We start from the raw sequence: 576716 nt of genomic DNA, 5'->3' as shown, positions 1-576716 counted from the left end.
GGCACCACAGCTGCATGAAGGGGTGGAGCTGTCCTCCACATTCTGTGTGCGGTCCACATACTCCTCCATTTCATCAACATCCACCTGAATATTATTATCTGACCTGTTGAAAGTGAACTGTCTGAGACATGAAATTATTCTGTGCACCCTGCTCCTCTTTCTTGTCTCGGCTGTGTCCCGCCAACAGATTTTCTTCACTGAATCCTGGTCAAACGTCTCTAAAGGCTTCTGACGGATGCAAAAAACGCAGAAATCGAACCTGTCCCAAAGATTTTAGTGACGGACGAAAGTTTCGGACTCAGTGTGCAAAGGCCTTAACCCTCATGACATTATCAGAATGATTATTGTCAAATGTTGGAAAGCTTCCTTCCAGAGCTCCTGCAGCCATTATGCAACTGTTTTGAGCAAAAATCCCAGTGACAAGTTAACTTAACATTTTCTGTAAAACCGGTGGGGGTACCCCTTTAATTCAAGGGTCGTCTGTATCAGGTATTGTTACAAACTCAATGAGATGTTCTCTGACTAAGTATACTACGCATGAAAACTCGTGCAATTGTCTTCATGGAAGACACCTTAACTGACATTTGAAGTAATGAATCAGATCATATACAATTCAAGGTTTGGTTTCTAGCTATCTTTATCAGATTTGATCATAATCCAAGATTGTTAAACCTCTTCAACAAATCTAGCTAAAAGTGTGCCGTCAGAACAGATGTGTACACACATACACACAGGAGCACAAACACACTCTGTTTACTGTAACACCAAAGCTACAGCAATTATGGAGCATCTTCATACGCCTAATTAAAGCTCTTCAGCCGTTGTTATGGCTGTTGTTTTTGTTTTCATGTGTAACATGCAAATTATGCTAATTTGGCAAATTAAACACATTTTTAAACAAACCTGCGCAGATAAAAGACAATTACTTTAGATGACTATATGACTGACGAATGATGATGATGTAAAGAGACATTTTTAACTGTGTGGTTTGTGCTTTATCACCATCCATTAGTCATCTGTAAAGTGCTGATCAAAAGCGATATGATTATTGATTTAAGCACAGCTTGATAAATAAAATGAAAATGCTCTCTCACACATTGTTTCCAAACAAGTTCAACAGCCTGCTTTGTCATTCTGTGTGTCCACATAACACCGCAGACCCCCACGGGCCCTGTAACCTTTGACCTCTCTGCAAATGGTCCTTTGAGAAATCAGTTTGATCCCCTGCAGAACAGGTCAGAAAGCTACAGCTGCTGGGTTGATTAAACGAGTCACAGTGGTCAGCAGTGTCACAGCCGCCCAGATTATCGATCAGAGGGACATCGGTGAATTTGGTTTTCTAGGTGAGCCCTCCATGATAATGCTGAATTATATCAGCTCCTCCACGCCACCTGAGATGATTAATGGCAAGCTGTCAGCACAGTGTAATCACAGTGTGAAATCGATGCCTCGCACCTCGCCGTCTCTTCTCTTTGCCTGTCTGTCTTTACTTCAAACTTACATTGAACCCAAGCACATCTCATTAGATTACAGGAAGAGGCATCATAGCCTGAAGACAAAGATCAGGACAATAGGAGGAATCATGAGTAACTGTCTGCATGAGTAGGTTGCAGATTAAATTGTATTGTAAGTATTATGAGGCTAGTCTCTTGATTTTCATTCAGACAAATATAAGCTTTTCCACAGTGCATTGCTGGAAAGTCATGATCCCTGTCAACAGCTGTCCACCATGAGAGAAGGCTGAATATATAGTGACATTTATGAGTATCCCCTGTGCATTCAGTATGGCGTCCTTTATCATGCAGTCTCTGAACACAATCGCCAATGGTCTGAAGATGAAAAGACTTTGGGACCAGGGGCCAGTATTTTGGGAGATCTGGTGTAGCAAGTGGATATCTGGGAAAGACTTCCTGTTCCTTGTGCCAGTCATTTTGGTACATAGTTCAGCGCCATTACCAGAATTTTTTTTTGGCATTGTAGGTTTCTGCAAATCACAAATACATTACATCTGTACATTTCCTACGTATAATGTCAATGTTTTTAAAGTGACGTAGTATATGAGCTGAATATGCCACTGGGAGGTGGAGGGGGTGGTAGATGGTGTGTCCCCGACTTCAGGCCATTGTTCGAGACCAACAAAAACAAGACTGGTACATGAGGCACAAATATAACGTATCCATGGTTTGCAGAAATGAACAATGCCAACATGTTTTCTGCGGACTGGGTTGCATATCTACAAATGAATGCAGATACATTAAAAAAAGCTAACATAAAGGTAAATAGTTGTCAAATGATAGCCAATAGCTGTCCCATTTTGGACAGATTGTGCATACATGCAGATATCTGATTAAAGGGGTCAATCCTATGTTCCCAGGGTTCTTGGTTCCAGGGTCCTGTATTACATGGCACATGATGGGAGCATGACAAAGGGTCATAGGTTCTCCAGTTCTACACGTGCTCTCCAAGGGTCCTTTGTTTTCCAGCTCTATGTAGCACATATTGGGAACCTGAGAAGATGTTACTCTAGCTCTGTATTCATTTAATATGATATGGGTTAGGTTTGGGGACTAAAATCATGACTCTGAAAGTAATGAAATGGTATAGTCACTCTTTCAGTCAGGAAAACAGTTACAAAATTGATTACAGAATAAAGTTATTGAAAAGAGAACAACTAACCGGAACAAGAAAAAGGTATAGCGGAGGGTTAGAAAAGAGGTCTAGGGCCAGGTTTAATTCCCATTTAACAGGTTAAGTTTATGTAAGAGGTCAAAGGTCATGCTAAGGTAAACTATCCATAACTGACAATCCTTTTTCCAAACAGGTTATGGTGAGGAAAAAAAGACCTGGAAAGGAGTCTGAAACCTCCACTCACAATCTTACTTATCTCTTTGTCTGATATGTTTTATGTATTGATATATGTAGAGTAAACCAAAGCTATTTTATGGACAGAGAGTCACAAGAAAGTGGAATAAACACAATAGGTTGATGTGTTTTAATAGAATACTGAACTGGGAAACATTGGACCTTGGGAACATAGATACGCTCACGTTAAAAAGATTAGGTTTGAGTCCTCACAGCCACTACCTGACTACAGACAATATAGCTGTTTCATACTTTTAAATATACAATAGCTATCTGCACTTCTATAGCCTCCCCTACACTGCTGTGGTTCAGTGAAACAGGATTGTGACACCACTTCAGTTTTGTGTGAGTATTTAAGTGCTTACTTTAGGAAAACAAGCTGTGAGGGTAGAGCTGTAAAGCTCTCAGATAATCGGCTTTAGGTCACTCATGTCAAGCACCAACAATTTTTTTTTACATTACAATCTATATGCCAACTTGCCATCAAGCTTGCTTCACACTGCGTGCTATTATGTAGAAACTCAAAATATTGCATTAAAAATTCATGGTGTCCGTTTAACCCCTGCTGTGACAATAGTGCCTGGAGCGGAGCATGAAAAGCTCATTTCTAGTATGGACTGAGTGCTCAAGAAACAAAAAAAAATACAATTCCTTTCATAAAGGCTGAGCATATCAGTGCTTAAATGAATCTCATCATGCCAGCAGCTTTAGCCATCACTATTAATAATATCCACTTTTCATAAAGCTGCTGATTTCTTTTATTTACGCTCAGTCGTCTCTGCTGGCTGCCGGTGGAAAGCGCGCCTGCATAATCACTGCTAATAAATTAAGCCCAATAGAACTGTCACATCTCATTTGGACTCATTTGCACATGATTGTGTTTGTTTATGTTCGGTGTGGTTGAAAAAAAATGAAGCTTTGACTGGCAAATCGCTGGAATTAATGAATTTCACTGCTGTCCCTCTCCACCCACCCCTCCTCCCCACGCTGCTGAGAAATCAAATGCTTTCTCTCCGTTTCCTCTGGCAGAAACTCAACATGGTGGAGTGATCCTGAGTCGAGCACAGCTGTCAGACGTCAACAGACATCTTTCTTTGATACGTTTTGTGTGGTGTGGTGTGTGTATGCGTGCGTGGAGGCTCTCTCCTGGATTATTAGTGTGGTACATGTAATAAAAAGCAATCAGCTGCCAGGGGAAAATGATTAGGCTGAAGATGATGACAGGCACTGAGCTGAACAGTGAATGACAGTCTGATCGGCAGCTCCCAACCACTCTCCCTTCAATTTCACACCCGTCCCTATCACACACTGCTGTCCCCATGTAGAAAGGCAGTTCCAGGAATGTAATGTGTGAGTTAAGATATAGATAGGTTAGACTGCAGAAACCACAATCTGTGGATTACAAGATAATTTGTTTCAAAAATTAAATTGCAACTTGAATCAAGTGAATTATGTGTTTGAAAGCTACATTAAATGTGGCAGACTGGATTCATGATACGGTCGATGGAAACATGGACAGCACACAGACTGTAGAAATAATGGACGCAGCTACCATGACATCACCCATTGGTTTGTGGACTCCTGTTCTGAAGCCTTGAGTTCAGCACTTAGGCTGTCGCCATCTTGGTTACTTTGGAGCCAGAAGTGACCACATTTGGGGGAGAGGGTGGTGCTGTGATGGGCCAAGGGGTGGATCGGACTGAGAAGCCGAGGACACTATTCACAGACAGCATAAATTTAAGCCTACATAAAATGTAAATGGGTGAGTTACTAAAAAAAGTACAGTTGTCACAAGGGGGGAAATTAGCTACAGAGACCACAACAGTTTCTTCTACCAGATTGCAAACATGTCTGCTACAAAGCTGGACATTTTAACATGGGGGTCAGTGGGGATTGGTTCTGGAGCCAGCATCAATCAGCTGTTCAAAGAACAGTTTTTAGTACCTCCATGTTGGCTTCATTTTGTAACCCTGGAGGTTGCAGCTTGGTACAGCCAGGCTAGCAGCTGTGAGGCCCTGGAACTACCTAAAAACTTGGTATTTAGCCCAGAAGGGCGTGGCTTTGCAGGATGCAGCAGTGCATACTTGTGCAACCTCTGTGACCATCTCAGCCCGTGCTCTGAGTGCACATTCATATATTATTGATAACTTGTGTGCACCTTTGTGAGAATGTAGAACAATAATCCTGAATCATTCTGATTAAATAAAAATTAGAAGTTGGTCTAAATGACAGAATGTGGGCTAGTTTTATTTCTAAAGCTTGGAAATTACGCAAACTAGACACACTACAAGTATAAAGCCATACATAATATAAGATACTATCAATTAGGGCTGCATGATCATATCAGCACACCATCTCTATCAGCTAATATCGGCTATAAAATGAATTATCAGAACTGGCCAACATGCCTTTTCTTATTTTGCTCGATAAATGAATATTACAAAGATTGAAAAGCATTCTGTTTCATGGCTCCATCTGCTGGTGGGCCATCACGACAAGAGTATGCATGCATAATATGGTGTTAATTCCATTACAGAAGAGACTTGATCACTAAAATTAGGTGGGAGAAAAAAGTTTATATATATCGATATCGGTATTGGCTAAATAAGTTATTATATGTTGGCATATCAGATATCGGTAACAAATCCAATTTTGTGCATCCATACTATCCATGTTTTCCTGTAATTTGTATATATTGTCTCACACCTATGTACATGCAAATTGACAGCTGGCCTTATAAACCCGTTTGGGCTTGTTACCATTCTAACATTTGTTAATCAGCATTAACAAATGTCAGCAAGTCATTAGTTTTGCAGGTAATTGGTCGTAAACCAAAATGTTAAGCTCAGTAATGGTGCTAGATGAAAACTACGGGATCACCAAGGTTATAATACTTTATCCTGAGGGGCAGATGAAATACAGACCCTACAGGATGTTATGATGATGTTATAATTTAACACTGAATCATTTTATTTGTGTAACCACTAGTACAAAAGTAATAAGATACTGTAACTGTAAACCTAGAATTCTAAATGTATCCTGAGCTGATTCCGTTTATTTTAGATGCACATTATTGAAACTTTACACATATTTAACCTTGACTATATACTTAGGTTTGCAAAAAGGGACATTTAGTGTAAAGCATTCACACAGATGACATAGATTCATCCTCTGCATGGATCTGAAAGAAGTCTAGCAGCTGTTTATCCCATTTCCATTTATTTGGCATTAGAGGTAAATTCTGCTGAGGTTTTACATGTCTCGTAAATAAGCCACAGAATCAAGTTTCACTCTATTAAAAGACATTCCACCAAGAATCCAATATCACGCATATCATCTTGTAACTTCCTCCTAAATCAGAACAGTAAGTGGGACAGTTGCTTTTAGGAAACTCAGTGAAGTCTATCTGGCTTCAGTCAATCAGCCAGTCAGAAGCCCGACATCAATCACCTGTGTCTGCTGTCTGGTACTGACCTGAGCAGGAAACAGGCCGGCGGGAAGAACTCGCTGGTTGGAGTCCTCATCAATCAGTAGTGCACCATCATGATACCTGAGCACGTCAGCCCACGTCTCCACAAATCACTGCTCCAAAATCTGAGGAGAGAATATGAACACTGCCTGTAAGTCTGTGAGTTCATTTATCTGTCCACTGGTTCCGTCTGTCTGCTTGTTTGGCACTCTGTAGCTTGTACGTATCAATACACAAGCACACACATACTATATTTCAAGTTGATGTATCATCATTCATGACATGTTAAATTGCATTCTCATTGGCTCCTGATGTGGGCACAGCTAGACTGAACCTGTGTATCAAAAACTGTTAAGGAATGGCAGGATGGCATCAAATACTCTAGTCTTGCTAGTTATAGATATTGATAATGCCTTATTTCAATCATAATTTTGTTCATTTCATACTCCATACTGTACCATATTTTGGCAAGAATTGTTCAGTTGTGCAGTTCTTGGGCGGCAGTTAGTGTAAAGACAACATTTAAAGCTGTATTCAAGACTTAATTGCTCTTTACATATTGCTCAGTCAGAAATCCAGACATTGTTTCACTAATTACCCAGCTATTAAAGTAAACAATTGGTGCCACAATATGCAACCAAGTGCCAAAATGCTAACAAAATGCCTGTAGCTAACTAAAATCATTAGATTTCAGCATGTAAAAGGATTATTTTAGCAGCCTTTGTATACCAGAGAGAAAAAGGTATATTGACAAACTTCAAAATTGTCAGTGTATCTCTCTTCTCTTTGCTTATGTTGGAGAAATGATCCCACTGAATGGCCAGAAATGAAATACTTTGATTTTTTACAACTATTTGATTGAATCACCAAGTAAGATCATTATTTAACCTGACAAAGATCAAAACTAGGCCTTACATATTTAGTAAGCTTTGACCTCTACAGTTTGTCAAATGTCAAATTCACAACTGTAACTCATGAGTGTCAGGATCCCACATTTTCTCCATTCTTCCTGCTGATGCCATATATCTTATGTTTTTCAGTTCGGCAGCTTTTGAAAACTTAGTTCTGGGCTCTTCACCCTGTTGGCAGTGCATCCAACCGCAGAGCAGCTTTTAGTCATTTTTCTGTTTTTTGGTAGCAGACCGAAGTGACAAGGAGACACCTCCATGTAATACAAAGTCAATCCAGTGTGGGTGGGACTTATTGTGGTCTGACTGTATTGTTTTGTCTTTGTAATGCATGCATTTAGTTGACTTCTGTACAGTTACACCTTGGGCTGAGTGATATAACAATTATGTACAATACATCGATGTATTTTGAAGCAAATATTAACATCTTTTTCCAGTACTAGATTCAATTGAAAAGCCATACAAAATGGCTTTTTAATAACCTTTTAACTGTTTTTTAATTGTGTCAAACTACAATGGATTTAGGCCTGCTTAACACTTTTACAGTCATGTTATAGTTTGTGGCCTGTGCTGCAAACCTCTTTGCCTTGTATTTTGTTCACAGTCTGTTCTTATAAAAGTGCTCATGACATCTCAAATGTGGCTTTGATTTGCAACTGACCATGTAGCCTATTTCGTAGAAAATACAGAGATGTAGATCGTGTATCGACATTCAGCTGGAAAATACTGTGGCATGAATTTTTGTTCATATCGCCCAGCCCTAGACACACTTTATTATGTGGGTTTAATAGGTTTACCTTCAAAGTCACTCTAGTTTCCATTTCTTTGAGTTACCAGTGCTGAGGGTGCTGTTGCCATCTTGTCAGGCTGGAGCACATGATGTGACCCCTAAAGTAGAGCCTTTTAATACAGGAAGTGGCCAATCAGACTGTACCAAGTGCCTGTCACATCATGGGGGGGATTGGGATTTATAGTAAAGAGATTTTCTTTATTTCTTTTAAATGTACTAGTTTGTTGGTCCTGTTGTTTCAATTAATTGCTAGAATATTTATACTACAAGACTCAATGTCCTCTTTTGTTTTATTTTGATTTTAGGTGGTGGTGTTTGTTTTTATTGATATCCCCTTTTAGTTAAGAATGGTCTGATCAGCTGTTATATATGTTCCCATTTGGCTTCAGTTTGTCTGATTAGTTTCATTCATGGGCTGTCCACACCAACACGGGTATTTATAAAAACGTGACTCTTTGCTCACGGTTTGGCCCCTGTAACCGGAGTTATTTGTAACCGGAGTCCAGGGTGAACTTTTTGGAAAAGTCCGGTGTCAGCAGTCATGTGTGGACAGGATAACCGCAGTTATTTTGTCTCGTCTCCATTGTATGACGTCACAGTGTGCGACGTAAACAGAAAACAGCTGTATTATTATCCGATCCAGTGTGTGCCAGAGACGATTTGAGGATGGACCTAAACAAAATACTGCTGCTATTTAGCAGCAAATCAGCACTTTGTGGCTGTATCATACAACTAACGCTACTCAACCACATCCAGCAACAGAGGCGCAAGAGTGTGCTATTACAGAGATTGCTCCTGCTGCATAATAGTCGCTTGTTGTTGTTTTTCTGGTAATGAGGTTTTACTGCCTTCTGATCGGCTACAATGGCCTTACAGTTAAGAGGAGTTATATCGCCACCTACTGCTTTGGCATGTGTATTACATTGCTTGATAGTGGAATTTGCGGTGTCATGTGGACGGAGGTATTTTTATTACACCGCTCGTATGGACGCAGATTTTTTAAAAACTGGAGGCCAAAAAAGTTCGGTTTTAAAAATACCCGTGTTCATGTGGACTAGGCCTCAGTTTATAGTAAGTTAGCACAGCCTGAGTTGAGTTATGTTTAGGGACCTGTTTTATGGGCCCAGAACTTTGCTGCTTATTTTGTAAATTATTAGTTGCATTTTTGTACAAATAAAAACCTATTTTCTAAAAACTGTTGACTTGAACTGTAAAATATAATATAATGTAAGACCAAAATGAATCTTCTAATCATGTTGTCATGAAATCCACGACCCAACAGTTGCCTTTAAAATGTAAAGAAGGTAACTTCTGTTGAGTTTATTCAGCAAAAACATCTTCATTAAGAATTCCCATTCATACTTATCTCTTGTCTGAAATGATCATCATCTCTCCAAACCTCCAATTTCCAAAAGAGTGGAGCTTAAAAAATCCTTTTTGGAACAATGCTTGCAGCAACCTGCTTTTCTCTACTGCTTATCAACTATTCAGGTAAGACACAAACTGAAGTGATGTACTGTTGTGCTGCTTACTCTGAGAGAGAGGGAGGCTTCAGCTGTACAAATAAATAATGTAATGCCTCACAAGGTAAGACATGTTTCCTGCCTAATCAACATGACTTCCTTTGATAACTAACTGTGTCAACATCCTTGCCCTTCGCTATACATCTCACTCGGCTGCTACATCTTCCTACACAACACCTTCCTGATGCAGCATGGCAGAAACCGAGAGGATAAGAGATCAGGAGAGAAAGGAAGCACTGTTTTCCCTTTAAGGAAGGAAAGCTGCCTTAACGAGTACAGGCCCGACAGGAGACTCTAATTAGGATGTTGAAACCTCTGTAGCTTGTAAAGCCCTCTGTTCTTGCTTGCTTCTCCTCTGCCAGGCTGCCACGTTGTGTATAACATTTTAGAACGTCAATAAATCATTCATTACCCAATCATTTTGAGGCAACAGAGGAGTAACTGTAAATAAACAAAAGGATTGCCCTTAAGACTGGCAGCCTGGGGTCAGGTGATGCTTTCTAGCTGAGTAGACGTCTCTCGGTTGGCTTCTGCCCCATGAGGCATTGAGTTAAATGTTTACAGTTCCATTCGTGATTATCTACTCTTTTACTTATGCAATCAAGTGCTTAAATGCTCTCATGTACCTCAAGTTCCTCTCAATCATAGTTCATTAAGGACCACTTAAGTCAAAGAAAACTTAAATTACATTAGTAGGGTTATATTTGGTGGTATGGCTCTGTTCTGGTGAGCACACGTCCCTGCCCTTTCACATGCAAATGATGAAAACTTGAGGCAGAGAGGGCAAGCCTCCCTGCCCTTCCATGCGCCTACAAGGAAAGCCTAAGGCAGGGAGAGCAGCAGCAAAGACACCCCCCAAGCTAACTAACCTTGCTCAGATCGTAACCAATAAGATTAGGATATTGATAGGTGAAAAGTTCGTAGTATTTTTGACAGTCTCTCTGGCCATCTTCAGTACCACTCCGCTTGTGTTTGAAAAACCAAAAATATTATTTCAGCTGTGAAGCATGAGGTTAAAAACCTCTGTCTAAACCAAACATTTCTTTGTTTAAAAGCAATGTGGGTTCCCTACAACTTTGAAAGTAATGGATGAGTGTATTGATGACCTTGAAAACTGCAACAGGAAAGACCACATATGAACCATTGGACTGGAGTAAGAGCAGACAACTGACTCAGTTCAAATACTGATTGCCCAGGGTGCTGGGCCTCCAGATCAAAGACAGCAGGGTTAAAAACAACAGGACACAGTGGCACACCTACTGACAATATCTTCAGGCCGGTTGTGATAAAGCTTCACAACTTTAGCATTAAAATACTTTTTAAGTTACTTCAAGATTGGAGAATCTTTTGCCGAGCCTTATTAATTCTGATCAGACTGGATTTACTGTCAGAAGGCCTCTAAATGTGATTCAGTACAAGAACCAATATAGTGGTAAGATCCTTTCTGTGTCAGTGGGTATCAAGAAGGCTTTTGATAGGGTAGAATGATGTAATTTTTTTGATGTCTTAAGGAGATTCCGCCAAGGAGGTAACTTCCTAAGAAGGACAGAAATTATTTATCATTCATCAAATTATTTATGATGGCTAGTGCATTACAACAACCTGCGCTCTGAACCCTTCTTCACTGGCCAGAGGTTATATAAAAAGTTTTATTCGGTAAGGTGTGCTGAAACATTGATCCATAGAATTTAAAATAGAAAGACTACACCAGAATTATTACATTGTAGCTTTCCTCCTCCTTTAGTTACTTGTGAGCCAGCTCCTTACTAGAATACATATGCATACTCCATCCAAAACATGGCATTCACATTTTGCATTTGTCAGTGCATTTCCATAATTAACCGGGTTCCTTATCCACTGTGAGGGTCCAAGGACAGAGGGATGTTGTATGCAGTAAAGCCGTCGGAGGCAAACTGTGATTTTTGATATTGGGCTTTATAAATAAAATTGGATTGAATTAATCAGTTCATCATTCATTCAAGTTCAAGTGTATGTTTGTGCCAAACTTATAAAAATTCCCTCAAGGTGTTCTTGAGATACTGCATTCATGAGAATGGGATGGATAGACAGATAGACTTATGGATGGACATCCCCAAAACATATGCATCCAGCCATGGATGTCACCGGCACAACAGCATAAAAATTCTCAGTGTAGCACCTTCAAACAAACATGCCCTTCCCCAAATTTGGTTTGGCTTTTTGTGAGATAAATCAGAGATAGTGTCAAGGTGCATACTCTTGATACTGTATTGTGTATAGTGGATTAATGTAGAAGAAGGAGAAGGCCCATATAGGAAGATGTATCCCACTCCATCTGATTGATGATGCAGATGTAGTCAACCTGACATATTTGCTACCTAAGCATGTGTTGTTTCTTAACAACATGGACAACCACTTCCAGTAATAATGAAGCACTTGTTTCTGACTCTCTGCTTTATACCAAATCTCTTCTCATGTTCCAGCAAGTTGCCTTTATAGACTACAAGACTGTGAGAAAAAGAAATATACTGGAACACACTTGGCCAAAAGAAGAAAACAGGAAATATTGATCCAATTTAACGGTGGGTAACAGGATATTGTGTTTTGTTGAATTTGTGACTAGTGCCAAAAGCCCGGTAGCATTGTGTGTATTGATCTGTCTGGCTGTAAACGTACTTCAGAATCAGAACAGAGAGTTTGTGAGTACATGACCTGGCAGACAGATCCATCTCTTCTATCTTGAAATGAAGTCAGGTTGATTTAAGGGTCCTCCTCATCTGATTTCAATGGTTTTATAGACAGTCATAACTTTCTTTCTTTCTTTCCCTCTGCCTCATCCTGTCTTTTAGATCTGACACTGGAGGTTATGACAGTGGCACATCTGTATTACACAACTCTAATGGATCAGATAGTATCTTTGTATCACCACATATTTTTAAGCCCTTCCCTAGGTCATATATATTCTAATGAAGCCAGTACTTTAAAGAGTTGGCTTCCTATGGATAGGTCAGACCTTTTGAAGTGGGGTTGTATCACCTACAGTGGATGGCGGTTGGCACACACCATGTTTGAAGACTCGCTAGCAATGTTCTGCTATGGACAGTGGGCAGCAATAAAGCATGTTTTAGCCACCTGAAAAAAGTCCCACCTAAAACAATCAATGTCAGTTATGTGTTCGCTATACTGAGATCATTTTCACAGCAGCTATGGCTCAGAAGGTAGAGCGGATCGTCCACTAATTGGAAGATCAGCAGTTCAATACCCGGCTCCTCTACTATGCATGTCGAAGTATCCTTGAGCAAGATACTGAACCCCAAATTGCTCCCAATGGCTGTTCCATCGGTGTGTGAGTGTGTTAAAAACTGAGTAGCAGGTGGCACCTTGTATTGTAGCAAAAGCCACCAGTGTGTGAATGTGGCTTGTAGTGTAAAAAGAGATTTGAGCAGTCAGAAGATTACAAAGGAGCTATACGAGTGCAGCTCCATTTACTTTACCTTTCCACCAGACAGCGATTTCCGATGGGGATCTGGAGCCATTATATTACTTTCTTCAGAGCCAGACTTCATTGAAAAAAATAGTGATTTAACACAACTGAACACAGGAGCTGCTGACCTATCGCTGCCTTAATCATTTTTTTGCGTGTTATTGTGTGACTTTGGTAAATTCGAATCAGCCATTTTAAAGGAACACAATAACACAAACTAACTGACTGATCAAAGTAGCTGTAGACCAGCACCTCCTGTATTCAGTGAGACGAAATTATTGTTTTTGTCAATGGAGTCTAGTGGCTTTGTAGAGAGCATAGATGTGGAACTGCTGCAGTTAATGGCTATCTAAGGGAAAGATAAAGTAGTGAAAATACTCTCAGTTAATACACTTAATACACTCATACACTTAATCTGTTACAGATTTTTTTAGATGGGACTTTTTTCAGGTGGCTAAAATATGTTTTGCTACCACCCCCCATCCAGAGCATTGCATTGCATTGCTTTCATTTTTGCACTCCTGCCACTTCTCCAAACTGGGGGCGACAAACATCTACTGTAGGTAATACACAAACTGTGATCGAGTACCTCATACAACCCCACTCCAAGAAATCTGAACTTTTCCTTTACCTAGTGATCTGAGTTACAGTATAATGACTGGATCAGGTTAAGAGAAGTGTATATGCATGTGTGTTTGTGTGCAGATGATTGAGAGAGGGAGAGAACTCTTTTGGCAGGCATGATTTTCTCTTGCACCCATCTGGCCGGCACTGACATTTCCTTTGAACTGAACCCTGGGAAAGATCAGTGACACTTCTTTGGGAAAAGCTTTAGGAAACCCTCTTTGCATGAGCAAATGCTAATGCTTCACTGTACTTAAGACTTATGAGCACAGGGGGACCTATTGCCACACAAGAAAAGAGCCAATTAAGGCGTATCCCCGAGAGTGGTGGGGCTGGAGACTGCAGGGCATAGGGCTGTCATGCTCAGTTGAGGCTTTTAGAGCGTGGTTTGGCATGCAATGTGACGGCAATACTGGGAGAGTGGCTGAGCGATGAGAGAGGGGAGAGAAATGGGGAATACTTAGACACTGGCCACCGTCAGTGAATTATCATTGAACCAAGAAATTTTCTCACAATTTTCTCCTGTCCCCCAGTGTCTGGGTGGTAAAGCACCTTTGATTGATCCAGTATAATATAACTGTACAGTCACTAAATGACTGTTGCTTCAAATAGAGGAACAAATAAATGAGTCTGCTATTTTGAGAAAAAAACAATAAGGCCGAAAAGCACTACTTAAACTGAAAATCAAATGTAAGAAAGAAAACTTTACATGTTGACATCTTATGAAAGCCTTGGTTGAACTACCAACTGGGCAACTGCCCAAAGGCCCCAGAGCTGCCTCAGGCGGTAGTTTGTTTGTCTTATTTTGTGATTTTGCTGAATTTGAACTAACCTTTTAAAACACCAAATTTACACAATAACACAACCAAGCTACAGATTGAAGCAGTGGTAGACCAGCAGCTCCCGTGTTCAGGGAGGTAAAATTACCATTTTTGTCAATGGAGTCTGGCTTTGAAGAGAGCATAGATATGTTTCACCTCAAGTTGTGTGAGAGTTTGTAAATGGATGTTTTGATATCGTTTTGCTGTTTTTTAACATGGCCCCCTATGACTTTAATTCATTAAGAATTTTCTCCATTTTTTGATTCTTCTTTTACCGAAGGCATGCAAGAAAAACAAAGTTTTCTTCAGATATTCAATGTAACAGTGGGTGTGTAATAGATACACAAATGATGATGTATGGGATATTCCTTCAAACACATATAGGAAGACAGCAGTTCTTTACCAGTAATGATCATATTGTTTCTACTGTGTGCATAAAAATATTATGAATTCCAATATATATTTTTTCTTGAAAAAAAGGTTTCCCTAAGAATTGTGGCTGATAGACCTGATCCAAATTCTGAGTGGAAAAATAACTGTGATTCTCATTTTGACCAGAATCACACAGCCCTATGTGATTATTCCTAAATGGTGTGCTTTATCAAGTAAAGGTAGAGTAATGACAGTATCTGATTGGATTCTGGTTGTCTACTGAAATAATATTATTTAACAGGAATTATATACACAGAGTGCGGCAGGTGCAAAGTGTGTGTGGGGGTTACTGATGGCCCAACAACCTACATCCTGGGCCCCTTTAGCCATGATGAAAGCATCTTTGCTTGCTATAAAGGTAATGATGCACCTGAACAGACTGATCATGTGTAATCACAGATTATTCATAGGCAAACATCACCACCCTGTGGCCAAGGACAGGTTTCACTTAGCCAAAAAGAGGGTACATGATCCTGCAGAGAGTGGTTCCCTTACCCTGCATCCCTGTATAAACCACAAGAAACAATTTTACAGTTTAAGATCACATTAAGTAGAATATGAGATCAGCACTGAGTCTTGCTGTAGGACCTCAGTTAGAGAAAGCAGCTCCTGAAGCGTTCTCTGTACATAATGCAGATTCTAATGAGCTTTTATGGTTTTAGTGTGTGTGGGCGGTCGTCTGTGTGTGTGTGAGGGGGGGCAGAGGAAGTTAAGGTCAACGCAGACCTAACTTTAAATTGATGAGACCCTGTGGTGCTTTCCCATCAGATAAGAGCCTTTGAGATGTCTGCGGCGATGAATCAGTGCCATCGACACGACCATTTGACAAGAAATGAGACGTAGCTTAATGACGGTCTGGCAGCGTTTAATGGCTAGTGGAGACACACTACTAAAAGATGGTTTAAACGATGACTCATTTTATGTGTCTGAAAAGCGCTCATCTGCTGCCTTAAGTGGAATGTGTTTAACAACGCTAATACATTCCTGTGATCTGGGAGATGAATTCAACTATTGATTTTTTTTCCCCCTCGCCTCCCTCAGTTTAATCACAGGCTGGGCCACCAGAAAGCACCCAGACACTTTGAGCAGCGCTTCTCATTCATCCAGACACTGGTTTCTACATTGATTCACTGCATGTTTCGGATTAGCCAACTCATTAGTCAACAGAATTAGAGATTTTCAGCTATTTGGAATATTACATGCCTGAGTGGGGACTTAATGGAGAGTCTTTGAGGGAAGAGGAGAAATGGTTTGATAAGCCAGTTAAAAAAAAAAAAAAAAAAAAAAAAAAAATCGACTGCATCTCTTTTGTTTGATCAAACCTTATTTCTTCTCTAAGCACATCAGTATACTCATTTCATACCACTGGTGCAGTGCCTGTTCAAAGCAGGCCTGTTTGGAACAGACAGACTGCTTGGCCTGTGGTATTGCTGCTTCAGTTTCCTCAAGAACCGCTCAGACAAACAACTTCACACTCGACACTGCACTTCTTAGGACCTGAGCAAAACACCTGATCCCTATATCTATAGATTTGTTATGATGTTTAGATGTGAAAAATGTTGAATTATGTTGCTATTCTACCTCAGTGTACTCAGAAATAATGTACAACAGGCTTCCTACCATGTACTTCTTCTCCAGAGGAAAACATTGGACTACTACATTTACCTGACAGAAATATGTTACTGGTCACGCTGCAGTTTCAGATTGTACTCACAAAATATGACAATTAATATATGATGCATTATTATTCATTGAATTAAGTGTAAGTACATTGTGGGGCTGGGCGATTAATTGGATTTTAATTACAAGTTTGGCTTCCCTCAATTTTCAAACAAGATAATCGAAATAAAACGATTTTGTACCGCATGAGGAGTCTACCAATGTTACTCCCGTTTTGTCTTTTAATTTTTAAATCAAGTGCATCCCTTCCCAGCAGACGTGCTCGGCCCAAACAGAAGGTAAAACAAACTCTGTGGTGTGGAAACACTTTGGTTTCGCGGAATCAGACTTGGAACAAACTACAATAAAGTGCAAGATGTGTTAAATGGTCATTGCTGCACCACAAAGAAACACAAGCAATGTGTTCCAACAATTGAAGTCTACTCACGATGTGGTGTATGACCAAAAAGGACAAAAAGCACAAAAAGTTAAAGGCCCCGCTGGTCCTGCCACTGCATCACTGTCTTATGAGGTAGAATACTTTCGGGGAAAAAAGTACTTCTTCTACAACTACAAGTACCCTACCAATACTCCTAGTTAGAGAAAGAGTGCAAAAAAGCAAGACCCCTAAGATACATACCTGTTATGGCTACACATGGTCAGAAACAAAGGTGACACGTTTGGTGTTACTCCAGTGGACGTCCCCAACACCTCCTTGACACGCTCTATGGATAAGGCAAGTCTTAATTTTGTCAAACTGGAAACAATCAAGTGCATAATGAGGAAATCTGGCATGATGTGGAATCCTTTTTTCGAGTATGTACAAGAGCTGGACTTATATTATATTCCTGAATGAATGATCATCTATTTTACAGACATTAAATGGTGATGTGACAGGCAGTTGTCCGACCAACAACCATTATATTATTTTTATCATCATACACGTATTTCCACATATTTTTATATTTCAATTTTATTACTTTGTTGTATTGTTCTTTGTCTTGTTCAGGGTACTGATTTGGTTTGTAGTATTTGTCTTATCATAGTCTTGTCTTGGTTTTGTGTTGTTCTTATTTTACTTACTACTTACTTTTTTTATTGTGTCACTATTGGGTTGTCCAAATATTACTGTGCGTTCTCTCTGCTCAATTTGGAAAATCTGGGGGGGTAGAGCATAGATTTGATTAGCAGAGGTATTTTGGGAACATTATTAGTGTTATATGTTTGTAACTTAACTGCAGACTTACACAATGAACGCAGGTGATGTAGAGCTTAGATCGGGCCCAAAAAATCCAGCCTGGCCCGGCCTGTCCCTTTAACTGTAATAATGAGCTCAAGCCCAGTTTAAACCTGACATTTTTTTTAAGGATACGAACGTGGACATTGAAGGCTGACTCACATCTTTCTTTCCATGGCAAGCCTTCGTCATGTGCCTCTTAAGTGTCAAGGTCCCCATCTTTTTGCTCTCATATACCAGCATCGTGCTGCACTTGGTACACTCGACAAAGCCGACGCACGTTGTCACCGTCAACAACTCACCAACAACTCTCCATAGCCTCGGTCTATTATGAGGAGCCCGACCCGTCCGAGCCCAAGGATAGTGGCGGGAAATTACGGCCCGACCCGGCCCACAGGTTTTTTTGGTGTCTTTTGATGTCTGCTGTGTACACTCTGGCACCTAGTTTCTACCTTTTTATAAAAATCATGACCTCACCTTGTGCCTAGAAACACCTCCAACACAGCAAAATAAGACAAAAATAATTAAATACAGGCAGAGGACATAGTCTCCACCGATAAATACACCGCCACACACTAGTGGGTCATACGTGATGATTGAGAGAGATTACTTTTGTATAAATACACAGAATCTTTTTCAAGAAAATCCTGCACAATATACCTTTCAGAAAAAGAAGAGCACCTTCCTGAACACAAAATGTCTTGAGGATTCAAAGCATCTCCGTAATTTTCACTAAAATGACTTATAAACTCGTTGCCAGTTGAATAAGAGGTAATGAATTTTCCTATAAACGGCTACAGCCATCTTGGGATTGGTTTAATTATATCACATTCTCTTTGTGATCCATCAGGGGGGTGAACTAAATCTCTCTCATCTCATTAGAATTCCATGTGAAGCCTTTAAATGTACAAAAACAAAAAGCACTGATCTGCTGCAGTGATTCCTTTAGGAGAAGAGGAGATCTGAGGAGATATGGAGAGCAACTTCACTGTCAGGCTCAAAATACTAAAAAGACATATAGATGCCGCAGCTAAAAACTTCACTACAGCCGTGATGCTCGTGTATTTGCTTGAAATGAATACTTTAATGTGTTACTCTAGGATGGCACTAACATGTTTGATGACTGTGAACTTCTTCAAAATGTTCTCTGAACTTTAACTGGTCATATATTGAGTCTTAAAGGAGCTGTAGGTGACATCAGGAGCATATGTATGATTCAAAGTCTGAGGCAGGATTGTCTACACACGATTCTCAACGTGGAGGCGGCTGAGTCGGAGCCTGATCTTGAAGCTAATGGTGTTAACTGGAGGGCAGTAGCTTTTGCAACAACGCTGTCACCATTATCAGCAGTAGCCAGTAGTCGAATGTAACAACATATATACTAACTGTACTTAAATTCAGATTTGAGGTACTTTTATTTTGCTTGTGTATTCTAATTGTACGCCACTTTCTACTTCTACTCCACTACACTTTAGAGGTAAATATTGCACTTTTACTCCACTACAATTATTTGGAAACTTTAGTTACTCACTTTACAAATTAATGTTGTCACATGAAAACCATGTAGAAATATACAAGTGCAGCATAAATGATTAGCTGATTGATTCAAAAATGGATTGCAGACTATTTTGATAACCGCTTCAGTCATTTTTCATCCAAAAACATTTCATGGTTCTAGCTTCTTAAATTTGAGACTGCTGCTGCTATTTTAATACTGAAATACGTTTCCTAATTGTACTTACATACATTTAGCAAAGTAAGAGTTTTTTTTTTACAGTGTGGCGTTAGTGCTTTTAAAGATCTCAGATCAGTTGCACAAAACACCTTAAATTTTCTCCTGAAGTACGACACTTTCTCCTTAGTTAAGTGACTTACACAGTTGCACAGAATCCCTCAAAAGGTTTCCTTAGTTAAGGAAAAATCACTAATTTACTGCGTAGAAAGAGATTCTACAGTGGTAAAAGTTTCCATAGAGACTGTTTGTTTGCTTGGACTCACTCTTGTGATGCCTGTTATCATCTCACAAAGTTGGCTTAGAGTTAGATAGTGAAAAATTGACAGAAACATAGAAGACATAGACGCATATACTACAAAATAAATCTGATCCCGAAATACCAGGAAACAGAAAACAAATGTAGGAAGAAGCAACAAAAATTAATTTAGTCAAATCTATTGTGTAAAATCAAAAGAGTATCCATAAAGATCTGTTAAGATAGAGTCAGATGTACCTTAAGTTTTATTTTACCTTGCTTTGGTTGCTAAGGTCTTTTGTTAAACGGTCTAGGGATTCCTTAAGTATAAGACCAAAACAAGGAGAAAACCATAAATACTTGAGTGAACATTTTAAGGAAATGAGAAGAAGGAGAAGACTTAAGGGTGTTATGTGCAACCAATTCTATTTTGAGGAAACCTTAACTAAGACTTTAAGGAAAATCTTAACTTAAAGTATTTTGTGCAGCCAGCCCAGAATACTTCCTCTGCCTCTACCACTGCCATTAACTGCCATATGAGCACAGTGTGGAGCGGTGGCAATTAACTAGCGAGTGGATATACACACAGGGACTCGTGCATGCTCAGCGGGATGTCTACCATAACAACGAACAGGGAAGCTCAGATTACACACAGGTCTCACACACTGCTCAAAATGCCATTGTTCCACTGTATCTGTACATAGCAAATGTGATGTACTGCCATATTAAGGTTCTGAATGTCATTTGCAGAACCTTTAAATCCAAAAAAGTTTGCATTTTCTCATCCAACAGCATGACCTCTGATAACCTGCAGCATTTTCTTGTGCCCTGATAAAGTTAAGATCATTAAAAGCAACAGTCCTCACAGGCAGATATACTGTAGCCTAATTCCATACTGCCATCTAACACGACCACAAAGCATTTCAGTGCTGAACACCCCTCCACCAGACCATTCGTCAAAAGGACAAAGTGCTCTTTGATTACAACTGCTGTGAGCAATGCATTACAGCTGACAAATGGCCTCCCACTTATCCCTCTGCACCAGCACTATGATAAAGCTCCATCCTCACACCATGTCTAATAGGAGCCACTGTCACCTTATAGAGACCCAATTTAACACGTAACGTGTGGTGTAAATTGAATGATGATGGCTTTCTAATGGGTGCACAGTCACCCCGGCCTCTGTGGTGCTCACTGTGGCGTGATCTGTGTGCGTTTGCTGCTTTTGTGAAAGATTTGTTGCTTTTAGGAAATGGTTGGGTGCATCAAACTCTAACCTTTGGGCAGGTGTAGAGGAGAATGGATTTTTTTTCCCATGTGTGATACAAAAATACTAACAGAAAACCGCGCAGAGGATGTTTTTGTGTTTTCTGTGTATTGACCGAAGCGCTTGTCCTGATAGTTTGCAGATTTGCCAGCAAAAGTGGAAGAGGCTGGTGGAGAGCTGACAGCTGGAGGCTGATTGTTGATGAGTGGTTGATCACTACAACCCCTCCATCACCACAATCTCCAAATACACACACACACACACACACACACACACACTTTCAGCCACAGGATCTGCCCATCACTCTGTCATTGCTCCCCATGAAGCACTCTCAGAAACTGAATCAACACTTTAGCAATCACAACCCTTAAAAACAACAAAAGCTCCATTCTCTGTTGAAGGGCCCATCACACACAGCATGACCGACAAACACAATATCCTGGTTCAGTATTGCAACCTCTTTTGTATTTAAACTGAATAACTCAGTGAGAGGAGAAGTGAAAAGCAGCGCTGATGTAACACCTTTGGCTCTGCAACAATAACAAGTCAATTGCCAATCTGGGATCAATGTGTTTAAAACCCTGACTACACTTTAGATTATCTAATTCTGTGAAGTCCTAAAGAGGTGATGTGCTATTTTCCTGCCTGTGGAGGATGGATAGGGTTGAACAAGAAAGCAAATCAATACAACATAAGAACCTCTGCACTAAAACTTTTATCAAAAACCCAGGGGCCCACTGAAGCAAAGGTGAGTGAGCTAAGCTTTAGATAGAAGCTTACTGCAACGAGTGCAGGTGTAGTTAAAGTTCCAAACACACACACACAACCAGCTTTAAACCTCATGTAGCCAATTTGTAGGACAAACTCATTAGATGACCTGGTCTGTTCTAAAAAGGCAAAAGACCTGAGCTGAGAAAAATGGCTTTAATGTTGTTTTGGTGTCCAGCTACATGAATTGCAGGTTTAATACTGGAAATGTGTCATTTCTTTTTTTCAAATGATGTTATTTATCTGCAGAAACTTAACTATTGACCCTTAATCAGAAATTAAGGAACTCTGCCTTTGCACTGTCTGCAAAATAACGACATGTTATGCCAAGGCAAAAGGTATTAACTTCCATTTGATATCTCACTTTGTTTTTAATTACAGTGAACTATATGATAATTATGATCTAGTTATAATCTTGTGATATATCATTAAAGTATTCACTTAACATAATATGAAGAAGTATAAATCAATCAAATTGTAAGGTTTTTAAAACCACTTTACTTTGATTGTCATTGGGACCAAATTGGGTTTACTAATATATGTACTGAATTAGGGCTGCCCCCTTATAGTCGACCCATAGAGTAGTCAACAAGAAAGGTCATTAGTCCGCAAGATTTCATTGCTCTCTTAGTCACGAAAAAAACCCTGGCCAAACTCTATTAGGAGCTGCGCCTTGTCAAAATAAATCAAAACCTTTATGACTGGACCATGTGGGAATTTAATTTCAAATGACAGACACAGGAAGTGTCCACGCTCAGCAGTCAGACAGGACTCAGGTTAATTTCCAGGGCTGGTGCCTGTGGTTATTCCACAGGCTAGTTAATAACATGTTGGGCAGGAAATCCAAAGTGTGGGATCATTTTGAGAAGGTGAAGGACGAACCCAAGGTGATATGTAAACTCATCTTCATTGGTCGACTACAAACATGACGTATCATCTGAAACATGGAAGTAGCTACATGCCCATTAGCCCACAGCGTCATTAACAGGCGGCTCGCTCAGTGTGTGACGTGCACTTATAAAAAAGATTAAAATATAGGCCTATATTAATGAAGGTTCATTAGGACGGTTTTGTATTTCTCAGTGTTAACAATGTTATTGATACTACTCTTTCTCACACCTTCAACTCAAACCATCGTGCTGCCCTGCCCAAAATATATAATTTAATGATTAAATTAATATCGTAAACATGCGAGTGACTAGTCGACGAATGGCCCTAAATGACGACTATTGGTCAACTAGGAAAACGGAGTAGGTGATTGTTGGAACAATGAACTAACTAACCAGATGACAAGAGTCACCAAGATGGAACAAGTATTGACATGCAAACAAATGTTTAACAGTGTCTCTGCATGGGGCGTCGGTGGCTTAGTGGTAGAGCAGGTGCCCCATGTACAAGGCTGTTGCCGCAGTGGCCCAGGTTCGACTCCGGCCTGTGGCCCTTTGCTGCATGTCACTCCATCTCCCTCTCCCCCTTTCACGCTTGTCTGTACTATCAATTAAAGGCTAAAAAATGCCCCCAAAAATATCTTAAAAAAAAAAAAAACAGTGTCTCTGCATCCATTAATGGCTTGACTGTGGAAGTGGAATTGGGGTCCTACAGCAAGTGGAAATATGCAACCGCCTGAAGAAAATATTGGCACTGTACGTTTCTGCAAACCACAGGTACTTCACATTTGCATGTTTCAAACATGTCATATCAACATTTCTAAAGCGACATAGTATATGAGCTGACCTTGTTATCAGAAGGTGGAGGGAAAGGTAGATGGTGTGTCAACCACACCTGCCAAGCTGCAGACCACTGTTCGAAACCAGCAAACAACAAAACCAGTTGCTTTATAGCGAGTCATTGCCACAAAAAGGGTTGTTTTTTGCAGAGACATAAAACTGGGTATTTTAATCCAACATATGTTCTTCTTCTTACCATAACCAAGCTGTTATTGTGGCTAAACCTGACCACATGCTTACCACAGGGCTGTTGAAATTTAAAGTTGAACATATCTGCTAATAACACATCCGTGATTTGCAGAAACGTACAACATACTGACATACGTACTGACATTATTCCTGGCGATTGGGTTAGGAAATAAGGCTTGCGCATGTGTATAAAACACATTTGTGCAGTTTTAGAAATCTGATGAAAAGAATGTGTGTACATTTCTGTCTTTGTGCCCAGAGTTTAATGCATCCAGTTGAACTCATTTCTATTATTCTTAAACATCTTGGAGACATCTGCAGGATACCCACATGACGGTCCAACTATTTACACAGTATATTCTTTTATGCCGTGTAGGATGAGTTTGTATGGTCCATAAAAGTGACAAATTCTCCTCTCAGGAGTGGAGAACGAGGCCAATTCAAACATTACAAAAATCCGTACCGGATCATTTTTCCCAGTAAGATGTCCCCAAACAACATTTGCAGCTGTGTTGCACTGAATGATCTTACTTGTCTGGAGGTGTTTATTCCATCAGTAGACCCTGGCAGGCTAGTTTTCCAGCTCCTTTCCACTCAATAAGCCCTTTAAGTGACTACTGCTGCTGCTGGCAGGCATCGTCAGATATACATGTAAATGTCAAATGTAAAATGAAACCATCAGAATCTCAGCGAGGAATGTATTTAAAGAGGCCAAATGAAAACATCATATAAAAGCTTAAACAAAATATCATCACCCAGACACCTACAGACACAGATACAGTACATATATATATATACTGTAATACAAACACAAAAGCACATTTGTTTCTGTCCAGGAAAGGGTTCAACTCTTGAATTCTCTAAAGGACAGGACCAAATTCTGTTTGAGGCAGCATCGGTGAAAAGACGGAGTAAATTTCTCTCTCTCTCTCTCTCACTCTCTGATCTCAGTGAGCAGGGCCTCAGGTGAAGACAACTGTCACCCTGATCTACAGCCCCCGGCAGCCTCAGTAATGTAGGCCAAATTGCCTGAGTCGCTGGAAATGATGCAGTCATTGTGGAGGAAATTGGAAATCAATTCTTGTCATCACTGAACATAACTCCCTTTTTTAGGAGAGCCAGGGCTCAAACGTATTTGTGTAGGCCACGGCAGCTCTGACAAAGATACCACTGTGAGGGAAAATGGAAACGGATAGGAGCAAGTTAAAGAAATGAGGAAGGATACAGCTGGAGGGAGAGCAAAGTAACGCTGGTAATGTAAACCAAATTCTCATGTCAAACTTTACATGCATCCTGGGTTAATCTACACCTAAATCATTAGTTTAATAGAAAGAATAAAATGAATGTTGATGAGGTTTAAACACCCTGAACAACCTCTAATCAACATTTGACCTCTAGAATATTAATCTACAAATACAGACTCACTGAAACAGCACAGGTTCCTCTGTCGCTCTGCTAATCTGTCCTCAGGGTAGAGAGCGCTCATTACACAGATTTCTCACTAGTAATGCTCAGTAGTTCTCAGTAATGAGTTTTCTTAACACACTGTAAAATCTGACAAGTTGAGCTTACTTTAAAAAATCTAGAAAAACAAAGCCTTGAACAAGTTAAGTAAATGTTACTAATAGTTTTAAGTTACATTTACTTTATATCTAATTGTTGAGTTCACTAAAAAATTTAGTTATATTTACTTAGTTGTGTGAAGTTGTTGCAACTTAAAAGTGACAAGCGACTTTAACTTGTCCTTTGTAAGTGTTAGCAACTTATGTAAATCAAGTTAAGGCTAATTTATAATCCAATTTGTACTCCCATTGGTCAAATTTTTTTGGCAACAAATATGGCAACAGTGCAGGAGGCTGCAATAATGTACTTTTAAACAGAAGCAGCATTGTAGACGGCGGTGGTATGTAAGGCCACCATGACGTAGACGGAAAGTTTTTTTTCGCTTTATCACTGGTTTATTCTGTTCTGCCATTTTTTTAATGTCTTTGTCATGTCCTAAAGTTGTATCTTTCTTGAGCTATGCTACACTCCCCCCATGATCTCCTGTGGTACTGCTCCATTTTGTCTGTAACCAAAAGTGTTCAGAAAACCTTCACAAATATGGACAAAGTAAATGCAGAGTACGGACAGAAGGCTCCCTCTGCGTCCTTCATTCAGCTTATATAAGCCATTAGTCTGACTTATCTGGCAGTTGTGTTTACTCAGTAGAATTTAGGATACTGATTGCCTTACATAAAGTCCTGAAAAGAATGATGAGTTTGCAGGATTATTTTTTATCTTAACAAAATGCCATTCTGCGCATCTTAAGCCACCAAAATATGCATATCATGCATATGCTTTAAATTGTAACAAACAAAACAAAACACACTGTAGGTGTTAACATCATGTTATATCTGTGTTCTGCTGGTTGCAAACTCGTTAATCACATTTGTTTATTCTGAAACAAGATGAAAAGAACAGAACTTGCAGATATCCTTACTTCACCACATTCAAAATCCTCTTTGTCACGACACAAAATACATCTTTTAAAATATATTTCTATCGATAATATGATTTGAGCTTGTTTTTGTGTAATCCCAACTCCCACTGTAGGAGTAAATTGTCTGCCATGTAAAGCCAAAGCTCATAATTTATGTGCTGTCCAATCCTCAAGCCCCGACCTGAGTGCTCACACTATGCGTGTAAATTAGACAGTTCCATGGTCTGTCAGCCCCTGTGAACTGTTATGGCTATTGACAGTTGTCAGAAAGATTTGTTTAAAGCTTTGGGGCTGCGGGTAGGTAGAAGTTTGTTTGCTAACAGAGGTACAGTTCACAAGAATGTAGAGAAAGAGGTCAAAAGAAGAGGTTAAAAATGAACAAACTACTTGGGCGCCCAGTAGCTCAGTGGGTAGAGCAGGCAAACCATTAACAAACTAGCTGGGCATAGGCTACATTGTACAATTAATGAAGTAAAGAAAAGGGCACCGATCTTGAGAAATCAACTCATGGTTCTGCATCAACTGTTCGAGAGCCTGACAACGGCCAACCAAAATTTCTGACATGTCTGAGTGCCAGTCAGGAGCAGTTGATTGGGCTATGATGGGTCATCGCTACCCCCTTTACACTGCATGGCAATTGACGCCAGACAAAGCTAAAATTCGGATGACTCTAAAATCAGTCATGCAGCTCAAAAACTGGGTCAGAAACAGGCTCAAATTGTACAGTGTGTGCCCAGCTCAAGGCATTCATTTTCCTAAATTCTATTGAGTTACAATAACTGTTGAGTTAAGTCAAGCTAACTTGATTTAATTGACTTGCTAACACTTCATTTGTCATTTTTAAGTTGCAACAACTTCATAAAATTAAATTCTTATGACTACATTTGCTTAAATGACAAAGTTATATTTACTAACCTATTTTAAGGCAATCAGTTTCCTAGATTCATTTAAAGTAGGATCTTGCTTGTCAGATTTTACAGTGCAGATTCGCAGAACACTCTTAGCGAGACCAGGATTGGTTTCCTGAAGCTCATCTTGACATTGTTTACAGCTCAGTTTATTTCTTCAAGGAGACTTTCACTGTCCCAGGAAGATAGTGAAGTTAAGTGCATTAGTGAATAGTAAATCAGGGGAAGGAGCTCTTTTGTGGACACAGTAAGTGTTGATATACTGCATGTAACTCATGTAGGTCATAACATAAGGCACGACACAGTACAGTGCTTCTGGATGCTGAGCGCTTCATAAAGATGATCCCAAGGGCGCCTGGGCTCAATAAGAAGCAATCAGCAACAGCGGCACGCCCTCCCCAGCTCTCCTCCATCTTCCCACAAGGCACTGCTCCGAGCCAGCCCCCATCCATTATGCATCAAAACTCGAGCTACAAATCTCCTCAAATAGAACAGAGTGTCAGGCATGATAAAGAACAATCGACCAAGGGGAGGGAATCAAAGCACTGAAATTCCCAGGATGAAAAATATTCCACTTTGCTCTCTGATGTTGTTCTTTGTTTTTCTTTGTTTGTGTTGTTATTTGAGTTGTATGTTCATGTCTCTCATGGGATGCTTGCCGAGGCGCAAGTCATCCGTCATCCTAATTGGTTGTGTTTAGAGAGCAACTGTTGTGTTTGATAGAGAAGCTTTCCCACTCCTTCTGGTCAAAACAAAGCTGCGGTTCTGCTATCAAAGATGGATAGCTAAGTAAATAGAAGTAGCCACAGATGTGATTATCCCGGCCATGTCTGTTCGTCTGAAAGTTTTTTAGCCTCAGTGTGTTCAGCTGTTGTAATCTAGCATCCTTCATCTTTATACGCCTGGAGCACAGTCAGATGCAGCTGGGTGGAAGCCAGCAGCCGCTGCGTCTGGTTTTAATGAGATTACATTAGTTGAGATGTTAAGATACAAGGAAAACTCAAAGGGTGGCTGCCACTCTAAGACAAAACAGTTCCAGTCCCTTTTTTAACAAGATGTATTGGTAATAATGACCTTAAATGCCTTTTTGAAAGAAACTTATAAAGCATAATGCTTTGCAACAAAACCACAGATCTGAACACAAGGAGAAGAAAAAAACTAAACACAGGAAATGATGTTTATCTCTGCAAAAGTGGATTCCAAGAATTTGAGCCAACATGTAGGTAATAAACCTAACAAAAACATACTGTGGTTTCCACCACAAGAAACTTTAGATGCCACACAAATGTAATTCTTGTGCCAGATCAGTTCAGCCTGCAATGAAAAATACAATGTCTAATCAAAATATAATTTGTTCACAGAAAAAAAGCTTTTAGGGGAGAAAGTCTGGCTAAATATGAGGTTGGGAAACACATGGAAAACAGACCTCCCTTAAAAGAAGTGTAATGTTCAGCTGAAATTAGGGGCAATCAAAGAAAAGAGCTTTTCAAAGGTCAGAAACAGGACTTGCTCAGCATTGTAAAATATATAAAAATCATGAAAAATAGTTAAACTATTTGAATTTAACGTCCAGTGTGTAAGATTTAGGGGGATTTAGTGGCCATCTAGCTGTGAGGATTGCAGATTGGAACCAGCTGAAACTTCTCCAGGTTAGAATTTCTTCAGTGTTCATCATTCAGGAGGTTTTTACAGGGAGCTAAATTACCCGCAGAGGTCTCTTCCTCTCCAAAACAGACCAAGTGATTTAACCCCCCCAACACCCCCCCACCCCCACCCCCCCAAAAAAACATATAAAGCAGTTTCACATTAAAACTAGTATACTAGTATACCTCCTCAAACAAGTCAAGTTGCTGTTACAGTTTACATCCATGTCTGTTAAAAAATGGATGCTTCACACACATGCCCAGCCCCCCCCAGAAGATCAGTATCTGACCTAATGTCTCCCCTTCTGTTCTTGAGATGTGACCTTGAGTAACGGCGAGAAAAGTGTTTTATGCAGAACATTATGATGTCACAGTAAAGCTGACCTTTGGGTGATAAAATGTCATCATTTTATCCTATTAGACATTTGTGTAAATTTCTGTCCTAATTAGCATATGAATTCCTGAGTTATTGGCAAAAACATGTTTTGTGAGGTCACAGTGATATTAACCTTTGACCACCAAATTCTAATCAGGTCATTGCTGAGTCCAAGTGGACGTTTGTGCTGAATCTGAGGAAATTCCCTTAAGGCCTTCTTGAGATATCGTGTTCACAAAATGAGACGGATGCAAGGTCACAGTGAGAGCTGACCTATGACCACCAAATTGTTATCAGTTCATTGTTAAGTTCATGTCGATGTTTTGCCAAATTTGAAGAAATTCCCTAAAGGTGTTCTTGAGATACCTCATTCATGAGAATGCGACGGACAAGGTCACAGTGACATTTGACCTATGACCACCAAAATGTAATCAGTTTATCGTTGAGTCCAAGGGGACGTTTGTGCAAAATGTGAAGAAACATAACATAACAATTCTTAATTTCAGGTGAATATACACTAAAGAAAACACACTTATGATATCACAATCCATTTCTGCCAATATATCTCCCTAAATCCGATACACACTGAGCCTTGAACTGAATGGATAATTTTAATGGCACACAATGTGAGCTGAGTGACATTGCCGAACTGTTTTCGAGCAACTCTTTGAGGTAGACTTCACTCATGAGGGTTTACAGTGAAGGACAAAGCCAGCCCCTGGTGATATATTGGACAGCAGGGAACTATGGGAAATCCATCTTTGTCAATCCACTACTTTACATGGTAACTGAATTGCTCATAACGGCCCATTTTTCACTCCATCTAATCTCCCCACATCTTCCATTTCCTCCCACCCTCTCCTGTCAGATGGACATTTAATGGCACTGACCAACCATCATTCATATTAATGTGTATTATCCCAGAAATCACATCACTTTTTACAACCTGACTCTGACGCTCATTTGGTCATTAAAATTTTAGATTCATGCAGGTTTTGGAAATGTGTCATCAGAAGTTTGCCAACTTATTTTAACTTACAAAACAGTGACAGAGGACTAGGTGGAAGTCTGCACTTCACCGAGCTTTGCTGCAGTGAGGAACAACAGGTGAGGACAGTCACTGTGTGGACTTCTCCTTAACTTTTTGTGACTGCGTGAACAATGAGAGTTACAGAGAAAAATTCAAATTACCCTGAAGTGCTGTAAAACCTGAGACTGTGGTTTGCATTCTGTCTCCTACCAATAGTCAGTGTTGTTTTCTTTTAAGCATGACCACAGTCATTTGCTGACCATAACCAAGTCATTAACCAGGGGGTTATCTCTGAGTCTGAAACGTGAAGCCAGTCCAGAAGTGTCTTAAAACCTGTGTTCTTCCTAATGGTCAGCAGGGGACAACTCCACTGGTTGCAAAAAGAAATCCAATCGTATATACAGCTCAGTCGCCAGAAGAAAATGTTGGCATTGTATGTTTCTGCAAACCATGGATCCCTCACATTTGTTTGTTTCCTATACATCATATTGACTTTTGTAAAGTGGCTGGAATTGTGCCATGAATACCGGTCGTTTTTTACCAAGACATCGTTGAGTTTCCAGACAGGAGCACACCCCCTAAACCAGGCATTTTAAGCCAAATCATGATCTTTTCCTGACCATAAGGGAGTATTTTTGTGCCTAAACCTAACCACATTACATTTCAACAAATCTGCTACATCAGTGGTTCCCAACTGGTGGGTTGTGGGCCCATTCTGAATGCAGGGGCGCAGATGGGATTTTTGAACTGAGGGGGACCAAGCTGTCAGCAAATGATTCCAACTCAATTATTATTATATTATTATATATATATATATATATATATATATATATATATATACATACTGAAGCTGCAATAAACATTAGAATCGTGAGTTTTCAGACTGAATGAACATCGGTAAACAAAGGCCTACCTGATCAACACTAGCCATACATGATCAAACTGTTGCTGCTTACTAAAATAACTCGTACTCGTACTCGTCGTCCTCCGCTTATCCGGGTCTGGGTCGCGGGGGCAGCAGCCTCAGCAAAGAAGCCCAGACAGTCCTCTCCCCAGCCACTTCCGTCAGCTCTTCCGCGGGAACCCCGAGGTGTTCCCAGGCCAGCCGGGTGATGTAGTCCCTCCAGTGTGTTCTGGGGCGGCCCCAAGGTCTCCTCCCGGTTGGACATGCCCGAAACACCTCCCAAGGGAGGCGTCTGGAAGGCATCCTTACCAGATGCCCGAACCACCTCATATACATAAAAACAACAACATTAAAGATATTCACCTACAGCCTAGAATGCTGTTATTTTACATTTAGCCTACTTCAGGTAAGTCCAAATGCCTTCTTATTATTGTCAGACTAGCTACTCAACATTACAAAACAAATATTTGCCACATCTGGGAAAATCAACAGGCAACAGGCATAGGATAATTACATCTTTTGGTTCTTGAAAAAAAAACACCGTGATTTCTTTCTTCTCTGCCTTCATGTGGCAGAAAAATCACCAGCTCAGTCATTAGACAGTTGTATATGATCACTATGGTTACCGCTACAGGCACAGGCACAGCTACCAGCTCCTCTTAGGACCCCCGTGCCTTATGGTGCGTTACAATTTCATTGGAAGTCAGAACTCGGATCTCCAAACAACGTAACCTCCGAACTGAGCGCTTCCCAGTTTAAAAACTGGGACATGGAACATGGAATTCGAAAAAAAATGGACAGTTAATGAAATGAAACGAACGTTTATGTTTGTAGATGCTAGATTTCAATGCTTTTCCGACTTCAAAATTCCGACTTACAAGTACAACTTAATGCACCATTAGTCGTAACACAAACACCGGCTTATCAATGGATCAGCTGTGCAGTGTTATTAACCGAGAATTACGTGGAAAATTGAACACCTTGCTTTCCCAACTCAGCAAGGATCTGCTCCAGCCTTTCCCCTTCTTGAATCGGTGTAATGTGGATTGATCACTGACAAGGCTACTGCCACTGCCTGTGCTGCAATGTAAGTTAGCCTAACTAACGAACATTGATCCTCTTTTTTACCTATGTGTGGGGGGACAGTGGGGGGGACGGATCAGGGTCACTATAAATCTGGGGGGGGGGACATGCCCCCCCCCCCCCCCGTTCCCAGTGCTATCTGCGCGCATGTCTGAATGGACTGTAAGTGAAACGCAAACATGTCAAGTTTGTAAGCTTTTATTTTGAAGTGACGTCATAAGTATAAAACAGACAGTATTTAACATAGCCCTAGACCTAATGACTAAGGAGAAATCTGGACCCTGTGGCTGGACCAGTTGGGAACCACTACGTTACATAATTAACTTACTGACAAATGCTATGTATCATGGTTTGCATTTGCATTTTCCTAATAAATTTATAGTTTCAATCACTAGTTTCAAGTTCTCTTCAATGCAGCGTGATGTTTATTTTGTAAATTATAGTCGCATATAGAGTTAAATAGACCATAAAGCAGGGTATGCTTTATGGCGTAGCTACCTTACGATTGACAAGTTGCAACCACGGCAATGTCTTCTGGTTCTGGTCAGATCTACCCCTCGTTCTTCCAAAGCTGCACCCTCGCATCCAAATTTGGTATATTCTGGCTCCAAAAAACCAAGATGGTGACAGCCAAAATGCCAAACTCGAGGTTTCAAAATGGTAGTCTAAAAACCAATGTGTGACATCACAGTGGCTAATCCGCTTATTTTATAGTCTATGGTTTTGAGACATAATTAGGCCCCGCAGTATCATGAATAAAAGTCACGTAATTAAAACATCGGCCTGTCAGTTCTCTTTGGGCCGATGCTGATATTTCATTTTTAAGCCATGATACTAATGACAAGCCACAATTCTTATGCATCCCTACTTGCAACACTGACATATGTGGCCCCTTAATAGGGATGCTAGATAAGAAAATGCTTTTAAATGTTTTTATTTGTTGATTATATTGGATGAATTCACTGTGAGGGATTAACACCAACACATGACATTTAGCTAAAGGAAATCTGTCTAACTTCACTGACGGCCATTGAAATTCAGTTCAAACATACTTTTCTCACCGGTGATGTAGTAAATAAATTCCTGGTACCTAACCCTCTCATGTTGCTAATTTATTTACATATATATATATATGTTCTCTTTTTGGCCAGATATTTTAATTTATTTGTGACTGGCAGTGGGACACCGACCACTTCATTTCTTCACTGTGTCACTGATACGTGTAGGAAAACTGTAGCAGACCTCATTAGAGCGTTACACACATGCAAAGCAGAACATCTGGAAACCTGCAGCAGCTCGGTCGGCTCAGTGTGGCAGGTGTGTATGAAAATGCACATATAAAACACAGAGAGAGATTTAAGTCACACTGAAGTCCTCAGGATCAAGCCCTGACTGTGCCTCCCACCCACACAAACACACACTCACACACACATACACACAAATCGCTGTGGATGCTACCTTTCTCCATCTGCTTGGCCCTCACTGTGGCTGAAGCCAAGAGCTGCAGCAGCATATGTCAGTGTTTGGATTGGAGAGCTGAGCTGAGCTCTCTGGGTCAGCCTTTCATCTGGTCCTTTGATGGGTCTTGCTGGCTCTGCAGCTGTGGATAAGAAGGTGGATAGGACACACACTTCAGACGTACCTTTGAAACGTATCTTGAAAACTAATAGGCAGATTTTCATGAAATTTGCTGTGGATTTTCAAGGCGCCCAGAAGACAAATCCTATTGATGACAGTAAACCATTGCGTGTATTTATGCAGTGCATTTCTTTGAGCACCACTGTACCTACAAATTATGAATTGTATAGTTTAATAACACAACCTATTTTAACATGTAGCCTTCATATTATCACTCAAATATCAATCTAAGCAAACTGTATTTTGTTATATCCACCTACCTCAATGTATATAAAGAAACCCATTACAGTAATTATTTCCAACATGTTTTCACTTCCACCTTGTCAAATACTACAGCTTGGTCAATGGCTCTACACTTCAAACTACAACACTTAGGTACTCCTCTCACGTCACTTACTTTACTTATCTATGAGGACAAAGCACATTAATCGACATTTCTGTAAATGTGCCAGTGTTAACGAGTTCACTCCATGCTTAGTGTCTTTTCAAAATAACCTTCAATGTTCACAGGAAATGTAGGTTTCGTCACCAACACTACTTTAAGTTAAGGAAGCCACTTGGTTATGTTTAGAAAAATGATTATATTTGGGTTAAAATAAGTACGATTGTTACGTGACATAAGTAAGATGATGACTATGTCACATGGCATATGTTACGTATGTTATGTCACATTGATGATGCAATGTAGTTTTTTAAAAAAAGTCCAATGCCTCCATTTAAGTGAAGCCCCGTCCATTCCTATGAAAGCTGCTCAGTGCCAAAAAAGTTCAACTTCCCAGGTATGAACTGCCCGGATGTTCTGCATCTATGGGCCAACAGAGCACGCGCACTAGAGATTTCCACCAGCTGAGCTGCTAACTCAGTGGCTAACTTCTGGTTTAGCCCTCCATTAAACTGAATGAGGATGAAATAATTTAATGGTGTTGCTTTGATTTTTAAAATGATCCTAGAGCAGGTGTTCACCACTCTCTGAAGCTTTTTTCTTTCTCCTTCTCTTCAGATTCCCAAACCAGCAGATCAGAACAAACATTAAAAATGATTCAGTAAAAGATCAATAAAACAAAGTCTTAACCATTAAAAACAGGCTTTGTTGTATTCTGGGGTGGATGGTGTTTGTGTTATCCTGCTACTGCAGTTTATACAGATTTGTGATGCTCACATGTCTCTTTCACAATGTCTATGGGAAAAAGTATTTTTGGGCCCAGTGACCTCACGTGATAGAACTGGAAGTTGTAATTCCATGGTTTGGGCAGTATGTAAAACTGGTTTCAAAGCCCAGTGCTGTTCGTCAGAGCTTGTGTAGGATATGAACAGCAGCCTCCTGAGTCTGTGTTTGTTTGACCCATCTGCCACACCTCCCTCCCTCCCAACCTAGTCATACTTTTTGCTCTTTAAACTACATCATTGGCATGGATGGGTTTACACTGGGGTTAGTTAAAAGCCCAGTATGTCTCATACGGCTTGGAATCAAATGCTGACAGCCACTGAACAAGCTGCTGTATTTGACGCCCTGGGGAGGGAGCTCGGGGTAGATCCACTGCTTCTTTGCGTTGAAAGGGGTCAGTTGAAGCGGTTCGGGCATCTGATCAGGATCCTCCCGGGCGCCTCTTGTTAGAGGTGTTCCGGTAACGTCCAACTGGTGCGAGGCCCCGAGGTAGACCCAGAACACGCTGGAGGGATTATATAACTTGTCTGGCCTTGGAACGCCTCAGGATCCCCCAGGAGGAGCTGGGAAGCGTTGCTGGGAAGAGGGACGTCTTGCTCAGCCTGCTGCCCCCATGACCCCGCTTCTGATAAGCGGTTGGAAATGGATGGATGAATGGATGGATGTTTTTATCTGTGCAGTCGTAAAGGTTTATGTTATACCTTTGTTGTCCTTGTTTTTAGCTACATGTCTATTTCTATTTAAGTACATTGAGAGCAATGAAAAATTGGAGTTGAATTTCTTCTATGTATACTTGGCTAATAAGCTGATTCTGATATAAATGGACATGCAATTCTTTTCAAGCACAAGTTCCACGAGCCCATTTACATGTCACAGGAACCGTGCCTTGCCTGAGTATGACATTATTGCTACACAGCTCCATTATAATAAAATCTGTTCAAAGCTGTGCTGTCACAGCATTTCAAAGAGTACAAGTATGCAAATAGATGTTCGTTAAGGTCACATTTGTCACGTTACAGTGTGTTCCCCCACCCATAATGTTATTCCTCATCAGAACTGCAGGCCTTGAGGTGTGAAAATATGAACAAAATAAGTGTGGATGAAGGGAATCAGCGAAAGTCAATGCCATGACATCTGTGTCAAAATAGCAATTACACGCTGGCCTGATTCATAACGATAAACGCTGAGCAGGGTTACCGAGACAGTGAACACTGTCTGATTGTGCCAAGGTCCCTGAATTCAATTAGTCTCTCACACACACACACACACACACACACACACACATGCCTGTGTGTGTGTGTGTGTGTGAGAGAGAGAGAGAATCACACTGTCAGTACCTGACAACACACTGCGCTGTCTCTCAAACCTCATCTGGACTGACAGTCGAGTCTCATGGTGTGTGGACTCCAGCCTCAGATCTATCTCAGACTATCCTGTCTGTCCTACTGCATTTCAGTCAAGCAGGTTGTGGTTCAAATCCAGACAGACAAGACAAAAACTGCAACAAGCATCTTGCTCTTGAGCAAGGCACTTAGGTCTAGTCCCAGAGTCTTCCACTGTAGACAAACTTATTTCAGGTTTTCCCTGTGCACGAAAGCATTCATGGACATTCTGAGCCCTTTATAAATACTTTCCATGATCCTGCAGACCTTACTTGAGGGAATAATCTATGATTAATACGGTAATGTTAAAGATGGTAATAATATATGGAAAGCCTTGAAATGTCTTCTAGTGAACAACAACAGCATCTTAAAGGTACAGACAAGGAATGGACACAGGATTGTTTAATCTGCTGATGTATAAAGCTGCTGGCTTTGTCGCACACTAGGGAGGTTTGTAGCTGAGTGGGAAGTGGCTGAGATGAAGGTCAGAACCTGCAAGTCAGAGGTCATGGCACTCAGCAGAAAAAAAATGTCCGTAATTATCCATCAATCCGTCCATTTTCATCAGCTTATCCGGGGCTGGCTTGCAGCAGGCTGAGCAAGATATTCCAGACCTCCCTCTCCCCAGCAACGATTTCCAGCTCCTCCTGGTGAATCCTGAAGTGTTCCCAGGCCAAATGAGATATATAATCTCTCCAGGGTGTTCTGGGTCTACCCTAGGAACTCTTTCCAGTTGGACACACCCAGAAAATCTCTAATGGGAAGCATCAAACCACCTCAACTGGCCCCTTTTTGACGCGAAGGAGCAGCAGCTCTACTCCAACCTCCCTCCAGATGTGTGAGGTCCTCAACCTATCGCTAAAGTTGAGCCCAGCCACCCTACTGAGGAAATTCATTCTGGCCGCATGTAGCTGCAATACAATTTTTTCTGTCACTACCCAAAGCTCATAACTGTAGGGTTAGAACATACGAACGATTTTGAGTAACTGGGTCATGATTTCTGGAAAGAAACATTGCTGTTGAGGTTTTCAAATGTATTTTTTCTTTGGCGCTTTGAACACCACAAGCCAAGTGCCATCTTGTTCCATTATACTGAAGAGAAGGCAGACATCTCTACGGCTGATATCTCCAACATTCAGCAACTCACACCAAAACAATCTGGCTTGATAAATAGCACTACAGATGAGAGGAAAAAAAATGTACTTTTTATTTTCGGGTGAACTGTCCCTTTACGATAAGACAAGATAAGGGAAGAGATTTTATTTTAAGATTCGTCTGAGAATGCCAGATGAGGCAGTCACAGAGATAACACAGATTACAGATAAGAAGCATACACAGAAATAATACTAGGGGAAATGGAAGGCAGTGGGAGTACTCGGTGGCTGCAAAGTGTGAATGTGCTGTTCTGTAAATATGAAACGAGTAAGCACTGAACAAGAGCATGCATGTTCAAAAATTCTTTGTGCTTATTCTTCTTATCTCAACTATCATGGCAGAGAATATACATTATATAGTATCTACAGTAACAGCTGAAAACCTAACTTTGAGTAACCAACCAAGGGTGATTTAGTTTAAAGGAATACCTCACTTCAATCCAGATCAATAGATCGTTACGCCCCTATTATCTACGCTCTCCATCATCAAAGACAGTAACTCCCGTGTTCAGCAAGGTAAAAGTCCTGTTTTTGTCAATGGAGTCTGGCTTTGAAGAGAGCGGAGATAAGTTTCACTTCAAATTTGGTTATTTTGGGAATCAAGAATTTTCTCCATTTTCGGATTGTTTGTATACCGTGGAGGCATGTGAGAAAAACATAGATTTCTTCTCAAATTCAGCATACCACAGGGTGAGTAATTGATATACAATTGGTCATTTGGGGGGTGAAGTATTCCTTTAGCACTCCTATTTTCTGTGCATGACAGGGACTAAGTTTCTTCACTGCAGACCAAAGACCAAAACTCAGATACAGAAGAGGTTTAAAGTAGTAAAGTCTACTTATAATCCCTCTATAATCCTCCACTGAAGGCCAACTGTGATCCACTGTCTTCCCTGGAGGAGACAGAGAATACAGTCCTACTGGTGCCACGATAAAAAGCACTATCTGATTTACTGTTGCAGCTAATTGGAGCTCCACTGCGCTAATTAAATCAAGGAGCCACCTGGTGTGTGACGTACAGAGATGAAAACTTCCCACTCCTTTTTATGGAGACATTCCAGATGATATTCCAGTTGAATTTTTTTTTTTATTCTCTCCATATGCACAAGCAGGCCATCCCTTGTCTCATTTAAAAGCAACCGATAACATAAGAACCCTGGCTGCCTGGGTGTCCTGTGCTCTCTGCAATCAGGGCCATTTGAAAATGTCAGGCTCCCTTGTTAGCAATTCAAACAGCCAAAGAGGCAATTACGCCATTTTCATGTATCCACTGAGGCCCCGCTGCCTCCGACACAACTCTGACACCGTGCCCCCGTGTTTTAATACGGCCGACAGGAACATTACATTCCTCAGCTGCTATGAAAAACTAACCGAGCCATATTAATACCCCCCTCACCGACCTCCGTTCCCACCACCTCCCTCTACTATCTCTCTCAATCACTCTTATCTCTCTCTCTCTCCAGCCTTCACCTCCTCTTTCATTTCCGAGACAGTCTATCATTTGGGAAACACGGCGGCATGATTGTGGCTTCCGCTGGAGGGGGAGAGCCGAATGCTATCATCACTCCCAGGGCCATAATCAATAGTGTCAGTAATGGCGATGGCGGGAGGAGAACAGTGGATTGCTGCGGGGTCCTCAGAGATCATATTGGAGGGCTTTGTCTTTTCTCTGGCTCTCCCCACAGTCCTGTTAAATTATTCTGCAGGCATTCCCACTGTCAGCCTCACTCCACTCACCGAGGGCTGCAGGAGGGGAAACACTATTGGGTTATAAAGAGTCTGGAGATCATGTTGCCTGTTGAAAGGCTTCCAAAGATATAGTTATGGCAAAGGTGCGTTAGTATATCAAATGATGTGAATTTATACCATGCTACGTGTTTGGTCAGAGGTGCATTCCAGTATTTCCCAGTGAGGTCTTAATCCGCAACATTTTATCTTTCTATTAACATTCACTCATTCACTAATTGATGTAACCCTCTTATTTTTACTGGCATCATGGGTGTTCTGGCGCAGCCTGCAGTACTCAACCTGTACGCAATGAGTTACTGTTGCTCCTGTAATCACATAAAAATGCCCCCACTGCTGTTACTGCCACATTTTTTAAATGCTAGAATATTATGTTTCACTTGCAGGACAGATTCTTCAGAAACATTTTCATGGGGAAGGGATTTATTGCACGCAGTATGTCTCACCAACATTTTTTGCTGCAGAGGAAGTAAATCACACATGAGAAAGACGCACCAGTGGGATAAGCTCACACTTTGGAAATCATTCCAGGTGGTAAATCAGATGAGTGATGTTAATAATCCATGCTTGAGTTTCAACCTAAGTTTTAGTGCTGGTGAACCATCACCACAGAAAAGGCTGAAAATAATGTTTTTGCGGCACAATCCCAGCTGGAAACGCAACGATGCCTCTGCACATCAGTCAAGTTGCACTTATAGTTCACATACATGTCCGTTATAAACATGGTTGCTTCACAGACATTTTCCCCCCTGGCAGCACAGAGTCTATACCATCAGCACAGTTTCAAGATGGACACCAAAGGTTAGTCACAAATTCGATATCTGACCAAATGTCTCCCCTTCTGTTCCTGAGATATGATTCTGAGTAATGGCCAGAAAAGTGTTTTTGCAGAATATTATGATGTCACAGTGAAGTTGACCTTTGACTTTTGGGTTATATAATGTCATCATGTTATTATGCTATAATATTAAATATTTCTGTGGATTTTTGTCATAATTAGTGTATGAATTCTTGAGTTTTGGCCAGAAACATGTTTTGTGAGGTCACACTGATCTTGACCTTTGACCACCAAATTCTAATCAGTTCATCTTTGAGTCCAAGTGGACCTTTAGGCCAAATTTGAAGAAATTCCATCAAGGCGTTCTTGAGAGATCACTTTCACAAGAATGGGACTGATAGACGGATGGGCAACCCAAAAACATAACGCCTCTGGCCACAGCTATCGACGGCACAGAACCATTAGAAACACTTTTGTTGCACTATCCCCAGTGGATAGTGCAGTCGTTTGAAAACACACTGGTTTGGTGTCTAAAAAGCTACTGAAAATGTAGTGTTAAGATGTTTTTGGTGAGTCACTATAGTATATTCAGTGATGACTCACCAAAAACAGTTGTCTGCAATGTAGAGGATGTTTTGTCTTGGTGACATGTCAACCATAATCCACCTCCAGATGAAAAAGTCAGCTCATATACTACATCACTTCAGAAAAATTGATATGATACATATGAAATGTAAAAATGTAATATATCCGTGGCTTGCAGAAATGTACAATGACAACATTAACCTCTGACGAGTGGGCTGGTATTCAGGCACTATGACATGACATCGTTTATGCCAGCACTGTATGAGCCATCAAACCCCAGGCAAGGTGCTGCTCTCTTGGCCCCCTGGCAGTGTTGAGAGGTGTGGAAGTGCTATTTGTTCTCACAGGGGAAGTTACAGAGAAAATAGGGCATCGCTGTCAAGACATGGGAGAAGCCTCAGAGGACCTGTGTAGGATTAGGCAAGCAGGCCCCAAGCTGCCTGACTGCACCCGCTCGACATCTCAGAGTGCACTTAAAAATGTGCTCAAACTACCTTGTAATGTTAACAGATGGCACCTTTTTGCCGTGCTTTCATTACATCTCAATTCACATGTCCCCAGATGGAGCTTTTCAGCTGTGGGTGTGATTCATTTCCTCTGAGTGCTCTTACAAGACGACATTAGCAGAGTCGCCTGGTAATGTGAGAAGTCAGCCATCTCAACTTGCGACAGCAGTGTACAGCCTTCGTACTGCTGTGTCAAGGTGTTTCTGGGGATTCTAATCCCTTCATTATTAGCTGCAGAGCACAGAAGAAGACACATGATTATTCAGCTGCGGAGCAGAACGGCTTCACCTCACAACAGGAAGCGCCATTTTTTTTAACGCAAGGAAAAGAGCATTTTGCCATCCTGTCAGAGGACGGGGAAAGGAGCTGGTGGGACGGGGCGGAGGGAGCAGAAAAGATACAATTTCACAGCTGAGCACGCCCGCTTGGTTCTCCGGCGTGAGCGGGGAAGGATTTCACACCTGAGGTAATAACAGAGCGGAGGTAGAAGATGGGATCAAATTTTTACACTGCTACCCGTCTGTTTCTCTTCATCAGAGAGGACGGTGTTGCCCTTTACAAGGTCTTAAAATAGCAGATGCTTTAAAAGAGCAACTCAGTGTCTTGCATTCACTTAACTCCACTTGCGCTCATTTTTCTCCCTTTAGCTCTTTTTCATCTGCAGAGATTACTTGATGTAACTAAGTATGTTTGTATCACACTAATGACTGAATTAAATATTTGGATTTACATTTTTTTGCATTTAAAACTCTTCTACAAATTCTACAAAAGGTTGTGAAGTTTATATTAGACTTTCAACTGTCTACCTGGACTTAACTCAATGATTTTCTTCATTTTCCAGAACCTTAAATAACCAGTTAACAAGCCTGAACATTTTGGTTTCATCAGCATCGTCTCTTAGATGAACTGATCAAAATGACCACCAAGTGAGTTTTCCAGTCAAGAGCAAAGTGGGGGCACTATTAAAAACACATTTTTTGGTTTCATTGCATGGTCTTCTGAGGTTATTGCTTGTGGAGAAATTAATTTCTTACTGTGCAATCGCTGAAAGTCAAATAACCAGAATATACAGCCAAGTATAATGTTTACCATGTTTACCATCTAAATGTGTTTGCATACTGCACTTACTCAGCAATATTAAAGGTCCCTTATTATGTTCATTTTCAGGTTCATGCTTGTATTCTGGGCTTCTACTAGAACATGTTTACATGCTTTCCTGTTCAAAAAACACATAGGGCTCTAGTTTCCCGGCGCAGCACAGGTGGCGCAGGGTGGTGAACCCCGCGCAGAGCTAGTTTCGAGCAGCGCAACCCGAGGCGCGCTCAGTTTGGTAGTTTGGCAAACCGAGGTGCGCTGAGATGGGTGTGGCGGCACAGCAGGGGGAGGTGTCGACAGATCCAGCTTGGCGCAGTGACAGTTTCATGCCAAAAGGCTTCGCCGAAGGTGCGCTAAAAGCTCGCCAGCTGAAACCAGGTCTAATGTCAGCGCAGGGGGAGCGCAGCCGGTGTAAGCCGAAGTTTGTCTGACCAGCGGACAGTGCGCACACATCACCAAAACCTCACAGGCAGGTTTCCAGAATATCAGGCACATTAACGATGCAATAAATACCCACAAAACCACTATTCAATGCAACTACCTGCAATCAGCACATAAATGTATCTCTATATTGACTGTCCCGTCACATCTGATGTCAGATCAAAGGAGATTGGCACTGTTTGGCACCGTTTGGCACGCGTAATGGAAACCGAACCTGATTTGATTAACACAGTTGCAAACTAATGAGTTCACATCCCTCTCAGCCAACCACAAACAGCCACAGCATCAGATAGGGAGTATATATTCAGCATCTGTCATCTTAGAAAAGTCAAAAGAAAAGAAACAGAGTGAGACTGTGAGAGAGAAAGAGAGAGCGCGCGCACGAGAGAAACACAACATTGATTTACAATTGTGGTGACCTCCTCCCAGGCTACCTTTGCATCGTCAGCCCGTGGAGGTCTGCTCGCAGCTCCATATATTCGTACACTGTGAGCTTGGACCTCCCGAACCAAAACATAAGCTTCCTCCTGGGAGGAGTTTGGCCATCTGACGCTGCTGCTCACTTCTGCAATGGCGAATTGAGTTAACTCTCATTACACCTTCGCGCAGCGCATTTAAGGGCGAGAAGAGGGGCTCATTTGATTGGTGTGATGTGTGTAAAACTCACTCCACGCCTTCTCTCCTCCCTCTTTCCGACTTGCACCTGTAGGAGGGAGGGAGGTGGGATAGAGTAGCTGCGCCAGGTGCACGGTGTGCCAAACTTACAAAATCCGCCTGGCCACACCCAGTTGGCGAAGCGCAGGTGCGCTGCGCCCGGTCTGCGAAACTAGAGCCCTTAATCTTTCTCACAATGTCTACCTGAATATACCTGTATTCACTCTCTGTCTGAAACGCTCTGTTTTTAGCGCCTGTCTCTTTAAGCCCCCCTCCCGAAAACAGCCAGTATGTTCTGATTGGTCAATATATCCGGGTCTTCCACACTGTCTCTACACCGTCAGTGCAGCCAGGGGGACAACTGTAACGGCACAATAGTGGCACTATCGTATGCTGTAAAGCCCTGTGAGGCAAATTGTGTTTTTTTGTGATATTGGGCTTATAAATAAAATTGAAAATTGACTATCTTTACAGACCATTTCAGTGGAACTGTATTGCCAGGCAACAGCATGGGTCCATGTTTACTTCCTGTCAGTCATGTCCTGTCAGTCAATAGCCATGCTTAGGCAAGTGCTAATGGTGGATCCATAAAAAAAAAGAAAGAAAGTCAGTAAGTCATTCACATACACAGCAAAAGATTCCAGCAGGAAATACAATGGGACAGATTTAAAATGTAATAGGAATATCATTAGCTTTGCAGGTATCTGGAGGTAAATCAAAGCAATGGACAAATTAGAATTTTGACAAGATGATGATGCTAGATAAAACATTAAATAATTAAAGGCAAGTGATCACAATTTGTCCTGAGTACAACATGACTGTTTGACCAAAAAGTCAGTGAAGTAAATACTAGTCATGATACTGAACGAGGTTGACATCAGGTATTAAGCTATCAGACAACAAGAAGCTGCAAAATAAGGATCTAACATTACATTTAAACTGTGTCTGGTATTGTATTGTTTTGAATTTGCCTTCCCATTTCATATCATTAGCGCAGTTTGTAATGGGTTATCTTTGATTATGGAGAATTTTTGCCTAAACCTGAAGTAGTTTTAGTGATGAAACCTACCTTTCCTGTGAACACAGAAGTTTATTTTGAAAAGACACAATGCATCTAACAAGCGGAAACTGACACTGATTGTTCAAAACTGACGCCAAAGACGTACCTGTCCTAATTTCAAGTGTATGGCCACTGACCAAGTTGCCCTATTTGAGTGGGTAGTTAAAACAAGATGACATAACTCACAAAATGATGACTTCTGTGTCTTTCTGTGGCAACTTTATCTCTAGGAATACGAAAGCGAAGAACACAATCCACCCACTAATGCAAAGTACATCCCCATCAACCCACCAACAGGTGCAGCTGTGATTAAATTCCTTTGGTGTGAATTTTCCTTCAGGTTTACAAACTGTGATGCACAGTGAATAGATACCCTTTCCTTGGCTTAGTATTTCCACAACTAATGACCTTAAGTCAAGAAAATGACTCGATACACCTTCCAGACTGACACTTTCATCAGTCCAGCACATGCGCGCACACACGCACGCACGCACACACGCACACACACACACACACACACACACACATTCTCACCAACAATAATGCACTTATGACCATCTTCATTTTCTCCACTCTCATCCTTCAATGCTGCTCCCTTTCATGGTTATGCAGATACCATCTCAGCTCATTAGGTGTCAGTCAGTCAGGAGGCTAAACAGAGCCCTCAGCTGAGGAATCAATCTACCATCTCTACGGGCCTACAGGCAACGCAACACACACACACTTTATAGCAGCAGCGGAGGATAATCAAAACCCATAATTGCTTTTTAAATCACAACGTTAATGACAAGATCTCTCGATTGTAATGCATTGTAATCACGCCATTAATATGGATATGACTGCAGCATTGGGAGCCATCTGTTTGGCTGAGGCAGGGCTGGACATTTTCCAACAGACGTACTCATTTCAAGGACTGTATTTTGGCCAGCGATCACAGGCCACATAATCAATGTGAATGCCGCCACCAGCGCTAGGAAACGAGGGACCCAAATTGATCCATCAATCACCTATTCAGACAATGTTTATTCAGCTTTGCCTCAGTTCGCAGTTATTCAAACCCGTAGATGAAAGCTCCAATAAAAAAAGATGGCAGGGGCTGGAGAGCAATAGCATGGCACGAAAACAGGCGCTCTTTACACAGGCCTTTAGTGTTCGCTTTTGGTGGGGTAGGTGATTGCCTTGGGTTACCTCTGGGTGGAATCAATTATACAAGCTTTTTAAAAGGGCCCTCTTTGGTCTTCACAGGAATGCATGAAGCGAGCAAGCTCCCGAGGTATCTAGCATTATTCCTTTTTATGTTCTCACATCAAACTTTCTCTTTCTTCTCAAACTTTTCCTTACTTACTGCTCGGGTGGAAATGTGGGGCATTTGAGATGTTATTGCAAAACTTCAATTGCCCCCCCCCCCCCCCCCCCCCCCTTCCTCCCTTTCCTTCCCCTTATGACTAATGTATTTCCAGTACAAAAGCATATGTTACTTTTAAAGAAGCTCTGCAGCAACTCCTGGGTGCTGTCGCCGTGTTTGTGGTCGCTCGGGGGGGAGAGGGGGGCAGGAACAAAAATACTCCTTACTTTGCCACGGGGTGTTTCTGACAGCTTCACTTTGTGTTTTAGCATTAAAGGAATGGGAAACCCTTGCTTTGTTGTGACATGGGTCTCTGTGAAAGTCTGGGGAGGCCAGCGGCTGGAGGAACAGGCATATGGATTATTAGGGGCATCCCAAGGGGAAGAGAAAAAAGTGGAGCCACATTTCACAAGTGATCCTGGAGAAAAAAGTATTTGCAATTTAAATTCTCTGCAGTTTAATCAAAAATATGAAAAAAACATGCTCTCAAAGAAATCAACATATCAACAAGGAGATTTTGCCAGATGCTTCATTGCCTCATTTCTTTTACCGACTGCGTTTCATTAATTCCAGCGATATAAATAGTCCAAGAGTCTAGACAGGGAATACGGTGGGATGTCGATGTAACTGCTCCCTTGATGATGATGATGAATGCCAGACAGACTTTATGTGAGGGTGACTTCAAACACATTTTCCTGGTTCAGTCTTGTTAGTTATACATTGAAGAAAAGCTCATCTGACAATAAAAGCAGAAGCAATAGGGGCCCTTAACTTATTGCATACAGCACTTACAGTTTAAGCCTTCCCTGCACCCAATTTGCAATAGTTTCCTGGAGTTACAAAACTCTTGAAAGAGAACATTTTTGTTACATCTTCCTAGTGTAGCTTGAAGCACAAGAGTATGCAAACCACATGCTACTGTCTGTCTGTTAACATCTCCTGCCAGGCACTTTAAATTTGCGCCTTTTTTACCTGCTGAGACATGGGAGCTTTGGGTCTTTTTTTAGTCTGTGGTTAATTGGCAAGCCTGCCTACACTCCCTTAGAGCAGAAGACAGTCTGCAGGGAGGAGGGCAACCAACGCAACACATCTCATCTCTCTGCAGATTTCTTCATCTCTCGTAATTAATTGCATCTTTAAAAGAACAGAATGTAAATACGCCGCTGACACGCTGCCAATTAATTCTAAATCGCCGTCTTCCTGACGTTTTCTGCTCAACCGAGGGGGAAATCAAAAGTTTTAGAGGGTGTTACGAAAGCTTTAATAGTGTCCCTTTGTTCCTGGCAACACATTGTGAAAAATGCATTCAGACCTGACAAAGTGCTCCTGCTCCGTGTAATCAATTCTGTCAGCTTCTACCAGCCAAAGAAGACGGGGCGGAGGGAAGATCTGAGAGAAACCACCATCTCACTTGTCTCCCCTTGTTCTTTGATCGGGCAAAACAAGCTTCTTTTCACATCGAAGAAATGTAGATAAAGAGAAAACCACCTTATCTGCACAGGAATAATACTCATTCTCCTGTTTATGCAGGTGGTAATTAAAAGGTCAGTAAACCCTGACCTCCGGTCTGTGATTGCTGTGAGGTCATCAGCCATTCTAACCAAACCAACTACAATATGTAAATGTCTTTAATGCCGGAAAGCACTGATACACTGAAAATGGTGGTTTTACTTTTAACTAGAATTTTATAACGGACATACATCTTCCAGCTCAATCACCAGAATTAATGTGCCTTAGTAAAGCTCAGACATACTTTCCACATATAATGTCCGCACATAGGTCCATTTGTAGTACAATTGTGGGTGCACATCAGTGGCTGGCAGTAATCAGTAGGAATGGGAGGTGAGCTCACCATCCTCCTACTGCCAACATTTGGTAAAACTACATATGTGTTGAATATCCAACTTAAAACTAACTTCACCGCTGGACTGTACTGGATTGTGGAACAAGACATTGGAGAACGCGTAGTCGGCACACTTGTTATATGTACAGCCTGTGCAGTAAAACAAAATGGGGAATACACTAGGGATGGGGATCAATTTTCGATTATCGATGTTTGATTGTTAAGGCTTTTGATCGATCACAAATAATTTTGCTCGATAGTCGCAGTGTTTCCCCTACAAAGCCTGGCATATGTCCGGCGGAGCCACTGTGCCTACGAGACCCCCGTCCGGCGAGCACGGCAGCTATGCCAGGCAAAAAATCATAAACAGACGGAGGCTCTCATCACTCTCCAAAGCCTCGGCGGCTTCCCTTGAGGCCTCTGAAAACACTACGCCATTGAAAGACGGAGGTTTCGCTGAAAAGTGAAGTCTGTAATCCCTGGCTGGCAACGGTTGTAAACACCCTGGGGTGAACTGCGCATGCGCACCATTCTTCCTCTTTGGCCTGGGTAGCCTCGCGTCACCAGACTGTTTCCATTCACTCTGAATTTTGTCTGGATTCTGGTTCCGGTCTAGAGAACGGATCCGGAATTCACCAAATTCACCAAAGTAAAAGTGCTCACCAAAGTAAAACTTTAAATTCTGGCGCACCATCGATTTACAATAAAAGAAAAGGTTAACTTGATGGCTTGGGGCTTTTCTTGTAAATTATATTCTTTAAATTAAAAAGTTTCACCGCATTTTTATTAGCTTGGTGCTTTTATTTTGACGGAAAGGCGCATCCATCGAATTCTGGATCCTGTCTCTCTCGCCCTGGTTCCGGTTCCTTACCAAAACGGCCACTAAACGGCCCCAGACTAGGCCTGGGGGGTTGAAGCTCAAAACTGGGGCAGGTGCGCTCTCTTGCGGCGACAGTCTGCACTGCACTCTTTTGTTTTCTCTCTTTTGAAATACTCGCTTATCACTTAATTGATAATTAATCATTAATTTTTTTTGATGATCGAATAATGAATTTTGATCGTTTGCCATCCCTAGAACACACAAATGTCCACATATGGGTCCATGTGGACCCTTGCAGACATGGGTGGATGATGACATTTACCTCATGCATATCAATGCATCATAGTCAGGAAAAGATCATGTTTTGGCTATAACCAGTTATGGTGGCACTATTGTGGCAGGAAAAGCAGCAGCTGTGTGAAAAAAAATGGATGGCGAAGGCGTAACTTGCACTAAAGTGCCTTGCAATGAGTCTGATTGGCCTCCAAACCCTTTATTACCCCCTAACCCTAACCAATCTCACTTCTCTTGCCTAAACCTTACCAACCCAACCAACTGGGGCAACAAGTACTAGCCAATCAGAGGGAGAGTAGGGCGGGCCATGCCTTAGCCTTCCTAGGAAAAAAAAAAAAAACGGACAGTGTGTCTCAGTTTGTGTTTGAAATGATGTACAAACGTGCTGTGTACCATATACTCTATCAATATGTACTGCATAACGCTCACTGATTTAACATTTGAGTATGCCATTACTGGGCTAATAAAACAGGTGACTCTGACAGTATCTGTTATCCACTGCTTCTATATACTGTACAAAAAGCTTCTCTTTCAGTTCATTAAATTCCTGCAGCCATCTGAAGGCAGCACGACAGATAAGTTGACAGATCTGCAACCTCTGATTGAAGTTGTACCACACCAGAGTGCAGTGCCATTATGCGTGGCCTTCCACTGTGTTAACCTTCATTAAATCACATGCAAACGACACCAGGCTGCTACAAAGCAACCCCACTCACCTCTACACGCATCAGAGAGGGCTGCTATAACTCAGTATTCTTCCTGTTTATGTGGGAGAAGCTGGATACCACATTTCATGTTTTATTCTTCTAATGTATCACAAAGCAAACCCTGCTGTGCCACATTTTAGGATATGATGCATCCATTTGCAACTTGAAAGTACTAGAATGATCAAATTGATGTCATCATGTTTCACCAGTCTACTTTTATTTGTTTCTGTCATCATCACAGTACTAATTAACAACACCAAAAGAAACCACACCATCTGGCTCTGGCTGCAGATTTGTGTTGCTGTGTGTTGACATCATGCTGCTCCAATCATGACAACATGAATTCCTGGAGAGGCCAATTCTTCACTCGCTGAGCTCTTGTCGTCACGCATCACTGTGACTGGCTCAGCTGTCTCACGGCAATGAGACCAGTGGTGTGACTGGATAAGAACGTATTTCTCAATCACTACACCCTCTGATCTGTGATCACCTTCATGCAGCCCTTATGTGCAGAAGTGTGATGCATTCACTCATTTTGCTCAACTAAAGGGATAAAAATTTTGTTAATTAAAAAACAGGGCAATTTTTTTTTTCTAATCTCAAGCGAATGTGTTGCGCTTCCCTACTTCTGCCTTTTGCATTGTTGTACATACATGACTCAAAATAGCATCTGGAGATGCCTATTCAATCTGTGTGCCCTAGACCTACCATTTTGAATTGGTCGTTGCCTTTGCACAAACATAATAGTATAGTATAATGGTAATATATTTTAGTCCTTGTGAACTATTTTCCACAGGGAATGCACCTAATGAAAAATAAATAATGACGAGGCATTAAATTGAAAGGAAAAAAAAGAATATACTGTATATATATACTGAAAAGGTGTAGGCTGGATGTTAAGGTTATTATACCTACCCTTTTTACTTTGCATATTTCATAAGTAATTAATTTACAAATAGGTTTAAATTACACAGAAAATAATTCAAAACTAAAACAAAACTTAAAAAATTGAACCCAAAGAGTCAACAGACATGTTGGTAGCTCTGAAAGGCTGCGCTGTGTGTGCATGCTCACAATAATAAGGCTCACATGCAGATGTTAAGCAGGGATATATACTATGGTCACCCTCTTAGGTTAGCCTGTTTGCATGTTAACATTTTAAGGGCACTCGTAGAGCACAGACCTCCACTAAGGCCAAATGCTCTATTTTGTGTTTACGGAAGTTAAAAATTCATCTATCTGCAACCCTATCACCACAAAAAAATGTAAGGAGTGTACATCTCTGCTAACCCCAGATACATTACATTAGTACGTTATTATGTGGTGGAACACTATAACTTGACATTCCAACAATGCTGTGGTTAGCATGCGGTTAGGTGTAGGAACAAAAAACTATTGGGTGGAAAAAGATCATGCTTTGACTTAAATTACCTGGTTTGGGGGTGTGTGGTCCCAGTGGGAAACACAGCAATGACTCAGTTCATTGTTTGATGGCCTCAAACAGTGGGGTGGAGCTTTGCAGGCATCTCGCCTAGATTATAAACCATCCACTACCCTCTTCATCTCCCCATAACAAAGTCAGCTTCTATGTTACATAGGGCTGCCCCCCAGTCGTCGACCCAAGGTTAGCCAACCAGAAAGGTCATTAGTCGGAAAGATTTCATTGGTCGCTTCGTCACAGAAAAAAATTAGCATTAGCCATAGCCACTTAGCACAGTCATTCCTGCTTTGCCGACAGCGTCATTAACAGGCGGCTCGCTCAGTGTGTGACGTGCACTTGTAGATAAAATATAGGCCTATATTAATGAAGGTTCATAAGTACGGTTTTGTATTTCTCTGTAATGTAGCACAGTGTTAACAATGTTACTGATACTATTCTTTCTCACACCTTGAACTCAAATCATTGCGTTTCCTCGCCCAAAATATATCATTTAATAATTAAATTAATATTGTAACCATGCGGGCAACTAGTCGACTAATGGCCCTAAATGACGACTATTGGTCAACTAGGAAAATTCTTACTTGGGGGCAGCCCTAATATTATGTCACTTTAGAAACACAATGATACGTATCAAACGTGCAAAGGTAATGTATTTGTGGCTTGCAGAAATGTACAATGCTAACATTTTCCTCTGGTGACTGGGCTGGTATCCGCCACATGAATTTAAATGGGTTCTTCCTTGACCCATGCTACACTCTTACAGCAAGCTTCATGAAAATCAGACCAGTACTTTTTCCGTAATCCTGCTGACAAACAAACAAACTGAACCAAAAACAACTTCCTTGCTGGAGGTAACTAGAAACAAGGTACAGCACAATTTAAAATCTGACCTGATGATGACATTGATGAAAGGATCACTAAAAAGAGCAACAACGATAGAGTGGCTAAAGACATGAAAAGACAGAAGGCATTTATCTGTAATAAAAAACTGATCCCTACACCAACATGGGCACAGCAAGGCAGCAGAGGAATGTAAATTATATTATATGAAATAAAGTGAAAATGCTCTTTAAATATTCGGAATTCCAGTTTGAAAAAGACATGCAGTGCTTTTCTCTCAGCGGTTTAAAAATACTGCACTGTATGAGGGACCTTCTGTCCACATTCAAAGAGCAGGTTTGAAAAGTCAAACACGCAAAGAGCACTAGAGAAATAAACATTGTCCTTGTGGATGGCTTAGCAGTAGTCACAGCAGTATGTGGGTGTTTTACAGCATTATACCTGAAGTGCCTTTCTCTCAAAGAGCCACTGAGGCCAACAAGGAAAGAATGCTCTGCTAACCTCAATGACTCTTGTAACAAGCTGAAGTGGGATTTTCTGCTGCCTCTCAAGGGCCCGTCTTTTATTACTAGCAAGTAAACAGAAGCAAATAGACCTGTGATGTGAATTGAAAAGGCTGGAGGTGGTGTATACCTAGCCAAGTGCATTAACAACACCATTTAAGTGCTTCCCTCTGGTGTTCTTGGGGAGATTTCTAAAGAGGCAGAGGCATTGTTGTAAAGCTGGTTTCAGTAAGGCTGGTGTTAACACATGCTTGGCTACAGTGCAAGGCCTGGGAAAGAAAAGGCGACACTGCAAATAAGAGATTCAGCTCAAAGTCCACAGACTCTGTGCACCTCATCACACTGAATCCCACTTAACACGTGTCGAAACAGAATTCTCAACAAGAAATGACAGTCTGGTCAACCCTATGGCCATCAAATAACGCTGTTATTTATAACGAACAACAAATATGAAGTCACCTTTTGATCACAGTAGACATGCTTTATATCCCTGCAGAATATTATCAAATTATCACTACAATGTCTTTGTCTTTTATACTCCCTTAAAAGAGATATCAGCTGTAGAGATGTCTGCCTTCTCTCCAGTATAATGGAACTAGATGGCACTCAGCCTATGGTGCTCAAAGACCCCAAACAATACATCTGAAAAACTCAACAGCAACATATCTTTCCAGAAATCATGACCCAGTTACTCAAGATAATCCACAGACCTTGTTGTGAGCAGTTTCATGTAGGAACTATTTTCTTTCTGCCAAACTACACCCACCAACCTTGTCACCACACAGAAAGAAGCATGCTTTTACTGCAGTAACGCATTAATGAAATTCCACTGCTTTTGGTGGTAACCAGAAATGTAACTAATTACATTTTAAAATAAGAAAAAGCGGTGACAATTACTGAAATTTAAATGGGATTGTTACTAATTACTTTGTCATGATCATAGCAGACAAACGCAGCCTATTCCCCAGATTTTTCTCCAGTTATGATCAAATGTCACCCGTTGTGATGCGTGGATCAGCTGTGCAGCGCGCAATTCCTCCATCTTGAATATACTGTTCGTGCACACTGACAGGGAAAGAGAAGGTGGACTATTGCACACAATGTTTCTGTAAGTTATTAATAACTTAACATTACTGAGACTGCTGCGGGACCTGCCGGTAGATGGTAACACTGGCGAATCACTAGTCACTAAAATTAAGTATGTTTATAAACAAACTAGTGGAGCCACTAGTGTCTGACAGGCCTTGTGCAATTTACTGCCGAGCCAATCCGGCAACATAAAGGAGATCAAATTTCAAATGCACAGAGCACACATGGTCCGTGTACTTTGCGGCCATTCGTTATTCGTTTTGAAGTAGGTAAATTTACTTTACTTAAACTTGTTTTTCGTTTTTTCGATTTCCAATTTCCAAACGAGAAACGGGAGACGACTCGTTTCCCGTTTTTTTGTTTACCTACTTCAAAACGAAAAAGGAAAATAGGATTGTTTCCCATTTTCCTTTTTCGTTTTGAAGTAGGTAAACAAAAAAACGGGAAACGAGTCGTCTCCCGTTTCTCGTTTGGAAATTGGAAATCGAAAAAACGAAAAACAAGTTTATTAACCACAAGTCGGGAAATAAAATACGACCGTAATTCTTTTAATCAAACTTGCTTTGCCTTAACCCAGAAACCATTCTTATTCTTCTCCTGCTTTGTTTGCGATGGCAGACTAGACTACGGCGCATTGCTGCCCCCTGCTGATATTACTGGTTTGCTGCGCTTGTGCTGTGCCCCGTTACAGCAGCCTACAAGCATGCTGTGTCAATAAATCAGCTCAGACACTGTTAGAAATGTAGTATTTAGCCTAATAACATCATGCTACAGCAGCAGTAATGTCAGCTTTAGTCAAATGGCTCTAGCTCTCCCGGTAAATGTCATAAACTCTGGACACATTTTCCCTGTATGTTGACATGATAATGGCCGCGTTTCCCAGATCACTCTTAGCTAAAGATCTTTCACTAAGAAGGAGTTGTAAGATTGAGCTGACCCACTCTTAACAGTCTTCTTAGCAACCAAAGGCTCACAGATCCAGCCGCAGCAGGCACATTAATATTACACTAAGCAAGGAGATGTTAAAACAGTGCGCACCGTAGCCTATATATTTTGATCTGTTTCATACTTCAGATTTATATTGTTTGGCGTTAAGTGGTGACAGAAAAGAACGAATTTCATTCTGCAGGGAAACGTGTGTCCTTACTGTGCATATTGAATCTTGAATCTATATGTGTTATGAAGACCCTGTGTGCGCTCCAAGCTGTGGCACAAGTTACACACCGAAATCTGGCAGAAGAAAAATAGCCTAATAATAAGACGAAAATTAAGTAGGCTGTGTGGGCCACCCTGATGAGGTGGTGGGTGATCGATGTGCCTGACATCGATTGATTTAGTTTCAGCACCACAGTAGTGGCCAGCTCCTGTTAAGAGTTTCTTAAAGAGTGATCTCAAGTAAAATCTTAAATGGATGCAGAAAGTAAAAAGAAAGCAATAGCCTAATTTAAAAAGTTGCCTCTATTGAAAATGCATTTAATCTCTGATTCAATTTGAAAGCTATTTCTCAAGACAAGTTCTGTAATTACCTTGTCCGTTTTCATTCTGTTTATATCTTAACAGGAGCTGGCCACTACCGCGGTGCTGAAACTAAATCAATCGATGTCAGGCACACCGATCACCCACCACTTCATCAGCACACAAGTCACACACAGCCTACTTATTTTTCGTCTTATTATTATTATTATTGTTATCAATAAAAAAAAGTTTCCACTAATTATTTCGGTGTTTATTTCTTTTATTCTTAAGTTTTTTTATTAAAATGCGTAATATAGCCAACAATATTATAGACCAAAAGTTAATGTAATTTATTATTGTAGAATGTATTTAGCAAATCACCACTTTCAACTGGAGACACGGCGCAGCAGCACACCAGGAAAAAAAAAAAAAAAAAAAAAAAAAAAAAGCCATTATAAAAAGCCGACAAATAGTGTTAATTAATTGACATGAGACATTGGAGAGGTTGTCTGGGAAACGCGGTCAATATCATGTCAACATACAGGGAAAATGTGTCCAGAGTTTATGACATTTACCGGAAGACCTAGAGCCATTTCACTAAAGCTGACGTTATTACTGCTGTAGCATGATGTTATTAGGCTAAATACTACATTTCTAACAGTGTCTGAGCTGATTTATTGACACAGCATGCTTGTAGGCTGCTGTAACGGGGCACGGCACAAGCGTGGCAAACCCGTAATATCAGCAGGGGGCAGCAATGCGCCGTAGTCTAGTCTGCCATCGCAAACAAAGAAGGAGAAGAATAAGAATGGTTTCTGGGTTAAGGCAAAGTAAGCTTGATTAAAAGAATTAAGGTCATATTTTATTTCCTGACTTGTGGTTAATAAACGCATAATAGAAAATCAGATAAAGACTCGTTTTTTGATTTCCAATTTCCAAACGAGAAACAGGAGACGATTCGTTTCCCGTTTTTTTGTTTACCTACTTCAAAACGAAAAAGGAAAATAGGATCGTTTCCCGTTTTTTGTTTACCTACTTCAAAACGAATAACGAACGGCCGCAAAGTACACGGACCCACAAATTGATCATTAGAAGGTTTTTGTTTTTTGGGGTAACGAGATAAGAGGGCTCTTTCAAGCCCCTATTATGGAACTTGTTTCAGGGCGGGAATGTTGGGTAGTTATTCCGCCTCACCAATCTTAAAAAAATGTTCAAAAACGTTTCCGGCAGTGGAGACAGCAACAGAGCCGAGTCTCATTATGTTCCACTCAGTGGTGGCTGTTGAGTCAAGTGCAAAACCTAGCAGTAAAATTCGGCGTACCAGTCCGGTGTTTGGCTCAAAATCAAACCAGTTTGAACATTTTTACACCGCCTAAACCCTAAGTGAAACTGCTTACAACAAGATCTATGAATTATCTTGAGTAACCTGGTCAAAGATACGATACGATACAATATAATATACTTTATTGTCCCCATAGGGAAATTCGTCTTGGACTCAGAAGCTGCACAAGTACTGCTGCCTTCCAATAATAGTCCAGAAGAAATGAAGCATACACCATAACAACATAAAAACACACACTACACATAACAGTACTGCACATCTGCTATTCAAGTATTGCACATAACACCAGCACACAACAGAGCACCATAAGCAAAGCACAACAAAACCCCCAAAGCATCAAGCAACATTATTTAAAGGCGCTGTATTTAAGAATGTGGCCAAAACGGTTACTGCACTCAAATTCAAAATAGTGCCGCAAGTCGTGTCCGCCCCCCCTCCCCTACAGATTTGAGGTTGCTGGACAGCGGCGCGCTGGAGACTGATTTGTTTGCCTACGGGCGGCTGCCGTGGCAGGGCCGCGTCACCGCGTCCTTGATCTTCGGTTTTCCAGCGGACCGTTCGAGCAAGTCCGGCTTCTCTGCTGCTAACGCTGCTGCCGGGATACAGCTCATGAGGAGCCAGCTGCTAACGCTATGTACCGGGACACTGCTAATGCTGCTTGCCGTGCTGCTGTAGCTCAGTCGTAACTGTAACTGATGCTGAGACTCTACTGACTGTGTGACTGGTAGACGGCGGTGGGTGGCGCAACAGGCCAAAACACAAATTCAAAACATAAACATGATTTGCGGACCGTAAAATATTTTTTTTAATGCAAATATTCTGGCTGTACTATTGTTGTCGGTGAGATCAGTATGTTATATGAACATTATTCCTTAGTCTCTGTGACATATTAGGAGGATTTTATGACTATTTGCTTTATATTTCTTACATATAGCTCCTTTAAAATCTGTATTGAGGTTGGCACAAATGAATTTTTAAGACGATTCAGTTTAAATTTGGGCATCCTGTAGCATCCGCCTGACCTAACTTCTGGAAAGAGACATTGTTGTTTTGTGGTTTTTCATACATACTTCTTTGGCGCTTTGAGCACCACGAGCCAAGTCCCATCTAGTTCCATTATACTGGAGTGAAGACAGACATCTCTATGGCTGATATCTCCAACATTCGGCAACTCACACCAAAACAATCTAAATTATAAACAGCACTACAGCAAAATATGTATTTTTGATTCTGGGGTGATCTTTGCCTTTAACGTCTTGTTTAAAAAATATGTATAAAGTCCCTTGTCAACATGAACTCAGTTATTTCCTGTATGTCTGACTTGAGGTCATGACTCTGTGTTAAACTTGCAGGATCAACAGATCCATTTGATGATGAAGTGTCTCCAGATGGATCTGCTGCTTACATTGTTCTGTCTCACATTCACAACTTCATCAGCTCAGTCTGTTTGATATATTGGAAAAGCATCAACATGTTAATGAACTTTGCAGCATGAGAGCTTGTGTCTAATTACAAAATGAATCTCATCAGCAGGTCCTCTCCAAGGTGGAAAACGATTGCAGCGCACATATTACAACAAGCTCAGCATGTTTCGTTTAACTGAACAACCCTGGAGTTCTCCCCTGTCCTGTCTTCACACTGAGCAGAGAATAAATACATTTCTCTCAATTCCTTCTGTCTCCTCCTCAGCACCATTTTCCTGCAGTTTGCAAGGAGTCTTAGTTTGTGTGCTTGGAGATGGAAGCGCAGCGGCAATGCCAGTGAAAACAAAACTGCTCTGTGATTTCACCCTCACTTGCTTCAGGCATCTCTCACAGCATCGGGAAACTGCAGCAACACAACAAACTGCTGCAGAGTGCTTCATAAATGCCTCCACAACACCGACAAAGACTTGTGGATGCAAGTCAGTCAAACCTCTTCACATAAAAGATTAAACATTTACTAAACATTATCCAACACTTTGTGTTGTATATAATATTACCTATTTAGTACATCAATATTTAATTCCTTGGCAATTCTTTCATGTGTACATGCTCATTCTGGCTGTTTGCTCCATAGTGAAGCACTGTTTATAGAGGCAGGGAAGTACCTTAAAAGTGAATGTAAAAAATAATTTCCACTTGCAACATCTTATTGTTCATAAACACTGTAAATCACACTGTAACTTCTACAGCAGTGATATCTTTATATTTCAGTATAATGTGTGCAAACCTTGAAAACTATTGCTTGATAACCACTGCTGACTCCTAAAGGTTTATTATTTAATTAATAGGTTCAGTCTGACAGGATGGATCTGTTGTTTTTAGTGTGGCAAGACTGCCCTCTGGTGAATTACCAGGATATGTCTATCAGGATGTGATCACACAGCTGCGTTAATATAGACTCATGTGCAGGTATGAGTGAGTGGTTTAAAAGAAGGCAGTTGGCTCTGTAACTGTAACTTTATATTATTGACAGTGGGTATTGAATGATAAGCTCAATAATGCATGTTCATTTCAGTGCATGTCCTGCTGCAACAACAAAGTCTCTTCTGTGTGTTTTCGTGCATGAAATGTGTAGACGGCAAAAACAAATCTCCCTCCAGGAAAAAAAAAACACTATCTATCTTTAATATAAAAGGTATTTATAAGGGTAATGTAAATGGTGATATCTTACAACTACCTGGGTATTCACCTGAACAACAATCTGGACTGGACAGACAACACTAATGCACTATACATGAGAGGACGGAGCAGACTCTATTTGCTAAGGAGACTCCTGAGAACCATCTTTGACTCTGTGGTGGCATCATCCTTTATGGAGCAGCATCTTGACAGCTGACAGGAAGAGACTCAACATACTGATTAAGAAGGCCAGCTCCGTCCTGGGATGCTCCCTCGATAGCAAAGCTATCATCTCTTATGGACAGCTCGTCCCACCCCATGCAGGACACTGGGCAGCTCCTTCAGTGACAGGCACGTGTTTGAAGGAGACATGCCGCACGTCCTTCCTTCCTGCGGCTGTCAGAATATACAATCAACACTGCTCCCAATAGACCACACATACTAAAACTTCCCATCTTATCTTAACATGAGCCAAAGCAATGGATGCTTGTCACTAGCAGGGCTGTATGCAGCACAGGCTAAATCCAGTCCATGCCAACCAAGACGTCTCCCAAGACCAAGCCTGAACAAGGATTTTAACAGTGTCCATTAGCATTGTGTACTGGCAATAAACTGTCGATAAAATATCATGATACAAGAGTTAGGATTCAATATATTGCATTTTGTAAACAAAGCGATGCATTACTTTTTTTAAATTTAATTATTGGAAAACTGTCATAATATGAAGAACACACCACCACCATATGTATAAAATTAAGAAAATGCTTTTTTTTTTGGTAAAGACTTTCGACCACTTAAAGCACTTTTACACTACGTCACATTCACCCATTCACACACTGGTGGCTGAGACGACCCTACGTGATGCCACCTGCTACTCAGTAACCATTCACAAGCTCTCACACACTGCCTGAACAGCCATCAGGAGCAATTTGGGGTTCAGTATCCTGCTCAAGGATACTTCAACATGCGGACTGGAGGAGCTGGGGATTGAACCGCCGATCCTCTGATTTGTGGATGACCCGCTCTACCTTTGAGCCACAGAAGCAGGGGACAACTCTCCCTTAATATTTAGAACATGTGCATTTGCCCATGCCCCAAAAAACATGAAAGCAGCAGAACACTTTTGACAAAATTAAAGGCATTTCTACCATAGATTGATGCAGAAAAGGCAAAAATTGATCGTTGATCATTGCATCAGACTTAAGAATATCATAATAATATTAGTAAAAATAATACTGACATACCCTGCACATGCATGGACACACCTCAGTCAGGGACATAGCTGCCATTGAGGACACTTTTTTTTTTCTGGGAGTTTTTTTGCAACCCAGTGGGAGTTTTACATTCTACAATGAAAAACACACACATGGTGGGTCTTGAACTGCATCAGTCGAGCAGTTCTGGACTCAATGTATTACCAACTTTTACACCATAAATAAATACATAAATAATGCAGTATTTATCCACTGACACTTTATTCTTGCTTGAGGGGGAAAGTCTTTGAAACAGCATTTAGAACTACATGTTGGAAAAGTAACTGGGAAAATATACAGTTGACAACATGAGCAGTCCAAATTGTTGCGTGTGCTCAGAGCAGAAATGCAGGAATAGCCAGTCAGACACATTTAGCCGTCTTGAGAGTGATGTTTTCTCGGTGATTAACTGATACAACAGTTTTCTCTTAATCGCCCTGCACTGTGCTGCTCACTGTTTTCTTTATTTCATTTATTTCCTTACAACACAGGTGTGCTTTGGGATGATCACAATAAAAGTCCACTCTAAATTGTGCAGTTTGATTTCACAACACTGTGCCACAGATGTGGGGGGAGCGTGCTATTGGCATGCTGACTGCAGGAATGTCCACCACAGCTGTTGGCCGTGAACTGAATGTTCATTTCACTACCTCAGGACATCTCCAATGACGTTTCCTTTAATTTGGCAGTACATCCAACCGGCCTCAAAACGGCACAAGCCGGTTACAATGTCAGGTCAAGACGCTGCTGAGCATGCAGATAAGCTTCCCTGAGACAGTATCCGACTGGTCTCAGATGCTCTTGTTGGTGAAGATGCTGGATATGGAGGTCCTGAACTGGTGTGTCTCCATGTGGCCTGCAGTTGTGAGGTCGATTGGATGTACTGCCAAATTTACGGAAACAACACTGGACGACTGAAATGAACAATCAGTTCACAGGAAACAGCTCTGGTGGACATTCCTGCTGTCAGCATGCCATTGGCATGCTCCCTCAAAACTTGTGACACATGTGGCATTGTGTTGTGTGATCAAAGTGCATATTTGCATCCTTAATCTAAGCCTTACATTTCCAAAGCATCTTTAATGTCACCATTTTTTACAAATACCAAAATATTTCCCAAATATCAATAAGCTAAGAAGCTTTATCTCTCACTATATAGGTAAGTTTTTCAAGAGCCAAACTCGCTGTTCCATCTTTCAACCGACGGCCAAGAGAGGGGCAACACACATTCTTCCAGCAGAGCATAATTGAGCGCCTTGCCTGTAGGAAACATATTTCAACCATCATTTTCTCTTTCCCAGGCAGGATACAACTGTCTGGCAACATGCCTAACAAACAGAGCCTAGGACTTAAGGTACTGGGGATGCGGTCATCTGGGACACAAACTGCAGCCCCAACCACAAGGGAAATTTTTGATCTGAACACACTCCACACTTGGTCCTTTTCAGCCCTCTAAGCGGCCTCAGAGCGGTGACTCAGCATTTTTGGGCATATGTAAACACTCCGAGAGAACTCGGATCCCTCTGAAGCGAACCAAACTCATTCAGTTCGCTTCAAGTTCGCGGTGCGATTCGTTTAACCTGTGCATTGTGAACACAGAGCGTTCCAGGTTCCCTTTGCACATGCCATTGCACTGGGAAGCTTGAAAAAACAGACGAAACCACGTCAGCCTGTAACGCTTGCAAGGATGCAGGATGAGGAGTAGTTTGGTCCACAGAAGATACTGCACGTCTCCAGATGTGGAATGTCCAGTACAGCAAAGGGCAACAGTCTACAACACAGAAACACTCCGGTTTTACTCCAATTAAGTTTATCTGAAACCGAATGGCTTCACTACTACACTGCAGTGCCACATCAAAGTAAAAACAAAACTATGTCAATACATATTATACATATATAGGCTATAGTTTGAACAGAAAGAGGACTGAAGCCCCGTCAGAGCTGAAGTTGACCAGAAAGAGAACCGAGTCCTCTTTCAAATGAACTGACAATGTGAACACAAAAAGAACTGAGTCCCTTTTCTGTTGGTCCACATTTTCATCTGCTTTATGAGGACTGAGTTTGGTTTGTTTAAAAAGGACTACAGAGTACATGTTAAAACACCCTTAGTGCGACCATCCCAAAACACACCTGAGTAGTAATGATGCTTGGTAATCAACATCTTGATATGCCATACCTGTCAGGTAGGTGGATTATCTTGGAAAAGGAGAAGTGGGAGGACAGATTTGAACAAATTTAAGACCAAAATTTAACAAAAATATATCTACTGAGTGCATTAAAAGTCTCATATTTCTCTTTAACCTGTGAACAGTGGGAGCAAAAACAAAAGTGTTGCATTTAAATGTTTGTTCGGTATGGAAACATTAACTATGGCTCCCTTAGGCCTCGGCCAGCATGCACAATACCAGGACTTGTGCATTACTCTACATAGGTACTGCTTTAAATAGTGGAGATAATTTATTGTTTTTATCCTGGCTAATGATATGTCGTAGTTATTTCGCAGGTTAAGCTCTCCTGGGTCTTTTCTGACGCCATTTTGGATCCAAACAGGCTGTTCAGGGCATTTAAAAGACATCTGGAGCTCTCAAATGTTAAGTGTGTTAAGTCTAAAGAAAATTCATAAATAGCTTTCATTCTTATTTCGTTTTTAAGTGAGAAAAAGTGTAATATTTTTTACCTTTTAGTGCAAAATATAAGTTGTTCTCCTCTCACCTGACACTAGTAGACTCCCTGGAGTTCTGTCCTCCTCGTCTGAGCAGCAGGTATTTCTGTAGGTAAGACATTTTATCCTCGTCAGTTCTAGATATATCTTCACTGGGTTTTAATTCATGTCTACAGCCTCTTAGAGCTTTAAGCTTTACATGCTGGCGTCTGGCAGTTTAACATGTATGCTCATCCTCTCCAGGTTTACGTGTTAACTCAGATAACTGCAATAACAGCAGGCTAACGGTCGAAACGTCGACATTCTCTCAACTGTCACTAACTAGCAAACATCGCGAGAACAGGGGACGGGCGCGACAAGACCCTGTACGTAATTGAGTTAATTAAAGGAGAACTTCACCCCCCTAATAATCATTTATCAATCACTCACCCCATGTTAGGTTGAAGAATTCATTAAGGAAACTTTTTTCTCACGAACTTCCGGTGAATGAAGAATCCAAAAAAACCTGAGAAAATTCCTGATGAACTAAAGTGATTGGGGTCCAGGTTTAACAACAGCAAAACTAACCCAAAACATCCGTTTACAAGCTCTCACACAACTCAGTATAACTCAGAGGGGTGTAGGCCTACCATGAAGCCAGGTTAGGGTGTTTGTGAGGTATGTTGAATTTAAAACCAGGTTTTCCATCTTACGAAGATGGTTTTCGGTAACTTACACTGCACCAACACATTCTTCTTTCAAGATACACTTCCGAACGTTTGCATACTGTCTCTTTCAAAATACATGCATTCCATCAGTACAACAACGGGAATTGCTGTCCTTTTTCCTCCAACAACTAAGGCACATGGTGAGGTTTAGGCAACAAATACATGTGGTTGGGTTTAGGGAAAAAGAACAGGGTTTGGCTTTATAATCTTACGGGAAGCAAACACCACTCTCCCAGGTGAAAGTCTGTTTATTGGATGTCCGCCATCCTAACTTTGATTCTTGTCTTTCCACGTTTTTTCCCTGACACCGCCGAGCACCATTAATCTATAACAGTGACCAGCCACGTATCATGCCAAAGTTTAAGAATGGCATTTTTCGTCAGTGTCTAACGCTGCAAGTCACTGCCCAAGCGCCGGATTTCGACAACTTCAGGGTGAAGCCTTCTATAAAAATCTACAGCCTAGCATTATACATCGATATTTTACTATATGATTAATCAGTATGTTTACTTGAATATGAAATGAGGTATAATTCCTTCAATCTATACCATAACGTTAAGAATTACGTTTTAGTGCTTGGTCCCGTTTTACACTGCTGGTATATTACAGCTAATAGAACACAGATTAGAAAATTGATTAGTCTCTTGACATTTCCAACGGATAATATTCCATTATTACCATTCATTTGACTTTCACTTGGCCTAAAACTAAAGGGATTTCCACCTGTTGTTTATTGTGGAAAAGTGAGTGTGATTACATGGACATGTGTAACCTGTTTATGAGGATTATCACAGTTGTGTACATATTCAGGATATGGCGTTTACATGAGCACAGAGAAATCAGGTTAATTATATTCCCCGTATACATCCTGGTTTCTTTTAGAGTACTCCCAATCATACGGTGGGTTATTCATGTCCACGTAAATGCACTTTGTGTCAGTATATGTAAATGAAGAAGTAAGCCTACGTTAAATGAGCAAGCTGATAACCACCATTGTGAGACCCATTATCTCTGACTAGAGCTTTAGGGTTTGTCAAGCCAGCTCAGGCAAAGAAAGCCTGGCTCTGTCAAGCTTGCTCAGTGGTACGGCCCTTAAGTCTCATTTATCCAGTGCCCATTTATGCATTTTCACTAAAACCTTTGTTTTCAAAACTGAAGGTAAAGTGAAACTTATTTATACTCTCTTTGACAAAAACAGTGATTTTACCTGGCTGAATAAGGGGGTTACTGGTCTGCCACAACCTCAGTTAGTTAGCTTGTGAAATAGTGTGATTTTGGTACACTAAGGTTTTGATATATTTATACTGATGTTAAACGTGGATCCCTGACGTTTTTGGATTCTTGATTTGGATTTTGAGACCACACCGACCTCTCCTGTTTCAAATCACTCTTCAAAACTCATCTTTTCAGTACGGATTTTAATGTGTGAATGATGTCGTGTGTATTTCACTGTATTCTATTTTATCATTTTTAACTAATGCAAAGTGTCTTTGAGTGCCTCTCTGGAGGATGGACACCACACAAACTCGTAAATGACAAACATGTGAACCCAAATGTTTCCCCTTTGTCCCAAACACACCTCATCAATGAAAGGACTTCTTTGTTTTATTAAAAACACACACAGTACAAAAGCTCTACATATTATTTCAAGGCAACATTTTCGTTTTTCAGTTGCTGAGAAAAGGTCACTTACAGCTTAGAAAAATATGCCAATAGAGGTCAAGAAAATGGACCCATTTAACATTTTCAGTATTTTAATTTCCACAAACTCAGAGCACATACATATTCTAAATAACCTGCAAATAATGATTTATTTACAGGGTGCCAAATATTTGGGAATGGATTTTTCAGCATTCTGCTTTACTCTAGACCAAACAGACTAGAGAATGACTGTAACCCACAACCTCACAAAGTCTCAAAGCCCTTGACAAAAGGTGACATCAGTCGGAGTCTATTTGTTAAAGATGAATGGATGTGTGTTGACAGTGGCCCTCTCAGGAGTACCGAGGCAGTGTTTAGGGTTGTTGGTTTCAGTCCAGTCCCTCCTCTTCCTCTATGTGTATGTGTGTCTATAGTCCATGAAGGGTGGAGCTGATGATGTCCATGAAGGTGGCCTCCACACAGTAGCAGAGCTGGACATCAGAGTCAGATCCACCAATGTCCTCTGCTGTCCTCTGGGGAGATGTCAGCTTGGAGGAACCTCCTCCTGGAGCCACAGCCGCCTGAGGCCTCTCCTTCAGATTCTGCAGACCTGAGGCAGCAAAGTAACAAACTTCTCATTAATGTAATTACTTAAACCACTGGTGGAGCAGATGTTTACCTTAGGCTAGCTCAGGCCATGTCAACTTTAACAATATTTTAATAGAACAAGGCGAGCTAATTGCTAGCGTGCTCAGTTGAAAAGGGAAAAAAAACAATGCTTTGAGATGGCTGTCAGAGATGGCAGAGGTATGATCACATAATCCAGTTTGAGCTACAACAGGTGGTGTGTTCCACGTTTTATTTCCCCAACTGCTCTTGGAAAGAAGTAGGCGGATAAGGTGGATACCAAATTGTTACCTTTTAAAGTTTAGATTATTATTCAAGATAACCTCACAGGATAAGGGCACGGAAAAAACAAGAACACAAGCTATATTAACAGGGCCGTCACTCTCTTTTCTTTTCTTTTGTAAAATAAGAAACATGTCCAACGTTGCAGGGGCGAAGTTTAATCATTGCCCGTGGGAAACCACTCCCAGTATTGGCATTGTGTCCTTTTCCCTAACCATGGAAGCAGTTCTTTTTATTAAATTAGAAATGCATCGATCTTGGTTTGATTAGCTTCATCAGGTGTAATGCAGGCCTACTTTAGGTTCAGTTAAGTGTGCAGCTATATTATGCAGTAAAATTTAAATGTTGGCTCAAGAACAGGGTTTCTGTTATTTGGTAATAACCACTTACCGAGGAGGTGGTGAGTGGCGGGTAAATGTTTGTAGCAACTAAGTCATGTAATAAAAAAAACCCCAAACAATGGGAGTCTCTGCCTCGTTGTGATGTCTTTTACAGTCACACTGCTTCTGTCCTACTGTATGTCAGTGTCGGAGACAAGTGACAATCACAGGGACTTCACGGTGCATTCAGGTGCACCTCAAACTCTGAAATCTACTTAGCTTTGTAGGGCAAAGTGTGTGGGTGCCTACTGTGGTGCATTTCAGTGCACCTCGTAAACTCAGAAATGTAAACTCGAATGGCTGTGAACGTTATTTTCCTTTGTTGAAATACGTCTGTCATCACTTTCTTGTACTTTCACTACATCATTTTAATAAGTAGATGCTAAAATTATAAAAAATATCCCATTTATTTCACATGTAAAAATTCTATTTTAAGAATTAAACCAAGTTGTTACCAGCAAACTCCATAATATTCTTGTTTAACAGGTCTCTACTGCAGCATATTTAAATAATCAGATACTAAAGTCATAACTGATATGCAAACATTTCAGGCAGTAAAATATGCATGTTCGAGATAAATTAAACTCTCTCTACTCTCGTTATTTTGGCTGGTAGAAAATATGCCTGGCTGGTGGATTTTTTTTTTTTTTTTACCAGTCCCCTTGGCCGGTGAGTCAAAGCTAATTTTGCTCACTGTCCCCATGTGATGATGTCTATGATGTATACAACACACATACTAAGAGGAATTGTCACTAATGGTATTCTAATGAAAAGCCACCCAAGTGAACTATACTCACGGGCGATGAGAGGGTCGATGTCTCTGGCTTTGGTGGCCACATCGGAGGCACAGACCTGGCCCACTTGTACGAGCAGAGATGCGACATCATCATAGAGCGGAGGAAAGGCCTGGCAGAAGGACACCAGGCATGGCAGGATGGGCATGAAGAAGGAGAAGCGCTTGGGACGAGTCAGCACTACAACACAGAACACACACACTAAATACAGTGGCTAATAGGCTGGCACACACTGTGCGCTTACGTAATGGAGAATGCTGCACTGACAGCCAAAGGCCAGATGGTGGCAGCCAAATATAGGGATACAGACATCAAGACACGATGTGTGACAACAGCTGATATAATGTAATGCATTGTGAGTTACAGTAAACAGAGAGTCTGCCGGGAGAAAATCCAACAATGGAGACACAAAAGTAATTAAAAAGACGTAAAGTGAGTAAAGGAGGCTTCAGCTAAAGAAAGAAAACAGTTCACTGACCTGTGAGCAGGGTACCCATGACACTGATGGCCAACCTGGCTACACTGAGGGACTTGGGTAGTGCATACTGGGTACACAAGTACGAGAGCAACTGGATTGCAAAGATCTGTTTGGACACACACATTTTTCCCCACTTATTTATGTAGCAAATATGCAAACACTCGGCAGAGAGCACAGAGCGGAGCTGCTTTAAAAAAAAAAAAACATGACAGTGTAAGTGAGGCTTTGGCACAAGCCCAGGGCAAGTCTGGGATTTAAAGCCAGGAAAAAGCGGGGAGAGGAGAGGGAAAGGAAGGGGAGGGGAGGTTGGGAGGCCTCACCTGCTTTTCCAGCTGGGGCTGGGCCAGCAGCTCTGGGATGAAGTCCAGACAGATATGGATGGAGGGGATGCCTGCCACAGTTAGAGGCAGCAGAGCTTGAGGGTAACCCTGACAGAGAGAGAGGCAGAGAGAGCAGGAAATATAAATCTTAGTATATAAATGCTAGAATGATAAGGGAAGAATACACAGCTGATTCAATCAAGCAGTCATTAAAACGTGTGCGTGCATGTGTGTGTGTGTGTGTGTGTGTGTGTGTGTGTGTACACGAATGCACACAGCAGCTTCTGCTTGGCAGCGAGGACGAGGGTGGATTAGCGTGACAGAGGGAGGATTGGTTTGATGAAGTCCACCATATGGCCGTCTGCTACTCCTGGGAGTGCTGCAGTCACTTACCACTAATGCCACGGCAGAATGCAGTGACTCATGGGGTCAACATGACATGGCTCTTTTGAAAAACTGACTCAATGGTATTTTCAGTAATGTGGCACTGTCCAATCAGCTGCTCACACAAAGCATAATAACATTACTTTTTCTGATGAATGTATTGATTTATTCAACAGGTATAATGAAGGCATTACCATTAAGGACTAATCCCCCCCACAGTCCCATATAAAATATCTACAAATGCAATTAAAAATAAATAAATACATAAAAATTAATGTTTAAAAAAATAATTAAAAAAAATAATACTATAACTACAAATGTAAAAATATAACAATCATAATAACAATAATAATAATAACAATAGTCATCATCATCATCAACCCATCCTTTTGAATATAGTGGTTTAGACAATGATTAAACAAAAGAACATGCAAAACGACTGCACGATTGATTTTCATTTTTGGACCTGGACCTTTCATTAGGTGAATTGTTGGAATGTATACACTGTTTGGTTATTCATTGCACCACCTTCTCAGTGCAAAGCGCACTCTGGACACAGATGGGGCAGCAGAATGTCGGGGTGCAGTGAAAGTGAAACTTTTTTAAGTTTGCTTTCACTCACAAACAGCTGCTCCTCCCATCCATCGATCTGATCTGATCTGATCAGCTGACTGAATAATTCTCCACCCCGCGACTCAAAACTCCACAAACTGCTGACTGATAAAAAAACAAAAGAACTCTTGAAGACGACCACCTGAGCTGCATTCGCAGACCCGCATCTACCTCCGCATTTAGAGAGGGGACACAGACTGATACACAAGGTCACAAAGTCAACTGTGTAGTTTATCAAAGGGTCCCAAACAGACTCAAATATTTCAGATGACTCCCTCAAGTTGAACTTAATTTAAACATCAGGATGTCTTCGAGCTATCAGGATGCTCTGGGGGCAAATGGTGACCTAATTATGGTCTCATTATCTTGTATGTTACATTAAACACAGAATTTGAGCATTAAATGGTTCTTTTGTCTAATAGTGTAATTTTTAATAACGCTAAAAATCTTCGCTCCCTGGGTCGGACTGTTGGTCCTGTAGTTTGTCAGTTGATGGTTGTTGTGCATGGCTACAGAAATCATTCATAGTATTGCAAGTTTTTGATTATTACATTAGTTCAGTTTAGTTTTATGTTGTTCAGAATAGTTTTGCTGAGATCAGGTTTGTATCCTCCAGCTCCCAAAGTGTGTGTAAGCAATAAACAAATCAGCTTTGCATCAACATAGGAGCATCGGCTGTTTGTGTTTCTTCACTGGAGTCTGACTGTCATTCAGCCGTTAGTCTATCACTTTCATTTAAAGCAATGTAAAACAGTTGGCTGTCACTATCAGCTGTATAAAAGTGGTTTAACGGGGCCATTATAAACTGAGTAGAGTTGGATAAGACATCCCTTGTTATATCTGGTAATACACGTTGTCAACACCATTTTTAAAGCCTCAGCAAAGTGTTTTGAAGACAGCTGTACTTTGTAATGGCGAAATTTGGAGGGAAGCAAGAAAATCTAGTCGTGCACTAATTACATTGAGAAGCGGGAGTGTCACACAGAGCCTGAACAACACGTCCCTGTTGTCCTTTCATTCAGTCCTGTTATAACTCTCTTTTATGTCTGTGACTCTGTAAACCCGCCAGCCTTCCCACACTATCTCAGTAAAACAACAAATCAAATGTACAGCCCACTTCATCTTCTTCCCATTGTGTTACCTGAAAGTGGACCAATTTGGCAATGTTGGGGTCGGCGATGAACATCTGATGCAGCAGACAACAGATGAGACACTGCACCTCCCTCAAGTCACTGAGCAGGCCTCCCTTTGGCTCGGCGTCCTCCACGCCCACCCTGGCTCTCGGCCCCAGGCTTCCCTGTTTCGATTTCCCTGGCATGGGGCCCCTGATGCTACTCAGCAGGCTCTCTGTGTTGGCCCCCAGCTGCTGCTCTTCGGAGGTTGGCAGACACACTTCCAGGAGAATTTGGACTGCTGCGCTGTCCTGGGGTTAAACAGAAACAGGTGGTTGCCATGGCTCAGTGTGAAAGGTCAGCTCTTAGATATTTATGCAGATTATTTCTGCATTCCTGCTTTACCAAACCCCATGACATGAAAATAAAAATATGTCTTCTTTAAAAAACGTGAAATCTAAGTAGGTGAGTGAGACAAAATGTGTGGTTAAAATACCTGCGCCAACCACAATAATTTTTAGTTTGGAGTTAATGTACCTGATTAGAGTGGAGACAACTGGAGGAACAAGTAAAAATAAGAATACTATTGGTAGCCTGCAGGAAATCCTTAACCAAGAAATGGCACGAATTTTGGGTAGCTGTGCATCAAAAACTAATTCCAGTGTGGACTAATCCCACGTTGTCTATGTATGTACATATTGATCCAAGTTTCAATTTTACTTATTTTCTTTCATGCTCAAAAGATCTTTGTGTTTATGTGGTGTCTATTTTATTGATGTACTTTTGTTTATTCTGTTGTCAAAAATCAATAAAAAGAGAATTCAGAAGTTAATAAAGAAATACCTGCGCAGCTAGAAGGGCGTTTTTCAGCTCCTCCCTGGTGACCTCGGGTGTATCTGGCTGTCCGGGCACACCCAGGTTTGAGACCGTCTGGCTCTGCCGATCAAAGTCAGCCGTCTCCTTCAGGTGGCAGTGTAGGTAGGCTTTTGCGGCCAATAGGTAGCCATTCAGCATGTGGAGGACAATGTCCATCAAAGGAGGACACCTGGCAAAATAAAAAGAAAAAAAAAATGAACCTGTAATTCTGTTTTTTATTGAATATACATTTAAATTCAAAAACACCTCCGCTGTCCATTCCATTTTTCTGGGTAGATTACAAAATCTGAACATGTACGGACATACAGCTACAGTTATCTGGTGATTGCTAGAATAAAAACTGTTTTTTTCTTTCTTTCAACTATTCTTATGTATTAGGGAAACAATATGTTGTATCAGTAACCACTTAAACACAGCAGTTGTGTACATGTCATAGCTGTATTCTTAACAATTGTTACGCAGCCCTTTAGAGTACGCCCTGTAGTTACCTGTACACCCTCTGATCACAGCGCAGCACGATGAGAGGGTCCACCATCAGGTCGTTCTGAGTGTACCTCTGCTGTCTGAGCAGCTTAGCTGAAGGTTGGAGGGCGTTTACGGTCATCACCCACAACCTGGAACACAGATACCAGTTTTCACTTTCACTCAGATCATACTAAGTGTTACCAAGTGGAGGAAATACTCTACTTTCTCTCCCCAGCATTTTGAGCCTCTTAACTCAAACTGAATTTCAAATTGAGATGTCTAACATCATTTTAAAAGTAGTTGACACTGAATTTACGAGACTGAATAAGTAGCAGATGTAAAATAGAAGTAACCTCCGTACACTATCACTGGCCTCCATGCTGCTTTCTACTGTTTACTGACCCTGTTTTCCGGCGTCACAAAGGCATACTTGTCTCCTAGCAATGGAAAGTAATGGGGAGTCCATTGCCTATTTTATGTGGCTTTACTTGGGTTTGAGGAAAAACTTGTGCACTAATTTTGATGGAAAAATGTATGTGGCACTTTTAAAAAGATAATAGTAAAATTACCAGGTAACAAAAATATCATATTTATCCAGATCAACTACCAATGATGATCCGATCATGAATTGTCCACCCTTTTTACATAATGGATTTATTAAATTTTGGAGGAAAAATACTCAGATGCTATGAAAACATGATAAGAGACACACGTCATTCAGTAGGGGTTTAATTCAGTTTCTCACAAATTAGCCTGTGGCAGCATTTCACCCTCCATCTCTCTTATCAGACCGATGCTAAACTATACACAGCAGGTGTCTCTTAGAGCTCTGAGCCTTCTTGCAGCTCGCACACTGGCATCAATCAGTGGATCTGTGTGAAATTTGACACTGCTGCCCTCCTGCTGGCTTCACCAGAGCCCAGCCCTCTGCAACATTCAATACTATGAGAGGGAGTGAGGAAGAGCAGAGGGAGGGAGCAACAATCCTTACATTTCCCTCATGGAGAGTCTCCCTCAGTTTTCCTGCCCTGAGCTCTTCTTGTTACAGAACCCCTTCGGATCGATAGGATGTCTGCTCGGAGCTTTGGTAACTGTGCTCCTGTGAGCCCCGGGGCAGCGTGAGGGTCACCCTTTTCTGTCCAGAGGGTTCACGCAGGCTGACAGAGTTGTTTGGCTCAATACCTCTGATCTATTCACACAGTAATCATTGAACAAGCTGCCCGGGGTTAAGGGCAACAACTCTTGTTCCACAGGTCTCCCTTTAATCCATTTACCGAGTCTCACAGCAACTTTACACAGCCTTGAGAGAGACGACACTGAGTCAAGTACTACTGTTAACCTTTCACTGAAAATACATACCAATAAAATCTAAATCAATCTCACCAGTAGCGAACAACATCACTTAATCTGTGGATTCATATTTATATTTTCCATTTTTTCAATTTACTTTTTTCTCATTAAAGGGTAAGTCTGGTATTTTTCAACCTGTGCTCTAAGTGAATAGTGGGAAGAAAGATTTTTTTATTGTTTATTTTTTTTTAAAATTTGACTAGTATTGAGTGAGACTGCTGCAGCTGGCAGCTGCGAAACAGGTTGCAATGTAACCACTTGGGGCATCAATTTTCATTTGTCAACATTATGGAGAGGATACTTACAGAGACCGACCTTTTTGTTTAGCCAGAAACAGCCCCCAAATCACCACTGTCAAACCCACCAGAATCAAATAATCAGTAATTTTATCATCATAAAACATATTTCATTCAAAGTCAAAAGAAGCAAAATAAAACATTGTCTGCCCATTGTTTGGACAATCACCATAAACCCTCAATTCACCCAGGTAGATGTGAAAATATGATGGCCCTATACACGTTAAACTCACTCTGTCACTCTGTCTAAATGCCGTCTGGTAATAGCAATTTCAGGGCTGCTTCTAGTTTAAACAAAAAGGATCTTACTCTTTAACAAAAAGGTCAACCTCTATAGGGATCCTCTCCATAATATCAGACACTTAATAAGTAATAATCTGAGCCTGTCAGTGTCAAAAACCGACACTTATGAGCCCCATTTCCACCGAGCAATACGGTACAGTTCAGTTTAGTACACTTTTTTCAGTTTCCACTGTGAAAAGTTGTGGATGGTACCAATGGAACCGTTCTGTACCGTCCTGACATTTGGTCCCCCCTCTGTTGGGGTACCTAGCACACAGATCTGGTACTAAAAGGTGGAGCTGTGAACACTGCAGTCTGTTGATTGGTCAGTAGAGGACGGTCACTCTGCTCAGGGCTGAGTTGTGGCTGGTTTTGAGGCTCATGTAACCACTGTTCATACCGTGGAGAGTTTTTAGTGAACTGTAATTATAAAATGTAAGGATGTTTTGCTGCCTCTTGCAGCAGCTGTTGTCTGAGAAAGAAAAACTTTATTCACTGGGCCGACAGTCGGCAACTTTTAAGGTGGAATGTTAACTTGTAATGTTACTCAATGCATGAGTTGATGACAGGAATCCATCAACACACCTTAAATTTCACTGTGACAACTTTGACCATTACTTTAGTTTTTATTATCTCTTTTGGATGACATAACACTTCCAATAATGAGTGGATCTTAAAGCATTTAAAGGCTTTGTGGAGAATCGTGTGGGCTCCGGCAACACTAAACACCTGAGCTTACCTGAGAAGGACTAAATGCATAAACCTGCTATTTTTAAATATCCCGTGGAGAGACACTCTCACTGCAGCCTGTTCTGTTTTATTCTTAAAATGTTGGCGTACAGCCTCGTTCTGTGGACGATAAACGAGGTGCAAACTGATAAAGGAGGAAATAGAGTGAGTGCTGGGCGGAGCTGTGAGTGACAACAAACCCCACCCACATGAAAGAGTACTGTTTGGGGTGGGAACATTAAATGGACCTATGGTCTAGGTACCATGTCTGAAGGGTTTCTTTAGGTTTCAAAGGTACCATAGTGAAAGTGTTTGGAGTTTGGGGACGTAAATTGAGGGTGTAAATATGTCCCGAGTGGTTACACTGCACCCTGACTTGCTACTCCTGTCTGCAGTGCTCTCAATGAATACTGGACTTATTTCAAAACTTGTTGCTGCCATTAGTCACTTAAACACAAAATCACGGGGAAAAAAAATAGGGTCCAGGACTTCAAGTTAAGCAAAACATCCCAAATTCTAATTAGTGAAGACAAGATACTTATTTGAACTTCACTGATTTTGAGTCCCAATACTGAAGTGATGCCATTAACGTAAGGCATACCAATTAACGCCTTTAGGCAGAAGATACACCATATCCACCAGATAATTCAATTATGTGGATCTTATATGACATTTAAACATGCACAATGTAAACAAACTAATTATTCCAATTACCACAATGCATTATTCCCATGTGTCAGACAGTGGTATTCTCTACTGAGGCTGTCACAGTGGCATTTTTCATCCTTTGTCTCAACATTTCAGTTTTCAGCAGAGTGCGTACCTGCGAGGCATCACAGTGTTGAGGCCCATCCAGAGCTTGTTGAGGGTCTGCAGTATTCGGCGCGGCACAGAGGGCTCCAGCAGCAGAGCCATGCTGGCTGTGAGGGCCTCTGCATAAGGGATCAGGTCTCCGGGTGAGAGCAGCGTTAAATGCTCCAGGATACGCATCAGCCTGGGGCTGCTGGATGGTAACTTCTGGAAGGCTGTGACGATAAACAGCTGGGTTAATTTTCAAATCGGAACCAAACGTTCGCACTGAAATTAATAGAAAACAAAAACTCGTGGAGCATCAAATTAACAGTAGCAACATCTGGCAAACACATTTGTTTAGACTTATAGCCGTGGAAGGCAGAAATCTGGAATAGGAAAAAAAATAAAACAAAACAACAGAACATTTTGAAAATTCACTCCGCCTGCAGCTCTCCCTCCTCTGTCCAACGCCCCTCCCTCCAGACGACCACAAGCTCATGTACGTGCTTTATACAGTAACCCAGTGTTTTCCATACATAGATTTGTTTAATCTTATTTCATGTACAACTGCATCCTTGCCCCGCTCTCTCTTTCAGATGTGAGCCTTTTGCTCTGGTTAGCAGAAGGTTAAACTATTAGCAAAGTTTTATCTGCATCTTTGAAACGCATTGCCAGTGATGATGTATGTTTTTTTGTTTATTGTCAGATTCTCCCTCAGACTCCCTTTTTGATAAGTCCGTCTTCCTTATTTGGGGCTGCTCTGCAGAGTAGGCAGTTGACACCAATGCTGGAATGGCAACTGTCTTTGCAGGATTCTCCGCCATTGAATCAGGCTTTCACCAAAGGCATGTGCACGCGCATTTGCATTTGTAGAACAGCCAATACGAACAAGCTTTCTCTGAAATGACCTGTGACTGGCCAAAGTCTCCTCTCACTGGCTTGATTTTCTAAAGCCTGAAAACAGAGCTGAGAGGAGGTGCAGAAGTCTAGTTTTGCTCAAAGTTCCTTATGGGATTTTTGTCCATTTATGCCAAAACAAAACTACCTACCCCAGCTTTAGGTGCTAAAAAGAAGCAAAACAGTATTATCATCCTTTAAACTTAATCTACACAAAGTGTAAATCAAAGATGAGTGTCAAATCTACAGGATGAAAAAGATACTGAGTGGGTCATACACTTGAAAGGTCAAGTTCCACACTAATGCTGCAGTCTGTTGACTCTGTTCAAACTCAGATAAAAACCCCAGATAACCTCCTATCATAAAGCCCTGGGAGGCAGAGGAGCTATTTTCCTATTCTTACCATGCTTTCTATTCATATTCATTGTCTTTCTTGTCACCATTATCCTGCAGAGGGGTGCAAAGCAGAGGGAGCCTTAAACACAATTGTGCATAGCTGCATAAAAACATAGAATATCAATATGTAGAGGTGTATATACATTAACCTGCATAATGGTGTGTGAAACTGATTATCCGTTACGCTTTTGCATTTTGTCAAGGATCTCTATCAAAGAAAAGCCAATTACAGCATAATCCTCTAAACCTTGAAGGATTAACCATTGAGATAAGATTTCAGCTGGATAATGGCTTACACCTGTAAATGTATTAGATGATATTAGCGTCTCTCTTCCCTGTTCCATTCAAGACCGGTAACAATACGCTCTCACCTGCACAACCCCGGCTCCCAGGTTACTATCACTGCTGACGGTTTGTTTCCAACTGAGATATTTCCGGATTCACTTTGGCTGACTTTAATTATTTTACCACGCTCAATCCAAACAATGTCAGTTCACCCGTCCCTCGATGTTTTTCTTTAGTTTGTTTCTGTTTACCATATGCATATACGTGGCATTGATTGTTAATACTTCAATTATATTTCTCACATTTCTAAGAATCTGGCAATTTTAGCAGAAAGGCAGGAGCTGAGTCTTTAAGGAATATTTGCCTCCCCAAATGACTATTTGTACATCAATTACTCACCCTGTGTTACATTTATTTTTTCTCACATGCCTCCAGTAATTGAAGAATCCAAAAACAGGAAAATAAGCTGCTGAATTTAAGTCTGTGTCTAACAACAGCAAAACTACATCTCACACAACTTGTGCAGTATAATCCAAGTCTCATTTAACCAGTCATATCCTCAGTATGTCTCAAACACATGCATTATCACTAAAACCTTAGTATTTTACAGTGAACTTTAAGTGAAACTTATCTATGCCCATTTCAAAATAGACCCCATCCATAGAAGCAGTTCATTTACATTGCTTCAGGGGCCGTACACATGTCGCGTCTTCCTGGAAAACACAAGGTCGGGCACTGGGCGCTACTTTTGTGTCTTTTTTTGGGCCAGCTTTCAAGAGTGCAGCAGCGCGTTGCGTCTGAGGTTGCTAAGCAACCTTAAGAAGCACCGTATCAAAGCCTATATACCTGAAATCATGAGTGCAGAGCTGATCTTCTTCCAGGTGCTGTTTATATGTGTGTGGGCCTATCGCCCGTGGGACAGATATAAAGCTTTGGCAGCCCTGCGCTAACATGATCAACTTTTCTGTATATACCACAGACGGATATTTACAGAAGAAGGGAAAGATACTGGTCAGCTGTGATTGGTTGTTCCTCGTCACATGACATCTGCTGCATCCCAAAAGTTTAACTCAGTCTATCTCAGAGCACAGCCGTCGCGCCCCGGCCTTGCTCTGGCATCGCTCTGGCATTTGAGCGCTCCTGCCACACGTCTACATTGAAAACAAAGAATTTGAAGGTACAAAAATCATGCATGTGTACGGCCCCTTACACGTTAGCTAGTTACTGTGTGACTTTCATGTTTTAAAGGGTCAGTCTGGATTCACCAAAGTCACACAATAACACAGACAAACTAATCAAGACAGTGGTAGACCAGCAGCTCCCGTGTTCAGTGGGGTGAGTTACTGTTTTTGTCAATGGAGTCTGGCTTTAAAGAGAGCAGTTTAAAATAATAATGATGAGGTTGTCAACTGGATAAATAAGACTTGGATTATACAGCATGAGTTGTGTGAAAGTTTATAAACTGATTTTTAATATAGTTTTGCTGTTGTTAAACCCTAACCCCTATTACTTCAATTCATTGTTTTTTACATTTAGTTGCGCATGCACGCCACAAAAACAAAGTTTCCTCCACAAATTCGATGTTACATAGAGTGAGTAACTGATACACAATTGATCATATGGGGGTTGAAGTATTCCTTTTAACCATCTGCCCCAGCCTCATTTCTTTCAGGGGTTATTCCCACTGTCCTCACCCTGATGGAGCTGGCTCTGAGTGTATCTGCAGGTGTTGCTGGGGAGCATCATCCTCCTCAGCAGGGGCAGAGTACCAGTCACCTCCTCTTCACACACCCAGTCCTCCACTAGACAAAGGTGGGGGTAGTTGGTGGCCAGCAGCCTCAGCAGGGCAGAGTGCAGACCTGGGAGCAGGGGAAAAAGAAGGAAAGGTTACTTGTAAGTTTATTATCCACAAGAATTTTAATTTTCTTTGTGTGTGTATATGTAATTTAGGGTTAGAACAATCTTGGTATGTAACTTGTGTGCTATGTAAAATCATAATAGTAAAATAAAACATGGATGTCAAGGTGTAAATGTTAAGTCTCACCTCCTAGCTCCTGCTGCAGTCCCTGTGCCTGCGTAACCAAGTACTTAATGGGGATCTGGTCCATCAAGGCTGCTGAGTAGGACTTTGGCTTCCTCTGCATCAGGGCTTTAAAAAAGACAAAAAAGGTGAGTGAAGCACAGAAACTATAAGACAGTAAACACAGAGGGTGAGAACATGAAGCAAGAAAAGGACAAGACAGAGCATAAGTGTTTCATTTGGCAGTGTAAGGACGCCAGAGCCGCTGTGCTGATGCGTTAGAGGAGCGGAGGTGATTTTTCATTGACGTGGGTTCATTACCACTGCTGATGGGCTTCATTACTCCTTCCTTGAAGGCTGCGGGAGCACTTGGGTAAACACAGCAATTAAAGAGATGGGCATAAACTCTCACATAAATCTGGCCTAATGAAGGGCAAGAGGAGAGCTCGTCATGGGAGAGAATAAACACTGACTAGGCTAACTGCTAATGCTCAATCTAACCTACAGCTGTCCTAGTTAGCTCAGCTCCCGCAGCCATTGTACTTGGCTCTTTGTCAGCCCCTCCATTTATTCTCTACGAAGCGGCCAACATTCAGTGCCGAGAGAGAAAAGGATGAATGACTGCACATCCAGAGTGAGAGCATCTCCTACAACTTAACAGAGGACAAAAGCTGCCTTTCTCCTCTCACTGCCTGACAGATTTCCTCCATCTTACACACAATGCCTCCTTTAGCGGAGGAGATGACAACGGATGCACTTTAGACAGGCAGAAGAAGAGGAAATAAGAAATGGAAAGGAAGCGAGCCGACAGCACAGTGGGAAGCCAGGCACAGTGCGGTGTTATATGGGACACAGCTATTGTCTTGTACATACCCAGTTGTTTGGTGCTTGCCAACAGGTTCTCCTCATAAGACAGGATGTAGTAGAGAATAAGGAGCTGGGTGGTGATTGAGTAGCGCTGTCTTCCTCCTCGACTGCCCTCCCCTTGCTAACCAATGGCAAAGAAGAAGCAAAACAAGAGCTACAGGTCAGGGAAGGGCAGCAAAATATGGCTCTGCATTATCAGTAACTGTGGGGATGGATAGTTTTGAAAGATTTTCTGGCAATATAAAACCTTGCAGTTTCCATTTTAACAACCCAATTTGCTCAGTCATTATTAACAAAGTGATGTTATAAAATTTGCAACAAAGAAAGCTTGCTTTAAATATCAAAGAGTTTTAAGGACAAAAAAAAAAAGATCTTAAATTAAAGGTAACACTGAAGGGAGGTTCTGGTGACTCAAGAGAGAGCTAGGAGATACAGCTTATAAATAATGTCTCGATTTTTTTAGGCTATGCCGCAATTTACAATATACATCTCGATTTTTTATTTAACAACTATCTGATTTAACCCTTTGGTGCATATGATCATGCCACTGTGATCATTCTCGTAAACTCAGCTGAATTTAGAGGAAACACAGCTTGTATATGACATTTTGAAGGGCTTTAATTTTGAAATTCCACATCAGAATGTCCTGATACTGTCTGAGGGTCACTCTGAGGTGGTCTGAGGTCACACTGGTCTTTGGAAATGTAGACTTTATTATTAAATTTAACTAATTATCCGCACCACAAAAACAAACTTTCCTCTGAAATACAGTTTGCAGGTGGTAGTTACTTTTTTTAAAAAAACTGTCTTTACTTTTATTTATTATTTTATATTTACTCATATTATATTTACGGGGGTGGCTATGGGAGGTCGCTTGTATTGTGAAGTCAGTTCTTATGCGCTCTTACCGTAATACCTAGTATATACATGTACAGCAAAACAATGTGGTGGCTAGTCTGTCCGTCTTTTTCGAAGCGGAGGCTGCAGCCTAACTGCAGTGTGCTGATCTGGGTGGGGTTTTAAGTGATGCAGCAGATTCGTGGTACTGCTTCCTTTAGGAGCAATTGTTTAGTGGCATATTTTGCAGAGTCCTTTGTTCCACATCTGCCCTTCTCAAACTGAACTGCATTTGAAGTGAACTCAGGACAAGGATGGATGTTTTAACTGGTTGGTGTGGTTTATCAGTTTCCTTCTGTGTGTATGTGAGAGGGAGAGCTGCACATAAAAACAGACTACTTTTAGTGCATTAATAAAAATCTAAAATATGGGGTATGGTATAGTGGGGTAGGGTATGTTGGACATATTGGATACATCTCCTACCCCTACCTTCAAATATTCACACATACTGTGAGATTTCATCAAAATAAGATGTAATACAAAGAACAAAGTTTCTGTAAAGCCCTCAGGCTGACTCACCCCCGCAGAGCTCTGGAAGACACTGAGAATCTCCTGCTCTGTGATGGGCTGGTTGGTAGCCTCTGGGTTGGCCTTGGATGCCGGAGTGAGGATGGAGTTGATATAGGCGTCAATTAGGGGAATCAGTTGGGTGTGGATGGGGGTGGTTGTCTCGCAGAGCTGGCAATAGATCCAATCCTGAAAGATGCACACAAGGACAACACCGGAGGGCAAAATTAATTTTTTAAAACAGACTTTACATATAGCAGCTAGTTATGCAGTTGTCAGCGGGGCATTCAGTGCACATCTCCTACCTTGATGGACACTTTGTGCTTGGTGAAGGCTCGGCTTCGAAGCAGCTGGTAGATGCAGTGAATGGGGAGGAATCCTGTGATGTTGGCACTTAGGCTGTTGGTCACTGCAACCCTCACCGCATGGGCTGTGACCACCTGTCCATCAAAAATAAAAATAAAAAACAACAACCAAAACATCAAATCAAGCGCTTCCTGAACTAACAGCCAGCCTCTACTTTTAAAGTGCTGTCATGCTGTCATGTCGTGCACACTGCAAAATCTTTCCTGAATGTTGAACTGCAGACAAGCAACACAAAACAGTTGTTTGGAATTACTTGGGATTCAAAAGAGAACAAATCATATGCAAAGAGTGCATGAGACTTGACCTGTGTCGCAAAGCAACACAACTAACTTGCTGAACCATCTGAAAAAAACACCAAGGCCAAGAAGAATCGCTGCTAACATCACTCACTGAATTCCCCTCCTTGTCCAGAGTCAACTCAGACATCCATAAAAATAACAACATACAGCATGTCATCATATGTATCCAGCTCCCTCATGCAAATAAATAGTTTGTCTTTGGTTGCATTCTGTGGGAGCATTTTTAGTTTTATTTAGCCTACATATGGGGTTGACTTTATTCATATTTTGTTTCAGGGGGATGCACTAAATTCGGGTGAAGAAGAACAAATAAGAATTTTCTTTAATTAGCAGGAATGTAGCACAGCAGTAAAAGGCTATCAGCTGTGTCATATATCAAGTACATACACAGATGTAGGACTGGGCCAGATGATGATATATGCAGTGAGATGATAGGAATTTGTTATAGTGAGGTGTCTATACCTTTACCAAAAACTGCTGGGTGGCGTTACATTAAAAGTGATTTATGGCCACTTTAAGGGGGAACATTTTATTGCATTTTGACATGATGTTCAATTAAAAGCTTCCACAATCCTGCATTTACAGAAGTTCTCAATGGGGAGAATAAATGAGCGTTGATTAGGAAAAAAGTCTACATAAATACACCCTGGAATTAGCAGGGAAAAAATTGCATAAGGATTTAAGGATTACAAAGTAGGTACCTGTTCTGTGAAGATCTCCTGTGTGAAGATAGTCTTCATCTTGCTGAGAGAGCTGGGCTTGATGGCAATCTGTAAAAAGTTAAAAAAGCAACAATGGTAGGTTTACCATGAGTGAAAACAACCTGCAGGCAACAGTGCAAGTATTTTGTAATTCCCTCCTTTCATATTTCATAAGAAAAATTCTACATGGCAGGCGCAACACTGAATTGAGAGGATTGCCCTAGGGGTGGAAACAAACAGGCTCTAAATCCAATTACATTACACATCTTAGTGGAAAATACACTGAGACAGGAAAACTACTTAGCACACAGGCAGGAAACAATAGCGTACTTAATAAGTAATAAAACAGCAAATTGGCCACAGGGTATAGAGTGTCTTGGTAGATATGTGTATGCTGCAAGTGTTTCATCAGTGATATAGTCTTTATATGCGCCACTGCTGCAGTGGAGGAGAGGGGCTGGTGGCTGGTCAGCCAGACTGATGTATTGATCACTGCCTGCCTGCCTCCCTCCCTCCCACCTACCACCTTACCTTCATCCCCAAAGTGGAGCACACCAACTCAATAATGGAGCTGAGCTGGTTGCTATGGAAATACATGGCAACCAGTAATAGCATCTCTCCAAAAGAAGCAGATACGCCTGCAGCACTGTAAGGAGGAGGACACACATATGCACGAGAGGCAAGTGAGAAGAGACACTCAGACTTGTCGTTAATCCTGCATCTTACAGGACAGAATTTTAATAAACTGATTATGCTAGTTGCATCAACCCACACACACACACACGCACGCATGCACGCACGCACGCACACGCACGCACACACACACACCTTCTATCAGCCTGCATCCCTTTAGTAGCAACCTAAAGTCACTTAAGCCTGGTGATTTATGCTTTATGTACTATAGTCAAACAAACACATTCATATGCACTGCTGCAGTTACATTGATGTTGTTGTTGTTGATAAATCAGGCCATATTAACTTAATGTTAACATAAAAACAAAAGCTTTGCTGAGTTTATCACTGCCTGTTTCAGAAAAGTACAAGCAATTGCAGAGACATGAAAAGACATTTAGACACTTGGAAGTACCACATTAAACTTGTTTTTTTAAATTAAACAGCTCCTTGTTTATTCTGAGTATGACCGTTCTGTCTTTTTCCCTCATTTGTTTATTTGTTGTTGTTTTTTTTACGATTATTTTTGAGCAGGTTTTGGCCTTTATTGACAGTACAGCTGAGGATGAATAGGAGATGTGGGGGAGGAGAGAGGGGGGATGACATGCTGAAACACACCTTTTACTTCACCTTTTTGAGAAATGCAAATTCATTGTAACATGTGTGACCACTTCAGAATCTAAGTGTTTACAGATATGAGATACAAACAAAATGAATAATAATAAGTATTACTTAAATATATAGATATCATTTAAATGTTCATATTTTACAAGAGACATTTTTCTTACCTCTCAAAGTATTCCTCCTCTTTGATCATCCAGCTAAGCCACATGACCATCAGCTGTTCCTGCTCTGGAGTGCTGGACACACACACACACACACACACACAGATAAAAATGCTCACACTCGATATAACAAAGTGCCAATATCCAACTCCAAAACATTCAGAGAGGACTTCTGGCAGGCAGTGTGCGTTGTCAGAAAATCAAAACTCAAGACTACTGTTAGTTGAACAGGGCTTGTGATCCCGACCGACTGTGTTTGTGTTTGCTGAATAAAACAAGACTTCTGAAAGTAGGAGGCAATAAGACGAGTTTTATGTACCTGACCAGAGTAGGGAAGGCCAGCAGCTTGCAGAAGGACAGGGAGACAAAGCGAACGCCGGCAGGAGTGGCCGGTGGCCGGCTGGTCATCAGCTGCAAGAGCTGCTCCGCCTCTTCATCTGTGGGTCTGCAGAGGGATCACATTGAGTGTATTATCTCGAAGATATGACCTTTTTAGACTTAATCCAATACTTAAAATAAATTCACAAATATATGTGCTGCTAAGATAAAAATAAAGCATTCAGATTTAAAAACAACTTCACTTTCAAATCTCAAAATCATAATCAAATATCCTCTTTGACCTACCTGAGGCCGGCGATGCCCATGAGGGCACAGTACAGTCGGAGCAGGGCGCTGGCCTTCACCACATGCTCCTCTCTGAGGCCAGAGTACCCTGAGCCGGGCTCTTCTCCCACATCTCTGTCATTGGGTACGTGGGTGCTGCGTGAGCGTGGCAGGATGGCAACCAGCTCCAGCAGCAGCTGTCTGCGCATCTGCCACAGCACAGAGCTGCTTTCTCTCTTTCTCTGGCGGTACAAAGAGGAAGTGAGAGAAAGACACAAGTCAACTGCTGTGCTTCAATCTAAGTGTTCACATTAGGGCTCCAACAAGAGAATGTTTGCCATTTTTTACGATATATGACAAGCAATTAATAGATGAACAAAATTGTCAATAATTTTCTGTCTATCGTTTAATTGGCTAATTGTAATATTTGGTCTCTATAGCTAATTCCCCCATTGATGACAACTGTACGGGGGGTGAACTTTTATGTAACTCACCCATTTACATTTTATCAAGGCTTAAAATTTTGCATAACTGAAGGGTGGGGCTGCTTCAAGTGATAGGCTGTTTGCAAGGCGTCGCTACAATCTGTGAGTCAAATTCAACCCACGCTCTTTCACAGCTCCACCAATATGGTCATTGCTAGTCCAGATATCAAAGATGGAGATGTCCAAAACACCAAGCACGAGACTTAAATGTCCACAAACCGATGGGTAATGTCACTGTGGCTACGTCTGTGGCTACGTCTTTTCATATAGTCTATGAGCTACTGACATGAGCTGGCTAGCTAGCAAGTGCACCCCGCGGTTCCTTCGCCTCACTCCGCTGGTTAGAGACTCTGGGAAGAGAACAGACGGCATCTCTAGAGATGAAGTATTGGGGGTGCAGGGTTTAATAAGTTGATGCAAAATCTAGAGCCACGCTAAATTGTCCCTGAAGAGATACCATTATGCATATAGCACATGCAAAAAAATGAAACAAATACTCAAATTCAGTCATGACCAAACAAATCTGGTTTGAATTAAAAAAAAATCTGATTTGTTACTGGGATGAGGACAGTTGTCCAATTAAATGGCCTAGTCGAGCTATAACTGTAGCTCCACTTAACTGTGCATGTAAACGTAGTGAATGAGGACCCTTATAAGTATAGAAAAAAAAGTGTGCGTGCATGTTTGAGAGAGAGAAAGATTGTGTCCATAGTTTTTACCCTAACGGCCGGGCTCCACCGGCTGCAAACGTAAGCGTCACGTCAGCGTCACGTCAGCGTCACGTCAGCGTAGCGTCGCGGCGTATTCATTTGGGCTCCAGTGACTGCCGACAGAAGCGTCACGTAGAGAAGCCAGCGGGGTTGTTTACCGTTTGCCGAGCCAAGAGGCTGCATGTAGGGTGCATGAAATGTTAAAGCATTTTCCATTTAAGTTATATATTTGAGTTATCTACAAGTTTACTGTACTGTTTGCCATCTACTTGCTTTCAAATGTCCGCCACGGACATTTACACAATGTCACGGATAAACATGGGTAAATGCATGCAATCATCACATATCACCTCTGATAATGGTTTATTCATTTAAAAACACATTGTGCTCGTTTAGCGCACTATTTCATGTAGTTTTTATCTGCTGGAGGGTCGCGTAGGGGAGCGTAGCGTGACAAAAATAGAAGAGCCGCGTAAAATAGAGAGTTGTTGCACGACAGATGGGGGTTGTCGCATCGGACTCAAGCTGCAGACGTGTCGCGCCGCTGACGTGCCTGGTGGAGCCCAGCCGTAAGAATGATTAAACCCAGGCTTAATCCTGACTAAGGTGATTCTGCTCCTACTACAACATACACAGAACATGTAAACACAAACTACTTTAACTTGATCTCATTTCATCAGATGAGGTGTCCGCTCTTACATGGTGGCACTCTTGTAAAGTGCTCGATGAGTACACCACAACATCTTGTCTTATCAGCTCACACAGAGTACTTTTGCTCCAGTGTCCTCTGCTCAACATGATGAGACAAAATTATGGCACTTTTTCAAGACACCGAAGTAGATCTTACTGTGTCACAGTCTTCTCTTTCCAAACTACTACTGTGACCAGTTTAGTGTCTTCTTAAACAAATAAGAGTGTCTGTGTGCAGCAAATTAAACAACACTGAATGCAATACTGAATAAAGCCCCTCACCTGTTGTCCATTGCGAATGAACATGCTGAACCAGGTACGGACTTTGCTATTGGTACCGAGCAATAGACCGCTGACATAAGAGACAAGGGGACTGACGGCCTCATCTGCTGTGTCTGGTTTGTAGTCCAGAGTCAGAGCCACGCCCAGACCAGGCAGGTGACACTCCTCCACCTGGGAACACACAGGATAAACAAACACACTGTAAATAATTGTGCTGCTTTCTGTGATATTCCACAATCAAACATCATGTTTCGTTTTAGCCCTCGTGAACATCCTTCTTCAGCATCCTTTATCACTTGTCGCTGCGTGTTATCGGCTCTTTAAACAGTTCTCGGGACATTTTTTGGTCGAGTGTAAGTCCTGCTCACTCCTTCTTCAGGAAGGCAATGAATTGAATTTCTGCTGCCTCCTGGGGCCTCGTTCAATAACTGACCTTGTGCTGTAACCTTCTTGAGAGCGGGATGAGTAAGAAGACAAATTTCTCCCTTCAGGGATAGTATCATCATAACATAAATCAGTAAGGACAAAAATCTTTCTAATCTTGATGAAGCAAATGTTTGTGTGAATAACTAGAGAACAAAGTCTGTCACTAGTCGATTCAATTAATCTGCTTAATTATTTCTTGATCAATTGATTAGATTTTTGGTCTTTCAGATGTCAGAAAATTTTAACAAATGCCCCTCTTATTGTCCAAAAGTCCATTTTTTCTATCCGAAAAGACAAAGGAAAATAGCAATTATGATGCTGGACCCAGCGAATATTTGGCATTTTTAATGAAAAGAGGTTTAAGCGGTTAATTGATTATTAAAATTACTTTCCCCTGGATTGAAGCAGTTTCAGCTGTTTGAGTGTCATAGGCCTGTTGTTCAGTAATAACAGCTCAGAGTGTATTTGCTGGCAAATCATTCTTAACTTAAAAAGGCATACAAGGCGAACACATGGAACATTGTGCAACTGATTGTTTGCAAACAGTTGGTTAATCACACACCCAGCAGTTAAAGAGCAACATTATCATTCATTCAAGTCGTGTTAGTGTCCACCTACAGATAGTCCATTATCCATTTGTCCTTTTTGCTCTACTTCTGGTCTTTTTTTGAAGAAAGCTGCAGATTCAGGTAATAATTCTCTGTAGGGTCCTTATAATAAGTGACCCCTTTTACATTGTCAGTGTTTTCACATTGTTATCTTTAAAGCGATTACATTTCGCATTTGAAAATTCACAACCTTGGCACTTTTAAGGAGGCATGAATGGATAATGCATGGCTGTTTTGTTGCCTTAAATTTCTTAAGATGTTTAAAGAAACTACCAAATCGTAGAGGACATGTGGTTGAAGTAAATACTTATGTCGAGATCATATTTAATTTGTTGTGCAACCATGTTTCAGCAAATAATTGGCAAAATTCTACACAAACATCCTATAACACAAACACTTTGTCATAAAGGCAAACAAACTGATGAGATGCTACAAACTGTGCTAACAAGAATTACTTTTAGTTTACACACGTATAATTAATGTGAATAAAGCGAGGACTGCAGAATAAATACCGAACAAATAAAACTCCAGCAGAGTATAGCAGCTGTGGTGGATCCGTTCTCATTTGAAACAGATACATTTTTAAAGGTTATGGATTAAGTGGAATTCTGGCGTTAGTCTGGCGTCCTGTGATTATATTACTAGTGTGACTGACCACCATGGCTCTGATGTTGAGGGCCTGAGAGGGGTTCATCTGACAGAGCTGCCGGAGGGCTTCGGTCCTGCGTCGACCACCAATGCTCTCCTCATCTTGACGCTCTCCATTCTTGATCAAACCTCTGCAAACTGCAAAGACAGACATGCACATTTAAAAGGTAAGTTTGGTCATTTCCAACCTGGACCTGAGTTTGCAATGTTTTTGTGTCTAGTGACTAATAGAGACTGCAATATCTGGAATTGGATCAGCACTTAACGAGAATGCTGCAGCTGGCAACAGCGAAACAGGCGACGGTGTAAACACTCGGGGCATGTTGGCGTCCTCTATTTACGTCACTTACCCGCACAGATTGTAAACATAACTGTCTGACAACATTATAGGAAGGATACCCACAGAGACGGACCTTTTTGACCTTATGGTTTAACTAGAAACAGCCCCAGAACTGCTATCGACAAACTCACCAGACTCCATTTAAATTAACAGTACTTTTAGCATGTACAGAGCCAGCATATATTCACATCTTACTGATTTCGGGGCTGTTTCTGGTCAAACAAAAAAGATCTTAGTCTTTAAAATAAGGTCCATCTCAGTAGAGATCACTTCCATAATGTTCTCAGACACTTATATTAATAATCCTAACATGTAAGTGGCAAAAACATGCCCTTTTAGTGGACGTAAATTGACCATGCGAACATGCCCTGAGTGAGTACAGCCTCTGTTGCCCATCTCGCTCAAGACTGGACCAATTTCGGGGCGTTGGTGGCTTAGTGGTAGAGCAGGCGCCCCATGTACTGCCTCCTGCAGCGGCCCGGGTTCGAGTCCAGCCTGTGGCCCTTTGCTGCATGTCTCTCCCTCTCTCTCTCACCCCTTCACGCTTCACTGTCCTGTCAATTAAAGGCAAAAAATGCCCTAAAAATATCTTTAAAAACTGAGACACAAATGATGATTTGCTGCCAACTAGCAACATGCTCAGTCAATCTGATTTTTCCACAAAGTAAGGAAAATATTATACAATCAATATATTATGTCATGTCTGTTTAATAATATGATCCTTGCCTAAAGGTCACCCCTGTTATGTTCCCCTATAAAAACCCTAAACCATAGAATCATGACTCATTTATTTGCCTGTAAATAAAATTTAACAGCCACCACAAGACTGTGTTTCCACAGCCTTACCTAATTTTTCCCTGTACTTTTCCACAGCTGACAATTTAAACGGCAAACTGTGTATGATTGGCTGAGACTGTAGCATGCACTAAAATGATATTAGTTTCCATCTCTGCCACTTCTGGATTATTTAATTTGCCATAAAAGGAGCCGGTGGAGTTACGTCTGGTCACCAGCTCGTGTTCAAAATGACAGGTCTTGATGCTTCTAGACAGAGCCATTTCCCCACACTTCACCCTAAGATCAATTCATTTCACTTTCAATTCAATGAAACAAGGTCTTTGTCCTGTAACAAAGCCAAAAGAATTCCTTAATGTTGACTGCTGTGTAACACACACAAAAGCTATTGACTTAGACCTGACCCTCTGCGTGATAAGGAGGCACTGGAGACAGAGCGGGCATTTTCTTATAATGCGTCTCTCAAAGCACACACAGCACTCTGTGAGCCAGAGCAAGACAATAATGTTCATCATCAATCAAACACAAATACACAGACACCCTCGGGCCAGCAGCATGGCAAGAATTAGAAGGGGGACAAAGCCAAACTCAGGAAGAAAACACATGATGGCAACTCAATGGCAATCTGCCTATAATCTGAAGCCACTTTTACACAGAGATCCCACAACAATGCTGCAATGAAAACCCTTCATTACACCAGCTTTGTTTTTCATACAAAACCAAACAGCATTGGCATAATGCCGCCCCGGTGTGTGATTTTAAAGAGCATGCCAGCGTTCCAAAAGCAAAAGAGGTGGGTACATGTCCACAGGATCCGTCATTTCCATGCTTACCATTCATTGTCTACATAAGCAGCTGTGCAGTGCATTCTGGTAGCGCTGTGTTGTGTTTTGAGAGATGAGGCGTCCACTCCTCTTTTTCATGAAGTTTAGTCTAGGCTACTTTATGTGAACTGTTGTCTGTCTAAAATGTCTCAAATGTTTTCACAAACATATTTCAGTGAACTATTTCCTTAATATAAGACAAGGTTACCAAACAAGCTGCCATGTTGGTCCTATCTGAAATCTGGGAAAAGAAAGCCTGGGTATCTAGTGGCACGCCCATCAAGCATCCAATGCTGGGAACCGGCGCAACCCCTCATGTCCAAAAACACCCCTCTGGACATGTACCCTAACGCCACAGCATCCGTGTCAAGTGTGCACATGCATGGTGCAGTGCTTTCAAAACAATAACAATGGCATAACATGGCAAAAACTATCATTTACCGCCCCTGTTACATGGCAGTTGATCTCGTCCTCCACTCAGAGTAAGAAACTCCCGGACCTCACTGTCTCCCCAATTTGCAGACATTTTCAGTTGCTCTTGTTCTTCTTTGAGTTAGCTGCTAACTGCTTCTAGCTGCTTTTTAAATCTCCTGCTAGTGGGTCTCACATATAACACGTCATCAAAAGGTGACACCCATCCCATCAGCCAACACTTGTTACACAAGACATCAATTCACCTCTGTTACTATTGCTGCAATCCATTGTATTTTGAACTTGGAAAAAAACAACAAACTCCAACTCAGAAAAGTGCAAAAGAATTCAAAATCAGAAACTCAGAGAAGATGCATGGAGCCCCATTTCACCATAAACACATATGCCTCACAGCAACATGGCAGCAAACACAGTGAACCGAGCAGAATTTCCTTTTCATCTATTTTTACTTCATGTAGTGTTTGTGTTGTGAAACATGCCGTAACAGATTTTCACTTTATTGACTTCTGACTTGCGAAGGATTGCAGCATACCTCCAAAGCCAGCTTGAAGGAAGAACAACTTTGTCCCCCATTCCATGATCGTACTTTTTATAAAGAACAGCGATGTGGGAAAACAGTGCAACATTCCTGCTTTGAACAGGCTGTGTAAAAGGCGCTATACTGACGCTATCACAGAGAGCTTCTAAGACAACGTTAAGCAGAGCCGTACTTCTGCCGCAGCAGGTATTCGCACTAACCATATGAAGCTAGTGCTGGCAATTAAACAGCCACTCTATCTCACATTATCAGCTGACAGCATGTGCAGTGTCGTGAGACAGATGAATTACCTTCATTGAAGCTGTCGGGGACATTGGCAACCAACAGACACAGAAACCAGTCTCCATTGCGGACGTGAAGCAAAGCCTCTGCCACATCCACAATGGGGAGCAGGGAAGGCAGCTCTAAGAAAAAGACAAAATAAACACAAATTTCAGATGACAATCTGTCAACTGCAGAGGACAAAATCACTGAAGTGGATAATTTCCAGGCTGGTTTCATAGACATATGAGGTAGTTTTTCTTAAATATGCAGATAAACTTTGCTCAAATATATGAGTGTGTACAAAAGCCATTGTATTCAGCACCATTACACTTCCACAGCACCTTCAGGTAAAACTATTAAGAAGATGAAAGGCATTGGTACCTGCTTGTAAAATGCAGAGGACATCAGCGACCTCATCCAAGTAAACAGGACTTTCAAAGAGTTCAGAGGACTTTAAGAAAAACTCTCCGTTTGAGTCTACCACCTGAGAAACAACAAGGGAATGGGAAACAGACGGTGTGGATCAATCATCCTAGTCATCCTATTACGTGAAGATGCAAGTATTGAAGGGTAATAGTAGTACAAAGAAACATAATTTATCAGTCAATGCGAAAGCAGCTGCTTGAAATGCAGGAATTATTTCTGATGCCAACTTGAGCTTTGATGAAAAAGTAAAGGAAGCTGAGCAATCTTGTCTCTTTCATCTGTTTCCACAAGTAGCAAAATTTTAATCATTCAGTATTTTCTACTATGTCCTTCATGCTTTAATGTCTTTATATTTAGAAAACTCTGCCGCTCTATATTCAAGCATGAAGGATGTCTCTTCCAAATATGTTTTTAACAAAATTCTCCAACTCAGACTCAGGCAGCTAAAATTACCACAATTTCTGTCTTTGCAACCTATCAACAGTGCTCGTTATTGCAGTAGTTTAAGGTGGCATAATCTCTCAAGACAGAATCTGCAATTTACATTATAGAAGGAAGCAAAGGAAGAAAAAAAAGTTTTGTTTTGTTTTGGGTTTTTTTTTTTACCGATGGATTTCCAGATTGAGGGTGGCATAACCAGCACTATCTTTCACATCAACTGCTAAACATACAATATTTAATTCTGTGCTGTTAGGGGACTCTCAATCAAAACAAGAACAAAAAAACAGAGCAATGCCTTCACTGCAGTTAGTTTCTCAGGATAGGATTCCTTCAGTGTTCCTTTTTCAGAGGCCAAATTATCAGCAGGGGTCTCCTCCTCTCCAAAACAAACGGACCAGGTGATTTAAACCAGTAAAAACACTGAATAAAGCAGTTATTCTCCGATACTGTTCGGCTTGTCACAGAGGAGCTGCTTGCCCAGCACCTGCACGTGTGTGCTTACTTTTCTACTATGACAACATCAGACCCAGACATCTGGGAGGTTTTTATTGAGAGACAAATTATCCTCAGAGATCTCCTTCTCGTTTCACTTTAAAAATCAGTGGTTCTCTGATGCCATTTGGTGCAGCAGGGGCTGGAGCTAAGCTGCTGCTAATGTTTGCTCAGCCTATGTCTGTAGTAACTTCAGATCCAGATGTCCGATAACTAAAATCCTTCATCCGGTTAAAACATACAATTAAAAACGAATAAAACCTAAAAAGTGTACCATAAAAATTTGGCTTAAAAGTGGGCAAAAAAATCCATTTATATCAGCGTCTGCCAGATAACCACAACTCTGACACCGCACAAATGGAATATGATGCCACTGAGAGGCGACGGCGAACGAATGACATGGATTGTGTCTTTGTTAAAAAATAATAGATTTCTCTGGGTTTGAACAATGTTGGAAACGTTTAAGATAATGTAATTACACAACACACAAAATACATATCATTAATCAAGTAGTTTCTGTTATTCATTTCATAAGAACTGACATTTTGTACCATTTAATCATTTATGTTGTCACTGTTGTTACTGAATCATGCAGGGACGTCTGACTGTACCTTATTCATGATAGCCAACAGTTCACTGAGGGTCAGACGGAGTCTCCTGAGAGGATCACTGTGTTCAAACTCCAGGGTCAGGCCATGCTGCAGCTGTGACACCAGGATGCTTTCTCCGTTAGAGCCACCCACCTTGTGCCTGGTGGAAAAGACAGCACATTGTGTATAATGTATAAAGGCAATACAGTCTACTTATTGCCAGACTCTAGCAAAGATCATATTACCATGAGTAAGTGAGACATACCTAAGCTGCTGCTCCTTCCGTGCATCCTGCTCCAAGGCGTGAAAGTCAACAGACAACAGCGCTACGATGGAGTTCACAGCTTCCACTCCAGAGAGCAGACGGAGGATAAGTTTCTTGTCTTGTGCCCAGGACTGGCTCTGATCAGCTGGAGCACATAAAGCCATCCTCACCAGGCAGGGCAGCAGCAGCCTCAGCTCGGGGTCACTCAGGGCAGCCAGGCGTGCCACATCCACCTTCTGCATGGCTTCAAAAGCATAGGAGCTGACAAACTGCAGCCCTGCACTGTCTGCCATCTCTCTGCAGCTACACCTCGAAGAAACAAGACGAAATACCATTTACAGGGAAGACTCTTGTCTTGTATGTTATCTGAAACAAATAGTCTTTCAGGCAGGGTGTTTGAGCAGATGATATAAGGGTTAAGAAAGCACTACAGAAACTATACAAAACCACAGAAAGCCCAACAAGTAGAGTTCAGCTGACAGAAGATGCTGAGTAAACAGTACCTTTCTCACAAAGTACCAATATATAAAAGTAATTTTTATTTATCATTGGATTATAGATAATATGTGTATTTGTTGCTTAAGTTCCGGTTAGTAAGTTGCTTCAAACAATGCATCGCTAAAGGTTGCTAATGTCATTGTAACGTTGCTAACAAAACAAGCTAACACTGATAGCTTAAGCCAATGTTAACGGTGCTAATGCTAATTAGCTAACTCTACAAAGACTACATACTTTAACTGAGCTATCTGGCGTGGAATCTAATGATTCGGGGTCAACACATTATATTAATTCACGAGTCGCACTTAGAACTGTTAATATGATTTTTTAAAGCGCAAGCATGATTATACAATTGAGCCAACTTCAACTATTAACGTTAGCCAACAGCTAACCAACAGTAGCTAACACTCATTCACTATCCCATAGCGACTGTTAGCATGCTACTAGCCAGCTAAGCTAGGCTAACTTGTCAGACGATAATACTAGCATGCGCTGTCTGCCCCGTCTCTATTGTGTATGTAAAAACAATAACTCGACAAGAATTATCTTACCTCACTTATTATGATGGTTAGTCTCTTAAAAAAGAAATGTCACCATGGAGGCCTTCAGACCTCGGACTCTGTTGTGTACCGTCAGCCTCAGAGCCACTGTGACAGAGACAGAAGCTTGTCCAAGATGTTGCCGGTAGGTTTATGGAAATGTCTTTGGATATGTAACGCTCTGTCTGTTATGGTTTCCGCATATCCACGTGGATCTTGTCTTTATCTACAGTGGTTACGACGCCGGCATGTGACAGTGTGGGAGCCGGTGTAGTCAGCACCGTGCAGCAGCACTGACTGTGACTGAGGACAAGTACAGCACTCCAGTCCTGCCCCAACTGCAAGCAGAGGCAGGCAGTGGTGTGATGAGCATGGGCTGGGCAGTATTGACACATGTTACAAGTGTGATGGAAAATGTATTTAATTTGCACAGGAAAGCAGTGGCAAGTTTCAGGCTCCTTGGAATAAAAGCAACAGCTCTCCTAATAGTGACACCATGAGTATGTGTGGAGAAGTTTTCTGCACCATTAACAACAAATGGAAAAATACATAATGTAGATACAATGGATGGATGGATACACAGGCTCAGGGGTCCAAAGTGTCAAGGGGGGCTAGTGCTCACCTGCAAAATTTAAAATGTCAAATAACACATAGCAACTACGAAGAGACTCGAAGTGACCACAAAAGATCACAAACTACAAATATCCCTTTTCCACCAACATTTTTTTTTTATCATAGATAGATAGATAGAACTTTATTCATCCCTGAAGGGAAATTCAACTGTCCAGCAGCTCATAAAGAACAACAACCACACTTTCCCCCATCAACAATAACACAGTGGTATTAAAATAGACATAAAATACGCTAAAATAAGTGCACAAATAGAAATTAAATTAAAATAAAATAGCCCATTCCTCAGTCTAGTCCAGTTGTGGCTAATATTATGTGTGACTGGATTCAGGATATATTAAACAGTCTTATTGCCGTGGGGATGAAGGGTCTCATGAAACACTCCGTTCTGCGGTGCAGTGAGATGAGCCGACTGCAGCAGCTGCTCCTCTGTCGCTCCAGGAGGCTGTTGAGAGGGTGTCTGCTATTGTCCATTATAGCTTTCAGGTTGTTCAACGTGCCCCTCTCCACCACAGTTCTTAGTGGGTCCAGTCTCCTGCCAAGCACTAAGCCAGCTTTTTTAACCAGCTTATAAAAGTGCACCAGCCACCACTGTGCACTCTTCTACGCTGCAGTGTGCTGGGGAGGCAGATAACGGACAAATGATGCGGAACCCAAAAAGTTGGTTCTTTGCTGGAACCAGATTTTTCTTGATCTGAAGAGCAAACCATGACAACCTCACTGGACATGTCATATTCTAGGCTACAGGTTAGAAAGACTCATGGTCCATTGCTTCAGAGATGGATCGGCAGTTTGGTGCAACGATGCGGGCACTGCGCTGTACTGTCGTTGTGAAGAGGGAGCTGAGGCTTTTGATTTACTGGTCCATTTACGTCCCAACCCTCACCTATGGTCATGAGCTCTGGGTAGTGACCAAAAGAATGAGATCGCGGATATAAGCAGCCAGAATACATCTGCTCCTTGGGGTGGCTGGGGAGATAGGGTCAGGAGCTTGGACATCCAGAGGGAGCTCGGATGTCTAAGCTCCTATGCATCGAAAGGGGTCAGTTGAGGTAGTTCGGGCATCTGATCAGGATGCCTCATGGGCACCTCCCATTGGAGGTGTTCTGTGCACATCCCACTGTTAGGAGGCCCCGGGGCAGACCCAGAACACACTGGAGGGATTACATATCTCATCTGGTCTGGGAACACCTCGGGGTACCCCAGGGGGAGCTGGAAAGTGTTGCTGGGGAGAGGGGTGCTTTGCTTGGCCTGCTGCCCTTGCAACCCGGCCCACCATAAGCGTATGAAAATGGATGGATGGATGGAAGTTAGAAAGAGAGGATGGAGAAGGCAACTATAGAGAAGTGCGTAGTCATCTCATTAATAGTTGGTCCATGCTTGTTTTAGGATAAAAACAAATATCTGTAATAAAGGGGGACAGGGGAGTGCAAACAAAAGTCTGCTTATAATCAAAGTGGTCCGCCATCTTGCTACTATTGTTTACTTCCATTATGCAATGAGCAGTGCCTTCCTGCTGATGATGCATCCTTAATTACAATAGTTCTGATCAAAACTGGTGGAGACGCGGGCTGGTTCACTCGATAACACCAAGATTCTGAGTGTCCTGCACTCAGTCCTGTCCAGAGCTAATGTGATGGAGAAGGGGTAAAAGAGACACAACACGACTACAAAGACACAAAATAACCAAAAAAAAGACTGACACAAACTTACCTCAAAGACACCCAAAACAACCACATATAGATACAAAACAATCACTCAAATCATCCCCTCACAGTCGTGTGCCTCTGCAAACCAGTCAAGCTGCTGTTACAGTTTACATCTATGTCATATTTGTCTGTCCACAAACATATGTAGGCTAGATATTCTAAAACACGTAGGCTTCACACACATCTTCAACTGAACAGCACAGATCTATGTCACCAATTCAGTGTCTGACCAAATGCTTCCCCTTCTGCTCCTGAGATCTGATGTTCGGATATATCCAGTAAGTGTTTTTGCAGAACATTATGATGTCACAGTGAAGCTGACCTTTCATCTTTAGAACATAAAATGTCATCACTTTATTATTTTATTCTGTGAGACAATTGTTGTAATAATTACCGTATGAGTTCTTGAGTCTTGGCCAAAAGATTTTTGTGAGGAGACCATAACATTTTACCTTCTACCACCAAATTCTAATGAGTTCATTCTTGAATCTAAATGGATGTTCATGCCAAATTTGTAGAAATGTCCTTAAGTCCCTTTTGAGATATCTTATTCACAACAATGAGACAAATGTGAGGTGACAGTGACCTTGATCTTTGACCATCAAAATCCAATCAGTTCATTGTTAAGGCCAACCCTAACGTTTGAGCCAAATATGAAGAAATTCCCTTAAGGCCTTTTTGAGATGTCCTGTTCACAAGAATGAGACAAACGCAAAGCAACAGTGACCTTAACCTTTGATCTTTGACCACCAAATACTGATCAACTCATTGTGGAGTCTAGGTGGACGTTTGTGCCAAATTTGAAGATTTCCCCTCAAAGTGTTCTTGAGATATCATGTTGATGAGAATGAGACAGACAAGGTCACACTGACTTTAGCCTTTGACCACCAAAATCCAATCAGTTCATCCTTGATCCATCCATGTGGCAGAAAGGGCCTGATTTCTTCATCTGGTTAAGGTGCAGACATTATTAGAATATAAAAGACCCACAGGTCATTAAGAATGTGTTGCCATCTAAAAGTACCGTATCATAGATCATATTAAGATTTAATGTGGCTTGGCATACTTGGTTTTATGGTGATGAGAGGGCAAACAAAGATCCTGTCGATTTAGAGCTATTTAGATTTCTCTCACTCACTTGTGCCGACCCAGTCATTGACTTGTCAGTGTAAATTCCACTACATTTTCAAGGGCACACTGACAGCAGTTACTGAAGGAAAACAGAGCAGGACCTCTGTGTATTCAAAGGCTGCTGACAGCAAGGAAAAAAAAATGCAGCAAATTCTCAAAAGAACGAATTGCCAGCTGCTACTACACGACCTCGGGGCAATTCAGCAATTTACATGTAAGATATCTGACTCGATTATTATTTTATGCAGGGTTATTCCAATCCCTTGCCCTACTTGTGAATATAGTGAGTGTTGCAGACCTACTGTACAGTAGAAGCAGGTGCTTACTGCAAACAACCATGATTTCCCAAAAAGAAAACATGGCACTGGACTGAAAATAAATTTTCAGGGTTTTATTAAATATTGAATGTATTTTCTACACTCAAAAGAAAGACCACATACATTTTGCTGGTCAAATCTTTCAAGCCAACAAAAGCTGGCCAATATGCAAGGTTAAGAGCAACACCAGTGGATTTTCCAAGAGTCAAAGTACAATTTTTCCTCTGAACAGGAGAAATCCAGACAGTTAACACTGCATATCCAACGAGCAGCCATCCACAGCTGGTTATAGTTTATTTACACCACACATTTACTTTCACACTGAAGTAAAATGGGTCTAAATGTATCCATAACCAATCGGAAGTGGTGCCAAAAGAGACCTCAGCCAATCAGAGTAAAGGAGAGGTACAGTAAACTAAAGGGATGTGCTGAAAAGGACACAGCATGTCTGCCGTCACATTCTAGCTCTCGTTTTCTCTCGCTTTCGCCCTCCTAAAAAGAAAAGGTCAAACCTGAGGGTCAGCTACCTCCAAGAAATGCCAATAGTTCTCCTTCCGCTCCGCTATTGGTGTCCTTGTCCAATTGCACATCTCAGTCCCCCTCCCCAAAGCAACAATAAACACAAGCACAGGAAAATAAGTTGACGCACTTTATTCCTAAAACAGAAGCCACACCACCAACTGCTGGCATGGCCTTCATATATAATTATTTATATATATTGCCGTTTGGTTTTTGTGTCTAAATGTGTGGTATAAAATACTATATACAACAATGTACCTCTTTATTTGAACACAGTGAAGTTCATTGCTGTACAAGTCCTCTGTAGCTACAGCTTTGCTGTAAGTCCTTCATGCTCAAAGGCATGGAACATAATTCTCCACTCTAATTCTTCTGTACATTGTGACAATACAAATATTCTGTCTCCATTACAAAAAATAATACTCTAAAAGCAACCTACTGGGACTTTATTTAATTTTTATGGGATTTTTTTCCTGGTTGTTTTTTAATTAAGACGATTACATATATCTTAGACCAATTGCTTTAAAGCAGGAAGGTGATATAAACCTTCTCCATTTTTTATATATAAAAGAGGTTAAGAAATAAGACAAATTATACATTTAAAAACTTACAATAAATAAGATAGATGCAGGCATTTCATTTGGATACTATTTCATCCAAAGGAATAAAAAGGAATTTCAGGTCTTAAAACCGAAGATCCATTCTTGAGTTTTTATCCTTGATCAAATATGTCCCTTTTCTTCCGATAACTTTACAGATAGACTCGTCTCTCCGATACAGACTGGCCAGTGACTGTGCTGCCATGCTACATACCATGACAGCCAATCTGTCATTCTCTCACGTTCATTAATTGCGACTCATTTTCTGGTTCCCCCCTCATCTTTATTCCCTTGTCTCTATGTGCATGTCTTTGAATCACAGGGACAGCAGTTGTCTCATCCCGTCTCGGTGCAGGGTCCAGCTCCGTGCGCTGGTCTGGTTCTTGCAGTTTTCTTCAGTCTTGATGAAAGCCCCTTTGGAGTCGTCGCTTTCCTCTTCTTTGAAATGTTTCCCCCTATATTTAACCCACCCCCCCCCGTAACAGGCTGTTGGCTACAACATGTTCATGATGAAGTTGTACATCTGGTTGAGCACCACAAAGTGAATGGGTAGACATGATCGTCGGTCCTGTGTAGCTGGGTCACACGTCAGCCAGGAGAGGGCGTTGTACTGCTCCAGCACAAATCTGTTCAGGCATGCAACAAGAAATACATTTAGTCTTTAATGTGGAGTTAGTTATAGGTTATAGACTTTAAAAAATAATTAATAAAATAAGCCTTTTTTTCATGCATGAGAATCTCAGCACACATATAATGCATTTTAAGCTTAAAAACTATTCAAATATATGTTAAGGTCTTGTATATCAACATCATGAGCATCCAAAAAATAAATCTGCAATACAAAAATCCCCACAAACACACTCAGTGGGGTGGTAATAGTATTTTGTGCTCTAGTGTTGTTTACCTGAGTACATCTGAGGTCTGATTGGAGTCGAGGGGGTGGGAGTGTTTGCTGTGCAGTAGTTCATCTGATTGCACTGAAGACACATGGAGGTGCAAAGAGGCCTGAGAGAGAGAGAAAGAGGTGGTGTCACTGGCTTTGTAATGAAGTTATTAACCTTTTATTACATCTCATCTAAATAATTACAGCTCTTTTCAAAGAGCACTGAGAGCAGCAGTGAGGGTGTAGCTAATTCTAGATAGAAGGGATATCAGTGCAAATGGTGGCTTCTTGGGGTCTCGCTGTCACAGAGAGTCCAGGAAGTTGCTGCGCAGCGGCTAAGAAATATTTATTACAAATTAAACAAACAAGATGTAACATGTTAGTAAGTAAGTTTTAAGAGGTGCTACCAGGTGGATTTCTTTTTACTTTTAGAGAGAGCCAGGCTAGCTGTTTCCATAAGTCCAGTTCAGACCAAAGATTCACGATGAGACCAGTTGAAACATGCAACTTGTTGCAACGCCAGTTTGGATACATTCTAAAAACCTGCTGGTTCACACAAATTGCAGCTTTCAGTCTTATTTTGTGGCTGAATATAATTTGTAGCTTCTTCAAATATGAATAAGGATAGTTATAGTGAGATACTGGCTACAGCTGCATTTGTAATAGTAATAGTATAAACGGTGAACAGCTTGAGTCGATATCAGACGGCTCAAACTTTTCTCTGCAACGTTTTAAAATGGTTTCGTCTCGTTCTCTGATTAGGATTTTGGGGGATCTATCGATCTATACCAATAATCAGTCACCGATAACGGGGTCTATTTAAAACTCTCTATTTATTATGTAGCATTATTTCCTATTTTAACTATTCTTAACAACATTGTATATTAAGTATTAAAATTAAGAGATGACAGTGTATCGTGAATTGCCAACTGCTTATTTTTTGGCAGACAACATGTGCAACATATTCACCTCCCTTTTAGAGACATGACTTAAACCACAGCATCCTACACTTGTTCACTGGGAGCAGCTTGGAGTTTAACAGATGTAGCTCTCTTGTGGAATAAAATATAGAAATATTTATGAGATAAAAATGACAGTAGTTGTCTGAAGCCTTTGTCTTCCACAACAGACAGCGGCTGGCGATAAAGGCATTAGGGTTCGATTATTCTGGCTGGTGTTTCTTTTGGTTTCATGTTGTCCTTGCTGTAGGGTTGCTCTCGTTGCAATGTCTCTGTTATCGACAGCTGAGAGAGTGACGACTGAGTTGCCAAACAGTCCCGCTCTCTCTGTCTTAGTGCTAAATAGCTTTGAAAACTCCTTTACTGTTTGCCCCTGTTTATTGTCTTTATGCTGTGGTAAGCTTAACAGGTGCTGTAGCTTCATATTTAATGGACAGACAAGTGGTATCAATCGTATCATCTAACTCTTGACAAGAAAGCATTTCCAAAGATGTTGAACTATTTGATTAAAGGAATGTAATTACCAGTAATATCCCTTTAGTTTGTTTTATTATTGTATTATTTATTGTTCTCCTGATGCCCTGTGACTGACCATAATTGTTCCCAATAAAACAACATGCACTAAAAGATGCCTTTTATTATCAACACGAGAGAGCAGCAGAGCCTGGTACCTTGAGGAAGAGTGGACACTGGTTCTGAGCCTGCGGACAGGCTGACCAGAACCAGTCAGGTAGTGGGCCGGCTTTAGCCGTGGAGACAAAGTAGCCAAGTGCCAGGGGCTGCTGCAGGAGGTTAGGAACCTCTTCATGAGACTCCATACGGTCCGTACTCTGACCCTGCAAGGTAGAAACTCGAGGTTAGCTTTGTTTCCAAGTGACAGACTGCACAACACCATGACCTGTGTGCATGTACATGCTGACTTACCTTACTGCCGTCACCTCCGTGGTGGTAATGAGAGCCAGGGGAGTGAACTGGTGAAGTGGTGGGTGAGATGTTGATGATGTCTGGGTCCACCAATTCGTTCTCCTGGTCCAGCAGGTCAAAGATCCCGATAGCATCGGACCCATCTGAGGAGAACAGGAGAATAATTCAATTCAATTCATTCATTCATTTTTTTGCCACTCAGTGTGCAATGAGTGCGTTGCTGGGGATGTTTTGACAAATTTTGCAGCATAGTGACATTACAGCTCAAAGTAACTTAATACAATACAGTCTGTGGCTTTTGTTTGATATCTAGTATCGGCAAGAAATAATGAACGTCCCGCTGAACCCTGATCAAACTTTCACACTCTACACAGAAAAAAGGAACAAACAGTAGAGCTGATTTGTTGAGTAGTGTGGACGCAGAAATCAGATCTAGGCCACGTTCATATGCAGTCCTAAAACTGATACGTATACGATCCCGTGCGACCACTGTGTGAACGGTCATATTAGAGTTAATGTGTGTTTCATTATGCTTCAATGCACAGGCGCAGATCAGTCACCACACAGTGTCAGAGCAGTCCACTGAAACTAAAGGAGACTGCCGTAACCAAACCACTGCTGCGGTAGGCTGCCCCAGTCGCCAGCCAATAGAGCCTGACTCCTAGACTCTTTCTGACAGGAACAGCTTGACTAAATTTTGAGTGTCGCCTTGAAAGCTTCCTGAAGTGTCTTTGCCACCAGGCAACCACTTTAAACTTTTGTAGCAACGATAGAGGCTAAAAAATTGTAGTGAAACATGTTATACCTATCAGAATCAGAACTGAGCATTAAGTCCTGTAATGTGAATGTAGCCTAAAATGCTCCTCCTGATCTTTCTGTTATTAGCCAAAAATATGTATTTTGGGGGCAATAACTTGTACTGTAAATTTCAGAAAATATAACTTGGACATTGGCTTCAGCCTTTAATGCCATTATGTGGTTAATCTAGCTATTTACTGAGTATGGAATGTGAGTGACTGTACTTAAAATCTCTGCCAATAAACATATTTGCACAAAGGACGCTGGAGAGTGCTGCAGATGCACTAAGTACGTAAGCACACACTGCTACAAAACAGACTCTTAATAGACTGGGAAAGTAAACAGGAAGGATTTGGTAACAAACAGTGCAGATTAAAGGGGAAACTCAGTAATTGCTGCATTTCCCCTTTAACATCTGTGACTTCGTTTAGAGTCCAGCAAATAGGACGAGCCGCACTGAATTAAAAACACAAGAGAATCACAGGGAGTGACTGTAAGACAGATGAAGGAGCAATGCTGACCAGTGGTGGCGTTCAGGATGTCGATGTTGGGGTCGATGTTGGTGTAATTGGAGCTGGCCACTTGGACGAAGGCAGATGTGGGGAAGACCAAGATGTGGGTGCAGGAGGTGTCTTGTGGGGTGCTCAGCTGGGACGTCTGCATGTTCAAGGTGGTGCTGCGGCCAAACACTGAGCCTGTCGACACAGAGTCTGGAAGGAGAGGGCAACGGGTCAATAAACAGTGTGGCTAAGAATGAAAATGAAACAAAGTGGGAATCCTTGTCATAATCTTTGTTTCTAGTATGGGTGGAATCTTTTAACTGGTCTGGGCTGAGCTTATTCTTCATGTTTGATCCCAGGACGTCATAGAACTCACAAAGAAATATACTCAAACTCTCAACAACACTGACAACATTTTGGATCCCTACAGAGATAGCCCTTTTTATTAAAGGGTACGATGTATCCTTTCTGTTTAACCAGAAACAGCCCCAAAATCATCACTGCAATTTCCACCAGACTCCATTTACATAAACAGTAATTTTGTCACTGTAAAACACACTTCATTAAAAGTCGACAGACACAAAATAAAACACACAAAAGCTCTCTTACTTAATTTTTCCACTGTTCCAACAATCACCAACTCTGGTTTGGTTCAAATAAACCCTAAAATCACCCAGTTAGACGTGAAAACATGCTGCCACTATACACACTAAAATTACTGTTCATTTAAATGGAATCTGGTGGGTTTGGCAACAGCAATTTTAAGGCTGTTTCTAGTTAAACAAAAAGGATCTTACTCTTTAACAAAAAGGTCGACCTCTGTTGGGACCTTTCCAAATGTTGTCAGACACTTGTAATAATAATCTGAGCCTGTCAGTGGCAAAAACAAGGATATTTATAGGATGCAAGTTGAGGGTTCATTTGCCTTGAGCAGTTACATTGCAACATGTTTCGCTGCTGCAATCTGCAGCCCCCCCGCTTAATATCGCACCGGTTTCAGACATTGTTGTTCCCATTAATCGCTTACACAAAAACATGAGAAAATAGGATACAAGTAGTATCTTCAACTGAACACCAAGTAACAGCTTCACAATTGTGATTAAAATAGAGTCCTTTTCATCTGTGGGATTAAAATGAAATGAAATGACTGTTCAAGTATTAATATGTCTTAATTATACAGTATTGGCTGCATTAGCTTATTTCGCAGTTGTAGGCTGTCACATATATTGTTCATAATTGTGAAATAAACTAGATTTAAAATGTCAAAGTAGTCGTTACATTTAACACTAACAATTCTCTTAAGTTTAAGTTCTATGTTAAAGTGATGTAAACTCCCCCTAGTCATAGTCATATGAGGCCAACACATCCTTGCTAATCTCTCTCAGCTCAAAGAGCTTTTTATGAAGGAGATGTCCTCAGCCCAGCATCGCTCAACACAATCCTGGTATGATGCACTGACAATCCCCCACTCGTTTCCCAAAATAAACCCATTGATCTGGCTCTCCATCACACCGCATTGAGATCAATGGGCATCTGAGAGGTAGTGCTTTATGAGCGAAAGGTACATGATCTTCCCTGCCATCAATCTGCTCTGGACAAGGAGGGGACACGCATTGTGATATGCTGCTGCCATCCATCACGCCCCACACTCACACAGACATGAACACACCACAGCGCTGCCTTTCTCGTGGAGTGCTGCGACTCAGACTGGAAGTGTACGTTACAACATTTATAATATTTGTCATGTGCACACATTGTACCTGGCATGATGATAAAGGATCCCTGGGGCTCCATGGCAACCAAGCACACGCTGAGGATGCTGGGAGTATCGGAGGCGGAGATGCCACACATTCGACACATTTCCTTGAGACGGCGACTCAGTGACTGGAGGTTTCTCCTGCTCAGCAGAATACTCCAGTCTGGAACACCGAGAGAGGAGGGGACGAATGAACATGTGACACACTGGTATGAGAAACACATGAATGTCTTGAATGCTCTAGATTCTAGGTCTTACCTTTTAACTCTCCGTGTCCTATCCTGCCCAGTCGGCCAATCACCACCCTCCAGGGGACTGATGTCATCTGCACCAGTCCCAAGCACCAATCCCACAGCTTCTGCAGGCCGAGCCGTCGCACAGAGCCTTTTTTCCTCCGTGCCCTGCAGAACACGCATCAACTCACATGTCAAAACCACTTTTCAGAGTATTCAGAACAAACGTCAAATGAAGAGCAAGGCAGAAGTAAAGTGTGCACACGGTGTGCTTGGCTGTTAGTCAACAGAGCTGGCTTTAACATTTTGTGAGTAGGCAGGTGAAGGTGAACATCTGGAATGTGTGGGCCTGTGTAGACCGTCCTTGACTGACAGCTGTGTGCCTTCCCTCTCAAGCCTAATTTACACTTACACAAAAGAGTCATTTGACAGTGCGTGCGACCTGATTGATTAAAAAAATCACAGCTTTGATATCAAGCAGACACGATTTAAGCGTTGGTGACAGCTGCTGTGCACCTTTTGTAAGGTCGTGGGCATTTGTTGTGCAGCTGTGATTGAATGTGGGATATTTACAGAGAAAAATCAACCAGCTGAGAATATGGAGGATGATGACAAGTCGCTTTAAAACATGTGCAACACTGGTGTGGGTGCTGCAGTGTTCGGACAAATATGATGGACCAGATTGTTAGAATTACTTTAATAACTGCACTATAAATAAAAAACACTGCGTGACACTTTGTTCCATGCCAATTATAAATATTTTTTTCCCCAGTTGTGTCACACATGTTAGTGAAACAGTTCAAACATTTTTAAAGTGGGGTTGTATGCTGTACTTATTCATTGTAGGGCTGCACTGGTTACCTGTCACTCAGAGAATTGGTTTCAAAATCTTGCTGCTTGTGTATAAATCACGCTGTGGCTCCATGACCAAATATATAAAATATATATATTTCTGACATGCTTGTGACATATGAACCTTCTAGGACCCTGAGAACATCTGGGGCCGGCCTACTGACCATCCCAAGAGTCAGAGCAAAACATGGTGAAGCAGTGTTTTGTTATCATGCAGCACAAACCTTGATCAACACTGAGATCACGATTATTCATTGGATTTAGGGACAAATATTTTTTCGTGCTCTTTCACATCTAAATAGGTAGAGCACTGCTTTCACTATCATTCCTGATAATGTACAAATCTTTGTGTCAAAATAAGACTGGTCCATATTCACAGAGCATCTCCGAGAGACAAGTCTCAGAGAAGTCCGTCTTTGGGACTTGGATGGATACGGTAACACGCTGTACAGCTTCGCTAACGCTGGACAAGGACAGCAATTCAGTGAGGTAACGTTAGCAACATTATTCGTCTTGGCCTTCATTCAATCATTGTACTGCAGTTTGGTGACTCTGAGGTGGTGGAACAAGTTCTTTGTGTTGCTTGGCGACAAAGACACGATACTCATGCAGTCACTCAAATCCAGAATTCTTCCAAATGATGGATCAGTTAAAGTAGTGGCTGGCTGTTAGTTTAGTAAGCGCTTGAGAGTTTTCTATGAGCTATCTACTGAAAGTAACATACTGACTATGGGTCAGTACCTTGTACAACCCCACTTCAAAAAGTCTAAACTATTGCTTTAAGCAAAGACAGTTTAATAACCTCAGGACCAATGTGAGGGTCCTGTGGCGTTAAGTGATTCCTACTGAAGGTAATAAAAAGTGTGAAGCTCGTAGGTTTTAATGAAGCGCACACTGTGGTGGTCCTACCTGTTGGGCACATCAATGTTGATGATGCAGGTCTCTAGGAGTTCCCCATACAGGTCAGTGCATGTAGCCAGGAGCCAGCGCTGGTCGTGGGACAGACAGTACCCTACGAACAGCACGTTGTATTTCTGTGACGCCTCCCCAAATGTCTCCCCAAGCTCCGTCTGCTTGTCCTTCGTCGGTGCTAGGATGAATGGAGGCGTGTACAGACGTAGACACTCCGGCCTCTGCAGAATGGGAGGTGAAGATGTGAGGATAAGGGATTTAGGATAAATGTTCAGCCCTTCTACACACAAATGGATAAAAATTGGACATGCTGCAGATATGTATATTTTGTGCAAGCTTGATTGACAGGATATCCTCTCTTTCAATTCCAATTTCTGCTGAATTCATGTTCTGTACATCTTTATATACAAAATTCCCCTCGTGCCACTCCAATTGTCCCATCCATACCCCAGTTCTCCCAGCAAGGCAGCTCGAGGTTTGCCAGTGTGTTAGAGGAAAAGGTAGCACTGGCTCAAAGGAAGGAAGTCCACTGAATGAGGTCCTGAACTAAAGTGCCCCTTTGTCTAAACCTGGAGTCGAGATCCCATTATGGAGGTCTCAGGGAGCTAGCCAAGCAGATAATGGAAAGAAAACTCTGGAGGAGCAGAGGGTTACAAGTTCCCCTGGTCCCGTTCCAGAAGAAAAAACTACAAGGATGGTTAGCACTAAAAACTCTATATCTCACTGCCTTCCTTCGTTTCAGTGGCAGAGTGAACACAGCCGGGGCAAAAGGCTGGGTCACATCGGGTCAGGTTCATGTTTAGAGGGAGAGCTGAAAGCAACCCAAACGCTGCTGCTGGGGCTACAGTGTCAGCCTCTGTGTGCTTGCCAATCGATCAGCGGACAACGCTAACATGTTAACGCTAACACACGCAGCCGACAGGGTGCTGTTACTAATCACCTAGAGAGCTGAAATGCAACATTACGCTGGGGCGACACCTTTCTCAGCTTTACAGATGGATTATATCACAGCAATTAGAGCGCAGCTGATAAAACTTGGCGATGTGTTGCTTTTACCTCTGGGCTCTTCAGTGCGGTGTCAATAGCCAGACCCGGACCGAAGCCGGTCAGTGACTTGACGTTGGTTGAGGTGGGCAGTGGCCGTCTGCACTGAGCGAAGACGGAGAAGGCAAGAGACTTGAGGTGCTGGGCGTAGATATGACGGTCCTCGCCTCGTACTGGCTGAAGCAGGTACTGGCAGGGGACAATCTGAGGGACAAAGACAAGTTGTTGGACACAGACAACACACGTGTAACTCTTTCTGCACTCTCACCAACAATGTGAACAAAAGTCAGCATAAAAGAAACAGAAAAATGTTTTTTAAAAGCTATTTTTTTTGGCAAATTTTCACTTGTGTAACTAAAAATACATTAATAATTTGCATTAATGTACATTAAGTGACCAATATATAAAAACTCTGTACACTGCAGTGCAATCCAATGTGGAAATAAGGGCTGCTTCCTAATGATGATTTGAATAACGAGTTGAGAAGTTCAGTAAGTTCCATTTCACATCGTCATTGTTTTCAGCTGCGTCATCGTACATAGAGTGATGCAGATCATCAGCACAACAGGCTGTGAACTTTTACAAACTGACACCTGTCTTAGTATGACTCAAAACTACACAACTGTGACGGAAACAGAGAGGAGTGATGGAAACAGGGCGGAGAGTGACACAGAGCAGTGACTCTTCCTGTTCTGTGTGGAAACATGATGTTTTCACATCGCAGATGATGAACGAAGGCATCTGAGTCTTACAGATAAATGCCACTGATAGGAAAAAGCACACTGCAAAAGCACATGACACATGTGCTCCCCTCGAAAAGTGCAATACAAACAGGTGAGAAGATACAACCCTAATATAAATCTGAAATTTCTAATTGTTGTTGACACTTGGGAAAAAGAAGTGCTGATTCTCTTCATGGTAAATTTTAGGGATGCACCGATAAAACTCTGGAACAGAACCAATACCACTGTTTTGTTGTTGTTTATTTTGTTTTTCTTGTTATTTATTCCCCCTTCTGTGCCAGGAAACAAAGAAATCGTCATTCTTACTAAAGAACTAAGTGTTTTCAAGTTTTCAGGCCTTCAATACATTATCTCTGAATGAGCACAAATTCTATCATACAATTTGTTATTCGACAAGCTTCAATAAAACCTAATTTAACATGAAAAACATTTTTAAAAATGCTTCAAAAGCCTTTTCAATGTATATATTGTAATTTAATCTAAAATCTATTTCATATTGCTGTGAAAACATCAACAAGGTCCTCCCTCAAACAGCTGTATTTATTCAAGTTTCTTGCCAAAAACTAAATCTTACAGGATTAGATTTGAACACATTTTGATGTTTTAATTTACCTTTGGCCAATACTCATTTTTACTCATCATAACGTAACTAAATGCAGCCTGTGTGAGCTGTTGTGTTCCTGCTACTCGCTGCCATCAGCTTACATTAACCCTTTGAGAGCTGAGCAAATATGCTAGATTTCTTTTAAAAACCTGGGAAGAGGACAATGAGCAACGAAAGAAGATATGATATATGATATGAAGATATGAAAGAGTGCTAATAAATTATAATAATTCTGTAACATAATTTTAAAAATGATAATAATTAGAAAAAAAGTTTTCCCTAGCTGTTTTCTTTTTTTTTATTAGTGGAACTTTTCTTCCCAAGTTGCTCATTGCCTTTTTTCCCCATGTTTTTGTAAGAAATCACACCAATCTGCTCAGGGTTCACAGGTTTAAATACTTGCAAAAGGCATCTGAAAGCGGCACAAGAAAAGTGATGTCGCTCCAGGTTTCAAAGGGTTAACTTGCTCTCCTCGAGTTTTGTTGTTTCCAATGTAGGGTGCGTCCTCTGTACGTCAATAGTGAGTTTACTGCATCCTTTCCTCCCAGCAACCTCCCAGAGAAGATCCCTCTTCGTCCCAAACACATTTCCCCTTTTGTCTTGAGCCCTGCTTTTTAGCCTGCGCAAAACTGATGTGTCTCAACAGGAAAACATCCGCCACTGCCATCTGTGAGTGCCATCTTATTTGCTAAATAGTCGTGTTGCATTACACTGTCATGTCTGTGCCGCTTGGTACATATAAGGTGGCCAAAATATGAGAAACACCTTCCAATAAAATGTAGTCAAACACAACAGCCTTTAAAATGTACCATAGAACTCTGTATACAAACACGTAGAGCAGTTTAAGTGAGGTGGTATTTAATGCTTTTGTACCACATTGTATTGTTAAAACATTTTTATTTTCAGGTCACTCAGGAGATACTGTTTTATTATAATAAAGAACAATCTACTGCCTCTGATGATGATGGATATGTCAGCAATGATGCCATTGAGCATAATCTGTTAAACATTAAGGAGTAATTGACATGCTGACATTGAATACAAAATGAATGTATTTTCACTCACCCACTTACCTTCATCATAATGAAATACAATATGGTCAGCAATAAAAATGTGGCTCTCCTGGGGTACTTTACTTACCTGTACAGAAATAGAATTGCGGATATGCGGGGGCAGGAACTGAAGCATCTCGAGGTAGCAGCGTAGCAAACCCAGTGTCCACACACTGGAGTGGGCCGGCACTGGCCCAGGGCCACCGTCTGCCTCCTCATAGCTGAAGGGGTCCACAATGTAAACAACAATGGCAGGTGGATACGTGATGGCGTGGGACTCCCCATCTGTGGGCACACCTACCTTCTCTCGTTCCAAAGTGCTGTGGGAGACACAGGAAGATCACATAGTTCTCAGTTTTTTATCTCAGGTTCAGAATAGTCAAATCACACTGAAGACTACTGAAACATATCTTGGAACCCGAATGTATCACTACACAAAGATGGATTAAAATAGCAGTGATCAAAACTATGCCCTCATACTGGCACTGAAGTGTCCCTTAGCAACCTCTTTGCTTAAATTCAAGGACAAGGATACACATTTACTTTACTATGGAATTTTTAGACCGTTATTGTGTCTACTACAATTTCACAGAAGGAATGAATTATTCAGTTATGTGCTTTACAGTGTTGGGATAACGTTTTGCTGTAATTCCACTACTTTTGGCGGTTACGAGACAAGTGGCGAATTACTTTTCCATATAAATATTGCAATTACAGTTGCAATAATTTAAATTGGGCTCGTTATTCATTACTTTGTCTTGATCACAGCAGACAAATGCAGCCTATAAACCCTTTTACTCTGCCTCTTCACAGTGGGAATTTAACGCCTCACTGTCCTGAATGGAAGGTACAATCACAAACTGGGGGGACTTAGTTGTCTTGCCTCTGAGCTCGGGGCGGAGGTTGTGACAGCATCGAAATGACGTCTGTATAAATGGGTCAGCTGGCAGGATGGGATCACGAGCAGCATGGGTGTGATGTTTTATGCGTGTGATCCATCGCAGGAGATTTAAAAAGCAGCTGTTAGCAGTTAGCAGCTAACTCAGAGAAGAAGAGCAGCGCCTGAAAACAATGAGGTCAGGGAGCCCCTTACCCTCCAAGCAGAGGACGAGATCAGCCGCCTTATAACAGAGATGGTAAATGACTGTTATTGACATGTTATGCTATTGTTGTTGTTTAGAAAGCACTGCCAATGCCTATGTTATATGTTACACTAGAGACTGATGCTGTTGTGTTACATGTCACGCCCCTTAGGCCTCTTGATTCTGCGATGCCGGGATGCTATCTAAAATCCCAAACTGGAGCAGCTTGATGCCGTCATCCCTTGGTTCTGTGTAAAAATGCAAAGGGGGCATGAAGAGGGGACTTTTAAGCGGCCCTATAGCGCGATCTCTGTAAAAACGGCTTATTCCCCGGATTTTCTCCGCTGTTTATGATCTAACGTCACCATTAGTGATGCACGAATCAGGTGAGCGGTGTTCATTCCCTCTGTCTTGTGTGTGTGTGTGTGTTTGAGAGTGACAGAGAGGAGAAGAGAAGGTGGACGATGGCAAACAATGTTCTGTACATTATTATTAACTGTTGTTATTCAAAGGACTAGCACATCACTAGAGCCCAACTGTTTGGCAGCACAATAAATGACGTGAATCAATCAAGCATTTATTCAATCAATCAGCATCAGACTGTCACGACGCACAATGGCCAGCAGTTCAGACAATTTGAAGTTGCTTTCCTGGAAATATGGACATTATTTTCCCTCCTCGAGGGAGTAATCAAATTACTTTTGAGAGAAGTAACTAATCAACTAACTCATTTCTAATTTTCAGAAACTTGCATAATAGCACTTCACATTGATTTCAAATACTAGTAACAGTAAATCAACACTTGTTGTGATTTGCTGTCACTCGTGCAGAACGGAGCAAATATATTCTTTTCAGAGTTTATGGTGTTGAGTTGTTCGTGTGTGGGCTTGTGTGTCCTGCAGTACCTTTCAGGAGGCTCAGTGGACCCCTGGGCCTGGCTGCTGGAGTTGTCCCCTGAGGTGCCAGTATTCTGGGTACCAGCCTGCTGTCCCAGCTGTCCACTCTGGGGGCCACCTCCCTGGCCCTGAGCACCCATGCTCCCAAAGGGGGGGAAAGAGCTGGGCTTGGCAGACGGCATCCCGCTGCCAGGCTGGCCTGAGGATGTCACCAGACTGTTAGATGACGCAGAGCCATTCCCGGACCCACTGTTGTTGCTGCTGCTGTTGTTGTTGCTGCTGCTGCTGGGAACGGAAGAGCCTGCAGCGTTCGCTGAGCCCTGCTGGCCGACTGAGCTGGAGGTGGAGCTTGACAGTTGTGTAGATGATGTCTGGCTGGACGAGGGCAGGGGGCCGGGCTGTGTGAGGAGGGAGCTGTCGAATGGTTGTGATGCGAGGTATGGAGCTGAAGTGAGAAAGCACAGTGACTTCCGTTAATAACATCAATTACACTTTGAGAAAATGAGAAAAGATACTCAGCTTATTCCATTTCAACTTGACCTCCTCCTCCACTGATTTCAAGCTCTCTTTCAAACAGTCAAGGCTCTCTGGCTTGTCTTTTTATAACTACACCATGGTGGAAATTCAGCAACAAAAAACTGACTGAGCTGAGCACTGAGCAACAGAAAAATCTGTATAATCGAAAATACAGCTGTAAATGACTCATACCGAGGTTGTGGCGGCACACTTGTGCATAGAGTTTGAGCTTAGTGAAGGCGTCACTGTTGCTGCTGGCAGCCTTGAGGAACCAGTCGCTAACTGGCTGATCCACGAGGTTCTTGGCTCCATTGCCGCCGACAAGGACAATGCCATCGGGGTAGCCTTTGGAAATGGGCCGGTGCTGGCCGAGTCGACATGACTGTGAGAAAGACCATGAGTTTGTCAACTGGTACTTAAATATGATTGTAACAACAGTTAGTTGCAGTTGCATTTGCAGTGCTTTAAGTGATCACAAATTTGTCTCAGCACTGAAGTGTTTGCAGCCTTCTTCAGAGTCTCTACCTCGTAGACGGCAGTGAGGTCTCGGAAGAAGCTCTTGGCGCCGCTGAGCAAGGCCTCGTTGTCAGGGCAAACCACCAGGTACCCAATGTCCCGCTGGGAGCCGAAGGGATCCAGCAACAGTTTCTCCCAGTAGGGCAGACCAAACGGAGACAGCACCACAAAGTCATACTCATAACCCACCAGGAAGGTGGGGATGGGCAGGGGCTCTGGGGACTCGTCTGTGCCTGTGAGGGGGTGAGGTGGAAGGAGGGAGAGAAAAAGGGGGAAACAAAGTGTGGAAGTGACAGAAAGAAAGAACAGTGAGTGGTGTTTACAGGTAAAGTGTCAGGCCCCCCCACTCCTCTTTCTGCCCGAATGTGAGGTCGCCAAGCGATCTGACAGCTCCTCCCAACAGAGCTGACATCTGGACCACAGCAGAGGGACCACACTGCCTACTGACCTGACAACATTCAGTTTTTCTACCCCACAACACACACACTCAGAATGTCACACACACCAACACTGAATGTATTACCACCCTCAAAGTTTCTATAAGAATCTTGTTGTTGGCAGAACTGTCTGAGACCTTGTCTACGAGTTCACAGATGTTTTTGAAAATGGATATTTTCCTATACATTTTAGCCTCGCGTCCACATGCAAATAAAGTTTTAGCTCACTAAAACTGAGATTTTTGAAAATGCCTTCTAAGGTGCAGATTTTCAAAACTCCTGTACCTGTGAAGATTACAGAAGACAGCTAACACTGGCAAGCGTTTTGAGTCACTTTGCGTTCTAGTGTGAACAGATACATATTGTAAAACAAAGTGTGTAGATAGATTTGTTTTAAAACCTATAGGAAAATATCTGTTTTCAAAAATATCTGCATATGTGCATACAGGGCCTGAAACATCCACTGTTTATGTGGTGAAATACACTGATACGCTGATGTCTGATTGAACTGGATGGTAGCAAACCATCAGTCAGAGCTGTGTTTCGAGTAAATAAACTTCACAAGTTTGTCCCCAGCTTTACCGTAAGAGCCCCGTCCAGCCATCTTGTGGAACTGCTGCCAGGTGAGGGGACCCTGAACACCCCACGACCGTACCGTCCTCTTCTTCTGGATTGCGTCCTGGAGTACAGGCTGCAGGGACATCAGCACCCGCAGCACATCCTGAGAGCACAGCGCACTCACGTCCACTGCTAGAGAATGGACGAGAAAAGTGGACGATTTAAGATTAATCACAACATGAGAAACTCAAAAAAAAAAAAAAAAAAGTCAGCGTGCATCTCAACAAATCTTTTAGGCCAAAATTTAGTTATAGTCAACTGTCCTAATGTGTGGTGAATGATTTGGATTACTCATTCTTTGCAGAGAGCTGCTTTAAATGTATAAAAACAAGCTACACTGGCCTAAGAAAACATAGGAAGTGTCCAACTGAGCCAGTGTTGGCATGGATGAAAATGTAGCTGACATATTTCTCACCGTTTTGTTTGGCCCAGTGGTGCAGGCAGGTGCTTTTGACCAGCGCCTCGTCCACCTTGCCACCCGACATGTTGTCCATGAATTGCCTGCCGTGCTCCAGGGCCATGTAGCAGTCGCTGTGGTAGTCCCTCTCCTCCACCCTCACACAGGGCGGCACAGGGGCCCCACTTGGCCCCCGTGTCACTATGTCATGCTCGAGGATTGAAATGGGTGAAAAAGGGTTGGTACACTGGTCCTGTAGGAGGAGAATCAGCTCGTCTGGGACACGGTCGCCCCTCCCTACTCCAGTTCTTTCTAGCGAGGAGAGCCGTAGTTCCTCAAAGCGCTTTTCTGCCTCTCTGCTGATGTCGGATCCGCGGCCGATGATATCCAGCTCGTCCTCCAGGAAGAGGCCCGAGCCGTTGCCGTATCGCCGATTGACCACGGCGCTGAAGCCGCAGCTGCAGGGTTCCTGAGCCTCACCAATGGGGTCGCTCAGGTACACGCCCACATCGGCTCCTTTTATGTTCATGTTACATACGCAGATGCAGCAGCTGTCGAAGTTGCAGTCCTTGAAGAGGTTCATGACTGACTCGGAGAGGATGAGGGTGACGTAGAGGCTGTGTGCCTCGGGGATGGAGGGTACGGTGGCCGGCTCGACCGAGTTCAGCGGTCGGCAAGTGGAAGGGGTGGACGCTGGCGAATACAGGTCGGAGTTCTCGTACTTGAGGGAGCCCTGGACACTGGAGGGGCCTCGAGGTGTGCGTGGGGTGCGCGGTGTACGTGGGGTAGGGGCAGAGAAACGCGGAGTGGCAGGTGAAGGCAGGATGCCAGCGCCACTGTTACTTGGTGGAGCGCTGTTAGACATGAAAGGCGTGTGGGTCTGAGGGGTGTAGGTCTGGCTGTAGTCTTGGTCCATGGTGCTGCCCACACTGGGGATGTTACTGAGGGGAGAAAGACAAAAAGACAGGAATTAGGAAGAGGGTTAATTAATGCTCTAAAGTTAGGCTAAATTTTGGCGAGGGAAAAACTGGCACAGCCATTTTCACAGGGGTACCTTTAACTCTCACCTTGAAATATCTGAATAAAAATGGATGGGTACCAACAGGTCTCTCCTTTACAGTAATGCCCACCTTATGAAATGTCACCCCAGTGATAACTCTGGGAGCATAGTCTAGTGTGTGGAGGGATTTTTGACCATCTTTATCAGTTCTCAACATGCTGAAATTTAGCACCACATCTGTGTAACAAATGGTTTCAACCTAAAATATCGGGGCAACAATTTATGAGACATAATTGAGCATAAGAATGCCCATCATATATTTCCATCATAGTGCTCTCAGCCAATAGACTCTAATCTTTAAAGTGAGAATAGGTCTCTAACCATATTGCAATGTTTATTGCATGTTTACCACCAGAAAAACACTAAACAACACTAAACATTACTAATTTCCCATCACAGTGTTACAAAACAGAGGAAAATCTCATTAAAATCTTGCCTCAATTAGATGTACTGTGCATCTAATTTGTGGCATGAAAATGGAAGCACTACTACACAGAACACACTTGTTTTCCCTGGTCTATTTTTTTAGACCAGAACAGCAATGTTCAGTACATTGCTTCAAACCACAAATACCATTATCCAACTGTCTCACAGCATTTGCGAAGATAGTTTGAGTAATAAGGCAGTAGGGCACGACAACTTTCACTACAAAAGGAATGCAGAGTGAGCTTAGACTGCACACGTGTTTACACATGAGGGAACAAGAATGCAGGAGAGACAGAATGAGAAACGGGTAGCGAAAAGAAGCAGAGGGAGAGAGAAAGACATTCAATAAACATTTCAACGAGTGTCCCTCTGAGGTAAGGTTTATTTTTGGGCTGGCAAGCAACAGTGAGGAAGCGGGGAGAGAAGGAGAGGGAGAGTGTGTGTGTGTGAGAGTGCAGGAGAGGGAGAGGGTGAGCACATCATGTCCCTAGCTGCATGTGAGGAACAACTCCTGGCACAGACCCATTAGAAGAAGGAAGTCCCAGCACAGCTCTCTCCTGCAGCCAGGGCACGTTCGACGTTCGACTGCAGATGCGAAGGCAGCACCAGCACATTATAAGATCTTTACCAATGACTCTCTGGATTCTCGCCAGGCTTCGCAAGTGCAGACACCTCTTCCTGCTGCACAATCCTTCATAACAAGACTCAGCACTCTTATAGCACTCTCTAGAAAAAGACAAAATAATGGACCCTACTCTTATTCAAAGCACTTAAAATTTGACCACCTTCAGATGGCACGCATGCACATATGTTTTGGAAATGTGTAAAGCTACAGAAACTTTGGGGGGAAGTGACAAATGAAGTGGTTGCCTTGACCTCTTCACTGTATTCCTGCAGCCAAAGTGGACGATGCAAGGAACTGCCATAACGCTTAACTGATTGGGATACTCTTGCACATAGCAAGAAGGAGTACTCTCAAATTTTGGTCGCCATAGCAGGAGATATGATGAACTCACTGTCTTTGGTTTAGCTTTCCTCACTGTTCAATGATCCAGGGTGCTTTGGTTGGTTTTAGAGTCGACTGATTTGCAGGATGTATGGAGAGCTGCAAGATGACGCTATGAACTGATTGTCTTGACTGTCGTGTTAAAAAAACAAAAAGAGAAAACAAAAATCCCCAAATAAACAGGCCTTTTAAAAAACAAACTTCAAATCAATGGGGTATTAAATGACTTCAAACAATAAAAAAGTAAGATTAACCAAAAACACGGTGGTTAAGGACTGTTACCCTGTGGCGTCTTCCACACTCAACACTTGCTTGAGCACATCTGCTTTTAATGAAAGGTTTCCGAGATGCCAGGTAAGGTTGCGCATTAAAGGGACTCAAAAAATAATAGGACACTAGGACTTGCTAGACATGGCTCTAAAAATAACAATCAGACAAATGTATAACCTTAAAACTGCAATTAGCACTGCTACAAAAAATATTGGAATTCCTTCTTGTAAAAGACAGACAACATTTCCAGCTCCGCCTTTACCTGCTGGACAAAGTGATGCTGACAGGTTACTTGTTTATAATGGTGAGCAACAAGTCTCGCCTTATCCGATCAGAGATGCTCCTAGCGACTAATTTCCCTGAGTAAGACACTGCCAGCTAGAGGAAAAACAGTACAGTTATAGGCCAGTTCCTAATGTGTCCATGGGAAGGTTGAGGCAGAGAGAGAGCATCCATGGGGTAAAGACCATAAGTGGTCAGGGAAGGTCCAGTGAAGACCTCGTGTCCTGGTAGATCGAAGCACAATGTACAGTCCAATTCAAAGAAGTAGTCCAATGAGGTTAGTCAGCTTGACTCCGTACCCTTTTGATATGTTCAATAAAAGGTCCCCAGATTTGAGAAAACTTGATGAGGGCGTTAGACAGAGAGTAAAGAATTTTTTCAGGATGTAGACAAGAAACCGTGTAAGTGACCCATTTTGTAAAGCAAGGAGGGGAAGCTGATTTTGATTCTCGCAAAATAACCCTTTTGGCTATGACTATACCAAACATAAAGCTTGCTATAATGCAGGGGGAAGAGTCAAAGAGTAATCAGAACAGCCCAGTATTACAGTGAGAGAATCAGGGATCCCCTGTGCCCCCAAAAGCGACTCTCTTGTTCAGCCTAGCAAGAAGACATCCAGCCAAAGCAAGTGTGCGTATTTTCCGGAATGAACATATGCGTACAGCTGGCGACTTGTTATGGTGTTTGTGGTTCCATCCATTGAGTCTAGGAGCGCATGTTTGTGCCAAAGAGAGTCATTGATGATCAGAGCCGATGGTTAGTCTCGCATATCAGTCCAAACCTCTTTTCCTCTGAATATCTTAAATAATAAGTTTACCAACTAGTAATTCTGGTATTGACTAGCAAAGGCAGCAACGTTAATCTCTAGTCACACACATGCCCAATTACAAGCAAACCTCAGTAAGGAAATGTTCACAGGGTTTGTGATGTTTGTTTAGAATTGAATGTTTTATAGTGCATGTTGTGCAATAAAACTCAGCCACACACACAAAGTGAGGTTGACAATGTTAAAAGCAGAAATAAGAAATGCATCATGGTGAAAGTTTCTGCTCAGAGCGGCGAGATGAGATATAGATCAGTGAGCCACTCTGACAGATTTTATGTTCCTGGGTCAATGAAACATGCAGATGTAATACATTTAAGTCTGTACAAATGTAATAAGGCTCTACTCTACTACCCTGATTACAGAAAAGCACAAAATCAATACAACAAAACAAGGTTTGTTTTGGGATTTTTCTGATAAACATACTGATAAGAATTCCCCACGTGTGTGAATGGAAAGCAGCAGAGGTGTAGCTGTGTGCAGCTGAGAGGAACAGTGACAGATATACTACAGACTCCAAGCTGCTATGAGCAGCGAGGTGGCATGGAGCCGCTGTGGGGACCCATCTCACCACTCCAGTGATAATCCTCATCTTCAACCAAGACGGCATTTTACACTCATTTCCCTGCTCCGCCTGAGGCAGCCATGCATGGGAAATTGAGCAGCATGCTAAGGGGATGTCCAGGGAGAGACCAGAGGGTGGGTGGACAGAAAGGGAGCACAGTACACGCTTCCATGCACAAAAAAAAACAAGCAAACCAGCCAGCACAGTCTTGGCATTTCTTCTGCAAGTCTAAATTAGGACGCCTCAGTAACCTTCTGCCCAGATCATCATGATAAAACAATAAGGAATCTTTGAAACAAGCTAGAATTAGACATAAATATTTCATGTAGCCAAGTGTCAGCAAGGCGCAGAATTGATATCACTGTTAAACTGGAATATACAGTACAGGCCAAAAGTTTGGACACACCTTCTCATTCAATGCGTTTTCTTTATTTTCATGACTATTTACATTGTAGATTCTCACTGAAGGCATCAAAACTATGAATGAACACATGTGGAGTTATGTACTTAACAAAAAAAGGTGAAATAACTGAAAACATGTTTTATATTCTAGTTTCTTCAAAATAGCCACCCTTTGCTCTGATTACTGCTTTGCACACTCTTGGCATTCTCTCCATGAGCTTCAAGAGGTAGTCACCTGAAATGGTTTCCACTTCACAGGTGTGCCTTATCAGGGTTAATTAGTGGAATTTCTTGCTTTATCAATGGGGTTGGGACCATCAGTTGTGTTGTGCAGAAGTCAGGTTAATACACAGTCGACAGCCCTATTGGACAACTGTTAAAATTCATATTATGGCAAGAACCAATCAGCTAACTAAAGAAAAACGAGTGGCCATCATTACTTTAAGAAATGAAGGTCAGTCAGTCCGGAAAATTGCAAAAACTTTAAATGTGTCCCCAAGTGGAGTCGCAAAAACCATCAAGCGCTACAACGAAACTGGCACACATGAGGACCGACCCAGGAAAGGAAGACCAAGAGTCACCTCTGCTTCTGAGGATAAGTTCATCCGAGTCACCAGCCTCAGAAATCGCAAGTTAACAGCAGCTCAGATCAGAGACCAGATGAATGCCACACAGAGTTCTAGCAGCAGACCCATCTCTAGAACAACTGTTAAGAGGAGACTGCACGAATCAGGCCTTCATGGTCAAATAGCTGCTAGGAAACCACTGCTAAGGAGAGGCAACAAGCAGAAGAGATTTGTTTGGGCCAAGAAACACAAGGAATGGACATTAGACCAGTGGAAATCTGTGCTTTGGTCTGATGAGTCCAAATTTGAGATCTTTGGTTCCAACCGCCGTGTCTTTGTGAGACGCAGAAAAGGTGAACGGATGGATTCCACATGCCTGGTTCCCACTGTGAAGCATGGAGGAGGAGGTGTGATGGTGTGGGGGTGTTTTGCTGGTGACACTGTTGGGGATTTATTCAAAATTGAAGGCACACTGAACCAGCATGGCTACCACAGCATCCTGCAGCGACATGCCATCCCATCCGGTTTGCGTTTAGTTGGACCATCATTTATTTTTCAACAGGACAATGACCCCAAACACACCTCCAGGCTGTGTAAGGGCTATTTGACCAAGAAGGAGAGTGATGGAGTGCTGCGGCAGATGACCTGGCCTCCACAGTCACCGGACCTGAACCCAATCGAGATGGTTTTGGGGTGAGCTGGACCGCAGAGTGAAGGCAAAGGGGCCAACAAGTGCTAAACACCTCTGGGAACTCCTTCAAGACTGTTGGAAAACCATTTCAGGTGACTACCTCTTGAAGCTCATGGAGAGAATGCCAAGAGTGTGCAAAGCAGTAATCAGAGCAAAGGGTGGCTATTTTGAAGAAACTAGAATATAAAACATGTTTTCAGTTATTTCACCTTTTTTTGTTAAGTACATAACTCCACATGTGTTCATTCATAGTTTTGATGCCTTCAGTGAGAATCTACAATGTCAATAGTCATGAAAATAAAGAAAACGCATTGAATGAGAAGGTGTGTCCAAACTTTTGGCCTGTACTGTAAATGGATCATTCCACTAGTTGCATGGTACTGCCTATCCACAGTTGTGGTGTTACTCTCATATGAAAGATCTCAGCTGTGCGATTACAGCAACACTCAAAGACTTCTCTGAAGATGACAAACACCTACTCATTAAACAGCTCATTGAAAAGAACGACAGCGGCATACCTGTCCTTGTTGAGGAAGGTCATGACAGGCACGGGGTTGAGCATCTCCCTGCCCATGGTCCAGCTCGGTCGGTAGATGCAGTCCTCTGGTACTTTGACAGGTGGGAGACACTGGCTGGGTAACGTCTTCAGAGGAGCAAACATGGAGCAGCCTACAAACGGCTGGCACAGTTCTGGCTTGTAGACGAATGAATAGTCCTACAAGATGGACAGGGAATGAGGCAGAAAATAATTATGACTTGCAGAGAAAATCAGCTTTTGTTTCCTGTCCTCTACGGAGGTAAGGGCACGGGGAGAAAAGAATGACCACTCAGAACAAAAGATAAATCGAGGCATGCCTGGCTGAGACTCTGCTGCCTTATATCCCCATAAAACCAACGTCTGTGGCAACGTCATCTCAGTATCTACAGAGCTGGTAGGGAGTTAGTGTGGTGCTCATGGGAACCTTAGCTTGGCAGACACTAGTTGCAGAGGTATGACAGACTTAATCATTGTCCGTCATGATGAAGAGGGTCTTAAAAATTCCTTCATAATGGCAGCTGTTAAGGTGGAATGTTTTGTTGCATGTAACTCAATGCATGAGTTGACGCCATGAATCAATCAACACGTCAAATACCAATCTGACAACTCTGACCGTTTAATCTGTTTTTACTGTCTTTCTTGCATGACATACGTTTAGTGATAATAGGATCTTCAAGCGCTTAAAAATATGTTTATGAATTTAACTAAATCATGTGAACTGTGAATGATCTATTTCCTCACTTGTAGAAAAAAGTGGCGGAGCGTCGTTCTTGTGTGCTCTGGCAGCACTACACCTCGGTAAAAAAAAAAAATGAGTGTGTGTGTGTGAGACTGTGCACACTTCGATACCATGACATTTCACAAGATATGTAGCTAAACAGCCTATTAAATGGCTGAAGCCAGCTTGACAACAAAGTCAAGGACATTATCATGTGTTCTTCTTCTTCTGAGTTAGCTGCTAACTGCTACAAAATACTTTTTAAATATCTACCACAGTGGGTTACAGAACGTCAAACCCATGCCACCCATGATCCCATCCTACCTGCTATCCCTTTTACACTGATGTCATTTCGGCGCAGTTACTACCTCTGATGTCGCCTTACAGGTGAGACAACTCTGCCCTTCCATTCTACGATTGTACTTTTCATTCAGGACAGCAAGACAGCATAACGGCATACAAATTCCTGCCTTGGAGCGGCCATGTTAAAGGGACTATGGAAAATAAAAACCCTGTATTCCTAATGTGAAGGGCAGTCTCTAACCACGTGGCCACCCAGCTCAACATGAGCATGGTGAAGAAAACGCATCCATCAATAATCACTCGCTTTGACTTATGACACCTACTAGTTCTGGCAGTAAATTTAGTCAATTGTAATTGACACTGCAATAAAACCCAACATATTTACAGAGTCTACACCCACCTTGATCTCAGATGGCTTGGGGCTGCAGAAGCTCTCCTCCACCTCGATCTTGAAATGGCCTCCCAGAGACAAGGTGCCATCCAGCGTGGTCATGCCCGTGTTGGGCTCCATGCTGCCGTAATCCTTGCTACACATGTTCATCGGCGAGTAGCCCATGATGTGCTGCTCTAGGGAGGGAGGTGTGGGAAACATCTGGTGCAGGTCTGCAGAACCTGGTGCACAGAGGAGAACAAGGGGCCATTAAAATGTGACAGACTTGGATTATAATGCACTTGAAAAGAAACAAGTTCAGAAGTAGTATTTAAAGCCTCTTCCGACACTGTTGCCCATATCACACAGCTCTCACTACTCAACAAGCTGATAATGAGACACTTAATTAAATTGCCCTACAAACAGCACTTTGTGACACACACCATTTCTTAAGATAACAACGTGGATGACTAAACAATGTAAGATGTGTAATCTCAAGTTGTTAGGACTCTGCTGTCTGTTACTACAGTTTCTGTCAGGATGTATGTTTTCCTGTTCTGCAACCAAATATGAAAAATAAATAAATGTATTATGTAAATACAAAACAGATGAATACTTATCAGACACGCTTTAAGTTTGACGGGCATCTTGCCCACGACTGATGAAATATCTACATAATCTGTATTTCTTTATATATTCGCAGGATCCTGCGGAGCTGTTTATGCAAAGTTAAGAGGTGGGTAAGGGCAGCAGCGCCTTCTTTTTATACTGCTTTCATTTTCACAAGATAATTCTACTCTACAGAGAACTACTCTACTCTACTAGAAGGACATGTTTCCTGGTTAAGACATATCTCTATATAAAGAGGGCCAGAGACTATGTGGGGAATAGCCAAGGCCTCAAACTCGCAAACCATCTTTGTAATTGCAAGGTGCTTCCATGGGGCTAACAAACACAATTCATAGTAAATGGGCAGAGTCTAGAACTGTACCATATATGATCATAAAACTAAAGCAAAATGGTAGATCTGAGACCAATTTGCTTCACAGTAAAATATAGAGTGTCCTTAAAATCTTTTTAGCTCTACATTAGTGTCCCTGAGCTCAAACCTAAGAATAAATAACTAAACACAGAAAATACAGTGAGGTGCAGTTGTGTTCAAGTCAGCAAACAGGGTGGAACTTAAAGGCTAGACTGTGGTGTAACAAAGGAGACAACAAAGCAGGTGGTAAAGGAGACTCTAAGCTGGCATTCGTCAACACGGACGATGGAAGCAACATTGAGGTGTTCTTGGGTGTCTGATTTTTAATGCCCGTTAAGTTGTATGCGCACATTTTTACAATATTACCATTACAGTTGGTTTTACCACGAGCATCTGAAGCTTTCTACATCAGTCTTGTTTTTCTGAAAAGCTTGCACGCAGCTTTTTATGATGGTTTGGGATGGAGCGCTTCGGTGTATCGGGTGCACCACTCCGAATTCTTTTAGTGCGTCTCAAAATGGAAAGCTGCTGTTGAGCGGGTTGCAAAAAACTATGAGCAACAGTGCTTTATATACAGAGAGAAAGAGGAGGGACTCTGCCAAGAAACTTTTTTTTTTTTTTTTTTTACATAACAAGAAGTCTCCTCTATATGTCAGTGGTCTGTACAGTCAGCTCTTGTTAGATGTAGTTTTGGAGGTTTTCCACCTCCGATGAAGAGGGTTGGGGCTGCTTCCCTAAACTTTGTCTCATCCAGAGAGTCCCAAAGGGGGCTCTGCGTCTGTCAGACAGTCTGAGGGGGAGCGCAGAGCAATAACGTAATCCACAGTAGACAATAAGGGAGGACCTTTTCCCCCCTCAAAATATTTCTACTTTATGCTCGACATCTCAGAGAACACAGATATGTGGGGTATGTTTGAATGTGCACAAAGTTTTAAACTTCAGCATAAATCTTGAACACAAATGAGCTATTTAAGTCCAGGAGTTTATGAATTAATTAAAATGAAGTTGACGTGAATAGGTGCCACACGCACACTTGAAAAGGGGTCACCTCCTCAAACAAAAGACACAGAAGAGGACTAAAGAGTTAATCATGCCTACATCAGAGTTCCACCACATTTTGATGGACAAAGCTCAAAACTTTTCCATGACTTCCATGAAATTCATAGCGTATAATATGAACAGAACTATATGGTATACTTTACTTCAAACGTTAACTATTGTATGAAAACAAAACAGTAATCTTTTCCTATGTATTAGTTGGTTATGTTAATTAAATTACATGGAAGGTTATCCAATCCGAGAAAACTTGATGTACTGGAGAATAAACATTTGAAAGCACTACAAAATGTCTGAGAGCCTGACTGCATTATATTTCATTATATTTTAAATTGTCACCTGTCGCCTGAATTTTGTATTTTCCTTTACATCACTTTCACTGCTACAACTCTTTTAAGGCGGCTATGGCTCAGAAGGTAGTCCGGATTATCCACCATTTGGAAGACCAGTGGTTCAATCAAACCCTGGACCCAATTACAACTTTGATTGGCTGCTGTTTGTGATCAATAACAAGACCTAATTAAAGTTTGAATGTCTTATTTTATTTGTTTAGCACTCATAAATATAATTCCTATTCACACGCATTTTTTAATCCCTGGAGAACTAATGATAATGACATTCCAACTGTCCGGTTAAAACAAATCTGTTATTTGACATTCACTGACAAGTCTTTTTAATGATATAACACAGAATAATAATCAACATTAATATTCAGGGGAAACAATTAGCCTACGTTTTAATTGACAGGGGGTGATAAGGGACCTGGATAATGGATAGGAGGGTGCTGGCCCAAAATAAGGTTGAGCACCACTGCTTTAAGCACTCAGCTGTGAGCCAGACACTGATGGACTGTGAAGTTAATTATAGCCACACTCTCCACCACTAGGTGGCAAAGCCAAGGGTGAGCATCATGATGCCTGAGTAGTAAAAGCCTCACTGTTATTTAGTGGATTAAAAGGATATGATGCTGTTTCACTTAGCTGCAATTGTGAGCAGGGGGAATACTTCATTTTAACCCGAAGTGGCTTCTGGCAAAAAAACCCTGTGTACCATTCTTAATTTTCAAGGGATTCACAGCTATGACAAATCTGATTCTAGATTTGAGGTAAATCCATCCTTGTATCCTTTAAGAAGACATGGCACATCAGTGTTAAGGGGGAAGAGAGAGAGACATCAGCGGAGACGGATGAAGAGATACATACTAATGCAGGATACAGGGTCCAAAGTGGATGGCTTTGGTTCCTTGCTGCCAAATTTTTCGTCTGTTCCATTCACTGGTCGTCTGGAACCAGGCTGTGGACACACAAAAAAAAAGTAGTATTTTAGCACCTGACCATTTTGGTAACTCAAAGTGTCAGTTAATAACACTGCTCTTAACTCATCCTTGTTATATTTCTCACACCTGTGGGGGATGCGAGTCAGTATCACACATGACATCTCAGAGTAACTGGTAAGTGGGTAGTGAGAATTGTGAGCTGATGATGGGCAGCGTGAAGACACTGCTTTGGCACATGAACACCAGTGGACACCCCACACACATACATACACACACACACAAACACACACACACACACACACACACACACACTGTGCCAGACCACGCTCTGTGTAATGAGATACTCATTGCAGTCAGTGTGAGCCAAGGTCTCTACTCACCGCCAGATCATCCTCGTCCGAATTGAAGAGGTTGTCCAGGTCGTTGATGGACACCACCAGGTCTGTCTCGTGGATGAGGCTGGTGGAAGCCATGCGGTTGTGAGCAGCCGCCCGTTGAGCATCTGCACAAACAAAAACACTTAAATGTTAAAACTAAGATATTAATGTCCACAGGTAGATATGGGGTGCTTGAGAAGTAAATGAAAGGCTTCGAGCTATGACTGTTTATGCTAACTGACGACCCGGGTTGGCATTAATTTTCCTCTCCATGCAATCAGTTCAGAAAACAGATTTCCTCTTTTTCCAATTATTGAAATGCTTGTAGCAAGACGTACCAGTTATGTGAATTTAAACTAAAAATAATTGAGAATGAATGCTCCTTATTAAGCTATTGAATATAGACTCTTTTGGCATGTTTGAAAGACTGAATTGAAAGTGCGATGCCTCATCTATATTTTTCAGAAAAGCTTGCTCAGAGCTTCCACAGAAACCTCCAGAAAATTGTGACTAGGTGCCAAGTACTGCAGATGCTTGATCGAACAGCAGAGCCAGAAGGTGGGATTTCCACACAATTCTGGTACCAACTTCAATTAGGGATGCAAACAATTAATCGATTATCGATTAATGGTCGTTAAGAAATTACTCGATTAAAATAAATTAATTGCAATTAATTGCGTTTTTAAACCTGAAACCCCCCCCCAAGTCCCTGTGAGGGCGCTCTTGACGCCAGACGTACTTGACACACACGCGAGAACACACGAGAAGCAGGGCTCTGATGAGAACAACATAAACACGAAGCGGCATGATGAAGCAGACAAGACAGAGTGCAGTGTGGAGCCATTTTAAGTTGGTTAATGACGACAAAGACGCCAAATGCACAATATGTGGTAGTATTTTAAAGTACAACAACTCCACAACTTCGTTGAATTACCACCTGAATACGACACATTCAGTCGTGCTACATGGAGCGAGTGGATCGGCTACAATCACCACACATACGGACGGTATGTGATGCTGGGAAAGCGGAGGGCATTACTCAGCGAATATGTAACATGGTTACAAGTAGCCTGCATAATATTTTTATATTTACTCTTCAGAATATCTTTGATATGCTACCAAAATGCTATTGCCTGCCCTCAAGTGTATCCAAAATATATCCCAAAATAAATCTTTGATTAAGAAATATGATTTGCATTTTTTTTGTATATTAAAAGGAAGATATAGCTTATTATGTTATGCATAGATAGAACCTATTGATTCAGAGGGAAATTCAGCTTCTCAGGAAAATCGCCACTTATCAATTAATCGATCATTAATCGATAAGATGAAACAACTATCGATTAATGAATTAATTGATAATTTGCATCCCTAACTTCAATGTCAATAAAATTATGACTGTTGCTCATGCGATCAATAGATTTTCTCCGATTTCAATGTCGTAATTCTCTTCATACTGTCACACAACAATATGGATACTGATCTCGTAAAAAAAAAAAAAAAACTATCCTCTTTGACAAATAAAATAATGATTATAAAGACGACAAATATACCGAGAACACCTGGAAAGGTGTAGTAGCTGAACTTGCTTGTGATGTTGAGGACACACTTTGAATGAACACCAAGATGCAACATGCATTTGGCCTCACTGTCTAGATCTTCTGAGGATGGCAGTACGACTATATCAACTTCATGTGTTTGTGTGACAGCAGCCAAGTTGTAGAAAAAGCCAAGGGGGTTGTTAGGAAATTAAGAGGCTCCTTACCATCTGACGGACCAGCTCCTCCATCTTCACCCTGTGAGGAAACAGAGACATGAGAGGGTTACAAAAACACAAATACCCATGCAACCAGTCAGATCCATTAAACAGTGAATATTTGATTAAACAATGCTGTGAATGTTGAGTTCAGATAATAAGATTAATATATATATATATCAGATAATAATATGACACCAATCGCATGTCGATGAAACTTTTTCTTTTTCTTGAAAGCAGAGTCTGCTTCATTACTGTGTTAAACTGTGGGTGCGTTAAATTCTTTGAACTGTGATTAAGAACTAAACAAATATATTTGACTGGAATGGAGAAAACAGCGTAACACAAAAAAAATGACATCAAGCTGCCAGATTCAGCTTACAAAAGGCAGTTCCTTTCTCCAATCAAGGCACAAATAATAATAAAATACACTGAATAATAGTGATTATGGTGATAGTAAAGGAGAAAATTGGAGAGAAACAGAAGAACAGAGAAGGGGACTGCTTGCCTCTGATGTGGCAAATGAGATTTCCAGTGTGGATCAGAGCGAAATCATGATCCAAGGAATGGCCTCTTAGGCTCCCACCCAGACATCAATATCTGGGAGGGCTGGCTCTGTGTGTGTGTGTGTGTGTGTGTGTGTGTGTGTGTGTGTGTGTGTGTGTGTGTGCTCTTATATGATGGGTTGTGTGTATACTGTGCACTGAGCAGTTCTAGCTGAGGAACAGGAATGTTATGTCCCAGCCATTGATTTCATTACGCTCCAGGGCTTTTCTCTGAGTAACGCAGGCTTTAATCTGTCTCCCTTAAAGGACCAATCCACAGCAGCGCACAACAACCCTGCACCAAGGCCACAATCTATAGATGGTAATGATGCCTTAACCCCTTATCAATAACCTGGCCTTGGGTGGGAATGTGTGCATGTGTGGAGTCTTTACATATTGCAAAAGCATGTTTGACTCCAAGGCTGTCTGCATGAAAGCATCCCATCACCCTTTTTCCTCCAACTCACTTTCTTACCTCATTTATCTGACGCTTCCCTTGCATGTACTTTATACTTTACAACTCAGTGGGATCTGACATAGATGTACCACCTCTGTGTAGTGGTACGGTGATCAGACGACATGTGTCACATGGCCTGCAGCAGAGTCAATAACTCTCCAGTCTGAGGATGTACTAGGTGTCTGCGCTCTGTAGTGAGGCATCAGTAAGTGGTTTAATAATCTGATGAGCAGTGAGTATAGAAGAAAATGTAACAGCTTGTCGAGCTTCAAACTCACTCACAAAAAGGGGTAAAATGATCCAGAATAATTACTGAAATCCCAAACTTTCACCGCGGCATAAAATTCATCAAGAGGAAATGATCTGCTTCAGGTTTATGTTCCACATCAGCCAGGTAGGGAGGTTAAGTATCCTGCAGCTACAAATACCTTGTTCACACAGAACCTGTATTACCTGAGGACCTCTTGTAATTTGTAATGATTGCGAGGTCGTCTGTGATCTTAATCCAGTGTGAATCTGCCGTATCAATAATTAATCAAGCAAAAACTCCCCCGGAAATTACCTCCCATATTTGCAAAACAAAGAAGTCATGTGATAATACTCGTCCCAGGGTCACATTTAGGTTTGTGTTTTCTCCGTGCCTTGTTTCCCAGTCAAGAATAACAGATCATTGGCAAATATAAACGTTTTCACAGCGTTTTGGGTGCAGGAGGTGCATCTCGCTACACAGCATAGAGATTTGTTCGCAGAAAATGCAAGCTCAAATCAAACAGAAGAGTGAAACCTCTAAAGATGATGAGATGGATGATGTGTCAATGTGTGGTAGAATCACTTGTTTCTTTAGCCCACATTAAAAGAGGAAAAGGAAGTTAACACTGTACATCACAGCTAGTAGTGCTGTGAAGTGTTTCTGTGTTGTGTAGAGTGGAGTTACAAATGATGTGTGCATTATATCCAAGGAATAATGTCAGTAAATCCGAGTAAAATACCCCTTTTCCCACCCAAATTAGCACAAAAATGCACGTTTTTGTTAAAATTAGGCGATAGACTCCTTTCCCATCACCAGTAGATCAGAGGTGTGAGCACTGCTCTGCAGAAGACAAGCTACCGTTCTGCTGTTTATTGATGGGTCATGTTTTACATCAGTGACGCACCGGAAAACAGATTAGCAAACAGTAGGAAGCCACATGGAGGCCAGTTACTTATTCAGTCTCTCTCTCAAACTTGGCGCCAACTGATTTTGAACAATTTTCAAGTTCTGCTCGAAGGGAGATGGATGAAATTTGTGGCGGCCCATCATTGCACGGTGTTGGCAAAGGGAATACAATGAGCAAATCCACCCAGATGTCTGGGTGTCTGGGCTTGGAGCTGGTGCTGATGAATACCTGTCATTTGAACTGGGAATGAATGCCAAATGTAACCTTTCCCATTAAATACAAAAGCCACATGTTAGCGGGTGTAAGTGGATTTTTTGTCCAGTGGGAAAGGAGCTAAATACAGGCTTCGCTTATCCCGTGCAGATGCACCACACAGACGTGGGGGGTTATTTCTAAATCAGAGGAGGTCCCCTGGTAATACTAGTGGCATGCATATAGGGCTCAAGAATGAAGAAGGGCCTCTATGGTATTATCAATCTAGAGTAAAATTTGGAGAGGAGCACACACACGTGGTGGATATACACACACCACATAAAGCAGACAGAGGAAGGGCTCCATTGCACAGACTGCTCTTCAGGGACTCTCCACTCCACTGAGAGCTGCCTTCACCCTTATATTCCAGCATAGACCAGGGGGATGGAAGAGAAGCAAAATATTTGAGTGCTCTTTTTAAGCTTAATGGTTCAGTGAGCCAGGTTTGTTGCCGTGGTTAAGACTCCAGGCTCTGTGAAGCTTGCTGCAAACATGCAGCCAAGGAATACACACACACACACACACACACACACACACACACACACACACACACACACTGAATCTCCCGTTCAATGCTGGGGGCGATCCACAGCTAACAGGTGGCCCTTGTCTGGAGCCCGAGCCAACAACCCCAGAGGCAGAGCACAGAAATACGGTGGAAGGAGGAAGAAGGCAGATCAAATAGGAAAATCATAACAACTTAGAGGAAATTGGACAGGGTAAGTATTTGGTGTTCCTCTGGGCTCAACTAACAATGGAGATTCAGGGATAGCTTCCTGTTCACTTGGGCAGTGAAAGCGGATGTATGCAGAATGCGGTCGCAGCGTTATTTTTAGTGCAGTATCACAGAAGATGCTGATGGCCTATTTTCTACCTCGCCTGCTCCCTGATCTTAAAATCAGCCCTCATGTCCCCCTTTTACCCTGGGCAGCCAGTGAGGAGGGTGTGAATCAAGTGGTTTCTCTCCATGCTGCCTTTTAGGGAGGCTTCACACCGCTAAGCTGCCACCGCCTTTTTTTGCATTAAATCCAATGGGGTGTGGCTGCAAACTGGATTGAAAGCAGCCAACTTGGAAAAGGCACTGTGAGTGGCTTATTTGTAGGCAGAGTGGAGTTCAACATGGACTGTTTTTCAGTGTTAAATGGAAAAGTTGAAGTTTATGACAGGAACCACCAGCCTTACAAGTGGTAGTAGAGCTGTATGAATATATATGTATGAAAATGTTGGAACAATGGAAAGACTAACTAAGGTGGTTTTGGTGAGTTTTATTTTCTTCCTGTCAAGTTTGAATGAAGTGTGTTCTACGATGAGTTAACAAGGCAATTAAGCTAGTCTCAGTTCGGTCAAAGAAAGAAACTTGAATTCAGAAAGTATACAGTTGTTAAAAATTCAAAGCCTGTGGAATGTAGGCTTACACAAATACCTTCAAATACCGTATACCCCAGTGAAATGTTAGGAAGGTATGAAAAAATACAAACCGCCCAAGCCTAATTCTGCTTACTATTATACTTTAAGATCAAACATCCACAGCAATTGACATTTAATAGCACTAGAAAGTCTAAAAATTCACTAAATCTATTAACAAACACAGAATGCCGGACAATAATTGTTTTATCTTGATGATCCTTGGAAGCCAAAGTCCTAATTGAAAATAATATGATTAATCACCTAGCCCTATCTAAAATTACGTTTTTAATCATAAATTGTTCATGAGTTGAAGCCCCAAAGACAAAGGATGTCCTGAACACCATGTGACATGTTCAAATATAAATGTAGTTGTCAGTTAAACTGTAAAACGGCATTTAAAATCAAAGATAGTTTTCAGAGAATTGCATCAAGAAAAAAAAACATCTAAATAGGTTGGCGCATCAAAACCTGAGTACATAAATAAGATGCATATAGCAGAGTAACAAGTTGGTGTGGAGCCCATGTTGTGGGAGATGCAGTTAAATGTTTTTGAGATGAACTAAGGTAATGTTTGCCAATACAGCAGAGTACTGCAGTTTGTTGTTATGGAAACAACCTATTTTCGATTTATCTGTATATCATTTAGTTGATAATACACATGTAGGAGCAAATGTAATGGTTGGACCTTGGGCTTGCATTTTACCTGGCCTCTCTCTGATGTTCTCGTCCAGAACAACAATAAGCAACAGGGACCATTTTAACAGGAACATACAATACATCCATTGAAGAGGACCCATTATGCCTATTTTTCGGTTTGTATGTTTGCTTTTTACTAAAATGTGTTTACATGCTTTAATGGTCGAAAACCACTTTATTTTCCTCAAACTGTCTGTACTGAAACACCTGTATTCACCCTTGGCTGAGACACTCTTTAAGCCCCCCCTCCTAAAAAAGTCCAGTCTGCTCTAACTGGTCAGCGTTTATATATGTGTGTGTGTGTGTATGTATGTATGTACATATATATATATATATATATATATATATATATATATATATATATATATATATATATATATATATATATATACACACATATATACACACACACATACATACACATATACATACATATATATATATATATATATATATATATAAAATCCAACACTGAAACCTTTCATATCTGACAGGACCCCAAAAAATGTTCGTAGTGGTCAAACACTAGTATTGCAATTTCCAGGGTCCGTCACATGATGCCCTGCGACCCAAAAAGGGTTTTTCCTACTGACATACGTGGCGAAGGAGATGTCTGTAAATCATTAGATACATTTTTAGGAGCATTACAATCCTCACGAAATGACTTGTTTTACTATCAGGATTTAATCTATTCAGTCAATTTAACCATTAGCAATTTAGCAGTTTGATTAGCAGTTAGAAAGTGCTAATTTAGCATTATCAGTTTGGCAATTTAGTAATTAGCAGTCTATTTAGTCATTTAGCAAGTCTAGAAGAGCTGCAAGATTAAATCATTATATCCCTAACCAAGTTAGCAGAATGCTATACCAGAAGTTAGCTTAGTTATTTGGCTGGCAGAAGTAAGACGCTTGGCTGCCTTAAGTCTCTTGTGCACCTGCTCTATGGGCCACACAGTGAAGAAGTAGTGCCATTAATCCCCGAAATCATCCTGGTAATTTTGATACATGGCAGTTGCACCATTTTGGCTTCCTGCGTTACTGAGAAACTTTCATACGAATGAACAGGATGTCCATCCCTGTATCCAGTTCTCTTCATACATCCATGGTACAGGACAGAACATATGTAAGCACAATAGGTCCCCTTTAAATACCGCAGGGCTTTGACGAGTGATATTCCAGTTCAGAAATGTTCCTCATTCCTCGACTTGTCTTACCTTGTGTTTCTTGCCTGGCTCACGCTCCCCACCGGCCTTATCCTTCTTGTTGGAGAACGTGAACTTGACATCTCCTTCCTCGAAGGCGTAGGGGTCCACCTCTGGCTCGTGATCTCCGTCTGTTATGGCAGCAGATAGGTACTGGTTCCTCCTGGCTCGATACATCTGGACGCGTTCTTCAGACACCTTCAGTGGCCATTTGGATGTGGACATCACCCTGAGAAGACAGAAACACTGAGGTGTGAGGACTCTGGGATAGCGCTGGACGACCATAAGAGAGATTTATAATTCACAAGCAACAGACACCACATAGTTATTTCAAATGCATGCTTCAAAAGCTATTTTATTTACTGCAGACTTATCAAAAGTACAGTCAAAAGAAGAGTTGTATGTGAGTAGAGGAGCAGAAAGCTAACTACTTCAAATTATTCTGTTTTAAATTTCAGCAACAGGAGAGTTTCAGCTGCTCTGTTTGGGCCTGATATCATATGTTGTCGCTGCTTCCATGTTTATCTGCAGACACAGAAATGACAGCGACTGCAAACTACTCTGACAGCTGTCATGCAGCAGAACTGGTTGCATCATGTTTGTTGTCAGACAATTACATTTCCAGCAAGATGTATGGAGATGTGATGACTGCAGCACTGACTGCTCATACACTTACAGACACTTGTTACTGTGACTTGGCTCATCAAAATCTCTTATGTGGCTATGACTGTGGCCTACTTCCTTATATGTGACAGGGCAGGGAGGGAGGGAGAAGACGGAGACTACTGGCTGCTCTGCAAGAAGAGGAGGGACTGACCTAACTTATGTGTGATCCCTCCCCTTCACCACCTCCTATATTTCTCTGCGCTTCTGTCCTCTCGTCATGCCTGTCCAGCTCTGATGTGAGGTGATGGTGTGCAGTGGCCTGGGCCAGAGATTAGCCGCCATTCAGCGCTGTGGCTGGAGGGATTACAGCTCACTAGAATAGCCATTCCAGGCGGCTGGCCCCTTGGGATTGCACAACCCCACCGATAATTCCCACTATGGCCACCCTACGGCCTGCTGGTCACTCCGCCTGCCTTCACACTGGACAACCCCTCCTCGCTCTGTCCATCTGTAATCCTTTTCCTTGCTGGCAGCTTTCAGGGTTCCTACACATTTTCCATTTTTAAAATTCCATACTTTTACAGACTCAGATTTCAAGATAGATTTTTCACATCGTGGTTGTACAGGGATGTGCACGGCTACAATTGCTAGCTGGCACCAGAATGTTTCGAATGTTTTCATACTGTTAGACTAGTGGGAAAGTAGCAAAGTCAGATTCTGTGGCTCGCTGCCATTTTACTTAAAAATTACCCACAACATCTTCAAAAAGCCAAAAAAAAAAAAAAAAAAAGACTGTCCGCTTGACAGATTCTCATCTATTTTTTTTTTATTTTCCAGCACTTTATGGTGAATGTCACTGCCTCACTTGTGTATCGAAAACTTCCCATTTTTATAAGCTTTAATCTAAATCTATGATGACTTTACTGTCTACAAAACTACACCTGCTGTAGCCTAAATTCTTCGCTATACCTCAAATCCAGCAATGTGAATCCATAAATACTGAGTGCCCCAAAGTTTTATGTTAGTATTGTACGGGCCTGCAGCATTTAGAAACTGTCGTATACTAACTATGTATACACACAACATATGTTGGACAATTTGCATCATTAACATATTAGCATTAATATGGATAGAAATGTGTGTTCAGTCACACATAACACTTCTTGCCTTGCTTTCAACGACATCAAGCTCATTTTGGCTGTGCTGGCTACCTGCTCAAAATGCTTTTATAATTATATTATTTTCTGAAATTCTGAATTTTATATTTTAGAAAACACTCTTGCTGTGAGGTGACGGTGTTAACCGCTGCACCACCATGCCGCCCCCTGACCTGCATGTCTTTGGACTGTGGGAGGACGCCAGAGGACCCTACGGCCACTGGGGCCCCTCTGTGTGGAGTTTGCATGTTTTCCCCTGTGGGATTTCTGCTGGTTCTCCGGCTTCCTCCCACAGTCAAAAGACATGCAGGTTAGGTTAACTGGTGAGTCTAAATTACCCGTGGCTGTCTCTCTGTGTCTGCCCTGTGATAATTTGGTGACCCGTCAAGGATGTATCCTGCCTCTCGGCCAATGTCAGCTAGGATAGGCTTCCCCTCTCCCTTTATTTGTTTCCCCATACTTATCCTGACCTGGAAAATTGCAAGAATCAAATTCCATACTTGTCCCTACTCTGTAGGAATCCTGAGCTTCTTCTTGGTGTAAGTCTCCCTCCAGCGCCTTCCAAACTGATAGCCCGCAGACAGTATTTCTTTCACTTTCAAATGTATTACAACAGCAGAGGTTTAACTTTATCTAACCCTACCATTACTCTTCCTCTGTCCGAGCTCTGGTATGTGCATGTGTGTGTGTGTATGCGTGTAGGAATCGATGAGTTGTGCTGGCCCTGCACATTGGTGATGTATGATGTCAAAAGGGCACATAGCAAGAGATTAACATGCTGTATGCAGCTAAGCGCCATAGCGAACATTCTGAAGCTGAGGGATGAGGGAGAGGGAATCTGAGAGCCAGAGAATGAGAAAGAGGAAGAAGGTGGGTTTTGTATCATCACTCTTTGAAAACAATTTTTTCTGGACTATTGAGAGTGCTCCACAGCGGCCTGGGGCCACTCTGTACCAGGGGAAAAGGTGGGAAATGGAGGGCTTGGATGCCTAACTGCTTAGTGAATCTATGAATGGCTGAAGCCTTTATCACCCTGCGTGTGTGTGACACAGAGGGCATTGAACAGTGACTGTTAATTGGCAGATGTCACTCACTCTGTGACCGACACCAGGTTGTCCTGCGATGCCGAGGCCTCGTCCCTCAGCTTGTCCCCTGGCAGCAGTGGTGTGGGCAGCTCGGCTTCTTTCCTGCGGGGTAGATTGAATAATCTCCACGGTGCGTGGGAGCTGTCCTCCTCAAGGTTGACCGCTGCGCCCACGTACACGGTGGGCTCAGGAGGCTCAGAGTAGGTCGAAGCCCCGGGGTGGGAGTGGGGGTGATGATGGGAGTGGAAGTGCTGATTCAGACCCTCTGGCCCTCCAGGTTCCTCACCGCCACCCTTCACCCCGACCAGGCAGGGCTCTGGGGGCGGCTGGTAAAAGTGTTGGCTGTTGGGGGTTGAAGGGTTCTTCATGCCCTCCCCTGAGTCCTCGCCGCGCTCGCAGGGGTGGGGGCTGAGTGGTGGGGGTTGGGGGGAGTTGGCCTGTTCCGACGGCCCAGCGCTGACCCCGCTGTGGAGCTGAGGGGCCTTTTGGATGCCGGACACATCTGTAGAGCGTATACTAGAGAATCTTCCTCCATCCTGGCCCCTCATGGCTAACCTCTGGCCAGCTGTTGCCTCGGCCTCTATTGAAGCCTCATCGCTGGTCAGGCTGCGATGGTGGAAGGGCGTCTGAGGTCTTTTCTGCTGCTTGTCTCCTTTCTCTGGCTTCTCTCCCCCAGCTTTGTGCTTGGTAGGAGGCTGGGAGGGCTGGCCTGCTGACTGAGTTTGGCCTGGGGTGCTGCCTGTTCGCTGCTTCACTGATTTGTATCTGCAGGGGAAGAAGACAAACAGGGAAACATGGTGAGACTGAGAGGCACCAGTGACACTGAGCAAAACGGCAGCAGAGACAGAGATAATCTATCAAACCATGACGATGTGTAATGTGAATTATTTATTTTCATGATGCGCAGAGATCTTGTGCAGCTTATGTAAACTCTCCCTCTAAACCCTAACATCTGCGTCTTCGAGAAAAACAACAATTAACTCAATTCCTCTCACCTGAAACGTGGCAGCCTCACTAATTCACCTCAAATAAATTATGGAAAAAAAACAAACACTACAGTACCTTCAGACGATTAAGTTAAGTCTAAGACTCCACATCTAATCCACAAATGTACATGCACATGGTTTCTGGTATTATTCGCACTCAGACTCAAACAAAATGTCCTAAATAGGGCTGGGGCAATTTCACCCAATCACCCAAATGCTGTCAGTAGAAAAGAAATAATATCTCACATTTAGCTCTATTGTCTATTTGACTAGCTCAAATGAAGCTGATCAAATGATGCATTACACCAGAAAACAACATACCAAGGCTTCACCGTGGCCATCAGGATCTTCGGTTGCCATGTGGACTACCTGCTCTGAAACCACAAGGCCATTTCACTCACCTTTCCTTACCACTACCACTGTCTGCATCAGTGTGTCTTTAGCATCTCAATTGCTATGTCACCACTCAGCCCACTGCTGCGGTTATACATTAGGGTGTTGACGAGGAAGCTGTGTCTCTTTAATGGCCGGGGCACTCGCGTGTGCTGACAATTAGATGTCAAGATAAGCAGACACACGGAAGCCTTCCATCTACAAAACACAGCTAATGGCCATTAAAACTGGCAACGCACAGAGCTTCCCATATCTGTGTCGCCAAAGTGCTGGGTGGCTTCCAACAAATTAACATGCTCCAGCTGACTGGCCCAATTCACTCTGCTCTTGTCTGTGGCCCAAGCCGGCTCTCCTCTCCCTAAGTGGAGAGGGGGAAAAAAAAAAAAGCCTAGCGCAAAGGATTCCCCAGTGGAGGTATGCCCAAACTTGCAAGGTATAAACCAATCAAAACACACAAAATTCAGTTTAGATAGTGCTCGCTCATTAACCATGAATCTGAATTTTCTTATTCAATCTATGAGATTGGTTCAGGCTCCCCCTGTGGAGGCCAGTGAAGCATACAGGCATCCAGCTCACTGATTGGACCTGCCTTCTGCAGTGGATGGCATAAGCTTGTGTTTACATGTACCCTTGTGAGTAAAGCAGCTGGTTGCGACTGTGGCTGGCCAGGACTGATGATAAGCTGAAAACTGAAGGATGCAGGGGACAGCTGCTTTGCCGTTTCATTCAAGAACGAGGCCCCCAAGACATTAAAAATCATTAAATCAAAATGTGATGAACAAGAAGATACTACTGAAATTAAGCTTTTCATGGGGCCGGATTTAGAAAACACAGGTGTGCAGAAAATCAGGAACACTAACAGACAACAAAACATATCCCTGCATATGATGAGTGTGTTAGTGTATTCTTAGGAAGGGTGTAAAGTGCATGCAAAGTGAAAACATCAATCCATTCCATCATCTTGTAAGATAGGTCTTTATTTTGAAATTCCCATGGCACGTCTGTGTCGCCACGAAACAGTGCCAGGCAGATAATGGCAAGCAGCCAAGGAGAAGAAGATGAGGATATTTACTCCCCTCTCAGGAATAAATCAACAGTGTGGAAGTATTTTGGATTTCTGAGACAAGACTGAACGCAACAGACAAAGCACATGTCACATGCAAACAATGCCAATATGGGATAAGATACCCAGGAAACAGGACGAACCTGGCCGGGGATCTCACTCCAACAACTTGTTGGTGTCGTTACGGAAATATTAGCTGCTCTGTTTCATCAATCTTAGGCCAAAAAACCAGATGTGTTGTTCTGGTAAATCCCTGTGGGCAAAAACCTCAGGCTTCAGACCGCTCTGAACACTGTTTCTGTTTCCAATTTCTACTCTGGCTACAGTGTGACATCACAGTGTGACAGATTTCTTTATATAGTCATCTGCTCCAGGCACACTACTGCAAGTGTGTATAGTGCGTAGCCTACACTGCTACACGCTAACATCAGGGAAACGTGGTCTAGGTTGCTGATGTTGTTAATTTCTCTCCGATTTCAGATCATATTCCAGCTGGAACACGTCAGATTGTGTTTAGAAACTTTTATTGGTGATTTTTCAAGGTATAAAGTGTTGCAATACTGTGTAAGTTATTCTTCACCTGGAAGGACAGTGCAGAGATGCCAAGATACAGACAACCTGGAAACACTGACCAATCAGAAAAGACTGGGCTATTTCAGGAGGGGAGCTTAAATAAAAGAACATTAAAATGAGCAAAACCTTCCCTGTACTTAACCTGTTGCGATAATTTACATTTATTCATGTGTTGTTTTATTCTTTTATAGCCAAAACAACAGCAACAGCGGCACAATGAGATAAACTGGGTTCAACTTTTGGAACGTAGCAGCACGCACCACATGTCATGTGACAAGAACCAACCAATCACAGCCAACAGACATCTTCCCCTTCATCTGTAAATATCACTCTGTGGTAAATACAGAGAAGAAGTTGTTGCACTCAGGATTTCAGGTAAATAGGTTGTGATATGGTGCTTGTCGAGAATGCTTAGCAATCTTAGCAAACTGCCGCTGCTCTCTTGAAAGTTGGCACAGAGTAGGCAGTAATACCCAGCTCCCGACCTTGCGTTTTAAAGACACTGCATGTGTGCAGCCCCTATGTCCTGACAATATACATCAGCTGTAACTGTGCCTATATGTCCTAGTAGACAAAAACAACAGTGACTTTTAAACAAACACATATGAACTCATTCGACATCTTCTGAGCTAATTTGTCAACGTTAGGAGCGCGCAACACACACGCTTGGTTATACCACCCCAGTATCCCTTAAGTGCTCCATCAGAGGTCAAGCTATTCTTTCTCCTTCGAATTATTCCCATCAGTGCGGGAATAAAAATGTCTGACTTACAGAAACACACGGCCCAGCGGAGGTTTCGGCCCCGGCAAGGCTGTCACTTACACAAAATAGTGATAAATTGAAAAATATGAAGAATAATATGCTTGTCAAAGTCTAGACATGGATATAACTTGCAGATATTTTGCTGACTATGGCCCTCTGTGCCGCTGTTCAAAGCTCCATGGACTCTGTATAACCTCTTTGAAATGTCTTTGAGCACGCATACATGAGGAATACCTGCACATGCTTCGTGTCCACATGGGAAGTGACTAACCTGGAACAGCTGCAGTATGACCTCTGTGAATGCTCCACAAAATCCCAGGCTCCGACTTTGTCAGCCAGTTCTTCCTCACAGGTACCGTTGGTTGCGGCTGAGAACTTCCGCCTGGGGAGAGGGGGAAATAAAAAAATTCAAACAATATTACTAATGGCTAATTTCAACCCGGAGTATCTCAGCTGCTTTTTATGTATTCATGTGATCAGACCCATCCTATTTTTTTCATGTAATTGTTTTTTACAGACAAATCTTAATTTGTGACACAATATTCTAAAACAGTGCACGGTTCTGATGTTCCTTTGGTGTTCAGTGACAAATGGTCAGAGCTTTGTGCTGAGGCTGATTTCATCGCCCTGCTTGGAGCAATAATATTTTGGCTGACAAGCCCAACAGCTAACTCCAGCCGACACTGTGCTTGGTCAAGGGGCAACAGATCCCGGGTTGCTCCCAATGTGTCAGATTCACTGATGGTGAATAATACAACAGACCATGTGACAAAACTGCATGCTAACGCTCACTTTAATTACTAGAGATTATTATTTACATCTAAGGTTTTCTGGTATTTTCATATGGTTTATGTATCCACCGCATCTATAGGTTATTTTCTAGAATTATCATTAGGTCTAAAAAATGTCAAAAAGTGAAACTATTATTTGCGTATTTTCAAAATAAATCATAAACCTATATGAGTGGACCATGTGGGAATTTAATTTGAAAGGACACACACAGGAAGTGTCCACACTCAGCAGTCAGACAGGAGTCAGGTTAATTTCCAGGGCTGGTACCTGCGGTTATTCCACAGGCTAGTTAATAACATGTCGGGCAGGAAATCCAAAGTGTGGGATCATTTTGAGAAGGTGAAGGACGAACCCAAGGTGATATGTAAACTCATCTTCATTGGTCGACTACAAACATGACGTATCATCTGAAACATGGAAGTAGCTACATGCCCATTAGCCCACAGCGTCATTAACAAGCGGCTCGCTCAGTGTGTGACGTGCACTTGTAGATAAAATATAGGCCTATATTAATGAAGGTTCATTAGTACGCTTTTGTATTTCTCTGTAATGTAGCACAGTGTTAACAATGTTACTGATACTATTCTTTCTCACACCTTCAACTCAAACCATTGTGTGGCCCCGCCCAAAATATATCATTTAATAATTAAATTAATATCATAAACAAGCGGGTGACTCGTCAACTAATGGCCCTAAATGATGACTATTGTTTGACTGGGATAATTCTTAGTCAGAGGCAGCCCTACTTAAGACATCAGTGTAGTGTGTATATGACAGATGTGCAGTCAGAAAGTGCAAAAAAATAACACCAAAAGGCAACAGTGTAGTCAGACACGGGCTGGAGAAAGAAGTACCCTGACACCATCAGGGTACATTGAAGTCCTGAGCAACCTCCGTTTTCTGCTAAACACACCTCACTCAAAGTTTATTCAGAGAAATTAACCAGGCATGGCCTCTCGGCTTGTGCAGTTGGGTTAATTGTATTGTTTTAAACCGCAAATGAGATTTCCAACTTTCCAAGAGTGCTTGAACACTGGCGCACAACCTCTTCTTTACTCAGCTTGTTACACCAATAAGTTGTGAGTGCTCATAAAAAAACAAGTACCGTCAGGAGAGGCTGACCAGTTCTCTCTACTGAGACTCAGCAAATGGTTTGAACACACTGTGGGTGATTTTACAGAGCAGATAAGTAGGAAGACAGATGACTATACACTCCTATAGAGGTTTTTTGTTACCTTGCTTAAATGCCTTTGTGCTCAATTTACATAAAAGTAAAAGGATACCACACGATTTTTTCAAACTCTCAACCACTGATAGCGATCCATTTGTTACGGCCTTGTACAATGGCCCAATGTCCAATGACTCTTTTACCACTCATTAAGCAACAAGTCTTTGACTGCTGGCTACAGAAGACACTTTTTAAGTACATGTTAGAGGGATTGTTTCTCATTCACTTTCAGGTGCTTTCTCAGATACAGGGTACTTTCACAGCTTTTTATTCTACAGCTGCCCAACACAAACGAATTCTTTGGTTGGGGTTCAATATTCATTTACAGCATGGCCGATTAATCTGTGCTACATTTTTTAAGAGACATAGAAAAATTACTTACTTGTTCTGGGCTCGGTTGATATTGCACTCTTGCCAGACGCGCTCCACCACCTGACTGGCGAGCTGGCGTGGAATCTTGCCTCCGTGGTGACTCGTTCTGTCCACGCTGAACGCATCAGATGATGAAGGCATCTTAACCCACTTCTGGGCCGAGTGGGAGTCCACTGGGGAGGGGAAGATCAAGGTTAACTTTTTTGACTTGATCTTCATTCGAATGATCCGATATTGATTCATGAATAGTCCTGTCATATACATTTACATTGTGTTTACTCCAGTACCTGTTTGTGCCTCCTCGGGCGATGTGGGAGGGGTGAGGGTCACCAAAGACATGGCGGGCTCTCGCTGGGAAGCAGGCACTTGGTGGCCACCCGAGTAGACGGCAGTGCAGTGGGAGGACCCCACAGGGGCCACAACAGGGATGTCTGACTGGGGCACCAGCACCAGGCAGGCTGGGTACACCATCCGCACACCACCTGTACACACAGAGCAGAGATGTTTAAGAATCAAAGCAGACGGATCTACATTTCAAACAGGTCAGCTCACAAAAGAATCAAACACTGACCTACGAGGACCTCCACAGAGGCCAGAGAGTCATCCTCCCAGTCCATGTCCTCCGCCTTGTCCTCCGACACACCCTCCTTGGTGCTAGGGCTGATGGGATAGAACTGGTTCCACTCCTCGATCAGCTTCTGGGTGGGTGGGTCTGACATCTTGAACGACTGGCCAGTCAGTGTACCGTTCAGGCCGAAAGGACTCAGGATCACTAGTGAGAAGGAAACGGTGGGGAGGAGAAGAGAGGAGAGAAATGTAAGACAATGTTTGTCAACATAAGAAAATCTTCAGCCCTGCATCATTCTCAAGACAATACATATCTCCATGTCTGAATCACAGGGCCTAAGGATAGACTGTGCTGTATGCTGCACAGATTGTAAAGCCCCTTGAGAAATTTCTGATATTGGGTTATATAAATAAAATTGACTTCACAAATCCTCATGATTTCTCTCCTTCACCTTTGTATAATTTCCCTCCCGCTCTCTCCTTTAGGAGTGGGCGACACATCGATTATTCTCAGTGTACCGCAGCTTGCTCCACGCGGGATGTATAAAATCACTATATCACAAACATCACTTAGAAATTGTTAAACATTTTTTAAGCCACAGGAATGAGACTTGCTTTGGTGTTCAGGCTCTTTACCTCTCACTGACACAAAAAGGAAAAAAACAAATACACATGATACGACATGCACTCCAACAAATCCAGACCACTCTCTCCTGGACAATAGTGTGACCAGGCGAGTGTGTTTTTGAATTTGCAGGGCTCCAGACAGCAACCATTCAGTCACATTTTGCAACCATGGAGCACCACAGTCACTTGCAAATATTTAGTAATATATGAACTGGAGAGGTGTTAGTTTGTTTCCGGCTCACATCCTCATGTTTAACAGTGCCGCTGTAACGGTTCAACTTTTCACTATCTGCTAACCATCGACCAGAAGCTTAATTTTCAAAGCAAAAACATCAACACTTCTGCCCGAGACCAGACGGGTTCTTCCAGCTTCACCCTCTTTTTATATCCTCCAACATGGGTTCCACATATTTCACTCACTTTTTGACCCTTTTATCCCAAAGTCTTTTCTTTCTCCTTCTTCCATCCCTTCTTTTCTCTCCTCTTCAACAAACTTCACTTCTACCCTTTCACTCTACACCTCTTTTCTTTACTTTCCATCCCTACGTATCCTTGTCCTTCCCCTAATCATCCTCCTCCTTTCTTCATTAGTCCTTTCTTCTGTCCTTCAATTCACACCTTCCTTTTATAAATTGACCAATCTCACTTGTCTTATTATCATCATCACTTCCTTATTTTTTCTCCCATATGCTTCCCTTCCATTTTTCTGCCATCTCCGGCCGAACCGGCAGCGTTCTGACCTTTCCAAAGCACCGCTGGACCCAGCCGGTCCCGGCTGACTCGCCAAATACTTACAGAGCAATCCAGGCGCCAATTATTGGCAAGCGGTGGCCTCTCAGAGCCCATAAACAGAGGCTTATAAAAAGGGCCACTCCTCTGCAAACACACTTGACTGCACAGACATATGAGAGTCACACAGCGAGCCCATCAGTCTGCTTACAGAACAGACCTACATCCATCAGAGAATGCAGATCGTAACACAGACCAACATGCATAAAGCATACATACATATGAGCGCAGAAACCATATGCATATCAACTCTGCAGACACACGGAGACACAACCTGTCAGCTTGTTATGCGTCCATTCTTTTTCTCTGCATGCATCACACATATGAACATGGGGAGGAGTATAAATGGCACCATGAACAGACTGGCTGGGTGGGTAGGTGTGTGAATGAGCATCAGTTAACATCCAACTCTGCCGTGCTTTTCTAGTGTGTCATTACTAGATTGGATGGCCTCTGTCCCAAGGTATTGATCCTACGGCTTGACCAAAGAGCAGCTTCCAGGATGGGAAAATGGCGGGAGACGACGGGAAGAGTAGGAAAAGGAAGATGAGACGCATTAGCAGTGATTCACCTCTGAAATCTTCCAACCCTTAGACTGTTATGAAATCAAACCCCACTTTTTGATCCTATTTAAGGTCAGCATTTTATCTGCTATACCCAGTCAATATATTTAGTAATTACCTCTGTATAGCCATTTTTATCGGTGGTGGCGGAGTCCACCATTCCTTCACTGGATTTAGACTGCCAATCTAAGCATGGGAGACTCACAGGGGAACAATCCAGCTGTATCTCATTGATATCAGCCTCAATGTTTACAGTTCACTCTCTGAACACCGGATCAAAGCGTTATCATTAATGCAAACCCATTACCTCCAACTAACCCTGCTTCATATAAAAAGCGTTCAACTGGCAAAACGCAGGGTGGCTTTTATTGTGAAGGAGGCACGGGAAACAATGTATAAGTCACTACTTATTGCATTGAGTGCGATCGTTCAACAAAAATGCATCAAATGGCATTTTTTTGGTCAGCGGATCATTTAATTTTGCAACGAAGTAATCAAACAAGAGGGAGCTGTTAGATAAGGAGCCGCAGGCAACTGGCTGCACACATTTAACTCCTCTGCAAAGGTATCCAACTTTACTATGTCCTGCTGATGTGTGGAAAAGTACTAAAACAAGGTGAGTTTGTTTGGCTGCACTGAAAAGAGACAAACCAGTTGCTCTTCTGTTGTATTTCAGACAACCATAATGAAGACAGCGGTGAACAATATCTTTAGGATGTCTTTCAGAGTGTTTTGATTAACAATAAAAACACTGACGGCCAATTAATTCAGTTAAAACTTGCAGGGCATCGCAGCTGGAGCACACAGTGATTTCTTGACCCACTGTTTCCATAACATTATTGTTTATCAGTGTGGATGCTCACATCATTCTAGTTACGGTTGTTGTTATTGTCCTTCGTGTGGACATCCCTTTGGAGCCTTGAGGAGTTTAGTACTCAAAAACAAGAACTGCCCAATTGTCCGGGTCAAATAAAATGCCACGTCAGGCTAATAATTCTAGCAACTCGCTCACCCAATCAGAAACAGGGTGAAAAAAAGAATTAAGCACACTGTTTTTTCCAGAGCTGATGATTGAAGTAGCTTAAGAGTGAGCCATGTTGCTTTCTTATCATCTCTGTTGCGGCATCAGAGTTGGTCACGATCAGTTCCGATCAGGCACATCTGAGAAAATGGCAGCAAGTAAAGACAAAGTTCATGAGTCGAAGCGCAAGCAAGCGTCTCAATTATCCTGAAATAAGATAGTTCAGCTGGGTGGCGTTAGAGAATGTGGGTGAAAATCCAACAGTGTATTGTGCAGTTTGCCGCAAGTTTGGGAGCAAGGTGGATAAAATGGGGTTGTTTTTCAAAGGCAGTTACATTATTTGATAATTGCTGACAAAGCAACTGGTGTAGGGGCCAGTAAAAATTGACTCCTGGCAATCAGATTTCTTGCCCGGTCAAAAATTATTAATGTCTCACCCTCTATTTATGATTCTTTACCCGGACATATGAACCCTCGGGGCATTCAGAACCTAAATACTGGAAAAAGATAAAGCATGAAACATGTTGTCTAGACACAGTGTATCCTGGACATCCCTCAGAGTAAAGTTTCACCCAAGCCTCCAGAACATACAACCTCAGCAAAAACAACCCCACAGAGGGAAGAACAAAAGGTTATTTATGTTGCGGTACACAACAACACCCAGCTATGGCCGATCATATTAACCTTAATTAAATTCAACCCCACTCGTTCTCCCTTTCATTTCTGCATTTCTTGCTACACACACTCTCCTAAGACCTGAGGCCAGTTGTGGAGATCAAATTCAGCACAATTATGGAAATGGTTTACCGTTTTCCCCCATCACCACCCCACCGCACCCTCCCCTCCATCCCTTCTGCCTCTCTCCTCTCTGACTGTGAGCCTATCTCTGGCTCCCTGAAGACATGTCAAATGTGCTCAGATCAGTGTAATGGGCTGAGAGTTCATTACATTCACTCTGCGCCCTTTTATGAGGTCACATCCTGGAGAGGTCTGCCTGCCGGAGCGCTCTGCCGCACAGTAAACCAAGCTTGGCAGAGGTGAGGGGGGGAGAGAGAGAGAGAGAGAAGGGGAGGAGGAGATGGATGGATGAAGGGGGATGGAAGCCAGCCCTTCCTCGGCGCTATGCTTGGTTAGCCAGGAGGAGATGCACTGCGGCGGTGAAAACACACACCTGCGCATAGACACACACTGTACTCAAAGACTTAACACACAACCTGTGCTGATCGGAAAACACATACACACTACAGAGACACGTGTCTGCTTCATTTGAGTGCATCTACATCAATGGTTCCCGACATGGGGGGCAGGTGGCTCCAGGGGGGCTTCAGGGTGTTCCCAGTTGGGGATATTCTTAGTGGGGCTAATAGCCAAATGATTTGGCTGTTCAATACAAATATTCGATTTTTCACTTTTTTTTCCATTGTAAAGTTTGAACAGGGTTTGGTGGGACGTGCAGGATGACAGTGATGTTCATGTAATTTAATAAAGAGCCACACTACGCTAGTAACAAATCAGAAATGTGCAACCCTTCAAACCACAATTTTCCAGAACTCAAAGAGACATCTTCTATTAGCTTCTTCTGTCCAACCAACAGTCCAGAATCCAAAGACACTTGATTTATAATCATAAATCAAAAAAAGCAGCAAATTCTCACATTTAAGAAGCTGGAACCACCAAATGTTTGATATTTTCACTTGAAAGGTGACTGAAAGTATCAATCAATATCAAAATATTTGGTGATATATTTTCTTTCAATCGACTTATCGATTAATAGACTATTTGTTGCTGTTCTAGTGAATGCCATGGCATAAATATAGGGCTGTACCAGACTCAGAACTATGTCAGTCGAATCACATTCGGCTGTTTAATACAAATATTCAACAAACTTTTTTTTCTTCGTATAAAGTTTGAAGTCATTACAATGACAGTGGATATCAAATAAAACCAGAGACTGTGTTGTATTAAGTATCTGTGAACTGTGTATGTGAGCCTTGTGAAGGAAAGTTTCTCCTCCTCTTTGCAACTGATGATTCGAATCTCCGACTTTCAAGGGGCAGCCAGACATTAAAACATAAATATAATAAGTTTGACCAACTAGTAGCTCTGGTAGCAACAATTAATCGGCTAGTCATCTAATCATGCACATCCCTATTTCCAGCGTCCCATCAAAATTAAAATTAATATATTTTTTAAAATTTTAGCAGTTGAATTTCAAGATAATCCATAAGAATTGAGTAAACAAGTGATTTAACTGAGGCATCATTACTTCACAATGGCCAAAGATGAATTGTTCCTTTGTGCGGAGGAACTCGCCATCACAAAAAGGCAAAAGGACTGGAATTCATTGACCAGTAAAATGAGTCATAAGTAACCATCTACTAGTTGGCAGCTAGGGAGCAATATGATCATCCTAAATGACCAAGAAACCCCATCAACATCCCTGTGGCAATCCATGCGCCAAGTTCCAATAATCATTTAATTTTTATCCAAGGCACTAGTCTTTAACTGGAGGGGATATTATCACCTCCCTTCAGGGGAGCTCTGGAGACACTAAAGGGGTGGGCTACACAGGAATTAGGGTATTGAGTGGAGGAAGAGATCACTGTTATTACTCTGGAGGGGAAGTGTGGAGAGGGGAGGGTTGAATCACATTGATCCAACCAGAGGTGAGATGGTAAAAGAGGAAAAGTTTTGCTCATGTGTCACCCATTCAAGATTTTGAGCTCAACAGGCTGCAATGAAACCACTCGGGGCATTTGTGCATCGTCAATTTAAGTCCACTGAAAGTGTGTTTTTGCCACTGACAGGCTCAGATTGTTGTTATAAGTGTCTGATAACATTATGAAAAGGATCCTACGGACATAAACCTTTTTGTTTTGAGTAAGATCCTCTTTGTTTACCTAGAAACAGCCTGGCGACTACCAAACCCACCAGACTCCATTCAAATAAACATTAATTTTACCACGTGTATGGCCAGCAATATTTTCACATCTAACCGGGAGAATTAAGGGTTTACTTCAACCAAGGCAGAGTTGGTGATTTTGGGAACAGTAGAAAAACAAACCAGAACAGTTTTTGTGAGTTTTATTTTGTTTCTGTTGACTCTGAATGTGTATTACTATGATAAAATAATTGTATTTTTAAGTGGAGTCTGGTGGGTTTTGGGACAGGGATTTCAGGGCTGTTTCTAGTTAAACAAAAAGGATCTTGCTCTGTAACATAAAGGTTTATCCCTGTAGGGATCCTTTCCATAATGTTTCTGTACCTAGAATAATAATCTAAGTCCATCAGTGGCAAAAAGGAGCACTTTTAGTGGGCGCAAATTGACGGTATGCCCCAAGTGGTTACATTACAGCCTGTTTTCGTAGCTGCTACTGGACCAATTTAAAACATTTTTGTTCCCAGAAGTCTTTTAATCACAAAGACATGGAGAAATAGGGTCCAGGCTACCTTAGTTACTCTTTTAGTCAGCAGGGTCCATTTATGTGACATCTGCTAGAGAGGGAAGCACTATAATGCTTGATGCACATATCCATACCTCACTTTTTTATGAATGCAAACAGGACGAGTGTGATACTTTTATTTTTATTCTAATAGTGTTGTTTACAAAGCCAACTACTTCCTTCCCTTCACAGATTAAATGTATATTATAATCATTACAATAACATTTCTGTGTGTATGTTGAAATGCAAGCAAACAATGGTTTTGGGATTATATAGCGTCTGGCTTCGGGTGTGGTAATGAATTTAGAGCCAATGATGGAATATCATTAGAGCCACACATTTTTATAGCTACACTACACTATAATTTAAAGTGACTACAGAGGCTTTTCTTTTTTTCCTTAACTGGCTGCAAGCCAATTTGTAATGAAAGACAGCCTGACAGAAGATTGTATATGTATTATCTTGGCAGCAGTACCCAACACAGCACACTAATATATTTCAGTATATTTCCAGTTTTATTTTTGGCTGAAGCACAAGAGTGTCTTTCACTAATATATTTCATTCAAAAAACTACACTCTTCCTACACATGCACTGAGAATTAAACGTTTACAAGAAAATATTTTCAAAAAAAAAAGTGTCTGAAAGCCTAATTCCCTTATCTTCTTTAGTGTACTCCGCCTTATCTCCTTGAGGCAACAGACAGGGTGCTTTTCTAAACAGCCTAAAGTTATTTTGAGCTAAACGGGGTCCTTGAATCCTGAAGATTAACTTGTGTTTTAGTAGATGCCATTTCTTTAGATTAATCAAAAGCAAAAATGTGTGTACAAAAACATTTTTAGGTGTTTGGTGTTTAAATTAGCTTCCTTTAAAGTAAGAGTAGCTGCAGCGTCTCCACCAGATGTAAGAAAAGACCTTTCAGTAACTGATGAGTATTGAGCATGTTGTTTCTTTGGCTTCTGAAGATGGCTTTGACTCCCCATGGTGGCCCATTGATAGATGGTGCCATTGTTGTTTTTAACCCTGTTGTTTTGTTTTTTTACACTTGACAACAGAGGTGTCTCCACTTGAGATTCAACAATGCAAGTAAACCTATTAATGGGACACATTAACAAGTGTGCAGCTTTCTGAGAGTGGAGAAAAAGAAACTCTCCTTGAGTCAACAGTACAGCATTATTCTTATTTCAAAAAATAAAATGCAGCTATTTTTTGTAGCTGTAGCTAGATTTTTATATTATATTGCAATAAATGATATATATGTTGAAATCTCCTCTAAGCCACTGTATACAGTGGTGGAAAAAAGTTTTCGGACACCCTTAAAATTTTACACAATCTCAAATATTATCATGAAATATTTGTGGAAAAATCTTTTTTGTGTTTCAAAAGGTGTGGCTGCATTAGACAGATACAAACAAATACAAATTATATTTTTTTTGTTTATTGCTTACAAGAAAAACTAACAAAACTAAATTCTTGACAGTTTCAGTATGTCAGTTCTCAACATTGTCGGTATCAAAGTCAACAAATAACAGAGAATGTGTTCAAAACTGAACAAAAAATAAATAAACCATCACATCATCAAATTATTATTTAGTAGTCCTGCCATTGGCACGTAGTAGAGCTCTAATCCTGGCTGGCATGTTCCCCACGAGCCTTTCACACTGTCGAGGGGTAATCTTGTCCCATTCTTCTTGAATTACTGCTTTTAATTCTTCTAAATTCTTTGGTTTATGCTTTGAAACAGACCTTTTGATAATCCACCACAGATTTTCAATGGGGCTCATGTCCAGGGATTGAGCTGGCCACTCTAAGACCTGGATACTGCGCTCCTGCAGCCAAGTTCTACTGGCCTTGGATGTGTGGCAAGGGGCATTATCTTGTTGAAACATCCAGTTTTTACCTCGACGGAACAGTGCACGCGCAGAAGGGAGCATGTGGGTTTCGAGAATGGTACAATACTTGGTAGAGTTCAATGTGCCATCACAGACAGTGAGATGACCAACACCAGCAGCACTCATGCATCCCCAAACCATGATACTGCCTCCACCATGCTTGACAGTAGGTACTGTACATGCTGGAGATAATGCTTCGCCTGGCCTTCTGCGTACCCTCATATTAGTAGGAGGAAGATAAAGCTGGAAACTGGACTCATCTGACCACAAAATCTTCTTCCAATTCCTGGCTGTCCAGTTCTTGTGTGCCTGGGCCCAACGACGCCGGGCTAACCTCTGTCTCTCATTGATCAGGGGCTTCTTGATAGCCTTGTAGGACCTTAAGCCATGATCTAAAAGTCGGCCACGTACAGTGCGGGTGGAACACTGGACACCAGTTTGGTTTGACCACTGCTGCTGAAGCTCCTGTGATGTCATTTGGCGGTTTTGCCTGCACATGCGGATCAGGCTGCGGTCATTTCTTGCTGAAGAAACTCTTGGACGCCCAGATCTTGGTTTGTTTTCCAAGCTGTTGGTTCGTCTGTATTTCTGCAGAGTGTATCCAACTGCTGAAGGACTGCATCTGCACTTCCTGGCTATCTGGCGGCAGCTGTACCCTTCCTGGCTGAGAATCTTTATCTTCAGGCGTGTTTCCTGCGTTAGGTTCCTTGTTTTAGCCATTTTTGTGTCTGAAGAACTTTCAAATGTGCTGGCTTTATGTAGACACGAAGCTTGGCAACAAAAATTGTGTCTTTTAATAAAAAGAACGACCTTCATCACTGGTACCAAAATGACCCAATACTCAAAATTTCTTATGTATTTTTATGGAACCAATCAATTTCAAGTTTTTAATGGCTTTTTTTAGGATTTATTTAGTATTTTGGCTGTGACTGTACTAAAAGAAATTGCACTTGAAGACCTAAGAGTGATTCTTAATGCAATATTTCACAAATGCATGGGGTGTCCGAAAACTTTTTTCCACCACTGTATTACTAAAATACTTCATTATTGAAAAGAATACTGCTATGATATAAAAAATAAAGCAGTGTTATAATATATCTAAATGAAGTAGTGTTATAATAAAGTTAAATAAAATACTGTTATAATAAAGTTAACTTAAGCAAATAAGGTTCTATTGTAATTAAGTTAAAGGCAGGAAGGTAAATAAGGTACTGTTATAAAAAAGGTAAATACAGGACTGTTATAATTAATCAAATAAGGTACTGTTATTCTAAAGTTAAATACGATACTGTTATAATTAAAGTTAATTACAGTACCGTTATAATTAAGTTAAATACGATACTGTTATAATTAAAGTTAATTACAGTACCGTTATAATTAAGTTAAATACAGTACTGTTATGATAAAGTTAAATACAGTACTGTTATGATAAAGTTAAATACAGTACTGTTACAGTAAAGTAAAAGACAGGACTGTTATAATAAAGTTAATATGGTACTGTAAAATAAACTTAAATACAGGACTGTTAGAATAAAGTTAAATATGGTACTGTTATAATAAAGTTAAATACAATACTGTTATAATAAAGTTAAATATGGTACTGTTATAATAAAGTTAAATGAGGTACTCTTAAAATAAAGATAAAGACAGGACTGTTATAATAAACTTAAATAAGGCACTGTTATAATAAACTTAAAAACGGTACTGTTATAACAAAAATAAACAAGGTACTCTTATAATAAAGATAAAGACAGGACTGTTATAATAAAGTTAAATACGGTACTGTTATAATTAAGTTAATCAAAGTACTGTTATAACAAAGTTAAATAAAGGACTGTTCTAATAAAGTTAAATAAGGTACTGTTACAACTAAATAAAATAAAAGTGTTGTTATAATAAAATTAAATTAAGTACTGTTACAATTAAATAAATATAAGTACAACCACTGGTGCTTTTCTTTTAAGAACATGCTACGCGTCTCGGCCCCAAGTGTTGATACAGTTAATTTATGCATCTCAAATGGAACAAGCCGAGATACATTAAGTATTACTGATGTATCGCTCATGTCTAGTAGCTTGGCAAAGTCAAAGAATGCACCGTTGATTTTTATAAAAGTTCTTGGTTTTACACTTGAGGTCTGGCTGGGTGGTTCTGTACTGTAAGGCTACTGTTTGCCAAAATGAATAAGTTTTAACATTTGGTGTTTTTTACAGGGTTGCAGAATGTGAAGGATCCTCCTCAGCTGACCCTACATTTTAGATGAAATTGCAAATCAATAGACCACCGGTCTCTCTCGCCTGGCCGTCTGAGTGCACAGGCATGTGTACAAACATGCAAATGTCAGAGGGCTTCTGCTGGATTCTGTCAGATGATCACAGCCCTTTGATTTAGAACGAGGAATTTCAGTGAAGGCGGTCTTAGAGCAAAGAACTTAAAGAGAAAACCAGAAGCAAGACAAAGTAGAAGTTTTTATTTCCTCCCACAAAATCACTCTGTTCATTCATCTGTCACATGCATACTTGTGGGTAATGATGTGTCTCTCTAAAACTGTGCCGCACTCCAATTAAGGGTCAAATCAAAGTGACACAATATGGCACAACACTTCGTTTGTTTACCTAACTACTGATACAGATTCCTTTAAGAAAACGTATCTTTGGTGTGTATCAGCAGCACCAAACTTCTTTAAACAATGACCCAAGGCAGATTCGCCACATGATTACATATCGGGGCAAGGATGCATTCTGTATTTGTTTAGTTGGCCCAAAGGGGGCTGCATAATTCATGAAGGATGCAGTGTTTGCTGTTGTCTTCTAACATCTTTGCTTTAATTGTTTTTGCTCTAACAGCGCCTTAGAACGTTTCCCCAGTGCATTCTGAGCTGCTTACAAAGTACCAGTGGTGTAGTGGAAGGGAAACCCACCTTGGAAGGGGCTGGACGCTTGCTGAGCCAGAGTGAGGTGCTCCTCCGTCAGGTGGTAGACGGGCTGGTGCTGGTTGATCTCCACGCTGGTGCACACGTTGCTCTCACCGTGCAAGAAGAAGGTGAAGGCGCAGGATAGGTGCTCACTGTGAGGAAAGAAAAGAGAGAGATGAGTCATTTGGGATCACGCTACTTTAATATGCACCTTTGAAAACAGAAACGACTATGTGCGATGAATAACTCCAATAGAGTGTGAGCTGGAGGAGTGACTGCTGCGGGGAAACAGGAGCAGATCAGATAGTCTAGTTCATGTTGCTGCTCACAAGGAGACGAAAGGTAGAGACAGAAAATATGATATAAAAGCCTGTGTCTTCTTTGCTTTTTTGTCAAAAGGGCTACAATGGGATCTCTCCTTTCGCTCATATTCTGCTTCAACATGACAGAGGCTCCTGATAGGAAAGATTAAGCCAGAGATACAAGGGAGGAAAAGACGACGCTACTAATCTGTGGACCCTCTGGTGATACAAAGAAAACTTATAAGCCTGTATCAAATTGTTCTGATGGCTGGACAAGTCTATATCCTGATTGAGTTTAGAGAGGATGCAGGTAATCAGTTGAACCAGGAATGTGTCTTCATGATATTCTAATCACTTTAGAAACAAGGATAAAAGTCAATTAAAAATAAACAAATGAACGAATCATAATCACCAGACAACTGCTCATGGAGATGGTCCTCCAGCTTGGGTCCAACAGCAGCAACAGCTGATCTTCGGTGATCAGGTGTCGCTGCTGTTGCAAACTCTCTGGGAAACACTGAATGCTCACAACAAAGGCCATGGATCAGAGACAGCATCACAACCATTTTATTTTAGAAAAGCTGCTATGAAATCAGGAGTTTCAGGCAGCAACGATTCCAGAAAAAAAAACACTAAATCCTGGAGGGACCGAAGTAATGCTCGTTTTAAAACAAATGACTTTTCACTGTCAGTGTCAAATTTTCAGTGTCAGAATAAAAACACTAGAGTTGTACTACAACTGGTGGGTGCTCTTGTGACCTCGACTGTTTGGCGTACAGTGGTCATAAACTTAATCCAAGCTGTCGTGCATCAGTCTTTTTCTCGTCTTGATGATGAAATCAAACATGTTTAATATTATCGACAGTTTTTAGTCTTGGCTCGTGCAAACAGTGAAATTCAATGACCTGACCATTGTTAACAACCAATAGCTGAGCGCTCTCCAGCACCAAACGGGAAGTGGCAAACCAGGTAGACAGCAAAAATGGAGGGGACTCTGGGGAGGTAAGAGAACGTGATTAAGTCTTGGTTCTCTTGGACTTTGGAAAAGGAGGACAAAGTGGCGGAGTTGTGGAGTGTAGTTTTGAAACAGTTCACCTTTCATTTCCACGGTCTCCTCGCACTAAAATAGTGCAGCTAACCATTGGAGGCTGGTGGCGAGTTAAGGTGAGACAATTCAAAATGTAAAGTTTGTTCGCAAATACAGTTTATCTTAGAGTTAGAGTTATGTGTTTTTGTGGACACCTAAGTAATTGTTTATGTCATATTTCTTAAAGGCAATTTGGTGTAATATTTTCCACCAGGAGCAGGATGGGAAATAATCTAAAAAGTAATCTTGTTGTAGTCTTCAAGATAGTGACCCTGCAAACTCTAGCTTGTATGACTAAAAACTCACATTGTCTTTAGATGTGGGAGGGCATCAGACCTTTGACTTTTAAAGTCTTCTCCTGTATCGCAGGTTTAAGTCAAGGTAGTGGTGCTCACAGGTGGTATGTGTGTGTGTGCGTGCAAGTGTGCTTTGGTCCGTCTAGTGTGGATAGCGCTGTGTGTAAAACAAAGGGGCAAGCCCTGACTAACCCTGGCTTTCCAGCCAATACGCTCAGCTCCAACAGTACCTTCTCTCTCTCTGTGTGTCTCTTTCTCTCTGCTTACAACAACGCCTGCCTGTGCCAGTCTGACCTCAACAGCACACAACAAAAGTGACAAGTTCAAGAAGAAACGGAAAGCAAGGACGCAGCAGACAGAAGGAGAGAGGGGCCAAAGCAAAATGCAGGCCATTGTCTGCGGGCTTTCCTCTCTCTTTCAGCACCGGCCTCGTCCATCATACACACAAACGCAGAGAGGGCGAGAGACAGCGCAAGTGACGGATGACCGTATGAAAGTGGACGCTGTGAATTTGGAAGTGGATCAAAGAGGGTTGCCTCCTCCGAGGATTTGGTTAAGCAAATATCAGTCTTCTCTCCCCGTCTCTCTCTCCCTGGCACACCTACTCTGCAGAGGATTAAAGAAAAGGAGCAGAGAGGGAGAGCCAGGCAGATAGAGAGCGCACACTTCAATAAGATAATACCACCTACGTAGAGGAGCGATGCCCTAAGCCCCCCGGAGCTTGACATTCATCTTACACTTCTTTTTTTCTGTGAAATGATGTGGTGCTAGTTAGTGACTAGCTATGAATGTATGATTTTCATATTTTACAGCTGGAAGCGAGTAGGCTAACGAAGGTGTGTCAGAGAGAAAAAGAAGCTTGGATATGCAGGTATTGGCTGTGGATGGGCTCAGATTATCTCGAGTCTGTCATTATACAAAACAACTCCATGCATATATGTACCCTTTTGCAGGATCTCTGTGTAAAAAGGGCTACTGAGAGCAAAGTCGCCTTTGTTTGGGAGGTGTGTCACGACGGCTCTGGTGTTGAAGTAGTAAATCGACACTAAGCTCCTGCAGTGCACATCTTGGGTGTGTGTGTTATGTAGAACACCCTCCAGTTCTGGGCAGGGCATGTCACCAAATCACCTGAAGCATGAGTGAGAACCAAAAAAAACAAAGATGGAGCTGAATACCAGAAGCAGGGGCAAACTTGAAACAAGACAAGCTAGAAAGGCGTGTTGGGTTTATTTAAGGCTCTCTTGAAAGGAATAAACCAATTTTTTGGGGAGATGTATGAGCTGGTTAGCCTGTCAGGCAACGTCCATGTTGCCATTACAAGAATGTATAAGCTGACCAACAGGCCGTTCTGCTAACACTGTGGTGTATTTATGTACAGGGAGGGAAAGAGGGCAAATGGCCTCGAGATCGACGAGGGGAGGAGAGGAAAAGCAAGTGAGACGCAGACTCCAACAGAGGGAGACAAAATGTGTTGTTGTATTCTGCAGACATCAACAGAAGTGCAGTCTGGCATTCTCCTCTCACACACAAAGAAAACCTGACACTACACATTCACACACATCTGCGTTTGCAGGGCACACTTGTAAGCTTGAGGTGGAGGGCTGCCATCTGTGGCTCAGCAGGCAGAAGTACAACCCAACTCTCTCTCACACACAGTATCATAACCAGGTTTAAATCAACTCTTAACAAATGTGATTGTGCGGACTGCTCTGTCGGTGTCAGCTGATTGGTTAAGAAGATTATCAGACATGCCAGCTGTTGACATTAAACCTGTCACATGCTAAATGATCACATTACTGTCCAGCAGTGATTAAAGGATGACATGTTCTATATGTAATATCGCTTTACGGATTTACATGTCACTTAATGATTCTGAAATCTGTTTGTCTACTTGTGGAAATTAAAGGGCAAATCAACCTGCAACCTATTTTCCCATGTTTTTGTGTCGAATAGCCCTTTACAACTAAAATTACTACAGGCTACAGACTCCTTTCTCCACTGCCAGAAGAGTAGAGTTAAGTAGAGTGTAGCGTACAGACCTCTGCAGCAGACAAGCATGCCTTGGTGTGCTCTTTTTCAATCAATCAATCAATCAATCAATCAATCAATCAATTTTATTTATAAAGCCCAATATCACAAATCACAATTTGCCTCACAGGGCTTTACAGCATACAACATCCCTCTGTCCTTATGACCCTCGCATTTTTCTACTGGTGATTAACATTATACATCAGGCAGTCGGGAGAACAGGTTAGTAAACAGCAGAAAGCAGCATAGAGGCAGATTAACAATCTTTGAGCACTGTGGTGGCGTGCCACTGCATCTCGTTGGTACAGGGGCTACTATTTGACCCAGGTGTGAATGCCAATTGTTGCCTTTCCTCATACATACAAAAGCCAGATGTCCGCAGGTGTTAGTAGGTTTTTTGTGCAGTAGGAAAGGATTTTCCTAATTTTTTTAGAAATTGGTCCAGTATTGAGCCACACCACTGCAGCCAGCAGCTGCAAAATAGGCTGCAATAAAACCACTGGGGGAATTAGCATCATCAATATATGTCCATTCTAAGTGCTTGGATTTGCCACTGACAGACTCAGATTGTTCAAAGTGTCTGACAACATTATGCAAAGGATCCCTACAGAGATAGACCTTTTTATTAAAGAGTAAGATTCTTTTTGTTTAACTAGAAACAGCCCCAAAATGCTATCACCAAAACCACCAGACTCCATTTGAATAAACGATAATTTTATCATAGTAACACACACTTCATTTAAAATCTAAAGAAACAAAATAAAACTGTCAAAAGCCATCTTGATTCAACAATCACCAACTCTGGTTTGGTTGAAATAAACCAGTAATTCAAGCCGTCAGATGTGAAAATATGCTGCCTCTATACTCTCTAAAATTACTGTACTTTAAAATGGAGTCAGGTTGGTTTGGCAATGAGGATTTTAGGGATATTTCTTGTTGAGCAAAAAGGATCTTATTCTTTAAAAAAAAGTCTATCTCTGAAGGAATCCTTTCAATAAGCTGTCAGACAATTAGAAAAATAATCTGAGCCTGTCAGAGGTAAAAACAAGAACTTCTAGTCGACCTACGTTGTCAGTGCCAAATGCCCAAAGTGGTTACATTGCAGCCTGTTTCGTCTCCTCAATACTGAACCATTTTCAAAAACTGTTGTTCCCATTAGTCACTTAGACACAACAACATAGAAAATTAGAGTCCAGGTTGGAAAATACCAAAGTGGCTCTTTAAATATACAGTTGAGGAACAAAGTTTCAGTGGATTAAACTTGTTGCTTATGTAAATGTAATCTTTCTGATCACATTAAAATAAACACTGGAAATATTCCTGTATGTCAGCCTGATTAAATGTGGATTTTTATAGACTACATTGACCACCTGAACACTTGAACCACTTATTTGCAGAGTGATTGCGGATGTGAGGTGGTTCACATGTCAACAGGTGCTTGGTTAGCACTTGGCCAAGTAAACATCAAAACATCAACAACAGCACATGACTCGTTTCCTCACCACTGGGTCTCTCACTGTCACACAAAAGGAACAGGATTTACCAAAGCTCGCGCTGTAACAAACTGCAACACAAGCCCATTGGATCTGTCAGTGTGTCCATGTGCGTTCACTGTCCTGTCCACACGTGTGACATACACAAACAGGCAGCATCGTGCCAAAATCAATTCTTCTGCAAACAACCACGGCCTGCTGGTGAGGCAAACACAACAACACACACCCCAGCATGGGGGCTACACACACACACACACACACACACCGTCAAACAGCAGCTGGTGAGCATGGTGGGAAAGAGTGTGTGTGGTGGCTGAGATTAAGTGAGCAGGTCAAGTTGTGTAGGCAAACACTGGCTTATTAAGTATTTTCCTATATATTATTAAAAACCGAAGATACAATGCCAGTGATTTCCAAATAACTGTAGCAATTAATTGATTGGTAACTATTAAAATAATTGCCAACTGTTCTGATAATCAGTTTATGAACTTGAGAAATTTTCTAATTAAAAAAAAAAGGTCAAAATGCTCTAAATCAAGTTTCTTAAATGTGAATATTTTCTGTTTTTTTTTACTCCTCTACGACTGTAAACCAAACATGTTTGGGTTATGGACCAAACAAGACATTCGAAGATGTCATCTTGGGCTTTGGGAGACAGTGATCGACATTTTACACCATTCTCTGACATTTTACAGACCAAACAACTAATCGGTTTGTCGATAAAATGATCAACAGATTAATCAACGATGAAAATAATTGTTAGTTGCAGCCCTAATTTAAATGTTCTGGCCCTAAAACTGAAAATAAAAAGGTACACATTTGTTTTTGGATATCATTTAGTTGAGCAGGTAAGTTAAAATCTTAAAGGAATGATTCAAACTTTTGGGAAATTATTTATTACTTTAGTTTCCATTAATTCCTCTGGGAAATTCCCACTGTGTCTGCAAACTGTCAGACATTTAACAGCAGAGTGCTCCACAACAGTGTCACCAATAATCAAGAATTAACTTAGACAAAATCCAAGTGAAACACCTGTCATGTCGTGGGGATTTGTTTAAAAGAGCTACACTGGATGGTGGGAAGGGTCTCTGCACACAAGTAGTCTGCAAAGGTGGTACCCAGAACCTCAGTCCTGATGGTGACGGCTTACTTTCACCACAGAGAGAGGTTTCCCGCCCTTTTTCTCACCAATTGGAACGCACAAGCATCATCACAATCTTACAGACATTAACAAACTTAATAAGTTCATTCTTGTGAACTACAGACAGTGAGAAGTTCCACACAATAAAGCAGAGTTAAAATAGTCTATGGACAAATGAACAACATTTTGGGGTGGACAGACAGATACCGCCTCTCTTCTGTTAAAGCTAACATATGAAGTATAATCGCTGTAATCTTCTCCTGTAAGTGACACCTGTGTTTCAGTCCCATGACATTTCCACTACAATCACTGTCAGAAGATATTTATATTCATTTACAACTTCAATACAGTCACCTTTAATCACAACATGTTGGTGTGTCCTTTTGCTTGCTCTGATACAAAAAAACAACTTTGTTTTCTTTTATTTAGCTGAAGAGAGCTGGCCTGACAACAATCGCCAAACTCATCCACAATGCTTTGTTTAATGTTCAGTGATCAAACCAACAATCAGTGTCATGAGCAACTTTAACGTTGAAAGGAGAGCGTGAGATGAGAAGATCGACTCCACTCTCATGTCTGTCCAGTAAATATGAAGCTGTAGCGAGCAGTCAGTTTTTTCGCCAGACCCAGTGACGTTCTGAATGGTTCCTTTAGTCAACAGAAACAAGACACACCTTAGTTCGTCTGTCTACTGTTCTTACAATCACCAACTCTGGTTTGGTTGAAACAAACCATAATTCACACAGTTAGATGTGAAAATATTCTGGCTTTATATACACTAAAATAACTCTTAATTCAAATGTAGTCAGGCGGGTTTGGCAATGGCAATTTCGAGGCTGTTTCTGGCTGTTTCAGAAACTTAGAATACTGAACCATTTTCAAAAATGGTTGCTCCCATTAGTCATTTAGACACAAAAACAAGGGAAAATCCAGGATAAAAAGTACCAAATTTACCCTTTACCAAAATTAAACCATAATAAAATTAAGATTTCATTTGAAAACTATTTCTTACATTGCCTAAGGGTCCCCAGGAACCCCCTGAGGGACCCTCGGGGGCCCCAACTCCATGACACATTGTGTCTGTTTAAGTATCTCGAACCTGCCTCAAGACTCAGGTTCTCTGGGATTTCAGAATGTCATCTACCCTGCAGCAAGTTACTGCTTGCACTTCAAAAAAAGGCCAAATCCCGAGGCCAGTGTTGAGCACCACAGAAAAACTGTGTATGTGTGTGATTAAAACACCACCTGTCAGCAGCACACTGTGCATGAGCTAATGGACACAGAAATCCCTCTTTAAACCACTAAAGATTTCTGTTCTTGTTTGTTTGCTTCATTATTAGAGCAATTAAAAGCATCATTTTAATGATGGAGAGAAAATACAAGATGCAGCAGGCAGCAGTGTACCCGAAATACGCTAAACAGCCTTCAGAACAACGGGATGCTACACTCAGAATATCGGTTATTAACAAGGATCATGTTGTCTCCTTCCCTGTGTCATGTTGAGAGAGAATATGAAGGAGGGAGGGTTACTGTTGTAGCCTGACAAAAAGCCACAAGATATTTTAATCATCTTTTCTCTCTCTGTCTCCACCTTTCCTCCCACTCCCCTCTCCTCCGCTCTTCATCTATTAACTGGCAAATAGACTGGTGCTGCTCTCTGATCCGCTCTCCTTTCCCTCTCCTCACTGTCTCTCTCTCTCTCTCTCACACACACACACACACACACACACACACACACACACACACACACACACACACACACACACACACACACACACACGCTACTGTGATTGTCCACAGAGGCGAGGCACTCCCTGCTCCACCTCTCAGATGCAAATGTCCGGTGGCCTTTGGCTCGGTAAGGAGACAATAAGATAATCCAGTGAGGATTTGGAGCGGGGCCCACATACAAAGGAGGGCAGCCAGGTGGGCACATTTGCCTTCAGCTGGCATGCCATGGAAATGAGGTGCCAAAGGCCAGCGGCAACATGTGTGACGTCGCAGAGTGAGGGAGTGCGCTGCGTGGGACTGACAGCCTCCATCAGTGTCACACGGATGGTCTGCTGTGTCGCACACTAACAGATGATCAGCCATTTAACCATCCCAAAGCTCTGACATGATATTTATTTACAAAAAGGTATTCCATTATAGTTAATTTCTTGGCAGTACACTTGATGGGCCTTTTGACATTTTACTTCATCTGACAGCTTATTTACTGTACCTGCACCGACTGATACACTGAAGCACAACAGCATCCTCCCATGTTATATTTCAGACTGCTTTACAGTTTCCTCAAACATTTCTAAATTGCACTGGACATTATATTCCCCTTGTTTGCTTTGTTTGACAGAAATCTTTTCGTCTCTAGGGATGCAACTAAGGATTATTTTTATAAACAATTCATATGCCTGTTATATTCTCCATTAATTCTTCTCTTGTACAAAAACAATGTTTCTGTGTGGTAATATTCATTCACACCCCTCTCACATTTGATCTTTGTGTATGCCTTGGGATGGCACTGGGTGCAGTGGTTAGCATCGTCACCTCACAGCAAGAGGGTTTCTGGTTCAAATCTGTGGTGGGGGAGCCTTCTGTGTGGAGTTTGCTTGATCTCCCCGTGTCAGCGTGGGTTTTATCTGGGTCCTTCGGCTTCCTTTCACCATCTAGGTTAATTGGTGACTCTAAATTGCTTGTAGGTGTTTGTATCAGGCCTGTGATAGTCTGGTGACCTGCCTAGGGTGTACTCCAGCCCCCTCACAACCCCACAGAGTATAAGGGGTTACGGTTATTGTATTCTTTTACTTTGTATTACTCTTAATTGTTTGATTGGCTGCACCTCAGTGCAATCTACAGGGCAATTAGTTGCCAACTTGGCTTATCTGCTTCAGTGGTGGTATTTTATCTTGATGTTATTTTTTTTGTTCTTTCTATTTGCTTGAATTCTGCATTGTTTTAAATCCGGGATCAACCATGCCAAGCACTTTGTAACCTTGTTTTGAAGAGCGCTTCATAAATAAAGTTCATCAGTATCCTTATTATTATAAAATGTTGAAATAAAGGTAAGAGCCTAACAAATTGCTTGTTTTGTCAGGATCAACAGTTAACACTAAAAAATATTCAGATTAGTGATGTAAAAAAGAGAAAAGCAGCAAATATTCAAAAGGGATGTTTCTAACTTAGTCAAATAATCTAACAGTAAGAAAACACAAATTAAGCACTATTCAGTCGATAGGGTTAAACATTGACTGAAAAAATACTGCTGTATTATGAGAGCCATCTGAAATCGTTAATCCCATTTTTAAATAATCAAATCGTTTATTGAATGCTGCCGAAATATTTGGCAATGTGTGCATGACAAGACATTACACTAGACATTACACTGCAAATCATGGCAACAAGTCACTAAATCAAAGTCGAAAAAACTTCCAGTTCTTAATGCATACATTAATAAATAATGATTTTAATAATAAGTTTAACTGACTTGTATATCTGGTGCTGACTAGCAGGGTAGCAATGTTATAAGTGTTTTTGTTTCTAAAATGACTGAAACAATTATCTATTTACTAAAAATAAGCTATCTGATCAACTTTAAAGAATTATATTATATTTACTCATGAAAGAATGAAAAAAATATTTCTCATCTCCTGAAAACTTTTGGTTTTTATTATTTAACAAATAGTTTACGACTGCAATGATGGAAAAAAAAAAAATGCTCTGATCTTTCCAAATAATAAAACAATGACTCCGTGAGCAACACTATCTCATTATCCTCTGTGAGTTATCTGCACAGAGACTTGCCAGCAGATGAATTTGTGGCTTGTTGTCACAGCAAATGGCAGCAAAAGCAGTTGCCCATGTAAACCCACAGGGAGCTGCAATAAATCAATGCACATTGTAATTTTTGTATCACAGGATTAGGATGTTCCTGCCAAATTTTTATCCATTATTTTTAATGAGGTTTTTTGTTAATTTCATTGCACTATTCTGAAATATGTTGGTTCTGCTCTTTAGATATTATTACTGGACGGAATTATGCCCCAGCTTCACATGCTTTTTTTAGGCTGCTTTACAGTGCGTTGTTTTTACAAGCTGGCTGGAGATTTTTTACAAATCAGAGGAAGATCAAGATGAAACACAATCACTTTTCGGCGCTGTGACAGTTTTTTATTGCTGCTGTTTTAATCAATCTGAGTTTTAATTTATTGTTCTGTAAAAAAAAAAAAAATCACATAACTGACCATTTAGCTGCTGAACATTTTACTGCTTTTCTTTTTAAAGCATCGGATAAATGCATACACACACTCAAGTTATACTCAAGCAGTTATAATGGCTCAAGCAGTTATAATGGCAATATGAAACTTGACTGTGAAACAGAAACTATGGAGCTGGAAGTGAAAAGGACACTTTGTGGAAGACTTGATGGAAGAAAATGACGACAGAGCTGTAACATTCCACAGATGTTTGTTGGGCCTGGCTCGCTGCGCTCTAAGAACTGAGCTTCCGTTGAACTGATCTACACTTCCTCAGCACAACAATAGCAATAGCAGCAGCAGCAGCAGCAGCAGCAGCAGCAGCAGCAACAGCAGCAAGTGTCCCTCATCCCGTGAAGAGTCAGCCTTCTATCTCTGCCCAGTTTGCATCGCTAGTGGAAGCAGCAGTCACCCCTGGTCTGTTGTGTACATGAATATCTGCCACGTGCAGCAGCTTGTTACTATCTGCAGCACTGTAAACATGTTTTGACTTTTCGTGTGCTGCTCCAGTGACAAGACATGTTGGCATGGGCACAACATTATCAAACAATGTTTCTGGAATTGAAGCGTACAATAACAATCAGCCACCACAGGAACAAGAATGACTTGTTTTGACAATGGATGTGACGTAAAAGAGACGTGCCAAGGAAGTTATCAAAGCTTTTCTTCCTGGAAGGAGCAAGGAGGTCTTTTTTTTCTAAATAACAGTGGTACTAGTGTGTTATTGTTTAAATGATAATCACCCATCAGCAGAATATTTCAAGGCAACAGAGAAGCAGCGATTCAAATGTTTAAAAAATCTGACCTACTGGTTTCAATTTCTTCCTAAGAACTATCATTGGCAACATACACAAACATTTGTGTGACTTTATTTTAAAGGAAAATTCTCATGTATGTTCATAATAAAACACAGACTATTAAATAACTTAGACATTTCTTCATAAGCTGCACCGAGTTAAAGGACCTTCTCACACTTTCACTCAAAATAAAAAGTACTCCTGGTTACTAAACAGAGCGTTTTTGTATTTGTGTCTTTGCACAAAACTATTTATTAATCAGTATCTATCTATGAGAATGTAAAGGTGTGTGTACTGCAGGCTATATATTACCTCCCACTGCTACAGTGAGCAGTGTCTCCTCTCCTCCTGCCACAATGTGTGCATGGCGCAAAACGAGAGTAGAGACATCACACTGATGGCAGAGGAGCCGGTCACTGCTCTGAGCAACATGCATACATGCTCTGCATGGGTAATAGAGATAATTTCAGGTTTGTAGTCCCTGTGTAAAAGGAGCTTTAGTGAGTTTATTCTAAAAAGTGCCTAGTGACAAATTACTCAGACCATTAGGAGAAAAGTTACTAATTCAACTTTTACCTAGAGGAGCTGTGTATGAGAACCCAAATGTCTGAATCAGTTGGATCTGACAGTGACTGACTTTATCCTGCCAGCTCGCCAGTACAGTCGCTGTTATGTCTGATTGAGCCCATGTGTGAACAGAGCAGGTCATTGTCCGTGGGCGTGTGGATGAAGTTTCTATTATGGGACAGGTGCGAAACCGGAAGAAAACAAACCTCTAAGGGTGAAGAAGTAGGGTCGTTTATAGGAAGATGGCAACAAAAATGTCTAACTGGGGAGACGAGGATATTCGAAAACTTCAAGGCCAAAGCTGATATCGTCAAACAAATTATCAGAACAGCAAGAGACTGTCGTTTACGAGCAAATTATGTTCTAGTGACATGAGCTCAGTGTAATCCATGTTATGTCCTGCCTCCTGCACGTCCTACCAAGGTGCCATCCCTTGCCTTAACCCAACAGAGTATTGCCAGGTGGTGAGAACACCTCTGACACAGTCCGGTGTTCATATGAGAAAACAGCTTTCATTTATATATTTAACCTTTATTTACCAGGAAGTCCCACTGAGATTGACCTGGCCGAGGTAGCAGCCAATCAAAGCACATTTAAAATGCACAAATACAACATATAACGCAAAAACCCACAATAAAACAACAACTAATTAAACATAGTGGCCTCTCAGGAAAGCACATGTCTCTGTCTGAAAAGTCTGTGTGACAAAACGTCTATATTTGACGACCTAGGAATGACAACGGGCTGCAGCTGCTGTGACAATCGTCGCTTAATGTTGTGAGCCATCATGTGGTGCATGCATGTAAAAATGATCGGCACAGGATCGGCTATATCTGAGACCGACCAGTCGATAATCGGCTGATTCCCATCACCAGCCCATCGATTAGTGCATCTCTGCAAAGCAGTGTAAAACTTGATATCAAAGCCACATTAGGAACACACATGCTAATTCATAAGAATGATACATGTTTTAATTACATAATGAGGTGTTTTTTTGTTCCAGAGTGAGAGATAAGACCAATAAGGAAGGAGAGATATAAAAAAAAGAATGGTGGTGGTAAACAGCGCTGAATTAGAGGACACATTTCCTGGGTGATATAATCTTCCCTACTGTCTAGCCACCTGACCACTGGGAAACAACAGCACTGTCTGCTGCCAAAGTAACACAAGCACACAAACACACTGAGCCCTGAGAGCCACGCCAGCTATGGCTTTAGCACACAGTTCACACAGGAGACTAGGTGCTAGAGAAAACACTAAACTAAAAACTCTTAAGGCCAGGACATTCACTTAGACACACTCAGAGCTCTATTACTTTGAATTGATTTCCCTCTGCCACAAATGCAGAGGGGGGTGAGCCTCTTTATATATGTCAGATTAAACTTGGAAGGGGGAGAGAAATGGAGAGAGATGGAACGACAAGCGCATAAAAAGAGGAGAAATCCGATCCTGTGCAAGTCTGTCATAGCCACACACAGATACAGCTTGAGCCAGCTAAAGATAATACTGACATAACCCTGACAACAAGTCAGGTTGCAGCTCCCGCACGGTTTAAGCCACACACACACACACACACACACACACACACACACACACACACACCAGGGTTCTTCTAATACACCTGCTGTCAGCTAAAAAGTCTCAATCTGAGCCAGATACCTTTGCTCGTCTGAAAGAAAGAAAAAAAAATCTGTAATTATGCTCATTACCATGTTCACATAATCACTTTGCGACTGCATCGTGATTGTGATGCCACATCTGTTCCTGCTTGTGAAAGAGGCACTTAGTTACACTGCAGTGTGATATGCATTTAATTGTCAAAATATGTACTCTATTCAAAGAACATAACATACTGGCAAACAATTTTTTAACTGTGTAGCGTAAGTAGGGCTGAGCAATAACAACAGATAAAGAACAATAATTATCTCTTTGTAATTTTACTAAATAGAAATATAACAAATGTTTGATAAATGTTTGATATGATTAAACCACACATATGGAGGTAGAGGGGGCGCTAATGCACCTTCAACACTAGGTGCCACCTGCCATTAAACAGGAGGAGGAGGAGAGGAGAAAGAAGAAGGAAAGAGAAGGAGGTGGTGGAGGAGGAGAAGGGGGAAAGAAAAGGAGGTGGTGGAGGAGGAGGAGAAGAAGGAGAAGAAGAAGAATAGAAGAAAAAGGAAAAAGAAAAGGAGGGGGAGGGAGGGGGGAGAAAAGAGGAAAAGAAGATGAGGAGGAGAAGAGGGAAAGGAGAACAAGAAAAGGTGCAGAAGAAAGAAGAGAAGAGGAGTTGGGGAGGAGGAGAAGAGGAAGTAGAGGAAGAAGAAGATATATGAGAAAGGAGGTGGAGAAGAATGAGAAGAAGAAAACACATGAAGAGGAGGAGAGGAGGATGGCAGGAGGAGGACGAGAAGACGTAATAGAAGAAGAAGAGGAGGAAGAAGCAGAAAAAAGCAGAGGAGCTGAGGAAGAGGTGAAGGGGAATAGGAAGAAAAGAGGGGAAGAAGATGAGGAGGAGAGGAATACAGAAGAACAGAGAAGAAGAAAAGAAGAAGAAGAGAGGTGGTGGAGAAGAAAAGATGATGAAGAAGAAGAGAGGAGGTGGAGAGGATGGAGAAAAAGAGATGAAGATGTGAGAAAGATGAGAGGAGGAGGAGGAGGAGGAGAAGAAGAAGAGGAAGTAGAAGGAAGAAAAAGAAGAGGAAGGACAGATAAGATGAGGTAGAGAAGGTGAAAAAGAGAATAAGAAGAAGAGAAGATGAAGAAAAATAAGAGAGATAAGAAAAGGAAAAAGGAAAAAGAATAGGAGAAAAGGGAGGTGATATAGGAGAAGAACAAAACAGAGCAAAAGAAGTACGCGGAAAAGAAGAGGGGAAGAAGAAAAAGAGAAAAGAAGACGATGAGGTGAAGAAACCGAGGGAGAGAAAGGGACAAGAAGAGGAGGAGAATCAGCAGAAGGACAAAAGTGAGAATGAAGGAAAGAAGTAAAAAGAGAAGAAGAAAAGGAAAGAAGACTCGGTAGAGATGAAGGAGAAGAAGAGTTGGAGGGAAAGAAAAAGATTAAGAAGGTGAAGGAGAAAAAGAGACAATGGAGTAGATGTTAGCAGTAGTAGCACTATGACATCATAATGTTACAACAGCATTTAACGCGCTCATTAAGTTTTCCTTTAGGTCTGATTGTTGTGATCACTCAAAACAAGCCTTTAAAAATTTTATCATGATAACATTTTTGGCAGCATCACCTGCCTTACTGTGTAGCATAAAGGACGTCCTATGAATCTGTTAACACCTGCAGTAGTTCTGTACGTAAAAAAGATGGGAGCTTGTTTTAAGCCATGCTCATGTTGAGTCATTAGGTCACCATGCCCTTAGTAATATGAGTTGTGCAGTGGTTATAATAAAAGTTCATTACCCAGAGCCACGGCCAATTAGTCAGCCTCATCCTGGATTAAAGCCTGGCTTCTGCAGTTAACCCACAAAGACAAGGCCTACTTTTCCCCCTTTTTCTTTCAAATAACACTTTTGGAAAATGATGTTACATTGTAGTTCCTGTGGTTTAAAATTCTGCACACCAGCTGTGACATGGAAACATTATGCCATAGTTAAATTTATGGGTTTTCCGAACTGAGAAACGTGGAAAGTTTAACAGGACGACATAATATCTTTGTTTTACTGAGCAAATTAATTAACTTGCAGAATGTCAGAGTAAATATCAGAGGCCTGGTGAGTCTGTGCGGTGAAATTAGACTTCAGTAGCAGGTCAGCGGCTCGTGGTGCACGTAAACCTTTACTGATGTGATAATTAAAAGTGTCAAAAGTAACCACGGAGAAGACACGCCTTATTTTGACTCCCCAAATTTAAGTAGTCATATTTGTTTTGGGACATCAGACACAGTATATTCCCTTAGACTTATCAACAGTATTAGCTGCTAACATTAGCTCCAGTGGGTAAGCTTTTTTCAAAATAAATCAGCTCTCAGTAAAGTGTCAACTTCTCTTAGTGGAGAAATAAGCTGATCTTCATGCTCTGCGCCTGGCAGTGAAAGTTCGCTTGTTGATTCTTTGAAAACATCTGTTACACTAATCACTCTCAAATAATGCTGGGTGTAACGCAGTACTGAAACAAGTGTGTAGCAGAGAAGTGAAGATGACAGTGGAGTTCAGGAGAAGCGCCCCAACACTGCCCCGCCTCACCATCAGGTTTTTTGGGTACCACAATCTCTAGTGACCTGAAGTGGACCTCCCACATGGACACTGTCAGGAAAAAGGCCCAGCAGAGGCTGTACTTCCTGCGACAGCTCAGGAAGCTCAACCTGCCTGAGGAACTGCTGATCACTTTCTACACCGCCATAATCCAGTCTCTTCTCTGCACGTCCATCACTGTCTGGTTTGGATCTGCCACCAAACTGGACAGGAACAGACTGCAACAGACAATCGGGTCTGCAGAGATGATTATTGGCACCGATCTTCCCTCTAACATAATGGAACTAGATGGCACTCGGCTTGAGGTGGTGCTAGGCGAGCTAGCAGTAGATGCACGCTTCCTTCTGCGCAGCAGGAGAGGGGTGAGGTTGACAGGTGTAGTTCAGTAGTAGAACGAAAATAGTTCCTACATGAAACTGCTCACAACAAGGTCTGTGGATTACCTTGAGTAACCAGTTCATGATTTCATAAAAGACACATTGCTATTGAGCTTTTAAATTTAATTCTGTTTTGGCACCACAACCGCCGAGTGCTATCTAGTTCTATTATAGTGGAGAGAAGACAGACATCTCTACATCAACTACTCACACCAAAAAAAATAGACTGATAAACAGCACTACATGTAAGAGGAAAAATATCTACATTTTTGATTTTGGGGTGTACTCACCCTTTAAGGAGTCTTAAATTCATTATTAGCAAATGCAGTGAATTAAAAGTGGAACGTAAATTTGTCTCACACACATATGTTTAGAGTAACCTCATTTTAAGGTCTCTCCGGAGATTGCTTTACCCTGTGTCGAGGTAAATCTGTAAATACAGCGCAGCCACCTTGTAGTCTACAGTGATGAGGTGAAAGGTCCAACACCATATACGGGATTATCTTTAAATGTGGCCATCTGTCTGAACCTCTGGATTAAAGACAGCACCACAGCAATCACAGTTATTTAGAGAAGGTCAGAGTGGAAGCGAGAAGGAGGGACGCCTGACGGATTAACTATGACGACTTCCTCAGACCTTCGCTTGGCCCCTGGCCCTGCCATAGCCTCAGGTCACATATGAAAATGGGAGGAATGGTTGGAATGCAGGCTGCAGTAGCTGAGGAGGCGGGAGGGTGTGAAGAACAGAGGTAGCAGAGGAAATGTAAGGGCACAGGATTCCCTCCGCTAACAGTGAAACGTGTCCCTGCTGCTACCCTTGAATTCCACTGCTGACACAATATGGGTTTCCTCAGTGCCGCGACACATAAAAAGGCGATGACGGCTGTTAACTTTAGTAATGAGAGATAAATTCTTTGTTCTCTCAGGGCCTCTCGCTGGCATCAGAAGAAATGAGGCAGGCATTCAGGAGCGGAAATTAGTGGGAAAATATTATAATAAGACGCTATGAGTTTTCTGAAGGTCTCTTATTACTCCGCACTACTTGAGACATTGTATGCATTTTGTTCACTGTGCACGCTGTGTCATGATATGTTACTGTTGTATTGGCTTCTGTAAATCATAGGACTCGTTAACTTGGAAATGCTATACCTTGTTCATCATAATCCATCTTGACTGGTATAACTTTAAGATAAATGGTTTATTTATTTCTGTCAGGTAATACATTAAAGGAGCCCAATTATGCTTTTCCCCATTTTCTGTCATATATATGATGTCAAAATGCCAGAAATTCATATTTTAATATGGCCAAAGTTTCAGATAATGAGGTAATTGTATGTAACAGTATCCTTGTGAGCAAAAATCAAATGTGTTCTCCTCCTTTGGTTACAAGATGACGTCAGACTGAGACCAATTTCTTTACATGGTCACCTGCAACAGACAAGCTACTGCAAATGTTTACATTATGTAGCCTATGCTGCTACACGTAGCGATATGCTAACATCAGGGAAATCTATGACTTTAGATGCCAGGGTTGGTAATTTCTCCCAGATTGGGGATCATATTCCTGCAGGAACATGTCCAGTTGTGTAAGGAAGCTTTTAATGGCTACATATAGTCATTTCCCTGCTGCAAGTACACTGCTACATGTAGCTACATGCTAACATCGGAGAAACCTATGATCTTAGTTGCGGATGTTGATAATTTCTCCCTGATTTGGGATCATATTCCTGCAGGAACATGTCCAGTTGTGTTAAGAAACTTAATGGTGATTTTTAATGGGAGAAAGTGCCACTACACACAGTTACTGCCCAGCTGCAGGTACACTGCTACATGTAGCTGTGTGCTAACGTCAGGGAAACATGTAATCTGCTGTTAATTTCTCCCTGATATCATTATCATCAATGTGCGCATGTTATTTTTGCGCTACTATAATCTTAATTATCATATCATTTTAATAATGTGCACATTACTTTGCACTAATACTATCTTCATTATCACATCACTTTCATTATTTGTACAACTTATTTTTGCCTTCACGTATTACACCTCTTCCTGACCAAAAGTGTCACCAACAAGTGAGCAAGCAAACATCGGATTGTTTCAGTGTTTCCCAATGAAGACGTCCTAACCTGCTCCGTGGATCAGTGAGCAGGCTAAGCGATGTGTCTCTTGCTTGAAACATCGCTCACCCTGGGTCTATTTTGCCAAAGCTGTTGAAGAGGCTGGCTCATGGCTTGATAAACTCCCTGTATAGCTGCACACTTTTTGGCGCTCCATCCGCCAGAGTTTCCTTGCTCTCTGTATGTTAGGAAGATGTGTTATACTTGTATTATAATGTGTTTTTAAATTACTACAGCTTTAACTTACTCTAATTGCCTCTGCAAACTGCCCCTCAAGGACAAATAGTGTTTTGAATTGAAATGAATTTAACAGTCTGACTGAAACATGCTTTGTTGTGTGTGTTTAGAAGCTTTTATTGCTGATTCTTCACTGTCAGAAGTGCCTCTATTCTCTGTTGCAGTCATTCCCACTGCTGTCATAATATTGTGGAGACACAGAGTTACAGAAGACCCAGACACACTGAACAATCGGAGCAGAATGAACTTTTCCAGGAGGGCAACATGAGGTTTCAGACAGAACGTGAATACAGGTGTTCCAGTACAGTATGAGCAGAATAAAGTGTGTTTTGACCATTAAAGCATGTAAACATGTTCTAGTAGAAAGCTAAAATACAAGTCTGAACCTGAAAATGAGCATAATAGTCCCCTTAAATGGCGAAATGTGTTTTCAAGCAGTGCAGTCGGTATTTGAGGCTGACAGTTCAAATGAGGGGATATGGTTAAAATTAAGTAAATTGGCAGATAGCTTCAAATGGTAGGGTCTTTGTAAGGTCAGTGATGCACAAGACTTTGCTTTAAATTGTACCACTAAAGCGATGCAATGGGAAACAGACTATTAATAATGTATAATTGCGGAGCAATTAAGGAAATGAACCATACCAATGAAAAACACTGGTATTTTCCTTTAAGAGCCATATTTATCTTCTGGACAGGATCTCTCCAGCAACATGATATATCCAGAGCGCCGGGTCACATGGTCCCTCAGCCCAGTCTCCCTGGAGTTCCTGCTGCTTGAGAGACTGATGAAGTATAAGGAAGACCAGGGGGTAGGGGGTCGAGTGCTGGGGGCGGGGTACGTAGGAGAGGTGCTGAGTCGTGTTGCATATCTATATCGGCAGTATAAGTCCGTATGCACGCTACATGTCACATATGCAGGTCATCTGGCTGCATTTCGTGTATATTAACGTCAATAATTCCAGCGAAAAGCTGTGTGCCAACTCCTCAACTGCCCTCGGTGTGGACTGGCTCGCATGCCGATTGTTGCCGAGAGTGTTTGTGTGGCCGTCTCCCTGTGTGTGTTTGTGTTGTGCTGGGAGCAGGGAGGGGATAAATTTAGCGCTTTAGCCCCAGACTGGAGGCAGTGGCCCTTTATCCTGCACTGTCCTACTTAACAGAGTGCTGCTCTGTGCTTCCGCCTGCCACAGCGCACCAGGACTCACACATTCACCTCCCAACGTCGGGCCAAAACAATAGAAGAAGAATGTGCTCAGCCACATAGCACACAGTCATGCAGAAAAGCACAGACAGTCGCATGTGTTTATGCAGGCAGCATATTTGTTATTGTATAACTGTGGTTTGCATTCATCATTTGCTCTTGCAACATGAGCTGCTGCACACTGGCCTCATTTCATAACAGCTTGATTTGTTAATGATGCTTTCAGTCAGACAACAACAAAAAGCACAACCGACTACACATATTTAAATACAGTGGAGTTGTAATCTAACACTCTCCTGATTGCAGCGCAGTTGGAGCACATTGTAGGGTCTCGTAAATGCTGCTTTTAACACAGAGAGCACGTCAAGCAGATAAAAAGAAATGATATCCCCTTTGTCCTGATCAAATTGAAACATCAAAGCAGGCTGGATTTAATGCTGCTCTGAATTTTGTTGATGCAGCCAATTAGGAGCAAGACGACGAGTTAGTCTGCCTTAAGCTGACCAATGGAGCACGAGCATCCCGCTTCACCTTGGAAACACACGATCCCATGGTGCATTTCCCTGCTGCCATGACAACCAAGAGGAGTTCTCCCTTGCTCGTTCCCTCCCTCCCTCCTTCCCTTGTGTTCTCTCCTGCTCTCACTCTCTCTGTGTTTCCTGAAGCCAGTCTACCTAGCAGCACAAGGTTCACAGAAACAGCCAGGCTGCACAACTTGGAGCCGCCTGCACTTCAGACAAAGAGAATTACTGTCAGCTGTATCAACACATACTGCTGCAGTTTGCAGTTCACATCCAAAACAAAAGGCTTCAACCAATCAATGTGCACTGATTTATTTTTAAGAATGTATCAAAAACAGTTCAATTGTTTAATCTTGACACATTTCATTTCCTCAAGGGCTGAAAAACGTGAGTCTCTGAGAAAATGTGACTCAATCCTAATAACTTCTTGATATGAAAAGATAATAAGAAGCACTAATAGAGGTCATCATTATCAAAGATTCTAAGAATTCAGTTTGCTGCCTTCTGCTTACCACACGCATCAGGCTAAAATAAGAGGAGGAGGCGGAGGGGAGGGAGAGCAAGGGAGAGATGATGTAAGCATTTCAACACAGGCTGAGGTCTGGGGTTGAGGTTATGAACACTGTCAGCTGGCCACAGCCTCCACCAACTGGAGGCTTTGGATGCTGCAGAGGAGTCTTCTGATGATCAGAGGGGTGTTTCCCAAAAGCAGATTCAATTTGAGTGGCCCACACAAGAATATCTTTTAGTACTTATTATTTCTAGCTTTGCGAAGATTCGGACTAATAACTGACAGTGATGAGTGTGCCACAAGGGTGCATTCATGAAGATCTGCAGACAGAAAATCAATCTGAAACTATTTTGATAATTGATTAGGGTGCAACTAACTGATTGTTTGGACAATATACCATAAGGAAACTCTTAACATTAATGATGCCTATCACAATTATCCTTTTATTATTACTGTACTGATTATGCTCTAAAGAAAACAATTACATTGTGCAATTATATTTCATGAGAGTTCTGTGGTCACAGGTGTGTTTACTGCGAATTCATTTATGATTTAGAGAGAAGACAGATGAGGCAATAACTCACACTGCTGATGAATCACTTTATTGTGTTTGTGTCTTTATGAAGGAAGGGAAAGTAGTCCACGAATGACGGGCGTGAAACAATGCACAGTTAAGTTTTCACTGGACAATAAGAGCGGGAATTCCCTGGAAATGTTTGATTCCATTCACTATGAAATCAACAAGTTACTGAGAGCGATGCAAGATCTGAGCACTGACATGAAAGCGTAAGTAAATCTTTCAATGTCTGTCATCAAATTTTTAGATGAAAAAAAAAAAAAAAAAATTAAGCAAAATCCTAAATTTAAAAGAAGTGATTCATCAGAGTTGGTCTTTTTTTATTATTACTATTAAATCAACTTTCTTTGATAAGTAAATATAACTTATGATGCCTTTAGATAGCTGCGAGAGCGCTACATTAATACAGGTGCGTGCCTCGCTTTGTGTGCAGGAAACACACAGCTTGACAGCAGTGAATATGTCATTTTTGAAAGGCTAAACACAAACGATTGTGGACTGAAGCTGAATATTTCATTAGCTAAAAATCCTACAGCTTAAGACAAGGTCAATTTAAGACTTTTTAAAACTTTAAATGCTACCCAGAATAAAATTTAAGAACAAATTTTACAATAACCAAAATTGGGGAAAAAACAAAACAAAAAAACGCTGTAAATTATTTTAAAAAAATATACATTTACATGCTTCACGTCTTAGTATTTTAAGACTTTTGAAAGACTGATTATAGACATTTTAATTCCAATTAATGCCTCATTTTTAGATTATTAAATTCAATGCCTTCTAAGACTTATTAAAGAACTGCAGGAACACCAAAAACTTGGATTTTGGAGATTAGTATATCTATCTTATGGACTTTACAACGCACTGCAATTACTGAAAATGTCTGGATCACACAAGTCGTAAGTACTCCTGGGCAGCCAACACTGGAATCTAATTCTACAAACAGTATAATACTAATTATATCAATATGGCTTAATCTTTATCTCCAACTGTGCAGAAACACTGGGTTTAAACAGAATGAGTAGGCAGGGGAAAAAAAGCTGTGTAGTATTCGAATGTTGACTTAGAATTTAAATGTCAATGTTGTAAATGAAGCTTTAAACTATTTGGTACAGCCAGTTACATAGGGCTGCAGTAACCATTATTTTCATTGTTTTATTGATTAATAAATTTGTTGTTTGATCAATAAAATGCACCAGATGACATCCTCAAATGTCCTGTTTTGTCAACAAACAAAAAATATTCAGTTCACTGTCACAGAGGAGTGAAGAAGCCAGAAAATATTCACATTTAAGGGACTGGAATCAGAGAATCTGTACTATTTTTTTTCCTTGAAAAATTACTCATATAATAATATATAATAATTGATAATCAGTTAGCGATTAACTTAATAGTCGACGACTAGGCCTGATACATTAATTGTCACAGCTCTATTGTCATGCCACCCATAAGGATGTAGCCTCCCTAGGGTTGAACACTGCTCGGAGAAACTTGAGCATCTCCATGTTGACACGACACTTAAAAGGCAAAGGAGCAGTGGATCACATGCAGGTGAAAGACAGAGGGACACATCACTGTGAACTCGGCATTACTTCTTAGTCCCACAGAAACGAAAACCAACATCCTGAGCCATTGATTAATTACAAATACCACAGCCCTACATCAATAACAGCATCACTGTTAGACCAGCTGGTCTCGGCGCAGTAGCAACATAAAAACAAACAAACAAACACAAAAGCGATCTTGTAAATTTTCGTCACAGTTCTGTGGTGCTTTGTTTGTCGAAATCCCAGCGTGGCTGGAGCACAGTGGAACACACCAAAGGGAGAGGAAAAACATCCTTGACGACAACTAAGAGTCAGGGTGGTTGCACCACTATTTATAACCTGCCCAGTCTGCTCCGTGACAGCAGAGGGGGATGAAGGGAAGGGGAGAGAGAGGGAGAGCCAGACACACAGACAGAGGGTGGCCTGTGAATTCCAGAGCAGAGGAAAAGACCATTGGTTTTTTTTTTCTCCCTTGACTGGGGCCCTCTGTGATCAGCGTACTGGGTAAAGAGGCAATAGAGCTAAAAACAAGCCATGAATTTAAAGAGAAGTGGCTTGTTCTTCAGTATTATTTTGTCTATCCTTTTGTCTATTATTCTGCCGGTTAAGTGAAAATCTATCATACTTGTCCTGACAGATAAAAGCCATTGTCTACAGATGCAAGGCCCTGGAAGAGTCTCTGATCTGCCACCTCACATTGAGGTGATGATAAAGACAAGCTGACAGCAGATAGCCCAGTTCTGGCCATTTCTATCCTGGACAGAGCAACTGGCCTGCAAACAAACACACATACACACGTGTCTGTGCGCACACACAAGATTATGTCGCTGCACTGCCCCCATGGTTACCTGATTGGGAAATCTGGCAACAACACCGTAACAACTCCAAAAACAATAACACATGCACTCACAAAGTGTGCTAGCTATCAAATGCATTTAAAAACACAGCCTCTTTGACTCTGGAGTGTCTGCTTTCTCATCTTACACTGCCCTGCAGGTGTTACACATGCATTAATCTGTCACACCTCACACTACAATTATAATTTCCAAAACCACATTAGAAAAAACAACAACTCCAAAACAATAGCTGTGTGTTAAATGTGGAGACAGGGTGGGGTAGGAGGGGTCGGTGGGGGTGCAAGGTAAAAACTGCTACGGTCATTTTCTCCTCACTACTCGCGTCTCTGTCTCTTATCAATAAACCCAGACACCAAGGGCAAGAAATCCAGCTCAGCAGATAGCACAGAGGAGGTGCAGGATGTCTCAGTTGTACACAAACACACTCAGAGCAAGAGGAGAGATAGGACACAGACAGTGCTGGCACTCCGGCACCTCTTTCAGTCTTTTTTAAAACTCTCATATCGTAACTGTAATATAGTGTACAATGCAGGGATGTGGGGCCAATCCAGACATTTTGTGTGACACATCAATAATGCTGTATAAAGCCTGATCCGTTTATGATCCTTTGTTTGTTTGCCTTCGGTACAGCAGCTGTCAGAAGTGTCCAACTGTGCTCTGTTAAAAAACTAAATGCAAAGCAACCTGCAAGCCAGTGACCCATATGTTAGTGGGGCTCACAAAATAAACAGCAGCCAGCAGTTTCTACTGAACTAATGTGGAGATAACAGTATGGCAAGCTGTGCCACTTGGGGTATAAAAACAAGTTCATTTTGCATGTGTTTTGCAGGTGAGCTAAACCTCTGAACTCATGCTGAAAAATGTTTTTCAACCTCAATATCTTGTTGATGCTGGGGAGAAAGAATCACTGTACAGCACCAACAAACAGGTTGCATAATTGCTTAGAGTTGGTTCATGTTCTCACAGCAACAAGCAACAAGCAGACCAGATCAAATGCCTTCTGCGAGAAAGTTGCTCTTGACTGGTCAGAATTTCCATGTGGGAAAAATCCAGGAAGTAAACAAAACGTTGAAGAAGAGTACACTTGCAAGATAAATGTGACACTTTCTAATGTCACAATGGAGGGACAACTACGCAGGCTGATTTTAGCGCTGGTCATTGTGGACTATATTGCTGTCATTGCTCATTTTAGTCAAACCATACAGTTTGAAAACGAGGCACGGCTCCAACTAGAAAACAATGTTCTGTCTCTTAACTGTTTAAAGAAATAAAAACCGCACTGGCCTCAGTATCGCAAGATACTTAAAACAAGATAAGACGTAAGTAAAACATGAGCAGTGAATCTCCAGTACAATATATGATTTTTTATCTCTGCCTCCATCCAGAGCAGCCTTATGAACACATATATGTATATCAGGTGCTGCCAGTGGGAACAGTGCGAGTTCAATAGCCTGCACACTGACCTACACATAAAAATTGAGAACCCTGTGTCTGTTGCTCAGCCTGAACTGCACCACACCACATCACCACCTAACAACAAGAGACATAACATGCCTAGAAGGGCAGTGGTTACAGAAAAAAATACCCATTTCCACAGCGCAGGTACACATGCAGAGCAGCGCCCCGAAGCAGACACAACGTGGGTAAGAACTCAGCAGAACAAGTGGTGCCAACGTACCTTTTGTTGATGGGCTTCTCATCCTTCTCATAGGGCTTGACAAACCACTTGCCGATGCGAACGAAGCTGCGGTTCATGAGGCAGCGCTCCAGCAAGTTGTGGATGGCTTTGAACAGCAGCGTGCGACACTCGTAGGAAAGACCGTTCTCCCACAACCCATCATCCTCGGCTGAGGAGGGAAAAAAAACAGAGAGAGAGAAAGAAAAATGTGAGCAGAGTGGAAAGCTTTAAGAGTTTCAGTGCCATTTTTACGAACCTGTAAGAACTTTGCAGGGCAAACAATGTCAATCTTGACAGCACCAAAAACTCAATTTACAATTACAGTGAGAGTGGTGCGTGTTGCTGCTGGCTGTGGTCGAAGCAGAGCATGAAGCAGCCTTCACATCAGATGGCACAAACACTTATAGGGATATTCATCAATGTTTACAAGAGTAAGTATGAGAGCACCAACTGTCATAGCAAACATATTGTCACATACACTGTATCACCAACAACCAGCTTTGAAGTTAGATTTTCTAGTCACCAAGCTTTGCCTTGCTTGTGTAAAACAAAAAAAGCTCACTTATAAACAGTCTTGCAGGTAAAGGTGCGTAACCTTTTCACTCCGCGGGGATGCCAGCGTTCTTGGCCGACATTACCATCTTTCAGAGGCTGTAGCTGACTGTTATCATGTCAAACTAGAAGACATAATACAATGATACCAATCACGTCATGCCATCTAATCAGGAAGGTTAAACAACGCTCCAAAGTTTAGCTAAATTTTTGGCGAGCGAAAAACTGGCATGAACATTTCCAAAGGGGTTTCATGACCTCTCGCTTCAAGACATAAGAATGAAAATGGGTTCTATGGGTGCCCACAAGTCTCCCGTTTACAGACATGCCCACTTTATGCTAGCCCCATGAAGTTTGAGGGGGAAAAAAAAAAACATTATTTTGGCCTATTGTATTTGAATATTTCTGCACACTGGGGTCCCTAAACAATATTGGAATTTCAAAAATTGGGCATGAATTTAAAGCTGAGTCTCTTGTGAATTCAGTGAGCTCAATCTTATTCATGTGTGATGATGTAAGTTCCCACAGTAGTCATTTCAATGAGGTGAGACCATTTTGCAAAACTTGACCCCACTGTAAAAATGGCCTATTGTGACCTCGAGGACAGTCACAGCCTCATCAAAGTTTACAACCACAAACCAGAAACCTCAGGCATTCAGAGGATGTGTGGCTTGTGGTTTCAGATGGGACAAAAGTGCTCGCCATCCCATTGCTGAAAAATCCAATTACTACAGAAATCTCCAAATGTAAAAAATTTTGGATATCAAATCGCAGCATGGATTTTTCTTCAGAGTTCCTCGAGTTCTTGGTGTCTTAATGTGATATTCTCATTTTCAACCATTTTAATCAAATCTCAAGTGGTAAAAAGTGTTTAATTTAGCACCAAATTTGTGTAACAAACGGCATTAACCCAATAAATGCTGCAAAAAATCTAAATAGCCATCATATGCTTCCATCATGAAATTCTAAGTCCCTTTACAGTCTTAACTTTCAAAGTTTTAATAAGGGCCTAAATGAAATACTATGTTTATTGCAGATTAATGACAAGAAATGCTGGACACACAGTGACACCCCGAAAGATCGCCTGTTCTTGCTAAAAAAAAAAAAAAAAAAAAAAAGACAAAAATGGGCCTATATGGTGGGGGTTTGGGGGGGGGGGGGGGGGGGGGGTTTAGGGATTAAACAGCAAACATCACAAACTCAAAATTATTTCTGTTTTGAAGAAGGCACTTAAATTGGAGAAAATTGCCATTCTAACAAACCTATGTCTCCACTTAAGAGTATTTATATGAAGCTACTGTTTGCATGGACGACACCAACTCTGAACACAGTTTCACAATGACACTGACTAAAAACATTTAACGAATTCAGTCCTATGGATCACATTATGAAACATCTTGTAATTCAAGTCTGACAGACTGTCTGCATTACAGATGTAGCCTCGAGCGATTATGTTTCTAATCAAACACACAGGTAACTCAGAGTAGGATCTTTGTGCATCCACTTGTAGGAACAATCAGTGAAGGAGAATTGTGACACGGTTTCCCCTTGGGCCATTTGATAAGCGTGACGAGCCATTTTCAAGGACCTGCCAGTTAACTCTGGACACCTTGATAGTGAAATTTCACATTTCCTGGAATGCAAAACAGTCAGTCATTTCTAAAGTAACATCTGGGAAACATATCACAAAAACATCATAAAACGGGCAATGTAAATGCAAACAAGAGTTTAGAGGTTAAGCAGAAACCTGCTGCAGCCTGCTTTTAGGCTGTGAAGGTTTCAGGTGCTTTCTGCTGTTTTGCACATTGAGTTTTAATACCAGGGTTTAAGAGTGTAACGGTACACAAAGTCACAGTTCAGTAGAACCCTGGTTTTGTTTTTCAGTCCAGTGGGGAAAACCAAGATTTAAATCATTTTCATTTTGTTGTAAAAATTAATGTACTCAGACATTTACAAATGGCCAAAAAGTAATGTGTAATTAAATTAAATTAAAAGCAATAGCTGTGTGCAGCAAATTAATGTGCACACGAAACATTAAACATGTGGCTCTCACACATTGTGAGCATACAATTCTCAAAAATATCTGCTATGTGTAACAGTGTGTCTCCCACGGCCATTGACAACTCACTGCTTAAACACCATGGGTAAAAAGGATCAGTATCTCAGTCTGTTTCAGCCTCCCTTATATAATCAGCCACTGATCATTATCAGACAATATTCATTTTAAACAGTCTAATCTTTGTTCTCTACAAAGACCGATTAGATGATGCAAAGTACGTGAGACAATTTCTAACCACGCTGCTAACATAAAGACTATGATCTATGTGTATGTCCACTTGTTGGTCAGCGTCGAAAGTGTTGGTTATACGTGGGGAATGCTGATGTGAAACTGTAGTGTGGCAAGTAATAATTCAACCTGTGCTGTTAATATGTGAGATAAGTCTGACGAAAATGACAAACTTTGTCATGCTGTCATTTGATTTTGCCTTAAATAGATTGACCGATATGTTCAACGTAATCCGATGACTACAAAAGACTTGAGACTAAACAGTTTTCATTAACTAAAACTGTAATAAAATAGGGTTTCTTTGACTAAGACTAGGGGGCCATGCCCACCAAAGCAATTTTTTAATGCTTTGCAATGACTGAGCCGTTAATTTACGCTGTGAAGAGGCACTGGGCGTAAATTCTGCGCTGAGTACTACTAGTTGGTCTTTCTTTTCTGAGTGCCATGAGTTGAAAATTTTTTTAACTTTGGGTAAAACTGCTGCGCTTGTCAATGTCACTCCAGCTGTTCAGTCATAGTGGAGGAGGGTCACATCTTACAAAAGCTGAACAACAACAATGGAGGAGAAATATGTTTAAATACAGTATATATATATATATATATATATATATATATATATATATATATATATGATGTTTCCTCTGATGAACACACGCAGACTGGCAGGCTCGTCCTCTCCATGCATGCAACTACTTTGTGCCAACATGTTTACTTGCACAGATTTTTCAAATCATAGCCACCAGATGCAACCAACGCATCTCAGTTGAAAAAAAGCCGCACCCCCAAAGCACTCTAAAACGCTCCTTAGCTGGGCCTTTCCTGAGGAGCACCTGGCATTTTCAGCCTACGATGAGACTAAAATGTCCAGACTTTTAGTCAACTTAAACTTCACTAAGAGAAAATCAGGAGGAGGCTGACTAAATATGACAAAAACTAACAAGGACATTTGACACAGGACGAAGACTAACTTATAACACTGCAGAACACTGCTATGGTTTAAGATGTGTCTCTGACAGAGGAATATGTTGTAGATGTTGCTTGCTAATGAATTAAGTTAGTTCATGACACTTTCTCATCTCTTGACTTTGATACTTAATAAACAATGTTGTCAAGAATACGTAAATAAATAAATAATGCAACACAATAAATACAAGGCTTCAGACGGATCTTCTGATTGGTGATCAGTGATCAGCCCCAAAAACCCTGCTCGGTACACCCTCACCAGTGATGCCATAATCTACTGGGAAACCATGATGCTTTCAAACAGTTTTGGAAAGAGAACCCAGACCAGCACAGTTTAGCTAACACACAGAAAGCAACACACTGCCAACACTCAGGTACAACTTGCACTTCTGAGTTGCTTTTCCACACCTGCAAAGAGTCAGACTGTAATTAGACTGTGTTTGGCTCATAGGACCATAATTATTTGGTTCATACGGCGCGCCGAACCACAACCAGTCACACGCCGATCTGAGTGTTCTCCTGTACCAAGCTGTTAAGGATGAATAAATGTACCGTTACACCCATATCAGAGTTGTTTTCTGAATCACATTCTGCGCTGGCCTGAATGCCGCTCTAATCTCATTAACAGCCACTGCTCACATCTTACAGCACTTAAGCTCCTTTCAGTCAAGTCTCCAGCAAACATCTCCACAAGTGTGCCGTCTCCGCCACAGGCAAAATAAATACCGGGTGTGACCCACCTTTCGTGTCAGCTTGGCGTGCACAAGGGAAGCCCACGGCAGCCCAGGAGCAAGTTAATCAAAATGTATTGAATTATTAAGTGAATCCATGGCTTGCTGTTGTAATGCGGAGGTAGATAAAGATATTTTAAATTTAGATGATTCCAAGGCTATCACCATAGGAAATTACATTGATTTCCTTCCTTAAACAAGAGAGACACCACGGGCCGTTTGCCAGCCTGGCAGGTCTGCAAAGCTCATTTAAGGAGAGAGCTTCTGTGCTTTTGCTGAGTTTGAGCAAATAGCCCGCTATGTTGCATGAACATGATCATAAACATCTGCAGGAAAAATGTAAAAGGAAGGTGTCAATTTTAATTTCAAAAAGAAAAAAAGGTATACCCAACACCCCCTCAAATCCACTTTCAAATACCACAGCTCTATGAGACATGGGGAGTTCAGCTAGCCTCTAAAACATTACATCCAACCAGGGGAAAACAACCTCAGGCTAGCTGCCAAGTAAAGAGGGCTACGTGCCCAATGGTTTTGAGAGCAACAAACTAATTCATCAGGTGCACACACATCTTGAGGGATAAGATCGGGAACACAGAAAAGCAGGGCAAAGGCCGGAAAAAGGAAGGAAAACAGTAATTTCCCATTAAAAATTTACAGCAACCGCAGAATAAAAATGAATCAACAACAGTATAAAGCTATTTAACTTTCTAGAAAAACATGCATGGGATCAAGAACGCTTTTCACCAAGTCTGCCTTGAGGGATCTGGCAGCTGGTCTGGCCATCCTGAGAGAAATGGCAGGCAAGAGGGCAAAAAGTCAACAAGAACAGAAAGCAAGAGCACTGAGGCTCTGACAGCAGATTAAGAGAAAGGACAAGAAAAAAAAGGAAACAAAACAGGATTTAGGCCAAACTGCTGGCGGAAGAGAGAGATCAGTGCGGCTGGTAATGTTTAAAAGACGGGAAAACGAGGAGAGCAGCAGGACTCAAATTTATAGCAAGAGAGACATCAACCCAGCTTGCATTTTGCAGTTAAACCTTCAGTCCTACTTCGGGACTCTGTGGATGATGGCTCCTCTGTAAAACTGGCAGAAATCTCCCCACACCTACTTTTACATCAACCGCCATGGCGATCCCATCTGCTTTCTTCTGCCAAGACCACATCTGCCCCGTGCCACCGCCTCCTCCTCCTCCTCTCTGTCACTTGTTCCTCCTTAGCCTCTCCCTTGAGCGCCGTGCAGCCCTTAAACAGGCGTCTGGTTTACATCAAGTGTTCCTAACGACCTCGCGTTCATCATGCAACGCCTGCTGCAATACTCCCCTCTTCGAACAGACAAAAAGACGTTGCAGACAAAGTCTAGGGTTCGTTCTGATGCCAATGACATGACACTTGCTCATTGTGATTTGCAATGCAATTTCCTAAAAACCTAATTTTGTAGACAAACCTAACATCCAGATCAGGTGTGACTCTGCTGCAGGACAGACAGGACGAGTTTCTCTGGACCCGACTTGCCACAACGACAAGGTATCAACCCCAGAAAAGGTTAAAAAACAAAAACACTTTAAGAATGTAATCAAATTGTTTCCTTTGTTGCACTGGTCTTCTCAGGTCCTTGAGTGAAACCAGTTAAGACTTTTTGGGGACAAAAATCAAGCTTCATTACTTCATTCATTACATACCAACAAAAAAAAAAACAAACAATAACATCCAAAACGGCAGCATCTCATGACACTCCCCTGAATGAAAAACGACCTTTCACTACCAACAATCAGTCAACAGACTCTAATTTCACTGGTCGCAAAACAAATGGAAACACACAGATGTAGCCTACGTGATACAAAGTAGCTGATCTGTGGTAACGTGTAGGGATGCACGCGATTAGACGTCTTACAATTAAGTGTCCATCCACTCGCTAGTCGGCACCAGAAATATTAGTCGGTTAAACCAATGTAGTGTTTTATTCATGTACAAAGTCGCTTAACTGTCATGCAGCCACCCGCCACTAGTGGGTGCTACAGAGCTGTCAGACAGCGGTCCCCCTTCCCGCAGTAACACTCGAGTAAAATGGAGTTTTAAAACAGCACGGTGGGAAATTGGAGAGATGTACTTCAGCGGCATTTAAAAGAGTTCAAAGACTTCAAAGGGCTCTTAATGCACACAGTATTTTTGGGACAATGTTTCAAATACTTAACAATAAATTGTGCTAAATTTTGACTATTTTCTGAGTGTTTTCCTTTTGTTAGACTCGTCGACTAGTCTTAATTAAAATTTTCCTTTAGTCGACAGGGAAGTTAGTCGTCAGGTAAATCCCTAGTAACGTGTAGACCTAGCTTACAAGTGTAGCAGCTAGCGTGCAGGAATGTTGGTGTGTTGCTTGACAAAAGTCCAGTCCCAGTCCAGCTGCAGAACTATCAGCGTCGGTGGAGCCAAATAAATCATGAAATAAATATATAAATCATAACCTGTTGTCGCTTTTTACTATTAATAAATAGCACTTGTAGAACTGTTGCATAAAAGTAATATCACACTTGAGATCGTTGTACTGAACATCACCACAGCTGGGATTTGGTCAAAGGCTCGAGCTGTGGGCCTACAATTTTGGATTAAGATCTTTTCTGTTTTTTGAGGTTGGTGCGTATGCAGCCTTATTTTGCAGAGTCTTTATTGTTGGTTGGCCAGCAGTCTCTTTGGGTGCTGCTGGACATGATTACCACTATGATGGAAATTCACCATGATCAACTTATTTCAAGTGTTTTTAACTTGATCGGCGATAAAATCGTTTATCATCCCGTCCACTTAGATCCATGTGCGACACTTCGATTTCAATACAGAGATTGCAAGCTGTATCGCAGAATTATTTAATTAACAAAACTATATTATCATACAATCTTATTTGGAAGTGAAAGCTGCGGAAACAACTGACAATTATTTTCATTCTCGATTATTCTGCCAGTTATTTTCTTGATTCAGTTGATTCTTTTCTTGATATATCCAAAAATCAGTGACAATTGATTCATTAAATAGTTGATTATGATTATCATGAACTCTTTAGATACTGATTAATATTTAGTTTTTTTTTTTAATCTGTGACCCAAAATTTTAACTTGATAACACATCTGTGAGTGCACATGGTGGGAGGGCGGGATGTGGTGTGGGGTGGTCAGTGCACAGGGCGAAAGATGAGTGGCCTCATTTAGACAAAGATTTATGAGCTCAGCTGATGGCTTGGACACTTTCATGTCTCTGCCTCCTGTGTAGCCGGCCCGGATGAGCTGACCTTTATAAGAGCTCTTAAGCGGGTGCACAGCAGCTTTATTAAGACTCCTCACATCTTCCTCTGGAGTAAGGGAGCACCTTTTGACACATAAGCGCACAACACCTCTCCTATAACACCCAGATACTTAACTTAATACCACAAAATGACACATGGGTGTTTCTGGGGTCTGTATAAACCAACAAAAAAGTTATGAGATTTAGTCAAAGCAAAAGAATTTTCTTAGCCCCTCTCCCAGTTGCTCATCTGTGTATAAGCAATTAGAGCAGCAGTCGGTCATTAAACAGCAAGATTAATGCCTTGTGATCGACTGTGCTCTGGGGGATTCTACCAAGCCTGGCCAGAAGGTTTTCTCCTCTCCTCCACTTCCTCCTTATCTGCAAGGAAAGAGAGAGGGAACCAGTGGTGCTCTGTAAATGCTCCATTACTAATTAATGAATATTTCTTGAGCAGAGGGGGAAAACAGAGATAGATAGAGAGAGAGGAGAGGGAGACTGCACCCATGGGCCAGAGCTGCACGCATGGCCGAGTCCCTGCGCTGTGCCAGTCAATGGAGATCTATCAGAGAGAGCTGGAGGAAGAGAGGAAAGCGGAGGGTGGTTCACAGGCAGGAGATTAGCCCTGGAAAATTGATCCCCAAGCACAAAAGCCATCGGCCTCCTCTACTTTTTTCTCCTAAGAGCTGGTCTGGGTTTATCTATTCATCATTCTGTGTGTTGCACACTAAAGTTTAGAACCATCTTTGAAGGGGGGTGGGGGGGGAGAGAGAGAAAGGACCACAAATCCTGAGCCAAGGTTAACCACGTGTGTCACGGGCTAATTATATTTGATACACATCCATGGCCTCTCTGTGACCAAAGCCACTCTAACAAACACAATAAAGCTGAGTTTTTCCAGTGTTGTGTGGTAGTTATCAAATAGTACAGAAAATAACAATATGCCATTTGCTTCGATGACTTAAAAGCCTTGTTTCCACTAAGCAGTTTAGTTCGTTACATAATTTAGCGGTTATTTGTGTGTTTCCATTGTCAAAAGTTGTGGATGGTACCAACAGAACTCATCCCTTTTGTCCCGTTTTTCATTTCCCCTCTCTACATAGCACACTGATCCAATACTAAAAGTTGGAGCTATAAATGCTGCAGTTCACTGATTGGTCAAGAGAATATTGCCACTCTTACTCAACCCACATCTAATGCACAATGGACTATTCTTAAATATCAAATCAACTGCAACAGAGACTTGTAACACTCCATCCTTTTTCTTTTTTATTCTGAAAATGTCAAAGTGTAAGCCCATTTTGTGGACAACCATCAAGGCACAGATGTTCCTATGCATCGTCGGTGAAGAGGAAATACAGCGAGAGCTAGATGGAACAGTAACGGTATTGCTATCTAAAAATAGGTCCGCCTACTCTTCACACCGACACTACAGGTTTTTAGTCTGTTCATCTCTCGTCATCCTCTTTGCAGCAGCAAAATGTATGTAGTGGACTGAAAAAGCAATGGATTATATTTTTCAAGTAGGCTATTTCAAGTTAAATTTTGAAATCTTTATAATCTATATAATTGAAAAATCAATACCTGGCACTGTGTGATGATACAATATTGCCACAAAAAATATTGCGATACTTTGCTCTATCGAATTTCCCCCCACCCCTACTGTATACGTTGGGAACGCAAGACACATCTAGGGCTTAGGTGCTTGTCCATATGGGTTACATATAGTTTCTAGGGGTACTCTACTGAAAGTGTCTGTTATGAGAAAATACAGATTTTACAGTATCAACAGGATGTTTAAATTTTATTCTAGAAGGTACTGTTTCCTGTCCCAGTTATGCATTCTGAGTCTACAATCCCACTTAATGGTACAGTACAGCTCTACTCAAGTTGACTAGACTCACTCTTCTTTGGTTTTCCATTGGCAGAAGTTGTGAATAGTGCCTGGTACTTTTTTTGATTCCACCTCCGTCGAGGTTCCAAGTCAGCCAAGGCGATACTATGGAGGTGGAGTTAGAAAACTGCAGACCACTGCATGGTCAAAGAGAATCCCCACTTGCGCGACACGACATCCTGCACAAACCCGCCATTTTTTAATAGCCATGGTACCATCAATAGGGTAGGGCTTCAGCTATCGATTCTTTTAGTAATCAAGTATTCTATCAATTATTTCGGCGATTAATTAAGTAATCAGATAAGAAATACTGCGTGTTTTCATTAGATTACTTTAGCTTTATTTAAGGACAATAGTGATATATAAAAGAGAAAATAAGAAAAGTCTTTGAAATGAGAGAAATGAGCGACAAATTTGTTTCCTTTTTGTCACGCAAATGACTGGTAATCAGTGTTGGGCAGCAGCTCAAAACAAGTAGCAACGTAACGAATTAAACAGCATTCTCAGTAGCGTGGTGGTAACATCACTACTTCCTGAATCAAAGAACTTTTCAGTAGCAGAGTTAATTAATTGACTGAGTAGTACCGCATGCTTCCACAAAAGTTACAAGCTCTTTTTCACACGAAAAACTCTGAAATGCAGCGGACTGTTTTGCTGAGGAGGTCTGGATAAAAGTAAGGACAATAAAACTGAGGATAAGTTATGTGATTGACACCAGCGCCACACCGAGGCATGCAGACAATCTGGATGCCACCCATCCCATATAATACAGGATTGTCCCATATTAAAAGCTGTACTGGATTAAACGACTTTAATAAATGAATTATTCGAGTTACTCGAGGAATCGTTTCAGCCCTACAATAGTGACCACACTTTTTGTATTCAATAGACCTAGATTTTAAAAAAATGTCCGCCCGCACAACTGCAATGTTCCTCTGTTTGGTTGCCAAAGAAATGATTCAGCAAGTGTCACACTGAAGATGATGTCTGGTTGGTTTTACACTGTGGCACTTTGGTGATTAGCTGAGAATCCCGCCTACACTGAGGGGGTACTACCCGCAGTGGAAAATGAAACAGAAAAAGGACCTAAGCCAAATCTTGCAGTAGAAATGAGGCATAAGTCAGTTCTTAATTAGTTTTAGTTATATCCAGGACTACACAGTCCACTTTAAAGCTTTGGGATGCTCTTTGTCCATGTTTACAGCTGGACTGTGAAGATTTCAAAATCCAGTTTGACTTGGCTGTCCTAGTCAATAACATGTGGAAATTCTAAAGAGTGAGTGGCATTTCTCCTTTCTGAATCCTTGCCCGAGGCATCCACTGGGCTGCAGTGTATACAATGTGCCTTACATCAGTGTGGGACTGAATCTGTATCACATTCATTTTTGGGTGTCATCACTCCTGTCGCTATCCAAGAGAGCAAATGCGCTATTACAATCTCTAAAATAGGATTGCAAGTGCAGAGTCAGACAATCGCGTAACTGATGGCTTGACATTTTCCTGTAAGAATATGGCTCTGTAACAGACAAATGTGATCCTACATTTTTATAGTGTCAAGTCGTAAAGAGTAACGCTTTAAATCCACAGGCAAGATTCTCAATGCAGACAAGTGAGAAAAAGCAGACACTAGTGCCAATCGGTTTATGGAAATGAAAGAAAGAGTGGCTGCACCAATCAAATATACATTACTCATTGAATTAAATACAATTGGTGTTTGAAAATCACAGCTGTTTAACTAAGAATACAATTTACTAAGAATAGGTAATAGTGATTTGAAAAGGTACTTGTCAACGATTGCACGTCTGAGGGATATGTTTGCATTTCTAAACACATTTTGATGCCTGGTGTCAAACACACACACATACACCTGGCAGCAGTTTCAGAATTTTATTTTAGATTCAGAAACTGTTTCTTGTATTCGATACAACAAGGCAGGAATAGTCCCACAATTATATGGAGAGCAGGAAACAGATCAGTTTCTTTTCAGTACAGGCTCACTGCTGGTCAATAAAAGTGTGCCTAAAAGGTGTCAAGCTGCCAGTATACTCCATACCCCACCAATGGCATGTTGGATGGTCATATATTTTTAAACCCCCCTCTATTTTAGTTCATTACTCAAGTATTTCTGTGACTTTTCATGTGAACAACCGGGTAGTGTTGCCACAATACTGTATTTCTAACTTTAAAACAGTAATTTAAAAAATATGGATATTCAATACCATGAGGAAAAGCTGGCACTGAGGGAATACAAGCTAAAATTTTGATTAAAAGATAAATATAACGAGGCTATAACATTTTTCTTTTCTGGGTATGCAGCAGAATGACTGTAGTAAACATTAACAATGAGATCTAGCTAGAAAGTGCGGCTGGTAGAATTGATATATATTAATCAATATTTTTTTTAAACACTGAAACTGAGCGCAACACTGATATCTTCAAGGAGAGACTGTCTGAAAATGTGCGCTATGACCCCCATATTTAAACAATGATCATGTCTCCCCTTTCTCTACAACGGCAGGCTTTTCACTCCTCCTTGAATTGGGGCCATTTGGGAGATCTATGAACACTTTTGATTTCCGATGGGGTCGTACGACACGTGGTACAAACTACTTTACCAACTCCACCCTCAGCGACCAATGACCAACCAACCAATGACTGTATATAAAGATGGACGATGTGTCTCTACTTCCTCCCACTGTACAAAATGAAGGTGACATCATATGGAGCCTGAGTCTGTGCATTGTACAGTAGCATTGTCTGCGGTATCAAGTTCCCGCTGTCTGACCAATCAGGAGCAGCGCCATTGTCTGCAAGCACACCGAATGGTTCACACAGCTGTCAATCATGACGCCAAACCCGCCAAACTTAAAGATGTTCTTGCTTCATGTTTGGGTAGTTGTCATGTCGTCCATCTGTTTTTTACAATCTATTGTGCCGACATGCCAATACCATGCCCATGCTGTTTTTTCCCACTAGTTAAAAGATCCAACCAGCAACTACATCTTTTTCTGTTTTAGGATTTAAGTCTGTTTAACACTAAATCAACAGCAGATCAAATCTTTCATCTGGGTGGCTCATTACACAGTCATTATTTAAACAACAAAAGTCCAAGGCACTGACATAAAGAGCAGACATCATTTCAACACATGTTTTGGTATTTGAATGCCTTGGAAGATTGTTGTCAACATCTGTATTCTGCAGGTAGTGCTTCAAACAGAGTATCTCTCACAGATATGAGGGCAGCTCAATAATTCTGAAGTTGTGAGTTCTTCACAGCAGACAGGAAAAAAAATAGTCAGACTTGTAAAACAGTGGAACCTTCAGCCAACACGGCCCTCACAGACTACTGAAATATGCCCTTTGGAACTGGATATTCTACCCTGAGGTGCAGAGCAGGGTTGTTTTTATTTCACCGTTGACTCAAATAGGCACAGAGGAGCAGTAGTTAAACAAGAACAAAAAAACAAACAAAAAAAATGTCCTATGAACTTGGCAAAGCTAGAAAAATTCCAAGAATTACTGCATACCAGCAACAACAAAAACAATTGTCAAAAGATCATTGTGGGAAAACAAGCTCACAGAGAGTTGCTAAATTAAGCTTTTCTTCCCTCCATCACTGGATGGATCCCAAACAATGTGATCATCAACCGGTGGAGGGGATGGACAACATAAATGCAGTCTTCTTCCCTCGCCCACCATTTCTCTCTCTGGTTCTCTAGAGATCTGACCTAACGCCCAGTAATGAATAGATGGGTGGGCTCATGGGACCACGGTGGAGATGGCTCGCTGATAACCTGTGCTGGGTAGCCTTTCCCTTAACAAGCCTTACTGCTCAAGGAAAGGAATATGCATGGACGGAACATGGACACTGACCTGGGAAACACCGGGACAGGTAGAACTTTTCCATTAGCACTTAGGCGCCAAGTCAACCCATGCCACATTGACTTGCATTTCTATTACCAGTTTAAACATGCCAAGTTGTGCCCGAGATGGACCATCTCCAGAGTTGGGTCAAAATGTGCCAGACCACCTACAAGCAAGTTGCAGTGACATCAGATGGGCTTCATCGCCATTCAGGGACAATGTGGCTTCAACATTCGACGACATGTTTAAATAGCCTCCACTTCATCAGCTTCAACTGACTGTACTGTAACCACTCAGGGCAATTGCGTACTTTTAATTTACGCCCACTTAAAGCGATTGTTTTTGCCACTGACAGGTTCAGATTATTATTCTAAGTGTCTGATAACATTATGGAAAGGATTCCTGCATAGATAGACCTTGTCGTTAAAGAGTAAGATCCTTTATGTTTAACCAGAAACAGCCCTGATAACGCCATCACCAAACCCACCAGACTCCATCTAAATAAACAGCAATTTTTGCATGTATAGAGCCAGCATATTTTCACATCTTTGCCATTGAAACTTCATTGACTCAGTACAAGCGTGTCATCAGTTTAAGACACACCTTCAAGTGGGTAGCCCTTTTGTATGGAGATGCAAATCCCTGCCACACTGGGCCGACAAGCCGAGTCAAATCAAGTTCAGCCAAGCCAGCGCATGTGTATGGAAAGGGCTAGCGGTGCCAGACTGCCAGCAGTGGAAGCCCCAGTGGGACTCATACAGGGGAAGGGCACTATGTAGGGTGGGAAAAGGGACTGGGACGGACTAGCAAGAAATGTACCACAGAACAATTACCCTCACAGACCGACATCCATTCCTAATTTCTATGCAAAAAAAGATCAGTGGGTCTCTGAGGGGAGGAAAAGGCAGCCATTTATCTTTCGCTTTGGATGCCCCTGGTCAGGAGATTCCAGCAGCTTTTGAGGGGAGATGACGATGAAGAGAGCGTGGCATTTGCATAAGAATACATGCCTATACTCAACCAGTGGGAGGGGGGGAGGCCAGCCGTTTAATTCAGCACTCACTTGTTGGGGAATAATTTCTGTGCATGGCCAGGGGAAGATTAGAATTGGTTTTCTCGTTGTGTTAGTGCTAGCAAGGCGGGTTGTCCAACAGTGTAGAGAAGGGGCTTGGTGGTTACCCTTACCCTTCGTTCAATGGTGATTAAGTGTCAGACTTAAAAAGATCCCTCAAGTTTTCCGCCCTTCACTACTCTCCTCTCTCTAGCTCACTCCTTCTCCCCTCATCTCCCTGGAGAGAAGGGATTACTGGCACACTGGTATACAGAAATGGCACTTGCTCAAAATTAAAAGACTTTCACAGGCCGCTAATCTAATGAGGGTGGAAGGGGGTGGGGGGGAAATGAGTAAACGCCATTCCAGCTTGCCGAAATGAAAAGAAAAGAGCGGATTTTCATGTTTACCGCCAACATTGCACGAAGACTAAAAAGAGGCTGAAAACCCAAAAGGAAAAGAAAGCTTTTTATTCCCAAGACAGGCTAGGACCAAAAGGCAAAAAAATCCATCAAACTAGTGGGGAAAAAAATGTGTGGCAGTTCAAAGGCGAAAACAGTTGTGACAATCCAGTTGAGTGCACGGGTCAGGCTGGTCCTGCCATGGTCTGCCCTGGCAACGCTAGCTGGTATTTGTCGATTCGCACCTCCTCAGGCAGCCAGGAGAGTCCGCAGCAGACTGTCAATCATCATCCTACTTCTTGCAAACACTCTGCCAGAGCAGTGAAGTTCAATCCTAATCTTCAGGACCAAGAAAACCTTCAGTATTTTTATTCTATCAGCATTCAAGTGACATCCCCTTATTTCGCAATTAATCTGGAGCAGGAATCTGGTGCCATAGGAGAGGGATTGGCTGCAATCCACTGCACTAAGGGCCAAGTTATGCTAAATAAGGACCGGTTTGTGCAAGGTGCTGTGCAACAGTGCGGAAGGCAAAGGTGTTATCAGCTGTTCAGAACAGACACACTTGAAGGCAGGGTGAAGAGCCGATTGCCATAAACCCAACTCACAGAGACAGGGTAGTGGTGAGCAGAACGCTGTCACGAGTGTGTTTAAACTTTTCCAAACTTGACAAGTTGGCTAGGACAGTATGTCCAGCGTCAAGATCACACGCTCTCATGTTTATCTATGCAGCTGCACTGGCTCGGTGCAGGATTGCATCTCAGCTGCGCCTCACAAGCGTAACCGCAACCTGAAGCGTCAAGCCTCAAGTCTATTTTTTCCAACGATGTGCGCGTGAACACAAGGTTGATGCCCAATGAAACACCACTTTGTTAATACATTACTGCATTTTAATGATGTCAAAACTATCAATCTATCGATACATGCTGATGCTAAATATATGAAACAGTTTCAATGCTCATTTTTGCAGGTTGATACAGCGATACCAGCTGTGCTTTCTCGCTCTTTCTTTGTGTTTATTACAGTCAATTTGCTGTTAACTGCTACTAACCAAGAAAAGAAAAGTCATTGTTGTCATGCCATGGCCTTGTTATATTTGTCTTTTCAAAAAAATGGTAAGCTCTCAATGTCAATTTTTCCCTAGGGATATTGAAATGGTATCAAACATCAATATTTTTCAAGGTAGTATATCCAATTTAGAAAACAGTATCGTGACAGCACTACTGCAATTAACTGTACTTCCTCGGAGACACACATGACAGCATTCTCAGGCTGTGCCCTGGTGACAGACTGACAGGTTGTAAGAACGGGTTAGGGAGGTTTGGGAGAGTTTCCGTTTGTGTGGAGTGTAAAATATTCTCAATAAATAAGAATGAACTGAACTGAAATGACATGTTTTGCCCCTTTCTACTGCACAAAAAACCTGCTAACACCTGCTAACATCTGGCTTTTAAATGAAATGGTATAGGTTTTAATCAGCATTCACACCCGGGTCAAATGACTCTGCAGTTGTCACAGGTATTTATCGCCTCCAGCTCTGATTAGCGTCGGCGGGAATACAACACGCAAGTGAATGCTCTAATTTTAGCTCCTTTATCGGCGAGATGCAATGATGCGCCACCACAAAATACCACCGAAGCAGAGCTCAAACATCGGTCCAATTAGTCTGCACCAAGTTTGAAAGAGATACTGAATAAGTAAGAGATATATAAAAAGAAGTAACCACAGTCATTTTTTATTAACTTGTTTTCCGGCCTGATTGTGACGTTGAACGTGACACACCAAAAAACCCAACACATACACAGAAAGGCATACTCGTCTGCTGCAGAGCCGTGTACCTAGCTCTGGTCTACTGGCAATGGGAAAGAAGTCTGTAGCCTATTTTTGGTGGGTTTACCTGTGTTTAAAAACACGCGTACATGTGCTAATTTCGGTGGAAAAGGAGTATTTGTTATCACAAAGAGAATAAAGCGCTTAACTATGGTACCCCTGGGTAGCTTTTCCAAATTCCAGGTACTGGTATCAAATATGAACAGTACCCAACCCTAAAAATGACACTAGACACTGACGCTGTCGTGTTACATGACACACATCTTTTGCTTCTGGAGTGACGGCATGCTAGCATTGTGTAGTTCGGTTTTAAAAAGGAAATCCAGCATAATGGTGGACCTTCTTTACAGCAGTATTGTGGAATCTCTGTGTAAAAAGGGCAATAGAGAGGGGGAGGCGTGATATTGTTTGAATACGACGACAATGGTGCGTATTTTCAGATGGTCTCCTTTGGAAGGCATTCACAGTGTTGCACTCAGTTGTTCAATTAAAAGAGCCAGAAATGACCGTGTAAAGAATTTTAAAATAAAAAGAGAGCTAGAGAGAGTAGTTCAAACCCTGGCTCCTTTCTACTTCTGCACAGCTGGCCAATCATGGCGTGTAGTGGGTGTGAATGTCAGATTGACGGTTTGGGAAATCAGTAACAGAAAATTGCCAGACATAGGTTCAATAAGCTATTTGACCATCTGACAAGCAGCTCTCATGGAGCACACTTAAAAGAAGACACTAGCATCACCTCTCCAGTGGTGCAAACAGGTGCATGTATTTAGGTAAAGCCATTTAGACAGAGGTCCTGACTTTACTCCATCCATGTCTCAGCTGTGTTATCAGGTCTCAGGACACACCATCCTGAACAGACTGATCAGCAGCTGCAGAGCTGAGGTTGAGCGAGAGAAAGAAGCCCTGTGGCTGACTTTAGATCCATCTAGAGAGGCTGCTCTGCTTCATTTCACTGGCAGAGCCCCACAGCAGCTACAGGAGGGGGAGTGGAAGACGTCTTCCACTAGAGAGGAGGGGAGCAGCAGCTTCCAAAACAGGAAACACGGATTACACCGCCCATCTGGGAACCACTGACACTGTGGAGTCAGGGTGCGAAACACTTGAAGAACAAGGGGAGTGGGGAATGTGAAAAATCTCATCAGGTGCTCTGGGTGCATGTCTCCGTGACTGTCTACATCAACGTCATTTCCAATAGGAATAGATGTGGTGTTTTAATAAAAATTCAAAGAATCTGAAACAAGAGCTGCCAAAAAATGATTCATCATTTTGTTTTAAAATACCTGGAAGGAAAATGCAGCGCAGGTTTTCTGGTCAATATTCAATTATATAATTTCTATCTCCTGAAACACAAACAAATTTAACGTTTAATCTCCCAAAGCCAGCGTTAAGAACACAGCACTGACTCTAACAATTTCCAAATATAGATTCTCCATACCACCCCCTCCCACTTGAAATGTAGCACACTCTATTAGAGGGCCTGAGCCAGACGCTTCAGGTAATTACCAGGACCCGTTAGGCCTGAATGAGCTGCCCATCGTTGCCTTCAGCTCCCATTTTGAGTCCACTTCAGGCACAATGTCCCATAATGAAGGAGGGTCACAGACGGGCTGTGCTTGGCTCAGACTCCAAAGTTCAATCTACATGGCAGAGAGCATGAATAAAGATGGTCTTTTCCATCTTCCACCGCTAATGTTACTGTTACTGAAGAGGGAAAGGAAGAAGACGGGGGGTGGATGCATTTGCCTTGTTTCTGCATGGCTGCTCCTGCATGCTGTGTTTCTCACTCAAATTATAATCGGAGCTCAGTTACTTTCTTCTTCATCCTCTGTGAAATGGCGCTATATGACTTCAGATTACTTGCTCTAACTCGTCAAAATAAAATGCACAGTGCTGCTTCATCTGCTGCAGGGCAGCGGCCACTTAAACCCTCTCTCAAACACGCATGAAATAATGAGACAGCGTGATGCCCTGTGTCCCCAGGGGGAGGGAGTTGCCCTACAGGTGTTGGCACTACCAGCCAGGCTGGCTAGCTTATCAGTCAGATGAGGGTAAGGAGGGGGGCATTAGGGAGCTATCAGATTACACAGATTTTAACACCTCCCTGAGGCTCTCACTCACAGGGTACCTCCCCTGTGCCTACCTGACAATCAAGCACTGAAATCTGTATCATTTTTCATCGTACAGCCAATAACGTATCTTGACAGAGTGATCGATGTTCAAGTGCTTCTTTTACAAAAGCTGCAAGCCCTCTACACTTCCCGTTATCTTTTACAGCCATCACTCCTTTAGCTTTATAACCTTGAATGAATCTAACAAAAGCCGCATTGGTAGTGGAGGTGAATTTCATATTCATGACTTATTCTTCTTGCCAGAGCAGAGACTCAGAATAGAATAGCAGTCATCTCTCTCCCTGTCTTTAATCATCTAATCTGCCAAAACAGCAAGAAAACTAACTTGGCTGATTATCTGCCTAACTATCAGGGTCGTACTGAATGTCATCTTCTTATATTTAAAGCTTCTATTGAGGTTTTTTCGAATGAAACTTTTAATGTCTGCTGTCCTATTTTTTGAAGGGTGTGGGACACAAAATATTAAGACATTTTAAAGCTAATTTTTAACAAAATAAAAGGCAGAATTTTGGACAAATCATCTTTTTCTTATTAACTTTAAAAGTAAGTATAAAAGTAAGTGGTATGTTCAGAGTTCCTACAGCTTAAGGCAAGATGGATTTATAACTCTTAAAGGCTTTTTTAATGCGACTTGACATAAAAATCAACCAAAATTAAAGGGAAAAAAAGAACAAACATGAACTATTTTAATAAGGGATAGGCACAATTTTGCCTAAATGTTTATTGTGACATAAATCATCAAATTAAAAGTTAGATGCTATAAATTATAAGATTACAATGCAATGACAACTAAAAGGAAATCATAAAATCATGCTTCCCATGTCTTTGCATTTTTAAGACTTTTGAAAGATTGATTTAAGACATTTTAATACCAATTAAGATCTTATTTTTACATTCATGAATTAAATGTTTAGTAAGACTTTTTAAGGATCCACAGACTCATGTAGGGATATGGTTATTAGAGTGAGCATAGAGAGGTTAAAGGGTGGGACTCACCAGAGGCCCTACCATATGATATTATCATAATATTTAACTCACAATACAATATCATTACGGCTTTAAACATTTTGCTACATGCTAAGAATTTAACATATATTAAGATATATAACCTTTTTCAACTGCAAATCATGTCCCCAAAGAAAAACTTTATCTTTCTAAAACACATGCTGGCAAAGTTTTCGGTCTGTTCATCTCACCTCAGTCATTTTTACAGCAGAAAAATGTATCTCATGGATGGACAAAGCGATTGATTTTATTATTATAGCTTACTGCCAAAAATTGAATTTGTATTCGCAGTATAAATAACGCGTATCAATGCAATATTACCACATGAAATGTTGTGAAACTACCCTTAATTAAGTTGTGTGGCAGGTTTAAAGATTTGTAACATCAGAAATGTGGAGTGTCACAACGAACAGCTTGACTCATTTTGACAAAAAATAATTAAAAACTGGATGAATGAAATCAGAGTGGCAATTAAGACCTCACAAATTATTACTAAATTAAGACAAATTTAAGATCATTTAATGACTTTTTTTGGAGCTTTTTGAGGAATTGCAGACACCCTGATTTTATGATGTAATCACCATTTAAAAAGAAAAGACCTTGGACGAAAATTCTCAACTTGAATAAAGTGATTCATCAAATTAAATGAGTCAGGCTTTTTTATGAGATCAACTTTTTAATTAATATATGTAATTATTTATGGTGCTGTTAGATTGCTGCAAGACTGACCTGTTAATACAGGAGCAGGAGAACACACAGTTTAGTGACCACGGTGAGAATCCTGCTTTTTGAAGGGCTAAACGCCAACTAATATGGAGTGAAGCAAAATGTTCTGTTTGATTAAAATGTGTTTTGAATTTTGGAAATAATTATATCTATCTTTTTTCAATAATTATTGACTTTAAAACGCTCTAGAGTTACTGGAAATGTTTGGATCAAATGAGTCGGAAATGCCAAGTTTGAACTGAACGAATAAAGACTTGCAAAACAGCAGCATTCGAATGTCAACTTTCTGTCTCAAGTTTCGAAGCTTAAAACTATTCGGTACAGCCCTAACTATCATGCAGCAGCAGGGTAAAGTTACTGCTCCTCAACTAAAAGAACCAGCTCTGTGTCGAGGAGCACTCTCCTTGTTCCCTTGAACTCAATCACTGAATCCCTACAAGCACCCTGGGTGTTGTTCAGCAACTGACCCCGACCTCTGACCTCCAAGTAGTAAGAAAGCTGCATAAAGATGATGTACCTGCGCAGCTTAATAAAACATGCACTGCTTTTTCCAAATGTCATGCCCTTATGTGTATGCCGAAGGGTCCTCACCTGCAAGCTCGTGGTGGATGAGATCAGCGAAGTTGGGGTCGTCCCCCCACCAGAAGAGCCAGAGCTCCCTCCGCCCCTGCCGCTGACTGCGCCGCCATACGCTTAGCACGTCGGCCTTCAGGCAGCGGCTGAAGCTGCATAGGATGGGGTCCTCCTCTGTCACTGGGAAGAGGATGGGCGCAGAGGTGGGACCCTGCCACACAAACCTCTTCCATTTGATCCCTGTCAAGTCAGCCTGCAAGACAAGGGAGGGGGAGAGAGGGGGAGAAAGAGACTGTCAGTGTGCAGAGTCGCTGCTTCAGGATCCACTCAGCACCTCGGAGTAAACATGTGCTGAGCACAGTGTAAAGAGGAGGTATTAATCCTCTTTTATGGGGCAGTTCACCCACCAACTACTTCTGACAACAACACACCCGGGCTGTCAAAACTGGGAAAAAAGAACAAAAAACTGAGAGAAAATGGGAAGATTGAAAGATAGAGAGATACACAATAGATTATGAGAAAAAAGAGCACCATTGTGTGTTGATAAAAAGAGGGAAATTGCCCTTTAAATCTGAGATACTTTGTATCTGTGTTTGTTTCTGTGAAGAACTGTGTACTTGTGCTTCAGGTGCTTTCAATATCACCATGAACAACATGTTCGAAACACAAATAAGAAAAAACGAATGCTGGTAAATGTGGTCTTACCACCTTAACCCTCATTATTGGTGAGTGGGGTTTGCTTTGCCTTTCTATAAACGCTGTCTGGCTTTTATGGAGAGAACAAAACACACAGGAAAAAGCCTCATAGGCAGTAAATCACTGGCGGGGTTATTAAGTGTTAAAGCAGGAACATTACGCTCCAGTGCTAGCTAGCACTGCTGCTTATCATCCAAGCGCTGACAGACTACCCATGTCTACCTAAACACATGCACGCAGACACACACTAACTACCACAGAACGCACACACGACGTCTTAGGCGCTCATCCCCATTTCCGCTGGCAATCTTGGTCCTCTATCTATCCTTGTAGACATTTCAAGTAATCTGTGCGAACATAGGCTGTTCATTTTCATGCCGTTTAGTCCTATTCCGTTCAGGCTGACTTGGCAAGCTGTCCCTCTGTATATTCAACCAATTAATCCATTACAATTCAGGGATATCTTAACTCAAGTGCAGAGGTGCTGAGCCTGAACAAGTGATTACTCGTGGCTGTGGTGAGGCAGTGGTCTTTCGCCTGGCTGGGAATAAGCTGGGAGATTTGTGGTGTTAGTTGTGATGGTGGTGGTGGTGGTGGTGGTTGAGGGTGGGTTGGGGACTGTCAAAACAGTCGTTGGGTTGTGTCAGCTGGAGCAGAGCTGGATCACAACAAGTTAGTGAGCAGTAGTAAGCACACACTGATGGGCAAATCATTAATTAACCTAGGTTTTTAACAATAACAACAATGGAGGGGAAATTAAAATTAAACCAACACAGAACAGTGAGTCCATCCTCTCTCCCTATGTGCTTCAGCTTTCCCTTCATCCAGAGCAGGTTCTCTGACTTGTGCCGACATTTTTACTTTCGCAGCTATTCTGTATTGACACACCCAAAGTTTTCGCTGAAATATCACTTCACCGCTTATTGCACCTCATTGCCCCTCTGTGTTCTGCATTTAACTATGAAAACTATTTTATTTCTTTTAAAACAACGTCATCTTTGTCATTTAAGAAGAAACAATATAGAGCACTGCAGGAATGAGTCCTAAAACCTGGAAATTAGTAAGCATTTATGCACTCCCAGTTCCCTCATCTCAGAAATTTTGAATGAGTTTTTGAATGATGCCAGAAACAAAGTTGTGCAACATAAAAAAGGTCAGTGAATATACCAATAATCTATTTTTGAAGCTTTTATGTGTCTAAAAAAAGGAAGTTGCTTAAGCGGCTAAATGAGACTACAGAGCGTCATCACGCAGAACACAGCTTTACTGTGGTGGCAATGTACGAGTCATGCAACTGCAGTGTAGTTTGTTTATGGCCTAACATTAACCTTTTGGTTCTGGTGGTAGCATTTATGCTTAAAAAAACATAAAAGTGGTGTTCATTTGCGAAGATGATCTTGCTGAACAAAATCAGGGCAGCTAACTTTCAGGTTGGTCTTCCCTGCAGCACTCTGTACCTAATAATGGCCCACCAATAAAGCTTTTTCACAAAGCACTGAAATCAGGATAAATAGCAAAATAGCAAAAGCAACAACAAGTGACGATAATACCGCATATCACGCTGTTCAACCACCCTCAATCACTGCAGGGTAAATTCTTTTACAGCAACAGTCCTAACACCACAGCAGCATACAGGCCAGTTTATTATTCCACAATTATGAAGTGCACACTGTATGCATCATCAGTAAACAGAAAGCATGTGTTTAATTGTTCTCCACCACTAACTTTAAAGAAAAACGCGCACAAAAGCCTGACGTGTCATCATAACTTAACGCAGCAGTTGCCAGGAAGCATGATCAAAACATCATAATCTCTGATGCACAACCTAAGGAATTCAAAAGCCGCAACACACGCTGAGGACAAAGCTCCAAGGTGCAGACAGCAGAGCTGGGTCTGTGTGTAACAACAGAGCTGCAGCAGTTAGGCTGCTCCTTCCTGCTGCTGGAGTGTGAGAAGCAGTACACTACACCTGCATCTCGCTAGGAAACATCTGTGCACACAATGCAAAGGGAGGGCGGGGACAACGGTTAACTGTGAAACCAGATCACAAGCGGTACAGATAGGCAATTAGCAAGCGAACACCCCCGTCATCTTACTGACCGTGGCCAGTCCCCCAGTGGTACTGTGTGCTCCATCATGTAAAAGGTTTTGTTCGTAAGTGCCCCACAGATTTTATTATGGGCCTCTCCTCCTCATAGATATTGGTTTCACACTTTTAGACGTGATTATGTGCTGCACACAGACAGCCAGGCATCAAACTGGTGACAGGGGACTGAAACCTCGCTTTGAATAACATGACTCTTATTCAAATAAGTATTTCGGGAACTCCTGCTACTCTTTTGTAGCCAAATCCATCACCTCAAGTTGTATTTATATCACTCATTTGCATCCATGTTTTAATACATGCTTTTTATAATATCCAAATGTACTTGCTTTGCCCTTAAAAATCCACTTCATGTTTTAACGTTAGCTCTTAACTGACCTAACTGTAACCAAGGACCACTTAATATAAGGGAGATGCACATTGTCAGTGCTCTTAGAGGCCAGATCTAATGCAGCAGTGAACTAGAGTGGATACAGTTACAACATAATTTCTTGACATTTTGTTATTGTCGAGGCAGAGTGCATTGTCTTGTATTTGCATCAAGATCAAGTCATATTAAAAACCCTTTCACATATATATATAGAGAGACGGTTAAGAGGCCTCTCAGCCTAAACACTTCTTACTGTATCCTCTTCCATGTAAACGATGTATTTACAGGAACAAAAGGAAGCAGTGCAATGCAAACTGCTGTCTATCTAATCTTGAACCATCAAACCTGAGTACAGACAGTATGCAGTTACAATCTGCTCTGAGACAATTAGACCATTAATTGATTAGTCTGTCACATGGTTGGGTGATATGATGGGATATACTGTACGACACGTCCATTGGAATAGGTTTGGAAATACCGTTACTACCGCGGGAGCTATTTGAGGCAAGCTATGGAGCAAATCAGGGCTTGATTCGCGCGTGATCTTGTGAATACAGCTGCCTTGCAAGGTCCCCTGATTTGGGCAGACATGGAGGAGAGTGAAGTTGAAAAAACAGAAACTTGTATCACAGTCAGTTTTGGTTAATTTTGTTTTTGATTGCCGGACAACCATTAAACGCAATCTAACCAATTAATTTTTAAGACAAAAGCAAAATGCCACGAGATTTAAGACGCCTTTCCTTGTAGTCGGGTGCTCCATTGACTCAGTGAGCTTTAGCGCCACATTTCAAAGCACTCTCCATTTAGAGGTGGTGAAATTGCAATGTCTGGTGATATGAATGTCTTGCCTTTTATTTCATTTTCTGTCTGCTTTGCTGACGGACAGCTTGCTAGTTGCGTTAACATAAGGCCTGCAGCCGACCCTCTGGTTTCCACTAGTTAGCTAACGTTAGCCTTGGCCGCTCTGCGCTGCGCATTAGCCGGATCAGGTGGGAGCTAATCAGTGGCACTGCTAATTTGCAAAAACGCTGGTGTGCTGTCCTGGTGGCGAGACAGCATTGCTGCAGAAACATGGTGGTCACCCTCTGGTCTCCACATAGGTAGCTCCTGTGAGTGAGCGGCTTTCCATGCTGACACTGCTAATGGTGCTAACAGAGGTGACAGTGATGCTAAAGGGGGTTCGTGGCTCAAACTTATGCCGGTGCTCACACGGGCGACCTGGGAGGATACCGGAGGGTCAGCACAATGTTTCGTCTCCAACACTGTTGGGTCAGGATTGCGTTACCAGCAGCAATCGCCAAATGATGGGCGCCACTAGCTAGCTCCCAACAGTCCCAAGTGATGTGCAGTGTAGTAAACTGAGGAGAAGCAATATTAACCTACATAACGACATGTGTAAACAGCAAAAAATATTCTCAGCAGGTATCAGATTAACGATTAAGTGCTGTCATTATCTTCTGAAATTACTGTTCCCGGGAACCATAAAACTTTCTTTATAAATTCTTTTTTTAGTTTTGTTGCTTTGAGTCTTATTTCTCAAGTGTTGCCTCATCTGAGGCAGCTGTTTATTTGTTGTTAATAAAGTTCCAAATAAAGAAGAACATAAACAAATGTGATGAAATACAGTGTGGTTATTTTTAACTATTTCTTCACTGAATTTACAGAACAATCACTGTATTGTGATACATAGCGTTACTGTGATATAAAACATCACGATAGAGGATGTGGCGCCCACCTCCACTCTGTCAAATGAAAATTGCAGTAGAAATATTTGATTGTTACAGACTTTCTGACATCTTTAAACTATGCACAGAGTATTTATAATGCAACAAAGAGTCATAAGGCATTCTTCAAATTCAAGCCAACAAGCAACTCTGTGCAAATGTGGTCATGAGAAGGTTAAACAGTTTAATTAACAGTCAGCCTCATATCAGGTGACTTTTTAAATGGCACGCAGAGAAAGCACTGGCATGCTTCTTGTTATCGACTACAGTTAATGTGGTACATCTGTACACACAGGGCAACTTGAACCAACTGACCACATCTTGTGCGGGCACAGAAACTCTGACCTGGTTCATTTCTGAGCTACAGCTCCTGTAGTCGCAGTCACAGCTAAAATACTGATTAATGCTGCTGCTGCTGCGCTGTGAATGTGTGAATGAAATACAACAGCCCACAAGAGCAGAAGGTTAGACTCTTCATCTTATATTACAGTTCTACTCGTCACCTTTTTTGCGACTCTTTCTGTCACCATCACGGTGTTTGCATCTATGCTGCAGTTTCTCTGCCAAGCAGGCAACTGAATACATTGTATTTCCTATAGAATATATAATACAGCACAAAACAATCCTTCAATGCAGCAACAGTGGTACACAAGAAACAGTAAATGGTGTGCGTTACTGTCAACAAGCAATTATGCGCGGCACTTAATGACTTATTGTGTGTGTATTGTGTTTAGTCTATATACATCTCCATCCTCAATATCTAACATAACAGATGCTACATCAATAAACCGCCACAGACACTTCAGCTCTTTATGATCATTACCCTGCAGATGCATCCAATTCAATACAGTTATTTCAAAGATACATTTAAATCGCTGATGTCGTCAGTATTCTCTTCTTGACAATGGGTTGAAATTACATTATTATAACAACTAAGAACTGTCAGTGACAATAACTATCAGATGTAAAACACACAGTTTGATCAACAGTTGCTGAAGATTAGAAGAAGGTGCTGCAAACATTTGTTGCCGTTGCAATTTACGCAATATATGCAGGGTTTTTCCTACACAGAAAACTGCAACGCATCCGCCCCCGGCTAATTTCATCCCGCCTCCACCTCTCAACAAAACTCTGATGTGTGACTTCATGGAAAACACTTTTCTAACAAATGTTGCACTAGCGGAATTCTGTCATTTGTGACTGCAATTGCGACATTACACTGACTGGGTGGCGCTGTATCGTAATAAGCACAGTGCACTGGTAAAGGTGTTGCCAAAACTGCCAGAGAGGAAGAAAAGAGCAGTCTGTTTTTGGCTGGACAGCAGCAAAGTCAGTACCAGCCTTATAAATGTGAAAGAAAGCCGATGTGGTCTTTATCTGGGTTCTTTTTCCTGCCGTTCAAATTCTGTTACGAACAGCAGTCGGTGTTTGTGAACGCAGCTCTATGCAGTTCAGTATAGTTGGAAAGATATTCACAGATATAAACTTCCTGAATCAACAATGCAAAAGTTGTTAAAACACAAGCAATGTCTCTTTACAACTGGGATGAGCGAGTACAACATTATCTGCATCCATATCTGTACGTGGAGCGGGCGGGGTTTAAACAGGAAGTGGGTGGAACGTGCATGGGAAATGTTAATCAGAAGTTGGTGTATTTATTAGAAAAATGTTTACATAACAGCCTCAGGATGGAGCTTCTGAAGAATTAAGAGATTTCACAAGATAAAGAGATTGAACATAACAACCCAAAAAAGGGTTTTCCTTCATCACAAGTACGGGAACTGACACTTTTTAATCGCATGATACTTGTAAAAGGGTCATTATTCGCACCAGATACTCCTGTAATCCAAAGATTCGGGTCAACCCTATCTACAATCTGATTTTCATCAATATGGACAAATAACTTTACTCTCTATGTGCAGCCAGCTGTGAGACGAGTGCACAAGGACCACCTACAAAGTGCAACACCAAAAAAGAGATACTACAAAAATATTCAGTAACTTTACCCACATCATATATCTCTTCACAGATAACTATTAAAACTCCTTCAATATTTGTTAAAGAGAGTTTGCTTGCGCGAGTTAAGTCACTGCACACATGGACACGAGTGCACCTCCACCTCATTTTGAGCCAGGAAAAGACCCTGACATGATGTTGACCAGCTACAGTGTGGAGCTGAAAAGTGCTCACCTCCATTCAGAGTGGTCTGATCTCTCCTGCACTGCTCGGAGAGCAAAAGGCCAACAGGATTTACCTCCAGCCCTCACACATCCAGGGAGACGCTGAGCTGTGTGGATGTGGCGAGAAGGTGGCCTTCAACTGGACCCAAACTGAAACTCCATAAAGTTTTTAAGTGGCTTCACTGACTCTTGCGTGGTTCTGGTCAGTTGGTAGTCATACCAAATATACAGTATGATTACACGTTTGAGAAAAGCGAGCATCTAAAGTGGCTCTGTTGCTGGATGAGTTCATTTTAATGACACGTCTAAACCTGCTGTGCTTAATTAGGAGAATTACACAAAAATGTCTGAATCCAACAGGTCTCTTCCTGCAACACTTAAAGCTGAATCTGTTTGTCTACATAGGAAATAAGCCAAGTACTTGCACTGCTGATTCATACTGGATGTAACTAATGACGAAGACTGAAAATGTGTCTATGTAATCTAGGATTCTACAAACAACAGAGTAACACCAAACATCCCTGTTGAAACACTAAACATTTGTCTTTGTGTTTGCACATTATCAACTGGACACAAAGATGATTTGTTACGGTTTGTGTCGCACTGCTCGATGGCATCATTTGAAACAGAAAAACAAAAGACAGATTGCAAACATCTGCCCTGCAATTAACTCCAGCAACACAATGCATCTTCTCCAACTTCATCCCAGTAAACATCAGCTGATCCTTTTGTTGAATACTGTAAAACCTTTCAAGGCAAACCTTGCAGGATAGTAGGTTACTGTTTGTCAACACGCCCGCCAGCTAAAGTGAAAGTAAATTCCAACCCCTGATTCACTCGTTTGGCATTTCACTTCGTTGTATTTGCGGGTTTTTTTTCTGCGCTGCTTCTCTTGGATGCCTGCTCCTTACGATTTGGCACCTGGCTGCTACCTTTTTATAAAGCCCTGACCTCACCTGAGTGCTGTGGGAGTACACACCCATAAACATCCTAAACACAGAAAATACAGGCAGAAGGCAGAGGCATTGCAGAAAAATACTCCGTCACACTCTTCTAGTAGGTCATAGGTGATGACTGAGAGGAATTACTTCTGTACGAGTGTATGCATTGTTGTTGTTTTTAGGGAAATCCTTCATAGCATAGCTTAAAATATGATTTCAGAGGTCTCTGAAGAGACTACTTCAATAAACAATGTCCCTCGTTGCATCAATGCAGCTAAGCTATTACTTAGGAATTAAACTGGTGTTAAACTGCATTTTTTTAAAGCATTAATAAAGACATAAAATATTCCAGTGTAGACACATTAAGTCACACTGTTTGTCCCAGATTTTACACACAATTCATTACTGTGTACTCAGCCAAACAGTGAACTACAGACAAAATAATAACTTGTGTCCTTACATATTCCTGAGCCTGATGGGGCAGAACTGAATAGCCCCTCTGTCAAAGACTGAACACGTCAGTACTCCACTCCTCATCAACTATATCCAAGAGGCAGACTGCTCTATCAAGGATAAATGTGCCTTCTGCAGTTGTTCTGTCTGTCCTTTCAAAATAAATTAGTAGCAGCCTGTGTGCAAAAACAGAGCGTGCCACAGATATCTCTGTATTTCCTTCCAACATTCATGCTTTCCAGGCTGTGTGCACAAGTGTGCCTGCTCTGAATCTACAAGTTTTTCCACCTGCCTGTGTCTTACTAAACGCTCAAGTTTGCGAGCAACTGCTTGCGGGTCATGAGAAGTTTTATCTTTCATATGCCAAAGCCAAAAACCACACTGCTGCCCGAGGAGGGAATCTCAGGCCAAAGCCACTGGATACAGGCAGGAAGTTTTCCTGAGGTGACACGTACTTGGGGGGGGTTACAACCCCTGATTTTGCCAGCTGCTCACCTTCCCTCTGGCCACTTTAGGGTTCTGGGTCTCAGTAGGGAACACTGTGTTCAAACAGCTGTCTTCCTGCCTTTCAAGATATGAGACAAGCAACAGGTGAGGCTGCTCAAATCATGTCGCAGATGCTCCTCTTCTACAAAGTCTCTTTTCCTGTCTGTCATGGGCAAACATGAAACTAACAAGTGTGTGTTCTGCAGTGTTGGTTGAGGAGAATGCAAATTATATCAGTTTCATTTTACACACAGCTCTTGTTAACTTCGTGTTGATGCTATCACCAAACAGGCTGCTTTTGTTAAGTGCTTTTTTAAAATGTACGAAAGCTCAAACTACAACTTTAATGAAAACCCAGCTACACACGTGCATAATAGCACAGACACAGTTACACTGAATTCAAGTTAATTCCAATAAGCCTGCTTTAAAATGCAAAAAAAAAGTAAGCAACAAGTAGTATCATACTCCAGAGAAGACTATCCACTGAAAAACGACGAGGGAAAAAAGTACCACAATGTATTCGCATTCTTTCACCATAAAACCACAAAGTGGAGTCTGTTCAGCGAGTGAGTCATAACAGCAGTGGTGTTATGCTTAGTCTCAGTGTGCAGGAAAATGTCAGCCAGACAGGCACAGCACCACAACTACCAGCCTCTACCTCGCCTGTCCACTGTAGCCAGCGCTGCCTTCAAGTGCTGTCGTAAACATTGTAATTACGAGTTCAGCTGCACACAATCGACCCAGCTAAGTAGTATTGAGAGAGTGGGGATTTTCTGCAATGAAATGTTACCTTTAGGGGGGTGGACAGTTTGGAAGCGGTGTCAATTTGTGGCAAAAGCAGTGTAGTATTTCACTATGTTGTAATTATACCACATTTTCAACATTGCTATTGATGCATTTCTACTCTCACTTTTTAACTTTTAATTTTTTGCATGCATCGACAAATAAAATCAACTTTGAGTGCACTTTGTGGCTTTAAATCTCTGGCACTGCACCGCCTTGTATTTTAGAAATTGGCTACTGTGGAAGTAGCATGTTCAAATCAGAAGAGCTCATGGAGGCGGCATTACACTCACCTACAAGTCAAGGAGTAGTTAAGCCTGCTGACAAGCCAATTAACTGCAACAACAACAACACATTCAGACCATGTTCTTGCTTATACAGGCCAGAGGAGGAACTGTACACTCAAGCAACACCTTTACATATGCTTCACGGTGCACGCTCGCTGCACAATCTACCTCACAGGGGATTTAAAATTTAGAATACCCGTGAAGTCCAAGTGGGTGGGAGCACGACCACAACTATTTAGGGTAATGTCAACTGGCCACCACTGACAACATGATGCCACTAAAGAGATACAGCATGCATTAACAAGCCCCCCCATTTGTAGTGTAGTTTATGGTAATAGAAAGTGCAGCTTAGATATGCGGTCACCTAATGTTTGTAATGCCCAGGAATGCATGCCAGGGATTATATAATCAGCCTGGGGCCTGTGCCCTCGGTGGTGTGAATACTAGAAAATGAAGTCCAAGGAGATTAAGCCACTGACAAACAACATGATGACATATTACATAAATAATTAAACAAATACTGTCACCACAAACACAAAAAAAGCTTTCTAGGCAAACATAAGGGGCGTGCATTTAAGCATATTAATCCCTGCAGGAGTTGTGCAAAAACACATTATTTCACAGTGTAGAAGTTAACAAAACTCAAGTGCATGAGGTGTTTAGTTGATAAAACATAGTGGAAATGCAACGCGGACCAAGATAGCAAGTTAATAATAAACAAGGTGTTGGAGGCGAAAGGGAGAAAGTCAACTCGCTGGGAAACACAAGTTTTTGGCAGTAAAATGCACAACATGTATATTTCAGTGCTAACAGGCGACAGATATGTTGTGTGTAGTAAATGAAGCTTAAACAAGCGAGTGGCGTTAACCTTGAGTGTTTGGGTTTGCGGATGGGGGAATTTGAAATGTGGCAGAAAGGTAATTATAAAAGACAGGTTGTGACAAGTAGGTGGCAAAGTGTTAAAACAAGACAACATTAGCGAACTGGGACACCTTGTTGCCCCTAAAATGATGTCAGCTCGACAGGGCCGTAAGCCTAGCTAAGCTCCTATCAACTGATGCCTGTGTGGCTAACGTTAGCTTAGCCCCCGTTCAGCTAGTTAAAAATGGCTGCTTTCCTTTAGTTTTAAATCTCTTACCAGACAGAATAGATTGGAATGGCAATCCTCCAAGCTGGCCCCGTTTGGTACATAACAAGAACTCATCCTTCTTCACTGCGAGGTCCAACTCTCCATCGTTTCACTTCCCGGGAAATAAAGAACAATTGGCGAAAAGGTTGTGTTTTCAGAGATGTGCAGGCTTAATCAGCGAGAAATATTTTTTGTAACATTTGGCTGGAGGATAGTTAATTCAACAACCTTCCGATTGCAGTTTCCCCCCGCAGCCGCAGCTAAAAGCGGATAAAAGAGGACTGTGTGGTCGCTAGGTCGACATCTCAGGAGCACACAGTGAGAGCTGGTGAGAGGAGGCGAAAAATGTTCATAAAACAAAAAGAAAAGGAGAGCAAAGAAGCAACTCTCCCCCTCCCCCTTAGCCCTAAAACGGTCTCTGCTTAAAAAAATAAAGACGTCCTGTCTCACTCCTCCATCGCACAATTTAGTCTAAAAACGAAACACATCCTGTAAAAACCTCGCGAAATGTGGCGTCGGCCTATATTTTAACGATTATTTCGGTCATTATTTCAGCCTCGGTTCCTGTTGGTTTCCATTTGAATTCATGGATTCCTTTCTTTAATGGCGGCCACAGGGACAACTCTGCCTTCCACAGCCTATTGGCTCATTCGTGGTCAAAGCTTTGTCAAGGCAGCCGAAGGCAGACAGACACACGTCACAGAGCAGGCAGCACTTCCGGGAAAGTAAAAGGGTACAATGATTTTAATATTATAACTCATAACAATGTTACCATTGAACTTTTACACATCAATCACACACATATTATACTTTTATTCTAATTTTTGTTTGATGTTATCACTTATAATATTATATGACTTATAATAATGTTCTACAATGAACATTTCTGCACATTCTGCAAAAAACTCAGCTTTCACATTCAAAAATAGCTTCATTATACACATGTAATTTATAGTGTTTTTATGATACATTTTTACATTTTTATGGTAATTTCTTTTATATTATGACTAATAAGATGAGCTTTTGCACATGAATATTTTTGGTACATCCTTGAAAAAACTGCACAGCTTTCCATTTTAAAACTACATTATATTTGCTATAATATTTTTTATATTTTTATTACAATTTTTGTTTAATATTATGACTGATAATATAATGATGTTGTACTGTGAGCTTTTGCATTTAAATATGCATATTCTGCAAAAAAATGTACCGCTTTCTAATTCTAAAACAGCTATATTATACTTTATTATGGTATTTTTCACAATGTCTTTTCATATTTCTATTGTATATTTTGCATAATATTATAACTAATAATGTAATATTGCTACACAGTGAACTTTTGTACATCAGTACTTTTGCCCATTTTGCAAAAAACTGTATAACTTTCTAATTTTAAAAACAACTACATTATACATATTTGCTGTCTTTGAGTATTTTGAATAATAACTTTTCATGTTTTCATTTTTCTGTCTTATATTTATGCTTCCTGACTACTGCAGTGCTTAGACTTTATTTTTTGTTTCCTCTTAATTTGTTTAATATATGCACCAAACACAAAAGCAAATTCACTGTAACTGAAAACCTACTTGGTAATAAACCTTTTTCAGGCTGATTCCGATTCTGAAGTGGTGCGCGTTTTATTTTGACAGTCCTGACAGTAACTTCCGCCTTATAGTGCGGCTGCTTTGACACTGTCGTGGTCATGAGGGCTGTAATAACACAAGACTGATAGGTATTGCCGCTAGGCCAGCGCAAGTGGCGCTACTGAGCAACAGATTTTGTTACCAATGATCAAACCACATAAACTTGCTCACTTACACAGTGCACCACCTAGCGCATGTGATGTTGCACCTGCAATTGAAATGTGCAACCAGGGTGCATTGATGCGCCCTTTGTTTTGGTTTATTTCAATCAGATACATTCATTTGACCTCAGTTTCACACGGCGTGGCTTCCGTGAGATAAAGACAGCAGTAAAATCACACAGTTATTAGTGCAGAACCACAGATATAAAAGAAATGCACGATACTGGAGAAAATGTAAGAGGTAATTAAATCATGTGGACAAACTGAGTTCAACACAAAAATGAATAAAATATGTTTGATGGCATTTTAAAGAAAAAGATGTATCAGTATGCTTCAAAACCTTGCAATAAAAACAATCAAATACAGTCCAACTAAAATACAGGGGCAAGATTGAAAATTATAAAAATACATATAGAAAACAATGTTATTTACTTTACATATAATATAATGAAGAAAAAATAATCAATATAGTTTGTTTTTGAGGTTACAACTCCACCATATTCTTATTTCTAGCCTGTCAAGCTTGACAAGTTTACAAGATACAAAACTCCTTTGTTTTTCTTAACATGTTTTTTTTCTTGCCTCTACCTCATAAAAGCAACCACACAATGAGCATGTTGCTCAAGGACACTTTGGCAGGGTGCATGGTTGTCTTCAGCATGGGCGTATTATAAGACAGTGGGGCCCCTGGGCACAGCCATGCAGAGGGCCCCACCACTTCTCAGACACAAGAGCAAGACACAGATTTTTATAGTTGTCTGGCCTCTTTTTGTTGTTGTTTTTGTCTCTTTGTAGTTGCTGTGTATCTCTTTGTAGTCACTTTGTGTCTCTTTGTAGTCACTACACATCTCTCTGTGTTTTTGTGTCTCTTTGTGGTTGTTTTGTATCTCTCTCTAGTTGCTGGGCTTCTCTTTGTTTTTATTTTGTGTCTTGTAGTCATTTTGAGTCTCTTCATTGTTGCTTTGCATCTCTTCAGTCATATTGTGTCTCTTTGTAGTCATGTTAAGTCTCTTTGTGGTCATTTTCTGTCTCTTTGTGGTCATTTTCTGTTTCTTTGTAGTCATGTTGAGTCTCTTTGTGGTCATTTTGAGTCTCTTTGTTGTTGCTTTGCATCCCTTCAGTCATATTGTGTCTCTTTGTAGTCATTTTGAGTCTCTTAGTAGTCATTTTATGTCTCTTTGTGGTCATATTGAGTCTCTTTGTGGTCATTTTGTGTTTCTTTGTAGTCACTACACATCTGTGTTTTTGTGTCTCTTTTTGGTTGTTTTGAATCTCTCTGTAGTTTCTGAGCATCTCTTTGTTTTTATTTTGTGTCTTGAAGTCATTTTGAGTCTCTTCATGGTCATTTTGAGTATATTTGTAGTCATTTTGAGTCTCCTCATCGTTGCTTTGCATCTCTTTAGTCATATTGTCTCTTTTTAGTTATTTTGTGTCTCTTTGTAGTCACTACGTATCTCTCTGTGTTTTTGTGTCTCTTTGTGGTTGTTCTGAATCTCTTTGTGTGTGTCTCTTTGTTGTCATTTGAGTCTCCTCTTTGTTGCTTTGCATCTCTTCAGTCATTTTGTGTCTCTTTGTAGTCCTTTTGTGTGTTGTCTTGCCCCCTTTTGTATTTGTTGAGTCTCTTTGCAGCTATTTTGCATCTCTTCATAGTCGTTTTGAATCTCCTTGTGGTCTTTTTGAGTCTCTTCTCGTTCGATACATGTCTCTTCTAGTGACATTTTGTAATTCAAGGCCAAGGAGGCCTCTGACACTTTGGGCCCCTGGGCCTGTGCCCGGCAGGCCCATTCAGTAAGTAATCCATTGATAAATGTATTTATTTAGCAGGTTTTGGCTGCAGCATTCCCTCCTAAATAATGTCTTACTCAAACCAGAGAGTTATATATCATTAAAAAGAATGTTTTTTTGCTCTGGAATGAGCTCAGTTATCATTTTTCTCAAAATATTGCAAAACATTATTCAGCTGAGAGCTAAACCTCTGATCTCATACGACCAGCATCCAAGCTGGTGTTGGGCCAAACCAAAAGGGCTTCAATTACAGCTGCAATCTGTTGGAGAAATAAACCAAATAAAATCAGTTTTCTAAGCTTAAGACAAACTGATTTTAGAGGGCCTCTGTGTCCAGTTGTACTGGCGTTACCAGCGGGTACAGTTTTCCTCTGTAGGCTGTGCATGCAAATACTTGTAACAGTCAGTGCTATTAGAGCTGACACTTATAGCTCATTTCAACAATGAATAAAATCCTTATAAATATCAATAATTGTACTGTACATACAAAATAGTTTAACAAAGTATTCCATCACTATCACTGATGTATTTATTTTCTTGGTTCAAGTATTCTGTTTTGTTCTGTTTTATATAATCAGTGAATTTGAACTAAATTCAGCAGACAGAACTTCCCATCCGTTTTTACCCCAGGGCAAACTCTCAGCCAGAATATTACTTCCTCTAATTCCAAGTGTGAGCACTGTAGCTTTAATGAGTTTTTAGCAAGTTCTTGTCCCATCATTGTGCAATGCCTCCTAATTATAACGCAATGTAAGCTGTCTTTAGTCATGGTAGTTTCTTTTTTAGAAATGAATGGCAACTGGTTGGCCAGCTAGCCTATAATTCATTCTGTTATCCTGTGATTCATTAATGACTAATTACGCTCCCCTAAAGTGCTACTTTTATTTAGCAGTTTTTTCTAGTAATAAGCCAGCTTTCGCCATGTAATCCCAGCATTACAAAATGTCTCTGTTATTCCAAACTTTTGGTCTTATTGAGTCATTGCTGCTGTGTAATTTCTATAAATAAGCAATGAATACAGGGTTGTAAATATAAATCAGAGCTGCACAATAATCTGTGCCTTTCTTTCCCAGAATTATACAATAATTTAAAATCATAAATGACACATCTTATTGGCAGTACCGTCAGTGAGAGCAGGGAAATTCAGGCTATAAAGGTGGTGATGACAGCAGGTGCTTGAGGCATAAAAGAGCTGGCTGCTCCTGAAACGTTGATGGAGTCATGAAGGTGTGGCAGCCTGGAGAGTGAAAATACTGTAAAGCAACATGTGAGGGGATTAATTTGTTCCATGTTATTTAGTTGGAGGTTCCTTCACCAACAAAACTTGCAGAGGATGAAATGATGACACTTAAAAGGTAACATTCTCTTCAACCATTTCTACCAGGATGCACCAAGTCATTGTTTTGCAAGTCACAAGTAAGGACGCATTCACACTGGCACTATTTGGTCCACTTTAAACGAACCCTGGTCCCCTTTCTACGGATAGTTCAGTTCGTTTGGAATGGTCAGTGGTTGTTTCAGGCAATACCCGTTTAACAAGTTTGTTAAAAAGTCACTTAGCTCTTAAACTAACGTTAGCTAAGCATTAGCCCACGAACTATGTTAATATTAGCCTCGATGAAGTTGGAAGTTGTTGCTCCTCTATTTGTTATTTTTGACCAGCATGTTTGCATACTCCAATTGATTTTTTGATCACCACGCAATGTAATTGACTTTGGTAGAATTTTTTCGAACTTCATTAGGTAACGCAGTGTTAGTACTTCATGATTATCTCCTACAACTTGATGGGACGCTGTCAAATGGGTTCAAACTATGTAATTCATCTGCAGTAGTTCTCAATCTCAGGCCAAGCCGAAGGGGTCCCGAAAAGCCAGACAGGTCGGACCGGGTTTGGGTCGAAAATGTGGGCTGGTTGGCCCGGTTGGGTAGGGCTTGGGCTGTGGGGGGAAAAAAGTCTTGAAAGTAAATATTAAAAAGTGTCTCCCAGCCAGAGCAAGGAGCTTCTCTGGTGGGGAAATTAAGTGTTGAGTCCATTTTCCGCTGGAGACGTGCATGGCTTGTGCGCTACACAGCCAGTGTGTTCCGGGCATTAGAAGCCGACTAGTGCTTTTTGGGGGGTCGGGCTTGATCGGGCTAAGGCTCAGTATTTTATGCGATGATCTCAGACGGGCCGGGTTCCGGCTTCAACTCACATGACTTCGGTTAACGTAATAATCTTTTTTGGCCAATTGAGAACTCTAATCTGGGGCATTAAGTGTCGACTTGCTGGGAATGAATAGCGTTACATATATACAAATGAACTGATTTATGACGCACTTTTTAATCTTTGGGCTTGTGGAAGTATTTTCAAGTCTAAAGGCTCAAGTCCAACTGAAGTCCAAGACAAGTCACAAGTCTTTTCTGATTTTGCCCATTTGAGTTTAAAGTGATCAAATTAAGTCATGTGACTTGAGTCCACACTTATGCAACGTAAAGTGTTTGTTCATTCAATAACTCCACTGTCCACTCTGTTCTAAATCCAAAGAAGCATCTGTTCCTCACATGAAAAAAAACACAGGAAACATCCCAGATCAAACTGATGTGATCCAGAATAGATATTCTAATTATGCAAGCACTTTCAACTAATTACCAATATAATGTATAACACGAGTTTTGTGCTTGTTTTGTGCAGTCTCCAAGGCCCTGCGACATAAGCTTTGTGTCTTTCATCTCATCCCAAAGGATCGAGCAGCTTTCTCAACCTTAAATCTCCCCATAGGACTTGAATGATAATCTCACTTTCAGTGCTTCCCACGCTTTATTACCACTCTCCTTGATACAAAAAAAAAACAATGGTGGGCATGATACCATCTGTATAAGATTGTTTAACAGAAAAAAACATCTAATAGCACAGCCGATGAGCACAGTTGTCATAGCAGGGTAACTAATGTGGATACCAGATTGCTATCATATCTGGTGATGGTTTTCTCTCACTTATCTCCAGCTCCTTCTTATCTAAGTCCCGCAGAGACATTCTGTCATATATATTCTGTCCCAGCAGCACTCAAGAATATTGGGGAAATAAAAGTGTACGATAGTTTGGAGTTGGCCAACTGCTCTTTTGACATTTGATTTGACGTGCTCTGTGGTCCCTGCCATTCTGCTATAGGAGCATTTGCTAGAGGGGCCTGTCTCACTGTTGTGTGACTAAATCCTGCATGAGAAAGTGAATAATAAATCTGAGATTTAGCCAGAGAGAGAACATGGGCTGGCTTTAATGAGTGCCTGTGGTCAGATAAGACAGGAGAACATTAAAAATTAGACTCGGCATTCATTTAACATGCTCAAATAGCAGAGCATGAAATGCTCATGGTAAGAATACAGTCAGTGGCGCCTCCAAGGAGGGGCCATGGCTACCCTGTTACAAATGCTGCCCACCCCGGGAAAAATAATTGGAGGCTGACATTATTTTCTTTAGGAGGTTGTGGTGCTCTCTTTTTTAAGCCAGCGCTAAAGCAGTAGTATCTTGTGAAACTAGACAACCTACGGCATCAATTGGTACCAACTAGAGATGTCAGCGGTTAACCAGAGAGTATTTTTGGCTGGTTACACGTGTCAGTCTTTAGGTTAACTTTGCTACTCAATTAACTGCAATATGCACCACCCAGGTGTGTCAGGAACTAACTAGTAGCACCACTCATTCAGTAGTTATCACAGGCTACATTTCTGCAGACCACGAATACACTACATTTGCATGTTTCATACGTATCTCATCAATTTTTCTCAAGTAATGTAGTATATGAGCTGACTTGTCATCTGGAGGTGGAGAGGATATTGAGCAGCAACTGTACTTCCACCAGCTTTTCAGCCCCAAAAAGTTGGTGTATTTTAGGGGTCCGTCCTTGTGTTTCCAGCAGATTTTTAGCCCCAAAAAGAGGGTGGTTTTTTAGGGGCCTATCCCTGTGTTTCTGGCAGCTTTTCAGCCCCCAAAAGTGGCTGATTTTTTAGAGGCCCATCCCTGTGTTTCTAGCAGCTTTTCAGCCCCCCAAAGTGTGTGTATTTTAGGGGCCCATCCCTGTGTTTCTAGCAGCTTTTCAGCCCCCAAAAGAGAGTGATTTTTTTAGGGGCCTATCACTGTGTTTCTAGTGGCTTTTTAGCCCTCAAATGTAGGTGTTTCTCGGGGATGATTACTGTATTTCCAGCAGCTTTTCAGCCCCTAAAAGTGGGTATTTTTTAGGGGCCACATCCCTGTGTTTCATGTGGCTTTTTAGCCCCAAAATGTGGGTTTTTACAGGGGCCCATCCCTGTGTTTCCAGCGGACTTTTAGCCTTAAAATGTAGGTGTCACTGTGTTTTTGGCAGCTTTTCAACCCCCAAAAAGTGTGTGTTTATTTTTTTTTTTTTAGAAACCCGTCACTGTGTTTCCAGTGGCTTTTTAACCACCAAAAGGGGTGTTCTTTAGGGCCCCATCGCTATGCTTCCTGCAGTATTGTTTAGCCCCAAGCCTGGATGTTGTTTATGGACTCATCATGGTGTTTCCTGTGATTTTTCAGCCACCAACAGTGGGTGGTTTTTTTGTTGTTTTTTTGCGACCTGTAACTGTTTTTTTCAGCCAGGATAGTGCCATGAAAAGTTGTTTGTTTTTGTTTCCAAAAAACAGGCATTTTAACCCGAAACATGATCTTATCCTTATCATAAGCAAATGGTTTTTGTGCCTAAACCTAACCATACTTTAACCACTGCCTTGTTGAAACATAAAGTTTCAATGTACCTCATACATAATAACATGCAAATGTAATGTATTCATGGTTTCCAGATTCCTACCATGCCCACTTCTTTTTTTCTGGTGATTGGGTTGATGAGACAGAGTATCATAAAAATTAGACTCAGAGTTGATTTAACATGTTCAAACAGAAGTAATATAAGGCTTCATCCTCTTCTTTGTTTGTATGTGTGTGCATGTGTAGCTGTGTGTTTCCTATGACCTTATACACAGGGCAGGAAACAGGACGAACAGCACTGCTACTGAAAGATCACAAGACTCACGTGACATGTTTGAAAAGCTTTCTGCAAATCAATAAAATTGACCACATTGGCAGTCAGGGAAGGTTTTTCCCTTCACTGGCAGACACAGCCGAGGCATCCAGCAGTTAAGAGCGCGACTCCGAGGTCCATAGTTCAACAGCGTAACTTGTGTTTACAGAGGCTAAGTGGTAATATCCCATTCTTGGCCTCGCAGAGGAGGAATAGTTATGAAGAGGGTCAACAAGCGTGCCATGTTCAAATAAAGTAGCCCTCCTCTCAGCCCCCATGTTAAAGCACACGGAGATATGTGCTCTTTGCTTTCCCCTCTCTCCTGCCCTCTCAAACACACACACACACAAACATATATACACACTGTCTATTGAGCTTTTTTTTCCAAGCATCCACAAACCTAGTCTGATGGATTGAGGAGAGCTTTTGAAAATAATGAGAACAAGCACTTGTTCCATTCATTTACTCATATAATGGCACTTGGCCCTGACTGCAAAGTTATTAAAATGTGGAATAAAAACATCTTGAGAGCCAAGGTTGTGCTTGAATTACAATGATATAATGTTTTAAGAGCCATGAGGCTGATATGAAATATAAAAACGCATGAGATTCAAGTACTTACTCTATTTGGTTAATAATCTCTAGATGGCAATTAATCCTTTTTAATAAGTAATAAAAAATTAAAGTTAATTAATAAATATACTGCTTTTCTCCTTTTTTTCTGTGAATAAGCACAGTGTCTTTTATTTTTTTCAAATAGTAAATCCATTTTAATTGGAGGAAACGGAAAATTAAAAGCACAAGTTCTCGAGTCTGCTGATGAAGTTGCATCTGGGAAGTAAATCTAACTTGTACTGCAACATAAAACATAATGACGCAGTTGGCTAGTGAGCAAGGCAATGAAAATAAAACTTGACCCGTGAACTGAGGGAAACAGAGAACATCATGCACAGCATTTAATTGGCTCTCGTTTGGCTCAAGCTCAGACATATTTAAAACTGTATTCTTTACAGGTTTCCTGTCACCAGGAAGAGAGCATGGGATATTTGTAAAATCATCACTGTGTCATTGTGGTGCTGTTGCTACAGTGACTTCTGGCATTGCGTTCACCATTTTGGCTTACATTAATGTGAGAAATATGCAGTGCCGATATATTGCATTCCTGGACGCCACAATAGGGAAATTCCACTTTTTTTATGATTCAAGACAATTATAAAGATGCAGTCATCACTTCTTGATGATCCCTGCAGAATAAACTTTATTTCTTTTGAATTGCTTTTACACTTGAAGTAGAAAATCCCATCCACAAACCCTGTCTGGAAACCTGATTATAATTTGACGAATTAAATGGAATATCTGGCATTGATGGCTGCTGGTGGTGCAGGAGGTCTGCAGGTCCAGTGGCTGCTCGTCTGATCTCTGTCAGATCAAGTGTGTGAGGGGGCGGCTGATTGGCGGGTGCTAGGTGTGCAGGAAAAAAAGGTCTGATGATTTTATAAGATTTGTAAGGCAAACACTCCTGTCAGCAGCCGGTTCCCAACTTGTGGGCACGGATGTTTCCAGTCGCCGCTCTGTCAGCGCTGGTAAATTTGTGCTAATTTATGCTCTAAATCTATTATGTGTGTGTCGTTGGTGCCTTTCTGGTTGGTGTTCGACAGTGGTGGCATGTGGCTGTAGGTCATCGAGGAAAAGATGGAGAAGATGGGCACCAGCTACGATCCTTACCCCATGGACAAGCAAGACCATCTTTGCGTCTATATCTACATCAGAGGCATTGTGGCAAGTGTGGAGGAATTAAACCCCGGCTGTGATCCCGATCGTGTGGATCTCTCAACTAGAATTCTGCTAGCCATTGTACAAGCGTTGGATAATGAATCGGACGACCTCCATGCCACATCGGTTTCCAATGGCACATCAGGAACCGTAATGTAATTTGATTCGCCGGAACTTGGCTAAATCCTGACAGCAGGAATGTGAGTTGCTGTCCTGTTCCTGCTCACCCTGTGGCACAGGGGGGAACAAACACCACGGATCACTGACGTGTGCTGCTCAGAGATGGCTGCAGAGCGAAGCGAACCTGTTGAGGTCAAAATATGGAAACAAACTATGATGCTTGCTCCTAGTGACACAAGAGATGGAGCAAATCAGAGTCTGGAGCACATTCCAGGACATCAGATTCTGTGGTGAATTTAGTTCTGAGGGCCCTGACACACCAAGCAAACAGTCAGCCGCTGGTCAATTTTGGGCTCTAGTTTTTGCGGTGTGTCCCGCACTTGTCGTTGCTTGTTGGCTTTTTTCAGCCAATCCAGCATGTTGAACCAGCGTAAGACCTGGTGAACCCCACTGGGGAGAGAAATCAGTCTGGTTGGCAGTTCACAAGAAGAGAATTGGAAGTGAGGCAAGTAAACAAACTACTTAAGTCAAGAGGGCGTGAGATAATAAAAAATTTGTTATTCTAGGTGAGATTATTTTTTTGGCCATTGAGCTATTTACCAGAAACAGTTCATAATTGTTTGTGTTACTGTTTGTTATGGCACAGTTAACATCATTTGTTTTTTTGACATCCAGCTGTGTTGTTAATGTGCAAAAAGGCTTCCTCACGTCTTGAATCCGTGTCTGTCGGTCTTCCAGTTTCCCTTTTTGCATGACGAACAGACTACCGCCGCCTGCTGGTATGGAGAGTTATTCCCTCTTACCCAGGCGCAGAGCGTACACAAAGTCTTTGCAGTGTGTTCATGTGCAACTTTTTTCGGCCAAGACAGATGATGTGAGGCAAAGCAACAGATGGCCTTCATTGCCACTAGTTCTTTGATGTCAGTTTGGTGTGTCTGGACCTTAAAACAACAGAAGCAACTGCACCCAACACTAGACTTAAATCATTACACAACCAGGAACCATGGATTACCAAAATCATCTGCAAACATTATTACAATTATTACCATTAATAAGCAGCAGCCTATAAAGTAAGAAGAGTAAAAAAGGACTAAATTGCAATGCACAAGTTGAATAAGCTAACAAAATCGCTTTTCACCGCACTTGTACCTTGATTCTATGTGACGAATAAATGATTGATTGATTGACTGAAAAGAACACGTGTTTAACAGTTAGAAAATGTGTCAAGTCCCACTTTACTCCACCATTACGCCCCTCTCTGCTGCCACTGTAAAAACAGTTGACACCGCCTAAACTCGAATGGGAACGTCCCCGGCCCTCCCCCATACGGACACAAGCACAGACAGGGCAAATTGAGAGTTCTTCGTGTGACAAAGTGGGAGCAGCCCTCGTCATTAGCTTGAGAGGCTGCAGAGTGCTGAGGATGCAGAGGGGCTGGCTCCGCGCCCTCAGCCTCCATCTGAGCAGCCGGGTGGAGTGTGTAAAGGCTCGCTGAGTGAGGGGTCAGGCGAAGCAGATTGTGAAGCAGAAAAACAATAAAAGGCCTCGTCTCCTGGTAGTTCTGCAGGTTGACAAGGCGTAATGACATGAAAAAGTAACGCTGGTAAACTGTCTACACAAGGGATGGATAAACTTCAGTTCTTTGTCAGCTGACACCTGCTCAAATCCAACTCCACAGCCTGCTTTGTTACAGGACCACTGCTACAACACGAGTCTCTTCAGAACGACGTCAAACAGTGTTATTCAGAGGCAGTTAGGCAGAGAGCTGCTCTTTGTTGAGTCACTTCTGTAGTTAAATAGTGTGACGTGCTTGTCAGCTCAGTTGTTGCAGCAATTCTTTGCTTCTCTATCTAGGGTGAGGTCTGGCTGAGGTTAGCACCATGTTCCCTCCCTTGATGGAGCTGAGGGTTAGTTGTTCGGGAGCTGCCCCTGTGCACGCAGGAACATTCCAGGCGCGTAAATAAAGCCATAGCTGTGCCTTTGTTGCAGTGCTGACTAGACAAGAGCCTTTCTGCAGGGCTGCTGCCTTTAAAGAGACGAAGTCGTGCATCCCCGCTGGTAAATGATCTGACACACTTTTTCCCGCTGCAGTCTTTTCACAAGCCCTTGTTGTTAGGCTGTCGTTGTTATTCTCCCTCTCCCTTCCCGCTTTCTTGGTTCCTTCCCTCCCTCCCCCCCTCTCCCTCCTCTCTTTCATACACTTTTGCACACACATTGCAAGCAGATGGAGGGAAAGGTATCTATATCGAGGATATTTCCCCCCCTTCTTAAGCAGCCTCCCACCCTGCAGAACCAGCATGGGATTAATAAATTCAATATGAATTGTAAGCTAATGAAATGTGCACCCCCACCTCTCTCTCTCCTGACTGCCAGCCACTGGGAAGAAGGCTGAGCACAGAGCTCCTTGAGACCAGGCAGAGAGAGGGAGAGAATGAGATCATTGTCACAATTACACCATCAAAAGCAGCAGTCAGCAAAACCATAAAAAAACTGGCCCGCTGTCAGGAGGCTGACCTGGGTGACTGGCTACAACATGCCCAGCATTCCTCTATGACATGGTGCTTTGTCATTTTCTTCAGTGACACTGAGGGAACGGGCCACATTCGAGAAAGCAGCATTCACACTGTGTTTAAAGGTGCTGTAATTATTCAGGTTTACAGCGTCTGTTTCCAGAGTTATTTTTCCACAACATGATTAATATTTTTTATGATCATTTGTATCTTGGAAAAAAGGAAAATTAAAATTAAAAGGACACATGCAAGAGGCTACACCCGGTGTCTTGTCAACCCAGACGCTTAAAGAAAATGTTGATATTGTACACTGCAAATCACAGACATATCATATTTGTACACTGGACAAAAACTGAAACGCAACACTTTTGTTTATTCTTACATTTCACACAGGCTCAAGAGCTAAGACTTATTTTCATCCACTCAGTAAATACATTTTTCTCAATTCTTGGACACAAATTTGTTAAAATCAGGGTTAGAGAGCAAGACAATCCATCCACCTGACACGTGAAACGCATCAAGATGCTGATAATTTTTAGTGCTCCAAATGAAATTTCGTTGCGTTTTTTTATATGCAATGACAATATCTATCTATCTATCTATCTATCTTAAAACAGCATCATTACTACACATGTGTGCTTTTGGGATGGTCACAATAAAAGGACACTCTGAAATGTGCAGTTCGATCACAAACACAATGACACAGATGTCATGAGTTTCGAAATAGCGTGCTATTGGCATGCTGACTGCAGGAATGTCCACCAGAGCTGTTGCCTGTGAACTGAATGTTCAGTTCACTACCATAAGCTGTCTCAAATGTTGTTTTCTTTAACTTGGCAGTACATCCAACAGGCATCAAAACCACACGTCAGTTACGACAATGACCTGCTGTCAGGTCAAGACCCTGGTGAGGACGATGAGCATGCAGATGAGCCTCCCTGAGACAGTTTCTGACTGTTTCTGCAGAAATTCTTTGGTTGTGCAAACCAATAATTGCATCAGCTGTCCGGGTGGCTGGTCTCAGACAATCTTGCAGGTGAAGATGCTGGATGTGGAGGTCCTGAGCTGGTGTGGTTGCATGTGGTCTGCAGTTGTGAGGCAGGTTGGATGTACTGCCAAATTAAGGAAACAACATTGGATATGTCTTATGGCAGAGAAAGGAGCATTTAGTACAAGGGCAACAGCTCTGGGGGCACACTCCCTCAAAACGTGACATCTGTGGCATTGTGTTTGTGGTTGGACCACACATTTTAGAGTGTCCTTTTACTGTGACCATCTCCTGGCACACCTGTGTAGTAATGATGCCGTTTAATCAGCATCTTGATATGCCACACCTGCCAGGTGGATGGATTATCTTGGAAAAGGAGAAGTGTTCACTAGGACAGATTTTCACAAATTTGCGACCAAAATCGAAGGGAAATATATCTAGTGCATGAAAAAGATCTTTAACTTAAACCTGTGAAAAATGGGAGCACGTATTATATTAACATTTCTGAAGAGATGTAGCATATGAGCTGACTTCAGTCGACTTGATCCGTGTGCCTGCAGACTACTGTTCAAGACCAATAAACAACAAAGATGAACAACGAAAAACAGCTGTTTCACAGACATTGCTGAGATCCTGCCATGAAAAGCAGTTGTTTTTTAAAGAGACATCACAGTGTTTCCTGCTGGGATAGTAGCAACAAAAGCAGATTTTTTTAATTTATTTTTTTTAACCGAAACATTGCTGCACTACCTGTCGGGATGGTGGCACAAGATGTGGTTGTTTTTAACAAGACATCACTGTGTTTCCTTTTAGGATAGTGTCATCAAAAGTGGTTGCTCTTTAATAAGACATCCCTGCATTTCTTGCCTGGATTATAACCCCAAAACCAGATATTTTAAGCCAAAACATGATCTTTTCCAAACCATAACCTGGTGGTTTTTGTGCCTGAACCCTACCACACATGAACCACAGCATTTCTGAAATGTAAAGTTCAACATATCTCTGAAATAATTACATGCAAATGTAAATTATCCATGGTTTGCAGGAATGTATGGATGCCAACATTTTTTCTGTCGATTTGGCTGGTCATGCAGAATGTACACGTGTACACTAATATATTGTTGCTTTGCAATCCTGACTCCTTACTCTTGCAATACAGCAGCTTGTGCCATATTAAAGGACACAGCAGCCACAGGAAATACACCCAGGTTTGCAGACACTGCAGTTTTCCCACCATCCATATGGACTGCTGCAATTAGATCAGAAACAGAAGCAGCAAGAGAGACAAGCAAACAGGGAGAGAAAGAGAGAGAACAGGAGGGGGCAGTGAGACAGAGAGCAATGGGGATGTTAGAGTTCAACTCAAGGGCATGCTGAGTGGCATGGAGTAGGGTGGCCAAGCAGCTGTTGATGGAGTGGAGGCCGTTGTGCAACAGGACCAGCCATGTTTCCAATTAGAGCAGCCTCGGCCCCTAATTGTTTAATTGGAGGCTGTGTGTGGGATGGAGGAGGCTCCAGAGCCCATGTGTTCTCCTCTCCTCCTCAGCTGATTGATATAGAGGCCTGTTTACCACCCAGTCAGCCTCCAGTCCTCATGACAGCATTTCATTGCCCCATCAGCAACACATCAGCACCCCCACCCCCTTCCAGCCTCTCCCCTTTGCTTCCTGCATCCAGCTCATTACATTAGTTGATCATGCTGGGAAAAAAATGCAACACTTGCAGAAATGTGTGAAGTAAAGTAGCACTGTGATTGATGGACATCGTCAAACCACTATTTCAAACAAACAACAGATGTGTGACGCAACTACCCTCGTTTGAGTCACTTAACTCATTAGGTCCGAGTCTCAATTCAATTTCCAGCTCATAAATGTCAAAGTGTGAGCCCCCATGTGACACCCCAAGTCAAGTCTACTCACAAGTCAGTTGTGAAACAAGTGGGGGGGGGGGGGGGGGGGGGGGGGCAAATCCATGTGTACGGCAGACATTTAGAGTTTGATTAAGAGTTACATGATTCATAAAAAATGTTAAAGGATCCAAAGAATCCAAGAGCAATCCAAAAACAGAAAATAAATAACGAAGGATAAAAATTCCTGATGAATTGAAGTAAAAGACGTCTGTGTTTAACCACAGCAAAACTATATCAAAACATCCATTTACAAACTCTCACACAACTCGTGCACTATAATTCAAGTCTCATTTATCCAGTCGTATGTACAGTACATCCCAAACAGACGGCCCTTTATGATGGGGAACTAAACTACTGTGAAACTAATCTACGCTCTCTTCAAAGCCAGATTCCTTTGATGACAGCAGTAATTTTACCTCACTGAACACGGGAGCTGCTGGTCTACCACTGCCTCGATTGGTTAGTTTGTTTGTGTTATTGTGATTCACCAAAGTCACACAATTACACAAACTGATCGAGGCAGTGGTAGACCAACAGCTCCTGTGTTCAGTGAGGTAAAATTACTGTTTCTGTCAGTGGAGTCTGGCTTTGAAGAGAGCGTAGATCAGCTTCACTTTGATTTCAGTTCCCTGTCAGAAAGGGCTGTCTGTTTGGGAAGTGTTGAGCATACAACTGGACGAATGAGACTTGAATTATACCGAAGAAGTTGTGTGAGAGTTGTTGTTTGATATAGGTTTGTTAAACACATTTCCCTATGACTTCAATTCATCAAGAATTTTTTTCAGTTTTTGGATTCTTTGTTCACAAGAGGCACACAAGAAAATCAAAGTTTGCTCAACAAAATTAACGTAACATGGAGTGAGCAATTGATATAATGGTCAAATGGTCATCTGGGGGGTGAAGTATTCCTTTAATAGTCCTCTGATACCTTACATATTCATCTATGATATATAAAATCTTCGATTCACTAGTACATTTATACAAGAAATAAGAGGATTTTGTCAGTTTTCTCTCACTTAGTTTTTTGATATATGATTCACATTTTTGCATTTAGAACTGCAATCCTGTATTAATTCAATTTTAGTGACAGATGTATAACAGCCTTTATTGAAGTTGTACTTGTGAAAGATGTTTGAGCAGTTTGCTTGGTCACAATATGTTTGAATTTTAGTGATCTCTGTGTGGCATTAATGAAACTCTGCAGATATTCAGGGGATAATTCAGGATTCATTGGGTCTATAAATGAAGATTGATTAAACACAAACCATTGAACCATTAAATGAATAAAATGTGAAGAGAAACTAGGGTTTTATAGTGTTTCCAAATACTGTTGCTTGGTAAACAACTTTAAAAAATTCTAGTTTTTTATCTTTTCATTTGGGCAAAGGATGACTTTTAGACAGCAGACTGTAACATTCACAAAAATATTCTACAGCTATCCATGAATCTGCAGGGAGACTAAGAAAAACACCCCCCCAAGGATGCAGCACAGCACACTCGTCAACATTTTATGGGATGTTGGTCAATATTCATGAGCGGAGTTTATTTGAACATGCTACTTACTGGTCAATAAGTTTACCAAGTGCAGCAGCCAAGGCCTCTGTAAACAATCTCGTCCCAACGGAGAACACTGACAGATACGGTATCCTCCTCTGCTCAGTGATCAATAGATGCAGTACACTAAATCTGTTCTGGATGTAAAGAACAGCATAGTAATAACTTCTCATTACTAACACTGAAAAGAACTGACAGTCTACCGAGGAGGGTAGTGTACATTTCTATTAATGCATGCAATAATACAGTGTACATGTCATTACTTGTTCAGTGCAAGCCAAGCACGTAGTTTGATATGGGTTATAAGCTGCCAAGAAGACATGCATCTGTACTGCCAGCAGAGACTAGTTTGTTCAGTGTGACTATTGGCAGCCGTGTGAGCATCAGCGTACATGCAAATGTGTGTTTGTGTGTACGTATGTGTGTTTTGAGTCATTATTCCCGGTGCAATATGCCATAAATACTCTCAACACAGCACACTCGCATTGCAATGTGAACACTTGCTCAACACTCATGCATTATGCATGTCTGCATCTGTGTCTTACATTTACTGTGCAGAGTGTCTTGTTCTGAGGGGCAATATGGTTGGCATACTGTAATGTGTGTGATCAGCCTGCACCATTTCCTGCACTGAATGGAATTTACTGAGCATAATTCAGAGTCTCAGCTTTGGATGTATTGTTAAACATCACTATTTTGACAGTTAGAGTGTCAAGTGTTTGAAAAAACAACTTAAAGCTGGAGTAGGCAGAATTCTGTAAAAGGCAAAAATAAATAAATTTCAAAAAACAAAACAGCAGAATTTGAAAATACACCCTCCTTCTGCAGCTCTTTCCTGTCTTAAGTCCCTTCCACAAATGACCGTGTGCATATTCTCGCACAGTAACCCAGTGTTTTCCAAACATTGATTCATTTAATCTAATTATATTATACAGTTGTGTGCAGCTCCTTCACTCATCCCCTCCTTACTCTGCACTCTCTCTGTTTAACAAACCACAAATGAGGAAAGCATTAGCCAGCTAGCCACCCCATTGTCTCTCTGCCTTGTTCCCTGCTGCTGTGGACTGCTTCCCCGGGAGGAGACAGGACGAAAGAACAAGCCTTTGGTCAATGGCTGTAGCAGCTTGAATTCAGCCAACGCAAATGCATTGCCAGGTCTACTCTCTTGAGGCCCAGACACACCAAACTGACTTTAAAAGACTAGCTGTGTCTGGGTCAAAAAGGTGCACATGAACACATCGCAAAGGCTACAACCAACAGCCAGCTAGCACATACGTTCTGCACCTGCGTTAAAGGAAATACCCCTCCCTACCAGCAAATGGCGGTCATCTGTATTCGCCATTAAAAAAGGGAAACTGGAAGACCGTCTTGATGCTAGTTAGCCAGTTACCACATTAACATTATCTAATGATATTTACCATGTGCCAGTGAACAGTAACACAAACCATCAGGAAACATTTCTGCTGAAGAGCTCATTGGCTAAAGAAAAACAATCTTACCTCGTATAACAAGTTTGTTTTGACCTCACTCCCTCTTGACTTTAGCTTTTTGTTTACATTCCTCACTTCCATTTCTCTTCTTGTGCTGCCCTTTAAACTGCCAATCAGAGTGATTTCATTTACAGACGGGCATAGCTGTCACTAATTCAACATGCTGAACTGGTGAAAAAAAGCCGACTAGCGTGGACTAGCACCAACGAGGGCCATGGACACTCACTAATGGCCCAACATTGACCGACGGCCAACCTCAGCTTAGTGTTTCAGGGCTTTTAGCCAATTCTGCAGGGAGTCGAGCTGTCCAGTCCCATGGAGCTGGGATTTGTGCTAGCTGGATTTGGGTTGCCACAATCGCTTACTGGAGGTCCGTCTCTGGAGCAGCTGCCTGCTCTACTCCCCAGCGAGGTGGTCTGCAGTGGCGGGAATTGAGGCGGAGGACACTGTGTAATTTGGGGCTCTAATGTTGCGCCCAGTTCAGACCAAAGATTTGCAACGAGATAAGTTTAAAATTTGAAAATGCTTGCACCAATTTGACTAGATGAACTGTGTCGTGTCTCCATCACAAAAACTCCAGTACTTCTGTTCTTATTTTCAGCTTTTCAGGCTTATCTTGACCAGTTTCATCTGGTAGCGATCAAACAGCAGAAACATAAAACGACCTGAGCTTCAGATGGACAGTATTCATAATAAATACTTCACAATAAGTTAAATAACAAGTGCCAATTAATCAGTCGGTGAGAATGTGTGTGTGTGTGTGTGTGTGTGTGTGTGTGTGTGACATGCACGCATAGAGCGAGCAGCAGCAGCAGCAGCAGTGACCCACAGTCTGACACCATGAGGATGGAGACCAACATACATGTCAACAGCCGCAGGAATTTAAATGAGACGGACTCTGCAGGGGATGGAAGGATGTTTTCAGCCAAAGCAAATGAACACGCCGTCTGCTGACAGTTTTTAAATGACTTGGCCAGCGCACTTTGTTACAAGCCGATTGGCCGTTGAAAAGGTGACGTGCCTGACTTTCTAAAATCAGCTGCTGGCGACTTGACAAGATGAGTTGCAGGTGACCCATCAGCCAGCTAGAGACTTGCTAAGACTGGCCAGTTTGTGCCGCTACAACTGTTCTCTACAACAGTTTCAGCTCATTGTGAATCTTTTGTCTGAACTACATGAACTTGAAGCTGCAGCTGTGAGGCTTTCACTCAGGTTCACAGAGAGCTAAACTATTAGCAACATTTTCTCTACATCTCTGAAACACTTCACAGATATTACAGGTTTTATTTCAGACTCTCTTTAAGACTCTCTTTTTTGATAAGTCCATCTTCCTTTTATTGGTTGCTTTGCAGTGTAGGCAGTTTTGCCAATACTGGAATGGCAACTGTCTCTGCAGGATTTTCCACCACTGAATTAGGCTTTCACCATCTGAAGGATCATGCACGCGCATCTGTATTTGTAGAACAGCCAATAGCCAATAAAAACAAGCTGAACTGACCTGTGACTGGCCAACATCTCCCGTCATGGGATAGATTTTCCACAGCCTAAAAACAAAGCCAAGAGGAGGTGAAGACGTTTAGTTATATCTCTGACTCCACTTGAATTACGATATGATTTTATAATCTTATATAATTTTAAGAGGAGTTTTCAAATTGTTAGCCTTGATCATGAGGACCTTAAGTTTATGTATGAAAAAGCAGAGCCTGGAAAATACAGCCTTTACAGCAGAAATATTGTCTTTGTCAAAGCTTCCATCACCCTGATCTCATGATGACTGCAGATAGAATAGAGATGTTTAACTTCTGTCAGTTTATCTGCAGCTCGTGGCAGCTGCGAAAAACCCTGCATACATACTGTAAGTGATACAATTTAGTGTCAAATGGTTCTTTAATATACTCCACTTGTGAACAGCTCAAAGAGACGGTTTTGGCTGGAGCTATTTGGTTTGCAAATCAGATATGCCCTTACATGTTCGAGTGCTTTCATGATGGCACTTACAAAGCCTGGGAAGGGCACAGCCGGTTGAGTTCGCTTCATCATCATCACCACAGCTTTGACTGGACCGCTGCCACTGAAACTCAAAGCTGCACAGTCAGTTCTCTGCTGCAGGTTTTACCCCCGCACAACAGGTAGCGCAGACAGCAGTATATTTACTGGAGCCACACTGTAATAGATGACAGATGATAAGACTGTGCTGTAATCTCTTTGTGTTCATATTGATTAGAGATAAGCATCTGCCGGGTAGTCTGTGCCACAGAGGATCTGTGTTGATGTGGTTTTGAGGACATATTAAAACCTTTCATTGTACTCCTGGCACCTCCACCCACTGCCCCCACACACATACAGCACACACACCATTCAGTCTGGCCTTTTCTCTCTGATTCATGACCATGTGTGACTGGATGAGTCAGAGTTGGCCTCAGCGGAGGATAAATGAGGGTGTGCAACATTTGTTTTTTTAAAAACATACATACATTGTACTTTCCCATCATGCATGTTACCATCAGAGCACTGAAAACATTTCTTCATCAGATGATGTAAATAAACCGTAAATGTCTTTCTTACAAAATAAACCTTAGTAGATATTTTATCAGTAAAAGTTGAATCCCACAGTCGACAAAACAAGTTCACCCCTGACACTATTTTGCAAGAGCAACATCGCTGGATCTTGGGCTTAACACAGCTCAAGACAATTATGATTGGTTTTAAGAAAAACAAACAATCAAGGGCATTTTTTCCCATATATCAGACTGATAATCGGTGATTCCGGATCCAGTGCTGTGCAGAATGGTCTGACTATGCACGACTACTGTATGCCTGAGTAAAAAGTGCATCAAAAGTACAAGAAAATACATTTCTTTGTAGGTTTTAAAGATTGAAGATTCAAAGCTGTGGTCAAAGACAGAACATCTATGACTACAAGAAAAACTAATGTTTCAAAAAGTTTAGAAATACAAACACAACATACATACAGAGACAAACATTTCTGCTGACATGATTTTTACATCCTGTCTGTGAACAACAGGGCTTTGTACAAGGTTGAATTATGCAAATGTCAAGTTAGTCAGGCTAAGGACTGCTGAGCAATGGCTATTTAATTCGATCATGTTGCTGTAGCGTCACCTATTGGTGAAATGCCATCAAATTTGGGCAGCTGGGAGAAGTTTTCCTGGAGGGCTTTCTACCCAAAAGCAATTTCTTGGTTAAGCTTCAGAAAAAAGCTGTAGATTGGGTTAAGATGAAAAGATTTTAGTCTGTAAGGACTTTCTAGGAAAAAGCCGACAAGGAAAACCTCTCCCTTGTAGCAAATTTTGCAGGATCACTTAGACTTCATATAATGTACAGTCGACAGTCTGGTTAACATGTGGTTGGATATAGGCACAAAAAATACATGGTAATGATTACAGAAAGATGTTTTGGCTTAAAATACCCTGTTTGTGGGGCACAATCATGAGTGGAGACCAGCCAAAAATAACCGCTTTTCATGCCACTGTCCCGTCAAACGAAGCAATGACTCAGTAAAAAAACAAACGCTTTTTGTCTCACTATCCCCGCTGAAAAAACTGTGATGGGTTGCTACAAAAAAAAAACAAAAAACATGTTTAGTGCCTACGAAGCTGCTGAAAACTCAGCAATGACTCACTCAAACATAATCGGTTTTGTTTGTTGGTCTCGAACAGTGGTCTGCAGCTTGGCAGGCATCCTGCCTAGATGACACACCATCCACCAACCCCTCCACCTTGTAATGACAAAGTCACTGACTACGTCACTTTAGAAGAGCTGATATAATACGTAAGAAAAGTTCAAATGAAAAGTATTCGTGGTTGGCAGGAACGTACAATGCCAAAATGTTCTACTGACGACACGTCACAACTACGAAAATTTTGCCACCAATTATATGGTACATCACAAAAAACATATTCAAAGCTTTCCGGGCTCATCAAAATACATGTTGCACCATTTGGTTAGGACTTGGAGAAAGCAACAAAACCAGCTATTTTAGGCACCAACATTTGTGGTTTGCGGACCTTGTGGGATCGGACCAACAGGGAGGATGGAGCAGCTCCCAGCGAGCCTGTGAATGCAATTTCCATGTTTCTCCAACCATCAGTCACAGCAGGGAGCCATGCAAACTGTGTTCATCAGGGTGAGCTCCAGCTAAGAGTCATAGACGTCTTGCTGCACTCAGTTCATGATTAACCCTTCACAGAACAGGAACTGACATGGAGACAGAGTTTAAAAACCCTTGCTCACTGGCCTTCTCACGCCTCTTTTGACAAGATCGGCAGTGAAAAGCTCAGTACTGGTGTTAAATCAGACCAACGCTGAGAGAAACAGGGGTCGGGCAAGTGGACATTTTCTGACAATCTTGCATACAATTACTTATATAACAGCCAGTGAGTCAGGCTGAAAATCAGTGCACACTGCAAGGATAAAATGAATTCCAGCTTGCACTTGAAGTGATTACTGTAAACATATCCTTTTAGAGTGAACCCTGGAACAAAGTTCATGTAGTCAACACTCAGGTGGTTTTATATACCTGAGCAGAAACTAACTTTTGGAAATAAATCTACTCCAGACAGCCGATTTCATATTACGTTAACAAAACCATGCAGTTACTGCCCCATGTATTTTGACTCAATATTAATGGAAAAAACTTTATTTCTTTGCACCAATATCAAGCAGGCACAAAATATTTTTCATGTTAGTAATAACTTTGGCAATTTGGGGACAGTGGGAAAAGCAATTTCTTGAAAACAAATACAGTTCAACAATACAAGTCACATCTTAGGAGAAGTCACGTATGCCACACAAACACATAAAAATTTCTGCAACGACGACTCTCCAAATGTATCTTGTGGAATACATTATATCCTACAACTGGCACACATACCTGAATGCAAGTGATGCTTATAAAATAATAATCAGCAGTTAATCTACATCAGCACAAGGTTTTATGAGTTACAGTTATGCCATAATTAAAATGTTATTAGCGAAGTTAATACTTGTGGTGTGGATGTAATGCCCCTACACCAGACACCATAAAAATAAAGGAGCTGGAATGGAACTTGAAATTCCTGTTTGCTAGACCTGCTAAAAATATACCACTGATTGAGTTTAATATAAAGGAAATGTATCATGAATATCTATTGACAGATCTACTGATGCTAAAAGTATTCTGTCGGATTCATGCATAACTAAGGGGCACCATTATAAAACCAGAGAATATGATGTATACACTTCTCCCTTGTGGCTTCTGATTTGTTCTTAAATTAGAACACAGGACAAGTGATTTACAAATATGTATGTTGTAGCCTATAATACACACAACAAAAACGAAATTTAATTTTAGTGGGCCTGGGCTGGGCTCTATCAGCAGAACAAAGTTTCAGTTTGTTCAATAATTTGTTTTCGGACAAAATACCTGCAAAACTAATGGCAGTCCCATCAGCCTCAGCTGTACTTTGTTTAGTGCCAATGTGCAAATATTAGCATGCTAACATGCTGAACTATGATGGTAAACATGGTAAACACCATATCGTATCTGGTTAATGTCAGCATGTCATCATTGTTGTTGAAAGAAGGAATTAGTCCATGTAAGAAGACAGGTTGGGGTGGTGGATGGGACAAACAAACACAGGACTTTCCTCCTGGAGACCGGTGTTCAGAACCAGGTGAAACCAAGTGAACTTACCTAACCTAACCTACATAACTTTAAGTATGTAACATCATTTGTGGGGCGCCAATTCATTAGATATCATACATACTGTTGTATAAAGATACGTTGTGAATAGGGCTGTCCCCTGAAAGTGTCAGGATGTTTTGGTCCCCAGACTTTGCTGCAGAGTGAGCACTCTTGACTAGCTGCAGCCACGATGCACCCTAAGTCTCTGAGATAACATTATCTTCTCTCCTCTGCATGGAAGTGGTGACTTTACAGCTAAATGCAACTATGACAGTCTCTAGCTTTTGTTCGGTATCTATCCATCCATCCATCCATCCATTTTCAACTACTTATCCAGAGCCGGGTCGCGGAGGCAGCAGGCCAAGCAAAGCACCCAAGACGTCCCTCTTCCCAGCAATGCTTTCCAGCTCCTCCTGAGGGATCCCAAGGCGTTCCAAGGCCAGATGAGATATGTAATCCCTAAACACCTCAACTGACCCCCTTCGACACGAAGGAGCATTTCTTCTCTCATTCTTTCGGTCACTACCCAGAACTCATGACCATAGGTGAGGGCTGGGACGTAGATGGACCAGTAAATCGAAAGCTTCGCCTTCTGGCTCAGCTCCTTCTTCACCACAACAGACCGGTGCAGCGCCGGCATCATTGCAGAAGCCACACCAAACCGGCGATCCATCTCATGCTGCTTTCTACCCTCACTCGTGAACAAGACCCCAAGAAAGTTGAACTCCCTAACTTGAGGCAGTAACTCTCTCTGTTTGATATCTAGTCTCGGCAAATAAGGTTGTTGCACATTTCTGATCCCTTGTTAGTGCAGTTAGCTTGTTAAATACATTACATGAGTGCCGCTGTCACACTGAATGTCTCACTGAGCCCATTCAAACTTTAAAACTTAATTTGAAAAAAAAAAAAAAAAAAAAAGAATTGTCAAATATTCATATGCCAAATCTGATTCGACTGACTGCCCTGGTGAATACTGATGCAAAATTATGAATGTGGAAGGAAACCTGAGTTGTTTGAGTCTGAGGGATTAATCCCAAATATATTAACTGTTAACATGTCTGTATGTCTTTAAAAGCCACTTGAAGTTTACCCTCATAAACGCCTCTGTTACAACTCATCGTAGCACCTCTTTATGCGGTGTGAACAGGTAAGTGTGCATACACTGACAGCCTCTCTGGAAATAGACTGCTGAGCCAACAAGTTCAACTCTGAATGCTATAATTAGGCTCACATATTAATGAGTGTTAGCTGTAGTGTGTGGCTATGTGTAATCTCAGCTGTCACACATGCTCCAGTTATTTCACTCCTGGAACAGTGGTTTCAATTTACTGGAAAGAAAAATCTGGAAGATCTGTAGCTGCATTTGGTTAACAATGCTCCAATTTGTGTCGCTTGTTTACTCTCTGAATATTTAACACTCGCATGTTTGATTAAAGCTACATTAACTGGTGTGTCGGCTCGGCTTTCCCTCTCAGACAGCTTCTCCAGCATGCTTTTGTTTCTTACTCCTGTCAAACATATTCTCCTGTCTCCCTCTCTCTCTGTATGTCTCTCTCTTTGTGTCTCACCCGCCTCACTCCCTCCATACAGCTCGGAGGATACCAACTGAATGTCAGTTCAGGGAGTGTGTTTAGAGGGATTTCTGCTGGAGGAAATACATATTTAATGACAAATCTGCAACTGTGCCTCTTTCAACCTCACCCATTCAGCCAGCCTCACCCCTCCTCCTCCTCCTCCTCCTCCTCCCTACGTCACCTCTCAGGGGCTAATGTCCCTTCCTATTCCTCCCTCCATTCCTCCATCACTCTACACTGAAACAAAGGGGGGGGGGGGAGAAAACTCATGCACATGACTGCTATTTTACAACTAAGGCTTTAGCAGCAGACAGGCTCACGAAATGCAGGAGCATACGTCCGGGCTAAATTAGATTTGCAGCATGCCTTTATTTATTTATTTGCCTTTCAACAACTGATTAGTCTCCCATGGCCCCCGAGTTTCATGCTAGACTTAGCATTTCAATTCAGCACACATCTAGCTTTATCCTGGAGCCAAATAAGTGTCTGTCTCCAGTGGGAGTTTCAGCCCACAAGAGCGCAACCACTTCTGTGCGTGGTGGAGGGGTGCGTGAGGAAGAGGGGGGAGGTGAGGAGAGGGAAAAAAAGGTGCCACACATTCACTCGCAAAGATAAAAAATGACAATGAGTGATCGCCGTGAGGGGAACGAGATCTTATGGTGTAGACGGCAATGCAATTACGGCGGACAAACTGGACAACATATAATGCCCTTCCTTTCTGTGTGAGTTACACACAGCTGGAGAGGCAGCTTCTCCTTCCTCCACAACACAGCCCCAGCAGCAGCAGCAGCAGGAGCAGCAGCAGCAGCAACTACTGAAGGGGCTGAGGGGGGCTATTTGTAACAGGAAAACACCTTACCAGTACATCTTAATGACAGGTGACAAATGAGCTTCAAGTTTGGCTGGGTTATTCCCTGTTCATAAATCAAGGCAAACTGCAGACAGGGGTGTATGTAAGGAGATTGGTTTACTCACTGCTCCAGAACAAACCTAAATGACACCAATGAAGCAAGCAATCTAGATCACAGATGTAGGCAGGGGGAGGTAAAATTCTGCCTGTAAGCACTTTGTCACACCGACAGTAGCTCACCTTTTACAACCCACAGAGTGCAGGCCCAAGTAAAACACACCACATGACCACTGAAATGTTCTAATCGCTGGATTGCTGCCGTCACGACTCCAGGCTTCTATTCAAACTTCTAAAGGGCGACCATGGGAGCTTGTGTGGAGAAGAAATGTATTTTTAAGTTACTAAACAGGAGAAAGAATTCAATCCTTTAATGTCTGCACTGGTCCCTGTATAGGGTTGCTGTTATAAACATCTGGAACAGACACCTCCTTTGGCCCCGATCAGACAGGGAGCATTTTAGGAGCCTAGGGCTTGTTGTAATTGTTTTCAATGAGATTAAAACGCTTTACTTGCTGCTTTTGCGTTGCTGAGTGCCTTGCGTTTTTCTGCTTAATGCCCCTTGTCTTCTGGCAGGAGCACCCCAAAACCCTTGAGTTGAAAAGAAAATTCAGCTCAGAGCAGGAGAAGCACCCAACATCATTGACATTTTTTCCAATCAGATGCACCCTCTGTGGTGGAGATGACAACAAGTGATAGCATACATGGTTTGTGTCAAGCTAACCTTAGCACACTTTCATTTCTGCCCTAGGCAAACTGCTGTTTGAATGTCTACAAATGAACTGTCTACGGATTATTGAAGCTAAGCAGTGTTGGACCATGGAGAGCGAGCTGACTGAGTGGTGGCAATCGGCTCAGGACTTAGACAGCGAGGCAACAGGTAGGCTCACATCCCTTAGCTTTAGCCTGGCAGCTGAACACTAACTCTTTGGTAATATATGTACAGGCAGCCAAGCCCTGGAGGCCTTCGAGAAGTGTTTGCCTAATTGCTAATAAATACCACGAAATATGATGCTATTGATACATTTATCATTTTCTAACGTTCAACGCCTGTCGTCTGACTCACTGCCAGCCAGGCAGCATCTCCGATGTGGGGCAGTTTCTATTTTTCATGGCCAATATCACACAATATAGCCTGGTTAAACGTAGCAACAATCAATGTCTCCTCTACACATACGTCTTTGCTATTGGTTGAGGCTGCGACTTCGCCAGTCAAAGTTACCAAAGTCAACTTCCATGCGATGGAGAGATGCAAATTTGCTTTGCTGCCTGAAGCAAATTTTTCATTCATCCCTTCGCTCACATTGAATGTCAGTGAACAAGAGGCAAATGTAATTTTGCCCATGACTGTACCCTCATCCTAAAATAAGCCTTGAACCAACCATCATCCAGGCGAAGCTCCCGGACTGGCTGGCAGTACTCCCTGTGATTTCTCCTCTTCCTCTGTTTCCCTGAGTCCAGTCTCAAGTGCCCTCGGCCTGTCCATTTTATGTAGATTTTATAGCAAAATACTGGTTGAGCTAAGAACCAGTTAATAAAAAAAGAAATTCAGCAAGCTGCAAAAAGCCTCTGTCTGATTGGTGCAAGCTTCAGCTAAAGTTTGCACAGTACGCCTCACATTTTGCAATCTGAAAATGGGCTCTGTGGGAGCTTATGCCTGGTTCACACTAGCATTTTCGTCTGTTCTGACAGTCACTATGTCACATTAGGCGATTGTGGAGTCATAAAATTGTGCCGTGACTTTTCCGTTTTACTCTGTGTGGTAACGTCCCTAGAGGAAATATCAAAAAGGCTGGGGTGTTGTTGTCGTACAGTTGTCCACGGCAGCAGATCGCTCCGTGTTCGTATTGGTCAAAGTGACGGCTGTGACGGGAGCAGTCGTGAACGACAAAAAGAAAATCAAACATGCTAGACTTTCTGTTGGGACGTCGTGAGGCGTCTCAGACATGGCATCAGTTGTCGTTTACCATGACATACTACATGAGTTGAAGCAATGGATTATCGCGACACTCATTGTCGTACACGATCCATGCCGATACTGTACGTTGCTGCGTCGGGCTGTTATTGGGCTGATATTGTGTAGTGTGAACCAGGCATTAGACTCCTTGTGTGTGTGTAAATATGTTCTTACTTTGCACACAATAAATAATTATTATATTATATAATAATATAAATAACCATCTGATTCATGACACATGTGCACCAGCCTATTTTGTTCTAACCACCCTAAATATGTAAGTGACCCAGAATCAATCTAAACGGACAGGCTGCGCAATTTTATGGCACGAGACATCAGTGGGAGAAGCCGATCATTTACGGCCAAGTCAACAAAAACAATGAAAACCAAACTGTTACATTTCAATATGGACATTCTCATATAGTCCATTTTAAGACTGGGACACTCAGTTTTTATGTTTTGTTTTGTTTTGTTTTTTATATTAAGCCAATAATTAATGAGGATAAATGGGCATCACTTTGACAATTATTAAATACATTGGCCAATGCCTTAGTAAATGAACTGTTTTAAATACACAATAAAAGCCTTTTTTAAATGAATGCAGTTTTAATATGCTATGCATTTTTTTTAAACTATGGGGTGGCATGATAAAATATTTTCACTTCACAGTTATTGTGACCCAAAGAGTTCACGATAGGAGTATTATTGCATCATAGAAAATCTGAAAAAGAATTTAAAAAATATATATTATTAATAATAATAATAAATCAAATTTCTCTTCAACCTTGTTTGTTGTGCATTTTGTCTTTTTTTGGCAACCATAACTGTACAAAATTGTACAAAAAGAGCAATTATACTTACTGGATAGTTAAAAGGCAACCAGAATGTGTAAAGAAAGGAATATCAATTAAGAGGCGCTGAATTATTTAGACAAATAATATCATAGGTGTATTATTATCATGATAGCAAAATTTCAATTTTAAATTTCACAGTTATCATTAATATCGTTATGTCGTGACACACCCCTCTTTACATTCTTATAGACAGCCAAGCCTTCATTAGTTGAATACACATGAGGCAGGTCTGAATTTGTTTGCAGAGTACAAACAAATTCAGACAAGGGAATGTTGATAAATCCCAGGTTTGTGCATAAAACATTTGTAGTCACTGTTTAAGCTTTATGCGTAGACAGATTTGTACATGCACGCTGTTTGTGAACGAGGCCCAGTGTGCTAAAAACCTCGCCTCTGATTTAAGGCCTTTTTCTGTTTGGCCATCTATCCTCCAAGAGCCCCATTTTTACTCCTCCCTTGTCCTCTTACTCCAGGCTGTGTTGGATGAGACGGATGCTTTTTGCCGGACTTTTCATTTGCCACTGAGCTTGGCACAGGAATAATTACCTGTCTCTATGATCAATTACCTGATTACTCACCAGAGACGCACAAGATGTCTGAAGAGCAGAGCCTGGGCCTGCGTGTGCTGTGGTGGAGTACTGGCTTTCTGCACTGCCCTGCACACACAGTACAGAAGCATGAGGAGACAAACATGTATACTAAAGCATGCAGGCACACTCCATATAGACAGCTCTGATCTCTTGCAAACACACACAGTTGGAGGATCATATTCTCCTTATGTTCTCCAGGCAGCTAAGCAGCTGACAGAGTCAAGGACACACTGACTGGTGGGCCATTGAGAACACAAGGAAGTCATTAGGAGCGATCCTGACACACATCTCAGCAAGGAAGCATCCCTGTGTGGGGCAAAATCATCCCCCTAAACTGCCTTGTTATGATGAGAAATGTTTACCTGAGGGCAATACATGAAGAGAGAGCAAGCTGTAAAAAAGGAAGCACTGGACGTTGTTATCGCTGATATTCAGATATTATCCCAACACAAAACACTTGAGTCAGATTATCATCATGTTGTGCAAGGCCCCTGCAGTACCCCTCATGATATACAGCTTGACCTCTAAATAACACTTACATATATGCTCAGCAGCTCCTGATCTACACAGCAATCACACACACACACACACATACAGCGCAGGAGGAAACACCATGACAGCCCCTCCATCCACCGCCATGTCACATCTAATCCCACACATGGCACACAGAAGTAGCTTGGCTGTGAAGCAACGTGTAAAGAGGCTTCCCCCTGAAACCACTAAGGGAGAATATTTGTTCGTGCACCGTGCATATATTTGTCTTCTGCGCAGCATGTGACACACCACACAATCTGTTTCTCTTAATCACACAATAAGACCCAATCTGCCCTTTACTGAGCGGAACAGACTACACCTAGTCCTCTCAGGAAATGTAGATTACACACCTGTGAATAAAGACACTGTCAGGTGAAAACTGAAGGCCAAGTCAACATTTATAGTTTTTACACAACAGCAATATGTAGTGGAGAGCTAGAGAGAGGTCACCAAATTGGGGTGTTCTTGAAATGGTTCATCCAAACCCAGTTGCCAAAATAAATGTAGGCATTGTTCGTTTTTGCAAACAGTGGATTTGTTACATTTATATGTTTCATAAGTGGCAGATATACTAAAACTTTTCATTTCAATTTTCAATTTTACGTTGCGACAAAACTGCATTTAACATGTGCTAAGGTTTTGGCATAAAACCCACTTGGTCAGGGTTAGAAAAGCATCATGTTTTGGCTTCTGGTTGCTATGGACACAGCTGGACCTGACACAAATGCAAATGTCCTGAACTGTCATTAAAACATACAGGATTTTGTCACTACAAACACTGCTGGACATGTCCCAAATTAACATGAAAAAAACACCCGCTTCTGTCACTACAAGCACAGATGGACATATTCTAACCTGTTGTTAAAAAACAACAACATGCTTTTGTTGCTACAATCACGGCTGGACATATCCCCAATATTTGTTAAAAAATACCCACTTTTATCGCTACAAATAGAGCTTGACATGTCCTGAACTATGATTTTTAAAAAAACACATGCTTTTGTCGCTACAAGCACATGTTCCGAAGTGTTGATAAAAAACCTTGTTTGCCGCTACAAATGCGGCTGGACATTTCCCAAACTGTCATTAAAACACCCACTTTTGGCACTACAAACACTGCTGGACATGTCCTGAATTAACATTAAAAAAACACCCGCTTCTGTCGCAACAAGCACAGATGGACATATTCTGAACTGTTGTTGAAAAACATATGCTTTTGTTGCCACAATCACGGCTGGACATCTCCCAAACAATTGTTAAAAAATACCCACTTTTGTCGCTATAAATAGAGCTTGATATGTCCTGAACTATCATTTTTTTAAAATTAAGTGCTTTTGTCGATACAAGCACAAGTGAATATGTTCCAAACTGTTGTTAAAAACCTTGCTTGCTGCTACAAACGTGGCTGGATATGTCCCAAACTGTTGTTAAAACACACATGCTTTTGTCACCACAAACACTGCTGGATATGTCCCAAATAATCATTACCTTAACCTTTTTGTTGTAACAAACGCAGCTGGACTTTTACCAAACTGTCATTAAAAAAACACCTGCTTTTATCACTACAAACACAGCTGGCCATATTCTGTACATCTGTTAAAAAGTACCCGCTTTTGTCACGTGAAGCATGGCTTGACATGTCCTGAATTATCATTAAAAAACACCTGCTTTTGACACTGCAAACATGGCTGAATGTTTCCAAAACTGTCATTTAAACACCTGCTTTTGATGCTACAAACACAGCTGCGATGTCCCGAACTTAAAACACCCACTTTTGTTGCTGCAAACACCACTGAACATGTATTAAACTTTCATTACAAAAAATACCTGCGTTTGTCGCAACAAACATGGCTGGACATGTCCCAAACTCTCCTTAAAACACCTGCTTTTGTCACAGCTGAACATTTACCAAACTTCCTTTGAAAAATACCTGCGTTCGGGGCGTCTGTGACTTAGTCGATAGAGCAGGCGCCCCATGTAAAAGACTGTTGTCGCAGCAGCCCGTGTTTGACTCCAGCCTGTGGCCCTTTGCTGCATGTCAATCCCTCTCTCTCTCTCTTCCCCTTTCACAATCAGCTTTCCTATCGATTAAAGGCAAAAATGCCCCAAAAGTATCTTTAAAAAAATAAAAATAAAATGAATACCCGCGTTTGTCGCAACAAACACGGTCGGACATGTCCCAAACTGTCGTAAAAAAAAACAACGGCATTTATTGGTCTCAAACAGTGGTCTGCTGCTCTGTGCTGCTTGGTGCTGTCTTGAGATGTCACACCATCCACCATCCACCCCTCCTCCTCAGCTCATACACGTGTAATCTGAACTACATCATACATATCAAATACACAAATGGAACATTTGGTTTGCACAAACGTACAATGCCAACCTTTTTATTCTGGCTACTGAGTTATTTCTTCCGCCTCTTATGCTTTGTGTGGACAAAATAACCAGATGCAATCTAACATCTGCCTCTAAAAATGACAGTGTACAAACTGCAAGTCCAAAAAGATAGCAGTGTGCTCAGCAGGTACATCCTGGGAAGGCTTAAAATTTTCAAATCAGAAGACAACACCACAACCTCACTTTTTCATGTAGTCATTCAGGAGGGTGTCCTGATTGGATGAATGGGACAACAGGTGGGAGATAATGAGCACCATTCATAAGCTCCTTCCCTAGAAACAAAGGTAAACATGGTTAAAACATACTGCACACTAGTTAGTCTGTGCTTCCTTAAAATGTTTTGCTACTCATCATGAGGCAGTATTTTCTGAATGACAGCCATTACTTCCTGTTGTCCAATGCCAGACTCCAGTTATGTCTCCTGATTTGAACCCTGATGAAGACCTGCCAAGGTTGACACTGATCACTTTAATTTTTTGAACTGCGCTGTTTTGCTACGGTCGTCAGGCTGAATGACATTTCATCAAAACAGTGTGCAACGGGCTTTGAGGTACATTTTCTCTCGTTTGGTGTTAAACAATCAGCAGCGACATGTATATAAACCAAGTTTCAGTAGATCTTTAATTATTGTACAAACACATTTTTTGTTTTATTTCACACTTGCTTTGGCAATGTAAACACATCCCATGACATTAAAGCCTTTTAAATTGAACTGAATGAAACCCTGCATTACTGAAAGGCAGTGTGCTTTCACAACATGGCGTTTGACGCACCATTGTTTCCATTTAAATAAATTTGTTGCTACATTTTGGTGAGGCTAATTGCAGCCCGGGCTATGTAGATGCGTGTGTCAGTCAGGTGACAGGGAAAGGAGGGAAAGTCTGAAGGCATCTGGTGGACAGATCTTGACAAGCAGGGATGTGGCTGACAACGAGGGACATGGGAACAACCTATGACAGAGCCATGTAACCAATAGCGGTTTTTAAATCAAGACCCCACATCACTCCGGCTCCTCCTTGGGTGCCTGCAGTTTGCCTAATTGTACATGTATTCTCAACAAAATATTCTCTCTTACTACTTTATCTGGTCACTGCACATGTATTCACTATTAAGCGGGATAGGCTTCACACAAGCACATATGAACAGACATCGACGGTACACTGTAAGACCACTTCCCAGGGAGTCAGCTCTTTCCCTCTGAGTGAATAAAATCTTTTCAATCAATTTACTTAATTTCAGCCACTAACGAGGATTGACAGGGTTGTAGACAGCAGCTACCTTCCAGTCATTGCGAAAAGAACCACAATCCCAAGTTCTGCATGCAGGGGTGCAGGACTGCGGGGAGAAGGGGGACTGAGTATACAGAGCTGAGAACAAAACACAGAGACTTTTAAAAATGTCTTTCTCCCTGGTGTCCTGCACAGACATGAATTGAGTGTCGTGACACACAAGGAGGGGGGTAGTCAGGGGTTGGCTGTGGTTTGCAAGATGTCACTGCTACCTTCATGAAGGCCTTTGGGCACACTTTTGGCCCGACTGTGGAGATGGTCCACTTCGGACACTTGGCACATTTAAACTGACAAAGGAAACGCAAATCAAATATAAATACTATTGAAAAAAAAACCACTATTAACAGATTCACATAATAAATAAACCTGACCCACCTATAATAATTTAACACTAAATATCAGTAACAGTACTAATGCTGCGTTCCATCTACCTCGGAAGTCGGAGGTCAGAGCTGGGAATGACATCACACACAACTGGACTGCAAAATCTGCCTTGTGATTCAGTCTGGTAGGTACTCGACGTACAGGAACGGTACCCAACCCTTCTTGGTGTGGCCATTAGAAAAACACTAAAAGATACCAGAATGAATGGCAGTGGATGCAAAGAGGGGCCCCACAAAGGGTCCAGAACTTTGTGCTATGCCCTTGTCTGCATGGGAAAGGTAGAATAGCATCCTGAAGTCAAAGGAAGACTCGAGCCTCTTTTACACTGCCTGGAATATCACGCTGTTTAGCCACGTCGCTGTGCTGTATTTAAGGTATGATTGCAGAATGGGGGGACAGAGTGGTCTCACCATAGGAGGTAGTGACAGTGTCAAAACAATGTCTGTGTAAACATGAGTCTGTGGCTTGGGATCATGGGCAGCACAGGTGTGATGTTTTGTCATGCATGCGACTCACTAAGGAGATTAAAAAAGTAGCTGTTAGCAATTAGCGCCTAACTCAAAGACAAATAGTGGCCGTAAATGTCTGCTAATTGTGAAAACAATGAGGTCCGGGAGCTCCTTACCCTCTGAGCAGAGGACGAGATCAGTCGCCATATAACAGAGACAGTAAATGATTGTTATTGTCATGTTAATGCCATTGTTGTTGTTTATAAAGTTATAAAGTTATATGTCACACTAGAGGCTGACACTAATGTGCTACATGTCACACCCATCACACCTCTTTTGATTACACAAAGCCATGATGCAGTGTATAATCACACACTGGAGCAGATTGATGCCGCCATTGTTTGATTCTGTGTGAAGATGCAAAAGAGGCATAAAGAAAGTCGTAGCGGCTCTACAGTGCGATCTCTGTGTACACAGAGTTTCAGAGGTGGAGGGCCCAGGTTTGTACAGTTTTGCTCCTCTTGGTAGAAAGCAAACTGTCTCTTTTGCAGAACTGAATTAACATCACCCCAGATTCCTGAAAATAATTACTAAAAATGAATGAATTATTCAAAATTCTCTCTCGCACACAAAGAAGAGAAAAAAAAAATTACACAAACACAGCAATTCCTCAGACATACTGAATCTTGCACATTTTGGTAAGTCAGTCACACAGACAAAGCTCTGCTCAGGGGCAATCAAAGCTATGAATAGCTCTGGTTAGTAGTACACACAGAGAGTGAAAACCTTGAAGCTGACTGCTTTAGATTCAGGCTCTGAGTGGCAGGAAAACACAAATACTACTCCACAGTCCTTTCTTCTCTTCAAGCAGACACCACATTAACATAATATAGCCTGCTTGGATTCCTTCGTCGCCACACAATTATGACTCCCCATTTAGACTTGCGTGCTAGTCAATAAATCCACGGAAGCGAGTCATAGCCACTCTCTCTGGCTCATAGATATGCAGATGTTATGATCCAGAGGTTCTCTTATTCCCCTCTATGGGAGAAGCCATTGACCTTTTCCAGCCCCTGCATGTGTCACTGCAAATAACAACAAAGCAGCAGCTTGGCAGAGAGGCACCGCGGCCCAGACATCATCATTCAGGTTACATACAGGAGTAGATCATAGATGAATTCATTGCACAGAAGCAGTAGCACCTTGATAGTAATGTTCAGCATATAAAAACAGTAGAGTTATTAAAGTGATATGAAAGATCACTGAGATAACTCTGGGTGAGCAAAAACACCGGGACCAAAGACAGGTTCCTTGCTGCAGAGAGCAGCAGCAGCCTCTGGGGGAGAGGAGCAGGTTCGTAGCTGGCAGGTTGCTGTTTGATTCTGAGGACCAGCTGAGAAAAGTGTGGCCTGGTGAATAATCTTACAACCAAGGTGTATTTAAAGGGGTACTTTTTAACCTGGTCCCTATCTTCCCATGTTTTAGTGTTGAAGTGACTCACGGGAACAACCATTTACATCCACTTAAAGTGCTTGTTTTTGCCACACACAGGCTCAGATTGTGAAACGAAACATTTTAATGTCTGGTTTGTGTCCTAGTCTCACTAAAGCAAAAGTCCATGCATAAATTTTCATCCACTTATCCGGGGCTGGGTCGCAGGGGCAGCAGGCCAAGCAAAGCACCCCAGACGTCCCTCTCCCCAGCGACGCTTTCCAGCTCCTCCTGGGGGACCCCAAGGTGTTCCCAGGCCAGACGAGATATGTCATCCCTCCACCGTGTTCTGGGTCTGCACCGGGGCCTCCTACCAGTGGGACGTACCTGGAACACCTCTAATGGGAGGCGCCCAGGAGACATCCATGTGCCTTACCCTATCATGTCCATGTCATTGGTCCGACAGCCCATTGGTCCAACATCCCATTAGTCCGACGGTCCGCGGTGCTGAACAGCTCCCGGCAGGCGTATTTCTACTTTGATGGTGCGCCACGACCGGCTCTGGGTCAGCTAGGAAAGGCTTGAGGCGAAGCAGGCTTACGGCTTATGTGTTTGTCACTTTCTTTTTCATTTTAACCCACACCATGATCTTTTCCTGACCCTAACCAAGTGGTTTTTGTGCCTAAACCTAACCAGACCTTAACCACAGGGCATCATGATGATTTCGGAACAACGGGACTTCGGAACAATGGGTTTAATATGGTCGGAACAATGGGATGTCGGACCAATGGGCAGTTCCCACCCTATCACCCCACAATGGAAACTCATTTCTGCTGCTTGTATCCGCAAAAGTCTCATTGTTAAATCACAACTTTTTCACATCAGCTAAATATTCAGCCATGACATTAAAATTTTTCAGATGAGAATAAGATATGTTTTCTGTACTCCAACACAGCTAACTAAAACGGGCACTCATCCCTCCATGTCTTACCAACGTTTCCACTGTTTCCTTCCTGCAACATCTCACCTCTCATGAGATTTCAGAACAAGACTTCTTGTTAGCAAGACTTCCGTTACTCTCAGAAAAATTCATTTCACTTACTTAACCTATGCTGCATGAATATGTAGTGAGTTGTCACATATACAGTAAAGATAAACATCTACAGACAAAGCGAAACAGCTGAGAGACGCCTGAGGAAAGCCCGTGTATCCCCTCAAATTACTGAGGAATTTCTACTCCTGCACCATCGACAGCGTCCTGACGGGGAACGTCACTGCCTGGTACAGAAACAGCACCAAACAGGACAGCAAGGCCCTGTAAAAAGCTGAACACAGCATTGGTGCTGATCTACCCTATATAAAGGATATTTATACCAGACATTGCAAAAAATAAGGCCAGGAGAATCATTAAAGATCCCAGCCACATTGATAACTGCTTTTTCAACCTGCTGAGGTCGGGAGGAAGGTACCGGATACACCAGGCCAGCACTGAGAGGCTCAGGAAGAGCTTCTAATTAAACTTTTTCAGTTACTTTTCCATGATATACTAATAAAATGATTTATTAACTGTTAATAAAACCAGTGTTTAGTTCACTGTAAGTAGTTAGAAACTCATTCGAAAGAATGCTTTATTGGAAAGAAGCACCAAACGTGTATTTCAGGCATCTCTCCTTTACAATTTGTCTGAGGCCAACTGTGTGATGCCTTACAGGATTTATACCAGGAATGCAGAGGCGGCTATCTTAACACCAGACTTCTCCAGTGTCCTACCCAGTTTGTACTCAATGATAATTTCTGACTGGGCCTAGCACAGTATATTTTAGCTCCTATAGGACTTGAATTAGAGAGCCATGTTATACAAAGAAACGCATGCTCCCCTGAGAGAGCTGTGTGGCTGTCAAAAGCCTGTAGAGTGGGAGGTTACCATTACTGTTCACTACACAGTAATTACAGATCTTTCATTACTAAGCCTCACTATACTCTACCTATCTGCAGAGGGTGTATGTTTCCAGACAGCTCCTATGATCACACAGTGCAGACACACACTCACAGGACAATTTCAGTACGTCTACAGTTCAATTCCTGTCTTGGCAGCACCGCTTATTTTCTAAATGTAAGCTGTGCTCTGGATATTTTTGAAGTGGTTGAAGGTTTGCTTTCATGTCAAGCTACACGGCACTGCATCTTAACTAGCTTTTTTTTTTCCCCTTCCTGTTTTCACACGCACTCCAATAAGCGACCTCGCCGTGAGAGTGAAGTGTGTGTCTAACAATCATCAGGGTAGGTAGCATTATTCTAATGGATGCTGTATCTGTGAACAGTGTGAGTCATTGCAGTTCCATGGTGAAGGTGGTGATGCTTAATTATACAGAGACCCAAGAAGGGGTGGAGGGGTGGGTGGGGTGGTGAGGGTAGGAGCTCGGCGCCTGTTACACAGCACGCCATATGCCTTCCTGGGAGCTTTCTGCCTGCTTTGATTCCCGACACTGCGAGATGCCAGCGAGAACCTGCCATTAGGAGAGAGAAAGAGAGGAGGGGTCAGGAGAGAAGAGGGGCGGGGGTGAAGGAAATGGGAACAAGAGAGAGCAGGAGATGTGTGGGCAGGGAGGGTGAAGACAAGCAGGGATAAAAAGAGGTGCCGAAAGAAGAAACAGCACCTCATACCTTGTGGCTCACTAATCAGAGAGCAAATAGTGCTCTAATTATTACAGACTTCATTTGAAGAAATGACACCTTTGTAGGAGCCGCATCACAAAAGCAACTTAATACCACTTACACTCATCTTTGTGACAGCGACTATATTTGACGCTGCAGGGCTTAACACTAACTGTCTCTCTGAAAGTAATTTGGAAATAAAGATACTATACAATTATACATCATCTTAATAATGAAAATATGACATAAACGAAGGTTTAAAAGTTTTGGGCAGGCCCACAGATTGTATATAAAGATGGATGATATGACAGCTCCTCGAAAGTGAAGCCAAAACACCTCGATCGCCCTCTGGTGGCTGGCTGCAGTACAAGTCATAAACCCCACCCCCTCATTGTTAGAAGATGGGACACAGACCAAACTAAAAACTCAAAGCACATCCCAAATAAATTTTTCCCAAATATGGTTTCTGTCATTTTAGGTAGTTCTTATCACGCTGACGTTTGTTCAAGTGTTAATTAATTAAGTATCTGATGCTACAAAAAGGAGGTTCGATGTCATGGTCGACAGCTGTGTGTGGTAATCGGTGTGCTCGCTATCAGGATTGGTCGGACAACAGAACTCAATACTACAGAGACTCCAAATGACATCACTAGCACAAGATGGCAGTGGCCGTATCCAGTATAGCTTCATTTTTGTACATTGGGAAGAAGTGGAGATGCGTCGTCTATCTTTTTATACAGTCATTTGGTGGTGGTGTTTGGTGTTTTCTCGGTTTAGGTGATCAAACGGACAATAGATCATAGTTGTTTGTTTCTGGCAAGGAAAATATAAAAGACATAGTCTACGGGTCCACATCAAGAGGTGTTTGGACACTGGAGGAAAGCTGACAGACCCCTGCAACTTCACGTCCTCCCTCTGGTTCCAGAGCACAGTCTGGGTCAGCAGGGTTGGCTGAAGGTTGCTCAGGGGTTTAGAGCCAGACCACTCGTCATTTTTTTCCCTGGGGGTTTTGTGCCCCTGCCCTCTGAACAGGTGGACTTGTTCCTCTGAACCATCCATTCTAACGTTAGCTTTAATCTTAGTAAAAGTATCAACAGATGGCGTCATTTTTAATCAACATTGTAAAGTGGACAACTTTTCAGCTAGATGACACTGGCAGCCAGAAAGAAATATCTATGATCCATTGTCGAATTAATAATCTAAACAAAGAACATGTTTTCTTGTGGTGGTCCTTCTAAAACAATCTTAAAAATATATTTAGCAATCTCCGTCTGACAACATAAAACTGTGGGTCTGGAACCCATGCACGCGTACAGCTAAATCTGTGGCCCACTGGCTCTACAGGTCGATGCTTCTCCCCTGGGGGGAACATGGAGCTAGTGCAGGTGGGGCGTGGATTACCAGGGGAAATATTACATGAAACAAAGTTGGTGAATATGATTTAATAAGAGGTTGCTGATGAACTAAGATTCAACATGGATACTTTTTTATTGGTCGCTTCCCCAGTTATCATTAATTGATTGATTAAAAAAAATTATGGGGCAGGGGGGAATTGAACGTTTTATCAACATCTAAAAGGGGGGCATGACAGAAAAAGTGTTTGTTTCTATTTGTCCAGGTTCATCTAGTTCTTTATCAGTTGCATTCATTTGCACATTTGTTTGTGATGCTCACAGGTTAGTAAAACTTTTCAACCCGTAGTCAAACAGCTTAATTTCCTTCACCACTGTCTCTAACACAGATGCCTGTGCACATGTGAGTGAACGCACCATTGTATGTGCAGGTTCCAGTTTTCACTGTAACAGCAATATTAAAATGTCACAAATGAAACAAATTAAAAAATAAATGTAAAAATGTATTTATTTCCGCTCATGGTCTTTACCCCATGGATGCTGTCTCCCTGCCTCAACCTTCCTGTGAACACATTATGAACTGGCGTGTAATTGCACTGTTTTTTCTTTAGCTGGCAGTGTGTTTTCTTTTATCTCATATTTTTTTGTCATCTTTATTATTCTTACTACTATTTTTATTATCATTTATCTACTTTTTGTCATTATCTTTTTCTTTTTTTCCTGTCCTGTATTTCTTACGTCTGTGTTTGGATTGTTAGTGTTAAAAATCTGTTTTAAATAAAGTATTTACTTTGGAGTGCACGTTTTGCTCTTTACTGTCCCTGTTTTTAATATGTTAAAAACTGGTTGCCACTGAATGCAACCAAAGGCCAAAAACTGGTCTCCAGTTTCTAAAAATGGTTGCCTATTCAACCTGCCGAGCCCTGCATTGTGCAAAGTTAGCATCCCTTGCTCATATTTTGCCATGCTAGCTCCATGGCTCTTGGGTCAGTCAGTTCCTACAGTTCCTACATGAAACTGCTCAAAACAAGGTCTGTGAATTATCTTGAGTAACCGGGTCATGATTTCTGGAAAGAGACAATGCTAAATGTATTTTTTGGGCGTTTTGAGCACAAGAAACCGAGTGCCATCTAGTTCTATTATACTGGAGAGAAGGCAGACATCTCTATGTCTGATACCTCCAAACCTCGGCAACTCACACCAAAATAATCTAACTGGTAAACAGCACTACAGGTAAGAGGAAAAATTTGGGTTTTGATTCTGGGGTCACTTTAAGGTAAACTTGGACTTTTGGATGATGTTAGCTGACAACCAAACAAAGCTGGTGTTCAGCTCCATCATGACACTGTGACCCAACTCTGACTGGTCAAGTCTAGCAGCTTGGCCAGGAACGTGTTTGTGTGTTTGGGTGGGTGGGGGAGTGCAGGGGGCAGTCGGGCGGAGGAGACAGAAGAGGTGGAAAGTTGAGGACTGATTGCACAAGCCAGCGATACAGGCAGCTGCACAGGCAGATTCCCCCCTGGCACTGTTGGTTCTGCCTGATTATTTAACAGGAGCAACTGGAAGTGGTTGACATGGTTTCATGGGCTTTGTGCAGTGCGCACTCCTCAATTATGGATGGGAAAAGTGACACTGTGACAGCTGTAGCTCTCAGGGGGTCGGAGAGAGGGAGGCAAAGTGAGAGACGGAGAGAGAGCATGCAAGGAGTAATTCTTTCCTCCTCGAGCGGGAAGATAGGAGACAGTCTTCAGCACAGACGTGACATACACACAAAGACACGTGCACAAACACACGCGCACACACTCACACAAGCCCTCTTCTTGTTAAATTAAATATGCCCTGAAAATGACGGGAAGGGTGGGGGTAATGAGGAAATTATTCACAATCCTTGACATGCTTTAAATCAGATTATACTCTCCGCCTGCCTCACCGGGCCCAGTCTAAAGACACAGACCAATCCATTTCTTGCTTAAGGCACACCGCCTCCTACACACACTCATGCACGCACGCACACACACACACAATGAGAGGTATAGAAAAGCTCATCTGCATCCATCTCAGTTAGAGACAGGGGAGTGAGGAGAGGTGAATTATCCACAGCTTTCTCCGTGGCTGGATGCAGAGCGGAAAGTGGGCTTGGACCTGCTGCCATCTCGGAGAATCATTACGTCCGAACCAGGAAGGAGTCACGCTGCGAGTGGAGGAGATGAGCCAAAAGGTTCCCCAACAGCAGGCCGCCTAATGAAATTCATATTAACCAGCTGAGAGGGAGGCAAAAGAAGAATAAGGGAGACATTCCTGGCTCCAGCCCACTCCCCTTTGCACCAACTCACATGTCTTTACATACCTCCACGGAGAAAACACAGAGCCCATTGTTTAGCATGAAGGGCTCTTATGCTAAGAGACATCCTCGCTGGTGTACCCTGCAATTATGTTGTAATGAGGTCGGTGCATTTCACATCTACTTGAGCGGGTGGAGCAAGTAGCAGAGATGGTACCATATAGCGCTAAAGAGCATCAGTAATCTCAGGCACTTGCTCCTGAAATACATCAAGGATCTGCAGCCATCATGCATGTTATTCTCTGCCTTAAAGGAGCAGTGTGTAAGATTTAAGGGGATTTAGTGGCATCTAGTGGTGAGGATTGCATATTACAACTAGCTAAACTTCTCCTGGTAAGAATTCCTTCAGTGTTCATTGTTAAGGAGGCTCTTATCAGGAGCCAATAGAGATCTCTTCCTCTCCAAAGCAAATGGTCCAAGGGTCTCATTTAACAAAGAGGAAGTTATACTTTATTAGTCCCCAAGGGGGATCAATTGATAAAGCAATGTGTGGGATCCCTAATAAAGGAGCATGTACAAACAAAAGCTCAAAAAATATTCTGATTTTATAAAACTGCCTGCCGCTGTGCAATTTCCTTTTATAAATAAGAAATCAGTTTGGAATTGTCCGCACGTGGATCATCCTCATATCCCGCCCTCTACACGCTCACATTCAACTATAAATGGTCAATGCAAAGCACCTCATGAAAGTTGATGCACAGACATGAACCTGCTGATCAGTGGTTGTTCACGGTGAATCAAGACAATGACCAAGTGTCGCTGCAGTATTTATATGTTTACAGGAACCAGACTGACTGCTTCACAACGTGCCAAAAATATTGTGTGGTATCCTCCACACTGGGATATCATTTAAGTGGAAGCCTGATATAAAACAAAAACAAAACAAAACAAAAATCCACAAGACATCACAGTAGCTCCTTCCATTATTTTTACAGTTTATGTTTTTATGTGGAGCCAGATTACTCACAGAAGTCTCCTCCTCTCCAAAACAAACGGACGAGGTGATTATAATCGGTAAAAATACTGAATAAAGCAGTTTCATGTTAAACATTATTCCCCTGATGCTGTTTGGCATGTCAGAGACAGGCCGCTAGCCCAGCACTTGTTAATGTGTGCTCATCTTTTTCTCTGATAACTTTAGATCTCTTCCTCTTGAAAACAAACAGACCTGGAGATTTAAAGCAGTTCAAATGCTGAATAAAGCAGCTCTGTGTTCAACTGCTTCATCCTTAATTGTTGTGTTTTTCCAGGACTCTCGTCACAGAGGGGCTGCAAACTATGGTGGCTGATGCAAAAACACAAATGGCCCTATCTAAAGCCAGTGTTTGGTTTGTCGCTCCTGGGCTACTGTAGAAACATCAGAGTTTCTCACACAAGCATTTATTTGTAGCGGCCTAACACGATAACAGCATCTGCCACCACGTATTGATTATTCATTTTTGGAGCTGGATCTTTCATTAGAAGGGCTACGATCTGACCTGATCTGATCAGATCGACCGATCAATTATCCACCTCACGACTCAAACTCCAAAATCTGCTGCTGAGGGGAAAAAGAACTCATTAAGAGTGGCGCCTACGCTGCATTCACAGACCCACAAAAACTGAATTCAGAGAGGGAACACAGACTGATAAAACAGAGCGGGACACACTGAACATGGCGGTGCGACATGGCAATCTCCAGAGATGATTCTTAACCAAAGAAAACAATCTTATCATATTACCTTCCATTTCAGCCAATATATCCCCCTAAATCTTTCACACTGCTCCTTTAAATACGATGGAGCGTTTCAGCAGTGACCTTGCACGCAGCCTCAACATGTACGCTCTATGGTAATGTATGTAAATTGAGACCAGTGATAGCATAAATTAAAGCTCAAGATATGTGTTTAGAGATGCATGCATGCATGTGTGCGTGCACGTTTGATGTGGGGGGTCACACAGCCCACAGCAACTTGGGTTAAAGCCCACAGCTGGAGGCGCTGTAGGGGCCAGGTCTCAGAGGCAACAACATTCAGCTTACACAAACACAGCCAGGCAAGAGAAGTCAATCACACACACACACACACACACACACACACACACACACACACACACACAGGTGCAAAGACAAATGCATGTGCACAAGTGCAAGTTCACAGAAGCACACACACACACATCTAATTCGCTCAATTTTTGCTGTGTGGGCCTATTTGCAAACACAACCTCTGACTATTTATACAGCAGTGCAGGGCTGCTGTATAAGGCTGCATTCCTTTACACAACATGCATGGAAGCATTGTCCTCATGCTTTTAGAGACTGGGACGCATTCCAAATCCATTCTAGTTAGTGTGATTCATCTTACAATATAAATACACTAAGTAGTCCTTATCTGTTACAGAGGCAAGCTACACTAACAGGAATGTTTACCATCCTGCTAGCCAGTGTTTTCCAGGGCCAGGAGCATCCGTCTGTGTTTGTCCCTGAGGACGGAGGAGGAGAGACAGAGTAAGCTGTTATCTCAGAGATATCTGCCACCACAGCTGAGGCCAAGGGCAATAACAACAATTATGATGGTGGAGGGATTGAAGCACGGGGATAAATGGACGACACACACACAGAGAATGTAAAAGAGAGGGGACACGGAGAGATGTTGGAAATGTCCTTCTTTAGTGGGTACAGTAAGAAAGACTTGCCCTAAGGTGAATAGCTGCCAGTGCATGTCCTGCAATAACCGCAGGCACTTGAGGAGGAAGGCAGGAAACAGATGTGTTTTTACACGCAAAAGAGATTAAATTATTCAATCATCATTACTTAAAATTTGGGGTGGGGGATAAAAAAATCGATACAGCATAGTATCCCGATATTTTAGTGTGGGAATATCATATCGTCACACAATGCCAGGTATCCATTTTTTTGTTATATAAATGATTAAAAATAAAAATACTAATTAAACTTTAGGTAGCCTACTAGAATAATATAATCAGTTGCTTTTTCAGTCCACTAGATACATTTTGTTGCTGGGAAAAAAAATGGCTGACGTGAGATGAACAGACTGAAAAATTTATCTTAATAGATAAAACGGATGTTGACAAAGTTTTCCTTTGGGGACATAATTTACAGTTGAAAAAGGTAATAAATCACAATATATTTGATCACAATACTCAACACATGGCAACGTATTTAAAATCGCAATAATACTGTATTGTGACATAAGTACTGTGATAATTTTAGGAGTGTAAATCACTGTTTTCATCACGATATGATATCATATCGATTCTTTGAACAATACAATATATGCCGATTTTACAAAGTCTGCCACGATACGATTTCAAAACGATCAGTGGCTTGTGATTGATATGAGACGATATCATCTGCCCTGACCCCTTTATTCTCCAAAATCAAAAATATTTCCACTCTGCTGATTTATTCCCAAGTAAATAACATTATCCTCATCGTCTTTCTCTTGGCTGCTTGCCAACTACCTGCCTGTTTGACAGTAACACAGACTTTCAAAATAAAAGTGTGTCCTAAAGATGACTATATGGATTGATGTTTTCACCTTCCATCGATGATACTGCATCATTGAAACGATATATCGATCCAGATCGATGGATCATTACACCCCCAGATAATATCCTGTTGTGAATCTTCTGGTGATTTCCACCTCTACTTAAATCATTATTTTATCGGTACACAAAGTGTTTACAGGTCCTTAAAAAGTCCTAAAATGTCTTAAACGTTGGAAGCATTTATTAAAAACACTTCAAAACTGAATCAGGATCACATGTCACAGATTCTTGACACCTTGCAGGACTCAGCTGTATTACACCCAGTGGTTATTTAAATGTTCTATCACTGACTTAACAACTTGATTGAGTTGAGTGCACAAAGGTTTGCCATCACTGCATTCGCTCGCTCGTTTCATCTGCGGCTGCGATGCTTCTCAAGGAGCAGCTGCAGGTATGACTGGAGGTCACTCCTAATACGTTCATTTGGCCAGCGCGTGGGAACGGTGTGGAGGAGCATACTCTGTGCAAGGACAGGATCATATTTTAGAGCTGACTCAACTCCTTGTGAAGCATAAAGGATGTTTTGCCTCAAACTGAAACTCAAATCACAAGGTTTTCTCCATTAAAAGGTACATAGACCTTTAGAGGGACCTTTAAGAAAGACCATTTTATTCTGACTTATTTGTTTAGCTTCAATGCAACACATAAACAACCACACTGTAAAATATAACAGCACCAAGACTTCTTAATGCTTATAATGTATGCGTTCAATAACCAGCAGCTGGGGGAAAAACAGGGTTTTTCATCTGCAATATGCTTTCTTTGTGTCACGTTGTATCACACATTCTGAACAGGTCATAAATAGTTGACAATACTGTTGTTGCATAAATCTTATTTTAGTCTCCCTGGGCACAAAGGTCCTATAGGATCAGCTTATAAAAATACATTAGGATGCAGGATCAATCAAGTTTCACTGCTGATGAGCAGCAGTGAATAAAGAAGCTATATGTTCCTTTCTTTCTGCAAACAATATTTATGAGGATCATAAAGAGAATGTGGATGGCGGAACAGCAGGGCTGCTCCGCTAAAAGCTCCTTCAGCTCTACCTGTGCGGCTGTTTTATTCTACACTACACAGAAAACTCCAGCAGTGGCTATTGTAATTAGCTTTTGGCAATCAACACAAGATTATCTGCTTAATGACTGAGAAAAACAAATGGTATCCATCCTACTGGTGGAGCAGCTTCAGAGCGATCAAACACACAACATCATTAAGACGCCTGCTTTACACTTCAAATTAGCATGAAACAGCTCGCAGATAATTAAGCCGAGGTGGAGGTTAGGCCTACTGGAGATAGGAGATTTGTGAACAAATAATCACAGTCGCTTATTAATGAGGCATAAACAATCATGCAAAGTTTGATCTATTTTTTAACACGTACCAAGATGGGCTGTTCATGCTTGGGAGGTCCACATGCTTTCAGCTAATAGGAGCGTTCAAATCCAATCAAGGTCCAGTTAACAGTCCCATTCTCACTATTTTAACACATCACCACCAAAATGATCATCTGTTTATCAGTTACTCAACACGTGTTACATTGAAGTCATGAAGAAAACGTATTTTGGCATGCCTTCACAGTGAACAAAAAAACCAAAAGGAGCAAACATTCTTCATGAATTAAAGTCATCAGGGTCCACCTTAAAACAGCAAAAGCATATAAAAACATCCTTTTACAAACTCTCACGAAATTCTCGCCACCATCTTTGTTTGGAGGAAAGAGTGTCCGTACACTGCAAAATCTTGAGTGAGCTTCATTTTTTTCATCCTTTCTGGTTAATTTAGAACTTTGAGTTACATTTTGATTGAAGAATATTGAGGCCAACATGGTGCATAATTATTCTGAAGTCCATTCTGATGATCTAAGATTAGATACAGAGGAAAAATCGCCCTGATCTGGAGCTCTGATTCGCTGCCCAAGGCGACTTTGTTAGCAGGGTTTGCTTCTCCTCCCCAGCAGTGGGAGAGATGTGCGTAACTGTCCTTATTTCTCTGCGGGTGTATTATAAAACTGGAGACCTGAATTTGTCTCGTCTTGTCAGTCAGACAATGGTGTTAATTTGCTGCTTTTCAAAGCAGTTTTCTGCACTACTACAAACTGAAAGTGATCTTTCTCACACGGCACAGTCACGTAGCAACAAGTTGGAAGTTGACTTTGAGAATACTCCATGTTTCATTTATCCAGCCGTGTGCTCAGTACTTCCCAAAGACACGTGTTTGTGCTAAAATGTTACAATATAAAATATTTCAGTTGATGAGTAGCACGCCCTGCGGGTGCCTGAGCTCTCCCATCAGTTTGAGCTCAGCTTGGGCAGAGGTCAAACGCAGGCACGTTCCCAGGCACACGACTCTGCCATGTATGAGGCTGTTTGCACTGACGTGGTTTTAAATGTTAACTGAATAGTTATCACAACTAACATAATACTGCACGAGTTGTGTGAGAGTTTGACAAATATAATTTAACTGTTGTTATATGTGGTTTCCATTTACTTTAGTTTATGAAGAATTTTTGCGTTTTTGGGATTCAACATAACAGGTGGTGAGAAATTGATATACAAATGGTCATTTTGAGGGTGAAGTAGAGTTTCAGTTCTTTGACCTGATAAACTAAAACCAGTGTCCAACTGTCCCACTGTCTGGGATTCTGTATTTGGGAGCCTGTTTTGGCGGACTACACTGCAGCCTCGTCAGGCACTGTGTCAAAAAACATTCATGATCTGCATGATCACAATCTGGTATCTCTCACAAGTAATCTGCATGCCTATAGTGTAATAAAGCCAACATTTTGGCTGCGTGTGTGTGTGTGTGTGTGTGTGTGTGTGTGTGTGTGTGTGTGTGTGGGTGGGTGTGTGTGTGTGCGCATGTGACAGCTGAGTGCTAAGTGCACCTTGTTATCATGATTTAAACAAAGGTGGAGGAGGGTGTGTGTACCCTCAGGACCTTGAGATAGATGGGACAAGAGACAGTGAGGGAGAGAGTGTGATAGTAGGTGATAGAGTTAGTGCCTGGGTATACACAGAGAGTATATCAGAGAGAGCAGAGCCTCATTTGCATTCACCACAGACCGACAGTGACGGCACACACCGAACCAAGCCCACCACCACCACTATGCCCTGAGGGAGCTGCTGCTGCTATCGCCCAGAAAGAGGAGACGCCCGGCCTCCTCTGCTGATGAGCAAGCATGATTTTATTAAACAAAAACAGAGCGATAGGGAGACAAATGAGAGACAGAGGGAGGGTGTCTGGGGGTGAATTTTGTTTTCATTATGCTGAGGACATGAGCTCCTTTGGTAGCCAACCATCTGGATGTCTGGATGCAGGTTTCACAGTTGTATTATTGTTGGTGTCTATAAATTCCCTCCTGTTCTGTCACACGCACTCAAATTCGAGCACGCACTCACAATAACAGATACAGTATCTTTATTCCAGCTCCTGTTCGCAATAATGGTGTTCACTGTGGACGTATGTCTCTAAAGGACAGCCTAAAATGAATTTATACATATGTATTTCTACTTTCTTCTGTCCAAAGCATATAACCTGAAGAACAATTACTTTTTGATGCATTTACTTTTTGTTTTTGGAGACTACTTTTGAACTTGTTTTGTCTTAAATGTAGAGGAAGGACAGGGTGACAGGGAAATATGGAGATGGACAAGATGGACTTGAAAAGGTGGTCTCAGTCTGGTTACAAACAAACTCTGGTGCAGTTCGTTTGTGGTGAGAACGTGTTCCGACCTCGATCTGAACCAACTGCAGTCACATGACACATTGTTTGGGTTAAACATGAGCATGTTACAGTCCTGGAGGATTATTAATGTGCACCTCCTCCTGTACTGCCTTAATATGCACATTCGGCACATCCAATGCATCAAAACATTGTTTTCTAGTTGGAGCCGCACCTCGTTTTCAAACTGTATGGTTTGACTAAAATGAGCAATGACAGCAATATAGTCCACGATGAGCAGCGCTAAAATCAACCTGCGTAGTTGTCCCTCCATTGTGACATTAGAAAGTGTCACATTTATCTTGCAAGTGTACTCTTCTTCAATGTTTTGTTTACTTCCTGGATTTTTCCCTACATGGAAATTCTGACCAATCAAGAGCAGCTTTCTTGTGGCATTTTGGCATTTTGGTCCGCTTGTAAATGCTGCCCTGACAACACGAACCAACTCTAGGCAATTATGCAACTTTGTAACAAAATGAGTCCCTGATTCAGACCAAAGCAAGACAACTCTAGGTCTGAAAGCACCTGACTGGGAGAAGTTTCAGCTGGTTGCAAACTGTAATCCTCACCGCTAGATGACACTAAATCCCACACACTGTTCCTTTAAATTTAGATTGTGAAAACAGATGCATCAACAAGTAATCAGCATCTTACTGAAGCTGGTATCAGGTCTGCTTCCATTGAGGGCATAACAGGTGACTGATGTGTGTCCGAGCTGGACACTGATAAAAATGTAATCACAGAGGCTACTAGTGTTTTAATAATTACACTGTTTTAGGGTGTATTTATTTTTAGTAACATGCTTAGGTTTGTCAGTGTTAAAAACAAAACAAAACAAAAAAAAAGTTTCAGATAGAACCGGACACGAACGGTGTTCATCCTTCGGACAGCTTGGAGCCAGTTCTGCAGTGCCAAGCAGGTGCCAGCTGTGATCGAGAGAGCGCGTCCATATGGCGACTATACATTTTTAAGGTGATTAATATGTGGCAGCAAATACTTACATGCCAGTCAGAACATGATCTAATTACAATTCTCCAACTCACTGATAAACACCGAGCTTTGTGCGGAATTGACTGTACGACCAGTTTTGTGTTGCATGTTCGTTTCATAAAAGAGGGCCATTGTAAGTGTGTTTGTGGCTTCACCATTTAGATCCTTCTTTTCAAGTCCTCTCAATCCTTTCCATTTAAATGAACACAGCCCAGATTTAAAGACGTCAAATTGCTTGATACAGGAAGGTAAAGTTATCAAGAACTTTCCACTGACACACACTTTGTCCCGAGTTACTCACAAACTTCACTTCATGGTCTATCAGAGCTCAGTTCAGCAGGTCAAAACACTGGGCTTCATGGTATTAAGGTAAAAATATCTGCCTACTTCCCTTAGACAGGAAGGCATTAAGTTAAGTCCTGGCTCTGATACACTGTGGGTAGAGGTGTCAGTGGATGCCAAGCACAGCCGTGGATCCTCCCATTCCTGCAGGATCCTGCTGGGCCACACAGCATCCATCCACTGCAGTAATTAAACACAGCCCACAAATACACACACTCTCTCACACACACACACACACACACACTCTCACACACACACATATACTAATTGCAGGCAGGAGGCATCCTACTCATTATAGGCCAAATTAAAGCAATCAATTGAAACTAGAGACCAGCAGAGAGGAATTCATTCATGGGGCTTGATCTCCTCTATAAAGACCGCACAGGCTGTGTCAGCTATATAACTCGACAAAACCACACAGATTGACCAGGGTCTGTCACGCAATCAGTCTGCTAATCACCTTCACAGTCAGTTAATGGGGTGCACTTATAAGGAGATGCAAATCAGCTTTTCCATGTTGTATACGAGCAAACATTGAGATGCTGAACGACGAAACGTCCCGTTATCGTTCAAAAATATCTTCAAAATGAAAGTTGTGCCGACGTTCAGGATGTTATCTGGACATGAGCTCAGGCTGCGACTGATCTGGCAAGTAATTTTAACACATTACTTTCCACTGCGATGTATACTGCTGTGTTAAGAGGTCAGAGTAATTTCATGGATTTCTGTGAGATTAGGTTGCATTAATTGGATCATTTGGGACTGATAAAGTAGATCTTGGTGTCAGGAGGTTAAGTAATATAATTAAAGGTCCAGTGTGTCTGATTTAGGGGGAAATATTGTCAGAAATAGAATATAATAAGTATGTTTTCTTTAGTGTGTAATCACCTGAAAATAAGAATGCTTTTGCTACCTTTATGATTTGGCTCCAGGTGAAAACTTCCTGAACGTCTGGATCTTAAGTTATCACGTAATTAAAAACATAGCAGACAACTGCGTCAGACAGGACGTTATATTATTATATCGTTTCAGAACATGTAGCATTTTAAGTTGCGAATACCTGAAGAACCACAAGAAAACAAGCTGCCATTCCTGCAAAGTGTCTCTATACATTATGCCATATTTAAATGTAAGCTATCCTAAGAAGTGTACAATTATCTACTTTTACTTTCAATGTAATGTTTCTTTTGAAAGCATCAGCTGCTCCAACAGTAATGTTAAAACAAATGACGTAAAAACAAGTAACGTCAGCTAAGTTAACACTGCTTCGCTAACGTAGCTAACGTTGGTGGGCTGACGTTACACTGTCTAGGGGCTGCAGTGTCCGATCACAACCATTTCCCATCCAAAAAATTGCTTATCAAACATCATTTACAGAGTTCGCACACATTTTCATGGCCAAAATTTCAAAACTTTTCCATGACTTCTCGAGGACCAACAATAATACTTCCATCACCATTCACAATGTATGCAACGAACATTGCTCCACCTTAAATACGCAGTAAAATTTAAACGTAGCACTGGGGCAAAGCATGAGGAGAGCAACTTTGGAAATTATGGTCGGACAAACATAATTCTAGCTAGCTGGCATAGATGGAGGGAGAGACGGAACGTGGGGAGAAAATGAAGAAACGTGCATATGGAATGTGAAAGGGTAAGATTGGATTACCATTACAGAAAACAAAATTCCTTGACTTTTCTGAAACTTTCAGGGATTTAAGTAATTCCATGACTTGCCCAGGCCTGGAAAATGAAATTGGACGAAACAAAATGAACGCAACTTTTCCAGGTTTTCCATGACTGTGCAAAATCTGCATATTTAAAAAAGAAAGAAAAACACTGTTTTCATAGCAATAATATGACCAATATTTCCTGGTCATCACCATTTGGTCCTCTGTGTCATAACCACATTGCAGTTTTTGGCATCTGACTGATAACATTTTTGGCCAGGGACACAACGCCACTGAACAATGTTTGCTGGGATATGAAACCCTTCAACCAGTTTACGACATAGAATTATGTTCTTCTCAGCGCCAACAAAGATCTCTTGGCTGACACAAGTGGCTACACTGCTGCACACATCTGCAAGGCATTTCCTAGTCCAGCGCCTCTGAGTTTCTTCCTCTCTTTTCTTGCTCTTGCTCTCTCCAACACAAACACACACCAGAGGGGATCAAAGTGTTGAACATCATGGAAAAAACTTGTGTGGCAGGTGGGGAAATTCTTTCTGTTTGCCTCTGTGTTAAGCACAGGACGCTGGATAAAAATGAACATACCTGCCAAAATCAACCCCTGCATCTCTACATAAGCCCGCTTAAGGGAGAGCGAAAGTGTGAGTGTATCCAATTCCAACATTCCCAGTGTTTTTACAAACACATCATGCTCCTGTCACCAGGGGAGCCCCCTTCTCCTCCTCCTCCTCCTCCTCCTCCTCCTCTCCTCTGCTCTTCCTTTCCCCAGCAGCCAGGCCAACTGTTGCTCCATCTCCGGGGCAGATTAGGGGAAGCGCTGGCTCCTGAAGAATGCAGACCTGCTGCTGCCGCCGCCACTCTCAGTTGAGGATTTATTAGGACTGGCATGGCGGGCCCAGGCTTTTGGCCTCCAGCTAGCAGGGGAGAGAGGAGGAGAGGGCGGTGGAAGAGGAGGACCTCTGCTGAGATATTACATGCCATCAATACAAAACATCACGGTGCCTCTTAAAGGTCCAGAGTGGAGGATTTAGGAGGATATATTGGCAGAAATACAATTTATTAAGTATGTTTTATCTAGTGTATGATCACCTGAAAATAAAAATTGTCGTGTTTTCGTTACCTTAGAATCAGCTGTCTATATCTACATAGGGAGCAGATCCTCGCCATGTTCACCACCATGTTTCTACAGTGGCCCAAAACAGACAAACAGAACACTGGCTCTAGATAGCGGCATTCAGGTTTTCGCATTTGCTGTCGTAGTTTGCAGCCCCTCTGCAACAACAATGTTGGAGGAACAGATTTTTTAATTTGAAACTGCCTTTTTCAGTCGTTTTACCAGATGAAATCACTGGGTCTGTTTGTTTTGGAGAGGAAGAGGCCTCTGCAAATAATCTGACTCGTGAATCTACTGAAAAATCTACACTGAAGGAATTCTAACTGGGAGAATTTTAGCTGTCTGCAATCTGCAACCCTCACTGCTAGATGCCACTACATCATGCTAAATCTTACACACTGGACCTTTAAAGGACCGCAATAGCTCCTTAACCTGTGTTTGAGCTGTTTTTCACACAGCTTTCTTAACTCTGACAGCCATAGGTGGACATTAAATGCTTGAAGTTATGGAAGGGGAGTTTCAGTTAATAGAGATAAAAAGATTGGTAAGACATGACGTCCAATTTGAGACAAACAGCCTCTAATAGAGAACAAAAATAATGTTTTGCTACTCAGTATCGTGTCTACTAAAGGTTAATAAATTCAATTACACAAAGTAGAGGGAGATCTTTTTGTACTTGGATCCTCTGTTGTGTCTCCGGTCACAGTGACATTAAACACATGTTCCAAGTCATGAACGTTAAGCCGACCGGTGCTATGTGAACATTTAAATGGACACCGTGTTATATCCAGTCTGAGCCGCAATAACAAAACAATTACACCACAACAGCAACAAGATGTGAGCAGCGATGTGTATCCATGGTGAGTGGCTAGGAGCCTCCACAACTAATGCAGTGGCCTAGATCCAGGCTGCACACATCGATCAGATTGACAATTGAGAGGCCGCGTCGTGGCCGATAAGGCTGTTTTTTTTCTACAGCGGCTGGGGAGAAGCACATCTATTAAGGTGAAAGGAAAAAGGACGACAACTGCACAGTCGTGCCAGTGGCATTGTAATGACCTGGTGTGAGTGACTTGTAGAGGAGGACAGGGGAGGCAGGGCATGTTCTGTATAAGCAGAGACACAGAGGTCACCGTGGAACGATTCTTTTCACCTTGGTGGCCGCCGGTGTGCCGCGGGGATGTGCAAAGAGCACAGCACTACATTAATCTGCTCCTCACATCTATCTGGAGCCAATATGGAGTTACACGCTTCATTTGTTCAGTAAAGCAGTGAATAAGGATGGCCAACTCCTAGAGGAAACACCTGTGTTTGCATCCCACGTTTACAACACATCACCGTAATAAGTCTGGTTATTGCTGGCTATTAATTAGCAGCCTTAAAAATATATGAATAATTTACAGTCATTACTTAATAGCAGCAGTGACTGTGTAGTATCACTATGTGCTGTATAATGTGTTTGGTTTAAGCATCCTTTCATCACTTATCAAACAGCACCACCTGCTGGATATTAGGCAAAATAGTGACCAACAAGGAACTGGTGTAAAGTGTCAGAGGAAAAAATCTGTCCTTCATTGTCTTTGATGCTCTGCAGTTCTGTCTTTATGATGCATACATTATAAGTGGAGGGCCCGAGGTAATATCTGATCCCACTGCACACAGTAACACTGACTTTTATGTCTGTATGGAAAACCATAAAAAATAAAATTTTATGAGAGTAATACCGTAGGCTTACGAGATAGTGCTGAATACATACAACTATTTTCTGGGGTCATCTTTACAGAATGGATTCTACTGTACAATCACAATATTATCCTACTCAGTCTGCTTTAATTTACTTGGTTCATACAGTAACATGGACTGATTATTTTTTAATGCTTTATATTGCTATAACAACTCGAAAATCCAAACTTCTGGTCAGCATGTGGTGATTCAACTTCTAGCAGCACCTCATTTGAATCAATAAATGCTTTCCTATGCCCAATAAGCAATGTGTTCATGTTTTACTCCTGATTATAGTCAGGTGCTTGTCACTTTTTGGTGAATGTCTCTTGACAGACATATTTTCATCAGGGAAAAAAAAGCGTCACTCGACACTTTTCTCTCATGTTGCACACCTGAACAATTTTGTTATGTCACAGACAACGCCATATTTTGCTAGCAATGGGATTGGTAGTGTTACAAACACCACCATGAGATAGTAGTTTTCAATCCACACCAACTCCAGCCTGCATTCAGTGTCTCTGTCCACAGGAGCAGTCATCTGTCGGCAGCAGTGGCCAACCAAACTGCTTTCACCAGGCTGACTGACAGCGGATATTTACTGAACCAAAATACTTTTCATGTCAGCTCCATGGGAAGAAATCAATAGTGTTTGTATTTATGGATTCATTGATTTGAATTTCCAGTCCACTGTAGTGAGTGAGGGGAGTCTGTGGCTTACAGACAAATTGGAGTTGGAGTTGATCAATCAGTGAATGTATGGTTAATACCTTAAAAACACATATACAATGGAATGTTTGTGTTAACAGCTGTATGTGCAAAGTACGCTTCACTAAAGGCAACAAAAATATAACTGGAGTGTAGGGGGAAAAAAAGCATAGGAGGTTTCTGGTTAACATGGAGACCATTTAAAGCCTTTGGTCAAAGTATAAATTGAAAATGACATGTGAATGTTTAATTTCTTAATCAGGCTTTACACTCCGTCACCAGCATGAAGTGAGCTCCACTCACCTTATAACTGATTGACTGTTGGCTCCGTTGGAGTTTGAAGTTTCAGATTGCAGCTTCAAACTGAAGAGAGAAAAGAACTCCTGTCAACACTGATCCTGTGGTTCATTAGCTCAGTGAAAGTTAAAACTTTATAATATTATAATTTATTAATAACCTATAACTTTAATACAGTAATTCACAATATAACTTTATAACACAAGATAAGCCTTAATTCATCCCCAGAGGATAAATTCAAGTGTTGCAGCAACTCAAAGACAGAAATAAGTACAGATAAATAGAGGTAAAAATACACAAAGTTAAGAGGTAAAGTGACACGATATGATTAATAGCTGCAGGTCTAGTATTATTTAAAAGCGCTCTGTAATCATTAAAAGCTACATACACTTTTGGGTATGAAAGTACAAGTACAACAGCAGTGTACTCCAGTAAATGGACTGCATTTATATTGAGCTTTTATAGTCTTAGTGACCACTCACATTACAGTCACCATTCACCCCATTCACAATCATTTGCACACTTGTGGCTGAGGCAACCATACAAGGTGATACCTGCTCATCAGATAAACATTCACTCTCAGACACCAATGGGACAACCATCACAAGCAAATTGGGGATCAGTGTCTTGCCCCAGCACACTTCGACTGCAGGGGCCAGGAATCAAACCACCAACTCTCCTGATTCATAGATAGCCATACCTCCTGAGCCACAGCCACTCCAACAGAATGTAAAAGCTCAAGTATCTGTAAACCCAAACTCAAAGTACTTTAAGTCCACACTGTACGCAGCTTAAGTGATCCAATGCAGTTTTTTTTTTTACTGTAAACTTGTGTCTTTACATTAAACTGCAGTTCACGCATCAGCAGTTACTAAGCAGTGGTCGAGCCAAATAGCGTAGGAGAAACACTGATTTATAACGTTTAACTGCTTTATTCAGTATTTTTACAAGTTAAATCACCGGATCTGTTTGATATGGAAAGAAAGAGACCTCTGCAGATAATTTGGCTTCCGTTCAAAACCTCCTGAACGTCTGGATCATAAGTTTGTTGAGCACACATTATGGTATCAGAGAGAAAAGGTGAGCACACAAAGCAGGTTCGAAGCTAGCGCCTGTCTCCGCTGAACCAAACTGCATCAGAGAAACACTGATTTGTAACTTGAAACTACTTTATTCTGTATATTTACTGGTTTAAATCACCAGGCCTGTTTGTTTTGGAGAAAAAGAGACCTCTAAAGATAATTCGGCTCCCCATAAGAAGTTTGAGCTGTTGCAGTCTGCGATTTTCACCGCTGGATGCCACTAAACCCCTATTTTTTTCATATTCATGTCAATTCAGTTAGCATGGCAGCCTATTAGATAAATAACTTACCATTTGATGATGGCATCACTTGAAAAAAAAGTCCTTCCTCTTGTTATTTAGGATAATATGTTTGATGGCGGGGTCATGCAACTTTTAACTCCAAATTTTCATTAAAAGTTTATCTTAAAACTGGGTGGGACATAAATTCCCAACGGCTTCCAACGGGCTAGCTAGCTTGTTTATCAGCGGTTTTACTTGGACAGTTAGCAGTCGGACCACCAATTTAAACTGAAGATATGATTCATCAATTTTTATTACAGGACAACCAATCACAGAGCTGAAACTATATTTTCCTCCTAGCAACTGTAGAGGCAGAAAAATTCTGATTGGGAGACAAAGGTGCGTATTAATTTAACCCTTCACATTCCAACACAAACTGAACAGGTTGGTTTAAAGGGTTTGTTTTTCTCAGAAATATTTTGTTTAGATGTTGATTGGCAAACTATGAACTGTTCAAATAAAAGTAGAGCTGTTGACTTAATATATAAAAAAATAGATTTAAAAAAATATATATATTAATTTTTAGAATATCTTAAGCCAGGCATGTTCAAAGGCCGGGCCAGGAGCCAATCGTGGCCCGAAGATCAATTTCATATGGCCTGCAGCTTGTCTTTGTATGTACTAGTGCTAATGTTGTGTGGCAGCTTCCCCCCAAGTATTTTCACGTTATCTAATCTGGCCTCTATTCAAAAAAAGTTTGGACACTCCTGTTTTAGGCTCATTCTAAGGACCCAGAGGGCCCTGATGGTTGTCCACTGAGTATATCTACCATAATTATGTGGCTACAGCATTGTAGAATTGGATATTAATATGAATGCGGTATTAAAGTTAAGGGTAGGCAGAAATCTGAAACAGGCAAAAAAAATGGCCTTCCTCCTGCAGCTCTATCCTCTCTGTCCTAAGTCCATCCCAGCAGACAACCACCTGCATATGCACACGCTCCATAAACTAACCCAGTGTTTTCTATTGATAGATTCAGATTTATTATAATAGATATCTCATGTCATTGTGCAGTTGCATAGAGGTCCCTGCGCCTTGCTCCCCACCACCGTAGAGTGCTTTCCCTGGGAGGAGGGCACAGAGCAGCTCTGAAGATGGACTGTAAATTAGCAGCTGTAGAAGCTCCAATTCAGCCAAACCCCTCAGTGGTCTGGTGCCCAGTGGTAGCACTGGGTCTAACCTGTGTAACATCAGCAGAAAGTTTGCTGATCTGACGGAGAGTCTGGGCTGTCCAGTCCAGCCAGACCAGTTCCAGTGGGGGTCCATGTCTGGAGCTGCTGCCTGCTCTCACAATGGGATTCTGCTCAAAGGTTGGATTTTTGCCAAGTAAAGCCAAAATTAAACTGCCTACCCCAGATTTAAGACATAAATGTCTTAACTGATAGGCAGAGGGCGATTACTTTGTCTATTTTATACAAAACATTCTGAGGATCTCACAATTTATCAGTGACATACAGAAAATAAGTTGGCTAAAAGTGCTTATTCGGGTTTTTTGTGAAATACCTCACAAGATACAAGATGAGGTCTCTGTTGTCTTCCTGATCACCACCATAGAATCTGACATTTAGTCCAAATCTATAATATTTGCATTAAATAATTCAAATCCATTCTACAAAACATGCTACAGTGAATTAGATTGATGTATTTGAATTAATTTCACTGTATGAAAGTCAGTTTGCAGAAACTTGAATTATATCAGTATTACCAAAGAACCAGCTGACATTTTGGGCTGTTTTGACCAGACGGTATAATTTTAATACATCTAACATTCACCTCGTCTGAGAAAGAAGGGAATGCAATTTTGTCTGCCGAATAATGCAACCACATTGTAACTTTATTTCGAGATATTTATGAATCAAAAGTCCCACAATAATGCACAACAAGATTGCGTAATGTTTTAATGTCAAGTAACTTTCTATGAGATATCCTGCCAGCTCTAAACAGTAATAACTAATGAACCATCCATGGATTCTGACTCAGAAAACTGTAAGGTCTCAATTACTATGAATGTGATCTGAAAGGCCATCCAATCCTCCTCTTCCCATCCCCCAAAGACCACAAACACAAGCCTGCAGGACAGCATGTCTGCAACATAAATCACAAACTAGATACAGCGAGACCATGGATGGATTACAGAACAGGCCTACCGGGCACAGGCCCGGGGGCCCAAAGTGTGCCTCAAAGAGACACAAAACAACTACAAAGAGACACAGTTTGATTACAAATGACACAAAAAAGACACAAATATAAATCAAAGAGACACTAAACAACTACAAAAAGAAATAAAACGACCAAAAGACACAAGTATCCCTAAAAGAGACAATAATTGCACTTTGAAGAGACACAAAATGGCAACAAAGGCATGCAAAGGAACTACAAAGAGACACAAAACAACTACATAGAGATACACGACCACAAAGAGATGCAAAGGAACTACAAAGAGACACAAAACAACTACATAGAGATACACGACCACAAAGAGATGCAAAGGAGCTAAAAAGAGACACAAAACAACTACATAGAGATACACGACCACAAAGAGATGCAAAGGAACTACAAAGAGACACAAAACAACTACATAGAGATACACAACCACAAAGAGATGCAAAGGAACTACAAAGAGACACAAAACCATTACAAAGAGACACAGTTTGATTACAAATGACACAAAAAAGACACAAATACAAATCAAAGAGACACAAAACAGTTACAAAGAGAAACAAAACGACCAAAAGACACAAGTATCTCTAAAAGAGACAACAATTGCACTTTGAAGAGACACAAAATGGCAACAAAGGCATGCAAAGGAACTACAAAGAGACACAAAACAACTACATAGAGATACACGACCACAAAGAGATGCAAAGGAACTACAAAGAGACACAAAACAACTACATAGAGATACACGACCACAAAGAGATGCAAAGGAGCTAAAAAGAGACACAAAACAACTACATAGAGATACACGACCACAAAGAGATGCAAAGGAACTACAAAGAGACACAAAACAACTACATAGAGATACACAACCACAAAGAGATGCAAAGGAACTACAAAGAGACACAAAACCATTACAAAGAGACACAGTTTGATTACAAATGACACAAAAAAGACACAAATACAAATCAAAGAGACACAAAACAGTTACAAAGAGAAACAAAACGACCAAAAGACACAAGTATCTCTAAAAGAGACAACAATTGCACTTTGAAGAGACACAAAATGGCAACAAAGGCATGCAAAGGAACTACAAAGAGACACAAAACAACTACATAGAGATACACGACCACAAAGAGATACAAAGGAACTACAAAGACACACAAAACAACTACAGAGAGATACACGATCACAAAGAGATGCAAAGGAACTACAAAGAGACACAAAATGACGACATAGAGATACACAACCACAAAGAGATGCAAAGGAACTACAAAGAGACACAAAACAACTACAGAGAGATACACGACCGCAAAGAGATGCAAAGGAACTACAAAGAGACACAAAACGACAACATAGAGATACACGACCACAAAGAGATGCAAAGGAACTACAGAGAGACACAAAACGATGACATAGAGATACACGACCACAAAGAGATGCAAAGGAACTACAAAGAGACACAAAACGACGACATAGAGATACACGACCACAAAGAGATGCAAAGGAACTACAAAGAGGCACAAAACAACTACAGAGAGATACACGACCACAAAGAGATGCAAAGGAACTACAAAGAGACACAAAACGACTGCAGAGAGATACACAACCACAAAGAGATGCAAAGGAACTACAAAGAGACACAAAACAACGACATAGAGATACAAGACAAAAATACCACTAAGAGACACAAACCATAAAAAAGATGCTGACAACTATAAAGAGACACAAAACAACAACAAAAAGGGGCAAAACCTGTAAAAAAACAAAACAAAAAAAACTGCAGGTATTGAACAAGCTACAGCCATAAAACGAGCGAGTGCAATAACTAAACTTGCATGTGTGATCACACATGTTATGATATAATCGATAACATCAACAGGTTGACAGTAATATCATCTTAAGAATGAATAGATTGTTTCCCTGTTGTGGAAATTGCTCTAGAAAACAATTCAGTATAGAGTCTGAATTGTTATTTCACAGTGAAAATGTTCTAGATAATAACCAATGGCAGTTGAACACCACTCTGATGCGTCTACACACACACACACACACACATGCATGTACACAAGAATGGACAGCGCTAGCATTGGATTTTTGGCAGCTCCAGTAAGACATCAGAGGAAGCAGCAGCTGGCACCGTGTACAGAGAAAGGAAAAGAGAAAGATGACAGGGGATATACGGAGTCTGTCAGAAGCAATGTCAGGCCACTGCTTCCCTCATCTGCTCTCTGGCGAGCTCCATTCATCTTGGCAGATAGCAATTTATATGTCAAGTTAACCTCCCTCCACAGACTTGGCTCCGATGCCTTGACTGGGGCAGTACAACTCCACTGACAATTCTATAGTGCAATAACACAATTACAGATAGAGCCGGGGAACAGCTCTCACAGCCGTAGTACATTAACCTCCTTTCACCACAGTGGCTTACTGCACGCTCGTACAGAGTCTGAGCGATGCCAAGGCAGATATTACAGAAAGTACAACCTCTTTAACAGAAACAGGTCAAAGGACTGCATTTAAAAAGCTTCAGCAGAGGCTCAGGCTCCAGTCTGTGAAAAAGCCATCTGTCATTTTTTATGATTTCATAGGTGACGTTTTCTTGTTGGCATTGCAAGAAAATTTGAATAGAAATTTCTTAAGCTTTGGAAGCATGTGCACTGCATTGATTTGAATACCAAAAACTAATTTGTCAGCCATTGTGACTGTATTGTGTGCTATTTACAATCTCAATTAGTAGAAAATGATGCCAGTATTAAAACGGTGTGTAATTTAAGGCGAGACACTACAGGTGAAAACAGATTGGGTCTGTTTTGCAGAACAAAAACTGTCCAAAATGCAGATTTAGGTGTTTATTTTAGTTCTGATTTCTGTTCTGCACTATTAATTAGATAATACATAATTTGCATATTTACACATAAAACTTCAAAAACTCGTAAAACTAAATATAATTGTCCTTATGTCAGTAATCAGCTGGGAACGTTTCATGGTGGCATATTTTATTTCTCAAAAAAAAAAAAAAAAATTCTCAATTCCTTTTTTTCCTCATACTCTGAGTCAGTCAGAACATTTTATTCATAAAAACATGGCAAAAAAAAAAAATGATTCTTTTAATGGCTTTTTTATTCATTCAGTAATTTCTGATTAATTGAGCTATAAAATGAGATGCCCAAAATTCCCTCCATAAAAATCTTTGACTCTAATACGACAACAAAGTGAAACAAGAATTTTGAACCAAGCTTTATCCAATGTTTAGAATTGTTCTGGAAATGTATGCAGCTTCGTGCATATGTATTTAGATAATGCATAATTTGCATATTTACACATAACGCTTCAGACAACTTGATATACAAAAAATAATTATCCTAATGTAAGTAAACAAATGCAGAGGTTTCATGGTGATACGCATTATTTAAATTTTTATCCCACTGTCTTATTTTTGCTTAAAAAAATCCATATCTTTGAAGGCAGTTTTTTCAAAACTATTTTTTTCTCATAACTTGAGCCAAAAATACACCAGACTTTGCAGTTTTGTTCCCGTCTATATTACAGAGGAGTTTACTCATATATCATTCATAGTCTGATTTATAGAACATTTTTTCCCCTAAAAACAATATTGGAAATTGATTTTGTTATGGCTGTTGACAGTATTTTCTGATTTATGGAGTGATAGAAAGAAATATCCAAAAATTCCTCTGTAGAAACCTTTGAAACAAAGTGAAACAAGAATTGTGAACCTGGCTTTATCTGAAAATGCGTGCAAATCAGCTCATATTTAATTAGATACCACTTCATTGGCATATTCAAACATATAATTTAAGAAAACTTGTATTCGGTGCAGTATATAATAATATGTAAGACATTCAGACCATATCTATGATTCAGAGTCTGAGCTGGTGGCAACAGTGCTGACAGACATCATGGTGTAAACCTGATGGGGAACAGGAGGGTTTTACGACGGCGCCATTGCCCTTATTAGCAATACTTGCCTGTGATTGCAGTGTAGAGCGATGGAGGGTAGCTTGCCAGTGGGATACACACACAACAACTCACTTACAAACATGCACACACAGCCTGATCGTCTACAGCAGTGGTTCTCAACTTTTCTTCTGTCGACAACCCCTAAATTAATCCACAATGGGTCAGGAACCCCCAGTTGATAAGATTTCTCCTCAGGGACCTTCATCTGAAAAGATTTTAGTTGTTAGATATGACTAAGGCTACACTTCTGTAGTTGTCAACATAATGAAGGGTTGCAAAGACAGAAACAACACTGGTAGCTTGTAGGAATTTGGTGTCTTACTCAAGAACACAGAGAGGATGTGAACCTGTGCCCTCAGGTTCAGTAACAGACATACCTACTCAGCAACTTCCCAGCATATCCAGAGATGTGAGACATCAAACGTGTGTATCATTATTAACATTATACACTAACTAGTGTAATCGTAAGTGCTATATTGTAGGCAACTGGACTTGCTTGCGTTTCTTGAAGTTCTAAATGACTGGTATGAAGTTACAGACTATAAACCCTGTGTGGGTGTGAACCCTTGCAGAGTCGTAGGGGTCACATGAGCTCTTAGTTTCAGAGTCTTCAAGGTCACAATGTGAGTCGTTGACCCACCTGGCCACCATGTGAGTCGTTAGGGTCAGGTGGGACCACTTACGGGATATAGCACTTACGATTACCATGACCTGGATGACTCAGAATCTTCACCGACTAACTAGTGTATATTTTACTTCAGTAATATTTTATTTATTTCTTGGCTTACTGGACTGTCACACTCTGTTGCCCTTGAAAAACTTACCTTTATGATTAAGGGTAAATATTCTACTTTTGATAAGTTATGGGAGCATTTATGACATTTCTAGAGGGGGAGAAGGCTACAGAAGTCTACTTGTATTAATTTCTTGAATGCAAGATAATTATGTGCATTGTCTTTCTTCTTTCTTTCCTTTAGACCATCAGTATTTGTATAGGTAGCATTTCTGATTATCTATTTTTTATGTATTGCCCTGTTGTAGCAGTTGATAACAAGATGATGCCTTACTGTGAACGTTCTGTTTCGTATTCTATTTCATAATTTATTTCATCGTTTTATATTGTTACACACCTTATCTGTTAATATCTCACTCATACTTGGAATACTACCTCACCTAACACTGCAAAAACAGACGACAGTGTTTTCTGTTTGGAGTAACAGATAATTATTAGGTTAACTTAAGTTTTGATGCTAACTAAAGATGACTAGCAGTCCATGTTTCAGTATTAATAATCCAATAAGTACTCTCCTGTTATTACTATTTTTGCTTAGCAGACAGTTACCATTATCTTTTATTTATTTCTCCAGTTATTCCTCCCACAATCACTGCTCATGGACTTAAAGCTACTTGTATTTAAAAATGCATTATTTTCTTATTATCATCATTATTATTATGGTATATAATTTTTTAAAATTATTTTTATTATATTATTTCAAATGATCTTTTCTCCAAATTATACATTACTATGTGCTGACACATATTTGAGTGTTCTCTGTGTGTTTAAATTGTTTTGTTTATTTTTAATTAAATTGATTTTGTTAATTTTGTTGTTAAATTTGTTAATTTATTAAAATTTGTCGATGGTAATTTTAAAATGCTCCAGTAGGTGGAGGCATTGCAGCGTTTCACATCCGACCCGTCATAATTACCCAACAGAAGAAGACTGTGACGTAACCAATCAAATATGGCAAGAGAGGTGGAATAGAGAGGGCAAAGGGAGGCATTTATTTCACATACAAAACAGCATCAGGGTCACTAGGGCAGGTATAGGGCACAGGAGAGAGGAAGTGGTGATAATGAGGTTAAGGCTAGGGCACTGTTCACTTAATAAGTCACTTAAACTGGTAGGGAAGCATCAGACAGGACTGTGTGAGAGGTGTCAGGAAGAGGAGGAGTCAGTGGATCATGTACTTTTGAGGTGTAGGGCATATGGGGCTCAGAGAGAGGTGATGAGGAATAGTCTGAGGAAGTTAGGGGTCCAAGAGTTTAATTTAAAAGGAGTAATGGAAATGAGTGAGAGAGCGCGAGTCAGGGTAGTAGTGAAGTTTTTAAGGGACACAGGGCTTTTTTATAGGGTATAAGGTAGGTTAGGAATGGTGTAGCTATATAGGGTAGGACTAAATGTGTGTGTGTGTGTGTGTGTGTGTGTGTGTGTGGGTGGGTGGGTGGGTGTATGTGTGTTGTGGGGTGGGCCTATTGTCTGGTCCACACTCCAGAGCAGAAAGGGGCGGTAATGTACCTATTGCTGGATGCCAACCGCCGTAAAACAAAAAGAAGAAGAAGAAGAAGAAGAAGAAGAAGAAGAAGAAGACGAAGACTGTGACGTCTGCTGACGTAACCAACGTCAAGATGTCTGAACGACAGGCGTATGGCTTAGCCTGAAACATAACAGTTTAGTTTTCTTTTTTTGGTTTGCTTTTGCTTTTGTTTCGTTTGGAGACTCGGACGTTGTCTTAAATGGGGACCGGAAGCCTACCATGAAACTCCGGGTGCAGAATGACAGGTGAGCAGAAGCTTTTAGCACCGGCAGACAGAAAACAGCTGTTAGCTAATGCTAACGCTAACGCTAACGGCAGCCCAGTACACTGTGGAGGAAACGATCAGCTGTCTTGTTGACTGTCTCTCATTACTTATATTTCCTGAAAATTATGGATTTAACCTCCGTACAGTTCGGCTAACTTTAGTTAGCTTTCAAAACCACTGTACTTACAGCCTGGATGAGACTTATTGGATTATTAATACTGCAACACGGACTGCTAGTCATCTTTAGTTAGCATCAAAACTTAAGTTAACGTTAACCTAATAATTATCTGTTACTCCAAACAGAAAACACTGTCGTCTGTTTTTGCGGTGTTACACCGAATTCTGTAACAAGTCTCAATCCCTTACCGAGCTCCTAAAATACAAACAGAAACCCTAACCACTCGTCTACTCACTGAACTCTACTATTTCTTAACGGAGTCTGGTTCAGGGTCACAGAATCTGACGGGTCACAGATTGCAGTGTTACACCTGCAGCTTTCAGTTATTGTACAAGTTAATACTTGTACAGATTAACCACACCCATGATCACAGAGTTACCATAATGTCACTTATTTAGACACCTGAACTTAGTCAAATAGTGATCAGATAGTGGCATTGTTGATTTGTTTGGTGGGAGCCCCCGACTCAAAGATAATAAATCGCCCACCCAAATTTTTATTTTTATTTATTACTCATCTATTAATGTGTCTACATGCTACTGTATGTTGTAGTATGTGTGCAAGGCAAACTGTTCAAACAAATTGCCCCTGGTGGGATTAATGAAGTTGTCTGAATCTGAATCTCATTCTTGAGAATTGGGATAAATCTTGCCTTACCAAAAAGAAAACCTTAAAATTATAACTTATCAACACACGTATTTAGCTTCTGGGGTGACACTTTATTTTTTAAAGGATTTATATGTATGAAATAATGATGAGTTATTAAATATTTTGACCTAAATTTATTATTTTAACTTCTAAACTTGCCCTATGCCAGAAAACACCTTTGTCCCAGATAATAATTCACAAATTCAAACAATTAAAAAATGTGTTAAGACTTCAAAATCTAAAACTGACAGCACAGACTGATAACATCAGTTTTAAAAAGGCACTGCAAGATCATCAGATTTTCACATAAAATGCATAAAAGGAGTTAGCTATAATCTAAGGACTCCTGTCTCATCTATTGGATTCCAAAAAGGTGGTAATGCTGCTTAAGCACCGGTGAGCTTTTTATTTTATGATAAAATAATTAAATAATATTGCTATTGAGTGTATCCCAACCACAACCGCTCAAAACTAAACAAGAGTTATGGTCTAAAAATGAGTATTTTGATTAGCATGAAGAGAACTCTAAGCAACTTACAAATTAAAATAGCTACTCACTACGACTGCTGTGAAATTAATGGATATTTATCACTATTTGTCAACTCTGTCAGACGTCAACTCTGTCAGACGTCAACTCTGTCAGATCTTACCTCTGACATCCATTATGTCCGCTATTCAAGAAAAAAATAAATCACTGGGAGGTTGGCTTATTACAAAGTTTAAAAGTCGAGACTTTGATCTTTTAAAATATATTTTCCAAGCCTACCTGAAGAGTAAAAATCGATCGACTGTCCCACTTCTCAAGAATGAGTGAAATGCAAAGTCCTGCATTAAAACATAGAGCTGTGAGTCTATATCTTGGATTAACTGACGACTGTGCACCTTCCATTTGTTATACAACTTGTTACTGCTAGACACATTGTTTCTGAGGGTACAAAGGTTTGTCTTTTGTGTTGAAGGAGTGATTCCAGAAGAGCACTGAAACTGAGGGAGTCTCCGACTGTAATGCAGCCTAATTCAGATGAGCTGGGCGCTCACGCAGCAAATGGTTTATCCCTAACTCTGCAACCAGAACTTACCAGAACACCAGTCCCTGCTGCTGCTGCTGCCGCCGTCAACCCCGAAACCAATGAGGTGCGGGTAACCATGACCAGCAAGCCCGGGGAGTCCAGTGGAGGCGCATCATCCAGGAGGTCCAGAGTCAACTCCCACAGCCACTCCCATTCTCAGCCACACGTGCACAATCGGGCGCAGCACCACTCGAACTCAGAGCCTGAGCTGGACCCGCCTGACTCTGATCTGGACTCTGGGGAACCCAGCACCTCCTTGTCTGAGCTCCGCTGTCTCTTCCGCTGGCTCCAAAAGAGTCTTCCCTTCCTCATCATACTGTGTGCTAAACTGGTCATCCAACATGCTCTTGGTGAGTTAAGCAAACACAGTTAATGCATCAGTGAATGCAAGACAACTTATTATACGCTTTCTATCCATTTACCAGGTCTGGCAGTTGGCGTTGGCCTCTTCACGACTTTTCTGTATGTGAATAAAAACATTCAGATTCAAGTCTTTCTTCAGGTAAGTTAAGAACAGAAAACATTTATTGATTCTTTTATACAGTTCATTGCTATTAGAGTCCTAAACCATGTTATCGCCTGTGTGTTCCCTCAGGATCGTCACTCAAAGCTGCAGTGTGTGTGGCTGCTTCTGTTCCTGATCTCTTCCACCCTCCTGCTTTACTACACCTTCCTCACTGAGACACTTCATTATTGGTACGAGTCAGTGCATCTGTGCAAACCAATTACCTGTTCTTGGAGTATAATCTCACTCTCTGTTGGTTGTTAGTAAGCAGCCGTTTAACGTGAACACAACCTTCTTCCAGTCTCATCTTCCTCAGCCCAACCATTGAGCCGCTGGGTTTCTGGGAGGTTCTATGGGCAGTCGGCATCACCAACTTCATCATAAAGTTTCTCTTTATGGGGATTAAGTGCCTTATTCTGCTGCTGCCATCTTCACTGGTGACCTACAGAACCCAGGTGAGTGTGGTGTATTTCTCCTTTGGGTTTTTGGTTTTAAGGAAGAACTGTCACTCTAATATTATGTCTTGGCAGTGCTGGTTCAGTAGTTCTTCTTTTGTCTCCAGGGCCGGTGGGTGATGCTGACTGAGGAGCTGGGTCAGGTCCACCAGGCCACAGCTCCTGTTCCACTGTGGTTCCGCTACCTGGTCACGTACCAGGAGGTTGACGGCACCCCTGGACTCACACTGGGGGTCCTGCTGGCTTTGCTCTACCTCATACTGAAGGTGTGATCAGTCAGACTAACCAGCAATAGATCTTTACATCATTAAAGGAATACTTCACCTCCCAAATAACCATTTGTATATCAATCACTCACCGCATGTTAAGTTGAACTTGTGAAAAAAAACTTTTTCTCCTATGCTTCTGGTGAGCAAAGAATACAAAAATGGAGAAAATTCTGGATGAGCTGAAGTCATATTATCTGCCTGTAACAACAGCAAAACTATATCAAAACATTTACAAAGTCTCACACAACTCGTGCAGTATAATCCAAGTCTCATTTATCCAATTGTGTGCTCAGACAGGGAACTGAACTAAAAGTGAAACTTCTCCATACTCTCTTCAAAGCCAGACTCTGTTGACACAAACAGTAATTTTACCTTGCCGAACAGAGGAGCTCCTGGTCTCTGAACTAGCCCTGTAAAGATGAAAAATGTAACTTTTCCACATTAAAATGTCTAAAAACGACTCGACCGATGTTACAGGTGACGGTAAAGCTCTGTCTTTTAGTATTGTTTCAATTGAGAGACCTTGGCTTTGACTTCAGTTTGTCAAGAATTTTCTGAGTTCTGGTATTCTTCGTTCACCATGAAGGCATGCCAGGATTCAAGATATCACAGGGTTAGTTATTGATATACAGAGGGTCATTTTGTGGGTTAAGTATTCCTTTTAAAATAAAATTTTTTTGTTGTTTGTTTACATTTTTGTTCTTTTTTCTCCCCCTCAGCTTTTAGGATTGTACGGACAGTGGACGTCTTTGCTGAAAACTGTGAGGATATTTCTAAAGGGCGAGGTCAGTGGTTAACAACTTCTTTGTTCATTTGTGAGTCGTCACATTGAGGAACCAGCTGTGCTGAGGTGTTGCTTTTGTCTGTTTCTCAGCACACAGGCACAGCGGCCACTAGGAGTCAGTGCAGCGAGGCTGGAGACGTCTGTCCCATCTGTCAGGGAGAGTACAGGGAGCCTCGGGTTCTGCTCTGTCAGGTAAAACCACACAAGTGTTCACTGCAGGGCCTGTCGTATCAAACCAATGATCAGGTTTGTTATTGTAGATGTAGTATTTATAATTGAAGTTATTGATGAGCCTCCTCTGTGCTGTGTGGGCATCAACAAGCAGACTAAGATCCTTCAGGTCAATTTTACATTATCAGACTTTATCACTTTATCTTTGACGTCTTAGTGCTGTACATGCCAGGACGTACTCTGAGGTCCTCGGGCAGAGGTCTTTTGTCTGTTCCAGAGGCCCAACTGAAAACTAAAGGGTACAGAGCGTTTGCTGTCAGGGCCCAAGGCTCTGGAACAGTCTGCCCGGGGAAATCAGGTCAACCCAGTCAGTGAGTGTTTAAGTCCCTTCTTAAAACATACTTTTATCTGAGAGCCTTTCCTGATTTTACTTGAATTTTAATTTAATTTAGACTGTCTTTTATTTCCTCAGTCTTGGTACACTAATGTGTTTCTGTCAATTCTTTTAAAAGTTGTTGATTTCATGTCTTGTCTGTTAACTCTGTTTTAAAAAGCGCTTTATAAATTCGTAAAGATAAAGAAGGAATTGGTCCAGAATTCATTGAGATGGCTGCAGCCGGCTGCAATGGAAACACTCGTGGCGTGTTTTGAAACGTCAATTTACATCCACTAAAGTGCTTGTGATTGACACTGACAGTGTCACATTGTTAGTACAAGTGTATGGAAAGAACCTTGACAGAGATAGACCTTTTTATTAAAGAGTAAGTTCCTTTTTGTTTAACTACAAACAGCCCCAAAATCGCCTTCGCCAATCCCACCAGACTCAATAAACGTTCATTTTATTATTGCAAAACACACTTGATCCAAAATTGAGAGAAACAAAATAAAACTCACAAAACCATCTTAGTTTGTCCTTTCACTGTTCCAACAATCACCAACTCTGGTTTGGTTGAAAAAAAACCCCAAAATGTTAATTCACCCAGTGAGATGTGAAAATACGCTGCCTCTATACATGCTAAAATTACCGTTTATTTAAATGGAGTCTGGTAGGTTTGGCGACAGTGATTTCGGGGCTGTTTGTAGTTAAACAAAGGATCTTACTCTTTAACAAAAAGGTCTGTCTCTGTAGGGACACTTAAAAAAATAATCTGAGCCTGTCAGTGGCAAAAACGAGCACTTTCATTGGACGTAAATTGACACTGCAGCCTGTTTTACTATCGACAGCTACAGCACTCTCGCTCAATACTGGACCAATCTAAAAATGTGGTTCTTATAAGTCACTGAGACACAAAAGCAAACAAAAACAGTGTCTGTGTTGAAAATAGTGAACTTACCCTCAAAGAGAGAAAATCTGTAACACAACAGTTTCACAACTGCACTTGTCTTTTATTTACTATTCTTCTCTACCAACCCTAATAATAAACCCATATTTTCTTTATACATCATTATTCATCTTTTCCGACCCCTTCCTGAATCAGATCAGTCATGGACGATTAAGTGCAGGACATACTGACATGCTTTTGTTTTTCTGGCATGCAGCACATATTCTGTGACGAATGCATCGCTCTGTGGTTTAACCGGGAGAAGAGCTGCCCTCTCTGTCGCACTGTGATCACAGAGAAGGTTTACAAATGGAGGGACGGAGCCACATCTCCTCACCTGCAGATTTACTGACTCATGAGGTATAGGCAGAGGGCTTTTGGGGTGTGGGACGTCGGTATTAGCTTGTATTTAATGTGATTTTTCCTGAGGCTGTCAAACCCCACTGACAAGTAATGTTGTACACTGTTTGGTTAATGAGCTAAGGGCTGTGGCCCTCTGAGGGCCGGGGTCAGTAAGGACAGACGACTTGCACCTACAGTAGACATGTTTCTGGCTTATTTCCCAGAACTTGTCACTTTAACAGACAATGGACAGTTGATTATTTTCATGCCCCAAAGTGATTTTTCTATTTTAAGTTGATACCTCTTGTGTTGTGTTGCTTTTATTCACCTTTTAATATAAAAACTTTCCTCACGTGGCAACAAATTGTTTTACTTCCACAATTTCTCCTACTTGTAAATATGGGAACATCAGAGAGATATATATTAAAAAAGTATTTTAAACAGAATTTTTCCTCTGTCATACGTTTGAACAAACATGCAACACATGCACCCTCTCTTATCCAGTGTTTCTAAATTTGTTGAAGCAACTTTTGATTTCTAACAGTAAACGTGTAGAAGGAAGCAGCTGCAAACCTCGGCTCAGGAGTGCTTGCTGAATTCTGCTTTAGCTGTGTGGTTGAGCTTAGGAAGCACAGTTCACAGTAACATCACATGGTGCAGTAATGACCAGACTTTTGCCACTGAAGGCACTGAAAGATGAACATGGCAGGCTGAAGAGTAACTTTCTGTGATGAGTCAACAGTCTGCCTTTTGCTTTCAGCTTTTGGTGACTATTTTATTTCCACATCTGATACAAAAGGATGCAACTGAGCTTGACAGACTGATTTACACACAAATTATTTTTCTACAAAGGTTACATAGCCTTGTTTTTGTAAAAACCAAAGACTGGGAGAGAAACATCTATTTTATTATGTACAAAAATCATTTCACTGTGTTGTTATTTTTATCCATTTAGATGCATAAACTATCTGAATAAAGATCTACAATTTTAATGTTCGTGGCCTGTTTTTATGTGACAAAATAAGAATCACTTGTTTGCTGAGTAGCTTAGTGTTGTAGACAATCATTGAGGTCTAAATATTATTTAAAGTGATGTTGTACGGAGGTTGAACAGAGCTCACTTTAAGGGTAATTTGGTATTTTTCAACCTGGACCGAATTATCACATAAGAGGTTAATGGGAACCATGAAAGAGGCTGCAATGTAACCACTGGCACTGTCAATTTACACTCACTGGCCACTTTATTAGGTACGCCTGTTCAACTGCTTGTTAACCCATATAGCTAATCAGCCAATCACGTGGCAGCAACTCAATGGTTTAGGCATGTAGACATGGTCAAGACAACCTGTTGAAGTTCAAACCAAGCATCAGAATGGGGGAGAAAAGTGATTTAAGTGACTCTGAACGTGGCGTGGTTGTTGGTGCCAGACGGGCTGGTCTGAGTATTTCAGAAACTGCTGATCTACTGGGATTTTCTTGCACAACCATCTCTAGGGTTTACAGAGGATGGTCTGAAAAAGAGAAAATATCCAGTGAGTGGCAGTTCTCTGGGTGAAAATGCCTTGTGAGATAGAAAGGCAACAGTAACTCAAATAACCACTGGTTACAACCAAGGTCTGCAGAAGACCATCTCTGAACCAACAACACGTCCAACCTTGAAGCAGATGGGCTACAGCAGCAGAAGACCACACCAGGTGCCACTCCTGTCAGCTAACAACAGGAAACTGAGGCTACAGTTCACACAGGCTCACCAAAACTGGACAATAAAAGATTGGAAAAACATTGCCTGGTTTGATGAGTCTGGATTTCTGCTGCCACATTCAGATGGCAGGGTCAGAATTTGGTGTAAACATGAAAGCATGGATCCATCCTGCCTTGTGTCAACAGTTTAGGCTGGTGCTGGTGGTGTAATGGTGTGGGGGAGATTTTCTTAGTACCAACTGAGCATGGTTTAAACACCACAGCCTACCTGAGTGTAGTTGCTGACCGTGTCCATCCCTTTATGACCACAGTGTTCCCATCTTCTGATGGCTACTTCCAGCAGGATAACGCACCATGTCACAAAGCTCAAATCATCTCAAACTGGTTTCTTGAACATGACAATGAGTTCTCTGTACTCCAATGGCCTCCACAGTCACCAGATCTCAGTCCAATAGAGCACCTTTGGGATGCGGTGGAACGGGAGATTCTTATCATGGATGTGCAGCCGACAAATCTGCAGCAACTGTGCTATGTCATCATGTCAATATGGACCAAAATCTCTGAGGAATGTTTCCAGCACCTTGTTGAATCTATGACACCAAGAATTAAGACAGTTCTGAAGGCAAAAGAAGGTCCAACCTGGTACTAGAAAAATGTACCTATTAAAGTGGCTGGTGAGTGTGTGTCCCCTTAAAAGTGCTTGTTTTGCCACTGACAGGCTCTGATTATCATCTTAAGTGTCTGACAACAATATGGAAAGGATCCCTACAGAGACAGACCTTTTTGTTAAAGATAAGATCCTTTTTGTTTAACCAGAAACAGCCAGTCTCACCAGACTCCATTTAAATAAACAGTTATTTTAGCATGTATAGATCCAGCATGTTTTCACAGCTAACTGGGGAAATCAGGGGTTTATTTTAACCACACCAGAGTTGGTGATTGTTGGAAAAGTAGAAAGACAAACCAAGACGTTGTGTGAGTTGTATTTAGTTTCTCTCAGCTTTGATTGTGGTATTTTTATGATGATAAAATCACTGTTTATTTAAATCAAATGGATATGGCAGTATCGATTTGGGGATTTTGTGTTATTACAAGTGTTTGGAAAGGATCCCTACAGAGATAGACCATTTTGTTAAAGAGTAAGATCCTTTTTGTTTAACCAGAAACAGCCCTAAAATCACCTTAGCCAATCCTACCAGACTCCATTTAAATAAACATTAATTTTATTATCATAAAACACACTTCATCCAAAATTGAGAGAATCAAAATAAAACTCACAAAGCCATCTTGGTCTTGTGTTTCCACTGTTCCAACAATCACCAGCTCTGGTTTGGTTGAAATAAACCCTTAAATTTACCCAGCTGGATGTGAAAATATGCTGGCTCTATACACGCTAAAGTCACTGTTTATTTAAATGGAGTCTGGTGGGTTTGGTGATAGCGATTTCATGGCTGTTTCTGGTTAAAAATAAAGGATCTTACTCTTGAACAAAAAGGTCTGTCTCTAACGGGATGCTTTCCATATCCACTTTGACACCGTCGGCAAAGCTGCCAGACTATTTTAATCAACAGCAATTTATCATCATAAAGACACACTTCATTTGAAGTCGACATCTCTCATCTCTCCACTCTTCTAACAATTGTTAATTCTGGTTTGCTTGAAAAAAACCCTAATTCACCCAGTTAGATGTGAAAATACGCTGCCTCTATACTCGCCAAAATTAAAAAAAACTATTTCAATGGAGCCTGATGGGTTTGACAATCGAGGCCGTTCCCTGATCTTACTCTATAACAAAAGGTCTATCTTTGTCGGGCTCCTTTCCATGATGTAGTCAGACACTTACAACAATCTGATCCTGTCAGTGACAAAAACAAGCACTTTTAGTTAAAATAAAAACCACTTACATTTAACATTTTGCCACTTTTGCTTTGTACTATACATTCTGTGACGTTGCCACTGCTCAGAGACAAGACCCATTATTTTATTTTTTTTTTTTATTTTGACTTCATTATGTACATGATACATATTAACATTCCCCATCTGACGGGGCAGATCTCAGGGTGACAAAGCAACAGGAATAATGTTATTCAATCAATGGTGTTTCCAACCTGAAGTAATTTTTTTTAGTTTTTTAGTTACCCAACCTCTCTCATAGACTCTATACACACACACACACACACACACACACACACACAGATCATATATGAAGCAAAGAAATCATCCTTGGTTTTTGCGTCAGTTCATTTCTCTTCGCAATCACTGCCCCTGCATTAAGCACTGCAAAAGGAAACTGAAGTTCAAGTTTTCAGCAAGGAAAGTCTGAAGATGTGAAAATGTTGTTTGGAAATCCCCCTTCAATAAGATACTATGCCACACAATAAATAGTGTAAGACAATTAGGTCACCGTCGTCAGTTTTGGAATAAGAAAAAAGCTGCATCTGAGAATGCTGTAAGACATGTTCTGCAGGAGTAAATCATATGGTGCATGCTTGTTATTATTATTAATATGACAAAATAAGTCTCTGACAGGAATGCCAAATCAAGTTAGCACACATTCTGCTGCCTTATCTAAATAATACTACATAATAAATACACAGTTTGCATAGTGTAAACAATGCAGTGGACACAAAATGGCACTTAAAATAAATATTATAACAATTCAACAAAGAAAGGAAGTGGAGTGACTGGTCCTTAACAACAACCATTGTACAGGAATGGTAGAAAACAAAAAACATTAAACTGCCTCTGCGAGCACTCAAGTGGAGAACAAAGTCAGTGTCATCAAATATCACACTTTTCACAAAACGTGTTTGACCTTTGAATCTTGTAGTTCCTAAATATGAAAGTAAAATTGCAACACACTTCCCCAGGGTCTGTTGGTTTGTTTGTTTGTTTAACAGCAAAAATGATTTGGTTCATTAAAACAGTGCTTTTGGTCAATTCACTGAGGCCACATCCACACTAACACGTGTTTTCGTTTTAAGACGGCGTTTTAAAAACAATCACTGTACACACAAGCCTTTTAGCACCATTTTAGAATTAATCTCCATCCAAATTTAGAGTTTAGAGCTGCACAGTTAATCAAAATATTATCAAAATTGCAATATGGCCAAGTGCAATATCCAAATCGCAGGAGCCGCAGTTTTTGATAAAGGTAAAATGTTTTAAAACTTACATTATAAATGAAGCATTGTGGTGCTATCATGAATTTTTTTTAAGTGAAAATGAAATGCAAAAATTACCATTCACACTAAAATAACTTACATCACAAGGGCAATATCCGCCCGTCCAGACCGCCGAGTTTTCAAACTAAAACAGGGTCAGCAGCGTTTTCAAAAATCTCCGTTTTAGGGGTTCAGAAACGCCACAGTAGTGTGATCGCTAGGCCAGTGGTTCCCAACTGGTGGGTCGCGGTCCAAAAGTGGGTCACATGTCCATTCTGAATGGATTGTAAGCGACTCGGAAATGTGTCAAGTTTGTAAAAAAACACACTTTATTTTTAAGTACAGTGAATTTCCAGCACACAGCTTTTATTTTGAAGTGCCATTTCCTGCCATAGATTGAGTGACTAATGAGGCCAAACTTAAGTATCACCCTTAATGTATTATGTGGACCTTGAGCTGATGACGAAGGAGAAATCTGGATCTGACGAGTTGGGAACCACTGCACTTGGCATATACGTAGCCACAGTTGTGTTGTAAAACGAAAATGTATTAGTTTGGATGTAGCCTTAGGCCCTGTCCACCCATATGCAGATATTTTCCTCTATGTTTTGGCCTTGTGTCTCCAAGCAAACCGGGTTATAAATCACTAAAACACTTTAAAACTCCTAAGGTTGATATTTTTTAAACATTTTACTTTGAATCCGCATGGACGTATAATGGAGTGTTTCGGAATGCCCATTATTGCTCTATGTAATGGGCATAAGAAATAAACAGCAACGTCAGACTACCGGTTTGTTTACGTTTCTTTAGCACTGCTTGGTCTAATGAATGCTTTACACTTAATATTAGTACTGCTGCACAAGTTTCCAGACACCCAGTGTTATTTGGTCCACCAGAAACGAGTTTTGGATCAGGCCCAATCGAACCAGCAGATGGTGGGACGCTTTCCAGAGTGGTTGTTGTCAGTGAGGAGTTGAAGGAAATTTGTTGCATGTCGAGAGCTTCACTTGCATCTTTGAGTGAGCGCATTTGTCTTTATATTTAAGGGGATTTAACAATGACGAGATCTCCAGTTGGTATTACGAAAAAGGAAACATTAGGTGGTGTACACACACGAGGACAGACAGCTAACGCCTGTGAGCATTTGGAGTCATTTTTGCGTGCTAGTGTGTACAGAGATATTTTGTAAAACAAAGATCATCTGGACAGATTTTTTTTTTTTGTGTAAACGGAGTCAGGAAATATCCATTTTTTAAATTATCTGTACACATGTGGACAGGGTCTTAGTGTAGATGTAGCCGAAGTATTTGGATAACAAGAAACATCAGGGAGCCATTCAAACTAAATTTACATCCATTCAGTTTTCAGTTAGCATCGCTGCAATCTGCGTGAGAGTGGGCTCAGTTTTAGGGTGAGAAGTTCTGAATGGCTTGACTCCACACGACTCATAGAGCAGCTTTACATCAAACAAACAGGTCATACATTTATAGCAGATGGTCCACTCATATAAGTCACGGTTTATCCCCCCCCACTACTGAGAGCCCTGTTAGTGTAAATGCACAAAAAGCAAAGCACCCAAGCACATAAGACATGAACACTGCCTGACTTGATGAAGGGCAGTGATATCAATTTGGCTGAGTGTTTTTGGATCAACCTGTTTGTTGCTCAGTGGCAACAAGACTGCAGGAATACATGAGTTAAAAAAATATAATGCTGCAGGGGTCATCAGAGCTAAGCGTAGAGATTTAAAGGGATAGTTCACATTTTTTTGAAGAGGGGTTGTATGAGGTACTTATCCATAGTCAGTGTATTACCTACAGTAGACAGCGGTCGGCACGCTTCCAGTTTGGAGAAGCAGGCTGCAGAGTGCCAACACTGACACTAATAGGGCTGACCCGAATGCTTCGAAGCTTAAATCATTGCCATGGAAATCAATGTCGAAATCAGTAACTGAATGCTTGTTTTTTGAAACGGGTGGAGGAAACTGAAAGGAGGTGGCAAGTGTCAGACACGAATGAAGCCAGTGTCCTTAGCGTAGTCACTGACCCCCACCTCAAGCAATTAAAGTGGCCATTTGATGAGGAAAAAGAACAGGTGAGACGAACTAAGGACGGCTATCCGCAGCTAGCAACTGTACTGAAGCACTTTCTTGCATTCACAATCACATTTTTCAATGTGCTAAATGTGTGCACAGTGCATTAGGAACATTGCAAATTATCCTACAAAATATGACAACAATTCAATGAGCATAAGTTAACAAACAACATACTAAAAACGGTATTATTAAGGAAAATAAATCTTCAAGAAACGAGTCTGATTATGACAACGGCGTTTTCTCTGAGTGAAAACTCACATCCTAAACAGCCTATCCTACTGTAAAATATAAAATTAAAATAAAATTTAAAAAAAAAGCAGTCATCAGAATATGTACTTCTGTGTGATTTTAATGTGTTCATAAATAAAATAATTTGGATTTAATGATATGTTTAACAGACTGGTATTTCTTGTCAGGGCTGGGCGATATGTCCTGAAAATTTTATCACGATATTTTTTGGCTTTATCTCGATACACGCTATATATCTCCATACTTTTCAATCTCCTCAAAAGCATTTCATTAATGCTAGGACTGGGAGACAAAATCGAACATAATATTTCTGAGCAAAATACCCTGTCTGATGCGACTTTTGATCAATAATCATCAATAATGTGGATATAACAACCAAGTGGGTTAAGGCAACACATTTACATCACTTTACTGTAATACAGCCTTTAAAATGTGGAAAAAACACCATTTATACCAGGTCACAATACTACAATATCCAAAATCTAAGACGATAAATAGTCTTATATCTCGATAATGATATAATATCTTCGTATTGCCCAGTCCTATTTCTGGTGCCAACTAGCGATCGGGTCATCTGACGGTAAGGTAAGGCTGTAAAAATATTCTAAATATAGTGTGTACTTTGACAGATAGTAACTGAAAATACATTTTGGTGCTGCCCCTATCCACAGCAGTACATTTCTTAGCTTCAGTGATGCTCCTGCCTGCTTCTCCAAACTGGGAGCGTGCCGACCTCCATCTACTGTAGGCAACACACTGTCATATGGATATGCACCTCATACGTCCCCACTTCAAGAAATCCAAACTATCCTTTGAAATAACACATGAAAAGGCATTTAGAGTCTGTTTACATTCAACACAAAGAAACTGAACAGTGCCTCTGGACAGGCCTCCGACAGAAAGCAGTGCCAGCATTTGGTATTGATTGTGGTGGAAGTGATGCTTCCAGATGAAATTTCACTTCTATCTTTTTATAGCTGCTTTTCCGTAAGTCATGCTCCAACTACCTGTGACCACACGCTCCAGTGAGTGACGAAGGCAATGTGATTGGTTTCCTCAAACGTAAAGGAGTACTGTGTTCACTGTGGGATTGATATCCAATAATTCTACCTGCTGACAGTGTGACCTGTATGTTGTTATCACAAGATGAAACAAAAAAAAGCCTGGGATACTGAGGGAGAAATAAATGTTACTCAATGTAATTAAATTCTCTCACTATGATGATTGTGTTGTTAACACTAAAAGTAACACTGTCCAGACTTGTGGATAAAAGAGCACCATTAAATCATATGATAATGCCAGTTGAGTACACCGAAACCACCTCAGCCCACTCATCAGAAGGCATCACCCAGCCAACTTTCACCAAAAAGCACCTCTCTCACACAACTCCTCTGACTGACCACATGTCTACTGAACTTCACCTGCTGATAATCTGCACCAGGTTGAGGAGGCCAGGCCAAGTCAGGAGGGATGGGAAGGCGCTGCTGGAAGAGCTGGTGATCAGCACTGACAGTGTCAGTTAATCCTTAAAAAAAAATCTACAAGTCTCTTAAAAAGAAAACAACTAAAGGGAAGAGGATGAGGAATTGGAAGAGTCCTAAATGTTCGCGGGCAAGCCGAGCGTCATAGGTTCATTCGTAGATGTTCGGGCCGCTTGGAGTTCATGGGGTAGGCCTGCTTTTTGTAGGGCCCTGCGTTGATGCCTGAAGGGTGCCTGATGGGAAGTGGCGCAGAGGCCTCTGTGGTGCCGCTGCTGCTCGTGTCCATTTGCTCCACTGTCGACACCTCCATGGGTTGCTCCACAGTGTTGCCTGTCAGCGTGGGTCCCCGGGGCCAGCAGTCCCCTCCTACAAACTTCACCGGACTGTGGAAGAGGGAGACATTAGATCCTAAATCATCCTTTGCCTTAAAGGAAAACCTCATCCCTCAAATGACCATTTGTATATCAATTTCTTATCACGTTATTTGGTGAACACGTTCATGGTGAACGAAGAATCAAAAAAAACCAGAAAATTCTTGATGAATTTAAGGAAAGCGGGGCCTCGTTTAACAACAGCAAAACTATATCAAGACATCTGTTTACGAACTCTCAAACAATTCGTGCAGTATAGACTGAGCTTCGTGTTCAAAAATAAAATGGCGCTGAGCACTGCCTTAATTGGTTTGTTTTTAGCCACTAAAAAGGAGGCTCACCTTAAAAAAAAAAAAAAAAAAAAAATCAATATCAGTTTACGTGTATGCTAGTTAGAATATTTTCACTGCTTTTTCTCGCCGTCAGACAGCCCCTTCTGACAAGGAAATTAAGCCATCGTCTCAAAGCCACCAGAATCCATTGACAAAAACAGTAATTTTACTTTGCAGAAGACTAGAGTTGCTCGTCTACAGCTGCCACAATCAGTTAGTGAGTAAGACAGCAAATGCAGCAAACCCTTAAACTGAAACTAATTTTTGTACGGGCCTAAAATATGGTTTGCTATGCCCCCTGCCCACAACAGTTGTCGACCCAGAAGTGACTGTTGTCGTGAGTGCAAGGAAGTAGGAATTCAGCCTAATCCAAGTCTCATTTATCCAGTTGCAGGGCTGTACGTTAACTTTTTTGGCCCATGGCACTGGTGCTACAGAGGGTGATAATTTTGTAGCACAGGCCAGAAAGTTTGTAGCACCTGTCACGATAATTGTGATTAATTGCGTCAGAAATTATTGCGATATGCGATAATATTGTGCTTTTAAGACCATTTTTATTATTGTTGTAATTTTGCTGTTTTTAGACCATTTTTTAAACTTATATAATGATAATAAAGACATAATGATGCAAGTACACCTTTTTAAAAGAGAAATAAACATTTATTTAACAAGAATATTTAGGACTGCAAAAAAGAAAATTTAATTATCTGAAAGAACACGTAAAATTATCGAAATAAATAAATAAATACAAAAAAATAGACTCTCAGTCTCTCAGGTGTGCAGTTAAGTTGGTCATATTCGCTCTTTTTGTTGAGATGGTTTTAGAACAAACACCAGCTCGTCAAATTATTGGGTTCCCCTCTGTCATTTGGTTTAAATCCAAAACACTCACACACAGAGGCCGTGGCATTTGGTTTAGGAACAACTTCCCTGTCTTTCTCTCACGCTCAACTCTGTTTTTTTCTCCGCCTCGTCTCCCCCTCACGAAGATCGCGCTGTGTGTGTATGTGTGGCCCATAGCCCCACCTTCCCCACAGAGACAAAGACACTCGATGACAAGAGCTTTCCCTCTGTTCATTACGCTAATGAACCAACTCACCTGGCTGCCAGACGATGCACGGCAGTGAACGCTCTTGTCGTCTAGTGAAAAAAACGAAAAACAGACGCCCTTTCTGATTGGGAACTGAACTAATAGCAAAAGGTATCTATGCTCTCTCCAGCTTAGACTCTGATGACATGTCATTTTACCTCACTGAACACAGGAGCTGCTGGTCTACTGCTGCCTTAATTGGTTAGTTGTTTGTGTTACTGTGTGAAGTAACCATCTAAACGCCAAAGTTACACAATAACACAAACAAATTTGCCGACTGAGGCACTAGTAGAGCAGCAACTCCCATGTTCAGTGAGGTAAAATTACTGATGGAATGTGGCTTTGAGGAAAGCATAGATAAGTTTTAGTTTCAGTTCAGTTCCCCATCAGACAGGGTTGTCTGTCTTGGAAATCCTGAGCGTACGACTGGATAAATGAGACTTAAATTAGACTGCAAAATTGTGTGAGAGTCTGTAAACGGATGTTTTGATATGGTTTTGATGTTGTTAAAGGCAAGAGACATTAATTCATACAGAATTTTCTCAATTTTTGGATTTTTTTGTTCACTGGAGGAATGCAAGAATAACAATTCTCTTCCCGAATCCAATATAACACAGGGTGATTAACTGATATACAAGTTGTTATTTAGGGGATGAAGTATTCCTTCAACATTCAATTATCCTTTAACATTTTCATTATCCAGCTGGCGGGTCGGTTTCAGTCTCAGTCTCAGTGTAATCTAAGCTTATTAGCCTTGCAGACGAGAACATTAGCTTTGAGCCACTGCTTCTTCATAACCCTTTGCTGTTTGTGTCCCACAAGCACTGCTGTGTGCCTTTCTGTCTCTTTTTCTCTGAACTCAGACTTCTGTGCTGGACCATCTGCCATCATGGGACCTCTCTTTCTCTCTCCTCTGGCTGTTGTTGCCTACTCCACATGTTGAAAGTAGATCTCCACACTCCAGGAGTTTAAGTCTCTCTTGTCTCTGTGTTTGTGTCATTCTGCTATCTGTGTTATTTAACCGTGATTAAGCTTTGCATCCTGTGTGTTTGTGTAGTCTGTCTTCTCTCCAGGTTACATGGTGGAGAGGAGGGCTTGTATCTCAGCCTCGAGCCGTTTGTCGACATCTGGAAGCTGCTTGACATCCTCCCAGATCCATCTTTCATATATGTTCACATTCTGTGTTTTACTTTGTCTTTTTGTACACATGAAATCTATTTCCTGGCGGACCATCCTTGGAGAGGGATCCCTCCTCTGTTGCTCTTCCTGAGGTTTCTTCCATTTTTTTCCCTAGTAAGAGTTTTGGGGGGAGTTCTTCATTGCCCCTTGTGAGGGTCTAAGGACAGAGGATGTCGTCTGCTGTAAAAATTGTAAAGCCCCCTGAGGCAAATTGTGATTTGTCACATTGGGCTGTATAAATAAAGCTGACTTGACTGAGAGACAAGACATTTGCAAAGGGGAGATTTTATGCTTTCTAATAACATCTGTGTTGTTTTTGTACTCCACATATTAACCAAAATACATATTACATAACGGCTGTCACCAAGCCTTGTTTTAAATAAAAAGGCCTTCAGAGTTTGCAGTCCAGTGGCTGCAAAGATATGCGACAGAGCCAATTGGCCCTCCAAAGTGGGAGCGGGAACTTTAATTTCATAACCAGCAATGTAACAAAAACAAGCTTACCCAACAACACGGTGCAGGAAGATGAGAAAATACTGTATAGTTTATATCGTAAGAAGTACAGTCCAAAAAAGTTAATGGACTTTACATGACAATATTCACAATTTGGTTTAAATTTATGAAAACCATTTTGATTCTTTTAATCTGTGGACCCTTTTACGGACTAAAGGATAGTTAGCAAATAGTTAATCGAGGACTGGACACATATTCGAACTTCAAAGGTATGGAGTCACCACTTTTTTCGTCCCTTGTTTACCAGACCCATAAATGTGAATGAATAAATCGTTGGTGCTCATGGTTTCTGTAGCCCCTTTTACACTGCCAGATTTTCCGCAAATGTTAGTCCGATTTGCCGGCCAGCTGCGAGTGTTTATACACACAGAGGCGGAATGGCAAGTTGATCTGAGGCACCCAATTTTCGGCCTCGTAGGGTAGACATATTGGCAGAACCCTTTTAGTTTAAACAGACCAAGGCGGCCTTCCGCAACGGGAGGGGCTGTTGAAGACTTGTGAGAGGAGCTGTTGATGACGCCGCACGTGCGACCCACTGGTGGTGGATAAACAGGAAACAGCTGATAGCAGGAATTAGTGAGCAGCTTGTAGCAAGAGGGAAACGCAAACCTGACAGACACTGTAAAGATGAGCAACTGGGGAGACAAGGAATTGCGCGCCCTCCTTGCCCTCGCAAATGAAGAGGCCATTAACTGTCAGATGATGGGGACGGTGAAGAACGGGCCAATTTACGAGAGAATCGCCACCTGACTAGCCGCGGCTTCCCTCCCATGTCACTGTTTACATCACACACTGACCTACACATTTTGTTACTTGCTCACGCCCCCCATTGCCCCGAAAAAGGCACATTCTGTATAAACAAAAGTAGGTAGGCGGCATTTTGCCGCACTCCCCGATTTTGTTTTTATACTGCCAATGCTGACAAAAGGAAGCTTTCCTGCAAATTTGCACAATTCCTATTTAAAAAGGCTCTGTAAAATGAACTGAGCGAGTAAATTGTGGAGAATCTAACAGACCTAACGACATGTAGCCTGTCCATATTAACAAAAGTTTTAACATTTAATAATATATTTTGACGTGCAATTCAAAGCCACTTAGAACTGGCCGACCTGGTGAGTTTTAATAGACTTCATTTATATGAAATCCGTCGTAAACCCACTGTTCCATACCCTGCCATGTTACTATAACGTCAGGCCTTTCATTCATAATTTCAGGAAGACATAGAGGAAGGGAAAGTGGCGCTGAGTCAAGCTTGTAAGGCTTGTCATCGTGCATTTACAAGCTTCACAACTGTATTTATTGTCTGAATTTACCGATAAAAGTTTCATATTCTGAAAGCCAAGTGTTTGTTTATCTAAAATCAAACAAACCCTGACATGACTAAAAATCGAGACATTGACAGAAACTGAGCTGCTGCTACATCTGACTTCTGGTTGAGCATGCCATGCGTCACACAGCTATAACCAGGCATGTGATTGTGTAGTGAGAAAACAGCACACATAATATTTACTCTAAAAGTGCCAGAGGACCAGTGTGAATGCAGCTGTGTTTGATGAAGTAATGATTTCAGAAGAAACCACTGTTGAAATAGTCAGCAGATATTCAAACATAAATTTCCTTTATCTGCCTGACAAGCAAGTGTTCTCCTTTCAGCTAAAATTCCTCTGAATAAGTGAAGAATTATTTTCAAGCCCTGTGAAGTTCCTGTTTGCCTCTGGGAAGAAGCTTTTATTTACTCTTCTAGCGATGGTTTTAGCCTGCTACATTTACAAGGTCAGCAAATGAGTCATTGATTTTTGTGAAAAACTTGCTCGAGTAACAGATTCAGTGGAACCAGAAACAAAAACAACTTGCTATTACCTCACAGGTGTTCTCGGGCTACCAGGGAACTTCCGTGGTGAGCGCACCTTTGGCTCGAAAGAGAACTTCTCTTTGACGTTTTCAAGCACAGATGGGGCTACATATGTGAAACCCTGAGGAGGGGAGGGGGGACAAAAACAGAGAGAGAGAGATCTGAGTCCACCTCTTCAAAGACCGTCTTTCCAAAAACAACCCACAGCTGATGATGAGCAATGAAACGCTGAGTAAACCATATCATGCAATGTGGTGGAAATGCGAGTGAAGCTTCCAGGAAAACCAACAGGACTACACCAGATGGGACACATTAACTGATTCTCGTAAGACCTACTTGTTGAGACAGAAATAAAAAACATTATGTCCAGACAAGGCTGGCCTCCATTTGTATGTCTGTTTGCAGACAACACAGGAGGAGTTAAAGTGTAAAAGTTAATGCCAGAGTATTCTATTAACAACCCTCTGTCTTTTCTCTAAATGTCCATCATATATTTCTGATTCTAATTTTAAAATTATGAGTCACATAATGCTAATACCATGTTCAAAGAAAATACTCGACTGTGACTGGCTCCACTTCAGACATGGGTTTTGTTTCTGATACCTGACATTGCTGCCTCATCATTTTAGTTAACATGCTCCGAGCCACTGGAACAGTCTGCCTGAGGATTTGAGAGATGAAATCTTTAGCCATAAACTTAAAACCTACCTATTCAGCCACACTTGTGATCAAGAATAGTTTATAGACTTAATTTTATTCACTTGTATATTATTATTGTATTTTACCCAGTGTTGAGAATTGAGACAACTCATGTCCTACCAAAAAAGCCTGGAAAATGATTAGTTACCAACACACTCATTCTGTTTCTGTGGTGAAAGATTATCTTTAAAGGATTTATATATATGTGAAATAAACTATTTATAAAATATTTTGATCTGCTTCCAGTTTCTTTAACTTCTAACTAAATCATAAATAAATAAGAATTATGGTTAAAACTACAACTTCGAAAAATAAAATCGCCACTCACTATGACTGCTCTTAAATTAATAAATATTAGGGCTGTCAAAAATAACACCTTAATTTCGATAATTAAACACAGAAAAAAGAACATTTACATTTTAAAAAAGCCCAGAAGGAACTGTTGACAGGAGAACTGCACTCTGAAATTTCTGCAGTGAGGAATTTTCATACCATCGGAGTACTTCTTGCCTGACATATCACCTCAAAACATTTAGCAGTGAACCTAGCACAGCATCTGATGCTAACGCTAGCAGCCAGCCTTGTCAATAGGGTTGTTTAAAATTAGGGTTGTGTAAAAAAGACATCGATGGGCGATTGGATCGCCCATCGGCGATAGAAGAGTTGTTTCACGATGTCTTTTTTAAATGACGATGCAATCGCGAGGTGTGGGGGGGAGACAGCGCGTGTGTGGCGCATGCTGACGAGATCGAGGCTGAACGAGGCTGAGTGAGAGGAGACAGAGGGAGGCTGTATGGCAAGCCGTTTTAACATTTAATCACTAAGTCTGACTATCTGGAATTACCATTATAGATATCTATAACGTCATTTTGACTAGTAGTAATGTCATTGTGACTAGTATGAATTTTAATTTAAGATATCTGTAACGTCAAAACTGAATTACAGATATCTATAACGTCATTCTGAATAGTCAAAACTGAATTACAGATATCTATAACATCATTCTGACTACTCAAAACTACAGTTACAGATATCTGTAATTCAGTTTTGACTAGTAAGATTCAAACTCATGTGTATGAGGTTTGTCATTATAGATATCTACAATTACATTATGACTATCTAGAATTCCAGTTTGAGATATCTACAACGTCATTTTGACTAGTCATAATTCAGTTGTAGATATCTACAACGTTATTCTGACTAGTCATAATTCAGTTGCGGATATCTACAACGTCATTCTGACTAGTCATAATTCGAATTCAAGATATCTACAACGTCATTCTGACTATCTGAAACTCAATTCAAGATATCTAGAAAGGACCATGTAGATATCTTCAATTGATGATAATTAAAGATATCTTGAACTTGAATTATGACTAGTCAAAATTAAATTGTAGATATCTCAAACTGGAATTACAGATATCCACAATTCAGTTGCAGATATCCGTAATAAGAATTGCAGATATCCGCAACTATACTGGAGATATCTATAATGACAAACCCCATACACATGAATGGCTAAAATAGTTTGAATCTTACTAGTCAAAACTGAATTACAGATATCTGTAATTAGAGTTTTCACTAGGCAAAATCTAATTACAGATATCTTGAATAAGAGTTTTGACTAGGCAAAATTATGTTGCAGATATCAGTAATGAATATCCAGTCTAGCGATTAAATGTTAAAACGGCTTGCCATAGAGGCTGCTTAGTGAGAGAGCGGGGGGTGGGGGATCAACGCCTCCGCCCGCTCGACACAAGCATACTCGGGCGTACTATAAGCGGAGCGGACTCCGCGAGGAATGTCCGCAGTCATTCGGGCTTTCATAGTCGAGTGCACTTCCGCGTTGTAGTTTCCTGTAAAAATGTCCGTGAAAAATCCCTGCGATGTGAAAAATACATGCCGAGCAGTCACTGGTGCGCGGAGCGGAGTCCGCGCGGTCGTAAAATCTTAGCTTTGCGCGCACAGGGCTTGCGGACGTCCGCTTTGAGTCCGCGCGGACCTCCGCGGAATTCGTTCCGCGTATGTTCCGCCCGAGTATGTTCGGGCCTTAACGCGCATGTCGCGGAGCGGTGAACAAACCAAACAACACAGTGTCAGGAGAAATTGAAAAGATATGCCGTCTATTTAAAGTCAACTTGCTAATTAAGGAGCCATTACATGTTCAAGAGTTTTATAAAGCTGCTCAAACGCCACAGAGAGGCTATAAGTGAACGTTTCAGCGGCGACGCGTAATGACACCCCCCCCCGGGCGATGACGTCGTTCATCGGCGATTTCACTAGATGGCGATAGGCCACACTCGACCAGGTGTTCAGACGCAAAATGAATAAGTCTACCTGTGACTGACTCACTAACTCTGAAAACAACAAGCCTTACTGTCTGTTGCAGGCCACATTTTAGTCTTCATTATGGCTCAAAAACTGACATCCATAAAAAAGGTTTGGTCTCATTTTGTACCGGAACATCCATACCTGATATGTTATGATCCACCAATGTTAGGCAAGACACGAGATGAATATATCCCCATTTTTTTTTAATGTTATGTTCACTGCCATTTTGTTAGCAGGAGAAATCGATCTGCTCTGTGCAACATGCAGCGGCACTGTCAAAACTAGACAAGGCATGTATTTTAATTAGCTTCTGGGATGATTCTGAAACGTGCTGTGCCGTGTTTTGAAATGTCTAGAGTGGCCCCAATTAGCTTGAGTGGCCATGTGGTCACCTGTTGTTTTGTACATTTTATCATGGATAATTGCTTCCATAATCTATCATCAAGTTATGAAAAATTCTGGAAACTCTACACTAGAAACTGAGACAGAGGAGCACAAATGTCCACTGTTTGCTCAGAGGTACGGCACTAGATTTTCACCAGGAAGACTTGATTGGCACTCTCGCTGAGAGTGGAGTCATCGGGGCTGTCCACTGGAGTCTGGCTGGTGAACTTGGAGTCAAACTGGCTGACGTCATCAGCCGATTGCTGCCGAAAGAAACAGGTCTGTTAATCATCTTGCAGGGCCAGGGGGCAAGTCACAGAAGACGTTGCTGTGTGAACAGACTAACTCACCAGGTATGGTTTAAATGGAGGCTCTACTTTGCGAGCAAGAAGGTCGTCCCAATTTATATGCCGGAAGAAAGGGTGGGCCTTGGAAACACAATGACAGCAGCAGGGATTTTATATTTCATGATAAGGTTTTCCTAGAAGCAGTCTCATTTTCTGATGCATGCATACACTTGTCACTCTACTTTCTACAGATATATTTACCTGGACCTCAGATGCATCTCCTGGTCCAGCCCCAAGTCGCAACGAGGCATTTCGTTTCAGCAGCTGAAAGAGGAAGTTCAGAGACTTATTTTTCTGACACTCCAAATGCTTCAGCAGAGACAGCAAGTCCGGTGAAGCATGAGGCAGAAGAAGCCTTTTACAGCTCACCTTTTTCAGGAGGTCCCTGGCTTCTTGTGTGAGGTAAGGTGGAAGGCTGAGTTTGCATTTCAAGATTTTGTCAATTGTCTTCTTTCGGTTTTCACCAGTGAATGGAGGCTGTGATTAAGTAGCAGGACAGGAACAAGAGTTAGAAAGAGTAGCACATGCTTCCTATCTCAGTTAGCCTTACAGTTTCCTTTATTTAACAGTGATACTTGGGGATCAACTGGTGTAGACTTACTGCTCCTGTCAGCATGTCATACATGAGAGCTCCCAAGCTCCACCAGTCCACTGCTCTGTTATGTCCACTCCTCATTAGGATCTCTGGAGCCCTGACAAAGGAAAAGGGAGTGACTAAGTGAATACAGCAGATACACTACACTGGGTAGGAGGTAGGAAATGCGACTATATATTAGGGATGGGTGTGAGCACTTGATTTGGACATCAGTATTTTTTTAAGGCAAAGAGTAATCGCCGCCTAATCTCCCACATGTGAACATGACTTTTACATGAGTACTCTTTAATAATTTAATGCGAGTGCACAAATATGGAAGTTACTTAAAATGGCCATCCCTACTATATAGGTCTACAAAAATGAGCATGCATGTTTATGTGACATACATGTATTCGATAGTGCCACAGAAGGTGTGGGTGACTGTCCCGTCATGGATGGACTCTTTGCATAGACCAAAGTCTGTCAACTTCACATGTCCTGAAATGAAACAGAGCCAAAGCAAGACCATGAGAGAAACTCAGTTATCAGATTAGCGAGAGAAGGAATTCAATCTGAGAACAAACGGTCATGTGTGGAAAGAACATGTATCTAGTTTTTCTAATCTGCCTTTTGTGAGGAACACTTGAGGTTTGTGTACCGTTGTTGTTGAGCATGATGTTCTCAGGCTTCAGGTCTCTGTAGATGATGCCTTTCTGGTGCAGGTGACCCAGCGCCATTGAGATCTCAGCCAGGTAGAAACTGTCAACAGAAGAAAAAGCAAGAGGCAAACTTTTATTGACATCAACTGAATTTGTTTTTACAAGATATTCTAAATGCTCCTCTGTGATCTGCAGTTAAGGTGTTATCCTGAATGTCATTTAGGTTATTCCAGGAATACTACACACCCTTATTTGTTCAGCAGCTTGGTTCATGTAATCACCGTTTTCACCTACAGGCTGTGTTTATAAAACACAACATCAGGTACTGAAAGTGCTTTGTCCCTGTTCCAAGTGACCCTCACACGTCTCAGAAACAGTGTCACACATCTGCCTCTTTTCACAAAACTGAATTCTTCACAATTAATATTACCTTAAAAGAGTTGTATATGTTTTCAGTGAGAGGCCAGGAGGCAATCTGGTTTGTGTTAATGGTAAGTTCACTTTCAAAATCGCCCTAGGAAAGCTGCAAGATATATCGCAACAAATACTAGCAATAATTAACGTACGTGCCTACAGTTCCTAACAGTAAAAAAATAATTTTAAGACGCAACAAGCTACAAAACACGCTCTGTCTGATCTGGGCCTTAGACTGCCAGAGACAACATATCACACTGCCATTCAGACATCATCTGGCATTAGAAGCCCTTTACAACATGAGTCAGCAAAAAAGACCACTAGGAGACAACTGGCAACACTGTGGGTTTTTGCCCACACTGTTGCCAGTTGGAAATGGTTTTATATTGTAAATCATGGCGGTGGCCTTTAAAATATGTGTACAAACACGGGACGGGAGTGACAAAGGGGATGAAAAGATTCAAACAAATTTAGATTTGACATGTTTAAGCAAAACATCCTGTAACAGGATAGTTTTAAAAAATTCCTCAGGATAAACTCCCATCGACCACCAGAAACACTGTACATTAGTCAGAGGAAGGCTAAAGGGTAATGTTGTCCCTGGCCAGATGTTTAAAGGCTAACTTAAGTACTTTTCAACCTGGACCCTATTTGCTGTAGCCAGCAGCTGCGAAAACAGGTTGCAAAGAAAACCACTTGAGGCATGTGCACGCTGTCAATATACGTCCAACAAGAATTACCGCACAGCAATGGTATGCCTCTGCACACCAGTCAAATTTCTTTTAGAGATTACATCCTTGCTTGTGAACAAGTAGATGCTTCACTGAAGATCTATACAATCAACACAGTTTCAAGATGGACGCCCAAGATTAGTGTCACCAATTCAGTTTCTGACCAAATGTCACCCCCTCTGTTTCTGAGTTAAGACAATGAGTGTTTCTTGCATATTATGATGTCACTGTGAAGTTGACCTTTGACCTTTTAGATATAAAATGTCATCACCTTATCATTTTATCCTGTTAGACATTTGTGTAAAGGTTTGTCATAATTAGGGTATGAATTCTTGAGTTATGGCTGGCCAAAAACATGTTTTGTGAGGTCATAGTGGTCTTGACCTTTGACCGCCAAATTCCAATCAGTTAATTCTACAGTTGAAGTGAACGTTTGTGCCAAATTTGAAATTCCCAGATATTGTGTTAAAAAGAACGAGACAGACAAAGTCACACTGACCTTTAGGGCTGGGTTAAAAAAATCAATTCATCTGATTCAAATCGATTTTCACTGGAATGACCTGATATCGATTAGTAAAATCCAAGGTCAATCTTTTAATATGCACTTTTTCCCACGATGTGTGAAGCTTTAACCCTGTAAATCTCACCAGTAGTAAACGAGCCGCAGCGCTAAGTTATGAACGACTGTAGTATTGAGAAGCTCCGACATTACCGGCCCTTTTATCTGTAACTGTTAGCCTACGTTTTTACATTTGGTGTGATTTATTTTCATGCTGCAGCATCTCCTCCTGCTGTCTGTGCATCCTGGCTGCTGCGCCACTTTTACACACACAAACACGGAGTAATGGTGGAGCGGTGGAGACAGAGAGGTGAAGATAACTTGAGTTGATGACAGCTACGCCTTCAAAAATTGTAGTTCCCGTTTGACCAAAAAAAAAAAAAAAAAAACATAAGAAAAGAGTGTCCAGGTAGAAAAATGCTGAAGTTACCCTTTAAGGTTTTACAAGTGACAGACAAACTAACTTACCATGCTGTGTCTTCCATGAAGATGCCCTCTCTTTCCAGCTGCATGAACAGCTCCCCTCCTGCAGTCACCACAAAGTCAGTAAAATGTATTCACAGTGGAAATGGAGACACACATTTTTACTTCAGTGAAAGAAAAACGCCATTGTCCAGTGCACAGACAATGTCTCACGCTCATAAAATGATCAAAAACAATTTAGAGTGTCGGGGTTTGTCTTGTTCTTTGTGTTTGATCTCTTTGCTCACCGCTCAGATACTCCAGGATAAGGTACAACTTTCCCCCCGTCTGGAAGGCATAGATGAGGTCCACAATGAAAGGATGCTTCACCTCCTCCAGAATGTTCCTCTCTGCTTTGGTGTGCGCTGTGTCCTTCGCATTGCGCACAATCATGGCCTGGCAAGGGACAGAAAAGCACAGGAGTGTCGGGGTGTGAAACTATTCAGGCAATAACTCTAACCCAATTAGCTGGTGTCAGGGCAGCTTCAACATCAGAGGCAGAGCAGGAATCAGGACACCAGGTTGGTAGCTACAGTCAAGTCTCATTAAGCCAATAAACACAGTCATTAACCAAAACCTCAAGCTTCGGGGAATATGAGCTGGCTTTTCAAGTAAAAGTCTGGCACCAGCCCTGTGTCAGCTGCAGAGAGGAGGCCAAGCTGAACAGAAGCGGCAGATCTGGGGTTTCATGGGAAAAAACCTGCTGCCATTATTTTTGGGTGGTCTGCCCTTCGCTTCTGGCTTCATAGCTGAATGCACCAATGTGTCACCACCAGAAAAGGCACACAGTGACATACAGTATAAGTGAAACACTGTACAGTTAATGCCTACCATATACTAGAAGACACTGAGAACAATTTTAGAAGACTAAAGTCTGACATCCTCTCACATCTATGAGTTTTAGTCACACACTATAAGATTTTTCAAAGACTGGGGATCTTGCAGGGTCACTATTTGCAAGACTAAGACTAGATTCCCTCTGACATCATTTCCCAGTCTGGTGGAAAATATTACGCCAAACTCCCTTATGACATGTTAACAATTCCTTACATGTCCGCAAAAACACATAACTCCAGAAACACAAGATGAAAGGCATCATATGTCAACATTATTCTTGCCAATTTGGCATCAGTATAATCCACAAAGATTAAAGACTTACATACAAACTTTACATTTTAGATTTTGTCCCCTCAACTCGCTACCAGCCCCCGTTGGTTAGCTGTACTTTTTTAGTGGGCGGAGACTGTGGAAATATGAGGTGAACCATTTCAAAAACTAAGATATCTCACTAAAATAAGTGCTGGTTGGTGGATCAGATACACACAGAATCAGACTCTTGTTCACTCCTCAACTCCGCCAGTTTCTCCTCCTTTTCCACAGTTCAAGAGAACAGAGACTTGTTCTTGTTCTTGTACCTCCCCAGGGTCTCCTCCCTGTTTGCTGTCTACCTGGTTTGCTTCTTCCTGTTTGGTGCTGGTCAGAGAGCAGCTGTTGGGTGTTGACAATGTTCACGTCATTGAACTTTTTTGTCAGTAGTCAAAACAAGAAAAGACTGACTTAAGACAATTCGGACTGAGTTTGATGACCACCTCACAGGAGCACGCACCAACTGAGGTAAAACTCTAAAACAGTGGCTCCCAACTGGTCCAGACACGGCGTCCACATTTTTCTACAGTTCAGGTTCCACACAGTTTAATACACTCAGCATCATTCTAGTATTTGACCATGTCCTCGAGCTACTTTGCTATCTCTGTCAAGTAGCTGTCTGTTAGTCACTCACTCTATGGCACAGCACTGTGCCAGAATTTCACTGTACTTAAAAATAAAATCTTAAAAAAAAAAAACTTGACACATTTGCAAGTCACTTTGTTCTATTCAGAATGGACTTGCAACCCACCAGTTGGGAACCACTGCTCTAAAAGACTTTATTCCAACATTGTACATTTGTCTGCAATGGTAAATTTGCTTGGAAACCCGGCATAAGCTGCATTTGGCCTCAGTGTCAACTCTTTAAGATGCCAATTCCTTACAGATTTAAACTACTTGTGTTTGCTTACGTCTACATTAGATAATGCAGAATCTAATCCTCTCACACTACACTATACTGTATGAACACCAGGGGGCGGTCTGACCCACCTTTAATGAGCATAACTGATTTACTCTCTAAAATCGATGAGGGTATTCTTGTTGATTATCAAAACTTTCAACCAAACCTGAGGCATGCAGATTCACTCACCTTCTTCAAAACTTTCATAGCAAATATCTTCCCAGATGCAGCACCTGCTACCTTCCGAACTTGAAACACCTGTAAAAATGAACATAGAAATTTACACAGGTTTCTGCAAGTTAAATTTAAGATTTTTAAGACTTTTTTTTAAAAAACACAGAATACAATTTAATACCTGAGTGTGAAAGTATGCTGGAAGACCATGAATGGCAATATTGCCAAGAATTATTTAATATTATGTCACATTTTCATCTTCTACTTTCCAGCAGTATACACCAATAATTCCTAATGGTAGAATTCGTTTAACTAATGTGATCTGCATCTGGACAAGTGGCAGAAAATGGATGGATGGATGAACCTAATTAAAAAATTAAACCTGGGGTAGACAGTTTCATTTTGGCTTCACTGGGCTAAATTCCCATAATAAACTCTGAGCATCTTGTAATTCAAGTGGACTGAGGGAACACCTGACATCTGCACCTCCTCTCTTGGCTCTGTTCAGGCTTTAAAAAGTCTAGGCTGTGACAGGAGACTGTGGCATTCCTATTGGCTCCTCTACAAATGCAGATGCGCATTCATGTTCCTTGTTCCTGATTCACTGTGAGAAAAATCCTGCAGATGAAGTTGCTACTTCAGCATTTCCTGCACCCCAAAAAAGTTAGATAAACTTATCAAAAAGAGAGCCTAGAAGAGTCGGACAATAAACGCAATAAAACTTGCGTCAATATCAGCGAAGCGTTCAGAGATGGAGGCACAATGTTGCTCACAGTTTAGCCTTTTGCTAACCGGAACTTAAGGCTCATTGCTGTGGCTTCAAGTTCACGATTATGTAGCTGTTGATTCACAGTGTGTCCTCTGCCTCACTCCCCATCACCACAGACCACCTCGCCATGAGAGCAGGCAGCCGCTCTGGAGACAGACCCCCAGTCAGTGGCCACGGCAACCAGAATCCAACAGCACAAACCCCAGCTCCAGGAGACCAGACAGCTCTGACTCCCCATCAGATCTGAAAGCTCGCTGCTGCTGTTACACAGATTGGATCGGGTGCTGCTGCTGTGACAACTGGCACTGAGTTTGCGGTGGTCAGAATCGCGCCGCTAAAACCACCGCCCGAAGGTCTTTCTACAGAGCTGCTGCCTGCTCTCCTCCCGGGGAAGCAGCCCAAGCAGCGAGGAGCAAGGCGGCGGGACCGTGTGGTGGCTAGTTTGCCAATTCTTTTCTCATTTGCAGGGACAACGCACAATTCACACTTAAGTTTAGTTTATAAGTGTATGACTTCTCCCAACAGCATACAATCAGATACAAAAACATTTTAGAACTTACACTACTGTCTACGTTTGGCTAGAGAAAATATTAAGTGGGTTTTATAGATATAATTTAAGACTTTTGAAGACTTTAAGTCGCAGATACCCTTGCATCACTATTTCTTTGGCTGTGTAGACCAGATGTTTTCTTCTATGTCTAAAGTATGACTTGAAAAAATACATTTTGTCATGCCAGGGGCATTCAGAGAAATGATTTGGGGAAAAAAGGGATTTTTTTAGTTCAGAAGGTACTATTGTGCATAATGTGTATTCACTCTGCTAAGCAATGAATCAACCAAGGTCACTGACTTCATGTGTGAAAATATTCGTCCATTATTCTGACTTAAGAGTGACCAGGGACTGCTCTGACTTTGCGTGAGCCAAAGTCTGTGTTTTGAGTTTCTGTTTACCAGCATAACTCTTAAAAGACTATTTGCTCTCAGTTATAAGGCCAAGGAACTTTAAGTCTGTGCCAGAATATATACTGTAACTACACGGGAATCTCAAAACAATGACAGTGTGTTTCAAAAAATATAATTACTTTGTAATGCTGAGAAATTCCCAAGCTGCAGAAAATTCTTAGTCATCGTACACAAAACCACTTCAAGGAAGAATAAGTCATGCGTCTGCTTGCGAAAAGTGTTTCCAAAATAACTGATGTGCACTTTCATTGTTAGGGTTGGAAATGAGAACATCAGAACATGTCCAGTGTTCCAAAATAACATGATGTTGACACCAAAATAAAACCATAACAAGGAGGCAGATTCTCTGATCTCAGTGGTGTTAGGATGAGATACAGGTGGGTGCTGGTGATCACAGCTCTGGATTACATTGAGATGGATAATGGAGGAGATGGTTCTGGGATGCCAGATCTTTTATTGAAAAGGAGCAGTAGATTTTTTTTATTTTCCCCACAGCAAAAACACACTGTAATATTTCTCTGGGGATTAAAAGGTTGTTGAGAACAAAACTGCTCTGGTTTCTTGTGTGCAAACTTAATTTTCAGCAACTTCGTTAAAAAAAGTCCCCACCCATTGGAATTTCAAGATAATTGCAATCCTCCCCCATATACTGGCAACATGTTGGCAGGTCCAAGGCCAAAACACGAAAGACAAAGAGGTGTTTTCCACACTTTTAAAATCTTATTTTTCCGGGCATTTCAATGACCTTGAGTAGAAACATGTATTTTTTATTAAAACTGAACTGTGTGACTGTGTATGGAAGTCCATTTCTGCCAGTGTAATGGAGGAAAAAAAAGGATCATGTTAAGTCATTTTAATGAGAAACTTCCTCAAAATTATGATTTAGTATCTCAAAATAATGACTTAGCATCTCAAAAAAATGAGAAACTTTCTCATAATAATGACTTAGTATCTTAAAACAATGACTCAGTTTCTCAAAATAATAAATTAGTATCTAAAAATAATGATTTAGTATTTTAAAATAATGACTTAGTATCTTAAAATAATGACATAGTATCTCAAAATAATGAGAAACTTTCTCAAAATGACTTAATATCTCGAAATAATGACTTAATATCTCAAAATAATGACTTAGTTTCTCAAAATAATGACGTAATATCTCAAAATAATGACTTAGTATCTTAACGGCTTAACGTGATCTTTTATTTCCCAACACACTGTGGGGAATGGGCGTCCATAACTGTGTGAGTAAAGGCTAACATACAGGGCCCACTGAAAATGTAACACCAAACTGTACAGCTCTGCACTTAGTTTCCAACCTGTACATAGAATATATAGTTGATACCTTCAACATCCAAATTCAAGTCATGTTGCATTATAAAGAGGAAAACTCAGGAGGTGTTGTATTCATGAGTACATTTTCATGACGGACAATCAGGTGCCTCACCTTTCCATAGCCACCTTTTCCCAAAACTTTCAGCAGCTCAAAGCATTCAGGCCTGATCTGCTCTGTTCCCTTGTTCACGCTGTTCTCTGAAATTTCAAACTTCTCACAGTCATCCATGTTACTGGCAAAACAAAACAAACAAAAAAATAAATAAAGGGGATTAAAAAAAATCACATTTAAAACATTCAGTCAACATTGTGTTCACAATTTCAAAGACACACAACAGTGTTATCAGTGTGAGTTACAAGCACTTGAGCCTTAACATAGATTCACATCCATGCAGTGACCAGCTTAGATATTATTGTTGTAAGAGACCCTATTCAAGATTATATAAATCATTAGTAGGTCCATATGGATCGGTGACAAATAAAAGAAAACTCTTCTACTGCACAATGAATGCCTTTACTTTAATACTTTAAAGGTCCAGTGTGTAGGGGGACATATTGGGAGAAATGGAATATAATATAATAAGGATGTTTTCTTTGGTGTATAATCACTTGAAAATAAGATTTTTTATGTTTTCGTGGCCTTAAGCCCTTTATTTTTACATAGAGGGTGCATCATCATCTACAGAGCTTGCTTCAATCAGTGTGTTTACCAGTTTTAATCACTCGGTCCATTTTATTTGGAGATGAAGAGACCTCTCCCGGTAAACATCTACGGAGCAGAGAATACTAACCCTAAGGGCTCATTTGTGCTCAACGAAAAGGAGTAGCACCCCCGGGGATCACGGAGACAATGTAGTGTAGTTCAAGTGAGATACGACCATAAGAGACGACAAAGCAATTTAAATAATGGAAGAATGGAGCAAATCAGTGATATAGAGAAAATAATTATCCATTCACATGCTCATCCCTCCTAAATCTTACACACTGTTCCTTTAAGTACATTTTGCTTTTAACACTTACACACTTCTACTTAAGTGAGGTTTTATATGCAGGACTTGTACTTGGACTATTTCCAAAACCTCTAAATACCTCCTCCACCACTGACTAGAAGTTATTTACAACCCCATGAGGATAACTTCCAGTCACCATGACTTAGTTGGCCCTTTGGGAACCTGGTGAATTACAGTTTTGCTTGTACTTACAATTCAAAGCCACTGCACTGGTCCATGTATTCACTGAGCTGGCCCTGAAAAACGAGGCACAGGACAGAAAATCTCAGCAACAGGAATGTAAGGGAGGACTGTCATTTCCCAGCCAACCTGAGCTTATTTATAGATATTTAATGGACCTGACACTGGTTTTACCACAAGGGTTAATGAGTTTATTCCCCTGCAAAACATTTTAGCTTTTGTTTCAAGTTATTTTTATCAGACTGGCTGAATAGAAACACACTTTCTCCAACCAACATTATATTTAAAAAGCTTATGTTTGTGACTGAAAGCCAATATCTGCTACATGAAGCTAACTACTAACTTAACGTTAGGTGAGCGGTGGGAAAGCTAGCAAGGAGTACGCTCCTTCTAGCTACAGTCCGGTTAGCACTGGCAGGATTTCACCCTGTTGCTGCTTTGAATTCACTTATATTGCGTTTATTAACATTGTCAAAGTAGTTGTCAAACCATCAACGTAACCTACATGTAACTAATTTACCGACACGGTAATGTACACCCGTACAACAGGCGAATGCCGATGCAGCTCGTAAGACCGCTTTGTGCATGATTCCATTGTCGGACAGGTAGCAACGCCCGGTGAAACGTAAAGGCAACCTTTTCATTTGTATTCAGCTTTCAATTAGGTTGTTTCATACCGTCGTGTTTTTAATTTGTTTTCCTAAAACTCATTACAAACACGGAGGCGTTAGTGGCTTCACTAGGTTGTGCGCTTGAACGTAACATTAGGTAAGCCGGGAAACACCAACTTGTCCGCGGTCAACACTTAAGATTAAGCGGAATGTGCTTGACCACAAGTGTCGGTGATGATGAAAATTGTTCAACAATTTAAATAAGTAAAAACAGCAATGGACATTTATTGTAATACAGTATAGTGACTTTTGGGGGGCGCTGCCATATTCCGCGGGAAAGAGGGTAAACGAGGACACGTCCGATGATGGAATCACTACTGTTAGCAGCTCCGAGGCCTGCCTTGCTAAGTGCTAGCTAACCGGCTAGCTAACCGGCTAGCGGCTAACAGCGGCGGTGTTAGCCTCAACGTTAACGTAAACTCACCCCGTCCTCAAGTTCGTCGTCAGAGACATTCTCATCCGGTTGATCCAAATCGATGTCGAAAACCCCGGCCATGGCCACGGCACTTCACTCGGCGTTTAGTCACAAAACACAGTCCCGCTCCCCCGCCTCATGGGAGAGCCATCACCGTTACAACCGGCTACGGCAGAAAGCATGGGCTAACATCCAGCTAACCAAAACAAGGCAGGGACCGGGCGGCAGGAGAAGCCTCTAGTGTCGGTCACCGGCACTACTCTGCGCAGGCTGCACCGGAGACACATAAAACACACTAGTGAAGAAGTGACAACCTGCAATAATAATATAATATGGATTTAAAAAAAAGATTTACATGCAAATTAACTGAATTAGCTGGCCTTTAATTAAAAATATGTACTTTTCATCACTCAAAAAATACATTGTATTAGTTGAAGTCAAACTTGTATTAGTTATGTCCAAGTGATGCAGTGTAACTACATACAGTTACACAAGTACTTTAGCTAAGTTTAAGTTAAAGAAAATGGAGCTTATTTTCCTTTCCTTGCATTTCTACTTCTACATTTCACTGGGAAATACTGTATTTTTCACTTAACTGCAATTATTTTACAGCTTTAGTTACCTACACACTAAGATTTCTGCATTCAAACATGCAGAGAGCTTTTAAGAGATGTTCTCTCATCCAATAAACTACCCACCAGTGTATAGAAGTACAGCTGCAGCAATTAATCGACAGGCATTTCTCACAATCTAAACAATCACTTTAGACAATAGTCAGCAGATTACACCATTATAAAAATAATCATCAGTTGTAGTCCTGTACAATACAAACATAAGCTCCACCTACAACTACAATCCTGCTTTTACATTAATGCATGAGAGTAATAATAATTTCTGATAAATTGTATATATCATGATACACACATGATATATGAATGGCTGATGTGCAATACTGTTATGTGTAGTATGTGGGTGTATGCTTTTCATTTCTTTTGGACAATCATTGTAAGGCAGCAATGCTTGTGCAGCTCCTGAGACCAAGATGAATTTCTTACAGGGACAATAAAGTATATAGTATTGTATCATATTGCACTGAGTACCTTTCATACTTAAAGTACATTTTCTTTATTATACTTACATACTTTTACTTTAGTAACACTTTCAATGCATGACTTTTACTTGTAACAGAATATTTTTACAGTCCAGCATTGGTAGTTTTACCCTAAGATAAATCAGACCTTTCTTTATCCTGAGGACATTATTGTGCAGCAGTTGCAATATACCTAAACAACATGACAGTAAGGTGCAAATAAGGTGCAGTCTGATACATACAATATATACTAGGCCAAAAACAGGTTCCCAGTATGAATGACAAAAGAAGGAGGAAGTAAAGGATCTGAGTACTTCCTCCATCACTGTTTTCTTTAACCATAGTTTTCTTTTGAATAATTCTCCTTCCAAACAGTGGAACACATTACTCTGTGATGTCAGAAAGTCATTTTGTGGGACAGCATTTATATTTGTTTCTGTATGACACATCTGGTCATTATATGACACAGAACATGGCCGTCAGCAATGTGGGGAAATACACCGTGGAAAAACGAACACTTTTTTTTATTTGGAGCAGAGGACTTCCTGTCTTTCCAGTTCTTTTCATTTGGTTACATACAATTTTTTTTTCTGTTGAGTGGAGATCACTGATATCCAATGCAGGAACAACAGGAGCAAAGCACTGTAACTATCACAGTGGCAAACACAGGTATAAAGAACAAAACTTATGATGGCTGAATTCCATTTTGCTGTTCCAGTTTCATGGTCTTACTGTAGTGCATGCTTCCTCACTTACACACTGTGATTGGCTTATGCAAATCATTAACAAGTCCCATTAAATTATAAAAATATCAGGTATTAAAAGTCATTAAATAGTATGAAATTTGAATTGATGAGGTCATAATTGCCACACATATTTTATCTGGTTTAATTTATCCATCCTTTAATGTCCATGTGTCAAAATGAGTCAAGCACTTCTGTGTGAAAGTTTCTGATATTACAATTTTTTTACCTGAACCTACTGTCTTTTTACTTTGGCAAAATGTGGATTAGCCTTATCTCACTCTAACAACAATATTCCTAAATAAAACCTACCTCTGCACGAGACTACATACATAACTTTACACTTACCTTCAATGCTTGAATAAGAAAAATATGATTTACCCAAAAATCTGTTTTGAATCTGGTCAAAAATTAACTTAAAAAAGCTCTTTAAAAGCATTAAATTTAAGTGTGTGACACCTGCTATGGAGATACTTGAATAAAACAGAGCCATCGTTAACGTTATTAGTAACACCTGTGCTTTTCCTACTTTGACGAGTCACAATGTCTGCTGTGAAAAAGACCTATTTTTGGCTACTGTAAGAGGTGAAGTCTGAAGACTGTAGTGGGTTCCACCCAGTCATAATCAGATTATGTCCCTGTAATTTACTGCAGGGTCTGTCTACAACAGCCTGGTCTCACCAGTAGGTGGCAGAGAGGAAAAGGAAATCCTCCTCAGGACATGAAAGCCATTTTTCATTCATCCTAATATCTGACTGTGTTATTGAAGCACTTCAGTCCAATCTTAGATCATAATGGCATGAGAGAGATAGATAGATAGATAGATAGATAGATAGATAGATAGATGGACAGATGGACAGATAGATAGATAGATAGATAGATAGATAGATGGACAGATGGACAGATAGATAGATAGATAGATAGATAGATAGATAGATAGCATTAAATATACACAAATTACACAATATAATATATAATATAATATGAGCTGAAAGTCTGAAAGTGACAGCCTGTAGACATATTTTTTGATTTAACAAAACTTGACCTTGATTTTGTCATGTTTCAGTTCCCTCTATGAAGTCATGTGCTCTCCTCTCACATGACTGTAGGTCAACAAGTAAACTAACACTCCCTGTAACCCCAAGGTACAGGTGTTGTTTTAATGAAAAAAAAAAAATGCTGATATATCTTACAACATATCATGCATTTCATTAAAATGGGAATTTATATGTCATTTGTATTTCAAGTTAATATTAAAATCAGAATTAAACAAGATTGAAGGTCAAAATCTGGCTCGGTAACAAAAGAAATATAGCAAAAACCACACTTAGAAGGACACTTTTTAAATAATAAAAATAATGACTGATCTATCATTTCATTTTTATATGTTCCTTTTGGTGTCAGCTAAGTGTGGAATAAAATGAAAAAAGAAACATGTTTTTCTTTTTCTTTTTTCTGACATGGACACAGATATCACCCAGATATGACACAGGATTAAAGAACAGAAACGGAATAAAAGCAGCAGTGAAGTGTTGAGAGCTGTCACTATAAGTGCTAATGTAAGGTGATTAAAAAGTAAAAACAATGCATGAATAATGATTCCTATGAAAAATATAAAATACAAATTTGATATAAATATTTGAACGATTGCATGATAGCTAGTAACTTATTGTGTCCAGCAAAATGTGACTGAAAGGCAGAAACATAAAAATACAAATACAAATCATTTCCAGAGGCAGAGTTAATGGACTATTCTTTAAACCAGTTAATGAAATTTGTTTTACTGGCTGTTTTCCAAGAGAGTGAGATAACTCTCTTTGCAAGCAGTAAACAAAGATCTAAGACAGCAGTGTCTTTATTGGGTGTATGATGTTCATCAGGGTGTAAACTTGAAATGAAAAGCTTTGGGTCAAATGCCTAATATATTCTCCAGAGCTTGTTTAATCTCCCTCCAGAACTCTTTCACATCATCAAATTACCAAAAACAATGAAGACAGGTCCCTTTCTCCTGTGCACACCGAATACACAGGTCCAGGATGGAGCTATTTCTCGTACTCGTTTGGTTTTCCTGGTGTCACATGGATGCATGCAGCAATCTGAGCCGAGAAATAACATTTTGTGTGTGCTTATGCGGCTTTCCCGGTTCTCCGAAGAGAAATCCCCTTGTAAAGCTGATGTCCAGGCATTAGATTTTAGTGAAGAAGACTCAGAGGATTCCTCGGCTAAAAGATAATGTGATTTGGAGATTCCAAAGCAGTTGTTTTGCATTTCTGTTTCCAAAGTAGATAACGGGGGATAGACAAACACTGATTTTGAGATAATCTAATAAAATTTTTCATCTGAAGATTTAACAACAAAAGTGGTGATAACTATATTAAAAATCTGAGTTTATCCAGTTCAGTGCACCTCAGCTGAATCCCAACTAATTTTTTAATATCAGAAACATTTTGCTTCCTTTTCATCTGATAAAATGTAAACAATTTTAAAGATCACAGCCAGACTTGTTTTAATATAAACTGTATTCAATTAGTTCAACTCCATCAAATCCAGAATCTGAAAGTTTTACTGCTTCACTGTAAATAAGTTCTCAGTGTCAAGTTTCCACATTGTACTCATGTAAATTTCACATTAGACCATGACTGGATTACAAACTTGTGATGTCACAAAATCCTGCTCCTACACACGTGTAAGGTGGGTACAAAGAAACTTCCCCCCTTTGTGGATGAATGTGAAAACGACCTTCTAGTGTCAAACTCTGCACATAAACCACCATTGTGCACAGTGAAGATGAAGCATCAGGAGAAGTAACGATAAGCAGAACACATTTTTGAGTGAAGGGGGACTTTAAAAAGCTAATTCAGTACAGATAGGACACACTCATGTCAGATAACAGCAGATGACTCGCTTTGACTGCACAACAATGAAACAAGTCATCTGTAGGATTTTTACAGTGATATGAGGGAAACAGTTTCACGCTTTAGGTCAGTGTTTTTCAGAATCTGAGGGCACGATTATTCATGATGATAGTGGAGTAAACAGGAGGTGTTGTAAGTGCGTATTAAAGGTCCAGTTTGTGGGATTTAGGGGCATCTATCGGCAGAAATGGCTTATAACCTGGGTCTTCAACAGGGGTCCGTGACCCCGATGAGGTCTTTATGTTGTGAATGAAATAATTTGCACATGTGACTTACTTATGTAAAGTTAATATAAAGACTCGATTAGACCCAAATTTTACACAAAACCAATCAACGACAGCATCGTTCTGCCCCAGTGTGTGATTATACACTGCATCAAGGCTTTGCAAAATCAAAAGAGACATGACAGGTGTGACGTAGCACCACAGCGTCAGCCTCTGGTGTGACATAAAACAAACACATCAGCAGCACTTTATAAACAACAACAATGGCATAACATGGCAGTAACAACCATTTACTGTCCCTGGCAGCTGGTCTTGTCCTCTTCTCGGAAAGTAAAGAGCTCCTGAATCTCATTGCTTTCCTAATTTACAGACATTTATGGCGGCTGTTTTTTCCCCTTGATTTAGCTGCTAACTGCTAATAGCTATGTTTTAAATCTCCTGCGTTTGGTCACACACATAACACATCATCAAAACGTGATCCCATCTTGAAGCTGTCCTGTTTAGTCAGACACTGTTGCAGCGCTGTTACTACCTCCCATGGTGACTTAAAGGTTAGATATATACAGCACAGCGAGGTGGCATTACAGCGCAAATTTCCCGCCTTAAACAGGCAGTGTAAAAGAGGCTAATGAAAAGTTAACTGTTATCCATGAATCATGGGCAATCATGTGTGCTAGCTCGCGCTAAATCACTGTGCAGCACTTTTTGTTTCACGTATTGGCCAATCAGCTGTATTTCTACCGGTATTTCTGACTTGTTTTGTAACTATTCGAGCAAGAGACTCTGACACACCGTCCACCTCAGAAACCACCAGTGAAAGTGAGGAGGGCGAGGTTAACACACCTAGTCAGTGTTGAGGCAGGGCTCCGTTCACTGCTCCAAAATATTTCAACCTCCTGGGTGTAAAACTACCTGGATCTTCTGCATTAATTGGCCCATAGAGCAGGTGCACTACAGACTTCCACTAGCCGGTCCTGATACTTCTACTACGACTAGTTCTACCAGTCCGTTCTCATTCCGGAGCCTTCAAATACCACCGCTTTGATTTGGATGATTTGGAGTCCTACGCTGGATGGAACTTTTCACAGTGTTATGGTACACCACTGGATGGTCAGATGGCACTTGTCGTGACAATGTGATACGCAGACAGGTGGCGTCAGTTCATAATGCAGCCAGAGGCACCTGTCGCAGCGGTATGATACGCCATAGGAACACTGCCAGCAACAACATAATATAAGGAGCTGGAAAGTCCCTATAGGGCAGGTTGGAGGTGTGGTGGATGGGTCCAACAAACCCCGGACTTTCACCCAGGAGCTCAGTGTTTGCTTCCTGTATGAATGTAGGGACAAACCATTAAGTTTTTTTCTAAACCTAACATGTGCTTTTGTTGATGTCCCAGTGTTGGAAGCAACATCCTGGAAAGTCAGCAGCAGACTCAGGAGGATACCGCATAATATGTAGATGTGAAAGTCTACTGACAAAGCTCTGATGAGTGACGACTTAGGATGAGAATGTGTTTCTGGTTTAGCCCTCCGCTAACTTGAATCGGGATAAAATTATTCAATTCTGCGGCTCTTCTAGACTTTTGAAAGTATTTCAGACCGCACAGATCAAATCTCAAAGGTGAAACAAGTCATTTTGCAAGGGTTGTGGCACTCAAACAATGAATCCTTTGATTTACAGAGAATTCTTTCGACACGTGATGCTATGGTAAAAATCTTTTTGGGCCTAATAGCATCACATTACAGACACGCAATTATAAAGCAGTTAAAATCACTGAAAGACAACTTTAAACAAGTTTTCGGAAGTGATTTAAAAGATGAGACTGTGTTTGCAGCCTTGATCTCCTGTGACAGGTCATCTCAAAGTCATGGAGCTGTAACTGCAAAGGCTCTGTCACCTTTGTGAATTAATCCAGACCTCGGATCAACAAGAAAAGATGCATCTGAGGATCTCAGGGCGCCAGAAGGAACATAGGGCAATAAAAGCGTTGTTTGCTTTGTAAGTGATCAATAAAATCCTAAAATCAATTCTAAAAGTAACAGGTAACGAGTGTAGGGAAGCCAGGATTGGTGTGACTTGGTCATGTTTTCCAGTCCCAGTCAAGATTTTGGCAGCAGAGTTTTGGATGAGGTTTAACTGTTGGCCACTATTTCAAATTGGCTTCAAAGCCCAGGGCACTTCCTGGGAGCCTGTCTTCTACAGAGTCTGCCATGTTATTGTTCTGCAGCCCAGACGGAACGAATCAATCATTGCCTCTAGATAGGGTCATTTCCATTTACGTAGTTCCCCTACTCGCTTGGCACGCAGTAGAAGTTCCAGTTCTGCAACCGCACCACTAGATGCCTCTAAATCCCACACAATGGACCTTTAAATAAACGTAATCTTCAAGAATCGCTTCCTTCTGATTTCCTTCAATATACTTCTCCAGCTGCAGCACGACATCAGTATTGATGAGATTTTTCCTAAAACAGTTGAACAGTTGAACCATGTTTGATCTCCACCATAATTTAGTAAAAGTGACAATGATTGCAGATGAAATTCCCATTACATCCTCGGTTTCGGAGCGAGAAGGTCATTCTCTACCACAGCTTCTTTTATTGTGGGGGTTTGCCTGAAACCTCTCCCCCAAGAGGCTCGGGACAGGCCCCCTGCAGGGCGGCGTTACTTTGAGCGCTGCCTCAATTCCATCTGATCGTTTGTTTTACTTTGATTGCCCGGTGATCAAAACCAGCTGCAGTGGGTAACAGAATCTGTTTTCTGTGTGTGTGTTCTCTGTTTTGTTTAGCTTTGTTTATGTTTACAAAAGAACAGACTAGACACTGTCAGAAAGTCTCGGAGCTCTGTTGTGGGTCTGTGTGATGACTTGAGGTCAGTGTTGTGTTCATTCAAAAATCACTTTGCATATAAACTGACTGCGCTGTGTTCTCATGTTTGGACTCTGTCAATATGGAAGGTCATTAATTTAAAACGGAGGGCGAAAGCTGTCAGCGTCTTGATGTAATGTTTTCTTTTTTCCTTGAATGATTGACTGGTGTTTATCGCAGGATAAAGACTTGTGGAGTGTTCTTTTATCGTAATCTGAACATTCTTTATGTGAACAATAAGCACCAATAACTTCAGAAAACAGTATCTGTTTTTATGACGCTCAGTTGCCCTGTAAATTGTTAAAATGGCAGGTGTTCTCATTTAACAGTACAGCAGCCTGTAACTGACACAAATAATCACAATAAGCTATCTGATCAGAGCCGAGATCCAACAGCAAGATCTAGTGAAAAAGTGACAGCAGAATTTACATCAACATACTGGAGGAGGTGAGGGAGTGTTTTCTCCAAAAGACAATATGGGCTGCAGAGCAAATCCCTGTTTATTTTGTGCCACTCCTCTCACGGTCTCAGCCATACGTCAGGTCAGCTGTGTTGGATTTTGGCTCAGATCTGTGTGGGAACAATTAAACAGCAAACCGTGTTTGAAATATCTAAACCGACACAATGCCTCAAAGTAGGAGATGAATAAATTGTGCAACAGAATTGAAGCTGAAGCTCACAGGCATAACCATATATTTAATAATGTTTTGACACTGGTTTCTAAACTGGTGGACAACACCGGACTTTGACCCTGGAGGGCGTTGCTTGAGACCAACAAACAACAACATCCATTGCCGCATTTGTGATCTTATCCTAACCATAACCAAGTAGTTTTTTTGCCTAAACCTAACCGCCAACCCCCTCTTACTGCTATGCTTGTGCTGCTCAATGCTGGGTATGTTTTTTTAGTGACCTAACTGCCGAACCCTTCCTTCTGCGTCAGAAGACTGCCCTCGGCGTCACAATAATGATGCTGGGGGCACCATTAGGCGTCTGACTAAGACGCACCAGGCTTTCCGACCAATCCAGTGTAAACCCATCTGTGTCATTATTAGATGCTCAGAGCAACTGACATAAGAGAGGTAAATGGGTCCAGCCAACACCGAATTGACCCTGGAGAGCGATGTTCGAGACCAACAAACTACAACATCTGTTGCAGTGTTTGTGGCACTCAGCGCCAGGCATTGACTCAGGAAAGCTGTGTTTGAGACTGACAAGTTTAACTTTTGAGTTAACTTTGGGTTCAACTTTAAAAAACTCAGTTTGGTCGCAACAAAAATGGCTCTAAATGTCCCGACATGCCATTAAAAAATACCCAATTTGTTGCAACAAACCAGCCTGGAAATGTCGCAGCGTACCTTAAAAATATTTTCAGTTTGGTCGCAATCAAAAATGGCTGAGAATGTCCCAACATGATGTTAAAAATACGCAGTGTAGGTACCGAATGTGTCCGGGCTGCCAGATTTGTCCGGGGTCCCACGACTTCTGATGACGTGACATACTATCATTGGCTGAGTGGTGCGTAGACAAACGGCATTGGCTGAGTGGCTGCATTTGAATGTGAGAGAAACAGCGTTATGCGAGAGGGAAAACAGCGTTAGTGGCAGGCGAGTTGAAAAGGATGGAGAAAGATCGGGAAAATTTTAATTTCTATGTTGAATTGAGACACTATATTGAAAATAACATGTACCACCAACTTACAATGACATGCTGTTATGTTTATTTATTTTTCATACTGTATACAGATAGCCTACACATAAATATAGCGTATGATACACTAACCCTGGATTTTTGAAACACTGTACATTGATTTGTGAAACGCCCTCCAACCCCGAGCCGATCTAACAGTAATTTCTTATGTTTCTTATGCATTTCTCTTCTTTTTAGTCGTTTTATGATTAGCTGCTAGCCGTTAGCTTAATGCTAACTTAAAAGAAGGCTAATCCGAACCGAGACGATCTCGTTAATGTTTGCCGCTTGTCAGGTTAATGTTTTAATACTTCATTCAGCATACAGCTGAAGAGAAACTTTCCGATTTATTATTTTTATTTCTCTCCTCAAACTCTCTACAACCATTTCCTCAAACTTCCAGCCATAACCATGGCTACAACCAATCAGAATTTGTGTCTGCCATAAAGCCAATCATAATGCGTGACGTCATCAGTTAGCGCAGGACCCAGGACAAATCTGGCAGCCCGGACACAATTGGTACTTACACCGGTTTAGTTGCAACAACTATGGCTGAAAATGTCCCTGCATACCCTTAGCAAAAAAAAAAAAAAAAAAAAAAAAAAAAAACCACAGCTGGAAATGTCCCAACATGACGTTAAAAAATGCCTGGTTTTGTTGCAACAAACAAAGCTCTAAATGTCCTGACATTCCATTAACAATACCCAAATTTGTTGCAATAAACACTGCTGGCAATGTTCTGATGTGCCTTTAAAAAACTCCAGTTTGGTTGCAACAAAAATGGCTGAAAATGTCCCGACATGCCATTAAAAAATACCTAGTCTCGCCACCAGACAATCAGAGATCTCCGCCTTCTGATAGTCTGGGGACACTCCTTTCTAAAGTGTGTTTAACACACCGGCGAAAACGGCCAGCAACAAAGCAACGCGTCTTGCATTTTTGAAAAGGACACGCCTTCTTGGAAATGTGCGCTCCCCCTTTTCTCGTCCGCAAGGAAACAAACACACAGAGAGCTTGAAAATGGATGCCGAGAGATTTAACTCTGTTTTATCAAACGTGTGCTCATCTGTAAAGAAAATATTTTTTCCAGTTACAACATGATTGAGCTAACTGGAGTAGTTTCATGTCGTATCCGACAACGGGAGGCTTTTAACAGATGACGTCCTATTACCTTTGTTGCTGCTGTTAGCTGTCCCTGTCAGCTGCAGCCACTGATGCTTTCTAGACATTGTGATTTCCCAAAACTGAATAAATACCACACATAGCAACACAAAACTGCTTTGCTAGCTCAATCATGTTGTAACTAAGATATCCGCTGGAAAAGATATTTTTTTCACGGACCGTTTAATGAGTTATTACCTATTACAGACACTGCTAACGGCTAACAGGGCTAACAGCTAACGGTTAGCCCAGATAAATGTGCACATAGAAATAGTAATGTTTGTTCAATCATTGTGTTTATAAACTTTTCAAACATCGGATTAGTCTAAACGGTGATACAGTGATGTGAAAAATGTGATATTATATAGCTAGCTCTGCTGGTATTCTACCCGAAGTATTTGTTAACAACAAGGCGATTCCCTCTAACGTTATAGTCTGGCCGGACGGATGAGTCATGGCCTTGTAAAAGATTATGTTTGTTTCTTTTAGTTGAGAATGAGAATGTGTCGCCGCAAACGCGACAAACATCCACTAACTTTGACTGCGTTTTCTGTGAGCGCGGCTGAGCCATTTTGTACCGCTACACGTGTTTCTAGTCGGACTATGTTTACAAGCACAAAAGTTCAGCGAGCCACTGAAGGACCGCCCTGCAGATTTACTATTGGTTCTGCAACGTAGGGAGTTTTTTTAAACTCTGAAATTGTATCCGCCCATCTAAACACAAAATCAGGGAGAAAGTCATCAGTCTTTAGTTAAGCCAAGCGTCTAAAGACTGACTTGTGAGTCTAAAAAGCACCCAATTTGTTGCAACAAACAAGCCTGGAAATGTCACAGCGCGCCTTTAAAATATTCTGAGTTTGGTCGCAATCAAAAAAGGCTAAGAATGTCCCAACATGCTGTTAAAAAATACCTGGTTGTGTCGCAACAACTGTGGCTGGAAATTTCCCAACATACTGTTAAAAAAATATGCAGTTTTGTCAAAAAAAACATGGCTGGAAATGCGTCGACATGATGTGAAAAAATACCTGTTTTTGTTGCAACAAACAAAGTTTGAAATGTCCAGATGTGCCATTAAAAATACCCGGTTTTGTCACAATCGAAAATGGCTGAAAATGTTCCAACATGCTGTTAAGAAATGCATGCTTTTGTTGCATCAACTATTTCTGAAAATATCCCAACATACTGTTAAAAATATGCAGTTTTGTCAAAAAGAAACACGGCTGGAAATGTCCCGACATGACGTTAAAAATACCTGGTTTTGTTGCAACAAACACTGCTGGCAATGTTCCGACATGCCTTTGAAAAAATCCCAGTTTGGTAGCAATCGAAAATGGCTGAAAATATTCCAACATGCTGTTAAAAAATGGCTAGTTTGTTTGCAACAAACATGGCGGAAAATGTCTCAATATGCTGTTAAAAAATACCTGGTTTGGTTGCAACAGATACAGATGGAAATGTCAAAACCTGTCGTTTAAAAGCATCTACTTTTGTTGAATGCTAGTCTTAAACACCAGTCTGCTGCTGTCTGCTGCTTGGCAGCCATCTCACGTGGGTGTAACACCATCCAGTTCAAATACATGTCATCTGAAACAACGTCACTTAAGAAATGTTAATATGATATGCATGAAACGTACAAATGTAAAACAGCTGTGGTTTGCAAAACAAACAAACAATGCCAGCATTTGATTCTGCCGACTGGGCTGTTAAAAGAGAAATAAGTACGTAAACGTTAAAATTCCTTCAAGAAATTTAATTTCCATCAGGACAGTGATTAGATTAGAAAATAAAGTCAAGCACTGATATATCTTTATAATCAAGGACTTCCAGAAAGTTTTTTGTAAAACCCTGTCAGTATGTGGCACTAATTATAGACACCCTGCTGTCTGCAGAGTCCTGTCTCCTCTTAAAGAAGTCCCCCTTTTTGGTATTGAAAGGATCAGTGGAGGTGAAGGATAGACATGGTGATTATCACAGCTAAAGTATTTTTGTGAGGCTCAGGTGAGGTTGTTAAAGCAGTAAAAGTCCTTTGGTGGAATATCCCTGCAGAAAAGTCAGTCCAGATGAGCTGGGAGCACAGTGTGTTTGTTGTGTAGTCTGGCATGGATGTGTCTGGTTTTGTTTGCTCTTTGTGGTTGTTTGCAGCACGTTGATGGGCACGCTGCTTACAACCGCGCTGCATGCGGTAAACAGACCTCATGCAGAGTATGTGGACAAGACTAAAATTAGCCCTGATTGCAATGTCATAAAGGCTGAGAGCTTGAGCTGGTAATAGTAATGTCATATGTTTTTGATGGCGGTATATAGACACAGGGGGTACTGTGGTGTGCCTGATAGATTTCTGTATTTTGTTCAACATCAAAACAAAATGTTCAGTTTGGAGGGACGTTTTTTTCTTTGGTTCTTAATGAATTAGGATGTACCAATCTGATACAATGGATAACTCTTGAAAAAGACAGCAAATATGCATATTTTCCAAACTTATTCTATTAACCCACACATTGAACACTAATGGTCCCAAGGGGAAGAATCCTACTGGTTTTGGCGAACCCCTCTCTTGTTTTGGACATGGTGCGTCGAGCACTGTCATCAAAATGGCAACTCTCTGCAAGCATAGAAAAAACAGTAACAGAATGCTGACTGTGTGATTCAACTTCTCATAGAAAAAAGACAAACATAATTTGAGAATCGGTGCCCAAGAGGTGAAGCCTGACTAAATTTGAGCTGTGGAGGAGCTCACTGGACCTGTTAAAACCACAGACGACTGCAAGGGTAAAAAGATGTGGCAAATCAACTCCGACTGGTCGTGTCAGAAAACAGATAAACATCGGGCACAAAAGTCCTGCTAACGGAATCTGAGCTTTTCCAAGGTGTATTCACAAGTTGTTTTATTCGTTGTAGATCTTTACAACAATTCACAGAAAGAACAGAGCAGATTTGCCTTATTGCATGATCCAAATCTTAGTCCCACACACACACGCACAAAAGTGCCTCTGTGGTAGCAGGAATGGCAGGACTTTTATTTTGGAGAGAAATAAAACGTTCGAACTGTGAGCTGTAATATTTTGGTTGCACCTCATTGGGTATCGGGGTCATTAACAACCTGAAACAAAGTGGTCTGAAAATGCATTTATATTTGTCCGCAGTGGCCGAACAGGTTTTCTGAAACATACAAAAAACATACCAGGAAATGTCCCAAAGAAAGAGTGAGTGAGTGAGTCTGGTGAGTCAGACTACAATGAGCTAACAGTTTTGGTTTTACCTGAGCTGTCTTGACCACTATTGGATGGAATGCCGTAGCATTAGTTAAAACTAGAATTACCGCCTTGCCACTGTACACCCCCGCACACCAGTCAAGTTGCACTTTCAGTTTACATGCATGTCTATGAAAACATGGATGCTTCACACCTGGCAGCACAGTTTCAAGGTGGACACCCAAGATTAGTGTCACCAATTCACTATCTGACCAAATGTCTCCCATTCTGTTCCTGAGATATGACATTGAATAATGGCCAGAAGAGTGTTTTTGCATTATATTATGATGTCACAGTGAAGTTGACCTTTGACCTTTTGGCTATAAAATGTCATCACTTTATCATTTTATCCTATCGGACATTTGTGTGAAATTTTGTCAAAATTAGAATTTGAATTAATAAATATTGGCCAAAAATATATTTTGTGAGCCTTGACCTTTGACCTTTGACCACGAAATTATAAGCAGTTCATCCTTGAGTCCAAGTGGATGTTTGTGCCAAATTTGAGAAAACTCTTCTATGTAAAGAGCCCGGTCTCTCTCTGAAGTCATCAAAATCTGGCACTTGGACAGTGACTTGCAGCATCAGAAAACCAACAAAAAAAGGTGTCCTTTAATGGTGGCATGATACGCGGCCGGTTGCCATTACAGTTTAATGGTGCCCGATGGCGTCAGGGGGAAATGCGGCAGGACAAGTCCGAAAGTTAAGGTGCCAAAAGTCCAACTGGGGTGGGCAGAGGGGTGGTGGATGGGTCCAACAAACAGACTTTTTCCAGAGAGAGCGGTGTTCCCGTCCCATAAGTTTCTAAAGCCAAACCCTGCTCTTTTTTCGCAAACCTAAAGTCATGTTTCGTTGTTGAAGGGAAAAAAAATTCAACTCAATTCGTGGTGTTTTACTGACGTAGTGCATTTATTAACGTTAAGTTTCCTGTGAAAACGGAAGTGCATTTTAAAAAAAGACAATGGATGTAACAGGCAGAACTTGACATGGCGTCCCAGAACATCAACAACCAACGCACCACACATCTTGTATGGACGTGGAAAGTCCTGAGCAAGCGTCAATATGTGACGAGGTTGGAATGAGAATGTGTTGATGTAAAATGAAATTTGTGCTGATAATTTGTTCTTTGGCTTAAAAAATGTAAAAAAAAACAAAAAACTGGAATGTGAGATATGACGTTCACCAGAATGAGAGGGATGCATGGTCACAGTGACCTTGACCTTTGACCACCAAATTGTAAGCAGTTCATCCTGGAGTCCATGTGGACATTTGTACGAAATTTGAGAAAACTCCCTCAAGGTCTTCTTGAAATATTGCCTTCACAAGAATGAGACAAACTCATGGTCACAGTGACCTTGATCTTTGACCACCAAATTGTAATCAGTTCATTCTTGAGTCCAAGAGGATGTTGGTGCCAAATCTGAAAAAATTCCCTTCAGGTGACCTTGAGATATCGCTTTAACAATGAGACAAACAAGGTCACAGTGACCTTGACCTTTGGCCTATGACCATCAAAATCTAATCAGTTTATTGTTGAGTCTAAGTAGACGTTTCTGCCAAATTTGAATAGATTCCCTTGAGCTGTTCTTGAGATATTGTGTTCACAAGAACAGGACGTGCGTCGTATGTAAAGACAACCCGAAAACATAATGCCTCCGGTCACGGCTGGCACAGAGGCATAAAAACACACCGTACCCTGAGAAAGAATCCTCCTGACTCGGGTGACTTCCTCTTGTGCAACCACCTGAAGCTGGAAAGTGACTATTGCCATTAGCATTTTCCACACCTGTCAATAAATCAAGTGCCATCCACTGAACGTAAATCTTTGTTCAGATTTGCATCTACTGGCCGTTCTTCAGCGTAATTGTATAGTGTTGCCTAATTTGCATCCAGCAGAAAGGGCAGACCACATATTCCCATCACTGGTATGCTTGGAAGGCAGCGTGAGACATTCCTGAGTAATATTTCCGAGATGGCATCATGTCATGACACAGAAACCTGCATTGACATGTAAAGCTGTGCTTAAGCTGCACTCAGCGCCCGATGATAAAATCTGCCACGGCTGCGGAGGAGGAGAGTCCATACTGTCAGATTGCTAGCATTCCAAAGGTTTACTCAGTGACGTCCTCTCACATCAAAGAGCTGTTTCTGACTCTGTGTGTGTGTGTGTGTGTGTGTGTGTGTTGGAGTATTAGGTACGTTTCTGGAGCTGTACGCCCACTCTACTCTCAGGCATGCTGCTGCATTATTGTGCCATCTCGTCTTATGACACAGTCGTGTTCTCCCCTGTGAATTTATGACACACCTGAATGACGCAGTGTGCCTGGCAGAACTCCTGCTGGGACACAAAAGGTGGGAGTAGCACGACGAGCCATTATGACTCCTCTCTGTCTGTCTTGTTATGACACGTAGTCACATTAGGAGAAAAGGATTTTCTGTGTTCGACCCATGAAGTAAGTCATGCAGCCTATTTGTGATTTGTTTTGAACAGTGTACACAAAGTTTAGTCACTGATATTTTCCTCTGAAAGCTTCACCACAAACTAACGAAGCCAGACGAAGCTTAAATTCAGCTGAACCGTGATTTATGTTGTGATTGCAGAGTTCTTCAACTGTGCATGAAAGTACGACGACGAATACGCAACCTGATTTGGAGCAGAGTGTTGCTTACAAGCTTTTACCTTTTTCTTAACTCTTAACACACCTACATCACACATATATCCAAACAGCTAATGCTCTACTCAAAGCCACATTGTCTTCATTACAGTTTCCCTCATTTGTTTCAACACATTTCATGAAACCATAGCTCATTTTCTTAAAATTAAAAAACTCCCAAATCACCTATTGTATGTGATCCTGATTTTGCACAGTCTGGTTCAGATGTGGGTTTCAAAGCATGCAAAGATGCTGGTATTTCTGAAACACAAGATCTCTTTATGCAATTCTGTGATGAATTGAGCCATCACGATGCATCACAGTCTTCCAAAGATGATCACTGCAGCACCCAGTAAGGCAACTTTTTAAAGAGCAATGTGATATGTTATGTTTAGTTTTTGTCTTGAATATGCTGTTGTCGACTTTTTATGAATTATGTCTAATGCAATGTAACGTGTTGTGATGTTTAGTTGTTGGTTTGACACATTCTTAATGAGACTTTTTATATTTTATGTCTTATTTTCTGTTTTATTTGTTGTGTGTGGACCCCATGAAGAGTAGCTGCTACCTTAGTGGCAGCTACATGGGATCTGAATCAAGAATAATTAGAATAATTTTTACTTTATAGAATTTACAGGATAAAAAAAATATTAAGTGACAGAGTTGCTGCAGTTAAAGGTTTATATTAGCAACATGACATTGCTGCTTGTGATTACAACATTTGGTCACAAATGTGTTACAAGACAGGTTTTTATAATCACTAACATCCTTTGGTCCACACTTAACAAAACACAAGTCATGTTGTTTTCACAGTGTGTAGTCAGTCCCACAAAACGTTTTCCTACCCTGTAACATTATGGATCTTGAATTTGAATTGTATTAGCACACAAGATGGGAGAAAAAACAAGAATATAAAAATAAACATGGCAGGGATTGGTAGGAAACAGGAGTGGTAAGATATCTCAAAGGGCTTATGGTGAAAACCTCCCCTGTAGACTTTCAAATCTATTCTTTTACAAATAATATTTCTCTCCTGAACATGGGAGTATAACAGACAAAACAAGAAGATATAATAATCATATATGAAACAGACACTTACAAATAACAGATAAACAAAACTAACTATGGCACAGGCGTTTTTTTCACGTGAGATTTAAATGAGAGTAAAAGTTAAAGTCTCTACTTCTGCAACAACAGCAGCTGAACAGCTGGGCTGTCCAGTTTGTTTAATTAAATGGAAATATATATCAACAAGGTATTTTTTTGTTTTTATGAACCAAACAACCTGGAGGAGCAGAGACAGAAATAAAAACTGTTAGGATGAGGAAGAGGAGCAGGCAGAGGAGCAGCTGGACCAGGACTGCCTGAAACTCTGCACTGTTGTGATTTCTTTTTCCCTTTTGTGCCTTTTTTTAAAACTGTATTTGTGTATTTTATTTTTACACATTTGGAACCAAACACCATGTATGTTGGATTTTTTTGTTGACCACTGGCAACAATTTCAAGTTGCTAATAAAGCTTTTCCTGCAGCAACTGTTAGTCAGTCTATTCATTATATCTAGCTTTTGTTTTTTTATGGTTTACAATCATCACTCAGGTGCAACATCTATGCTTCCATCACTGATTGATCCACACTGCATGGAAATAATAGGGGTCAAATAGCACATTTCCATGCAGTCTATTTTTGGACAGGCAACTCTAAGTCAAGCCAATAAGATCATTAATGACTCCTCTCATGTTCTGCAAACAGAGTCCGAGCAGCTGCCCTCTGGTCGAAGATTCAAAGCGCCTCGGTGCAGACCAAACAGATTTAAAAATTCATTCATACCTCTGTCTATAAAACTTTTAAATAATGGCAGATAAACGCCAGGAGTGGCATCGGATTGTGACGATTTGCTGATTTGCATGATTTGAGGTATTTTTAGTGTATGATGTTGTTTATTTAATGTACAGAAATAAAATTAAAATATCAAAATTACAGGAGTAAAACTAGAAGATCAATTATATACACAACACAGTGAGAAGTGAGGTAGAAGTTTTAAAAATTGTGCAAAATAGCTACAAATGTGCAGTTGGTTATGACCAGCAGTGCAAACAAATGCTTGGGATGTAACTATTAAGCTATAGAGGAGCAACGGTAGGTCTGAGTGCTTTCTGTCAGACAGAGATGAGGTATTAAATGGCGCTTTGCTTCGGGCAGGAATGATTTCCTGTTTCGGTCCTTGTGACAGTGAAGCTGTATCAGTCTGTTGGAGAAAGAGCTCTGCTGTCTGTCCAGTATGAGGTGAGGAGGGTGTTCAGGAGTATCCATGATGGATAAGAGTTTGTTCAAATTCCTCCTTTCCACCACTGCTTCAAATGAGTCCAGTTTGCAGCCAATCACAGAGCCAGCCTTCTTAATCTATTATATTGCTTTGTGTTTGTTACAGTTACAATTTACGTGCTGTACTGATCTGTGTGCTTCTTTTTAACAAGTATGTACTTGTATTTTTTCCCACTGATGCTTCATGTTTGCACTGTCCCTATGCTGCCAACATGTTGCAGACGTCCCTGCTGTGGGATGAATAAAGAATTATTCTTTTCTTATCATATCTTAATCCTGTCACTTAATATTTTTTCTTTTGTAAATTTTATAAAGTAAAGCTGAGCCATTCATTTTTAGTGAGGATGTTGCTAATAAACGCACACATTCAACATTCCACAAAAATGTGGAGTGGTTTACAGTTTGAGGAAACTGAATTATAAAAAATCCCAGTGGATTTCATATTGTTTATTGAATGCAAATAAAACTGACACATAAAAAGCATTGTAGATTCTGTAATGCCATCATTTGTTAGTACTTTGAAAATCACTGTGCTACAATTTACTGTGTGATCAACAACACTGTGCTGGTGTTCTGAAAAAGTCTGTGTATGTAGAGATTTTTTTTTTTTTTTTAATTTAAAGTTGGTATTTAATTTTTTCAAAAAGTGGTTTTGAGCAGAAAATTAACTTTTCAGCCAGTTGTGGGGTCTGTGTGTGTTCCTCTTTGTCAAAAATTTAAGAGACAATTTTGAAGTATAGGTATGGACACTTGTAAGCAGTTGTAAAAAAAATCTGTGAAATAAAAAGGTGTAGAAGGGGAAACATACTACAACATAGAGTCCTGTTCTAATCTACACGATCAACTCTGTTTCAAACACAATCAATCCAAAAAGTCCCCTTTTTACTATATATGTCCATGTTATTAAAAGAACTTTAGCACCTCAAATTGAGATTGGGATCAGCTGTGGTTGGTCTTTTTTAAATCTATTTATTTATTTTTATTTATTTATTTCACACTTCAATAATGCCGTATAAAAAGTATATGAACAATTTATTAAATAAACTAAAATAGGTAAATATGTAAAAGAACAAAGACAGTAGTAGAAATCAATAAACACATATTTTGCATGTGTGTGTGTGTGTGTGTGTGTGTGTGTGTGTTGGTCATTCACTGTCTCTCAGGTTGTGGCATGCTGATACATACTTGGCAGCAAGACATGCCCTGTCTCCTTCTCCTTAGGAGTATTTTACATCTTGAGAGGGCATCAAGCCCTTTAAATTTGAAATTACAGAGTTGAGCTCGGTGAAATAAACGTTCCTTAATTCATTAAATGTTTTACATTGTAGGAGAAGTGCATCTCTGTCTTGACCTCAATGATCTTTTCATTCAGAAACTGCTTATCAGCTGTTCCAGTCCAGCTTTTGAGCTGCTGCTGCTGTTGCAGAAGACTTTATACTATATTCAGGGTTTTGAACTTTAATTTTTTGGCATGCTGTGAGCAAATAAGACATGGTTCCATAATTAAGACTAAGATCCATAATTGTGGTATTAAACTTGTATGTAAAGAAAATTAAAACACTTTAATTAACTGACTGCGCATTTTGTGAAAACAACATGCATTTTGATAAAGGTACAGTCCACAAGACAGATGTTGTTCTTATTGGGTTTAGAATTTTGAAAATGTGACTGCAGATTGCATAAATGGATGTTAGCGATTGTAAATAATTAAAAAAAAAGTAAAAGAACAGCTATAACAGTCTCGAAAATTACAGAACCAGGGGTCACTATAGATACTATATTGTGCTCTCGTAGTTTCATACATTACCTATTTTGCTACAGAAAAGAGCTATAAAAATTATAATTTGATCAAATTATCACAAAACCACCAGTGCTGTATTTATTAACTCTCAAGCTTTAAAATGTTGTCATCTAGTTGATGTTAAAACTGCACAGATAATGTACAAAGCATAAAATAATTTGCTTCCTAAATGTACTTAGAGGCTGTTTGATGTTAGGGGAATAGGTGTGTTTAGAGAAACAAATAAATATAGATATGAGTATAGATGTGTATCTGTTGAAGGGGTTAACTTGTAAAGTGGTTGTGATAAGGAATTAAATGGTGTAGATCACTATGCGAATTTAGAATAAAAATAAAATATGGAAGTAGAACATAAACTAAAACTAGGGTATGTTATTTTGTATGAAATATGTTGGAATTTTTCTTGTCACTTTAACTTTGCAGTAAATGAGTTATTCATAGGTATAGTAAGCGTCAGCTTCAGTCTACACCTCTTCGGTCTATACTTTGTCTTTTCCTTTTAATTAAATGCCTGGACGTTATTTATTCTTTATTCTGAGCATTCTTCATGAAAAATCGTTAACAAGGACCAAAATAAATTACTACTACACCTAGATTATTTCACTGTGATGCAGTCTTTAAAACCAGGAAAGGACGACACTTGCAATATTATCCAAAATCTAACACAATATCTCATGTCTCGTTATCAATACAAAATCAATATATTTGATTACATTTGTAATCAAGACAATTGTGGTGTTAGGGTAAGCTTGTATGTAGGAAAAAATTAGCATTTTTGTCATGTGTATATTCAGAAAAAACATGAATTGTGTAAAGGGCATGGTCCACAACAAACAGAGATTTTGGACTTGTGAATACAGATGGCACAAAAGAATGTTAGAAATTGTTAAAAAAAAAAAAAAAACAGTGATAGAGCAGCTGGAACAGTCTGATAACATCAGAAAATTACATCGTTTTACCGTAACACAGCCTTTAAAACCAGGAAAACAACACAAAATCTAAAATGATTTCTAGTCTCATGTTACAGTATCTATATAACATTAATATATTACCAATATTTGTAATAATTGCACAATAGGATGTAAGCGATTGTAAAAAACCATAACTTGTTGAGAAAAATGCAGGCGGAAGAGCTACAGATGTGTGTGTGTGTGTGTGTGTGTGTGTGTGTGTGTGTTTCGTCACGGTGCCCTGGCATTGCCACCTGGCACCAACCATTAGGCTGTCTGCCATGTTGGCACTGCGTGGGCAGGAACAGCAGATGCTCCTGCCTAACTATGCTCTGTTAAAATACCCACACATAATTTAGTTTAGCACAGCGCAGGGAGACGTGTTTTGTTGTGTCAAATTCAATCTGTGGAGCAGTGCATCATCAGATAGTAACTGTTTGAATTAAATATTTAAATCATCGTAAATCACTCGACAACAGAGGCCAGCCGAGTGACATTTAATCTCTCTGAATTGGGATCTGATTTAAATGAGACCAATAATATTTCTCCTCTCAGATGGAGCGAATTACGAAGAGTCTGAAGACGCTGATAAGCCCGTTTGATCTCAGCATGCCAAAGCCACAATAAAAGAAACAAAGGCTTTAAGAGCTGAGACTTTACAGTAACCACAGTTATGATGTGCACATATAAACATGTGTGCATGAAGAGATATCTGCACACAGAAAGCAGAAGTGGGGAACTGGAATCATGACTTGACAAATTTGAGGACTTGAGACTCGCTTGACTAACAATGATAAAAGACTCAAGCTGACTTTGATTTGATACTCATTACTTGAGACTTGACCTAGGCCAAATCACTGAAAATTTTTATAGCTACCCCTGATTTTCTGATGCCACCTCGCCCCTCGGAGACCAAGGGGTAGTGGTTGAAAAATTCCTCTATAAAATTGGACAACCATTGCATATACACCATCTTGTGCTGTGGCATTTCTCTTGCAACTCGTAAACAACTTTCACACTATCAATCAATCAATCAATCAATCAATCAAACAGTGCTCTGTAAGATAACGTCAGCAACCTCTGCTCCTACCCTGCCAGTCTGCACTGATATTAGGGGAGCACTAACAAGTGCAGCAATTTCGCTGCTGGACTTTAGTCAAATTTTGGGCACCATATGCCATCAAACGGGGGAGATGTGACATTAAAATATATCAAAATGCTGTAACGTTAGCTGGTCAGTTAGCTGCTGAAACATCGACATACTAGCGATCACTTTTGTTACGCTTGTTGTAAAGAAAAAGACCATATTACATTGATACACCATTACACTAAGGTAATACGATGGCTATTTTAAGTTTTAGTTCTTTATTAACAAAGAAAATACATCTGTAATGCTCTTAACACCCTACCCTTCTATTCTGACAAGAACCGGGACACCCTACCCCTAGGTGTAAATGCGCAAAACAGAGGGTTAAGGGCAAGGGGTGTATTGGGACTGGGCCATAGACTTGACACAGATGACTCAAAAGAACACTATTGAGATATTGAGAAGTTACGTTTTGTTTTTTAACCATGATTAATTTCTGGCAACCTACTAAGTAGCCGCAGACCAGCAGAGGCCAATGCACAAGGCAGTTATCATGGAGGTGGCTAGTCCACAAATGATAAAAATTGAAATCAAGGGTTATGCTGTCGATGACTTAGCTGGAAGAGAGCAGCAGTATGCAGCTTAAAAATCAGTGACACCTCCACCAAAATATCCAACTTCATTCATCACCACAAAACCCACAAAGGAAGGTTACATGAATATGTATTTTTAGCTAACTTATTAGCCTATTGGCTGGTCAAATGGTAACATTAGCTAAAAAGCTAAAGTTTGACCAGATCATCAGAATTTAAGGCTTGACTTGTGACTTCAGAACATCCGTGTTGTTAGTGGCACCCTCCTCTTTAAAATGGAAAGGTTATTTTTGGTTAAACAAGTATTTTATTACTTTATTTAAAGCTTGCAATTGTTTTTTCATGGATGTACGTATGAAAAAGTCTCTTGAAAATAACAAAAAAAAAAAAGGGTGAGATTTTCTGTCCAGTTGCATTTTTCCCCCAATATCGTAGATAAGCAAATGTACACAGTACGCTAAACATCAATTTAAATATCACAGCATACCTTGAAAACTACCTATATTTAATTTGGACCACTGGCTCCGTTATGCTAATTGGCTTCATGTTTGCAGATTATTTCATCAGCTAATGTTACAAAGCAACCATGCAGCATAACTTTAAAGCTAGCCGGCTAAACTTAGCTTTGGTTATGGTTAGCTCGTTGGCCACCCAGCTAGCTGTAATAAATCTAGGCTGCATGAATCTGTTGCTTCTTGGCTGATACAGCTATCTCAAAACCAGGCCCTGGCATCTGGATGAGTTAGCTAATGTTATCCACTCAATTTAGTATTTTGTGGCATTTGCTAGCTAGCAATTTGAAGGCAAGCTAATGTTAGCTAATGTTAGCCAGCTAAAACTACAGTATCAAAATACATGTCAGTGTTTCCTCAACAAAATGTATATAACATAAATACAACATGGACTCTGTGTTGTGGTGGGTGCCGGTTAATTGGTGAAGTTGGCGGACCCCATTTCTTAGCTAACATTAGCTACTGTTGGACACTGTAAAAAGTTACATGTAGAGCTTAAAAGATTTGCTTGTGACTTGCACGTCACAAGCAAATGGTGCTTCTTATTGTTTCACTATTATACTCTGTGACATTTAAATTATTCTTGTAATCAACTCTCATTCTATTGTGCAAATACAACAATGATGTGCTCATTCATTTCCTTTGGTAAGCAACTTTTCCTGTGCCGTACATCCTGCTTGCTGACTTCACTTTCGTCTGATATGACCCCCTGACTGCTACTTAGAAAAACAAAAGGATCTTAATGTGATTTTGAATTTAAAAAAAAAACGAAAGGAGAAAAATCCACTTGGTCAGCATAATGTAATGAGACAGAGTGTGAAAGGAACTAAGTGGATAACCAAATGCAGAGTGGGCTTGTGGGTGGGCGGTGGATGAAGTCAGTGATATTTCAGCATCCCTCGGTGGTTAGCCTGCTGACAGGGAGGGGCAAAAAAACTGGAGACAGTGAGGGAGGTGGAGGTGGAGGGGGTCAGTGCACCAGAAATTAAACCCGGATTCAACTGTAGTACATGTGCAGCATATGGAGAGATGAGAGAAAGAGAGGAAGGACAAAAGCAGTGTCATTATTTGAATTATCAGTCCCCCAGCCTGTTTGTACAGGCAGGATTTGCATGTTGGGTTTTCAGCCAGAGCCCCGGGGTAAGTCAGGGTGGGGTGCGGTGGGTGGAAATAGTCGTCTTCGTGGTGCTCAGGGTGTGGCTGCTCTGGGAACAGGACTTCTCTCAGCAGGGGTCCTTTAGCACAGGTCACACATCTGACCGCGAGACACTAATCACACACACCGATGTAAAGTTTTTTTTTAATAGCCTGATATTTGACGGTAATACCATCATAAAATCATGTTAATAGAATGTTTTAAAATTCATTTCAACTTTATCCTATCCTCTATTTATGTCGTTTGACGCAATATACGATATACGACATATATATATATATGTCATTGTGCAATACTTGTTTTTATTTTTAATTCAATTTTCTCTTATGTTTGTTTTGCCCCAAAACACCACAGCAAATTCCTTGTAACCAGTAACCTGATTCTGATACATGCATTTATAAACACAATTTCAATCATAATTTTGTTATTATTTCATAGTAAGTTACCCAAAATGTTTCATATAGACACACACTTTGTGCGTCAAATGTTTCACATCATTATTATTTACTCCACAGATTATAGTTTAGTTGGTGAGACTGTTGAGTTAAAATACACTTTGTCACAAGAGCATTAAGTGTTGCTATTTTCACAACTCACGGCAAAGGCTTAACTTGGAATCTGAAATGGAGATGATGTCAGTGTGCAGAGAGCAAATCAGTAACGTGATAACCGTTTGGATGTGAAACATTAGACGGGGAAATCGGAGTTGTGATGGACTCAGTATCCTTGCTGACCCTCTTTCTCGGCTGACATGTGAGATTCTTTGGAGGCCTGAGGGTCAACGCCGGCCCAGTGTGGTCGAGACTGATCACATAATGAACAGAACACAGATGCTCTTTTTTTTTATCCACAGACTTTATTTATAGTGAAAGCAGATGAAAAACATACATACCTTTAAAATAACCCCGCAGGTACAGACATCTATTAGACAAGAAATAGAGGCACTTACACATCGAAATATAAACAGAGTTTCTAGACAAACATGCACACACACATTCAGACAGGCATGCCAAAAGGGGGCTCCCTTATGGAACAGGACATCCTGAGACTGCCAAGAAAAACACTCTGTAAGCCAGCGAGCCATTCCAGTGTTATCCAATGATTTTGCTTTTATGACCAGGAAAAAGTTCTAGAAAAAAAAAAAAAAAAAATCTAAAATAAAACTGAGGCTTTGCGGCAAAAGTATCCGCTGGTCAAGCAATGATTTTCAGCTTTGTATAATTACCAATTTGTGGCCCTTAGAAAAAACACCCCCTCTAGAGAGTTGTTCCAATAAAGCGCAGCCTCCTGCAAAAAAAAAAAAAAAGTGCATATTGAGCAATAGAAGAAAGTTCTCAGTAACAGAGAAGAGGGAAGTGTAAAAGGGAAGGGGAGAGCTGGGTGAGCACTGCGTGTACCATACCTAGGACTGGGTGTCACAATGTGATGTGTTGCAATAAGGTGTGTACTGTCTGGATTCTCTGGAAATTTAAGAGCCAACTCACACGTACACAGACGCAGAAGTACACCATTGACATCACTACATCTGCATTTGCAAACATGCGAAAACACAGTTCCCTCCACATAAAAACCACATTAAAACCCTCACCCACGTCAGCATGGAGGAAATAAACAATAGGTTTCTGACGTTTCACAAGCGGTTGGGATAAAGGGAAGTGACATCGCTGCACACACACACACACACACACACACACACACATATACACACCTCTAAATGGGAACTGATGCTAACCGAGACAATGACAGTAACAGAAAAGGAGGACAAAACAGGATGCTGGTCAGATGAAAGAGCCCGAAATGTCAGACAGCCTACAGACTGTTGTCGCCTTGCAATCTTAACAGCCAACACCAGTCTGATAAGCTATCTGACAGGCCGAGAGAGTGACGGACATGCCTGAGACGTATGTACACAACGATGAGGAAGAAAAAAAAAAAAAAAAAAAAAAAAAAAAAAAAAAAATCCTAGTCCGACTTACCATGACAGGAGAAAAGAGGAGATGTGAGTGTTCTGACTAGAGCTGGTGCAGAGCGCAGGGTTCAGCCCGCTCAACAGTACCCCTCTGTTTTGAATCTACTCGAGTGATTCGTCTCCTGGCTCCGTGACTGGGCCAGTGCAACGAGTTCATCCGAAGGTTCAGCTGAGGTAACGGCACAGACGCTTTTCACTGTGCGCTTGAGGTTTTTTTTTTCCCTCCTCTCTCTCTCTCTCTCTCTCTCTCTCTCTCTCGCTCCTGCTTGTGCCTGCTCTAGCGCCCACTGTGCTCAGTCCAGCGTAGCACAGCGGCAGTACAGACGAGGGAGAAGAAAATAGCACATTTCTCTGAAAAAAAAAAAAAAAAAAGAAAGAAGGTGCTGCGTATACCGAGAGCCAGCTGACGTTATCCGAAACGATCGTATAAAATGTTTTGTTTCAGGAGATGTCAAACGTGAGCTTGCTGAGGTAAAAAAAACAAGGATTAAAAAAAAAAAAAAAGCTCAAGTGAAGACAAAGAAAGACACGACACAGAGAAGTTAAGGCTACTACCTGCTTCACTGAGACTCCCAGGCGAGTCTATTAGTGGCTTTAATCCATAAAAGATAAAAAGGGAGAGCAACAAATGTGGCAGCCACGCAACCTACTATCCCTCTCCGTCTCTCACACACACACACACACACACACACACACACACACACACACACAGATCTGATTCAATATATGGCTGCATCTGGTAATGTAGCCCCGGGCTGACTCATGTGCTCTCTTCCTGGAAGCAGAACAATACGGGCAGACAAAGGGACCAGCAGGGGTGATTCATGGCCGATTTATCATTTCTCATCCAAAAGTACCTTGACGAGCTTTACTGTGCGCACAAAAGAAGTGGTCATCTCACAGCACACTCATTAACATCTCTACAACAACTGACTTAGAGCTCTATAATGTAGAAATAAGGAGCAAACAGTCATTTACAGTCTTACCTAACCACAGCCGACACTACACAGAACTCAACAGTACAGTAATAAATACAATCTTATTAATAAACCAGCTAACAGAGATAATAAATAATCAGGTTATTGAGCAAGTAACTTCAAAATTAACTAGCTTATTCAATTGAAGTGACTCTACGGACATGTAATACTTTAAGGTCCTTTGACAGTGCAGCTTAAGGCCTCACTAAGGAGAACTATTGCCAGCAGCTTCTTCTCACGTGGAGCTGCTAAAAGCACCAACACGAAACAACACAACAAGCTCACACGCACTCCAACAAGCACCTACCTCACAAAGCACAATCGTGGAAATCACTACCAAATGCAAAAGCCTTCAGAAAAAGCAAGTAAATGGAAGTCCCAGTTCAACGTAAACACACAATAAACAGGAGAGAAAGCTGATATTTTGCTTCAGATAATGAGCCGGGAGGGACAGCTGAGATGAGCGAAGGAGCTTCTGAAGTTGGCTTTCACTCCGTTTTGCTCTTCTCCTGCTGCTTGCGCTTGCCGTAGCTCTGGGCCATGGAGTTGACAATGGAGCAGACAAAGAAGCATACCATGATGACCACAACCTTCTCAAAGAGCCACGACAGCCAGCTCTCCTCCTGCCAGGAACCACAGCAAGAACAGAGAGAAAGAGAGGAGAGAGGAGCTCGGTCAGTTTAGTTGAGGCCCCCCCCCCCCCCCAACACCACCACCTCCACCCCCACCCCCCCTCCCTTCACCCCCTTCACCCCACACCCTGCTCTCCCCTCTGCTCCTGATGCTGTAGGCTAGGTGGGGATCCAGCTCCATGTGCAGGACAGATAGAGATCAGGGGTAATAAAACACGCGGCAGCCCCCGCCGTCCTCCCTCCTAAACGCCCCCACTGACCCCAGCCTGCAGCCTGCCTCCACCAAGTTAAATTGCCTCTCGCTTCTCTCCTGTAACTGCAGGAGGCTCAAGTTACAAGAAAAAAGGAACATTGTTCTAGAAATGCCTTAATCTGTCCTTGTGCAACTCAAAGTTTATCCTTTTTTTTCCTCCTCCTTCCTCGTAAGCGCATAAAAAACAGAAAAATTTCAATGAATCACTTAAGAGAGAGAAAGAGGGAAGGAGAGGGGGAAAGCTTTGAAAGAGAAATAGGCTACAACTGGCTCTTTTTGTTCTAGACAGGGGGGTTTTGATGGATTGTCACTGGCGGAGGAGGGGGGGGGGGCCCCCGCCCCGGTCTACAGTCAGTGCTGGGTTCAGGCGGGGCACCGAGTGCAAGTGTGTGTGTGTGTGTGACACGTAGGGGAGTGACCACACTCACACACACACTCCCAATTGGTAAGATGGAGCATGAGTCAGCACGCCCCGCGCTACAGTAGTACAGTTCAATACAGCGAGTGGAGCCAGACCCCACACTGGCCCCTCTCCTCCCCCTCCTCCTCCTTCTCCTCCTCCCCCTCCTCCCCTCTTTCTCCTCCCTCCCCTCCAGCCCGCCCAGTGCAGCGCTAACCTACTCTGTCATTCTGGCCCTAAACAAGCCTCTGTAATCTACTCTAACACTACAGGTTATAAACATGAAATTAAGTTTAAAGGGAAAAAAAAATGAGCTGAGGGTAAAGAGGGTGAGAGAAAATGGGGTCAGAGATATAAAAGGTGGGGTTGGATAAAGAGAAGAAAGGGACACACACACACGCACACACACAAAAAAAGTGGAGGGAGAAGGAGTGAAAGAGGCAAAAGTAAGGGGGCTGCATTCTTTTCTTGGCGCGCACACGTGAATGAATAGAAGCTGTGAGGCCCCCCTGTACTTACAGTCGGGATCCCCTCTCCGGCGTGATGGTGCAGCTTGGCCCTCTGGGCCTCCAAGTACTCCCTGAAGGGCTTCTGCAGTGCCGCACCCAGCAGTGGAACAGCTCTGCCTCAACCAACAGAGAGAGAGAAAGAGAGAGAAGAGGAGGAGGGGGGAGAGGAAGAGAGGAAAAGGAGGGAAAGAGGGAGGGAAGGAAGAAGAGAAAGAGAGAGGAGGGAGGGAGGGAGGTATGGAGGGGAGGAAGAGGAGGGGGTGGGGTGGGGGGTGGGGGGTGGGGGGGCACAAATCACGTCACATCATTGTTACTCACCAGCCCAAGGGCAGCAACAAAGGGAGGCATGCTGTCCTATGTCCTGTACAGTGTCGGTCTCCCCTGCTTCCTCTCTCGGAGAAGAGAGAAAGACGGAGAGAGCAACGATCCCAGCTCATCCCCACACATAAACACACACATACACACACACAGAAAAAAGTACAGACTGTACCACGGCTTTAGAAAACAGCGCTGCTAAAAATAAAAAATAAATAAAAAATAAAACAAAAAATAATTCAAAATAAAGTTGGCTGGTCCTCATACAGCGGCGGCAGCAGCAGCAGCAGCAGCAGTAGTCACATTCTCCCGCTCTGCTCTCCTCTGCTCTCCTCTCCTCTCCTCTCACAAACATACGCCGCTCTCGCTCGCACTCACACACACACATCGGTGAACTCGTTCAACTCCCCTGCAGTGCCTCCTCTGCCGCTGCAGCGAGGAGAAATGAATGACTTCTCAGAACTCTCACATTTATCACAGGCGGTTCCTGTAAGAACTGGTTTCAGCCAATTAATGAGGAAGTGAGTCGTACCCGAGCTGTGTCATCACTGGCTGAGATCTGGGGGGGATGGCCCACAGAGGGAGGGCGCTTCTGTAAGACGGCCCATATTAGGAAACCCTTTACAAGATTTAGCCACCAACTACAAGCATACTACCGAACCCCCCCCCCCACCCCACTCCCTCTTGCACACACTCAAAGAAAAAAAAAGACGCGAGAGACTGCAGAGAATGCCCTAGAATAGCGAATCAGTGGCCCATCCCTAGGCTGGAGTTAGTGATTAATCACTAAACAAATACATACTAAAGACCTTCACTTATTCTCTTCTGTGGCTATGCACAGTCAATTACATCCTCAGCTATTGTTTCAAAAACATTCCTTATGCTCCACTTATGTTCACGTCGGGGAGGCATCATCAAAGACACATCAAAGAATTTTTAAGGCAGGTTTGCGTGGGCAGCCGTGTCACATACGGTTGAGTTTATAGCCGATAACTTTCTCTGAGGGAGGCAAGTCATTTCCGTCCCTCCACACCTCCACACCTATCATGTTATGGTGCGAAACAAAAAAAAGAAAAAGTTAAATGAGTTTATAACAAGGAAGCCTTATTGTAATGATTAACTTTATACCAGGTAATGGATACATGTGAATGGGCAAAGCAGACAGGAAGTCTAACAGATGGCTTTAAATTACACAATAGAAAATGGTATCAAAAATCAAGCTTTTTTTTTTTTTTTTTTGGAGGGAAACAAAGCCTCTCCTGTTCCCATCCCCCACATCACAAAAAAATCCCAACATCTCCACAACGCAGAAACAAAACTAATTAAAAAATGAACACAACCTGGGTGTAAATATGAGAATAGATACAGGGGGAAATACACAAGTTCAGCAGATAAAAGCCAACAGGCGAGGACAAAGAGTGAGAGGTTTTCAGAAATGGCGGGCGAATCATCTCCTACACGATGAGCAACACTGAGTCATGAGCCTGGGCAAATCCACCAACAAAGAAGCTCAAAGCTAGCAGTCTAAAACAAGTTTTTAATGCCTCAGTGCCAGCACCGTCTCCTGGTGTGTGCCATTAAAAAATCTGGTGACTTTGTCCTTTTTGGGAATATATTTTCACTTGCTGCAGAAAGGTGTTGTGAAATGGTTGGATTTAAGAATTGCTGCTGTAGGTGTGTTCATAACTTGCCCGTGAGTACCTGAAAGAAGATATCTTTCTAAGTCTGAGATTTAAAACTTGGAAATTTCTGTAACTTGAGCATGTGTTAAATGTAGGCGATACATGGCATTTTGTTGTGCTGTAGCTGTTGTAAAATTTTGATGTTAAAGAAAAGCTCAGAAATTCTTGGTTTACTGAGTCCTTCCTGAGTTGAGGCGAGGCGGGGGAGAAAAACACAAGAAGCTGAAATTTACAACAGCCATAAGATGTAATTTGGCAAACAATAAGCCTGAGCTATTTACTCAGCAGCTACTGAACAAACATTAACAACTGGTTTGTTAAAATCCTCTGCTTTAAGTCAGACTAACAGAAAACTCCCCACTTGCATCTTTTTTTTTTCTAAGTGAGTCTCTTAAACACTGTGGCCTCCAGAAACATAGAAATGAATCTGTTTGAACAAAACTTTTTTTTTTTAAAAAAAAAGAAAAAGTCTAGTAAAATCTTTATGCTCAAAAAGCTAAATTTCTGTTTTAACTACAAAGGCTCATTTACTACAAAAAAAACATCAATTGACTGTGAGCATAATTTACTAAAAAATCTAAAAGTAGTCCTGTGGAAGAGAAGTTAGCTCTGATACTTAAGTTTTTAAATACATAAAATAAAGAACTACTAATGCATAATTTTATTAAATAACCTGAAACAGCCATGACATAAATCTGCTAAACTTATGCTCACATTTATAGTTTTTGTCCTATTTTCATCATTTATTTAAAAAGGCAGTCATGCGGAGAATCCAACTGTGGATTTTCACTTTAAACAATGCTGTATATTAATAAATATAAGCAACACTTCTATGTTTTATGTATCATAATCCTCCTTTAGTGGCTCTGCATCTAAAAATATAAATGTACATAACTTATTCTTTGCCAAGCATTAAAATAAAGGTTGCAGTAAGTCCGAGCAGATCTATTAAATATGACTCTTCTTACTTTCTTCCTCTGGAGAGTAAAATATGGGATAGTAAGAAAAGGATAATTATAACAGTAATGAAAAGTCTTAAAATGTTACAACCATAAAAGCCTGCATATGTGGATCCTATCAAACTTTATAACAGTTGCTCTCCAACTGATTGAATTACTTACAGAAGTTGAGCAAAAAAGCAGAAGCTTCACTGCAGCTAGAAAAATGATTGCCAGTAATTATATGTGACTTATTATCAACACTGTAGGTGTTTTTATAAACATGCACATATTCTGAAACGTAAGAGGAGTGTGTGATGATTAACCTTTTAATCAGCTTCAAATAGGTGACGTTCTAGATATTAGGAATAAAAGATCGTGGCTCAAGTCATTTTGACTCAGTCAGTAAATGAATCAATAAATGTATTTTTAAAAACGTCAAAAGTAAATCTCTCTTATGCCAAAAGGACAGTCATGAATTAATTAGGTGTAATATATATACACACAAAGGCGTAGGTTTCGTTTCAAAACTGGGGGACACATATGAAATGGGGGTTTGGGGGTCCTGCACCAGCATCTAACACTTAATTTCCTGCATTCTGGTGAATTTTTATGCACTATTTCATAGCTTTTATCATTTTATGATGTAAATGTACTTAATTTTGTCAAAATATAAGTCCTCTGCTAGTTTCATGCTTTTATTGTGGTTGGGGGAGGCAAATGCACATGTTCTAAATATTGAGGGGGACATGTCCCATAAGTTCCCCACAAAATCCACATGTACGACTTTGCGGAAGCTAAAATGTAAAGCTGTAACAAAGATATTTAAAGAAATGAACATGTTTAAATGTTCAGCATGACTGACTGTTCTGTAAGTGATGTGTGTGATGCTTTGTATGCACGATGAGCTCAAATAAAACAGACAAAAAACTGACATTTCTCATCTATACACGCTTTCTGTTACTTTTTTTGTTAAAGCCTGTGACATTACAGTATGCAAAATAACTGATCTTTAGGGGAATACCACTTCATTCAAGCATAAATTCAAAATGACCAAACATAGTTTGATCAATATTTTGGGACAGCTCTCGCTCAGACACACAGGACAAACCACAGCACATCACCACCCTGCATTCTGGTGAATTTCTGTGCACCAATTTGTGCCTTTTCTGCATCAATTTATGGTGGTAATGTCTTTAATTTTGTCAAAATATAAGTCCTCTGCTGCTTTCATGTTTTTCTTAGACAAATGAACATGTACTAAATATTGAGGGAGACGTGTCCCCTGCGTCTCCCATGGAAATCTACACCTATGTGTAAACAGAAGCTAAAATACAAAGCTGTAACAAAGATATAAACATGTTTAAAATGTTCAGCATGACTGACTGTACTGTATGTGATGTGCGTGATGGTTTGAATATATAAGTTCAAATAAATTAGAAAACAGACAGAAAATTGACATTTCCTGTCCATACACTCTGTTACACCTTTTTTCGTTGTTCAAGCTGGTGCCATTACAGTATGCAAAATAACAGTATTTTGTGGGAACACCACAAAGTGACCAAACGTAGTTTGATCAATATTTTTGAACATGAACAGCCCTTTCTCAGAAACACAGGACAAACCACAGCACCACCACCGTCCTGCATTCTGGTGACTTGCTGTGCACCAATTTGTGTCTTTTCTGTATCAATTCATGGTGTTAATGTCTTTTATTCTGTCAAAATTAAAGTCCTCTGCTAGTTTTGTTTTTCTTGGACAAATGTACATGTTCTAAATATTGAGGGAGACGTGTCCCCTGCATCTCCCATGAAGATCTACACCTATGTGTAAACAGACGCTAAAATGCAAAGCTGTAACAAAGGTCTTGAAATGAACATGTTTAAAATGTTCAGTATGACTGACTGTACTGTGAATTATGTGTGTGATGCTTTGAATATATAATACGTTCAAATAAAATAGAAAGCTGACAGAAAATTGACATTTCCTGTCCATACCCACTCTTTGTTAAGACTTTTTTTTGTTCAAGCTGGTGCCATTACAGTATGCAAAATAACAGTGTTTTGTGGGAACACCACAAAGTGACCAAACATAGTTTAATCAATATTTTTGAACATGAACAGCTCTCGCTCAGAGATACAGGAGAAACCACAGCATACCACCGTCCTGCATTCTGGTGACTTGCTGTGCACCAATTTGTGCCTTTTATGCATCACTTTATGGTGTTAATGTCTTTTATTTTGTCAAAATATAAGTCCTGTGCTACCTTCATGTTTTTCTTGGACAGTTGGAGATGTTCTAAAAGTTGAGGGAGACATGTGGAAATCTACACCTATATGTAAACAGAAGCTAAAATGCAAAGTTGTAACAAAGATATTTGAACAAATTAACATGTTTGAAATGTTCAACATGACTGACTGTACTGTAAATGATGTGTGTGATGCTTTGTATACACTATGAGCTCAAATAAAACAGAAAACAGACAGAAAACTGACATTTCCACGCCGTATGTCCACACACACTTTCTGAAGCTTCTGACATTACAGTGTGCAAAATAACTGATCTTTAGGGGAATACCACTTCATCCAAGCATAAATTCAAAGTGACCAAACAGTATAGTTTGATCAGTATTTTTGTACAGCTCTTGCTCAGTTACACAGAAGAAACCACAGCACACTACTGTCCTGCATTCTGGTGAAATTCTGTGCACCAATTTGTGTCCTTTCTCCATCAATTTATGGTGTAAATATCTTTAATTTTGTCAAAATAAAAGTCCTACTTTAATGTTGCACTGAATGTGAAAACAGAAGCTAAAAAGTGAACTTGTAACATTAATATTTCAAGAAATGAATAAAAAGTTTAACATATCTGACTGTAATGTGTGTAATGTGTGTGGAGGAGTTGTTTTGTTTGTTGTTAAAACTGCTTGTATCCCTGATATATGTTAAGTTCAAATAGAACAGACAGACAATTGACATTTCCTGTCCACACACTCTGTTGCACATTGTGCCATTACAGTATGTAAAATAACTGCTTTAGGGGAATACCACTTCATCCAAGAACAAACTCAAACACAGTTTGATCAATATTTCTGAACAGCTCTCGCTCAGAGATACAGGACAAACCACAGCACCACCACCGTCCTTCAAAGCCATCTGACCCATCACTTTTTCCATTTTTTTTTCTCCTCAGTTCATTCTCAGTGCGGTCACACAGTACGTCTGTGCAAGATAAACATATGAATAGGACAAAAGTGTTTCACAATTTACATCAGCGTGCTCACTGGAATTCAACAGAGCTGCCCCGAGTGGTGGACGTTACAATCAAAGTGTTAGATCAGAGCATCAAACCAAAAAAGGTACTGATTTTATAAGGTGAGCAGATATTCTGGGTTTGAGAGGAGAGCTGATAAGTTTCCACACTTACACACCTACACACACACACACACACACACACACACACACACACACACACACACACATTTGAATTCTTTATTTGATTCCACCAATTACATTAAATATGGCAGGGAATCAAATACAAAAGGGGTCAAGAAGACAATACTGGTCACTCATGGAAATACATAGCATCTTCTCCTCCATACAGCCAAGCTGCCTATAACAGCAGAAACAGAGCAGAATTTAGCAAGCTTTTTTGCTCTGCACTTAGATATGCCAGCAATGTTCAGGCCACTAGTGGTATATTTATACACATGGCCCAGGCTTCCAAATATGAGTACGGAGAATTTGCATTTGTAACCAAGACTTGTTATGATTTGGAGTAATGGTTGATATTTTGAATATCTGTCATGGAAAGTCACTACAGTCACTTACTTTTGCCTCATTTTTCAAACAAAGAAAATTAAAGTATTTGTATCTTTGGGGAGTGTTGCTGGGCTGCAGAGTGTACAGTAGAGCTGTGACGATTAATCAATTAGTACTAGTGTATTAATCACAAACAAATTTGATAATCAATTAATCAGTTTGAATATTTTTAAAGAAAAAAAGTCTGTGATTCCAGCTTCTTAAATGTGATATTTCTGGTTTCTTTACTCCTTTGTGACAGTAAACTGAATATATTTTGGCTTGTGGACAAAACAAGATATGTGAGGATGTCATCCTGGGCTTTGGGAAACATTTTCTGACATTTTATAGACTAAAACTATTAATTGATTCATTGGCAAAATAATTGACAGTTAAATCGACAATGAAACTACAATTACATTATTACAATTAGGAACAAAAAGCTGCACATTTGGTCTCATGAGGGATGGAAATGTGTATTTTTGCGGTAAAGTTCTTCTAGCCTTGAATATAAGTCATATATCTTTTACCAGTCAGACACCAGTGCCTGTAAACCAGGAAAAGAAGCTAACTTGAAGAATAATCAGGAAAGACATGAGATAAGCTTTCATAAAACAAGGAGATAATGAGGGAAAACCCCACATCTCTTCGCTTCCTGCAGCCTCTTTATTGCTGTTAAAGGGTTAATCCGTGAGTGCCATGTCAGCCTCTCATTTTTTAATGAACTATCATTTCCTGCTGCCGTTCACAGAGCGTGTTTCGGCGTCCTCTGATAGTTTTGTGAAACCTGAATTCCACAGGCTGTGAGTCAGGAGACCTTTGACACGTCTGCCCCTTCTGAAGGCTGCCACCTCCAATGGCACTCACAATTCTTCATGCTAATGAAACCCCAAAAGTGCGTACACACACTCTCTCACACACACCCACACACACACGTGCCCTAACGTCCCACACAGGGGATGATAGAGAACAAGGGCTCACATGACAGCCAAACCCCGGCCAGGTCCAACTGGTTACGACATCATCACAACAACTGGCTTAGGCAATCGCTTGTGTTACCCAATGCTCCACAGGGCCACAGTTCACACCTAACATAACAGCACAGACGCTGCAAGACGCACACGCACACTGTGGTTAGGCAGCGCACTGACCTGAGGTACTGACCTCTGCACCATCTCTGTGCAAAACACTAACTCCTTTTATCAGCTCGTGGCTTCATGAATAACTACTGATCCAATCTGATTTTACAAAGTGTCAGAATAATTAAATAATGGAGTTATGGGAGGAGGAGTGTGTGAGGAAAATTTGGATTCACGTGCAAATGTTGTAAGGTAATATCTGTGTGTGTGTGTGTGTGTGTGTGTGTGTGTGTGTCTGTTCCTCCTCCAGTTCAACCGGGCTTTTTCCCAATGACTTCACCACTAAAGCATGGAGCCCACTCCTGGACGGAGATCCCCCTGCCCAGCGTGTTTATCACATCCCCGCTCCACACAGCCATCTGTGTCAGCCAGCACACACACATGCACACACGAGCTCGGACACATGCTATCCTCTTGGGTGACCGCAGTGCTGCCAGGAAATCAGGGGGCACCAATTATAGCAGTCTATTATTCCTCTCACTTCCCAGACAGCTACATAAAACAGCCCTCCAGGCCCCTACGACCCCCCGGGTTCAGGTGCCCACTGGGTGTGGAGGTGTGTACTGGGTCACTGTGTAACCAGGCCTGGACCCTCTCAATGGGGAGAGAGGGTTGTTCAATGAGTCAGATGTGACTGGAGACACATCCAGACAAGTCATAGAGTGGCAGAGACAGGCAGGCTGGAAATAGAGGGGGAGATGGAAGAACAGGAGAAAAGGAAGAGGAGTAGGGCATCGCTGGGTGCACATCCATCCTGGGATGTCATACTTGGGAGAATGGCTGCTTTGTGGAATCTAATAATAATTAAATACTTAAACTAATAAAAGTTCTTGGTTGTTAATATGTCAAGCTTTTGTTTCACCTGCATTTTATCTGTACATCCCAGTTGTTTCTGCTTTTCCCCAATCATTTTACTGGGCATGTTTGTAATTCTGGACACAACACACGGGTTAAAAGTTAAAACACTATCAACAAGACTTCCGTAAACAGTGTCCAAAATGTTCTTGCTTATATTGGTAATTTCCAGATAAGATACAGAGGCTTCATTACTCTTTTAAAAATACATTCTGTGTTGGCTGTAAAAGTTATTACTATTTAGGTTCCTAAACCTTCTTCAACAGGTTGATCATTAACCACTCAGTAAGCTCCATAGATCCCGTGATGCTTGGAGGAATGGCCACTCTGTGGGATCTATGGCGACACTGACTATGTTTACACACAAAATATTCTGATTTTGCCCTTATTCTGAAAAAAACAACAACAACAACTACTAGGCTGTTTTCATGGCAGGATTTCCCACACGTGCATTTATTTGTGGTGGCCTGCCACAATAAAAACACATGGCACCATATGTATTTTGATTTTGTATTTTTGGAGCTGCATCATTCATCAGGAGCCCTGTTGGAACATATATATATATATATATATATATATATATATATATATATATATATATGCATACACCTTTCCGTTATTCAGTGCGGAGTGCAGAATGTATTCTGGGCACAGACGGAGCAGCAGAACGTCAAGTGCAGTGAAAGTGAAATTAAACCGTTCATTTATTTCAGTCTGCAAAAAGCACATCATGTATTAATCTATAAATTAATGGAAATCAAGTCACAGCCTCTCACGGAAAATGGCAGATACTTAAATAGCATAGTGCAAAACATTACAATAAAGTAATCCAACATAAGTTAGACAAATATGCAGTTGTGCATTCTCCGATTTACATGTTGTTTATCAAGTCAAAATAAGTAACACAGCTGGAGCCACCAATGCCATTTTACGTCTTTGAATCAAAATTGGATTATTTCAAAGTTCTCCGCTGGTGGCGCACTTTTCAAAGGTACGAACACAATCATCCTCTTTTGTTCCTTCAACAACCTTTTTGAAAAAAATTGGCAAGTCTTTCATAACATTTACAAATAGGTGTATTTCTCCTACTGGCCAGAAATGTGGGCTTTTCTTTTGGGCATCTCTACCCCAGCCCTGCAAACTGTTGGCGAGTTGGTTTGTGTACAATGCAGATAGCTGACTGTAAACAGGAAAGAGACAGTGTGGCGCAAACTACAGTAAAAATCCTGTTTGAGATGCATATTCCAGATGCGCTACATGTCCAAAGAATGCTCCTAAAACCTGAATAACATCTGGATATTCCAGATGTCTTAATCAGAAAATGCTTTATTCAGAATATGCTGTTTACATGACCCGTATTGTCATATTCGGAATAATAGTGGAATATTAGCGTGCATGTTAACATAGTCACTGTTTCCTATAAGACAACACCTCTTTCCAAATGAACACCTCACAATAACCACACCTACTGTATTTTAAATTTACGCTTTATCTGTCCCAAATAGGAACATTTTCACAAGTCAGAACCACACAAGAGGGGTTAAATGAACACATTACGACACCTTAAATAAATGTGAGGGGCAGAAACACACCAAAGAAACAAGGTCACAGGGCGGAAAATTAATGGCACTTGAATAAATGAGAACTTGAGACTGTTTGAAGCTCGACTCTGCTGCAATGTATATGTCACTAATCCAACACAGCAGGTTAGAGCACAAGAGTGTGTGAGGGACTTTTTCTAGTGTACAGTACAATGTGGAGTTTATGCAGTCTGTGTGGTTCATATACACTGTGACGTGCTGCTCAGACAACCACATAGGTTACTACCTACCTGTTACAAACCACAACATGCTGTATATATTTTCCGCTTTACGTTCTACTTTGGCGGCTCTATAAGTGACTGCTTTACAAAACAACAAAGAAGAATTGAGCTTAAAGACCGTTTTTGTAACAAAATTTGTACATGACATAAGGAAAACATTGTCAATTTGCCCACAGTGATTATACAGTACAGGCCAAAAGTTTGGACACACCTTCTCATTCAATGCGTTTTCTTTATTTTCATGACTATTTACATTGTAGATTCTCACTGAAGGCATCAAAACTATGAATGAACACATGTGGAGTTATGTACTTAACAAAAAAAGGTGAAATAACTGAAAACATGTTTTATATTCTAGTTTCTTCAAAATAGCCACCCTTTGCTCTGATTACTGCTTTGCACACTCTTGGCATTCTCTCCATGAGCTTCAAGAGGTAGTCACCTGAAATGGTTTTCCAACAGTCTTGAAGGAGTTCCCAGAGGTGTTTAGCACTTGTTGGCCCCTTTGCCTTCACTCTGCGGTCCAGCTCACCCCAAACCATCTCGATTGGGTTCAGGTCCGGTGACTGTGGAGGCCAGGTCATCTGCCGCAGCACTCCATCACTCTCCTTCTTGGTCAAATAGCCCTTACACAGCCTGGAGGTGTGTTTGGGGTCATTGTCCTGTTGAAAAATAAATGATCGTCCAACTAAACGCAAACCGGATGGGATGGCATGTCGCTGCAGGATGCTATGGTAGCCATGCTGGTTCAGTGTGCCTTCAATTTTGAATAAATCCCCAACAGTGTCACCAGCAAAACACCCCCACACCATCACACCTCCTCCTCCATGCTTCACAGTGGGAACCAGGCATGTGAAATCCATCCGTTCACCTTTTCTGCGTCTCACAAAGACACGGCGGTTGGAACCAAAGATCTCAAATTTGGACTCATCAGACCAAAGCACAGATTTCCACTGGTCTAATGTTCATTCCTTGTGTTTCTTGGCCCAAACAAATCTCTTCTGCTTGTTGCCTCTCCTTAGCAGTGGTTTCCTAGCAGCTATTTGACCATGAAGGCCTGATTGGCGCAGTCTCCTCTTAACAGTTGTTCTAGAGATGGGTCTGCTGCTAGAACTCTGTGTGGCATTCATGTGGTCTCTGATCTGAGCTGCTGTTAACTTGCGATTTCTGAGGCTGGTGACTCGGATGAACTTATCCTCAGAAGCAGAGGTGACTCTTGGTCTTCCTTTCCTGGGTCGGTCCTCATGTGTGCCAGTTTCGTTGTAGCGCTTGATGGTATTTGCGACTCCACTTGGGGACACATTTAAAGTTTTTGCAATTTTCCGGACTGACTGACCTTCATTTCTTAAAGTAATGATGGCCACTCGTTTTTCTTTAGTTAGCTGATTGGTTCTTGCCATAATATGAATTTTAACAGTTGTCCAATAGGGCTGTCGACTGTGTATTAACCTGACTTCTGCACAACACAACTGATGGTCCCAACCCCATTGATGAAGCAAGAAATTCCACTAATTAACCCTGATAAGGCACACCTGTGAAGTGGAAACCATTTCAGGTGACTACCTCTTGAAGCTCATGGAGAGAATGCCAAGAGTGTGCAAAGCAGTAATCAGAGCAAAGGGTGGCTATTTTGAAGAAACTAGAATATAAAACATGTTTTCAGTTATTTCACCTTTTTTTGTTAAGTACATAACTCCACGTGTTCATTCATAGTTTTGATGCCTTCAGTGAGAATCTACAATGTAAACAGTCATGAAAATAAAGAAAACGCATTGAATGAGAAGGTGTGTCCAAACTTTTGGCCTGTACTGTATATAGCTAAATGATTTACTCCCTAATCATTTGTACACACAGTACAGCCTTGCATTTAAGTTTACATGCTGCAGAGATTGTGGTTAGGAGCCACCGAATGCAGACAAGTGAAAGTCCCTGATATCTGTGTGACAGACAGTATGCTACAGTACATCTTAATGTGCTGGAGCAACACTGAAAAGGCGAGCAAAAAGCAAAATACTACATTATTTTCCAATAAAACTGTTACCCTGTGTCAATGTGATTTAAGATCCCAAAGCGGTCTGGTCCTCAGATTTAGTAAAAGTAATAAATTGTGTTCGCAGTGGTGAATCTTTGAAGTTTGGAGAAATAAAATAATAAGCAAATGATTTATGTGTCTGGGATAAAACAAATAAAACATAACCCCCTCATAATTAAGATTTATGATTGCCTCGTTTTTTTTTAGGCTGAGGCCAAACACGGATGAGCCACGACTGGACAACACCGAGCATATTTACGGGAAGAATTATCACAAACAACCCTCCTCACTGTCTCTCTCAAATACTTGTCACTGCTGTGACTCTGGCCAATGGGGGACAACCATAGAAATAGAATCAGAGTAGAACAAACATTCCCATTCAAATCATCGCAGCAGGAGGCCATTTTTGTCTGTGCTGCCGCCACTGCAACTGTCATAGCGGACACATTCTGACTCCCAACTCGTCACATTAGGCACTATGTAGCCCCTTGCGTTAGTTTTGGACGCTCATGGATGATGTTTCAATGGTCGCTCATTACATGCATTCTGTCTTTTCAAAATAAACTTCCTCTATACATGAAATGTACGGTTTCTGCCTATTAAATGCATACAGTCTTTTATAAAATCATCTTTGAATGTAAAAACACAAAACAAAAAACAAAACTTTTTGTACACTTTGGCGTAAAATAAAAATGTTTGTTACTAAGGTTATGTCACGTAAGTCACATGCATATTATACTACACATAGTGGCACACTACGTCGTTATCAATAGACCTCAATTGAGTTTTGGTTTCACATGGGACACAAACAGCAGACTCGAGGGTGAAAGTCCAGCGTTTGTTTGACTGTGTTTTTGACACTTGGACTTTCTCGCTCTTTACACTACGGTAGTGCAGCCCAGTGCATCTCATACTGCTGCTGAGGATGCCTCTGTCCATTGGTGTCTAACACCATGGGCCACTGGCCAAGCATCAGGATTTGACAGGTTGGGATTGAGACCAGGTTGTTGTAGCAGGCTAACTTCCAGATAAACTTCCGTATCAACCAACTGACTTGCGACAAGTTGCGAACTTATGGAGGTGAGATTTTGCAGTAATGACAACAAGCAGTGGAGTAGTATGTTTTCAAAAAGTTAATTGCATGTTTGTTGAAACATAATGTAACGTTACTGCCTTCAAAGAATGAGTGAGAAGCGCTGCTCAGCTGAGAGGATGAGAGAGACCACAGGGATAAACACCATGCTGATGAGCATATTCTTACTGTGTGTATTAAGGATTTATTTTGACCAAACCGAATATGTGTTCAATATTGTTCAGGGTTTCCTGCACACTCACAAGGTACAATATTGCCACTAGCTGCCACATAATAGTTTTATATTTTTGTAGCTCTTCTGTTCATTGTGAGTGTTGTTGGGATATTCATACCATTCAGTTATTCAGAGCAACATACTCTCACAGTGAAGAGCATACTCTGGGCACAGGTAGAGCAGAACACCAGGCAGAGTCACAGTGAAACTTTTTAAATTCATATAGAAATAGAATGCTGTATTTCTTAGAACCACTGCGCCCTTGTGTAAGTGTTGTCCATCATTTTCCCAACCTACTTTAGATAAATCTAGCTGTGTTCTAGAGATATTCTGTGACCACTTTTTACTTCCCAATACTGATTCCGTTTACTGAACATATTTACTGAACCATTAACACTTAAAAAACTGCAGATTGATTATGAAGGGGGTCAGGAAAATGGTGTAAGAAAAGGCAATAACTGAGTTCTCAAACTACTGAGTGTGACACACTTCATGTCCCCACTCCTGTGTGTCGTAACCCCAACAGCTAACAACAATCACCATGCTCTTTTGCACTCGTCTAACAACCATGGCAAACACTTCAATATCCTTTCTATGCATTCTATTTTCTATGGTGACAACATGTCTGTTTTGACTGAGGTGTGGTGGAGGCAGGGTGGGAAGGGAGAGGGGTCCCAGCCTGGCTGCCCAGCTGGCCTCTGAGTCAGGTCCTGTCTGGGATGACTCCTCTCACACAACACAGACAAACACACATACATTCATGACAGCTGGTGAATTTACAGCACACACTACGATGTTCACTGGATTCACAAAACAATACACTTCAGTGGACGACGCTGATTAAGAGCTCAAGGTTGGGCTGTGCTCCCGTGATAAACGTGCTGCTCTAAAAATGAATCAATGGAGAACTGTTTCCTAAAACAACATACAAGCCAGTTGCCATCCTGGTGAATAAATACATTAGTAATTTCATAGCCTTGGCACAGCATGTGTAGGAATGATCTGATGTGTAGTGTGGCGCAGAGTGTGAGACCGGGGACCAAAACAAATGAATCAGGGATGAATAAAGTCCCGGGACACACACACTGTGCCTGAGAGGCACATAATATGACACCAGACCTGGAACACACATCTGACCTCTCCCTCTCTTTGTCTCTTTCTCTCACACACACTTACTCATCAAAGCTACAATTACATTCACATCTTTGTGTATCCCTTCTGAGTCCCTCATTGTGCTGTTAACTGCGGAAATAAGTCTACAGAACACGATCTGAACAATAAGTCTTCTTGAGCGATTGAATATTATTCTAAATGGCTGTGGTAAGACCTTTTGGCTCAGACTCAAACGTCTCTCTGACTGTTACTGCCTCTGTATTTCTGTCAGAGCTCGTGGGCCAAGGTAATCAGAATTGAAGTGGGGGAGATGCCCCGCCAGGCCTCGCATTAAACTTAACGATGCTGTATAAAAAGAGTCGGCCGCGACCTGCCGCTATATCCCTCACTCCCACTGTCTGGCCCTGTTTGCCTCCGATCCCGTCATCCTAAGTGAGGCGTCTGACCGTGTTTGAGGAGAGAAGGGCAGGCCATGGAAGCGCTGATCAATGCCATCTTTGTCAGGGTGCTTCTCAGGTGACCGAAGCACCCGGTGACTAATAGGATCGAAAGTGCTCTCTTCTGGCAGATTGGGTTAAGGGGAAGACTTTGCTCATAATGGCTCAAACAGGGCTATTTATAAGATCAGTGATGTGACAGGGGTGTTAATAGTTTAAGAAATACATACACACTTTACCATTCTTCTACAAGAGGATAGCTTCAGTCTGCGAAGAGGTCATACATCACTACATGTACAGGGTGGCTACAAGTTTTAGCTCAAACTTGTGATGGAAATACACACCAAAAGTGAAAATTTACTCAAGTAAACACAATGATGTAAATTCAAAATGAACAGTGAGGTAAGATGACACTGATGATACTGTCCGTGCATACTGCTCTGCACCGAAAAAATAAACTCATGAGCAGACTGGCTAGCAAGACTTAGTTTAACAGTAGACTTACTGCACGATCTAAATGCATAGAGTGGTGAAAAAATAGGCACTGTGCACATACAGGTGTTGTGTCTAGGGTTGCACCAGTTTATTGGTCGAACATCTGGATCAGCCGATATTCGCCTTTTGACTGCCATCAGCCTATTCGCAAATAAGACGACATTCACAACAAATTCACTTAGTACGTTTACATGACATTATCGAAAGAAAATCGATTTATTGTGTTAGTCCACCTAAAATTGGACTTTTAAAATACATGTTAACATGTTAGTCCAAGTCAAACCTAAACTGGTCTTGGCGCTCTGCACATGCTCCACAGTTTCTGCCCTGGGCAGAAGTCAAATAGCATTAAATATGTAACAGAAAAAGAAGCCGATAACATGGTGAAATCTACATCCAGAGCCATTTTTGGACGGACAAAATGTGCAGAGCTGTAAAGTTGTCCACCATGGTACCAGTTTTCCGCTAGCTAACTGTAGCTAACTTGTTTGTCTTTGACGCACTAGGTCAACCAGAAAAGGTCTAATACTAACAAGGTGAAATCGGGCGTATCGCTACCTATCTTAGAGGAGTCGGACATACTTCGGTCAATAAATCGATTCCCCTCCCGTTTACTGGGATGAGGACAGTAGTCCAATTAAACTGTGTATCAACTATATAACTGTGCATGTAAACGTACTGACTGTTGACATGTCAGAGAAAAAACCTGTTGTTTCGCTGATAATGCTACACTGTGAGCGACAAATCCGTGTTGAGGGGAGCTAGTTAACATTAGCTGTTAGCAGCAGGTGGCTGGATCTACCCGCTGACGGAGGTTGCATTGAATTACTGTATATGGTACTTTGAAGCTCTATTCAGTAAAAATGAGCAATGGGCAAGGTAAATTATAACATTCTCATGATGTGTTCAAACTAATCTTGTAAAATTTTGTTTTTGGCGTGAAACTTGAATAAATACAGTTGTTTGAAGGAGAAATTTGTGAATGTTTTTACAGCAATATAAAATAGATATTACAGAGGAAATGATGGTACATTATAAGTCTGTTAGCTCCTTTTAAAATGTTTCCTGTGGCGCAAACGCCAAGGATTCTTGTGGGGACGTGACTAAAAGAAGAACCATCTAATCTGAATGTACTTAAGACAACAAGACTTTTTAATAACCTTCGGCCAACCTGATGCAAAGTAACGTAAGCTGGAAAGCTTTTGCATGAACTGCACTTCACTTCATATTTGTCTTGTCATTTTGTTACACAGAAAATACATATTGATGACGAAAAACCTTTGCCCCAAATTGGTGCATTTTGCTTCACAAAGACTGATGTGGTGACACAAGGAGCTCAAAAAAATCCCTCCCTGTTAGGTGACTTTCAACTCTTACAGGATAGGGCCACAGTTACCTTTAACTCAGACAACCTCACATTCAGTATGAAACCATACAAACCTAGTTTCTATATGAGCTGGGGTGTGTGTTTAAGATGAGTGAAATTCAGTGGAAACAAGTAGCAACAGACTTTTCACCCCTAACTCCAGTACTTTTTACACGCACACAAATAACTGCACTACCATGAAAACCCAGAATAGTTTGCGTGGTTCTCAGCAATTTCACTTCTCCAGTGAACCAACTTCACTTGAGCTGATAGTTAACATCCAGAAAAATGTGTGGTGACCTCCAGATAAGCAAGAAACAGGAACATTAGAAGAAACATGTTTTACATTAAAGGTCAGGTTCTTGATTTTGCAAGTCTGTCTCAAAACTACAGTCAGGTGGACATATAACTGCTGAAACAGGTTTGCTTGGTGAAATCATCCCTCCTTGTCCTCCTGACTGAAGCTAACATGAGGCTTCAAAGGTCTGAGTTATGGCCAAAATACATGGGGCACGGACGATTTGAGTCACGTAGACAAAGCGGTGTGGGGTGTTTTGCTTGCTACACAGACCCCGTCTTTGCAGCATGTGTTTGCCTCAGCTCCACTGTTTGTGTATTGAGTTTTAACAAGTGATAATGCAGTTGGTTTTGAAGGGTTTGGAAAGTGTAGGCTATATTAACTGGTACTGAATAATGTATTTTAATGTGAAATGTAAAAACATACAAGATTGCTCTGCTGCCTTGCATTTCATCTGGTACAATGAGGTTTAAATTTTTAAACAGGCTATTTTTTTATACAGTTCTGTGTAGTTTTAGCCTGTTGCAGAGCCACAGAGCTGCATGCAGAGAAAAATAAATAGACCCGCTATGTAAAAATAACGTTGAGTAGCCATACTCATGGTTCTTGTCTTCTGGCAACGGGAAAAGAGTCTATTGCCTAATTTTAGCAGGTTTTCCCACATTTAAAAAACCCACAAACACGCACTAATTTTGGTGGAAAAGGAGTATTACAGTACCAAGTTAAGGTTTTACACAGCAGCTAAAACAACTGGAGTCTGTCTTTACCCTGATTATAATATCATGAAAATTCTGATTGTGATGTGGAAAGTTCCAGTATGACCCAGTGAGTGTCTCTTACAACCCCCGGCTGCCCTGTCCTGACCTGTGACTCTCCCCTGGCCTCCCTCTGAGCAGGGCCGCCTGCTGTGATCCTCTAATGCCGACAGCCTTGTGTGGCCAGAAACAGCCATCTGCAAGCCCATTGTGCTGGTAATGGACTCCCGCCTTAGAGATGGACTCGCATGGAAATGGGTGCATTCTCATGGAGACGTGCACCGGTTTTTACTGGATAACCTTTTCAGGTCTCAGCTCTTCCTTTCTGCATCTCAATGGCTTACTCCCCGAGAGCTTGACAGTGATAGACCTCCCTTGACACACGAGTCTGAGGGATTTGTCAAGCTTAATACAAGACACAGAGAGTGGCTGACTCAATCAAGGTGATGGATTACTGAGAGCAATCATTTTAAGGTGCAGAGCCAGAAGTTGAGATATTTCACATTTCACATCCAGAGTGTGAGTAAAAATCTGGCAAATGCGACTGAACATTTTCATTGGTCACGTATAATGGCACAACCAAGAGCTGCCCAAAAACTTTTAGCCATAGGATATTTGCAACAGGTGCTGAGGGTAGCACAACAAGCTGATCTGCGTGCAAGTCAAATACACTATGGCGAGCACAAATGAAAAAGCGAACCTAGAAGACCCGCCTGCAGGGTCCCGGTCAGCTTCAAAAGCAATGGAGAGAGTTGTGTACAAGATGAGGATGTTGTGATAGTGCTGCTTCACAGTTTTAGGGTAATGTTAAGTGAATGGAGACACATTCAACATGCTAATGCTCACTTAACGCCATCACCAAGATGTGCAGATCATTGGGAAGAGAAAGTAATAAATAATAATTCAGTTTCTTTCTGATCTACCAACCAGCACTTATTTTAGTGAGAAATTATAATTTTTGAAACGGTTCCCACGGTCTCGCCCCACTAAAATAGCTCAGTCAACCAATAGAGTTTATCTTTATGGAATATATTGATGCTGAACTGACAAGAATACTATCGACATATGACACCTTTTATCTTGTGTTTCTAAAGTTTGTTTCGCAGACATGTAAGGAATTGTTAATATGTCATATTTCTTAAAGGGAGTTGGCGTAATATTTTCCACCAGGAGTCTGGCAAATATTGACCCTGCAAAATCTTACAGTGTGTGACTAAACAATTTTAGATGTGAGGGGCTGTCAGACTTTAGTCTTTTAAAAGTATTCTAGATTATAATGGGCTTTAGATGCAAAAGCAGAACAGAATATATTTGGAATATAGCCAAGGTGGAACTATTTAAAACACTCCTTCTAATGCACCAGATTTATTTAGTTATTTAATTTTCATTATTATTCTATTTATTTAGTATTTTCAGAGTCACAGCATTGCTTAACCCTTTGGCTCCCACTCAGAAACCCCCGGATGGCACTATTACTCTCACTCACAGTCTCAGGTATGTGGATCAAGGGATTATTAACATCTAGTCTGAAACTGAACTGAATGGTTTCATAGCATAAATGACGCCTCAGTTTTACAGGCTGCGTGACATGTTGCCTTTTGGGAAAATTTTTGTTCTTCTATTTACAATTTAAAAAATATATATGTTAAATGTATGTATGTATATGTATGTTGCCAGAGGGTAAAATGGTAACCCCAGTCCCCAGTAGGAGGATTTTGTCTGTTCTGCGCTGCTGTCTGTTCAGAACAAATGAAATGAAATGTATCCTTAGTCAACTCACATCAAACCATTACTTCTAAACCCGGGTTATGGAATTAACCGTGACTCCTGTGGACTATTCCACCACTAGTTAAGAAATTACTGCATGGGTGCTGACAAAAAGGTAACTGCACAAAAGGCAGTGAAAATTTTTTGGTGCACCTAAATTATGTGCTTGTGTAAAAAAAATAGTCTGGAGCCCTGATCCATTACAGAAACTGAAATGGTGTCTGTCTTGTTGTCTTTGTTTCTCTCTTCACTTTCTCTCTTTTCCACATTCTCACAGCCATAACCAGCAACTTATACTTCTTCCTTTCCCAGATCTCTACAGAATCTAAACCCAGTCCCACCACAGTCACCACTGACAAGGTGTGAACACACTGGATTCCTGCAGACTGTGAATCACCAGCTCATCAACAATGAACCTCATCGCTACAGCCGTTCTTATGATTAGGAAAGACTTCTGTTTTTTTCCTGTCCACATATCATCATCACATATGGCTGCAGAAACAGTGCCTTGAATCAGAGGGAGTAATTCAGCCCAAACAAAGCGACTCACAACAGATCAAACAAGGGGGCTTGAGGCCCAGACAGCATGTCAAACATATGAAAGCTCCCTGTTCCATTACTGCATGCAGTGAGTGATTTTCCTGCTGTATATCACCACCTCACTGGCTGACGAAGCCCCAGCTGAGATAAGAGAAAGGAGGACAGGGAGGATTGGGCACACAAAAAGATGAATGTGTTGCCCTGAAGTTATATGGAGCACAGCAGCAGGGGCTTGTTCGTTCTCTGAACTCCTTCTTGGCTTATTGACGTCACTTGCACAATAAATTCAAGGGGAATTCAAGTGTAGAAAATGAGCATGTTGTGGGATACGACAAGACAGTAGTCATAATTGTTTCTCAGGGTGTGAAATGTTCAGTGAGAGCTCTGTAGTTAGGGCTTTAATTTATGAGCTCCTCCAGGATGTTGCGTTCCCAATAATTAATGCAAATTCAACCAGTCTTCCTGAAATCTGCCTCACTGTGCAATTTTGTCCAATCGCAGTAACTTTACCACAAATTTACCGATCATTGTAGTTTCCCGTGAGTTTCATCAGTCAGAATGACCCTTAATGGAATGAAAATGAAAGGGTTATTTCTGGTTGAACAAAAGTTTTATTATGATAATTGAAACTTGACACCATTTTGTTAATGAAAGTATGTGTGAAAGTCTCCCCTGTGAAAACAACTAAAATAAAGGGGAGATTCTCCGTCCAGTTGCATTTTTTTTCAATATCGTAGATTAGCAAATGAACACTGTATACTGTCAACTTTTACAGTATCTCACATAAGTGAGTACACCCCTCCCATTCTTGGAAATATTTTATTATATCTTGTCATGGGACAACACTATAAAAATGACACTTTGATATAACTAAAGTAGTCAGTGTACAGCTTGTATAGTAGTATAGATTTACCTTCCTCTGAAAATTACTCAAAACACAGCCATCAACATCTAAACAGCTGGCAACATAAGTGAGTACACCCCACAGTGAACATGTCCAAATTGTGCCTAAAGTGTCAATATTTTATGTGCCAACCATTATTATCTAGCACTGCCTTAACCCTTTTGGGCATGGAATTCACCAGAGCTCACAGGTTGCTTCAGGAATCCTCTCCCACTCCTCCATGATGACATCATGGAGCAGATGGATGTGAAGACACCTTGCACTACCCCACCTTCAGCTTGAGGATGCCCCACAGGTGCACAGCTGAGTTTAGGGCTGGATACATACTTGGCAAGTCCATCACCTTCACCTTCAGCTTCCTCAGCAAGGCAGTTGTCATCTACTATGTGTGTTTTGGGTCATTATCATGTTGGAAAACTGCATTGCAGCTCAGTTTCTGAAGAGGGGCGATCATGCTCTGCTTGGAATTCATGTTTCCCTAAATGAACCGAGCTCCCCAGAGCTGGCAGCACTCATGCAGCCCCAAACCATGATGCTGCCACCACTATACTTGACTGTAGGCAAGGGACAGTTGTCTTTGTGCTCTTCACCAAGGTGCCACACATGCTGAAAGAGCACCAAGACAACTGTCCCTTGCCTACAGTCAAGTATAGTGGTGGCAGCATCATGGTTTGGGGCTGCATGAGCGCTGCCAGCTCTGGGGAGCTCGGTTCATTTAGGGAAACATGAATTCCAAGCAGAGCATGGTCGCCCCTCTTCAGAAACTGAGCTGCAATGCAGTTTTCCAACATGATAATGACCCAAAACACACATAGTAGATGACAACTGCCTTGCTGAGGAAGCTGAAGGTGAAGGTGATGGACTGGCCAAGTATGTATCCAGCCCTAAACTCAGCTGTGCACCTGTGGGGCATCCTCAGGCTGAAGGTGGGGTAGTGCAAGGTGTCTTCACATCCATCTGCTCCATGATGTCATCATGGAGGAGTGGGAGAGGATTCCTGAAGCAACCTGTGAGCTCTGGTGAATTCCATGCCCAAAAGGGTTAAGGCAGTGCTAGATAATAATGGTTGGCACATAAAATATTGACACTTTAGGCACAATTTGGACATGTTCACTGTGGGGTGTACTCACTTATGTTGCCAGCTGTTTAGATGTTGATGATTGTGTTTTGAGTAATTTTCAGAGGAAGGTAAATCTATACTACTATACAAGCTGTACACTGACTACTTTAAGTTATATCAAAGTGTCATTTCTATAGTGTTGTCCCATGACAAGATATAATAAAATATTTCCAAAAATGGGAGGGGTGTACTCACTTATGTGAGATACTGTATATCCCTGTGCGCCTTTAAACCAGTATATTGCTGCAACATACCAAGAGAACAGCTGAAACGTGTTGACAACAGAGAAGACAAATCACAATGGTAGAGGCTGTTATATCCAGATGTACTGCAAGTGCTGACAGAATTAAGGAGAGTTGGATTAAATATGCTGGTTAGTGGTAGACTAATGGCGTCCTGGGGACGATAGAAAACGTTTCTGGGGCAAATAAAAGTTTTCCCAGGGACGGCATCAGCATAAAAGGATGCGGCACGATGTCACTCTAAAGCTGTACTATCCAATAAAGACCAAACGCCGAAAAATAAAAACGTCAGCCACTGCCATTGGTGAATGTCATCGTAGTTGCTGATAGACCAATGGTGAACATCGTCTGGAACCAGTGTTTGGCCGTCAAAATCAGTGCATTCCTTATATTAAATGAACTATACAAAAAAAAACCCCTGCAACTATTTGTGCAGTTCTCACTTGTACCTGAAATTTTGTTGCAAAAAAGGCCTAAAAACTTCACAACATACATCACTTTTGTTTTTTTAGAAAAGCTTCTGTGAAATCAGGCATTTTAAGCCACAACAAGCCCAAGAGAAAGACAGTGAACTCCTGGAGGGACTGTATGACGACAATATAATATAATGTATGTTTAAGTAGTTTAGTTTAAGTTTAAAGTTTTGTTTTAAAAATAGAGGCACATTCACTATCAAATATATAATAGATTACAAAATTCCAAAAATTATTCCACTACCAGGGTCAAACAAAAAAGGGAGAGGGAATCAGACCTGGAGATATCTGAGGATGATTGGAATGATATTTGGGAGGGTCAAACGAGGACCACCAATTCAAACATATTACGATATTTTGTGACTCTTTGGGTCTCGGGGGCGGGACAAATGCTTAAGGCAGTGTGGTAAATCAATGGCGTACCACTTTCATATTTTTGGGGGATCCCCACTTATTTATCCATATTGGCAAGAGATTGTCAAAGAGATAAGGATCATCTTTGGAATAAAAGTTGACTGTTCTTTAGTCATATTGTACTTGGGAAAAACCCTGGACAATCTCATGACCCAGGACAAATACCTTTACAAAGTACTTTCTGTCACAAGCAAGAAAGCCATCACAGGCGAGCCCCCCTTCAAAGGATGACTGGATTGCAATTATTAACGAAATTTACTGGATGGAGAAACTTACTACTTCTTTAAGGCTGCGATTTGATCAATAAAAAAATATTCTTCTTTTCCCTTCATCCTGAAAAAATAAATAAAAATTAAGTTAAAAAAAACAACAACTACAAACTCTTAAGACTTGTTAGAAAAGGTGGGAAGCCTGAGCAGGTTTTTTAATGACTAGTGGCAAAAAACTGCAAAATGAACACTTTTAATTAAATAACAGCATGAAACCTTTTGACATATAACTGCCTCAGATCTTGATCAAAGCCCCGCTTAATGTGAGTTTGCAGAATTTTCTCCTGCCTTAAACAATGACTGTACACGCAAGGCTGGCCTGGAAGAGGAGACATCTGTACATTAGTCACAGGACACAAGAAACCTAACAAGTCTGATCAGACACGCAGCTCCATCCAACCTGGTTATCAGCTCTCGTTATCAGCCCAAAAGGCATCCGAGCAGGGTTTTATTGTGACTCTGTGGCACTTCAAAGCAAAATTATCTTTATTATTATCCTTCCACCGCTGACAGAAGGTTATAGATTCAAACTTAAATGCTTTGCACGACAGGAAAACGAGTGAAACCCATCTGCCAGAGATATGAGAGTCTGTTTCCATAATACACATGAAGAAGTCATATATCAAGTTTTGAAACGTCTGACACACATTTTATTTTGTCCCAAACAGACAGTAATTAGAAAAACAGTTGAAAAAGGAAGAATACTTCACTTGATAGAACAACTGTCAAAGGACAGGACTTATTTTTCCACCAGTCTCACTCCCAAAGGGAACATCAGACAGTCATAAATGTATAATGGAAATTTTAACTCACTTATGTTCAACTTGTTCTAAAAAAATCTTCTGCATATTCTCTACATTTTTATTTCCAGCTAGTAAAAAAAACTGGAGCTGGTCATTTTTGTTAACAGAGGTGATGAAAATGGCTGCTGACAGTTTTAGAGCCTCATGACGTTTAAAGCCTCAGATCCAAAGCTCTCTGGTGAGACTGAATTTCAGTAACACACTTTCCATTTGTCATTCATAGAATAACTACTTTCTGGATTCAAACTGCTGATGAATGAGTAAAAACATTCAGAAACATCCCTAAAAAAAGGCCCACATTTGGAAACAAGTAGGACATCATATGACTAAATCATGATACACAACTGTGATTGCCACATTGCCGTTTTTTAAGTGACAGTGTTGCAAAACGCATCATTTTCTTAATGAAACTTTAGAGGAGTTTGTGGACACTCCATGCTGAGCGAATAAGAAAATATCCTTCATCAGGAATATTTCCCAAATAATTAAACATTAACCTTTAATGCTGCAGATCTAATTTGTTGACAGTCACACTAGGCAGCAACCAGTGGTTATGTGTTTTTTAAAATCAGCTTCTGATCGTGTTTTCTAAGATATCAATTTATCGATAATGATTCTGAATATCTGATTTCACTTTCTCACTCTCTCTTATTGCTATTGTTCACTACAGTCGTTCTACTGGTCTCTGCTACTAACCAAGAAAAGAAAAGTCTCACTGTCATGTTATATTTATCTTTTAAATAAAAATGTTAATTGTATGCCCTCAGCGTTGGTTTTCCCTGTGGTATCTCAAATGGTCTTAAATATTAATGTTTTTCAAAATATTGTTTCAAAGTAGGAAACTCCAGTATCATCAACACTAAATATAAGTTAGGAAATGCATGTGCAATGCTTAGATAAAGCAGAGGCAACACCATACACAAGCAGGTCTTCTTTCTTATCACCAAAACTCTTTCCACTATAACTGAAACTCAAAGTTTCGTCTTTTTCAGAAAAAATTAAAGGTCAGACTAAAAATTCAGGGGATTCACAGAGTAAAATGGCTTCAGTTTGAAACAGACAGCAAGTTCTGATGGACTCATAGTGAAAAGTGTGTGATTTGCCATGAAGCTGATAAATGATTTTTGACTTAAATTAAAAAAATAATAATTGAAAATGGTTACAAAAAACAATATAAAACAGATAAAACAAATTTCTTCAGTCTACTGTTCAAACATGGTCATTACGGAGAGGTTACAGCCTCTGACTTCTGTGTCCTCTTGTGTGTTTGTTTGCCAACCAGCTCACCTGACATGCACGGAGCAGATAATTAATCATGTAGCTTGGTATTATGTCATGAGAGAATGAAATCACCATGGCCAAAGTCCAAGCAACGGTCATCTTGTTCACCCACAAAGACAAATACTATTCCCTCAGTTTACAGAGAGCAAATCCAGAGCCAAGCAAACAAAAACAAACTGAGCTTGAATATTAAAATTCCACAATAAAGACATGATTTATGTCTATATTATATATTTCTATCTTTATATTTATATATTTGTACATGGTTGTCAAATGTTAATAGTAGTGAGGCATCTGTGCTCCACTTGTTCTGCTTTGTGTATGAACCCTGAGAGCAACAAAAGACTGTAGTCACATTCCTCGTATCTGCACACACACTTGGCCGATAAATCTGATTCTGATTTTTTTATAATCCAAAATACCTAGAATGTTAAAAAGCTATCAGACCACACAGCAAATTAGTCATTGGTGTAAGAATTTTCAAAGACAGTCATCACACATTTCACACAGTCATGGCTCTAAATCTCCAAAGGAATCTGTTTGCAACACCAAGAAATAATAACTTCACAGAAAATCATTTCATACTCGATAAATCAAGAAAAAAAAGTAAATCACGCTTTTAAATCACATTTTAAATGCTTAATGAAATTTTTTGGAAAAGGGGCTGTGGTGAGAAAAAAAATCAAGACGTGCAAAATTAGTATAACTAAGTTTTTTTTTAAAAAAAATAGGGCATCCAGAGGCCTCATGTTTATGTGTGTACACACGCACAGAGGGTTTGTGTGTGTTCAGGCAACTGTGCAGAGCGGGTAGGTGGGGGCAACTGCAGGTGCCCGCATTTAAACGGGTGTAGAGGTGTAAATTTACTTTCAAGCACCTGCACAGCTAACACCGTCACTGTGGTCTGTCGGTGCATGAAGGGTTAAAATTGAAAGGCTGTCACCCATTCATAAGGTGATGCGTGATTGAGAGTGAGAGTGCGAGCAGTGCAGAGAATCAGAGGTGAAGGTGGAAAGGCCTCAGCGAGGAAGGAAGCTGACGGTTGACAAGTTGTAAAGGGGGAAACTTCCTTTAGAGAAGAAACGGGGCAGTGAGTCAGACTGAAACCTGTCAATAACCAATGATCTGTCGCTTTGAGTCTGCAGCTCAATGAACAGTGACTGAGACAGAGCGGACAGGTCTTTCACAACCCCACACACACACACACACACACACACACATACACAGAGTATCTAAAAACTTTTCTTATAAAGCTCATGCTAGTGGCAATATGCTCCTAAAAGCTGGCACTACAATCACATTAAAGAAGAAGCTTGTGCTATCTAACCATATTAGACCTCGATGAGAACACGTAGGGAGGAGTTGTGGCATTAAAACAATCAAACACTGTCTATAAAAATACACGTGGAGAAAAGAGCAACAACAGCTTCCTCAGGACCGCTCTCCAAACAACGTTTCCAAAAATTAATTTTAGAAACAAAGCAAACGTGTAAAAAGACGACACAGGATGGACGAAAGCTGATGCAATCTCATCGCCTGATTTCAGCAAGTGTGTGAGACAGCCCAAGAGCGTGCATGAGTGTATGAGTGTGTGTGTGATAAACGGCACTCCCACCAGCAGGTGTGTCGAGGGCAGTTTCCAGCTGCAACCCCTGGCACCTCTACAAGGACACCCATCATGGCACCTATCAGCACCCACACCTAGCACCAAGCCTCTTTACACTTAAATCTACAGTAGCCCTTATTTTACAAGAGGCCTAGAGGCTCTGTGTGTGTGTGTGTGTGTGTGTGTGTGTGTGTGTGTGTGTGTGATTTTTACATTTTGTTTGCACTGTTATGTCAAAGGTTTTAATGGTTTTACACCTACAAAACCAGCCTATGTCTGATGGCTTCATGTTAAAAACAGCTTGGTATACACAAATACTGGCACAAATAAATTCTCTTTGTGAAATCTTTCTCACCAGTGACTCAGACTTCTTCTTTCCTGCCATGAAGCTCCAGAAAAATAAACATTAGCACATCCTGTCTGAGATGTCTGACACCTGAAGAGCCTTATTTTATCAAAAATGCGACAGCAGTCGTGATCCTGCTTTGTCTTTTGGCTTGTGCTCCCTATGAGGTCAGGTAGGTAGCTACCAGCTGATTGGTTAAAAGGACGACAACAGTGCATCATGAGAGATAAAGCAGAAGAGGAGGTTTCCATGATAGACAAGAGTTCATCCCATCCTGTGAATCAACTGGAACATGTTCATGCCCATAGTCATCCAGTGGAAAAATCCAAGCCATTAATCACCATGTAGACTATTACACCAGAGTGAGGAGCCAAAAGGGGAACAAAATGTGACAAAACCTCTGTTTCAAGGTCTGCAATATTTTAGGCAGGACAGAGCAATAAGACATCTTCCAAAATCACTGTGTCATTCAAAATGAACAATACGTCCAAACAAGATTTAGAAAAAACAAATTCATGCTTCCTGTCAGTTACATCAAATCTGGCAAACAAATAGAAAGACATCCCTGAACCAAAACAGTCCAGCTGGTGGGAGGTGCTTGGTTTTGGCTTAACTATTTAACATGGAAGCCAGGTCACAAACTTTCTTGCATTACAGCTAAACAGTACACTAAAATATGTTTCTGAGACAGTAGCACCAACAAAGTAATTAACCATATTTGATCTGCACTGCCTAGTTTTAGAGTTTCACAGCATAAAGCTGAGGCTGAGTCATGATAATACAAATTCAGATATGGCAAATGATCAGTCAACTCGCTACATGATACCCATCATGCAACGCACAGCTGAATCTCCTATTCTCCACAGGAAACGAACAGGATCTGTCAACTTAGCATACATCAATGGATCCAGTTTATCTCCACCATTTGGCAGCTACAGCTCATGCAGAATGCTGCTGCTAGAGCTCTAATGGCGATCAAGGAATCATGTGACACTACTTCTCAATTTTTCTTTAAATCACTTGATGGTACAGCTGCACGATTTATCATTTCAGCATCAATATCAGGTTGTGTGCATATGCAATAGTCGCATTGCAGGGCGTGCGATGTCGAGTAAGGCAAATTAACTCAAACATGCCTGCTTGATACAAAAGGAAAACTCACATGGTTTTTATTTCTAATGACTAATGTTACCGGCCAAGTCGACAGGTTACATGCACAAGGTTTCCCACACATTCATTTATTTGTGGTGGCCTACCAGCATATTAGCATTAGCTGCCACTTTTGATTTTCTACTTTTGGAGCGGGACCATTAATTTAAAGTGACGTTGGCGTACATATGTATATACAGTACAGGCCAAAAGTTTGGACACACCTTCTCATTCAATACGTTTTCTTTATTTTCATGACTATTTACATTGTAGATTCTCACTGAAGGCACCAAAACTATGAATGAACACATGTGGAGTTATGTACTTAACAAAAAAAGGTGAAATAACTGAAAACATGTTTTATATTCTAGTTTCTTCAAAATAGCCACCCTTTGCTCTGATTACTGCTTTGCACACTCTTGGCATTCTCTCCATGAGCTTCAAGAGGTAGTCACCTGAAATGGTTTCCCCTTCACAGGTGTGCCTTATCAGGGTTAATTAGTGGAATTTCTTGCTTTATCAATGGGGTTGGGACCATCAGTTGTGTTGTGCAGAAGTCAGGTTAATACACAGCCGACAGCCCTATTGGACAACTGTTAAAATTCATATTATGGCAAGAACCAATCAGCTAACTAAAGAAAAACGAGTGGCCATCATTACTTTAAGAAATGAAGGTCAGTCAGTCCGGAAAATTGCAAAAACTTTAAATGTGTCCCCAAGTGGAGTCGCAAAAACCATCAAGCGCTACAATGAAACTGGCACACACGAGGACCGACCCAGGAAAGGAAGACCAAGAGTCACCTCTGCTTCTGAGGATAAGTTCATCCGAGTCACCAGCCTCAGAAATCGCAAGTTAACAGCAGCTCAGATCAGAGACCAGATGAATGCCACACAGAGTTCTAGCAGCAGACCCATCTCTAGAACAACTGTTAAGAGGAGACTGCGTGAATCAGGCCTTCATGGTCAAATAGCTGCTAGGAAACCACTGCTAAGGAGAGGCAACAAGCAGAAGAGATTTGTTTGGGCCAAGAAACACAAGGAATGGACATTAGACCAGTGGAAATCTGTGCTTTGGTCTGATGAGTCCAAATTTGAGATCTTTGGTTCCAACCGCCGTGTCTTTGTGAGACGCAGAAAAGGTGAACGGATGGATTCCACATGCCTGGTTCCCACTGTGAAGCATGGAGGAGGAGGTGTGATGGTGTGGGGGTGTTTTGCTGGTGACACTGTTGGGGATTTATTCAAAATTGAAGGCACACTGAACCAGCATGGCTACCACAGCATCCTGCAGCGACATGCCATCCAATCCGGTTTGCGTTTAGTTGGACGATCATTTATTTTTCAACAGGACAATGACCCCAAACACACCTCCAGGCTGTGTAAGGGCTATTTGACCAAGAAGGAGAGTGATGGAGTGCTGCGGCAGATGACCTGGCCTCCACAGTCACCGGACCTGAACCCAATTGAGATGGTTTGGGGTGAGCTGGACCGCAGAGTGAAGGCAAAGGGGCCAACAAGTGCTAAACACCTCTGGGAACTCTGTCAAGACTGTTGGAAAACCATTTCAGGTGACTACCTCTTGAAGCTCATGGAGAGAATGCCAAGAGTGTGCAAAGCAGTAATCAGAGCAAAGGGTGGCTATTTTGAAGAAACTAGAATATAAAACATGTTTTCAGTTATTTCACCTTTTTTTGTTAAGTACATAACTCCACATGTGTTCATTCATAGTTTTGATGCCTTCAGTGAGAATCTACAATGTAAATAGTCATGAAAATAAAGAAAACGCATTGAATGAGAAGGTGTGTCCAAACTTTTGGCCTGTACTGTATATATTGTTCAGTTATTCATTGCACCACACACAGAGTGCACTTTGGGCACAGACCGCAGCAGAACACCAGGAACAGTGAAAGTTTAACTTAACTGTTCATTAATTTTCATTATTTCTTAAAACAATTTAAAACAATAGCCCTCTAGTGTTGTCTATCATTTTTCCAAACTACTTCAGATGAAACTAGCGGTGTTGCCATGAAAACTGCACACCCTGACATCCAGTGTTGGGTCTAAAAGTTTGCTTTCAAACCATCAAACTGCTGCATCTGCTCCTCTAATCTAATAGATATACTGCACATGTATTTGACGTAGTCTGGCGGCATTGGTTGTGGGAATTGAGAATCTAGAAAAGTACCATTAGCGGGCTGGTAGATGCTGCAGACACAGTGAAATGCATGCTTTCAGATGCTACAGTATTCAGCACGCAATTATCAAGATAAGCTCAGGTTCCAGTATAACAACTAAAAATAGTAAAAATGAAGAAATAAAGCATCTGTTTGATGCAACGTCATCATGATGTCTCTGTCCATTCTTCACCGCAGATTTGCCGCTCTGTAAAAGCTAGTTACCAGCTATGAGCGAGGCTAAACTGAGTTAGCCTCCCAACTACAGTTCCAAGGTAACACTAGTGTTAATCTTCAAGAAAAGTCTCTGATAAACAACCAAAGCACGCTTCGCCAGCAGTCGACCACAACCTGAAAATTAGCAGGAACAGGATGGAGGCAACATGAGGGTGCCTCATAAACTAGGATAAGCAACGTGCATTATTAATATGACACACTAGAGACCACTGACTTTAGTCTGGATTGGTCAATTAATATTATATGAACACAATGGTGTCATGGTGAGTCAACCAGCATATCTAAAATCAATTCATAAGATGGTTCGCACTCAAGGAAAAGACATTCTTTTGCTTTTATTACTATTATTTCCTATGCAATCCCCTATAAAGTCACACCACTAACTCTAGTATGATTAAATATCTCTAAATGGAGCAACTCAAGTCGTCTAGTAAAGACTTGTGTATTTTTTCATATTGCAATATATATCACAGCAGAAGAAAACAGTGTTTCCAGTAGCGTGCAGCCCTACGTGATGGTTTAAGGCAAAGTACATCCCCACTATGAACCATCTAGACCTCTCAGGTCACCAGGGACCAGTTTGCGAAGTAATAAAACAAAACAGGGTGGAGCTACAGTCACTTATTATGCCACACAGAGCAAGAATAAACTTCCGGAAGATCTTAGATGAGCCCCAACTTTGACTACTTTTAAAAACAGGCTAGACTTTCATGATGTAAAGCACTTTGAATTGCCTCCGCGTATGAAATGTGCAACAAAAATAAACCGGCCTTGCCTTGCATGACCTTCATCAGAGTCACACAGAGGAAGAGGAGACAGATTTCACACAAAGGGACATAGATTACTTGAATGCCACATGACCACCTTAAATGGGCCTTCAACCGTCAAGTTCTGCATTAACTCTTTCATGTGTGATAGCTGCACACCCCACACAGGGTACTTTTGGTGAGCAAACAAATGCACACAAGTACACACACACACCCGTTGAGGCTTACTCACCCGATGAGGGAGACCATCTGCTCCACTATGTGCCTGCTGAAGGTGACGATCACAAACAGTTTCTGTATGACAAAGAAACACACAGAGAAAGAGCGAGTCAGTTACTGAGCCATGAGGTCACTGCTGGGGTGCAGAACAAGGCAGTATGTGCATCATAGTTTGATCAGTAATTCCTTAACTCCCCTTCACACACACACACACACACACACCCACACACACACACACACACACACACACACGCACACACTGCCCTTTATGCCTGAGTCCATGCCTTGCACCACCAAGGCGGTTTGGTCTAAAAGCAGCCATGAAGACGCCCTTTTGTCATGGAGGTCAAGAAATAAAAGGCCAAGGCTCTATGACACATGAGCAACAGTAGGTCAGCATATCACACTGGCTGTCATCAGAGGAGTGTGTGTGTTTAAAGGATGGATGGACAGAGGAGTACAACAATCAAAGGAGATGTGTCATTGCTTTAGAGGGGGTCTGGACTGGAGGCTGGCTCCTGTCCGGTCTGATTCCTGCTTAGTCATCGAGCCAGAAGGGACAGACGGGCAACTAGAGGCCATTCTGGCTCATATTAGCCCTGTGTCTTCCTGCAGGGTGGCAGGAACATGCACCCAATAACTGACCTGATTTTTCAAGGTCCTTTACGTGCCCTTTGAGTTGTTACTGTATTCTTATAAACAAACACGCGTTTTGTTTTTTTTACCACTAAAAATGTGGTTTGATCCAGTAACATCTCGGTTGCCTTCAACATGCCATTAGAAAGGCTTAACCCAACAGAGCTTTTGGCGGGTCCATCATTACAAACTCGTGTTGTGCAGAAAAGGATTGTTCAAACCCACAGAACCTTATTTTAAATTCTAGTCGAGATCCCAAGGTTTCCAAAGATGCTAAATATATACTGGCGAATTACAGGGAAAAGTGTATAAAATGATACATGAGACAACTAGAATTTTCCATTTTATATAATGATGGAGGCATAAAAATGTCATCCTGGATTTGGATATTTCACTCAATATAACGTGTTAGAAGTTAGAAGAATATAGAGTCTAATGTGAAAACTGTGTAAGAGTTTCTGATCTAACTGAGGCCAAGAGTGTTCAAAGGTCTCATGTTGTTTAGTTCAGTGGTTCCCAACCTTTCCTTCAGGACGTACCCCTGCATCATATGAACTCAAGCACCCCTTCATCAACACCACCTGTCAGCTTCCATATGTGTTCATTTGGATTTGTAATTAACTGGATATTATTTTGCATATATTTTATATCATATGTTTTTACGTATTCTTTTACTGTATTTTTTCATGGAATTAAACTGTCAATGTTTAGATTAGTTTGGTCAAGTTTGTATTTGTACAATCAGTGGGAGCTATTTCAACCATTTACTTTTAGTTAGCTAATTAATTGGACTTCATATTCTAGGGATACACCGATTTATTGACCAAACATTGTTATCGACCAATATTTGTCTTGTTGATTGCCTTCGGCCGATCCGCATATGCAATAACAGTCACCGATAGCAGTGGGTGATAAATTTCTGTTGTGTTACAGGCAAAAAAGCAGGGCTTGAGACTAACGGTGTCCCTGACACAATATATAAAATGTGGGACGAACAGAAATCTTCGCCGTCCGAACAAAAGGCTGCAGTAAACTCACTGTCAAGGCGTCAGGGGGCTGAATGACTTTTAAACATTTCAGTATTTTTTTTTACAATAAAGATTTCTTTGGGTCCCTGGCACAAAAAGGGGAAAACATTGGTCTTTGCTATGTGGGATATTGTTAATTTAAACATTGATACTGGCCCACAGTTTCACAATCAGTGCATCCCCAGTATATTCATTATTTTTAGCTACTTTTTAAGCATTTACACATTATTATAGCTGATTGTTTCGACTTCTCTGCTCACTTGCTGACTACCTCTCACACACTCTCAATCACAACACATTGTGTCTGAGTTACAGATGACTCAATATAAGGATATACATATGTATTTATTTATTTTCTAATCAAATTGCTATTTAAATTTTTTGAATTTTCAAGTTAGATCAGCTACACCACAAGATTTACATTTACCCCCCGCAGAAGTATTCCCTGGGGTCAAGTCACCGTGGGTGGAATTCACCAATTTAGTTGACATTATTACATTTCATAAGCAGAATATTTTCCATGATGCTTTTGCAACAGGCTAAATGATCAAATGAAATGACACACTACTTCCTGACATGCAGATCATTCTCAATAAACGACCTCAACTGGCTACTGAGTATATTGATTCGAGGTTTTAAAGTACAAATGCTGCAAACTGGCCTCACTGGGAGGACCACCAGTAACGTCCAAGACAATTTAAAAAAAAGACCAAGGAAATATACAGTAAGATAAATGACACTATAACTGAACAAAACCAAATGTGACAGCCACATCAGTACACTCAGAACATCATATCCACATGGAAAGATTTTAATTGCATGTGACAACAGTCTTTGATCAGTGCTTTGTGACAGTGTCCTTTGTGAGGTTACCTAACATGATGCCATCCAGGTCATGCATGTGTTTAGTCACTTAGTTGTCTTTTAATTTGTGTGGGTGTGAAAGCCTCAAAACGTCATTGAAGGTTAGACAGACTTGAAGTCATAATGATAGCCATGTCACAGAAATAACACAACTTATAACTGACATCTGCAACAACAAAAAAAAAGGACACTGACATTTCTGTGCCTCAGAAAATAAACATGAGACGGTGCAGTACGTACCCCCTCATGGCAACTTTTTAACCCCAGCCTCAGGAGGATGTTTTGAAGTCATGCGCTTTAGTATTGATTTTGTGTACCCACATCTCTCCAACAGGCACTGACGAGTGATTTATCATCCCACACAAAGCAAGGAAGAAGGGACAACAAGATGGCCGACACAGGAAAGCTGACTTAGATGCTTTAAATGTGTCTGCTCGGAAACTGACGGTGACATCGTCTTGACTCTCTGATTTCACTTAACTGATAAAGCTGATGAGAGCTGCTCACATCCCAGTCATAACCATTTTGTCTCTCTCACACACACATACACACACGCACAAACAAAAGCAAGTGGGAAGCATTACGTCAGTTCTCAACAGTTTACAGAAAAGGAACACTCATCAAAAACCATGAGGTGTACTGAGTGAATTGACAGTAATGTGGAAGTGAGAGCATCCTGCATTCAATTTCGTGTTAACTCTCAGATTAAAAAAGTCAAAGGGCGTACAGAGTTCCCACACCTTCTTAAAAGTCAAATTCACAACTTTAAAGGCCCAATTCCCTTAAATTCAAGGACAAAACATGGCACAGTTTAGGACACAGATCAAGGTTAATTACTGTTGCAACACTGAGACTTTTTATGAGAGCTAGCAGGCTGCACAGAAACTCACAGACAGCAGATAAACAAAGCCTTTTCACCACGTAAAACAACTATCTGAATAACTCCAATTTCCAGGGTTCGTACAGAGAGGGGCAGGTCAAATTGAAAGACTTTCAAGCACCTTTTCAAGCACTCATTCTTATTTCCCAGGTTGAAATTGTTTTCTCCACAACCATCTGTTGCAAAAGAATTGTACACACATGCTACCAGGGCCTGAAATTAACTTTAATTAACTGGTTATTTTTATTCAGGTATGTGATTGGCAAAGGACAGAAAAGCAGGAAAATCTAGGGAGCGCAGAACCGGCACATCGATGACTCGACTATTTGTTTCAACGCTGCATCACTGGTTCTCAAAAGCACTCAGTGTTTGTGAATCACCCCGCTGATACAACGTGTGCAAAAAATGTAATTTAGAAATAGTGACACACTTATTGATCATCATTTGAAAAGCTCAAAAGCTCAAATTTTGAGATCATAAATAACTCATTTGAGACAACAAGACAACTCTGACTTATCGATCTCACAGTTAAGAAGCATAAAAAAAACTTAACTACAGCCTGAATTCTTTTTAAATCTGCAACAAGTTTGTCTCGAGGTTTAAAAAACTAAGTTTCAGCTCTGTCAGACTGTTTATATACAACACAGCTACGCTCACAGACAACTGAGCCTCTCACCTGCCTGTCAAACAGCAAACAAATTAGAGCTGCACAATATGCAAAAACCATCAGACTGTTATTATTTTGACAGATACTGCAATTTTGATAGAAGTTGCGATTTTAGTGGGGCAAAAAAAAAAAAAAAAAAAAAAAAAAAAAAGATAATGTAATTTGTGTCTTTACCAAACAAGCATGCTCTCCTATGTCTGGAATATGAATAGGGCAGGGCATCTCTGCAGCACCACAATGCTTCATTTGTCATGGTATGCTGGGACACATTCTACCTTTATCAAAAAATTGCACCTCCTGTGATTTGGATATGGCATCTGGCCATAATTTAATTTTGATAATGTTCCCAATAATGTGCAGCCCTACATCAAGCCATACACCCACTGTAGATAGTCCAGATCTGGGTGGATTCCTGTGGGCATCAACAGCGGCTCAGCGGCTAACAAGGAGCGCTAGCTGCTAACAGCCACCAGTGCAACTAGCAAGCTAACGCCACACATCCATTCAACAGCTTCACAATCCACAGTCAGACACACACTGCCATTCATGCTAACAGCTGACCCTACTCTAATGTGCACATTTTGCAGGCTAGCAAAACATCATGACACAGAGTTTACCAAACTTTTGATGCTCACAGCATGCATAGGACATCAAAAAATAATTTCAATCATGACTATTCTTGGTTTTGTAGTTTAAAATATTTTCCTTAATACGTTGTTATACAATTATTTATCATTCTGTTCTCCTCTCAATTTTATTCAAGTACTTTTCCAAGGACCAAGTAAAAAGATGTCTGATTTTCAAGGCAGTCCAGTAAATAATAATATTCTGAGTGCCAAATTCAAACAGATCAAGAACCTTGTACAAACCCTGTGCACAAAATCTATAAATTCAAGCACCCATTCAATGACCCATGTCTGTGTACGTCTGTTTTCAGAAACTTTCAAGGCTGTGATTTTTACCCTCAAATTCACAAACTTTTAGGATTTCAAGTAGGGCTGCACAGTATGCCAAAATAAATAATAATAATAGTGATTAATTTGACAGATATCACGACTTGAGTCATGATTTCAGTGGGAATGGTCATTTTTGCATTTCATTTTAGTTTAAAAATGACGATGATGTAATTTTTGCTGGGGTCTGTACCAAACAAGCGTGTTCCCTTACCTCTGGAAAATGATTTGTTGGCCTGGGCATCTCTGCAGCACCACAATGCCTCATTTATAATGGTATATTGAGGCACAATTTAACATTGCAGCTCCTGCGATTTTGAAAATATTTAAATTAACTGTGCAGCACTAATTTCCAGCACCCGTGAGAACCCCGGGCTGTAACAAAAACAATTCTCTAATTTCACTTCTGCAGTATACAAGTCCATAAGTCATCTGCCACACCTCACCCTCTTCTGTCCTCAGCAAAATCACCTGTCTCAAGGGCCTGACATGACATCACCCATCACGCTCAGGTGACCTGCTGCGTCACAAAGGCGCTGACGTTAACCATTCAACAGCGGACATTCAAACATGAAGCTTAATGAAAAGGCGGAAGCAACACAGCAAAAAAAAAAAGCCTTTCCTTGGAGACTAGTGAGAACACACCTGAAGCACACAGGTACAAACCCAGATCAAAAACACGCTTTGAAGCATTGAGAGTTCTACGCCCACACACACCACAAGCCTCAAAATCCCCTTTTGTTCCCTCTTGGCCCATGAGGGAGAACGTCACCTGCTCTGCTTCGCCCAACACTTCTTGTTTTCTGCTCACACGCTGTAAACTACTGAATCATTTGCATTAGAAGCAGAAAACTTGAAGAGCTTGAAGAAGATTGAACCAAGCAGCTACAGGAGAGATTGGGGCCCCCCAGACATGCCGTAGAGCCGGGTGAAGTCTTTCTTTCCGTGAGACAGGGAGGGACACACCTCTGTCAGTGTGGGCCCCTGGGACCCCTGGGTGTAATCTGGTACTGTGTGTGTGTAATTGTGCCTACCATGCATGCAACCCCCCCCCCCCCCCCCCCCCTTCCTCCCCCATCTCTCTTTCTCCATGAAAAAAAAAAAGTTTATCAGCTTTAGCTTGCGCTCACTAGGTTCACCCCCACCACCACCACCACCACCACCACCTTTTTTCTCAGTTTGGTGCAGGACAATAGTTTCTGCGTATGATAAGGAATGAGGCCTAGTGAGGGAAGAAAAGCTTTTAACCCTTCCTCTCTGAATCACAGTGAGCAAATTCCAACGTTTGCTTAAAAAAACAGAAAGTCGAGCCCCTGACGGTAATCACAGACATGCTGCAAATTCCTGGACGCAAATTGAAGATTTTCCAGGATTAGAAGGAACGTCTGTGATGCCAAGTCCTCCTAACAGCACTTTCCTATTCAAGGGGTTAGCATATATCTTTTACTTTCCCATAAATCCTCAATCTGCTGTCGTCTGACCAGCCTACTGTATAATGTGCTGGGGGTGCTGCTGCAGCTGCGATCACAAAATGGTTGACTCCCCTTACATTGGCTGCACAAAATGGCCTCCTTGCTCAGCAGAATACAGTGCAGGGATGCTGTGCATGAGTGTGATTCATAATTCAACACACTTGTTCCTCTGAATTAAACATGTATGCAGAGCTCAAACTTTGGCTCGAATAACTTTAGTTTCTCTAGAAAAGATGCCAGACAAGTAAAACACATCCGGAGCTGTTAAGGTTTATTGTATTTACTGTATTACTGTAATTTTTTTGGGGGAAAAAAATCACTGACATTGAATTCTATATTACGCTCTCATGACTTTGGCTTGGCTTTAATGGCTTTTATTTGACACACTACTGTGTGCTGCTGTGTATAATTTTCTTTTTTTCTATAACTTAGTATGTTTTCATTACTCTCTATTGTTTGTTGTTGACCTGCCACAGGACAACAAATGCAAATAAGCTCAAAACTATAATGTGGTGTGATGCATCTGATGGTGACATCTATGTTTTAAACTATACATGGTCCTTTTTAAAGAAAGCAAATAAGTGAATAAATGCAGCTCACCTGAATGTGCATTTTGATGACTGCTTTCCCAATGAGTGTTGCACCAAAAAAAGTCCAGAAGGGAACCAAAAAATGTCCGCATGTTATTCCTGCCAGGTCAAACAAGGGATTTGGAATCTGGGGGGGAACAATACGAATGATTAGACTTAATGTTGTGTAAATTCACCTTAAAAAAAAATCACATAATACAGAGAAAGTGCATGAAACAACGTGGCACAATATTTAAATTTGTACCCCATAGGCACACTTACAGAAGGTCACAGAATATCTGATATTTGTCATATGTACATTTTCTAAAATCTATTTTTTGTTCGTATGTTGACAATTCAGAGCTGTTTTTTTCCTTTGCATGATGCACAAATATCTACACACCATATCAGGGTTGGAAATAAACTCTTTGTCCACCTGCCACTGTGGCTGTTGGATTCCAAAATCTGCCAGACACTCAATTGATTACCATATTTGTCTTTTGTTTGTTTTGTTGGCAACTTGAGCAGGCACTTGCATATTTTCCCAGCACATGGCTGGTGCTAATTTCCGACCCTGATCATGATACTAATGTGACAAAATGATTTAAACTGCTAAAGCTCACAATCTGAGTATAGTGTTATGTATTTATGTCGCACCTTGATCCCAGAGAAAAGCTCTCTCACTCTGCCTTGCACAGAGACTTATGGTGAAATAACAATAAGATGGATTGATTGAAGAATATTTTACAGAAGCAAATAAACTTAATGTGTGATTTGACTTACAGAAGCGCAGGCTAAAATCCCAAAGAATCCGACCCTGTGGATGAGTTTCTGCACGGCTACTTTTGCCCGGGTGGCAAAGTCCTGCAAAAGAGCAGAAGAGGGGAAAATGTGTGATTTAATTTTTTATAGACACCTGCTGATGTTTAGCTGATAGTGACCACACAGTACGCTGTATACAACAAGATACAGCCATCGCTTTATTCACAGGACATATCTCATCTCCCTGCTGCACAGATTTTCCCTAAACAGGAAATTGCAAAATAATTTATTCCTCTAATTATTGTTGTTAAGTTGTCATCAAACACATATAACACTGTCTTTATAAAAACAGGATTGTGTCTGACAGATCTGAACAGTTTTAAATAATTATTACTGATTCACAATTTATATGATAATTTATTCACAATTAAATTTTGGTAAATTTCAGATTTATAAGTAAATTTGTTTGGATTTAAATAATGAATTTGGCCACTGAAACATTTATTACGGGCAAAAAAGAGCAAAGAGTGAGTGTTTTTCTAAGCTTTCCTGTGGACGAAGGAATATCACAGAGGTGTGTGAAATACATGTGTGTATCCGGCTGGAATGTTGTTTTTGAATTGTTTTTTTTTCTTTTAAATGTGGAAACCCATTCAAACAGCACATTGACACAAACAAATTATTTAGGGTAAGATTTTAATTTGAGATAACACTGTATAATCAAAGATCTGCCTTTTGGATCTCTCCATCATCTCTGACTGTTAATGTTTCAACTTATTTATATTGTCCGTTTACTGACATTAAAACTTTCCATTTTATATTTAAAAACATGCTGGGGTCCAAATGAAACGAAATATTACTGAATAATCTGTTTTATTTTAATCTCTGCTTGTTTTTTAAATAAGTGCAAAGGCGCAGTAGCTGGAGGATTTTCTCCATCCTGTAAATGTGCCCTCTACAAAACACAATTATTGAGCAAGATAACAGCCAACAAACTAAATCATTAGATGCTCAGAAATTAGATGTGCAGCATAACAAACTGCTTCAAACTTAAAAATATATATATTTTTAAGACCCTAACCCTAACGACCGTCAGTGATTTTCACTTGCTAAATCTTAGAATTTTTGTTCCTAAACACTCCTAAGTTTAGTTGTTTCATTTCAAATGATTAAAATCTTTAAAACTTGATATCTAAACATGCATGTTTTATAATTTTTGCACTGTTTTAATTTGAATTTATCCACATTTACCATAATAAATGTGAAAGCCATAAGCGAGGAGGAACTCTAGGTGGGATAAAGTTGCCTGTTTGAGTTTTTCTAACAAAAAAAAAACGATTTATTTATGTGACAATCAACAACTTTTTAGAGGGAAAATTTATTTTTTTTTAATGTTTGGCTTTAAAAAAAAAGTAGGTTTCACAATTAAATCAAGTAAATTCACAACCATCCTGTCAATATAAATATCTATCACAGCCAAAACGCACTGATTCACCTGCCACATATTCTCAAAGAATTTGGCTCGTCCCTAAACACTTCTACATTCTGGGAAAGTGATAAACTGGTTTTAGCATGCCTGTATCTAACATCTCGTACAAGTTATTAACTCAGTTGTCACTGGGAATGTGTGAACAGACTTTGGTCATTCCAGTGACTCACAAATTCTTGCTTTTTCTGCTGCTCTTGCCCTAACCCTCCTGACAGCTCCACAAAAGCCTCTTTTCACAGCAATGACACAGATTTTTCCCCAATATACCTTTTCTGGGAAGAGGAGCCTTAATCTGTTTGGATTCTTTCCTAAACTAATTCTGGGAACATTGAGGGAACGCAGAGGAAACCCCTGATCCAGGACCTTTTTGTATTTCTGGATGACATTTTCAGTATCTAGGTAATTTATAAAAAAGATTACTTCTATCTCATGCCAGATTTGCCATTGTTGAATTAAAATGAATTGTTTTTTTGCACAGAAATTGTCTGATTCTGGGTGGAAATTGAAACTCTTAAAACAATAACTGTAATATATCAAGGACAGGGCATTTTCAGAATATTCGGTGCAAGATTTTTTTATTTTGCAGGCCTTAATATAGGAACAATTTGATCTGCTGGCAGCAGAGAATATAGATTTTACAGCCAAAAACTGCTTCCATTCGTTGTTACAATTATTTCTATTGTGGGAACTTATCTTGAAGTTGTTGCACTTCTTTCATGTAAAACATTAAGATTATTCTTTCTTTGCAAAGTTAATTCATTTACTGTTGTAATACTGCATTTTTTTCATTCTATCAAATTCACAATCAATATTTTCAGTAATTTTATTTATGTTATATTGGATGAAATGTTTGTTTTACACAACTCTTTATTGGGGGCCGCTGTTTTTTTGGTATCTAAATAAGTATTTGTAGATTAAAGCTTTAAATGTATGTTTAATTTATCCTTACATAGAATTATGCTCATAATTTAGCTTAAATTTAAATCTGTGTCAGCTGTAACAAATGTTTATATTTGAGATTGCATTAGTAATATGAAATTATGTAATGTTTTGTGTTCACAGCATCTTTTTCTGCCTTTCAGATTAAACTAATTTTATATTTGTGAACAGAATAGCAATTATGTTAGAACCTCAACGTAATAAATTAATTATTGCAATTAAAATTCTGGAGAAAAAGGTGTATTGATTCTAGAAAATATCTTCCATTTACAAAAAAGAGAGCTGATATGAACACATAATGATGTTGGTATTACAGGAAAAACTCACCATAAGACATTTATAAAATTGTTTATGTTTTTTCTGAACCAAATCAGTTATGTTTTCATGATATTTTGATGTTTTTCATGTGTTTCATGTACATTCATGTGCATCTTTTGCATTTTAGGGTGAAACTCTCAGTTAGTGGTCTTTGAAATTATTTTAAATATCTTTAATGAATGTTTGTTGTATGTGAAGTTATCTTTTCTCACTGAAAGCATATTTTTCTCATCTAAAACAACATCAAATCAGCTGACAAAGAAACAAAAGAGAAAAACTGTTATGACTCATGAACAGACAAAAAAACCCAACATGTTTTCTTCCAAAAAGTAAGGCCTCAGTTTCTAAAGCATCATATTAATTAAAAGAAAGAGACTCAGGAGGGGGGCTGGGAATACTTGATCATACCTAATATGGTCAACAAAACCAGTACAGTGCTGATGACATTCTTTGCGGGGTGCAACCAAGCAGACAGGAAATTTGAGAGACATGGGAGGTCGCCTAATAAGGTGGTGGTGGGGGGAGCGAAGGGACACTGAATCTGATTGGCTTACAATTTGAATTTCTGCCTCCACTGACGTCCAATCACGAAGGTTTCTCCTTGGACTAGCCTGTAGTTTTAATTCTGGCCAGTCCCAATGTGTGCACACGTGTGTGTATGTGTGCGTGCGCGTGTGCGTGTGTGTGTGTGTGTTGCTCAGCTGGTGGGAGACAGGGAGGGAAGGAATGTGTATGGTCGGTTTACAGCTGAACCGCTGAGGACCGTGTCTGGACCGGGGACACCTGACAGTGCTGCAGCGTGGACAGAACCCTGCAGAACCAATCAGTGCCTGTGAATCCCATTCATTTCCTGACATCATGACATGTGCATTGTTTACATTAGGTGCCGTAGTTTTTCTTTTGGCCCGTGCAGCATGAAAATATCACCACAGCATTAACAAAGGGTCTCCGAGGAGGTGAGGGGAGGGTGCGAAAGGGTGTGTGTACGTGTGTGTGTGTGTGTGTGAACTTGTGACACCGTGATTTACTATAGTTGAACTGTGTACTTGGACTTTCTCTCTATTCTGCATTTCTGGGACCAGGGAAGCGTCTATCTTGGATGGCTGGGGTTCAGACATCCAGACTCTGTTGTTGGCGGCTTATGGAAAATCACCATCTTTGCCAGGCAGCTTGCCAAGGGCTGCCTGTCGCCCCCCCCCTCCACCTCCACCCTCCAATCCCCCACCTCCACCCCCGTTACCACCGGCCTGCAGGGCTGGGCTTAGCAGCAATTACATTTGGTAAGATCTTGTCAAGGGTGCAGCGTCATTAAAACCGTGGAGGTTTTGGTTCCAGATTTGGCTGCTCGGCACAGATGCTGCACTCGCAGTCTGCACAGTCACCCCACATGGAGCCAACCCTCTGTCTGCGGGGAACAATACCCGCATTTGATCTGTTGTTTATAGGTCCCCCCCCCATTCCTTCCCATATACTTCTGACAGTCATATTAACCAATTCCTCATTTGAATAGGCAAATCAAAAGTGCTCCTCGGAAACCACATTTTACCAGCTTTGTCTCTTACTATTTACAGCATGTACAGGCATGTGTTTCATGAGCACATTTGTGTAAGAAACATTTGGAATTTATTTAAAATAAAATGGTACAACAATCACTTCAAACATAAGAGACGCACCAAGCCTGTTTTGAATTAATCACAGTAAAAAATCATTAGATAAATTAATGTTATAAACGAGGAATAGCAGGGTGTTTGTCACAAACTCAGCACTTATATCTGTGGTAACAGTTGCCAGGTGATGAGTAGAAAAATCCACAGGGGAAAACCAAAGGGAGGACCGTTTTTTTTTTAACTTGATACAGCAACCCAAAAAAATGACAAAAAAATATATGTTTATCTCGACATTATAAATGTAAACAGTTTCAAGTGTCAGGGATTTGAAATGACTATGATTGTGACTTTTCTTCCTTTGCCTGGTTACATTATTATATGATGTGACATCTGTTTATTTTGGATTTGCCGAAAAGCTGCTCTCTCGTAAAAAAAGTGGACTTTTCATTGTGAAAAAGCTGGCAAAGCAAACACTTTGTTTTCAGTAGTGCTGATGGGGTACAGAGTTCAAACACAGACAAAAAGCAGGCAGCGACAAGGCACTCTGCTCCATGTGGAAAATTAAAGTGTCAGACAAGGAAAAATCTATGCATAGCCTATACACAAGTCAACACCCACGCACATTTTTTCTCTCCCTCTCTCTCTCTGTTTTCTTTTTTTTTCTCAATGAAAGTCTTTCACACAGAAGACACACACATCTCCGAAAGCGGCCGCGAGCCCCCCGACACAAAGATGGCTAAAGTTCATCTCATTAACTCCTGACAAGCCCGCGCCTGCTCTCTCTGGCACAGGAAGTGGAGTGATTAAGGACTCCTGACGCAATAGAAGCTCAAGTCCCCTTTCAAGAAAAAAAGAAGAGCTGCGCATTCAGATCTATCCGGACGTGCGCGCACACACACACACACACACACACAAAAAATGCACCCCTGAGTCCACGTTGACAAATTCTTTAACAAGCTGTGGTTAAAGGGAAGCTGGTTTTACTCTGACTCACCCCCCTCCTTTCAAACAGTTTACTGGAAATAAAGAGGGAGGAGGAGGGAGGGGGCACTTTCAGAGAAGTCACGTGACGGGGCCGGGCAAACCACAGCACAGAGAGCCTTTGAGTGCAGTAGGCCAGGGGGGAAGGCAGGCATACGCCCAGCGCAGATGGCCCTGATTTGAGTTACAGGAGATACAATCCTGGGAGTTGGCAATCAAGAATTCACAGCCTGTTAACCCTTTCCGTGCCGGATGAAAAAAAAAAAAAAAAGGGCAGGAAATAACTTCATTATCAAGTTACAAGCAATCATGGACTTGATCCATGCGGGACACTCCGAGACGGTCTGTGTCGGCGCTGAGGATTCCTCTCCGGCACACCAAGCGTTCTGAGCTTAAGATTTAAGAGGGGGAAAAAAAAAGCTGATGTTCATGACATCAGCGTCTGGAGCCGTTAGAAAAGGCATGACTTCATTATTCTTGAATAGCTCTGTTGAATGAATGAGAAAAAAAACAACCAGAGTGCTCTGCTGCTGTGCATCACGTGCACTTGTGGCAGGAAGTTGGCACGTGCAGGCTGGGAGAAATACCACTGGGTTTAAGTCAAACTGCTGGCACCTCTGTTACTTGAGCGGAGGGGACGAAGTCAGCATCTTAATCCAGCTCTGCTGCCACAGGGTGGAGAGAGAGAGAGTGTGTGCATGTGTGTGTTGTGTGTGTGTGTGTGTGGGAGAGAGTCTCTGTGTTTGGAGGGGAAAGGGGGGGGGGGGGGGGGTTGAAGGGGGGTCACATCCTTCAGGACAAAATTTAACCACTTCCTGTCTCATACACAAAGATCCAGCGATACCACAGTTCCTCCAATCCAATCCCAGGGGAGTCTGTTTCCACTTTGGCCTACTACTATTGATTTTCAGCTTTCAATCAAAAAACTCTGACACAAATCCGCAGCAGATGAATGCCTCCATCTCCACCTTAGAAAGGTGTAGAAAGGGTAAAAGGTGGAGGTGAAATCAGAGAGGTGTTGCGGGATCTCCTCGAGCGAAAGAGGGAACCCTGGGAACATCCGAGTAATAGAAAAAGCCCTGGCGAGGGAAAAAATGTTTCCGTATGTGGCAGGTCCTCGCTGGTGCTAGCAACCTGCCTCCAGATGCTGTCCAATCACATGAGCACACATTACATACATACTCGGCTGCCAGACATCATCAGAGAGAAAGCGAGAGAGAGAGAGCAACACGCAGCGGGAGACGAGCGGAGCGCGTGAGAAAGAATAAGAGCATAAGAAGAGAGGGACAATGTCAGAGAGAGAGAGCAAGACTAAAGCTGTGTACTGAGACAGCAGCATGCAGCGTCACTTCTAATCAGCTCTCGCAGGGATGCGAGACGACCAGGCGATGCTCCTCCTGCGTCACACTGTTAGTTTGTTTGGGAAAAGACGAGCAGGAGCTCCTCGATGTTGAGATGATCATTTAGACAAATTCTCCGCTTCCCCATGCCGCCCTGTTTGTCGCGCTCTTCCACTGTCCTCACTCTTTTCTTGCAGTTTCAGTGGGAAGCGCCACTTTATCAGTAAGTGATGTCAGAGCTGCACTCTCACACATGTGGTCCGAACACCAGGGCTGCTGTCGGTGCCAACCTGCCCAGCTGTCCACAGCATTATTAACAGTGGAGCTTACAGCAGGTGCTGCACCCCTGGCCCTTGAACCAGCAACAGGAATTCTTCTCGACACATTTTTTTGTGTGACTTCCTTGAATCAGTTTCAATATTAGTGGCTCAAAAGGTCACATCATTTTGCGCGTTGGGAGTCAGTTAAATGCTGATACGCTGATAATGAAAAGGAGCGTTGATGCAATACAGTGGAAATCGCTTGTTGTGATCACGTCTGTTCCTGTCAAATTGATGAGTGGATGATTATAATAACTGCTTTTCCCTCTTTTTATTTATTTCTGATGCAGATTACTATCTAATTGACATTTGTATATTTCTTACATGAGTATAAAGTAATGAAATGGACAGCTTTACTATTAACTGACAATTTTAAAGTACAGTGCAGCTGTTTCAGTATGTGGGCATTGCGTGATCGGGCATTATCGATGACGAAAGCAGCTTCAACCACAGGTGGTTTCCCTGTAGGCGTTAGTTTTCTTTCTCCGTTACTTGGTGCCACAAGCTTCAAAGAGACTACATATGTCATTAAGTCCATTTAACATGGCCCCTAATTTTCCACTAATAATCAGAGTTAAGCCTAATCAGAAGAAAATGCATCATGTAACCACCTCAGGCAGAAGAGACTCACCCCATCGGGAGGAATTTGGATCGCAAATGGCCAAAATTAGTAATAGTTTTTAAAAAAAAATATTATTCTATTGTTTGACATGCTATTTCATTGAAAATCAGATGAATGGATTGCTCCTAAAATTTACAGTCAAAGTTTGAATTAAACTTTAAAATACTATTTATATCCAAACAGAGCTCAGGTTATAACAGTGTAAACTTGTTTTATACCTTACAGAAACAGAATATGGTGGCAACATTCTTGGCATTTAAAGACAGAAAGAGGAGCTGTGATACCAGGTGACAACATGAAAAAAAAATTTAAATTCTATGGAACCAAATCAGAATAACTGGGGTTTCTGATTTCTAACACATACACAAACATGGCTAACCTATTAATGGCACTAATTTCATCTTGTGACCAGAGGCATACTTTTCAGGCTTTTTTCCCCCAGTGTAAAAGACAGCATGCAAGTACTGTACAATTCAGTAATACTACATGCTGGAAAGTGAAATAAATACTGAAAACAAAGTAAACACTCCTCTGAATCTCAACACCGTACCAGGATCACATGAAGTAAAAAATTAAAAAAAAAAAAAAAAAAAGATAAAATTACATTTACAGTTAATCGGGGGAGTGGGTTAATATCCTGATGATAATCTCACAAATTAAGGATAAAAAAACTTGAATATTCTCTGAATTTAAAGTGGTAAATGTATGACAAAAAACCCCAATAAATTTACAAATAAATAAAATTAAACAAATAAATTTAAAAAAAAAAAAAAAAAAAAAAGAAAGAGCCGGGGAGGGAGGTAATTTTTAAATTAAAAAGTTATGAATGTACAAGATTAACACTAGGATATGCACTGACATTGAAGTGGAAGATGTCTGACAAGAAAATATCACAAAATTACAATGAAAAACTTTGCTATGCCCCGAGATTATATCGTCATAAATCTGAAAAAAAAAATTAGAAATTCTCCGAGATTTGAGTCACAAATTTACAAGTAAAAAACCCTTAGAAACGTAGTAAAACAACGCAAAACATATATTATAAGCTGTAATGGTGTAACGACAGGTTGCTGTTAATAGGTCACTAGATAACAGTAAAAAGTAATTTAGACAAAACTTAATTGAGAAGTATAATCTAAAATGTACGCTGATATGATGACAATAGTAAATTGTCTGTCATGCACAATAACTGACTTACATAAATAAATACATTATTTGTCTTATTTTCATACAAATTATGACTTAGTGTGTTTTATTGTACTGTAAAATAAAGTAGGGCCACAGCATGGTGTGTGGTGTGTTGAGGTTGATCCAACCCTGGAAAGTGAAATGGTGTTCTTGACCAAGAAAAAACACAACACAAACAAAAAAATAACACTATTTTACATTTTTTTATTTTATATTTTATTTTATTTTTTTTTTCTTGTAAATTTGTGACTTTATTTTCATAGAATTTCTGATTTTTTCTCAGAAATGTATGACTTTCTAAGGTCAAGGAATTTCCAGGTTTTTATCTCAAATTTCAGACTTAAATCTCTTAAATTCAGGGGTCATTTTTGTGTAATATTACCCTCCTAACCCAGCTCAGTCTTTTTTTAAACTTATAAAGGCCCTAACACACTGTTGTAGTAATCCCTTGATATCTAGGATAACCCTCATTAAAAAAAAAACGGTATATTTGCTGACAGTCTGGTGCAGTCTGCTACAGTTTATTTGCAAGTACAAGAGTGAGTGAGTGCTTCAGTTGTTTTACTGCACTTGACCTGTCTGATTGTTTGACCCACGCTGTTGGAGAAAGAAAAGCATTCCTGAGGATGAAGTCTGTGTCAGGACAGACAGGTCTGATGTAAATCCTTTACAGATACACACGCATGTTTCCCCTCATTCCTCCTCTCCCATTCATAATCACAAGAGGGTGGAAAATAAATATTTACAATGAGATGTTTGGCATTGTTGAAACATTTGCAGGGATGTTTGATATGAGAACTTTTTTTTTTTTTTTTTTTTTTTCATACAGGGAATTAAGAAATGAAGGGCCGGAAATGGCGGGAACATTTCACTCGAGTGCATCATTTCTGTTCTCTTAGTCATAACGTTGTGAAAGCATTTGATACCGTTGAGACACTGAGGTGGGGCTTAGTCAGTGGTCAACACACACACACACACACACACACACACACACACACACACACACACACACACACTCTTCAGGGAGATTGTACTGTCCTACTTTGAAAAATACCTAAACTGTGAAGATAAATCAACGCCAGGAGAAATAAAATGGTACAAGTGCGACAGAGTAACAAAGAACAAGCACACAAGTACAAAGGAAGAAAGAGGTGGGACTGAAGTGAAGCAGGGAGAAGTAAAAGTTACAGTTTCAGAAAAAGGAGTAAAGCACAGTTTATACTTTTGTAGTAAATTGACGCTGTACCTATGTCGTAACTGACACAGTAGCTGACTTCGTAGCCTGAGGTGCACCTCCCCAGAACTGTAGCGACATGTTGCGGCACACAGACCTCTGTTCATTTTTGTGAGCTGAAAAAAACATTTCCCTCAGTGGAAACAAAGCTTTTATTTACTTTGATTTCAAATACAAAAAAAGATAAATCGTGAAGACAATAAAGCCTCCAAAAATATAGCATTTGAAATCATGTGTGTGATTTATCCTGGCTTCATCTGGGTTGAGGAGAAGTCTCCAAGGTGCAAGGCTAATTAAGTCAATGTAAATTGTTATAGGCTTGTGCTAGTAATGTTAGCATGTTGTATTTGTGGGGAAAACATGTCCAGTAAAAGGCAACTGTTTTGTCTATGAAAATTGCGAGTTATAATGGAGCTGACTTTTGTGCTTTTGTTAAATATTGCAGGGATGACGGTTTTTTTGTAGGCCAACCTGGAAGTTAACATCACCCTGATTCTATCGACAAAAAGCTAAATTTTGGATTACTGTGGAAAATTAGATCTGTGGCAAACAAGAATTTCTGTTACCTGCCCTTGAACCCCTTACTGTGTTCAGCATAATGATGTTCTTTCGTCTCATTTAGACACTTGTTCACAACCGCCTTTTTAAAAAACTTTAAAAATTCAATGTGTGAGATATTTATTGACACATATTATGCCACAGAACAAAATGTCAAAGTCTCTTCAGCTTGTGTTAACCACAGACTTTACTCCAGGCTTCTAACCAAAAACCCACCGATTTCAAGACAAGGCAACCGCAAGTGTTAAGCTGCGAACTCATTTCCGGGATTTAGGGACTCTTTCCTACATGACTCTGTTAAGCCTTGTTTTATGTGTGTTTTAGGTTTGCTTTGAATCAATCAAACTTTTACTGCACTTCACAGCAACTCATCACAGGTGCACAGAAACCTCACAAGTAGCATTTTGAGGTGTAACTGCAGAGCAATACAGAAACATCACCACACAAGTATAAATGCTCACAGTAATGCATGCCACTTGTGGCTCTGCATAGAGCACCAACTATTTTGATAATCATTTAATTGTTTCAGTCATTTTTCCTGCAAACCTGTAATATTTGCTGTTTTCCACTTCTTAAATGTGAGAATGGGTTTTAAAGTGTTGGTTGGACATTTGAAGATGTTGCTTTGAGCTCTGGGAACTTGTGATGAGCATTTTTCACCTTTTTCTTGACATTTTATACATGAAAGGATTGTATAATTAATCATGAAACTAATTGTTGGTTGTAGCTCTACTACGTACAACTATAAATAAGCCATTAGAGGCAGAAGGAGGAGGAAGGTGTGAGGGAGGTTAGATAACAGAGGGTGATGAAGGGGCCAAAGATGATGCAGGGTGCGGTGTTTGACCTGTGCGGACTCGCCCTGGTCCAGAATCTCCTCGAACCTCTGGTAGTCCTCGTCGTCGGGGTCGGTGCCGGACAGACGTGCCGCTCGGGCCATGAAGTAAGGAGGAAGTTCTCCTATGGCTGTGCCTGCGCCCTGCTCACACAGAAACACACACACGCACACACACACACGTGGGGGTTTTTGGTTACTGCTGCTCAGCTGTTCATAGTTCACTGTTTACAGTACTCCCTGGTGTGACGTGCTTCTGTATATTGTTTTGGCAACACATGTGTCTGTCCCAACATGCCAATAAATCTAAATTCAACACAGCTTTTTAGAAAGAGAGTGATAGAGATGTTAGCTGTTAATTTGAATCAGTTTTATCATGTCATGGCTGATTTTATTGCCTTAAAGTGTTATTTTTATAATCATGCATTGAGTGGTTCAGTTGTAAAAGTGCTATATTTGTCTTAACATCATGCTAATTGTTATAACAACCATGCTACCACAGTTCCTTGGGGGGGTTAATGGACCAAAAATATCAATATCCACGATCCAAAGGAGCTTGCACCGCTTGACGTCTGGGATTGTGCGATCAGAGCACTTAATAGGAATAAAACGGAAAGGATTTACGAGAACGAAAATCCCACAGATTATTAAACGATCACGGAGACATAAAACACAGGCCCGGGGAAGGTGAAAAACCAGATGCCACTTCTAAACAGCATATCAACACACTGCACCGCTAACTGCGCCGCTCCAGTAGACTGTGGACATGTGGAATGCAGTGTTTCTGGAAAATTTAAGAAGTGCTAACAAGCCCAGGGGGGTCTAGAGGAACCAAGATATCAATATCTGACAGCTAAAAGGAGCTTGTAGCTATAAAGTGGTGGAGGCTGTGTGATTGAGGGGGGCTTAACAGGAAAAAAGCGGAAGTGATTTGAGGGAAATAAATCCTCTGCACTTGGTCGGTTCACCAAGTTCATACCGCCAAAACATGGAGACGGGGGGAGTGAAGGGTTGAGGGGGTGAGGGCTACAGACTTAATTAACACAATGAAAACAGCCGCCAAGAAATGCAGTGTTTTTGGAGTTGCTCACAGCTCATTACTTTAATGTTTCCAGGCACAGAGGGAGAGTAGGGGTGCAAGGGGGCTGAGAGAAGATGCTGAGGATACAGTTCGTTACAATTACAGATGGAATATGGATTATTTCAAGCCCCAAAACATCTCGAGCATCCACAGACACACAGCGATGAAAAAAAAAAAAACGGAGTGGAATTCAGTTGTTTAGGTGGTACATACACAAAATCACGGCTGCAATCTCTCTCCAAGAAGAACATAACTAACTAATCACAGCCACATTACTTGTATGTAACTGGATGGCTGAGCCAGAAGATGATTAGTGGGTAGTTAGCAACCATGGCAGCGACAACAAGCCCAAACAATCATTCTCAGGAGGCGGTGCTATCCCAAAACCTGGCATCTTTAATCTGGACACCCTGTTCTCTTGTTAACACTGCAGTCTTTGATGAAATCTGCCAGTTATTTCTCATAATGGAGACGTGCCCTAATCTCCCTGGCAGCTGCTCCATTCAATAGCTCTGCCTCTGTTTGTGAGCGTGCATGCGCCTGTGTGTGTTTGTGTAGGGGGCACTGAAAGACGTCCACCTGCACAGTGGTGGCGTTTGAAGTGGAGCACTTAAGGGAGCTGCAGTAGTGGACAGAGAGGCTTCGAGAGGAAACGGACAAAAGAGACGGAGAGAAAGGAGGAAAGAGAAAGGAGAGAGGGGGAGAGGAAGAGGTGGTAGTGGTGGTGGTGGTGGGGAGGGGAGGGGAGGTGTCTCATGTCTCATCATCAGGGTATCCAGAAGATGGGAAGCTGGCAGGAGGAGGAGGAGGAGGAGGAGGAGGAGGAATGCTGGCGTGGGTGCCTTGAAACTGTGGGTGCAACAGGTGTCTCCAACTGCAGAGTTGACAAGCCTCAGCCTGGCTGGGGTTACAGGGGTGTGGTGGTGAATCCAGCAGGATTGGGTGGTGCACACACCCACAAACACGGACTCCTATATCACACCTCAGAGCGTGGAGCTGCTGCTGGTGTGGCTGTGGCTGTGGCTTAGCTCGGACAAAATGTAACTCGACGAACACGCTGCACCAACTGATCAAACATAGTCTCTTATCTTTTTCTTTATGCGCAGGATCAGCGTGCCTAGCACAGGAACTAAAAGGGATTTAGATGTATTAAAGGGACAGTTGGCCCCAAAATCAAAAATACAAAGTCCTTACCGCGGACTGGGGAATATGGCCTGTAAATAATATTGAGATATTTTTAGGCTATTTCGCATTACAGGATATACATGTCGATATTCTAAACCCTCCTCTAAACTACAGTAGACTACTGAAACACTAAACAAACTACAGTTACAATATAGTTAAATAAAGTACTGTTATAATAAAGTAAATAAAATATTTTTTATAATGAAAAAAATCAAAGCTGAACCAGTGGTTCTTTCATTCCACGGCTTGTCTCTGTCCACAAGTACTGCTGTGAACTTCAGGCCTATAAACTACATCTACCAACCGTATCACCGGGTGTCAGGAAGCATGCGTCTATGGCTTGTGCTCGTGACAGCATGAGATGTTAACATATATTGTGTCCTCCTCCTTAGCTAGCTCAGTGGTGCCAAGTGAGCTAGGAGTAGATGCACGTTTCCTTCTGCGCAGTGACACATGTGGGACGTGTAGTTTGTTTGAAAGGAAACAGTTCCTGGGTGACACTGCTCACAACAAGGTCTGTAGATTATCTTGAGTAACCGGGTCATAATTTCCATCGAGTTTCATTATACTGAAGAGAAGGCAGATATCTCTACGGCTGATATCACCAACACTCAACAAACCCACACCAAAACAATCTAGATTTATAACTAACACTGAAGGTAAGAGAAGAATATGTATTTTTGATTTAAGGGTGTACCATCCCTTTAAAACAGGGTGTGTCTAATTATGACATGATGCCATTATGAGAGATTAAAGGTGAGGATCACAGTATTATTTGTTAAACGATCACTGATATTAGTTTAATATTAGTGTTTAGTTTAGAATATAAAGAAAAGGATTGGTGAATGTGAGCCATAAATAGGCCTTTAGTTACATTGTAAATGTGTATTTGTGTAAATGGAATGATCATCCAAAACAATTTCACACTTTAAAAGTTACTACATGTGTATGTGTGCCCAAGCCAATTTTGCATATGTGTTTCTGTGTGTAGTTAATCTGTTCCAAACAATAAGGAAGCCTAGGGGCCAATAACAGTAGAGAACAGGCAGTGAAAGACCTGCCTGGTTCCTGTTAAACTCCTGGTAGAGAAGAAGCAGCAGAGGATGTGTATTTCCCCCTCACCTCAGCACCTTCCACATTATGCAGAACAGGGAAACAGATAACAAAGAACGATAAGTCATATCACGTGTCAGTGACTGAGTTCTCTTTTCTCACTGTTTGGCAGTTCTGCCTTTCTCATGAAAAGCAGTAACACTGAACAGTAGTTACAAAGAGGCCTATAAAGGAATGTGACTTCTAGATCACTGTGGCACATATCTGGTCTTTTCATGTGTGTGTGACAGCAGCACAAGCCAGTCAGTGGTTTCATGGTAACTCTGAGACATGTGTGAGTCATTGATAAACCACCACAGCCCCACTCTAAATGCGGACACCCAGGTAGTCGTCTGTTCTTTGTCTAAGTCCAAGCATTAAAACACTGGTCAGTTTAACATGCTATATATATAGATTTCTACAAAAAATGGTAAAATGTTTCTGTTCTGTAGCTGCAAAAAGGTTGTACATTGAGAATATCTCATGTTCCTGAGCAGCCACAAGGCTGGTTAGAGGTGTGAAACCACCGACACTGCACGGGGGAAATTCTCTGTAAGGAGCCGGGGGTTTCCAAGCAAATGGGTTATCAATGAATACATTTGCACGCACAGTGTGTATGCAAATTTGAATCATTTCTAGCTTGAGCCTTTACTGGTGGAGGTGCTGCAAAAATAATGAACAAGTAATCAACAATGATTCTAAAATTAGGGTGCGGGGAGTCTTTCACGTGGTCAGAGGGAGATCTAAAAGATTTAAGTAATTCTTTGAATTAAGGTGTTAACAGGCAGAGAACACAGATGAATTTCACCTTTTTCACTGTTCTATCACCACAGCGTGAATTGCATATTATCTAATAAAAAAAAAAATCATAGTTTGATTTGTGCACCTAATTTGGAGTCCTTGGCATGCATAGTTTAACGCTGCCCCTTCAATTTTGTTAAGTTTCACGTTTCTACCACCCTCTTTCTAATGACACCTTTCAAAACCCACTGGATAAATTCAAAAATGCATGGCGGTCAATCTGAAAACAGGACTGTTTTTCTTAGCGCCTGAGAAACTGGCATTTGGGAGATATGAGGTTTCCACCTGACAGCAACAATATTTCAAAGCACACACACTTCTGAACGCTGGTCAAAGCTGTGGCGAATTTGCAAGGTCAACGCAGACTGCGACCAAAATTGAGCCATGAGAAATGTTTATAAAAGCTTAACTGTGTGCAGATCCTGTAATTGCCGGCTCTTTAGCTGTTCCGGCGGTAGGGCTGCACAATATGTTTTTTATCTATCGTCGTAGTTATGTTGCACTATAAACACATTGTGAAAGACTGTGACATACACCCAGGGACTTGGTAAGTTAATTGAAAGAGTAAGAGTAGTAAAGTGCACTTTAAAATTAAAATTTAACCATCATTCTTTTTTTTTTACTGGTGCCTCTTGTGTACAGTTTAACAGGGTTCAAACTGAAAATGCAAAATTGAATTAGGGATGCACGCGATTTGACGTCCAAACGATTAAACGTCCTCCCCCTCGCTAGTCGGCACCAGAAATACAAGGCCGCTTAACTGTCATGCAGTCGCCCGCCACTAGTGGGTGGCGGCTTCTATTACTGTGGGAACGGTGGGAGCATGGTGGGAAATTGGAGAGATGTCCTCTCACCCAGTAAACTGAAGAGGAGCAAAACTGACCTATAGACATGCATTGCCAGCCAAAAATATTCTGGTGTTGATTTTATTCTGAGCAATTTAATTACGATGACTTGATGAACAAAGACAGCGCTATGTGGTGCATTTGAATTTTAAGGACTTCTAAGCACTCTGGGGCTACTTTCAAGGTATTCCTGTACTTGATTTTCCCCCTAAAAATTCAAGCACTTCCAGGATCTCCAACAAACCCTGGTTCAGTCTTTTAATCTCTTCAATAAAAAAATGTTGAAAATAATTTCACTGCACATTTTTAATTCAATGCAATTTGTTGTATTTCAGCAGCATACTGACAAAGTACACTTGATCTATTTATTTATTGCAACTAACATCATTATTGCGATATTCAAAAACACTATCACATATTTGTCTCATGTCGTGCAGCCCCACCAGCCTACAGTATGCACAGCCAGTGTATAACAGTCACTCACCCACATGCAAGCTTCCAGGCGGACTTTGGACATGATGGTCCACAGAGAGATGATTCCTTGGATGACAGCTGACTCCACCAACCCGTCCGCCCCTGCGGCCTCCACGCCCACCTGCTCTGCATCAGAGCTTGTTGCTGGTGCGCTCTGCTGGGGACAGACTATTTGGTCTGGATAGGGAGGTTCGGGGAAATCCACTGAGCCACATTCATAGGCTGCCAAGGTCACTGATGCTATGTGTGGTCCCTGAGAAACAAACAGACAGGCGGAGAAAAAGGAAGATGAAGAGAAAAAGACATGAGTGGGAGGTGTGAGTCCACCTGTTGGAAGTAGTTTTGAGTCAGAGGAAGACCCCTTTGTTATTAGCATAGGGAGAAATAGACAAACATGAGTCAAATACTGATTGACAACATGAAGACAGTTATATGTGGGCCACCAGTAGGCTGTGCCTCTGGAACACTTCCTCTGCTTTTCACTATAAACCAGCATCAAGAGTGGATATGCCTTCTGCTTTCCTCTCTGTATGAGTTAAACAGGCCATTAGGAAATGGAGAAAAACACACAACTGTAATTAAGCTGGAGCGTTAAGCTGCTTCATGTTGTTTCACAGCCTACAGGAGAAGTGTCAACGGATAAAGAGTGGAGGGCCCCGGGTGGAAACAATCAAGGATGGAAACCAAAGCTGGGGAGTAGAAACCATTTGGTGTGCACACACTCACCACACACACACACACACACACACACACACTTGTATATTTATTCGCTCAAACAAATGAACCTCAAAGACATGTCAAAGACAAAGAAAGGCAAGCTAAAAAACATGTAGTGTTCAAGAGCACGGGGGATGATTTTTCCCACCTTTCCCAGGTGACGTGCACACACAACAGAGTGCAGCCATCTGCCCACAGGAGGGCAATAATAATGAAGAAAAGAGCAGCGGAAAAAGAAGCAGAATCTAAAACTCTCCAGACAGAATTTATTAATGTTTGACTTCTTCTCTTGTAAGAACGAGACATTAGCATACTTAAGGACCCGCTGTCTTTGATAGGGCCTGGTCTGGTTTACATTTCTGGCTCTTGTTTATTTACTCACTTCAATTAGGCTTCCAGTGAGAAAACAGAGGAATCAAAGGAAGGACGAGAAGTGCAGGTTGGATTTCTTGTGGTGTGGTGAAAGTTTATTGAGCTGCCAGCTTTGTGTTCTTGTTCAAACCCGAAAACAAGTCATCCCAATATCCACAACGCCGCCGAGTAGGGAGACTCCTAGGGCCACACACACACACACACACACACACACGCACTCACAATTAAACTCAATTACACAGAAATACAAAAACGAATATATAAAGAGGGGAAAACGCCATTTCAACACCCTTCTGGCACTTTGAAATAAAGAACCAGCACTGGTCATTTCAAGCCTACTTTTTCTCATTGTACCTCTATTATTTTAAACATAAGCAATTCCTCACATAATACTTTTAAAAATATACCCTAAAGGAATATTCACTCCCCAAATAATCATTTGTATATTAATTTGTCACCCTTTATTACGTTGACTTTGGGTAGAAAACTTGATGGATGATGGAGTAAACATGGGTTAAATAAAGGGACCAACGTTTAACAACGGTAAAATATACCACAACGTCCATTTACAAACTCTCAAAAAGAAAGCTCTTTCCGACCGGAAGCTAAACTACAGGTGAAATGCATCTATGCTCTCTTCAAAGCCAGATAAAAACAGCAATTTAACCTCACTAAACAAATAAACTGCAGGTATACCGCTGCTGTGTGACCTTGTGATTTTGTCCAATCACCACAACTTTATAGCAAATTTGTCTATGTAACACAACTGTGTGCAGTCTAGTGATTCGCTCATCCCCTCGTGCCCTTCAGCCTGTTAACCGCTGCTGTAGGGCTTCGGCCCAAGTGGCGATGAGTCGGGATGGGATCACACTGTGCTGTGTTAGCTCATGCTAACCGTGCAGAGAGAGGAGGAGGAGAGTGGCTCACAGAGACGATCCCAAGGCACTGATTCGAACTCGTCCCGACTCATCAACAGCTGGTGGCTTGCAATCAGCTGTTGCTGCCCCCACCCATCCACTTCATCATCATAAATAGATTGTATTTCTGTGGGAAACACTGAATACTCATAATTATAGGCTCTGAATCAAAGACAGAACATTGCAGTTTTTTAGAAAAACTGCCGTAAAATCAGGCATTTCAGGCAGCAATCCCAAAAAGAGCCACCCAAAACACCGGAGGGACTGACAAATGGTCATGTAGGGGGGGGATGAAGTATTCTTTTAAATGGCTGACTTCCATTTAACAGATCTTATTTGAAGGGTGATTTCATGCAGCACACCTGTTTTAAAGAGTAATTTAATTTCCTATTTAGGTCAAAGACGTGAGCAAGAGCTTGCTTAACAGAACAAGGTACAAAAAGTTCCTCTGAAATCTGTTATTCCTGCAGCACAATTTCACTTATCAAAGTTTGTTGTCTGAGAGGAACAAGGAAACGCTGCAGTTGGCTATTCTACACTGAGTCATTATGACAATACAGTTATTAGGTAAAACGAACAGGATCTAGTCGGGAAGAAAAGGTCATGCAACTTTGCATTACCTCTGTTAAGAACCCATGTTACGCAGTGAACAATCATCTAGATGGATCTGAAATGACAGAGATTATCAAACAAGTCAGTAACACTCGTGTGATCCCTGCAAATAAAGGCAGGTCCACAGAGTGGGGCCAATGTAAGCAGGCCCTGTGTACTCTGTCTATTCTGTGTGTTTACATTCATGCGTATTTGTGCAAAGACAGGGTGCTCCCAGTGACGCACGCAAACGTGCGTTTGGCATTGCGCAATGTAGCACCACAGCAATCTGGCAAACCTGGGGTGGGGCTGGAACTTCCGGAGCTGCATGGGACAAAGCAGGACGGGACAGGACGGAGTGTGGGTGGGCAGGACAGTGGCGTGTGAGGCAACAGCAAACAGAAATGTCTTCTCAAGGAACAATGTACTCCCTTTAGATGACACAGATTAGTTTCTGTACACACAGTATTAGTAACCATGCTGAGTCACATGTACATTAATAATTTATAAAAGCACCATCCAGGACTTTGAGATATAAGATGCAACTTTTCTGCATTAAAATGTCTAAAAAGGACTTGAACAATGTTATATACTTTAAGTTGTGTGCTTGTGTATCCCAAATATATCACAATGTTCAAACCCAGAGGAGGAAGAGGCCTCTACGGATAATTCAGCTCCTGGTAAAAACCTCAACATCTGGATCTTAAGTTATCAGAGAGAAAAGGGGAGCACACATTAGCAGATGCTGGGCTGGCCCCTTTATCAAAGAAACATTGATTATTTTTTTTAACTAGAAACTGCTTTATTCAGTGTTTTTATTGATTTTAATCACGTGGGACATTTGTTTTGGAGAGGAGGAGACCGCTGCAGATAATTCGGCTGCCAGAAAAAAAAAAACTTCAACAATAAACACTGAAAAAAATCCTAATTGGGAGGAACCCACTGCAATGGCGGCATTACTCTGACATTTGTTATTGTATTCACAGAGATCCCTAGCAGCAGAAAATCAATACTGAAAGTTTAAAGGGAAAACATCAGGTTTTTTACACACTTGTTTTCTTACAAAAGCAAAAGACAACGGAAAAATCTTCAGTGACCCAGAGGGAGAAGTCAAGAAACTCCCAGTCCCTACCCAGTCAGGCTGGATACTCCCAGGCCTCACATCCTCCCAACTAACTCTCCGGTGGGATCACACTGCCCCGACATCCACACACACCCCATGCACACAGACCGACTCCTCAAGCAGAAGGCTTGTGTGGCCAAGAAACACTATATTCCTCTTGCTCACACCTTCCAACTCTATCTCAGGTAATGTGTGTTTACCAAACACACACGGACAGCCTGCCAACAGAGAGCGTTGCGTGACTCTGAGTACCCTGCTCTCTCTCCCTCTCTCTCTCTCTCTCCGTCTGATGCTGTGTCACTGCTTCTCAGCTTACACAAAAGCCCAGTCCTCTGTTGTCCAGGTGACTCACCGCTAACGTGCAGCCCAGCCCCCAACAGGTAGCTGCTTTGTCTCACTTTGTTTCTGACTTTATGACACACACACACACGGACAAACAGGCACACATCATCTCCTAAAAGGCACGGATGATGATTAATATCAGAGGAAAACTACACAGTGGAGGAAGTACTTTTTTCCTCTCTGAGAGAAACCATTGTTCCATCTTATACACTGTTTACTATAAACAAAGTCGTGGTGAGGGTTTATGTGTGTGTGTGCTGAAATAACTATTCCACCTCATAACTGCATCTAATTTGAAATTTGCCGAATGCTGATGATGTTTGCAGCCACTAAAATACACATCAGTACTGACAGAGGCACAAAGTTCCTCTCTCCAACCCGATGGGATCCACAATGGAGGCAACATTGCTGGCATTCCTGTGGCGACCTGCAGAAACCAATGCCTGGCCTCCAAATCAAGTGGGATCCCCACTCCTGGGTATGAGTACATCCACGCAGACTCTGAGGAGACACACACAGTTTGGATCTGGTGATAAAGTATGTCTCTGTGTGTGTGTTGGCAAAGTATGGTCACTACTACATCTTACTGGCACTCTTGAAATTTAAGTCTTGTCTGGAGCAACATCCTTGTATTTTAAAGTGGTGTTATTTATTTGCAGGAAGAGCTGTTTGTCCTACTTTATTTCTTTTTTAATCAGCTCAAACTGAAGACCAATTTATAATTTCCATATCCGCATGGGTCTATGTGGACTGTGCGAAGCCCAAATTCTGTGATTGTGTGGCCTGCACATGCTCCAGTTAATCTCTTGTTCCACACTCCAGTCCAGTTGGTGGTGTATGCACCTCTAGCTGGTACTCTCGTCAAGCGGTCGCACACTGTATTTTCTCTTTTTGCGTTTTTTTTACTTGTTAAGTCGAAAAAAAAAAACACTGGAGCTTTTCATTCTGTCATGAGTTCACCATATCCTTTGTGTGTTCCTGAAAACATTTGAGGCAAGAAATAAGCCAAATCTGCCAAATCTGTCCTTATAGATTTACAACGCTTAGTTCAAATTTTTTTCCAGAATTTCCAGAGGCAGAGTGTCATGCCACACACTGATTTGCATTAAGTAGCGTAGAATTAATTTCATCCAAATAAGAATGAGAACAAATTGAAACACAATGCTGCGCTACCAGAATGCACTGCACTGCTTCTTACATAGACAATAAATGGGAATCATGGAAATGATGGATCCTGTGGACATGTACCAAAGCACTACACAAAGCCCTGAAGCTAGGGCTGCACAATAGGAAATAAAAAAAACATATTGCAGTTTTTTTTGATAGATATTGCAATTGCGATATGACTCATGATATTATGGTTATTATGAGAAAGGTAAGTTTTACATTTCATTTTCACTGAAAAAAATATAACTAGAATTACCACCTTGCGGCCGTATGCCTCATCATCATCATACCCCATTCATCACTTTATCCTATTAAACATTTGTATGAAATTTTGTCATAAGTAGCGTATTAATTCTTGAGCTATGGCCAACATATGTTGACCTTTGACCACCAAATTTCAATTAGTTTATTCTTCAGTCCACACAGACATTTGTGTCAAATTTGAAGAAACTCCCTCAAGGTGTTCTTGAGATATTGCGTTCACAAGAACGAGACAGATGCAAGGTCACAGTGACCTTGATCATTGACCTCCAAAATCTGACAATCACTTACGATTGTGCAAAATTTTAAGAAATTCTAGGGCATCGGTGGCTTAGTGGTGGAGCAGGCCCGGGTTCGAATCCAGCCTGTGGCCCTTTGCTGCATGTCATCCCCCCTCTCTCTCCCCCTTTCACGCTTACCTGTCTTGTCCATTAAAGGCAAAATGGCAAAAAAAAAAAAAAAAAAAAATTTGAAGAAATTCCTTAAAGGTGTTCACAAGAATGATACAGTTGAACAACCCGAAAACAAAATGCCTCCGGCTACGGCTATCACCGACGTGGAGGTATGTACGTGATGAAGGATTTTTGTTGGAGTCTGTAGCAAACAAGCATGTTCCCTTACATCTAGAATATGATTTGTAGTCTGGGGCATCTCTGCAGCCCCAGATGTTCTTTATCAGCTCTGTTACAAAATATTAAAGATGATACAGCCACATTTTGTAGCACTTTAAGAAAGCACACAAAGTCCACAAAGACAGGTGTTGGGTTACATCTACTAATTTGTAGTGATCATTGTGGCCACTCAAACTTCTGGGAAGTCTGACATGATGAGGGTGAACTGATAACAAATGACTTTAGATGTGTAGCAAATTGTTCCTTAACCTCTATCCTGGGCAAAGTGACAGGGATTGCCTATGAGCACTGCAGTTGCCTAAGCACATGAGCGGAAAGGAGCTTCCTCTCACTGCCACAGCACAAACAAAGGATGCACCAGTGTGCCCACTGAAGGAGGAAGTGAAAGCTGGTTGGCCAATAGCTGCTGCTGAGACGAGCTACTGACACCAACTGGCTAATCACTGTCTTTGGTCCAGGGGGTCCAACGCAATTGTTGGAATAGTCTTGAATTGTTAAATACATGTAAAACAATACTTTCTTCTGTGTGACTTTGTGTTGCAGACACACACATTCATGGCATAATGTAGCAGTGTAGGCGTGATGACAAGGTGGGGGCTTTTTGCATTTTAAATTATACTACTTGTTCATTCTGCACGCAGAAACAGACACAGTGGAGTGAATGCAGTCATGATGAAAGTTCGTCATGCATCACATCAAATTTCAAAAACCAGTACATTTCCATTAGGAAGCAGTGGCGCACAACAGTCAGTCTCAAAGTGTGTGCTGTCTGTAGCTTATAAATACAAGTTGTGTGTTGGGCTGCACTTTAAATTACCAAAATTACCACAAACTGTGTTGGAGAATTATACAATCAGTACGAGACCCCAGCAGATGCAGCCCATAATCGTCTCTGCAACCAGTCATGGTATGGACTCCTCTTGTTAGTTTATGGTGGCAAATGTAGTTGCTTCTGAAGCCCCAAACCAGACATTAATGGGTGACCATAAACTGACCAGTTCTCAGTGACCACGACCACAGGACGGTCCAGTCATTAACAGGTCGCTGTGGTTGTCAAGGGCCATTTAAGCACATTAGACACGGTCCGGCTAGCATAACCTGTTAACCGCTTCTTACAGTGGGAGACTGCTGGAGGCAAAGCAGGACAAACATTAGAGGTTAGTTCGTTATGAAGAAGCCCTGGTCAGGATCTCAGAGGGAGGTAAGAGAACGCTGGACTGAGGCCAGTGATGGAGCGGAGACAGAGAGGAGGGGCGGGGGTGTTTAGAAGTGGGTGGTAAGCGCACACACACACACACACACACACACACACACACACACACACGCTGACTGTGAGATGCTGGAGGTTTGAGGGGCTGGTCTGGTGATTTATCCATGTGGTTTCACCATATGATTTCATGTTCAGAAAGCTCTCCCTGACTAGCAGACAGACACACTCACTCTGACCCCCCACTGAGCCACGGATTATACACTGGAAAGATAATGCTTTCATTTCAATCCAAAATATTTGAAACAATCAGGACTTTTAGAGCAAATTAAATAACCTGTACACATGCTAAAAGGAAAATTAATGTAATTATGTTGTGTTCATTTGACTTTAGGGACTGTTGGTTATTCAAAAGAGGGAAGGGGGTGGTGCAAAACGCGGGAGGCACATCAAATAATTTTTTAGGCACTAGGGACTTAAATTTTCAATTTTGGCTAAGAAGAGGGACAAACAACTTTAAATTTTGGTACTTTCTATTAGCTTTAAATACCCCATGAACCCCGAAATCCACAACTGGGTTTGAAAGGCATATTTTCTATTTTAAAAAATTCGCCAAACTTAGCCAATTTGTCAGCCAGAAGCTTTTAAAACGGAAATTATGTTGGATTTTTGAATTTCCTGAGGTCCTTCAACAAATCACGGCTCATAAAGCCTGAAATAAAAGTTTGGAAGAAATGAGTGCCATAACTAAATTAAAACTGGCTGAATTAACCAGTTGAAACACTGAACGTTGTATAAAAAAATAGTGGGAGCTCCCTGAGGCCCCTGTCACCTCTTTAGGCGCAAAATGGTTTAGTCTGCCCCTACACTAAATGCAGCTGCAGCCAAGTGAGTGACTGCTTGTGCTGGTGGAGCACCAACATACACATCTTTCTCTAAGAAAGGGATATTGAAAGTTCATAAGGGAATTAAAAAAAAAAGAAAGGAAAGGAAAGGGAAAGAAAGCAAACTGACTTTGTAAATAAAAGATTTCAAAAGGTGTGTGTGAGAGAGACATGGATCAAGAGAGGAGGGGCGGGGGGCCCACAGAGACTGCTTACGCATAGGGCCCAGAATGTCAGGCTATGCCCCTGGGTGCAACTGTTATGTGTGTTACAGTTTATTTGGTAAAACAGTCGTTATATGTCCATCTTTCTAATGCTGGGCATGTGCGTGCTGTGTGCATGGATATGTGTGTAGGCTTATTAAATGTTGGTTTTGTGTAGTAAGACCGATACTTGGTGGCTGTTACACACTCATACTCCACTAAAGTGCACCGACAGCTTGTGTGATGATGTTATTTGTAAGGAGGATTTGAATTTTGCATAAGAAAGTAGCTGTTTGTTCTGCTGATAATTATCACTCCCTCCAGGCTATTTGCTCGTTGCATTGGCTCCAATACGACCTACATTTGATCAGAATATAATAAAATATGGCTAATGTTGGTGGGAAGGTCATGTATTTTCCCCCCAAGTCGCTTAGAGAGGTACAAGAGGGTGACTTTAAATTTAAACAAAACAAACAAAAAAAAAACAAAAAACACCTGCATCCACTGATAAATAACAAACAACCCCTTCCTCAGTAGGAGTGAACATTTGAGTCTATTCATTTTTTTCCACAAAGCTTATCTGTTCAGTTCAACTGTGAAGGTTGCAAATAACATATTCCTGAATTGACCAGAAAATATATTTTGCAAGACTTTGTGTCCAAAGACATGCTGTGAAAAAAGCCTGCTCTGTGTATATAATATGCATAAAACATAGATTACATAATGTGTACATAAATTTGTATTTTTTTAAAGTAGAGGACACATCAATGCCATAGGTTACACTTCAAGGTAAAATTTGACAATTTTATAATTTTCTATCTTAAGGAGGTCAATCATCTGTCCTACTTCTATTAAATATCTGGGAATTTTTTTTAGGGATGGTTTTAGATTAAAATACCTGGCTAAACATTTGGGATTGAATACATAACACAATATGTACAATACATTCCCGTTATTTTCTTGCTTGGAATAATTCAAAAGGTTATTAATAATGGACTTGACCCATTTCTGGCTTTGAGCATTTGTGAATATAGGTAAAACTTTGTCACTGCTTTTTTTAAAATTATTTGTTTGTCTGCTTACTTGTGAATAATGGGGTGGAGGGAAGGGGTGGAGGATATGATGACACTAAGTGTATTGTTATGTTTGTATGTTCGCCCATTGGTGATAGCTGATTATTGTTCACACCTTCTGAAATAAAAAAACTGAGGAAAAAAAGAAGTTTCCAATTTAATTTTGAACTTAAAAAATAATCAATTTTTTTAACAAATTGAAATGGGAAACTTGCCTTATTTCTTATTACTGGAGCTTGAGTACTTTTAAAATGGTACCAGTGTATAAATGGTGTCTGAACCAAACCTTTTTTAAAATAAACCGCAAAATGACGGACAGCATCCTTAATTTATTTTATTTTTTTTAAATTGCAAAGGCAAATTTGAACTTGAAATTGAACAATATATCAACTCTTAAAATAACAGCTTAAAATATATAAATACATAAATATAAACCCAGCTACTATAATAAACACTAAATAACAGCTACAGTACTAATAACAGTAAAATAGATTTTGAGTTGAGGTCCCTAACTGAGGAAAGACTCAGCAGACTGACATTTCTCATATTATCTGTTTAGGTTCGGCTAAGATTGTCACTACAATGTAGGATTGTCTACCTTAATAGCAGTCCACTTTAAGTGAGCCTAGTTGGGTTCTCATGGGAGGCTAACTTTACTCGCTAACTTCAGGGCTAACCCCCTACACTTTAATCGGCAGGTGGAATGCAAAACACAAGAACCTGGCTCAGGTCTTGAGGAGATGTAACAATTACTCACTGATAAATAGTCTAAAAACTATGTTTAACTTCGTACTGTCTACTTCGGTCGCTGTAGACTCACTATCAAGTGCCACCAGAAAACACAAGGTCTCCTTCTCCACTGCACACTCACTACACACACAATCTGGCACCAAAATGAGTTACCGAATGCTGCATTGTAATTTGGTCCAGTAGGTACCGGTCATATAGGAACCCAAGCCTAATGTTGACGCTATGGATGAATTACATCAAAGTACAATGGGTGTACAATCCTTCTTTGAGTGTGTTCCATTTAACTGAAACTAATGCAGGGAAACAAAATGTTGCTCCCCACGGAAAGTCCATCAGATAAAAAGGAGACAACACACACCCACCTGAGGGTGTGTGATGGGTAACTGAAAAGCTCCACGTGAAATGAATGTTAGAATTTCATAACAAAACTTCAAATAACCTAAACACCTGCAGTGTGCCAGCAGCAGTGCTCTGGTTTGGTCTGGTCAGGTTTGGCTTGTTCTGGCAGGGTTGTTGGTGTCGTTCCAGACTGGCTACACACTAAGCCCACTTTGGCCCGGGATTTGTTTCCTGTGGACTGTGTGTATGAGCGAGTGAGTGAGTGAATGCACGTCTTTCAGAGCGAATGGTTATTGTACTTGGTATTAACAGGACTCCCAGGGCCTCCAAGACACAGACAGACAGACGCATGCCTTGAATGGCTGAGGTGTGACAGTTAAGATTGAGAGGCCTTTTGAAACACCACACACGCACACAGAGCTCCTATTTACACATCTCTCTGGTATTCATCTTTAAAGGAGTTTGGTGAAGATGAGTAAGTCAAAAGATGTTTGGGCAGATCCATGTCTCCAACATTCGGAGAAAGAAAATGAATTACTTGAAAAATTATAGATGAAAGCAGTTGTACTGTTTTTGCCCTCTTCTTTCTGGCCAAAGGAAGTGAAACCCCAAAAGTTAGATTTCCCTCCTGAGCAGCTGCAGATCCATAGCTTACCAGAGTAAAAATCCACGACCAACGAATCTTTATGGTACGTAAGTAATACTGCCCGTTCAGTAGCGGGAGGATCAAATCCAGGCGATAAAGTTCTGACACACTATCTCGATGTAGTTAAAAATGAATGGCTTCAAATTGAATTTAAGAGGTGTTGAAGTTAAAGCGAGATCCGTTACTGCCAGCCACTGGTGAGTCAAGAGTAGCTTTTCAGCTTTTCAAAGAACTACTGAACTTGATCCCAATGTGTCACTCATGTTGCGGCTAACATGCGTGCAAGGTATCAATTCCCACTCACTGGTGAACAAAGGAGTAGCCATGCTTTGTCGAGTCATGTTTGACACATAAAGTATGCACAGCAAAGTAAAAAAAACCCTGAATCAATATATTGGTTTATGTATACATCAAGTCCACACTGCTCAGAGTAAACTCTTTCTGAAGAGCCGACCCAGAGGCTTATCAGCTCTGAAACAACTTTCTAATCGACACTTGTCAGGTGACCAAAAAGAAAAACAACCCAAACACTTATGAGTCGTGGAACATTTAGTCCAGGTCACACAGACCAGCAGGACTATGAGTCACAACTCAAACAAAGCAACTAGGTTTCTGTCTATGTGAACGTGACCCATTGTTTGCTTCTGGAGTTGTAGTGAGCCTTGTCACTGTGTGAGCAACACAATGATCAGGTGAGTGAGGAGTAGTGTACCCCACACACACACACACACACACACACACACACACACACAAGTCCTTTGTCCCATACCCTGCCATGCTGTGACCGAGTTTCCCTCGCCCACATGTTCTTGTCAGACTGTGAATGTGTGGGTGGACTGTACTTAACTGTACAACGGCATATGAGTTGGACAACTTTAAAGACCTGAGCAGCAGTAGGGATTTTTAACAGAGTTTTAAATAACTGAAACAAGTAAATTTAAATGTGGAGGTGAAAAGCAGTTGAGGCTTTTATTGTGGTAAACTACAAGTAATGTGACATCATATCTGTTTCAAGAAAAACAAAGCTGAGGCGAGAAAGTGGATAATCACAGATGATCTTAGGACAAAGACCCTCAGCTGCTTGAATAGCAACTCAAATTCAGCCAGCCCAGAGTAAACGCCCCGCAAAAACTTTCTGTTGCTGTGGTTACATAAATTAGACCTAGCCCGCTGTGAACCCCAGCACTGGGGTTTGTACCAGCTGCATTTGAGTTGCTACAGCTGGGACTGTTAGCTCCGTCTCCGAACCCGGCAAATAGTCTCCTACCAGCAGGAACTGTGGGGTGCATGAGCTAGCTAGCTAATTCTTGTGTCACTTGTGGTCTGATAAGCACAGAGATGCCTCTTTTACACTGCCTGTTCAAGGTGGGAAACTGCACCTTTACGCCGCCTCGTCCTGCTGTATATAAAGTACAATCACGGAATGGGGGGGCAGAGTTGTCTCGCCTTTAAGCCACCACGGGAGGGAGAAACAGTGCCTACACTCCAAGCAGAGGAGGAGATCAGCCGCCATAAAACAGGAATAGTAAATGATTGTTATAGCCATGTTTTCCTGCTGTTGTTTTAGAAAGCGCTGCAGGCGCATTTTATGTCACACTAGAGATCGTTGTTGTTGTTTTACATGTCATGCCCGTCACACCTCTTTTGATTCCATGATGCCAGCATACATTCTATAATCACACACTGGAGCGAATGATGCAGGTGTAATTTCGTTCTGTGTAAAAATGCTAAGGAGGCATAACAAGGACTTTGTATCGGCCCTATAGTGCCATCTTTGTGGGGAAAAAAAGGGCTCGCAAGAGAAAAAGAGCAGGAACAGCTAAATGAAGCAGTTTGAGTTTACAAAAAGTACATACATTTATTAATTCTACTGTACATGGACAGTGAGTAAGTAGGTTTATTATTAAAGTTTATTCAATCTAGCACCTTAAACAGAACAAGGTCACAGAGTCCTTACTTAAAATTTTTACCACTTTTCTATGCAGTATGTGACTGTGTTGAAATAAATGTCAGACAGACTGATTGACATGATATGCACACTGTTTTTGGAAATATGTCTCATGATATACAGTCTCTAGGACAATATCATAGCAGTACAAAATTGCAATACATGTTGAATTGGTACCCCAGTATCATGACAGTGTAGAATCAGCACATAAGCAATTCATCTCAGCCCTGAGCAGCAGTGTATGTGTGTGTGTGTGTGTGTGTGTGTGTGTGTGTGTGTGTGTGTGAACGTGATAATCACAACAGTGCAGGGACAGTGTGTGGAAGCTACGCTTTCAGACCTGCTCTGCGCTTGCAGCGATAGTTGGGGCTAATTAAAGCTGTGCTCCTGGTAATTGCCAAACTTAATTTTAGGGGGTTTGCTGGGGAAAATCTGTATATTCTACACAAACCTCCTCTGCAACCTATAATTTAGCAATCCTAAAAGAAACTGAATATAGAAAACTACAGAATGTGCCTTTATTTAGTTGAGCCACTGGTTTATTTTCTGAAGGACAAGGCACTGTAAATCATGAGTCATAAACAGACTACAAACAGGTTAGATTTCTTCTGTTATTCCATAGGACTGCTGTTGTTTCTTCCCCCCTAACGGCTGCTGAAATGCATACTTCCAGACAGACACAACATGTACACCTCTCACATTTATAAAACAGCTCAAAGCTGGGATGAACAGAAAAAAAGACTACCCTAGTTGCTATTATGTAAACAGCAACGTGCGCAGCTTCAATTATGATGACTTTAATTCTTTGTTGCTGTTGATTTAACGTTGAGCACAACAATTTTTGTGCTGCCCATAATGACTTAATGGCAACAGCCATTACTGAAAGTAATTTAATGGTGGATGACTCAGATGAGCTCTCTTCTAAAATATTTACAGCATTCCCAAGCTTTCAAGAGTCACACTCATCACTAACCCCTTCTCAGTTAAAAGAGGATTTATGGAGGGCAGTGACACTAGTTGTCACTAGAAAACAAATACTTGAAAACCTAAGTGGGGATGAAAGCCGGTCCCACTCATAATTGTGATCTTCACTATCATTATGGCAGATACATGCGCAGGTGCAGGACTCTCGTTGAGCCTGAGTGTGCATGTGTGTGTACTGATCCTTTCCTCCGCAGCCCCCTGATGAAATGAAATCTCTCCAGTGCTCCTGCATGATTTTATTGTTTTCATGGTCTGTATTATGAGCACCCACCCACGACCTCCTCCCTCAGACCAGCTGGATAAAATACACTTGATGGTGTGCCAAGAAGTGTGCTTTTTTCTTCTGCACGCCTGAGTTGCAGGGTTTTATCTTTCTCCAATAACCAGTCCTGCCGGCGCACAATGATCTCCCGCAGTCTCAGTGGGACGCAAACACAGAGAGGAGACACAGGGCACCAATTGCCCATGTCAGGGAACAGGAGAGCTGCCACTTCTGCTCTGGTTTCATTGACTGGGATGGTTTGCATGTTACTGGTTCTGCACCCCCCTCTGTTGGCGGCTCTTCATAATGCTTCCTGCCAACCACTAATGATGTCTGTTAATATGTGATGTCATTTGTTTCTAACAAAACACCTCTTAGCAGTAAAAGATTGTCATATCAATTTCAGAGAGGTTAAACAGAAACCTTGCACGTAGCAGCAGTTCAATGGAGTCAACACTGTGCTGTCGACGGAGAGAAATGTGACCACACATTTACTGTAACTGGAGGAAATGAAAAATAATTAGCTTCAATCGGGTAATTAAGTCCTTTAAAGAACCCAGAAAAGGGACAGACACATGATGAAAACTGGAAAGGTTGGGGAAGTCACATGACAGCATAAAGTCACATGTTGTGTCATGTGAAGAAAGTAGTACAGAGGACCTTGTGGGTTATTAGATCTGTGAGTATTCACACCTTTCCTACAGAGAGGTGGGAATTACCAAAGAACTGCTCATGTAATAGATTACTAGAAAAACTGGAGTACAGTAAAATGTATTTGTCCACAGTTTTATGGTTTACTATGCCCTTCAATAATCCGATTTATTGAGGAGTCTTTTCAATTTTTCTTTGTTAGCCTTTACGTGAATACAAATTCAATGAGAACACAAGTCATCGAGAATTACGAGGCAGTCAAAATTTCATCCAACCTTCACCTCTCGACAAAACTCCAACAGGTGTCTTCATGGAAAACATTATTTTCTAACAAGCGTTGCACTTGGTGGATTTCTGTCATTTCTAAGTGTAATTGCGGCATTAGGGAACAGTCACACATAAGCAAATTTAACACTGGCAAATATTTACCTTCCTATCATTTCCAAGCGAGTTCTAAGTGAGTGAAGGGGCAAATAAGACATTTGCTTCTGGTGAAAAAAGCAAATTCGATTATTTGCGCTACTTTGGTGTAGTTCAACTTTTGTGAACTTTGACCAGCAAAGTCACAGCCTCAACCAATAGCAAAGCATTATGTGTGGAAGAGACACTGACTGTTGCTGTGTTTAGGCAGCAGATATTGTACAGAATTGGACAAGAAAAATGCAAACTGCCCCCCATGAGAGATGCGGATAGGCATGGAACGTAAGAACATGAAAAATGTACCAATCACATCATATTTTGCACTATTTATTAGCAAGGTAGTTTACAATAGCTAGCAAGCTTGCTCTCCGAGTCCATCACATCTGGCACAACCCTGATATTGCCTTGGCAGGTGATCGTCACACACCTGCATTCGCTCATGTATGAACGTGCCCTTAGGCCCACGTGGTGGCGCCATTATAATCACACCAGTACAACCGGAAAGGCGCTGTCAAAACTGCCAAAAAGAAAGGAAATAGCCCTCTGGACCGCAGCAAAGTGCTGGCCAGCCCAGCATCTTTGCCACCACAACAAAAAAATCACCAAGAAAAAAAAAAAACTTTACCCTGTTGTTTGATAATAGTTTTCTATTTTCCCAGTTGGAGTTCATAAATGTTTAAAACATTTGTTGGATTCAGCATCTGTGAATGCTGCTCCATGTGCCGCTATGTGTGTCTGTACGTCTTGTACTGAGACTACAACATTTACACCAATTAAACGTGAGGAAGTAGGGTTTTTTTTATCAAAAAGTCAACAACAGTTCAAACAAACATCTGAAAGACATTACATGAGTTCACTGCAATACCTGAGACCATGACTGCCACATTCATTTATAAACGCAAAAAGTTTAAGTAGTAAAATAATCAAAATCAATTACATAAAAAGGATAAACTGTCTTATAAAAGTGTCTTTTAAACGTGTGTGAGAAGGGATTACTGATGTAATGATGAACACACTTTTATCAGAGAGACTTTCCTGATTTTACTTGAGTTTTAAGTTCATTTAAACTCTCTTTTATTTCAGTTTTATCTACCAGTGTCTTTATCAGTTCTTTTAAAAGTTCTTTTCATGTCTTGTCTGTTTTAATTTTTGACATGTAAAGCACTTTGTAACTCTGTTTTGAGAAGCACTTCATGAATAATTATTTTTATTATTATTTTTTTTATTATTATTAATATTACTTCAAATACAATTATTTTAAATGCTTCAACAACAGGAGATCTAAATTTGTGTAAATGATATTTTGCCAACAGAATCAAACTGATTTACAAGACACAGCAGCACATCAGCTTTTGTGGTCATGTTCTCAGTCACATAGCTTAATCAGGTCACGTAATCTGCTTCTTCAGTAGAATTATTTAAAATCCAGGAATTCACAGACACAACCAACTATCCAAGAATTTGGCCACAATTCACAAATTAGTGTATTTTTTCCAATCATATAATCATTTGAACCCCTCAAATGTGTTGCAGTAAGTGTTCCCTTGAGCCAGTTAAAGGCTCGGTACCATTGCACGTGTGTGTACATGATCAGGATGGTACCAACTCCGCCTCATTTAGAGCCAGGAAATACCCTGATGTCAACCACTACAATACTAGTCTGCACTGATTTTTTTGGTTTATCAGCATCTAAAAACCACTGGCACCCTCTACTGACTGTTAACAGTAATAAACTGGGTCAATCATAAACATCTGACAAGTTAGAAATAAGTTATTATTTACAAACACAGTGGTTTTGATTAATTCATATTAATTTGTCTATTCATTTCCACAGGCCATATTTAAAAACAGAGCGTAGTTATGGTGGATTTTATTTGAATATGCAACACTATTTAGCAGAATGTAATCTAAAACTGTAAAATAAAATAATCAAGTGGGACTGCAACTAGAGAGGATTCTCATCATCCATTCATCTTCTGATTATTTTCTCAATTTGTCTGTGAAATGTCAGAAAATATTGAAAAATTGTCCATTACAATTTCCCAGAGCCCAGGGTGACGTCTTCAGATATCTTGTTTTGTCCATCCAACAGTCCAAAACCTTTTGGTTCATAAAAAAGCAAGATAACTAGATAACATCCAGATGTAAGGTGCTGGAACTTGTGGCTATTTTTGCTTTAAAAAACAACAAAATCAACCGAACATCAAAACTGTTGCTGTTAATTTTCTGCCAGTCAAGTAACTGTTTAATTGACTGACTTTTTAAATTCTTCTGCTCCTCCCATTTAGGAAGTTTGCTGAAGACAAAATGCAATTAAAGTGTTTCACTGACCTGTCTACTGGATGAGAAGCGGCCCGTCTCTCCTGAGCGGGTGTGTATCTCTAGTGGTGCACTTGTATACCACTTACAGAGTTACTGTGGTGGTGCTCTCTCCAAATGTTGACATGGGGGTAAATTAAAGTCAAGAGCTGGTAAACACAGAGGCCCACTTCAGCCCTCGTTTCTAGCATATTATTAAGTCTTATGGACAGGAAGGAAAATAGTGGCAGAAAGGTCAAGCTGCAAGTTACCCATGGATCGTCAATATTTGTGCTTCTACCATAAGTAAATAGGCTACGTAGTTAAATCTTGTGTTGTTTTTTTACTAGTTGTGCTGTAGGGCTGTAACAATTATTTCCATTTTCAATTATTCTGTTGATTATTTAATCGACTAATCAAGTAGTTCTTCAGTCTATAAAATATCAGAAAATGATGAAAAATATGGATCAGTGTTTCCCAAAGCCCAAGATGACATCAACCATTTGTCCACAACCCAAAAACATTCAATTTAGCGCCACTGAAGAGAAAAGAAACCAGAAAATATCCATGTTTAAGAAGCTGGAATCAGAGAATTTTGACTTATTTTCCTTAAAAATGACTTAAACTGATTAATTCATTATCAGATTAGTCCTTAATTAAATTCATAGTTGGCAACTATTGATTTATCGTTGCAGCTCTACTGGGCTGTAGACCACAAACAATGAGACGAAGTTAGTACCATTAAAAGACCAGTTATAAATGGCATGGATCAAAGACTTCTGGCTGTGCTTTAGTTAGTATTTTGTATCTATATTTACGTATAATAATTATATTTACTGGGTGTTTATTTGTACAATTGACTGGATGCTGCTGTTCCACTTCCTGGCTTCCGGCTCAATTTGTTCTGTGCAATGCGCTTGAGTTAAAAATAGACGACATGCGTGTGTTTAGCGGCCAAGAGAAGAGAGCCGCTATTGGGACACTCATTGCAGGACAACCGGTGGAATCACAAGCATTATCGAGAGGAAACATATACTAATATATATACTTAAGCAATATCACACGAGAGGGAGTGATGTTATACTCGTATATCGTCACGGTTGTAATTCGGTCATAGGCACGAGGCCGCAGGCCGAGTGCCGAAGACAAGTCATTGAGCTCCGCTGATGAAACACTGACAAACCTGGATGTGTGCTCAGATGGATTCAGCTTCTCCTCTCCCTCATCTTCCTCTGATGACCATTCATAGTTCAATTCAAAACTTATTTTAGGAAATAAATCCATATTTTTGGCTGTTTGACAGTGGATAAATTAATTAGCCTACAACGCAACTGCTGACCTAACTGACACTAACCGTCAGTTTTGATTTGATTGTTGATTGCACTCAGCTGTGAGGTGGAGTGATACATACACAGTGAAATAACCGTGATGTTGTACAATATCGTCACGGTTTTACTGTCTCTTGACCAATCAGATTGCAGGGCCGGAACTAACTGTTGTATAAGGTATATTAATATATTTCTCCTCCATTGTTGTGGTTTAACACTTCTTGTACATGTAGGATGTGACGCTTGGTCTTTGTGCATTTGTCCCTTTCATCCTTCACTGCGATTAGACGGCTGTATAAAAAGTTACAGTGACGAGTACAGTATTTTACCCAAAGTTGAATATTTTTCATCTCTTGGTGCTCAAAAACAAACACCAAATATGCAGCGCTCAGTGAAGAATAGATGCTCAGTGTCTCATCACGCTGCTGGCGTTTGTAGCATAGCATAAATATGCACTGCTCCCATTGCAAAGAATTAAAAAATATGCTGGCCTCGGGGAAAAACACTTCAGTAGACAGGGCCTTTTCATCTTGTAAGTTTGTGAGGACATCTAATCAAGTGTTCTGAGTTTGTCTGACCCAGTTATAAGGACTGACCCAGTCCTAGTTCCTCAAAACAGGACAATCTGTCTGCTGGAACTCGCCACTGCTCACTTACCACAGAAACTTTTTGTTCTGTCAGAAATCAGAAATATCTGCAAGAAGCCTGACAGCCACAAAATTATATAAGAATCACAATAGCTCCTTAAAGTATCTACAGAATAGAAGATGTATAATTTGAATTCTCTAGGGTCAGTTTTGTGCTTCTCACTTGTGGTTTTAGCTCAGAGTTAAAAAGAGGAAGCAGATAATAGATCAGGCAGGGTTCTTTATATAAACAAGTACGGTTGGACTAACAATAAGGCAACAATTTATTTGAAAAATGAGTATCAGCCAATTCACGACATTCATCTCCAAAGTGATAATATATCCACACTGACTACAGGCTGTTTCTTTTAATGTATTCATCTTTTATTCCAGTGTAGACGAGCTGGATTGCCATCAACAGGTTATGGTCTGTCAATGTGTAAAAGCCTGTAATGTTTCAATGCTTATAGCGCATTCTCTTGGTCTAAATGCAGTTTCAGAGGCCGACAAGAAATCAGTGGAGGTGAGATTATTCCTATTCAGAATATACATACAAGGTAAATGTTTTAAAAAAACATTTTTATTTGAATATCCACACAAAAACATCATGTATCTGTTGATTAAGTCCAAAACATCTGCACCAGTATCGGCCTTTAAAAAACAATATCAGTCCAACTCTATAAAAAATGCACAACAGCAGCTCCAGCAAGGAGCACCAAGTTCTGTCATGAACTCGATGACACCGCAACCTGCAGTAGCAGCCACGCTCACTAGATGGTGACATCCTACATTTAAACTGTCTGAAAAAGTGAGCTGAGCCACTGAGGGAGAGTAGCAAAAAAACTCTCAAATTACATCTGGGAGCGCCAGAGTTTGGCTTTTAAAAACAGCAGAATGGAGGACACACACTTCAAAGTTTCCAGTTCAGCTCCACTGGGCCGGGGCATACAAGTGCGACCGTGGACTCCCTGATGACAGATGGGGCAGTGAAGACAAGCAGATGTTTTGGGACCCTGATCTGATCAGCAGTAGAGACCCAACACCTCCCCACGCCCGAGAGTGAGCAAAAACACTCAGAGGCAGAGAGAGTTGGGGGAAAAATAGAAAGAAATAGGAAGGGAGAAGGAAAGGGGGGGAGTAAAAGGGGGACTGTAGGCAAAGGAGAGACATAAAAAGGAGAACGAGTGAGGGGAGGGAGTGTAAGAGAAAGTGAGAGTGAGCGACGCAGTGGGGAGCAGGAGCATAAGGAGAAAGGAAAGAGAAAGAACTCAGAGAGGGGGAGGGAGAGTGTTTTTATCCTCATGTGCACTCAGTCAGAGGGGTCAGTGAGTGCGATTGTTCCTAGACTGCCTGTCAAAACAGTGCGGCTACCACAGGGTCTATTCATCTCCGCCCCACTCTGAAATGCACGCGCTCACAAACCCATACTAACTCACGTATGCATGTGCAAATGCATAAGGAGCCTCCAAAAGCTTTTAATAATGCTCTTATTAAAGCCTTAGCAACAACCCAACAACAGCATCAACACAGTATTTTGAGACCTGCGTCACTGCACCACCATCATCCACTGTGTTTGAGTTCCAGCTCTGTCATAAACATGCACAGGCAAGTGAATAACTGCACTGTGAGAAAGTGGCGGGCAACTTGTCGTGGAGTCACAGAAAACACTTTCTTACCAGGTAAAGGAGGAAGGTGTGCAGGCCAGTGCCAAGACCCACCGAGGAGAGGATGCCCAGGCCGACCCAGTAGGCGCACCACAGCGTCTTCTTCTCCATGTAGCGCACATACTGCAGAGGCCAGAAAGAGGGACGGTCAACCACATGGCAGAGACACATGCACAGAGTGTGAGGAAAACAAGAAAGGGGAGGGGGGCACAGAGAGAGGAGGGACAGAGACAGAGTGAGAGAAGGTACGAGAGTGAAAGTGTGCAAAACAGAGGGCACTTAAAAGGGTGGGAGAGGGCAAGTGAGTGGTAGAGAAAGAGAGGGAGAGGAAGAGAGTGAGAGAGAGACCTTTAGAGACAGAGGTTGTTGTTGAGTTTAGAGGACAGAGCTGTAGGGTAGGAGTGTTCAGCACGCTGACAGAAGAACAGCACCATTATTCTTTTTGATGGCAGCCAGCTCTTACACAACTCGTAAAGTAAGACAAGCCAAGATCTCTCTGTCTCTTTCTCTCAGTGTTCCTCTTCCTCCTGCTCATCTGCCACTATCACTCCATCTATCACTCAGTTTACACCTCCTCCCTCGAGCTAAGGCAGGTCGTTTTCAGGAGGAAGCATGGATTGTGTAGATTACGGGAAGGAGGGAGGGGACTGAAAGCACTGGGGAGTGGGGGAGGCTCTGACCGAAGACTTCATTTCCCAGGAAACCCAGCAAAACAAAAACACCACACACTGCCTCTCTCTTTGCTGGGAAGTGCAGTGCCAGCCATGGGCGATTGTTACGTGTGGTTATTGAGAACTGATTACACAACTACTCAGGCTGTGCATATTACACTGGAAAAAAAAAAGTTTTATGGCAGTGGGTTTCAAAATACTGCAGAACATATCAGGAAAAACACAAAAAGTAAGGAAAAATAAAGGGGAAGGGTTCGATTCAGATCCTTAGCACAGTCTGCTGTGGTTTACAGTCACAACTCCACAAGTTTGCCCTGTGGACACAAGAGATTAGCAGGTACAACAAGGCTTTGTGGGAGGTTAATTATTAAACGAACGTGATGTAGGCACACTCACACAAGCACAAACTTGTTAGAAATGATGCTCGTGCAAATATCCTCTCACAGGCACTCTTGTGATCCTGCAGTGAAAATCCCAATCTCTGCACTTATAATTTTGTAGGACACAATAATCACGCATGTCACTATGAAGGACCTAAATGAATAGTAAATAATAACACTATTCAACCTTAGGTCCCGTTTATACGACAACAATTTCAACTGAAAACAGTTAACTTAATTTTGGGTGCCTGAAAACGCAGCGTTTTGAAAATGGGTTCCAGAGTGCAACTTTTTGGAAACGGCAGCGTCTCCGTTGTCATGTAAACTTGCAATATCCAGTTCCTCTGAAAACAGAAACTTTTCGCACACGCGCATTACGGTTCCAGTCACTAGGCATGCGCGAGAAAGTCGACCGTAACAACAATGCCAAGCTCTGTTTGTGCTGCTCACCCTGTTGATTTGAAGTGAAGTGTAGATCTGTTACTGTAGCAACTCCACCTCGTTGTCCATCCAGACAAATTTATCTGTGCATGCTTTCCCCAGTGTGTCTTCTTTGTTTTGGTTTGTAATCACCACGTTGTAGAGGAAGGCGCTTCAGCGCAGGCGCATGGTGTCATGCCGTGGTGTTGCTTTGCAAATTTACACTGCCACCCATTGGCCTGGCGTGCATACTACAGCATTTCAAGTAGATTTTGCGGCTCTGTGTGAACGGGAATCGTTTCAATAACGTTGTCATATAAACGTAGAAGTTTTTTAAAACGCAAAGGACAGACTTTTCCGTTTTTAGAGAAACCGTTGTCGTCTAAACAGGGCCTTAGTGGGACTGGGGCTGCTTGAGTGACTTGCTAAAGGAAATTCCAACCTGTGGACAGGAGGAGCCAAGGATCAAACCACCAACTTTTTGAAAGGACAGACACTTGCTCTACTTCCTGAGCTACAGCCGCCCAAAGTATGTGTACTACATTCAGTGTTACACCTCTTCCTATGGGCCTTGACACACCAAGCCAATGTTCGGCCACTGGTCAATGTCGGGACATCTGTGAGCATCTGTCACCCTAGGTTTTGCGTTCCACACTGTTGGCACTAGTTGGCCCTTGTCGGTTGTCTTTCAGTCGATTCAGTATGTTGAATCTGTACCGGAGACAGCGGAGGAAATCACATGAATTGGCAGTTCAGCTCAGTGCGGGAGAAGAAAAACAGCTTAAGTCAAGAAGTTGTGAGCTAAACTAGCTTGTTATATTAGGTCCGCTTGTTTTAAACCATCAAGTTCTTTAGCAGAAATGGTTTGTAACTGTCATTGCTCACCAGCATACTCTAAATGTAATTTGTTTATTCAGCATCAGGTTGTGGGGGCGGCAAGGTGGTTAGCATTGTTGCCTCACAGCAAGTCACCTCCTGGTTCTAATGCAGGGTGGGGGGTTCAAACCCTGGGGTGGAGGAGGCCCTCTGTGCGGAGTTTGCATGTTCTCCCTGTGTCAGCATGGGTTTTCTCCAGGTACTCCAGCTTCCTCCCACAGTCCAAAGACATGCAGGTTGGGTCAAGTGGTGACTCTTAATTGCCCGTAGGTGTGATTGTGAGCCTGGATGGTTGTCTGTCTCTATGTGTCAGCCCTGTGATAGTCTGGCGACCTGTGCACGGTGTACCCCGCCTCTCGCCCAGTGTCAGCTGGGATAGGCTTAGGGATGTCACGATTAAAGATTTTCTTGGTACGATTATTGTCAGAGAAATAATCACGGTTTTACGATTATTATGCATGAATTAATTTCACACTATAAATGTGTAAAATCACATGAACACTCCTTATAGATCTTTAAGTTTCATTTATGTCCATGTGCTCCTGCTTTTTCTTTTATCTCTCAACACAACAGTGATGGTTATAAGTACGTGTGGCAACTATTTTGTTCATGTATGAAAATATAGTAGCCGTACAACCGGGCTTAGTAAGGTTGGAGTGTTTTTAAGTTGATGTAAAAATAAACGACGAGCATTTGCGAAATCCCGCACTCGTGTGGACGTGAGTTTCTGCCTGTCGTCTCACTCCAAAGAGCTACATGGACCCAAAACCATTACAACCTCAGGCTGTGTGCACACAAACATCAAAACTATCCATCAAAAAAGTTTTTGAGACGTGCCTTAGCTTGTCACGTTGCACTGTAAGCCCAACTCGTATCATACCACTACGCCATTAATTGCAAATGACACACTAACATATAATTTTTTAATTCAGTGTTACATTAGATAAATTGAGATTTACGTATTTTAACCCAGTTATTGTGCATTTACCTTTACTTGCTAATGTAAAGCCGGGTGATTGTACCACAGGTGTTGTATCATGTTGCTCTTGTTTGATCCTTTGGCCGCGACTTTTTTGCGGCATGTTTTACAAACTGGAAAGCCGTCGCCAACAATGACCCCTTGGTCATCTTTGCAATAGCCAAAATGATCCCACACAGCTGACTTTATCCGTTTTTTGGGGGGGAATAAATCTTCTTCATCCATACTTCATCACTCGGAGACAACGCTTGTGTAACTTTGTTTTCATTCCGTGTGAGTTGCGCTGACCTACTGTATATGGTTCCACGTCGCGGCATAATCTTTGGAGAGTGACAGTGTTGAGGAATCCTTACGAGTAATTAACCGTGTCGTTTAAAATCGCGGTTAATAGTGAAATCAAGTACTCGTGACATCCCTAGATAGGCTCCTCGTTAGGCTTGCTCGTTCACATTGCTTTTGGTTAGGACGAGGTGTTATGGTGGTAAAAATGGCAGGAAACTGTAACTTGCACTCCATAATTATAAGGCAAGCAACCATCACAGAAATAAAGCTGGCAACCTCCCTTAAAAGACCCAGACTTCATGATTTATGTCAGCCTAACAACATGGAAGAGATCAGGTGGTGACCCTCCACGGCATCCCAAGTATGCGTTTACTGTACTATGAAAAATATTAGTATAGTATTGAGTCACCTTCTGGTGTGTTCCTTCAATACAGTAGGCAATGGAGAGGAGGATAAGCAGGATCAGCAGGCCAAACACTGTCTGTCTTTGCTGCCAGAGCCTGGGTGAAGGAGAAGAAGAGAATGAAGGTGGAAAATGATGGATGCAGACATGAGGAGGCAGAAGTGAATGGTAAACAAGATGGTGAGTCAGGGGGACAAAATGTGATGGCAGATGAGAAAAAAGATGAGGAATCATTAGAGGCATGACTGAGGAAGTGTGAGTGAAAGGAAAGGAATTCTTTGATGGAGCTAAATTTTAATCTTAACTTTGTGGGAGAGAGACATCTGCTGGAGACTAATCAAGCCACTGCAATTACAGGCTTCACCAACAGCAGTGGCATGTTCTCCATAGGATAATTTTAGTCATGGGGGTAATACACTTAAAGGGAAACCAGTCACACAGGAAAAGTGGGGTAAAACTCCACCTGCTGACACCAGAAATACATGTAGTTTTATTGAATAATTTAGATATTATGATAATTCTGGATTTCTGGATTAATGAACAACATAAAAATAACCTGAAATGCCCTGACTGTAGGAAAACAACAATAAGCCCAGAGATTTGACAATGAAATATGTTGCCATGTGGGGCTGATTCCCTGTTCCCTGATTCCCTGTTGTGTTTATATGTATATATATACATATATATATATATATATATATATATATATATATATATATATATATACATACACACACACACAAAGTCTACAAGTGATAGTGTCATCAGTGTATTGTGGAGGGCACATGTTAGCTTCTCTGTTTACACAGTAGCCTACATTATATATTTTTTTTTAAAAAACATTTTTTAAAGCCACTTTCAAGATAAAAAGAAAAATCCAAACAGGATCTTTTCTTTGCCAAGCTTGTTTCTCCTGGACATAACTGAGCTCAATATAACATCAGTATGAGCTTTTAACCATTTTCTCATACTCAGACTTATATTCAGCTCCTGTGAAAAAATTTACAATGCTCTTTTTCCTCTCTTACTGCAGTAATCTTTATGTCTTACATAATTAGCTCTTGAGATAACAGTAACATCCAAAAGGAAACTTGATTGGCAATTCAAGTCTCAACTCTGTATTTTATCTGTTCTCAGAGTTGATAAACCTCTGAGAAGCCTATGAGCACAGCAAAATAACTCCTGCTGATTTATTCTTTTGCTCGAGGGATTTAGGAGAAACTGATCAGAATTTAGTAATCTTAAAATGAGAAACTGATTTATTTCTGATGAGACAATGAAAATACTTTTTGTGAGCAGCAAGATTTTCCTCTGAGTTGACAACTGATGGTTGAGAGAAGGGTGTGTTAACTTAAGACAAGGGATAATATTGGCACATCACAGGTATCAGCCAATATCAACTTTAAAATGAACTATCAGCATCAGCCAACATGCTTTCTCTTATTTTGCACAATGAATGAATATTGCATACATTTAAACGTATGCTATTTTATGTCTCCATCTGCTGGTGGGCCATCATGATAGGATTATGCATGCATAATATGATACTACAGAAGAGACTTGACCACTAAAATTAGCTGGGGAAAAAAGTGGATATATCAATATCGGTATCGGTTATCCGCCATATAAGTTGTTATATATTGACATATCAGATATTGTTAATAATATCATGCATCCCTACTTAAGACACTGGAGGACTTCTTGATTAAGGGCCAGACCTAACTTGCACTCATGAGGAGAGACTAAACTACTTAACTATCAGTAGCTGAAAATAACTAGCACTAAGTATACTTACATTTAGCTAACGTAACTAATCAGTCCCTCCAGAAAATCGCAATCTTGCGATCGCAATAATTAACGCATATTCAACAAAAGTCCACAATATTTGCGGGGGCCTGCAATTTCTCAGAAGTCCCGTGATTTTTTTTCCGTGTTTTTCCGGCCGACCAGAAGTCGTTGCGCACGCGACGTCATTTGAATTGTCATCACACGCGTCATCAAATGCGCTAATGGCACTGCAGTATGGAGAAACGCTCTGTATTGACATAAGAATTTGTACTGTTTAAATGCATACAATATGTGTTGTATTAAAATGTTATGTTTACAGAAGATGTAACTTACATGTTGTTTTACAGTCACATTGTCTGGTACAATATTGACTCAGGATTTTTTGCAAAATTATTAGAGTCCATGTTTTGAAACTAATTAAATAAAACTAAAGAAGAGAACTATAAAAAACATTTGCAGCTATTTTCGTAATATTCAGAATAATTATTATAGCAAGTGATTACATGACCCATTTTTTTTTGGACTCAGTAATTAAAAAAACAAAACATCTTTTTTCTCCTTTTGTCATTAGCTGCAATTTTTGTCATTTGCTACAATTTCACGCAAAAAATGCAGCAATTTTTATCGCATTTTTTTTTACAAAACTGACCGCAAATTCAAGGGTTTTTTGCTGCAAGATCCTGGAGGGACTGTGTAATGTTACTCAAGTGATGCTACAACATACAATTTTGGATAACATTTGTCCTCAGGTGCAGGTAAATGCAATAATAAAACATTAGCTGGCTATCAGCGGTTAGCTTTCATTCAATTTGGATGGCCAACAGAATTATTCTCTCTCATTATTTAACAGTAAAAATTACTGTAACATAACTGAAGTTACATAACTTAAGTAACAAGAACTTTGAGGTACTTGTGTTTCTACTAACATTGGTCCACTGGTACAGGTAAATGTGGTTATAAAATGTTGGCTAGCTGCCAGCAGTGGTAAATTAGTTAGATTAAGTCTGAAACGATTCTCTCACTAATTAACTAAATGGTGGCATTACTACAGTTACACAAGTAACATTACAACTTGGAGGAATGTGTGTTTTCACTTTCTGATACTTACATACGTATTTTTGCTTATGGAATTTGAATTAGGGGCCTCTAACTAAGCTAACGGTACTGCTAAACTAACGTTAGCCAGGTGAGGCTACTATTGTTAAACTGATTTGCTGCCATTTTAGTGTAAGCCGTGTTGTATTTTGGCTAACAGCTGTCCTTAGGCGCGGGTTAATGCAGTTATAAAGCATTAGCTAGTTTGTAACGGTGCTAAGTTAGTCAGCTTTCAGTCAGTCCGAATGGACACCAGAATTAGCCTCTCTCATTACATTACGTTACTAAAGTAACGTTACAACTTCGAGGTACTTGTGTGTCCGCTCTTTTATTTAACGTTACATATGTACTTTAACGTAATATTTTTTTGGGAACTCCTAACCAAGTTAACATTAAAATGATTAGCAGCTACGTAGTGTAAGCTAACATTAGCCGTGCTGTAACGTTATTTTAGCTAACGTCCGTCTTTAGGTGCGGGTAAAATGCAGTTAGAAAACGTTATCTAGCCACCAGTGGTGACAAGTTAATTAGCTTTCAGTCAGTCTGAATGGCCAACAAAATTATTTTTTTCATAAATGAACTTACCAGTGTCCTGAGAGGCCGATCTGAGTTTGTCAGAAGTAATGTTAAGATTGACATAAATCAACGGAGTGAAACAAGTGAACTGCGAGCTGTCCGCTACACGCCCACCTTGACAGTCAGTCAGCTGCTGGTGGAGGTAACGTTAAGTGAAGGGGACACTTCTCCGTATTTCACATAAAATTATCTCTGTAATAATATCAATATATGTCTTGTTTTCTCTCCTAAGTTAATTTAAACTGTACGTAAAACCCTAAAAATCAATAAAAGGGGGAAAAGCACAAAAGTTATGATATTCTTAAAATGTTCCCAGTGTATCAGATAATTTAGATAAATCTATATTTCCCCTTGTATGTTTATTTTATCTTATGTTATTATTATTTAATTACTTTCCTCTCCTTTGTTGTTAATGTTAACATTTCCATTAAAACTAACATTTAAAAGCACTGATTGGGATTTGGCACAAAAACAGACAATACATAGAAGGCTTAAATTACTTCATTATAAATGGTTAATGCAAATGTACATAACTCTTGTCAAACGTTATCATATGTCTGCAAATATTCCTGATGATTGTGCTTCAACAGAAGAAAAGTGCACTATTTCACTGTCTATGGTAATGTGCAAAAATCCTTTACTTCTGGAAAGATGTTATAAAATGTTTGTCAGAGATGTTTAACAGCAAGGTCACTTTAAATGCCATACTGTGTGTGCTTGGAATACATCCAGAGGACTTCATTCAAACACCAAAACATACTTAACTTCTGGACTTCGGACTTCTCCAAGCCAGGAGGGCTATTGCGTTATGCTGGAAGAGTATGTGGGTAAAGGAATTATCAGAGTGTGTAGGACTGAAAAGACTAACTTACATTTCTAAGGGCAAGCAGAGAGACTTTTTTCAACTCTGGGAGTCGTATATGAACATTATGAAAAGAGGAAATGTAGGCATCACCTGATCAGTTTTCAGTCATGTACTGTAAGATGTTTGCATTTGTCTTCTATGCCACTGATTCCAAATCTGGGAATCCCAACCCCCACTATGGGTCGCTAAAGCATCACAGAGCTCATGAGGCTTTCTTGATTTTAAGGGGTTTAAGAAAACCTTTTTAAAATATATACATTAGGCCAAATATCAGCCTTTCATTCATTTCTGTAAAGAAAACTAAATGAAATTGTTATTCTAAAAGTTTAGAATGTTATTCAAGATATAAACCCAAAATACATCTCACAGGATGGGGGCACAGTGAAGACCATAACACAAGCTCTATTGACAGAGCCTTTGCTCTCTGCTAAACCATCTCATCCTGCTTTAGGGAATATCAGGAAAACTCATCTCTGAATAAATGTTTACAGGAAATTATTTGGTCGGAATTCATCCAAATTGCCTGTTTTACACAAACTTCCTGTGGTTATTGTGTTTTTAATTTGGGTTAATTGAAGCCCACAGTTTCAGTTGTTCTGTACTGTTGTAGTTGCTGTGATGCATTGAATATAACATGAAATGCATCACTTAGTCCGGGGTCATCACTTCACTCCATAATAAAAAACAGGTCCCTTAAGGAAAAGGGATGGGAAACACTATTCTGTATTATTTATCACTCTGGCAATTTCTTTGTACTATCAAAATCACTTTGTAATTTAAAGTTTCAAACTGTTATCAATGTGTTGTTTAAATGCAACACATCTTCTCTTTAGTGTCAATTTTGTTTCCACATTACTACTTTAAGCTCATGAACACATCCAAGTGAATGACTTTCCAACTCAGAAAATAGCACCATCTGGGGTGCACGTGAATGCTGCATATTTCTAATTGCCTGTGGTGTAAGCCCTGGTGTTAACCCTATGTGCTACTGCGGTTCAGTTACTTTACTTCATATAGTCTGCCTGTTGTAGCCGGGGAGATAGGGAAACAGACCTTGTTCTACTTCCTGATGTTGTAATGTGTGGTTACACTGAGAATCAAATACAAAACAAAGATGGTTCAGTCGGGCTGAACCATACAGTGTGCAGGGTTGGAAATTAGCACCAGCACCCAGCTAAGTGGTGGTAAATCATGCAAGTGGCTGCTGGGTTTGCATCATTCACCAACTACAGTGGCAAGTGTTCAAGAAGTTCATTTCCAGCCCTGGCTGTGAGGAGGATTTCAGTCTTTAGATTATTGAGGTTAACTGGATGTAACAAGACCAGCAATGTGCAGTGTGTCCATTAAAAACACAGTTTACTGTTGATAAAGAAATGCTTTCAGTACATTATATCAGTGCTTCTCAATAGGGCCTGGGGACACCCAGGGGTCCTTGTGGGAGTTCCAGGGGCAGGGTTAATGTCAGGTGGCATACACAGGCTTTTTACCAATTTCATATGTAGTTGTCCGGCCAACACATTCTCACTCCAACCTCGTGACATACTGACATTTGGTCATGGACTTTCCACGTCCACATACGACGTGCAAGGTACCCTGGGTGCAGATAAAAATATCAACAGCCAAAATGTCTGGTGGAAAATATGGCAAATAAATTTTAAAAATAGCGTAATAGATAGCCTAATGTTGTGTGACTTATACGATAAATTGCTGAGACAACTTAAATATAAACTTATATTACACCGACCAGATTTTGGGATATTAATTACAGATGGATTGATTTATCCATCAAAGCCATATGGAGTGCGTCACTCTTCAGAGCATACGCCACATCCACAGTGGTTACGGTCTTCCTCTTAGCGTGCTCGCTGTAGTTAGGTGACAGCATCATGAATCATGTCCTCCAGAAGACCTTCAAACACACCATGGGTCTCCTTAAAGAGCAGGCCGGAGACACTCTTCACTCCACCAATGGCAAGCCAGACAGTGGACAGCAGGCTTTTTAAAGTGACACGTGGTGCACCAAGTCCTTTGTCTCTTCAATATACCACTTATTGATTTAGCTTATTTTTATTTATTTTTTTAAAGATGTTTTTTTGGGGGGGCATTTTGCCTTGAATGGACAGGACGGGTAAGTTTGAAAGGGGGAGAGAGAGGGGGGATGACATGCAGCAAAGAGCCACAGGCTGGACTCGAACCCAGGCTGCTGTGGCAAAAGCCTTGTACATGGGGCGCCTGCTCTATCCACTAAGCCACCAACACCCAGATTTAGCTTATTTTTGACATATGTAATTGGAAGTGTTTCCTTGCTGTTTGAATGTATGTCTGGTAGTTGTTCCATATTGCCAGAAATCTGGAATATTAACAGCCATATTGGACCTCAAAAAAGAAGGTTTAGCGTGAACCCTGTCCAGGGGTCCCCAGAAAAAATCTGGAATAGTTGATTCTCAAAGTTTTATTTGGTATATAAGTGAGCCTAATGTGAAAAAGAGTCACAAGAGTGACGATTCTGATCATAGGTTTCACTTCCTCCATGGTTATCTCCTCATCTGAAGTTGAGAACAGAATTCTGGTCTTAATCATGTCTAAAAACCCAAATCTTTCCATATGGAGGTCTCTCAAGCGAAATCTTACTAAACAGGGGTCCGTGACCTAGTTTCTATCAATTTAGGGGTCCTTGACATTAAAAAGGTTGAGAACCACTGGGCTATATTGACTGTATATCACACTGGAATACTGGTCCTTAGCTTTCTCACTCAGGAATGGCTTGTGTTTTTAAACTGCACTCTAATGGGCAGCACCAATTGTTTCAGACTTCGTTTTACACGACTGCAGAATTTGCAGTAATTTGACCACGATGATTTCTTACAAAATAAGAGTTGCATATCCCCATCTCATTCCTCCCTTTGTTTAACAACCACTGCCCCATTACCATCTTAAGCAAAACAAGTGCAGAGCCCTGAGGACTCCCTGTGCATATGCTATAAATTACAAACCACTTCTATCAACATTCAGGATAAACTCTGCTCGCTCGTAATGTGTTCACACGTATCCCCTGCAGCAGTTACAACACCATGTGTTTTGAGTGTTGGTGAGGAAGCAGCTTCTCTCAGTCAGAACACTGCTCGCGGTGCTTGCGGCTCACCACATCCTCTTGTAGTTTAGAAAATAAACACGTTGTCCTCTCACACTTAACCACAGAGGCCTCCCAGTGCGTACACTCTGACCTTCTTCTGGGCCCTCCGTGTCAACAAAGATTATCAGGTGCACAGAAGACATGTTGTGTAGCGCGGGGAATTTGTCATCACAGCACAGTCTGATGTCGTCTGTGCCGATGCTGTTGCTTTTGTGGCTGAGGTGACATCACTTAGTGAGGTAGAGAGACCTTGCCAGCTCTATCAGCAGTAAGGATGAGGGGTTATGAGGGGAAAAATGATAAGCCATTCCTTTGTGCTGCATTATAGGCTCCATTAGGCATCTGAGTGAAGACTAAACTATGAGGGAGAAGGCCTTCTGGGTTTATAGCACTGAGAAAATCAAGGTCAACCTGTCTGTGTTTGTGCTTTTGTGTGTGCAAGGGAGAGTGTGGAGAGTGCATGATGGCTTTTTTTTTCCACGGCCATCGTATCTTCTTTTTGCCTGAGACTGACAAGCAGCACTAGCACCTCTATAAATAAAAACTAACATCTCAAGAACACTGCTTAGCTGCTGCTGCATCAACACATGAATAACACATACAGAAATCTTTATCTATATGCTGCTTTCTTAGTCAAACTGGCACTAAAGTTTATAGGGTAGTATAACCAAACACAGACATTATGGCGTAAGATTCATCTTCATCTTTTACTAGCTTTTTTTTACCCACATGCAATACATGTATATTGAATTTCTTCAAACAGCTTGTACATTGTATCCTGTGTATTTCAGATTTATATTGCAGCACTAAAAGTCCAGTCTTTACCTCGTTATCTTTTTTGGAGAGGAACTGTTATTCCTATGGCTAAAGACGATATGAACAACTCTTTCCTAAATCCAAAAACTAGAGTGGTATAACTTGAACTTGTGATGTCATAGGGTGTACATCTGGAGCTGCTCCACAGACAATAAATTTAGGAAAATGTTATAGTTGACACTGAGAGCACCAGGAGGAATGTCTACATTTATACAGATATTTTTGAAAACTAATATTTTCGTCTGCGTTTTGGCCTCTCCTCCACACAGAAACTGTGTTTTTGGGTCACTATAACTGAGGGGTTTTTATTAGAATTGCCCTCTATGGTTTATATGTTTCAAAGCTCCGGGTACTTTGTTTTTGTATGGACAAAAATGGAACATTTGGGAAACCATGTAATCTCCTCATTTCCCACATGCCCCTTGTTGCTTTGTGTACTGAGCATGCGCCAAGAAAAATAAAAACAATGGTAGACTAATTTAGTGGTATGCTAATGTTTTGTTAGCACTGCTAGGTCTAATGAACACTCATCATCACCAGTGATACGAAGGGAAGCCTGCACCTCATTTATCATCCACAGAACGAGGTTGCACGCTGACATTATCAAAACAAAATACAGCAGGCAATAATGAGAGTCTTTCTTGATGGGATATTTAAAAATGGCGGGTTTGTGCATTTAGTCCTTCTCAGGCAAGTGCGAGGGTTTAGTGTAGTGAGGATTATAATGTATGCAGTTCAGCACTTGAAGATACAGTCATTACTAGAAGTGTATGTCATTCAAGAGAGATAATAAAACCTAAAGGAATGGTCAAAGTTGTCATATTGAAATTTAATGTGTAACATCACAAGTAACCGTTCTACCTTAAAAGTTGCCGGCAGTCGGCCGAGTGAGTTCAGTTATTTTTTCTCAGACTACAGCTGCTGCAAGAGGCAACAAATCATCCTTTTATTTTATAGCTATAGTTTACTAATATAAGTAAAACTCACTGATGCTGATTAAAATAAACAGTGGTTACATGAGCCTCAAAACCAGCCACAACTCAGCCCTGAGCAGAGTGACCGTCCTCTATTGACCACTCAACAGACTGCAGTGTTCACAGCTCCACCTTTTAGTACCAGATCTGTGTGCTAGGTACCCCAACAGAGGGGGGACCAAACATGGCGACATTAGGAACGGTTTTATTGGTACCATCCACAACTTTTCACAGTGGAAACGTAAAAAATGCGTACTGAGGTGAACTGCACTGTACTGGAGTGCTCTGTGGAAATGAGGCTTTAAAATTAGTACTGCTGCACCACTTCTCAGACAAATGGTGCCGATGTTGTTGCTCCACCTCCTACAAGAAATATAGTTGTCATCTAATGATGTCATGTCCTGAGGAGACTGTGTGCTCTCACCGAGTTTGGGCTGTTTTTGGTAGATCGCTATAATAGCTTGCAGGTGAGGGGATGGGTTATTTCCAACATGTAAATAAATTTTTCTTTACACTGGTGACCCTTTAAGAGCCATCTGAAGGCCTGTTGAACCACAATTAGGCACAGCAGATCCGCTACTTACATTTTGTGCAACCAGTGTCTGACTGTTGTAAAATAACCACAAACTACTGCTTATGTTCACATCAAACATGTCGTTTTGATAAATTATTCTACAGTTTCTTCTGCACATCAACAGGTCTGTTGGGAACGGGTTGCACTGAAAACAGTTCACAAAGTGCCACAAAAAACTGAGAGTCTAGAAGCGACATCTAGCTCAACTGGTAGAGTGGGTGCCCCATGTAGGCGGAGTCCTTGCAGTGGCCGGGGTTCATACGAAATTACCAGGGTGCACCTGACTGCGATCTGGCCGTGCCACAGAAATAGAGCCCGTGGTGTCTTCTTGTGCGCACAGAAAGTGAGGAGACAAAAAGTCTTGTTGCCCCCTCTATACTGATGCCAGTGTCAGACTCCCATTCACTGTCTATAGAGCATCTCCAGACTTCATACCCAATGACATCACAAGTTTAAGACTTACTTCTCTGCTTTATGGCTTTGGGAGAGAGGAGCTCATGGTCACAAATATTGACTAAACTTTCCCAGGCCACTGAAATAACATATTAGAGTTCATAATTAAGTTGGTTTTTCCCTTTAATTAAGTTTCTCACATTTAATTACAAACATCAATATAGTTTTGACTCTAAATTCTGGGGTAAACTTTTACTGATCAAATGCATTTAAGATCTACGGCCTAATGCTTAAGGTGTAACTTTGCAGAAAAGGGGGAGTGCTTTTGGGGGAAGCTGCATCCCACTTTTGGTCTTACCTCCAAAGCCACTCCTTAAGAGTGATGAGCAGTTCCAGAGTGAAGAAGTGGAGTGTGAGCAGAGGTTTCTTCCATAATACCAGATTGTCATGCTCCTCACTGTCCCTCTGTTCCCTCTCATCCACAGACAGCTCTGAGTCTAGCCACACAGCGTTGACATTGTAAGTTTGCACACAAGTAAGAAAATAAGGAATTAACATTTTTAATAAAAATCGTGTAAATACATCAAACACTTTTAGATCTTTAGATTACTGCTCAGCTGTATATTAAATGTCTTTTGTTTCTACCTGCCAGCTCTCCATTTGGCTGTTCCTTGACGCCAAGACGCCTCTGAGGTAGTTCAACTTCAGCCTCACACTCTGCCATCACATTCATCGGGAAGAAGTCCTGCTGAGAAAGAGACAGGCAATTATCAGAGAATCACATACACACAAACGGCACTCTCCACACTAAAATATGTCTGTATACGCTCCCACACAGCAGTGGAGCAGCCAGTGTTTTCCTGCTCCTGCAGATTACAGGTAACCTAATAAGGCCTTTGTGTGATCTAATGAGTAGTTTTTTTGTTTTTTCCTGGTGTGTCATGTTTGACCTGCAGGGAGGGCTGGAAAACACGTTTGTAAAGAGTAGAAAGCAGGATAGAGGCCAGTGAAAATGTTACAGTGGTTACTTCTTTTTTATATCTCTTGTAAGTATCTCAGCATGTCAATTAACGTGTCGACCTAAGTGTATTTCCATCTGCCAATCGAAGCCGATTGGAGCCAGAGCCGATACATTCCTGTGACTACAGTAGAGTCATTTGTCCGTGGAATGACTGCTGACTGTGACTTTTCCCATGGAATACAAAAGCCAGATGTTAGTGGGTTTTTTGACCAGTGTGAAGGAGGTGTTCACACCTGTGTTTAGAGCTGCTCACTTGTGATCCGATAACCCAAGACGTTTGTGAATACCAGGTGGTGTGCAGTACTGATGTTACAGCAGGCCATGATGCCTCTATGGGAATTTGATACAAGATGAGATTTGTGTAAATGCTTTGATTTTTTTCCCACTTGTGACCTGAAAATTTTAAAGACCAACATGTAGGTCCAGCATGTTTAGGCGTCCTGCGTTATCTTGAAGGACAAATGCATTATGATCACTTAGAAAAGAGGCTGTGGGAACATTGAAGTCTGATTCATGCAACATTAGTGTCCCACAGAAGAATATAAAAATCTTCTCAGACAATTGGACTGCAAGGCATTTGGACTCTTGGCCCTTCTCAGGAAGCCACAAACAAGAGCTTTTTTATCACAGACCATAAACCTTGAACGCTCACACTCACACTCGAAGCACTGTGCCAATGCTTTATGCACAATAGTACACACCTACAATGCACTGTCCAACAATAGGGCTCAATGAAGTGCGTCAATGTGTAATAAGCAAAAGATATTGGTGCCAAACTCTGTAAAACATGGACCTCAGCTGTCACTGCAAACATACGTGCTTGATTCTGCATAACAATTGCAACTCCATGCATCATTAAGCATCAATACCTAGTATACTGTTTCATAACACCACTACAGCTCATGTGAAACACAGTAGCGCAGCTCCAGCACTTGATTGCGCAATCGCTTCTACCAAAACAACCCAGACCTGTTGAGTAATTCTTGTGCGAGGGACAATGTGAAACTCAACACAGAGCACACACACACACTTCAGGGTGAGACATCTGATAAGCTGCAATCAGTGTCCACATTCAAACACAGATAATGAGAGTGCACTGGAGACAGATTATAAATTCACACACAGTGTAAAAACAAAGCAGGGCTGCAGTGTAACGGCTTAATGTATTTTAGCATGCATTATGCACAGAAGGAAAACTCACCGTTCAGCTGATGTTTAATCCACACTAAGCTCTGGGCTCAAATGAAACCCTTTGGTGGAGCCCCAGTGGCAATGTAGGGCAAAAGTACGCTACCCGTGAACTGCATCACAACTTGAGTGCAGGGTGTGGTGATGGAGGGGGCCAGCGAGGGATCGAGTACTGATACAGAGTTGCCGGGGGAGGGGAGAGCAGGCTGACAGAAGAGACGCACAGAAAGAGGGGGAGATTTCATCATTTGCCTGGTGGAACCTCCAGAGAGCCAGTCTAATTAAAGGCCTATAAATAAGTGGATCACTTTCCTGGAGCGCACTTCTAACACTTCTCAGTCCTCTGTAGGTTTCACACAGAGAGTGAATGAATGGCATTTCGGCAAAGAGAGCTCAGCTAATTCCCAAATTGAAAAAAAAAGAACACCTCAGGACATCACATTTTTCAGGTCATAACTAGAGTCTGAGGACCTCAACTGCAAGTCGCCATGTTTTAGTGTCAGCATCATCTTGTTTATCAGAGTGAGGACATTTATTTCTGGTGAGTGTTCTCCAGCAGGTCACTCTGTTCTCACTAAGGAAAAAAGAAGGCCTACACAGGTTTTCAGCATCAATGCGACTGTTGTTAACTTAAGGCAGTGTAGAGACAGGATTTAAAAAAGGCATGCATGGGACTCAGGTGCAGGCACGAGCTCGAGCACCTGTCCCTTTGCCCCTTGATGTCCAAAATGCCCTTTTGTCAAGGCGTAATCATGTTTTTTTGTTTTTTGTGAAGGCCTTGCTGTGGCCCTGTTCTGTTTTTCCGAAACCTAACCATGTGCCTTTGTAGCCAAAACCTAGCCACGTGTTTCTGTTGCCTAAACACGTCCACGTGCCTAAGTTGCTGAAGGAAAAAAACGTCAGTTTGCGGTGTTATACCTACGTCATGCGTTTATTTTGAAAGAAGACAATATATGTAACAGGCAAAACTTGACTCGGTGTCCCAGAACATCGACCACCAATGCACCCAGGGTACCTTGCACGTCATCTCTGGAGGTGGAAAGTCCATGACCCAATGTAGATACGTGACATGGTTGGAGTGAGAATGTGTTGGAAAAGGGAGCTCCAAAGTTAAAATATTATCAAATAATTTCATTTGACTTCACATAAAAACCTTTCTTATGTATTCATTCATTCATTTTCCGTAACCGCTTATCCTGCTGGGGGTCGTGGGGGGCTGGAGCCTATCCCAGCTGACATTGGGCGAGAGGCAGGGTACACCCTGGACAGGTCACCAGACTATCACAGGGCTGACACATAGAGACAGACAACCATTCACACTCATATTCACACCTACGGACAATTTAAAGTCACCAATTAACCTGCATGTCTTTGGACTGTGGGAGGAAGCTGGAGCACCTGGAGGAAACCCACGCTGACATGGGGAGAACATGCAAACTCTGCACAGAAGGACTTAAGAACCCCCCACCCTGGGTTCAAACCAAGAACCCTCTTGCTGTGAGGTGACAGTGCTAACCACTGCACCATATAGGTTAAGGAATTTCCAATAGATTCCTGTTTAGGATGATGCACACTATAACCATACAGAAGTTTGTGTGGTTTTACAGTTTTTCAGAAACTGGACAGGAAAACTCAGCTCAAATTACATTTATAATATCCAAAAGTCTAGGGCCGGCCCTGTTTCTGGAGAAGATGTACAATAGTTTTTAAAAAAAAAAAAAAAAAAAAAAAATCTTTTAGGCTCTCTCAAACAACCAGAAAGTAGGACATTTATAATAGTGTGTGAACTGGATTGGGAGGGCTGCTTACAATTAGAGACTGTTCTCTATTTATCAGAGAAGATGGATGGCTAGGGTGTGACTTTGTTTTGCATTTTGACCCTCCCTGAAGCTACAGATATTTTTCCCTGAGCTTCTCTGAGTGACTGGCAGAAAATGCATTATCCTCCCATAACACTGAATAAGTAATAAATAAATTAGTTATTAGATATTTAAAACTTATCATTTGATGTTTGAAACTCTAAAGTTAGAAGTTTGAAGAAGCCTGGGGTTGAAAATAGCCTTGGTTTTCTGCTCTTGTCATGCATGCTTGTTAGTTCGTGCAAACGGTTTATTTTTGGAATCTTTAAGTGATGATGTGTCCGAGGACCATCAGAAATCCAATGATAATTTCTGTTTTTACAGTTTCTGGCTATGAGGTGTAATTCTGGTGATTTTTGAGAAAACATACAGTGGGTGGTATTGAAAGGTATGTTTTCTTTCAAAAAAAATAAAAATAAAAAAATAACAAACTCACCAAAATTACACCATGTATCATGGTTAGTAACTGCAAAAACAGATATTATTTTTTGATTTTCAAATTCATGACGGTCCTTGGACACATTATGTGTGATGAACACTTCCAACAGATAAAAAAAACAACCAAATGTGAGCTTAAAATAGTCAGTACATTTACATGCAGGCAGTAGTCAAGCTAAGCTCATAGCTCAGCTAATCAGTCAAGTTGGACTTCTCGTCTTGTCTGAGTATACATGCAGAAGAGAAAATCCAATTTTTGACCAAGTACATCTGACACTGCCATGATAGGCAGTGCTGTCCTTTTTAATATAGTGCATGTTGAACTAGTTCTGGTTGACCCAAAGAGGAAGCTAAAGACGAATAAACATGGCGGAAATGGATGTACAGTAGTTTCCTTGTCCGTCGAAAAGTGCGACCTCTGTTTTGTTTCCGTTCGTTTTTCTGGGAGGTACTGCACTGCTATATACTGAACTGCTGCTACGTCATCTCCTTCTTCTTCCAGGTGAAAGCTCGCAAAAGAAAAATTGGTGCGTGCGCAGAACGCTGAGTCCGACTCCAGTCAGACCAAGTGGATACATGCAGCAATAATTCCATTTTCAATTGAATTACCTAGGTGTGTTAGTCGAGCTACAGATAGTCCAATTTCAATCAATCAATTTCAGTTTTATTTATAAAGCCCAATATCACAAATCACAGTTTGCCTCATAGGGCTTTACAGCATACGACATCCCTCTGTCCTTAGGACCCTCGCAGCGGATAAGGAAAAACTCCCCCAAAAAAACCCTTTAAAAAATGGTAGAAACCTCAGGAAGAGCAACTGAGGAGGGATCCCTCTTCCAGGATGGACAGACATGCAATAGATGTCGCACAGAACAGATCAACATGATAAATTAACAGTAATCCATTTCAGTTGGACTAATCTGTTTACATGCATTTAAAAGTCTGGTTTCAGTCGGACTCAGCCAATAATTCAATTTTTCTCAAGCTGCATGTAAACGTACTGAGTGATATTTAATCAAAATCACTTGATTCTGGGGTGCCCAGTAGTTCAGTGGTAGAGTGGGCATCCCATGTACAAAGGTGAGGTCCTTGCCGCAGTGGCCGAAGTGTCATTTCAGCCTTTGGCCCTTTGCTGCATGTCGTCCTCTCTCTCTCTCTTCCTCCTTTCAGATTTACACACTGTCCTATCAAATAAAGTAAAAAAAACAAAACAGGAAATATATTCTAAAAATCAAGTCATTCTAGGTCTATGTCTCACTTAAAATATCTGTCTGCAGCATGTTTTCTTTAAAAATCTGTGTGAAATAAATACAAAAACATTTGTAACCTCCCCTAAGCCAAAATAAAAAAGACATAAGTCCCCCTCAGTGCTTAAACATATTATTTGACATGCCTCCCCCTTTTTTGCACCACCCCCTCGCGCCTCATGAGTAATGAACAGTCCCTTAGCATTAAATTATTATATGCAGTAAGTGGAGACTTCCGGGTAAATCCAGTAGGTGGCGGTAATGCGCCATTTTGAATTCCAACCGCCAAAAATAACCGAAGAAGAAGAAGAAGTAGAAGACGCTTCATTCATACTCGGCACGTTTGACAATCCGGTAGGTATGACATGTAATCAGTGTTATCTGCCGTGTAACAGTTGTCCTGCACTTTTATGGCACTATCAGGGCCTGAAATGTTTGAGTCTGCTTGTCCCCAAAGTGATGTCTGATGTCTGAAGCGGTCTCCCTTCTAGCCAGGAAGCTAACGTTAGCTTACAATAAAGTTAGTAAGCTAGCGTTAGCTTGTTAGCCCACGAAGTTGTCGTTAGTTTAAAGAAAGCGTTCAGTGTAGCCAAATCTTACATTGGTGATGTGTTGACAAACTGAACTGGCTTTCTAGTCAGATGGTATTACAGGCACAGGGTTAGTAAAGTTACTAAATAACGTAAACACCGGTAACCAGTGTTAGGGCAGCTACTTTGATAGCATAGCTTTGCAAGCTAGCACTTGGCTCACTCTGTGAGAGGCTAAAATAGAGCAAAGCTAACTGAGGGAGAAATATAGTTTAGCTAACTAAAGCTAACCAGAAAAGGTAGTTGAAGCTACTTTGTGATAGAAAAAGGATCAAATTCATAATGTGATACGAAATGATAAATAAAAAGTCTACAAAATAAAAACATGTCAGCAGATTATGCTACATTTGAGTTAGTTGCATATAATGTTAATGCTCACTTGTTCACAGGCTTCAAACAAACAAACAAAAATACCCCACTAATAATGGGAAGGGGAAGGAATGTCAGCTTTGTAAACAGTGTGCCAGTGCTGTCACCATACTGGAATTTCTAACTTTAATACAGTATGTTGAAAGAAGGGGCTGTCAGATGATTAATTTTTTAGTTACGATTAATTATTAATTAATTTAATAGTTAATTGTGATTAATCACGTTTTTAAAGTGCATGTTTAAATTTCAAAACAGTTGTTGAAGTCCATATTAACAAGGTAACGCAATGATTTGATTGATTGGGATTCAAATGAGAGCAAGAAATATGCAATATATTCTCGAGTTTTAGATCTTGACATCATTTGCACTTTTCAGGAGTTACAGTTTCTGATTCATACAGGTCCTGTATGTATAAAACTAATGTTCCTCTTGACGATAAGGCGTATGACTGGTCACAACATGCCAACCTGAGGATGTCCCCTAGACTCAAGTCTTCCTGGATGTTGACTAGTCTGCAGTCAGTCAAGTGCTGTAGTTAACTTCTTTGATTTAGTTTCATTCACAGGTGTGTGGTGAATGACTGGCACACTCCAAAATAATTCTTTGCGATGTGGTTGCCCCACTGACGTCAGTCTGATGAGCTGCTCCTGTGTGCTCAGCTCATAGGCTGTAGCTCAGACTCAAAAAGTACTTTAGTGATATTTTAATTCCATTTGACACAAGGTGCATATTACTTTTGACTTGTCAATTGAGCCATCTGGAAATTTTGGGAGTGAGAGTGGTGTCACTATTTTCCATCATTGTGGTAGCAGGAAGCCACGACGATGGCTTGACCACAAGTAAAGGTGCATCGAAGAAAATAGCAGCACGCAGTTAATGCAGTTTTCAAAAAATAACTCATTATGTTTGGACTTTAATCACATAGCGATAAACATGTTAATGCTGACAGCCCTACTTGAAAGAAACTAATATTCCGTGCCATTTTCTAGACCATGGGGAAAGATAAACATTAGCGGCATATAATTTAAATTTTTTATTAAAAGTTTAATGTAACTAGTTGAGAGCAGCAGAATCACTGGTACAGGTGTGACACAGACTAACTGTATTCTGTCATTTTTGCAGGTTTAACAACATGGACTTGGGGTATGGTCCGTTGGGCCTGGGTCTCGTCGCAGGACTCGGCTGTGGGCTCCTCCTCGGCTGGCACCTTCGGGCTCGCTTGGGCCAGACATCCAAAACCGTGATGGCAGCGATGGGGAATGGCACCGGTGAAGCAAGTGTGATGGGAGAAGGCGGCGAGTTCAAGATGATCCTGGTGGTGCGAAATGACCTGAAGATGGGTAAAGGGAAGGTGGCTGCCCAGTGCTCCCATGCTGCTGTGTCGGCTTACAAACAGGTTCAGCGTAGGAACCCAGAGCTTCTCAAACAGTGGGAGTACTGCGGTCAGCCCAAGGTGGTGGTGAAGGCCCCCGATGAGGACACCCTGATTGATCTGCTGAGTCATGCCAAAGAAGTGGGGCTTCCTGTCAGCCTGATTCAAGATGCAGGAAGGACACAAATTGCGCCTGGGTCACGCACCGTGTTGGGCATCGGTCCCGGCCCGGCTGATCTGATCGACAACGTCACCGGGGACTTAAAACTCTACTAGAGCCTGAGTTTACGTCAGTCTGACTTGCATACAACATCTTAGTTGTTAAAGCTATTTCCAATGTAAACTAAGTTGGGCGACCAGGAGTTTATATTTTTTTACACAACAATAGTTGCCTCGATTACATGTTATTTACTTGAATTTTTTGGTGCAGTTTTTGACACATATGCCTATCACATTTGTTGACTCTTGAAAAGCAGTAATAGGAGGTTGATGTGTTTTACTTTACTGTGATGGTAACAAAAACACCACCCCAGACACTGTGTCTGAAGACATGATGATCAGAGGAAACATGAAAACTGTTGTTCATCTCATTAGAACCCCGACAAAATAAAATAACAGTAGTGATTTGTTTTTTTACTGCAGACATTTTGACTTTCAGGAGAAGCACAGGTGTTACTATTAACATTAAAGATGGCTTGGTACCATTTAGTGTCAAAGGAAGCCAGTGAAGCGAGCTAGTATGCAAAATAGCAGTGCCTTAACATTGGCTTGTATAAATGAAATGCTGTTATTAATGTTATTGATTACACCTGTGTTTTTCTGAATTAAGTTTGTTAATGCTGTAAAGTATTTATTCAGAAGACAATGAAGGTCACACACTGCCATGAACAATCGGATCTGACATTACGCTGCAGTACAGCTGGTTAAATTGATGTCATTCATATTCTAGTTCGACTGGAAGGCTTTTGGAAGTGTTCTGGAAGTGTTTTTCCTGGTATTAAATGCTGCTTTACAGTTGAAATTGAAGCCTGGAAATATACTGAACAAAAATTTAAATGCAGCACTTCTTTTTGCTTCAATTTTTCACAGGTTTGAGTTTAAGATCCAAGACTTAAAACACAAAACACAAATCATGTACTTATTAATAAACAGAAACATGTCTCATCTCCCTCCTTGCCTCGTGGTCGGCCATGCTTGTTCAAAAAACGGACGTGGCTTTGCTGCAGTCCACTTTAGGAGACATGGAACACTGTGATTGACTAATAGACATCCTTTCAATTAAGTCTGTCCATTTGGGTGGAGTCAGACAACAGTGTTCATAGATCTAGACATCCTAGAAAAGTTTGGTCTGCTGGAATGGACGGGGATCTGAACAGGTTAAAGAGCCAAGACTTTTTATACACAGATTTATTTCTCAAATTTTGGTCACAAACTTGTAAAAATCCGTCCCAAAACACATGACCTCATGTTTCAAGGATCTGTACACATGGGCCTTTTTCACAGCAGACATTTTGACTTGTCATAGTGGGAAAAGCACAGGTGTTACAAATAACATTGGCTCCAGTGAGTCTCACCGAGAGCAGCACACACAATATATGACCCTGAAATCAGAGCAGATAAATGGAATTCAGCCATTATGGATAGAATTATTTACACCTGTGCTTGTCTACTGTGACAAGTAAAAATGTCCTCTGTGTAAAAGGCCTTTTTCTGTTCCTACATGGCCTGCATACTCCACAGACACGTCACCCATCGAGCAGGTTTGGGATGCTCTGGAATGGCGCGTACGACAGCATGTTCCACTTCCTGCCAACATCCAGCAACTTCACACAGCCATTGTAGGAGCGGGCCAACGTTCATCATCAAGTCACATTCAACAACCTAATCAGCTCTCTGTGAGAGGCAGGAGGCAAATGGTGTCACACCAGATACTGGCTGATTTTTGGGACTGATAAATCCATTTCTGTCATGTAAAATGCTGATAAATATCTTTTATTTTTTCCCAAGATCAAACTGCACATTTTAAATTGTCCTTTTATTGTGACCATCCTGAGACACACCTGTGTAGTAATGATGCTGTTCAATCAGTGTCTTGATATGCCACACCTGTCAAGTGGAGGGATAATCTTGGAAAGGGAGAAGTGCTCACTAACACATATTTTCTTTACCAAAGTTCGAGAGAAATCTGTTGAGTGTATAGAAAAGTTTTAGTAACTCCCATCAGGGGCCAGCTGCATGAAGACTGATTATGGCTTAAACTTGCAGTCAGACTCCAATAGACGTCTCAATTCATTTGTCTCACAAAAATGTATTAAGTTGAACTACAGTAATTTGCCATGAATTCTGCATAAACTGAGACTTTTTTTCATACTGAAAAACAAGTGTTTTCCTTGTGGAGGAATTCAATAGTTAAGGCATTTTACAGGGAAATTCAGCACCCTTGTAGCACCCTCTGATCTGTACCACCAGAAGGTGTGCGTACTACATTGCTGTTATACTGATCTGAGCATATTAAGACAGGAAAACAGGGTGTCTGCAGGTATAAACAAGTTAAATTTAAATCTTTTTAAATACCACTTCAAATGAAATTTAAACTTGCGTTAGAAATACACAACACAACCTAAAATATTCTCTTTCCAACACCAAGTAAACACACTTTTTTGCATATCCTTGGAGGTGAAAACAATGTATATTCAGAACTTTACTGCAAAAGGTCAAGTGTGAAGATATTGGCAGAAATATAATATTAAGTATAAGTATGTATTCTTTAGTGTGTAATCACCTGAAAGTAAGCATTGTTGTGTTTTTGTAACTAAGAATGAGCTGTTTATATCCACATAGGGCACGGGCATGTCTACAGAGATCACCATGTTGATACAGTAGCCCAGAACAGACAAACCAAACACTGGCTCTTTAAAGACAGGGGCTGTTTGTGTTTTTCATGCTGACTTGTGTAGTTAGCAGCCCCTCCACAACAAGCAGCGTCAGACAAATACTGATATTTAAAATGTGAAACTGCTTCATTCAGTGTTCTTACCAGTTTAATATCACTGGGTCTGTTTGTTTTGGAGAGGAGGAGACCTGTGTGGATTATTCAGCTCCTGGTAAAAAATAAACACTGAAGGAATTCTATATGGCAAGAGTTTCATCTGGTTGCAGTCTGCAATCTCCACCACTAGATGTCACTAAAACTCCCTCAATCTTACACTCTGGACCTGAAGGACATGGTGTCACCTGGTATAAAGGATTTAAATTGAAGACCTTTTAAAGCCACTTTATGAACATATTTTAAACAACAGCCGAGATAAAGCGCAGTCAAAACTTTTCCAAAACATTTTGTTAGGGCCAGGAATTTCCTGACTGGGGGAACACTGCACGACATCATATATTTAAGACACAATCAGACTGTTCTTGACAAACAAGAAGCCTTTATTTTTTTTTTTAAGTGGAAAACAAAACCGCTGTTTCATTCATTATGATCCTGATTATGCACAATCAAGTATCTTAAGTGCACAATTTAAATCTAAGGTAATTTAGATAAGAATATAAGTTCAAAGGAGTTAATGATTGATTTCCTGTATACACGCAAGCCTTTGATAAAAACTTCAAATTACCACAAGTCCTGTCATTCTGTTTCTGAGCTGGATGAGCAGGTTGACTGAAAAGGTTAAAGGCAACCCCCCAAGTCTGAAAAATCTCTCTCCTGCACACCTAAAATGAGATCCAGCAGAAACAAACCGCAGCATAGAGAGGGGGCACGGGGCATGTTAGTCAAACACAAACAGGTCTGCAGTCCCTCCTGAGGTGGAATGGTCCCACATTAGAGCAGTATTCAAAGCACATGGAAATGTCATCTGAATGCAAACTTATTTGGAGAGTCCTGCATAGGCTTAGCTGGAATTGTGTGTAAAATACTCTCTCGGGTTTTTCTTCAAGAAACAGCCCTGAAGTGTGTGTGCGGGGACACGACGTAGTGTTTCAGGATTGTGGTCATGGTAGCGGCAGTCTCATGTTCAAATATAGAGGAACATAGTAGCGTTTTGTGTGTGTGTGTGTGTGTGTGTGTGTGTCTGAATATACAATAATTAAATGCATTTTACAGTCGGACAGAAGAAGCTGCTCACACACATCAAAAGGAAGAGGTTCTACATTAATTTCTTCTCACTACAGAGTGCAAATCAGATGCTTCACAACAGACCTTTTCTTTTTTAAACTGAGAAGAGGACTAGCTCTTCCCACAAGCCCTCCCACCCATTGTACATAAACCATTTCCCATTCAAATAAAATAGACAAAAGAAAAATTAATCTAGTCAACACGGAATGTGAGAAAATTAATCTTTGTGATTCGATCTTTTTCTTTGACAACAGAAATAAAACTGAGTCCTTCATGACAGTTTAAAAAGGGGGAAAGTAAAAAAACAAAAAAACAGAAACAAGGGTCGTGTGTAATTCCCCCCGCTGCCTGTAGAGGTCAGAGAGAGAGACACTCATGGTCTGGTGAAGGACTGTGGGAGATGGATGGATGGTTGCTCCAGCCTGCATGTGGAGAGAAGGGGTCGGGGTCTTTACATGCCGTAGCCGAAGCCTGGCTGAGCTGCTGGCTGACTGTATCCTGCAGGCGCCTGGTAGCCATAGCCGTAAGCCGGCTGGGGGGGCACGGGTACGCTGGGGCCCGCTGTCAGCATCAGCTGAGGTGTGCCTGCAAGATACACACACAGGAAACGTTTCAAACACTTTACCTCCAAAATAACCACTTGTATAATTATATAATTTTAATACCTTCTGATATGGTCATGAAGTAAAGTAAAGTTGATAAAGTATTTCTGATTTTGAAGAGAGGACTGCTGCCTATGCTTTTGATGACAGTGACATGGGCGCTGATGTCATTTAAAGGACATACCGTAGACGATGGGTTGCGTCTCTGTTGCCTGCTCCTCCTCTTTTCTTAGGGACTCTGAGGTTTCTAGTTTATCTACCTGCAAAGCAAAGAAATCAGAACATTTAGAGCAAAGCAACAACGATTAATAAGTTAACAACATACTAAACAAAAAAAGAAAAACAAAAGTGTTGCATTATTTGTTAACTAATCTGTGACAACTTTTCTGACAACAGTGTGGGCTGACAGCAGATTTCACGCAGCAGCAAGACAAAACTGTCAAGATCACTCTTTTATCTAGTATACAGACAGGATGTAGAGATTTTCATATTTTGTACTGATCTTAAGTTTAAACAGGAAGAAGTCTAAAAAGAAATGCTAAACAAATTAATAAAGAACAAAACAAAAAAGAAAGTTGAAGCTGGGGTAGGCAGAAATCTGAAAAAATTAAGAGCAGAATTTATAAATACATCTTCCTCCTGCAGCTCTCCTCTCTCTGTCCTAAGCCCCTCCCACCAGATGACCACGGGCATATGCACATGCTTCATAATTTTTTCATTGTGGAGTTGCAACTCCGCAGATGGACTGTCAGTCGTAAGCTGTAGCGGCTTGAATTCAGCCAGCGCAAACCCCTCAGTGACGGGTCTCGCAGCAGGCTGATGACCAGCAGCAGCTCCAGTTTAACTTTAGTAACTACAGCAACAGAAAGTTTGCTGATCTGGCAGGGAGTTGGGGCTGACCGTTCCCCCGGAGCTGGGGTTTGCGCTTGCTGAATTTGACTGGGGGAACGTCTCCAGAGCTGCTGCCCACTCTCCTCACAGCAAGGTGGTCTGTGTTGGTGGGCAGTGAGGTGGAGATTTGAGGCTCTATCTAACTTTAGCTGTATAAATGTCAACTTGAGGCCGCAGCTGTGAGCCTTTAGCTCCAGTTAGCAGAAGTCTACATTATTGGCAACATTTTCTCTCAATCTCTGAAACACTTTGGTGATACTGACATGCATTTTAGTTTGTTTATTATCAGACTCTTTTAGACTCTCTCTGCAGGATTCTCCACCATTGAATCAGACTTTCACTAAAGGGACATGCATGTGAAAATGCATGTGTAGAACAGCCAAGAGGAACACCCTCTCTGTAAAATGACCTGTGATTGGCCAAAGTCTCCCGTCATGGGCTAGATTTTCTAAGGCCTGAAAACAGAGGAGGGGCCAAGAGGAGGTGCACAAGTATAGTGCTCTTTCAGTCCACTTGAATAACAACATGCTCAAAGTCCATAATGGGATTTTTGTCCAATGAAGCCAAAATTAAACTGCCTACCCCTGCTTTAAACATATTTTCATTTCCTCTGCTCTTAAAGTCTGGGTGGCTGGCCTGACAGTAAAAATAAAAGCAGCCAATTCTTTAAATAAATCCACAAACAAATAAAAATAATAATAAAAAAAACTTCTTCAGGCAGCAAGTCAGATGTGACAATATGCAAAGTGTACAATTCAGGCCCTCGAGGGAAAAGCAGCAGCACCTGGATGCAGGTTATTTCTACAGTTCAAAGTAAGGGCTTGCTCAGCAGTGCACTTCCACATCTTGTATAAATGCATTTGTCATTCAGTTTCTCCATGCCTCGTCAGAAAACAGCAGCTCTTTAAATTTAATTCTCTGCACACATCTACAATAAGCTGAAGCTTCACCGTAAACAGAAACAGTCTCATGCTCTGTGAGTGAGAGGCTGCAGGACTAAGATGCAGTATGGGAGGAGGAGAAGGAGGGTGAGTCTCAGGCCAGGTGCTCCCTACAACTGAAGGTTCTCCCATCAGGAAGCCAGGCACAACCAAAAGCCAGACTGCTACATATCAGCAAGAGACATTTCAACGCATGCTTTATTCCCAAAACCAGCTAATACATCACAACCTTTAAAAAACAGCTTCATATTGTGCAGTGTTAATATCTGTGAGGAAATGCACCTTTAATGAACATTTGTATATCATTACTCATTCTGTGTTACATTGGTGTCAAGACTACTTTGCTCACATGCCTCCATGGTGCACGAAGAATCCAAACAATGGTGACAATTCTTTTCAAGTCATAACTGACCACATTTAACAGCAAAACTATATAAAAACATCCCTTTACAAACTCTTACCCAACCTGTACAGTATAATCCAAGTCTCATTTATCCAGTCATGTGCTCAGTACTTCCCAAACACATGCATGTTGTCTAAAACCTTACGATATAAAACCTTCAGAATCTATACTCTCTTCAAAGCCAGACTCCATTGACAAAAACAATAATTTTACCTCACTGAAAATAGGAGCTTCTGTCGACGACTACCTCTATCAATTGGTTAGTTAGTGTTAATGTGTGACTTTGGTGAATCTGAACTAAACTTTAAAACAGTCACACAATAACACAAACTAACTAACTAACTGATTGACTGAGGCAGGAGCAGAGCAGCAGCTTCTGTTTTCAGTGAGGTAAAATTAGTTTTTGTCAGTTGAGTCTAGCTTTGAAGAGAGCATAGATAAGTTTCACTTTTCATTCAGAAAAGGTCTACTGAACATATGACTTGGATTATACTGCAGGAGTTTGTAAATGTTTTGATATAGTTTTGCTGTTGTTTAACACAGTCCCTGTTTATTTAAATTTATCAAGAATTTTCATCTTTTTTTGGATTCTTCGTTCATTACAGAGGCATGTGAGAGAAAATGTTTTTGTCACAAATTCAACACAACGTGGGCTGAGTAATAGATACACAAATGAAAAATTATTTAAGTGACGTTACAGATAATTTATTATAATCTCTAAAGCTTTTCCAGTGAAAAACAAAATGATGAATTCAGAAAGTAAACAGATGTTTCAACCATGATTAAAGCTGCGGTGTACAGTGCATTTTCTCCATCAAACTCCCCTGGGTAGACTTTCTTTGGACTCTGGTTTAATCTCTGTTGCAGTCTGCTGCTGGTTTGTTAAAGCAGGGGATAGAAGAGAACTATCGGCCCTTAACAAATAATCTGAATACAGAGTTCGCTAGGATTTAATTCTCACTCAGAGAATGCAGCTTGTTTTCTCTTGTCCTTTACAACTCAGAAAAACACCTTTCACATCTATCAGGTGCATAGGAGAGGGACGACCCAAAGTTGTAAACAAACTCCAGCACACTGTCTATGTCACAGAAATACACTTACTTACTTGTGGCGTTTCAGTGCTTGATCTAGCTGCTGAAATAAATGTGTTGTGAGTGTGCTGGAGTTTGCAACTTGTCATACTCACTGGTTCCCTTACAGAGGCACTGTAGGTCAGGTGGCCATCATTTCAATTATTACATCCAATCACAACTGATTTTTTTTCTGATAACAGCTTGTGCATGCAGGTGATTGCCAGATTTCAAGATGTGGCTAATGTCAATTTAGGGAATACAAACTCTCCAATCCTCTATTCTTGCAGCAGACGGCTACAGGTTAGTTTCCTCTTAGAGACTGTCTACAAAGTTCCCAAACAACTACAATTTCAGCTTGCAACATGTCTCAGTGACTGTGTCAAAGTGAGAGTGTAGCTAAAATCATGCACACTCAAGGCCGCAGTCTTCTAAGCTAAAAATTCAAAGATCAAAAACAGAGCGTTTAGCTTTCACCTGTTCCTTAACTGCATCAACCTGGAAGAGAAGAGGTGCAGCATAGAAAAGAAAATTAAAAATATTCCCCCGTGAAGACATTTGGCAAACAGACAACCTTGTCCTTCATTTGATACCTTCCATTGTTACTTGAGTCAAAGAGAAAACAGCAGTATCTTCATATTCTGAATACAAGAAAGGCCCGTTGAGATGCCGCCATTGTTTTCAGTGTAGATGCGCATAAGGCACGCTCCAAAGTGAGAGTGACACCATCACGGCATGCAACCATTCCCAAGTGCATATTTGTCAGGGTGTGACAGCCCAAGTCCCATGTAAATATGGAAGAGAAGTTCCACCATTTAAATGCAGGGCGACAAAGAATATTACATCTGTCTCACTAACAATATTTTAAGGCCTAAAACACACTTATAAACACACTTAACACAAACAAGGCCTGGAAGAAGATCAACTCCGCACTCAGGATTTCTGGTTAAGTCGGCAATGATGTGGTGCTAGTTATGCTGACTTAGCAATGTCAGGTCAACCTGCCTCTGCACCCTTGTAAGCGGACACCGAGTAGGCACAATATTAGCTTTTCAAGATGGTTAAAGACGTGGCATGTGTCTCCGCCCTTAGGATTTTATATGTGTAAACATGCCAGAAGCTCTGATTATTTGCCGTTGCAGCCACCATGACATTCTCTTGAACAGATTCACCAAACCTACATCAAAGAAATAGTGGTGACGAAGCCATACTGTTGTGTCACCTGAACACACCGCAGACTACAGCCAACGGCCAAGTGGTACGTACATTCTGTGCCTGCATGAGAGGAATTAACTCTCCACACCAGCAGGCGGTGACAGTCTGTATTCTTCATTCAAAAAGAGGAACCAAAGGACCAACAGGACGAATTCAAGATTCTAATTAGCCAGTTAGCACATTAAAAAAAAACAACCTGATGCTGAAAGAATAGATGATATTTTCCATGCGCCAGTGAACAATAACACGAAACATCATGAAACTTTTCTAAAGAGCTCAATGGCTAAAAAGAATAATCTCACTTTTATAACAAGTTTCATTAATCATCTGTTTGCGTTCCTCACTTCTGTTTCTCTTCTTGTGCTGAGCTGAACTGCCAGTCAATGACTGACAGTTCAGCTCCGCCAGTAATTCAACAGGCTGGAAAAAAGCAGACACTGGCCCACTGGTGGCAACAGTTTGGGACGCGCCGCAAAAACTAAGGCGACAGACACTCACCGATGGCCAATATTGATTCTCTGACAGGATGACAGCAGTGCTGCGCGGCTGTGCGGCCTTCTTTTATATCAAGATATCCTCAGTGCACTAAACTCCAGCCTGAAAAGAGCTGACCCACCTTGCTGAGGTACTCCCTCATGACCTGAATGAAGTATGGCATAGAAAAGTCCATGATGTTGTGCCTCCAGGCAGTCTCCAGCACCACGTCGGGCCGCAGCAGATCGTAGCAGGTGAACAGGCAGGCGGCGAAACATTCTTTCTTGTCCTCCTGTAGGAACCAGGACAGCAGCTCCTCTGCGAGCTCGATGTCCTTGGACTCTGACGCATACTGCATGGCGTCCTGCAGGGGAGACGCAGCACACGCAGGGTCAGGAATGTTCTAAGCCGATAAAGGCAGTGCATCAGAAACATTCACAAAGAAAGTAAAGAAATAAACCTTATAGAGCTTGTCTTTCTTGCAGAGCTCCACACTCTGTTTCCAGCGGTTGTTGCCCTTGAAGAGGTAAGCAGCGATTCTCCTGAACTCAATCAGCTCGTGCTTCTCCAGGCGCTGGGCCAGTGAGATGTTGTCAAAGTTGTCGTAGGCATCTATTGATGTCCTCAGTGCCTGACGCGAGCGAGACGGGATTAGGGGAGAGTATTAAATCAAAGAATGACATTAACAAAAGATTTAACAACATTCAGTAGCACTGTCAAAGGCCTTCTCTCACCTGATAGTCCTCCTCTGTGATGAAGAGGTTGTTAAGTGCTTCATTGACTGATTTGTTGTTGTGGTTCTGTACTGACCGCAGGTAGGGTTTGACCAGAGGCAGCTGTTTCACCTGTGGACACACACAAACACTGATCATCTCACTCCATCCAAATTTAGCATGAAAATATGCAAAAGAAATGTGAATTCATCTTTTCCATCCACCACCGTTAGGTAAATATTCTGAGGTGCTGCATGATGAACAGTTGGTCGTGCTTATTCTCCTATCAGGAGCGATTAAACCACTGTACAATTAACCCAAATGCTTAACTGCAGGAAGTTTGTGTAAAACAAGTGATCATGATGAATTTCTAGACAATTATTTCCTGTTAATTCTCTAAAGAGTACCTTGGTGAAGAAGTTGACAGCACGGGAGTGGTCCAGTCTGGGAGAAAGCACTATGAGCAAATCATTCAGTAACAAGGGCTTGAACTCCAGATAGAACTGGATGGCTTTGTAGTACAGCTCTACGTTGGCCACCTACACAGGGTGCAGAGGAAAACAATTAGAGACAAGAATAAGCTTAAACACCGGTGCAGGGAATATTGTGCAATATGAGACTAGTACATTTTATTTTATAAAACTGTCTCCAATGACAGATGAGTATTTCTTATTCAGACAGAATCACAACATCACAATTTGAGACATGGAAAAAAGCCAAGTGATTAAATTGTACCTTGGTGATAATGTCTTTGAACTGTCCCTCCTTCCAGGCATCTGTAGGGTGGTTCATCATGGTGATGATGGCGTTGTCGAACTCCTCGTACTTGTCGTACAGGAAGACGAGCTCGGCCCACAGGTGAGCCTGCTCTGCTGCTCTCAGGACCTTCGGGATGTTGACCCTGGACCAGAAGAGCTCCAGATGCTCCCTCATCTTCTGTGGCTTGAACTTGGAGTACAGGATGGCCAGCTCTGTGAACATCCCCATGTGAGCGCGCTCCAGCCCCAGGGCGGCCTCCAGCATGGTGATCAGCTCCTCAAAGTAACCGCGGTCCTGAGAGAGAAGAGGGGAGGATGGAATGTGGTAAATGTGCGTCTATGTATGACTGAATGAAAATTAACAGTCTAATAGCCAAAGAGACTTTATGAAGTAGTTTGCCTTGTGATCCAGCAGAGGGTGCACTAAAACTTCACCATAAGCTTGACCTGTTGGATTCCTTCTTGACCCATCAGTAAATAAGCTTCAGTTAGTTTTATATGTTATATAACAGAACAATATTTATATTACTCATTACAGAAAGTTCATTTAACAAGAAGAAAACCTCGAATGAATCTAATCTGATGAATCACTTTAATGAAACACTTAATTCAAACTGAGGATTTTGTTTAACAAGGTTTTTTGTTTGAGGTAATGACGTTATAATGACTTCTTACCTGGTAGTAGTTGATGAGCTCCTCCAGCTCATCAGCGTGCACCACAATGTGGAGGCCGCACATCTGGGCAAGTCTGAACTCCTTTCCGTCCACGCAGGCGAAGCACACCTCCTTCCAGGTGCGGGTGCTGTTGGCCTTCCGGGCGCCGTCCACAGCAGCCTGGTACTCCCCGAGGTGCACCAGAGTCGAAGCCAGACGACCAAAGTTGGAGACGTTGTTGTAGAGCAGCTTGGCGGCGTCGTACATTTTCTCATCGTAACAGCGGTCACCAACCTACAGAACAGATACAATAAAGACATCGTGTTTAATTCTTGACCTGACAGCCTCTTCACGGAGGGATGTATGAGAGCAAAGCTCACCTGCTGGATGTGAGCGTTGTTGGGTCCGTTGATGAACTCTTCCAGTTCAGCCAGGCGGTTGGTTTTGGCCAAGGCAAAGATGAGCTCTGTCTCCACGTAGGACTCACGGGCCTTCTTACGAGCCATCTGAAGGAATTTGACCAAGTCCTCCCAGTTACCTGAAACACATGGACAGTAATATTAACCCTTTAAAAACCGCCAGTATTTCCCAGTCCTGGTGGCAAAAGATTGTTGTTTGCATGATCCTGTTTCAACCAATATAAGATGAAAACCACAATATCTAGAACATTCCTTCTTTCTACAGCAGAAAGCTAAGGCTTCTTTCTGTCGTGTCATCATGTTGTACGCTCATGATGATGTCATTACACTATACTACGTGTGGTGAAAAACCTGCGCAACGTGTCTCTACATTTACAAATCTTTTGGATCAATTTATGACACGATTTCAATGTTTTTAATCAGTTATTACAGTTTATTGACTTAAATATCATTCAGCTTGGGTTGTACAGATTTTAGGGAGATGAATGTTTTGAAGATACTTCAAAAAATGATACACAATAAGCAAATAAAAACAATGTAGACAAGAGCGGACCCCTTCTACTGCAGAGTTCACGGGGTTAAGCCCTTGTTGTGTTTCTGCATTAACCTTTTAATTCTTATTGTTAGATGCAGAACACTGCCTCAACTGTATTTTATGCTGACTGTGTGCAGTTTCACTAAAGAATTGCTGCATTAGCTGCAACTATCAGCAGGATGAAGGATAAAACTCAAACAACAAACTCCACAACACAGCTGATGTGATTCATATTGATTGCTTTTAATCGAAGTGACGCTGGCAAACAACGAACAGCTTTCTCTGGAACCCTGCCTTTTATTCATAGTGATCGATCTGCTCACAATAAGTTAAGTGGTATTCTTTTCCTCCTCACTCATAAACTTACTGGGGCAGTTTGCCCCGAAATTCAAAAATACATATTTTCCCTCTTACCTGTAGTGCTGTTTATTCATCTAGTATTTTGGTGAGTTGCAGAGTGTTGGAGATATTCGCCGTAGAGATGGCACTCGGCTTGTGGTGATCAAAGTGCCAAAAACTACATTTAATAAACTCAACAGCGATGTCTCTTTCCAGAAATCATGACCTGGTTACTCAAGATATGCCACAGAGCTTGTTATGAGCAGTTTCATGTAGGAACTATTTAATTTCTACCAAACTACACCTGCCTACTGTACAAAAGGAAGCGTGCATTTACTGCTAGCTCACATAGCATCACTGAGCTAGCTAATGTTTGAGCTCAGCCGAGGAGGACACCACTGATGATTGAATCTCATGCTGTCACAAGCATGAGCCTGTTGTGCATCAGTAGACGCACGTTTCTTACTGCATGATGATACTGGGGTGAACTGCCCCTTCAGTAAAATCTCAACCAAGCCTGGTGCTTTTTTCCCTCTGACATCTTTCCTTGACCTCAAGAAGTCTCCTTACCGCTCTTATCAGCAGCCTGGACCACCTCCATGTACGCAGAGGGATCATCGGCTTTGATGTAGGAGTCGATGGCCTCTTTTACCAAGTCCTTCTGTAGCTGAGCCTTAGCCAGCTGGCTCCACACAGCCGGCTCATTGCAGCGCTCTGCAAACTCATAGGCCCGGTCCAGGTTGCCAATATGTTCGATCAGCACCTAGGTTAAAAAAAAAAAACAAAAAAAACACAGACCATCAACGCTTCTCAAGTCAATAACGCATTAGCCTCGTTTTTTGAGAGCTGATGACTGACCTGCACAGCAGAGGTGTTGACGTCAAACTTCTTGAAGATGGCAAAGGCCTCCTCGAAGAGCTCGTTGCTGATGGCGATGTTGGCGATGTCGGGAGCGTCGTAGTTGTCTAGCCTGCTGATGTACTCCATCACACGGGTACGGTCGGCCTTGATTGCAGTGAGGATCAGCAGGTTCTGCAGATTTCTGTGGGAAAGAGGAGAAGAGATGAACCCCTCAGCAAGCTTTAGTTTTGATGAGCGAGGTCATGTACAGTACAGGCCAAAAGTTTGGACACACCTTCTCATTCAATGCGTTTTCTTTATTTTCATGACTATTTACATTGTAGATTCTCACTGAAGGCATCAAAACTATGAATAAACACATGTGGAGTTATGTACTTAACAAAAAAAGGTGAAATAACTGAAAACATGTTTTATATTCTAGTTTCTTCAAAATAGCCACCCTTTGCTCTGATTACTGCTTTGCACACTCTTGGCATTCCCTCGATGAGCTTCAAGAGGTAGTCACCTGAAATGGTTTCCACTTCACAGGTGTGCCTTATCAGGGTTAATTAGTGGAATTTCTTGCTTTATCAATGGGGTTGGGACCATCAGTTGTGTTGTGCAGAAGTCAGGTTAATACACAGCCGACAGCCCTATTGGACAACTGTTTAAATTCATATTATGGCAAGAACCAATCAGCTAACTAAAGAAAAACGAGTGGCCATCATTACTTTAAGAAATGAAGGTCAGTCAGTTCGGAAAATTGCAAAAACTTTAAATGTGTCCCCAAGTGGAGTCGCAAAAACCATCAAGCGCTACAACGAAACTGGCACACATGAGGACCGACCCAGGAAAGGAAGACCAAGAGTCACCTCTGCTTCTGAGGATAAGTTCATCCGAGTCACCAGCCTCAGAAATCGCAAGTTAACAGCAGCTCAGATCAGAGACCACATGAATGCCACACAGAGTTCTAGCAGCAGACCCATCTCTAGAACAACTGTTAAGAGGAGACTGCGCCAATCAAGCCTTCATGGTCAAATAGCTGCTAGGAAACCACTGCTAAGGAGAGGCAACAAGCAGAAGAGATTTGTTTGGGCCAAGAAACACAAGGAATGGATATTAGACCAGTGGAAATCTGTGCTTTGGTCTGATGAGTCCAAATTTGAGATCTTTGGTTCCAACCACCGTGTCTTTGTGAGACGCAGAAAAGGTGAACGGATGGATTCCACATGCCTGGTTCCCACTGTGAAGCATGGAGGAGGAGGTGTGATGGTGTGGGGGTGTTTTGCTGGTGACACTGTTGGGGATTTATTCAAAATTGAAGGCACACTGAACCAGCATGGCTACCACAGCATCCTGCAGCGACATGCCATCCCATCCGGTTTGCGTTTAGTTGGACCATCATTTATTTTTCAACAGGACAATGACCCCAAACACACCTCCAGGCTGTGTAAGGGCTATTTGACCAAGAAGGAGAGTGATGGAGTGCTGCGGCAGATGACCTGGCCTCCACAGTCACCGGACCTGAACCCAGTCGAGATGGTTTGGGGTGAGCTGGACCGCAGAGTGAAGGCAAAGGGGCCAACAAGTGCTAAACACCTCTGGGAACTCCTTCAAGACTGTTGGAAAACCATTTCAGGTGACTACCTCTTGAAGCTCATGGAGAGAATGCCAAGAGTGTGCAAAGCAGTAATCAGAGCAAAGGGTGGCTATTTTGAAGAAACTAGAATATAAAACATGTTTTCAGTTATTTCACCTTTTTTTGTTAAGTACATAACTCCACATGTGTTCATTCATAGTTTTGATGCCTTCAGTGAGAATCTACAATGTAAATAGTCATGAAAATAAAGAAAACGCATTGAATGAGAAGGTGTGTCCAAACTTTTGGCCTGTACTGTACGTGAGATCATAGATATTACTGGACAATAGCTAATAAATGTGTGTGAATGTGTGAATTACTTAAAGTTACAGCAGATCACCCTCAGTGTTCTAATCTGGCAAAATGGCGGACAACTTTCAGATTTTAACATCACTGATTAAAAAGATTAATCCAATGATGGACAATATTTGGTTAATGCTACCTCTGCCCTCGTCAGGTTCAGAAGAACTGCATCCCTGGTGAAATGTTTTCAGAATTTTGGCATTGACTTGGTACTGAAATATTGTCTTTTGTGACCTCCCCAATAGGAACACACACACATACACACACAAAAGTGTTACATCTAAACACCTGTGTTCACTGAAGACAGAGTTGTCCAACACAATCTTCTCCAGCAGCTCAATGAGCTCGTTGGGCAGGTCTGCGGTCATGAAGGCCTTGACTGTGACTGATACTTCCTCTGGGTCCTGGGTTTCTGACAGCGCTGTCTGCACCACCTGAGGGCAGAGGAGTAGAGGCTTAGAGAGGCACTAGGGAGCTGTATAAATGAGATAACACTTGTTTTGTGTATACTTTACCTGGTCAATGAGTGGGCGTCTGAAGGGGTTGGTCTCCAGCAGCACACTAGCCCACAGGTCAGGGTCTTTACGGCGCACGAGGTAGCGAGACAAACTCTTGAACAGGGAGTTCTCATTGCAGACCTGATATGAAAAGAACAAAAATTAGAATTCCTGCTGCTACAGTGAAGGTGGTTTAACGTACTACATCAAAAAAGGTGCAGTGGAACAAGAGAAATTTAGATCCACAAACGAAAATTCATTCTCACATTGATCAACTCCTGGTCACACTGTCCCCTCTCGTAGGCCACACAGGCAAGGTGGGGGTCTCTCTTCTCGCAGTACTTTCCCACCACGCGGCTGTCGTAGAACGGGTTCTCCCTCAGGAAGCGTTCAGGGTTGTTGTTGCTGTCAATGTAGATCTTGGCCAGAGCATTGTGGGTGGCGGGTTCCTCGCAGCCTTCGTGGATACGAGACTCCAGCCAGGGCAGCAGCAGCTTCAGTCTGCAGGAGAAAAAGTATGTCAGGATGTTTGCGGAGATGCAGTGTGAGCAGTCAGATAGGGATGAAGCACGATTCAAACCCTACTTGGAGCACTAGATAAACACGGCTCTCCATGTGGGGATCCGTGTTAGACTTAGCAAGTCACAGATTCCTCGTAAGATCACTGTTATAATAAAGTTACAGAAAGTAAGACAATCAAGTTAAATAAACCTCTTAATTGATCTACATCACTGTGACTACTGGCTAACTCTCTCTTGATGATTAACCTTTTCGAACTTGAAGTCAAAACTTCACCCTTATCTGGTAAAACAAAATTACTTAAAACTTTTTCTTAGTAACGTTATGAAACATGTAAGTGGAATATTGCAGCACCTGTTCCTCTTTTCCACCTCAGCAACCAGCTCATCAGTGGAGAACTGTCCCCTGACGACCAGGATCAGGCTCTTGATGACATCCTCGGAGCAGTCCACGTCTAAGAGTCCACCAACCACAACAGGCAGACGGCTGGGATTCACCTGAGACACACGTTTAACAATAAAACCCATGAATTTATTACTGTAATACGAGGATGTAGTGTAATTGTGATGCATTTGAATGCATCTCCATTGAGCCTTACCTTCTGAACATAGATCTCAATGTACTTTTGGAGGTTGTTGCGGTACAGGTAGAGGACCAGGTCGTGGACAAAGTCAAAGCGGTCACAGACGATGATGAGTGGTAGCTGGTCGGTGAGTTTGGCCTCCTGTCGTCACACACAGTGGAGGGATAGAGGCCACGTTCAGTAAGAGACACAACAAACAAAACTGCTCTAAACAAGCCACACAACATCAACCAACCTTTGTGCAACAGGGTTGATCTTTTACCACTGCACTTAGAACGTGTTTACATGTATTTTTCATATAGAATATAGACTTTTTATTCTCAGTCACTGAAAACGAAATATAAGATATCATTTTCCAGCTACGTCAACCCTCCTTAAAAGGGCAAGTTTGGTATTTTTCAACCTGTTTCCCGTGTTTTTGTGTCTAAGTGGCTTATGGGAACAATAGCCTTTTAAGTGGGGCAGTATTGAGAGACAGCATGGCAGCCAGCAGCAGCAAAACGGGCTGTAGGGTTGGGTCGGTATGAGAAAAAAAAAAAAAAAACAGTCCGGTTTTTATAAAAAAACCACATCAAGTCGGTAATACCGGATTTTCGCCACTTAGGGGCACAATTGACTCATTTAAAATAAAAATGACCTTAGGACAACAGAGTGACAGTAACAAGTTGTTTCTTTTATTCCTTACAAATAAATTTTGCAGCTTACTCAATCAGTGCAAACAAGGGTTGCCTCCAACAGTCTTTTGTGTGACACTGATGCGCAGAGCGGAGTCCGCGCGGTCGTGCTTTGCGCGCACAGGGCTTGCGGACATCCACTTTTACCGGGCGGACCTCCGCAACGTCTGCTCCGCGTACATTCTGTCCAAGTATGCGGTCCGGTTGGTCTCAAAAAATAAAACCCGGTCCAAGACGGAGTACCGGACTGAACTGGTATTACCGAGAACCGAACCGACCCAACCCTAACAGGCTGCCGTGTAATCTTTTGTAATTTTTGTCCGCTTTTTATTTTCACTGACAGGCTCGGATTAATATTTTAAGATCCCAACAGAGATACATCTTTTTTTTAAAGAGTAAGATCCTCTTCGTTGAACGAGAGACAGCACCAAAATCGCTTTTGCCAAACCCACCAGACTCCATTTAAATAAACAGCGATTCTATAATCATAACACATTCATTAATTCAAAGTTAAAATAAACTAAATAAAACTCACAAAAACCATCTTGGTTTGTCTTTACACTGTTCAAACAATCAATGACTCTAGTTTGGTTTAAATTAACTGCTAATTCAACCAGTTAAATGTAAAAATATGATGCCTCTATACACACTAAAATTACTGTTTATTTATATGGAGTCTGGTGATTCTGATGCTGTTTCTGGTTAAACAAAAAGGATCTTATTCTTTTAACAAAAAGGTCTATCTCTGTAGGGATCCTTTGCATAAGCTGCCAAACACTTACATTACTAATCTGAGCCTGTCAGTGGCAAAAACAACACCTTCACTGGACGTACTATATACGTACTATACTGATGGTGCACAAATACCCCAAGTGGTTACATTATAGCCCGTTTAACTGCTGCCAGCTGCAGAACTGTGTCTCAATACTGAACTAATTTCAAAACAGTTGTCTTCATTCGTCACTTAGACACAAAAACATGGGACAACAGGGTCCAGGTTGAAAAATACAGAAGTTACCCTTTAAGTGATTAAAAATATACACATTTAAAACAATATCAATGAGGGGAAATAAAAGGTTCGTCACTACAACAAATGGGTGTCACATTGCAAAATTAGTGTGTTTCACAGTAGAGTCACAGAACAAAACCTCTAAATACTCTAAAGTAGCTTTCTTACTTTTTCGCAGGAGGAGAGCTGCCAGTTGTCGGGTCAACACTAGACAGCACTACCCACTAGTCCTCTGTACCACAACGCTGCTATCCACACTCATACAGGATTAACAAACTGGGATTGTGCACCTTGTCTGTGTCATCCAACAACATGCTCCACTGACTAGAGGCTCGTATTACAGGACACTATACACACAGACACCTTCAATGTTTCCAAATACGGAGTACAGGACCCTGACTTGTTCAGCATTAACTGCAATTACACACAGAACATCTAATGAATGACTAGGACTACATAAAGCTATGTAGTATGGGTGTATGGATCGTGGTGTATTAAGTATATACTACTCCATACGAATCCCAGTTTCAATCCTGTGCCTGAAGTTCAGGGGTAAGGGTGAAAGCAAAAAAAGAAGGGAGAGGTCCTGTGCTGTGGGGAGGGATGGATTTACCTGATACATGTCCTGCCATTCCAAAGACAGAGGAGGAAAAGCACAAAACATAATTGACTGCTGGGGATCTGCTAGTGACAGTGATCATTTTCTAATCTATAAAAAGGGGTCAAAATATTTAAGTCTTTTCTTTTAATAGCATTTTAAAGCACTTCAAACGATATGTGGTGAATGCAAAATTGCAACACTCGAAAATTTTGCTTCAAAGGGATAGTTCAGATTTTTTTTGAAGCGGGGCTGTATGATGTACTATTTTTTCTCAGCCTACAAAAATCACTATCAGTTTAAGTGTAGACTGTATTTAGAATATTTTCACTGCTGTACCTTGCCATTAGAAAGCCCTTTTTGACAGGGAACTGGAGCCATTATCTATGCTCTCCTTACAGCCAACAGACTCCTTTGACAAAAACAGTAATTTTACTTCACAGACCATGGGAGTTGCTGGTCTATTGCTGCCTCGATCAATTAGTTTGTGTTACTGTGCGACTTTGGTGCATGAAAGGGTTAGTTCAGATTCACTGAAGTCACACAATTAAGTGGGATTTATACTTCTGCGTTGAATTGATGCCCTACATATGGTGTAAGCTCTGCGTAGACATGTTGCTTATGCCGTGGCATAGGCCGTGGCCTGACCTGCACATCACGAGAAATGTTACTACAAGTTGTGGTGTGCAGACCTCCTGTTCATTTTTGTAAGCTGAAAACCATTTCCCTCTGCAGAAACTAAGCTTTTATCTACTTCTATTTCACAGATAAGAAACAATAAATTGCAAAGACAACAAAACCCCCACAAAATAATGTCTGAAGTCTTACGTGTGATTTATCCTGGCTTCATATTTGAGGAGGAAAGTCTGCTAGGCACGAGGCATATTTATGCAATCTAAAATGTCACAGGTGTAAGCTAATAACATAATGTAAGCATGTTGTATATGAGGAAAAAAGGTAACACACTGACTAGAGAAGTACGTCAAACAACCCCACTCCAAAACACATAATTCAAACTATCCTCTCACCACAAACATGGTGTTAAATCCTGAAAAAGCTGTTGTGGTTTAGACAAGATTTAACAGTGAAAAAAGCAACAGAGTGGATCAGAACAGAGAGAGATAAGTAAATCTCATGAGTAAAGAATAGAAAGATAGGAGCAGATGTAAGATGTCAGCGTTTGATCACTCCAGCTGTCCCTGCGGCTTTACCTTGAGGAAATTCTTGACGCGCTCAGGGTCATAGCAGTTGCTCTCTCTACAGATCCTCTCCACCTCTTTGATCTGGCCCGTCTTGCAGGCGGCCTGGATGTATTTGAAATGAACTTCAGGGTCCTGACTGAAGTTGACAATAGAGCCCAGGAAGTAGAAGAGACCTGAGAGACACAGAGAAGTCATTTACCACTCTAATGATAGCATTATAGATCCAGTAATACATCCTAAAGATATTAAAGACATTAAAAATTTAGCTCCGTGACTGCAGTTTTGCTCCTCTCCATTAACCTTTATGCTTCATTATTCCAGTAATAGCTGAGGTGAACTAAATCACCTCCAGGACATTCTGCTCAATCTATTGATTGTCTGGCCTCTGCGCTGCTCTGGCCTACTTTACTAATTGATATTTTGGGGACATCTGTCATCAAGTGCGTGACCGCATGAACACAACTGAAGGACGAGTCAAATACCACTTAGTGTTAATTTGTCAGGTATTTTTTAATTAGTCTCAGTCCTGTCAATACTTGTTTTAAGTCAAGTGTCAATTAACTAAAAGTTTGGTGCTTTTTAGCCTTAGTCAAAGAAACCCATGACTATTTTAGTTCAATCTAGTCAAACATAAACCAATAATTTTGTCATCTTATCCAAACTTATTTTAGATCAAATTTCATGTTATCATTACCTGATTGCTTTAGAGCTATGATGGGGCCCAAAATTCAAGTTCAACCCTACATGAACCCAGAAATACTTTTGCTTTTTTCAGGAGGAAAAGTAAATATACAAAAGAGAAAATAATACAGGTCTCTCTGTGTGACAGTTATAGTCATCTGTGCAAAGCTCAGTGCACTGTATAGTTATATGGGTTACAATACATATAATTTGCATTGATGATTTTCAGTGATCGAGTTCCTCAAGTTTCTTGAGGAACTGTTTCAGTCCAGTCTGATTTTTTGATCACAGTGTTTCACTAAAAAGAGATTGAAACATCAAATCATGCCATATGCCAGTGTAAAGTTTGTGATCTCACCCTCAAAACTCTTGAAGGACTCAAAGAGCTCGGTGAGAGACTGTGTGGTGAGCTGTTCATGGTACTTGGAGGCCACCTGCACACAGATCTGCAGGTTCTGGCGGATGTTGGCTGACAGCATGGCCCTGAGGCACTCCAGAGAGTCCTCCACCGACAGGGAGCCAAAGAAGTTCACCAGCCACTGGAGGGGGAGGAGGGGATGTTAGTTTAAGTGATAGGTCATACAATATCTACCATGGATTAATGAACAATTCCACGATAGGCAATGAAAAAGAAAAATAGCGTCTAGTTTTAATTTCACTCAGTCAGTAAATTAAGCCTACCTCTGGGTTGAGCAGGTGTGTGTGCACCACAGCACGCTTGATGTCATAGAGGTCAGTGTAGTGCTCCAGCGCCCTTTGCAGGAGTCCAGCCTTCTCACACAGCTGGGCGATGTGGGCACGATCATAGTTGGTAAACATTTGGTTGCCCAGGATAGCGTCAGCAACCTGCACCCATCACATGAAGCATGAAAAAAAAGTTAGGGAAAAAAAGTGCATCCCAGATCTATTAATTGGATTCTGTTTAGTGAAGTATGTGTCGACCTGTGGAGCGTGCATGAGGTTCATCTCCAGCAGGCGAGTCTGCAGTGGTCCTTCTGAGGGTCTGTTGTTCTTCAGAGCATCCAGGAGGAAGGAGGTGCACTGCTGGATCAGGTTGTACTCCATGAATACATCCACGATCTGTACAGACATGGAGACACAAAGCAGACCACTCAAGAGAGGAAACATGCGTCACCTGCTGCTAAAACCCTGACAGAAATACAACTTGTCAAAACCTTTCCTTGAACAAAATATAGCCAGGGTAAACTACAGGCTAAACTGCCAAGCATGCTCATGCTACAGCTGATAGACAGTAAGTAGTACACTGCCAAACTTTTCCCAGATGAAACTCACACTCTAGAATTTTTTGTTCAGAGTTCATGAATAGTAGACATTTATAAACCATTCTGACTGTTTGGGTCACAGGGCTGTGTATGTATATTGCATACCGAACTGAACGTCCTATCCCAAAACCGTTAGGGATGAATACATGTTAAGTTACAACCCTAAAAGTAGCACCGCACTGTCGCTATCAGTGCACAAAACCTCCCTCCAACATGAACATACTACTCCCACTACAGTCTCCTAAAACTCTGCACCACTTACAGGATTTAACCTGAGATGCAGTAAGACCACATACTTTTTTGAAGCTGCTTAAAAGCCACTTACAGTGAAAAGAGAAAGTTGGCTGAATACAACACATTCCCTCTTTTGAAGACTGAACAAAGTCTTCGACGCTATGTTTTACTCTTCTTACCTGCCAGTGCAGCACTGTAGGCAACAGAAAGCTGTGTCAGCAGTTGATATTTGCAGTGCAGAGTGTCTGCAGCAGCAGGAAGCAAAGGAAGAGGTGCATTTCCTTTATACTACAGGATAGCTGAGGTTCACAGATGTTGGCATGTCGTATGACACAGTCAAATACATTGTCCAGTTTCAAGGAAAGTTTGGGGTCGACTTGTTGGCTGCAGATTTGGGATTTAAGAGGGCCACAATTTTTATCTTAATTGAGAAAAAGTTAGGTCCTAACCTCAAAGACTCTGCAGCACAACCCAATCCACCCTGTGCTGCAGGGCAACAGCTGATTTTTAAACTCCAACTAAACTGATGTTGTTTAGTTTCAATCATAATAAGACAGAGAGTAAGAAAAGTCCATGTATTCCTGATGGATCACTTAAAATCCCTCTTCCTTCTTCTGACCTGTGTGATGTCAGCCAGCGGTTCTTCATCCTGGACCAGCATCTGGGCAAACTGCAGGCCTTGTTCTGGGTTGATTCGCATTACATTCCTGAGCAGAAAGATCCAGTCTGGAGTGTAGCCCACCTGCAACAAAAAAGTTGATGCATCGACGTTACAATCACATTTCAGTGCCAATGTTTAAATCCATTAATTTAGGTGATTAAGTCCAACAAAAAAGGCTCTTATTTTCATTATACTTCTTTGAGACACACAACTTCATTAAAGTGTGAAACATTTTTTACCTTTACCTCTCAATTATTGGCCATGCATTTCATCATTTGTGAATTATGAAACCTCTGAGGGCTTAAATCTCATCTCAGCCGGACACACATACCTTCTTGGCGTACAGGACGATCTTTGGGAACTGACCAGTCTCTGCAAAGCACTGGATGACCTTGTTGGGGACGTTGGCCCTCAGGTAGACGCTGAGAGCCAAGGTGGGATCCACTGCCTTCACCAGGTCACCCAGTTCCTCTGAACACTCCAACTGAAATACAGGACAAGTAACATCAGCATTGGAAACAATATTAGCAGTTGTGTCGGTACAGCTAGAAAATACCGCTGTTATCTGAGGTTTTTTTGTACTTAAAATCTTGTCGCCCACTCACAGTCGACACTTACGTTTAAACATCAAGGAATTTAGTCGTTAGGAACGTCCCTACTCAGAACCACCCAAATCTACAGTTTCAAAGGGCAACGTCACAAATTCCTTGCATAACAGATGTTCACACATGATCCAATATCATAGGCGGGTCATGTAAACAAACAGGCAGCTCAGGAAGAGCGTCTTCCTGTGATTGGAGGCTGAGATGGAGATATACAATACCTTGTCTTCCTTCAGCCACTTCTCCAGGAGCTGCTTACGTCCCTGCTGGAGGACAGGCCTGCAGAGCTCGAGGGACTCAAACTTGTTGAGCTGGCCCTGGTCCAACAGGATACCAAAGTACTGCAGCAAGGGGGAGGTCTGGCCTGGCTGAGTCGGAACGCTCTGGAAGCGACGGATGGTGTCTGGGGTTCGCAGGATGCCCTGAGAGGGGAAAGATCAACTGAAGGTAAGAGGAGAGCTAAATGGCTCACACAAGGAAAAACAAGTGGGTTGAATATAATGCAATCCAATAATATAACCCTGCGATTAATAAAATAATGTGGATCTTTTATTACACTTTGTTCAGACTATGTTAGAGAGATGCTGATTGGCCCCATGCTGACAAGAGGAGTACCTTTGGTGCATTGGCAGAAACCTTGGCGGCCTCAGAGTAGTTTCCAGCAGCAAACAGGGTGTTGAACTTGCGTGCAAAGAGCTCTTCACCACCGGCGAGGTTGTTACGGACAGCTAAGCGGAGAGCCAGATCTGGATTCTGGAGCACATTAGTGATGTAGGGGATGATGTTTTCCTCTTCCACACAGACTGACAGCACCTGTGTTACAGGGAAAATAGACAATGTTGCAGTACATTACACAAGAGATGAGATGACAGTGACATCATGCTGACAGCTTTTATCCTCTTTAAAAGCTCTTTGAATAATTCTGATGGAAAAATTGGTCCTGCACTGCTTGTTATGTGTCCCTTTTTACCTTTCTGGTGATCAGTGAAGTACTCGGTGTATTTATTACTGAGTACGAACCATGGTGGTATCAACAAAAAACACTGGCCTTGATCTCAATAAGCCACGTCATCTTAAAAATATATCAGCAACCAACCTATGTGTGCTTTTCCAAATCTCTGTTGCTGTCTTCAAATGGGGTCATGTTGACCGTGTTCACAGTCCATATGAACGCCTCCTTCTTGTGGTATTCACAACCTCTCAAGTGGAAATTCTCTGAAAGCTTCGAGTTCACGAGCTGTGCCGTGTTTGCTGACATTTTCAGAAATGGCGGAGACCACAGAAGTTCATTTTTTGTTGGATGGCGAGTAAATATATTGTTATTTTAGTCATATGCAGTTTTTCTTCAGAATTTTATATGTCTGAGGAAAATGATGATATTCCCAATGGCCTCATCCTTTTCCTCTGTCATTATGCCTCTGCATTTCCTGCACCTCCTCCACTTGCAAGCTTGCTAAATTGTTAGCCTTGGTGGCTTCGAGATGCCAACAGTACCATTTAAAATGTATTATGTGTGTGAAGACTGTGACAGTACTCCGCTGACATCTTTTAAGCATGTTCAAATTTTGGTTTCCCTTTTAACATAGATGAGCCTAGCACACAGTATATTTAAATATAACAGGAAGGAGGAGAGTTGATCAAGGTTCTGCCTGGTTCCGGGCTTGCTTAATGGTTATTGGAGCATAGGGCAAAAAGGGGTGGGGCTTAGGAAGGGCAACTAGGCCAACGAAGTCGATCTGCAGTAACTCAAGGCATGGATCTAAATGAAGCATGATGTTAAATGCACTGCTTCCTAACCCCCACCCCCACAATGTTTATCAAGGATCTGAGTTAAAGCTAGACCAATACAGATGGATGGTCTTTTTTTTTTTCCCTTAGATACATTTAAACAACATTGGAATAAACCAACACATTCCTTATTAACATTGTGTGCCAGAAATTAGCAGAGTGGGAGAGCTCAGCTGAACATAACTGTGGGCAACGGCACTAAACTCCATTAAATGCTGTCTGGCCCTGGTTTGTGGCTGCTGAATGCAAATGTATTATTAGTGGGTCAGTGTAACGCATGGCTTTTGTGAGCAGTCTGGCAACAGAGACTGAAAGGAGAATGAGTTGAATGAAAAGAGCTGGGTGGAGAAAAGGGGAGGGGGACGAAGGAGAAAGACAGCCAGTGTTGGCCCCTCTACAAACAAGCCCAGCAGGTCAGTGCCCCGGCTTTTAACACGGGTGACTAGACCTCATTCTTCCTGCCACTAAAGCAGAATCACTTATACTAATGTGGGCGGACTAATTGGGGGCAGTTGAAATAAGAAATGGACAGAAAAGAGGGAGTATAAATAGGTCCCTTAGTGGAGACTCTAGTCAGTATGTAGGTGTGGTCAGGGTAGAGAATACAGCAACTGAAAGAGATGAAGAGGCTAACATTAAAGTCAGGAATCACAACAAATAGGAACGTGGCAGCTTCAATAAATCCTCTTCAAAAGTAAGCCAGTGATTGAGTGGGGAAAAATTGTTCTAAATGTAACACTTCCGTCTGAAGGCAATGACCAGAGTCTGATGGAAAAGGAGACAAACCTGGCAGAACAAGTGTTCTCAACAAGAGAGCACAGAGCGACAGATGACACATGAGCTGTCGTATCAAGTGATACACATACACACACACACACACACACACACACACAGAACAGTAAAACTGCAGGGCAGACATCACAGGTCTCTGCCATGCTCATGACGTGGAAGATAAGGTGGAGGTTGTGATTGGATGAGAGGACCAGCACTAAGAGGATTGAGGGCACCAGGCTGTGCCTCCCGCTTGACATCATGTGCTGATGGGTGGTGGGCCCTCGCTTTCTCTCACTCCCTTCCCTTCTCTGTCCCTCTCTGCTTTGCCACTGCAGCTATCATTATTGCATGTCAACGTCAGGCCAGGTCTGGCACATACACACTGCCTAGTCTGAGTATCAGACATCCTGATGCTGAGACTCAAAACACACAAGCAGGCTCTAGTCCATAGCTCCCAATTAGAAAACTGCTGACAAGTTTTAAAATATTACTGTAACTCAAATTTTCCTGTTTTGTTTTTCTGTTGCCATCAATTGCATGTTGGTTGAAACATGATGTAATGTTACAGTAGCTGCATCCTAAAGAACGAGTAAGAGACACTGCTCAGTAGACGGTGAGAGAGAGAGATGGAGAGATTGGCCGGATAAACAGTGTGTAGATCAGCATTTTCACATCCAATCTCAAAACCCACTGACTTTTGGTCTGACGATGATAAGCCTCTGGGGGTGAGGGTCTTTTTTTTTTTTGGAACGATCCAGTGTAGCCAGTGGATCTCTAAGCCATGACTTCATCTTTCTTCCGTACGCCACGAGTCACTTCAGCTAATCTCTACAAATATACATCTGCATATGAGTGCAAAAACATTCAAAACAGAAGCTAATATAAAGCTGAGTCATCATCATATGATGATGGGTTCCGAGACTGCATTTCTGCCAATGTGTTCCACCTCGCCGAATGAACTGCTTACCTGATTGGTCAATACGACTCATACGACTTATTTCGACCAAACCAGAGTTGGTGACTGTTGGACTAACTAATTGGAAAACTACCAAGACTAATTAAGACGGCTGAATGAAGTGTGTTTTGTGACGAGTTAAGAAGGCAATTACACTAACGCTTCTTTTAGTTTCCTGAGAGAGTAATAAATAAAATATATTAGACAGATAAAAATTTGTTTATGCAAGTCCTGATGTTTGTTGACCAAAGACAGCAGCAGATTTAAAAGAAATGTATGGGAAAAGCATTGTTTTAATGTACCAAGTATCAGATTACCAATATCATTGGTAACCAACCCACTCAACTGGAGGCACTGACACTGGCCTATTATCTCTCAGATCACTGCCTCCGTGTTTCTGTGCATGTGATGTGTGTACACACACGCATACGCACTTCAGTGCCCTGCCATACAGCGAGATCTGTCACTGCCTCAGATCAGCTTTCCTCTCTTCACTCAATTATTCATGTGGTGTGTGGCCTGGCTGGAACATTATTAATCAGCTGACTGGATCCAGTTCTCCTCTCTGGTTCAGCTTTACAAAAGCAGTAAGATACAACCCTCTCCCGACTCTCTGTGTGAAACACTACACCTTGGATTATTTATAATGTGTCCTGGAAAAGTCTGAGCTTGCCTGATGACGACAGACAAACAAGGAGTTGTTGTTATAAGCACATGCAACAATGGATGTTGATTTTGTGCTTGTTTACATTCATTCACCTGTGTCAGATTTGCTGTACATGAGATTGCTGATGACATAAGGGTTGAATAATAAAGAGGTGGTTCTGATGTGGCTGTGTGATAGAGTCAACAGAAAAATTGTACTTTGACATTTCCAAGACTGAGCAGCCATGCTAAAACATACATTTAATTTTCTTGAACACCCACAGGTTGAGTAAAGGTTGACCTTCTTACCTGTCCCTTCCTGTTGACTCCAATGATGCCTGCGGTGGCCTCATGTGGAGCGGTAACAAAGATGGTCTCTCCGCTGATGCGGTTCATGTAGATGCAGGTGCCGGTCTCCAAATCATACAAATGAATGTAGCCATATTTGGTTATGAGGAAAACCACATCTTGCTTGGAGCTTATCTGTCAGAAACCAAAGATGAAATGTTGGGTCAGTAAATCTGATTAAGGTAACCTCACAAAAACTTATGTGGTTGATTTTGCTTTATCAGTCTGACTGATTTCACTTTGTATGAGTGTCACTTTTTATTTGATAGTTAAACTCTTGTTCAAATGTGGGAAAAAATTAAATATCTGAACTGTAATGACGTGTTCGAACTCAAGATTTACAGTCTAAAAGTGCAACAGACTGTCTGAAGTAGTTTGTCTGGAGGTCCAGCAGAGGGTGCTCTTAAAATTTATTCATGCCATATTGATTAAGCTAATGAATAAAAATGGATGAGGACACTAGCGAGCAAAGCTGTGCTGATGGGATAATCGTGATGCCGAAGGACCTGAGAAGCAGCGTCTGGATATGTTTTGGGTTTTATATCGTAATACGGAAAAATCAGCAAAGACATGGCTGTTTGCTGACTTTACACAAAGCAGCTGCCTTCACAATGACAACAAATCTGAGGATTCACTTGCTAGTTGCAACACAAGCGAGGCAGCAAAAATGAGTGGAGCAACGCCATTTGTACAACCTCATCTGACTGCATACTTGCCAATGCTCCTGATTTACCCAGGAGACAGGAGTTCTACCGAATTTCTCCGAACTTGCTGCTAAATTCTAACAACTTTTTTCCCCTTTTTGTTATCACAACCTGTTTCTGGCACTGGACAGCATGTATAAGCTTTACGACTCTAAATGTCTACTGTTTCCACTCTGACAACAACACAGCTGCGCCGAATGTCATTTCTTGGCATACATGTGACGTAGTAAACAAGCTGCTTTCACCTCGTCCTCCTCAGTGAGTGAGAGATGGAGAGAAAAATGCAGAGTACTGAGAGAAAGAAATATCCTCTGTATTTTCAAAGTCTCAAGGTTGGCAAGTATGTCTGACTGTCTACTCGAGACTCACTTTTTGGGAGAAGGTTTTTGGGAATAATGACAGAACTGGAGCTAAATTTTCAAAACACACCACAGTCTCAAGACACACTGCAGTTGTACAACAGAGCAGATGAAAATATATAGACTATATTGAAGGGAAAGACACACTCTTTGTCTCTTAATGCAGCTCAAATTCCTTCAAACTTTACTCTTTGAAAAGAGACAACCCTAGTGTGATTCAGGTGGTCAATTCTGTAAACGTGCTCCACACCTGCATGGCCACAGGAAAGTCATTCTGGGCTTCTGGAGGGAAGAACACATCCACTGCTTTCTTTGGAAATGGTTGGTTTCCAGTTGGTGGGGTCCCCACTTCAATGATATGCAACTGTGTCACGCAGAAAAAAACACAAGTTAGAAATAGACTCAGATTTTGCTACGAGACTGACATTAAAATCTGCTTCCTCTGTTACGTTACAACACCAGTCACCTTCCCTCCAGCCTGCCCTCTGACAGCGAAGCAAAACAAAGTTGACTCCTCTGAATTCCCCTCCATCTTGAACTGGGCGAAGCTGGCAGCATGGCCTTCAATGGGCTGGGACACCTTTCTGTCAACTGAGTAGAGCTGCATGGCTCCAACCACCCGATTTTGCTGAAAAGGGCAAAACAACACATTAGTATGTATAAAAACATACATATATAACTGACTGGCTAACCATTGCTAAAGCTACTGTGTATCTATGGCTATCTATGAATGCTAAATATTATCTGCGATGACGGCATGTTTCAGTCTTGACCTACTTAACTTTACATATCTGGTATTAAACTTTACTTGCCTGGGCTGAGATGCCAATGAGCAGGAGCCACTTCTGCTTGGCGTCAGTGCGGTAGTTGATGATCTGGCAGCCTGCCAGGCTAGAGTGGCGGTCAAAGACTTTCACAGGCTGTGAGTCACCCTCCATGCTCCAGTGGTAGACAGCAGTGTCAGTCACAAGTGCAACTGTGTTAAGGGAGATCCACTTCCAGAAGGTAACATCGTCCGTCATGGTGTGTGCCTTCATCTTGCTCTTCATCTCGATGTTGAAGATCTGAAGGGTTTTGGCGGCTAGAGAGTGGAGAAAGGAGGGCAGGAACCAGGCCCAAGAGGAATGTTATAGCATCTGGTGACAGTGTGTCCACACATTCACAGAAAACACAAAGTTTCAACAGAAAAGGGAGATTCAAGTTTGAAAAATTGGTAGTCATGACACAGAGGTCATCAAGCAACGACGTCATGACTGATAGAAAGGGGATGCCATACATGCTGTAGTCGGAAATAGTGTCATATCTGAAGTGTAGTGAGACCACTGGCATAGGAAAATGGAATAAGTGACTTAAAGTCAAGTCAATCAAGTGCACTTCGAGCAAGTAAATGTATCTATTCCAAACTATATTGGTACATGATGAACTGGCAGGCCAATAAGAACATGTAACTGCAGAGCTGTCTAATGCCATATACAATTATTAGTGACTGAAAAAGTTAAGAATAAGGAAAAACGTTCTTTGTAATGTGCATTAACAAGCACGAAATAAGACAAAAAAGGTTACAGATGCTGCTTGGAGGCTATAAATGACTGAATACATGCTTACCTCTTGGACCAATTTCAAAAATTGTTGCTCCCATTACTCACTTAGATACAAAAATATGGGAAAATAAGGTCCAAGCTGAAAAACACCTACGTTTCCCTTTAAGAATACTCACTAATAAACACAGTATTTTACTGTAAACTGACCACAGCTCTTTAAAAATGGTTTGATAAATGTACTCAGTAGATGTCATGTATTGTCATGTCCGACTACTTGGCCCACCCCATAATACGGACAGCCTTCATTGAGAGAAACAAAGCGGACAGAGGGTAGAAGCAAGAAACAAACAACTCACAAAAAAGGCAAACACATCTGCATCTGAGTCCAATATATAGCGGTGGAATACGACAGTTGGAGTACAACAGATAAAAGCACAATTAAGGGGGAAGGGTGAACTATTTTGGACAAGAGTTGCAGGAAAGGTTTCCAATAATGATTATGGTTGACTGACAACAACTTAAGTTTGTCCTGATAACAGATCATTCACTAAATGTTCAAAAAAGGTTCACTCACCTGCATTTTTTTGTTTATTAGTAAAGGTTAATTTAGTGAGCTAAAGCTGAATTAAGAAGCAGTGTGACTTCCTTGTTTGCTCATTATTCAATTCTCATCAACAAAGTGAGAAAAAAAGCAAAGATTGTTGTGTTAGCACAACTGTCGAGATCATTTTGCCATCACTAAGCCATGGGATCAGAGTACAATAAGCGATATGGCGAATGGATCACTTGCAGCAGCAGCCAAATTTCAAAGAGCAAGCAAAGGGATTTGTAATTGAATTATGATCAGCTGTCGAAGTGTGTGTGTGTGCACATTGTGTCCATCCTTCAGACACGGTTACATGAAGAGGTTAAGGCTCGATACTGTGTCACGTGACAAGGTCAGCTGAGAAGCATCATAATGGTAGACTGAGCAGGGAGGACAGTGGGGGGAGAAAGAGTGAGGAACAATCTGACCCTACGCTGCATAATGAGTGAGAGAAAGACAGGTGCTACTACTTAATCCAATATAGATCTGGAGCTCTCCATACACTGTTGAGCTACTGAGACTGTTACTTTTCACAAAGTCATAACATAAAGTCTGTAATCACACAACTCATTTTAAAGCTCAATTGCACTTCTTCCAATTTATTCAGTTTTTTTGCGGTAAGCATTTTCTTAGCCGTCCTAATCACAAGAGGACCCCGCTTACTGCAAACTGAAGTGATCAGTGCCTTCATCTTTGCAGCATTAACACAATACCTTTGGTATAAATGTGAAAATATAATCAGGGTGAAAGTTGCTTCAAACTAGTCTGCGTCCTCTAAAAGAATCAAAATGATGACTTATGTGTTTCCTGTGTAACATTTAACCAGGCTGCATAACAGGCAGAGACAGCACTATTGTAATGTTCACTCCTGCTCATGTCTGCATGTCACATGTTTGTCAGCAATACGCTAGAACTCTATAAAAGTTCAGCACACAATTTATAGCTGCACATTGTACCATGTCCTTAGTAGAAAGGACAGTCAGCTAAAGCCCTAGTGGACGAGATTAGTTTAATGGGGAGACGTGGGGTAAAGAAATTATTACCAGGGATTTTAGTCCCGTCCGAACGCGCCATGTCTGTAATCATTACGGATAATGTCAGTAAAAATTACGGTGACTCTTACCTTCTGTAACACAGTCCAGAGAAAATACCTAGGGTAATATTAATCCTGCGCGAACACGATCCTCTGCAAAAATGTATGTAAATATTTCGTCACGTCCTGTTTACAACCATTTTTCCGCATTTTTTCGATGATGGAGGTGCTTGAAGAAGCATTCTGTGTTGTCGGCAGTCGTGATAGTGGACATTCTTCTAATGATCGCATAGCTCTACGTGGGAGACCAATCAAAAAGGTCGAGAAGAAAGCACTTTTCAGAGCCACAAGACTTCTGGTTGTGTTAGGTAGGCCTAATATAAATCCATATTGCTAATCGTTGTGTACACACGATCCTGATCAAGGGCAATATTTCATATTGGGCTAATCATTAATTATTATTATTCTTCAGCTGATGCTTACAGGAAGCAAGGTAGCACGCACATACCGAAAACGGAGGTGACGCCAGGGCGCAAACCGAGTTACCACTCCCATCTCTGGTAGAATTACGGAGATTTCTTGTCCCGTGCGAATCGGACATTTATATTACAGACATCCTGTGGTAAACTGACATTAGTCCACATCCCTATGTAAAACTAATACCGTCCGAATAGTACTTAAGAAAGGCTATTTAATCATTTATTTTAATGAACACATTTGAAAATAGGAGGGAAAGTTTCACACAAATGCTCACTGTCACACCTGCAAAGTTGGGGTGGGAATTGCAGGGTAACTCACAATATGTAATTACCACAATATGTTGCCTATGACACAACGAGTCAAGGATGCATCACCATGACTGTGCAGCTGAAGAAGAAAAAATACTCCTTGAAAGGCAAAAATCAGCCATTATGTAATTATTCACTGAATTGTGGTGTCAGTTTCACAGAATCTGATGACTGAGATTAAACTGAAATGAAATTAAAAGCAGAAGAAACACTATTTTCTTCCACACAAGAGCAGGATAATGATGGTGATTGGGCATGTTGGTTGCCTTGCCCACATACTTTAAGTTTATTAGACCATTCTTGCATATTGTTTAGTCTTTAGCAATTTTGTTTATCCTAGATGTGTTGTAAAAGCCAAAGTAGGCCTAGACTAACAGTGTTTGAACTGTTTGCCATTTTCCTCCTGTGAGTTTCTTCTTTACTGAAAGTTAGTTAATGTCACTTTACTTTTCACTTCACTTTGACTCAGTTGACAAAGACTCATGAAGTAGTGACTCTTGTACATCAAATCATAAGAGGGATCTATTGTGCATGTTTTAATAAAAAATATTTGTATTAGGCGCCAGTGTTTTGAAAATGTTGCACAAGAGGAAATAATCCTGATGTTCCCACATTGATATTTTGTCCCACCCCAACTGCAAAGTTCTTTTACCATAATTAGTCTGGCATCATACCAACAATGACGTTCTACCGGTTATAACCTCATCATCATAAGATATTGACACTTGCTCTTGTTCATTACGTATGTTTAGTTGAAGTCAATACATCCAAGCCCAGTAAGTAATTTAAAAATTGTTCAAGTAAAATGAGCTGCCCTAATGGTGGTTTTAAGTGATGAAAATAATACAGTCACTTTACAGAAACCTGAAAGAACAAAGGGCCTTAGACACCCACTAAGTGCATTGCATAAAGCTCTGACCACAGGGAAATAGTTTAGCCAAAACGCTAACACACAAGCTGTCTGGCTCATAGACTGTTATTTTAACAGTTGAGAAAGGACAAGGCCAAGAGCTGAACACAGACAAATGGAAACACATGGCTGTTTGGCTCTTGGATCAGCTGGACAGCAAATGCTTCTTAAAGGGATACTGTAAATCATCTCCCGAATAACCATTTGTGTATCAATTCCTCACCCCTCGTTACGATGAATTTGTTAAGAAAACTTTGTTTTACTTGCATGCCTCCAGTAAATGAAGAATCCAAAAACAGAGAAAATTCTTCATGAATTGAAATCATAGGGGTCCGCATTTAACAATAGCAAAACTAAATCAAAATATCAATTTACAAACTCCTGTAGTATAACCCACGTCGTCTCATTTATCCGGTCATACACTGAGAGCTTCCCAAACAGACATCCCTTTCTGACAGGGAACTAATCTGAAAGGAAAACTTCATCCAAGTTCTCTTCAAAGCCAGGCTACACTGACAAAAACAGTAATTTCTTCTCGCAGAACAAGGGAGCTCCTGGTCTACCACTGCCTCGATCAGTTTAGATTCACCAATGTCACACAATAACAAACTAATCGTGGCAGTGACAGACCAGCAGCTCCCGTGTTCAGTGAGGTAAAATTACTGCCTGCTTGCAGAGTACTGAGCATTTGACTGGATAAATAAGATTTGGATTATACTTTACAAGTTGTGTGAAAATTTTTAAATGTATATTTTGATATAGTTCTGCTGTTGTTAAACACAGTCGCCCATGACTTCAATTCATCAACAATCTCCCCTGTTTTTGGAGTCTCTGTTCACCATGGAAGCATGCAAAACGAGTTTTCTTCACAAAGTCACAGGGTGAATAACTGATATACAATGGTCATCTGGCGTTGAAGTATTCCTTTAACTCTACTTCTCACAACCTGACAAGCGAGCCTCACAGGTTATAACCAAATATCTCTTCTTCACTCAGTTTGCTCCTCATCTGGAACCCATTGTAACAGAATGATGTCCCATCAAGAACATGTGAAATCAAATCAATGCATCTATCAGATGCCATTAGACTTCTCATACAGATTACATGTCAGCGCATTAAGTCTACGCTCTCTGGTTGTTGGAGCAAACACTAAACTTCAGCGCTTGGTATAGAGAGAACCACAAGTTTGACATATGTTGTTAAATTAATTAAGAAATATTAAACAAAGCTGGGAAACAAGTGAAATAACGGGTTTGGGGAATTATCACTTCACACAGATGGATAAGGACATGGATTTCAAATGAAAATTGAGAGGAGATGTGAATTAAAATGAAATCATTTTACCCACAGTATTACCACATGTAACACAGGTTCTAAATCAATTGTACATGTAATAAAAATGATGGAATGCCAGCAAGCTATAAGGTTGTGAAAGCTAAATCCTGTTTATGAAGAAATATTTTCAATGGCCCAGAAGAAGGTCCAAAGAATTATCCAGAGATGGATTCAGATATATGAAAAATATTAAAAGCTAGGCCACTAACATACAGGCTTGAAGAGCACTGTACCAAAACCTGAGCTTAGTTGTGTCCAATGGTACACAATGTTGGATAACGTCATGTCAGCTATAATCAATACAGTCCATATGCTTCATTCTTTTACTGAAGGCAGTGCTGAATGATATATTTCATTAACAGTCTTGAAAACAGGATTTTACTTCCACAATGAAGTAGTTAAATTTCAACTCACCGTCTGCAAACACATAAGAAAGCAGTAAAGAAAAAAAAAGAACATAGAAAAGACAAAAACAAAAACAACAAAAAAGTCAAAGCAATCATGGATGCTGGACAAAAAGAATAAAAATATGCTACTTTGGGAATATTTACAGGACAAATGTTTGGAAAAAAACATACATGTTGGCCAATAAAAACTACTGCACAGTGGAAAACTAAAGTAGTTGGATGTGTATGGACATAAATAGATGAAAATCATTTGTAAATACTCTTAATTATTAAATGGATAATGTGGCTATATTGAACAAACATGTCAGAACTGAATGCTGCAGGCCCCTTACAGGGGGTTAAATAAAATACAACACTGAAATAATATATTGTAGTTCTCTCTCTGGTAATTCCTTCACTGATATAAAAAAAATGTGGCCTCTGCAATGCCAGCACGCTGCCTTACCTTTAAGTGCAATGACTTTGCTGGCTGGATTCATGATGGCGCTGTCGGCTGAGATGGGCCTGCGGATAGGTGTATTGGGGTCTGCCATGTCAATGATCACCACCTGAGTCTGCTCGCCCACCTTCTCCCGGATACAGATGAACTTATCCGACTCCATGGTTAGGGTGCTGAAGCCTATGTTGGCTGGATTGATCCCTAAGTTTTGGAGCTAAGAGGAAAGGGAAAAAATGTGAGGTACGTGTTAGGTTAAACATAAACAGCCTTCAATTAAAGGGGACAACTACATTATTTTGTTTTTATGTTGAGGTTTTTATGGCATTCTGTAGCTTTGATGATGGCTGAGTGGGAGTCTAAATCAAAACAAACACAGAAGAGACCACAGACGAACTCGCAATTTAAATATAATTTGCCAAGAAACTCAATGACAATAGTAGTATCACAGTCTTCCTCACTGGAAAAGAGGTACTTCCAATTTATTTTGATTTCACTGCAAACCAGTGCAGTATTTCTCAAGAGATGCCCTGTCAACCAAGTGGCAAAATAAAGAGGGGGTGGATAACATACTTGTCAGAAAGCAGGAAGTGACTTTCAAGTTGTGTACATGATTTCTACCAGTCAAATTCATTAGAATGCCTGCTGCTGACTAAGGTTGCAGACATGCAAAAAAATAATTATCCAACAGATATTGCGATTGTGAAATGAATGGAGATTTTGGTAGTAAGGTTAACTTCTGCATTTCAATTTCACTTGTTAAAATAAAGAAAAAAAAAAAACAAAAAAAAAACAAAAACATGATGGCGTGACCAAACAAGCATGTTTCCTTACATCTGCAATATGATTTGTAGACTGGGGCATCTCTGTAGCACCACACTGCTTCATTTAGAATGGTATGTTGTGGCACATGTTACCTTTATTTAAAAAACGCAGCCCTTGCATTTTAGATTGCACTTGGCCATACTGCACATTTTGATAATATTTAGATGAACTGTGCAGCCCTACTGCTGACCAAACAACAACAGCATCCAATATGAAGGCTCTGACTCTGTGGTCAGCTGCTTCGCCCTACCACAGCCAGCTGATGAGGTCACCAAGCCTGACACTGAGCAGCAGCTCTTCACACACACGGAGCTGTGGCGTGGTCACAACGGTTGGAGAGCTCAGCTGGGTGGAGGGCTAATTTAACGCCAAGTTCTTAGTGCGCGGGCCAAAGAGGCAACTTTAGCCATATTACACAACACTGTAGTCTCACAGCAGTCTGAATATTAGCAGCTGGTCAGGGTCTGTCTTCTTGCAACCTATTGCATTAGGTTAAGATGCAGTAGCACTATTGTTGCATGAGGAACACCTGTCCTGACAATCACCTGTGATGAGGAATCATTGCATTAAGCTAAGTAACATGAAACTCTTTAACAACTCAATCAGAAAACAAGAGCTCCACAGCTCAGCAGTGTTGCCTCAGTTTCTCTGACTTCCTGGTGTCCTAGCAGAACAAACAATGTGATCCAGGGCATAAAGAGGTTTAACCTGCATTAAAGCAAAAACCCTGAGGCTGTGGGTGAAATGCTGTGCAGCACACAACACCAGCTAGCTCTGCAGCCTAATTTACTGCTAAGGCTGGAAACAGGGCATCCTGCCTGCCCCACACAAACCCTGACACAGCACTACCTACTGAGGGCAGTGCCAAAACAGCTCTGGGCAGGAGTGCTGAGACTCTTGAACATGTACAGACCATGTATAACGGTTACAATTCTGAGGTGAAACCACAGCAAACCAGATTTTAACAATAACACTGAACGCGGCAAATGACAAAATGCAATCATTACACAAACAGAACTTCACTGTCTTCCTGCTGACAAATTGCAAAGCTGCTGTGAAGTAAATCAGAAGGAAATGAAACTACCAAAAACATGTCATATAGACCATGCTTGCTGTTGCAACTTCCTCTACTTTTGCAATGTCTTAGCAATACACAGTTGTACAAATGTAGTAAAACAACCTGAAGCTATCTGAAGCATGATTTTCTGACCAAACTTGGGACATAGTGGCTTTGTATATATGTCTTTACAAATGTATTTTGCAGTCAATTAATTGCACTTTTATGTGTCATAATTTCCATTTGCCAAATTTACCGGATTAAATTATTTCTACACATTAGACTTCATATTACCTTGAACATTAATTTACACGCAAATACAAATAAGTACTTACAAATAGTTTTTTTGTTATTTCTGGGTTTTTTTTGAGAGCGTGTGAGAGACAGGACAGGCAGGGGAGAAAGAGGTGATGACATGCAGCAAAGGGCCCGGGCTCGACTCACACTTAGGCTGCTGCAGGAGGAACTCTGGGCTTTCACATCTGGGAGTCAGGCCTGAATCAGAGTACACTTGACCTCAAAGTCCAGACCGTTTGATTAGTATGAACACTGTGTACCATATCTGGACACAGGAAGCTGATGCATGCTCTAATTCACGTGAATGGTTTGTCATGAATACAGTTCATGTGCACACTGGTGCAGTACTCATCAGGTGTGAACACCAACTGTACTGGACTGATATTTAACATGACTACAAGAAGTTTTTAACTGGTTATGTAACAGTCTCAATTTCATACTGATCCCTCTTTATCAACAGTAGTGCAGAACGGACAGACCCAGGTCAAGCTTCGCTGCTGCCTTTAATCTGCAGTCAGAGCTCCCACGGGAGGCAGAGAGCTCCACGCCCGACCGCAGAGACTCCTCCTTTAGCCAGGAGCAGAGATTCACCTCTGTGCTCTGCTGGTACCTGCTGATGTTGGTCCCTAGGGCAGCAGTGTCCATCCGCATCGTACTTGGGTAGAGTACAATTCTTTTGTACCTAACATGAAAACCTGGTGCAGCATTAGCATTACAGCTACAGAGGCAGAAATCTAAACTGTGACACAATCTGACATAACCTCTCTTTCATAGACCGCTGTACTTATGTTTTTACCCACGGTCATAAATAACTAATAAAATTTCCCTAAAGACCATTTAGTTAATAGCTGAACAGAGAAATGTTAAATTTACATTCTAATGACATTAGACATTAGAATGTAATGATGATTAATGACTGTTTTACTTTACCAGCCACAGAGGTTAGCACATTCATGATTTGTGGGCCCTAATTTAAATTTTTAAATGTCAAGAGTAGTTTTATGAACACAAAATGGATCTCTGCCAAAAAGCCTGGTGGGCTTCCCAGTCAAAGCCACAATTTCACAGTGTTTAGTGGTGAAAATTCATTTTAAGGCTCGCTAATGATAAAATGCGGTTCTACTGTCAACAACTTGCCGTGGTTGAGTCCTAATCAGCAAACAGAAACCACAGTTCCAGGAATTGCTCAACCAAATGGGAACACCTTTTATCAATGACAGGACACACCCTCCCCTCGGCCTGCCCCACCCACATTCTTTCACTGGTGTGTAACCTGGTTCCCTCTCAATGACACTGTGGTAAATGACCTGACAAAACAAGTGTAACTAGCAGTTCTGAGGAAAGAAACTGCTGTGGAGCAAGCTTTCACCGCAGTGTTTCAAGTTTTTTTTTTTTTTTAATCACTGTGGAGTGTGACATCATACAATAATGTCAATGGAGCCTCCATGCCTCTTATCACTGCCATTGTCAAGTACGGAAGCCTTGTTTACAAAGCCAACATTCATTTAAACCCAAGACAAAGGGAAAGAGCCTGCAGGGAGAATATTATTTAGAAACTACATGAATCTGATTTCAGTAATAACCACCAACAGTTTGTTTGCTTTATCAGATCACTAGAAACTGCCATCTTCCTTCAAGAGCACACTCTTCTTTTATAACAATATCAGAAGATCCCATGGACTGGCTGTGAGATCTACAGTTAAGACTGTGTGAATCGACTGTTTGCCTTTCCCTCAATCGTCTCTCTAATCTCTGTAAACCAGACTGAGGTGTGTCTACGTATTAAGCAGAAGAGGAGAGTTATCCTCTATCATTGCACAATAGTTTTCTAGACAGATTTACATGCACCCTCTGTCTCTTACTCTCCCACTCTACCGTCTGTCATCTATTCTGGGATCAGCAGGAAGTGCTTTCATTCACAATGAATAGCAGTCGTAAAACAGGAAAGAGTGGTGCGGCCTAATCACAATGAATATGTTACCTCAGTTCCTAGGAATAAAGAACAACAAACACAGACAGATGTTGCACTGCTGGAAGATGACCACGCCACAGTTTGGTCTGTCAGACTGGTTTGCTATGGAAACCTTATAGTAAAACACTGCTGTGGCAGACTAACGCTGCCATGACATCAATGGGCAGGAATTTGGGTGAAAGCAGGTCAAACCAGTGGAGCTACAACCAATGTGGAAAATCATTTAGTCATTTAGTCTAGCCTGCCCTAGCCTTGGTGCAGCTGCTTCTAGCTGTTAGCACAAGCTTTCATAGCCAGATGCTAGCCCAAAGCCTCTAAATATATCTGCTAATTAACAAAAGTGTAGCAAGAGGAGAGCAAAAGGGAGACTGGACAGCAATTTAATACCTCTTTTACACTAATACACTAATAAGCAAGGATCAGAACTGGTCATTGGTGCAATTGTCAATTCAGATATGACCTGAGTCATAACCCAGGAGCAATGCATACCAATTATTTCACATGTTGGCGACGAGTTTACCATGGATATTCGCGGCGCCGCTGATTCACAATTACCTCTGGTAACACCACTCAGGTGGTGGGATGATGTTGCTGCGGAAACATGGTTGCTACCCTCCAGTCTCCCCCAGGTAGCCCTGGTGAGTCATTTTGAGCCGCAAACCCATCTAAGAATGTTAACTACGTTAGCACCACTTCCCGTGCTGACATTGCTAACGGTGCTAACAGAGCTAACAGTGATGCTAAAGGGGGTTTGCAGCTCAAAATTGATAAACCTCTACATTAACATACATAACTGGTCAAAAGTATTCTCAGTGGTATCTGAATAGCGGTTGACATCCCTACTTCAAACACAAAATTAACGCTCACTGTGTGATAGGAGTATAAGGGAAGTGTGGGAAGGGGAGTGTCATGTAAACTCTAGCATGATGATTAACAAACTAATCTGGTGATTTTCTTTTATACATGTGATATAAAGCTAATTAAAAGGAGGAAAAAGCACAGTCAAGAGGAGGGATAACAGAGTCAATTTACATGCGGACCTGAAGGTTAATGTTGCAGAGAACTAGCCAGTGCAATGACAGCGATGAATTCCAAGTGAGAGGCATCGTGACTCACTATTACACTATGCATTACTATCATTGGTCCCTTGACAAACCATTAACTCAACCTCTCTGCCTCACTCGGTTCTAATGACTATCAGAACTGCAACTTCAATGACATGACATTATAGTGGGGCATGTCCCAAATTAGTATCTCTGCAAGGCAATATTTCTGCACCAGAGACAGCAGAGGCTCCATGCAAATAAATAAAAGAAAGTGAACCCTGCTGAAAGCTCAGAGGTTAACGCCAACCATCACAATTTTATTGTGTCAGGAAATGAGTGCCATTTATTGCTCACTCACAGGATGTTTTACTGAAGATTTACTGCCTTTACATCAATCAGTCGAGCTAACATGATGATCGACTACCGCCCCCAGGAATGAGTTGACTTATAGTACACCACAAACTCTGATAAAGAATGCCTTGGCTGACAATTTTGTACATGTTAATAGCTTCTTTGCAATCACATGACTATTAGGACACACAAAATGTAGATACAGGGCAGGAAGTGATAAATTACTGTGTGAACTGGATATAGAGGAAAGTGATTACCTGTAGGCAGCAGGTATCGTCTGAAAATTGAAAGTCATGTTGAATGTGATCCATACAAAAAGAAGACAACTACTTGGCTGATTTGCCTGGTGTGGAAATGACCGTTGTTACAAATGATCTCATCCTCCAGACCTCCTAACATTACTAACATTACAAGGCGAGCCAATGAAAGCCGGGTCTGGTGGACTATAACAAATTTGTGTGCAGCTGGGTCCTCGACTAAAAGGACAGCTGTCTTACTTTTTGCAGGGTGATGAAATGTGCTCGAGTATAATTGTCTTTTATATTTCAACTTTTTACATGGATGTATTCCATAACCCTAACTTTAGCTACTATCTTCTACCTACTAGGTCAACCATTCCCAGAGGTCTGGGAAAACACTGTAAAATAAAGTTGTGGCGAAAAACACAGATAACTTGTCACAGCACACTGTGATTGCATATAATTCAAGGCATGTTTAACATGCCAACGTCAAACATTAGTTGACTCTGCTCCTCCAGAAGACAGATTTTTGATCCACGTCTGCCGCTAATACTCAGTGAGTTTTAGCGACAATGAAGTATTTAGCCCTCGCCCACTCAAGATACCACGCAGGAAGCTGAGCTGATTATTCAAGGGATTGTAACATCAAGTCCTACAAGCTTTACTAATTAATTTTTATCTTTACTTCTCCCCTTTACATCCTACTATTTTAAAGTGGACCTTGTTTTTTCCAATTTGATCAATCGTAACAGCTGTAAATGGTGCATATCATAGGTGTTTATGCTGTGATGGTAGTCTTTGCCTCCAGTTGCCTGCCCTCCATCTGAACAGCACACCGATGTATGACGCCATATGCAAAGAAGCTATTCCATGAGATAAAATCAGTTGCTGTAACACAGCACTGATGCTGAATACAGCACTGGAAACAATACCCTTCTCATTCTTCTTTGCCCACCAGAAAATGTATACTGGTCAAGCAGGCAAACACTCACAGCCTACAGTATACATGTCATAAATGGACTAAGTGTAATAAACTTCACAGTAGGGGCTTGGATCACAGGGCAGGACCCTCTGCTATTAACAGCTCCATTCACAGTGTACTGTAGAGAAGAACCAAAACACATCAGCTCAAGTCCATGCACATCCCATCCTTTCATCAGTTAATGGGAAAAATGAGGTAATGAAAATCCCTTCCAAGTTCACTTGCATGTGAAGGGTTCAGGTTTTTTTTGTTTGTTTGTTTTACTGGTCCAATCAGACAAGTGGGTCAGAAACCTGCTTGTGTAAAGTCCATTTTTACTTGCATCTGTACAAATGGTTTTATCTACTAGTAGTTATCAAATAACAGTCAAGACAAAAGACTAAATGGCTCGTTGTGGCACTCCTGGGACCTTTTTTGGAAACGTGATATGCATTCAAGAAACAACCATGTTTTATGGTACAAAATGTAGTTGGAGTTTCGCCCAAATCCTTTAACATCACCCGAAATGGCTGCTTCATCTGAAAAACTTTATCTTTAACCCAGCGCCATTTTCTCGCAAGTGCCCCATCAATACTGCACAAATACATCTCTCAACAGAAATGATAAGGTAACAAGATGGTTCACTCCTTAGCAACTTCCATCAGCAGCTCAGGAAAAAAACGACATGTTTAATTTTTTTTCTTCACCACTTGCCTGATGGTGACTTACTAGATTTACTGGCCCGACTTGCCATTTTACTTGCCTTAGGCAATCGGGCAATCCTAATTGTTGAGTCCTGGTGGAGACGAAGACTCATCTTGGCTTTTAGCGGCATTGCAGTACCATCATATTTCTGGTTTATGCTGTGACTATAATGCTTGGTTCAGAATCAGATGTTCAGAAATAGCCTACTCCTTTATTAATACCTGTTGGGATTTTTTTAACAATGTTTTGTTACCTGGTGTCGAAAATAATTTTGAGGTAATGGCAACAAAGTACTTCAACTTCAATGAGAAAACATTAACTTTTGCACAGTATTATAATGAACATCTTTGTATCTTTCTTTATCATGTGGAGCCGTAAAAGCTTCACTGCAACAGGTGCAACATCAGGCATACATTTAATATGGGTCCCAAAATGAGCCTTAGTTACAGAGTTTTCTTGCTAATTTGAGCTGATTCATAGAAAACAGTCATGCTGCTTAGAGGTCACTGTGCGTTTCTGTAAGGGAGCTAAGTGAAACTGAGTAAATTCCTGTTGAAAGCCATAAAATTGAGCTGATGGTTGCTTCTGAATCTTACAGAGATAAGGAATGAGCCAGCAGATTTGAACTATTCCTAAAGATCCAAAGGGAGTCCCATCTGTTGATTTAACCTGTATGCTCTTCCTTCAAAGGAAAGCAGCATCTTGCTCAGCAGAAAAAAGCCCTGAATGTGTCCCCCCACATGTAAAGTTCAAGGCAGGGCAGGGAAGGATGTGCTATGTAATGTGCTGAGGCTTGCAGCACTTCGTTGCAGTGCTCCACAACAGGAAACCAGGGACCCATTGTCTACCAGGACTGAAACAACAGGCCTGCCCAATGCTGCCTCCTCCACTACCATGTGACGCTGGTGGGGGACATGTGACCAGCTCAGGGGTGAGGACCAAGAGGGCTGCCTTTACAGTTAGATAAAGAGAACGGGGAGAGAAGGAAGGAATGCATGCATTTCTGGAGCTCGTCCATCTCCACTCCAGGCTTGTTCTGCTGAGGTGGTTTTGGGACTGCAGTTTCCTTTTTCTCACAAATGTATGCTTTATCTTACATTTAGACAGGGCTGCAGAATGTCAAGTGCACAGCAGATTTGTATCCTCACTGGCTTGTCACGAGACATCAGCTGGTCAATTACTAGCACAGTTCAAAGTGCAACCAGCAAACCTTGTAAGGTTGTATTTAAAGAGCGTGGCACTATAAGCTAAAGTCATTCCCACCAGGCAAACTGTAGTGATTTAATGATATGGATATAAAAAAAATGAATATACTATCAAACATCACTGAAAATAAGTCTGAAATATATGCATTTATTGTCAGAGCTGCCAAGTCTCAACACCCATGTTTTCAGAGTATTCAGGGAACTGAATCCTCTCTCAGACCACAAACATATAATTTAAAACTACCCACATTTATCTGAATAAACCAAACTACCAATTACACTCCTTCGTCTTCTTTCCCTCATATCAGCATTCTGGGAAAATTTGTTAAGTGTGTCCACAGCTTTCCTTAGATAATAGAACAATGTTGCTGCCCAAATCATACATACCTTTGTCATCCTGGTATTTGAGAAAATGTATTTCTGTGTTCTGGGTCTTATTTTATTCCATTTGGTCAAAATACCATTTTAGTCACAAAGTTAACTACTGGAATGTGAGGGTACTGTGTCCACTGAACTAATGACTCCTAACAGGTGTTTACAATGGAAAGATAGGGTAATAATTTTAATGTTGTGATGCCTTTGTTTCCCCTCTCAAAAACTCTGATTACTTTGGGGTTGTCTGATTATTTGCTCATGTGGCTAACCCTGCTTTGATTAAGTATGTGAGTAAAATGTTTGTTTTAGTATTAAGTACTTAATAGAGATGTTGCATACCATTTCATACTTCCCGATACCGATTCCAATGCCTGAACTTGTGTATCAGCCAATACTGAATACTGAACCATACCATTACCTTAAAATGAAAACAAAAATTAAATTAACAGCTGTATACTTCTGACCCTGTATGGATGTGAAATAACTGCTATGATTGTTGTATGTCATGGCTCAGTTTAAACCCTACAATATAAACAATTACAACCACAGAAATTGCGAAATTTGCTACTTCTCAGCTCTACAACAGCGGTTGCCAATGGCTGCACAGCACAATTTGCTGTATAGGCTACAGTTTTAGGGAGGAGAAGAAGAATTGATTGTCGGTAAAACTTGTTTTATCTGGGTGTGAAACTACTTAAAACCTCAGACAGGTTACGTAACAGATCCAAAATTTTAGGCAGTGTCGGAGGCATTTCCTATCCCGATACCGGTATCAGAACAACTCTAGTATACAAGATAGGTCAATACAGGTTTTTTTTTTTTTTTTTTAATAAATGATAGCACTATTGCTAGATGTTCTTAAAGACTCTTGCCTCAGAAATGTGAACTACACATTTATTTGTCTGTTTATTTTTTAACAAAGAGGTTCTCAGTGGTTATGCTGCATTTAGTCGAGTAAGAAAAGAAAAGCTGACGACATGTTTTGTAAACATGAGTGATTACTGTGTATACTTACAAAACATCCACATATGCAGGGAAAGTAAATAAATTATAACATGTCATTATGGACACATGCGTGAAATGCTGTGCTGAATTAACACACCGTTTCATCAGGAAAGGAAACCCTGCTTACTAAATACTATATGCAAGAGATGCCTTTCTCATCAAAGAATGGGCACCATGTTGTCATTACATAAACAGGATCAACAGCCATTTTTAATTATTACAGACAGCCATCTCCCAGGCGGGGGTGGGTATCGAGGACCAGTCTAAAATTGATGCTGGTTCACAAATGATAAGAACCATTAAAATGATAAGCTCCTGAGCAGTAGGAGCTACTACTGGTTTTTGAACATCATTCATTCAGCGTCACATACTTTCAGTTTGTTAGGGTAAGTGTACAAAGTGGGGCTCATGACAATGTGAGTGCATATACAATGTTGTGTGGGGAAAGATGTGAGGCACTGAGTTCTGAGTATTTCACTCGACACTTGTGCAATTTAAGTTCTTTAACTGGAGTCTGCACGACACTGTATAAATGGATGATATATAAAAATGCAAGCTATGCAAGTTGACCGGATGACAGAGGACACACAATTGCAACGTTTGAGGGAGAGGGAGGGAGGGAGGAAGGGAGGAAGACAGCGGGGGAGAGACAGACAGAGAGCACAGACCAAGGTAAATGCATGCTTTTAATCTGTCGTGGGCAAAGGCCAGCTGGCTCTGTATTTAGGCTCCCTACACTAAGTCCAGAAAAATCTAGATCCTGTGGAAAATGTCAAGGTGAGAATCATGTGTGTTATCCTCCCTTGCAATAAATGGGATGCAACAAATTTTAAATTAGCATTATTTTTATTTCGACATATTTGGCCATTTATTAAGTTCATCTCACTGTGGCAACAGACCCAATAGTATAATATCTGCATATGAGAGTTTTATCACAATTTTACTGTATTTTAATTAAATGGACCATAAACTTATCAACCGGCCCTTGATACTTCTCTGTGGTACTAGAGCTGCAACAATTGTGGTACTAGAGCTGCAACGATTGGTGGATTAATTGATTAGTCAGTCGAAAGAAAATTAATTGCCAACTTTTTTGATAATCGATCAATCATGTCAATGTTTGCTGGTTCAAGTTCGTATACGAGAATTTGTTGCTTTTCTTTGTCACTTAAAATATTAAGGAAAGAGTCTTTGGGTTCTGGCCTGTTGGTTGGACAAAAGAAGCAAATTAAAGATGCCACTTTGGGTTCTGGGAAATTCTATATACTTTATAATTAATTGAATAATTGTGAAAATAATTGACAGATTAGTTGATGATGACAAATCTTAAGTTAGAGCCCTAGTGATTATCCAACATCACATTCAAATGGACAGCTATGATTCTGTTTAATACTAACTTCTTAAGACATCTAAATTTTCTAGCATCTTAAACTGTATAAGAAATAGGAGGGGTTATTTTTTGCTGTTTTACAAGACTTAGTGCAAATGAGGGATTTGCTTGAACCCTATAACATAACACTGAGGCCTAAAAAATCTAATTTGTAAAATGACAAGGCCACTGTTACAAATTTAAAACATCAGTCTACTGGAATAAAGTCTCTCAAAGTTTTGCGTTACAGTTTGGGTGATGTGGTGGCATGGTGAAATAAATTTTAAAATAATTACATAGCTTTTATATACAGAGGAAAATGAAAATAGTGGCCCTGTTGATTTGTTGTTTGCAGAGTTGGAAAACAGGATAATTAAAGTCACAGTAGTCAATCAGGTTCAACTTACACTATGAGTGGTAAAACAAACTCTACTGTTATAGTTTAACCTACTTTGCTGAGCATGGATGTTGTAATAGCTGTATGAAAAATCATGACCACACCAAAGCAACCATAAGCTAATGACAGGTAGGTCTCTCCAGGAGCCTGTGGATCAACTGCATCAATACACTGGGAGAACTTACTTCCTGCTATCTGGGTGCTCTTGTGAGGAACCATGCCTTCACCTTATGGCACCTGACTCACACAACTGTGGGACTATCCTGCTACAGATTTTAGGTCATACCGTCTGTTCAGATCTAATATTCTGCATGATCGACTCAAGTGATGCATGCTGAAACATGCATGAAACAGCATATGCAGGTCATGCATTAGTGATAGTTGGTGGAGATCCCTTGGGAGGTGATTAGTCACATAGAATGACCTTGTGACGTGCCAATGACACAAATCTAGAAAAGCACACAGTTCATATCACAGAGAACTACGGTAAAGTACACTAAGTAATCTAAATAAAATGCAAGAAGTAATTCTATTATTACGCAGAAAACATATATTTAAGTTAAGACATATCAACGAGTATGAATGACAAAAAGCTACTTGAAGTTTCGTGTACACTGGTTCCTCTGATAAAATTCTCAAATGAAAGCTTCCAATATAATTTAACTGCAGAGATGTAGTGTCAGGACATGATTGTGCACGCCTTTCCCTTCACTGACAATAAAATATTAGTTCAATTTTAATTCACAGTGCCCACGGTAATTCACCACTTCTGTATTGCTCTCTCTTTTCACTCCCACTCCCACAATCAAGAGGACTTAACAAAGGAGTTAAAAATCAGTCCATAATCATTTCATTGTAACTGTATGCACAAAAGACCTTTGCTTAGCTTTGTGAAGCTCGGTCTCCATATAATCTCTTGTGATAGGCCTACGTATTAACTCATCAGCTGCTGAAACTAATATGGCAATAACAGAGAATGCTGTGCCACACTGTGACTTTGACGAATGTTCCATATCTTTTATTGTAACATCATCAACAGCAAACAAAATCTGAGGCCAGCATCCACCTGCTTTGAACAAGACTCACCTCACTATTTTCACAAGATCTGTTTGAAAATTGATGGTTTCAGAGTAGCAGGAAGCAATAATAAGACCAGGAGGCCTGGGTTTAAACATTCACTCTGCTGAGTTGTCATTGAACAAGTCACAATCTACTCCAATGGTACTGACCATGACCTCTGACCTCATGTGAGGGATCAATGTCAAAACACTGCTGTCATTACTAAGTGTTGCGCGTAGACAGGGCTGTTTGGAAATTTAGGGAAACTGGAGAAACAACCAGGATTATAAGTGAAAACTGTCTACATTAGCCCAAAGTCATCAGCCTCATAAGCCTGTGAGGCCCAATGCTGTTTGTCTTTAGACCAGGCCAGAAAACAAATAAAAAGATTGAATAAACAAATTACTTCCTTAAAGCCAAGAGGTAGGGAGATCACATTTCTCATCTGAGGCTTGACTGAAACACCAAAAGTCACTATAATTTATTCATAACACCTTGAAAGTCAGCACTCTCCAGACTGAATCCATAAGCTCAGGGAACCGTGCATGTTTCCACTTCCTCAACCTGACGAACTGGCAGCTTTATTGAGGTTATAGTAAAGGTGTGGCCATTTAAACCGAGAAGCTAGTTCAGTCCATAAAACACCTGTTTTTTTAAGTATTACAAAAACGTGTGATATCAGGTTTATTACCATATCGAAAGGGGTTGACAACAGACACAGATCAACAGACACAGAAGTCAGTGAATACTTGAGCCGCAGCCAACTTCGGCAAAGTCATTCAATATGTGTAGTCGGATAGCAGTGGGACAAGCCAACACACCACATGACCATTTCTACAATCAGCCAACGTGATATCCTCCGGAGGTCGGATAATCACTTTCAAAGTTGTAGGACAATGCGAAACTTACAGAGTATGTGAACGCCACACAAATAAGTGAAGTGTCAAAGAGGAAATATTTTCACTTTTCATTCAGCTGTCACGTTACTATGTCATTGTAAGTGGAGTCTAGAAGGCGGTCCCACCATGTCACTGTGAGATAGTGAATAGTTATTTAAGTTGTTCAAACAAACTTTATCGCAAACTGACAGTGCCCGTTTGTACTACAGCAGTTTTAACGTTACTCAGATAAACGAGTACCTTTTCTAAGAATTTGTTAACGGCCAATATAACGTTAACTTATAAGAAAGGGCCGGGATAACACAACATTTTAGATAACGACTTCTAAGCAATATTCATATATCCTATGTCTTTGTATTGCAGACGTTTCTTCATTTATATCACGAACAAGGGTGGCTACTCAAAGTGTTAGCAAGAAGGCTAGATGCTAACTAAGATAAACGTCATCCACCCTGCCAAGCTAGTTAGCATAGCTCGAGTAAGCTAACTCAGCTTGTTAGCAACTTGTGTTTGGAAAGTCTCTGGAGCCGCTGGGAATCTCGTGGCGATCGCGACTGAAAGACAAACTTTACCCAACAATTTGACAATTCATTCATCCACATACCTGCAGGTGCTCCTGAAAGCGAATAGGCAGGATCTGAGCCATGGCGGTTCCTCTCGCACTCTCCTCCGGTTTCCACTAATGCTAACAAACTACGACTTCTCCTCTCAGATCCTAGCCGGACAGCCAGGGGGCCTCTAGTCTAAAGTCCAAATGAATTGATTCTAAGCCTGGTGTAAAACGTGCTGTCGGTGTGATGGTACTTTTTTATTCGTCCCCAAACTGTTTACTTGCGGGCTTCCCCTGGCTAACGACTGACTGCCACTACACCGACTCCCTGGACCTGCAATGGCGGTGGAGGTTGGTCTGCAGAGAAAACATCCCGGAAATGGAAGTGCACTCAATACGGCGGATGAATACCGAGTCACACTTTTTTAAAAGTGCATCATGGCGCGTATAATAACGATTTCATTATTAAAATTCAAAATATTTAATATATGTATAGTACTCTCATTGAAACACCAAACAGCGACAGGAGACTTCAACATGAAAATATATAAAAATAAATGTAAAAGTGGAACTACTTCTTTCTGTTCGCCCTTTGATTTTTGCCACATCATTCGTCTTTGTAAATTAACGTCAGTGCTACGTGTTGTGCACTTGTTCCTCTCAGCCAATCAGAACACGCTGAGCTCAAGTCAGAAATTCAACTTTATCTTGTTCTCAATAACCATATATCTAACAATAATTTCATTTAAATTAAGTTTTGATATGCTCCCAGTCAGTCTGCTACACATCCTCTATTATCACATGACCATAAATCACCTTTTATTTGCCTTTTGTTAGACAATACTGGTAAATATTCACATTAGGGATTGTTCGCTACTTATGAGGGGGAAGAGGGTGGTGCAAAACGGGGGAGAGGCATGCCAAATAAATTTTAAATACTACCTGAGGTGCTGAATTTAAATACATTTATATTTAGAATATTAAAAACTGGCCTGTTTAAAAACCTAATAAAAAATTCAATTATTATGTACCACCTGAACCTGTGAACCTTCAATTGTGTCTGAAAGGCATGTTTTCTTTAAAAAAAACATCAAGATCTTACCATGTATCATAGCCAGAAAGTCTAAAAACTGTTGTCACTATTGTATATGTTGTGGTTTATTTGGGAAAATGGTCACTAGGTGCATGTTACTAATACCAGCTATGATGTGTGCGTGTTTGCATGCGTGCATCTGGGAATGTGTGTTTCATTTTGTTGGTTTTGTGTGGTACAATGGGTGGCTGTCATGCACCCTTACTCTGCTGAAGTGCACATAAAGCTTGTGTGATGATGTGTTTTTAAAGGAGGATTTGCATTTTGCTTGAGAAATTAGCTGTTCGTTTTGGCTGATAACTCTCACTTCTGTGCTGTTTGCTCATTGCATTGGCTCCAATAACCACATTTGGTGTGAGTGTAAAAAAATATGGTTAGGACCTATTAATAGTGGAAGGAGGGTCACAAATTTTCCCCCAGTAAAAAATATTTGTAGCTTTGGGGAGAGTCAAGATGAAAATAAAAAGAAAGTCACACCTCAGCTGGCGCCCTCCTCTGATAAATAAAGTACAGTCCCTTACTTGAATGGACTGAACTTTCACCCATACACTCATTATTTGGACACACATTGCTGACAAAATGTCGACAACAAACCTCTTGTACATAAACTCAAGGGCATACGTTTTGTTACAACATTGAGGGGACATATATGAAACAGGGGAGCAGAAAATTTTGAATATCAAACACTTAATTTACTGCATTGAGGTGGATTTTTATGTGCCATGTGTTCTGTAAATGTCTTTAATTTTGTCAAAATAAAAGCCACCATTTTAATGGAAGGGACAAATGCATATGTTCTAAATATTGAGGGGGGCATGTCCCCTGCATCCTTCTTGAAATGTATACCCAATAAACATAAGCATGCAGTATATGTGTGGAAGTGTCCCACAACATATTCTGTAGTATTAACTGTTTTCGTGACACAAGCGGATGAGCTGACAGCAGGTTCAACGATTACGCCATTCAAAGCTTGCAAGCAAAGCAAAAATATGAAGTACTTTTAAAGAACTAAATTGTCCCTCTTGCACCAAAATGCAGCTTATAATGTAAAATAAGTGCCTGTTCAGGTCATTTTCTCAAGACACTCTAAGAAATAAAAATGATAAAATAATGTAAAATAATGACATATTCACAAATGTCTGTAGGCAGAGTGTGTTTTGGTCGGACTCATGCAATGTCTGTTGGGTGGAGTGTGCACATTAAGTGATCATTTCCCTTTTTTACATCCACAATCTGTTGGCAGAGGATGTAATGGTGTTGCTCAACGTAAAACTGAATTCTGGGAAAACCGTTCCTCAAACGAGCTGACCTCTTTGCAGAGAGATGTCATTCAGCTGAGGCAGCAATTATGGGCTCTGAAGAAGAGAGTGTTCGCAGGAACATTAGTACATTTGTCAATCACATATCGTGATGCCTGGGGAATGAAGTAAGATCCCCAATCTTCTCCCTACGAGGACATGATATAGAGATACTGATAAACCCCTGTTTAATAAAGGTTTATTCAAGCAGTGGTCAGTGGAAGTGGAAGATTATTGTTGTTTGTCTCTGATAATTAGGGAAGATATGAGAGAGTAAAACTGCCAACCAGAATACTGTTTTTACAGCAGTGTTTCATTGTATTAATATCTACTGAATAATAACAGCAAATTCAAGTCAATCTGCATGCAAAAAACATTAATATAGAGATGCCAGCCAAATGAAAGGACCAGATCAGTGCCAAAAATCTACTGTAAGCAGTGCAGACAAATGCATATTTGTGCTTTGAGTTTTCACAGGATAAATGACATGAATAAAGAGATCAGCTGTAAACGTTTTAATGTGTTAAGAGTTCAACATCAGTATTTGAAGGGGAACTATGCCCATTTTCAAAATGGTCTAACACTTTCTAAAGGGATGCAACAGATGTGAATGAGCGTACATTAGATTGCTTCAGCTGTCCCCAATTAAAATCCTAACCTGCTCCATTCATCAGCAAACAGGCTGTGACGTATCGCTTGTTTGAAAAACTGTTTGCCTGGCTCTATTTTGGTGAAGCCTCAGGCACCTCCAACCTACTTTCGGAGCAACAGACCTGCTTAGGGCTCAACAGGCTTCCTGAATGTTGTCGCTAGCAGTATATTTAGACACTTTTTTGCACTCCATCCGCCAGAGTTAGCTTGTTTGCTGTATGTTAGGAAGAGGTGTAAGACAGTCCAAAAATATTGGCACACATGAACAACTGAATTTGAGCGTATGGGTACATTTTCTGTTTGAGAACACTACAAAAGAGTCTCCTATTAACTGTCTATGGGGCTGCTCCAGACTTTATACCCTATCACCTAACTGGTGTGAAACTTAATTCTCTGGTTTCTGGCTTTCGGAGAGAGTAGCTCATGTTCACAAATATTAACGAAACTTTCTTAGGCCATGGAAATAACATATTGGAATTCTTAATTTACATGGTGTTGCAGCCTGTTCTCTCTCCCAACTTGTCAAATACTGCTAATTTGTTAGTGATCTCCGCGTCATAGACTGACGCACAGATGCACGATTAATGGCAGTATGATATGCAGTAGGGGCATCAGTTGTAGATGCAGAGGCAACAACCCAACTTGTCAAATACCGCTGCTTTGCGAGTGGACATTGGCATCAGATACAGGCGCATAGAGGCACCCTTCATGGTGGTACGATTCGTATTGGTCTGCAGCAGTTTGTAATGCTGCTGGCAACTACATAACATTAACAGCAACAATGTGCACACAGGAGAGCAGGAGGAGTGGTGGATGGGTCAAACAAACTTTGGACTTTCACCTGGGAGCTTGCTGTTCAGTTCCTGTGTGAATTTTATGCCAAACCATGTCTTTTTTTCCTGAACCTTACCATATGCTTTTGTTGCCTAAATCTAAGGAAATCAACCTAAAAAGGAAGTGTTTTACCTACGTGGTAAGTTTATTTTGAAAAAGACTGTATATAACCGATGGACGCTAGTCTGCATTGTGTTGATATGAAGAGGCCCAGACCATGGATATCTTTGGAGGCGATATCCGTTTACTCCTGACAATTCTGACAGCAAGAGGGGAAAACAAAATCCTCGGTCAATTACTACCACATAACTCGAGCCCCTCTCCCATGGAGTACAACAGCAAAAGGACGGCCATGTTACATTCAATTCAGTACAATAAAAACCCACACAACATACCTGACAGCAAGAGGTAAAAACAAAATTCCGTTAATTACAACCACATAATTCGAAACCCTACACAAATTAAGTGACACAGGAATATGTCAGCATATTATACAATAAGTTTAGGCTAAAAAATGAACTTTAAAAACAGCTTAACAGCGCTATACCACAGAAAGTACTACGAGAGCAATGTCACTTACCTCTCCCATGGAGTACAACAGCACACCCCTTTATAGGTGGGGTACCCCCAAAGGTGAACGTAGGGGTACAGAAACTGAGTATCAAACATTCAACATATTGACATATTGTCAGGTAATAACAACTGAAACAAATTTTGTGTAATTATAATACTTAATATTACAAATATACATTTGACTTTGTTAAACCATACTGCTGTATAATTGACCCTGTTACATGTTAAAAGCAGAAACTGTGCATTTCCTGTGAAAACGGAAGTTTATTTTGAAAAGAGATGATGCATGTAGTAAGTGTACATTGACACGCCATCCATGAGTGTCCAAAACAGACACAGGAGGGTACCTAGCAAGTCATATTTTGACGTGCATGTACACTGACAAAGCGCCGGTATTTGATGAGTTGAGATGAGAATGTTTGGCGTTCCCCTTTAATTGTTGGTGGAGATTCTCCAGCGTCATAACATTAGGCCTTATCCCCACAAGCTGCTCCTCCAAATGATGAACGTCCATGTGCATTCAGATAATTCCATCGCAGATTTATCAAGTGAGTTTCAAAAACAGATGAAATGTTATTAAACTTTGCCAGAAATGATGATGAAATTCCCCATGATGTTGACTTTTCTATTTTCCGAGGTGTCATATGATGAATTGCCCCAAGAGCATTGGAGTCCTACTAAACAACATCTGGCTTGTTATCCATCCAGGCCAAAACTACTGACAAAAAAAAAATAGAAGAAACACATTTTTAAGAGATTCTACAGGAAAGTGTTAGGGTAGGGTATATAATCTACAAAAAGGTTCAAGAAAGAATTCCTGCATCGCAAACATGCATCATCATATTAATGTTAAAGATGTACCACCAATGTTTCTCTCTCCATCTGTTCTGTCAGAAGGTATGAATAAACCCCCTAAAAACCACAGTACTTGGATTTCTGAACACAAGCGGTAACATTTTAGGGAAAGCAATCATGAATAAATAAGCAAATGATTGGTTTTGCACTCCAGAGCTAAATGAATGAATATCAGAGATGACAGAGGATTACACAGAACCCAAACAGCAGTTTCCCATTTCCTTTTTCCTGATATTAAATTGATGACTTTTGTTTCCCACCTGGGACCACGTCTAATAAACCGGGACCAAACCAAGCATGCAATTTGTGTGCTGATCTATAGTCTCAGGGGCAGAGCGTGTAGTGGAGGCCGTCCTGAATAGACCATTCACGCTGCTGCTGTTGCCATGGATTCACAGACCAAGGAAACGCAAGACTCAGACACAAACAGAGAAGCCATGTGTGTCACGATAAAAAGAGCAGCCTTTGGACTCTTCTGCAAGGATGTCACACAGGCCCGCTGAAGCTGAGATTAGCCTCAGGCGCCATGCAAAATGAAGGGGCAGCACTAGTGGTTCTGCAGCCTTTGCCCTTGTCTTTCCTTATAGACTCCCCAACCACATGCCCCCATCTCTCTTTGCATTTCAGCTCCTGCAGCCCATCGAGGAGTCAAGTGAGGTTCACAGAAGAGCAGCCATGCTTGGACTTGAGATATGTGCAGCACATGGGATCACGCGTACAAAAAGGTAACTGTCTCCTTTACAGATATTTGACCGTTAGTACACTCCAGTGCTTTGGCAAGGATTTAGGCACAGATGGGAGCTCCGTGTCTTCCTGTGGCTGGGAGGATCCCATCAGGGATGACTGAGAGGGACTGACACTTGGATCCAGAATCAGGATTGAAAAGTCCCATAGAAACCCTATTGGCTCTTCTCTTCTTTTCTCTCTCTTTCTCTCTATCATTCACTCTGCTCCACGTTACAGAGGCAGAGGTTAGAGGAATGAACATACTGTGTACACACTAATTTTCTGTTGTTTCTCTGTGTCATTTAAAAGGTTCACCGTCAGTGCTGGATCTAGCACATTTGGTGCCCTTGGCAGGCTTCCCCTGGTGTCCAGCATTAAAATAATTGAAAATAAATAAATAAATCAATTAAAAAAACACTTATCATTGTTAGTCTACATATTTTTTTTAAACCCTAACGCAACACAAACACTTCCTCTTGTTTTTTATTTTAATATTCTCCACTTACACACCTCACCATTTCCCTTATGTTTTATTAATTTTTTACATAGGAAAAAACAAACAAAAAGAAAATTGGTGCCCCATTTAAATAAATAAATAAATAACAATTACCCTAATTTTTTTTTCGATAATCCACATAATCTTTATTTATTGTATTTATTACTAACAAGAGCTAATGACAAATCAGCACAAATAAACAACTTAGCCAACAAACTATGACTATAAATAACAAACAATAAGAAAATACAATGTATGTGTAAATTTGCAAATTTCGTCTTCTTGTTTTTGTACTGTGTGGCCCCTGGGTGGCATCCTATGCAGCTACCTGTCACCTACAGGAAGATCCACCACTATTCACGTTCACCGAGCTCCCTCCATTTATTGTCACACTCACTGTCACATGAGGACGGTAAAACCACCCTATTGTCAACTTAGAAAAATTTAATCTGACTTGAACTGTAACAGACAGGCTAAATAATGCCCTCACAAACCATCATGGGTCATTGGGTTTTCATTTCATTTTCACAAACTCACTGTTGTAGCCTAACCTTTGAATGTCAGCAGAAGGGAAGTTACTAATTGACTGTGTGTGGGCCTTTGCACCTAAAAGGCAGGAGGATGAGTAGTTTTAACTGGTTACAAATACCAGTCAGAGGAGGGACCAATAAAGACAAATCATTTTGATGTAAGGTCTGAAGAGTGAATGGCTCAAAGTTGGGACCAGTGTCTTTGAATTTTGGTTAAATGTATCCATGGGTCAGCTGCCTTCTTTGTGGTAAATACAACGATTCAACTTCTTCATTATCCTTTTTTAAAATGTTGTCAATGTTTACAGTCATCAATCAGGTGCAATATCTATACATACTAAACTGTGCAATACTTCCTACATGCAATAATGTGAATTCAGCCATTCAGCCTGTCTATTTATTAGCCTATATTTTGCTTATTTTTACAGCTTACTTGTCATATTGCTCTGTGTTTTTTTCTGATGCATACTTGTTATAATGCTTCTTGTTTTACACTTTCCCCTTGGCTCCTGTAACAATGCAAATGTCCCCACTGTGGGACCTAAAGGATAATCTTAACATTATCTTATAAAATGCACAACAATTATAGAAGCAGTAGCTGGCAATGAAAATCTTGGACCTCCCTTTGACAGTGCTTATTAAATGTGCAAAAAGAAAAGAAACCTGTGCAAATAAAAGCACAATAGGCATGTAAGACATAAAATAATGCAAGTTAAAACATAGGGCTACAATATAAACAGAAATAAAATTAAAAATAAAGCAATTTACACATGCAGTAGAGAGTTCAAACCTGTTTCCTCCCCAGCATAAACACATACTTATAGGTTTTGACTTGGCTTATCTTATCAGAAATTTTAAAACATTATCAAGTTTCAGCAAATACATTCCCATTTGTGATTCAAATTATGTGTAATTTCAATAAAATGCTGTTTTCAGTGCACACATATTTGATTTGGAATTTATTGCCATCTAGTGGACTGAGGTCTCAATTAAACATTGTTGGAGACAGTTTCAATATGTTGTGTTGCTTCTGTTCTCATGTTCACATGGGTAACAACTATATGTTTTTGATGCATTTTAATGGGGAACAACAGAAGCCCCCTAAAAATTAATGTCCATACTTCACAGTGATATCACCAAACAGAGTAATGCTATTTTCTGACAGTGGAATATTCTGGACATGCTGCAGTGCCACCTGTTGAGCATCTAGTGTCATGTACTCCCTCTACCAGCATGCTGCTCTACTTCTGTGACTTTGTGACCAAATCCATGTATATAGCACTTCCCTAAAAGCATCTGAATACTTGCCATGCTCAAATCTGGCAATGCTAGCGTGACTCTGCACAAATTTACCCTGAATTGCAGCAAAAAGTATCATCTCTCCAAAGAAAACCTTTTTGTTCAAACAGACATGCACATACTCTGACCACCCAAGTGGGTGAGAGGTCATGCACTGTGGTTTTTTGTCATTACAACTTGCATTACTCAGACATACATATAAGTTGATAACAATGCTGTCATGTGGATGGTTTATTGGAATTTTAGCACACAAAAGCTCACTGGAATTGCCCGTCTTTATGTATTATCATTTCTGAAATCTGTAGCTCATATGAACATCAGATGGGTAGTTTGGATTTTTTTAAGTGGGGTTGTATGAGGTACTTATGTATAGTCAGTGTATAGAAGCAGGAGTGCTGATATGGAAGCTAAGCAATGTGTTGCTGTGGATAGGGGCAGCAGCAAAATGTATCTAAACCACCTAAAAAAAAGTCCCATCTACAAAAAAGATCTATATGTCACTGTGTGTGGCACGACCCAAATGCAACACAAATGCACCAGTAGCAGTAGCAATAGTCTTTATTAAACACTTATGCAGCGAGTGTTCAGGCAGGATTCGAACCCCTGTCTCCCGTGTGCCAGATAAGCAAGTTACCACAGGATTGATTGTCGAGAGCAGGCAGAGGGTCGAAGAACCGGCAGGAGAGGAAAAACAGGAGCGGTGAATCGCCACACAGCCAACAGCAGACGGAGACCAGAAAACTCTCAGGCAAAACCCGTACTCAGGAACGGAAGGCTGTAGTGTTTACCGGGGCAGAGACGAGAAGAGAAGAGAAGAGAAGATCAGAGGCAAGCCGAGTGCTTGGTGATGTGGAGCAGCTGGGAAGACCAGGTGGGAGTGATGAGATTGATTAGGAGGTGTGGCTGGTAGGTGAGTGAGGAGGAGTCAGGGTGAGTGGAAGTTTCCTAGAGCAGCAGGTAACAGGCAGGGTAGATCATGACACTATATCACTTTAAGTGTATGCTATATTGAGAGTATTTTCACCACCTTACCTTTCCATGAGAAAGCCTGTTCAGACGTGGAAGCCGTTAGCAGCTTCATTTCCCTATCTATGATTTTGTCAAAGCCACCAGACTCCATTCACAAAATTTTTTGGCTTGCTGAACATGGGAGCTGCTGGTCTACCGTGGACTCTATCTACCGTTTGTTAGTGTGTGTTATTATGTGACTTTGGTGACTCCGAACTAACCCTTCTGAACACCAAAGACATAAAAAACAAAATTAAAATAACTGATCGAGGCAGGGCTAGAGCAGCAGCTTCTGTGTTCAATGATGTTAAATTACTGTTTTTCTCACTGGAGTCTGGCTTTGAAGAGAGTGATTTATCGGTTTCAATTCCCCATCAAAAAGTGCTGTCTGACGTTAAAGTAAAGCAGTGAAAACAATCTAAATAGAGTGTACACTTGAATTGATTCCGATTTTTTTAGGTAGCTAAAATACATTTTGTTGCTGACCCCATCCACAGCAGTACATTGCTTAGCCCCCGTGTCAGGCTCAAGCCTGCTTCTCCAAACTGTGGGCGTGCCGACTGACATCTACTGTAGGTAATACACTGTCTATGGATAAGTACCTCATATGACCCCACTTCAAAAGATCCGAACTATCCCTTTAAAAATGCTGGATGTCATCACTTTAACCTCAGAATATTTTATCCAGAGAAATCCAATCAGCTTAGAAAATGCTGGAAAAATACAGTGACATCATAAAAATTTGAACCCAGTTATAAACCTCCCATCTCCATTACTGTGTCTCTAAGTGTTGTCTGGCTTCCTGGAACCCTTCAAGGGAAATAGATATGGCCATGAATAATGCTTTGCTTTCTCATCTCCCTCCTTCTCTCTGTATTTCCAGTCAATCAGTTCTTAGTCATTGCTCACCATCAGCATTATTCCCTCTGCCGCCAAACCACATATCACTGTTATTTTTATTGGAATGTTGGTGTGTTTGTGCAACTTGTCACCAGGCTTTGGCCTTGACACTGACAGTCAGTCTTGGCTGTAATCCTGATGGGAACAGGGCACAGATATAGAACGCACACATGCATAGATAGTTCTCACTTTAACAGAATAACAAGATAAAAGTCAGACAGACAGTTAGGGAGTGATCTCGTTATGGCTTTTGTACTATCAGTCCATGGTACAATGCGAAGCGGTCGTTACACATAATCATGTGTGCTCAAAATTTCACTCACAGTTTAAACATTAAGCCCGGTGTCCCTGTAAGGGAGGAGTCTCTCTGTGGTCAGAATAAATGTTTGTGCGTACAGTACTCCCACTGTTTCATCTCTCTGTGTCAGTGACTGCTGCCCAGATGGGAAAGAGACACAACATGAAAGCAAGCACAGGTAATGAATTCAAACCTTTAAACGTTTCCTCATCTTTGTTAGTCAGCTATCTTGTCTAGGTTGTCTGTATATATTATCTTTGTACTGTGCTGCATGTAGGCTCAAACCTAGATCAGTGTTAACCATTTGTCTAATGAGAGATAGACTTGATTACTGTACCTTGCCCTGTGGAACAAATTCAATCTATGTGTTTGGGTAGTGCTTCCAAGATTGAAAAGAAAATGATATATTTGAACTGTGATCATTCAAAATTCTCAACCATCAAGCTTCAGCAGCTTGTCTTAGTGTGTCTATAGAGGGCCGCTATGCTGTAGGACATTAAATAAAAGCTTTATGGTGGGTAAAAAGCAAACAGTGACCCATTAGCGGCACTGAAGTGCCTCTGGTATGAGCTATTCAGGAGAGGAGCTGCTTAGCCATGTAGATGTGAGAGATGCATTTCATCTGGGAGCAGAGAGTTACTAAGTGCCTTATGTTATTGTAACAGTTTGTTTTTATTTGACACTGTGTCAGAGAGACAAGGGCTCAGTGTCGCTGACATGATGAACCAAACAGATAAGCAGTGACAGTTAAGTGTGTCAGCTACAGTCTCCTGAGACCTGCAAGAAAATTGATTTAATTTAAAGGTCCAGTGTGTAGGATTTAATAAAATATAACAAGTATGTTTTCTTTAGTGTACAATCACCTGACAAGAACAATCACTGTGTTTTTGTTACCTTAGAATGAGCCGTTTATATTTACATAGGGAGCCGGTTCTCATCTACTGAGATCACCATGTTGCACCACAATGTTTCTACAGTAGCCCAGAGGAAAACTAATTTCAAAGTTGGACTAATACACCCAGATAAAGCAATCGGGAGTCGAATTCCTCCTGCATGTATACAGTCAAACGGACCCGAACTGGTCTAGGCGCTCTACGCATGCTCCACAGTTTTTGCCCCAGGCTTTGACCCGGAAGTCGAATATCATTAAATGCATAACAGAGGAAGAGAAGAAAGAGAAAAAGTAAAGCGTACAGCACGTACGAAATGTACAGAGCCATAAAGTTGTCCACCATGGTACCAGTTTGCTGCTAGCTAACTGTAGTTAACTAGTTTGTTGATTGTTTGGTCTGTGATGTAATAGGGAAACTGGAAAAAGGTCCAGTACTAACTAGCTGTAAGGGGGCATATCGCCACCCATCATAGTGGAGTCATACATACTTTGGTCAATAAATTAGGTCCCCTCCCATGTTTGTATACTGGGACAAGGACAGTGATCCAATTAAATGGCCTAGTTGAGCTATAACCCTAGCTAGACTAAACTGTGCATGTAAACGTACTGACTGGCTCTAGATCAGGGTCATTTGTGTTAGTTAGCAGCCCCTCCACGATGTGGATAATTTGGCTTCCAGGCAAAACCTTATTTCATGTCTGGATCTTAAGTTAAAGAGAAAAAAGGTGAGCACACGTTAGCAGGTGCTGGGCTAGTGACCTATCTACAAGAGAGAAACGGATGAGGATGATACGGCTCCCCTTAAAAACTTTCTGAACAATGGACATTGAAGGAATTCTAACCAGCAGATGTTTCAGCTGGTTGCAATCTGCAATCCTCACCACTAGATGCCCCTAAATCCCCCAAACCTTTCACGCTGTTCCTTTATGTAATTAGGATGTAAGAAACCTATGACAAAGATTTATTTTTCTCAAAAAATGTATTTATTAATGTTTTTATAACAGATTCCTTCACCTGTCTCCCTTGCTTCCATTAAAGCCCAGGATGTCCTTTGTACAGTACATCAGTACTCAAGTAGACTGCATGCATGGCGTTTAAATAAAGGCCTCACTGTCATGTCCCTCACAGAGGACAAATATGAATTACTGGGTCTCAGGAAGGTAGAAATGTTTTATTCCTCCTAATGGCCATAAAGGGCCATTATTTTATTTCTATTGAACCCTGATTTATCCTGGACAAGCTGGCTGAGCATACACAAGCCCTGTTAACAGTTTTTTTTATAGAATGATATCAATCAATAAATATTATAAGGTGCAGGGAGGTAGGAGTGTTCTGATTATCTGGAGACATCACCGATTATTCTATGAGACCGTTGCCCTGATAGAAAAGACAGATTTTCCTAGATCAGCTCTCGTTCAAGGCTGCTGCAAGCTAAGCACAGGTCAGAGTACCAGAGCAGCAAGGATGAGATAAATAAGTGCCACTAGTTATTACTTCACTCAGACAGGCAAGGCCGACCAACATTATCATATAGATTGCAGCAAGTGTTATAATTATCACCAGTAATGAGCCTGAGAGCAGAAAGGGAGTGTATCCAGATCTGAGAGCAAAGTTGCTTCAACAGTCCTCTTTCTGCAGCTCAGAGAAAAGCTGCTTCTGTGTCTGTACAACAAGCCAAGCCTGTGACACTCTCAAAATTAAATGATCAGAGCAGAAATATATCTATATTACTGTAATGTTGTATTCTTTTCATTTAGTCGAAATTCAATATCGGTACACGCAACTTGCAATACATTAACAGAGAGCTGTAATTTCTAACACGATAGACACACAAGAGACAATCTCATCTACATATATGTAAACAGGACAGGGCCCAAAACGAATCCCTGTGGAACAACACTTAAGAAGGAATAAAAAATAATGAATAAATGGTTCAATTATTGAGACAATCATAACATTTCATGTAAGAGGGATGTTTTTTTTTCAACCCATGAGGTATCATGGACTAACAATTACACTGTTCGTGAAGATTTAAAGGAGCAGTTTAAGATTTGGGAGGATTTTGTGGCATCTCGCAGTAAGGAATGCAGAATGCAAACTGCCAAAACTGGTTGGAAATCCTTCATTGTTCAAGTGATTTTTACTGGGAACCAAATTATCCACAGAGGTCTCATCCTCTCCAAAACAAATGGACCAGATGATTAAAGCCAGTATAAACACTGAATAAAACAGTTAAACATGAAAAATCAGTGTTTTTCAGACATGGTTTTGCCTGTCTCCAAAGAGCGTGCATGCTCACCTTTTTTCTCTGATAACGTAATTTGTGCTCACCTTATTTTCTGATCCAGATGTTCAGGAGGTTTTTAGCGGGAGCTGAATTATCTGCAGAGGTCACTTCCTTTCCAAAACAAACGGACCAGTTGATTTGAACAGTTAAAAACACTGAATAAGGCAATTCACATTTAAAACCCACTGTTTTCTGATGCTGCTCATCGTGGAGGGGCTGCTAACTACAGTGGCCAACATGAAAACGTGAATTGCTCTATCTATCAGTTGTTGGGTTTGTCCATTCTGGGCTACTGTAGAAACATGGCAGTGCAACGTGGTGATCTCCGTGGACGAGGACCCGCTCCTTATCTAGATATAAAAAGCTCATGCTAGGGTAACTAAAACACAACAGTTCTTATTTTCAGGTGATGTACACAAAAAAATATACTAATTATATTTTAGTCCATTTCTGACAGTATATCTCCCTATATCTTACACACTGGACCTAATTATATTTTCCCGAAAATATTACAGTCTCAGTTGTCCTGATGCAATAATCCACTTAAAAACAAATGATTTATTTGAAATTGCCAATTGACTGACTGATAGTTTATGTGCCAGGTGCTGCCAAGTTTCCATTCTATATCAGTCATTAGTTGGACATTTGCACCTTTAAAGGTGTTTAATGTCGTTTGATAACCTCTCCCTTTAAGAGGGGGCAAAGACTAAAGATAATTACATAAAGTCAAACCCTGTTTTATGATCCCTCAGCTGAGAGGTTAAAGTCAACACATTGGTGATCCAAGACACAAAAGCAAGTCTTACTGTTAAGCTGATGCCTCACAGTTTAGACAGAACCACGCAGACGTTCACAGAGCTGTAAGTTCAAACTAATATTACATCAAGGGATTAACAGTTTATGATAATGTCTGATTTGTGCTGGTATGCTGCAAAATTTAATGCAACGGATGTGTGGTATCAGTGGTGATTGAAAATGAATTCTATGTCATGTATTTTGGTAAATAAATGCAGAAATGTGTGAATATCGAATTTCACTATGTGAATGTTGTGCTGCTAAAGATGTTAAATTCATTTGATATCTGTTTTTCAAGGTTTGGTGGAAATCATAGGGTTGACAGAGTAAGTTTGCTTTTTATCTAAATGTTTGCACCAGTGTTCATACATTCTTAAATACCCTCATTATGTCAGTATCAGTTCAAACTTAAACATTGACACTGCATTGCTACACTGAAATAATAAGATGATCAGGCACAGCATAGAACTGAGTTGGACCTGACCACACTACAGTTTATACAGCCTAGCAGGAATTATATAGATGTAATTGGCATGTTGACTTTTGAAACATAGTAATCTCATCCACAAAAGGACCTTTTTTATATCAGTTACTCACAGCGTGTTATCTTGAATTTGTGAGGAGACTTTAACAAACTCTCACACAACTCACGCACAGTACACACAGTACTTCCCAAACACATGCATTTTCATTAAGATGTCACAATTTTCAGCACAGTCTCATGCACGGCAAAGTATGTTCAAGTACACTCAGGGTATGCTACTGTAAGTTGGAAGTATTTCATATTGCAATTTTTTGTGAAAATGCATGTGTTTGGAAAAATATACAGAGCCTATGACTGGATAAATGAGACATGGATGTTACTACACGAGTTGTGTGAGAGCTTTTAAACAGATATTTTGACATAGGTTTGCTCTTATTAATCGTGGTTCCCAATTACCTTATTTCAATTAAAAGCCCAGGCTATTATTTGCTGAAATCACTGAAATCAACATGCGTATATTTGGGACAGACCTCTATATGGGACAGGCCTTTAATTCCTTTTACACATAACTGTTGCTCAGCAAAGATCAGGAGATAATATCAAAATGTCTATTTAAGGAGCATCGGTGGCTTAGTGGTAGAGCAGGCGCCCCATGTACAAGGCTGTTGCCGCAGCGGCCCGGGTTCTAATCCAGCCTGTGGCCCTTTGCTGCATGTCATCCCCCCTCTCTCTCTCTCTCTCCCCCCTTCACGCTTACCTGTCCTGTCCATTAAAGGCAAAATGGCCAAAAAATATCTAAATAAAAAAAAGTCTATTTAAACCATTATGAATATTGCTTGAATAAAAATGACGCTTTAGACAATATATCAGTTATCAATCATTCGATTTAGCTCCGACAGACCAAGCATCACAGAGAAAGGGTTAGGAAAGGGCATACTGACACAACACCACTTTATCCTGTTAAAACAATAATATTCCTTTACGAATTCAGCATAACACATGGTGAGCTACTGGTAAACAAATTGTCATTTTGCAGGTCACGTATTTTGCTAAGACTTTGGGCCCCAGATAAGGCCCACTTTTCACAGACAAATGTTGATGGTGTCGTCATCACAGATGAGGTTGTGCAACTGATCTTGAAATTGTAATTGATGCAATTAATTGAGTGCTTTCATTAAAATTTCGAAAAACATATACGTTTCTTGTTCCTTCATCTGCTTGAGCAAGAACAGATTTAGAGGGTCATAAACAAAAGGGAAATTGTGTTCTTTACTTTGCTTTGTTTTGTTGTTCAGTACACCTACCAGTTTATGAGATTTAATATTCAACAGTTTGTAATTAAACCTTGAGTCAAATGTTTTTCCTTTCACCCTTTGCAGAAAATTTACATTTAATCCGAAAGAGGGAATAGACAACCCAGTGATGGTGATCACAGAAGGTATCTTGCATACACATTTATAATTGTTTTCTGTGCTCTGAGAAGGTACGACAGCGCTTTTCTGTCTCTTCCTGGCTCAGACTTTGTGTCGACGCCCAGCCCTCGTTTGTGTGTCCTTAAACGGGAGGAAGGGGAGTCCTATGCCTTCCATCTGCGGGTGGAGAGGGGGTGCCAGGGTCATGTAATCAGAAATGTAGTGTCAGGAGGCATAGCGGCGTGCAGTGGCCTTAAAGATGGAGACAGGCTTCTGGGAGTCAACAACTGCTATGTTGATGATGTCCCTCACCCTGAGGTAAGAGGAGCTTCATACATTATTCAACTCACAGACGCCTCTCCAAAGGACTGAGAGGATTTTAACTTGAACCATTTCCTTTTTATGAATCAGGTGGCTAAGATGATAAAGCAAAGTGGACACCAGTTATGTTTATTAGTGTTGGATGGTGAGGAGTATGAGCAGGCCATGTCCCGAGGTCAAGACCTCCGAGGTCTGGCCAGAGGGAAGGGCTGCAAACCACCCAGACTCTGCCACATTACCAGGGATCCTGTCTCAGGTCTGGGCATCAACTTCACACCCATAGAAGGTAACACTACTCCTGGTAATCACAACAAGTCCAAGGTTCAAGATTAGATATCTAATGGAGGGGTGTTGAGCTGAATTCTTTGTAGTGGTATTCAGTTGCTCCTCCTGTTTCTGCTTTGCAGGAGGGAAAGGTCGCTTCTCTGTGAACCTGGTTAAAGGAGGTGCGGCTGAAAAGGCCGGGGTGTGTAAGGGAGATCACCTGGTGTGGATGAATGGTGCAGCAGTGTCCAATCTCACACACTCTGCACTCAGCAGAATGGTACAAAGTTTGCCTGTTTTATTATCAGCATTTTTTTTAAAAGTTAAGTCACGACAATTTGGCCACATTTTATCGTGCTGTTGTTTGTTTCAAACCTTTTGAAACTTTTATGGCCTACAAAAGAGGTTTTCAATTACAATATTGACAGCCCAGTCGCAAGTAGAAAATGTTGGCATTATACATTCTGCAAGCCATGAATACATTACATTTGCACGTTTCATACGCATCATATCAAAGTTTCAAAGGTGACATGGTATATGAGCTGATCTGTCATCAGAAGATGGAGGGAGTGTCACTAGGTAAGAGGCCTAGGTGTTTTGTAGCGACCCATCTGTGTTTTTCCAACAGCTTTTTAGGCGTCAGATATGGGTGTTTTGTAGTGACCCGTTGATTTTTCTTTCCCAGTGGCTCTAAACATACGTGTTTTGTAGCGACTCATCTGTATTTCCAACGTCTTTCTAGGCTCCAAATGTGGGTGTTTTGTAGCAACCTGTCGTCTCCTCTCCACTGATTTTTTAGGCTCTAAATGTGGATATTTTGTATCAACCTGTCACTGTTTTTCTAGCTGACTTTTAGGTTCTAAATGTGGGTGTTCTGTAGTGACCTGTCAGTGTTTTTCCACCGGATCTTAGGTTCTAAATGTGGGTGTTTTGTACAGTAGCCATGCATCTGTTTCCCCAGCAGCTGTTTAGGCTCCAGATGTTGGTGTTTTGTAGCAATCCCTCAGTGTTTTTCCAGCGTGTTTTTTGGCTCTAAATATGGGTGCTTTGTCACAACCTGTCATTTTTTCCCCAGCGGCTTTTGAGACTGTAAACATGGGTGTTTTGTAATGATCCATCAGTTTTTTCCAGCAAATTGTCAGCGGCGGTAGTAACATTGTTTTTTTTTCTGCTGGGTTTGTGCTCCCCAACATGAACTGTTTCTTACCATAACCAAGTGGTTTTGTGCCTAATCCTAACCCTAACATTAATCACAGCATTCAATGTATTTGCTACATAATGCCATGCAAATATAATGTATCTGTGGTTTTCAGTAATGTACAATGCCAGCATTTTCTTCTGGTGTCTGGTGAAATTGAAGTCATCATGTACAGCCTTTTTGTAGCAGTAATAAATAATGTTTTGCTGCAGATGAAAAAATGTGGCGATCACATCACCATCCTGGTGATTGACAGTGAAAGTGAGAAGAACTACATGCAACAAAGGATGCCCATCCTGCCCGCCATGGCTGTTCCACATAACCTGCCTTACAGAGCCAAAAAACTGCACCTGGTGTCTGGGCCTGAGGGCTACGGCTTCCTCCTTCGACTGGAGAAGGCGCCATCAGGACGCACATGTGAGAGGACAAAATGAGTGTTAAATAACCACAAGCATTCTAGACTTTAGTCCTTCACTTAAATATCTGTGCATTTTATTTCCAATTAATAGTTCATGTTCTGCGTGAGATGGACAGAGGCAGTCCAGCAGAGAGGGCAGGTATGAAGGACGGAGAGCTGCTGCTGGAGGTCAACGGGGAGTCTGTGGAGTCACTGAAGCATGAGGAGATTGTGGACAGAGTGAGACTGAGTGGACGACAGATCTCCTTCACCACCATCACTCAGCAGGGGCTGGAGTTTTACACCCGGGTGGGCATCACTTACCAGATACATGTCTTTTCCAAAATGCAAATGTTTTTTTATATTTCCAGTGGTGCTCTCTGTAACTTGGTCCAAGCCTTGTTTTATCTTTAAAAGCAAAAATTAAGAAATAAAAATATGCATCATAAATCTATATGGAAGCAATATCTAAAAATAATTCAGATAGTTCTTACAGTTTCTTTTCTTATTCTTGTATCTGTAGTTGGGTCTATCCCCTCTTCTATTCTGTGAGGATGGTTCTGTTGAGAGAGAAAAGGAGAGCAGCATATCAGCCTCTGCAACAGAGCAGTCACCACAAAAGGAAATGGATGGCTCCTGCAAGCCCAGACGCTGCTCTCTCCAAAAAGGCCCTTTGGGATTTGGCTTTAACCTGGGCTGCATCCCACAGTGTTCTGGGACCTTCATCAGCCAGGTGGGGATGAAATATGGCATAGCAGTGATAAACAGGTTCACAATGTCCTGATTTCAACCTTTGTTCAAAATCTCTGGGGAGTTTATAAACTGCACATTTTTGGAAAGCTTTTCAAAGTTTCTGTGGCGGCCATCTTGGACTTTCAAAATGGCTACCACCCATAACCTGTTTTTAGCTGGATCCCTAATGATAAATCAAATTGGTTCGAAGATTAGTACTTGCATATTTTCCAAGCCAAGGAAACAAATGGGACCATTTACATTTACCTGAATCGCTAATGTTAAACACAATAAGTTATTTAGTGGTCGTCAGCTGAGAACTCGCTAAGACACATTGGGAGCTGAGATTACTGAGGCAAGAAGAACAAAAGGATTATTATTATTTTGACAAATGTGGTGTTAGATTTTGCTTTTCCCCCCTTGTAGGTGGCTTTTGGAGGCCCTGGGCAGAGTGCAGGGCTACGTGTGGGTGATGTGGTGATGGAAGTCAATGGACAAAATGTGGAGGAGAAGTACCTGGAGGATGTGATTTTGCTTGTGAAGGAAGGAGGACATTATCTTTCCTTACTAGTCATGGATAAGACTGGCTACAACAAGCTGAAGCAGCATGACACACCTACTAGAGATATCTCTGACAGTGAGGTAAAAAAAAATCCTTTAAAAGATTATATCCATTACATAATCTGTCAACACAATTATCAGTTAATCAGTGACCACAATATATTCTTGTTTGTGTCTCAGCAGGAGGAAGATGGTTATGAGATATCGTCTTTGTGAGCGGCAAAGACACTCAAACAATACTGAAAACATTCCTCCCCCGTCCTAACTACTGAAGAGACTTCAAACTGAGCTGAACAAGACAAACTTGCCTGTTCGTATTATCTTATGGGACAGTATTGCCTTAATCTAGTCCTGGGGTTTCACAAAGGATCCAAAACATCAGATAACATAAGCTAATAATGAAACTGGAACAGTGTCAGCTGTATAAATGACAAAGAAATGTTGTAATATGTGTTTGTGTATGATATAAAAACGTATTTTGGTATCGTGTTATACATGTCATGATGTCGAACATTTAGCCAACGACAATATGATCTCTATCAGATTAAATACAGAATCAATAAAATTGTCAGCGTCTGAAAGAACCATAATTTCACATTGTACTGATATGAAAAGAAACCTGTGGTGTTGATTATCAGCAGTGATGTAAAGTACTGGGGATAATGAAAAGAAATGGCCCTATGTTATTTAAAAATGTTAATTAAATTGTTTAAGGTGGAGGTCAAAGTTCACGTACATGTGGTTTACGCAGGCATGTGCAGATTGGCAGGCTGAGCAGCAGAGTTTCGATGGTGATTATCAGTTGTGTGACTGATTACTCGGATCTTTATAGTATCAGAGTTACACAACGTGACATTCAAATCATGCATTAGTAATGTGACATAAGTTAAATTGTGGTCGTGACTGCTTTCACTGTACAGTTTTTGAGAAATTAAAAAAGTTAAGTGAATTTTTTTATAGTTTTTATTTTTTTTAGTTTTCATCAACAATACAGTGTATGATTTCCTTTTTCACCAACTGTATATAACATTTGTACACATTATAGTCCAGAATTACATAAACATAAGAAGAAAACAACAAAGACATCCACTCCAATGTGTATATAGAGAAAAAATATATATAAAAAAGGAATAAAAGAACAGTAATAACTATTGTCCACTCCACATTATAATCACACAGATAAAGTACAGATGCTAAATTTGCTCTACATATTATGACATATAATGTATGTGTGTGATATGTAAAATGAAATTTAGACAGGATTGCATTGTTTTGTTCAAATCAAATTTAATGTGATTTTACTGTGCAGTTTTTGAGAAATTTAAAATAAAAGCCAGCTGAGATGACGTAAAACATTCATAGTTTACTCATATTTATTTATCACAGTCCCCATCTGATTTTGCTGGATGTGGGACAGCTATATAGTATGATGCTGGGTTTTATTTTTGATTTTTTTTGTAAATGATTTTTTATTAATTTTCTTATGTAACAGCACATAGCAGAGTACATAGGTAAATATTAATAACATAGAGGGTGGGGGAGGCGTGGGGGGACATAACAAAAACGATGAAAGAAAGTGAAAAAAACATGAAGCAAGCTATTTAAAATTAAAAAAAAAGAAGAAAGGAAGAAACCAAAAAGTAATAGAAGGTCAGGAAGCAATCCCTTTTTCCCTTCTTCTTTCTTGTTGTTTTTGATCATAACAATTAGAGTGAGAGCTGAATGTTGAGCAGTCCATGGATATGAGTAATGACATGGGACCACTTATTATGTATGATGCAGTTTGTAGTACGACTCCATTTAACATTCTGTTTGAATATGGGTTGCTATAATTCAGAGGGTTATGCTGTAAATGACTGTATGTTGGTGTACGGTGTTTTAAAGTATTGATCCATGTGCCCCCCTTTTTTTGAGAATGTAATTGAGAGCAAATATAGTAGTGATGAAAAAAATCTTAATGTGTAATCTCACTTGTGTTTCTAGACATTCACCAACCATCTGCCATGTTGATCTCCAAAAGATTACATCAACTAATGCATAACAAACACATAAAAGGGCCACTTGAAAATTAATGACAGCATGACAAGATACATGTTGACTGTCCATCACATTCAAATGTCCCAATACAGTCACTTGCATTGGTGAAAAGTGTTAAGCTAATGTCTTAAACCATTAAGTATCTTTGGCAGATGTTCCCATTAATTTTAAATGGTGATACAGACAAATAGATTACCTTGGTGACTTGATGTGCATGTGAATTTATCCAGATTAATTTGGCTGTTTATTCTGTGCTGTACTTTATCTATGTCTCCGGAAATTAAAATGCTCAAAATGACTTCCCCCTCCACCGTGACCATAAAATACCTGAATAATGTCACCTGTTACCAGTATTACCTTATATTCCATGCACACACTTCCACCTAGTGGTCAAAAATGGTGTAGTCTGTAAACACAATACACACACAGCTACATGCAAAATATGAACACACAGGTAAAATGGCTCCTAAAATACAAGTTTCCAGACTAATGTAAGAATGATGATGTGCCATAAGTATTTTAACAGAATGTATGTAACTATAACCCAAGATTTTTATGTAACTGATCTTACCGTATATTAAAGCCATGAAAAAGCTGTTTGGTATTGGCAGAGGAGATTTGGCAACTTTTTCATGGGTGCAACCCACATACTCAGCTCTGCTGCTCATCCCACAAATGGATGTTCCGTACAAATGTGGCACCATTTAAAAGGGAAATGAACAGGCTTTTAATCCACCAAACACAAATTTCCTTACTTTCTGTGTTGAGTTCATTTTGTATTAAAATCTCGATCTGATAAGCAACTAACTACTATCACACAAATGTAGTGGAGTAGAAGTATACATTTGCATAAAATTGAAGTACTCAAGTAAAGTATAAGTATCTCAAAATTACACTACAGTACTTGTACTTAGTGACTTTTCAACTTGACATTTATGAGGCAAACCCATAAACGATATAAATAGAAACCGCAGCTGTTTCTGTTCAGGCAGTTCTGTGGTCAGCTGCAGCTAGGGGTCCTTCACCTGGAGGTGACATTCAGTCGGCTAGCGGGGGGCAGTTAGCATCGACAAACGCTTCAACATGGCACAGGCAGTGCAAAAACTGGTCGCTAAAGTACCTTCGCTAGTCGGCGGTAAGTTAATTTAATGTTTTAGCAAACATAATATTTATTTACAATGTGGGATTAAATTGTATGCTGTATAATCTTTATTGACAAGACGCTGCTAGGTCGTTGCTGTCAACTGCACCGAGACCTAGCTAGCTAACAAAGCTAGCTAACAGTACATTCTGTTCATTCAATCGATGAATGAAGTGAGTGTAATGCTAGCTAGCTAATGCTACACGGTGCAGAACATACTATGTTGAGATTTCATGTTGCTATTTTTTTGTCTTCCCAAATATTATTTAGCTTGCTAGCTTGCATGTTCACACTTTATTAGCACAAGTCATGTAGCTAAGTGGCTAAAGCTACCAACCGGCATGCGAGGAGCTGTGCAACTGAAAGCTAACTTTTGCCGCAGCATAGGACACCAGACTCCTAATTGCATTATTTCTTCTCTCGTAGCCGCTGTCACCGCATCAAAACCTCGGCTACAGACCTTCTGGTACTATGCCCGTGTGGAGCTTGTCCCCCCTTCCCCTGCTGACATCCCCAAGGCCATCCAAGGGGCCGCTAACGTCCTCAAGGCTGTCCAGTCAGGACGTCTCGGTCAACTCACAGTGAGGGTGAGTGTTATTGACAGACAGGCCCTGTTGTGTTTGTGTGTGAGGATAGAGAGACTTTCTGTTGGTCCCCAAAGATTGGTTCAAAATATATCAGGTATTTGTTATTAAAATACATGACATGCTATATCATCAGCCCAATACAAATGTGTAAAGTTAAATCACCACTTTATACAGTATGTGCCATGCTACTTTTAGACCTGCTTCTCAGGACTTGTCTCCTCGATTCATTGACAGGTTGTTGTAACTAAGTGAACGTTCAAAATAACAAGATGTGGACACTTTCTAATATCCTGGTAGAGTAGGAAACGCCTTGAATACAAATACCCACCACACACGAGAACACTCAGAAAAGACTGAAGTCTGACACTCTCATGTCTGAAGATGATTTGTCAAACTTTTTTTTTAATACTTTAAATTTTTCAATGAAAGAAAGGACACACTAAACAATGCAGTGTTTAAAAATGTATGCAAATACACTTTGACAATAGTAATGTCTTGAGTGAAAGGCAAAGCAACATAAATGAGCGATTGAGGTAAACACCAGTCACACTCATGTAGCCAGGCAGATCAGAGTCTCTATGGTTGCAGGATAATGCGACACTGTGCCAAGAAGGATCCCCAAATTTTCTCAGATCTATTCTGTGTATTGGATTTGTACAGGCGCAGTTTTTCAGTTTGTGTTATAGACAACATTTTCCTGAGCCAATGTGCAAAACAGGGGGAATGGTAGACTTTCGGGTGAGGAGAATAATTTTCCTAGCAACCACCAGTGTTTCATGCACAGTAACCTGCATGTTGTATGGCAGCTCAAAAGTCTCTGCAGAGCGACCAAAGATGGCCACGTTGTGGTCGGGCTGAATGTGTCTATAGGCTTTTGAGAGCCACTTAAAAATTGCAGTCCAAATGTTGTATAATGTCAGACAAAACCAGAAAAGATGTGCGAGTGAGCCTACAGCAGGGCGGCACTTTGGGAGACACTGAAGGATTAATTTTGATTTTGAGTAATGCAGTCTAAGCGTCACCTTGTGCTAGATTAACCTGTGATGATACAAATGGGAGGACACATTAAAGAGACAATCTTCACTCCACAACGCCACTTGTTCATGACAAGACTTGCTCATGTTCTTGCGCCTCCCTGGAGTCCCCTCTGTTTTTATTTTCTTTCCAGTTTGCTGCTCTGTTTGGTGCTGGAGAGAGTGCAGCTACTGGTTGTTGACAGTGGTTACCATGAGCTTCCTATGATTTTATCTCAAAATTAGAAATTTGTCTGCAACAGTGAAATTGCTTGAAAAGTTGTTTGGTGTAAGGCCAGCATAAGTCTCCAAAAATTGTGATAGATGCCCACTTATTCCTCGCAGGATCTAGCTATGCACATTGTTAATTTTTTTGCCTAAGTTGTAAAATTCTAGTGCTGCCACTTTGATACAACCAAGCACTAAAAAATAACATATAATTGTATTTTTTTTTTTTCTCCCAGCATTAATGTCTTAGTCACCCATAGACCTCTCTTTCTAGTGTAATTCGTTTACAGTGAGGTTTATGAATTGGAGTGGAGGCCAAAATCTCAGCGATACAGCTCAGAAAAATCCGGGCAAATCAACTACAATTATCTACATAGGGAGCTGGCTTATACTTAACTATAAAATGAGTTCACTTAAAGTTTCTGACATTTTTTTTGCTTTGAATAATTATATTTAAGCAAAATATAAAACACAAAACAAAATGTGTCATGATGTATTATGTGTTTTGTAGAGTAGTACTTGAGGAGGTATTGTGTAATCAGAATAATGGAGTCTCATCATTATTGATCAGTGTCAGTGAAACAGGATATTTTAAATAATGCTGTTGTCAAAAGTAAGTCATAGAACATGTCTTAAGGTTCTGACGGGACTGTGGAAGCAGGTGTTTTATGTTACAGTAAATATTTGGGCAACAAAAGTATTTAGAAGTCTTAAATCTAACTTGCCTCAAGCTGTAGAAACCCTGAAGATTGTCATCTGTGTCCAACATCACAATATACTTGATTGTTCCAGAAACAAATCTAACTAAATGTTTTGTTTCCTCACAGGATGCTGCGAGGAACGGACTGGTGGCCACTGAAGTGTTAATGTGGTTCTACATTGGAGAGTGCATCGGCAAAGGAGGCATCGTTGGCTATGATGTCTAAAATACGGACTGTCATGCTTTTTTTTTTTCTTCTTCTTCTTTTGAGCGTTATATGCTCAACCTCCTGCAAGAATCCTGGGAACCAATAAACAGATATCTATTGTTACAAGTGACAGTTTTGTCCTCTGACTCCTTGCTCTGTGTAGAATATGCATGTGTTTGAAAAATGTGAGTGTACAGTTAAAGGTAATATGAATAAAAGTCTGAAGGACACTTTTTTTCCCAGTATATTTAATTTTTTTGGTATGGTTTATACACAGTGGAATAGACGTTTTTTCACAGAGGACATTTTGAACCGCCACTGTGGGAAAAACTCAGGTATAAGTGAGAAAATAAATTTCTGATGGCTGAATTTCAGCCTCAGTCTCAGGGGCTTACTATTGTCCGTCTCCTACTGGTTAAAACGGGTGTCAAACATATGGTCCACGGGCCAGAACCGGCCCACCAAAGGGTCCAATCTGGGGTCCGATGGACTTAACACACCTAATATTTATTCACATGCGAAGGCTGAGTTACTTACATGGGAAATTAGGGTATAATTAGCGATAAAAAGATTTTACATAAATCTTCTGATCTACTGGTTAGACCCCCTAAAAGTCCCTGTCCCCCCAAAAAAACCTGCAGTTCACCATACATAAGACTGTTGACTTAAACCGAAAATAAGGGCACCCAGTTGCCCTAAAATGTTTTTCATTTTAACCTTTTGAAACCTGAGCAAACTGGTTTGATATCTTTTAAAAACATGGGGAAAAGGAGCAACGAAAGAAGAAATGAACCAAAAAAATCGTAAAAAGAGAAAATTAAAAAAAATATATTTAAGAAAAGAAAGGAGGACAGTTAAAAACAAACAAACATGGAAATAACCCGGAAAGAGTGCCTAAAAATTATAATAATTCTGTAACATAATTTTAAAACAAAAATATAAACTTTAAATGTAGTTTTTCCCTAAGTTGCTCATTGCCTTTCCCCATTTCTGAAAGAAATCACACCCGTTTGCTCAAGGTTTAAAGGTTTAAAAACTTGCAAAAGGTATCTGAAAGCAAGTAAAGTGGTGTCACTCCTGGTTTCAAAGTGTTAAACCAATAATTTCTAAAGGCAGTCATGCAAACACTGTATGTCCTCCTCTCTAATTTCTGCTGGGAAAACCAGTGGTACATAAAGAAAACAAATACTTGCACATGTCTTTACCATGTTTGTGCTTCCAAAGCAATCTAGGGTTTTACACCCTAAGATAAATATACATAATGAGCTGGTTTTGGACATACAGTATATCAATAAGATGTTGTTTGGACAAGATTTACAGTGCAATACATGTGTTGTAATGCAGCATATTGCTGTCCAAGAGTTATTGTCTTATTTTCTGACGCCTGAATTGTTTTTAGAGATACTGTTAAGACAGAAGTGTTGCTGTTATTCTGGCAGCTTGACTATGAATTGACTGATGCGCACTGGACCCATAAGTGACAGAGATGATTAGATATTTATTGCGGTTCAGTTCCTGTAACTAACCAACAGAGGGAGCAGTTAGTAATGTCAATGTTGGAGTAGTGTTGCAGCTGTAACTTGTGTTAGCCCAGGTTGTTTCAGGTGATTTTGGAGGGGACAAGTCCCGAGAAGCAGGTGATCCACAGGTATTTTCCAAACACATGCAAGTAGCAAAGTAGCAGATGCATAAATTGATGGATATAAGGCACAAACTGGTGCATGACAATTGTGTTTGACGCTCAAAATTTACCCCAAGCCCCCTATACATACAGTCAGGTCCATAATTATTTGGACAATGATACAGTTGTCATCATTTTGGCTCTGTACACCACCACAATGGGTTTTAAATGAAATAATGAATACCTGCTTAAAGTGCAGACTCTCAGCTTTCATTTAAGGCTTTTTTCAAAAATGTAGTATGAACCGTGTAGGAATTACAACCATTTCTTCACACAGTCCCCCAACTTTAAGGGCTCATAAGTATTTGGACAAACTAACATAATCATCAATTAAACAGTCAGTTTTAATACTTGGTTGCAAATCCTTTACAGTCAATGACTGCCTGAAGTGTTGGACACATAGGCATCATCAGATGCTGGGTTTTTTCCCTGGTGATGCTCTACCAGCCCTTTACTGTAGCCGCCTGCACTTTCTGCTTGTGTTTTGGATGTTTTGCCCTCAGTTTTGGCTTCAGCAAGAGAAACGCATGCTCAATTGGATTCAGGTCAGATGATATGACTTGGCCATTGCAGAACATTCCACTTCTTTGCCTTAAAAATGTCTTTGGTTGCTTTTGCAGTATGCTTCAGGTCATTGTCCAACTGCACTGTGAAGCATCGTCCAATGAGTTTTGAAGCATTTGGTTGAATCTGAGCAGATAATGGTGCCCCAAACACTTCAGCTTTCATCCTGCTGCTCTTGTCAGCAAGACAAGACTTCACTAGAATAAATACAAAGGGTTTATCACAAGATGCAAACCATTGGTTAGCCTTAAAAATGGAAGGCCAGATTAGAGTTTGTCAAAAACCATCTAAAAAGCCTGTACAGTTGTGGAACAGCATACTATGGACAGATAAAACAAAGATCAACTACCAGAATGATGGGAAGACAAGAGAAGGAAGAAGGGAAGGAACTGCTCATGATCCAACGCACACCACCTCATCAGTGAAGCATGGTGGAGGTACTGTTATGTCATGGCCATGTATGGCTGCCAGTGGAACTGGTTCTCTTGTATTTATTGATGATGTGACTGCTGACAAGAGCAGCAGGATGAAAGCTGAAGTGTTTGGGGCACCATTATCTGCTCAGATTCAACCAATTGCTTCAAAACTCATTGGACGATGCTTCACAGTGCAGTTGGACATTCACCTGAAGCATATTGCAAAAGCAACCAAAGACATTTTTAAGGCAAAGAAGTAGAATGTTCTGCAATGGTCAAGTCATATCATCTGACCTGAATCCAATTGAGCATGCGTTTCTCTTGCTGAAGCCAAAATTGAGGGCAAAACACCCAAAACACAAGCAGGAAGTGCAGACGGCTGCAGTAAAGGGCTGGCAGAGCATCACCAGGGAAGAAGCCCAGCATCTTTGCAACCAAGTATTAAAACTGACTGTTTAATTGATGATTATGTTAGTTTGTCCAAATACTTATGAGCCCTTAAAGTTGGGGGACTGTGTGAAGAAATGGTTGTCATTCCTACACGGTTCATACTACATTTTTGAAAAAAGGCTTAAATGAAAGCTGAGAGTCTGCACTTTAAGCAGGTATTCATTGTTTCATTTAAAACCCATTGTGGTGGTGTACAAAGCCAAAATGATGACAACTGTATCATTGTCCAAATAATTATGGACCTGACTGTATGTACCCCCCTTCAATGTTGAAAGAAAACCTACGCCCTTGCTTGTAATTATAAACTGAATGGTTCACATCCCAGTTACATATATTAAAAGTTCAAGTTCTATCTCTGTTGATACTGTTAAGTTTGAAATTTGTCAGACCTCGCCTTTGTTAAAGGACAAACAAGAATCGTAGCTATCTTCTCATTTAAATCCCAGACCTATTATTTCTAATCCAAAAAGACTTTTAAATTAGTAATATAGATATAACACCATTCTTTATGTTTTTTTAAATGTAGAAATAGAAAATCTCAAAACCACAGAAATCCACTCATTCAGCTCTTTATTTAGAACTATGGAATAATTTTATTACAAAACAAGTCTTTTCTTGATATCAATTATACTCTGGTTTTCCATTATATAAGTAAACATACATCCAATTAAATAAGGGTTAGTTCAAGTGAAAAAAAAACTGCAGACTTTCAGCAACTGATGCGACAACTATCAGATAATATCAGAACATGACAGTGAAATATGTTATTGAAAATGTGTTGAAACCAAAATAATACCTGTTAATGCACCAAAATGAATGTTACTGTATTACTCAGATGATCACAAGGTTGCGATGTTTTAAATGAATTATGCAGTCCTAAAAATCCTCATGAGAAAATGTACCCCAGGTTATCTCCAGGTACATTTATTATAGACATACATTATATACACATACAACATATAACATTTACAGGTCTGGCTCAGTGAGACGTTTTTAACATAAAGACATGTCATAATATTATCCAGCAGTTATGATCAGATGCTAAAAGGGATAACACTTCATATTGTACTTGTGTGATTATGTGTTTTAATAATGTTTTCGTAAACTATCATGAAAACGTGATTTGACAGCAAAATGCAAAACGTAATACGTGATGTGTAGCGTTAAAAAAAATGTATGAACACACTGAGGAGGAACATTTTTCTTCAAATATAACTTCAGTAATGTGGTTTGGTACAGTTCTGCAAAAATATATATTCCAAAAGCACTGCTGTATATTATGAGAAACACGTGGAGGATATTTTAAAACGACAGCTCGGATATCAGTGGTTACTTCACATTGCAGATCTTGACTGAGGTTCCAACTCCAAAGCCTGGATACAGAGGCTCAACAAACGTGGTTTCGAACCTATGCAGGAGGGTCATGGTGTTGCCTATGCTGTAAAACGCCAGGACACCCGCAGTGTGGTCCAGGTACACGCCTATTCTGGGGGAGTGGGGGCCGCTGACGGCTTTGTCCACCCGGTTGTGCCAGGCAGAGTAACCGTTGTCAGAGCAGAGCAGACTCCAGGATTTGTCGTTGTAGCCCAGCAGACACAGCGAGCCTTTGCCCTTCCTGCTGATGCTCCTGTAGGCCACTCCGATGGAGAACTCCCCGCTCCACTCGATCTCCCAGTAGAAGCGGCCTCCTGACAGGGCCTCCCGGCACAGCACCTGGGCAAAGCTGTCGAAGCGCTCTGGGTTGTCTCCGTAGGGCTGCAGCTCCCTGGTGCGGATGACTTTTCTGCTGTTGTCAGAGACGTACAGCTCCTTGTAGGCCGTGCTAGGGTCCATCTTCAGCTGGCAGAAGTCTGCAGGAGAAGAATCAATACAGTTTATAGTCTTTATTTGGTAACTGAATTAAAGTCCTGCCCAAAGCAATGACTCCCCACAACACCTCACCTCTGACTAACAGATAACTCTCTTTATAGCTTTTGTCTCAACAAATCTTCTCTCTGTTCTGCCCCTTCAGTAACATTGCACATAGTGTGTTTGAACATCTTTACACTCCAACTCTTTGCATAAGAAAACAAAACCCTTCAACAAATTTGCACACTTGCAAACACTTGTCTAGTGTATGATGTATGTTATCCTCAGTGTCGGGAAAGCTACTTTGAAAACGTAGCTTTGCAGCTTTTGTTTCCATCAGTCAGACACCTGCATTCAGAAACTAGAGTCCAGGAGGATTTGTTGCACCATGGTAACTCCAAATATAGCAGGCAACAAATTCAATACTTATCAGTACTTATGACTAACTGTTAACAAAGGAGATTCAATTACAGTGGGGAAGCACTGTAAACCCCCCCCCCCCCCCCCCCCAAAAAAAAAATATATGGGCCAGGTCTTTGAGTCCTTGACTACTTGTAGTCAACTCGTTAAATCATGTACGAATGTAGTTGAACGACCAGCAAGCTAATAAACTACTAGTTTAATTACATGTAGTTCACTACTCCCCAACACTGGATGTAAATGCATCGTGCTAACCAAGCTAGCAGCTAGCGTTAGGGTTATCTCTACACTCACTGGTTCCAAAACCCCCCAGATGGCAATGGCAAAAATGCCAAACTCGAGGCTTCCAAACCAGAGTCCACAAACCAATGGTGGCTACGTCAACCAACCTCTGTTTTACATGGTGAATTTGCAGTAAACTTGTGTCTCTTTGATGTAATTTTATGCCTTAGTTGTCATTTTGTGTCTCTTTGTGGTTGTTTTACATCTATTTGTAATTGTCTATTTGTAGTGGTCTCTTTGAGGTAATTTTGTCACTTACTGGGATAATTTTCTGTCGTTTTCTGTCGCCCTATCATCATTTTGTGTCTTCTTGTGGTTGTTTGGTGTCTGTTTCTAGTAGTTTAGGTCTTTGCAACATAATATTATGTCTTTATGGGTCTCTCATTTGTGTCCCTTTGACGTAATGTTATGCCTTTTTGTCGTTTTGTATCCCTTTGTAGTCATTTTATATTTCCTTGTGGTTGTTATGTGTCTTTTTGTAGTTGTGTGGGTCTCTTTGAGGTAATTTAGTCTCTTACTGAGGCAATTTTGTGTCTCTTTGAGGTAACTTTGTGTCTTTTTTAGTTGTTTTATGTCATTATGTTGAAATTGTGTGTCTCCTTGTGTTTGTTTTGTGTCTGTCTGTATTAGTTTAGGTCTCTGTGAGGTAATTTTGTGCCTTATTTCGGTAAATTTTGCATCTTATTGAGGTCAATCAGTCTATCTATCTATCTATCTATCTATCTATCTATCTATCTATCTATCTATCTATCTAGTGAGTTGAATTTTTATATTTCAGGCAAACAACGTAACTTACATTTCACAAAATCTGCTCTGCTCTTTGGCTCTGGAGGAGGAGAAGGGGTGTTGTCCACCACTTCTTTGCCTGCACATGAAGAAGCACAGTGTAAGGTCAACGTGATCTGCACACACCCACTCACACACACATACCTTTAATTCTTTCGTCAATGTGTTTTTTCTGCAGTGTTATTAACTAAACACTCTCATGCAATCCCTTTGTGGGATTGCCTCTGACAATTTACAGTGACTACATCATCAACCTCAATAATAATTAACCTCCGGCAGTCTTATATCGCTACAGAACTCACCTCTGCTCCTCCTGTCCAATGTTCGACTCTCTGTAGTGTACACTGGGACCTCGCTCACTGAAAGACAGAACATTCATATTTAGCAAACTGGGTTTTTGTGTGTGTTTTCTGCCTGTCATGTAGAAGTGTTTTTGCTGATGAGGTCACACCTGACTTGGAGATCCTCAGCAGCTCCTCTCTGCCAAACTCCTCCAGGCGATCCTTGATCTCAGCCACAGCTTTCCTGACAGCCCCGAAGGAGAAGTCGGGGTTCACGGTCACTCTGGGTATGAAGCCGTCATCAGTGGGGGTGCAGAGGTAGTTGAAGTTCTGATGGGAAGAGAAAAACAGGCGTCATGACGAGGACAAATAGACATCAATGTGAGCTATCTGAGCAACACATAGAGTTTAACCAATTGTACTTAAACACATGAAACATGGTTTTCAAAGTGTTTAAAACACATCACTTCAAAACTCAATTCACAGTGAGAGGGACATCCAAAGATGGGGACATTTTTTGTCAATCAAAATTTCCATTCATAATAAGTGCTGCTATTAACGCTTCAACTGCTTGTTTCGGAACGCCCAAATTAATACGAAGGACTGTCGTTACACTGCCATTGTAATCATGTACAACCTGTGTAAGTAGGCTGTCCTATTAAAAACCACACCCATTGTGAACTACTACTATTAAAGTAGTAGTTCGACTACAAATTTTTGGCAGCTCAGCTAGATTCGTATCTGCATAATAATTCAAATAGTTAAACTACTTTTTGCCATTTTAAGTGTGGTTAACTTCTGAAACTACAACCAGTTTTGTACAGAATACACAAGAGGTCATTCCAGGCACTCCACCAACATATCAGTGAGGAAGGAAACATTCAAAAGCCTTTATTGTAGCTGCTAAATCATTAAAAGAGCCAATATATTGTGACCACTGTCAGTCTTCCTCAGGGCCTTAAGAGCAGACAACAAGGGCGTGGCCTCACCCATATAGTCGCAGCAACCAATGGGAGGCAGTCATATAAACTAAATAATAACATGACAGCTAAAGGGTAAGAACACAAAATGAAAACTGTGAGAAAAATAAGGATGCCTACAGAAAACAGAGTCAAATCACTGAAAACATGTGAAGTCTTTATCCTTTTTGAGACCAGGATACTTTAAAGCTTCCCTTTAGTTGAGTTTCTGTATCTGCCCCCCGCCAACCAAAGAGTTAATGTGTTTAACGCCCTCTATGTGTAATAAGGAATCATTAGCATTATGAAATTCACTGGTGTCTAGCCATGGGGTAGTCGCAATTTTTGGCTCTAATGGCATCCCTCAGGCGTCTTTTAGTGCAGTCTGTGTAGAAAAAGCCTTCAACACATGAACAAGACAGACGGCATATAACAAAAAGTACTGCTGTTAATGAAATCACTGTGTTTATAAGTTCTGTCTGTATTAACATTAGCGAAATATTTAAATCGGTAAATTTGTACAGGGCCCAGGGAAGGGTCATGGAGGGAAATAATCAAAAGTTGAAAAAAAAAAGAAAAAAAAGATGTATTTTATGCTGGCATGTTACTTTTTATTGTATTTTGTTATAATTTAACATCACAAGTCATTTGAACTACTTTTTCTGAGTAGCTTTAATTAAGCAAACTAGATTTCTCATTAGGTTAGCTTTGCCTTAGTTTAAAGGTTCTGTTGGAGTTAGCCTGCTAGCACAGCCTACCAACCCTCCGTCTCACTCCCCGCTTCTACGACACTACTTCCCCAAGAGAGGAGTGGACAGCAGCTTGGACCTCAGCCACTGGAGCAACTCAAACTCAGCGAGTATAAACCCTAGCACTGGGGTTCATAGAGGACTTGTGGCTGGTGTATGTAAGGGCAGCAACAGAAAAACATGCTGATCGGGCGGGACTTAGGGCAGTTGAGAGAGCACTATGTCTTGCTCTGGCTAAATTTGGGCTGCTAAAGGGCACTAAGTGAAACTGTCTGTGCTGGGCTACTGCTACAAAATGTATGCAACAGAAACAACGTGTGTGGACTCTATTGTGGTGGGTGCCGGTTGTGTTCACATTAGGGGACTCCATTACTTTGCAAATGTTTGCCACTGTTGCACATCTTTTGAATTTTTCCAATTCCCTTACATAGAAGTCAGACCACAGGCAGCTAAAGGCAACCAACAAAGTCTCAGTTTCTAAGTTACGTTACAACCTGATCACCTATTGACAACGATTAAATACAGAACCTTAAACTTCTTCTAGTGTAAAGTAACTGGTCACTTGCAAACTATGCTTTCAAAGTAGCTTCCCCAACACTGCCCGTATGTGCTCATTACTTCAGGTTTTAGGCCCCCTCACGCCATGTATTTCTGTTTCAACAGTTGCTCTCCAGCTGTACATTACCTGCAAAAAGTGGATGTGGTCCTCAGTGCTGTAGAGCTGCTTGAGGCCGGTCTCCTTTTTCTTCAGTTCATCGATCTCTTGTTCAAGTCTCTCGATCAAAGCCTCGGCCTGGTTGAAAGCAGCCTTCTCATTGATACCGATCAGCTTGGTGACCTCTGACCTCATCCTCTCAATGGAGCGGATCATGTCCTCAAACATCTTCTGGCTTTCCACCATGGCTCTCTGGGCCGAGTTCTGCACAGAGCAATCAGAGGTGTCAGTGGTTTACACAAGACGCAGCTCTGGTGAAATGCAACGTCTTTTTTTTTTCCATGCATGAAATTAAAAATAGAAAATCTTAATAATCTTTACCTTCAGTGAATCCACAGCAGTCTTTAGTTCCTCCAGCTCCTTCACCCTCTCCTGGCATTTTTGTCTAATCTCAGCTTGGGAGATTCCCAAGAGTTTCTGCAGGATAAAAGCACACAACACGCCCATCTATTCCACTGTTTTGTTAGGCATGAGTTCCCATGCTGGCTGGCCTCCTTTAATTTATTATGCAGTGTTAAGAATAATAAAAGTTGCATTAAATTAGATTTTTAAGCTGTAGTCGAATGTCATGCTGTTTTATTGTGTGACAAATAAAGCCCCATATTTGTTGGTTCAGTAAAAACATTCTTTCTCATCAAGGAATATCTGGGGAGGCCCTTCGGCATGTCTAATAAACCCCTGCTCAAAGAATCTTCTTAATACAGCCAGCTTTTATCTCAGAGGGAGAGGGGGGGAAAAATCTGTAGTGGAATTCTGGCCATGTTAGGAATGTGAATCTACCGCTGCCTGACTTTTAAAGAGATGTTTCAAGGTGCACGCAGCACTGACACACCGAATAGAGGGCTTCTAATTCAGCTTTTACTCAAGCCCACCAACCCATTCTTCAAGATAAGCTTGAGGAATGTGGGGAATCTAGGAAGGGGGGAGTGAACATGAGAGGGGGAGGGGAGAGAGCGGGAGATGGAGTGAGATGTGTGAGACTCAGGTTGTAAATCTTTAGATGAGAGAAACCAGATTCCCTGTGTTGTAAAGAAAACTGAAGGATGAATTATGACTTCATCTTGCCCTAAAAATCCTGGCTGCCATAAAAACACTCCTGAATTACTCGCGCATAAAAACTAGAATTGCTCTGATTTATACAACAGTATCTGATGACACTGTTATCTCCTGAACATCCTTTTACCGACAGTGTGATCCGTGAGTCATTTGAATGTGGTTACGACATCCTGATAGGTGGATCATGAGGTGCTGAAGGCCTTGACTCCCTGGCATTCCAGTATCATTATAGCCCCACTCCCACAGGTGGGAACCAGCGCAGCGAAAGGAAGTTTCTGTGTATCTATCCCACAGCTGGAACACCACATTCTGTGAAAAGCAGCTTTCAGAGGCTCTAAGACACTCCCCCCTGCCTTCATACAGCTAATCAGAGAGCTGGATTTTGTTTTGGCGGTGAAGGCCTGCCAGTTTAGCTGATAGCGTTGGTGAAATGGGTCAAAGTACAGGCGCCAGTCGTAGCGCAGGGGCAGGAGTTGGGAAAAACAGCCTGTTTGTTATAACTCAAAATACTCCAGTGACTGTATAATCTAACGTATCATGTATTTGCCTGTTTTTAGAGGTTTATCAGTCTGTAAAACATATTACAGTTGAAGTAAGAGAGATTCTAAAGCGGTCAAAACTTAACACATGACAAGATCAACGTGTTTCGGCATCTTGCCTTCCTTGGGGTCATGCTGATCTTAAAATCTTTGTATTACAATAAAGTTATTCTAAAAGTGTTGCTGGAGTTTTGACCTCTTTGCCTCCTCCATGCACCTTGGAAGTAGGTGAAGTTGTGCCGGAAACCCCCACCCCGCCTCGACAGCTTGTGGTTTCTCTCACGTACTGAATATCTTCCTGACATGAAATCTTTACCTCTCTGAGAAGATGATTTAAAGATTTGTACTATAATTATACTGCTCATGTGGCTTTGAGTGTTTAATCTATTAAAAGGATCCTTGAAAAGAGACAGGAGGATTTCTTACCTGTTTCTCACCCCTCTCTGCCTCAGCAGAGACGATGTCATGGCCCTTGTGTTCACTGACTGTGCAGATAGCACAGATACACATCTGGTCTGTTCGACAGAAGAGCTCCAGGGACTTCTGGTGCTGCGGGCAGATCTTCCTGTCCAGGTTTCCCAGCACCTCCACCAGCTTATGCCTTTTGAAAGTGGCTGATTCGTAGTGTGGCTTCAGGTGCTTCTCGCAGTAGGACGCCAGACAGTTAAGACAGGACTTTACAGCCTTTAATTTCTTCCCAGAGCAGAAATCACAGGCTACGTCGGTTGGTCCAGCGTATATGTTCCCCTGGGATGTGTTGAGGTTGAGGTTCAAGCCACTCTTCTTGATCTTCTCAGCCACCATGCTGAGAGTGGCGTTGGGCCGCAGCACTGGCCTCTGGGTGAACGTGATCTTGCACTGGGGACAAATGTAAATCCCTGTGTAGTCAGCCTCGTTCCAGTAGCCACTGATGCAGTCCATGCAGAAACTGTGGCCACAGGGGATCGCCACAGGGTCCCTCAGTAGGTTCACACACAGGGAGCAGCTGAAATAATCTGGTGAAGTGTGATCAGCCATTGTGATGGGCTCAAAACACAGTCAGACCTGCGAAAACACACACAGCCAGGAGTAGATAGAGTCCGTCGAGTGTGCCTGGGAGCCCGCCCTCAAGAGTGTGGTACAGCCTGCCAGAGACAGGACCTACTTGTATTTCTGAATTCCAGAGGTTATTGATTGAAAGCAGACAAGGCCCTCCCCCTGTGCTGTGAGTATATTGAGCCCTGCCCAGTTCAGATAAGCAGGTTGAACAAGCAGGGAGGGAGAGAGAAGGAGGGCGGGTACACAGGAGAGGAGAGGAGAGAGAGCATAGAGTAAAAGACAGAGAATGAATGAAAAGTAAAAAGCACACCAAGTGACAACGAGTGCGCCAGAAAAAAAGCTTCCATTTTCCTGACAGTTTCCTTTATTCTTGATTTTCTCATGTGGCTCATCTGCGGGTGAGTTGTGCGCACACTTCTCGGCAGCTGTGTTTCCACCTATTGTTGTCAGACAGAATCGCCATTGTCTTAAACCGGTTATAGTCCGACAAACATAAAGGCAGCCTAAAGTACTGGAGGAATTTCTGGGACCACCCAATAAACAAACAGAGACACTCTGAACTCAGGCAGTTTCAAAGTAATTTCAAACATCGGGGATATTTATCACCCAAAAAATTTGTTAAAAGCTTAACTTGCTGCAGGCGGTGTGTCTAAGAGCTGCCAGGGTTCAGAGTTGGAGTATTTACATTGTGTCCAGTCAGACCAGTCTGGGTACTTCTACGAGTCAGATTGTAACTGTGTAGAGAGAAAAAATATTGACACACCAAACGGAAACGCACACGCAGAACATTCCTGTCACGTCCAGGTGTGTTGTTGCAATGCATGTTTTACATATTTGTATGCACTCCTCATGACAAGTTATGTCACATTTTTTTCACTCTTAAAAGTGCAGCAATGGGAAAAACTTCAGAGGGGACCCTGACTCACCCTGCAAAATAAAGTGTCTGCTGACATCATAGCCTCGTATTAGCATTTCAATGAAGTCTAGTCGACTGGTTTCAACTTATACTGATGACCCAGTACTTTTCTGCAAGTCTTTTGGTCTTTTAGAGTCCCTGCCATGACAGACGTCTTGCTTAAAATACAAATTATGCAGTTCATTTTGCATTTCCTGCCTGATGCAAAATAATGTAGCAGAAAAAAGGTAATTAAAGGTTGTAAAAAGTACACTGGCTACACCTTAAAGTCACGTCTTGCATTACTTCATACAGCAGGCAGTTTCACCTCTCCATGTTTGGTCAGGTTTCTGATAAGCCAGTTTTCCTTCCTTCCTGCAGAGTAAAGGGAGCGCTCTGTGCTTACAGATTAACTACCTGTTAGCGGCGAGCAACCCAGCCGAGGCACAAGAGTTTCAACATGGCTTTGATTTGTTTCAGAGTTCATAAGTAGGGCTGCAACTAACGATTATTTACGTTATCAAGCAACTTGCATTAATCGTTTTTGTCAATAAAATGACAGAAAATGGTGAAACATGCCCTGTGTAATTTCCCAGAGCCCAAGTTGACCTCTTCAGATGGTCTATTTTATCCTGCCAACAGTCCAAAAATCCAAAACAATTCAGTTAATCATCATGTTTGACAAAGGAAAGCCTCAAATTCTCACATTTAAGAATCCTGAAACCAGAAAATGTTTGACTTTTTTCCACTGAAACAATTATGCCATGATCAAAATAGGTACCAATTAATTTTCTGTTGAACAACAAATCAATTATCAAATAATTATCACAGCTCTATGTCTAAGTCCTGATAGACATGTGAAGACTATACAGTGCACATGTGCAAAATATTTCTTCCACAAAGCCATTATGCAGCATGATAATGCTTATGTTACAAGATACTTCAATAAGATTTAGAGGTGTACCATGCAGTTACCCTATGAAAACACACACCAGTGAAAGTAAAAGCCAGCCCCAGATTCACCTTGCCATTTGTATTTTTGCAGCGCTTTGTCTCCTGTAGAGTGCCGTAGGACCCGAGCACAGCAGATAATAAGAAACTACAGGCAGAGGGCAGAGTCTCTGCAGAAAAACACACCATTACACACTGCCAGTGGGTCATAAGTAATGATTAAGAGGGATCACTTCTGTATGAGTCTGTACATTCTTTCTTTTAGGGAAATCCTGCTTAGTATACCTTTAATAACAAGCCTCTCTAAAAGGAGTAACATGTCTGCTACAAGTCCCAGTGTTCTTTAATAAAGCAGACTATGGCTCAGTCCAAGTTCAAGGAGAGAGGTCAACCTAGTTTCTGCAGAGCGAGTGCAGGAGAGCACAAATGGCTGTTTGATTAAAGGAAATGAGGCACACTGCACTGAGTGTGAGTAATAAAAACAGGAAGACACAACACAGAAACATGTTCTGGTGATACTGTTAGATACACAAATATGAGGAGTACTGAAACAGACCAAATGTGAATTGGAACACAGCACTTGTAAGGCGCATCTCTACTGTCACGACAACCTCAGCCAGGAGATGGACAAAAACCAGCACATTTTAAATGAGTATGTCCTGATAATAACTGAAGTAATCCAAACTAGTGGACCCATATTTTTAAGGTGTCATAACAATAAGCAGATGTGACTTATGGACTATAGGCCTGGCACTGATAGTTCAGTAGGGATGAGCGAGAACACCATTATCGACATCTGTATCTGTTCAACCAACTATATTATCTGTATCTACATCTGCACTCTGAATGGGCGGGGTTTTAATCACAAGTGAGTGTGACTTAAACTGGAGATGGGTGGCCTTAAAGCGACACAAATTTACGCTTTTCTTTGTTTAGGTTAAAATGCTATTAATATGCTGATGGCACATTAAAATGTACGTGAATTCCACCAGAGATAAAAACTCATAATTATACCATTCTCATATGGTTTTAAAAAAACTCCAACCATTGCCAACCACGGCAAATCGGACCGAATGCAATGATTGGTCGAGCGTCCTGTCTGACTTCCCCATGTGGAAACCCGACTGACTTAACATCCCCCTCCGAATCTGTGAGACAACAAATAGGCTGGTAACAGGGACGCTTGTGGATATAAACTTTTCTGCATAACAATGGCAGTCAGTTGGCAAAAGAAAGAATATAGCAGAATAAGAGAACACTAAGAAAGAACTCGCTGCTGTAAGAGCCAATACTTGGGTCAACATCAGCTCTGCTTTCGAGCATTGGCGAAGACTGATGCAGCTTCATCCTGAGCTAAAAAGGGACGAGATGGTCGCAGAGTTTCTGCTGGACAGGTATTTTTAGTTTGCTCTAATGTAACATAGGCTATAATGTTATATATGACAACACAGCATCCAGTTGCTAATGGCTAACGTTAGCCTACTGTAGCGTAGCCTCTGAAACATTAACTTTATCTTCCTTGTGTATTTCCACTTACTAGTAACGTTAACGCTACTATCTAACGTTAGCACTGTAACCTTATTCTAAAACTCATCAGTCATCACTGACTCCGGTTGAGTTTTAAAACTCTAGGGTTGCGTTTGACTGTCTTGGTTGTAACGTTTCACTTGCTCTCATCTTCTGTGTATCTAACGTTACCTTGCCAATGCCTACGTCTATCATAGACGTAATGGAGGAGGGGGGAGTAGGCCTTTGGAGGGAGGTGGAGTTGCAGGAGGAGGGGGATGGGACTTTGGGGGGAGGCGGGAGTTGTGGATATTCAAATTTTTCTAAGTGCTCTGTGAAATGCAAGAAAGGTAAGAGTTGCTTTAAGGTGAAGTTGTTATATCTTGAATTTGATATGAGCTGATCAGAGGCTGCTATAGTTATTATTTATCAGAAACTGTTGACAGAGCAGTCTTAGAATTCAGCTTCAGATCATTTTTGATCACAAGAGTAAGAGACTGAACACAACTACCCAAATGAAAAGTATGAATATTGCCACATTTCACTAAAAGTAGAAGTATTCAATGCAAACATTTTTTAAAAAATAATTTAATAAATAAAAATATTTGAAATAATTCTAAAAAAAGCAGCAAGTCCTCATTTTTCAGAAGCTGGAACCATAAAATATTATTGCATGAAAAATGTATAAACAATTATAAAAAGTTGCTGCTTAATTTTTGAAATAATCAACTAATCGTTTCAGCTGCACTTGTACATTTTCATATGGTTTGTGCGCAAAAATCTCAATTTGTAAAGTATCTAATAACTCAAGTTATCATCAATCAATCAATTTTAGCCTCACAGGGCTTTACAGCATACAACATCCCTCTGTCCTTTGGACCCTCACAGCGGATAAGGAACATATAACTTTAGTGGAGTAAAAAGAAAAATATTGCCCTCTGAAGTGTCGTGGAGTAGAAGTAAGACGTGGCATGAGATTAAAATTCTCAAGTACAGTAAAAGTACCTCAAACGGTACACTGGGAAAATGCACTTGGTTACATTCCAGCTCTGCTTGGCACAATATACTACACATGATAAGCAGTTTAAGATAACAAGCCAAACAGAAACTTCACAACAAGGTCAGAGCGCAGCAGCTGTCTTAGAAACTATTCAGGGGAAGTTCAAGGAAAGAAGGCATGTTTGTTTTTTCATGTTCATGTGATCATGTTTGCCCTTATAAACCTGTCTGCTATGAACCTGATTCTTAGGTGCCTTTTAAGTAGCTGCAGAATTTGAGGAGAATGATTGTGCACGCAGTAGCTCAGAATCAAGGTTAAGTTAAATAAGTGTAGGCCAAGAGGTTCTCCTTCTCCATAAAGTTTCTATACTTTTGTTTTATGGAAGCAAAGTCCATTGCCTGGCTAGAACAGGGTTAAAGGCCAAGCTAGGCTGGTAGAAGAAAGTGCAGACAACAACAACAACAACAACAACAACAACAACAACAACAACAAAAATCTGTAAAGAGGTGAAATGTTTTGCAAGACAATGAAAAAACACCTGACTGAATCGAGACCAGTTTCAGTTTGAGTGCCATTTTAAATGCTACTGGCACTGGCTTAATTTGTTATCAGATGAGCAAACAAGTCACAGTGACTCAACTGATTATGTTGGGGAAGCTGCTTTGAAAGCTACCAATTACTTCACACTGGAAGTTTAACAACAGCAAAACTACTCGAGGGAGAAATATAGTTTGATTAAAGCTACTCCAAAAAAAGTAGTTCAGACTATTTTATAAAAAGTGAAATTGACAATAAACATGTGATATGACATTCTGACAACATATAATATAATAGTGCCGTCTTGTTCGCAGGCCATACATAAAACTAAATAAATAAATAAACTAAATGTCAGCTTTGTTTTTTTATACAATGTCCATCAGTCCAGGTGGAGGTGTTGCACCAAGCAGGATTAATCTGTTAGCCATGTAACTTCTAAAATAGCTTCTCTGAACAACAAAAATTAAAACTTGTGACTAACTGTTGTCAAATGGGATTCAAAGTGGAGATACAGTGGAGAAGCATTGTTAAAAAACCTTTAGTTAACTACAAACTACACAAAAATTGGCAAAAAAAGTAAATTACCTACTTGAATCAATATAAACACAAACACACTCACATTTCTTACTCCTATCTCCTCCAATACTGATGCTTGCTAAAATAAAATATGATCTGCGAGCCTAGGTTTCGGACGTTCAGGGACGGCATGTAAATTTACGCTCATTACATGCACCGTGTATTTTTCAAAAAAATTCCCTTTGCACAAGGACTGCACAGTTTCTGCTTGTTAAATGCATTATGTCTTTTTTCAAAATAAATTTTGAACATTGGTTAAAAAAAAAAAAAAAAAAAAAGTTTTTCTGTTTACATCCTTAAGTTCAGGCAACAAACGCATGCCGCTAGCTTTAGAAAAAAAAAACATTGAGGTTTGGCTTAAAATAACTGTTTGTTACTAAGGTGATATAACTTTATGTCATGTGGCATACATCACTGGCATAGTATGCTACACATACTAGTACACTATGTCATTATTAAAGTAACACAGTCAGAGTTCTGTACGGTGGTTCCTGGTTCAAACCTGGGTTGGGGGTTCGAACCCCGAGGTAGGGGTTGCACATTCTCCTTGTGTCAGTGTAGATATTCTCCGGGTACTCCAGCTTCCTCCCACAGTTCAAAGACACGCAGATTGGGTTAACTGGCGACTTCTCAATTGGCCGAAGGTGTGAATGTGAATGTGATTGTGAGTATGAATGGTTGTCCATTTCTATGTGTCAGCCCTATGCTCGTCTGGTGACCTGTCCAGGATGTACCCCGCTTCTTACCCAATGTCAGCTGGCATGGGCTCTCGTCCTCCCTTCAACCCCTAACAGGATAAGCGGTTACAGAAAATGAATAAATGGATGAATTTTTGGTTTCATAATGGACACAAACAATGGTTTTCCACATCAAAGTCCAGAGTTTGTTTTATCCATACACTGCCCCTCGCACCATGCAAACCTTCTTGCTTTTTATACTAGGGTAGTTGCCCGGAGCGTCAGCAAATGTTGTTGCCTGGGGCAGCTCATATCCCCACTAAAGTGTGCGTCGGTGTGTGATGCTGACAGGGCGCTGACCAGGCGTCAGTATTTGATAAGTTGGGAGTGAGATCGGATTGAGGTAAACTACTAGTTTAATTACATGTAGTTCACTCCTCCCAAACACTGTGTATTTGTCACTGTCATTAGGCACGTGATCAGGCTTATTTAAATCACATAGTCAGTGCAATGAACACTGAAATCTGAATATTAACTTAAAAGATAAAAATGTCTTTATATAAATTCATTCTCGCAAATTTGAAAGAAGATCAGCAGCTGAAGGTCATTTGAAGGTCAAAATTATTACTTGAAATAAACCGAAAATATTTTATACCTAAATGTACAAATACGTTTTTTTAAACACTGATAGTTTTTACCTCACTGTCGTCACTACACAGAGTTTCGGTTAGTATTGCAGTACTTGCACTGAACAGTATGAGAGGAATTTTTCTTTCAAAATAAGATACTACACATTTAGTCTCGCATGTCAGCTGTAGTTACTGTTGTTGACGGACAACAGACCCTTTAATGCCTGGCACTGGGCTCTGGCCCTGCTGGCTCTAACACAATGGAATCTTTTAGGAGGCTTTCTCGGCCCTGCTGTTATCTGGGCTATCAAGTGTAGTCGCATTCCTATCTCCATTTCAACAACACTGAAACTCCATGTTGGCTGGGAGGTGTGTTCACTGTAAGGTGAAATCTACAGAGGGAGGTATTTTGCTGAGGAGAGGAAGAATTCTTAGAACTGCTTTCAAGGAGCACATTTTCTGATTTCTGATGGTGTTACAGTTCAGTTTAGTTTATAGTTTAGTTCCAGTGTTGACCTATAGAAACTGCAGTAATGAAACACAGTGTAAAATAGAGTTGATAATTAACTGGTTACAGGTGAGGTGAAGGTTAGGGACGTCTCTCTGGCTCAAGAAGGAAAACAGAAATTAACAAACTGCAACAAAGTGGTTTACAGTATATGGTGTCATTGCACTTCAGCCACTGACTGTATAATACAATGAGAAGAGTCACTGTCAATGCTGCTCACAGACACAGAAACTGTACATGAAAACTGAAATTTTGCAGCTATTCACATGAAATCTAGACCAGACGTTGGTATTAACTCAATAAAACTACACTGATAAAGAAATCGTAATACTTCAATCCAAAACTAGAATGATCTCCTCTTGGTTTTATACCTCCGTGAATCAGTCAAGTTGCAGTGAAAGTTTACATCCATGTCAGTGCAGACTCATGAAGCCATGACAGTAGACAAGGTTTCAAATATGGATGTTGCTTTAAAGAGGTCACAGATTCTAAAACATGGATGCTGCCCATGTATCTCCCCCCCTGCAGCACAGACGATCTCTACAGTCAGCACAGTTCAAGATTAGAGTCACCAATTCAGTATCTGACCTTTTCCTGAGTTATGGCGATAAATATTATCCAGGAAAAGGTTTTTGCAGAACTTTATGATGTCACAGTGAAGTTGACCTTTGACCTTTTGGATATAAAATGTCATAACTTCATAATTTGATCCTATTTGACAAGTGTGTGAAATTTTGTTATAATTAGCGTATGAATTCTTGATTTATGGCCAATAACATGTTTTGTGAGATCACAGTGACCTTTAGATTTAACCTTTGACCTCCACAATCCAATCAGTTCATTGTTAAGTCCAAGTTGATATTTGTGCCAACTCTGAAGAAGTTCCCTCAATACTCTCTTGAGATATTGTGAATATCGAGAATGAAACATATGTATGGACAACCCAAAAACATGCCTCCGGCCACGGCTGTTGCTGATGTGGAGGCATCAGATTTCTGTGCAATAAAGGAATGGAATGAATGGAATGGAATGACTCAGGAAAAAAGTTTTTAACACGCTCATTTACATTTATTTAATGTCTCTATGCTTGTATGTGTAAACATTTCTATCTGTTTTTGTGAACCACTTTGGTGTGAAACCTGTTGGCTTTTATAGGAATGCACCAATTTGTCAGTTGAAGGTCGATATCAGCCAATATTGACCCTGTTGACTGCCTTTGATCTATCAACAAATAAGATGGCATCCACTGATGGCAGATGTTTTTCTGTTGTCTCACATCAGTTTTGCGCAGGCTAAGAAAGCAAAGCTCAAGGCTAACAGCGTCTGTCATCCTGTGGATGATAGAAAACGTGTTTGGGACCAACACGTATCTTCCTAGGACGTCTTCATGACGTAGTAAACTCACTATCGCTGGGTCAGAGGAGGCACCCTTTCTTTCCCCTGATAATGCTTCATTGTGAACAACAAATCTGTGCTGACATCAGCAAGAGGAGAGCTAGTTAATGTTAGCTGTTAGCAGCCTTTGGCCGCAACTAGTGGCATTGAGTTACTCTGATGAAGCGTGTGGATGCTGACAGCTGAAATGCAGAAATACGAAACAAATTGCCTAACAGATGCTCAAATGGATGGACTACACTGCTGGAAAAAAAATCTCAAAGCTACAATGTAAAACTGGCAGAATTGGAAGCTGAACTGAATTACCAAAAAAAACTAAGAGCTGAAGAACATTGCTAGAAAAGGTGGAAGCTTCAGTGTAACACTGTCACAGGTTGAAAATTACCTGAAAAGGCTGCTTTGCATTTTAAAGACATGGAAAGCAGATGTCTTATAAGAGCATAATGCTTTGACATTTGAATGGTTTCTGTAACTGAAGGTATGCAGAAGTGCAATTACTTTTTACCTGTTTAAAGCTTAAATGAAGTCTGTAGATAATAGAAGACATAGTAGTAGAATTTCAAAGTGAAGTATATTAAAGATTTAAAGATTGTTGTCAGTTCAAAAAAGATCCATGCCTGACTCTCATAGGTCAAACAGCAGCGACAGTAGTGCTATATAGCTAGTAGGAGCAGTAGTAAAGTCTGTAGAAGTGAATAACAGAGTAAAAATGATTTATAATGTTGGAAATTTAGCATGACATCAGTTTGTGCCATGACTTAAGTGGGTATTGTCACATCCCCAAAGAGGACGGTCTGTCTTGAGGCACTCAGCAATAGAGTACGCTCAACCTGTGGTTTCCTCACACTGCATAGTTTCATAGATACCTAATGTACTTTATTGCTCATTTATATATGGGATGCAATTATGACTAATATTATTCCAAATAGCATTTGTCATGTTCTGTTTGAATCTATTAAAAGCTCAAAAAGTATAAAATCCTCAAGGCCTATATTGTGTTTTATTTTTAAGGTGTCTACAGGAAATAATGATAATTTAAAAAAAATTGAGGAACTATCCCTTCTTCTGTCAACACTCAAGGCCAAACCTTGTATCCTATGATCACACATTTCATTCATTCTCATTACATTCTGTAACTGATGGAAGCATTCATTGTGTCCTTTTCTTGCCCCGCCCTTGTTTGACTGGTTTCGGCTTAACCTGTTGAGCCGCCCTCTCTGTTTACTCTATATAACTTGCGCCAGTAGTACCTGTGGGATCACTTTGCCACTGTGCTGACACGAGTCACTGACTGCCTGAACAGCATCTTCACTGCATCAGAGGGAACAGCACTAAAATTGCCTCCATGTCATCTGACGGGGACGACTGCCACCTGTGTAAGGAGTACCTCAGGGATCCTGTGTCCATCCCGTGTGGCCACATCTTCTGCTCTGTGTGTCTAAAAACCTACTGGGACCATGCTGACCACACGGGTTCGTACCTGTGCCCGCAGTGTAGGGTCACCTACAACAAGAGGCCCACCCCGAGACGCCTGGGAGGCTCCCGCCACTCCACCCTTCAACGCAACGCCGAATCCTTTCCACCGCCACCTCCGTCCCCTGACTACAACTTCGCAGGACCCCAGGATGTAGGCTGTGATATCTGCATTGGAAAGAAACACAGAGCTGTCAAGACCTGCCTGATGTGTCTGGCCTCCTACTGCGAAAAGCATCTCAAGCCCCATTATGAGTCAAACACTTTTAAAAGGCACAAGCTGGTGGATGAAATCGGCCATCTGGACAGACAGATCTGTCCCCAGCATCAGAAGGGTCTGGAGTTGTTCTGTCGCACTGACCAGATGTGTATCTGTGTGCTGTGTACGGTGAAAGAGCACAAAGGTCACGACATGGTGTCTGCCGAGCAGGAGAGGGCGGAGGAGCAGGTATGTTTTACTTAAAGTAACAGCACTGGATTTCTGACTGTCAACAGGTGTACTAGGAATTCTTAAATGCTTTGCCCAACATGACAAGTATCATTTAATGCACATAAACGTTATGAAATGTGTGACTCAATGGTGACACATGTAACTATCAGGGTTTATTGCACTAGTGACACAGTGGCAGGTAACGCATGACAAAGCAGCAGAGGAAGTACTCTGTGAGACGCACCCATACGAAAATAAGACTGCTACCTGCATGTGTTGCTTCCACTGTCAACGTCAAGCTGCTAACTGTTATGATAGAGTCTAAGCTTAAAGTATTGTTGATTGAATGGTTTGTCATTTTGAATTGTTGATTTGTGGAGCTACTGTCATCATCAACAACAACTTCTATTGTTTTACCCATAGCAACGGCTGGGCGCCACCCAGGCTGAGATCCAGGAAAAGATTCATGACCGCCTCAAGCAGATGGAGCAACTAAAACAAGCTGTGGACTCACTTAAGGTTTGTGCCACCATCATCCATCACAGATAAAACCAGACGAACCACTGAAGTATGAATGGAAAGTTGAATTAGCTCCCAACACAGACAACATTCCTCTGTGTAAAAGTGATGACAGCCTGTCTCTCGCGAAACCAGTGTGACACCCTGTTGATTTATGCATCCTTGTTTCCGGTGCAGAACTCAGCCCACACGGCGCTGCAGGAATGCGAGAAGATGTTTGCCGACATGCTGCGCTCCATTGAGAGGATGCAGCAAGAGATGGCCAAGCTCATCTCCTCCAACAAGAGATCAGCACTCAACAACGCAGAGGGCCACATGGAGCGTCTGAGCCATGAGATCGCGGATTTGAAGAGGAGAGACAATGAGATCACCCAGCTGTCCCGCACCGAGGACCACATCCACTTCATCCAGGTAGCCACTCCAGAGTCACGAGATAGATTCAGTACCACCCTTACAGTATGATTTTGGCACAATATCCACCAATTTCCGAGAGTGTATCTTATCATGCACCAGTGGAGAGGCAAGCTTTTTTCCTGGACAGGTCACCAGTCAATCACAAACCAAGCAGACAGACAAACTTATGTTACTAAACATCACCTCTAATCAGGGGTGTAGGTTTTGTCTCAACATTGGGGTGAGACACATATAAAATGGGGAGTTCAGGGTTCTCCCACAGGAAATTTTGAGCATCAAACACTTGATTTAACTCTATCTAGGGAATAACATTAAAACATCCTGTATCCAACACTCACTGTGCATATCAGGTCTCAATGTTTATCAGCCACTGTAACTACTAAGTGCAAATGTACGTGCAAGACGCTGAAATGTAGTTCAAGGTACAAAATGGAACAAAAGAACAGAGCATTAATTTGAGGAGTACTTTATCACGACTGCGTTTCTGTTTGTTCTCCTTATCAGAGCTACCACATGCTGATAGCCCAGACGGAGGCCGAGGAGCTGCCTACAGTCAGCGTCAACCCCTACTTCACCTTCGGCCCAGTCACTAAGGCCGTCTCTGAGATGAAACAGCACCTGAATGAATTCGGCAATGACGAACTGGTGAAGGTAGCCAAAGCAGGTGAGTTCAAAAACACAGAAAAATGTAAAAGTGAATTTAAATATTTGGATATATATTCAATTCTCTGGTTTCACTATGAACATAACTCCACTGTTGCCAAGTTAATTTTTTTTTTTTTTTTTGCAGTAAACAAAATGACCTTCTGTCAACTGGATGAATCCAAAAAGAGACGGTCAATAAAAAGTGAGTCATTCATTTAAGAAAATAATTTGCCTGTTGTTGATTTTATGTGGACAGCAAAGTAATGTGGTAATAACTATTGGAGATATCGGCTGTAGCGACGTCTGCCTTCTCTCAAATATAAAAGAACCAGATGACACTCGACTTGTGCTGCTTAAAGTGCGAAGAAATACATTTGGAAAACTCAACAGCAATGTCTCCTCCTAGAAATCATGACCCTGTTACTTAAGATAATCCACAGACCTTGTTGTGAGCAGTTTCATGCAGGAACTATTTTCTTTCTACTGAACTACACTCTCCAACCATATCACAGTGCAGAAGGAAGTGTGCATCTACTCATGGCTGAGAGGCTCGCAATTGTGACACTGTGAGATGTAAACATTTATGGCGTCCTCCTCGGCTGAGCTGTAATGTTAGCTAGCTCAGTGGTGCTAGGTAAGCTAGCAGTAGATGCACCCTTCCTTCTGGGCACTGATGCAGTTGGTGAGTGTAGTTCGGTAGAATGAAAATGGATCCTATACAAAACTAGGGCTGTCACAATAACTGCAATATTTCAATACTGCTGCTATTGACAAGCTAACTGCTGAGCATGGCAAGCAACTGCAACAACTGCTATATTCATGTTTTCATGGTAGCGACCTATGCTATAAACACCAGCAGCACGATGAGCCGTTAAGCCTCTATTCTGCTCTGAGCGCTGTATGTATGCCTTTTTTTCTGGTCACCGAGAGTAGAAAAATATTTAGCTTTGGGTAAAATGCTGCAGCTGCTCGTCACTGTCACTTTTTACTCAGCTGTCCAATCACAGCAGAGGAGGGGTGGGACAAATTCCACAAAGACCAACCGTCACATCGAACAACAACAAAAACAAAGGAGAAATAAATACTGGACCAACACAAAGTGGTGGGTCCGTCCTCTCGCCCTATATGCTTCAACCTTCCCTTCATCCAGAGCAACTACTCTATGTTGTGTCAACATTTTTACTTCTGTGGATACTCAGTATCATAGCAACAAGATGCAACCGAAGCATGAAGCTGAAAAAACACTGCACCCCTTATTGCACCTCACAATAAACTGCTCACATCAAGGTCTATGGATTGTCTTGGGTAACCAGGTCATGATTTCTGGAAAGAGACATTGCTGTTGATTTTTGCAAATGTATTTTTTGGTGCTTTGAGCGCCGCAAGCCAAGTGCAATCTAGTTCCATCATATTTGAGAGATGGCAGACATCTCTACGATCAAAATCTCCAACACTCGGCAACTCACACCAAAGCGATCTAGATCAATAAATAGCACTGCATGCAAGAAGAAAAATATGTGTTTTGGATTTTAGGGTGAACTGTCCCTTTAAGCATCACTGAACTAGGGACAGATTTACAATTTCCCTTCACTTCAATAGGGCTTGCTTTGTGTAGTCCTGTTTGATGTTATTCATAAGAGGGCAGCCTGAGGTCACTCAGTTACCACATGGTTAAATTTTTACTTTGATTACAACGTCAAACCACCGGCAGTAAATAAACACACTCCTTTGAAATACAATGTTGCTGTTCAGATCAGTCAAATAAAAACACAAATCTTTATAATCCATTATGCCACTATCACTATTTTCTAATACCATATACATATTTGCTTTCACAGATGAAGAAGCCCCAGTGTACAAGTCTCTTCCAATCCAGGAGCCTCAGTACAGGGACGAATTCCTGAAATGTGAGTCTCAGCTCCACTCATACTGTTTTCTGCTGCGACACAGATCGCTGCTCTCCCCGCTCTGTTCAGTGCATGAGGCAAATTAGCTGCTGATGAGGTTCTCTGTCAGACCCTGTGGCTGACCACAAAATCTGGTTCTAGTAACTACTGTATGTTCTGCAGTGTTGACAGAGGCTGGGACTGACTCATTACAAATATATTAGCTGGCACTTACGCAGCTGTGTGATTTCGATTAAGTTTGCAGTTCAAGAGCTCCCTTCTTGTTTCAACTGAGGGCAAAACAAGATGATGTTCACTAACCAGTCAAATTAGAAACAAAAGTAATAAGTAATCATGCTATTATTTGTAATATTATAAGAATGCTGATCTTTGAGCACATTGCCAGTTATAACTAATAGTTGACTAAAACAAACTTTATCGTCTTTAAGGGGTTAAAAGGTTGTGGGTCTCACCTTGCTGTTACAGTTAAAATTGTAGTTGGTAACTTTTATAAAAATTAACTTTTTGTCATATTTGCTAAGCTGTCACTATATCCTGACAGTAGGACATTAGACAGATGGTCTGTGAAAAGTTCATGTTCCTCCTCATTGCAAGAATCCACTTCATGTGAATGAAAACAACCAATTAGAGCGAAGGAGTCTCAAATGCAGCTGTCAATCATGTCAAGCCAAAATGAAGCATCGTTTACCGGCCAAAGCAAATTTTCTCACTTTACAGTAAACAGTCCACTAAAATATGTTTCTCAAAACATTTGATGCGAGAAATAGGCAATGCTTGATCCAGACCTTTGAATCCACCTACTCCACTGGGTTTGAGGTGACTGATTTTGTCTGGCATCATGACATGAAACAGAAATACAACCAATACAACCAATGTGTGCATGTGATTGGGAGTGTTAATATCATCGCCATGGAGATAATTCTTTTCAGTCCACACTGACCTGCAATTGGCGTTTCTGTGAACAGAAGCAGCTGCTGCTGACCGAACTGCCTTCGCCAGGCTGACTGACAGCAGACGTTTACTGAACCAAAAATATTTTTCACGTCAGCTCTATGGAAAAGAAATCAACAGTGTTTATATTTATTGATTCATTGATTTCCCCACCCACAGTAGTGAGTGAGGGGAATCTGCCACTCACAGACAGATTGGGAGCTGATCAATAAATATACAGTTAATAAATTAAAAAACAGCTGTCTGCGCAGATTACACTTCATTAAATGCAACACAGAGACTCGGACGCAGAGACCCCCTGTGTAAAAAAATGCAAGGGGTTTCTGGTTACCATGGAGATGACTGAAACCTTTCGTCAAAGCATACACTGAAAATGTTACACTGTTTTATAAATTCTATTGATCAACACTAATCAAAAGCGTCAAGCGCCCTACCATAAATCAGGCTTAATGCTATTGTTAAACTGTTGTCAAGCAGTTTGCCGCAACCAATGGGGAGTAATAACAACAATGATGACTGACAAGATAGATGCTGCTATCGCTGCTCTAAATTCTCACGTCTTGCACGACATCATAGTTTGTTTTTAATTTAATCCGCTCCTCTCTTAAAACCCCTGCAAAACAGCTAAGTTGGCATGACTACGTAGCAGCTTGGACTTAAAAGGACGTTAGAATCAGTGGATAGGTTGGTCTGTAGTGACTGGTTCTGGAAAATCAAATGGAAATCGGTTAGAGTGGAAGCAAAGTCAAGCTGAAGATGGAAATGGAGTGCGACGAGCTGACAGTTCTGTCTGATATCACACAAAGACAATGCAGTAAAAGGATCTCTATTTATATTTGATCAGCGCTGCCTAGTTTGACAGTTTGACCACAGATCTTGAGCAGTGATTGACAGCTGTGTTAGAGACTTTTCTGCTCTGATTGGTTGCTTTCCATTAGCCGCATTTGTTTCTAGCAAATGCTATTAGGAGCACTACGAGGAGGGGAACGTTTGTTTGTTTTGCGTACTACTGTGTGGATGTAGTGACAGTTATAACAAGTATGACATAAAGTCTTTTTTATGAGCGTTACCAACGTCAGTTTTAAAGATGCACTTTGTTAGATGGAATTTGTTTGTGGTCAGACTCACAAACAGTGTTGATACCTCTGGCATTCCAGATAATAGGCCGGAAGATAATAGGCCGGGCAGATCTAAGAGACGCCACCGCGTGTCCCACCAACTGTGACCAGCAGAGGTGGAGATAAACAGCAGGCAGGTGACGTCCAACCCCAGTTATTGTTCTGATTTCTGTGTGCAGCCAGAGGGTCTCTCATTTTTCCTTTTGCAGCAGTCTGTTAAAGTCTAACAGAACTAATAATCCAAATTACTTGCAGCTAATGGTGCAATGGTGAGGGGTGCTTCAAGGCTTTGACAACCTTCCTCATTTACATTTACAAACAATTCAAGTTAACTGCTTTCTTTTGTGAGGTAAATGTTCAATTTGTCTTCCTAGATGCTTGTGACCTCACCCTGGATTCAAACACAGCCTACCGACAGCTCTACTTGTCCCGAGGAAATAGGAAAGCTGTCCTTAAGAGAGACCCCCAGTCCTACCCTGACCACCCTGCCAGGTTCGACTCCCTGCCCCAGGTCCTGTGTAAAGAGGCTCTCGCTGGAGGAGCTTACTACTGGGAGGTTGACTGGAGTGGGGAGGGGGCTGCCATTGGAGTCACCTACAAAGGCATCAAGAGGACGGGCTACGGAGACAGCTGCCGCATCGGCTACAACCGCAAGTCCTGGAGCCTCTTCTGCTCTGATTCCAGCTACTCTGCCCGCCACAGCAAAGACCAGATAGAGATCAACGCACCCTACTCATCACGTATCGGGGTGTTCCTAGACCACGTTGGGGGTACGCTCTCTTTCTACTCCGTAGGGGAAACCATGACTCTCATCCACCGCTTCAAGGCCTCCTTCAGCGAGGCGGTCTATCCAGGCTTCTGGGTTTGGTACGAATCAGCCATTGCGCTCATTCAGTGATTACACTTCCAATGATCAATGTACAACTGTGATTTAGTTTTGGTATAAATTTACAGAACAAAAACATTACTATTCTTTGATTATATGTCGTAATTACTTTGCAATAGTGAATTTTTTAGACTATATACACAATGTGTTGAGGATCAGGGGAGCTGTTCTTGACAACTGTGAATGTTCTGCAAATCAACATGTGTGAACTGTCAGATCAGGTGTACGAAGTAAATGCATTTAACTTATAATTACAAATAAGGAAGGCTCTACTTGATTGAAATATGTCATGTGATCATTTATACTGATTATGATACACTTATTTTTATCAATAAACATTTTATAAAAAGGGCAAACTGTAATATCCTTGTTGCATTTTTTACATCTCACCTCTATTATCACTGGGGTCACAACGTTGTGAAATTTTCTTTGTAAGATAACAGTCTCAGAAAATATCACCGTATACAATATTACATTATCATTATTACAATTATTAATATTATTAGTTACAATGACCCTTCAAGGAATTATCATAATTGTCAAGAAGCAAATGAGATGTGCATGCACATGTGAGATTCTTTGTCCCGTTGCATTATTTGTCAGTGCTTCCACTCTGGCTGGAGTCCACACCTATGCTGATGTGGCGAGTTAAGCTGGCTGTAGCCTGAGAGCTAGCTGTAGCAACAGTCTGTCATTATCTAAAATGGATGAAATTAAATAATATATGTAGAACATTCATTGTTCAAACCCTGTTCAGCTTGCTTGCATAGTGTTTTTGTTATTATGACAGGATATTTACTTTCTGTAACGGACATGCTGCTCATTGGGAAGCAGTGACTCTTCTGCGTAGAGTCTTTAAATGCATTACATTTCTGGATTTTCAGCCCATGATGAAAGACATTTCATGGTATTTCCACCCTCACTTTAAATTATCATTATCAATAAATCACATTTTGGTTAAGATTAGAGTAGAAAAAAAGCAAAACTGAAGCCCACACGACAAAACAAGGGATCAAACAAAGACTGAACTGAAAATCAAGACTTAAATATGAACTAGTCTGATGAGGGGATGAAGTGCAGGTGGAAAAGGGCGGAGAAGCTCAGGTGAGGGGAATAAAGTGATAAGTAGGAGAGCAGGCAGGGAGCTGATTGGCTGGGAGAAGCTCTGGAAAGGGGACAGACTAATGAGGCTGATGCAGGGCAGGTGCGTAGATGGGCAAATGAGGAAAAGGCAGCACAGGAACACAGGAGGGGAAAAACACAATAAATCGAAACTCAAAAACACAGAAAACACAATCCTGTTATTAATAAACTGACTAGAGTGAAGAGTAGGCAGCTGAAATTATTCTACAGATACAAATCAGTCCAGTCTTCCTAAAAAGTCTACAGGCATCAGGACACAGAGCAAACTATGGCAGTTTTTCTTCCTCTACGTCATGACTCCTTGTTGCAAGTTTTCATTAGCGTAGATGCATGAGCTTGATCTAATTGCTTTGTAATGCCCAACTGTCAGAGAAAAATGCCAGCACTGATAACAGGAATCGACAAGCTCAAAGGCAAAATATTCCTATGGACTGAAGAAAATTACTCATTCCTTTATTCAAACTTTATCTAATCTGATTCAAGACTATCCTCCAGTGTTTGAGTTAAAAAAAAAAAAAAAAATATCACATCTACGATACCATAAGAATATTAACAGAGAGAATTAGCGAGAATTAGCAATAGCTGCAACAGCATACGTGCATGCATCCACGCGTTAAAGGGAAATTTTGGTTTATATCAACCTGTCTCCTATCGTCCCAAATTTGTTTCAAGTGACTAGTGACATAAAAATAATAGTTAGCATGTTAGCCGTTAGCCTAGATACAGCCGGGGCGCATAGTAGCGTCAGACCTGTTAAAACGTAAGTGAGCGGGCATATTTCAAGTGCAAAGTTAGTCCACTAAACAAGCTTTTTTTTCCACAAAGACTGCCTCATATCGTTAGGATAAATGTCAGAGAACATATAGAAAACTGCTTTCCAATCTCCAGAACTATGCACCCTTGCAACAGCCATTCCTCCCCTCTCATCCTCTACCTGTTGCACCTCTCTTTCTCTCTCCTTCTCCGTTCTTCAGTTTCACAAAGCTCTTCGTCAGTGTATTCTGGCTCAAATAAATAAGGGCGGCCATCAAACTCTGCAAAATTAAATTCCTCCTCCACAAAGTTGAAGTTTGACAAAAAGTCAGCCATTATTCTATAAATCTTTCACAAAATAAATGAATGAACTTTTCAGGCTACTGTCCGGTTCTGCCTTCCAGCTGTTGCTGCTTGTTCTCGTGAGATTTCAGGCACAGTATGAGATTGCTGCTTGTTCTCGCGATATTTCGACCGCGCTTTGGAAAGCAGAGCTAGATGGTAAACAAACATGGCACCACACCGGTAAGGTAAGACAACACGTTTACATGTCGTTTTCTATATGTTCTTTGACATTTATCCTAACGATATGAGGCAGTCTTTGTGGAAAAAAAGCCTGTTTAGTGGACTAACTTTGCACTTGAAGGTTGCCTGTTCACTTACGTTTTAACAGGTCTGACGCTGCTGTATCTAGGCTAACGGCTAACATGCTAACTATTATTTTTATGTCACTAGTCACTTGAAACAAATTTAGGACGATAGGAGACAGGTTGAAATAAACCGAAATTTCCCTTTAATGCATTCATACACACAGCCTTGCAAAAACTTGTACAATGATGACCCTCTATGAGTTATGACTGCTCTTCACTGCCCTATGTTTACCAATTGGCACAAACAGTTAATCAGCTGTTCTTTGGCTCATTACCTATCTTGAAACAAAATCTTGTGCAAGTCTGTGACTCTAAGTGGAAGTTATGCACCTTTTAAGCAGTTGGCATGAACACAAATACACAAACACACACACTTGACCGTCATGCCTTATTCAGCCTCCAAGGTCAAAAACTGTGGCCGCCAAAGGGTTGGAAAAACCAACCGACCGATGGACACAGCTAATAAAAATGTGTTACCAACATCACCAGCATTAAAAAAAAAAAGCAAAATGAAATGCATCAGTTCAAGGATGTAGGTTTGGCAACATATCCTCATACAACAACATCATACAATGGTTCATACAACGTTAAATGAATTATCTCCCTATGAATTAGTAACCCTACTGGTCAGGTTAGGTTTAGGAAAATAATCTTGGTTGGGTTTTGTCACATTATGTACTTAACGTAAATTTACGTGAGTTAGATTTAGGAAAATAAATAAATATTGGGCGTTGCCATGTTATGTACCTAATTAGGTTTACGAAAGTAAAGTTGCATAGGTTAGGTTTTGGAAAAGAATTGTGGTTGGGAGTTGTCATGTTATGTATTCAACGAAAAGTTAAGTAGGTTAGGTTTAGATAAGTGATGCTGGTTAGGTTAAGGAATGTAAAGTTATGTAGATGTGATTTAGATAAGTAAAGTTATGTAGGTTTCGTTGTGGAAAAGAATCATAGTTGGACGTTGTCATGTTATGTAATTAGTGTAAAGTTATGTAGGTTAGGTTTAAGAAAGTAAAATTATGTAGGTTAGGTTTTGGAAAAGAATCTTGGTTGGGAGTTGTCATGTTATGTACTCAATGTAAAGTAAAGTAGGTTAGGTTTAGATAAGTAAAGTTGCATAGGTAAGATTTAGAGAAGTAAAGTTACGTAGGTATAGATAAGGAATTTAAAAGTTACATAGATGAGGTTTGATAAGTAAAGTTACGTAGGTTGTGTTTAAGAAAGTAAAATTATGTAGGTTAGGTTTTGGAAAAGAATCTTGGTTGGGAGTCGTCATGTTGCGTACTCAACGTAAAGTTAAGTTGGTTAGATTTAGATAAGTAAAGTTACATGGGTATAGTTAAGAAATTTAAAGTTATGTAGATGAGGTTTAGATAAATAAAGTTATGTAGGTTGGTTTGTGGAAAAGAATCATGGTTGGTCATCGTCCTGTTATGTACTTAGCGTAAAGTTACGTAGGTTAGGCTTTTGAAAAGAATTGTGGTTGGGAGTCATCATGTTATGTACTCAACGTAAAGATAAGTAGGTTAGGTTTAGATAAGTAAAGTCATGTAGGTTAGGTTTTGGAAAAGAATCACAGTTCAGCGTGGTCACGTTATGTACTTAAGGTAAAGTCACGTAGATTAGGGTCTGGAAAAGAATCGTGCTCGGGAGTTGTCATGTCATGTACTTAACATAAAGTTAAGTAGGTTAGATTTAGATGAGTTCAGTTACATAGCTTGAGTTTAGAAAAGTTAAGTTACTTAGATCAGTTTTCTGAAAAGAATCGCGGTTGGGCATCGGCACGTTATGTACTTAATGTAAAATTACATTGGTTAGGTTTTGGAAAAGAATTGTTGTTGGTCATGTTACGTACTCAATGTAAAGTTAAGTAGATTAGGTTTAGATAAGTTACGTAGGTAAGGTTAAGGAATGTAAAGTTACATAGATGTGATTTAGATAAGTAAAGTTATGTAGGTTTGTTTGAAAGAATCATGGTTGGGCGTTGTCATGTCATGTAATTAGTGTAAGGTTACGTAAGCTGGGTTTAAGAAAGCAAAATTATGTGGGTTAGGTTTTGGAAAAGAATCTTGGTTGGGAGTTGTCATGTTACGTACTCAAAGTAAGGTTAAGTAGGTTAGGTTTCAGTGAGTAAAGTTATATAGGTTAGGTTTTGGAAAAGAATCATGGTTGGAAGTCATCATGTTACGTACTCAGCATGAAGTTATGTAGGCAGAGTTTAAAAAATGAAAGTTACGTAGGTTATGTTTTGGAAAAGAATCATGGTTGGGAATTGTCATGTCATGTGCTAAACGTAAAGTCAGTTCAGTAAAGTTAAGTTACTTAGATCAGTTTTCTGAAAGGAATTGTGGTTGGGTGTCAGCACGTTACGTACTGTAATAAGATTACTTTTTGGGTGTTATCACTGGATTATTCATAGTACAGCCGAAGACAGAGGCATAAGCCTTCCTGGGGCGCGCACCAGGTGAGCTAGAGGTCAACCCTGCTACTTCCTTTATTTCCTTCCTTCCTTTTTATGCACCAACTTGTGACTTTTCTGCATCAATTTGTGGTGTAGTAAGTCTTAAATTTTGTAAAAATAAAAGTCGTTTGTGCTACTTTCATGTTTTTACTGGGTGGGGAGGGGTGTGTGTGTGTGTGTGTGTGTGTCCTCTGTGTCCCCTTTGAAATCTACACATACTGGTTGTGAGACAGTATGAAACAGAGAACTTGTTGTGTGTTATAATTAATGCTTTGTCTGTAAAGAGCAGTGTTTTGGCTTCGTGGAGGTCTGAGAGGTTTGAGAGAAGACTTGTACAGGAGTAGCTGAGGTGTGACTGAGAGTCTCCTGAGTTCACAGATGGCTGATCCTCATTTAGCAGCAGTTTCTTGTGGTTTGGTCCAGTCTGATTCTAAAGATCTTTATCATTGAGTTAGTCATTAAGAGGCTGGATTCAGGATATTACAGTATTAGTGATGCAACACAAGTTGTTTTTTCTTTACAAAGGTAGGTGGAAAAGTAGCTGAGTTACACTTGATTATTGTAGGAGATAAAATTATATGCAATTCAAGCTAGTGGCCATTTTGTCTTTAAGGGCTTTTAATGTCGAAGCAGCCTGACAATAAGACTGTATTTTAGATTTTAGGCAGCATTTAGAGCTCTGGAACAAGAATAATGACAAATATGTTGTTCATTTGGACTTTGGTACATGCATTTTGTCAGCTATACATTCCCATATCTGCTTCTTTAACCATCTTCTCCTTTGGTTGCTTCCTAACCTGACATTAACAGTTCAAACACATCACACAAACATCAAACGGCTCACTTAAATAGGACAGAACACAAAACACAAGCCACCACAAAACAGCCAAACTGATGACACAGACAAACAAAATGTTTAGCTCTGATCATCTGTAACTTTCAGTACCCCGAGTTTAAATTGTGGATTCCTAAAACTGCTGCCTTAAGGGGAAACTTTGAAGATATAATAGAGGATATGAAAAACTTCTCCAGAATCCTTGAGGTTATGGTCAGCGGCTAAGTTTTTGTTCAGTTATATTGTATACCTGACTGATTGTTTTCTGGAAGTACATTTTTCCACAGTTACTCGAGGCAAGGGGGTCAGACTGAAAGACTGAAAACAGAATGGCTCCAGCTGGCTACCACAGAGATGAGGGGTCGTGCAGTTTGAGTAAATATGGAACTTAGAAAGACAAACATAAATTGATCCCAATCCCCATGTATCTGAGACATTCTCCATCACCTTTAATCACATTAAAAGGTTTGTTATTTACGGTTGCTGTTTTTTTTCTTAAACCTCGACAACGTGTTCATAAACTAACTTTCAAATACAATTTGGGCCCCTATTCCCAAGCTTTCAGTAGCTTATCAGGGTGTTCCATTTCACATCTCCATTATTTCTTTTGAATTGTACATGTACTTTTTCTGCTAACTTTTGGTGAGGGCAGCAATTCAGTTTTATAAGTAAAAAAGTGGTCTGTGGATTTAATGTATTATAAAACTGTGATAGATGGAGATATAGGAAATGTGTAACTTTAGGTTAATAGACAAAGGAAACAGCTGCATTTTGATAAAAGATTTGAAAGTCTGTGATGAGTTATTGTAGCTGGTTGACATGCTTTCATCACAAAGTTTCATCCGAATGTGAGAGGGGCTGGATGGCACACTGATTTTGGGGTTTGATGCCACATGTGCCGACCAACTGTTAAGTTAACAGTTGTTAGTGTAACTGTATCTTGTGAAAATTACACTATTTTCAAATATTAAAAACTGTTAATACTGCTAATTGTCTATTATTATTTTAAATGACAACTGTGTAGACAACTGGCAATTGTTTTCATTGCAGATCTATGTGAAATCAGCAGATTTGTTTATTTCTGTGGTAGTTTTCAGCTGTGACTGTAACATTTACAGATATACAGATAAACACAGTGGTCCGACCTATCTGATGTTTCTGCTGTGCTTTTTTTGTACTGTGTAACTTCACTATTGTCTTGATAAACCAAAACTACCAGCACGGAAGCAAAGCAATGTACTGTCCGGAAGTTATTGTAAAGAAACATTGTGATTTGATCTATTACATGTTCATGTTTTCTGGTTCTTATTTTATTTAAATGTTCTAATTTTTGTTTCTATTGTTTGCATTTTAAGATTGTGCAAAGCAACCCCCTAAGGGCTCCTTTATGCCCAGTGTTAGATATGGAGATGGATCTGCGTTCATTTTGTCCATATTTTTTGTGTATGTTTTCTGAACGCTTATGGTTACGGATGAAACAGAACAGTACCACTGGAGATCTTAAGGCAGTGTAGCATAGTTCAAGCGAGATACAACCGTGGGACACAATGAAGAAATTAGAATAAAGGCAGAATGGAACGAATTGGTAATACAGTAAAAATAATTCTGAGTCTATGTAGGGATGTATATAATGTTAATAGCTGCACAGATCACTGCCCTCTACAATGCTGCCTCTGTTAAAAGGTACAATATTAAGGCCTCTTCCACCACTGCCTCGTTTGTCATTGTATGAAACTTCTGACTGCCCTCTAGCGCTATCTGTTGGCTGTATCTATGCCATCATAAAAGATGAATGAGTGTATGAGGGCAGTAATGTTTACATTAAAAACTGACGTATGTAAAGGGAGTATAAATGAGCCTTAATGGGGCTCATTGGCACAAATGAACAACTTGACTTTCATCACAAATCACCTAATTTTAGAAAACAATTGTGTACATTCACAGATTTTAGTAATATGTGACACCTTCACCTATGATTTGCTGCTAATTTGAATATTCCAACATAAATTATGAAATACCCTGAGAGTAAAAAGTGTTCCAACCAACCCCGGTCTCCCCCACTCCAGACAAAATGCAGAATATTAATATACTGTCTGAATCGTCACTGCCAGTTTGCTGTAACTTTGTAGCTGCTCTGCACTGAAATTGTTAAACCTGTAAAATTACCTTTGAGCCTTGCAACCTCTGGTGGATAAATGTACACAGCCTACCTATCTGTGAACTTTGTGCAAGTTTGTTTTGTTAATTCCACATTATATAAAGGAAAGCTAGAGGAAAAATAGTCAAAGGTTTAACGTAGTTACAGGGGTTTGTTAATTAGCAAAAAGCAGACAGGGGGCACGTTAAAATCTTCCTACCTCTCTTCGGTGCACCAAATGGGGACGTGAGGCAGATATAAGCGGTTTAAAAAGTCTAAAATACACAGTTAAGTGATCCAAACCGACACAAACGAGGAGTCACACAAGCCTCCGTGTCGATAGAGGGTAGTAAACTTGAATACGTACATAGAAAAATAGGAACTTGTTTCTCCCCGGACCCAATTCCTCTGCGCACCGTTAGAAAGAAGCGCCGCATTCTCACATTTCTGAAGTGTGGCAGCACAGGTGAGTTTACATTCATCTGATAACTGTAGTAAATACTTAAGATCTTGCTCTTTCACTTCCTGGTGCCGTAGCAGGTTACTTTTGATTAAAATAGCTTCATTAGCAAATCTTCTGCGGTGTCTTGACGTTAGTGAAAACAGAAAACCGATGAATGGAGCTAGCTAGTTTGCTAACACAACATTAGCTAGCGTTAGCGTTACGGTTTGCAGTACTAGCGCTGCCGATAAAATAGATTTATGATAAAAGGTAATAGTTGTGGCTTCCGCATATAATTTGAGTCATGTTTTTGACTGATATGGATATTTTCTAAAAGTGATAAATATGACAAATTAAAAGACACAGCACTATGGCTAACGCTCTCGTGTGCTTGTGTTGTGGCATGCGTTACAACTGTCACTATGACAACCAGCTGGACAGGACAGACTGTACTTTAATTCATGTGATACAGACTGGTTAATTAGGTTAATATTAGCTCTGAGACTTGGGGTGAAACCTGGTGCTTTTGCTATTTAATTACAAAAGACTTTAAGCATCAATAGAGGCATTGAAGTAAATAGCTCTGATCCAGGACCAGGAGTAAAACACATATACTCAGGCACTTGGCTTATTGTAAAGACAAGTGGAAAGTATGTAACTGTAAAATGTCTGTGACTAATAACGTTATTGGATACTAATGAACCAAAACTGAACTCAATGGTGCACAATACCGTTTTCTATTTAGCAGTATGCCACTTTCCAATCCTCTGTGGCCTGTTTTCATGACTTAATAAACGTTTCTGAGTTGCTCTCAGCCCAGTTTACAGAGTATGTTTTCGTACTGTTGAGGCTCCTAACTGTGGCTTGATTTTGGCTGTAGCCAGCCTTCTGTTAAGAACCTATATACTGACTTTGTTTATTCATTTCAGGTACATTTTATTTTTTATATCAGAGTTTTAGTTCCTCCTGCAGTATTTTTCTTAACAAGGTTTATTTCAGATTTCTTTTTAAAAACAATTTATCTTTAACAAAACACTACATAAACATGTTTTCACTGATATTCCACCATGATAGAATTCAGGCGGCACACAACATAAGCTATGTAGAATAAACATAGTTAAAGAAAATTAAAGTAAAAAACACTAACCAATATGAAAGAGATATTTATAATACATAGATACTGTAAATGATAAGTTGTTCAGGGTCCAGAGATGTTCACCACCATCATCTGGGCCACTGATATGCATAAAAGCAAGCACAAAAGGGAGACAGAAAAATATGGAAGATATATCAGGGATCAGCTGAATATTTTGTTTGCAATGTGCCTAGTTACATACAAATATACTAAACTTTACTCAGCCACAAAGTAATCAGAGCCTAAAGCATCATAGCGGCTAAGGAAGGTTGCTTTATGGCAATGTTTTTGTAAGATGAGTCCCACTCTTGCTTATTCCTTTGATGCAGTGTTATTACAGTGTTCATTAGGCATGGCAAGGCAAGTTTATAGCCTATATATAGCATCTTATTATAAACAGAGGTTATTCAAAGTGCTTTACAGGCAAAAGATGAGAAAAATAAAATTATTTTTAAAAAATAGAATAATAAAATATAATACATGAAAGCACAGACACGTTTAAGAACCAAACCTGATTAATAAAAAGTTATTGAAAAGAAAATGGCTACAGCTGGGGCATATCTATGATCCAATGGGAGCAAACATTTCTGTGATATATTTTGTAAGAATACAGGAGAAGTGTTCATACTTTGTCACTGATAATTGTTTTTTATATTACATATATCTCTGCTGTCTGCTGTTAATTAAATACAGATGGCGTCTACAAAGGTTCCAGAGGTTCGTGACATCACACGGATTGAGAGAATTGGTAAGCGTCTGCATTTACACTGGTAAACTGACTGTCCAGCTGTTTATGGATACAAGTTGATGACTGCTGCATGTGTGTTGTCATAGGTCAGCCCGAATGTATGTTGTACCTGGTCTTTTGTTCATTTCTATCTTGTGTTTAGGAGCGCACTCTCACATTCGTGGTCTCGGTTTGGATGATGCTTTGGAGCCAAGACAGGTAGCGTTAAATTCATATTGTGTAGATTTGAGACTTGTTCCCTCTTCAGGTGGCATTTAGCACCTAAAGAAATGTATATAGATGTGTTTCGATCATAACTCTGTAAGGTAATCCTGCTTCTTGGATTCTAGTGTGTGTCAAGTGAACGCTCAGTATTTGATTATTAGCACAAATGTTATGAATTTAGCAGATATATTGGATTACAGCGCAGAATGATGTCCAGATGTGAGTTAATATGTGTTTGGCTTCAAGGGTACCTGTTCCTATTCACCTGCAGGTGTCTCAGGGGATGGTCGGCCAGCTGGCCTCCCGTCGGGCAGCGGGGGTCATCCTGGAGATGATCAAAGACGGTCACATTGCTGGCAGAGCAGTACTGATCGCTGGCCAACCTGGCACAGGAAAGACCGCCATCGCTATGGGTAAGGGCCACGTTGGAGGCTTTCCAGAACACAATATCATTTCATCCTCCTCTGGAAGTCATATTGTTGTTGTAATTGGCTTAAGTTCTATTTTCGTTGAAGCATAAGTTTATTTTCTCTGGTTCAAAAGCTGAGTATAAATTCAGATGAGATTATATTTTTCATGCAGGCATCGCCCAGTCTCTTGGCCCTGATACACCCTTCACAGCGCTGGCCGGTAGTGAGATCTTTTCTCTGGAGATGAGCAAAACTGAGGCACTCAGCCAAGCTTTTAGAAAAGCCATCGGAGTGAGGATCAAGTGAGTAAGCAATAATTGTGTTTTGTGATTCTCATTGTTTGAAAGCAATCTGTATTCACGGTGGGTTTCTTTGGCAGAGAAGAGACAGAGATTATTGAAGGAGAGGTGGTGGAGATCCAGATTGATAGACCGGCCACTGGAACGGTAAGCTGCTCACATGTCGGCTCCCTGTGCACTCATAGCGGGCTGTCTTACACAGTCATTCTTTTTAACAGACCACACTGTTTGAGTTGTTTGAAGGCAGTTACGGCCAACAGGAAATTACACATTTATCTTTGTCTCTCAGGGTGCCAAGGTGGGCAAGCTGACTCTAAAGACTACTGAGATGGAGACAATATACGACTTAGGCAACAAGATGATCGACAGTCTGAGTAAAGAGAAGGTTCAAGCAGGGTGAGTTAATCTCCTGTTCATTAATCAGGATCACTCAGGCCTGTCGGATAGACACACGTCATCTTAACGGTCTTTTTCTGATGTTTTCTATCAGAGATGTTATTACCATCGACAAAGCCACCGGAAAGATCAGCAAGCTGGGCCGCTCCTTCACCAGAGCCAGAGACTATGATGCCATGGGAGCTCAGGTATCCACAAACTGTCACATCACTAAAACTTCACTGCTGCAGTCATTGATTCACAAACAGCAGCAGATGTTTAACGTCCATTTGCCTTCACACAATTCGTTGTTGAATATCACCATACTCGAATAGACCAATGATATATATTTTGTTGAGTTGAGTACTGACAGTGTTCAAGTGGCATCAGACCCCCTTTATGCATTAGTCAAGGTCGTGGTCGTCTGCCAGAAGCTGTCATAAATTGACTTTTTATCCAGTTTTAAGCCAAATTTTTACAATATGCTTTTTGGATCTTTGTCGTTTTTAACCGGATGATGTTAAGTGTTAGCAGCAGTTTGGCTCCAGCCCCTGCTGTACCAAACAGCATCATTAAAACACTAATTTTTAACGTGAAGCTGGTTTATTCAGTGTTTATACCAGTTCAAATCACCTGGCCTGTTTGTTTTGGAGAGGTGGAGACCTCTGCAGATAATTCGGCTCCTGGTAAAAACCTCTTCAATATCTGGATCTTAAGTTATCAGTGAAAAAAGGTGAGCACAGATTAGCAGGAATTGGGCCAGCAGCCCAGCCGAACAGGGTCGGAGGAACATTGATTTGTATCATGACACTGCTTTATTCAGTGTTTTTCCCGGTTTAATCACCTGGTCTGTTTTTTTTTGGAGAGGAAGAGACTCCTGCGGATAATTCGCCACATGGTAAAAACTTTCTGGGTGATGAACACCAGGGAAATCCTAAACAGGAGAATCTAACCGCAATGACAGCATTGCTCCGTGTCTTTGAAATGGGACAGATTTTTCACAGTTCATTGTGTTTGTGTTGTAGACACAGTTTGTACAGTGCCCAGAGGGAGAGCTACAGAAAAGGAAAGAGGTGGTGCACACAGTGTCCCTCCATGAGATCGATGTCATCAACAGCCGCACACAAGGATTCCTGGCTCTCTTCTCCGGAGACACCGGAGAGATAAAGTCTGAAGTCCGTGAGCAGATTAATGCCAAAGTGTGTGAGTGGAGGGAAGAGGGCAAGGCAGAAATCATTCCTGGGGTAGGTGCAACTATGTGTGTTTATATTTTGCTTTGTCTGTGATTGTACTTTACTAACTTTCTGCGTTTGTGGTTCCAGGTGTTATTTATTGACGAGGTCCATATGCTGGACATGGAGTGCTTTTCTTTCCTGAACCGTGCCCTGGAGAGTGACCTGTCCCCAGTTCTCATTATGGCCACCAACAGAGGCATCACTCGGTACTATTATGTCTACATTTTCCTCCTATCTGATCATTAGAGTTGTGGAATTATGAAAGTTTTATGTCTTGCCTTTTTTTGTGGGGAACATTGAATCTGTCATTTCTTTTCAAATATCCACTCTTATCTCTCTTAGTATCCGCGGCACAAACTATCAGAGCCCTCATGGCATCCCCATCGACCTGCTGGATCGCTTGCTCATCATCGCCACCTCTCCTTACACCGAAAAAGAGACGAGGCAGATCCTCAAGATCCGGTGAGTATATGCATTCATCATCTGTCAGCAAGCTATGTTTGCTTCTTCCCAGCGTTTAAAATAAAATGGAAATCAACTTGCGTGGTTTCATTTCAGGTGTGAGGAGGAGGACGTGGAGCTGAGCGAGGAGGCTCACACTGTCCTGACTCGCATTGGCATGGAGACGTCGCTGCGTTACGCCATCCAGCTGATCAGTACCGCTGGACTGGTGTGTCGCAAACGCAAGGTAAGCTCAGTCTGAGCAGGCAGATTTTATCGCTGCAAAATCTAGAAGCAACTTGTTTTAAATTACTCGACAGATTATGTTTCAGTTGTGTGGTCATGAATTGCTGTAGTGTCCGTGTTGATCATCATCTCTGTGTTTTGGCTTCTTCAGGGGACAGAAGTCCAGGTGGAGGACATCAAAAGGGTTTACTCTCTGTTCCTGGATGAGGCCAGATCCTCTCAGTACATGAAGGAGTATCAGGATTCCTTCCTCTTTAATGAAACACGTGAGTTTGCCGTCCACCCTCTCTGTCTCTGGTAGTGGCTGAATTAATTATGTCTCAAGTTGCAGCAGTTTTAGGGTTGATACCATTTGTTCCAAAGATTTGCTGCTAATTTTAAACATTTTTACCACCTGAGAATTGTTGAAAATGGTCAAAAATCCCTCCAAAACACCACATTTAGACACCAAGAGCTCCTTAGAAAAACCCATGCTGTGATTTGGTACCAAAACCTTTTGACATTTGGAGATTTCTGTAGGAATTGCATTTTTCAGCAATTGGATGGCAAGCGGTGCTATTCTGGAAACTGCTGAGAAACCTCCTTATTGTCAGTATACCTATGAAAGCCACATGTCATCTGAATGCCTGAGGTCTCTAGTTTGTGGTTGTACAGTTTGATGGGGCTGTTATTATCCTAGAGGTCACAAGAGGTCATTTTACACAGTGAGGTCAATTTTAAAAGAATGGTCTTACTGCAGTGAAATGTAATGGCTACTATGGGGACTCGCATCATCACACATTAATAAAATTGGGCTCGTTGAATCCACAAGAGTCTCAGCTTTCCACTTATACCCAATTTATGGGATTCCAAGACTGTTTAGAGACCCCAGTGTGCGGAAAGATTAAAATACAATAGGCGAAAATAACACATTTGCACTGCGTGAGAATAACAGCATGGTTTTTGCCCCAAAATGTATGAGACTAGCATAAAGTGGGCGTGTCTGTAAAGGGGAGACTTGTGGGTACCCATAGAACCCATTTTCTTTGGAGCGTTATTTAGCCCACTTCCTGATGATCCCAGCATTATAACTGCAGCCTTAAAACTTAGCCTGCAGCAGCCTCCTGAAGACACAAATATCATCTGGGATCAGCAGCAGCCCTGTGGGTCTCAGAAGGTATTAAATATAAGTCACGATGCATCAAAATGCTGAAACTGACTGTTAGCCAGGGGCACCTGCTGTAATCTGCCGCAGTCGTTTGAGAAGATTTCAGTTTTAACATGTTTATGGAAACTGCTCGCTTGGGCTAAGCAAAGAAGAGAAAAGAGAGATACATGGAAAAATACTGTATGACAATGCAGCTCAGTGTTGCACTCGTAGGCTCAGCTCTCCCGTCAAGTAATTTAAAATTCTTAGTATATACAAATTTTGCATGACATTGTGAATAAGCAACATGTTTCTGTTCTTAAATTTCAGAATCGTCTTCAATGGATACCTCTTAATGAAGATGATTAACCTGTTTTCTTACTCTGAAGCTTTTATGTTGTTGATCGTCTCTGCAGTCGGAGTCAATTCAGAACTGGATCTTACTTAAATTTGAATTCAGCATTGAATTACATTGAAGATGGAATTTCAAATGTATTAGACTGAGTGAATTTTCCTTAAAATTTCTGTTGCCCTTTTGAATTCAAATTTATTTACTGAAAATCAGCCTAATTCAGAATTTATCACATTTCTGTTCTTCATCGAGGCCTTATGGCAGGAACGCCCATTCCTTCAGTTTTTTTCTTTGTTTTTGTTGTTGACTTGTCTTTACGTGGTTTATTTTTATGAAAATAATTAAACAGGCTTTTCTAAGCACACTGTGATAATTTGTCTCCTTATTTGTCACTCAGTATTTATTGATGGGAAAACACTGATTGGAACAAAGATTAACATTTTACATTAACATTTCCTGTATATTTTTATGTCATTTTAGTTAGTTTTGTAAGTACACAATATCGTTGCAGTTACTCTTTTCTAAAGTCTAGTTTTTATTTCCGTCAGCTCAAATGTTTTTTCCCCCCCATGTAGTTCAAGTTATTAATTTAGTTTCAGTCAGCCTGTAACAGAAGGTTGTGATAGTTTCAAATTGTTGCCACAAGGTGGAGCCCAAAGATCTCTCTTACAAACCATACACTGTGCAAACTGAGATAAATGGAGGCCCTGAACATGTTTTTCATTGAGCAAGTCAAACAGCGTTGCTGACATCCTAAAAATATCTCCCGTTTGTATCATTTAGTTTATTGACGACGCCTCACTGTATGATGGGTGTGAGCTTGAACTGTAAATGACTGCAGCTAGTCCACACCTCACACTCACACCCAGTCTGCTGCACTGTAGGTGCTACCTTGCTCTGATAAACACACACACACTGCAGATCAGACATCCTCACACCTAGAGTCTTCTGTATTTAGATAATCAGATATGTTGTACTTCAAATCCCAACCCTGTTCCTGGTGTTATTCCATCATGGGTTTATTATATGTTTAATTCACCAAAATGGTTGCTCTTTCAATCACAATTAAAACAAATTACAGAATGTGGTCGAATCACTGTTAAAACAAATTCATTTTTTTACAGGATTAAAGCGTCACATTCCTGTATTACGACAAATTACAGTTCTTCCATGTTATAAAAGCAGTCATCACACAATATTACAACAAGCAACAGGTTTCTTTTACATTATAAAAATGGACACATCACTATTACAGCAAATTACAGTTTTTTACGCTATAAAAGTAGTCACATCACTATTACAACAAATTTCATTTTTTTACATTATAAAATTGATTGAATCACTGTATTACAGCAAATTACAGTTTTTTTTACACTATAAAAGCAGTCACATCACTGTATTACAACAAATTACATTTTCTCCATATTAAAACAGTGGCCATCTCACTGCCTTAAAACAAATGACAGGTTTTTAGATCATAAAGGCGGTCACATCACTGTATTACAACAAATTACAGTTTTTTTTTACATTATAAAAACAATCATGGGGTTCCCAGGAGCTCAGTGGGTAGAGTGGGCACCCCATGTGTAAAGGTGGTGTCCTTGCTGCTGCGGCCATGGGTCGATTCTGGCCCATAGCTGCATTTTGTCCTCCCTCATGCCTCAAAATTGTCATTAAAGGCAAAAAGCCCCAAAAAATAATCTTTAAAATAAGTGGTCACATCACTGTATTACTAGAAATTACAGTTTTTTACATTATAAAAGTGATTGAATCTCTGTTAAAACACAGTACAGTTTTTCACTTTATAAAAGTGATGGTGAGGTGCCCAGTAGCTCAGTGGGTGGTTTGGGCACCCCATGTGCAAAGGCGGTGTCTTTGCCACAGCAGCCATGCCCTCGATTCCAGCCCATGCCCCCCCCCCCGCGCTCCATGTCGACCCACCTCACACCTCAAACTGTCCCGTCATTAAAGGCACAAAGCACCAAAATATTATTTAAAAAAAAGAAGTGATCACATCATTGTATTTCAACAAATTACACTTTTTCTCCCCCTTTCACACTTCAGTCACATCTCTGTATTACATTTGTTCTGAGCTCTATAAAACCACAGCTGTAATGTCAGTCATGAATATCACCTACAGTCCTCCACCAAGAAGCTGCATTTCTTTCTTGACTAATTAGAGCAGATTAATCAATTGTGAGTACAGCGCAGACTGTCTCCTACGTAGAAATGAATATTTAATGTTCAGTGCTGGTGGGAGAGAGTTCTGCATGGATTACCCTGCTGCCTACATCCCATAAATCCCCCTCTGTCCCACGAGTCTGCTGTTGGATGCTGCATACCATCACCATGTCTGATGGATTCACTGGTTGGATTAAAGCTGGGATGAACTTCACGAGGGTTTGTATGTAAAACAGGGTGTGAGCACTAGCTCTCACTCGGGACATTTTCTGACGGTGAGTGTCATGCACACTGATGTTAAATCTTAATCAGAATTTAGAGAGCTGATGCAGAACCCCTAGTACCTCCGAGCACAATCACACCAGTCTCTGTTTGTCTCTGTTTGAATATGACCTGAAGACACGTCTGTTTCTCCAGAGTCACTGTGAAGCATTGTTTACAGATCATATTCAGATCAGGCCCTCTGGGTGTGAGCAGGGTTTCTTGGATCGGTTCCAACTCTTTGTCCACACATCACTATCCACAGGCTACAAGGCTGCACAGCATGCTAACATGTTGTGGCATTTTGCCTGCTGCACAGATTCGGGTGCCCTTTCTCCACCACAGTCAGGCCATGCTACCGTTCTGCAAATGTCTCCATCACAGAACCCCACCCTCCCGTCTCTTAAAGGGTACCTTTGGTGTTTTTCAACCTGGACCCTATTTTCCCGTGTTTATGTGTCCGACTAATGGGAGCAACAATTTTTGAAACTGGGCCAGCGTTGAATAAGGGGAATGCAGCCAGCAGGAGCAAAACAGGCTATAATGTAATCGGGGCATGTGTGCACCCTTTACATCCACCAAAAGTGCTTGTTTTTGTCACTGACAGGGTCAAGCTATTGTTATAAGTGTCTAACAGCATTATCAAAAAGATTCCTATATAGAAAGAACTTTTTGTGAAAGGAAAAATCCTCTTTGTTTAACCAGAAACAGCCACAAAGTTGATATCCCAAACCCACCAGACTACATTTAAAGGAGCAATAAGCGAAATTCATCATTTCTAGACTGAAGGAATTAAAAAATTGCTATGTGAAGAACTAGAGGTGTAATTTCATCTGGAGTATAGCATGACCTCACACACCCTCTCTCTGTGTTGATCTCCAGCCCATTGTTTACAAGCCGGTCCGGCTGCGCGTTCATGTACGTTCATGTGAATCCCCCCCCCCCCCCCTCCTCCTCCTCTTGGAGCCCTTGGCCCTCCCTCCCTGTAAAAGGCTACAGCCGGTGAGCAATGGCAGCGCGTATTTTTGAAATTAAATGGCAGAGAGCGGAACGTCCACCTGAAGACGACCAGGATCTGACATTGCCTCTAAAGAAACAACGGTTGTTGGCGAAGAAGTTGTCGGATAAAGAAAGGGACAGAACTCGGATTAACATTGGCCTTGCATTTCCAAGGTGGAGAGCCCTGCGAGAGCTAAAGGGGCTACAATCTGACTCGGAGCTAACTCTTCTTCTGGACAGGTACAACATAAAGTCAAATGTCTGTTTTAATTAGTGTTACAGTAACATTAGGCATCGTAGCATGGGTTAATGTCCGGAGCTTGAGTTAATAGCGGCTCGGTCCCAGCAATGGGTCAGGCGTTTCGGTTGTATTAGGTGAGTAGCCCGGCAGCCCAGCTAACATTTGCAATTAGCATTGTAAAATGTAGCCCGGCGGGCAGCCTGGCGGCTGTGTTTAGCTATTCCCCTGCCTACTTTAATGATGATGTTCTCTGTAATAAATGCAATATATTTGCTGAAATGGAGGCGAGGCTCAGTGACTAGAAGAGCTGGTAGAAGCACTCCATAGCTGCAAGCTACTCCAATAGCCGTAGTAGCTCTAGTGCTAACTCTGGGAGCTAACGCTAACATTCCTCTCTTCTCCGTGAGCCCACCAGGCTCCACGCTAGAGCTCGCCGGAGCCGAGAAGCAGGCTCCCGGAACGTTAGCATGGTAGCTGACTACTGCTAATGCTAACGTCTCCACGCTTCTCGGCTCCGACTCACTGAGCCTGGCGGAGAAGCGTGGGGACGTTAGCACTAATGGGCTGCCATGCTAACGTTCCAACTCTTCTCGGTGAGACCGTGAGCCCGGCTCCCGGCTCAATTGGAGTTGGAGCGTTAGCGTGGTAGCCGAGTAGTGCTAACGCTAACATGAAAGCAGGGAAATAGCTAAACACAGCAGAGACCGAGACTGAGTGAAAGACATTGCTAACTGCTAAACTAAGCTGGCTATTTAGGTTTTATTTCCTCGCCCCTGCGGCGAGTGAATCTGCCTGCAGTGAAAGCGGGGGCTAACTGGTGCTTCCTCCTCAGGCTCCACTTCACTCAGCTGCCTGACAGACCCGCTGCTTCTTCCCACTCTAACCTGAATAACAAACAGAAGCTAGCTGGGAGCGGCTAGCGGAGCGTTAGCCGCAGCATGACCGGAGGGAAACACAACCAGTTAGCCTCCTGGTTCGTTATTCAGGTTAATGTGGGAAGAAGCAGCGGGTATATCGGGCAGCTGAGTGAAGCGGAGCCTGCGGAAGAAACACCAGGACCGTCTGGATGTGATAGTCCGTGCTGCGGTACTCGTCTCGCCAGCACAGACGAGGCGAGTGGGGGGGGGGGGTGTTGGAGAGCAGAGGTAGAGGGAGGAGTGGCTCATGACACACTTTGTTTTGCTCTACAGGCAGTGCACAACAGCGAACCTAGCGGTGAAACGATTTCACTTATTGCCCCTTTAAATAAACAGTAATTTTATCATTGCAAAAGACACTTCATTAAAGGTCAACAGAAACAGAATAAAACTCATAATAACTGTCTTGGTAAATTTCTCCAGTGTCCCAACAACTACCAACTCTGGTTTGATTGAAATAAACCCTTAATTCACTCAATGAGATGTAAAAACATGCTGGCCCTGTTCACGCTAAAATGACTGTTTTTTTAAATGGAATCTGGTGGGTTTGCCAATGGCAATTTCGAGGATGAATTTAGTTAAACAAGTTAAAAAGAAAAAAGTCTGGCTCTGTAGGGATCCTTTCCATAATGTTGTCAGACACTTATTGTAACAATATGAGCCTGTCGATGGCAAACACAACATTTTAGTAGACATAACCTGAGGGCGTGAACATGCCTCATTTGGTTTAATTGCAGCCTGTTTTGCAGTTGCCGGCTGCAGGACTGGACCAGTTTAAAAAATTGTTGCTCCCATTAGTCACACTCAAAAGCACAGACAAAATAGGGTTCTGGTTAAAAAATACCAACGTTGTGTTTTAATCAAACAATTTACAGGAAATGGAAATTAGCAAGGGACGTTTCAAACACTGATGGTTTTCACCTGGGTCTCACTGACGGGCAGGAAAGCTCTCCAATCTATTGACTGTTTCAGAGGTCACTGGACATTCTCATAGTCTAACGAGACCTTCAGTATGAATGTCATTAGCTTAATGTATCCGTATCAAAATCAATTCCATCACTCATGCAATGAATCGACTTGCTGATCAATTAAATTGATTTGAGAAAATGTCAGCAAGGATTAACACATGCGTCAATGAGAGTCCTTTTGCAATTCCTATTTTCACTACACCAGAGTCAAAGATGTTACCAATATCATTGTAGTTTCCTAGTTAATGAAGCCTAAGCTTGACGCTCTCATATCCCTCTCGTAATCCACAAAAATGATACGAAAAACTCCACAGGATCCTCTTGATTCAGTTCAACTGTTTACTTCAAAAAATAAACCACGGTACAAAAGTTATCCACACGAAAACAAAAAAGAGAATAAGATAATGACAAGAATAACGAGGTCAAAAAACTGTGTGGCTCCACTCCACTTGCCTGACTGCCTGTCTCCTGCGGTAACCATACCCACCACGATACGTAAGTTTCAACAGGCAATTAAATATGCAAACTTACTAGCGAGCCTCAGTATACTCACTAATATCACACAAAACCTTACAATTGAGAATTTTTAACCTTTTAACTTAACCATACACATATTTTTAAATGTAAGGAATTAAACCATGAACTTACTACTCTGTATATATGAGCTGTAAATATTTTAACCTGAAATAGTCATTTTTGTCAGAATAAACATAAATTATCACCAGAAAATATGAACTTAAATTACCATCCACATATGAATGAAATCAGAATGAATTTAGGCTTCTACAATCATTATTTTTGTCATCATCTCATGATGCTGCTTGTGTTCATATAAGCAGGGCGCTGAAGCAAAAATACAAGTAGCAATGTAAGTAGTGATGTTGGGCTTTTGCAGTACTAATTGTTGTCTGAAACAGTCCGAAATAGTCCAACATAACCAAACCAAAAGGGAGAGGAATGAAGCTGCAGCAACAACAGTGTGGAGAGCCAGCCAGAGAGAAGACTACCAGCTGCCCCGAGTCTTAAATAAGTTGTCTATACCATCAGGTGTTTCGAGTTGCTTTAATGATCTCTTGCCTACAGACAGAGAGCAGAAGTTGGGTTTTCATCCAAATGCAGAGCAAATTTTAACTGAATTTTCAGAAAATCAGCAAAACAAAAGGCAACGTTATGTGCTTTTCCATCCACTGCTGTTATGCAAATTTTGGAAGTTAGGTCATCAATGCTTCATCAGTGGACCACAGCATTACACTCCAATGCACAGAGGCTCCCTTCACAGCAGTATATGCATTGGATTGCGGCTGTTTTTGATACAGCTGGCAACAGCCGTAAAGAGCAAGGAAGTCCACATAGGGCGGGTGGGAGGCGAGGTGGATGGGTCAAACAAACTCCGGACTTTCACCTGGGAAGCTGCTGTTTGTGTCCCGTGTGAAGCCAAAAGTCAATCGAGTTATTTTAATAGCAACGTAGTGTGCTAGTATGTCTAACTAACCATACCTCGGAATTACGTTGCCTGAACTTAAGGAAGTAAGCTTAAAAACAAAGTGTTTGGCATACATCGTAAGTTTATTTTGAAAAGAGACTGCACATTTCCGTAACAAGCATGTCACGAGCATAAACGGTCACGCTGTCTGTGAACATCCAAAACAGACGCAGGGTACCTAGCGTGCCATTTTTTAATGTTTAGGTCCACTGATAAATCAATGTTTGATGAGTTGGGATGACAACATGTTGGATAAGTAGTGGGTGGTGCTAATTCTCCAGTCAAGTGTCACCATGGATCAATGAAGAGAACTGGATACAGCGTTAGAAGAAGGCCCCCGTTCATTCCTGTGCAAGTTTCTAAGTGGTGCACAGAGCAAAAAATGGTCAACTTCCTGGGTTTAAAATTACTTTACTTCCACATCACTGGGCCCACAGAGCAAGTGCACTAGAGACTTTTGTGAGCCAAGCGGCTAACTTCTGGTTTAGCACTTGAGGAATTTCAATTAGGATAAAATGATATAAATCCCGTGGCTCTTCTAGACTTTAGAAATGTTATCAGACTGAATGGTTCAAACTCTAATAGTGAAACAAGGGTTGTGACACTCAAAAAATGTATCCACTGATTTAGAAATGTCTCTTTCACAATGTAAGTCTATGAGGAAAAAGTCTTTGTGAGCCCAGTGGCATGAATGGAAACGCACTTACAAACAGGTGACTCGCACAGTACAGGAGACATCACCACAGGGGTTGTCACATAATTTACACATGACTCAGGCACCCCCTAGATATGTGTTTATGCCAAGGTTGACTTCTCAAAGCAGAGATGGCTTTTCTGTCAAAATGACGTCAAGAGCAGACAGTCGGGTGAGCTTTCAGTGCAAACAGAATGACAAACACAAGAACAGCATATATCCATTTGGTACCAACTCCTTTAGCATGTTTTCTGCACTCCTTTCTATATTTATTATTTTGTCTAATGTCCCACATTTTCCTTTTCAATTTCATGTTCCTTAAATAGGATTTTAGGATTCAAGCACCATTTGGAATGTGGTTCTCCTGAATGGATAGAATTCGAGTCCGTTTCCTGAGGTTCCCAAGAAAAAATAAATCCTCATCCTCCCTCTCTTTGCCATATGGGAGAGGGCTGAGCATGTGATTCCTGTGGTAAAATTAGAGAATGAGGTCAATGGAAGTGCATATACTGTACGTGCTTTCACATATGGTGGTGAATGTGTCTGTTCTTTGATGCTGGAAAAACAGGGTTAAGTTCCTCAATCATGCCACATCAGATGTGATACGTTGTCGATTCAGGAATTATTTAAAAAGAAAATATTAGTGGGCGGCGACCAGCTGAAGTCATGAGTTCACATGTCAGTCCAGTTTGATCCGAAAGGTTTAGATTGTTTTGCAGCTCAAATGAAAGTGCACAATTTTCCTGGGTGGACTGAAGGTTGAGGGGCAACATGCAGTCAGTTTCAACACCGCTGACAGAATGCAGGGCCCGGTAGGTCACCTACCATCATGAATAATCTATCAACCCCATTTATCACTCATTTCACAGCTCTTCCTCAATGACATTCATTCATTTGCAGTTAACAGCTCCCTGCTCTCATTCCTCGGGTTGTGTTAGACGTGAGGAATGTGAGAGAAGAGAGCAAAGCATGAAAAGAAGTCAGCGGGAAGCAAATCGTCTTAATTTAGTAAGGGTTTGGAAAGTGAAGTGAATAATATGGATGATATTGGTTTGGCAAGAGCCTCTGATTTAAATGAATATTAAAAGACAGAGACAGTGTGTGTGTTTAATGACAAAGGAGCAAAAAAAATATGAGAACAAAACAATTCTCCAGGATTTATTTTGATGCTTGAGCTTTACAAGGCAGGCAAATTTATAGAGCAGCAAAGTAGTAAACAACAGAGGCCTTCATTCATCTTATTGAAATGTAATTTGACTAATTTGACAAATCAGTGATGAATTTTTCACCAGTCTGGAGCCTATCCCAGCTGACACTGGGCAAGAGGTGGGGTACAACCTAGACAGGCTGCCAGACTATGGCAGGGCTAGCATGCGCACATGCACACCTATGGCCGATTTAGAGTCACCAATTAACCTGATGTGCAAGTCTTTGGATTGTGGGAGGAACCTGGAGAAACCTAGAGAGAACATGCAAACTCCACACAGGGGGGCTCCCCCACCCTCGGTTCGAACTTCTCATCCCAGGTTCAAACCAGGAACCCTCTTGCTGTGAGGTGACAATGCTAACCACTGCATATGGAAATTACATGGGCCAATTCTATGACTTAAGTCAGCCCAGTTGCTAGAGGAAAACGTTGGCATTGTACATTTCAGTAAACCAAAGATATGTTACATTTGTGCATTTCATACGTATCATATGAATGTTTCTTAAGTGAAGTATGAGCTGACTTCATCTTCAGGAAGTGGAGGGGATGGTGGATGGTGGATGGTGTGACATGTGTGATGTGTGATGTGATGGTGGTTGTTTTTGGTGAGTCATAGCTGCATGTCCACGACTTTTTAGCCACCAAATGTCACTGTTTTCCAGCCGGGATAGTGCAATGAAAGCATACCAAGATACCGCTGTGTTTCCAGTGGGGATTTTGCTGTTAAAACCAGGTATT

The 576716-nt window shown here is 41.1% G+C and overlaps 12 protein-coding genes and 1 long non-coding RNA gene across 20 annotated transcripts; 7 read left to right on the top strand and 6 right to left on the bottom strand.

Annotated features, from left to right (window-relative positions):
- Positions 1-64830: 64830 nt before the first annotated feature.
- ints2 (integrator complex subunit 2) lies at positions 64831-94589 on the bottom strand. 2 transcript variants are annotated; one of them, XM_033650792.2, is made up of 25 exons: positions 94264-94589; positions 93215-93523; positions 92971-93109; positions 91382-91484; positions 91027-91140; positions 87815-87945; positions 86126-86296; positions 83980-84200; positions 83675-83800; positions 83359-83430; positions 82430-82544; positions 81899-81967; positions 80838-80972; positions 80545-80721; positions 79135-79249; positions 78286-78390; positions 77936-78100; positions 74695-74896; positions 71238-71363; positions 70717-70918; positions 69903-70184; positions 67766-67873; positions 67446-67551; positions 66971-67147; positions 64831-65494 (listed from the first exon to the last, which is right to left on the bottom strand). In XM_033650792.2, the coding sequence occupies exons 2-25, from the start codon at positions 93505-93507 to the stop codon at positions 65313-65315; spliced, it is 3636 nt and encodes a 1211-aa protein (XP_033506683.2). In that variant the 5' UTR covers positions 93508-93523; positions 94264-94589; the 3' UTR covers positions 64831-65312. The 2 variants fall into 2 exon arrangements, with proteins under 2 accessions (XP_033506683.2, XP_033506692.2); XM_033650801.2 differs by having other exon boundaries at positions 93215-93517.
- A 4085-nt stretch (positions 94590-98674) lies between these two features.
- Positions 98675-213472, bottom strand: med13a (mediator complex subunit 13a). Its single transcript, XM_033641938.2, has 31 exons — positions 213336-213472; positions 213117-213219; positions 201973-202207; positions 180680-180848; positions 154899-155044; positions 143650-143850; positions 143366-143560; positions 143089-143251; positions 140958-141068; positions 136918-137673; positions 134073-134289; positions 128355-128385; positions 126593-126714; positions 126139-126229; positions 122929-123140; positions 121488-121684; positions 114897-115819; positions 114446-114613; positions 113436-113659; positions 113103-113292; positions 112404-112839; positions 110505-110736; positions 108030-108221; positions 106971-107194; positions 105235-105377; positions 104981-105139; positions 103242-103430; positions 101923-102065; positions 101670-101834; positions 100061-100161; positions 98675-99782 (listed from the first exon to the last, which is right to left on the bottom strand). Exons 2-31 carry the CDS (start codon positions 213180-213182, stop codon positions 99650-99652), a joined length of 6534 nt encoding a protein of 2177 aa, XP_033497829.1. The 5' UTR covers positions 213183-213219; positions 213336-213472; the 3' UTR covers positions 98675-99649.
- A 67017-nt stretch (positions 213473-280489) lies between these two features.
- Positions 280490-287409, top strand: rnft1 (ring finger protein, transmembrane 1). The gene is made up of 9 exons (XM_033634649.2): positions 280490-280653; positions 282459-282919; positions 282995-283071; positions 283165-283265; positions 283376-283529; positions 283637-283795; positions 284518-284583; positions 284673-284774; positions 286293-287409. Exons 1-9 carry the CDS (start codon positions 280628-280630, stop codon positions 286425-286427), a joined length of 1281 nt encoding a protein of 426 aa, XP_033490540.1. The 5' UTR covers positions 280490-280627; the 3' UTR covers positions 286428-287409.
- A 7697-nt stretch (positions 287410-295106) lies between these two features.
- Positions 295107-315380, bottom strand: rps6kb1a (ribosomal protein S6 kinase b, polypeptide 1a). Its single transcript, XM_033644244.2, has 15 exons — positions 315178-315380; positions 314095-314138; positions 313005-313125; positions 309841-309909; positions 307853-308000; positions 307611-307668; positions 305438-305538; positions 305187-305277; positions 304807-304897; positions 304575-304682; positions 304407-304469; positions 304209-304286; positions 304014-304121; positions 300453-300565; positions 295107-295490 (listed from the first exon to the last, which is right to left on the bottom strand). The coding sequence occupies exons 1-15, from the start codon at positions 315247-315249 to the stop codon at positions 295250-295252; spliced, it is 1506 nt and encodes a 501-aa protein (XP_033500135.1). The 5' UTR covers positions 315250-315380; the 3' UTR covers positions 295107-295249.
- A 25638-nt stretch (positions 315381-341018) lies between these two features.
- LOC117263415 (vacuole membrane protein 1-like) lies at positions 341019-440484 on the bottom strand. Of its 4 annotated transcripts, XM_078172332.1 has the most exons (12): positions 440182-440484; positions 438605-438704; positions 438318-438456; positions 427752-427842; positions 423747-423857; positions 402340-402582; positions 396864-396995; positions 385442-385522; positions 384690-384806; positions 377603-377664; positions 344935-345037; positions 341019-343753 (listed from the first exon to the last, which is right to left on the bottom strand). In XM_078172332.1, exons 2-12 carry the CDS (start codon positions 438690-438692, stop codon positions 343619-343621), a joined length of 1302 nt encoding a protein of 433 aa, XP_078028458.1. In that variant the 5' UTR covers positions 438693-438704; positions 440182-440484; the 3' UTR covers positions 341019-343618. The 4 variants fall into 4 exon arrangements, with proteins under 4 accessions (XP_078028458.1, XP_033492627.1, XP_078028457.1 ...); XM_033636736.2 differs by lacking the exon at positions 341019-343753 and having other exon boundaries at positions 343844-345037; positions 438605-438707; XM_033636728.2 differs by lacking the exon at positions 341019-343753 and having other exon boundaries at positions 343845-345037.
- Positions 423938-448428, top strand: LOC117263446 (uncharacterized). Its single transcript, XR_004502186.2, has 5 exons — positions 423938-424209; positions 427777-427925; positions 438445-438478; positions 438612-438652; positions 447784-448428. It is a non-coding gene; the product is annotated as an uncharacterized LOC117263446 (long non-coding RNA).
- On the top strand, positions 443694-447212 carry ptrh2 (peptidyl-tRNA hydrolase 2). 2 transcript variants are annotated; one of them, XM_033636759.2, is made up of 2 exons: positions 443694-444066; positions 445794-447212. In XM_033636759.2, exon 2 carries the CDS (start codon positions 445804-445806, stop codon positions 446317-446319), a length of 516 nt encoding a protein of 171 aa, XP_033492650.1. In that variant the 5' UTR covers positions 443694-444066; positions 445794-445803; the 3' UTR covers positions 446320-447212. The 2 variants fall into 2 exon arrangements, with proteins under 2 accessions (XP_033492650.1, XP_078028459.1); XM_078172333.1 differs by having other exon boundaries at positions 444046-444070.
- Positions 448429-449454: 1026 nt separating the features above from the next.
- cltca (clathrin, heavy chain a (Hc)) lies at positions 449455-497782 on the bottom strand. Its single transcript, XM_033649458.2, has 30 exons — positions 497472-497782; positions 483115-483322; positions 476882-477150; positions 476536-476697; positions 476320-476433; positions 474968-475141; positions 471112-471309; positions 470718-470918; positions 470226-470378; positions 469853-469975; positions 468659-468796; positions 468398-468562; positions 468075-468255; positions 467045-467208; positions 463568-463693; positions 463324-463466; positions 462717-462951; positions 462469-462591; positions 462242-462387; positions 460030-460213; positions 459742-459934; positions 458259-458416; positions 457900-458172; positions 457202-457519; positions 456874-457005; positions 456488-456598; positions 456214-456384; positions 455896-456117; positions 450944-451019; positions 449455-450742 (listed from the first exon to the last, which is right to left on the bottom strand). The coding sequence occupies exons 1-30, from the start codon at positions 497511-497513 to the stop codon at positions 450609-450611; spliced, it is 5037 nt and encodes a 1678-aa protein (XP_033505349.2). The 5' UTR covers positions 497514-497782; the 3' UTR covers positions 449455-450608.
- A 6893-nt stretch (positions 497783-504675) lies between these two features.
- Positions 504676-518676, top strand: nherf4b (NHERF family PDZ scaffold protein 4b). Of its 3 annotated transcripts, none has more exons than XM_078172330.1 (12): positions 504676-504721; positions 508109-508156; positions 512251-512278; positions 513816-513874; positions 513955-514166; positions 514260-514455; positions 514577-514713; positions 515844-516048; positions 516141-516337; positions 516552-516761; positions 517187-517402; positions 517505-518676. In XM_078172330.1, exons 1-12 carry the CDS (start codon positions 504691-504693, stop codon positions 517535-517537), a joined length of 1572 nt encoding a protein of 523 aa, XP_078028456.1. In that variant the 5' UTR covers positions 504676-504690; the 3' UTR covers positions 517538-518676. The 3 variants fall into 3 exon arrangements, with proteins under 3 accessions (XP_078028456.1, XP_078028455.1, XP_033465509.1); XM_078172329.1 differs by having other exon boundaries at positions 517502-518676; XM_033609618.2 differs by lacking the exons at positions 504676-504721; positions 508109-508156 and adding an exon at positions 511588-512017 and having other exon boundaries at positions 517502-518676.
- A 1673-nt stretch (positions 518677-520349) lies between these two features.
- atp5l (ATP synthase, H+ transporting, mitochondrial F0 complex, subunit g) lies at positions 520350-523365 on the top strand. The gene is made up of 3 exons (XM_033638911.2): positions 520350-520493; positions 520926-521086; positions 523155-523365. The coding sequence occupies exons 1-3, from the start codon at positions 520442-520444 to the stop codon at positions 523251-523253; spliced, it is 312 nt and encodes a 103-aa protein (XP_033494802.1). The 5' UTR covers positions 520350-520441; the 3' UTR covers positions 523254-523365.
- Positions 523366-526899: 3534 nt separating this feature from the next.
- Positions 526900-535177, bottom strand: ftr82 (finTRIM family, member 82). Its single transcript, XM_033643985.2, has 7 exons — positions 534408-535177; positions 532708-532803; positions 532357-532590; positions 530134-530293; positions 529985-530041; positions 529693-529761; positions 526900-528196 (listed from the first exon to the last, which is right to left on the bottom strand). Exons 1-7 carry the CDS (start codon positions 534996-534998, stop codon positions 527676-527678), a joined length of 1728 nt encoding a protein of 575 aa, XP_033499876.1. The 5' UTR covers positions 534999-535177; the 3' UTR covers positions 526900-527675.
- A 9762-nt stretch (positions 535178-544939) lies between these two features.
- Positions 544940-552392, top strand: ftr83 (finTRIM family, member 83). The gene is made up of 7 exons (XM_033643993.2): positions 544940-545614; positions 546020-546115; positions 546293-546526; positions 547034-547193; positions 547320-547376; positions 549013-549081; positions 551525-552392. The coding sequence occupies exons 1-7, from the start codon at positions 545039-545041 to the stop codon at positions 552046-552048; spliced, it is 1716 nt and encodes a 571-aa protein (XP_033499884.1). The 5' UTR covers positions 544940-545038; the 3' UTR covers positions 552049-552392.
- Positions 552393-560413: 8021 nt separating this feature from the next.
- Positions 560414-567400, top strand: ruvbl2 (RuvB-like AAA ATPase 2). Its single transcript, XM_033637417.2, has 14 exons — positions 560414-560480; positions 562285-562339; positions 562482-562537; positions 562815-562956; positions 563126-563255; positions 563333-563399; positions 563542-563648; positions 563743-563836; positions 564653-564871; positions 564950-565068; positions 565205-565324; positions 565421-565550; positions 565701-565815; positions 567006-567400. The coding sequence occupies exons 2-14, from the start codon at positions 562285-562287 to the stop codon at positions 567029-567031; spliced, it is 1380 nt and encodes a 459-aa protein (XP_033493308.1). The 5' UTR covers positions 560414-560480; the 3' UTR covers positions 567032-567400.
- The last annotated feature ends 9316 nt before the right edge of the window (positions 567401-576716 follow it).

The sequence above is a fragment of the Epinephelus lanceolatus genome, chromosome 11 (assembly GCF_041903045.1).
Source record: "Epinephelus lanceolatus isolate andai-2023 chromosome 11, ASM4190304v1, whole genome shotgun sequence".
NCBI lineage: Eukaryota > Metazoa > Chordata > Actinopteri > Perciformes > Serranidae > Epinephelus > Epinephelus lanceolatus.
The sequence above is the reverse complement of the archived record's forward strand: the minus strand, read 5'-3'. Positions and strand labels throughout refer to the sequence as shown.

What these genes read in the sequence shown, in the direction of transcription:
- ftr83 (XM_033643993.2), top strand. Translation starts at nt 545,039, where the DNA reads ATGTCATCTGACGGGGACGACTGCCACCTGTGTAAGGAGTACCTCAGG. An exon ending in GGTGAAGGTAGCCAAAGCAG is followed by an intron (nt 547,194 to 547,319) that starts GTGAGTTCAAAA and finishes TTTTTTTTGCAG; the next exon opens with TAAACAAAATGACCTTCTGT. An exon ending in AAAGAGACGGTCAATAAAAA is followed by an intron (nt 547,377 to 549,012) that starts GTGAGTCATTCA and finishes TTGCTTTCACAG; the next exon opens with ATGAAGAAGCCCCAGTGTAC.
- LOC117263415 (XM_033636736.2), bottom strand. Translation starts at nt 438,692, where the DNA reads ATGAATGTGATGGCAGAGTGTGAGGCTGAAGTTGAACTACCTCAGAGG. An exon ending in CTTAAGGAGTGGCTTTGGAG is followed by an intron (nt 427,843 to 438,317) that starts GTAAGACCAAAA and finishes TCCTTCACCCAG; the next exon opens with GCTCTGGCAGCAAAGACAGA. An exon ending in ACACCTTCCTCCTTTACCTG is followed by an intron (nt 402,583 to 423,746) that starts GTAAGAAAGTGT and finishes TTTGTTTCTCAG; the next exon opens with GGACCACACATAGCATCAGT.
- cltca (XM_033649458.2), bottom strand. Translation starts at nt 497,513, where the DNA reads ATGGCTCAGATCCTGCCTATTCGCTTTCAGGAGCACCTGCAG. An exon ending in CCAGGCTGCTGATAAGAGCG is followed by an intron (nt 458,417 to 459,741) that starts GTAAGGAGACTT and finishes CATGTGTTTCAG; the next exon opens with GTAACTGGGAGGACTTGGTC. An exon ending in ACAACGCTCACATCCAGCAG is followed by an intron (nt 458,173 to 458,258) that starts GTGAGCTTTGCT and finishes TCTGTTCTGTAG; the next exon opens with GTTGGTGACCGCTGTTACGA.
- rnft1 (XM_033634649.2), top strand. Translation starts at nt 280,628, where the DNA reads ATGAAACTCCGGGTGCAGAATGACAG. An exon ending in CTCCGGGTGCAGAATGACAG is followed by an intron (nt 280,654 to 282,458) that starts GTGAGCAGAAGC and finishes TTTGTGTTGAAG; the next exon opens with GAGTGATTCCAGAAGAGCAC. An exon ending in CTCGGGTTCTGCTCTGTCAG is followed by an intron (nt 284,775 to 286,292) that starts GTAAAACCACAC and finishes TCTGGCATGCAG; the next exon opens with CACATATTCTGTGACGAATG.
- nherf4b (XM_078172329.1), top strand. Translation starts at nt 504,691, where the DNA reads ATGTATCCATGGGTCAGCTGCCTTCTTTGTG. An exon ending in GAAATCATAGGGTTGACAGA is followed by an intron (nt 512,279 to 513,815) that starts GTAAGTTTGCTT and finishes CACCCTTTGCAG; the next exon opens with AAAATTTACATTTAATCCGA. An exon ending in CTGGGACCTTCATCAGCCAG is followed by an intron (nt 516,762 to 517,186) that starts GTGGGGATGAAA and finishes CCCCCCTTGTAG; the next exon opens with GTGGCTTTTGGAGGCCCTGG.
- ints2 (XM_033650792.2), bottom strand. Translation starts at nt 93,507, where the DNA reads ATGGCAGACAGTGCAGGGCTGCAGTTTGTCAGCTCCTATGCTTTTGAA. An exon ending in GCCTTCCCTACTCTGGTCAG is followed by an intron (nt 83,431 to 83,674) that starts GTACATAAAACT and finishes GTGTGTGTCCAG; the next exon opens with CACTCCAGAGCAGGAACAGC. An exon ending in AGCCCCAGCTGGAAAAGCAG is followed by an intron (nt 67,552 to 67,765) that starts GTGAGGCCTCCC and finishes GTGTCCAAACAG; the next exon opens with ATCTTTGCAATCCAGTTGCT.
- ftr82 (XM_033643985.2), bottom strand. Translation starts at nt 534,998, where the DNA reads ATGGCTGATCACACTTCACCAGATTATTTCAGCTGCTCCCTGTGTGTG. An exon ending in CAGAGAGGGGTGAGAAACAG is followed by an intron (nt 532,804 to 534,407) that starts GTAAGAAATCCT and finishes TTTATCCTGCAG; the next exon opens with AAACTCTTGGGAATCTCCCA. An exon ending in CTGCTGTGGATTCACTGAAG is followed by an intron (nt 532,591 to 532,707) that starts GTAAAGATTATT and finishes TGCTCTGTGCAG; the next exon opens with AACTCGGCCCAGAGAGCCAT.
- ptrh2 (XM_033636759.2), top strand. Translation starts at nt 445,804, where the DNA reads ATGGACTTGGGGTATGGTCCGTTGGGCCTGGGTCTCGTCGCAGGACTC.
- rps6kb1a (XM_033644244.2), bottom strand. Translation starts at nt 315,249, where the DNA reads ATGGCCGGGGTTTTCGACATCGATTTGGATCAACCGGATGAGAATGTC. An exon ending in CTCCATTTAAACCATACCTG is followed by an intron (nt 304,122 to 304,208) that starts GTGAGTTAGTCT and finishes TTCTTTCGGCAG; the next exon opens with CAATCGGCTGATGACGTCAG. An exon ending in AGCCCGAGAACACCTGTGAG is followed by an intron (nt 295,491 to 300,452) that starts GTAATAGCAAGT and finishes CCTCTTCCACAG; the next exon opens with TCCGGTGAAGTTTGTAGGAG.
- med13a (XM_033641938.2), bottom strand. Translation starts at nt 213,182, where the DNA reads ATGAGTTCTTGTTATGTACCAAACGGGGCCAGCTTGGAGGATTGCCAT. An exon ending in TCATACTGCAGCTGTTCCAG is followed by an intron (nt 137,674 to 140,957) that starts GTTAGTCACTTC and finishes CTTCCCCTGCAG; the next exon opens with ATACAAATCAGTGAAGCAGC. An exon ending in GGCTGGACGGGGCTCTTACG is followed by an intron (nt 113,660 to 114,445) that starts GTAAAGCTGGGG and finishes ACCCCCTCACAG; the next exon opens with GCACAGACGAGTCCCCAGAG.
- atp5l (XM_033638911.2), top strand. Translation starts at nt 520,442, where the DNA reads ATGGCACAGGCAGTGCAAAAACTGGTCGCTAAAGTACCTTCGCTAGTC. An exon ending in AGTACCTTCGCTAGTCGGCG is followed by an intron (nt 520,494 to 520,925) that starts GTAAGTTAATTT and finishes CTTCTCTCGTAG; the next exon opens with CCGCTGTCACCGCATCAAAA. An exon ending in TCGGTCAACTCACAGTGAGG is followed by an intron (nt 521,087 to 523,154) that starts GTGAGTGTTATT and finishes GTTTCCTCACAG; the next exon opens with GATGCTGCGAGGAACGGACT.
- ruvbl2 (XM_033637417.2), top strand. Translation starts at nt 562,285, where the DNA reads ATGGCGTCTACAAAGGTTCCAGAGGTTCGTGACATCACACGGATTGAG. An exon ending in ATGCTTTGGAGCCAAGACAG is followed by an intron (nt 562,538 to 562,814) that starts GTAGCGTTAAAT and finishes ATTCACCTGCAG; the next exon opens with GTGTCTCAGGGGATGGTCGG. An exon ending in AAAGAGAAGGTTCAAGCAGG is followed by an intron (nt 563,649 to 563,742) that starts GTGAGTTAATCT and finishes GTTTTCTATCAG; the next exon opens with AGATGTTATTACCATCGACA.